The sequence below is a fragment of the Cataglyphis hispanica genome, chromosome 14 (assembly GCF_021464435.1).
Source record: "Cataglyphis hispanica isolate Lineage 1 chromosome 14, ULB_Chis1_1.0, whole genome shotgun sequence".
NCBI classification, from domain to species: Eukaryota; Metazoa; Arthropoda; class Insecta; order Hymenoptera; family Formicidae; genus Cataglyphis; species Cataglyphis hispanica.
Window position 1 is genome coordinate 3,156,662 of NC_065967.1, and position 576,716 is coordinate 3,733,377.

The window sequence follows — 576,716 nt, forward strand, 5'->3', positions numbered from 1 at the left end:
TTTAACATAACCGCATAAATTTTATTTTACAAATTAAATTTCTATTTGCGATTGGTCATTGCGAATCGATCAATCGCATGAGCAAGCAATAAATTTTCGGAGAATATGAAAAGAAAAAACATTTTTTTTAATGACGATGAAAAAAAATAATAAAAAGAAACTCGTACGCGTTATTCACACTATCGTGTCTCTTTCAATGTCTTCCGAAATCGAGAGAGAAGATTTATATGAATTTTTCATTAGCAACGGATATTTGCAAAAATTTTCTCGGACAACAATTTTATAAAATGTATACAATCGAAAAAAAGGATTTAAAACTAAATTAAATTTTTTGAAATTTTAATCCTATGAAGCATCCTATAATTTTTTGATTTACATTCCTTAAAAAAAAATTATAGAATTATAGAATTTAAATTAATTATTTAATTTATAAATTGATTAAAATCAACTTATATATATAATTATTTTAAATATTTTAATATATGCAAAACGTACATATTCTTTTATAGGATGGTAATTTGTCGGAAAAAGTTTTACAGATATACCGTTGAACCGATTATTCTCGATGTAGCAATTGCATCTGCAATAGGAGGAGGCGGCAGAGATTGTATGCATTTCGAAAGTGATTTATAAAAAAAAAAATATACATATGTTGCGAATAAAAAAGAAAATTATTATATATATATATATATATATATATATATATATATATTATATGAAAAAAAATATATATATGTACGTGTTCCACGCATATACATATATATGCATTGGAGAAGAATAATATAGAAGAAGCAAGATGCACACGTTCGCACATTATCGTCATATGTCGCGGAACCTGTCCTAATTATATACGTTTCGGATGTACCTATATGTATATCTTTGGTGCCTGGCGAGAAGAACGATAACACACAATCTAATAACGATTATTATCATTTTTATTTGTTTTTATCTAATTGTAGTTTCTCTCTTTGTAACTTTTTGTGATATACATTGCAATAGTTTAGCGGAGTATGTCTCTTGTATTATTCTCCACTCTCTGTAAACATAACTCCTTGCGCGGATTTGTCGCGTACCGAATTTTTTGTGAACAGAGTGTCCTTTAGCGCATCTTATCTTTATATTCAACAAGAATACTGCGAGCTTTTAAGAAGTAAATCAGTTGGTGAGTTACACTCCAAGAAGTGAATAGATTAAGTTTATTCTTAAAATTTTATCTCTTGCACTCTTCCAAATTTATAATAAAGTTTATATTTATTTTAATAAAATCTTCATTTATTGTTTTAAATATAGCTATATAATATTAAAAATTAAATATAGCTATATAATATTAAAAAAGAAGAGAAAAGGAATTACACTATTTAATAAGTAGAGAAAGAACCTAACTAGCTTGATATAATTAACTAACGATAAGTACATTTAAACAAAATATGAAATTGTACTCGGCGCAAGAATTTGCCGATTATTTTTAAACTTATTCGGAGAGATATAGAAATGCATTGTTAAATATTTTAATAATATTTTAAATAAAATTAAATAGTCGAAAATTTTTCAAATATTTTAGCGCTGACTGGTATTAATTAGAATAAGTGAAGTGCTCTTATCGATTGGCTCCTCGTGGTATCAAGATCGCCTAACGGTTTAATTCAAGCCGTATATCTTTTTTTCTCATTGCATGTGCAATTGGCAGATCAGTTGCTGTCGCAGCTGCCGAGTGATATCACCTTCGAAATCTGCAGCTCGTCGTCGCCGTCGTCGCCAGTTGCGCCGACTTCATCGACCCCGTCCTCGGTGACGCATGGCGGCGGCGATGACGAGGGTACCGGCGCTTTCATCAAGGCTGAGAGGGTAGTCAGTGGTGTTCACTTTTTGACAGATCGTGCAGAGGAGGATCGGGCCGACCTTTTGCTATCCAAATCAGAAGGCGAGAATGAGCCAGAGGTCAGAAAGCAGGTTGGTTGGTGTCCGCGATATGACTTCATTTCGACATGGAGATGGATTTAGCTAGTTTCTGGATAATTTTCAATTTTCAATTTCTAAATTGTTATTTTGAATTTTAAAAATAAATGTTATTTTTCCCAAGCTGCTGGAATACCTCATTCAAAACGACGGTTCCGTAGTCTGCAAGTGGTGCGGCGAAGTACTGCCATCGCGAACCCGTTGGTATAGGCACAAGTACAAACTGCACGTGTCGACTCAGGTGGCTCAGCCGGCTCCGCTCTTCAAGTGCCATAGCTGTAACGCATACTTTAAATCACGCAAAGGCTATATTGGTCACTTGAGTTCCCGTCATTCCGATAACGAGAACGATGAGAATCGCGAAGAGCCCGGCAACAAAAAGCCCCGCAAGACCTCCGACGTAAGTATTAAGAAAGAGTATATGTTTGTACTATATATAAAGTTTTATATATACTATATATACAAGTTTTATATGTGCGACGTGTGATTCTGAATTTCTTATTTTAGTATTATATTCCAAAAATTATTGTTGATGTAGCACTCGTACTTTTCAGAAAAATATTGATATCACTTAATACTAGTTTAGAAAGTAATGAAAGCACTATTCGCGATTATATATATTGTCTTTAAAGCTTTGCTATTGTACTTGAGATCTTTTTCTAAAAGTATCAATCATTTATTTCCAAAATTAATATCCTGATGAGACAATATGTTATTGCATAGATTGGCAAAGGTCCGGATTGGGAGCAACAACGGGAGAAGGAGGAGAAATTAGTGGCGGATATAATTGACCGAGTAAAGCGGGAGTGCGAGGCACAGGGCGAAACGGTAACGAGGCGCGGTTATTCCAGGAGGTCCACCATCATGAATAGCTAAGGTTGCCGAGCCAGCCGCATCGGCAATCTTTTTAAGGCGCAATCATATCATCGTCGGGCGAGGCCCTCTTCGTGATCCCGAAGAGGATCGTTTAAGGTCGACTCGTTCGGCCCTCCCTTATCGGACGCTCCATCTCCCTTCTTCTTTTTCTTATAAATATATAGATATCGATTTTTATTTTCAAAACGTAGAAAACGGCATAGTGATTTCTTTAAATATGATAAAGAAAATTATAAGAAGGGAAAGGGCCGAAAGGAATTCGAACGTCTTACGAGTTCGCGAAGAAGATACGTTCCTGATAATCGAACGAGCTATACGTTCGGGTGATGTAAAAATAAGGGACACGGCTGCGTATATTTTTTTTCCAGACAGCTGTGGATGACGAACGTCAACGATGACGTTCTCTCGATCGCTACGATCGATCTTTGTAAATAGACAAACACCTTTTTTCGTCGTGTATCAGCGAACTGCAAAAAGAACTCTTGATTATCCGGCGAGAGCGAGCAAAGAAACCGTCACAGATTTATCATAACTTTTTTTTTCAAATTTATCGTTTTATTATATAAATATAAAATCTTATTTTTTTAAATTTAAAGTTATAATTGTTATTATAATTGCGAAATTAATTTTACATTAGCAAGAAGAGTAAGATGAAATAATATCGAAAAGAGTGTAATCAAAACGATTAAGACAAATCTTTGCGTGATCAAAGTTAGAGGTAATTAAAATTCCATAATTAACTACACGAGAAAGAAAGTTAAATTTTTGACAAATACATTTTAATCTAGAACTTGGAGCAAAAGTTGACAAATGATATCAAAGTACTATTCTTAGACTATTAGCAATAGATATAGAATTTTAGCTTCTAAATCCTTTTAATCCTTAACTATATATTATAAAATTCTTTTTGATGTTAATATTTGTTGATATTTATTGATGTTTGTTGTTGATATTTATATTTTTCATCTATTATAATTCATCTAAAATCGAGAGTAATCGAGAGTTCTCTGCACGCTGCTTTGTTACGACAGAAGAGCTTTCCTTCCAAAAAATAAACGAGAGAGAAAGGAAGAGAGAAAATCCAGTGCCAAATGTACATCTTCCCAGGCGCACGGAGATTGTTTGCTCAAGAAGTGCGACTGTACTGTAACGATTTTTTGTTTTTACTAATTTTTTGGTGACGTGCGCTTAGTCCCGCTAATACTGCGTGTCCGTGCGATGCCAATAATGATGCTCATGCGATAGTAAGAGCACGATATTTTCGCCAAAAAATAGATAATTATTTTAAAAAACAATTAATTAAATAAATTAATATCAATTATAATATAAGTGTAATATATTAAATGAAAAATGTAATTTTTTGACATTGTGCGATATAATACGCGACATATAAAGAATAGAGAATTGAAAGAAATTTTATCGACACACATACGGGTACCGATATTTAATTATATTTACTCAATTATGCAATCTCAATCATGTCACACAAATATAGACGATTATTCCTATGAAGACACGCAGAAGTTGCGGACAAGCACGCTATTGCATTCGGATAATTAAATTGACACGATTATTAGTGTCGCTAGCGGAACACTAGATAGATTCATAGATAGATAGATAGATAGACGAATATATCTGTGCGTGCGTTTAATCGTAAAAGCACATTTTCAAAAAAGATATTTCAAGAAAAAAAGTTTATAAGTAATTATACATCAGAATACATAATATTAACTTAACAAGTATAAGTTTTATAATTATAAATATTCTCTTATATATTTGCATATCAAAAAATTTCAAAGTTGATTCAATAATTTTATGTTACTTTTTAAGAAAAATTTTTTGCATATATATATATATATATATATATATATATATATATATATATATAGATTTATTAAATATTTTATATAAGTTGTCCTTGTGCGTGAGAGAAAAAAAATATCAAATTTTTTTTTAATCATTTTTATGAATTATTTTCGCTTTTATTCGGTTTTTTTACTTACTTTAATATCTTCCTCGAACATGTGGATTTTTATGATCGAGCGCACGTGACGTCTACAAATAAGTATGATATAATGCGCGCTGATCGGCCAATGTGTGCAATGGGCGCATTATATTCGTATATTAATCTCGCTGAAATATTCCAAGAAAGTCTGTCCATTTTTTCGAAAGTATTTTAATCTCTACTATCTTGTCTTGTGCACCAATTGGATGCAACGCCATAAGAATCGCGTTACATCGCGCGATATACATATATATATACACACACACACACACAAAAGATATACAAGCTAGCTTAAGTTCGGTGCTAATCGGATGAGATAAAAACACACACACACAACAAAATATACACGTACATACACACGTTTCCTACACAAATGCGCGCTTCCTTAATTAGATGCGTAGAAACGCGTCGATTAATTACGTCGAATCGTAATCGCGGCGACGGAATTTTTTCTGATCTCACGCGTCGAATATTACAATCGTGTATAGATGGATGCGAATGTGAGAGAATGCGTTTGCGCTGGTACACATTGCATACTAATCCGGAATTTATCTTGCGCAAAAGATCATACGAAGGCTGTGTTTAGTCATAAACGCGCTGTTACATAACTGGAAAGCAAAAAATGGCTACAAATTTGTGCAACGTGTGTACCGGTGAAGAATATTCTCTGGTAAGCTTTGGTTCGTCGAAACAGAATGCTGCCTCCTGCTTATCTCCCTCTCTTAATTAATTTTAAGATAATATCATTTCGCGATTAAATTAAATTATAAAAAAAGAATTTAAATTATAAGAATGAATATATAAAAGTAACGAAAAAAAATTGGTGAAGAAAACAGACTTTTGTAAAAATTTCATTATTATTACATCATAATCACTCATTGTCTTCCTTCTGAAGAATCTTTCTCTTTATCCTTATATCTCTATATAAATTATTATAGAATCGAATATATAAGCGTTACTAAAAAAAATTTCGACTGCAATCTAATGAATTATTAAAGCCAATAGTGAATAAAAATATACAGATTTCGCGAAAAGAAAAATTCCGCCTATATACAATGAAATAGTTACATAAAAAATCTTCCTATACATATATATTTATATATATATATTACTCTTTCAAATTTTTAAAAAGATTTAGGGAAAAAAATATTATTTACTCACATAAAAAAGATACAAACTTCTAATTATTATAAAATTTTCTATGTATTCTCTGAAGATGAATGTATTATTAAAAAATATAATAATCGTGATAGCTGCAAATGCGATATTTTGTACTATTTTAAAGTCTATACGTATACGTAAAACTGAATACACAAAAGACTTGAGTTTGATTTTGTCTTAAATTTGTCATTCGACATTGTGCCAATTGCAAAGTTTATAATGGATTTTAGAATTTATTATCATAAGATATTATTAATAGCAATTCTAAAAATTAAAATAGAATTTTTTAGCTTAAAGAGTGCTTCCTCACACAAAGCGTAATGCTCTTATCGATGATTCCTCGCATTGATGATATTTTGGACCTTCTATAGTAGAATATCAATCGTCTTCCACAATATCGCGTTACACACTATAAGTACAGCATATTCTTTAATTCATATTAAGAAAATCTTCCTTAATATTCCTTAATCTTCCTTAATCTTCCTTAACATTTTATCCTTATCCCTTTTTAAAAATGATAAAGTAATTCCACTTTTTTTTGCATAAAAATAAAAATAAAAGGAAAAGAACTAATCTTGAAACAATTCTAGTTTTAAACAAAGAGATTAAGAAAATTTAATATGTTACAAATTTCTTTTCTTTTTCGATATTTTTTAAATTGTATGTTCTTCTTTTATAAGATTTAATTAGTTTATATTTTTTATATACAAAATAAATTGTAATGTATAATTATTAGAAGAAATAATGTTTACGTTTTTATTTGATTACGTTTGCGAGATCTAATCAACAAACAAAATTAATTAAGACTGGGAGACATGAGAATGGCAGCATACACTCTTCAAATCTTCCATAATAACTCTTAAATGTTAAATGATACTAATATAAGATGTAAGAAGGCTGAGCTCCTGCAAACTGAGCGCAACTTGGTGTGAGCTGGGAATACTTTTGTGCGAGGAGATAAATTATTTATTTGTTTACAATAAACAAGGTGCAATTCGCGGTTCGGGCGGCTCGCGCGATTTCTTCAATAACTATACAATATTGACTATTGTACGAGTCGCTCATTTTCAACACCCGCTATTATCTCTAAATGTTATGGAATAAAATTAATTATTCTTCTTAAGTAAAAAAAAAATAAATGCAGTTTGAAAAAATAAAGTAGTATTTTCACACTTGTGAAAAATAGACTTCTAGAAAAATAAAAGTTTAGCATTTTTAACATTCAATAAGTTTTGTGTTCAGAATTTTTTACAATTATTATTATCAATCAGTCAACAACAATCACTAAATAAAGCATTACTATTGTATATTTTGTTAGAATGGCTGAGAAATTATTTTTATGTTGCATATTTTTCAATAAAAATTTTCTTATTTGAAAATAATGTACAATCGGGCAACTTTACAACTTCTTCTTTAGTTTTCATCAATTTTAAGATTTGTTATTATTATATTATTTTAAAAATTTGACGTATAGAACGAAAATATCATTGTATGTACAAAAATAAATTTCGATTGGAAAAGCGAAACATAGAAAATACATAATCATAGCAGTGCGAAAAAAACACGTAAAATATTTAACGATGAGTTAAATATTAATTAGAGTTTAAACTGATTAAGAACAGAAAGAATTTAAAATATCGAGATTCGATTATATTTAGTTTGATTATCGCTCAAATTTCGGAGCAATTTTTGGAAACAGCGGTTTTTGGAAATACGTAGCTCGTATGAAAGGCGATTATCGTTGTAAATAACGCAGCAAGTGCGAACGCCCGCAAATATGAACCGTCTAAAAAGTGCATAAAATGTACGTATACGTACTGTAAGCGTAAAAAAGAGAATTCTTGTAGTACTTACAATCGTGTCAGTGATGAAGGCTAACGGGACGTATTGTGCATTATGTGTGGGGAAGGAAATAAAATCAAAATCGATCGATCGAGAATACCTGTCTTTTTATCTGCCATCTCTCTTTTTGCTTTGTCCATCTCAATGTATAATGTCCTGCCGAAAAAAAAATATTACATTGCTCGCTTATATATTGTTTCATCCGTTCGAGATCACTGATCACTGGAATGTGAATTATATTGGATTCTATTTAGAAAGATCTGTAACTTCGTTTAGTCAGTAACCAAAATTTGGCTGAGAAAAATCAAAATAATATGGAACTGCGAAATTAAATTTTATCGTTACAAGAAAAGAATAAAATTTACATTTTATACTGACCTGACTATTTTGACTTTTGGATACTTTGAAGAAAAAACAATTCAATCGCGTATGTATTACTTTATTTATTTTATTTACTTTTTCACGATGCCAATATTCGTATCATGTCTGCGTCTTTGCTCAAACTTTCCTCGCATTTGAATCATTCAATTTTCCGCCGAACCTTTACATCATCATATAAATTTAAGAAAAGAAAATGCCTATCCAATTGTAGGCTTTTCCCGTAGATAAAAAATGATACGTAGATGCGATAATAAGATTTGGTAATATTTTTCTCGCCATCCGATTAGTTGCTATTGCGAGAAATCCTAGAAATTTTCTATTCAATAGCCAATCGTTACGTCGTATGATAGATCTAACGTGATAGTTTGAGTAACGGAAATGTCACTAAAAAGCAAGTTCTCTCATTGGACACGGGGCGGATCTCCTATAACCTCATCTGTAACTGTTTACACCGCTATTCCGCGTCCGTACCATTCATCATCTTCATTTTCACTATCCGTATAATAAGTATCATCTCCTTATCGCCATCCTTCGATCACGTTTGCGTGTGTATAAATTTCGGAATGTTCCGCGCAGACAACCAACAACGCTGGTCGTGAGTGTTCGTGAGTGGCGAAGAGGAGGATGAAGATGCTCTGGACGGCGATGATCGTCATGATCCTGTCCAGCGTGCTGGCTGTCACCGCCGCCTTACATTCCTCGACCGCTTTGAACGGCGGCGGTGATACCCTTGCTCATCATGGTCGTTGCGAGCCCATCACCATCAATCTCTGCATGAACATCCCGTACAACGAGACAATCATGCCGAATTTGATGAATCATCAGAAGCAGGAGGACGCCGGCCAGGAGGTGCATCAGTACGTACCGCTTGTTAAGATGAAGTGCAGCCCGGATCTGCGTTTCTTCCTGTGCACTGTCTACGCACCTGTCTGCACCATCATCGAGAAGGCGATACCGCCGTGTCGATCGCTCTGCGAAAGCGCCCGTTCCGGTTGCGAGGGATTGATGAACAGCTTTGGTTTTGCATGGCCAGAGGCTTTAGATTGCTCCAAGATGCCGGAAAATGACGGCACGGAGCTTTGCGTAGGTAACAACGAGACTGCGACGCCACGAGAACCAGTCGCACCAGTTTATCCTCCACCCCGTATGCCAGTAGCGGAGTTTCAGCCAACTTGGAACGAGGGTTCTAAGCCTTACGGCGGTAGCGGTGGTTTCGCTCTAGGTGCCAGAGACTTTGGCTTTGTCTGTCCTGTCCAGTTTAAGATTCCTCATGGATTAGGATATTCGCTAAAGGTCGGAGACAAAATGGAACATGATTGCGGGGCACCTTGCGATGGCATGTTCTTTACTGAAAGGGAGAGAAGATTCTCGAGAGTGTGGGTCGGCACTTGGGCTTCTATTTGTGCAGCTTCGTGCTTTTTTACCTTCCTGACATTTCTCATTGATACAGATAGATTTAGGTAAAGCTTTTTTCTTCAGAGTTTGAGTTATGTAGTATTTTTGTGAAATGTATTGTGCAAGAAATTATTGAAATATGATAGATGTTCTATATTACATTATTGATAATTTTTAACATTTGTTGTAAGATTTGTCAATAGAGATCACTAAATAATGAAAAGAAATTTATATTAATATAAATACAAACATATAGGCTTTTAATTATATGATCGATGAAAACAGATGAGTTTAAGAGTTCTAGCTACTATTATATACATCAGAAAAATACTACGAAATATAAATCTTTGCAAAATTTGTAAAGAAAAATTGTCATTGAAATAAATAAAATTGTTTCAATTTTTGCACAGGTATCCCGAGAGGCCTATTATTTTCTTGTCTGTATGTTATTTGATGGTAGCATTGACTTACGTGATTGGTTGGGCAGCGGGCAATTCTATAGCCTGCAGAGAGCCATTTCCACCACCTATGGGTATTCGAATACAGATGGCATCGACGATCACACAGGGTACTAAGCATGAATTGTGCACTGTACTCTTCATGGTTCTTTATTTCTTCGGCATGGCATCCAGTATCTGGTGGGTCATCCTTACTCTCACGTGGTTCCTGGCTGCTGGATTAAAATGGGGACATGAAGCGATCGAGACCAACTCGCAGTATTTTCATCTGGCCGCCTGGGCTGCTCCAGCAGTGAAGACTGTTACTATCTTGGCGATGGGAAAAGTGGAAGGTGAGGAGTCTTAATTAAAAACAAATTTTACGTAAAAATGTAGATATAAAATGCATAAGTGCTTTATCCCTTCTTTTAATTACAAGTTTATTAAAAGTAAAAATTAATTTCATTTGTCAGAATCTTAATCATTGGATAAATTGTATTTAGGTAATTGTATTTAATTATAACGATTAAATGGAAAGTGTTTTATCTTTTATATTACTTTCATTAATTTTATTTTTATAAAAAAAAAAAACCACTATATATTTTTCACTCTATATACTTTTACCTAACTTATATATATGTATATATATTTTACAGGCGATATATTATCTGGAGTATGCTATGTCGGTCTTTGGAACGTGGAAGCTCTTCGGGGTTTTGTACTGGCACCGCTATGTGTCTATCTTTTACTGGGTACCGCGTTCCTTCTGGCGGGTTTCGTGTCGCTCTTTCGCATCCGCACAGTGATGAAGCATGATGGTACAAAGACAGATAAGCTTGAAAAACTTATGATTCGCATCGGGATTTTCTCTGTGCTCTACATCGTACCTGCTCTGATCGTAATCGCCTGTCTATTTTACGAGCAAGCGTATTTCGATCAATGGATGCTTACATGGAATATGGAAATGTGCTCACGCCCAGGTCCGCAATCTCTTTATTCTTTGCCGTGCCCGGTTGGTGAACGTATCCGCGATCTTGGTCGCAAACCAGAGTTCGAGGTTTTTATGATCAAATACCTCATGGCGATGATTGTCGGTATAACCAGCAGTTTCTGGGTATGGTCCAAGAAAACGCTCACTAGTTGGCAGCAATTCTTCCATCATATACGAGGTCGCCGCGCCGAGGCCTATGTTTAAAATCGGAGGGTTGCATTTACTCCCATCAATATCTCTATATTCCTTTTATAATTTCGAAAAATCGTAAACTTTAAAATGATCATAGAGATTGATAAAATTTTCAAAAACATTTTGATATGAACAAAATAATGTTCTTCAGCATAAATTTTTATGTAGACTTTTTGCTAAACAAAATATTTATACGACTAAAAGGGTAAAAATATTTTCAGAATAGAGGAAAATGTTTATGACGTCATAAGTTTTATAATAATGATGCTAAAATGCATATACGTTCATTTATTCAATAATCGCGTTAGCAGGAGTAATGCTAGACTTGTCGGTATTGTTTTTTCGCATAATGTAAAAAACGTCATTTTTCATTATAATAAGTTAGTATTACAATCAGTATCCAATTAGCTTTTAATAAAAATATTAGTTCATTATTTAAAACATTGATGAAAAAAATCTAAAAATTTTTTAAAATCTTTTCTACATATTTTATTTATATATGTACACATTATTTATATTATAATTATCTTGCGGTCTTTCTAACTTTTGGGAATCCCTACTTTGTAGTAATCAAATCAGATTTGAATCAAGCTAGCAATAATACTTCATATATATTTCGTAGTTTCCTTATGAATAATTAAAGGCGTGCATTAATGTGCATCGCGGTGCCAAATAAGTTTTTTGTCTCTGACGTTTCTCTATCGTGTGATCTATAGTTCTGTGAGATATTCGGACTAAATATCAGTCAGTTTAAAAGTATTATTATATATGTTTGTTTTTTTATTTTTTTTTAATAGGATGATTTGTGTGGTCTCTTTTTTTAATAAATTTTTAATAAATGTGACTCTATATTTAAATTAAATTAAATGCTGTATTCAAATGCTGTAGCAGACAAATCAAATGTTCAAAGTTTTTAAAGCAGCTAATCGGATCTGGGAATCCGATATGATGATAAGGATTAAGATTTTAATAGCAAATTCGGTTGAATGTATCTAATGCGCACTGGTGCATATTATATTATACATAAATTGATATAACACACACATTAAGCAATTGGATTCTCTAAATAGTTCAGCATAAGTTATCACATTAGGTTGCAGAATACTTTTCAGCAATCAAGGCACTTATGTATTATATATTTACTAATATATCTATATATATTATTAAGTATGACAAGCTTTAGTTCCACCAGTGCACATAATCTTTACATCTAATCGAATTCAGGAGAGAAACGATTCGATAGATCCTATAAGGATTAAGATTTGCAGATTTTAATAATTGTGAATCGAATTTCATACTGCCAAATTTTTCGAATTCTGATTTTATTTGATAGAGAACTGAAATCTATTACGCTTAATTTGTACGAGGCGCACATTTAGGGAAATAAAAAAATGCAATAATACTCAAGCGAAGACTTTAACGGTATGGCACTTGTCAGCCGTTTCTTCTTTTTTTTTCCATTTTTATACTCGTTAAAGATAAACTTTTTCGACGCTCGATCTTTTTTCCGCGCGACGAATTTATTATCGTCTGGACTATATATAATGTCGAATATCAAAATCGCGTCTTGAATTTCAACGAGATTAGCTTGTAAGATATGCTCGTAACCGTGCTAATTTAGGTTTATACCAACGTTGTATATAATTATATGCGTTCTTTAATTCTACTACTCCATGTATTATAATATATTTTTAAAGAACTCTGTACATATATATACATCAACATGTTATGTATGATTAAATTTGCGCGAAATAACTGCGAATTCGTCCAAACTGAAATTGCCGAGCTTTTGTCTACGAAAATTTCGTGTTACAAAAATGCGATATACATTTGCGTGATCATATTGTGCGATTATGTATCGACTTTGTCGAATATGCAAGATATAAATTTTATGGTCGCTATATTCTTTATATAATAAACGAAAAATGCGTATATACATACATATATGTGTGCATGTGTGCAAATTTTAATTTGATTTGCCTTAACAGTTTATTTACAGATAATTTTTTTTACAAAAGATTATGTGGAAACATTCGATTATAATTATGTGCCTACACCTTCTATAATTATATTAAAAAATTGAAGCTTAACAAATTATACAGAAGAAGATAACAGAGTTTTGCTTATCTCAATCTAATCCAGCAACAAGATCCTATATTATTCAAATTTATGCATAATATACGAATCGATATAAATTTCTTTTCATAGCAATTTTTACAGTGTTTTATCGTTATACATGTCATCTCTCATCGAAATACAATATGGTATATATACTTTAATATACAAAAGATATTTAAAAAAAAGAAATAATTATTATATAGACCTTTACGAAGATGGTTTTACCTTCGGCATCTTGAGCAAACCTATTCTCCTCAGATGTTTTACTATTATTGGAGTCACAGTCAGGGATATCGATATTCGAACAGGTGCAAGTAGTTTATGAATACTGTACGCTATTACAAAATCCGTTGAGGTTTTCAGCATTTTATCGATTTGCTCGTTCCCACCTGTCCACTTCTGCATGAAAGGCATCACATCGATTCCACTGAAATTCATTTCAATAAAGAAGAAATGACAAAAAAATTCTTTGAGATTAACTTTGAAAAGCAAAATAATAATTTAAAAGAATTAATAATGAAATATAAAAGGTATAAGTTATTTTAAAAATTGTCATGTTATATGAAATACAGGGAGAAAAAATTTGTGTTTAATAGATGACTATGAGAAATTAATTATGTACAGTTGTGCTCCAGAAGTTGTGCACACTTTGAGAAATGTTAGAAAATTTTTTTGTTAAATTAACACGTTTTCATTAAAAAAAATACATATAATTTATTATTATAAATCTTCTAATCTAAGTATTTTTCAGTTGAAAGAAAATGTGTACAATTTCTAGAGGATTTTTTATGACTGACCTAATGACAATCATGTAACAACAACCGAGACTTATCAGCGAGATAGTAATGTGAAAGGCAAGGAGAGTGCCACCATAATCCCTCAATATCAGGCGAAATTTATCCCGCTTTGACATGCTCGCGATTGCCAGTGGTGTCGCTTGATCCTTTTTGACGGTCTTTGACGCCTGAGAGTCGTCAGTCGAATAGTTCATTCTGGCGATATAGCTCGGCCAGAGTGTCGTTCGTAAAAGCGGACTCGTTATGAAGGCATTAGTTGCGGTACCTGAGCGATAATTGCCTGACATGAATTTCTGACTTATAGATGCTTATAGAAGCTTGCAGTTCTTATTTATCTTGAAGATCTAAGATTCTCAAGTGTACAAGAACCTTCGATAAAGCTTGTGCGACTATCCACATTGCTAACAATGCAATTAATCAATATAACAAAGAAATAAAAAGTCTGTACAAAATTTTTAAACTGTTGTAAAAGTACTATCAATTTGTAGTATCAATCTTTGAATCCTGATAAAGTAAATTCTCAGATTCTTAAATTTATGTAATTATATGTCGACAAAAGAATAATTGAATTAATTTTTTAAAAATTTGATAGTAATTTTTTATATTGATATTGATAATTAAATATTGAATAATAATTATATGTTTCTATTTTTTTTACACATATAGATTCTTAAGCTCAAAGTATCAGGATAATAAATTTAGGATTCAAAGTGTAAAAAACTGTAAGTCGCAAGGAAGCAAAGAAGGAGAAAGCACCTCTACCCTCCAGAATCCATTCAAAGGTCGCTCTTACACGACAGTCTACGATAGTGGGAGCGCTGCATGTCCTCCGCAATGTATTTATCGTCACGGGACCATTGTCCACCAGGCATATTCAGATGCATGGACCTGCCATGCGACGAGAAGGGCTGTGGCACATTGCTCTGCATCGAGCCGTTTAGACTGATGGCGCCGAAGCAATCATACGAGTCTACATGGCCGTTATCACGGATCTTGGGAAAATCGGAGCAATTGGCCGCGGACATAGTTACACCGCTGTTCTTCTCGGCATATAGGGCGATATCGCGCACACGTTCCGGCGTGAAGCGACTGGTCTCGTTGGCGAAGATGTCGCAGACGTTGTTCGGTAAATCGAGTATCGGTGGATCCGGATAATGACGTACACTTGTCACGTGCAGAGCCTGTTGCTTCCGATGAACTGCCATTGGAGTTGCATACTGTATTTCCAAAGATGCTACAATTTTAAAAAGATTATGTTATTATATATTATAATATTATATTATGTTGGAATCACTATGAAAATGTAATAGAGTAAAAAATGTAGTAAAGAATGATAAAATCATATACATTCGGCAATCGCAATACTTTATATGGTATATTATATATAGGCAATATTTATATGATGAAAGATTATCTAATATAAAATTATTTTGTACCTGTTCGTGAAACGCGAACTAAAGCATTTAACATGTCCAATGTGCCGATTCTCGACAATGCCATCGTCAGATCCGCCAAATATTCAGGGTTGCATATAAAAAAAGGGTACACCAAATACCGCTAACAGAATAATTTGCAAACGGGGAAAATAATTTTGACTACACCGCACCTCGCCTCGGTTGTAACCTTGTAACTGTAGTCAAAACACATCACCTTTCTCTTTTTAAAGCCAGCTCCACATGATAGCGCAAAACGTAAAATAATTTTCATCGAATCAAAATAAAAGAAACAAATATTTCTTTGTCCCGATTGGTGGATCAATCAATTGGTTGACCAATCAGAACAAGAAATTTTTGCTCCTTCTGTCCTGATTGGTCAAATCCTATTCTAATTCAACGAGTGGATTTTCGAACGCTACTTCTTTATAGACAAAAATTAGATGTGTGTGTATATGTTTGAATCTACGCACATCACGGATCACAGTGACCGTAACAAAGTACATATATGTATGCACGTATACACATTGTGATCTCGCCAATTTCAATTTCTCTGTTTTTTGTTCGTTCCAATTAATATCAACTTTTGAAAAGACTTACATCGAAGATCTTTCACAAGAGTTCGGAAACAGTCCGAAATCCAAAACGGAACGAATTCGCTAATCGTTCTCGGCACGACCGATGCGGAGACTCGACACGAGTCTCGTCGACGGATCGCTTAAAGATGCAAATGCAGGAAGCCGAGGGTGCGGATGGTGAGCAAACGCATGTTTCTCGTCTTCGGAAACACTCGCGTATCCAATTATTTCCGAGATACGATTCTCCGCGAAATTTCAATCTCCACGATCTTTATTCCTTCAATGACTTAACCTTGCCTCGCGTACTTCCCCTATCTTTTTACTAGTCATTCCAAAGTTAATCCTAAGACTTCGTTAATTTATCAACATTGTTTAATTTATTTTTGTTGATGAATTTGACTTGTTTGAAAAGAAACGCAAAAAACAATATATAAATGAGAGTGTGCACTTTTTAAATGATTTGCTTTAATTAAAAATGTCAATAATTGTAGTTTGTTATAAAATGTATTGAATTTTTTTATTACCTCAGGTTCGCCATGGAACAATTCCAGTGGCTGCGATGAGGATCGTAGACCAGTTCAAAAGGAGGGTAAAAAATCAAACGTACTACCTCTATGGGGCAATGAAAGGACTATGAATTTGAATCCTTTGATTCTCACCAATATACAATCATCGCACTATTTCAAGGTGAATCTGTATGAGCTCAAGACTTATCACGAAGTGATTGATGAGATTTACTACAAGGTTTCCCATCTAGAACCATGGGAAAAGGGCAGCAGAAAGACTGCAGGCCAGACCGGCATGTGTGGAGGCGTGAGTATGTTTTCTCAGGAAAAAGTCAATCTCTTTTTTTCCTTTAATTCTTTTTGTCTCCTTTCTTTAATTATCAATGCCTTTGTTGAATGTCTAAGGCTTGAGAGGGAGAGAGAGAGAGAGGAGAGAAAGACAAAAAAGTCGCATGTTGCTGTACTTATTTGTACACAGATAACTGATTGTAGCGTACTAGCCGGCGACTTATGGGCGAATTGTCAGACGAGAGGTGAAATATCCAATGCTGAAAGATTATATCCAACGTTCAGATCGATAATCGATGTTAATCTGAATGTAGTGAGGCACTCAACGCCTGGAGAGAGATATTGATTGTTATTATTACAAAACGATTTTCGAGCATAATAGATCTCGTCTTTGCTTTTATTTCCTTTATTATTTAATATTTTAATATTTTAAATATTTCTATTTCAAGGAATACATTTAAATATTCAGAAAAAAATAGTACTTTTATCAATTTAAGATGGAAAGTTTAAATTTTGATATTTGCAAAAAAAAATTATAATAAACTTAACAATTTTATTTTAAATTATGATCATGCTGCAATAAATGCAATGACATGATGTAAAGCAAAGATCGAGCTCTAATATTTGCTGCAGATGGAACCACAATATAGTAAGAAAAAAATTCTAATATCGTTGAAATTACATACAAGCCAAAGGCTTATATGAAAAGTTTAAAAAGATAACATAAATAATTTTTTGATAATAAAATTACACATTTGTGCGATGGTAATATTACCAATGCAGGCATTCATTCAGACAATTTTAACCTCTTTGGTGCTATTACCATCATTACTGCACATTGTGTAAAGTGTTAACCGCACCACTTATTGCAGAATAGCATGTATTCGGTCCATATGTTGTACGGTAACACGAATGTGACTTAACTGACTGAGGGGGGTGTAAATTTAGCGGTTCATGCAGGTACGAGGCGTGGGAGCTGGCGGGATTGTCTCCACGGCTTACTGTCTACTGTACAAACTCTTTACGCTGAGGCTAACTAGAAAGCAGTTGAATGGGCTCATCAATCATCCAGACTCGCCTTATATCCGCGCCTTGGGATTTATGTACATTAGGTAATTTGATCTTGATTTAATATGTATTACAAGAGCTGTACATATACTTTGTTAAAATTACTTTCGCGTATAATTTAAAAAAAAAAAAAAATATGATTTAGATTCTTTATACATGTATCTATCGTCTAAATTTCAAGCGATAAATCGATTATAATTACGATTATGTAAACAATTACAGATATACGCAACCACCGGCAGACTTGTTCAGCTGGTACAGTGATTACCTAGAGGATGAAGAGGAGCTAGATGTAAAGGCGGGCGGTGGACAAACAATGAAGATGGGGGACATCCTCAAACAATTTCTAACGAAACTCGAGTGGTTTTCGACGTTGTTTCCGCGGATTCCAGTACCGATCCAGAAAGACCTAGAGCTGCGACTTGCCGAGCGGTTTCCACAGCAGCAAGTGAACGCGCGCAACGCTAAGCCACCGATCACGCTCAACAGCCATGGCAAATATGGCAATAAAGACAGCCGTAATAAGGACAACGGCAATTTGATGTCTCGCAATCAGCAGGCCCGACATATTCCTGACAGTGAGACTCAATGGGGAGAGGCGGAACGTACGAGCCACTGGCGTGCCAGGTGCGTCCACGTGGTATGAATACAACGATCACGTTATTTATTAATATTTCTTTGTTTTAAATGTTACGTGTATGTGTATAATTATAATATTGATTTTGTTTCGATACTCGTCAGGATATAAGGTCGAGGCGACACTCTAGACGCGAGGGAAAAACTTAGGAAATTAATGTCCTTATATGTATATATGTTTACCATTGACATTTAACGAGGAAGTGAGAAATTAATAATCCCCGCGCAAATATAGATTGTATTATATCTTGCAGTCGGAATAACCAATATCATACTTCCGTTTGAACGTATCTTTTTGCAGATCCGATGAGGATCGCAAGGACAAGAATAGGGAACGCGATCGGGAGCGAGAGAGATTGCGGGAGCGCGATAGAGAAAGAAATCGTGAAAGGGATCGTGAGAGGGATAGGCATGGCAGAAGATCCGATAGTCGTGACAGAAATAGAAGACAAAGGGATTACAGAAGCCGTAGCAGAGACAAGTCATACAGAGATCGGAGTAGAGACCGTCATCGCGACAGAGATCGACATCGAGATAGGTGAGTACAGAAAAAATACAGAATTTTAAAGAAAGAATTATCGTAATCTCGTCAACAGACAGTCGTACAGTTGCTGTTGTGTCGTACAGAGCTCTGTAAAAAATTTAAATGCCAAAGATTTGTCAAAAATACTAATTAACAATAGAATAAATATCGCTTCCTAATTTCTTGTCTTTAAAGCTCCTAATTTTTTATATATTTTTTACTATATTATCGAACTATCTAATGGTGAAATACTAAAAATTTAATTTTGTAAGAAAAAAATTCACATTCAATATTTTTCATTTCTAATATCATAATTCAATTCATTTGGCTGAAACAAGGAAATAGGAATCTTAAAGCTTTTTATATTATATATTTTTCGTGTTTAAATTTTTTACATTCAAATTTATGTTTTGCATCTTGAAATTAATGTAGATTCTAAAAAGTAATTATTTTAATTTTAGGAGAGGTTCGCCGTATGACTATGCTACAGAACTGGCACGTGAACGTGAAAGGCAACGAAGGGAAAGAGAATGAGAGGCGAGAGAGATTCTCTCTCTCTCTCTCTTTTTCTGCATATACTGTGTACATATTTAATTATTTATATGAATGATGGGAATTAAGAAAAAGTGACAGCAAGCTATGATGTCAAAGTCATCCATATTAGCATGCATGTTTACTATGTGCGCATTCACAGAGGGATGCAGTCTGAAACAGGATATACTAGCCTAAGTTTAATTCGTCTATATTCACACATATGTAGTTTACATGTTTTTATAAAATAAACTCGTCACACCATCACTGCTGCCCTTTTAGCGTATATATCCTGTGATATGTTGTCTTGAATGATTTGTTCAAAGAGTAAATTATTTCCAATGATTATTTTTTCACATTACATAAACTAGAATGTCCTATATGTAATTATAGACTGTTCAAATAATTATTTTAAAACTAATTTCTTTTATTTTAGCAATTTTATATAAAAAAGAGAAACATTTTTTGAGATTATATTTTTTTCCCATAATTCTTTCTATATGAAAAAGAAGTAAAAATTCAAAGTTGCTGAAGTAATTTATGCGCAAATTGTATTTTAGCAGAGTGGTATGAATCGGTATGAATAAGGTAACGAATCTTATCAAGGTAGATCGCTGTGACCAACAGCCAACTGTGGCGCGGCTTGATGAAGTGGCGAGTAAAAATGGCGACGATGTTCGGACACGGATGAAGACTGAAGCTGAGGAATGCGAAAAGTCAACGAACCATGAGGCACTTGTCACCAGATGACAGCGTGACAAGGTGAAAAAGTGATCGAAAAGCTAAAGTTAAAGTATTCATTACCCGAATGGATTCACTGAACGCATCAATATCGATTCTCGCTTATATGCTATGCGCGAATAAAATTCAGAATTTTTATCGCTCAAGTTTTAGTGTTTATGTTGTGTTGGACTATTATATCCACAATTATGATTTTGATGGAGCGAGAAGACGTTCACTTAATTATAATTAACGGTAATTATTATATCGGCGCGAGTAACGTCATAACTGTTATGACCTATAAGCAGGAAGTGCATCATGTCACGCGGGAAATTTTATTTTTGGTTTCTTTTTTTGTAAAAATCTCTTTCTGTATCAATTTTTTTGTAATTTTGAAAAATTATTTCTTATATTCTAGAATATAAATTTATAAAAAGGGAAACTATTTTGGTGAAAATATATAATTTGAGATATATATAATCAATCAATTAATGTTTTAAGAAAAATGAAAAATATTAAAATTTTTTTGTCGAAACATGTACTTTTGGAAATTCTAAACATAAATGGGATATTTAAATATTAATTATGATTTAAATAGAGACATTTCAGTTCCCCAAAATTAATTCAATATAAAAATTAATTTCAATTTAGTAGTTAATAAAATTAATTAATAATAATCTAATTTTATTATTCCACAATTATATAATAACTGTCAACATTTACAAAAATCGCAGATGATTGGTCGACGTTGCGCTTTTCTCGCTCTAAGCGTCCTCCTAACATTAGTTCTCAGCGTAAACATCTATTTTATCCGGATGATTGTCGAGAGTTCTTCCTCCTCCTCACAGAGGAAGATGGCCTATTCCAGAAATATACCAGAACCAAAATCTCGGCAAGACTCTTTCACAGACTCTTCACACTCCAATGAGAAGGATCTGCAAGATCGACCACAGTTGAGATTGATTGCAAAGGATATTAATGAGAAGATCAAGGAAGATATTCGCACACTACCCTCCAAGTATTTTAAACAAAATACCAGCTATACACTTGTTCTGGAACGACTATTGACCGAGTTGAAGATAATGTCAAACGTTCGCGAGGATATCTGGAATATTCCTAATAACAATGTTAGTAAGAAAAATTTTCCAAAGTATTTTGTGACATTTAAAGAATTTAGAACAGATTTCGAAAAATTTTAAATCTAATTTCTTTAGAGATTAAAGACAATAAATTAATTTTATATATCTCTTTAATAATATAAACTACTAATTTTTAAATTTATTTTAATTGTAGAAGATCTGAGATGAGCTGGGCTTTAATTTCTGATCCTTCTCTGTCTTTCTACAATGTTCGAAGATTTTATTATCTTGATTAATTTTGATAAAGTTATGTTGCCAATCTCCAATGATGTTTTTATAATTTAAATAAAGTAAATTTAATAGTATAATAGTGAATAAAAGTATAAATAATATTTATTGTGTATATAGTGGCCGGATGCACATCATCTGATTCCCCCAGCAGCTCCGGAATTAGGGACTATCCTGGAGGTCTTGCGGAGGTCCAAAGTAGTTCGTGCCGATAATGCTCCATTGGGTACTCAGCTGAAACTCATGCTTAATCTGGAAAATGATGTAAAAGCATTATTTAAACCGCAATGGTATTCCAGAGATGCTATTATACATGGACCAGTGTATCACGGCAAAGATAGACACAATGCTGAAGTAGTGGCTTTTTATTTATCATCCTTGTTAGCATTGCGAAGAGTACCTCTCACCGTTATACGAAAACGTATGTTGAAGTACAATGAAATAAGATGATGGAAAAGAATCCATCCAAATTAAAATTAGAATCATAGCACTTTTAATTAAATTAGAATTACAATCCATCGAATCGTGATATGGAAATCTCATCTAAATTATCTTTCCATTTTTATTTTAATAGAGATCCTAAGAATTTGCAATCCAAACCTTAATCGTTTTCGATTGTAATTCTTTATAAGAAAGCATAGTGTTTTTGAATTTTCTGTTATAAATTAATAAAGTAAGACACTCTCTCTTTCTATTTGTAGTTAATCTGACAAAGGAAGTTCGCAACTGTGCGACGCCAGCATTATATACAACTATGTATCAAAAGGGTAATAATACGTGCCTATATGGTATTTGCCATTATTGTTCTCCGGTTGATCCCGTTTGCGGATCGGGGGATATACTTGAAGGTGCCCTCATTTTTTGGCTTCCGCGATATTTAAGACTGGTCAAACACCGTCATCCTTGGCAACGAACGTACAAAAAAAATAAACTCGCTGCATGGGAAGTTGACGAGGCTTACTGTGATAAGGTATATAGTTAAGAATAGAATTTGATATTAAAAATATTTAAATGTAGTATTTAATATATATATAATATACATATGTATAATTATGTATGTAATAAGCAATACTAAATATTAATAGACGAAATTATTAAAGGTTATTTAATACGAAGTGTTGTGTGTTTGGTTTAATTACTTTCAATTCGTATATTTTACATTTCTGTAAAATGAAAAGAATCATAAAATTGTGCAAAACAAAAATTGTCAGAAATACATTTATAGTAGTGTTTTATGTTCCTCAAAAAATACAAAATTAATAATTTTTTTTTTTTAAGGTAATGGATTCTAAGACTTATTCGCCACAATCGTCTAGCAGACTGTTGGACTTGATCGATACGGCAATCTTCGACTTTCTCATGGACAATGGCGATCGTCACCATTATGAACTTGCGCAAAATAATTTTCATAATCCCGCAGTGCTATTAATCGATAATGGAAAGAGCCTAGGCAATCCTGATGTAGATCATCTCGATATCCTGGCACCTCTTTATCAATGCTGCATGTAAGTACAATGCTACATGTAATTGCTAATTAAATGAAATAAAATGTATTTAATGTGCTTTATTGATGTTATTTCCGAAGTAGTTTGAAATCTTTACAGCCACATTGAAAATCTATTTGTTTTATTTCCCATTTGTTTTAATTTGAAAATTGCGTGAAAAATAGCGTAAAAATAAAAAAAAAATCTTAAACTTTCTTTATAAAAGAATATTTATATGTTTATCTTAAACTCTTCAATTTTATTTTATTTTTAATTAGTTAAAATTAATTAAAATTAATTCCACTTTCCTTTTATTGATTTTTCACAAAGAACATTTCATTTATATCAAAATTTTTTGAAAAGCTTGAAAAAAAATTAATTTTATTTCAGAATTCATAAAACTACATGGGATAGATTGCGATTATTCAGCGGTGGATCTTTAAGCATTGCATTGGGCAGACTTACTGCACATGAAGCTGAAATATCGGATGTCCTTCCTCTAATCACAGAAGCGCATTTAAATGCCATTGACAGAAGATTACTTATCGTCTATGCTGTGGTGGAGAGTTGTCTGAAGAAAAAGAAATATGTTTCCAATGTGATCCTGGATCATCGGTAGCCCGAAGATAGTTTTCTTTTTTTTTTTTTTAGAACAATGCAAAGAATTTTGACATAAATGAAAATGTTTTTTGAAAAATTAATAATGACAAAGGAAGGAGGAGGGGAGAATTAGGAAATTTAACTAATTTTTAGTTTAACTAATTAGGAATTAAATGGAATTGAAGAGTTTAAAGAATATAAATATCCCTTTGTAAAGAAATTTTAGGATTTTTAAAAACAATGTTTTATCGTGATAATTAGGAACAATACTTACAATTTTTTAAATTTGTTCTTCACAGCTTGATGTGGAATATTATTTAACGAAAGAGAAAATATAATTTCTTCATTGGAAATATTTTCTCATAGCATTATTTTTTCATACATCTCTTTCGAGAGATAAATGTGGAGATTGAAATGAAAAAGATAAACAGATTTGAATGCGATTTATTTGATGACACAGTTAATTATCATTATTTGGATAAAGTTTGGAGTGCTGTGTACAGCGTTATAAATACGGTACAAACGTAAAAAAACCTGTAAATGCGATTGCATTATCGTATGTGTATTATTATACGTTGACATAGTCTCTTCTCTCTTCTCATTGGAGAGCACCATGCCATCAATCATATACATTATATATAGTCTTCGTGAATCTCGCATTATTTTCCGCGACAGTAATTTTTTAATTAGCATTAAAAATACACTTTTATTTTCCGAATTTTCTTTTTCTAAAAAATATATAAACCTAATTTCTAAGAAGTTGCGTGTTATCTGGAATAATAAATTCGTAATCCCTGAACTTTAATAATTTTAAAAAGAAGTTGAAAGGGATAATTATTATTTTTTCAGGCAATATATTTTTTAACAAAATCTTTTATATGAACTTTTGATTCTAATTATGTAAGATTAGATTTCCCCTTTATATATATATATATGAAAAAAAAGGAAAGAGTGATACATGTTTTTTCTTGCAAGATATAATAAACGAAGATAAAACAATGCAGGCAGATAAAACTGTCGCAGAGAAATATCGAGGCCCATTTGTATGGGACTTTGAATCGAATTTGCAGCATTCTAGCGTAACCTATCTCGCTTTATGTATCATATTTACAACATTACATGACCAGAATTATTCACGTACCTTACAGGCTAATTAAAAATTCCATTTTTTAAATATGTATATATTTATATAATATATTTAGAGCGCCATATCGTCGTTCAGGTATATGAGTATGTGTGTATATATATATATGTATATATATATATATATATATATATATATATATATATATACATATACATATACATATATATATATATATATATCAACATTTTTTAATTAAATAGAATTTTCGTAGCAAAGTATGTATAAATAGACTATCTTTGCACAGACCACGATCATTTGCTTCGAATTCGCTTTTATTTTATCTGTTTAGAAGCGAGAATTTATTCATCTTTGAGATCCGTCCACATTTAGATAATTTTACATAAAAAATATGTATCGGACGAGAGAGAGAAATCTCTTATTCTTTGAGAATTTCTCGGTTCGAAGCCATTCTCTTTTTTATGCTCTACCATTAATACTGTATATATCAAACGACGAGATCGAGACGAGTCGATTTTAATTATATGCTCGTCATGAATGAAAAACTGCGTCCCATCAAAATAGAATTCCACAAACGGCAGCGTAGAAATTATTGCATTGCACTCGCGTATTTACGCTCCGCAAAAAATTAGCCAAACTGAAAAAATTGTGGATAAGTCTCTCTTTCTACAAAATCAAATTTTTGACATATGATATTATAACATTATTGCTAGAATTTCATGAAATAAATTGCAATAATGCAATTAAATTAAAAATATTTTACTTGTAACAATTTACTTGTAACAATTTACTTGTACAATTTACCTTGTCTCTGTTAAGAAGTTAATCTTTTTATGCATTGGAATTTTTTTTTTATTTTTATTTAGTAGAAAAGATCTTTGAAACAAATTTAAAAAAATGTTATCTTATTTTCCAAATTCTAAAATTAAATTTAATAAAATTCAATTTTAATTTAAGTTTAAGTCTCCTAATCTCGAAAATATGTAGAACTTAATTTCATAGAATGGGTCTTGTGAATAAAACTCTTCCGGTTCGTCTATTTTTCGAGGAGCGAGGAGTCGCCGCGATTATTTGTTGTCGCCGTTGTTTGCTCATTTAATATTACATATCACACACCTTTGGTGCAGAATGCACATAGAAATCTATAAATCTAGGCCAGCTTTAATAGGCATATTAAATCCCTCTTAGGTCGTTATTGCAGCTCTTGTTACCATACGATTTTAAAATAGTTGATTTTAAAAAAAGCTGGCGCTTCATTGTGACTTGTTTTAATTTTATTGCGATTTAGAGGGATTTTAATAAACATAAAAGATATTTATTATGACAAGAATTATCGAAAACATTTAATTGAACTCTTACCTCGTATGTAGGTATGCACTCGGAAGTATGATTCACATTTGTAACTTTCTTTCTCGGTTTAATCTTAGAGATATTCCGCTGATAATTTTCCCTGATGATGAGGATATATCCCCGTTTTTTTGTAGTTACCTTTCATTTATAAATAATTTCTCTTGCTCTGAATTTTCGGCGATCAGAATGATTGCAAGAGTTATCGATTTTTACTTTTATATCTTTTTTAGCTATTGAGCTAAAAAAGTCGATACATATATGTCTCGACCTTTCGGCGATAAGTTTTTTCATAACATTTGGCTAGTTTAGAGTGCCGATTCCACTCCTCGTGTCGAGCTGTTCAAATCTTCCGAATGACGAGTATGCGACGAATCGAGGGACGTTACCGAGTCGCTGTCGTTGCTGTGCGGGCTCGAATAATTAGCCGCTTCTTGAAGTCTCATCAGCATATTAAGCTGCAAAAATACACATTAAATATATTGAAATTGATTTATTTAATAAGATTGCCATTAAATGGTTCTTGCATAGAGCAACATAAATAATTAAGATAGATTCCTCTATATAAGTATAATATAAACTAATTAAATTTCTTCTGCTTTTTTCTTCTTTGTTTCTATTTTTTTATTTATTTAGAGGCATAAGTTCTTATGCGATGTGATAATATATTTTATAATTAATTAATTTTTAAATATAGTTAATAGCTTTTTAAATTTGAGATTTATTTATATATAAATCTTTGAAATCTTTTAGATATTCTTTAGAAAATATCTATATCTTTAGAAAATTATTTTATGTTATATATATATATATATATATATATATATATATATATATATATATATATATATTCTGAATGTTTCAAAGCTTATTTCAATATATACTAACCAGAGGATCTCCTTCGGTATCACTATGAGTACTTCCGAGACTCTTTACACTGGAGGCACCCACGCCGGAAGTATGTCCACTGGAGACGACGTCATATCCCACGTCCTCGGGTCTCAAACGTAGAAGAGCATCGCTGCCACCGTGTACGGCATGTGTCGACAACCACGGGTAGCTGGACGTGATGAATTGCGCTGGATCCTCCCACGTGGGTTCGCCGTTTCCGTTTCCGCTCACACGTCTTCCATATAACGTCAAACCTTCCCTGACCGCTTCCACCAAATAAGGTATGACCGAATAATTCCACAAATCGGTAAACCATACTTGAGAGCCAGCCACTTCCATTGGGCACGATAAGAAAAGTCGCGGTCCTAAAATATATTTATTAGCATTTATTATTATTATATATTTTTTAAAATAATCGAAATAAAAAAGTTAGAATGTGTATAAGAATTGATAAAATTAAAAATAGTAACATTTTAGCTTAAAAAATAATAGAATTTTATTGTGTTATTATCTTCTAAATTTTTTAATTAAAAATTATTAGTTTTTTTATTACCAATATCAAGCAAATTGTAAATTAAAAATGATAACTTCATTGATAAATAACTTCATGATAAATTCATTAAAGATTTTTGTTTTAAATTTTGGAGCTCTTTAAAATTTGCCACAACTTTCTAACTTAAATTATATCTTTTGAAATGTATAAAAATTTCTTTTTACCTATAGTGACGTCGGAGCTGCTGTGAGTTTCTAGGAACTTGTTGAGATGCAGCCACACACGGGGCAGCCACTCTACTACCGCCGCCATTTCCGCGTTCCTCGTGCCAGCACACTCACGTAGTTCGTGCTCCAATAATTTTCTTCTTAAATAACGTCCCAGAAATCCCTTGACCGGCTCCATGTGGTTTGCGCATAATACCCACCTGTTTAATTATATAATTTTAAAAAATTCAGTTTCCATTAAACTGATACATTCAAATCAATGTTTCATCTCTTCATTATCTAATAAAACAAATATATATACAAAAATATATACAAAAATAGTACGTTTAATTATCAATTAAATTTATTTAATTTTTAACATTTCATTTCTTATTGAGAAATTTTTCAATTTCTAAAATGTCTTTCTACTTTTTTTAGGTTTTTTAATTATATCAAAAATTACCAAAATCCTTTTGCTTTTTAGATTAAAGTTAAAGGTCATCTCTTAACAGATGAAAATACCTGAAATTATGATGCAATTGCAAATTGGTAGTACTGCAAGTAGCCTGACTCATGGTACCGATAATAGCAGGACACGACGAATGCCTGGTTCCTAGGAGACCACTGAAAAGCTCGCCTAGAGATGCTGCATGCTGAAGATTTTCCAAAATAATCACTCTGGGTAATTCATCGGCAGCGCTCGAGTCACATCTCTCGGCAATGTGCGCAAGATATTGGCGCAATTCCTTGCTGGATTTGTGATCGACGTTAAATGTTGCAACGGCAGCGGCATCCTTCGTGTCATTATCGGTATCCACTAAGGCGTGCGCCAGTTTTCCGGCCAAATAACTCTTTCCTGTACCACTTGGACCGCACAAGATCACTCTACGATGTTCCGTTAATAGAGAGATCAGACGTTGGACAATAGAGCGCGGTATCAGGGTGTCTACTGCTAGCCAGGAGTAGCCCGACAGCACTAGATAAATGCTCTTTACATGACCAACCAGGTAGCCGCAGGGTAACAGTTCGGGATGCTGAGAATCGGTGGTGCATCTGTGTGACACATAAAAAGAAATTTATCTTAATTATCTTATAGATGAAAGTAGAAGAGAGATACATTTTAAGAAACATAAAACTTAAAATGTGTGTATCCACTATATATTTCAAGATATTTATTTTTGAGGAAGTAATCTTTCTTGGAATGAAGTCTTGTGATAGTTAAATGATAATTTTTTTACTTTGTTAGTTTAAAAATTATTATCTTTGAAACTTTTTGCGAGATTGAAAGATTGTGAAGTTTTGAATTTATATCATTCTAAAAGTCTCGAAGTAGGCATGTACCTGGAAGCTTCGCCGAGATGATACGCAGCGACGCATTCGACACCGAGACCCAAATTCGTAACAGGATCCACTCGAGAAACGTACTCTTTAAAACAACGCCTCACTATAGAATCCAACGCATCCCAGCTGGTCTTGTTGCTGATGCACACACTGGCGATTACGCAATGAGGCGGTTCGCCTATGGTGCCGTCAGTGGAACCGCTCCCGGTAACTAAATTGTAGTTGAAATTTCGTTCGCTTCCAAGGTAGACGGCCACGTTAATCCTCTTGCCGTCAGTGTCCTGTTCGAGAACCGGTTCTGAAGTTGTGGCGTTCGACGGCACCACGTCATGTTCGACTGGGACGTTAAGATCTTCTAATTGATCAGCCGTAGAACTGGCATCACCGTTTGACAGTGCCGCAACACTCGATGCCACTTCGGTCATACTGAAGCGTCGATCTGGATCACTGGGTAGAGAAGACTGCGAGGAGGTGAGTGACTTCGAAGTCACCATTCGCTGGAGACGTTCATTGTTCTGCTTCAGATTCAGCATCTCGTACTAAAAATAGCAATAAATTAATATAAAATGGATTTTAATAGAGATAAATCATGGAGAAACAATTTTACTCGTCTATCGACCATGATGCAAATATTTTTAATACTTTGAAATATTTACTAGACTATTAGAGATATTGGGAGAATTTTATCATTTTTGAACTAGAAAATATTGAAATTTGAATAGTCCTTTTATTGCAAGTACTCCACTCACTCTCATCTTGATAACCGTGTCCTTTAAAGATTCCAATTGATGAGCCGAGGATAACGCTTCCAATCTAATATCCGTGAGCACCAGATCTTTCTCCCTCAGTTGCTTTTTCAACTCGTCCACGTCCTCGTCCTCTTTCTTATATAGAGCCGAGCTGCTTTTACTTCCCGACAGAGGATTTTCATGATCTGGTGACTTTTGGCCGTTGCTCCTTGCGGTTTGGCTCCTTGAAGACTCATGTTTGGACGCAGTTGGCAGTCTAGGGCTATTGGGAGCACTCAAATCACCACCGATACTCTCTTTGCAATCTTCGGCATCGGATACCGAACCGTGTCGATTTTTGCGCGATCTCGAGAAAGCCTTGGAGAAGGAGCTGCGCAGCCAGCCCTTCTTTTTGTGGTGATTGCTGCTGGCCGAGCAGGCACTACTCAGCGAGTTCAAGGACGTCACGCTATCCGCAGACAATTGTCTTGCCATCGATGCACCTTGATGGTGATTGCTGTTGCTGCTATTGCCGGTGCAGCCGGTGGTACCAGATTCGGAGTCGCCTAAAGTATGACGGCGACCATTGCTCATGGCTGGACCGTTGTTTAATCCGGCTTCAGCACTCTGCTTGCGTAGCCGTTCAATCGTTTCTCGGAGTTCCTGAAGCTCGGAATCCTAGAAAATTATTTTTATTATTTTTATTTGACATTACTTTTTTTGATAATAGATATGTGTACATAGGAGTATTAATTAATTAAATCTATAATTTGTTTTAAATCAAACTCGGTGAAAATTTCTGCAGAATAAAAATGGTTTTTATCAGTCAATAGAAATAATTAAACGTTGATTTTTCTAATAAAAATCAATATTTTTAATTATTCTTACCTTCTTTTCAGCTGTTGCTGTGAGTTGCTGCAATCTTTGGGTCATATTCGATAGTGATTGCTCAAAGGCCGAGACTACATGTGCCTGAAACATAAAGAGCGATATTTACAATTTTTAATATGAATATAATCTTGTCAAGGAATGGTAAATTCAGAAAATATGTAATTATATAAAAATATTTGTGTTTATAATTTAATATATATTTACTGTTCAAATAAAAATATATAAAATTACATAAATTTTAAAAATAAATTTTTTTTTGATGAGATGTAATTTTATTATATATTTTTACTAGACAATAAGGTATATAATTTTATTTTTCTACAATATTTCATTGAAATAATCATTTAAAAAAACACATTGTCTTATTATACTATTTAATTCTAAACTGTTTAATTCCGACGAATGTGCAGGGAGAGGAGGAAATTAATACTCGTAATTAGTCTGTCAAGATCTGGGCGCGTGTTTTCAACACTAGGCCACAAAGCGAGAAAGATGTTCAGTTATGGAGTTGGAAGAAAGAGCTCGCGTGTCGAAACGCTCAGTAATATAAACTGGAGCGATGCAAGTTCTCTGTCAGTTTCTCTCTCTTCACTCTTTCTTCGTTTCGTTGGTCTTCTTCGTCTATTCCCGACCATATGGTCGACGGCTGTTCGTTGTTACACCGTGTTCTTCTTCAACTTTTGTTATTATAACTAGTGACTGTAACTAGCATCAGCGATGACACACTTGGATAGTGTTAACGGTATAATTACATTTTATTTCATCTTAAAATGTCATATAGCATTATTGTTTGTAACATTGTAATTAAATATTACGAGATAATGTATGATTACACATACGAATCTATAATATATGTATATGCGCAACAAACTTGCATGAAAATTATTTACAGAGATAATTCATATAATTATGTAACTTATAATTCACTGTACGTATTACTGACTATAATGATTATTTTATACATTCCTATAATTACACATCTTTTAATCGCGCTTATAATTATTTTATAATTCAATTTAATAATAAGATTTATGCTTTTAAATTCTATTAATCTTTATTTTCTTTCTTTTCTTGATTTCTTTATTATCGACTTTTCATCCACATTTATAAAAATACTTTTATATTATTAATAAAATCAAAAATTACATTGAATGCTTCAAGAGATTTTGAACCTAATTTTGATAGTATTCATTAAATATTTTAATAGTTAAATTATCGATTAAAATTCTATAAAAAGATATGGTCCACTTACGTAAAGATTTTTTTCAAACAAGATGAAAAGAGAAGCATTTAAAACTTATAATTCTTTTTTTATAAAGTAAAATATTCACTCGTGGCATAAAAACGCAGTTCGCGTCGAACTCGTTTTGATCACTATCTCGTTACCACGAAGCGATTTCAAATTTTAATCACCCAAGTCGCAAAGGTGATTGTTTACGCGAACGTAAAAGCATTTTCCTTTTTTTCAAAAATATTGTGCGATCGGATGATCATGAAATTCTGAGAGAACAATTAGCATGGATTCTTTTTTTTCTTCGCGAAGGAACAAACGTGGAATTTCATCAAGATAGCGAACAAAGAAATCGTGGTGGGAGCCGTAGGATTCTGAACGTGTGTGAGTGCAATTCTGGAGTCGCACGCGTAATTCCGGAGGAAATTATTTTTCTCGTAAAACGGTAACAACGAACGTGGGACGCGTAATTCGCCATCACGAGAGAGTGTCTCGAGAGGTCCATTGTCCCTTATATCCACCTTATTACTTTACCACGCGCGACGTAGAATGACTCCTGACGTTATCTCGTAGCTAGGATGCGAGGTCCTTTGGCTGAGCGCCGACCTCCGTTTTTTCTTCGAAATAAAAAAAGATTTAAATCCGAATGAAATTTGTAAACTCAGACACGGTACATCAAATAAGTGGTAATTTCATATTCTCTATCGTAATAGGATTGTGCACTCCAAAAAATTTCTCTTTATCTCCCTTTCTAATAAAAAATTCAAAATATAATATTTGACTTTTCGGAAATATACAGTATTTTTATCTTTTTTTAAATTTAATTTATAAATCATAAAAATACAAAAAATTGGATTTAATCAAATAAATTGAAATCGAGATTTAATATAGATAGTTATAATATAGATATTAAATTGATTATAATCCACTTTATGTGTGTAATTGGAAAATAAAGATTTGTCAGGCTATAAAAAATTCTGAATTTGTCAAAAAAAAATCTCAATTGGAAGAAAACGTTATTTGAGTACCGTGTTTGTTCAACGAGGATAAAAGTACTCGAGACCGAAGTAAGTCGGTGGTCCATTGGATATGGATCGTAAATATTGGCTCCCACGCTTGCCGCTAATGTGCTCGGGTTCACCTACCGCCGAGATGCACCCGAGAAGTGCGTACATACACGATATATATTCTCGTAAAAGATCCACCTACTCGCCTTACACTTTCCTCGAACATTCTGTTCCAGGCGTTTCTTATGTTAGATTGCGCTCGATGTATTAAAATCTCGATGCATTTATCGCTGAAGGGCAATTATCGCCACCATCGCGATGATAATTGAGACATCAAATTTGAAATATAAACAATTTAAAAATGTACAAGATAATATAACCAATTTCTCCTTAAAAAAAAAATAAATAAAAAAAAATAAACCTCAAGGTTTTGTCTCATTGTGCATCCAGTTTAACGAAGGGTTCGCTGACAGTCGAGGACGTACGGGGCTAAAAACTGGACCGGAAGCCTGCGGCAAAAACGCACGTGCCGAGAAGCAGAATGCATCTCGTGCGGCGCACAGTGACGTGCCTTGTTCTCTAGAGAAAATGAAAGCCGGTGCATCTTGGCGAGAGCAAACAGCTTCGTCGATATTTTAATCCTCAACGAACATCTCTTTTCAGTTTCCCAATTATGTTTACTAATTATATTTACAATCTTGTGAATATTGATAGAATAAGAATAAAGAAACGAGGCAATAATGACAAACTAATTTTAAAAATCTCTATTAAATAATCATCAAAAAATCTGTAATAAAATTATTTGAAACACAGCAATAACATAATTAAGAAACAGTATGTTATTATAATTAGTCGCATATAATAACAATAGTTAAATCAAACTACATCAAGATAAAATATATAATTAAATCAAATTTTATAATTTTTATAAAAAAAAAAAAATAGAAATTAATGTTTCCTTTTTTTTTGGAGTTATGTTACAAGTTGAATCTTTTTGTGTAACACACTTTAAATTTGCATAAAATCTAGTATGCAATTTGAAATGAGATTTGATGAGAATTAAAGAGCAATCTGATAGCTCACGCGGACTTCTTGCAAATTATATTGCGAAGAAAAGGGTTAAGGTTGCTTTCGAAATATCTCGCGTGTCTGCATGCATGATATGTATAGTGTGTTTCAAATTTAAAAATCTTTTTCTCTTAGAAACGAAAAGACATTTCGACGCACTGAGTATGTTGCGAGACATTTGTGATCTTTAAGACGCAGTTAGAAGACCTATAAGATGACTGATAGATACGATAAGTCAAGGTTTGCGAAGCTTAGCGGCTTCTTACAGTTACATACTGTACACATATGTAGTTAAGTACGATAAATCAATTTTACGCGCCTATTACGTTTTATGGAACGTTGGATAAAGATTTACATTCACTTGAATACGTCGCTAAAATGATCACTGATTAAAAATATACGAAGAAATACAGCGAATAAATTACAGAGCCGTAAAAAAAGAGTAATAATTTACGTGAGTTTTCTTTCACAAATATGCAATATACATTTCCGCGAAAAATTTATTTATTAATCTTCTATATGGAGAGATTATTTATATAGAATCTGATTTAATTCCCTGGTAATTTTAATATTAATTGAATTATTTGTAAGAATAAATTAATTGAATCGCTACTTAAAATATAAAAAAAAATTTCATAATGTGGCAAGAACGTAAAGTTCGCTTTTACGAATGGTTTGCAGTATCCTATATATCGCATTGAAGTATCGCATTTTTTACAGCTTGGGAACTGTTAGCCCAGTTAGCTCGGGTCGTAACGCTTCGAGGATTTTGTCGTGTTCGTAACGTACATTATTCCAGTTGTTCCCATCACTATGTGCCCTCCTGTGTAATTGTTCGTGCAAAAAGAAGGGCGAAGATGAGTTTTGTACCTAATAATTAACGTCACAAAAACATTTTCAGGGTCGAGATCTCCACAAACTGTGTACATTCCACATTTTTCCAGGTCTTTTATAAATATTCTCTTTAAAAATTGTTATTTTAAAAGTAATTCTGTGTCATGTATATATTTGATAGTTAATAATTAATCAATATACTAATTAATTAAGGATTCGTTCTTTGGCTAATTCCTTTCGTAATTCTTTTCGTAATTTTTTAACAGCGATTTTTTTCATTCAGTTTATTTTTCGATCTTAAAATAATGCTCTTTTCAACTATTCTTTTTTATACTATATTTTTCAAAAGTATGTAATTTATCACATTTCTTGCGGACAATATTTTTTTATTTTAAAACAATAATAGCATTTTATTGTTCTCGTTTTCTCTTTTAGTACACAAACATTTTCATTCGAGATAATCTTCTTAAAATAAGATATACTTTTTAAAATAATGAGTGTTTAATGCAAACTTTTAAATAATGCTATATTTTATTTATCAGCCAATGTAACTGTTTGGGAAGGATTGAATCTATGCTATGTCAATGTGAAATATTGTTACCCATGCCATCAATCACGAAGAGGAAAACGGGTAAAAAGAAACATGTTATTTCATTTAAAAACTAGAAAAATGAGAGTATCTACGAGAGAGACATGTTTACACACGAGGTTCGGTCGAAAGTGCACCCTCGAAACACATAAATCTTTTTCCCGTGGGGAAGAGGGGCGAAGGGAGTTTCCCGCAGGGACATTTATAACACGATGACCTGTCACAAATCCCGGTGACAGTTTTACATCGTCCTGCCATATAGAGTTTAAACCTCGGAAAGTTTCAACTCGACAGAAAGAAGAGATGAAAGAAAGAATAAGGTTATTCCAAAAAAATTCGTCAGGACTACCTGCCTTTAGATTTGGATTTCTTCGGATAGAAATGATCCTTTTCTAAAGAAACCCTCTTTTTTGAAAATGATTCTTTAAACAAATATTTTGAGTATAGAATCGAAAAAAATATTTTAAATTAAATTAATAAATACTAGATTAAAAAGTTTTCTAATATTTCAGTATAAAATATAAAAAGAATAAAATAAAAATAAAATATGTACATATATAAAATAAAAAATATTAAAATAAATTAATAATAATATTTTAATGCAACTTGAGAAATAAAATTACATAAAATTTTATATATGAAAGGGAATTATATGAAACTTAATGTTGAATTATAACTGTATAGTCTAGGCATCTCGGTACGCGGCTGGAGAAAGTAAACAGGGGCGTGTCGTACGAAGCGACTAAAAGTGATGTTTTAATCAACTGCGATTGCAGAGTTTCGAGGCTGCAAAAGAATGAATTGCACAAGAAGACGAAATACAGAGTAGAGAATAAAATTCGCGATTGATCAATCTCTGTTGCCACTCTATTATGTAACTGCCCTAACTGCGGGATTCCTCTGCGAAGGCCAATTGTGAACAAGTCCCTTTTCTCGTTTATTTTTTTTCTCGATAAATGACAAAATATTGAAAAAAAAAATACATGGGAAAAATAGAATGTTTACAAATACTTTTAAATTTTCTGCAATAATTTTGAAAACAGAAATTATTAGAAAGAAAGAATCTGTTTTGGAAAATAAATTGCGACAATGCACGACAGATATCTTACATGAGGCGCATGTTGTAACTGCGATCACAATTGATGACAGCTACGTTGTCGTTGGATAATGCACAAAGAGCGCCGAAGTATGCATAATTATTCAATCGAGACCACGAATGATTGTCGACCTACACTTTATTATGCGTCGCTGTCATCTTTCTAAATGCATCGATGGAATACGCCGGGTTTAAATTTCAACAGCGGGATCTCATTATCGAATTTATTATTTCATTGCTCTAACTACCCGAAAGAGTCTGCCGAAAAGAAAGCGTAATAAATCATATCAGTATATATTGCTATAATCTTTAAGAGTCACTGCACTCAAATTGATATATTTGTCCAAGACATTGAAGTATCTTGTCATCATAAATATATATATGTATATATGGATAAAATTAATGCTTAATAATATAAATTATACTTGTTGCAATATAAATTATCGGTAAACTTGAAGAGACTGAAAAAAGTTAGTCGCATGTCTATAAAAATATGCGGTAATATTTACTCTGTAATATATTCAAGATAAAAATATAAATAGCATATAAATATAATTAGCATACATAATTTTATCGGCACGATCAATCTTTCATCTCGTAAAATAGAATTTAACAATATTGAGACTAATTATAATGAACATTGGCGAAAAAGTTCTCATCGCATAATTATCATCAAAAGAACGACTTCATAAAGCCGCCTATTTATTATCATCAATAAATATCATATCATAGTATCTTGTTCCGTTAAATTAATTCCTCATAAGACCGTCACGCTTCACCGATGTTCATGGCGGTGTAAAATACGATCACGCAAGTTTACATGCTGTATGTGTCATCCGATTTATTTTGTTGAAAATTTATATCAAACGCACGTACTCTTTTCACGAATTCTTTATTATCATTTTTTCATTATAAAAATCTTTTAATTTCTTAAAAATCTACAATATCTACAATTTTTTTCATTTTCACGTTTTTTTCTATATTTTTATATAATTAATATATAATTCGATTTTTTAATGTAAAATATTTTCCTTATTTTTAATTAATATTATAATAATATCATAACGTCGTAATCAATTAACAAGTATATAATATTTTTTCGGCATATTTTTTTTGTATTATAATATATTATAATTTTTGTCTCTATACTTGTATATACGATATTAATTTCTCTTATATTTTTATATAACTATCATTATAATTCTTTCAAATTAAGATTTATTGATAGAAAGTCTCGAAACACGATTGCAATTTCAATGTGCCTATTACTTATTAATAAAATTAGAGCGATCAACATTGATTCTAATATAATTTACCTGTAACGATGGACAACTGCGATGTCTATATTTCCTGGTGGCCAGTTCCCACCATGGTATCACGTTTTGAGTATCTCGTGGTTTTACAGGATCACTAACTGCATGTTCATATAATGGTTCCAGAATCGGTCCGTTCCCGGAGAATCTTCTAAGAGGCTCAGACTGATCCTTAATGAGATTACCTCTTCTCGGCAAAGTAGCGAAATTGCCAGCAGATTGGATCTTACTGTCCGTCTCCTTGAACTCCAAAGAGTTGTGTCTAGTCTTGGGAAAGCAATCCTGTTGTTGTAAATGATTGGAACGTTCCAATTGTCCTTTAAGGATTACTTCAGTAGCATCTATCATATAAAAAAGATTTCGTCGAATTTCCGCAGGATCCTGATTAGCGTTTTGTTTTCGCCCGACGTCATTATTGCTTGAGCAAGATCTTTGTAAACTGGAACCTTTACGAGAGATTCTTTCGCCGTCAAGCACGTCCTCGCTGGATTTGTGAAGCGGTCTCGAAGAAATTCTGGATTTTCGTGAAGGTAGCGTGTCATATCGACGATCCTTCAAGCGATTCTCCAAAGATCGCATTTGCTCCAATTTGCCTGAAGTTCTTCCCAAGATCTCGTTAGAAGCTCGTTCCTTTTTCAATAGTGGTTTTTCCTGGTCGACTCGAGAGCGATTCCTGCGAATCGCGTTGGTGACCGGCAATCGATTCTTGGAAATCGAAACTTCGTCGTCCGTTGAGGACGACGAGTCTTTGGATTTTGAATCTTCAGGCTTAATTCTCTTGGATATATCCCTATCGATATTAGACTTCGATTGATTCTGCAAGTTTCTTCGCAATTCTTGGCAAGTTGTACTCCAGGTTGAATCTTGTTTCTGAAAATCGCTTATCTTTGGCAGCTCCGTCAAGGACTCGCTGATCGCATATAAGGATTCAGTAGATTTGCTCGAGGAAGCAGTGGTGGATCCTGTCGAGTGCCTAGACGTGTTCTCGATGGATGAAGACCTCGGCAGAATTTTTGGCGGAAGTCTACCCTTAGAATTGGGTCTACGAAGATATTTAGTATCCTTTTTAGAATCCTTTTCGTTCTTTTCTTCGATAACCTCGTCTATATCGGCATTGATAGGAAGCATAGGCGCCATGTCTCTCTTCCTGACATAGCCGAAGAGATTGCCGGATTGATCTTGCGATTCGCCCTTAGCGATTCTATTGATTACACCGTATACTCTGGGACTCGCCTTCATTTCCTCGTAGCTCTTGTCGATCTCTGCGAGGTTCCGGTTGATGTCCTCGATATATTTAACCGTGGTGCGATAGAGATCGCCGCTAGGAACGTAGTTTCCATCAACTATGACCAATCGACGTTCTCGTCTGGGCTTGGAAAATACTTGAGGAATCGCATAAATAGGTTGTCGACCCTTGGAAAATTCTTGTTTTACATTGTCTAAATCGTTCTTGAAAATGGTTTTCGAATTTTTAATAATGTCATTTTTCACGTTTTCCCCATCTTTAATGCTCTTTAATTTATTACTTTCCATTTCAATATGAGAATCATCGTGATTTTTGAAAATATAATTATTTTTCGAATCTTTCGTAGAGTAATTATTGAGATTCTCGATATCCTCCCTGGATTTCTCAAACACATCGCGTTGGTTATTATCGATATTGGCAAAATCATTATTCAAAGAGATTTCATCGGCGTAAAAGGGCTTTGGAATTTTCGAATCATCCTCCACTGGCACTGCATCGTAAACTCGCTGCTCGCAGCCGTAATGAGTCCAACCTTCACACTTCCATTCATAATGATTGTAAAGATCAGTTTGATGATCATCTTCTCTCTTTTGCATTTCGCAAGTTTTATTATTATTTTCTATCGAATTCTCAAGATTACTTTGTTTAGCATCGTTTCTCGAAGTTATACCGAGTTTATCCCGCTTGGAGAATGTTTTTAGCGTCACCTTCCGCGGCTCCTCGAGATCACGCGATCTGACGACACGCAAAGTGCCGTAATTTTCGATTAGCGGCTGATCCTGGCCAAGATCGGCCCATCTAGGCACCTGCCGCGCATCTTCTGAAACGATCCGGAAGTTGGACAAGCGCGGCAAAGCATATGGGCCATCTGTCTCCTTCAGCAACTCTTCGGAATCGGAACGATAAACGGCACGTGGCCTGCCGCGAGATCTTATAGTGGCGTAGCCGTCATGAACGCGACGTGAACACACGTTCACGTCCATCTTCGAAGATTTTTTATCAATTTCGTCTTTTTGACGTGTAGAACGATGTGTAAAGATTCACATGATAAATATTTTCAAAGACGCACACCTTGAAGAAAATAAAAAGATAACTTCCAGAAGTATCGTAATTGATTTTTTAATATCGACGATTTTCCATTTTTTCTAGTTTTCTTTGAAAAGAAATATCCTTTTTTTTATTTTGTTTGTAATTTTTATAAAGAGAACATGCAACGTCTCATTCTTTGATTTTCAAAGAAATTATGCAGCGCTTTCATTTAACATCTCTAATTTATAAAACCGATATTTATCTCCATTACTTTTAACTCATGTCTGATGACATTCTTAAGATAATAATCTTAGATTCATTTAAATGCATATTTCTTGTTAATTTTTGTGAAAAATGTTTGGATTTGCCATGTGCATATGTTCCTTTTTTGAAATATAAAATTTATTTTCAACGAAGTTTTCAAAATCTTGCAATATCTTGAAACATATTCTGATAAAGTTTGTTCGATCATAACACTGTTAGGAAAAAAACAGAGTCTTCTTCGTGGATCGGCGACCTTTACTCATGATTTCAGCCAACGGATCTCTGTATGAATAATTCATTATTTACTTCGGAATCGTTCGCCTGGGTATCGATATGGGAATCGATGCAACCGGTAAACTCGTTCTTCTGATACGTTCACGTTTATATTTCTTTTCACAAAGTATACAAAATTATGATAAAAAAAACAAGTAAAAAATATTTTTTTATTTTATTGTAATTCTTCGTCATTATATTTAATCATTTTAATCTTACCATATATATATATATATATATATATATATATATATATATATATATTCCGTTTTTAAGTTATAATACAGAATAAAATTATTATATATTTTATACATCTTTAATTTGTAATTATATTATTATATTTTTTTGTGGCATATTATTTTGACTTTATTTTCCTAATTTAATTTATATTTTAAAATGTTTTTAAATTTAAAATAAAATGACGCTCGATGATCAATACGCCAACGCGATATCAACACTAGCGTGTGCTGTTTATTTCTTAGCAGTTTAAAGAAGATTACACATGCGAGGTCGCGCCTGGCAGAGCAACTACTGTCGTAACAGCAAGATTGATAACGCATTTGGGTCTCGAGAGTTGATGATGTAACGCTCTCTCCAGTTACACATCTTAAGATTCTAATTATTCAGATCAAGTAGAAGAGAAGCTGAGAATTATTTAAATTTAAAATTATTTATTCGTCTTATAAATACGTCATTTTAATTTACTTAAACATGAATATGAAAAATAGCAAAAAAAAAAAAAAAAACAAATGGCGTATTAAAGGGTCAATTCGGCACCAGGGTTAACATGCTCATGCTTAAGTCAGACACTATAATAAGAACCGATGACCTAGATCGACCCGGAATCATTCAGATTTTCAGAGCATATTGACGTATCACGAGTGATAAACATGGCGTGATAAGGAGCCCTTTAACAGCATCCCGGGTCTGCGCATCGCACGATAATAATTAAGACCATCTGGCAAAGAAAAGGATGCACGAGCGATATATCAAATCGATTCAATCGAGTTTTGGAATATATCTACTAGTTTGTAGAACATTAATTGAATTATTCAATAGCATGAAAATACAGAGATAATTATTAGAGAGCTGCAATGAGAAAACATTAATCGACTAATTAATTAATGTTTTCATATTGCTCATGAATTTAGAATTCAAGTTTCAATAATATCCACATAGATAATTAGCTGTTTATTAATTATAAAGTATATGTGCACATTGAAACATTTTTCTCTCCCTCTCTCTACTCTTTATGTACGTGTATTCATTTAATTAAAATTTAACATTCGCAATAATAAACGTTATAAAAAATGATAGATTATTAAAAAATCAATTATGTTATTTGTATTAAAAATACCTAAGTAAGAAATTTCCTGCTTTATTTTTATATACACATAATATTGCTAACATAATTACATTTATTAATCTATTATTAATGTGTGTGTGGAAAATTTTTTCTATTTGTAATTTTTATATATAAATAAAAGATCAAAAAATTAAAGAAACTGCGTTATTTTATCGACATAGAATACAAAAATTCGAACAGACAAATGTTTCTTCCAATTTGTCATTTTGCGGCTCTAGCGTTTAGCATAAAAATAACATTAATATTCGTTTAAATTTATTTATTAACATGCCACGTGCAATTTGAGGGGGAAGCTTCGCTCGTCACCGTAATCAAAGTTCATCTTCTCGTTGATTAGCATGAGGCCGTCACTCGTTTTTTCGGTCGTTAACGCGACTCGTAGGCGCATAGCGTAATATGTAACGACGGGCATTACAAGCGATTTACAGACGGTTGGACGAGCAACAGGATGATGAATGTGACAATGCGCGAAATTGCTGATAAATATTTTTACGAGACTAAAGTGCGATAAAAAGCCGATTTTTCAAATTGAAATTAATTGTTTCTCCTAATTATTTTCTTCTTAAATTCTTCTAAAATTATAACGATTTACACATTTCGAAAATAATTAATATATAAATTATTTTGAGATATAAATATATATTCATATAATTAATAAGTTATCTATGTAATTTATATTCAAAATCAATATTTAATTTAAGTTTTTGATCTAAAAGTCCTTGTTTTCTTTTATAATCTCTATTTTATCAATATTTATAATGATTCGTATTAATCAAATATTTTCCGTAGGTAAGTGAAATTTTCGCATATATGCGAAACTAATAGCACTTTACGAGAAGAAAGTTCTAATTTATCAGCTCTATCGAAATGGTAAACGATTTTTAAAGTTAAAAAACTTTCTGGCTTCTTTCTCTTTTTCTCTCTCTTCCATCTCGTTTTTATTCTTCTCGGATATAAAAATATATAGCGGAAAAATGGTCAATTACGTTATTTACTTTCATTTCTAAAGCGTGCGGTTCAAATAACGTGGCAAAAAGATGATCTCGAGCGGATGTGAAACGTTCTGCAAATGATGTATAGCTTTTCTCTGTCGAAAAACGATTGTCGAGATCGATACGGCCAGCAAACTCGAAAGCCAGCAAAAGAGAACTCCGTGATCACTATTATGAGGTCGACCGTGCTACGCGAAACCAGAACGCGTGGAAAGAGAGCGAAACAGAAATATCATTTACAAAGTCATATATTTTTTTTTACAGCATTGCAATTATTACATATTTTTAAATTAAACCACAGATCTTATATTGAGCGATTAGAAGTTTCATAGACCTCCTTTAAATATATCTACGCGAGCTGAATTGAAAGGCCGCATTTATGTATTTATGGTGCAACAGATCTATGGCGGCTTGTGTAAAAATTGGCAAAAAAAAAAAATAGTCCAGTCATCGCTAGATCTTTCGTCATCCGATAATTAGCGGTCATTAAATCTTCCCTCTCCCTACTATCTCTCTCTTTTTTCATCTTCCTTTTTTCACTCTCCATCTCAACATGTCTCGTTTTGCCTTTACGATTTCACGCTCGACTTTATACGAGTCTAATCTCTTAAGAACATAGCTTCCGGAATGTAGATCGAGCTGGATGATCTCAGACAAGATATTAACATATGAGCGAGAATGCCGTTTCCAGGAATTTCGTAATCTCGATTCCGGAAAAGAGATCTGGTGAAAATTTTCTACAAAATTTGCAAACGAATTCATAATAATGGATTTAGAATCTTGTGTTTGAAAAAATACGAGAAAATAAAGGGGTGGAAAAAAAAAATAAGAGATGAAGAATACAGACGAGTGTGCAAGATGGCGGTCGTTAAAGGCAAATAAAAGTCGGACACGCACGTCACGCATACACTGTTTGAAGGAAGTTTCCTCCCCTTCGCTTTGTCCCTCTCTCCTCGGTGAACCCACTCGTAAAATAACGTCCGCGGCTTTGTCTCCGCGTGCACACGCGCGTACGAATGCATATACGCATACCGCACGCATACGCGTGACGCAGGTGCACTTGCTGCTTCTCGCGAGTAACATCACGTATCTCTCTTCTTAGTGTTTGCAAACGGAAAGAGGGAGAGCAGAGCCTCATAAATATTAATATCCTTGGAGATATCGCAACACCTTCCTCCCCGCCTTTTTGTCATCGTTAATTTCTCCTTTCATTAAAATGTTTATTAATAAATATTTAAAATTCTTTCTTTGCATATGAACGAAAGATACATTATACGCGCAAAAAAGTATTTTAAATGCGAGATGCGACAGCTCATGTTACAATAATTACAAACTCGCGAAAAGGACGACGACCCAGCTGACGCGCTCCTGCGTGTTTTCCAACGAAATGATTACAGACTCCTGCATCGAAACATAATCAGCTCCCGACACGCGCGCATCGAAAAAGTCCGCAATTTACTTTTGGAACACATGACAAGGAACACATGCGTTAATTGCCCAAGTACATCAGGACATCTGCATCAGATAAGTGAACAGGGTCAATGCCCTTCTCCGACTCGGGTCTCGCAAAGAGCTCTTTAACTTTGATTAATTCTGTATAATTTTATAAATCATTAAATAACTAGAAACAAATATACTATACTTCATAATAAGCTAAAAACGTTTACATTATAAAATTTTAATTATAATATTGTGCGTTATGTTTAAATTTTAATTAATTACATGTACAAAATGTACAAGATGTCCAAACAAATTTTACTACCAGTAGAATATTAATAATAATTAATAATAATTTTATTTATAATTTGTAATTATAATAATGTAATTATTATACATTATTATACATTGCTAAAACATCGCGTTGTGGCTTCCATGTTATTATGGAAGTTATTTCCACACAAGTTATTGTGTTAGTCATCTCGAGTATCGTGATATTTTATCATAGCTTTATTATCAGTGGCAAATAGAGCGGAGTAGACGGAGTATATCATTAACGCGCGATTTCGCATCGTTTGAGCAAGATAATTGCGGCGTATCTCGCGAGAAATGCGACTCAACCTTACATAACGCGGCAAAGAGACAACATCGTCGTACGGCAGTCCGTAAAATAAAACAACCTTCATAAATCACAGGGTGTGCGACTGAACGTAAAATATATGAGCAATACTACTGCTTAAAGCAGCAAAAAACTGCAAATAGACGAGAGACGACGATATCTCGATGTGCCGAGCAGATCGGAATATCGAATCGAAATCCGCGCAAAAAAACTTGCTATCCTGTCTCTCATCTTCCGCTTTTTCAACCGATAATCGATATACCGAGTGATCAAAAAGTCATGCTTTTAGACGTATCGAAGTGATCGTAACGGTACGGAAATACGCTGAGAATGATCTCAATCTATAATAATCTAAATTAAAATATAGCTAAAGAGTTATGTAATAATCTTTCATTTACTGAAACATTAAAATTATATACAAAATAACTATGATAGAGTTTTTCAATATAAAAAAGAATAACAAAATGAAAAAAATAAAAAAATAAATAAAAAAGGTTAAAAAATGAAGGTAAAATCAAGTCAAACTAAAATAAAATAGAATAAAATAAAAAGAAAAAATAAAAAAAATAAATTTCAGAGGGACAAAAAGATTAAAACACTTGAGAAATATATAACGAAGAATCTTCAAGCCTATAAATTGATCATAAGTCACTATCAACAAGACTATCTTGTGCTAATACGCTATGTCCATTAAATTTCAATGTAAAATTTGCATGACAAGTTACTTGTGTGTGACGTAATAGCGTCATTGTGACGATTAATATCACTTATTTTTCAAATAAGTCTCTACCAATCGATCGATGATTTAATTTGACGAGATTGCGAGACTTGTGTTCCTCGTGTTTTTTTTTCCTTCTTCTACAAATCGAATTTTCTAGCCAAGGTTGATTGCGAAAGAAAAAATAAAAGAATCAAATTCAACAGAATGGAATGTAGAATCAGTGCGCGTCATCAGCGAAACGAGTCTGCATGTGATGATATTTATTCTACAGATGCAGGCTCGAAGCATGTTTTTATGCGCATTATGTAAACTTGACATTATTTAGTACAATCCCGCTTCTCTAAGCATTTCACGTTTTCTCCGCGTAAAATCCTAATGCATTTTTATTGCACGATTCTCAGAAAAAAAGACACGTAAAAGACACATACTGATTTTTTCAGATTTGACGTCATACATATACATATACATAAATATGTAAAAATATGCATCCATAAAAATATATTATTAATTATAAAATATATTTTTACTAATAGAACAAATTAATTTAAATATATATATATATATATATATATATATATATATATATATATATTTCTTTTGCAGTTAAGTTTTAGGTATATTAATTTCATTAATTTCATTTCAATTGCAGTTTTAGGTGATTAATTTTTTTATATTAGATTATATGAAATATCCTTTTTGATTAAAGATTAAAATATTAATTATATTAAATTTATTTTGATTAAACTGTATCTCATATATTACAGATTAAATCAAATCTACTTTTTCAATAAGACGAATTTAAAAAATTTAGTCTATAAGACATTTATGACGAAAAAAAAAAAAAAAAAAAAAAATAAAAAACAGTTGAAGTAGAAACAAAGATGAAGACAAGAATAGCGATAACAATAAGTATGATGATAATAATGATTCATTGTAGTGCTCGTGGATTTAATTCGTAGGCTAACATACAAGCATACACAAACACATGCATATGAACGGCCAAAGGCCCTGAAGGTATAGATACGGAGACGAAGAGACCCCGGGGCTTGATTGGAGCCAACTGCCCAGCCAATCCCGCGGTCCCGCTTATTAAAAGTCGCACTGTTGTTTCGCCTTTTGTCTCTCCTTTTAATGTTCAACTTTAACTAGTCGCCTTGAATGTGCGTTCATCTTTGCAAGCATCTCTGCCTTTCGTCTTCAATTCGAAACCAGTCATTCTGACAATTTTCTTAGACTCTCCCGCAACATCAGTGACGCAAAATAACATTTAAGATAAAAAATTATTAAAACATTGTTTAATTAATAATGGCGATAAAAAATAATAGATAATACATATAAAGAGATATAATATACTAAAGTATTATCTCCCAAATATTTGTTGCTGTTTAAAGCAAAATAATAAATATGTCAGTAAATCAAAATAAAAAATTTTTAATTTATAGTTTTTTGATACTCTTTTTAAATAAAATAATTTTTAAGTTTGCCATATACGTTCTTCGTCACTTAATCATTTCTTATCTTAAAGTTTTTTATCTTATAATTTTTTGTTTTATAATCAATAAAATTTCTAAACTTAACAAGCATCTAAAGATTTAAATATCGGAACATTCTATGTAACAATGGATCAAAAGTTCAAGAACTGAACTTTAGAAAATACGGATCATTTATAATATTTTCAGCGGTAGCTTTGATTAGCCCGAGACAAGAATGTTCTCGAAATATTTTTGTATCCTCATAGGAATCTTCCGCTAACGAAGCAGCTGCTCTCGCGAAAAACGCGAGAATTCTTCGCCAAAGTTTCGCGTAATGGCCAGTTGATTGGCCATCGCGGATGTAAAAGAAGGATCAAGGGTAAAGTTTCAAGACTAATGCAACGGCAGTACTGATTCTGAGTCTGGGCGCAAAGAAAAGAGTATGATTCAAAGACGTTGAAGAAATTCAGCGTTGCTGTACGAGGAAAAAACGTCGATAAAAGATGAGCTCATGTGCATACTCATCATCATGAGAGGCTACAGGATCCGGGCCAGATCATTGAGTAATTCAATGATGTAGGACTCTAACAAAGACCTTGAAAATTTGGCAGAGCTGATTCTTAAAAATCAATTTTACAATTCTCATAAAAAACATTACAATATTAAATTATTAATTTCATTAAATAAAAAAAAAAACTATATCAATACTATAATGTAAATATATCGTCACTTGATGTCAATTGTAAAATTATATCAATAAATTGCATAATTAATTTGAATAATAAAATTTTTTAAATAATTATGTAACAATTAAATTTATTATCTACACACATATATGATTAAATAAATTCCTTCATAATTTGAAGGAATTGAAAAAGAGAGGGAAGCTATTGTATATCTATTCTGTATTACTTTGTAAATTTTAATTAAAAAATCCTTTTTTCTATCCTTAAATTATTAAAATCATATTATTCTGTTAATCAATTTCTCGTTTATATATATTTTAAAGTAAACGCATCGTTCAATTTTTTATTATCGATTTTACATCTCATTAAAATACACCATATTTGAATTGAATCATAAAATCACGTGAACGAAACTCGTGCAACACTTTTTCAAGAATAAAAAATCGCAGGAATTGGATATAAAAATTGTGTACGAACATGAAGAAAGTGCTGTTGCTGGATATCATTTCGTGAGAGGATCGCGAGGATAATAATAATTGCAATTTATGAGTGGCCGCGTCAATAAACCCGCCGCTCGCCGGATTAAGGGAACTCCCACACGTGCTCTCGATATACTGTTTTTTGCTTCAAGTTCACGAATCGCGTGAGTTGACGTTTCCTAGGTACCCCCTGTAGACCTCCGTGATAATAATACATCGATAAGAGCGTTCGTTTATGCAATTGCTGATATCTACATTTCTGCAGTGGCATAGAAATTTCGACACGTTTAGAATATATGTATTTAATTCACTGTTTCGTAATCTTTCTCTGAAAGTTCTAACGTCAATATAGAAACTTATTATCAACTAATATTTATATTTACCATTTTTTTTATTATTATTATTTCTCTATCTCTCTCTTATAAGAATTTATTAATTATTTAAATCCCAATATTTATTATTAATATATTTATCATAATATAGACATAATATATTTGTATTTAGAACAAGTTCAAAATTTAATATTTAATATTTACTCTCATTTAACTATTTAGATATTGATAACACAAATAGATATTGATTGGTTACTATTTCTGATTAGTATGCTCCTCTATAGTAGCATAGATACGAATTTAGAAATTACAAATTAATTAATGGTAATATATGCATCGCGTGATCGGCCACGCAAAAGTGTGGAAAAGGGAAAAAAAGGCATTTGATGCACGCTAGAATTACATGACTAATTACATGACAGATAAATGGGCTATACTACAGTCTGTATTGAATTTGAATATATAAAAAAACTATTCTCTCTAGATGCGTATATAAATGCAAATTTTTATTTAAAAGAATATCGCGCACATTCAAAGTATATTAAAAGTTTATTCAAAGTATATTAAAATTTTTCTTCAAAGAAAAATTTCTATCAAGAAAAAAATAATCTTTTTAATATTTAAACGATTAAACTTCAAATTAAAATTTTGAAATGTTTAAAAAAATTTTATTGCTCCATTGTGTCAAAACAATTCTTTTTTGATATTATTTATACTTAATCTTGTGTGTGTGTTAATCGATGTTTTAATATTTTGTTCAAGACAATTAGCTCGAATAAGAATTCACTCGAAATTAATTTAAGTTTAAAAAATCTAATTAATAGAATTTATTAATTAAACTCTTGCTTATAGAACCAATACTAAATCTCGATGAATGAAAACTCGTTCAAATAAATCTAGTTCACCTATTTTCGCGTTTCTATAATTTCCAATGCCATCGGCGACAATGCGATGAATATATAAAAGAGGTGACAAATTATACGTTGTAATGAAGCGAGCAAGCGGAGAGATTCTCGCCTTACGTGGTTTAATTGCAAGCATGCTCGCGCTGGTTGCTGGAATATCGTAAGAAAAGCATCATGTGTACGAGCTAGAATTACTAATGGGATCTATATATATACAATATGTATATATACATGGGAGAAGCCCTATCTGAACCCACTATCTATCCCCTCTCCCCTCGCCTGGCTGGCCAGTACAACCACGAACAATCTCTGTTTTTAATTATGAATATTAATTTTTATTATATATTAATATTAATTATATATTTAATTCTAAGCTTCGTTCATTCTATCTGGATCGAAGAACTTTTTGCGCCACATGGTTAAAGTTGTAATGCTAAGCATATCGAAGGACGGTCGAAAATGACGTAATCATTTGCAATAAAGTCGCTCGTAAAAGCTCACCTCGTGAATCTCCCTTGTAAATCATGAATGGTTGTTTGGAATTTATATAAGAAGTTCTGAGTCTGCTTCTTTTTGTCAATTCTTTTTTGAGAAGTGCTTCGAATGGATAATATTTATTACTCTTTAGAATAACTTCCTTTTAAGCAAATAAAGTAGGTACTATAAAATCCATAATATATGACAGCCGATGGTCTTACATAAATGCGAGATGAAATAATGATCGACTAAATAATGATAATAATATAAATTTTATATATGAATGTATATCGTAAAATTTGAGTAAAGTTTATATGTGCATAAAATAACATTCCTGGAACAATTTTTAATGTCAAACGCGAATAACTTTATTTATCGGACATCCTGTATATCATTGCGGAAAATTTATCGATGTTCTAAGAAACCACGGCATTGATTGGGAAGGGCAGTACTCCCATAGAATGATTCAAGGGATCCTTTGCTTCAGGATCGATTGTTGCGGCCGTGAAATCGCGGGGTCACATGACGGGACCGTAAATCTTGGGCGCACACATTCGGACCCTCGCGCGCACAAAAGAACGAAACGCGGCGCATGTATTGTCAGTCCTTCTTGCTCCTTGCTTTCGTTACAATATCTCGCAAAGATCAACGGCGACGACGTGCGTCGAATCCTTCTACGTTGGCTGTTTCCTTTCCCGAATGTTCCATTCACTAATCGCTTTCGTAAATTCTCAACGGTGATTTGTCGAAGGGACGGAGGCCTCCCCGGGAATTTCTAATTTTTCAGAATATTGTTCCCCTATTTTAAGCGCTGACTTTCAGCGACAAAATCCTACATATTTACAACCGAAAGATGCACGGAAACATTTTCTGTTTTGCGAGCGAATTCATAGCTAGCAATTTTAAGATCATTTTTAAAAATAACGTTTAGCTCTTAGATTTCGTATAAAGATCGTAATTTGTTTTATTCAGATAAATTAGTAAGTAAAACTAAATTTAAGAGATTATAATTAAGATTATAAGTAATATAATTAAAGTTAAAACTCTCTTGCCAAATATAGAAGGATTCTTGTCTTTATTATATTATTTACTTTTTTCATTCATATGTTATTATATGTTATTGTATGTTATTGTATGTTTGTATTGTTTATTATTATATTATAGTTATTTTTATGTAAAAATTATTCAGAGTTTTAAAAAGAAAATATATTTATACATTATTATTAGAAACAAATCGAGGGAAAATTAATTTTAATTGCTAAAAGAGTAGAGAATATATATACGCACATCTTTAAAAAAATATTTTTCTAGTTGACCCTCTCCAAAAGAGGCTTTATTTTATTTAGATTAGAAAAATCTCAGACATTGAAGTATCTTATCTTTCGAAGTATTCTGAGCTTGACTCTACGTCATGGGTCACATATAAAGCAAATGTGCGCCACTTGAAATAAATAAATAATAAAACCCCTCAAAAACGAGATCATATTACTAACACGGGAAATATAAATTGCTAGCGAGTCCATAATTTCAAAATTTTTTTACAACGAATAAATTTAGACTAAGTGGTATAATTATGTTGCTTTTCTTTTTACAAACACAGGAAATATAAACGATAATATAAATCACATACAGCGTATAACGATGAAAGCGTATGAAAAGACGGTTTACCATAAATCACGGTAATGCGATCGATCGAGCATGATTGTTCATCGGATGCGATAAATATCCGTTTACTATGAATGGGCTATCATTAGAAATTAGGCGATAAAATTTATGATAACGGTTGTAGCGTGTGATTCACGGTCGTAAAACGGTATCTAGCAGCTTTAAATTTTCATAGACAATCTAATTATCTTTTCAAATTCCTTGAGATACAGATCGATCAATTTTTTGCTACCTGTACCAAAATTTTACTACCTGTTTGTTGCCCACCTTTCAAAGAGCGTTTAAAATATTTCTAATTGTAAACATTTAATTGCAGCAACGACATTAAATTCATGACGTTCTCATGTAATCAGCATTGAAATTATTTTAATGAAAAAAATGTGTAAATTGATATTTTTTCAATATAAAATTTTTTTTAAACTCTTACAAACTTGGAATTTATCTTTGTGTGTGACATTTAATATAAAAATATATGAACACTATATAAATTTTTAATTTAAAATTAAATACTGTTACAATATAAAATTCAATATAAAATTCTTTCTCTTTTGTTAATTAAAAAGCAGAAAAAAGTTAAAAAGATTTTATATCGATAATATCTGATCAAATACTATGTAGTTTGCGGAATTATGTCGGAGACATTAATTAAAAGTTCACAAAGAGCTACGATTGTTTGAAATCTTTATGCAGCAAAATGGATCGCCTCTTTTTGTCTCGTTTAAATCGAGAGATAATCACGATCTTGTTTCTTTGCAACTCGTCTGTTTACGGCGCTATTAGCGCCGGTTCGAGGCAAAAAAATCTGGCCGATTAGGGATCGAGTGAGAGGAGAGAAAAGTGGCGGAGAGAAGAATCGCGAGAAACGGATTCGGGCCGCATTTTGGAGCGAGCGAGATCTGTGGATTTTCCGCTTCGTCGAGCGTTTCGCGGCGATTTACGTTCTACGAGCAATTAAACGTACAATTAGAGTGCAGAGTGTTAGCCAAGATGTGTATGTCTGTGTGTTATGGCTTGTGTACGTTACTCTCTCCCTGGCGCCAAACGCTACATTGAAGAAAGGAGGGAATAATATCGGTACGTGATAGCTCCGCAAGCCTAATCAATTAACCGTTTCAATCGATCGGCTTCTTCTGACGAGGTCTGTGATTATTTATTCTCAATTCCCTCTCGTGCTATCAATATTATACCGATGTTACATAAAATCTAATATAAAGCTAATATTGGAAATTAATATTTTAAAATCATAATTAAAATTATATGAAATAGAAAAATATTTTAAAATAAAATACAAAAAATTTTATTTTATTTATTTTATCTAGAACTTTTTACGTTATAATATAATATTTATATAAAAGCGTTATTCGTGTACCAATTATAAATAATTACTTGCTTCACGAATGTACTATATAAAAAACCGGAATAATATTAAATTAAATTAAATTGAACTCGTGAGATAATAACTGTAATTATTACAATTGCTAATAAGTACGATATAATGTAAATAAAAAGTAATATAAAGATATATACATCCGCGTGCATCCTCGAACGCAGCCTGCATGTACATCGAGAATACACTTACCCCTCTATATATAGGGTGTCAATAACTATATACGGGTGGCAACATTCTCGCGAGATTTCTTCAGGGATTGAGGGAGTGACGTATGTACAGCGAAGAGAAGAAAAGCGACCGAGACCGACGATGTGTACGCTTCGGGAATGCACGATGTAGCCGGCGACCGCGCAAAAATCCGCGACTCTTAGAAACAACCTAGGATTTCCTCCATTTCTGCCATATATGTACACATGCACGTTCGAGAGTGCGATGAACGCGAATCTGCGACCTGCGACCTCATGCGAATCTCATAGTGTAATGGAGAAAAATGATAAATTATCTTCTTTCTTTATATTTTTGTTTAGAAAGATTTTTATCTATTTGTTAATCAATGCCTATGATGGGTTGGTTAATTAGAAAAGATATAAAAAATTTTCGCATTTTTTTTTACGATAAAGAGTCTTGAGCAATCAAATTTCTTTCTTTCATAATAATAAAATTATCGAAGAGATATATAATTTTTTTTTTTATTACGCAGCAGAATTTCAGAATTTAATATGCAAAATTTAATTTTTGTAACAATCGATTTTCTCGCGTACAGGCTTCGTCGATATATCGAGGATAGCAAAGAGGTTACTGTGTTGTACGAGCAACGTGCGAGAGAAATGTGGCATACTTAGAGAATCGCGATATCTTACGAGATTAATGCGAGTCCGTGATTCTAATGTAACTCGAAATCTTGGAAATGAAATTTTGGTGAAAATTGAATTGCGCGTGATTTTCCTTGAAAATATGATCCTCTCACTAGACTATTAGATATACAGAGGTAGCTCAAAAATTTCATTGATGTCTTTTTATTTTTCTAATTTAAGTTCTTTAACTTTCAATTTAAGTGAAAGTCATTCACGATGTAGCTTGATAAATAAAGCTAATATAATGAGTATAAACATTGTGTAGGATTTATAGAGTTTTTCGTTGATTATTTAACATTTTATTTTTTAATTTGCTTCCGTAACATTTTATTATTGCAAAATTAGCTAATATATGGAAAAAATAACTTACCATTCAATAAATAAGTCACTTAATACAGTGAAGCAAGATTTCGTAATATTATCATTATCTTATCATTAATATCGTTAATAAATTTCAACTATACTCAATATTTCGCAAGCTTGCAATATAAACAAGTAACTTTAAGCAATACACATGCCTATCGATATTCTTACGCATTTCTAAAAAATTTACAGGCTATCAGCCTACACCAAGATAAAGACATTCTGATTACGCATATAGATATTCGATAATTATCGTGTAAACATGTGATAACGTATCAGAAGATATCCGGATGCATCGGATGTGCACTTGGAGGGAGAATCGATAGGTTCAGACGAATAATCTCACGTTGCACAATTACTTTCTTTTCTAATCCTTTCCTTCGATGATCCAAGTCATCGTTTTAATATAATCCACAAATGAATAAATCAAGTAATAATACTTGAAATTATATCACACTATCACATCCCGATCCCAATCGCGAACAAAATATTGAAGGATCACGTAGATCACGATCGATTCGCGAATCGAAGATACACGTGCGACGTCGAGCGTTGCATGACGCCAACTGAGCGCTGAGCGCGTGAAGCGTGAACAGTACACATTCGGTACTCGCTACTCGGTGATGGTCTACGTCTACGCGTCAACGGGGCCCGAGCGACGCCAGATCTTATTGGTCGACGAGACAAGATCTTCGTGGTCCCACGACCAGTCGGCTGCAGGTGCATCATGGAAGGAAACACGCTGCACACGGCGCGCGCTTTTCGAAATAGAAATGTTTTGTCCGATATCGATACTTGACTGCTCACCCCATATATCGGGTATTATTCCATATTAAAAAAATATATTTAATATGCGATGTCTTTCGTAAATATAAATATTTTCAAATAATACTTTTGCATTGTGATATTTAAGAAATTAAATACAAATTAAATTGACAAATTATTGAAAATTAAATCAATGATTAAATTAATTAAAATAAAAAATTATACATTAAATCAGCTTTAAATAAAAATTAAAATTTCTGCAAAAGATAAGTTATGGGAGATAAATGATACTTATAAGATTAAAATATTTTTAGACGTATTGACGTATTGGATTCTTGATATAGAAGCTGACAATCGCAATGAATAGATAATCGCATGTCATATAGATCATCGCAACAGGTTACAGGGGCTTCAAAGTTCATTAGATAATACTGGCTTGTAGGCCCACTAATTGTCGATTAATTACAACTAATCATCCACGCCAATTTGCTCTGTTTCCATGAGACTAACTGCATGTGTCCCGCTCGCGGCAATGATAGATCCGGTCGTGTTAATTAGTCGCTATCCGCAATTACAGCGACATCGTTTTACGCTAATCATCGCTCGTTGCGGCGAACAATCGCGGCAATAAATAACGAGCAAAGTTTAGTATTAATAGGTCCATATATAAAATTCAAGCAAGACAAAAATAAAATCGTAATTGTGTATGTATGTATGTAGTACTCACGTTTGTAGAAAGTTGACTTGTTAACGAGTGCACCTTCTCTTGAGCGTCTAATAGCTCGCGACGCAATTTTCTCAATTCGTGAGCCTGCTTCTCTTCAGCCGAGCTGTAAAGGCTGCTTGCGGTAGACACTAGTGATACCGAAGAGCCGTGAACTGAAGCAAATGCAAGATTTTTATTGCACATTAATTATCGATTCAAACTTTCACTTTAGAATCAATATTATATATATTAATTAATATTTCAGAAACTTTACATTTTTTTTTTTAAACTGATTATATAAAAAATATTGTGAATTTTAGAAACTATATTAATTTTATTATTCGTGTATAAATCTGCAGAGTAATTTAGATTAATTCTCAAAGTCATTAACTTTTTCAAATTCTCAACAAATATTATATCGATCTTTTTATTCTTCTGATAATACTCACTGTCATCGTCCTTGTGTACATGCTGATACAAATTCGGTGGTTGCCGCGAAGTGTGCGTGGGTGTTGGTGACGTTGGCTGCGACCAGTGCTGGCCGGTGCATCCTGCTGTTCCCACGGGAACACTGTAATACGGTTCCACTCCAACCCCCATACCTATTCCGACTTCCTCGCCTACCGACGATGAAGCACCACTGCCACGCGCTAGCATCGACGGATACATCTTCTCACTCTTTGTAGACCTGTGAAAATATAAGAGCAACGTGTTCTCTAGAGATTACCCTCGAGGCGTCTCTAAATGATGTTTTCTTATCAAGCCAGACTTCGAGAGGATCGCCTTTCGGGCTATTTTATCGATATCAATACCATCACCTATATTTAATGCTTTCATTTTTCAAATTCTTAATTTATCTAATAATCTCCATTTTAAGAAATTCTTTATATATTTTTTCATTTTTGTTTTATATTTAATTTTTGTAATTTTCTGACAATTTTTGCAAACTTTATAAAATATTATCGGTTATTAAAATACAAAATTGATAAATAAGTATAAAAACAAATTAAAAACGGGTGGATTGAAAATTATTTTCATTGTAAAAAAACGATATTTATGTTACATTCCGGAAGAGCAAAGATTTATAAGCATTTCTTGGTGAAGGATCAAGAGTACCAATCACGGGTTTAGCCGGCAAAAGAGGACTTCGAGTGTTTTGGTTAATCCCGGCAACGAGAAATACGTTTGTCTACCACTCAAGTGCGCGCGCAATTAGTCGATCCCAGAAAAAGCCTCTAATTAAAAGATAAGCTTACTTCCACTTGACAGGAAGTCGAGAACCACTTCCTGAGATGGTCTGCAGCATCCTGTACATTCAATTTCGTGGCAATCGAGCGAGAACTATCGATCCATCGAATCGATATTCCAACTTGAATTTATCATTATTTTCATATTCAAATATTGTTCGTTTAATCAAACGACTTCAAAGTTGCGTAATATTCTTATATAACGATGATGAGCAAGTATATAGTATAGCGGATAATAAGTACATAGCAGATATATATTCTGCTTTCAATCTTGGCCTAGAATATTGATGAAGCATCGCGCATGCATGCAGCTACACAAGCAACACGATTGTAAGATGTACAATAGGCAACGTTGAATCTGCGATAGGAATAACTCAGCACAATATATCGAAGACACGTGGAGCACAATGGTGAATTATATTTGCGTGATAGTCCTGTAATCTTCGGAAACTCCAGAATCTAAAAATTTAAAGATTCTAGAAGTCGAAGATTTTAGAATTTATAATTCTTCATTATTTCAGAAAAATCTCAAATATTTTAAAGTTTATAATTTCAAAATTTTTGGAACATTCAGATTTCAAATCCAAGCTCCTAAATCGTAGAATCTAAAGATTCTACGAGTCCAGGATGCAATAAATTTTAGAATTTATGATCTTTAAAATCAAACTTTAGAATTTACTCTACATTTCAAAATGTAAGAATTTAAAAAATCAAGAATTCAATAATCTTAGAATTTATAATTTTTAAACCTAAAAATTTTAGAATCTAGATTTTTACATTATGAAATGAGAGATTCTGGAAATGTTAAAGTTTTAAAATTTATGATTTTCGATTTCAAAAATCAATTGTTTTTTTTTTGTAACTTCATAAATTTAAAGATTTTGAAAATTCTGTTTCTAGATTCTAAAATTGTTAATAATACACGCTGTGAAAAATCTTCGAATACAAGGATTCGATCAAAATTGAGTCTGGAGAAATCCGCGGGTGCGTGTGATAGCGATTCTCGAGTGCGTATGTGTGTGTTACGACTCTGTGTTTTTTGATACTTATGCATGAAAAACGGGCTCGCCAATTGTATATTATCGCACTACCTTGGGAATGTCCTGTCCCGCAGGTGGCTAGAACGGTCAATCAAATTGTTCTACGTTATTTTACGGTCGGATTGATTAATTAAAGAGTAAGTGAGAGAGAAGAGCCGGAAAAAGAGGAAAGATTAGACGATTGAGAACTGATCAAATGTTAAAGTTATTCGCATTCCCGAAGTATACTATAATACTATGCACATATCACAATCAGATTAAAATTGAAATTAGCCTTCGCGATAATCGACATTAAACTCAGATATACAAAACAGATGTGAAATCATGTTTCTAATTATATATGTATATATATATATATATATATATATATATATATATTAATAAAAAATATGTATTAATATTGTATATAATCTATAATTAAAGATACTTTTATATTTTCTTAATATAATATTTAGCTGTCAAAAGATTGCAGATTTTTAAAGTGTCATGTATTGAATTTGTTTATATAGTGCTATTATATTATTAGATTAAAATATTATATAAAGAACTTTTTTAAAATTACAATAGTTGAGCAAATAGAAATCAATCGTAAGATAGAAATTCTCACCTGATAGAGTTGCTCCTGTTTAATCTAGGCGGTGCCGGAGATCCCGTAGAGTCCCTTTGATGCATTAAGAGTCGAGCATGTGTTAAGCTCGCGCGATGTGAGCCTAATGATTCCACGCTGTCTGCCTCACATAAACCCATTCCTAAAAAAAAAAAAAAAATGTGGTTCCAAGTTAAAAAAAATTGTATACAAATTTTGTAAAATAAAAAATTAAAATAAATTATGATAAAATAAAATAAATATAAAATAAATATGATAAATTGACATATTGATAAAAAATTTACACATTTTTGAATTTAATATTTAAAAAATTATTTATATTTTACTATATTTTAATCAAATTACCTTGAGATCGTCCGCTGGGCGTGTAGGTATTGCTATGTCTCATCCACGAAGTGGTGTAGGGACTGTTAGGCGTGCCGTAGTAGCCCTGAAGATCAGGTGCCGCATAATTACTGCACGTATCACTAAGACTACCGTCAGATGGTTTCAGTACTCGGGGTGAAAATGGTGGACCCGCCGGTCCAACACCAGTTCCTCTCTCACGATGATGAGCGGAAGCAAAGAGAGCTGTGAATTCCGGACTGCCTGGCTTCGGCAGGCTCTGAGAGCCCAACATGAGACGATCCCGGACTGATTGAGAGAGTTGACTGGCGCTGGGACCGGTGAGACTATAGCTTTTATAGTGATGACCCTGATTGGATCCTGAGGAGTTGGCTTGCAATTCCGTCGTGCACGTTTGCGTGCCACCGGAAACTTTAACCTGCAGCCAGAAGATAACCAACTCTAACTTAATCCATTCTACTAACTTAATCTTAAGTCATAGATTTTAAAATATATAATTTTTGATTCTTCAAAATCCAGAAATTTTAAATCTGTGACTATAATTTCTAGAATTCGAAGATTTAGAATTAAAAAATTTTAATATTTATAATTCTAAATACATAAGAATTCATAACTTTTACGCTACCTTGGTCCTTGGCACAGCGCTAACTTGAGCCGTCCTCGTGGCGTCCTTGTTGCCATTTTGAACACCATTGGGACTCGGACTAGTACCTGCACTGTGCCTTTTAACGTAGCCAAAACTTTGCGGTACCCCGCGAACCTTGCTACTTCCGCTAGTTGACGTACCCGACGAAACTTTCTGTGGTTTCTCGCCATTTGCATATTCGGCCATGGCCTGCTTCCGATGCTTATCCTGTATATTTCAATCATTTCAAGTTATTAATATATTATGTAATAAAATAAAAAAAGCTATTTTTGTGATTTTAATTTAAATCATAAATTAATAATATTGTTGTAATTCTATTTTTTTTATAATATTATCAACTTTATTATTCAGCAATTAATAAATAAGATTATGGATCAGACAATCAATTTTAATATTTATCTGTCTAACAATAAATAGTATCAACAGAAATATAAAAAAATATGGAAACATAGGAATCGAGGATTTCTTGAAATATCTTACCTGCGATCTTCTGGAGGGACTAGGACTAGGAGGTGCACCCTCCTTGTCTCTTTCCCTTGCGGCACCCGCCTCGATATATTTCTTCCATTGTTGACTGTTGGAACTGCTACTAGAACCGTTCGAACCTTGCTGCTGCTGCTGCTGCTGTTGTTGCTGCTGCTGCTGCTGATGTTTGAAGGCCGAGCTCTCAGTTTGCTGAGAGCTGTCGGATTTTTTTACGTGCGGATGGTGACCACTGGGATGTCCACGTGAGCCCACCACACGATACATCAGATTGTTACCTTGCTGCGCCCCTTGGGGGGTGGCCGAACCTCCGCCACCCCCCACAATCACGCCCCCTCCGCCTGGCACCCTCTATTTTTCACAGAGATAATGTGTATATGTTAATTGTATACAAATTGTATATTTTAATATATTTAAGAACACGTATAATTATATTCCTTAAAGTTGTATAATATAAATATATATTGCAAGAGATATAAAAGAAAAATTTATAGTAAAGAAATTCTGAGATTATCTATTAATCTTATCGTTAGATATTTTTATATTGACATTTATTGTCAATAAATTGTTAAAAATATTGAGTATCTAAAATGAGATCAATGTCACTGTCATCATCCGCGTAACCAGTTAAAGACTCATAATAAGAGGAGTATCGATTTCCAAGCTTGGTAGAAGTCAGAACCCTTGTGGCATGATTCAGAGCATAGGCGCCACCGCGACGAGACGCTACAACAATTTTTGCTGCTATTCTCATCCTTTATTCATAATTCTATTTTTCATATAAATGTGATATTATATAATAATAAGAATAATGCGTAATATTATTCGAGAAACAAATTCCATGAATATAAAAATATAATTTTATGTCTAAGAGAGAGAGAGAGAAAGAGAGAGAGAAAGAGATCATTGATGATTAATAAGGCTCTTTTCTTTCTAAAAAAAATTCTGAAGATCATTATTTAATTTTTTTCCCTAAAAAAGGTGTACAAATTTCTGAATTAAATATGAAGAATAAGAAACTTGACGAAAAAATGAAATCTCATCAAAACGAAACGAGGATGTAAGTCATTCCATCATCTTCGTACATGCAGAATCGCGAATGACTCATAGGGGTGGAAGTAGGAAGGCTCTTTGGATTTTTATGACAAGGATCGTAAACGTACGCGCATAGAAAGACCTTAAATGCGGCATAACAGATCCGTGGGTCAAACGTGTTTTTTTTCTACTAGTCTGTCTTTGCAAAGAACTACATACACACCGATTTATTTTTTTGTCCATACAAAATTGCTCTCTCCTTCATTTAAAAAAAATAACAAACTTTCAACTGCTATATCAGCAATATGAGAATTTTAATACAAGCATTTGATTCGCAAAATAAATGATTTTAATTATGCAATACTTATATCTTTTCTCACACATCGATCTTTATTTTTATTATTTTTCTGCTTTCTACATTTAGTCTTTTTTAATCCCTAAATTTTTCTTTCTTTTATATCATATTTTATACCATTTCTTTTTATTATCTATGTATTATTTCATTTTACATTTACAGTACATTTCCTAATTCTATTTTTTCTGAGTTTAATTTTTCCTTCACTCTCAAGCTTTCTTTGATTATTAATATTTAATTCTTTTTACTTCTCCGAATTTATCATTTTTTCATATCGAAGGCGGTACGTCACACGTTAGGCGCAATCAACCTTGTCGGCAGGAAACAGCAAACATTCGCATGCCTTTGAAATACGCGAACCGGGTGCAGAGAGTCCAAATAAACCGGGCGCACCTCTCTTCTGAGTAGATGGTTTTCCGAGACTCTCTCGCAGCACAGAGTCTGGGGTTTATTTTTTAAAATCCTCGGCGTGGAAATAACCCATTTTTTACGATCGTACAACATGCAGCATAGCAAGGCGACGATGCCTCGAGTGTTGACTGCGATGATATCGATTCCGTCGTCTCGAGAAAAATTTTCGAACAAAGGACGAGAATTTCTCTCTTTCCAGCTTATGTTTCCCTTTAGAATTATAGAAAACTGTATAGCCTTCTAATACACATTATCGACATTCTTTAGCTAATATTTAGAATCATTATTTCGTATAAAATTATGATGTAGAGAGATAAATAATTAAAAATTAAGGTTTTCTCAAGATATTTTCAACAAATTAAACGGTAATATTATTTCGCTGCTCATTTAATTATTCTACTGGATTTAAACCAGAGAAATTACTCACCATGAATTTTATCTTCTACGCGATAAAAGTTTGCAATTCTGCTTATCCTTCATACATGACAAACACCTTTCTCTATTACAATTTTATTTTATTGTCAATTATTTCATTCTCTCTTATTCTCTCTTTTTTATAACAATTTTTATTATTTTTAATCATGATTATACATAGGAAAATATTTTAGAACTGCAATGCTATATTCTGTATAAAAAAATATTTTTTTAAGATTTGTGTGCAAATTAAAAATAATTAATTGATTTAATTAATTAACTTTACATAAATTATTCTTCTTAGAATCAATTCAAGTCACAGTCACGAAACACTTGAATCAGTTGAATTATCAGCTGATTATGCCAAAATATTATTACCAGCAGCCTTGCGAAAATTTATCATGCGGATTTTTTTATGAAAAAATTGAAGATGTTCTTATCAACAGCGACTTTCGATTAGTTTTTGCGACAATTTTAAAAATTTTATCTAAAAAAATTTAAATATTTTATTAAATAATTTAAAAGTTATAAACTTTTTAATTAAAAAATTTAAAGAATGACATCTTTATTACATACTATTCTTTATCATCGTCTGCTAAATTACGTATGACACATTAATCTACTAATAAACTTTCTATTTAAGTTTAGGCTTTTTTGTTTCATTTTATTTAATAAGGGGTAGTTCCCTATCCTCGATAACGTTTTCACTCTGATGAGGATACACTCGATATTTCTCCCAATTAAGATAATATATCTTCACCGCGATTTTCACCCTGAAAAATATAAAGGGCAGTGCTTTATCACACCCCCGCACCTTCGACACGATTCCGAACGTAACGTACGAGGCGTCCGAATGTTAACCGCCGACTGTAAGGGTCGTCGATCCATAGCTCACTGGCCCTCTCTTCCCCACCTCTCCCGCACACACCGTGTAATATTACTAACCGGGAACTATACTCACCCTCCCGAATACTGCACCCGTGCGCTACAGGGTGCCGCAGAAGTAAAATGATTCGATTCGATTTACGATAAGAGCATAAAGATCAAGACTTTACATTCACACTTGAATTGCATGTTTTTTTCTAACCGATATTTTATTAATTATAGCTAAGAATTCTTTTTATTCAATTGTTAACATTTACAGAATGTCTGTGTAATTCTTACCAAAAATATATCTCTCAAAATTATGGACATATATTAAACGTTAATTATAAAGCTGTCAGAAAAACTGTCGTTCAGAATTCAAAGCGCGATATTTTAATTTTATCCTAAAGGAGACTTATATGTACATGTTATATTTCAATTTCAAGTTAAAATTCTGCCCACGTACAAATCCCATTAAATACTTTAATAAACCGAAAGGGAGCTATTCTTTTTTTCATTCAAAACAAGAATAAAATGTTACATTGTAATTAAAATGTTAAATTATAATATCATCATAGAAAGAGAGAGAGTAAAAATTACAGAGATTTTTTTTATTTCCGAAGGTCACAATCTTTCTGCGAGCTCGTTTGTCCTAAAGTATCATTTAATCGACTTGATTTACGTCCGAAAGGTTACAAAAGAGAAGCATTACCTTTGTCAGCGATAAGAAGACCATGTACGAACCAAGTTTTCTACGTTCCCTTATCTCGAAGGGATTCGAAAAGGGTTGTTACACCGGAACCGATAGCTCTCGTTTAAGATGTGCCCTACGCGACAGTGAGCGAGTCGATATAGTTCAAGACCAGCGGATTAGAGAGAGGATTATCCGGGAACGACGTAGACATCTTGGAAGGAAAAAAGTCACCCTTCTTACTATAATCCTTTTACTATTCGATCGCTCTATATGTATGAATACGAATTAAAAGAAACTCTATAAATTTTGGTTATTATATCAATGTATCAATAGTATTATGTACAGTAAATTAATAATAGTTGTAAAAGATTTTGTTATGATTAAAATTAAATATGTAGAAAAATTATATAGCATAAAATATAAAAGAAATAAATAATTAATATACAGAGTGTCCTCCGCAAATCTCTAAATTTTTATTTAAGAGTGAATTCTCCGATTAATTTAAAAATGATTTTTTTTTCTCAGCGAAAATACCGAGGATATTATCATTTTTTTTTTGCAGATTTTCTATTTTTGCCATTATATATTTTTGTAACTAACGATAAGCTTTAAATTAAAATTTTATTAAAGTAAAATCCATCTCTGAAAATAACTGAAGAATGTAGTTGTATTAATCTTTTAACTGCAAGTTTAGTTTGCAAAAAAGCTTTTATTTTATTCATTTATACTCAAAAATTATTAATGTCTCAACATTTTGAAGAAAAATTATCTCCGAATTGGCCAGAGAGTCCTTAAAACGATATTCGATGGTTTTGAGTCACTCTATATTATTATAATAATTCGATCGAATAAATAGTTATATAATATCCATAAATATGAAAAGGATTTAAATATGAAAAAGGAGAGAATTTATATTTGAAATGACTGTTTTATTAAAGATATGAAATATTAAAATATGCAATTAAATTATGATTGTCTATCTTAAATTTTCGAAATGAAGATCAGCTTAAATATATTATTTCTTATAAATTCGTACTGCAGCCATAAATATTTAATTAACAATTATTACAGAGCTCGGCGATTGACGAGATCGCAATTCAATTGTGGTAAATGACTCGTCAAAAGGAATCAAAAAGGATAGGGAACAGCAGTTATTATTTCATTATAATAATCGTCGTTAAAAAGGACGTTTATGTTGATACGATTTTAAAGCTATTAAAATGGTCGATTTGCGGCTGTGCAGCAATGCACGGATAATTTATGGGTTGGCTTTTAACGGAAGAAAAAGTTATCGTGTGCGGTCTATCTTGGAAAAGAAAACGCTCATTATCCACCGGCTAGCTCTATTAAAAATTAATTCAACAAAAGTCAATTATTTCTGAAAGAATATAAGCGAAAACGAATGAACTTTTAGATTTAAATATGTTAAAATGCATGCATATTGCGCTTTAAATATGATTTAAATATTTATTAAAAAAAAAAAAAAATTGAAAATATTGTATAATTAAACTCTTGTACAAAAATCAATTTAATTTGATTTGTGATTACAGCTGTATATTGCATAGATTGTTATAATCATACTTGTATACCGTTTTTGTTGTTAATTTTAGATTGTCAATTCTGATTTTGTTAAGAAAAAAAGAAAAAAAGTTGCATGCGGTAATATAAGAATGGAAGAACGTAGAAATTTTTAAAAGTGAGATTTTTAAGAGTGAAATTCGCAAGCGAGAAAGTCATTTTTTTAATGGTATGGATACCTTAGTACACGACAGCTGCGCGATGCAACAGCTGACGCGCACACATACTCTATACTTTGAAACTGGATTGGTATAGGTTTATGAGACTGTGTTTGTACATACATATCGTCGCTCTTTGCCCTTCCATACTGATTTTAGTGTTAATTAAAAAGAAGATTGATCAATACTGTCGTACGAAATTTAATTCTACCTCAAAGAAAGAAATAATGATTCATATTCAAAAAACTTTAGATAAAAATTTGACTTATTCCAAAAAATTACTCATTTAATTGAAAGATTTAAAGATGTTAAAGAATATTTTTTATAAATTTATATTAATTGTGTTAAAATATTTGTGCTTCGCCTAAAAGAAGTTTCTCGTTCAATTAAAAAAAGAAGATACTCGATCAATTTTTCTATCAATTTATCTGAAATTATCACTATACCATTGGCTTGTTTCGAACTACAAATACATATAGATATACACATATGCCAATTGTTGCACCAATGTTGTACCTATAATCGAGAATATACTCGGCAGCTGCCATCACCCTTTAATCATCTAACATGTTATTGTTGAATCAATGACTACTGAATTATGTTTGTATAGTAATCACAAATAGCAAATACCGTTCCCAATAATATTTCAAATTGTGTTAAAACAACAAACATCAGTATACAAAATTAACATACCCTGCTTATTAATATTAGTAGTGAATAAATAAGGATGATTAGCCGGAAACGACTTACGGATAGTTGAATTAAGAAGAAACAAGAATAGATGCTATTTTTAAATATGCACTGAGTCTCTCTCTCTTTCTTTCACTCACTCAAATAGCATGCTATCGATTTCGAGTTCACAAGTTCACTGACCTTGTGATGAGAGGAATGTCCCGTGTGATTGGCGGAGGTGTGATTTCTGGCGGGAATGGAGGCCAGCTCCTCAATCGTGAGTTCCGCCAAGGCGTCGTTTCCGCCGCTGCAGCCGCCTAAAAGACCGCCGGCGACGACGCCGCCAACGCCGGCGACGACGCCGTTGCCGCCGGCGTTACCGCTTCCCAGACCGACGCTCCCGATACAACCGCCATCCGATCTCGCGACCCCCGACGGTCGACTCTTCTGCACCCGCCTCGAGGTCACTAGTTCCTTCACCCCCGACAGTTCTCGTCGCGAGCTGCTCACGTACCTGCGAATCAATCCAAATCAGGTGTCGCTATTATTATCCGAGAAATAATGAGTTTAATCGTATAATCAGACATCGTATATAATCAGATTCGAATCGTACCTGCAGCATTTGATTATTTGAAATATATGTAAATAATTATTTAAAATAGTTGTTTTATAATTATTTAAAAAGGTACAGACAGTTCTCTTACTGCGTCTTACTGCGTAAATTTCGTGATTTTTTCTATTTCCTATCTATCATATAATTATAAATTAATTATTCATTTCATTTATTATAACATTTATTAACTTTAAAAACACTCATTTATCAATATAGTTTCATAAAGTTATAACACAAATGCTAAATAATATAGTAAACTGAGATTAACAATACTAAAATTTAATTTATAGTATCTGAAAGGAAATTAAATGTAATATATAATGTAAAAATAATATTACAGTGAGTTAATGCGCCTCGTAAAAAACGTATTTAACCTTATACTAAGTTAACACTCAAGTGATTCACGAGCTCAACATTTTGAGAAGAAAAAGAATCAAATAAAATTTCGATGGGAATGAAAACCGGACACCATTGCGCATCTCATCTCTAACTGAAATCTGCTTAATTAACGATTGCTACAAAAATTCTTTCTCTCTCTCATTTTCCTTATATGTTGTCATATACTTAGTTAATTAAATAAAATTCGTTTAAATCTACGCAATTAAATTTTAGACATTTTTATTTTGAATGATTGTTGTACCGCTCTGAAATAGAAATTAATTAAATTATAATCGTTTATTAGGAAATATATATATATATATATACATATTTTGTATTTTATTCAAAATAATTTTAAATAATTTTAAATTCTTTTGCACTAAATAAACTTTGATTTAAATTCGAAATTATTTTTAATATGCTAAAGTTAATTCAAAATTGTAAATTAAATAGGACTTTCTCTTTCTATATAACTGCAATCGGAGATATGTTTTTCCTTCCATCGGATTAATTTTCGGATCATTTTTCGCATCTTGTGATTTATGAGCTCATTGATCACTTTGTGCGGATTAAATATTTGCGGAAAGCTCAACTGGCGTCGGAATTAAATGGTAACTTTCTAGCTGGCGCACGATAACTTTATTCTCGCAAGAAACTTGAACAGCGAGCAGAAACTTCGAATGTCATTTCTTAAACTCGTTACTCGCAAAACTTCTTGATTACAAGCACAATTAGTGTCGATAATTAAAAAGTTGTAACGTAGCGGAAAACACGAAAGAAATCCGAAGAATGTCTCGCAAGAATCATCTGTAAATATAAGAACAAGGTTTTCGCTTTTTAAAGCATTTTATACAATTGTAATATTAATATTAATATATTAATATTAATATTAATATTAATTTATTCCTTTTAAGTTTAATTTAATTTGTGTACCCGGAAACTATTCTTTCTCTCCTCTCTCTCTCTCTCTCTCTCTCTCTCTCTCTCTCTATTATTAAAAAAAGAAAGATATAATTGTGTAAAAATTAAATTAAATTCTTTAATGTCAATTTTTTACGATTTAAATTTTAACGAATTAAATTTCTTAGTACAAATTCTTACCAAATTTTAAAAGATCTCTCAAATATCTCTGACAAGGTATCACTTTTAATATCACAATGAACTCTGAACTTCATCAAGTTTTAACTTTACGTCTAATTTCGCAAAGCAATACTCACTGTCTTACAAGATTGTTACAAGGTTTAGAAAGGAAAAGAGCAAAAAGAGGAAGAGGCGGAAAAATTATTTGAAAGAGCTCTTGCGACTTTAGAGTGTTATTACAAAATTGACAAGGAATTTGACAGTAGATTGGTTTTTAAATTTAGGATTTAATTAATCTTAAATTATGTATCTTAAAAAAAGTAAAGTATTACTTGACCCTTACTTATTTCACTGCCAACGTGTCTCTAAGTTTATAATAAAATTTCTCTCATAAAGATCTATTATTCAATTAAAAAAATAATAGTGCAACATAACATAAAAAAAAATCTACATTATAAAGATAAAATTCAAATTGCTTAAAAAAACTTTATAAGAAACTATATTCAAAGTACTTATAAGAAACTATATTCAAAGTACAGGAAAAATCACTCTTAAAAAATCACTCTTCTAAGAAATTATTATAACAAATAATATCAAGACAAAGATGTTAAAAATTTTGATTAAATCTAAATTACTTGAAGATAGAATCTAGATTTTTTTTTTGCTACAAGTGAATGCTAATAAATCTTTATTTGAGAAATCGCGAGATATTTCTGCTGTTTAAAGTTTAAACATTGGATCTGCTAAGAAAACAGTCTTTGTCAGACTTTCCCTTTCGCCCTCGGACTTTTCCGCCATTCACACTCTGTATTCACTATATTTATCATCCAATATTTAAACTAATTAACAAAGAGTTTCAAAGAGACAAATAGGGATGACTAGATTACCGTTCAGCTTGAGTAGCCGCACTTCTAACGGTTTCCACACCTTTCCTCGTCTCTTCCACCTTCACTTTATACTATATACTCTGAACACTGTCACACCGAAAACTGGGGAGAAATTACCGGTAAGTTAAGGCTTCACCGAGGATGAAAACGGGCGGAAACTATTGCCGATTCAGAATACACTTCGCCTATTTTCGATGACGATGAGGACAACGATATCGAAGAAGACGACGTCACTCCCCACCCTCGCTGGCTCGGCACCTACTCTCCTGCCTCGTCGTCGGAGAAAGCAACCCCCGGTCGTGATGCTCCTTCGAATCGCCCTATAATAATGCGCCGACGCCGGCAGATCGCGCCACCGTGTGGCAACTTCGGATCGATCGTCGTGACGTCACCGCGTCCACGCAAGCGTCGCGCGGCTGCTGCTGCCGCCGCGAACCGCGAATGTTATCTCTCTTTCTCCTATTGGAATTTTCATCTGCGTATGAATAGATCTTGCACCCGCAGAGTTTTCAATTACATGAATTTTTATGGTGGATCAACAAAAGGTGAATATTCAAAATGAGAGTTTAAATGTTCTATAAAGCATCTTTCATATAAATCTATTTTGTATAAATCTATTTTTTTTATAGAAGCTAAATTAGACCAAATGCAGATTTTGTAAAGTATATGGTCATGTAATTAAAAATATATAAATATGAAAATGTACAAAAGCATATAAATATATCTAAAGAGAATAAAGAAAATTTGTTAAATATTTTTAAATTTAAAACTTTAAATAATTGAATATTTTGAAAATAATTATTTTTATTTTAATATTTTTTAAACTTATTTTAAATTGTCTTTCTATTTATCTTGAATTCAAAAATGAATCTTACTTATCCTATTTATATATATACAATTTATATATATATATATATATATATATATATATATATATATATATATATGTGTGTGTGTGTGTGTGTGTGTGTGTGTAACGCGTATTATTATAGATAATGTCTATCTAGTGCACGTGCGGAGTGATCGCAGAACGAGATGCGCCAAAGAGATGTACCGCAGCATCCTCATCTCGTCGGAATGTACGAGGGTGAGAAAAAGGGACATGTCGCGTGTGAATCCTATGACCAGAGAGAGGAGGACAATGCTGAGGGAGACTAGAAAGGACAAAGGTACTTATCTTTCTGCATACAATACACATAACGCAGCTTCGCCCACCATTCGCCGTGCGAATGGTCGTCTTCTTCTCGCGCGATAAATTGATTTCTCGCTTCGGCGTATATATATTGTATATGTGTATAATACATGCGTATACACATATATATCGTTCGTCTTAATGTGGTTATTACTCTTGCTCCAAAGGATACAACCGAAAATGAGACTAATCAGTAATAATGTGATATCAACACAAGTGAAATATACCCTGATTGATTAAATAAAATAATAAAAGAAATAGATACTCAAAGATAAGAAATAGATACTTTAAGAATAGATCAAATAATTCTAATATTAATAAGTGATAAAATCTCTCTCGATCAACCACACATATTTATGATATGTGTTTCTTAACCATAATATCATATATTTATCATAAGAAAGACAGATACGCTGCAAAAATACATATAAAGATATCGAATATGAATCTTTCAAATCGTCATGAGAATAATGTATATATATATATCAATGCGTTTATCTTTAAATATATTTAGACTTTAGAGATTTCTTTCTTTTAGCACCCAAGGAAAAATTCTTTCGCAGGTCCGCGGTAATCGTCGAAATATGGCGAGAGTCTTTGTTGCAGATTCGACGGGGTTTCCCTTAACGCGATGGCGATGAGGGTCGTAGAAGGGTCTCTCGGCTAAGTATATTGAATTTCCGAAAAGCGCGTCGGGTTTCAAGCGGATGATACGCGCGCGGCCTCGATTATGCCAAAGTAAGTTAGGCGAAGGGGTCCATGTCGTGCCCTCCGGCGCGTTTCCGGGGCATGTTATGGCAAACAATATCCCATAAAGCGCGTGATACTACCCGAGAAGAGATCTTTCTTAATCATCGGATATGTCCTTGGAAGTCGATTCTAAGTATCTTATAAATACAATAGACTAAATAAAACGTAATGATTAGATTATACCGATATATAGAGAGAAAGCGAATCTTTTTTTACTATAATTTTAATTTAAAGAAAATATTTTTAATTATAAATATCTTTTTACTTTTCTTTTTTCTTTGTCATTTGATTTTATGCTGGAGATTCTGCGACTTCTTATAAGAAGCTTAACTTTATCGGTAGAATGTTTGTGGAAACATAGTAAAATCGTTTTCGCGAATTAATCGAATGACTGGCCACGCTTTAATTCGATCGCGGTAAAAGCAGTCTAAGCGGTGTTGAGTAATTGGACACGTCTCTGGAAATAGCCTCGTGAATTTTGCATAATTAGAGACCGTAGTCAGACTATCCAGGCAGAAGCGTCTTTCTCGCGAGCCTTGTATGATTCATTCGCCCGACACACGTGCAAAAGTCTGAATAGATTATCGTAGATGTGAGCTTTTTCATCGGACTACTTCATCGGAAGTATGATAAATTTAGATAGCTTAAAAGAAATAAATCTTATTATACAATTATATGTATAAAGAAGAAAAAATTTTTTGTGTTTTTACGTATGCTAAATTTAGTGGCTAGTAAATCCGTTGTATCGCAGATCTCGATCGGAATATTAATTGTTGCATAATAACGCAAAAAGCTCACATAACACAAGAGCCTAAGAATTAAGATAGAATATGATTGATACAAGAAGGGTTTCTTCTGAAAGGGTTTCTTCCGAAGACCACGTATGCTTCGTCTTTGCGTTTCTCTAATGAAATTGGCTTGCTACTTGAAATGTTAATTTGAATATACATAGGTCAGAGCTAATAATAAAGCTTTCTCTTCCTCTCCCTTTCTCTCTCAGTTGGTCGTGAGTATTTCATTGCAAGAAAAGAGAGAGGCACAGGCATGATGAAACGTAATGAAGGAATCACGACGCGAATCTACTTTGTGTGCCGGACAATATCTAAACGTTGTTTAAAATAGAAAGCGTTCCTTGATATATTCAAAAAACAAAACCATAATTTTTAGTCGCTTAGTCATTATCTACTAAATAAAGTAAAATCATCTAACAAAGACTAAAAAAATTTTTATATCAATATATTTGTTTATTTTAATTTTTTGATATTAAATATTGTAAAATTCATAATATGTATAAGAAGTTTTTATTTTTCAAGTAAATGTCGCGAAATAATAAAGCAAAAGCTTTCTATTTATTTCAACGATAATTTTAATTAAAGATTAATATGATAGTTTATCGAATGCTGCGAGATACGATAAGACTCCGCGGAAATGCTGGTTTTTCGTTGAAAAGCGCTCGCGACAAGCTTAGACTCGGAGCTTTCTTGATCAATACTCGGCGCGCGCTCAGCGTCGCCCACGCGGCGCTAATTTATCGCCACTCTCGCGTGCGCGAGCATTGCGTCTTCGCACCTTTCTTTCATCTATATTTCATTCGATAAAAAATGATCCATCCGGCCGACGATTCAGCAAAACTTTCGCGACGCGCGTCGCGAATCGTTCGCGTGGTCGACGTTGATATGCAAAGTTCAAACGCGAGAAAGCTCCCTTGATCCCTTTTTTATGCCAATTCAATTGTCGCTGATCCTCTCTTAGAATTTGATAATAATCATTTGTCGAGATATTGGTAGAAATCTAAATCAATGTTATTTTTGATAAGTTACATACTACAATATATGATAGATTATATTTTTCTTTTGTCATATTAACTGTATCTTATTGTCGTAATAATTATATTACTGTCATATAATAGTCTTGATGAGAGAAAAAAAGAAAATCTTTTATATAAAAAAATAATCATTATATAAACAATCATTTGTTAATTTACGCCGAAAGAAATCTTTATCTTTTATTTATAACTTATAGCACAATACGCGCTGAGAGTTGATGATTTCAAATATGAACAACACGCCTAAAAAAATTATATAGGGACTATATAGGACTCACCTGTCATGCTCGTGACTATAGGAAGGATTGAGTCTGCGTGCATATAGAGACGCGCCACCCTCGGACATGTATCCGTCACAGAGATCAGATAGGGTTCTGCTGCCAACGTTCATACCACCTCCACGCAGCATCTCGCCATCACTCAGATAACCGGAAGCGACGTCTACGTCAGCGTAGTCGTGGTGACCACCAACGTGATGATGCGACGATGAATGTAGAACAGTATATTGTCGGGTCGTCGTGCGACTCGGAAGAGTCTGCAGGCCCCGAGCCCCAGGTGTGTAACCGCGCAGAAGAGGCTGCATAGGTTTTACTGTCATCTCGGCCTCGTCGTCCGCCAAGGTACCGCCGCATGTTGAACTATCTGATAGCACCTTTATTATGGCAAAATAAATATAAGCGTTTTTTTACATAAGTTTTAATTTTTGATTTTATAAATATTTTTAATGTATTCGTCAAATTTTAAACTAAGTTTTATTTTGAATATCATATAATAAAATCTTTTTTTGGGATAAACATCTCAATTAAAATTTTGAGTTGCTCCATATGATTCGACATTATATAATTATTAATTATAATTATTAATTATAAAATTATTAATAATTATCTACGAGTATATGTATATATATATAATAGGATTCATTAAATTCTAGTCTTTTAATTATCTCCCAATTTCACTCAGTAATATATCAAAAGATATATATTTCTACTGACCTTCTCCAATTGCTCAAATGTAGTATCAATTTTGCGATTAGGAATCGTCTTGATCTCGCTGCCGCTCTCGCTGCTCGGTCTATAAATCACACTACTGTCGCTCGAATTGCTCTGCCCGGTGCTGTTAGAATTGCTGTGTGAGCTTTCAGACATGAGGTCTGAGATACTCGGCATCGGCGACACCATCGCTACTGTATTGGGATCAAGTTTACGATGAAGAGTATCGCCGCTCTTCGGCTTCGCAAGCGTCGGTACACTGCCGGTTATGCCACTCTCTTTTGAAGGTTTCGATGTACCCTTCACGAGAGCGGTAGGTTTTGGGATGCTGGAGCTCGGACTGAGCCCGGAACCGGCCATGTTCGGACCTTGAAGAGGACTATTTAAGCCTGTCAGCGGTTTACTAGGCCCAAAGTTTAGATTACTGTGCGCGGGAGGGCTTGCGGGTCCATCTTCAGCATTAGCTGGCTTCTCATCAGCTACTGAATCTATGTGATCAGTCAGAGAATCTTGTTTTTCGTTGGGAATGTCAGTAGATTCGATTTCTTCTTCGCAAATAATCTTGTCCTGATTTGATTCTTGAATCTTTGATGGTGAATCAAAGTTTTCCATCTCTGATTGCTCTTCCAAAACTTCCGGTTCTTTCTGCTTTGACATAAAATCCTTGCAGTCTGATAGATTGGCTTCATTCATGCTCAGAGTGCGATTAAAGACGTCATCCTCGCGTGTGAGCATTTCTACCGTTTCGGACGACTTGATGATACCGTTGGTATTTGCTAAAATAGCCTTTTGCATCATTAGGTCCTTATTTAAACCATTTGGCGGTGATTTCATATTTTGTAGATGAATTTTCGGATCCGGTATCTTGCCTGGAAGCTCCATTTTGGGTCTAGGTGAAGGTTTTGTCGTAGGAAGTTCGTTCTTCAAGTTTACATTTTTGATATCTTGAGGATTGATCTGCCTAGGCGGCGTCAAGGCTGAAAGATTCATCTTTGGTGACTGTGCTATCGGTTGCTTTGTTAGTTCTTGAAGATTCGGTGTTTTCTTATCGTTTGGTAATTTAGTAGCCATCATTTTACCGGCAATCTTGCCATCTTGATCCATGACTGGATTATTATAAGGCATCGTCAGCTTCTCCGAGGAACTTAGCGGACCCTTGCTCGTACGCGCGATCTTACTCTGAGCTTTGCTTTGCTCCTTCCTACCTGTTTTCGGACTTGCCTGCTTCGCCGGCTTAGCTGATTGAAGTTTCGATTTCAATGCGCGGCTCTTTGGCGATTCTTGAGCTTGCGCTTTGCTTTGATCACATAGGGAAGTTGAACTGTCCGAGTGTTCAGATCGCGCTGAAGAAAATCCAGAAGAGCTCGAAGTACGTTTTGAAACTCCTGAGGAAGCTTTTCCACGCTCTTGATTTTTTTCCTTGTTGTTGAAAAGCTTGAACTTGTCCAGCACAGAATTCTTATTTGACTGAGGTGCCGGAGTGGTGTTTCCGGAATATGGCAAGGCTTGTTGTTGAACCCTCAGACCTCCGTTAGGTCGACCCACCGTAGATGTTCGAGGGCTGCAAATTAATAAAAATAAATAAATTTGAAATAAGAAAAGAATGGAAACAAATGGAAAAATATTTCTAATGTTTAAATATTTAAATAGATTACATAAAAGAGATTTTTTCTTTCTAATTAAAATATAAATTTTTTAATAATAGTATTTTTTATATAATATTAATATTATAATGTACTATAATTATTTTGAATTAATTTTTAATTCTTAATAATTAATTTTTAATTCCTTTTTTAAATAATAAAGTTGGCAATTAATAATCGCACGATTGCAAAGAAGAAAGTGTCTATTTTCTCAATTTTTACCTCGGTGTAGTAGCCGCTGGTTGTCGATTCGTGTTCTGACTCCTGGGTTGCGGAATAAACGAAAGTACACCCTGAGATGGTTGCTGTTGACTCGGACTGGTGCTCCTAGAACTGCTTGCGCTGCCCACGCCGCCGTTTCCGTGTTTCAGTCCTACCGAAACAAAGAAATTCAAATTTTTTTAACATTAGAACATTATTATATTATCGGAATATTTTTTTTTCGATAAAAAAATGAAAGATAAGATGAGAAAAATCAAAGAATCACAGTTTAAAATCAAAGAATCAGAGCTTAAAATTAAAAATATTTTTAATAATTATTTTTAAAAACAATAAAAATCTAGTGATAATAATAACAAAATTTTACCATATCAATTTGATAGAAATGAATCTAATGTTTATATTTTTAATTTTTCCATTATCGAATATTTAATAACAAGAAATTATAATTCTGAATTTTCCATTCAGGCATCGCGAAGCACACTGTCATTGGCCATCTCAATATAACGATGATGATCGGCCGCGTCATTAAGCGCGCACAGCCGCGTGGCTGTAATTCCGACTCGTTGCATGTGCACGCATCGTGCATACGCGTAATGCAGAACGCGAGCGCAGAGCACCGTAGACAAAATAAACCGCCCGTGTTTACCGAGAGCGAGAAGATTAATCCACTATGTCGTACTATACCACCCGATCCGCTCTTCCCGAGTAATCGTAGACGTTGTTTCTGTCAAACAATCCACGTCGGCATGCAAACTCATGAGCGAGAGAACGAGATCTTGAAACCGTAAATAACCGATGATTAATTATGGAGACTATATATATGTATATACGAGCCGATTCATACACGAGATTAATGGTTTTAAATTTGTTCGTATAAATTAGTCCCTTGACGAGAAAAATTTGGCAAATTTTTAAAGTGATTCTTCAAATTTTTAAAGTGATCTACAGATATAACGATAAGTGACAATTTTATTAAAAATGCAAATTTTATAAAATTGAAATTAAAGAATTAAAATTTTTAATTTCTTATAATAACTCGAATTACATTATAATTTTTATTTTTATTTTTTTTTTTTTTGTTATTTTTTGTTATATAGATATTATTTTCTCTCGTAGATACATGTATTAAATTTACGAAACTAAAAGATTGTGAATTATTCATCTCTTCGATGATTTGTCATTTCAAAATCAAGTATGGATCTCACAACCGTTATTACTCTTCTTCATTGACCCACTCGAGAGGGATTTGCAGTGGTTACGGCTACCTAATTCTCGTCTCAATTGTCCCTGCGAGCGTGACACAAATGTAGTTGAGACGACTGAAAGCGCTTGACGATGCAGAAATTTTACGATGAACCAACGTGACCTTTTATCGCGCTTAATGCGACATGTAATCTGTCTTGTTTTATTAATTTATCATTTCTTGCGGTAGCTTTAATTGTTTAATGAGGTTTTCGAAATTTATTCTCTTAAAAAAAGAATTACAATTCTATAAATTCTACATAAATTACTAACTCTTACTACAGACTAATTAAGATAATTTTGAATTATTTAAAAAGTTCACAACTATAGAAATTCAATAAGTTTTCATGACGTTCCGAGATAAAGGTAGGGAGCAGGATATTAGGCAAAGATATCAGTCGAAGTTTCGTCAGTGTTGAGTAAAGATGAAATCTATGTTCGGAGCGGCCCTATCGAAACCGCCAGTCACGGGGTGTCGTAATAAATTCGATTCTTTTTTTATCCAGTGCACAACGGAGGAGGAAAAGAGACGAACAGTTTAGGGGAGTTAAAACGTGACCGAGCATTCGCTCGCCTGTCACAAGAATGATTCATCATGTAAGTCGCGCAATATCGATCGATCTGTCGTGATATTAATGACAACTGTGTATTGCGAATTTTCGAAGTAGAACGAGAGGTAGAATCGGAAACGAATGTTGTTTCGCTTTAATTTATGCTAATGTTTTGTCGATAAAAAACTTTACAGTTCAATTTAAAAATGATCCTAATTTATAAAAGATTTTCTATGCGACAGGACATATATTCTAGTCATTGGAATATTTTTTGTAAGATTCATTTCTTACAATAGAAAGATTTTTATGAAAAATTTCCTACGAGAAAAATTGATAGAGAAAGATCTATCTTATCAAAGATTCTTTGCAAAAAAATTTTGATCGACAAAATATTATTCATCAACAATTTTTTCCAATAGTTGTATTAATTAATAGAATGTTCAATTTTCATGACAAATTTTTTAAAGAATTCTGATTAGGAAAATATCCTACCCCAACTTCTTGCGACAGGATTCTAGATAGATGTCTTGTTCTCTATAAGCGACCTCTTGCAAATGCAATTCTTGTGTACGGAGAATTTCTTGCGAGAGAATCGTGACTGCACTCATTCACTCACTTCACTGACACTAATGTTCACGTGTCCCCTTCGCTATCCTCTCATTGCTCCTTCCGTTCGAGATAAGACAATATCACCCACGTGGGAGAGTAAAAGGGATATACCTGATTTGTTTCCCATGATTGATACAATAAGCGTCATCAATTAACAATTAATAATGCTTAAAAATATAGATCATTAATTTCTAGAATTAGAAATATTATTGCAAAATATATCTTGTAATTTTTTTTTATAATTTGATTAATATCCAACCAAAATATAACAATATATTAATAATAAAGAATTCAGAATATTGTTATAATTCAAAAATGAATAATTTTTACAAATAAAAAAATTTTTTATAAATTGTTTTTATACAACTTTATCGATTTTTATAAAGCTCTAAATAATGAATAAAATTTTGAAACTTTTATATGTACCTTGCAAAGTTTATTATTGTAGCAACCAATTAACAAATTTTTAAAAACAGAAAAAATATACTTCAGAATTGATTCACACAACTTTCAATATTTTTGCGATAATCTGCAACGTCTTGCCTAATACTTTGTTATACCATTCAGAAATAATTACAACATCTGCAGCAGCAGCTCGCGCGTCCTCTCGCAGTCTCTCGCGCGTGCAAACTCGTACTTACACTTTGTACGAGCTCATACACTCCCGATGCAGCGGGACCCCCTCAGTTTCTCCCTTTGTTTCTCCCGTTCGAGAGCGCATCTGAGTATGAGGGGATCGCGCAGTAAGGCACTGCAACGGTACAACGCGAAAAGGCATTGCATTTCGCAAACCATACACGCACAGACATATACACACGCACATATATCGCGAATGCAATTGAGAGACCAAGATTAACTTCAGCGGTGATCAGCTTCAAACTTATCATCGTCTGATCGAGAAAGAAAGAGAGAGTGAGTTTAGTCACTTACGTCTTTTATATATATTTATATATATTTTTATATATATATATTTATTAATTATATATATATATATATATATATATATATAATATATAAATTAAATTTAAAATTATAAAAATCACGCAAAATAAAAAGAATTATATTTGGTTAAATAATATATTAATTTTTTCATTAATATATTTATCTTTTTCAATGTCATACATTTTAAATTTTGCATTAAACACAGCATATAGATTTCTTATATTGATTCATTATGTTTATCATATTTAGCAAAAGTTTATTGAAAGAATATAATTGCAATTTATATTTATTATTTATTTAAATTTTTACAATGCATAGGTATAGAAAATATAAATTATTTAAAGCTAATGTATATATAAAATTGCATACACATACCCACACACACACACGCACACACATATACACATGTTGATATAGAGAACCACTTGTTAGAAGTGCGTCAATGTACCGTACGCCATAAAAGTTTTTTCTTTCTTTTCTATTATTTCTTTGTTCTTTTATTTACTATACTGCACATAAACATGTATATTTCAGATACGAAAAATTACTTGATCAATATGATACGTATATCCAAAATTTTCAAGAAAAAACAAAGAAATTCGGAAAATATTTCAAGAATTCACGATTTTAAAGATGTGTGTTTAAATCCAAGAGATTAACAATTCAAAAATCCAAGAATTTGAAAATCTAACAATTTAATCGAAAAATCAAGTTTTGATATCCCTAATCTAATTAATTTTCATGATATATATAATTTATAAAATTTATATAATTTATATAATTTATAAAATTCTATTTATCTTATTGTGTCATATAATCTCTATCTTATCTTACATTTAATTTATAAAATTATAACCTATTTCTCTTATACTTTTATCACACTATTATTTACAGTTTATTTATTTACAGTTTATATGAGTACGTAAAGTTTTTCAGTCTTGATTTCGTAAAAAGATTTTAAAATTATAATAAGTTTATATAAAATTATAATGTAATTTTAAAACGTCTCGAGTCTTATCTGGACCATAACGTGCGGAAGCGAAACGGAACGCGATATTGCGTGTCACGAATTTCTTCGTAAGTGCCCAGACAAGGTGTTCCCGTAGACGTGAACCTTTAAGAAAACGTTTATGGTGCATAAGCGCGATAAGCGCGATCTACCCTCGAGTGGCTCTCAGATTATCGAACGTTTACTCTCTCTTTTTTTTTTATATTGTGAGTGCTATTTCCATCCCCTTTTGTTTATCGCGAGTCTTCTCGTAAATATGCGAGATAAATATAATGGAAATGCATTCGTTTCGTAACAGAATAAAACAACCAAACAACGTAAAAATTCAACGCAGTAGAATTATGTGCTTACATTTACGTATATCATTAAAGCATATCATAATAATTATTATAGCACTTATTGATCATATGATCATTGCTATTATTAAATCTCTTTCATCATTAAATTTTTTTCTTTTCTCTCTTTTACTCTTGATATATATATATATATATATATATATATATATATATATATATATATATTCAGCAAATAAAAATTCACTCTACTAGAAGTACGTAAAATCAAAAGACAAGCCGTACAGAAGAAAGATAGAAAGAGTGATTAGATATACGCGGTTTGAATTCAAGTTAGTTTTAGCCCACTTCAAAAAGATCGTTGTCAAAGATTAGAAGAACCCTTAGAAGCTTGCTCGATGATTAAGGCTGGCCTTTTTCGAAGAATCCTCTGCTATTGACTAACTGTCGAATCGATTTGCTCGACGACCGACACGTGTTACATCGCGCCTCGTTAGGCTTCCCAGGCTGATTAGCAGTCGATATATCGCGCAGGGATAGATTCCTTTATCTCGATTAGGAGAGGAAAAGAGAGACGGAAAGAGAAATTAGGCAGAGATTAGATTATGACGATTAGAGAATGGACGCATCGATAAAATGGGAAACGACGTCTGGACTTGAGGGGGTGATGTTCGAGTCTCGATTCGGGATAAGTAATTCGAAATGCAATACGGCGATGCAACATCTGGCTTCTTTTAACGTCTTAAAGTAAGAAAGAGACATAGACAAACTCGCAATCGAATATATTGTAATAACATAAATTTTCTACTATTAAATTAACAGAAATTTATATGCGGACGTTTACAATAAGGAATCGTTTCAATGAAAAATATGATTGGTGGAATCTATTGCTCTCCCCGTATTTTCCTTATAATATAATTCCAAATTAAGGGGAGAAAATAAAGTACGGAAAATAAATGAAGTTTTCTCGTAAACAAGTCGACGCGTTCGCAATAAAATGAATTTAGCATGATGCAAAAAAGAAAGAGACACTTAGCTATAATGCGCGGTCGTTAACAGAGTTAGTGCCTCGTTCTTTTTACTGCGATTGCAAAGTGAGCGTAAAACGGAAGATAGCAAGTATGTCTATGAAGAAACGGGGGAACGAATAGCTCCCCCTTCCCCCTAAGAGATAATATCGCGTTCGTAATTGACGGGAATGGCGATCGAGAGCTCGTTTCAATTTCGACCGTTTCTCGCGGGCTTTTTTCTTTGTGTCTCCTTACGCACGTGCGTCGAATTAGCGCAGGGGCTGTTCCGCTCCCCCTTCTTCCCCTACATTCGCGGATCCCCACAGGCGTCCCGTGGGATCGACCTAAGTCCCAAACAGGCTGTGACTCACACAAACCACACACAAACTGTACAAAGCCTCTTTTCCTTTTGCTTGTCAATCTGGCATCCTCCTACCCTTCAGCGACTTTAACTCCGATAAGATCGAAATATACAAAAGATTATTGTAAAATCTAAAGAAAATTAAAAGTGTCGGTCAAATTTAATTAACTGATCCATAATATCATTACTATATTAATAATTTCACTTCTTTCTCTTACTTGAAAGTTGATCTTTGAGTTAGCTAATCTATTAATTTTAAAGCTAGATAATATTTCTGAGATATTATATAAAAGTATTTTTCCTTATTTCCCTTTCATTTCCTATCTATGCAAATTCTTATGATGAAAAATAAACGAAGTATTTCGCGTTGAAGTCTTCCTCGTACAAGCGCCCGCTTATGTTAGCACAATAATAAAGCGAGCAACTAATCTCATTGCGCTTGAAGAAAAGCGGATGAGACATCTCTCTCTCTCTCTCTTTCTCTACTTTCACAATGGGGACTAATGAAAAATAATGAAATTGCAAAACGTGATGGACGTCAGCACAGGTGGGGATACGCGAGCGTAACGGTGCGTCGGATAATGATGAGACGCGATGATAAACGATGATGATCCCGAGATCTGTAAGATATAATGCAGCGCATGTGCTGAACTCACTTGTCCGTTCCACCGATCCTGTCTTTCTTTCTCCCCCTGGCGATCGAGCCAGGTGCATCGAATGTACCTCAAAGAGATTCGCCATTTACTATACGATAACAGAATCACCTGTCGCTTCACGCTAGTCTTGATTGATTCCGTCTGATGAGGCCCTTATGCATTTGGTAGAGATTAATAAAAAATATTGTATCTAGTTGATTGCACCCTGATTTATTTCATTATTTTTTTCTTTATAATTGTTATTATTTAAAAAAATGAATTTGTTTGATTTACATTTTATTTAAAATCGAGATGTGGGTAACTTTTTATTTCATGTAAATAATCAAATTAATTTAATTTCATACAAACATATTAAATAAATACTTTGAATTAATTTAATTATTTACATCTATTTAATTATCCATAGTTGTATATTCCTATTACAAAGTATACTACAAAGTGTATGTCTTCAAGTGAAAAATTTATATTAGTTGGTTTATGAATAAAATGTGTGCCTTCTTCTAGTCCCGACTTAAGGGAAGCTTGATAATGGCCGACGATCAGAGAATTGATTGCTACGACAATGCAGGGATGCGTAGGGTGAAACAAGATGGAGTTAATGTCAGTAACAGCTGTCGGTACCCGCGGAACAAATAAGCAAGAGCGCTTCTCTTGAAGGATGCTGTTCCATCTTTAAATCGAATGCCTCGCGTGCCGACGTGTCGGCCACTCGCAAGAAACATATTTTTTATACAAGAACAGAAGAGACAAAATTACATTACAATCGCGATCAGAAATAGGGAAATAGATTTATAGAAAGATAGATTATAGAAAATATAAATAATATAGTAAAAATGGCAAATAATTTTGGATAAATTGCAAAAATGTCTTATTGAAAATGTCGTTATTCAAAAAATTGGAAAAACTAAAGAAATATTAAATAAAGATCTTTTAATTTTAATTTAATAAATTTACAAATCAAATATTTTGACAGCTAATATTTAGAGAAATTTGAAATAATTTGAAATAATTTAAATTTCTTATATCCGGAAAAAATAGATTCTGTAAAAAAAAAAAGGAACATTGTATACAATATTCTTTTATAAAAATATAGTCATCTTGTGTTAGTTTTGAATCTCCATTATATTAGTAGAAGAAAAGGAATATCCGGTCTTTGTGGTCTTTGGCAAGGAAGTTTGGCGAACCACGTGGTGCATTGAAATTGCGAGTGAATGAATGTTTTGCACATTCGTGTCTCTTAAAAAAAAGAAATAAAAGAAAAGATATTCTTCTCTCAAGCAAGAAAAAAATATGTTTCATCTCAGCTTCAAGTTATTTGTCGTCGCGGACTTTTGATAAACAACGTTCACGAACCTACCGAGTAAAAGTTGAGAAGATCGATGGGAATGAGAGCAAAGATCGAGAGTTCCCCGAGAGAGAACGACGGAAAAGAATTAGAAACCGACAAAGAAGATCGATCGGAAAAAGCATGAAAGCGAACTCAAAGCCGTCTTTTTACATCGGCAATTTCGTCTTTAATCAATTGCAGTGAAGATGCTTCGAACGGCTGTGCTTTGACCATAGCAAAAAATCTATAAAGGATTTAGAGATTCTTTGAATTCGATTGAAAGATAGCATTCGATCAATCGATTTACGTTGTAGCGCATTATGAGATTGAGAGCTTTAAATATTGACAATCTAGTCTGTAATATGATTATTTATAATCGTGTATATATATACGATTATATTAATATATTATCAAAAAATAGAAAAAAAACTTTAAAAAATACCTAAACACATACATCGAAGAAAATGCTTGCAATATTGCTATGTAACATTTTTCAAACGCACGGCTGTACAAAATAAACGCAGCAAGAATCGCGTTTTTTTTTTCCTGGTCACAAAGAGGCGCTCATCAGTAGAATAGCGTGCCATCGTCGATAATTTTTCCTGCGCGGAACGAACGAACACCCTGCCGTGTCAGTCGGTTGTCTCATTTTGCAGCAAGCTTTGGCGCAAATTGCAATCTCCCCTTTTTCTAGATTCCCTTATTTGTCCTGTCTGCCTTGCCTCTCTTTCTCTGCTTCCCGCCTGCCGATTGCAGGATCCTCGTCCTCTTTTCAGGATCCTCTTTCCGAGTTCTCTGTCACATACACGTATCGCGTCCTTTTCAGGATATCTCGAGACGCGCGCGCAGGTGTAACGTCAATAAAAATGACAAAAAATGAACAAATACTGTGCAAATGCACTCATCCAGGGTATTCTCTCTTTGGGAGTTCTCGTTTTCAACGCGAGACTTTATTATATGTAAGAGGAAATGTGCCTGCGTTAATGATATCTATAGACGGCGAAAAAAATACATAATGGAAGATGCAAAATATATACGTATCATGATTCTATAAAACAAATGAAGAACGTACGAAAATTATGCATTATAATGGAAGATAATATGTAAATTCAAAATTATAAGAAAGAGAGCTTAAAAATAGTGATAAAGAAAAAAAATAGAGAAATGAAAAAAGCAACTGAGAAGCATGAAACTAATTAGTACTATTTAAATAATAAAGTGTTAAATTAAAAATTTTTTTAAATGTGTTCTAAATAATGCAATTTATCATATTATTTAATATTAAAAAAATTTTTGACAATATAATAAATGATAATAAGCTTCTTATAAAAATTAATTGAAAGATTAATTTAAAAACCTGTTTCTGGGATTTAAAAATATTCAAAACATTCTTTTTTAATAAATACTTATGAGCCATTCTTTTTTTGATATATCAAAAAAGATATTACTAAAAGAACGAAAAAAATTGTAAGTTGCATAGGAAAGAGTTAAAAGTTGCAAGAGCTAAGTCTGAGTGCAGAAAGATGCAAGTTCAGAGAGTGTTGTAAAAGAGGAAAAACGGTCGGTGACAGTTGAAAATTGTTAGAGGGTAGAAAATATCGCGTAGATGGCATACAAAGGACGAGTTTTTCAACCCTCGGAACAAAGCGGATTCCACTCTCGCTTTTTGAATGATAAGGGGTAAGATGCCTGGCAAGAGTGGAAATACCCCACACGCAAACGTGTCAATGTCTAAATAACGCACAGATTTACAAACGCATCTGTTCTTGCTTGTCAGGTTTCAGGAAAAAGTTGAGAAAATTTAACAATATCTTTAACTAAATATAACAGATTGTTAAATTTTCTCACTTTTTATATATATATCTTTCCGAGAGATCGAAGGTCTTGCAAAGAAGAAACGCCGCTTGTGTGCTAATAATAAATGCGAATTATTTATATCTTTCAATCATTCTCCTCGAGCCATGTCGATGATGCACATAATTCCTGGTAAAATGCTGCCGATCGCGTTGCACTTTTTCCACGTAGCATTTTCCTCTTTTTCTATGTCACTATCGTTCGCTTGCAACATCCTCCGCCTTTCTCTGTTTCAGATAAGTATAGCGAGTTCAAGGGAGACCGATTCTCGAAACCAGTACCAAACTGGTATCTAAACGTATGTGTAGAATGATATTTTTAACTAGTACGAAGCTGAAGGAAAGCGAAAGAAAGAGGAAGATTTAAGAGTTCCTGAATGTCCTCGTTCAGCGGTGCCCAAACCGATATTTTGGTTGCATTCAAAATTAGTAAGAATTTATCACAATATCTGAAGAAAATAAGATATAAATAAAATAAAATAAAAATAAAAAGATATAAGACAAACATAAAAATTATAAATAAAAAGTAAAAACAGATAATGAGAGAGAGAGTGTGCATATAAATATATAAAAAAATACAAATTCAGTAGTTTATGTTATTCGGTCAGATAGAAACTTTAATTCTTGTTTCATGAAAAGTAAATATTAATAAATATAATCAATGTATGATATACAAATTATTGTATATTTCTAAAATTTTTATAGGAAATTTTTATATAGCAATATATATAATTAGATAGTATAATAGAATAAAAATTCCTGTCCTCCTATAATAAATACTATATAAATAAATTATGCTAAAATAAAAATTTCAAATATTTAATAATAAAAAAAAATATTTAAAATTGTTATGTGATATATTTGATTAGATCACATATAAAAAAATAGCATTTCAAAAAATTAAAAAAAGATTAGTTACTAATAATTGTAAATAATCCATTTTTAAGTATTCTGCATCATTTGAATTTTTTTTAATTAAAATTTTTGCTGCTAGCTAAAAATTTCACTTTTTGAACTTTAAAAGCTCTAATTCAAAAGGGATTTTTTTAGATTTGAGGATCTCTGAGGCGCTCGAGTGTTTCGGGGTTAAAGACCGGCTGCAGCAGATCTTACGTATGCTTCGAGACTTCAATTTTCTTTCGTTGTTCTCCCCTTCACCACCCTCTTTCAGTCTCTTCCCTTCAACGCCGATCTTTTCGCGCTTTCTCTTTCTCTCAGAAGCATCTCTTTTTCTTTTTCTTGTACACGCGCACGCCCGCGAAACGAAAGACAGTTTATAACGGAGCTGACGAATGGTCGAAACCGTTCTTCGGTTCCTCTTTTCTTTCTCTTTTTTTTTTTTATTCTCTTTTTCTATTTGCTTTTACTTGTCTCTTTAGAAGATTCTTGTAGGATTACTGGGCTTAAGGTCATTTCACAACGTATATATACATCTCGAATTAAATCTCGCTCACGAAAGAAATTCAACAAATTGCATAAATTGCACAAATCTTGTAATTTCCGCATTATAATAAATATTCACAATAAAAAAAATATCAAAAATATTACTTATAAAAATTTTCCGATTTTATAAATATGTAAAAACATAAAATAATAATACTTTTTAATAAAATAATTTTTCTTAATTCAAAATTTAAAAAAAGCTTAGAGTTAATACGTATAATTTTGATTACTTCCATTTACAGTCAATAGATAGCATCCTTTAATTACATCTTTTAGCACAACGGGACTCTCTTTCCCTTATTCCGGAAATCTCTTCGGGAAGTTGCACGGCGGGATCATGGGGATTGAGTTAAGCTCGAAGCAAAGAGAGGAACAGAGAGAGGGAGAGAAATCAATATGTTCGTACACGAGTGGCAGGCATAATTTTACATAAAGCTTGTCTAATTGAAAGACACGTTGTTCTATAGTAACTAATAATATGATGAACGCGCATTAACCAATCAATCGCTTTAATCATATATCGCATAAACAGCTATGTTTATAAAGTTTCACGCGCATTCATAAATAATATAAACTCAATAATATCAACGTATTATAAAAATATATAAAAATGCAAATATATTTAAAAATAAATATCCAAAAGTTAATGTGTGTGAGATATCTCTTTGCTGCTAAAATAATTTGTAATAATTTATATATACATTACACAAATTAAAAAATAATTTATATATAAGATATGATGAAAATAATACAAGAAACCTCTTTTGTGAATGTGATATCACCACGTAAACATACCATAGTAACGAGATCTAACAATGAGAGATAGAAATTTATGCAATATATTTCATAATTAACTTTATATTAATTTAACTAACTTCAATTAATTTTTAACTAACTTCAATTAATTTAAATAACTTCAATTAAATTCATAATTAAAATTAATTAAACCAATATCTCTGATAAATAAAAATATCGATTAAATCTGTAGAAAAGATCTGTAGAAAAGATTTGTAGATCTTTCGAGAAATTCCATAAATATTTTTTCAATCCATTTGTAGATATATGTCATCGAGAGGAAAATAGCCATGTAAATCAAGACCCTGACCTAGACGCCTAGACAAGTTTGTCGTCTAAACTGTCAACTGTGGTAATGCTATGAGCAGCAAATAGCCAGAAAAAAAGACCATCCTAAACTCCTATAATATCGTAAACCATGACGAGAGATGAGCCCTCTTTCGTTTATGCGTGCGCGCATATGCATTATGGCCGACCGGCTAGTTTGTGCACGACGTGAAAATCTATTTCGAACGAAGGAGAAACGCATTCTGTATCCAGACATACGAACACGCGCGTTTTGATACCATCACGATATATAGAGTGACGAGATAGAGAAAAAGAGAAAGAGAGAGAGAGAAGGAGAGAGAAAGTACCGAGCATCCCCCTGTACAGGCGCTCATCAACGGTGCTCAACCGTGTAAATAAGCGATAAGAGAACAGATTCTGCCCTTCGCTCGGAAAGCTTACAAAATAGTGAAAAAAAAAGAACAAATATAGTAATATAAACAAATAATATTGAAACTTATATAAATAAATAAATAAAATAATAAATTATTTTAAAAAATGATGAAAAAGATAAAAAAGAAAAATCCTGAATTTCAATAATTATTATCATCACAATCATTATCATAAAAATTTTCTCCTTTTTCTCTTGTATACAAAAAATATTTTCTTCGCAAGTTTATTAACATAGATATAAATAATAAATTTATAAAGAAAAATTTTTTATTATACCTTCAAATTCTCAAAAGAAAAATTTCATGCATGATAATACACATTGATACGAATAAAACAACCACACCGGAGAGCGATTTATAATCTCGTTCTCGTTGATTACTAGTAATGGCGGGCACGAGCCGTGTGAGATCTCTTAAGAAAAAAAAATTGCATGGCGACAAGGACCGGTTAGTATTTGCATTTTTCGAGACGGCTGCAAGGCAATCGAGCGAGAGAGCCGACTGGATTGTCGAAAGCGGAGAGAAAGACTCGTGTGTATGTGCATTTTATCGTTCTCTCGAAAAGACCGGTCTTCTCTCCTTCACTTTCTTTTTTCGCCCTGCAATATCCCGCGGGAAGACTCAAAGTTGAGCGCCTCTGTAAATCGGGTGCCGGAGCACATCTGGCTCGAGGAAACTCGGGAGTTGAGAGTAAAATATAAACTATATGGGGTGCCACATCATCTCGCAGGGGCGGAGAACACTCCCTCGGGTTTCCACTACCTCTACCCTATCCCCTTCGTACGTAATATCGCCATACGTATGCACAGTGCGTACGCAATAGAGAGGATAGATGAATGTACACGTATGCGAGAAAATGAGAGAGAAAGAGAAAGAGAGGAATGTGAAGAGAGACAAGAAGATTATTTATCGTTTCGAAGAAAATAAATGCAGTTAAATAAGATAGATATGAAAGAATTATGACAAGAGTAAATATAGATTTCAGAAAAGAACGCTGAGAAATGAGAGTCGATGAATTATTAAATTTATCTTATAATATATATAACTCAGTTTGACAATAAAATTATTGTAGATATTATTTCACATCACAATCATTTTTCCCTATACTAGTCACAATAATTATTCATACGAAATTAAGAGAAAGTAACTAGAGAATGAAAACAAGTTAAAATAAAAATTGAAAACAAATATATTCCAGGAAGGCATGCACGAACATGTACACAAACATCATGTGTACATACAAAAGGAATAAATGAGAGGTGAATGCCTATGTGAGAGCGTGATAGATACGATCATACAAGCCACCGTATATATTCCGCGGAGACGGGAGAGCTCCATGGAGACTAGTTCCCATAGCAGTCCAGGATCTCCCGCGACTGTCAGAAATGCGCAAAGGGTTGCTAAAAGCCATTCACGAGGCTAATGGCTAATGGAGTGTTTTTAATGCGGGTGTTCGTCGGGTGTCCTTTCATCCTTCTTTGTATCTCGCGAAAGAAACGCGATTTGAAATAAAACACATAGTTTAATTGTTTCAAGCAAAGAAAATTTTCCCATAATTTTGCATATTTTCGTAATCATCGATCCAGTATTTGAATTCACATTTATCTCAAATTAATAGTCGCTTCGTTTCCGATTAATCTTCTCAAAACCTCTCTTCCCTTTTAAAGTATTGAGAAACTTATATAAAAAAAAAATGAGAAATTCGGATTTTCTATCAATAAATAAAGGAATTAAATTTAAAAGAATTATTTTTTTTTACTTATTCTAATAAATAAGAAGTGGCAGCGTTAATATTTTTTCTTGAAATTATGTCAATGATTATCAATAATTCAGAGAAATCGCAGGACTTATGGTGTACCCCATATACACTCATACGTAAAGTTGTTGATAACGATCGGCGCAATAAAATTCCGGCGGCGATATTACGGGTGAGTTGTTAAAAAAATAATGGAAACCGGCTGGCTAAACCGGCCGCGGAAAGATCGATTTAGCAAAAGATATTGCTCGCTAATGAATTTTCATTCGCAAAAATGCGAGGCGCGCAGACGCTGTCATGATCGTACCGCAAAACAAATAAATTTTGTATGCTTGCCGTAGAGATGTCATGTTTTTCGTATGCCCTCTCAAAAAAGTTTCCAAAATATTTTCGAGATCCCTAAAGACCTTCTGCTACGTATAATTAACTTTTAATCGAAATAATATCTAAAATACTTGTTAATTATCAAATAAATTATTTAAAAATTTTTTGAATTAAAAATTAATATAAAAAAATCACGATATAATTATTATATTATAGCAAATATTTTATCGCAATAAAAGTAAAGCTTTTAGGTTGGCTTGCCAAGCACGGCGAGGAAAATTTATATCAAAGGAAAGTGAGAAAGGTGGGTTGATGAAACTTACCAAGTTGCGATTGATGCGTCGGTGTCGGAGCCGGTCTGACTTTATCTGGGGGGCATCTCCTGGTGGCAGCGACAGTCGCGGGCAGAGGTATGCTTGTACCACCCCCTGGACCTCCCCCAGCACCACCAACCCCCGACGACTGCTTGTTGTAAGGCGACGGTAGTCTGAAATGAAAAGAAAATTTAATTCCTGTTAATTCGTTCGAATATTTTTTTCACGTATCCTCGATTAAAAAAAAAGTTTTATAAAAAATAAATAAATATATTTTTATTTCCTTGAACGTTCATTTATGTTCTACTGTGTTATTAAGAAAAATAATTATATCATTGCAAAATAAAAAGATAAAAAATAATTAATATGTGATAATAATGCGATGGAACTTTGGTTCAATAATCATTAATTTAAATCATCAAATTTCTTATACAACAATAGCACACCTTCCGTTGTATGATACTTTCTATTAGATTTTGATTAGATATTGTATAAATATTTTTGTATAATTTTCTGCATTATAACTATATATAAACTTTACATCGTAACTATATATGTCTTTCTTATATATAAAAAAGAATATGATAACGTATAAAAAAAATCATCGTATGACAAATCGTCATATAATATACGATAAGTTTGATTGTGTACATTGTATACAGAATATCTTCTTAAAGTCAGTAATTAATAACTTAATTTAGTCCACAGCAAAGGCGTAAATCAACGTTTAAATACGTCATTAAGTTGCTTTCAACTAGTAGCTTTTCGACATATGCAAATGCATATAATCCGCTATATATCGCTCTGTACACACTTGTGCTCGAATTACCGAGTACCGTCTATAAACCTCGCAAATATAACTGGCTTGGCAGAGAAACGGTCTTTGACTCGTACCCGTATCTGCGCGTTTAACGCTAAACGCGGCTATCCGATATCCACATCTCGCGTAAATCATCGCGCTATGTCCTAAATTTATCCGCTATTTCGTCGCAACAGAAATAATTGCAGTTGTCAATCGACTCTAGTGTCCACGAAACACTAAATGCAACTATCGGATGTGACGAAAAATTAATTCCTCTAAATCGCATATCGCAACTTTTTGATTTTTTACCTTTTAATTGCAAATTTAATTATTTTTGACAAACGGTAAATTAGATCTCCATTGTCTAATTAATTAACGTTGGAAATTTGTACTACTAAATAATGCTAAATATGTACAAACATTAATATAATTATATAAAATACTGTTATTCTTGAAAGACAAGATAATTCTTTAAATTAGTATATATTTTAGCAATGTAAAATTTAAATTCACATTTTGTAAGCTGCGTCAAGAATGAATCGGTTCGTTCTCTGATTTATATACTGGGATTGCGCATCCATTTGCATTGTACGCACACCCACATGCAGCTGGTGCAGCCCGACCCGCGGGACACACCTCGTGGCGTTCTTTTCTTCTGCAAGAGGCTGCGAGAGATGCGATCCTTCGCCCGTCATGCAGAGAGACGACACAATAATGCTCGAGGAAGGCACAATGCAAGCGAGATATACGAGATATTAAATTATGCGGCGATGCAATGCATATTGGGGAGATGCATAAAGCTGTTTTATAAATTTCCATTTCGTTTGTGACGGTATGATGAGTACAAGATGAATTGCAAGATTTGCATCAAATGTTCATGAAAAATATTGCTTAACAATTTTCTAATTAAATTTTTTTTTCGTCTTCATGTGATTGTGATTGAAATAAATGATTGAATCGATTAAGATCTGCTTTAATAAATTATATATAAAATTAATTTGCAATATTTCAAAGAAAGTTATAAATTAATATTGATATAGATTTTTTATATTAATATGTAAACAATAAAAATTATATTTAAATTGAAGATGGTCCGAAAAAATGAATCATAATGTTCGTTATTAATTGATTGAACTGTAGTTAAATAGAATATGCGCTTTATCTACTGCGCTGATTCTTATTTCTAATTTTTTTTTCTTTTCTTTTTATTACAACGTAAAAAGCCTTCATTTTATAATTAATATATTTTATCAATTTTAAATAACATAATCATACTAATAAAAAACTTTTTCTTTATTTTGCAAATTTCATTTTCTACAACATTATTCCATATACATCTGATCCTTTCTTCGAAGGTGTAACTACGGCCCTGAGGATCGATATATAAAAAATGATCCCCTCGCAGGGGGATGCGCGCACCCCCCAGCGACGTCGAATCGAAGAAAAAGAGAGATGTTTCAATCCGACGAGGATGGTATACGGCGAGTCGCGAATATTTACGAGAGCAATATCGGAAATTAATGCCACGGCCGGGCGCCGCGGCGCGTGTTGCAACTGCCGCCACCGCCGCGACGCGACGCGACGCGACGCGACGTCTTATCCCCGACCCCGACAACGTATTAATATCGCGCTAGATGGGCGTCTCGCGACCACAGACGGCGCCTTTACGACGTCTTTGTTTCTCGGCTTAATTGATAATGATAAGTGTGAGTTATTAATCCTTTAGTGATAATTGGACACTAAACATCTGCTCATAGATCCTTCAGAAACATTCGAGCCAAAAATCGAAATTAATAATTTTATTTTTCTGTGTTTAAAAGTTGTACTATCTTAGAGTAATTGTGTAAATCATTAAATTGTGTAAATCATTAGATATTAACATAATTGAATTGTATTATTAATAACAAAATGGATAAAAATAAATTCTTAAATATCGCAATTTTCACATTATCATCAATCATTATCGCCTTGTTGCGAGTACATTCTGTTTCATGGTAATGTTACGTTATTTATGACGGCGTCGGATTAAATAATTTCTACCGCACGTACTAGCTGCATGTTTGCGTTCCACAAGGAAACGCGAGGGCCATTATTATCGTGACGTCTGATTAATCGCGTTCGATAGTCGCTCGATAAGAGCTTTTATTATAAGAACAAATTGCACGCAAGCGAATTTCTCGATTACATACGCGTATCAATGCAATTTGTTCGACATCGCGCCGTTTCATTAATCGTCGGTGTAATTTATTTGTGGTATTTTCTTGATTCTTTTTCATATAAATGACGTTAATCCCTCCCTCAGTTTTTGATCTAACTAATATATTTTATCATGTCTATCAATGACCGGCGATGCATCACGCGAGATGCACGCTTGCGTCTCGATGTAATCTAGTAATGAGATTACAAATAACAAGGTGACGCAAACACGTCACATATGTTTATGTTGTAATGTTCTTGTGCTCGCCATTCAGTTAATTAACTCGTTTATATGCTATATTTTCTGTAAATAATTTTCGCAAATATCTCTTTTTTATAATTTCTTTAAAAAAAAAAACAAACTTAATATTGTAAGAACTATATTTCGAGATTGTATCCGCGATTCTGTTCTTTCTCTCCCTCTTCCTCTGTGTAAGTAATAAATTAATATTTTTAAAAATCTCTGAGAGAGCTTTGTTTTAATCAAGTTAATATTAGAATAAAAAATTATTAAATCAAAATTTTGGTAATTGATATTTGCCAAAATTATACGAGAAAAGAAATTGAACAGCATGTACGTTTAGACGTAAAAGTGCCATATGTCCATTTAGTTGCAAAATGTGTAAAGAAGGGAGCTCCCTTCGATGCCCGCGGGCAACAAGAGCGCGTGATTAGGTTGGCTGACCAACAACGACGAGATGCATATCAGCTGGGACGACATTCCTTCTAATTGCCAACTGCCGGGATCGGATCGGCTAGTGCAATTTTTCGACGGTTGCCAATTAGAGATCCCGTCGCCGCGATATAAAGAGAATGTTCTTTCTCTCACATTCGTCACTGCGAGATCTCCAAGTCTCGCGAAGGTAAAAGTCAGCTTTTGTTAGAAACCCGAGTAAACATTAACGGTAGTGAGGTTGCTTATTTTTAATCTATTAATTGATAATAATATAAATTTATATAAATGTATTTTATTGTATACAAAGATAAAAGATATAATTTATATAAAATAAAAATTTAATTTCTACGAGATTGAATAATTTTTGTCAAAGCAAAAATTTAAATTATTAAATTTTAATAATTTCTTTATTTAACATTTTTTTATTTATTATTATTTCTAAATAAACACGATTAATTATTAAATTTAATTTTTAAAAATTTCAGATTTTGACATTTCAGTGAAAAGCATATAGGGAGCTACGAACTTAAAAAATATTTCAATGCTATCGCTGTTCTGGCTATGATGCATCTCGAAACTATGCATCGATGCATTTAAAAATGTATTTTCAGGCAAAGCACGGTTCAGGTAAAACCGCGATAAATAAAACTGATTATAGAACCTGTCTGTTAACTCTTATCTGTCCTGAGTACCGAAACTGCACGGACGTTGACACAAAGTCAAATAGAAACTCCGACATAAGTTAGACAAGTAGATAAGAGAAACTTCCTTCATTTAAATGTCCAGAAAATATTACGCATTTTTTTATATTATCTATTCAAGACTTAAACTTCGAAACTCTTTATTCGCTTCAAAGTGCAAAGATTAATAAGATTTTAACAAGTAATGCATTTATTATTTTACTATTATTTTTTAAATTTTATTGCCACAAATCTTGCTGATTTTGTTATTGTTCGCACTTTCGGCATTATTCGCTCCTATGTATAAATCGTTGCAAATTGACAAAGACGTCGCGGGCGAGTAGACGCCTTAACGAAGACCAAAGAAGAGAGGAGGAATGAGCAAGGTATGTGTACAGAGTCAGAACGAGTCGAATAATTCATTCCGAGTATTAGAAGTAATTGCCGGATCTTATTCAAAGAGAGAGGAAAAGAAAAGAAAAAAAAAAAATGCACCAACACGAAGCAGTGCGATGCTTGTGTTCCAGAGGAGTGCGGGATAAATTTAGAGTCTCGAGAGAAGAAGGACTTAACGGTCGTTTCCAGGAAGAAGCATGATGACGATCAGAACCGTTCTTCCCCGCGAGGCGATATTATTATCGTGATTCTTCGACGACCACCGGTTATCGTCGATACGCACGCAAGGACGTGAATGCATACCGTTACTTATGACCGGTGAGGTGCATCTTCCAGAGGATATTAAATTCTTTAAAATTTTCGAGTGTATTAAAAATGTCTAAAAAGTATCCAAAAAATAAGGAAATTTTTGAAATAACGCAAATTTTCAAAGATATAAAAATAATTTAAAAACACATCTGCAATATGATTATAACAAAAAAGATATTAAATATATGTATATGCGTGAGATACTAATTATTAAGACTATTAATTTTAATTTTGTAGCCAATAGGGCTATATAAAATTATTTTAAAAGCATTTCGTAAAATCAATGTGTTGAAATTTTTTTTTAAATTTACATTTTAAATTGATCAGGAAAAATATTGATTACATTTTTAAATTGTGTTTTTTTTACTTCAAGATAGAGTTTGATCTTGCAGCAATCTTGCTGCATCCGTGACAATCGAAGCATAACGGTATCGTAACCTCTGTCCTGCTTACCACGTTGCATCATCGCCGATGCATTAGGAAATGCATCATTCTAATTAATCGAAGCAGTTTGATTAATCACTTGGCAAGATCACCTTCTTTAAAAGAACACGAGCAATATAAATGCACGGCTGATTGTTCATTCTTTTTTATTAGCACGCATACACATAACTATAGTTAAGTGATGAATAAATTATAGAAAAATTGTTTAAAAATTGTTCAGATACTTTAAGTAATTCGTAAAATTCTTTAGGCTTTTTTTAAACTTTTATATACACAGTTTGATCGAACTACTTGCAAACCTTTTTTAATTTTTTATATAAAATTAATTATTTTAATTTTTTTTTTTAATATTTCGGATGTTTTTTAGACTCTTTTTTTAAAATCATATTGTATTATCTTGATTCGTGTTATCTGAAAATCACTTATAAGTGGCTTGGCTCGGTTTCCGAAATGATTCAATCATTACACGTGAGCGCGATAAGCTCTGTTTATATACTACGGCGAATCCTCCTTTTTCTCTCTCTTGATACGCGCGATTAGTGACACACACGAAACACGACGCACAAATCCGCTCTCGTTCCACTAACGTCAGCGTGTAGGATTTAGCCTGCGAATCGCGCGATCAAAACGTGCTTGCCCGAGGATCTATTTCTGCGGCCATTCACATTGAAAACATTGACTCACTCGTCGACCCGCGGATGTCTTTGAACTCGTTCGCTAAATAAAGAAAGGGAGAAACCAAAAAAAGAAAAATGTTCGAGAAATTAAGTGACGAGGAATTAAAAATTATACAAATAAAATAAAACAATGCATAATGAAACAATACATAAGAAACTATAATAAAGTAAATTTCAATTTTCAATAGATTTGATAAATCATTCGTATGTAAAATTCGACAAAAATATTGTGGCGGTGCAACTATTTGCTACGTTTAAATTTTATGCAAATGAGATTCGAATGGTGTGAACCGGTCCACCCACGAGAATTCTGTCGTCAACGACACAGTATCGCAAACGCCGATTTTTCACTGCAATTTTAAAAATAGACGCGCGGCTGCTCTAACGACTCTGTTAATTATCGACTTTAAAGAGATTTTCGCTTCTTCGCGAATTCTCGTTTTGGGTTAGCTAAGGGTGGTCGAGATCGAGAATGCTTGGAAAAAATGTCGGAGGGGAACTCACCTCCTCCTTCTTTTTTCCTCTTTCTTTCTCTCTATGCGTTGGTGACGAGGAATGAATTTTTTAAACCACTTTAATTAAAGGATCCTATTACTCTCCACATTTCATCGCTGTTAAGTTCCGCCTCTAAAATTTCGTATTTTTTAATTCCCTCGCCATTCATCGCTAATCGCTCTATACCCATAAAAATAATGCCAATGATAAATATTTTTTTTTTAATTAAATATAAAAATTATTATTAACATAATTAATCTATTTTTTATAATTATAAAAGATATTATTTATTATCATATACATATTTAATATTTTGTATTTTTTTCCCTCATTTTTTTATATCTTTGAATTTATATATACATCTTTATATATGTCGTACAATGTATTACATTTTTATCTTCCATGATCCTCATTATTCGATTTGCTGCGATTCCTTTTATGCGAAATAGTGTAATTATGCGACGGAAAAGATTAAGAGAGAGAGAGAGAGAGAGAAAGAAAGAGAGAAAGAAAAAAGTATTAAGAGTCGGCCGCTCACTGCCGATCTATATCGAGAATGGAAAAATGCAAAACCAGATCCTCCGGTCGGTTGCAGCCGATCACTACGAGAACTCGAGAAGACCGGTTAGGGCCTGCATGCCGTTTTACAGGTCGGGAGTCTCCTCGACACCTTCAACCTACGACATGCAATTCGAATTGGCGACCGAGCATTATCGAGCAATGCAAAAAAAAATTTAATAATATATAAGATATAAGTCATAATAGCGCTAGAAAAATAATAGCATTTTACAAGATTTATCTCGATTAATATTGTACTTAATAAATAATTAATAATTAACGAGTGTGTAAGGGTCATCAATTCTAATTTCTAATAATTGTGTATAAACCTATTTATGTAAAAAAAAAAAAAATGTAATTTTCTTGCTCAAATATAATAAAATATTTAAATGCTACGTAATTTTTTTTTTTGACATTTATCATATTTTTTCTTGTTTTATTGTACAAATAAATTTAGAAGTAACTATTCTTATAGGAAACGCAATTCTCCTACTCATGTTTAATTTAAATTAATGTAAGGAAAGTATAATAGAATCTAAATGATTATATTTTCTTGAAGAACTTGCATGCAGTCAGTGACAATATACGTAAGGCGCGATCCAGGAAATCCTAAATATGTATACGGAATAACCGGTTTCGTCAAGACAAGCGAAAGAATAAAGATCAAGATATAGTATAATGTACAAGAACAGAAAGATGTCGGAGCGGAGAATAAATATGAGAATCACACCCACGAGAAACCAATTCACGATGTTAATACAAGAAGCAGGCTCTTATACATTTTATTTTTTTTAATCAATTCCTAGTTAAATAATCGAATAATTAATACTTGTGTTATAATAAAATTATAATAATAAATTAATAATTATGTTAAATTCAATTAAAAGCATATATTATGTTAATCAAAATATTATATTTTTATGTACATAAGAGTAATTAAATGAAAATGTAATTATATTTTCTATCAAAGCGATTTCCAAGAGTTTCGCATTTACAACATATTATCATAAATATGTAATTAAATAATTTAATTTTTTAATTTTTGTCTCTTTTATCTTAATTATTTTATATCGTATCTCGATCCTGCCTTTTGTTTGAGTTAGTTCGGCGAAAATAATGTCGAAATACCTGTGTGTTTCCGGCGAATTCGGCAAGCTTCGTGCCTTCCTGCTGTTGCCACCCCCGCTGCTTCCATTGTTTCCCATGGTGGCCCTATGATTATTTCCTCTTTTTCCTTGACTTTGTCACAGATAATTCTTCAATGATGAAAGCGACCGTTCGTTCGTAAGTTTTTCTTTGCACTTTATATTACATCACCATAATAATATTGTCTTTTTAATTAAAATGACTATTATTTTATCAAATGTATTACAAATCAAGTAAATATATTAATTATATATTCCAAATAAAACAATCTTCTTTTTATATTGTATTCTCTTTAAAGAGCCATGAGTTAGCTTGACAGATTCGATTTTCTCTTTCTCGAGATTTTTATTATTCTTGTTATAATAAAAGTTCTCATAAAATGAGGGAATAAGATAAAATAATTCTTTGAGTTAAGCGATATCGTTTCGATATCGTTTCGTTGATCCTCGTTATCGATCGAATGGTGGGATTTATTGTTTAAATCGAGCAACGTTTTCTATTCGCCAGTTTCTAAACTCTATTTTATCTTGTACTTTTTTATCCGTCTTGTCTACTATACGAATCTTATTTACGCTTCGGGTCGAGATCGCTCTTTTCAATCTTTCGAGCGAAGACAAGATCAATCTGAATGAGAAAAATTCGTGAAAGGGAAATTCAATATGTGGAATGCTTATAAAAGGAAACCTTTTGGCCTCATATCATTTGATGTGTTTGATGCATTTTTCCAATGTCTGTTAAATCTTACTTTTAAAATAAATAATCATATTTAAATAATCAGTTATTGGCAATAAAATATTATCTTTTACACATCAAATTGTTGCATGTGATGGCTTCTTAATTTAGCTTTTTATTGTTTTTACAATAATTATCATTCTACTTCTATTAATATAATAATTTATTTTTATTTCTTTCACACAACAATGCAATAATATTTTTACTCTGCTTTAAATAATCCAAATACACTTTTGCTTCTTTTATCTCATGAATAATGATCTATATCTGTTCATTGAAAAACAAAAGTTTTGTTAAAAGTTTCAAATTCAGCACGTTGCTCCGATTTTCCGGAAATCATTCCGAGAAATCAAAAGCACTCTTCGTGCCTCTTTCTTCTCCTCCTCCCTGAGACGCTGAATAATTCACCTTCAAAATTCATGCATATTTCATCATTTTTGCCTCGTCTTTGATTCCTCGGATCCTCGTTATTGTAACCTTTCCTCAGCAATTCATCGATCCATGAATTTGTGTGTTTTCATTAGAAAAATATTTTCACACTGCAATATTCTTTATCGTGGCATGCAGTTGCAACAAGTTGCACTCCAAGATTGTGATTGTAAAATATAACAAGGATTTTTTTCAAAAATCCTACAAGTCGATGGTAGTGTTTTAATCGACATTTTTATCGTGAATCGATTCGGTTTACTCGACTTACCATTGATCGTAAGACAAAATCCATCACAAGATCTTTAATCAATATTCTTATGAAATACAAAAAAATATTTTCTTGAATATTTCAAGAAATTTTTGACGTTTCGATTGCAGTAGAGATTAAGAGTTACTTTACACAGACTTATTATAGAAAAAGAAATTAATTTTTATTAATTACTCTTCCATTAATACTCACTTCAATTCATCATAATCACATTTATATTCTCACTTTATTTTTTGATATTTTATATAGCAATTAAATTAAGTTTTAAATTTAATTTTTAGCAGCCAGTTTATTGTATTAAAATTATAAATATCAAAATTTAATTAATTTTATATTAATTATCCATATTCAATGTCGGAATATTCTTAAATTATTCGGTTTCGGATTAATCTTTTTTAATTAACTCTCAAATAAATAGGAACGATAATTGAAATCAAATATTTTTTGCGTAGCTCAATCTTTTCACATCAAACACGTTTAAATAAATCCTCGAGCGATCTTCTCACGCGTTCAAACATGATCCATAAATGTATCATCAACTTCCATTTCTTCTCTTTCTATAACATCACTTCCATAAGCGCGATCACTATCGATTCTTCGCGGACCTCGAAGATTAACATTTCATTGTGCTGCGTGCATGATTGATGCAACTCATCGATCATTTTATATTCTCGAAACGAAATGAATCGAAAAAATGACGAGAGAAAACGTGCGAAGAAAAGTCTGAGAAATCGGCTCTCGAGAGCGTCATCGACTTGAGTGACGACGACGCTTCATGGCGACCACGAGCGACCACTACACTCGATCGCGATGGTCATGATGGTGTGGCCATGGTGTGTAGGCATCGTTGATGGTCCGTTTCGAACTGAACCGCCGAGAGGCCCGGCGAGAGAAGAGAGAGCCATTCCCGTTCCCATAGCACGTGGTGCTTTTCTGTCTCTCTCTCTCTCTCTTTATCTCTCTTTCTATCTGCTATCTCCCCCTTTTCGCTTTGGTCCTTCACCCGACCCCTGGTTCTCTCTTTACTCATCGACCTTGTCTGATTCTGAATCTTCGAGCCTTCTGCCATTTCGATCTCGACGATGTCCTCCTGACGATACACGCTGTATCCCTTCATTTCTCTCTCTCTCCTTTGATACTCTCCGTAGACCGGTCCTGTTCCTGTAATCATTCTCTCTCGCCTCCCTGTTCTCGACTCTCTCTCTTTCCTTTACAATCTCATTCTATCTTCATCTCTCTCGATCTCTCGCTCGTTTTAGCTTTCGCAGCCTCTAAAGCCCATTCTCTTCGACCCCTCTTCTCTTCAGCCGTATGCAGTTAACCAATGGCGGGCCCAGTCTTCCCCGAGAGCCGGCCAATGCCGGCGGCGGCTTCGACGGATTTTTAAACCATTTTTATGCTAATGCCTCGACGTGCACGTGCACGCATGATCGTGTGCCACGGACATATTGTGCGTACACTTTAACGAGATGTGCGTAAGCATGTATGGGAACTTTTTTCGTCAGCTTCGATCCTCGTCCATCTTTACCTTCGCTCCCACAATTTTTATCTCGTGTTTTTAAATTGAAATTCAAGTATTGAATTGAAGTGCTCCCTCCCTTTCTCTCTTTTTGCTCTTGGTATGTATATTTTAGAATATTAAATTACAGCAAAATTGAAAGAATTAGTTTTGATTTCTATCTAGAGAAAAGTTTGAATAGTTTTTCAATAGTAAGCGATTGAAAATTAAAAGAAGAAATTATTTGAAAAAAATAAACAGCAGCATAATAAATTGATAAACCGACTTTGTTTTTAAATCAATTTCGATGAAAATATTTTTACTTCAATAAAACTTCAGTATCATAAAAATTTCACATAATAAGATATTTAATTTATTTTATGTACTGAACTAAATGTTATTTATTGCACTAACTGTATTAAAAATTTGGAAATATGTAATAGAAAAATTATCAGAAAACTTTCTTTCAAAGCACGAAATATATACGAGTCCACATTCATTAAAGCGTTTTCGTTTCGGAACAAGTTTCGGACACTATACGTTTCGAGGCTCCGAATGTGCGTTCCGCGGTCTCGAGAGTGGTCCATAACACGCCTACGCGGGGGACTAGGTATACACTCGGGCATAATGGAGCATTGTTAATATGTTAATGTACGCGCGCGACCCGTTCGAGGGCCCCGGCCTCGCGTTTTTCCCGCTCGAAGAATCGTTACGCGCTCCATTAGATTCAGGCTCCGAATTCCCCTTTTGTCCGAAAGAGATTTCTTTTAATTTCGTTACCGTTATTTAGATTCCCGAAAATAGCAAATTTCTTTTAGCTCAAACGCAAACATTCCCTAATATTCTGTCTTTGCAATTTCTAGAGTTGCTACGTTCTGTATTAATGATCGCGTCTTAAACATGATACTTGTTTTAAATACCAAAGAGTAAAAAATTATAAATTATAAATTAAAAATAGTATAAAGTTGTTTCTAAAAGTTCCTCAATTTAGGTGAATTTTGAATAGAATTGTGAAAATAACAATCTCGATATAGACAATTCTGCGTTATTTCAATTATATTACAGGTTCAGAATTTTACTCATCCAAGCAATTCATTACCCAGTTAAAGATACCGCAATTTAAAAATATCAACCTTGACAGCTGACAGCCGTTCGCCACTCTTGCGGCATCCTTGCATGTACGGCCACACATGTACCGTGATTAATAAGAACGTGAAGTCAATCACCCCTGATGTAGCTTTAAGAGAGATTTTTTTTATCTTATTGAATTTCTTGTGCACTTTCTTTAATTGCTACGCAAAATTAATTTTTATTAATCTTTTACATTAAATTATTAATTTTTACATTGAATTTTTTTATACAATTTTATACAATTTTTTTATTCAATTTTCAATATTTAAATTTATTTGAATTTATTTTTATTCTAATTTAATCAAACGCACTTCAATATTATTTTCATGAAAATTAATTTATGTTCTAAAGAATTTTTCACCAATATGATAAATAATGTTCCTTCTCTCTCTCTCTCTCTCTCTTCTCTCTTTCCTCTCTTCCTCGTTTCCTCTTTCTCTCTTCTCGGCTGCTGCAACCGCAGAATAATTAAAATATTTGAGTTTGCCTCGGTCTCGGTTGTAAAACACATTTTTTGCGTGCCGAAATACTGGTATAACTATATGCTTTACTCGATGTCGATAATGTGTGGAAACAGGCGAGAAAGAGGCAAAGAGGAAGAAGGAGAGAGATACTAGTGGTTGATTAACGCAGACGTTAATGAACGCCGCTGTTGGCCGACAGGACGTCGGTATCGATTCGACCCCGTGCGACAGGAAACAAGACTCTCGACATGGATCTCGAGTCACTACAAGATACAAATGCCGCACTGAATGTGTGAAACGCGTATAAATTATGTAAAAAAATAAAAAAAATATAAACTGTTTGAACAAAATTTAATTTTTGATAAAAATAAAATTAAAAAAAATAGAATTTAATTAAAAAAAATTATAAAAAATTAATAAATTATATTTTCTAAAAATGCAGGGCTATGTATTTTTAATTATTTCTCCGAATTGCAAATATTATAAGCTAAAATAAAAAGCTTTAATAAACAAATAACTAAATAAATCTTTCAATACCGAGACATCAACAATCATTTTAAAAAATATATATTTGATTGTGTATTTGAATTATATTACTTAATATTAATCAGTAAGTTTATGTATCAATAATTAAAATAAAATTTTAATTTAATAGCTCTCTTCCTTCTCTCTCTCTCTCTCTCTCCCTCTCTAATTTCAATGTTAAATGCATACTATTTACATATTAATGTACATTTATTAATTACTCAATTACAATATGCAATTAAAATACGTAATAAATATTTTAGATATTAATTGCGCAAATATTCGAAAAATTCAACATTAGATTGAATGTCTGAAACAAAATTTAAACAAAGCATTTTTTTTAAATAAAATTTTAAAATATCTGCTATAATCTATGTGTTTGACAAGAGTATAGAATCATCAATCAATCATGGCTTATCAAAAGTGTTAATAACACTTACAATAAAAAATTCCTGTGTGAGTCAGCAAAATTTCTTTTTGTGAGAATTTCATGGATTTTAATGCGCATCGCATCGGATATTATTTGATGGCACAGCACAATCTAATTTAATTAATTTTATAGGATTCATAAAAATTCACATTCACGGTCGGAAGCTTCCAAGTGACGAGCCAGTGAACGAAATTTAATTTATTTAATTTATTTATACGAATCATGCTTAAAAGTTCTCTTTCGACGTTTTACATCATTAAAATGTCTCTCCTTATTTACGAGATGTGTCCTCGTCAGCTTCGTAAAAATTAATCAGCTACATGAAAAATTAGTCAACATTTATTTCGATTTAACATATCTTTAATTTTATAGACTAGTAATCGCTGATAAATGTTTTGAATAAATAACGCTTATGATTAGATCAATGATAAATAAACTTGACAATTGCAGTTTTATATTGCCAAGTATCATTATTGTCAATATCGTGATTGTCAACAAAAAGCTAGCAAAGATTATAACTTATCAAAATGTGATAGATGGGTACCAATGACTACTATGTCAGATCTTGAAATTTCTGCTACAGGTATATCTACGAGTTTATGGATCGCCATTTTACCGACGTTGGTTGTACAAGAAACCATCATGCTTGGTTCCCAATAACTGAAGAACCCGTAATATGTACGAGTTATCCACTATCGGTATAGCGAGTTGGATATAAGAATTTCGAAGATAGATAAGAAATAAATCTCGTGAGATCAAGAATGCATGCCTACTATGATCTCTTGACTACAAGAGCTAAAAATTCAAAAATCTAAATCCAAGAATCTAAATTTGAAATATTAAATTTGAAAGAGAAAGAAATTTAAAGTTTCTGAATATCGCAAAAATTTGCACAATCTCTCTCTCTCTCTTTCTCTGTAGAAATTTCTAAAATATGTTTCTAAAAAAATTTTTTTTCGTTATATATTACATCGTTATCAATCATTATCATTATCAGTGGTATTTTCCAATAAAAATAATACACTTACTTGGGCATGTCCTGTAACTGCTTGGCTCGCTGCTTGTAGCGCGACAAAGCGAAGAGCAAAGCCAGAACTGGCCACAGGGTTGATCCTGCCGCCAATTCGCCCGGGTTCACGCCACCCACATCCGCTCCTAGAGCCCGCAATGCTCCCACACACAAGCTCACGTTTTCGATCTGTAACATACATAAACGGAACTTTGTCATCAATCATTTTCCGGTTTCAAAAAACACGGCTCTCATCATTTTTTTTTTTCCAATAGCTGTTTTTAAATTTCCTATTGTTAATAATTAAATCGAGAAAATTTAGCTTCCAAATCAAGAAAATTTAAAATAGAGAGATAAAAAAAATTTTAAATAGAGAGATAAAAAATATATACCTGAAAAACAATATACGAAAGTTATATTATAGAAAAAAGAACAAATCAAAAATTAATTATAAAATATATATATGTATAGATAATTCTAAAATAATATACTATACATATATAAAACTGAAATTAAAATAAGATATTAAAAAGTAAAATTTTATACAATTATTTCCCTTATACTTAATCACCATAGAATCTAAATTAATATTCCCAAGTTAATTTTCATGTCATAAATTTTTACATTTTTTCTCATCTATAAAATAATCTTCGCGTCTTATATATTTTTTATCAAAATCAATGAAGGAAGAGATTTCAGATTATTTCTTTTGATTATTAATTTATCGAAAATAAAATTGGCCATGGAAGAGACGCTGGATTTTCTGATATCTAAAGAGAATCAGTTTTATGATCGGGGGTCGAACAGATAATATCCTCCTGCTTTCGAATAGGGGGAGAGGCAAGGCGGAAGGGTATCTACAGGAAGAATGTCTTCGTGAGAGGTGCATACAATAGGCTAATGCTGGTTTCCACATGGTGTACCACGATGCACACAACGCGAGAGCGAAACGTGACCACCGCGACCGTGTCTACCTTGCATACGCGTGCCCACCGACTTCTCTCGTTTCCATTGTTCTCGACCCCAGCTTTTGCCCAGAAAACGAACCGCGCCGAGGTACGACAGGGTGGCATGAGAAAGCCGATGATTCACCCGGTCACGGGAGCATAGGTATTACCTACACGTGTATCCAGTTGAGAAATGTAGCATAAAAAAAAAACTAGAATGAATTAGCGAGAAAAGATAAAAAGATAGACCTTGTCTATCTAATGTATACATATTTATACAATTTAAGGAAATATATGTATTAAAAAGAATTTTTCGAAATATTTCATGAAAAATAAATAACAAATAAAAAATATAATTTTGGAAAAAAATTTTCAAAAAATTAAAAGCATTAGATAAAAATTAATTAATATAAAAAATAAGTTAAAATAAAATTTCATAAAATTTTAATAAACATTGATATACAAAATTATATCTAGTAAATGATATATAAAGTATTTTGTGTTATTTATATATTTTATATCATTTTTATAGCATATTTTTAATTTCGATTTCCCTTTGACAACTTAATCGGAATGCGCCACATCACGCCAGAAATTGATGCAGGACTTGTTTTTTTTTTAAGTGACACAGATATCGAGCGCAACGTTACGAGTGCATTATCGAGACATAAATTCTTATCACGATTCACTTCTCTCCATTAGACTTGAAAAGGAATACCTCTACAAGAAGCCGCGGCAAGCCGCAAAAGGCGACACTCGCGGTTTCGAGTTATCCTGGCGAGATGACAGCCGTAAATGGCGCGATGGTGCTTTTTAATATACATTCCGTTGTCTTCTCGTCGCAAGATTGCCATCGGAAGAAGCGCCACCGATCAAAAATCATGTGCATGGCTTTATGATAATCTCGAGCCGCCAGTTTTGTAATTAACTTTAGCAAGTTTTGCTCGCTTTGTAGTTAGTGAGACGATTCAAGCCTTATGTACAACGGCAATAATTATAAATACCACAGTTTATAACTGACAGTCAGAAATTAAAATGAATTAATTATACGTTGCTTACTTGATCTTTAATTCTCGAGAGTAAAGTTTTGATTATGCCAAATAAAATTTATTTCTGAAAACTTATACGCTTTTAAAAATGTTGAAAATTTTTAAACAATTGCCTTAAAAAAAATATAATTTAATGAATAAAATAAAGTTTCATGTAAATAGAATTAGTTAACCATGACTGTTGATGCAACTGTATTCTATATTATTCACAAACTGCAAATATCCGCAAAGACAATTTCCTTCGAAATACTTCTAGGACTTGTCAGTCTGTCCCAGAATGAGAAGAAGGAGGAAAGAAAGCGAGGAAGGGAGGGGAAAAAGAGAGACAGAGACAGAGAGAAAGAGAGAGAAAAAGAGCCAGAGATGGCGAGAGATGTCCACTTATGGTAACGTCTTCGCTTCTGCGGTTCTCGAAGGAGAAAACAGAACAACAGAAAAGGAGTGTCATCATGAGAAGGGAGATAGAGAGAAAACTTCTTTTTTTCTTTATATATCTCCTTCTCTGTCTCTCTCTCTTTAATATCATGAACGATGAAAATAATATTTTGTATATTTGCCTTCTCTATGCTCTGGGAAAAATGGTACTATTAAAGACATATTCAAAATTAATGATATTAATTTGTTAAAAAATCTGGATAGATCTTGTTATAATTTGTTATTCAGATTTTTCCCTTCTTTTTATTATAATTTTTATCATAATGCAACATTGCATAATAATTATAATTAAAATGAAAGATAATATCAACGTTGACATTTTATTAAATACTATCTCTCAATTTATTATACAGATTTTTTTTCTCCCTTTATTATAATTATAATCGTGACTATAATTTTTATATCAAATTTTTGGGATAATTTCTCTTTTGCTTCTTTATAAAATTTTATTGCCAAATTAATAAATTAAGCTAACAGTGAAATTATAAATACTCAATGGATTGGCAAACGTGCAATCTGTACGGTGAAAACAGCAAGAAAGTATACGTCTTCTGAAAATGCCACGATCTCAAAGTAGCAACGGACAACATGAACGGACCGATTATTTTTAGATGATTCGTGCCTTCCGGACTTTTTCTACCTAATATCTAAACAGTCATCGCGTTTATCTGCTACGCATAGATGGACTGTCCTTAAGCCACGTGCATCGATAACCCGATTATGTCAAAGATTTCGCAAGTATAGCAAAAATAGAGACATATGGAAAAAAAACATCTGCTATACGCTTTTAAAAATTTTCTAACTTAATTAAATAGAAGATGCATGATGAATAACAATAATATACATATAAATTCCCTTAAATTTCCTTTATAAAAATTTCTTTGAAACGATCGCAATTTATTTATTTAATCAAAAAGAAAAGACAGCCATAAATGTAATAGAAACTTTCTAAACGTTATACGATATATAGCGCATATATTATTGGCAGATTTAATTTAATTAATTAAAAGACAATCAGCGTAATAATTTATCACAATATCTTTATAAATATTCTGAAAAATGTCCTATATTGAATAAGAGTAATTTAATACAATTTGGAATGAATTTTTTAATTCGTTTGCTAATTAAACATGATTGGTTGCAAGAAAAGAGCAAATTTTTTTGAATTTTTTTTTCTGCATGACCTCGTGCTCAAAAGAGAAAAAATGAAAAGAATTCTTATATAGAGAGCCTAACCTGATTTTCTAAGCCTCTAACAGAAAAGATGCAAAGATTCGCAACGGTATCCCGGAAATGGAAGCAGCAGGTGGACAGACCGACGCTCGTTAAGATCTGCAATTAGCGCGATCTCTCAACTTCAAAACGGCGGAACGAATTCGGTCTCTGGTCAGCGAATTCAATTGACTTTACTGGCCAATTGGACATACCAATTCCGAAATTTTACATCTGCGCGAGGTCAATATTGCGGAAATGTATCTATCTTTTAAGCCGTCAGGTTATTTAAAAGCTATTAAAAAATGTTCATAACATATTCGTAAAAGTAAAATGTAAATTTAAGCTTCTTTAAAAGCTTCAAAGAATTTTGAGAATTTTATGAAAACTTGAAAATTATTAAAATTTATGTGTAGATAAATGAAATAATTTAAATTCCCTATGCAAATCGAAATATGAATATTTAACGAAATAGGAAAAAGATTTCTGATAAAAAGAGAATTTATAAAAACTTTAATATTTAGAAAACAATCTTCTGTCTTTAAAGCTTTGAGATTTCGAGAATGTTTAAAAGCTTTGACAAAAATCTTGTTGATCAAAAACAAAATCCATTGCAACTTGAAAATTCAGAATTTTGTTCAATTATTATTATTAATTATTTTTAATAAAATACAAAGTTAATTCGGAGCACTTGATCTCGTGTATTTATATATTTCCTCTTGTTGATGCAATAAAATAAAGTTATATAGATCGGAAACGTAACTGTTCGTGTTGATTGTTTAATTTACAACGTCACGGGGGAATTTAATTAATATTGCACTATCACGTAACTCTTTCGCGGAATTTTCGGAAAACAAGATCGACGGCCTTTTTGTCTGAAGCGAGGAAAGAAAGATTGCGCAGAACGAAAGCATAGCGGATCAATTTTGTGATTAGTATAGATTACCGTTTGCCTCGCAGGCTTTAATTAAACCTATTAGAAAGTACAATTTAGCTTGCGTTAGAATTTGAATTTTTTTATCAAGAAAAGTTATTCGCCCCACTCATTCTTATCGAAATCATTTAACAATAAATCATACAGTAGCAAATAAGGGATAGCTTTTGGCAAACTAAAGCAATATTAAAATTACGAATAATGTTAAAAACATCAAAGCAATAATTGTTAGAATTATAGAAAATCTTTAATTTCATGTAAAAAAAATATAGTCTACGTATAAAAATTCTCGATTATGTAAAAAAGAAATACATATGTAGAAATGTTTTAAATATTCGCGTAAAAATTTATTACGCCAAAATTAGAGACTGTGGAATATATTTTGCTCCGAAAATTTGTGAAGATTTGAAAATTTTGAATTCTAGATTTATTTAAAGCCCATGAAATATTAAAATTCGAAGATATAGAATCCTTAATCTTAAAGATGCGAAATGTGGAATCTCATTGAAATTTTAAGTCACCCGGTGTAATACGGTAGGATCCAAACAAGCCAGCTTAATGGTTACAACGACCGGCAGAATTCGCGGAATGTATAACGGGAGCACGATAATCTGTGGCGAAAAATGAACGGTCCACCAACAGCTTCGAAAATGAACGATCATGTAATAATCATTCATAAATCCTTGGCTATAGTAATTCAAGCACGTTCATCCTGAACATGTAATTCTCGGAAGAGAAATATATAAAACAACAAAGTCAAAAAAAAAATTTCAAATCACAAATTTAAAAATTAAATTCAAACAATTTTATTGTATCTTATATTAATCTTTCGCAATTAAAATTTAATTTAAATTTCTATTTTTGTTCAACAAAAATAGAAATTTAAATTAAATTTTACGTTTTAGATATATAAAATTATTGAATAATGAGTTACTTAAATTCCAAGATATTCTTGAGGTCTAGGATTCTCAGAGCTTCGTGGATTCTGCGAAATTTCGACCTTATGATGTTTAAGTTTACGAGTCTCTCCTTTTTTCAAGATCGGAATTTCGATACATCCGAATTTCTAAATGTTCAGGGAGTGATACATTCTTAAGTTCTTGATCAGTATCCAATTTGCCACAATCAAACATCAAAATTCCGCGAAGCTTAACACGTGACGAGAGTCAAATAATTTTAACCGTGGTAATCTTTTCTTCAGACGTCGCGACAAAAAAAAAATAGAAATGATATTCAGAGTCGGATCCATGCAATAATCACTCGGAGGCTCGAGCCTGCTGGAATGGATCGCATTACCGTATCGAACTATCTTGTCCGCGTGTGCTCTCGAGTCGAGGCTCATCTTGAATCTCATTACGAGCCTGCATGGTTCGCAGTATAAAACGGGCAACGGATTTGCGACAAAAATTTACATGTCAATGAAAATGGCACCGCGCACAGCGCGCATAATAAGCAACGATAGCGATGGTAGAAACTGCAATTCGCCGTATCAAGGCCCCGCGAGTCGCGGATTGCAACGTGTGCATATACGTGTCATTTGGCTTGGTTAATCCTCGGTTTCTAGCGAACTAATAATGCACTCGATGACGAGGCCAAGTATCTGTTTCGGTACCGTTAAGAAGCTATTGTATCATGCTTTCATATCGCACTTTGTCGCAATTTGATTGGATATGCGTTGAAATTCGCAAGAGCGTGGATGACTCAATCTTTTAGCAAAAAATCTATTCTCCGCGACTCGTTAGAACTTGTTAAGACCGATGTACACACAGAATCTCAACGATCTTCCAGTCATCTAAGAAGAAAAAGATCTAAGAACAAAAAAGTGAAGGAGAAAAAGTGGATGCTGATTACAAAGATTTCCAAGCGACTTAGAATTATTCGCGTGTCTTAGAATAATCATATATTAATTTAATTCGTACATTTAATTCGCACAAAACAGTTTTAATGTATAAATTTATGTTTTAATTAATTAATTTTAATGTATTTAAATTTTTTCACCTTTAATAAATTTATTTATTATTATCTCTATAACCCATAAAAATCTATTCTGCATAAATAAGTTTATGTATCATTCTTCAAAATGTATCGTTAATCCTCGTGAAGTCAGTTAAATAATTTTCGATAAAATTTCCGCAATAATCTAATACAATTGCAATCGCCGAGGAACGACCAATTCGCAAAACGCGAAATACCGCGGGTTAACGATTACGCTAATTGTAGATGCGCTTGCAACGCAATGTAACGGGTGAGTGAATTTCAAATGGGTGAGTATTCGAAATTGAAATACGGTATTTACGCCTTGCCACATAAAAGCGACAAGATTATAAATCGCATCAATCGCGATCGCACGTCTATTCGTAGTTTGTTTGATGTATGTCGAGAACAGAATAATACACTGCGAAATAATGCTTGTGAGCGCTGCTTGACGTGCGTGGAATGCTTGTGCGGAATAATTTACGAGGTCGAATAGTTGAAATAGTTGAAGAAGAGATAAGTGATGTTTGTGATGATGTGAATTTAGATGAAATATAACTCTTTGTGCAATACATTCTCTCTCTCTCTCTCTCTCTCTCTCTCTTTCTCTCTCTATCTATCTATCTATTTATCTCAACTACTCTCGGGAAATATCTATATAAAAAAAATGTTGGTTATATAATAAAAATAATATATTAATATAAAAATAGATTTTCAAAACAACCACGCAGAAAAAAATAACAAAATGACAGTCCAATTACTGTTGCAATTAATGGTAATGTCATATAATTATATTATGTAAATGCCCAATTTTCTTGAAAACGGAAACCAACGATAATAATTGTCTATTTTCCCATCTCAAGGCTGCGTCATAATAAGACTGCAATTTTCCGCGACAGCGGAAGTCGATAGTAATTTACACGAAAGATTCCGGTCGGATGCAGGTATGTGACCGCAGAAGAAAAAATACACAAGCGCATACGACATGCACAGTAGCAGTGCATAGCGAAGACGATGTTAGGATTGGTCGGCGGGTACCTTGCCACTTATGCAATTTGCTTTACGCTCGTTTTTAAGAGGCAATTTGACATTGCGGCCGATCTCTCGCGGTCGTTTATTAACGTTGTCCGATCCCGAACTGGCTCGACTCGTAAATGGTGATAATAATTTAATAAAACGCGCCCGCGGGTCGCACGAAGTCGTCGATTAATCTTCATTCGCTCACACGGTTTGTTTATCGCCCTTTTTTGCAACGTAACATGGTTTCCTTGCCCTATCAAATTCCATTATTCCTAGATATAATTTAGTTGTAAAAAAATTGACAAATAACATATAATATAGTTACGTTAAACTTGAAGAAAAATTCAAAGAAAGATTTGAATATTAAAAAATATATTATTTTAATCTAAATATATTAGTTTATACATCGTTGATTTCAATTAAATATTGAATATTAAAATTTGATTATTAAATCTGCAAGTTTTGTGAAAAAAATTTTTCTACTTGATTATCTCGTCAATATAAATAAAAGCATGCGAATAAAACTACATTTTCAATTTTACTATCGTTTTTTGCTACACACACACACACACACACACACACACACACACACACACACACGCACGCACACGCGCACACACGCGCACACACGCGCACACGCACACGCACGCACGCACACACACGCACACACACACACACACCACACACATCACACACACACACACACACACACACCACACACACACACACACACATATATATATATATATTAATAAAATTGTAATCGTATTATATTAATAAAATTAATTATCTTTCAATCAAGGCTTTTCGTTAATAGTCTTGCCTGTATTCAATAAATCTCGAATATTTTCGCCGAAATTGCATTTGCACAAGCTCGAAAAGAATTCGCTTGACAAATGCAGCGAATGTAACCATTTCGAATGTGTCAAGGGGTCGGACTTAGTTAAGAAGAATTTACTATGGCACGTTGTCGTCGCCGATTAACGACCGCTTTATTAACTGTGCGCGAGTGTCATTGCTGCTTTGAATGACAACTCAGACCGTTGTTTGTTCGTCGCGATCAAATCAACCTTCTGTGATTTTGATGGTCCGCTATTTCGACTTCTCGTTTAGATCCAATTAAACGAATCTCGAATCTGGTTGAATTAAGACTTGATTGGAAAACTATATTTATAATTACATTTATAGTAAATATATAATAATAATATCTATATTTTTATTTGTATGCTTGTAAAAAAAATATTGATAAATATTATTTATGTATATATATTATGAGTAGAAATTGTCTTGTCAAGCTTTTGTTATAAATAAAAGATTATAGAAGATAAAACGCGTCGAGAATTTCCGCCTCGTGCCAGCACGTGCTAGTTAAACATTTACGAAACATTAACTGGGAAAAGATAGAAGACACATGCTCATCTGGGTAAGACCCGTATCCTGAATCTGTTTATGTCTCAAACACGCAAATTAGTTTTTTAAAGGATATATCGCGATAAACACGGATGAAAGAGGGAAAGAAAGAAAGAGATTCGTCGTTTAATTCATAACTGATCTTTTCGTAAAAAAAGATTCAATGAAAATCACATTAATGTTTGTCAAAAGTATTCAATTTTTAATGTTCAAGATAAAACACATTTTTTAATTATTTCTGTATAAATAATATAAAAATAAAATAAGAAATTTAAATAAGTATAAGTATAGAAATTAAGTTTTTATATAAAGTTAGCAATCAAAATCATGTCGATCGAAAACATTACCTTATTATGAACCGACAATTCCGGTTTTCTCATGAAACACAAAAGCCAAATATAAATCGCACAACAATTATCGTCAATTTGCTGATTAGCATCGCGTTAACGGCATTTCGCTCTGCAATAAAATTAATTGATTTCTTTATCAACACATTTCGCGCGCGCTTTCTGAACGAGAATCGATGCAGCATCCGCACTGCTGGACCACTCGTGGGACACTAAGCGATGAGAGACAGAGAGAATACACACGGATACACGAGGTCGAGGTAAGCCACACCACAATTGGCCGAACAGAGAGCACGCGGAGAAGGCCAAAGGAAAAAGGAAGGAACAATTGACAAGTAGTGGGAGCGCTTTCCAAGTGTGGGAGCCTAGAGAGCCCAGGTATCCACGTGCTCAGCGAATCGTGAGTGGGGTCAGTTCGTATCACATCGCTATATAATTCGATGTGTCATTAATTCAATGTTTTACAAATAAATCTATTTCACACAACATGATGATATATGCTCAATCAAATATTGATACTGTTAATATTTATATTAACTTTTAAGATAAATTAATAAATTGTCATTGATGAGATAAAAAAAAATTAAAAAAAAAAAAATAAATAAATATTTAAAGTTTCGAAAATTTCAAGGTTCCAAGAGCAGAATACTAATATTCTAAAACATTAAAATTAAAAATTTTTCAAATTCTAAAGTGTCACAGTCTCAATATTTCAACATCTAAAACTTAAAAAATTTAATACAAGTTTAGGCTCAATCAATGACATCATATACATATACCAGCCTCATGTTGTAACTTGTATCCAAATGTGTTTCACAAACAAACACGAATTCATGAATGTAAGATTGTTTAATTGTTTCCTGAGCGATCCAAAACCGCTTCAGTTGAGAGAATTATAATTATATTTCAAGGATTCAAAAAAATTTATATATTCATGTATGCTTTTGAGAGTCTTAATTATCTAAAAAAAAATTAGACTAAAATTATTTTATAAAAAAAATATTTAAATAAGTTTTTAAATCTTTTTTCACAATATTTTCCTATTCAAGACTCCAGAATCCAAACCATTCCTTTTTAGGGGAAAGGAAAAACGTCTAGCAACGTACAATCGAGTAATGACATGAGCAATCAATGATGTTTGCGCAAGAATTCTTACGTGAGAAAATCGAGTTGTCAGATTCACTTGATGACTCTCTTTAATACGGAGATAGAAACAATCATATTTATATGAAGAAGAAAAAGAATCTACAGAAAATATAGAAGTTAAATCTTTCGATTCAATCTACATAATAATATAATAAATTTATAAATTAGCTCAAATAAATATTAATCTTAATTGTAAAAGTAAATTAATTTCAAGTTAAAATTAAAAGAAAAATTTAATTTAATCAAAGAAATAAACATTAGACTTGTCAAAAATTATATATGGATCTTTGTTAATTATGCATTATTTATCTGTGATAATAGAAATGCAAGTTTTTAGGGACACCCGATATGTACGACAGACTTTTTAGTCTCTCAAAGAGGAAATACGGCCTAGAACGTTTCTTTCTTTTTTTTTTTCCACAAAAGCGATCTTACCGGGAAACCGCGCCTATTTCCTCCTTTTCTCTTCGGTCTTCCTCTTTCAATTCATGCAGTGTACAAATGTGTACTAACTCGTATCTAGGACACCTGCGGCATTTTCATCGTGTTTAGCACTCAGGGTGTGCGCGCCTCCCCTACCACTTGCTCACGCTTTCCTAATCTAAACTATCGAATAATCGATTTTTAAGAGCTTAGTTCATCGAGTCGCGTTTATTTACGGTCTTTGACTTTATAGGCATTACCTTTACAGTTAAATTGCATCACGATTCTACATGCTCTAAATTTGAAGTTTTTCATGTAATAATTTTAAATAATTCAAAAAGTATTTTGATATATTATTCAACACGTGCGCTGTAAAATTATTTGAAAATAAAATATATTTCGCAACTATTGCGTCATCGACTTGTTAAAGAGACCGGTGCGATGCTTGACTAATATATTCGAAATGACTCATCTTCCCTATCTCTCGAGAGAGTGGATTCTTCGCGAAATAGAAATAGACTGCAATGGCCCAACGCCGGTCACAGACGCAATGCCAGTTCCGGTTTAAAGTCGAGTTTAGCCGGCTCTTTAATCATCAAAACAACGTCGATGACCGAAGGATAGCCTAAGATGAGAACTTGATTATACCGTGGGAAACAAGTTTATGATATGGACCCGAAAAGAACAAATCTTTCGAAAAGGACAAAGCTTTTGAAGAAAAGATTTAACGCTTTCGATCCAATTGTAATTAAATCAAAAAGATCTTGAAGAGCTCCGTATCAATTTAGAAATCTTGATTTATAATCTAAAAAAAATTCAGAGTTTTATTATATTTAATAAAACTCAAAACTCCTCCTTTTAAATTTTGTTACAAATTTAAATCCTTTTCTTTCTTAATTCTTTTTGATGATGTATATATATATATATTTTCCAATTTTTCTCTCAATGAACAAAGACTGACAAGTGAAAGGATTGATATGGCTGGTTGATAATAAGAGAATGGACCGCATCTCTGTGCATAATATACCGACTTATGCAACCATCGGACGTTTCCGGTTTGCTCAGCGAAGCACGGAGAACGCACGTTTCGTTTCGTACGCTATTGTACGTGTCGCAGAAGTGCGTACGAATTGTAAACCAACAACGAGTTATAAGTTGCGTGTTAAGCGCGGGCCAGAATGGAAAATATATGATTCAAATCAATTACAGGCTGTTTCACAAATCATTAAAAACGCCGATTAATTGATGAAAACGTAATATAAAATATTTAATATTTATGATAATTAATATTATACACATACATACATATGCATATATTATTTATATATTATTTAATTTAAAGCAGAATTTAATTCTATTTTTTATTAAATATATACAAATATATTTGAATATTATATATATATATATATATATATATATATATATATATATATATATATAATATTCAAATATATTTGTATATATTTAATAAAAAGAAAATAGAATTAAATTCTGCTTTAAATAAAATAAAATCGACTCTTAATTAATCCATGAAGTTTCCAACAAAAAATATTCTTTAATATAAAAAAAAAAATGTTTAGATCAATCGCTTAATAATATGAATTTATTTCTCTGTCTCGATAGATTGTCCTCACCTATCACTATGAATCACCGTGTATACATATGGTGCGTGGCGCGTGTGTGCTTGGCTTGCTTTTAATTATAGACCGGAGCCCTTCTCCTTTCCTTAGCGTCCACCCTCGACACCGCGAAATTGGAAAAGTGACTTCTCTCTTCGGAACCGACTACCTAGTCTCGTTTTTCCCACTCACTCGATTGAGGGTAAGAACATAACTCGAGAAAAGATTTCGAGGAGCTTTAACATTGCCTATGCTCTCAAAGTGTCAACGTGACCTTAATTCTAGAGTAATACGAAGCATACTTAATAAAGCATATACTATATAGCTATTAAAAGTTATGTGCCAAGTTTGCTAGTCTAGTTAATTATCGAGCTTCTGTCAAAGAATTAAAGAATATTTTGTTCAATACAAAAATATAAAAGTAATTGCTGTCACTTTTTCCGCGCTTTTCATACATTCATATCCTTATATTTTATTATTTAAAAATTATATATTTACATATATTATATATCTCTTTTTTTAATTATTATATTTATATATATTTTATTCTCTATTTTTAATTATAATATTTATATATTGTATATTATATATTTTTGATTTCTGCATCAAGTTTTATTTAATCTTTGACACAGATGAATATTATGATTACTATATTAAAGCAACAAAGAAACATAAATGCTTCTAATTTTTAATTCGTCACTATTTATTATTAGAGAGTGCAAAGATTGAATAGAAGATATTTGAATAAAAAAAAAAAAAAACAAGAGAAAACGATCGAGGAAAGAAAAAGATGAGAGGAAAGGGACGCGTGTTTTATGGATTCTAAGTGCATCTCGCTAAGAAAACGAGCCACGTCACATCCGGATGTATAGATCGAACCGCGCAGTTGAGTTACATTTCTCTCTCTCTCTCTCTCTCTCTCTCGAATAGAGTGATACCTCCTCGTGTTTCCAATTTGCATAATCCCGAGTCAACGCGTGATGCTCTTCCTCAAAGGATACAAATTGAAGGACTGCCTCCGAGAATGGAATCCTTATAATATTACGGGACAGAAAACCTTCCACTTTGAAATTTTATTGTACGCTTCCTAACGTTTTGTCAAATGTTATAATAGCAAAAAAATAATTCAATTTCCTAAAATAGATTTCGGTTAATGTAGAAAAAAATTAATTGCAAAGAAAATGGAGACTAAATATTTATTCAGAATCTGGTAATATAATCAATTTTAATTTTTGTATTTTATTTATTTTTATTGGCAAAATTTAATGTCTATCAAAATCTATCTGGACAGTTTAAAATTTTTCCCACATAAGAAACTCAGACAAAGTACCGCATTCGCTAAATGAAAAAGTAATAAATAATTGATATAATTTACGAGCAAGGGGACGTAACGAGACATTATAATTAATAGCTTTTAATTAACCGCGAGTACCTATAGAAGCCAGATATTTAATCGCGGGTGTATAAAACGTGCGTGTCAGAGGTTACGCGAAATGCGATTCTAAGCGAATCCTTTTGCCGCGGCACTTCTATGAAATGCCAATCTAAGATCCAAGCAATCATTCTTCTCAGATGGGACAGGCAGATTTATCTTACAGTCTTTTGGCAAAATACGGATCATTACGCATTTATGTTAAAACAAAGAGAGATTTAAAATTGACGATATTTATATTATAATTATATTATATACATTTTTTTATAACAAAGGATTATATTTTATTAAATCACAGAATATGAAACGCGTGGCTTTAAAAACATGTCTTGAAAATTTATTATTCAGAAATCGATCAAGATATATCCTATTGTAATATATTATTTCCATTGAATATTTTCCGAGGAAAGACTCGAAATGTGCCGTAAGATGCAATTTAGTTTGTTTTTTCCGCGCGTTATTCTAAATACATATTCCCTGAAGAAGAGCGTGGATGGTGATCTATGGTGCATCGTACGTGCGGTTGCACTGATTTTATCTGTGTATCCTAAGCGGCGAGAACTTATGAGCTCTCTATTTTTAAAGGACGGATGGGTCTTAAATTTGTTTCTTCAGGAAAGCCCTGCGCATCGAATATGGCCTTTCGAGTCGATTAGTCTTTATCTACAATCTGAGATTATTTTTAATCTCTCCTTTAATTAACGAACAAACAGATGGCATTCTTTTCAAGTTGATTACAAAGAGTATTTAATGATCGATAATTGATATTTTGATTACGTAAAAATATAAAGGCTTATTATGCATATACTGTAATAATAAAACGGATATAATAAATTTCTGTTATGCAATTAATTTGAAATTTAAATTGTAATCATACATTCAAAGAGTATATACACTCACCATTTGTTGAGCGCTTTTTGGTTTCCGGTTTACGTCAATCACTTTTTGATTAGCTGTAACAAGAGAGATAATCATGCATTAATTTAGAAATTATTTTTCTTTTATTTATCTGATTAACGGACATTCCGACAAATTGCACATGGCATACACGTATAGTACGTGACTATCGTATCTTATGCGGTAATGACTTTACTGCAAATTTATATATTATGTTACGAATAACTGTCCAACGCCATAAACGACAATTCGGTACAGTTAAACGTATCACATATTTAGCGACTCGTCAACTAGCATCACTGACCAGTTTTATGCATCGATCTTTATTAATAAAGTGCCGCAAGTAAATTTTTATTTATTTCAACAAATGTTTTCTATCGAAACAATGAGTAAAAAAGTTTTTTTAAATTATAATGTTTATAAATATAATTTAATTTTCAAAAATTCGCAAACATATTTATGAATTTTTTTTAATATTCATTTTTGTCTCGCTTTTTCTCGATATAAAACTGGATAATTATATAATTATTAACAGATAAAAAGACGAAGACACTTACTGACAGCTTCCACCAAGTCGGCTAAAAGGACACCGTCGCAGAGATCAGCTTGGAGATCGGTCACTCTCCTTTTGCAACCTCCTCGTTCTAAGTAATAATTCGCCCAATCCGTGTAGATCTGAAATAAGAAAAGTATATTTAGGATTATTTTTACTGCTGATAATTAAAGTCATCGTTTCATAATAAAACACTCGTTTTTTTTTATTTCAAGCGAAAAACAAAACAGACACTGTTTGCGTACAAAATATCTGTTTGTATACAATCAATAGATATCCAAACTGTCAACATTCGGGCAATGTACGTCATGTATGTATATACATATTAGATTCATATTCCTCATCTTCTAATAATAAGAAAACATTCGTAGAGTAAATCGAAATGGAGTTATTCATCGTAATACTATGTAGAAAATTGCGCGCGCTCTTAATTATAATACATCGCGTTTCATTGGCAATGATTATGTTTGATCGATTGGTTCTCAAGATCATAGTTCAGTGAATTAAAGGCAATCACGAAAGAGAAAGAAAGAAAAATATATAACAGAGAAGCAGACTTTAATGGTTGAGCGATTATTATTTCTTCGTGCTGCAACTGCACTCCAATTATTACTTTTCCGTTATGCTCACTCTAGCTCTACAAATGTTTGTATGTATTTGTAAAACTAATAAGTAATTATAAGAAATTGCACGCAAATATTTTGCAAGACAATTTTTCGTCTCTTATAATGAAAATTCCTTGAAACTAATTTTAAAGTAATTTTGTTCTGCTAAAAATAATTTTATGGGTAAAGAATGCGAAAAAGAAAAAATAAAGAAAAAATAAATTTTTGTATACATAATTAATCTTTTTCTTAAATAATTTTAAACTATTGTGACAAATATTTCTTCTGTGCCGCCGAGTTTTAGTCAAACTTGTACAATTTGTACGACTGACCCTATGCTACTCGAAATGATAGAAGCAAAATGAGAGAATGCCAATTGGCGTTGATAGGAATCTCTCCACCTCGAAGAATCTCTCGCGAGATGTTTCCTTATTCGCCTCTCGTCTAGCATGTTGAATCTCGCCTTCGATCTCGATATATACTTCACAAATATTAACTTTATGCACTACGCCCTTAATCCCTTTGATGCATTTTTTTTATTTCAAATTTCTTCGTAATAATATCTAATATAATAAATTTCATTTAATTTAATACAAAGTTCAATAAATATTTTTTTGAAGAAAATTCTAAAAAATTATTATTTATTATTATTTATTATTTATTAATTATTATTAGTTTTCCAGACAAAAATTATAACTGCATAAAATTTTTATATATATTATAAAGATAAAAACAATAATAAATTATGAATATTTAAATAGAAAAAAATAATATGTATATATATATATATATATATATATATATAACAAAAAATTCTAATAAAAAGAATTCCAATAAGCATAGAAAATAAGTAAAATTTCAATGAAAAATATCTTTCTCATAAATTTCAATTGTATAAATATACATCCGCGTAACAGGTACCCGTTACTCGTCAATAAAATTAAATGCAACTGCAATTGCTCTTTTTCTCATTGTTTTTTTTTTGTTTAGCGAAAACAACATGCCAGGCAACGCATTCATTTGTAGTTTCATCATACGAGTGGCGATTCATATATGTCACATAGGTATTATCTGTCTACTGCTCGCAACCCTAGGCAACTGCATGTACACTTACGTTTATTAACACGCGACTTTCTCTCCATTTCCCGCGTTTATCTTCTCTCTGCTTTTTTCACCTGCTATTTTATAGCACCGCGGATACATTGTTGTCATGTATGTATGTGTCGATATGTATGTTATTTATTTGTCGGATACGTTCATAGCGGGGAAAAGAGAAAAAAATGGGAGGAGAAGGAAGAAGAAAGGAACGTGATACGTTGATAAATTTTCAAGTTATTCGCTTGCGCCGTTAATTATCTCGTAATTGCGATTCTTCGATATTGCGTTATTAATTATATTTTCAACTATGAATTAAGAGAGATTTCAACAATTTTTATGTGTGAAAAATTTCTTTCTTTTTCAGAAAATCTTGTAATTATAAGTATTTTTATATAAATGAATCGGGGACATAAATCACGCCAGGAAGCATGAATTGTCCCGATGCCGTTTACCGGCCTGGCGAAGCGCCAGGCTTTTCAGCGCGTGCAAGCGTGCAAGCGAACGACTCTCGAGAGTCTGTCCGAGGAGGCAGAGAGACGCGCACTCGCTCGCAGCACTGGACGCTGGAAGGCACAAGGAAAGACAAACGCGATGCAGACGAGAAAGAGAGGAAGATAGGAGCCGCACAGAGAGCGAGGAGAGGAGAGAGTTAGTCATCGCGTACTATTTTTAAGCTTGCAAAGAGACGAACGGAAGGGACGCGGGCGAAAGCTTGCTTCATGATTTTCAGGTCGCCATTATTACGGCGGCAACGATAGAGTCGTCGCTTCTCCGAATCTTTTCGCGCTTTTCCGATGAAATCCCAGGGCTTTCCCGCGGTATTTTAGTAGGAAAAGCGAGATAGAGAAAGGGAGATGAAAGAAGCAGAAGCGAGATCGAGCGAAATGCATACACTACTATTTCTCATTGAGATAAAAAATGTTTTTTATTTCATGTACAGCTTATATTTTTCATTTAGAATATAAGATTTATTCTTTCGCAAAAACTTGTGGAGATAATAACAAATATAAAAAAGATAAACAGAAGGTATAATGTAATTGAATATATACACTTCTATATACTTTATATCACTTTCAATCATCATAAAATTAGTTAGCACTACAAGATAAAAGTCTAATAGTGAGTGCAAAACTTAAATTTTTATTTTCTCTTTAGATATTACAAGTTTATCGCGAATAAAATATTTTATAAAAGATTTTTTCGTCATGCAAAATATTTATTATGGTATATAACTGTTTTTATGAAATATTCTAACAACTCTTACGAATTTGTTATCCTCGATAAAAAGAGTCACACTATTTATATATTTTCTTACTTATTTTATATCCGTTTTTATCCAGCATCTTTTCGTGTTATAAGCCTGACTCATCTGACATTCGTTATAACAATAGTATTTACCCGAATCAAGATCAAAGTGAATTTAATGAAAAGATTCGAGGAGTCTCTTGGCGAAAGAGATAAGGAAAGAGCAAGAAGGAAAGACTTTTTTTACCTGTACAATATTACGGGTAGAGTCGGCTTTAATATCGTCGACGGAACCGCGCACGGATCTCGGCGCTCTGATACATGCCATGACGCCGCCGGTGGTCACCACGATACTCCAGCGTCATTCGAATGTGCTTTGTGATTATCTCTCACGAATCGTAATTGTATTCTGCACTTTGCGCCGTATGATCACATAGTATTGCATAATTGCAATCGCGCTCTATTCACATTATAATTAAAATCCTTGATACATCTTCGACCCTTGATTTTTACACTTGATCCTTTCAATAAAAAGTCCTTTGATTTAATACAACTCGCACGCCGATTATTATTATTATTTTTTTTTTTTTCTAAAATGATTTTACTTAATCTTTTCTGCAAAATATGAATTTAAAAAATACTATCGATGTATTACGTAATAATATAGGATATTGATCTGAATTTCAAATGAACTTGATATATAGTATTTAAACAAATAATTATATAATTTTCAATCAAACTATTTAATATTGTTTAAAAAATTGTCTCACTGCAAAATTATTTTATACTTATATATTTTATATATTTGAAGTTGGTATATTATATATCGTTCAATTGCTCAATTTGCCAGTCAAGTCGTTCCAGATCGATCTCCAGAACGACGTGACGATTTGCGCGACATCGCGTTCCATTGTAAGAAACACACAGAAACGTCTCGACACCACGACGCATCGGACGTAACTGAATACGCGACTGACGAAGCGCACCGCACGTTTCTCTCTATTCGTAGGTATACAATCTCTCGCGTCTTCTCCTTCTTCTCATTTCCTCCCTCCTTCTCATCATCACTTTCATCCCCCTTCCTTTTCCCGCCTTGCCACTCTCTCTATCTATATATCTGTATCTCTGTTTACAAAAGTTCACCATACAATATCAACAAATTACGTTCTTGTCATCATAAAATTTCACGCAATTGTATTTTGAAAATTCGCAGTTGTTGTGGAGAGTTAAGAAAATATTGTAAATTTAAAAAACATTATTTAAAATAATATTACACATTTTGTAATAATGAATGTGTACCTAGTATCTGATAAAATCATAGCATTTTTCTTTCGATTATTTAATTATTATTATCGTTAAAAAATAATTATATTATTAAAAAATAATATATTACTATAAATAAAACTTTTTAGAACAACGTTGGAAAAGACGAATATAAATTTATTCAAATCAAAATTTAATTTCTACCTAATTTTTCTAATAGCTATTTTTTTAATTTTAATTAATCTAATTAAAATCAAATTGAAAAAAAAATTAAAATTAAAATAATTTTCGAGATTAATCATAAATATAATTTTAATATCAAGGTTACCAAAAATAATAATTTTCATCTTGGATTTAAAAGAATTTACAACTTATATAATTATATTATTTTTACACCCATATTTAATTTCTACGCATATGTAATTATATTAATTTTTGCGCGCTTATTTTTAGTTTACAAAACAAATTAACAAAATTATACAAGATTCATATTCCGATGAAAAATGTTTATATATACAAAAGTCTCGAGAAATTAAGGATTGGGAGAAACATGATGATGACGCATGCGATCAGAAAGTGTGACACATCTTTAGATTGCTATTTTAAGACATTTACGGCAAACATGATGAAGAAACTGTATCGAGCTGTCAAAGAATGACAAAACTGTAACAATATTAAATTTGGAAGAAAATTTCTCAGTAATATAAATGAGTCAACGTCAATTCAACAATATGTATATGCAATTCTTCAATGCTGTCATCTAACATGGGGCCAACAGATAAAAATGATGAAAAAAACGCAGCAGTTGCATGATCCTCGGAAAAATATAAATTTTTATTTTACTTAAAATTAGAAATGTATAAAACATAATGTAGAATGTTGGAGCTGTAACTTTTTATATACTGACAATGAGTGCCTTATATTTCTCTGTGATATTTTGTGCATTTTTATCTAAATATATAAATATAAAATAAAATAAAAATCATCTCTGTTAAAAAATAGAAGCACATTCAGAGTGTTATTTTGATCGCGAAATGGTCCAAAGTTTTAATATCCCTCTAAATATCGATTTCGCGATCTTGAATTTCTTGTTATACCATCATTCCTCGCTTTATATTAAAGATGTTAGAATTTCAAGCAATTATCTCTTAGGCTTACTTAGAGATAAACAATCTACATAATGTATCACGATATAGAGAGAATGAAGGAGAATATAAAGAGGAAGAAGAACTAATAAAAATTGCTAGACGTGCGACGATGTTCCGGGAAGACAATATATTTCCTCTGCGGGCGAAAATAACGCGTAAAGGGGGATGGAAATAGAAAACGAGAGACGCGGTTCGGTGGTTGAAGGAAGGAAAGAGCGGGCGACGGCGACGGTCGAAATAGAGCACGATGAGTAAAGCGAGCGAGCGTCGTCGTTTGCGTGGGCGTCTTCGTTTGAATTAACGAATTAACGCAATCAAACGGAAGACAGTAAATTCATCAGCAACCGATCCGCGGAACTGTTGTTAATTAGATCGCAAAGTCGTTCAGTTGCAGCAATCTAGATCGCGTCCTACAGTATAGTTTCTCTTCAATACAATAGCCAGATCCAAACTATTTTTTCGACAATTGAAAAAAAAAATGATGCAAAGATTTAATTGTAATTTAATAAAAAAATAACTTAATTAAAAAAAAAAAATTTACTGAAAATATCGTACACAATTCTCGCGTTTCATATTCACAAGTGATGATTAATTGTAGAAGTCTTAACATTGTCGATTATTAATAATTTCATGAATGTGCTTCTTTCATCAATTATATTGATTATAATATAAATCACATCATACATAAATTTTGACTATAATTAGATGTTAATAATTTATTTCGCTACGTATCTTAATTTTGTTTATCAAAATTCCCAGCAGTTTTGGCGTGGTGATTTAATAGTGATTTAATAGCAATGCCAAATTTATTTCTTTTTTATTCCGATCCCTGTTATCCTAGGTGTCAAGTCGAGGACGTCACATGGAATGGCAATGCCTCGCGGCATTGATAAAAGCCGATGGGAACCGCGTGTATGCGCTGATCGATATTCGACTTGGCGCCGATCATCGCGCGCGTTAAAAGGCAACGCCACAGACGGCATTACAATTAATGATGATGCTCGTACGCGAGCCGCGCGGAATAGCAATCGATCCGCGCACCTGTCGGGAATGTTCATGTCTCGTGCGTACATCCCTGCTGCCATTCATTCGTCGTTACAACGACCGAATCCCCTTGGCCTTACGAGAGCATTTTCAATCTCTGCCAATACTATACAATACTATATACTATGCCTCTGATTCTTTCATGACTTTTGAATAAAAAAAAATGTGTTCAATCGTTTCGTTGCTGTAATTTGTTTTCGTTAAAGGTATAAATTTTGGTTTTATATATGATTAGCTCGTATCGATCTCCTTTCTCTCTTTCTCCTTGTTAAATCATCAAGATCATATTTTACTTTTAAATTTTTATATTATATTGCGCGTGCATATTAAATATTGTAGATACAATAAGTAAATTAGATTTACAATATCACTGCAATCTCTCTCATATTAATACGAGTTAATTTCAGTGACTTGAACAATCTCCTAAAACTTGAATTTGTTAATTATGAACTGTAAATTATCAACATTCGCGTTTCCAAAAATTTGGCAATTAATTCCTGATGGTTTCGCGATCGTTTTTCTGGCAACGATTTGCATCCCGAAGTTCGAGGGAACAGTCAAACGATAATAATTGTCCTTGGGCACTGGGATGGCAGGTCCATGGCGCAAAGGGGGTGCATGAAATTGAATATTGCAACAGATCCCACCGGAACGATGGCGACGCCGAAAGCTCAGGAGCCGGAAACAAAACCGTTAAAGGACAATAATTAATTCGCTTCTGACGGCCGACGGCAGTCTGACGGCTCGTTAGTCGCGTAATCCTGCTCGTTTTTTATCATTCTGCGTGATAATGCAACCGAGAGAATGATATTACGAATAAAAAAGAGAGACAAGATGAAAAGTAAACCTCATACGCTTTTTTTTTATTTATATTTTCAAAGAGAAGAGAGCACATACTTTCGCACTCTTCATTTTCTCTTGACAAAATTATAAAATCCTTTCTATTTCGATTATATTCTTTAACGTCTTTATTCTTATTATTTTTGAGAAAATTTATAAAAATGTTTATTCCTAAAAATACATATAATGTATAAGATAATAGAATTGTATTACTATAAATGAATATAGATTTAAAAAAAAAAAATCACTATTTTTATTTTTATTTTAATATTTGACAAATCATATTATATTTTGTTAATAACATATTACTAATATTTTTATAATATTCTTAACATGTTACACATAGATAATATCCACATATATGTATATTATACAATACGTAGATATGTATTCTGAAAGCATTAAACTCTGTTAATAAATTTGACGTTTCTAACATTTTTCCGCAAAAACTTTCTCAATTTCTTTGTCTTTCATTTTCAAGTGTCCTTTTTCATACATTTTCGTTTGACAAAAATCCTGTCATTTGGAAGTTGCGAGACTAATTCACACTGACTGACAGGATGAAGCGAGTTTCGCATTACCCCAATGGTGACAAGAGGGGTCGGATGGCTTACGTCGGCGCAACAATTTTGCGGGTGAAACACGTCTCGCGTCTGCGTGCAGTGAGAACGAGAGACGAGAAAGGGAAAGCCTTAGCTTTGTCGCGCGATTATAATGAGAGAGAGAGGCTTGTTGTCACTGCCGACTATGGCACGATTAGACGGGATTAGGTTTAACTCGAACGATATCGAAACATACCAGGGAGTCTTGGGGATGATCGGGACGAAGGAGGAGAGAAAATCGAGAACGAAAGGGAAATCCCGGAATCGGGAAATTGTCTTAAGTGCATAATCCAACAAGCCGATCAGAATGATTCTATTAATTTAATAAAGTGTCCTATCAAAAAAAGACGAAGAGAGGAGGAAAGATATGTATCTTCGTGACTTGTTAAAATTATGATACTGAATTATATGGTTATTTGCGTGCGTATTCGTGCAAAATAACATTTTGCACATTATTACATTTAGTTATATTTCTTTATTAATTATAAAATTTATAATTATCATAAAATATTATTCTTATCTCGTCAAAAGTTTAATAATAATAAAGTATAATATTAAAAGAGAGAGCGAAAGAGAGAGAGAGATAATGCATATTTATAACATTAATAAAAAAAAAATATTTATAGTACATTCAAAACTCTAAAACTGCAAAACTTATTGATAATACTAACGTAATGTATGCAGCAGACGCACTAATACAAAAAACTTTGTTTTATCATCGGTCATTGCCTCGGTCATTATCCCTCTTCCTCGTCGTTACAAACGAACCGTGTGCCACGGCGACCTCTTCCCTGCATTTTTTTACTCTCTTTACTCCGAGAGATGCACGTTAACTGTGCACTTAGTTACGCAACAAAATCTCCTGTGGTCAATTTTCCAATCGGTAAAGCGCGACTCAGTTCAGCTGACAATGAGAATCGTTAGAGGTACGTAAATATAGATTGTGTGCCTCTATCACGAAATAGTATCTATATTGTAAGCCGAGAGAGATTTAATATATTATTGCACCTATGACGAGTTATATAAAAACATAATTTAATTTTAAAATTAGTTTATAAAAATCTATAGAAAAAATATAAAAAAAAAACAAAATATTTTAAAAAAACTATGAAATTTTAATGTAATTTTATTTTTGTCTAATAATTAATAAAATTTCCATGTTTCTTAAATTTTAAATTTATTTAAAACATGAACACTCTGTATAAAAATTCATCGCGATTATGATATAAGAGTAATATATAATAATAGATCATCAAGTCAGATTGAAAATCATGCGCGGTTGAGAACCATTGTAACCGAGTTATCGCTCCCCCAAGAACTAGATGGAGGATGGATGCACCCTCTTTCCTCAGGAGGGTACGTGTCCTGCAACAAGCATGTCCTATGTTCTCACACCCTCGCGGAATTCGAGAAAACTCTGTTGTCGTCATGACAACCGAACTCTTTTCTCTTTCTCCCTCTCCCCCCCTCTCTCTCTCTCTCTCTTTCTTGGAAGAACAAAGTTATTTTTACGCGTTCACCATTACGACAATAAGATCTGATTAGCATCCTCTCTGTTCGCCCGTAAAATTAAAGCCTGTCCAAACATCTTTAAATCTCTAATACATACAGACGTATCAAAACATAAATATATAAATGAGAATGTTGAGGAAAGACACAACTATCCAAAGAAAAAAAAGTAAATTATTATATTATACATTATATAAAAGTGCGCGTATATTATATATTAATCCCCTACTTACACATGTATAACTATATAAATATATATAACATTAGTGAAAATAGACGATTATAGAGTCTCATTTTTTAACCTCTCAATATATTATTCGAGAAAATACTGTCAATAAAAAAAAACATATAATAAATAATATAATTGCTAAAAATATATATAATTTAATTCCTCTAATAAAAAATATATAATTTATATCAATTAAATAAATTATAATTAATATTATTAGAATTCCTCGATCAAAACATTTCTTTCAAAAATCCGTGTAATGCGATTACTAAGAACTTTATCCTTTTTCCTCAACTGCGCATTGTTTCCCTTTTTTTATACACTCATCTCTTTAACTCCTCACTTTGGGATGCAACTTGTTTTTTCGTAGTTTGCCAGCCATCGGCGCCACGTGGGTTATGTTTTATGAATGAATGGCTCACCTACGCGCCATTATACGACACGTGCGTACAAACGCATTCGCGAGAACGAGCTAAATTTACCCGAGTCGCGATGCAACCGGGCCCAACCCTGCCATTGTGTGTCGTCTCGTGTGGGCATCCTTTCGCATCCACTAACTGGCCCACACGAGACAAGTGAGAGACCAGACATTCTCGATTTTAGAATCTCGCAAATGCACACGTGCAAAACTTTCGCCTGTAGGTTTGTCTTGCATAAGAATACTCGTTTATCTTTTCTGAGGCAGTTACGCATCTTGCAACATGCACTATGTCGAGATAGTGCAGTGTGCCTATAATATTTAAATATGCAATAATCATATTAATTTTAGAAAAGTTTTTACTACAATTCAATAAATGTATATATATTTTTTAAGAATAAAAAATATTTCTTACATTAAATTTAAATAATAGAAGAGAAGCTCTTCTTCATAGTTCTAGAATATACATATAATAAGTCTCTCTATCTCTCTTTCCAAAATAAGAATATAATATATTTAAAGTATTATAAAAAATGCATTATTGTTAAGAATAGTTATGCCCATAAAAAAACATGAAAAAGTAAAAGAAAAAAATGCTCTTTTTACTATTTTTATTCGTGTTATCAAAGGATAATTGCATAAAAATCGATAAATTAATTTCTTAAACACATTATCTGCTTTGTAATTATTTCCAAATTAAAAAAGAAAACTCCGTTCGATCATTAAGGAAAATTTCTGTCTATTTCTTCGACGAAATCTGTACAGCAGACGCGTGCCATTCGTAGAATGGCGTATTACGGATTCAGGTTTCGTCACGTCGAAATTGCTATAATTCTTTCGGCTCACGTATAGCGCGCGGGAGACCGCGCTAACTCGCTCTTCGAAACACTCTAACGAGCTTCGACATTTGCTTGGGGTTGCGCTCCTGACAGTAGTCCTCCTATCTTCCCAAGCGGTCCTATTGCCCCAAGGAGCAAGACGGTTCTCTTCGTAATTCAACGATGCCTGCCATATCTTTTCGTTTATTTCTCTTTCTCTTACGATTTACCTAACAATACTACTCCATATTACCATCTGAATGTCATTTACCACATGTTATTTTAGAAATAAATCGCTTCAGAAAACTATATCTAAATGCTAATTCCCCTGTGCTACACATATCTGTAATAACTCTCTGAACTTTTAATTGTTATAAAGCTACTGAAGAGAATATACACACTTATATGCATATATTAATTTCACCTCTCATTTAAATAATAATTATTTATTATTTAATAATAGAGCCTGTTTATACACTCAAAGAGAAGACGAAAATATGTCATCATCATAATTTCATTTATTATACATATAAATATACGCAATCTTTCGAGTATAATTAACATATTAGTTTGACGGGTAGCTTGATTAAAAAAAAAAAAAAAGGAAAATTATTTGTCATTGATGTGGGTCTATAATTGTGGTTTCAACATGAAACGGTTACGACACATTTCTACGATGTAGTGCGACACGTCTGTTCTCTCGCGTGAAACGTATCGATACGATATTCGTGTGATGTGGCATTTCCACGTGGCATTTGATGTGGACGCAATGTGACATAGACTCCGGAAGGTCCAAGAGCGTACGCGGGGAATATTGATTTTGCGTATCGGGTGTCCTTTTTCAGACGGCTTACCGAAATTTCTTTTGAACGTAATGTACAAAACGGTCATCAAAGACCAAAGATAATATTACATAATAAAAAGTAATAAAACAAATAAAAGAAAAAGATGTTATTTCCTTTCTCTCTCTTTCCGAAATATATATAATAATTAATTTCTATATTAGCTCAAGTATATATATGTATATGTATACATATATTATATTAAAAAAAAATATACATTAAAAAGTATAAATAAAAATATCATATAAATGAAAAGTTCATCTCATTTTAATTATCATAGGTAATCAACATTTTATTTCGTAACAATCTAATAAATATAGAAATTAAATGTTTATCAAGATTTTTTTCAATATTTCTCAATTATAAATTGTATTTATTAGGACGTACGATTGAATTAGATTAAACTCTATTTCAAAAACCTTTTTTAAATTTTGATTTGCTTTTTAATTTGTTTTTGGAAAAATTTATAACGACACAAAATTGGATTATTTTTCTTTTTTAGCAAGTAACGTGCGGAATAATTCTGATGGAAGCCGAGCTGCAAAATAGCGGCTAAAAATCCGCGCAAAGCGAAACCCGATAGAGCTGCGAAATCCCTTTTCCATGATAATCCAGGTGCTACGCTGTGTGTGTCGACGTATTTATTTAACACCATTGCTGCAAACGCGTCTATCTCGATTATTTTTTTAGCATCCTGCTGCATCCTGCTGCGCAAACGGATTATATGAGTATTTATGTGTTCAGACTACTGCGTTCGAATAGAAAGAGAAATATTTATCCCGGCATAGTGACATTAATAAATTATACAATGATTTAAAAATTTGGATGTTCGTATCCCTGTATATTTATCGTATGAGTTACGATTTTGAAAGATATCCTGTATCTTATGCCTCTTTTCATAAAGACATTTTTAAAGATTCTAAGTTAAAACGCTGAAAATTATTATTTCAATGACAAAAAATCAATAATATTTCATAATTTAATTATGTTATCACTCTTTCTAACATTTTAAACAATTAAAAATTTAAAAAATTTAATATTTGTTATATAGATAAAAGAAAAGATTTAGTTGAAAAAATTATTTCTTCATCTCTCATGCATTTTTTAAAATCTATTATCAAACAGTCTTTTTATTTCAAAATAATTCGCGACTTGCAAAACGACTTGTACGCTTACAAATGTATTTCATGTACGTATGTGAATCTGTGACTCACTTCGCGATTTGATTAAAGATCTATTTTCTCGGTAAGATGACTCGATAGGCGGAAATATGCGCTTCGCCTTGGGGTAGGTTCGTCTCCATACCAAGTATCGCCGAACAAATACAAACGCATATGTATGTATATTGAGTATCGACATCCGTGAGTACAACCTAAATCATTTATCGTCCGATTGCCAATTTGCAGCCCCACGAAAATTGCTCTCGTCATGCCGTGCGCCCTCTTTCACGCGCCCCTTTGCGCTATTCCAACTTTTCCTTTCTCCACCGATTCCTATGTACCTCAATAAAACGATATAATAATAGCTAGAGAAGTACAAGAAAATTTAAATGAATGAAATTAAAGACAAATTAAATTTGACTAAAATTAAATTAAAATAATTTTAAAAAATTGAGTATGACAGCACTTTTTTTTAATATATAAAAGCGTGTCTCAATTCGTTTATTATTCGTATTTTATTTCACAAAAGCTGCAATTTCTCGCAAATATGTCAATATTTTCAGCAATGTAAATTTGTATATGGCTAACAATAACATTCCCAACAATCCACGCGGATGGCTGATTTATGAATATGGATATGTTGCGACATATGTCAAAGCTCATCGACTCGTATAACTTGATAAATAACAGATGATGTCAGTAACGAATTTTGCCAGCCATACAATTTTTTTTTCCGACATATCAAAAGAGAGATCAATAATTCTATTATAAAAAATTATAATTCTCTATTATTATAATTCTATTATAAGAAAGACATTATGACTCTGACAAAAAATAATAACAATTAATTATTTTATTATAATAAAATTTAAAGGAAAATGATAAATATTACAAGCGGACTTTTTCAAGTAAAATAAAATGAAAATTTCTGAGTTTCTAAATATTAATGTTTATAAATGTTAGCAAATACATTTTATAACTTATATATATTTCATATGTGTGTGTGTGTGTGTGTGTGTGTGTGTGTTTTTATATTGTTACAAATAAACTTGCAAAATCTGCAAATTTTAGAAATGAAAAATATTTTCACTTTTTAAATATTTGAGTATGGAATGCATCTCACATATCGGATATGTATTCTCGCCATATGGTATAAATTACTTGCGAGACAAGAGAAAAAGAGGCATGATACACCCAATAAGACAGAAAATTAGATGGCTCATTTCCGCACGAATAATTGAGCTACACGAGACGCAATAATGACGCGAATATGTTTGCTTTGTCGAAAGGAATAGAAGCATGAACCAATCCGGTCCTTAGTAGCGGGAAAGGGAAATAGAATCTCCCTTCTTCCTGCAAGAAGATGATGGTGCTATTCCCCAAGGCAAATATCACAAAAGGACAAATGAAGAAAAGAAACGCGAACTGTATTCACCGAAATCGATCATCATTACATTTACGACTATTACATTAATTTTGAATCGTAACAAAATAAAATAGAGAAACAATATATTATTTAATTTTTTCGCAATTATTTAATTATAATTATAATTATTTTATAATTATGCAAAAAATAGCTTTTAATCCTTGTATAAATAAATCTATATGTACAAATAAATATCTAAGGAAAATTAAATATATTGTGTTTTTCACTTTTGCATATAAAAATAGTATTACAAGTTTTCGTCGTACAAACATTAATTTTTTTTATTTTAATTTTTATCTAAAAAAAAAATTAAAGTCGCAAAATGATTTAAGGTATCATTTAATTAAGAATTAATATTATCTTCAATGTGTGCAAACTTGACGAATAAAGTCAACATTCGCTTTGATCGCAATCTAATGAACATCCTCGTCTCGCCGAAGGCTAATCCTTTGGCGATATGTACGCATAAGGAACAAGAAGACGACAGTGCACCTTGCGTCACGGATGCTGGTAGCCGATAGCATCCCTTAAAGTAAACATCGCGAAAGGGCGGCAGCGGCCTTCTTGAGGGTTGATCAAAGTGCCTTCACACCCCCGGGCAGCATATTTGATAGCGAGGATCGATTCTCTCGCTGAGAGAAATCTCGAGAGTCCTTTACAAGCGAAACACGAGCGTCGCGAGACTAAGAATAAAAAAAAAAAGCAAAAAGAGTACGAAATGCTCAATTTTTTGGATAGATTTGACTATCTCTTAATATCGTAAAAAATAAATGATATAAAATTGTGTAAAAAATAATTCAGAAATTATTTATCTCTAGTAAAACATTCTGTAATGCATAATAAATTGTTTCAAAGAAATTTACTTTATCGCTGAGAAACAATTTTGATCTAGATAACTTTGAGAATTGCCATAACACTGCGCGCGAGTTTTCCTCTCACTTACTACTCCTCTAAACTTTCTAGTTTTTTTTTTTTTATATATACTTGTAAATTTTTTTGCAGAAAATTGTCACACTTTCTTTAAGTTAATCTGTATTAAATAAAATTATGTTCTCTTAAAAAAAAAATTATATTAAATTTTTATTCTCTTCCAAAAGTATTTCCCATTTTTATTTACTAATATCTCCATTGTCCGATGTGCACTGCAGTCATATTACTACACTATGATGATTATTTTGCGATTATTTTGCGATTATTTTCGCAGTAGGCGATTGCGTGAAATCCGCGAATCGCCAGCGGCGAAATGGAGCTAAATTCGATATGCGTAGCGCCGCGAATTTGCGGCTCGGTTTCCAAAATTAGCTCGACGAGGGGGTGTACAGGAAAATCAGCTCGCCTCGGGGGATGACGAGGCTGGTCATGGGGTATAGTGAATATTACGGGCCTTTAGGGGGAAGGACAGAATGTGGAAAGAGAAACATTACCGAAACGAAGAAGGACGAATGTCCACGTTAAATACGACGATTCACCGCGTCCGCTTGCAAAATTGCTTCCGTTTTTCGATTAATTCGAGATCGCGAACGCGTGCGAGTGAGCGTGCCGCTGACAGTTCATTTCGAGATCTGCATTCGGAATTCCAAATTCCCGAAAATTTTCAGGTGAGGATTAATTCACCGCCCAAAGGTTCCTATTGTTTATTAGACTTGTAAAAATAAAATAAATGTATGTATTTAATTGGAGATTTGAAAGATAGATTTTTAAATATAATTTTGTCATTTTCAATATTTTGTCGTTCAGTATTTTATAGTTCAACAGTTATAATAAAATTACAATTTAATGTGTCGCAATTTCTTTTTTTAAATAGTCATATAATTTATTGTATGTTTGATTCGTATCAAAATATAATTTAATACGACTTAATCCTTAATAATTCAATGTTGTATTATGTACTTCATGATTTAATAATTATAATTAAATAATAATGCAATATTACAATCTCTCTTTGAATATAATTTATCGCCTATTCGATTTGCAAAGACAAAATACATGATATTTATTTAATTTAAATGCAATTTTAAAATATAATTCTCTTTCCAATATAGCATAACTTAATAATTATGATTAAATTATACTTTATGTGCTTTGCAAAACTTTTAAATAGATAATTAAATTTCGCTGTTAAATTGCTGTCAATAATTTCCACAAAATGATTGTACAATCGAGTGCATCAATATCTGGTATGTGTGTCTACATTTACAAGAATACTTTTTAACATATAACATATATCAATTCTTTTCATTTTTTATCAATACAAATCAATTAAATTATGCATAATTATGTAATTAAAGAAATGTACTTTTTAATATTACAGAGAAATATTATAGAAAAATTTGTGATCACTGATTCAATGCACTAAGCACTGTATAGCTGGATAAAAAAGAAAATATTTTAACAGAAATGTATTCAATGTAATTTAAAAATAAACTATTTTTAGCAATTTTTTTTATTTTATTGTTTTTAGTATCTATTTCTATTAATCTTTTTAAAATAAATAAATATTCTTTTGAAATATATTTTTAATTGCGAGAAATTTCGATCGCGATTGATTATCGTTATTAATAATTCATTATTGTTTTTAGTACTTGTTTCTATTAATCTCTCTAATTTCGACAAAGTAGGCTTAACTAAAACATCTTGTATACGAAGAAGAACTCGATTGCAAAACTAATCACAAACTACCTGCTGTGTAGTTTTTCCGCGATGTTGCCACTGATAGAAATGATCTGCATTTAAAGACCATCCAGGTGCAAAGCTGAATCCCTCTGACGGCGCTTGCGAGCTAGAGACAGGTGTAACTGCACCACACATGCACATGCGATGGCATAGCAAGGGATCTGGAAGTTCCGTATAGACACCTCTTCTACCGCCAAACCATCCCGCTACCATGCACTTGTCGTTTAACTGGGCCGCTGCATCGTGATTGCATTGCGCTTGCATCAGCATCTCCTTCTCCAATGTATATAGAGTCTCGAACTCCAGGAAGGACATACCAGATCTTTCGCCGACGCATGTTGATGTGGTCGACGACACTTCGAGTCCAAGACCCATCTCGTCCTGGAACGAATCGTCATCCAACGATGATAAAAACTTCCTTGGCGAACGCTTAGGGCTGTGATATGTTTGTTGACGTTCTTCTGTCGATGGTCTTCTGGGCGATTTTCGGTCGCTACAAGTTCTTCGCGGCGATGTGGATGATCTGCTGGGGCTCGATGACGATGATTCGGTTACTTCCAAGGCTTTTTCCGGGATACTTCCCGCTAGGGAGGGTATCAGCGATGAAGATTTTAATCGACAAATCCTGCTCTTCGGCTTGGTTCCATTGCCAGTGCGTGAATAGCCCGTGGGCATCTTGAGACCCGACATTGTTCCTCTTTCATTTTTCGAGTCGCTCTATGCAATCGCGATTCGTCGAATAGATTTTCAAGTATTCAGAAAAATCCAGCAAGATCCACAGAATAGATAGTTCGATTGGATTGCATTCGGTTCTTCTAATTAGAATTTAAAAATTCTAGTCTTATATTATAAAAATTCAATGACGAAGAACATAACACATTGGAAAGTACATATTTCGATATGCACGTGATTCACAAGCAAACATTATTTTTTCTGATTTAATAATAATATTAAATTTTTCTTTAAATTTATTATATTTTCCTAGCCTGAGTGTATGTATTATTGAATTTATTTTAAAAAAACAATTTTTAATTGAAATAATTAAAAATTTTATAATGTCATCGATATGAAAATTCCATAATCGATGAATATTGCATAGTCTGTAAATTATTATAATAAATTCTTCATTTTACACTTAATTTTAAGAGAATACTATGATAAAATAAGCATCGTCTATCATTATTAAAGATGCACGTATTATCGCAACAAACATAAAAAAATCAATTAATCATAGTACTCGACACTTCACATTCTTATGTTTGTTGGTAATTTCCACGAAAAATTTCGTCGATATCCATTGATCAACCTTGAAATCACGGACCGACGCGGGAGTGAATACACGACCATCCTTTCTCGGCAGAACTGACGGTCCGGCCCATTGCAGGACGATGCGAGGCGTCGCGGCAATGAACGTGCGCACGCGCATATTGCAATTGTATTGGATAAATCTACCCTTAGTGTTTGCCACCTAAATTATCCGTTAAATACGGCAAAATATATTTTTGTGATGTAAATTATATTTTTTAATTTTCCCTCTCTTTTTGATGCGTTAAAGATATAAGGAAAATATACCCAGATAACCGGACATCTAACTATTCGCCTGCCTGTCATCTGTCACTCATTGCATGCAGATAAAAATTATAATTTTTTAATGTGTGCATTACAACAAATTAATTAATTTTATATATACATGAATTTAGTATCTCTCATAGATAAATAGATAAAGTTTTTCGAAAGAAACAATATAATTTTGTAATTAAATAATTATGCAAATTTATAAAAAAGTCAAATTATTTATCTCTTCATTTATCTATAATAAATTAAATTAAGAGCTGTGTAATTATTATGGTAATACATTAAAATTTGATATTGTAAAATATAATGATTCTTTGAAAATAAACATTATATTTATATAAAACCTTTTATTCTTCTTCTTAATATGTTATTAATAAAATATTAAGCTTACCATTGCATTGCATATTTAAAAAAAATATTGCAACAAATAATTTCTCAGAAACTATGAAATTTTATATTTCTACTTTCATAAAGTTCCTCGTAACATCCTAAATAGAAATGTTCTTCTCAACTTTTTCAAAGACCGATTAGATTATACATGTTTTCAAAAGCACTCTGTATATATGATGAACAAAATGAGAAATGACGATGGGGAAAGGGAGAAGGAAAGGATGACGATTATTTAACATTTAACTCGTAGTGCGTCACCCGTAAATTTTGTGAGCAGTCGAGTTAGATGCGTGGTATGCGTCGCGTTGCGGCGCCGCGCTGGCTGCTTCGAGGTGTGAGAGAGCTTGCGTAAAATTGGATTACCATCATTAATTGCCGGATACTAATGGAAATCGAGCGTATTTGGATTATGACGAGTGACATTCGAGAAGAAGAGAAATTTGAGGAGGAAACGTGACGATGAACGATTTAAGAGAATTCTGCAATTTAGAAACTTCTCACAAGTATATGTTACCATTATTTTTTTTTTATATATAAAAAGACATCTTGTGGGAAATTAAAACTTGATGTCCATTCAAAAGTAACTCTTGAAAGAGAAATCACGATATAATTCGATCAAATAATTCGCTAGTTTACTTTACCTACGTCTCATTATCTTTCTTCTCAATTAAGAAAATCATTAATATCAAAGAGCTAAAAAAATAAATAAGAAATATATCTCTTTTTATAATATTCCAATATCGCGTACTTCAGTAATATGTCCATTTGTACAAACATGATTTTTCAAAGACAAAATATTTCATTAAAATAGATACTGCCCTGCAATGCTTCAGCGCCGTTTTTCATAGAAAGTATCATTGAATAATAATGATATTAAATGTCGGATTAATCGAATTTCAAAACATTATTATAATTTTTATTATAATTTTATAATGACGTTTCTCCCTCTTGAAAAATTAAAGTTTAAATTAACCTTTTGAAAAATAAATTTATTAAATTTAATTTTTCTTTTTTTAAATTAGCATTAAAATATTATATATTAACGATAATATAACAAATGTGTGTATCAATATTGTAATACAGATTGAAGCATTATTCCAGAGAAGAACAAATATTTCTTTTTTCTTTTTGAAGATTTTACTATTGCATATTGCTTTGAAAACATATCGGAAAACCATCGACAAGATCCGTCCGGGCGATATCATTTTGTCGGGTCTTTGAGGGTCATCCAGAATCGAACGCAGCATGACAAAAGACAGTATCCCCGAGCGATAAGAAGACGAAAGACGCGGTCTTTCTCGCTATTCGATATCTCGATCGTTGCCAAGGTATTTTCCGACATTGGGATAGAGAATGACGAGGAGGCGAGACGGGAACGAAAATCACCATCCCGACGTGTGTACACGTGGGGTGAATATTATAAAAGCGCCATCGTGATAAAGGAAAAGGTACACCACCCTTCAAAAAAGCAGCCCTCTCCCGGCTACACCGTATGACGAGTGCCAGCACAATATCACCCCTTGCTCCTTGCAGCCTCCCGCCACAATCCCTCTAGGACAAATTTACATACTTATGGTGAGTGTTTGACGCACCAGAAGATTTCGAATGCATGCTAACTAATAAGTTCGCGCTGCTTGTTGTCCGGGTGAGAGTAAAAGCCCGCCTGATTGGAGGGTGATGTTAATTAATGTAATCCTGATGCTGAGATAGTAAAATAAGAGTAAGATGAAAAATTTCCGAAAACAACATCAAACATTTACATACGTACAATATATATATATATATATATATATATATATATATATATATATATATATATATATATTATCTAAAAGTATTATATATACATATATTAAAAAAAAATCTAAGAAAATTTCTGCCTTAAAATAAACACTTCTTTTGCCTCTCTCACCGTCTGCATGATAAGTTTTTCTACGATTCATTCCTGAATATGATCTTCCTTCCAATATTAATCCCTGGAGCAAAGATCAATTGCGATATTTCACGGCGGAAATAATTTCAAGTTCGCCTTCCAACGTGACACTCGCTGACTTATAATCACCCTAAAGAATAACCCTCCAGGCAACACGAGGGTATGCGTGTCGACAAGAGAGAAAAAGAAGGAATCCATCATAATGAAGATACGCACACGTCACTCAATACTAGAGGTTTCCATATGGGTTTTTAATTTGATTCTACTTGACAGATAACTTAATATTTTGAAGTCCCCTTCTTGAAAAAGATTTTCACGCGCTAAAGTGTGCGATTGAATATTGTTTTTAAGAGTCAGAAATCTATACAAGTGATCAATTCCAAAATGTACATCCTGTAACTTCTTATTTTCTGTGATGCACTATATAAAATTTTATTTAACCAAAACTACTGATATAATAAAATTAAAAAATTTAGATATTTTTAATTATTTAGATATTTTACAGAAGATGAAAAAATTTTCTTAATAAAATTAAACAATTTTTTTTTTATGAAATAAAATAAAAAAAGGAATATAAAGATTATACATAAAGATAAATTTTTGATAAAATATAAATTATTATATAAATAAGTGAATTAATTCAAAACCATTTTTTTTAAATTGGAATCGAAAAAAAAATTTGTTATGGCTTCTGTGCGATAAACTGCGAGCGCTCTTAATATCGCATAAGCCTGAGCGAATAATGTCTCTTTATTAGCAAAACCGGTATGAATCGATATGAAACCCCGTACGCAACAAACACACGAATGGAAAAGGAGTAAGAGGCAATGAGTGATGGCAGTCAAAGGGTCGTCGTAATAATTAATAAAGCCGCACCATTGGGCTTAACACTGTCGCAACTCCTCGCTTTCCGGTCTTCCTGTCGACTTACTTTTCCGTTTCCACGAATTCAATATAATAATACACCCGCGCTTTCGAACCGAACCCCGCGGCTTAGTATTTTAGGCCAGGGGTTCTCAACCGACAATTCAAAAGTCTAGACTAAAATTACAAAACTAAATAAAATATTATTGTAAGATATCACCTTTTTCGTAAAACATTTTTATATATGCAATTTAAATTTCTTTAACCTCCCATTTATTTCTAAAATTTTTTTTAAAAAAACTTTTAAGATTTATTTTTATTAACAGCTATATGTTTTATTATTTACAGTTTACATCCATTTTTATCACAAAAATTTTGCTGAGTTTATTTTTTAAATATTGTAAAAATAATGGAGTCTTAAATTATAATATTATAAAATTACTGACTTGAAACATATATATAAAATTAAAAAATTTGAACTGTTTAGCTTTGGCATCAAAGCTCTGCATTCACATAGCAGAAGAAGAACCGTATTCATCGAATCTACTGTGAAGGGTAGCTCACGGAAAACATTATTGCTATGTCACTGGCTTCGGGATTATTGCGAATCATTTTTTCCACATGAAAGTGAAACCCTCTAGATACATAAAAGGATTTTGCCATCGCAAGAATAAAAATTGAATCATTTCAAACTTTTTATATTAAAATTTTTAATATGTATCTCATATAACATTAATCAGACCTATACATATAATATTATTATATTATACAGTATATTATACAAAACATATACACAGAATATTATTTTTTTTTTTAATTTTTATACTTGGAATGTTTAATTCGAACAATTTCTCAAATATTATATGTGTATATGAGAATTGCATATATATCGAATAATTTAATTTTTGATATTATATGTATATGTATATATATATATATATATATATATATATATATATATATATATATATGAGTATTTGCATAGGCTTCATCGAGAATATTGAAGCTGTGCATTTGAAGCAATTAAGGCATTTTTGTACGTTTCATAAACATTTATTTCTGTTATCAGCGATCATGGTTCTATTACATCGGCCAATCAAATATGGTGTCATTTGACAAGATATCAAGTCATACCACAGACCGTCCATTCGTGACTAATTCGATAAAATATAAAAGAAGCTCTTGTAAAGAGAGAATGTTTTGTGTTTAGTAAGATATTATTATGTATGCTTTTGCTCCGTATTCTAAAAACAGTATTTATTGTATATAAGCATTAGTAATACATGCCTCATTTCAATACAACATTATACGAGATTATACTTTTATAATCGAAAAGCATAAAGTTTGAAAGAAACCAAATTTATCTATTTATAAAATGGAAGGAAGATTTAAGTGAAGAAATGGAAAAAAACATCGTTTATGAGGGGTGACAATTCACGTGGAATAAACGATCAAATTCCACACGTGCTCGAAAAAATTGATACAAAAGCGATTCCCTATCTTCCTTATATTCAGGCTAATCTGTCTACTATTTTGCGGTCTGTTTGATGTCCCATAAAAGTCATTAATGTCAAGAAAAATCGGTTTGATCAGCAAATCGTTTTTCAATATCGTATATGCTATAAAATGTTTTCAGAAGGCTTTCACAAATATACCACTTTGCTAATGTCAAATTTTTACTTTTATAAATCATTTTCCGCGCCATTTTTTCTTAGTAGTAATTTAAAAAAAAATCACAATATCTCTGCAATGGTACAAACATTAATATTTGTTAATTAAAGTATTAATTAAAATAATATTAATAAAATATCTAATAAATTATAAAATAGCTTGAACCAATTATGAAATTCGTCTAAGATTTATTATCAATTTAAACAGAACTTGTGTCTAGTTTTAATTGCAATATATTAATATTTTAATAAGAACATAATATATTTTTTTCACATCTTTGGCATGCATGTCGCCATCAGACGGAATGAAAAGAAACTTGATAGATATGCTTTTACACGGATAAGAGTGAATTTAGAAGTCTTGAATCTTTTGCAATCTTATAAATATTCTAGTTTCTCGTTATGTATAATTTGTTTATAAAATCAATCTTCTTACAAAAAAAAAACTTGATATTTTCATAAAGTATCAAATTTTAATAAATCGATATTTTTAAAAAGATCATTTTGATCATTTTGATTAAAAAAGCTGGATCTACAAAAAGCCTGATATACATTTATTCAAAAATCTCAATAAAATTTTATAATTATTTAAAAATTATAAGAAAATTTTCTTGTATGCTTTGCAGTAATCTTAAATTAATAAAAATTGTTTATATATTAAATATATATTTTTAATACATTTATATCTAGAGATTAATCTTTAGAGTAAATTTTTTGTGTAAATATCATAAATATTTCATTATCATATTTTAATTTTTTCGCGATTTATATAACAGTATCGAATTCATTCCAAATGAATAACAAAATATTATTTTTCTTAAATCAATGTTTTAATTATAGCCACATACGAGCTTACGGAAAGAAAAGTCGGCAGTGAGATTGTGTCGAGAAATGCACGAGGTAGAATTTTGTTGTAGAAACGTCTTCATGAATGAGTGGCACGCAGTATGTACATAGGGCGAGTAGAGCGCATGCCTGCGTACGAAGTGAGGGTGAACGTAATTCCTTCGCACCACGTGCTCGCGCACCCATGGGATTCGCCTTGCTCGCCCCACGCAACTCATGACTCATAAGATTTATAGCTCTTTCATCGCGGACTCCAATTCTTGCGATGATTGCTTCCAAATACAATTGCAAAACACTTGACAAAATTTTTAAATTCAAGCAAGAAACTGCAAGTAAAAAATTTTAAGCGCAATATAAATTTAGAAAAGGTACAATTAAAAATTAATTTAATTATCAATAACTATTGTCAAGATTAAAAAATTATGATTACACTTTTATTATATTGTCAAATTATTTTTTTATATCTTATTAGGTTTTTAAATATTTTATAATATTTTTATGAATCATATTATATATATATATATATACATATTTTTTTTTCATTCAGTTTTAATTTTTCAGTTTTTTTAATTCAATAATTATTCTAAGATAACCTCATTATTTTAATTAATAAATTATATCATAATTAAGTCTATTAACATTTATATCTTAATAATTATCTTGTACTTTTTCTCAAAATTGGAAGGATATGCTTAAACTGAAACTTTTTTAATATCGCAATTCTATTTCCTGGACAAATTTCAAATTATTCTGCAAATTACCTCGGCTTGACGCTTCTCGCAAGTACAGTTTCGCAGTTTCTCTAGCTGTAGTTGAATAAGACAAAAAGCTGAATATTTTTGACTTTCCGGCGATAAAGGTGAGCTCGGTGATTCTGGCGATCCTAAACCGGAACTTTTACTATCGCTAGTCTTGATAATATCCTTCAAGGTGCTTGTACCGATCGACGGATCTTGATGCGGCGATAATGGTGATAACGGTGAACCAAATCCCGAGCTTTCCGAACTCGAACTCACTAAGCCACGAGTCGTGCAAGATCTCACCACCGTTGGTCTTGGAATCAAACTCTTAAATTTCAAAGATTTCGATCGGCGGATTTTAGTCATTCGGCTGACAGTGGATTTCCATTCGAACGACTCGCAGTACAATTTCAAGCCAAAATCTTTTCTTACTCCTACTTCTTCGCTGAATAAATCGTGCAAACAAATCCCTTCGACATTTTCAAATCTTTTATCAGTTTTGTTTTTCATCTCTTTCTCGATGTAAAAATTACTGTCTACAAAATCCTTTCGTTCTCCAATTCTAAAATTTCTCGAGAGTTGTTGAGGAAGTTCTTGTTCGTTCACGAGCGCTTGTTTCGCCGGCGCTGACGTCTTGAATTTTTCAGGACCACCGACCCAGCCACCCGGCGTCTTCTTTTTACGAGGGTAGTTCGATTGGGGATACTTTGAGCAGTTTCTATTACCCTTAACGATGGCGCTTCTCTCGTCTTTTATCTCGTAAACATTTTCAGTCGCGCTCGAGTCCTCGTGGATGGATTTTGATCGTGTCGATTGATGCCTCAGATCGTAATCACCGACGCAATCACGAAACTCATAATGCTCAACATTCTCGAAATAATTATTTGACGTTGATGCCAAAAAAGAGGCACTCATTGTCAATGACGCCGGGCGTCGTTTTATCGTGCCGGTTTCGTGGCTGGGAGAGTCCCAATCCACGTGGAAAGTCCTTCGCTTCAAAGCCATTATCTAATTTTCTTCTCAACCCTGACATCGATCAATGTGTGCAATTGCGAAAGAGAGAGAGAGAATTCGCAATACCGATTAAATATTTATAAAACTGTAATATACTTATAAAAAAATGCACTTTTTTGTAAAATTGATAAGTTAAAGCATATAGATACAAGTAATTATTATTAATTTATTTTTAATATAAATTTTCTTCGAGATATTGTTTCGTATTATTACACATTTTCATATCGAGAAAAAATCCTCGCATTATTTTCTTGGATTAGTTTTTCAGTTTTATTGTTTTTTCTTTTACCATAGTATTTTACACTCACTACATTCTCAAGAAATATGTTTAATCATCCGTTTAATTATTTAATTAATTATTTTATTTTATTACGTATATATTCTTAGAAAAAAACTCCTATAAAATTCGCGGAAGAAAGTTACATCGCGGACGATAAGCGTATTTTCAGGTTTTTACACTCGAACAATAGATGCACTTGCCAAGGGTGTCTGAGACAAACTGAACTCACCCCGGCTAGGCGCGAAAAGCGTGTGTATGTGTATGTATGCTATTCTATATAGGATGGCCCCCAGCGTCTACGACAACCCCAAAGGCATATCATAGCTGCGGAGCCGAAAACCAATTACATTCGGCTACGGGGTTGGTATATGATCGCACCATATTGCAAATGTGTCCTGCCAATGCGGTTGCATAAATTCCTCGAGACGAGTTCTTAAGATACCTATGTTACGAAATGTCGATTTTATCTGATAAATTCGCAAGCAATCACGCGGGAACAGAGCCATAATTTTAAATATAAATTTATAATTATTCATCTAAAAGATTTTTCATACAAATTCTTTAAATAAATAAATTTACCTAGTCATTAATTTTGCAACATGTAAATTATTTAAAGTTAGATTGCAAAAAAATTACGTCATATTCATGTATTTATTAATTAATTAAAAAAATTTTAAATTAGCTTTTTGATAGAATTTTTCAATAATTAAATTAATATATCATTATTAAATTTTTTTTATCATTAATAATTATAATTTTCATTATCAAATATTACTTTTGATTAAAACGTATCTATAAATCTGAATGACGTCTTTACGAAAAGAAGAAAATCATAGGATAAAAAGGGTAAATAAAAAAGGGCATTATAAGAATAATTTCTCGCGATAATAGAAATGTCTGTCGCTTTATCTGACTATCGCTTCATGAATAGCATTTGGATAAAATCTCATCGCTTTAGCCGGCGGCCAGAGGTAGGGTAAAAATCCTCCCCCTTATGTGAATCAACCGTCACGAAATTACGATGGTTTCATCATGATATATATCCGCTATTTTCAAATAAATAATGAAAATTTAGAAAACATCACTAGAAACAAGAAACATAATTACATATATATAGCTATATAATGATTCTATAAGTTAAAATACTTTTCGCAAAAGAGCAAAAGAGTAATACTTTCTTCTAAAAAATATGTGTATTTTAATTAAGAAAGTTATTAAGCAGTTATTATATTAATAATATTTACGCAATTTAATAAGAAATATCATTGGATAATTTGTGATAATAGTAATTATTAATTAAAGTAATTTTTCTACACAAAAGAGGAAAAAAATATTTTGTGATTATTAAAAAGTTATTAAGTAATGTAAATATAATTTTATAATAATAAAAATTAATTAATCTTTAGACCAATTACATACATAGCAATGTATCAGTAACCCCAGATATTATCAGGCGAGGATCAAGAAAATAATTTTTTATAAAAAAGATTAATTGAAAAGAAGAAAAAAATGATTTTTCCTTCTTTTGATAAAAATATATAAATTTTTCCCCGTTAAGATAACTGAATCTTTTTTACATATTAAATTAATTTAATCTGGCGTAATTTTTACAAAAGTATTACAAAACCTATCAGAATATCATACGAAAAATGGCAGCGTAAAATTTACTAATACAATATATGTATATGCATATATATACCAACGAATGCTATAACTCGAAAAGCTTTTGTCTAACCAACAAAATTCCAAATCCACTTCCCAGCCGACCACAAGTTTCCGCATTGCTAACGAATGGGATTTTACGATTCACGAAGGCTTACAACTTATAATCCTGGTACATCCCGTTATAGGTTTACCCCACGTTCCCTCTTCCCGCCCCCTCCCCCTCGACGCATCCAAAGATTAAACCTGTAGTACACCACCGCATAGCACGCACTTCGGAGCCTGCGTGTGTATCGGATTAAGCTGCGGATTGCACGCATAATTTAACCAATCTGTAAATGCACAAGAACTATGAAATATTGCATGTTCGAAACCAATCAGATTAGACCAACGACCTAATAGTGAAAAAGTCATGAGAAGAGTATAAACTCTTGAGGAATATAAAATAATATTGGTAAACAGAAGATGTTTAGTATTTGGCAAGTTTTATTTTCGTTTGTTATAAATAAAAATAATTTATTTTAATAAAAATGTCGTCATAAATGATTTTAAGATAAACACGCCTATTTTATTAAATACCGTATAATTATGTATATGTATAATAATAAATAATAGCATCCCAATAGGCTTAATATAATTACATCAGTATTCAGAAAACTTGAATAAACTTAATCCTCTCGAAATAGCTTGAGCACGATTAATACTTCAAATTATAATTATAATAGCATACATTTTATTAAAAACACAATCTTTTCTTTTATAATTATATAAGAAAATTACTGATATAAAATAAATTACTTACATATAAAATTATTTATGTAATTATAAAAGAAAAGATTATGTATAATAAATGTACGCATATAAATTATTATATTATAATTATAATTTGAAATATTAATCGTTCAACTTTTCGAAAACATTATCTCGTTGATATTGATGTAATATACTATCAAATAAATTTTTAGTATCAAGTAAATTTTTTCGACTTTATAGGCATCTCTATAATTATCTGTAGGTTTGAATTAAATTCTTACCGACTGTAGCACACTTCTCATTGTCAGTAAATAAAACCCAGAGATTCGGTATAGTATATCCTTAAATACTAATACGATATATAATATATTAAAACTTTTTCATATACATTAATATTAAACTTTTATTCAACATAAAAGAATTTTCATGTTTTTAAAGAAAACAAAAAATATTTTTTCTCTTTCACATTTTAATATATTAACATTTATATTTAAAATTTTCTTTTCCTCTACTTTTCGTTTTATTTTTATAAAAATCTTACGATTTTTTTCTACGAAGAACTTCAAACTTCTAAAAATATCAAAAAATATGTCTTGTAAGATATTTATTCCAGTTTCTTACTCCACTTAGTATGCCAAATATTTAATGATTTAAAGTTTCCAAAAATAAGTTAAAGTATCTTTTAGAGCATAAACACACATTTGTTGAAAATCAACGTAACAACCGCGGGTCAATGCACAGTCGGGGTTGCAACCCCGAGAGATGGAGCCTCGGAGGCACATTGCCGAGACTGGCGAGGGTGGAAACCAAGCTAGTACTCCACTATGGATTTGCCATTAATTTTAACCGTCGAGAAACTTTTGTCCTGCACCCTTCTTGCGAGCTACCTGCGGCTTTCCAAAAAAAAAAGAGAGAGAGAAAAAGGACATTGTCGCATATTCTTTCTGGCATTGCCATCTGATAATTTCGTTGCGAATACTTTCATAGCAATGTCTACAAAGAATAATAACGTCAACGATTTGCGGTGTGATTTCTGAATAATTCTGATATATTTTTATGTAAAAAATTATTTTTTTTATAGAAAACTATATATTAGAAAGTTGTACGCGTGTAATTTTAAATGTGAAAATATTGAAATTTTATTCTACACATTCAACAATATTTTATATAGATATTTAATTATGTATATTTCATGTTATTAATTTATTTTATTAAATTATTTAATCTCCTTTTAGCTTATCCCTCTTTTATTAAAATTATGATAATAAATCATGTTTCATATTTTTAATGGGTAATCAAGAACATATATTAAAAAAATATATATTTTATTTATCTGAACTTCATGTATCTATAAAATTTGTATAACTTTTCAAATTTTTTTTAAGTTGTTGCATCATCATTATTATTATTATTATTTGTGCTGTAAATATTTTTTATAGATTATCTTTATAATATTTAATTATAAATTCATTTAATAAATCCATTTTTTCAGTATCGAAAATCCTGCGTGTATTCAATGAAATCTATATAATTCTGGCTCGAGAAAAAAGATATCATATATATTTGTGCGCGTACGCGAGTGTATATTAAAAAAAATTTTCAAATGACTTGCAAAAATTGCAATAAAATTTGAAATTTTCCTCAGCATATATTTTTCTTTAAGAATATATAGTTATAAAAAGAAGATATAAATGAAAAAATATCTTTCCTGCAAGAAGAGTGAGTGGGAAAACGGAAACAATGTTAGCAGTCGAAAAGCGGAAACGGATCTCTTTGGCACGATAGCGGCGGCGGGAAACGGCTGCGGCCCCCGACCACGTTCTCACGTTTGTGGGGGTGAATTTTCCCACGTGGCCGTTAGATCATGCGCATCCCGCACCGGCTAAACTTTTGTCCACGAGCCGCGTTTATTGCGGCTGAGCATTACCTTGACTTCTAGAGAACGATCGTAGAGAGGGAAACTAGAAACATGCTGGGCGGGAGGGCTACGCGAGTGAATCAACGGTGAAAAAGCGAAAGTTGACTTTAAAGTTTCAAGGGGATGCTTTTCTAGTTACTTTTTCTGTCAATTCCACTTTTCGTCATTGACAAAAAAAAAATCTATTTATTTTATTCTCTTCGATGTTCTATTTATTTCACTCTCTTCGTATCTGGAAATCCTTTAGAATATTATATAAAAGATTAAATAAAATTTAAAAAATGAATTAAAACTTACTTTAATGATAACAGCAACACGCTCTGGGTATAAACAATTAAGGGTAGGAATATTGGCAGATAAGAGCCGAGATGCAAGTATCGATGCGCGGATTTATTATTGTTAAATTTTACTAGAAGTGTGTATTAAAAATGTTTCTTTAACATAAATATAAATATGTAAAACTTTAATCCACTTTGATTTTTATATATTTATATCCATACTGAAAATGGACCAAAACGATCCCAAACATATATTTTTAATGCACATTTGTTAATTTAACAATAATAAGTTTGCGCAATATCCGCGCTTTGGTTCTTATATATATTTCCCAGTATTCCCACTTAATTATTTTACTCTTTTCAATTTTTCATAGACAATAATGTAATTTTTTGTAAAAAACTTAATAAATTTTTGAGTAGAACATGTTGACAGATTAAAACAAGCATATGTCAACGCTGCCACAAAATAAAAGAAACTCAATTAATCTTGATTGCGTGTTTATCTACTGACGGAATATTTAATTCCTCGTTTCTTCACTTTTATGTCTTCAGACCCTTCTTACGTCACATAGTATCACGCATGTTTTCACGACTGCTTGCATGCAGACTGGTTTTTGCATGTCACCGGTTACGTATCGCGCGCACGAGCCAACATTCGATAACGCATAACCGTGTATCCGCGATCAACGATAATAATGCAAACCCTTCGTCCTTTCAGACATGCAAGTCGCGTTTCGATCCTTTAATTGCGACAATGAGTTAATCGATTATCTTTATTTCGAAAACAATCTTGATCAAATATATATAATTTTATATATTCTTAATTAATATCTCAATAAATAGAAATTTTTATATTAATATATTTATATATTAATATGCTTTTTATAATTAAATTGATATCACATATACACAATATATACCAGAAAAAAATATTAAAATGTTAATAATTTTCTATTAAGAATTCTAATTAAACGTTTACGACAAAGATAAACATACATTACAGAATCGCGACATGCGTCCCGACGCATTATTAATTACTTTTTCTTAATCTGTTCCTTAATCTATCTTGCTAATTAAAATATATCAAACATTGCAGAGATGCAAGTCATGCGGATATATTAACCGAAATTTTTATCTTGTTTAGCCGGCAAGAAAATTTTTTAATTAAACCACGTATAATAAAATTTTTGGATTTTATCAGCACGCTGGATATCAAATTATTATCAACTGATATTACTCGTATTATTATCAACCTACGTAAATATCCTACTCACATAATTTTCCCCAGCACTATTCATTGGATAGTCTCTTAAAATGATAATTCAATCCCCAAGTGAGCAGATCCGTGCTTGAATTATTGAGAAACTGTTCGCTTTTTCTATCTTAGACTCTGCATTATACAAATCGAGATAGAAAATAAATAAGACAGAATTTTATCTCGTTTAGAGTAAGATGGAGGAAAAAAAAGACATAGCTAAAGAAAAAAATTCAATATATCTTTTTATGTATTGTATAGCTGCACATTTTAAATCTCATTAATCTCAAATATTTAAAAAAAATTTAATTTATAGAGTTAATTTTATATACACATATGTACATACATGTATATAATTATTAAAAAAAAATATTTAATATTAGTGATAAGAAAATTAAAATCAGTGACAAAAATAAATTTTTTAACCAAACAAATCTTTTTCTTTTTTTCTAGAGCAGAGAATAAAAGTTAAGTTTGAATTAATTCTCGTATTATCAGATGAAAACAAAGTGCAAACTCTAGTTATTACCCTCCTCCTCGTTACTTTTAATCAGAATGTATGACTATCTCGCGCATACATTCGGTAATACAAAATAAGATACTAACGATATGTAACAATAATCAAATAATATTAAACGCTTACTATTTAATTAAACGCAACTTAAATTATTACGCTTTTTAAAAATTATAACTTAAAAAAACGCGTAATATTAATTTACAAGTGTTATAATCAATCTGTAAATATAATTTTGGTTAAAATTAATTTAATTTGATCGATCAAAAAGACGAATTAAAATATACAAACATAAATAAAGCCACTTTTTGCAGCTCTTTAAAATAGAGCTTGAATTTCGCGCAAATTTTTGTGTCGCATAAGTGATATTTCTTAAATTGTATTCGTACTCATCGCGCTGCCTCGAAGAGGCTTAGAACTTGAAACAGGCCATGCCTTGAAACAGGCCATGCCTTGAAACAGGCCATGCCTTGAAACAGGCCATGCCAGCCCGAACCAGGGGGCTGGAGCGCCTACAGCTGCTGTCACATAAATATCGTGAAACCCCTGAATTCTGGAGGCTTTGAAGGTCTCCTTCAGCTCCCTCGCTCTCCAACCCCCGCGAAGCAAAGTTGCAGAAACTCCGCCACAGCACCGTGTGGTATCGATTCTCAATTCTTAGAGGTGGCAGGGTTAAAGGACAAAAACTTTCTCAGAGTTACATGCATCGTCATCGTACGCATTCGCAAGCCGCTTTCCGCAAGACAATCTATCAAGTGCCCTTTGAGATCTAAATGCGATTGCTCGGATTGCAGAGATATGTGCAGTTCAAGTTAGAGAAGTCGCGATTCGAAAACAATATTATAAGCGATAGTTATTTTCTTCAACAATCAGCGAATTTAAGATATTCTTTTTAAAATAAAAGGGTAAAAGTGGAAAAAAGAGGGATAGATGAAGGGACGAAGAGAGATAGAAAAAAAGCAGTAGCTTACGGCACGTAAAATCGATCCTTAATCGCAATGCGTGACAACACGGCTCCGCGACTGAACTTCGGTAATATTAATCTTCGATTAAAGGCTTATCTTGTGCCATGTGACAAGGGGATGCAAAAAATTCGGGTGCGAAAAATTCCACAGTTACCCTTATCTTGAGCGCGACTTTACGGGCTGAATTTTTTATAGAATAAATATCTTAAACAGCTATAATAAAATATGTTTTTGTGTGTGCGTGTGTATATGCACAAGTAGTGCATCAATAATACCACAATTCGTTGTTATTGTTTAACATTAAAACAAATGTCATTTAAATAATCTCATGCCATTGGGAAAATTTAAGATGTACAAGCGAATTTGCAATCTTCAGGAATAGCGAGCCTAAATTAGCTCCTCTCACATTTAATTAATAATTCTAAGGGACATGCGGTAACCAACGTCTCTCTCAACGACCGCGAATTTCGCCCGTTAAAACTTGCCAAATCAACCGCAAAACTGCTTTTGCGGAGTTTCGAGATTATAAATATCACGTGAAAAATATGTCCATAGTATGTTTTAACGATTTACAAGAACTTCGCTCGTCAATATTTTTAATTTTTTAATTCTAATCAATATTTTTAATATTACTTATTTAATCTTCGTTAAAACTTTATTAAAAAATAATAGCAGTTACAACAATTATATAATAAAAAAATCGCAGTTATACTATATATATGTATTATTAAATATATTTTTAATGATAAATATATATTTAATTTTTTCTTTTTTTCCTTTCTAAATGTACTAATTTCAGAGATAAATAAAACTGCGATTAAAGTAATAAAACAAAATGGCCTCGGCAACCTAATCGACGCTTTACAAAAGAAAGAAAAGCCTCACGATATCTCGAAACTCATTTCACGCGATATCGGTGATAACCGCCCTCCGGCTGAACACAATATGTTGCAAGAAAGACAGAGAGAAAATCGCGATATATCGTAGTATAGGAGGAAGAAAAACGGACTCGATCCTTAAATGGCTAATCGATGCCTGGCCGCGCGCGCGAGAATATGCCCGAGGGATGTTCTGTGCGAGTACCGACCCTCGAGTCGACTGCTTTCTAACTCCCTCTGTCCTCCCGCAATAACTTCCGCGTTGACACCCGCTCAATTCCGAGGGGTGGCTTCCTGTTCCGAAACTAGGATCTTTTACGACACGCATTCCTGCGCATGTAAAAGAATTAAAGACTTTATATATTTTAACATTATTTTCAAGAATAAGAAGAATATTAGAAATTCTTCTAAAAAATTTCAAGTTAAAGAGAATAAAAAAATATTTCTCCTCTTTTAATTACCTCATCTAATTTCATCTAATTTTTGCATAATTTAGATTTTTTTAAATGTATATCTGTGCGTTGATTTTTCAATTAAATCTTATTTTTTGTAAGTAATATTAACTCCCAAAATTTTCCAAACTTCAGTACTATAAAAAATGGTACTAAAATATAGTAACAAAAAATTTTGCATGTTTATGGTCATATTTACAATGTTAATGAAGATGCTTTTTGTCCTCTACATAGATATACGGTGAAAAAAAAAAAGAAATTTCCATGGGACAGGAGAAGAGAACCACGCCCCAACCATAAGAACGAGATGATACCATTTTGCAGCCCTCTAGGTGGCTTTCGCTGTATCCCTTGAGTCCTCCTTCATCCCTCGACTGCGCGGATAATTAAAGATACAACGCCTAACTCGACGCGCGCTACAACGATACGTGAAATTAAGCCCATCTCACACTATTCGTTTCTAAATATTTATTCTAAATAAATTATACAAAAAATAAATTTTTGAAAATAATCGGCTTTTCAAATGTTTTATACGTATATAACATTTTAATTAATTCAATTATTTTTTTAAATTAAAAAGTGTTTTTAGATTATATTTGTAATGAATTATATGTATTAAATATTACACATCACAAATATGATATAACATATATATATATATATATATATATATATATATATATATTATGTATTAAATGTTATATCAAAAATGGTTTCTGTTAAAAATCTCAATCAAAAAAATTTATAATAATGATAATAATTGACGGAATAAGTTTTAAAATTGGATGGTGTAAATTGAACTTTACAAGGAGAAATGAAAAAACGGAAAAGAAGTTAGCACGCGCTAAATTGGCTTACGCCTGCAGAATCTTACCGCACCCTAGTATGTTTCTCGCGAATCTTCTACGCAGCCCCTTGCTAAATTTTCAACCCCTCGACTTCCCTTTTTTAGTAAATCTGACCGAAAAAGGGTTGGAAAATACAGGAAGTTAAGAAACCAATAATGATAACCGCAATAATCATAATTTTTTTTACCTCAAAATGTTATAAAAATATTAATTATTTTTTCTTTTCAAATTCTGTTTCAAAATTTTCTCTTTTATCATTAATAAAAGTAATTATAGAAAATTAATACATTTGTAAAAATAATGCTATATAAATAAAAATTAGTTTTTTTATAAAAGCACTGCTTAGTTATTGTTAGATTTGAAATATTGATAATTTAACAAATTATATATAATTCAAATAATCTATTTAAAATAAATATAAATATTACTAAATATATCTTTAATGTATTATAATTTGCTATTTTTTATGTTTGTAAAACAAAACGTGTAAAACAAAATTTTTTGTTTTATGTGTAAAACAAAAAATATTTAATCAAGATAATTTTAAGAAAATAGCAACCTGCAACATCCACGTGAAAACCTACGATTTGCGTCTTCTTCTATTTAATATAAGCTATTAAATCTTTAAATTTTCTAATTTTGAGAATTTTGTGATTTAGGATTTTTTTCTAATAATTATTACGTTATCATCATTCAATTAATTAATATCGATAATTATTCTCATTATTTCAATCTCATAATTTTTATCTAATTGTTCCCTCAAACTTTGAAGATTTTCTACTTCATTCTATTTTATTTTTTTCCCTTTATGACGCGGATGCCAAGTGAAACAAGCTATGTACAGTCAGCCGTGAGGGATTAATCTCGACATGGATGGCAAACGGACCGTAACATGGTCCACGCAACAACGATATCACCGTGAAAGCAAATTTCGCTATTAATTATCGTCTGACGGAAAAAAGGCAAATAAATTCTACTTGTGTTGCATAACGCTGAATTTTACGTAATATATAAAGACATTTTGAATAATTTTACTATAATTTTAAACAACTTTTCATGAGAGAAAATAACATCAATATATATATATATATATATATATATTTGAAAAAAATATAACCTTTAAAAAATGTTTAAAAATTTAATCCTTTTATAAAATATTTAAAAAATATTCTGTTTAAATATAATAAATAATATTATTTATTTGCCTTTAATATCTCAATAATTACTAATAAAGAACGGTAAAGACTCACCTTGACGGTCTCCTGAGGGGAGTACCTCGCAGATCGCTGGGCTGGAGCCTGGGCCTGCAGGCTCATCGCTGTACCATCACTGCGAGACACCCGATATGCTGCAACAAGGACAACACACATTAACTATTAATATAGATTACAACATAGGTTATTCTCTATTTTTTGTACAATATTGAAAATAAAATTCACAAAAATTAAGAAATCAGATGTAAAATCAAATTAATTAATCCTGTTTTCAAAACTAAATCTATCTTCAGTATTATCAATACTATTTTATAGACATATTTAATTATACAAAACTACAGTAGAGAAATAAATTCAAGAAATATTTTCCTGAAATAAAATTTGAATAATATACGCATAATTATTTTTTCTTTTTCTTAGTTATTTCTACGACTATGTATTAGAAAAAACTAAACATTTATTACATAAAGATTAAATGTAATGACAATTTTGTCAAAATAATTTTCGTGAAAATATATTATTTTCTTGAAATAAAATAAATAACATTATTCTGTTTGTTTCTAGTTTACCACTATTTATTTCAAGACGCAATATTTTCGGTTAGTAAATAGTTTTTCAAAGAGTTTTCGCGATTGTTTCAGGATGCCGACATCTCGGACCGAGAATCGCGCGTAGACATGAGGAGCAGCGGGATGGTGGCCTCCTGGTTGGCTGCTGGTTGGCCTGTCAATACGAAGAGGTACGTGACCCAGGTACCAAATGACATATCCGGTCGAAGGGAGGACAACGGTGGTTCTCTACTTTTCCCGTTCCTTCCACTCTTCGATTTCTCTTTCAAGATCCACCCCGTTACCCGCTGACGTTTTTTCCAGGAAACGCGTATGTACGCGAGTCGCTAAAGCTATTTTCCTCGTTGGCTGTCGAGCGAAAATTTTATCTTCTTTCATCATTGACAAATCAATACGAGTTATTATATTTACAATTTAGAAAAATTGTGAAAAGAATAAGAAAGCTATTATTATTATGCGTTATTATGTGTAAAATAAATATTTTCAAAAATTTGGAAAAAATAATTATGTAAACTTCTTTCTCTAAATTAAATTTTAATTTTATTTCTAATTAGTTAAAAAACAATTAAAACAACTTATAAAGTAAGAAAGCTTCTCTAAATCAAAATTTAATTAAAAAAAATAAAAAAAGTTTATGCAAAAAGAAGACATTAGATCCTAGATAAAATAAACATTAAATAGTACATATATGTATATAATTCTTTTTCATGTATTGTAAAATTTAGCGTAATTTTTTTATATTTAATTTTATAAATTTCATCAGTAAGTTTCCGATATTATCGTGAAATAAAAATCAGAGAAAAGAGAAGAAATTGAGGAGACCGAGAAGGGAAAAGTCGACAGGAGGTAGGAGGAAAGCTAATCGGGCGAAAAGCATGATTAATCACGGCGAATTCATCGTGATTAACGATGCACGCGAATTGTCCCTGCTGGCTACGAACATAAACACTGTTAATGCGCGATAAATGGACATATGGTACTCACATATAGTCCCAGATCATCCATGATTACGATTGTACTCGCATCCGTTCGTTATTATTACGATCGATATAATATTCTACGATCCTCAAACTTCAATGCGCAATTGGAAATTTTTCAATTTTATTTTAATAAAACGTATTGTTTAAAAATGCATATATTGTTTGAAAATATATATTTTTAAATAAAGTATTTTTAAAATTTTCAAATAAACTAAGAATTATTAATTATCTCGAATTGTTAACTAATGTTAACTAATTGTGCAGATATTATTTTAGAAAATAAAAATACAGTCTCTTCAACAATTCTATTTCACTTGAGAAACATTCTCATTTTCACCTGATATTCATGAAAGTTTGTATTAATTTTTTCAAGTATGTAACCCAAAAGACAATAATATAAAATAAATGTTAATAATTAATCACATAGTATAACATGATGGCGATTTGCCAGAGGAGACGGGAAATGTTCATTAAAAGTTCATTAAAATACGAGAGCACCGAGTTTCATAAGAATTTAGCGGCGTCGAGGCTCATTAAATAGCACAAATATCCCGTATATCGTGATCAATTGATACTCTCTCTCTCCATGAAATTACAAATACGTTTGGCTGGGCATTAACGACTTTACATTATTCTCATCGTTATACCTTTATTTTCCCCTACCATTGCTCTTTTCTATAAAATTCGATTAGACAAAGATCTCTTTCTCTCTCTCATACACATAGACAAACATTATATATTATACTCACATTATCAACATTATGTTGTACTCTCATTCTAATTATTTATTTATTTTTATATTTTTTAAATTAAGAAACATTTATCGTATAAAAATAAATAACGTACAATGTGAATTATCTTTCTTTCAATGTATTTAAATTTTTTCATATAAATATATAGAATATTCATATATATTCAAAAAAACTTTCTTTCTTTTTCATAAATAAGCATTAATAATTTCACAATATCATATTTCAGATTAGTGAAAATAATCATACTTTAAAAAAGGAACATCCTCATATTTTTATTCCTAAAATTCAGTTTCGTATTTTTCTCTTTAACAAATTAGTAAATTTTGTAAATTATGTTTCACCGAAATTTCTTCTGCATTTAATTCTCTAAAAGTTTTTTATCATCTGCGACGTCTTATCATCTCCAGACAGGGCCATTTCTCTCTCGTGCTAATTATTCTTTGTCTATCGCTGGTTGATGTAATCATGCATATAATTAGCAATGTTGCTTGAGGAAGGAGAAAAAGAGAGAGACAGAGAGAGAGAGAGAGAGAGAGAGAGAGAGAGAGAGAGAATTGGGAATAGGATTTGTCGCGACCCTCCAACGATGTATCAGTATGGCTTGCTCCTCTGGTACGTACTCGCTTGCCTTGTGACAGTGATCGAAAGCCGTGATGTTATCTTCGCAGCTCGATAACGACTAACGGAAGTATCGCTTTAATCACTATATCCGACCGGTTCCCCCAGCTTCGTTTCCCATTCTCGCGGAATCGAAAATATCAGTTATACAAATTATCATTTTCGCGTAATATTAAAATTTTCTTAATAAAATTTTTATGATACTTTTTAAATAATTTGTTTATTAAATTGTTTAAAAAATTTGTTTATTATTTAAATAATTTTTTTTTTTAAATAAACAACATGCTTAAATCAAACAACTGTAATGTGAAAAGCTACATTAGGCCCTAAAAGAGGACAAACTTACAAAAATAGAATTTTTTATGAAAGTATGGCACGTTAAAATAAAACGAAGCACAAGAATGAAGCGTTCTCTCATTCTCCTCTTTCTGCTTCTTTAAGAAAGCACTTCGTCTTTCCACAGAAAGCACGTAATGCAAAACGCGCGTTAATTTTGCCGGCCTAAATAAAGTGGAGAGAACTATAGAAAGGGAAATGAGAAGAACGAAAGGGAAGAGGAGGAAGAGGAGAAGGAGGAGGCACCATAAGGTCTGGAGGGCCCCTTATGCTATCGATCTGTCCCTACCTCAGCGGCGATACTACGCATCGTGGCACACCGTGTGCTCTCTACCCCATGAAACTCCATATTGTCCGCACTCGTTCGCGCGTATATAAATATAGAAGTGTATGTCGTATTTGCGTTCAAGGTGTGTATAGGCACGCTTATGTTAGAACTTTTAAACAGTATTTCGAAACTTCGATTCTAACAGCAAATATTTTAAATATTAATTTCCATGTGTAATATTAAAAAGAATCGATGCTTCGTTGCTGAGAAGGTAAATAATAAATTTTCCAAAATTAAACAATATCTCAAATTTTTTCTGCAATGTTTAAAACTTACAAATTTATTTGATTTGATTTTTATTCTCCTAAAGCTAAACATTTTTTTCAAACATTTTTTTCAAACATTTTTATATATATTATTTTACACTTTTTTACAAAATTCAAATTTTTCAACATATTTTAAAAAATTAAATAAAGGTCATCTAAAAATTTTTTTAATCAGTTTTTATATAACTTTTTGTCTTTTATAATTGTAATACATAAAATTTCACAGAGACCAATAAAAATCTTTTTTGAAAGAAAAAAAGGTCATAAAATATTATATTTTGAGAATTTAGAAAAAAATTAAAAAAAAAAAAAAATTGATTTCAAGTCAAAGATTCATGCTTTTTTTAAAATAAGTCTTCTCAAAAACAAATTCTTTTTACAATTAAAAAAAGAACTAAATCTCTTGCCTCTCCTTTAAAAAAGGAACAAATCACAAAGCAAAATCTTTGTTTATCGGCGTATATCGGCTTAAAACTGAAAAAGAGCTTTATATATCTTCCCTCGTCTTTTCTAACTCTGTCGCCCTTTCTCTCTCGCATAATCCGCTAGAATATGTTTGCTGCGAGAATAATAAGATATGTGTAACATATGAAAAAAAGAAAGCATGCACATACATGTATCGAGAGGTCAAAAGTTATTTTCACATTGACGGGGTGAAAAGTTCGCGAAGAAAATTGACTTTCGCCGAAGCTGTGAGTCTACACATCTCAATTTCCACCCCTCTGACGTGGACATATAATCTTCCATTTTTCATAGCATCAACAAAAAGAAAAAGAAGAATAAAAATAAAAAATGTATTCTGCAAGAAATACAATAGAATAAATACAAAAATAAATACGCTTATATAGATTCATATACTTATATATTAGCACTCGTATACTGCTACTACTTGTATATATTGTATTAAAACGAGAAATCCATATGAAAAAAAAAGTTTGAGTAAAGAAAAAATCATAAACGGAAAATATTACTACTCTTTTTTAAATTTAATTAATTGTGTAATAATAACTCTATATTACTAACTCTCTTTCTTTTCTTATTTCCCTCTGCACACACATCCTATTTAAATTAGTTATTATATAGATAAGATGTCACATGTATGTGTATATATTAAATATGTACGCGTATATTTCACCTCTTATTGTTTGTAATATTGAACAAAAATATTAGAAAAATAAAGAAAAAGGGGAAAAAAGCAGCGTGAAAGAGAGAGAGAGAGAAAGATAAACTCCTTCAGAGCAGACATTATTACAGAATGAGAATAAGATATCTGCAAAAGAAGGTAACAAGTAGAAAAAGAAAGAGAGAAAGAAAGAAGGAAAAAGAGAAAGAGAGAGAGGAAAGAAGAGCAGAGAATGCTCTGAGAAAGATTAATATCTCTATCAGAGAAGTTCAGCGTAGCAGACCATTTATCTACGTAGGGGACCGTGCGAGAGTAGTCGCCCCAATCTCGTCCTGTACTTCCTTTTCCTGCTTGCAGGAATGTCCGCTCCCAGAACCTCGGAGTTTATTTAACCGTCGGCGACCTTCGAGAGGATAGGGGAATCGGTGTATCGAGAGAGTGGTGTGAAAATAAAAAGGAAAAAAGAGAAGATGAGAAAAAGAGAATTAAATCCGCGCGCGCCGGATGTCGCTTTCTCCCTTCCTACTCGGCGGGGAAATTTGATTTGACACCCTTTAGCTTTCATTCCTCCGATCTCTCAATAGTTTACGAAACTGAGATCTCTAATGAATTCCACCAGACTATCTCCTCTCCAACTCTGTTTTAAGCGATCTCAATCTAGCACTCAATAGGCACTTACATGATGATTCGATCGTTCTAATGGAGGGAAAGGAAAGACTAATTGCAATTAAAAATTCTAAAAATTCTTTAAGACATTTCTGGCGCGATATAATGGGCATGAAGACAAGTTGAGTATATTTATATATTTGATCGAGTTCAGACTTTGTCACAAAAAACTATTTTAAGGACATAATCATCTAGTGTTAAGAAAGTGATTATATCTTGATAATATCTTGTTTTTTCCATCGTCTATATTAATATTTATAATAAAAGATATACTTAACAAAATGGAAGAAAAAAGAAAAATTAGAAAGATAAAAAAAGATGAAAATAATTCCCTGATCGAGATACCGAGAATGCTATATTAAATGCCTCATCACAAGTGAACGTTCTTGTCTGTTTCGAGATGCTTGTTAAACGTGTCCAAAGCGAATAAATTAGAAGCTATCTCTATCTTGCCTAACCATTGTAGTTTGAGCAGTTCGCGATTATGCTGCAGAACACGCGATATAGCTTTGTGAATGGCCTTTTGTCCCCGCTCTTTTATCACCCCGGGGATGAATCTATCGCGAGCAAATTGCATGACAATCTTCAAGTAATGGGTTTAACTTTATTTTTAATTAATAACTTTAACACTATACAAATTTTGATTCTTGCAAAATTGAGCAGATGTAAATTACACGGTTAATTATATTTTCAGTTAAGATATTTGTCTTTTTTTATTTTCTATATTTTATTAATATTATAAATTTTTTATAAATATATATATATAATATATATATATATATATATATTTATGTATAAATGTGTATGTGATATAAATCTATAAATCTATAAATATACAAATATATAATAATTTTACACTTGATACTATTTTCTCACAAATTGTAAGTATTTTATATTATATATTTTTCTCACCGCATTTTTATAATTTGTTTAAATTCTAATTTAAAATAAATAACAATTTTAATTTAAAAAAATTTCATATAAATCGTTATAGCAACGATTATCCCATGGAATCATACATGGGATCATCATTTGCCAGTCATTTATGTGTACAAAGTCTCATAATGCATGAAACTTTTTAAATAAATAAGCAGTGGTTAATAGTCGCGAAGAGTCTATTAAAGGATAGTCCCTTACTTAAGAACTGCAATCATTAATAACTCGACCGTATGATAGGAGAAGACCACCAGTGAAGGAGTCGTCTCATCTTGCGCGATGATTTAAAAGCCAAGCATGCACCGTTGATCCTTTTCACGCATCAAAATCCCCCCGAGATTCCATCGTATTGACACCTAGCGATCTCATTTTGCACGCAAGACAAGATTTATTAAGTAATATAAATTTTATTTAATAAATACTAACAATAAACTTTTTATACAATAAATATCATAATTTTGTGCAACAGAAGCAAAGTAATCTCATTTTTTTTTATTTACTGTTAAAAATTTATTATATAATATATATGACACATATTTTTTATAAATTTATTAAAAGGATTATATAAATAAATAAAAATGTTTCCATAATTTTTAAATTTTAAATATTTTGGGACTTTAAATGAGTGTGTACTACTTACATTTAAGAACAGAAGTTAAGGAAAAAAAAACATTGATGGCTTTTATCAGTCAAAAGACTTACAATTAGTCTCAGAGCCCTACTCGCATTAAAGAGGCATGTCCGACATCGGGACTATTGTGCGATAGTACCTACTGTGAATCTTGTACGGATGTCTTTATCGCTTTATGTAGCCCGTAAAGTGCCAGTAGTACGCTCGTGTATCTCTGATACGAGAGGGAAGGAAAGCATGGTCACTATTGTTTATGTGTCTCATTAGATATACCGTTAGTATCGATTCTCAAATGGAATAAAGATCCGTTCACACGATGTTTTATGTTTAAAGTGTTCTTTGATGTAGTTTTACAAGCTTGCCGAAAGATTTACTAACAGCATTTCTTTGACGTTCGCTTTCTTTAAGCAACTTTAGTTCTCTCTCATATTCACTCAACACTTTAAACTATATAATTATTTAATTTCTATTAAAGCTATTATTATTTTATTTATTATTATTATATATTATCAGTATAATTAATTATCTATATCTTTATATTTTATATATATATATATATATATATATATATATATATAATTATCTTTATCTATATACCTATATAAATATTTCTACGGCTAATAACGCACGCGTTATTATCATGTTATTTTTTATCTATTCTAAAAATCTTGCTCAACACATATAATCCGTACTCTAAACATTATAATTACTCAAATATTTATATTCAAAAATTTTTCCTTTGTATATTATAAATATAAGTAAAAAAAAAACCGTAAGAAAGAAATGTATACATGGCTGCGAGGCAATGATCGTGATCAGGATAGAAAGCTCTGACCTTTGGCTGGGCTCACAATTCATGCCATGTGAATCCCGTTAGACCTATATAACGCCTAGGGATGTTCAACACATTCATAGGGACGTGCACCACCAATGACATATTTCCGTAACGTTTATCAATCAATTTTAATTCCTGCGGCTATTAAACTTTTATAAGCTTGCATTTCCGTTTTATCCCGATTCTAATCAATAGAGGAAAAATTATGCCGTTAAAAATTAACAGAGAGCTGTATGTATAAATAATAGAAATGTATAAACGTACAAGGTCATAAATAAACGATAGGAAACATCGTCAATATTATTATAATTTATAACAGCGAGAAAATGTTTACACAGCACGGCGATCAGCGCATGTGTTTATGCATACAACAGGTAATTCGCTAAACGTCGGTGATAAATTCAAATTTTTTTAAGATCAAGATCACGATGTTTTTACATAGGAGGAAAGTTGTCAAAATACAGACGGAATATATATTGAATAAATTATATATAATGAAGAAACTTGCAAACTTAAAATCAAAATCGACGGAAATAATAATCTTTTTAATAAAATTTTAAAAGTGAGCACAAGAGAGAGAGTTACAAATATTTATATATAGAAAAAAATTAGAAAAAAGATTTATATTTAATAATTTCTAATCAATTTCAATTAAATTATATATATAAATTACGTTCAATTTATATATATATATATATATATATATATATATATATATATAATATTTTCAATTAACCATACAATTAATTGAGCTATGCGTTTCGAAATTAAATAGTAGAGTTTCATGTAATCAGAGTGTCGAGCACGTATCACGCGATGTTTTCTTTTAATTACCACGATCGTCAAGTATTTCGTCCAACAAAGCGTAGGTGAGATTAATGATTCTCGAAAAAGGGGTTCCTTCTCTCTTGTTTCACCAAACACTCGGAACAATTAATAACACACCGATTGACTTAATGATTCTTAATCGACGGCATGGAAAAACTGCGAATAAAATGAAAAATATCGATTGGAAAAGCGCAAAGAAATTGAAATCAGATTTTGACGCAGAAATTGTTTGTCACGAAATTAATAATTTGATCAAAAAATATCGATATCCTCTTAAAAAAAAAAAAAAAATCTTGGTTTCTGCTAATTTATATGAAAATGAATATTTATCGAATGTAGCCTCTTCTAATATTAAGTGCAAAATGTATTAGTAAGTTATTTTATTTCAAAAAGATATGTTCTGTTTTTATTTATGAAAGAATTAAATATTAGTAATTTTATATTAAATTTTAATAATTATTTAAAATTATCACTTTTAAATTGTAGTAAAAATAATATGTACTTTCCGGAAGTGTATTGAAAAGAAAATCTATTTTTACATTGTCATTTTTTTTCCATTCACAATAACGTATCAAGTCTCATATCGACTCAAGTGTCGAAATTCGATCAGGATATAAGTCTCCCTATACAAAGTGAACAAGTATGAACAATATATGTATATATATAGATTTTCGAATTAAAAGCACCGAAGTAGATAGTTTTGTGCTTACGATTAATCGTACAGAGGATCAATATGTAAAAATTAACGTGCATCAAAATTAATAAATAAATTTAAAATAAATTAAAAATAAATTTAATATTAATTTATACAAAATTGTGTAGTTCGTTTAATTTTATATCGAGCAAATTAAAAACACGCGCAGAATTTCATTTTGTGACAATTTTCTACCATATTTTATCGAAATTTATCAAAGTAAATATTTTCCCAAAAGGCTATGGAAAAAAAGATCCATTTACAACAATGAACGCGTGCAATAAGATCGAATTTAAATATACTCGCTTATATAGATATATTATGCAATACGCGCACGATACCAAAAGCATATTGGCCAGAAAATGCCAAATTTGGCAATCGCATCGGTCCTCTCAGTTAATTGAAATATCAAGAAAAGATAAAAATATGTTTATTTTTAGCAATAAGAAGAAATAAATTGCCTGATATAAAGATATTTTCCCGACAAAACCTTCGAATACGTTTTTTCGCAATTCTATATACTTCGTAATTCTCTTACGGATTTCATCAAGATAAAAACTTCAAGGATAAATTTTATAAAGTATTGGTCTCTCTAATAAAAATTAAATAAAAGATAATATATAATACTATATATAATATAATATCATTCAATTAATAATATAAAAATAATAAAATTAACCAATAAAATTAAAAAAATATTATACTTATTCTTATATAAATTTTAAATGTTGATTAAAATATTTTCAAGACGATTAAACACAGAGAACAATCTTCAAAACATTTTGGTACATAATAATGCATAATAATTTTTATTCGCACAAAAAATATGTTCGGTAATCTCATGAAATGATCGTCATAAAAACCAAAAGAGCTCGTCGTCATGATCGCGACAAGCGAGAGTTAAATCCGCATAATTGATGTAAAATCGAATGTACAGCATTTCGAAAGGAGAAACGTCCTTGCGACGCAATAATCGCAAAACAATCATTAGCGGTGCGTTTGAACGCGAATTCTAGCGACGACGCTAGTGATACGATGCACATAACTACATCGCAGAAATACCGTTACGCTCCGATAATAATCGCTCCAGGTGTTCCGTGATATAACGAATAATTTTGACTATGGAATTTGTAATATACGCGGGATCAATTGCAATATTTGTACAGTTTGCATCTTTCGCAAACATTGTCTCTGCAAAAACACAGCGCTATATCAATTTTTTCCTTCAGTAATTTTATACACGATTTCCACGTATCAATATTACTTTTTCATAATCATAATAACCAACGATTATCTTTAGATACTTTTATATTACATAACTTATTTGCAAATAAAGACATATTTCTTAAAAATGTTGCCTTGACGCACGCAAACTATCTATTTTTGTAATTGGTTGAAAAAATTTTACTCGCAAAAATTATAAAAATTTTCCTTTCATCTCTGAAAATAATTATGATTTTATTGGACAAAATTAATATATTTTATATATTAAATTAAATATATTTTAAACAAATAAATTAATAAATAATTTAAATAAATTAAAATTAAGTAAAATAAATAGAAATATTTTATATTTTCTCGATACATATGTTAAATATAAAAAAAGGGGAAAAACAATATTCAATTTAGTATCCTCGTATAATATTTTCGGTTATTATATTATTGTCGTGCCGTCGTTCCCGATCTACGAGAATATAATTCCCGTAAACTTGATATAAACACAAATAACGCGACGTGATATATATACACATCGCGGCGAATTTAATATTTGAACACGATAAATTTTCGCGCGCGAGATATTATGTGTTAGCTGAAGTTTGTTTTTTGTCCAAGTAACGGCGATATAATGTCGAAACGCGAGAACGAACAATGTGTATAATAGAAGAATGATTCTTCGTGTTGTTACGATTATGGCAATATATATTATAAGATATATCGCATGTAGCACCACGCATACATACATACATAAAAAATGGAATTTTAGTATTTTAAAAAAATTGTAATTATTGAGAGAAATTTTAAAAATATATTAATAAATAATGTATCTCTTGTTTCAATCAGAAGTCGTGTAATATTACATTTAAATAATTTATAATAATTATTACGTACGTATATATGCATAGATTAAGATTGGCATTAATTAATAATTGTATTGTAACATGCATACAATTCTGAACATGCTAAAATAAAATAAAGCTGTATATATAGACGCGCATATCCACACACACAAATGATTATATGTAATAGTTACATGATGTACAGCTAAACAGTATTTTATGTATGAAATTTCGATCAACGATCATGCGCGCGCAAAATTTCAATCGACTACTAATATATGATTCGCGATATTTTACGCGACACGTTTAATCGAATAGATAAAGTACTTTGAAAATTTTCGCAGTCCCACTACATAATACACATACATATAGTAACAATATTACACATAATATGTCGATAAACCGTTCGTTCAATCCATCATAAAATTGCAATCTTCAAGTAGGACTCACCTGATCCAGACACTACGCTGAGCTCGATGCGTGCTTGTTCCTGTATCCTAACGGCTCTTGTCGGACACAAACACTTTTACGGATATGTTTCGAAAGAAATAATTCGCGCACTCGATATGTTTCGAAAGAAATGATTCGCGCGCTCGATATGTAAATGAAATCGGGACGGATTTGACGCGCCGCGACATAACAGCTAACAAGGACGAGCGGCAAACGTTGACTGCGCCTGGTTCCCCGTCCCTGACTGCAAAGCACACCGTGCCGTGCGCCGTACGCCGTGCGCCGTCTGACGTAGCGCGAGCGGGAGTGGGAGTGGGAGGTGGGAGGACAGACAGGTGAAGTGTGGGGTGTGGGGTGTCGATAGAGGAGAAACGCGGCTGCGTAATCGACATTTTTTTCGCGCGCACACGCGTTTACAAACAATAACACGATTGTACATCGAAGATTTGATACGAAATAGAGAATGAAACACATTTCTATCATGCATGATAATGAATGAATTTATACTTGGATATACAGTAATATATGTCGTAATCGTTCCGTCGAACCTTTCGTTATTGTAGAGAGAGATACTAGATATACTCGCTCACTTGTAGATCGAAAAATCGCAACTACGATTACGCTAGTACGATAATTCACGAGATGCGTTGATCCCTCGTGATTTTGCACAACATTCTCGACACTTAAGCCGCACGCACGATGCATTTAAAATGAAACAATAACGCGTAAATGCGAGACACGGCGAGAACAGCATTAACGGTCGCCCGGGACAAGATTAGACATGATTTGACCATAGATATAAAAAAACATAGACGCCTCATAACGGAGAGTCATGCACTGACAGATATGTACTGCTAATTTCACATCGTTACGATGTGAAATTCAAATTATATATGTGCGTACATGGTTATCGACGAGATACCAAAAAGGCCGTCTTATTTATATTTTATTGTTAGTATATGATTGGGAAAAAGCTCGCTAGCGTTATTTTAATTTATCCAGTTATTGATTTATTATTGAAAAGGTAAATAAATCTTTTATGTAACTGCCTCAAGAACAACATAAACATATTTTAAAATTAACATTTCTTTTATATACCAAATTATTTTGTATACCAAATTAATTTTATTATCGATAATACAAAGATTTATTTACCTACAGTAGAGCGCAGCAAAAATTTTTTTTCTGATCACGTCAAATCCCAGAAGACCATCGGTCTTTAATGATATATCTCGTCGATAAATAAAACAATAACTGGATGAATTAAAATAACTGTATGAATTAAATAATTTCTATTAATCTTTGATGCAATCAAATTGACCGGTAATGTCAACATTCTTCAATTATCTCCGAGCCCTCTTATCGCGCCCTTGATGACGAAAATTTTATCCTGATGATTTTTAATAATATATCTTGTTGGTAATAAATTTTGATATATCATGAATTTTTTTTTTTTTTTGTAAAATATATATATATATATATATATATATATATATTTATTTATTTATTTATTTATTTATTTATCAATACTATCATTCAATTTATTATTACTAAATTTTTTACATTTCTATTTTTAGTATAGCAGAATTATTTGATAATAAGTATATACGAAGAAAAAATGAATTGGCCGGACAAAGTTTGCGAGTTATGATAAAATAAGTATAATTTTTGAAAATATTCCCATAAGAAATCGCATGAAAATCGTTCAGGGAATTAATTAGTATTAATTTAATTTTATTATGAACGGGATTTATATTTATATACGCATTGATGTAAAGGAAGAAGTCGATCGATCGGCGAAGGATCGCCGGCTCATTGAGCGATTTCGCCGGCGCGAAGTTTGCATTTTATCTCGCCGCGCGCGTGATGTAAGAAGGCGGCAGAGCGGCACAACTGTCATTATCGCTGACGTGCGCGGTGAGAGGAGACGAAAAAGAGACGAAAGGAGAGCGACGCATCAGGACGGTGGAAACCGGAAGAAGGAACGTTGCGTTTCCGAAAGTGTCACGTGTACGTGTGCGTTCCGTGCGGTGCGTGCACATGTGTATATGAACACTCCGGTGAACGATAGAGGGATCGCCGATCGCCATAGGATTTTCGTTATGTATCGATTTACTACGTAAATATACTCTTTCTTTCTCTCGCAGAACGACAAATGGAGCACACGGAATGAGAGTCTGTGGCATCGATTGCGAGGCAGGTAATGTCTTTTTTTTTTAGTTTTCTTTTCTTTTTTTTTCTCGCTCGTACATGCGTGCATTTTGCCGCCGTACTTCTTTCCCCGTACGCCTGCATTGTACAGGTTAGAGAACATCCCGTTACCGGGAACAAGGACGAGGACGACAAAGACGATGACGACGTTGTCGTTTATTCGACGAGAAATGATGTAATGAGAAACTCGCGATTGGATCTCGTGTAATCGTGTGTACGATATATACTCTGTGCGACGTGTCCGCTTAATCGACGTAAAATTTGCGGCGAACAATTCATTCTGGAACCACATGTTTTTTCGATTCTGATAGAATATTTCTCGGTGAACTACATTAGATCTTTGTTTTTTTATTGAAAAGATAATGCAGGATGTTGCAATTATGTAATATTATGATGATGCTGCCATAATAAAAGATAATGACAAGAGAGGGATATTAATAGACTAAAGATCATACATTGTTATATTGACAATGTGATTAATCCTTCCATTGATACATGTGTTTAGTAAGAAGACATGGATGCTGCAATTATAGAAGTTTTACGACAGGCAGTCAGCCAAGACCCTAATGTCCTGAAATCTGCAGAGCAGACATTGAAACAATGGGAGATTCAGCAAGGATTTTATATAGCGTTATATGTAAGTTACACTATGTAATAAATGAGAATTTATTATATAAGTCTATAATAATGTTTTGTGCACATACTGGATTTATGGAACATTGCATAGAACAATAATAATATATATTTATATATTAATTATTATTATTTAGAATTATTTTGCAATCATACAAAAATGAAGGAAAGCAATTCTTATAATATAATTTATATATTCCTTGGAATTATATATATATATATATATATATATATATATATATATATGATCTGAAAATATAAGTAATTGTATAAAATTGTTTCAGAATGTTCTTTCAAATCATTCCTTGGCTGTTGAAGTTAGATGGATGGCCATTGTATATCTAAAGATTGGCGTTGAAAGATACTGGAGGAAAAATGCGCCAAAGTAAGGATTACTTTGTGTCAAAGAAAGAGAACGTTACATATTAGAATATTTATTGATATATACTTAATAATATATACCCATTATTCTAGCTCGATTGAGGACAGTGAGAAGGAATTTTTACGACAGCATTTGCTAAGAAATTTTGAAGAACCTGTAAATCCATTAGCTATACAATTAGCAGTTCTTATTGCTAAAATAGCAAGGTATAAAATGTGTGATATAATATATATCGTAATGAATTAATTAGCATGCTAATCTTTTTATTTCACATGTAGGTATGATTGTCCTAGAGAATGGAATACATTAGTACCAACATTGTTGGAAAATATAAGGCGAGAAAACCCTTTGGTGCAACGTCAAGCATTGTTAACACTACATCATGTTGTTAAAGCTTTGGCATCTAAGCGTTTGGCTGATGGTCAGAGGCTCTTCCGAGAATTGACTGCAACTATGTTCAATTTTATTTTAAACTTATGGAATACCTATACCGAATCTTTTCTGATTATGGCGTCAAACGGGGCTGATGCCAGTCAGATTCAAGAAGCCTTAGAGAAGGCACTCCTACTATTAAGAATACTTAGGCAGCTGATTGTAAATGGTTTTTCAAAGCCATCTGAATCCCAAGATGCCATGTTATTTTTAAAAGTCGTTTTTGAGCGTGCAAGGACCTGTCTTGAGTGCCGTTAGTATTTTCTTCAGTATTATTTAAAAAAATTAGTTTACATATTTATTTTATTTATATTTTGTTTATAGAAATGCGAACGCGTTTGATATTTAATATGAAAGTGGTATTTCATTTTTTTCTGGCTTGTTTTTAGGAAAAACATTAGCTTCTAGAGGCGTACAGATGGATGTGTGTGACAAATTTATAATACATTTGACCAAAGTTTTAATAGGAGTGTTAGAGATGCACCCATTTTGCTACGTGGAACTCATACCGACTTCCTTAGAATTTTCCGTTTTTTATTGCTTTACAGAAGCAGGTCAGGCATTAACATTCGAAAAATTTATCATTCAATGCCTGAATTTAACGAAAAATATTTTATTATCACCATATTATAGACCAGCTAAATTTAGTGAAGGTACATAAGCTGTATCATTTTTACTTGTTTATGTTATTTATATTATGTTCCATGTATGTTATCTATATTAACAACAATTGCTTTTGTTATGGGAAACAGAAGCGAAAGATCCATTGGTATTGAGACCGTACCAATTGAAACAAGAATTTTTCACACCAGAAATTTTAACGGAAATTTGCTCCAGACTGGTCACGCATTACTTTCTTTTGACACCCATGGATCTTGAAACATGGGATACTCATCCAGAAAGTTTTGGTAAGCATAGATTTATATTTGATAAGTATAATGCTACATTTTTACTTGTGAATTCTGACTAATTTTATAAAGAAAAAGAAATTTTTTTTTATAAATGCAAAACAAAATATAGAAAATATTACTTTTTCAGCTGTTGATGATGGTGGAGAGTCATGGAAATATAGTTTGAGGGTGAGTGATTAAAGGCATTGCAAATGTAATGAAAGATTATATATATATATATATATATATATATATATATATATATATAAAATTATATAAATATATATCATGATTATTTATGGGAATATATATTGTATTATAGCCTTGCACAGAGTCCTTATTTTTGGCGATCTTCCATCAATTTAGAGACGTTCTTGCTTCGGTTTTGGTTGATTTGATGCGACAACATCATCAACCTGTCGATCCTAACAATTTACATGCGATTTTAGTAAAAGACGCAGTTTACCGCGCGGTTGGTTTGGCTGCCTTCGATTTATACGACGAGGTACAGAAAATATTATCACATATCTCTTCCATGAACATTTAATTGATCTAATAAACGTTTTTTATTCAACAGGTAAATTTTGATCAATGGTTTTCGACGACTCTGAAGGAGGAATTAAAAGTTCGAAGTAATAATTACAGAATTATCAGAAGACGTGTGTGTTGGTTAATCGGCCAATGGACGAGTATGTTGACATTTTGCTGGAAAATGGATATGCTGTAAGCAATTATTTATTATTTGTATTTTGTGAATTTTATATTTTTTGCAGATATCAAACTGAGCACGGAATTGAGACCGGAGTTGTACAAGGTCATGATAGAAGCATTAAATCCTGAAGAAGACTTGGGAGTTCGTTTAGCGGCGAGTAATGCTTTGAAACAAGCGATTGATGATTTTCAGTTTAATTCGGAGGAATTTTCTCACTTCTTGGAGCCAGTATTTTCGTTATTGTTTGCGCTTCTTAAGGAAGTAAACGAGTGTGATACAAAGGTAAGAGGCAGAGAACTGATGTTTATTTTTTTTTATATCCTTGCAATATATACTTGTTTTTTACTTATTTTTTTATTTTTTTTTTTATTTTTTAGATGCACGTGCTATATGTATTATCGTTTATTATCGAGCGTGTTGGTAGTGGAATTAAGCCTCATGTTGGTGCACTCAGTTCATATCTGCCTGAACTTTGGCAACAATCCGAGGAATATAATATGCTGCGGTGCGCTATAGTGTCGACTCTGATACATTTGGAGAAGGTAAATATGCGACCTATCTTTGGATCAATAAATTGATACTACTTTTTCTAATGTTATTATGTATTCATAGGCTCTAGGTTCCGAGAGCGTTATTCTGGAACCATTGGTGGTAGGTGTTGTAGCTCTAAGTTGTGATGTTAATCAAGAGGGACATGTTTATTTATTAGAGGATGGATTGGAATTGTGGTATGCCTTGTTGGAAAATGCACCTGCTCCGACACCAGCTATAATGGATCTTTTCAGAAATATGCCAGCATTATTGGGTTAGTGATATGTTTAATATTGTTAACGGTTTTTATTAATAGTTCTCGATGATATGAAATGATAAGCCCTTTTATTTATATTTTTAGATAAATCCACGGAGAATCTGCGTTTATGTTTGTACATAATTCAAGCTTATGTGTTGTTGAACCCGCAAGACTTTTTTACTTATAGAGGCTCACTGGTCATCGAAACATTAAAAGCGCTTCTGAGCGATTTACGGCCGGACGGCAGAGTGATGGCATTGAGGTTATTCGAGATCTGTCTCAGAGCTTCCCCTCAACAAGGTGCAGAACTGATCAAACCCATTTTATTAAAAATATTTGAGTAAGTAGATTTTTTCCCTTTTTTGAAAAAGATACGTGCTATATAGAAACCTAAAATGTCATATTTTAACAGGAGCGTTTACAATGGCGAAGAATATCCAATGGTCATGACTATGAATCTATCTATTGTTGCAAGAGTTTTGTTAAGTTCTCGCGATATTTTTGTACAGGTATGAAAAATGACCTCAGCTGTGATTCAAACTGGACAGATTTTTTCAAAGATACAAATTATTTTTGCAGGTGATCAGCGATCTCGCACAGAATATAGGTACCGAAACAAGAGAAGAGGTCGTGCTCGGAAAGATGATACATAGGTGGATCAATGGAATGCCATTAGTATCTCAGACCGAAGGGCGGAAATTACTAGCACTCGCGCTTTGCTTTCTCCTTGGGGCGAACAGTCCGCCTACGGTTCTCGAATATTTTCCGTACATAATATCAAACATCGTCGAGACGCTTAACGACATCACTAAATTTGACGATATGGGCTATCCTGTCGAGTAAGATTTGAGAAGTCTTTTTTTTTTTTGCAGATTACAATCGAAGTAAAGGCGATTCATAATATGAGAGCCAATCATTTCCAATGATGTAATATAATTGCTAACTCATATAATTATTTAATATTTATTGAAAAATCAATATTGTTTCTGTAATTTCTTATAATTATTTAAAACAATCTTACAGTCGTTACTCGCTAAAAGATACTCCAATATTAAGTTAGATTAATTTATTGCAATTACTTCGATTGATTATACAAGATTTTTATAGAAAATAGGTAAACATATCAAAATGTGCAATTAATGAAATGAAAATTATTCTAGTTCTTTAATGATCACTGATCAGCCCAGTCCATCACAGTACGAAGATGTGGATTATGAAACCGAGCATGCTCAACGACAGAAGAGACTCGCCTTCAGCGATCCTGTGCATAGTATATCCTTGAAAGATACTCTCCAAAGTCAGGTAAGCAACTTTTGTTAATATTATTTTTTTGAATATTTAACTATTGCTTATAGACTAAAGATTCTTTTGAAATTATTAGTTGATTATGCTGCGAAGTATAGTTGGGGATAATCAATTTGATCAATTGATGCTCACTCTCAATTCCGAGATTGACGAACAACTCAAGGACTACATATCGCTGTGAAAAAGGCGCAAGATCAAAATGCAATACAGAGGATTTCAATTATATAAGGTATGAGAAAAGAAGCTTTACAGCGCTCTTTTTTTGTGAAACGGCACTATTTTATTGTATGATATTACCATCTGTTTCATTGTATTAATAATGTTGATAATAAAAGATCCTACTCTCTCTCTTTTCATGCTATTGGAAGATTCCTTTCTTTCCTAATTTTGCTTTTGAATGTATAAATATGATTACTTCATTATTTGACATTACCAAATATTATTATACACAATTTGATTTTCATTCTAATCTATAAAAAGTTTTGCTTCAAATTAGGAGAGAAAGATTTTTATTTTCTATAACGATTTTCAAGAGATTCTTACAATAGATATATTAATTTAATGTTAGCACACACAATAAAATTAACAAAAATATTAGAACTTTGTATATGCACAATTAAATTATATATATATATACATATAAAATTATTTATTACAGAATAGTTATTATATTACTATGCAACATCGGAGTACTATACAACTACTTTATTCAATGATCTTTTGCAAGATGATAGTTGACCATGTGAATATATAAGATTATAATGCTTTTGTATATGAACGTATGACAATGTCAAAAGCAATGTTATACAAATGGAAAGTATTATATATATATATTGATCACATTGTTTTCGAGTGCGAATATCGAATAATTTTTTTTATCCATTTCTAGTTTAAAAATAAAACTATAAGAAGACATTAATAAAATGTTAATAAACAAATCTTAATATATTTTTTATTATGCATATTCCAATGAAAATTACTATAATCGTATATAGATAATATAAACAATTTTATATATTTTATATTATATATCGGTTACTTATTGACATAAGGCATTTGTGAGTGCATCGATATATATCGATATTACTACACATATCGATATTCCCACTCGTCTGAATGCGGCTTTATTCTCCCCTTCCCGCTCGCGTTGCAATATGACTCATTCGTCGCGACGACGCCGTGTGACGTTGGCGCTGCTGTTGGTCGTGCGCGAAACCGCGAACAGCTGTCGTCCGTGTGGGCTGTGTCAAATCTTGGCAGGGGGTTAGTCGAGTGTGTTGGATCTGCTCCGGATTACGGTGTATTGGCGTGTTGTCTTCATCTAGCAAAGATTCTTCCTCGCGGTGAGTGCAAAATTGATTACATTGCCGTATCATCTGTTCAAATCGCTCCCGTTCGTCTCGTACGCCTCTCGGATGAATGCGTTATCACGCGCGTAATTCGCGTAACCTCGCTTTGCTCTGATTATGTATACGTTGGCCGGTGTACGCACTCGATCGATTCGCGCTGACTCGCTATCGCGATCAAAAGACACTTGTCGCCGTCAAAGGCACGCACCGGCGATAACGACGCTCGCGTTGTTTTTACGATTGTTATGCCGGCGACCTCCTTAAGTGATATTTTCGCGCCTGTCTGTCGCCACGAAATAGCCCGATGGATTTTTGAATGATCGTGAATGAGTGTGGGCGTATCACGTGACTTGATCGTAGTACATTGTAATTTTGTTCCCGTTCCGGGAAAATAAAAACCCATTGATCTTTTTACTCGGTGTCTTGGAATACGTGCGTGCTCGATTTCCACTCTATTCACGTTTAGGAAATTATTGCTCTCCCTCTTCTAGATTGTATAATTCTGTCTACAATATATAAGCGAAAACATATAAATTCCATTTCAATTGACGTCGATTGATTCTTATCCGTAATTTTCATAATACTATTTGAATTAATTTTACAAAATATTCTTTTTTAACATCTTGTTAAAAAAGTTTGTATAATGGTACATTTATGATTTCATTCTTACGCTTTATAATATTAATTTGTAATAGATATTTTAAAATTTTGGATAAATTTTAAATTTTCCTTTCTCTCTCTCTCTCTTTATATATATATATATATATATATATATATATATATATATATATATATATGTAAAAGAGGAAGAAAGAGAATTAAAAATTTGTGAATTTTAAAATGTTACAAATGAATAATATAAAATCCAAAAATGCTGTTTGAAGTATGAATATTTATATAGAGAAAGAAAGAGAAAGGGAAAGAGAGTATAATATAGATTATATATGTACTTTACAGACAGTAATATGACAATTTAGTCATGTTCTCACATCGGTAGAATTGGCTCACTTAACCGCAATTAACTCTAATTGGTATCGATGCGACCATCGTTAAATCGGAGATGTCACCATTTTAATGTTTACTGATTTTTATTTCGGATGAGTTCCGCGGATTCTGTCATCTCTGTGCGATACGCGAGTGTGTCGAAGTCGAGCGTATTGACCCCCTTCGATCATGCCTCGCTAATTAAAGCATAATGACAAATAATTTGATATTCATCGCGAGGCAGCTCGAATTGTTGCTCAGCGAATGCGAGCGAATATTGATGCTGACGAGCGCGGCAGAAAAACGCTCTCCCGCATTCGCCATCTCCCTGATGCTTCTTTCTATTGCATGTATTTTGACCTCCGACTTTTACCGCATATCACATTCGTCGTCGAGTTGTTCGGCCGTGAACTATGCGTATTTCCGGTCACGAAATTCAGAAATGGGTTTTTAAATATATTTTACGACAATTAGTTTATAATATAAAAAGTATGTCATATAATAATAATAATAATAAAATAATATACATTTCTCAAATAAATAAATTTTGAATTTAAATCAACAATAAATTAACTTTGAATATTTTTTAATTAATGCAAGATTTTTTCAGTTGTGTGCTTGTTCATCTTTTTTTTTTTTTAAGTTTATAAATTTTTTAAGTATATAAATTTGACTGAATTTGAATAATGGAAGATTAAAGTTAATTAGGATAATTGAATAGAAAAGAATTGTGATTTTTTTTGTAAATAATAGACAGATTAAGAGAGATAATAGAAATTAACTTTGCAAAATTATAAATTGTTGATTTTTCCAGAAAGAGAAACTCGAGGTAAATTAAAATTTTTTTTTTACTTTTTTTCTGTTTATTATAATTTTTATAAAGAATGTGTAGCAAATATTATGATTACCTGGTAACGAGCAGCGCAACATGAGCAATTACTTAGCAATACGGGAGATAAGATAATGATATTTCAAAAAGAAAAAGAATAACTTTTTGCAACATCTGAGAAAAATATATAAGAATATAGAAAAAATAATATGCAGTATTTCAGAGAATCATACAACTTAAAAGCGTATATATGTATATTATACTTATCATTTAAAAAATTTGTGAAAATTTGAATTTTACATCATATAATTTACTAAACTTTTTATTTTATATTCTTATATAAATCTGACTTTCGTCAATAATCCGTTATAAAACGAATAAACATAAAATAAACTGCTTGTTCGAACGATACGTGATTGAATTACAATTTACATACATACATAATTTGACATGATGAAATTTTGGTATTAATTAATATTGCAGTGCATCGGATTCAGTGTGGGTGGACGGAACTTGAACGTAACTTAAATTTATTACATTTTGCTAATAATTTATGTCTATTTCCGTGTAAAACACGCAAATTTCTTTTTTAGATTTTTATTGAGAAGGTTCTTTATATATATTTTTATGCCGTGCCTTTTCAGAATTTTCACGAAAATTATGAATACGAAATAGTAATTTATGTCGCAATAATTTAATAATATATGACGGATAAAACTGCACGCAAAAACTGTCGCGCGTAATTTATGACCATATAACATCCATATATATTTGAATTGTATCGAAATATAGATATGAAGCAGTTTTTGCAAGGATATAATAAAATGATTATGCGAGAAAACTTTGCGTTGAATTTTGCATGATTATTACGATATCGCAATAGATTATCGATCAATGTAGATATCATTTATAAGAAATGATTTCATCGTGATTACATTGCATGATGATTAGAGGATCGCGACTAAAAATAAGTATTATGTCGCAAAATGCAAATTGTGAATGTTTTTGATGTCTTGCATGTTTAACCTTGCATCATGACATTTAAATTAATACTGTCAAAAATGTAGTCGCATTGATAATGTCGTTTAAAACATTATAACGAGTCGAATTAGTATATAATACACAATATTACAAGAGTTATACTTTAATAATTTATAATACAAAATATTTGCCACGATTTGTTTATTCCCAATAAAATAATAAATGCAATAGAAATATTGTGAATATGAGACAAATAACATAAATTCTTCGCGTTATTATAGTAATTAATCTTGACGTTAAATCAATACGGGATATACATTAATCGGCGATTATTCTTTGAATTCTTTGAATTCTCATCAATATCATAACTATAAAATGAAATGAAAAATTTATTGAGCATTTGTAAAAATCTTATTTTTATTCCTCGTCAATACAATGAACATATATTTTTTAAATATATAATAATTAATAATTAATAATATTATTTAGAATAATATTAATTAGAATTAATAATATTATTTTACTTTGATGATTGATTCCGTAAAAATTATTTATAATTTTATTAAATTATTTATTCTTTATTAATGCTGCAATTAAACTTTAAATTCTTAATTCTTAACATAAAAATTAATACATTTTAATGCAGCAGCTACAATAGCATAACGAGTTATTCAATTGTAATACTTTTTCTTTTACGCGTTTTCTTTTAACGGAAATCGATTCCTCGGGAAATGATGATAATGTCTTATCACCGGTGAGCTTAGCGTATTTATCGCCAATTTCCATTTTACAATTGTAAAAATTTAGCATTTACTAGAAAATCGTTGCAGGAAACGCGGAATTTTCGTAACTCCTTGTAATTTAAGATTTACTAGCAATGTTTGTGTGACGTGCGAAATTTTCATGATTGATAAGATCAGATTTTTGATAAATTAGTTCAAGATATAATATATGTTATGATATGAAGCAAATGATATATAATCAGGATTTATTTTTTTCCTATGACTCGAAAAATTTTTTTTTTTTAAGATATGATATCTAAGCAAATTATTTCTCTATCCTCTATCATGATGTTAATTTTAAATAATGCATTTAAGAAAATAGTGGTTTAAAAAAACGTCACAAAAACATTAAAAAATAATATGTGTATTTTATAATATAAGGAGTTTTGTCATATATAACACTATAAATTTTCTGAAATTGTCAGATATTTGCGATTAAAAATCTAGACAATTTTTTAATTTATCTCTTTATAATCTACATGAAATGCAATATAAGACTATCATTTACGAAACATATCGCATAGATATGTTATCAACAAAAAGTGACAAAGGATGCGAGTCACGTGTCGATCGTCGCCGCCTCCTGCCGGCGTGCGTCGCGTATTTTTAGAAAGATTTTATGTTGTAGCGGGGATGATTTGTACGACGGATGCGGTGGACTTCGACATCATTACGATAGACGGAAGGGAAGTCTTATCAAGTGATAGCGACACCATGACCCAGTCGTCGTATGTGCTCTTCGGGTTTCTTAGCAACCGCCCTCGTCGCATTAAGTTTCGCAAATTTGTAGAAAGTTTCGCGTCCCGTACAAATTAACGCTCAGCTCTCCTCGAGGAAAATTTTATTTCATGATTTATATGAGACACGGAGACTAAAGTCGGAAACTCTGTTTCTGACTTGATGAGCTTTGCAAAGCAGTTGGGGATGAGTGTGTTATTTATATGAGTACTTCTCTATATGTAAAATTATTTATTATTAAAAAATTATATCTCTATATATTATAAAAAATTTATATTATAAAATTATAAAATTTATAAAATGTAAACATTAAGTATATATCTATTAGAAATTTAAATATAAAACAATTAAACAGTATTTATTAATACTGTTAATATAGAAAATAATTATGTCACAAGTAATAAATTTGCACAAAATTACAAGCGATAATATTTATTTTCTGTAGAGTGATTAAATTAATTATATTTAATTTTTGACGTAAAAAAAAATATTATCGTTATTTTTTTTCCGTATAATTAATAAAGTCAATGCGTGATGTGTCTTTACAACATATCTGAAGCTTATCAAGATTGAACATAGTTGTTTCTCTAGGGAGTCTAATTATTTGTGGGAAAATATATGAGTTGGAATGGAATAATTTAATCATAGGACGTTATACACTTGCACTAATAATTTTTAATTACTCCCGACATTCACATGAGATTTGCAAAAAATGGATGACCATTACGATAAATAAAACTATTAACGTGGGTGGAAATAGCTATTGTCCTTTTGTGTATTAACAACACACATACATATACACACATGCTTATTGCTCTTTAAACTTCCAAAGGATTAAATTTTTTTTCTAAATCACGTTCGTTGTGTCTATGTCAAATCACAAACAAAAATTTTTTTTTTTCTACCATTGATGATTTTTTATTTAAAGAAACTATTGCGATTTATGTTAGTTCACGGATATTTTGCAAAAGATGCAATTAAAAAGAATGTTTTGATTCGATTCTCATCTCTTTTTAGTACTAATTAAGCGTCTCTTGGGAAATTAAAAGCGATAGTAGAGGCGACAGACGAAGGAGTCTTAGGTTCGTCTCAAATTGAAAAAAATTACTCCGTAAAAAGATAGATCTCGCGACTCTCTTAAATGAGCGGCTACTCAGTCGATCCGGAAAGCTCAAGATGAATAATTGGCAAAGAGAGAGACAGAAGAGAGAGCTTGTCAAATCAAGAGCTCGCGACAAAAATTGTATTGCGAGAGCTGAACAACGGTTATGAGAGTGGTACTGATTATATTCATAATCGATATATCGTTGGGACGACCACCACTATCGTGACCACGCACACGTACACGTAAAGAGATCCTTTTAAAACAGAATGGTATTAATAAGTAGTGAAATCGATTCGCACACACACACACACACATACACACTTTGCATCGTTTGCTCATTGGCTCTTATTACTGATCTCGTTTTTTTAAAAGGCTTGTTTATTCTTGTAATTTTTATCCAATCATAAAGAGAATTGTGTGAGAGGATCTTTTTTACAGGACAATGTACGCGTAGGTCGACGACTTGGAAGAATATTCGAGAAATATCAGGGAAGTTAGTCTATTTATAAAATATGGCGTTGGACAGATAATTCTGATAGAGAAATATGTCTCGTGAAAAATTCCAGGCACGATTACGTGATGTGAGGGGCAAGAATTTAGAAATGTTAAGCGCAGGGTTTAATATACTATTTATGATATAACGGGAAGGACTTTATTTTGATAATAAATTGGAAAAATATATTGCATTTAAAGTGTTTTAATAATGCATACATATACGTACACACACATATATATATATATATATATATATATATATATATATATATATATATACATAATCAATGTAAAATCTATTTTTCCTATTAGATGAAAATTATATAAAAAATGTAAAAAAACAAATAAATATATTTTCATCAATTTTTTTATCATTTATAAAATGTGATATAAATATTTAACGTGAAATTGGTAATTTTATAGATGTATTTGTTCTTTCTTTCAATTTTTATCACAAATAAAAATTATTTAATATCTGTACTATTAGATATATTTACTATCTGTGTTACTAGATATATAGTTTTCTTTCCATGGCGATTTTATAATTGCTATAAAAAACAAGAATATAAGATATTATATAATAAATAGGACAGCGTATCTCTGATATTGATTTAATATTACACTAACTTAATATTATATATATTACATTAACTTTTATTTTTATTTATGATCAAATTACGCTAACTAAAAATATAAATTATGCCATCTAATTATTCAATTGCGAGAGTGAATTGCGCTGGTGAGAATGGGGATTTAAATGTTGTCTTATTCTAAGGGGTGACAAATATTGTTTACTCCATGTCGACGTTGCGCGTGCGCGTGTATTCTCGAAGTGAGCGATATACCGTACCACAATGACTTTTACAATAACCGTCACAGTCACCCGGTATAAGCGTGGAGGAAGCAGAAATACGCGAATAAAGTCGAGGGTTGCGACACACGTGGAAAGAGGAGAGAGACGGTGATGGGGAGAAAGGGCAGGCAGCGGTGGATCTTGAAAATTTTTATAGGGGGAACCGCGGTGTAAAAATACAAAATTTAATCATCAAATTAAAAAGAGATAATTATTATTATTGTTCAAAAAATTTGATATTTTACTTATTTTCGAGATAATATCTCGAATCTCCCATGAGAAGCATTTTACAAAAAATACGCGGAAATAGTCGAACTATTTGTGTAGTTCTCTCCCTGGATCCGCTCCTGGTTATCGTAAGAGGAAGAGAGAGAGAGAGAGAGAAAGGATAGGAAAGGATACCGAAATGAGGGACGGGAGGAGGAAGTCAGCACGAGAGAGAGAGAGAGAGAGAGAGAGAGAGAGAGAGAAAGAGTGGAGGGGAGCGAGAGAGATAGGGAATCTGACGAGCCGTGGTCGCGTATCGATCGGCCAGCAGCAAAACTACCCCCTAGCAGGAGACTTCGCAGTGTGCGAGGGACCGACCACGTACGAGAGTAGTCCGGTGGTGCTCTCGCTCGGTGCTCGTGAGCACACGCGGATACCCCTCACGTTCCTCACGCACGCACGCAGGCAGGCAGGCACGCACGCACGCACGCACGCATATCCGTCCGCTCGCCGTCGTTCACACGTCGCCATCCACGGCGAGTTATTTAGGGGTGCATTTACAGGTGCATCCGATTCGCCGAAGGGCCGAAGGTGAGGAGACGAGTGTCCTTGTCGTATTTTCGCGTCACCCTCGCCGCACCATGTAACGCACCGCGCGTTATCTTGCGCACTGTCGCGTTCGTTAGATTCTTCCTTTATTCCGGTGAGGATTGTCACTTTCCTTTATTCGATATCGTGTACAAGCGTGACATTATCTATAGCTCTGCGGAACGGACGTGTCGTCTTGTTCGCGGATTGTTGTTGATTTTATAGATCGCATTGAGACGCGGTGTCGCTGAGTATAAGCGAGCTTGAACGACGATGAGAGTTCTTCTAACTATCATCGGTCGTAGACTGTGAATCTACTAACACGATTGTCTTCATCTGTGTGCTAACCCCCCTGATCTGTCTCTATCATATTTTTACTTTTTAATGTAGCATATACTACATTACTATATTATGGAATTTTCTATATTATAGAGAACTATGTTATATAGCCCTCTATTCTAGTGCCACCTACTTACGTTATTATTCTTTATATCTTATACCTTATTACGATATATTATGTTATAGTGTTTTGCGTTATATTCGCGTATTCTATTATAATTTCCTATACTTTCGTAGCTTTACATTTAATCTTTCATTTAATATTTATCTAAAATTCACTATTTTATTGACATTTTTTTATTTTATTATTATCTGTTATGTTTTAATAATTATATTACTATTCAATAACATATAATCATTTTATGCTACCATCATTTTTTTTCTATCATTCTACTGATACTTGACAGAGAATTTAATGCAACAACTTAACGCTCAACAGCACAACCAGTACATTGCTAGTCCAATCGTTACTATTACTAGAAAATTGGGACAATCGTTGTTGCTGAACTGTGTCAGAACGATCCACCATCTTACCGTCCTTTCGCCCACATTTTCCGAATCTCTCTCTCTCTCTCTCTCTCTCTCTCTCTTGTCTCCTTTCGGGCCGGTCGGATCAATCGAATCATCCTGCTTTTAATGGAACGCCCGCGATCATTACGCCTAGCCTCTAATCCTATTAATAAGATTCATTAATAAGGACGTTGCATTAATTAGCGCGGTTCGTCACTAAGAGGATTTTAACGATGTGCATGGCAATCGATGTGTGCTATAGTCTAGACATTAAGAACCTTCGCTATGTAATTCGTTAATAAAAGCGCCTCGTTTGCGAATTTCACAGTCGGCTCGTTAACGAATATTCTATGATTGACAAGGTTCACTCAAAGAAGGGATATCGATCGATGATTTTTCACAGCGAGTCTCCGAATGCAAAGTATAATTCGCGGAGTTCTTCGACTTGACTCGTCTTCAGCGAATTTCATCAGATTAATTATTTAATTAATTCCCGCGACCTTTGTAACCTTTGTCGATTGTTCACATCAATTGTAGACTTTTTGCGCCTGCTTAGAGTGCTTTTCTGGTTTGACATATGCTTGCTTCTTTGAAATTTGCATCAACAACGTACCCGAAATTTATGAAAGCATTGCGTTATTATTTTTGTGGAAATCTACCGATTATTTATGGCGTATATTATCATCGTTATTTGTTCTTGATTGTTATAGATTTATTTCAAACACAGATTCAGATATTTTTAAAAAATTGCTCTGTATTATGTCAAATTGTTTTAGCTCAATGTAATGTATTGGATCTCATGCAGTTGGCGTGACAAATGCGAGCAGCGTAGCACTTGGTTTTATTATGAAATTTATTATGGGTTTGTCGCTTATACATATTGTACGCTTGTTTTGCTAAAAGTCCTCCATTAAACATTTATCTCGATGCACGGAATTCGCGCATACGAGATAACCGTCGCTGAGAAATATGTCGCTGTTAATGAAGCAAGCTTGTCCTCACAGATTCATCGTTTATAGATTTTGCGAATAGAATTTCTGCATTGTATATGAATTCAATGATGCGCAATATTATTTTTATTAAAAGCCTGCAATGACTCGCTATTCACAGGAAAAGGAATTTTGCTATTGCGGTAAAACCATAGCTGCTCTTGCATATTTGATGAAACTTTGCTACCGTAATAAATTATTTGATATTACACAATAGAGCTTGTTTAGTTTCAAAAAGCGAGAAAGTAACTTTGTTTATAGAAATACGAATTTGCTTGAAACAAATTTAATTTGCAAATGAAGCGAAATATTCTGCTCTTAGCGAAAATTTTGAGCAAGACAACGTCATTATGATACACAATCTCTTTCTCTCTTTCTTCTGCAAATTCAGCAGAATTATTTTTAGCAAATAAAATTAATATTTTTATAATAATTTTTTTTCTGTCAGTATAATAGTAATCAGCAACGTTTGCTGATTACAGTATAATATAAAATATAGGCAAAACTTTTTTTGCTTCATGTTTTTAAAACATTTCATAGGTTTATTATTTATAAATTTTTAGTATATATGTTTTATTAATAACTTTATTAATACATGTTTTTAAAACATTTCATAAGTTTATTATTTATAAATTTTTAGAATGCGCGTATACTTTATTAATATACTTTATATTATAATGTCTCTATATTACTCGAATTTTTATAGAAAATCGATGCATGCAGTTGGCATGCAGTTTATTCATATAAGAATATTTGTATCACGTGTTATTTCTTGATATAGATAAACTCATCGATCGGTTCGTAGAATAATAGAAAAAGTTTCAATGAATAGTTAAGTTTTATTACTATAACGCATTATTCCTTTATCCTTATTAGAAGAGGAGAGAATTAATTAGATTTTATGTACATATAATATTTAACAATATCACTCATAAAACCTCTTCTCTCTCTCTCTCTCTCTCTCTCTCTCGTTATATTAAATATGACTGTACTTTTCATGTCGATATACTATTGAAGTCGATACACGCAGCAAGTCATTAAAAATACATGTTACTTGCTGTCATTAGAGCCTATTAAGAAATCGGATCGGCACGATTGCGATTTTACGCACGTGAGATCACCGTCGTACACGCGAGTCGCACGCGAAGCGATACGACGTCACCCGGTATTACATCAGCACGATGCTGGAAAATACACACGATCGATAGCATTGAAAATCATCCCGTTCACCGTTGGCGAGCGGCCAACAGTCGGCGTGATCATACATTCGGGCTTCTTTCGTCCTATTTTCCAACGCGTTTGCTTTCTACGCGAGAATTGCTTCCCCTCAAAAAAGTTTACTTTTTAGCCCTGTTTGACAATCCCGTTTCCGTTTCTGTTGCAGTCAGAGACGATTTGCGCGTGATTCAAGGAAGCAACGACACGACAGCACCATGGCGTTCGCCGGGCTCAAAAAGCAGATCAACAAAGCGAATCAGGTAAGTGCCTCTCTTTGCCGTGGAAGCGTCTTATTTCACGGAAACTTGGCAATCTTGGAGATCTTCTTATGTGTACATCAAAGGATCAATATTATTTTCTGCATGTAATAATTTATTTGCGAAAATGATTAAGAAATGGATAAAATACTTGAGGCTCTTTAATTTTATTCACATCCTTTTTATATTTAAATATTTTCTTCTTGTATATTAAAAATAATAAGAAATTACCTATATTTAATTATTGGTGGAATTATCCGAAGAACCATCTTGTCTCTAGATTTTTTTATCGAAGAATTTTGTAAAACATACATAAAAATCCGTGTGATTGAAATTCGAATCTTCCTTCACGATTTAATTGCTCTAATTAAATCACATTAAGTTCTTGATTTAATGCCTATAAAGAAAAAAGAGCTAGCATCGCGCTAGCGATTGTACACATGATACGATATGCGAAACATCGAAAATTTAATCGTCCACGTTAATTAATATGTTCTCGTACGTCAGGTTACAAGTTTAGCTAATTACCGACGATGCATTGCTACTTAAGAGCGAATCTAACGATGCAATGCCGTCAACTTTCACGTAGTCGTTTCGTTCTCGCATCATGAATGCATCTTAATACGATTACATGTCGCCGGGAAACTCACAATGATCCCATGATGCGCCTAGATTGCCTGGGACCATTGTAAAAATGTGTAATGCAATTGCGAAAACAAGCGGAACGAGATAAAACGCGGGTTAATTATTATCTCCGTGTCGCGCGCGAAATCGATATCCTTCGGCATTCCTCCAAGATTCCCGATATACGAGAATTTTTATTATCGAGGAATTCCGCGATTTTCAAGATCACAGAATCCGAGGAAATATAAGAGACCCTGTGGAACACGCGAGAATATCTGAGAAATATCGTAAAACTATTTTACACCATAACAAAGAGACATTCTATTCCTTTCAATAGATGACGCTATATTATCTATTCTGCGTTCAAATACGAGAACTGGTGCATATTTTAAATGATTCCTTAATATAATCTTTATTCCAGCGAATGTATGCATTATTGAGATGACAGCTAAGCTCTCTTTCTCCGACAGTTTGTCGATGCCAATTATCATTTGATCCAGTATATGTCACATGTGTAAAATTTTCGTATCAGTCACACACAGTTGCAATATTATCATCCTGCCATGTTTAATCTTGGAACGACAAGCGGAGGGACATGGTTGCCGCCGCTCTAAATACTGAGGTTTAGTTGCAGCGACCGTGACTAATTAACGGCTAATTGTTAATTGAGAGAAACATGCTCAACAGATATCGGCAGTGGTACTTCATATTAATGAAATGAAATCGTAGTAAATACGAGCGGTTTTTAAAATTCTGCAAAGTATAAAGAATCACGTTTAGATCATGGAAAAAAATTGTATTTTTGTGCACAATTTAAATATTAGTTTAGATAGAATATAATAATATATTTGCCTATTACATAGTAAATGTAAATATACAATATAAAAATCGGGGAATACCGTTATTTAATTGATTTAATAGATTTTTACTTGATTCTATAAAAACAAGATATTATTAATATTAAACATGTAAATTTGTGTTTAATAAAAATCCTTGCTTTATTAAAAATGTAAATATATAAAAATCGAAATTTTATTTATCTATTTAAATCAATATTTGAACTTCGAGAATATTATTTTTACTTTCATCTAAATTAAAATTCTTTGTACTTGTCAGATCTTCTGTCTGCATCTATTACAATCTCGTTTGAAGGATTATTGCTCGATTTTTATATTAAAAATAATTTATTGGAGAGAATTTCTGCTGGTTAGAAAAATAATTTATAATTATGTAACATGTTCGGATGGTTTTCCTCTCGTATCTTTTCATATAATTTCACAAATATTAATATTAATATTGTACCCTTGGCACTATGAAAATTTGTTCAATACGATAGAGATATCTCGATATCTCGTTTGATATGCACATCACATGTATGCATATATCCTTTCAATATTGAATTGAAAAACTTGATTACGAAATTCTAACATCGACGCGAGATTTCGTTTTGTAATTAAATGAAATGCTTACGTGTCGTGAAATCTCACGTATATGGCAATTCTGACGCATAATATTAAAATTATCGCGGTTACATATTTCTATGCGCTGTTCGTAATTGCAGGTAGAGGAAATTATTATGTGCGTTAAAATTTGCATCAGATTTTTTTTTATTAAGATGATATAATCTGGTAGAAATTAATAATATTATATGTGTTTATACTGATTATTATTATACTAGTATTATCTGATTTAAGGAATGACGTTAATAATTAAACGTAAAAATTGTATTAATTTTAAATTAATTAATTTTTTTATTTATATTCTATATGTCTATTATATTATCTTGTTATTTTCTTATACACTTGTACTGTACAATGTGTAATTTTTTCTAATATACATGTATATATACATAGACAGATGTTATTCCTTGTCAAAAAAAGCACATTTCTTTGGAAAAGTGTTCAAAAATGCATTATCTTTGAGACCTCTCATATTTTTAATAAGGGATTTCATTTCATCATTACTTTTATTTTGGATAAACTCCACACACATACACACAAGTCTGATAATATATTTCACATTAAAAGTACAACACGTCCTGCGGGCGTTTTTCGCGCGTTGGCGGCATGTTATCCTGGCCTCGATAACGCGCTGCAAATGCCAAATGCGAATCGCGTCGCCGCGCGAGCGGCGAAAGTTCGATCGAGCGAAAAGCGCGAGCGAGCGATGGACGGCGTGTCAAACAATGTGAATTATTGCGCGCAGGAGCTTGCGGCGATTGTGTAACGAGCAATTTTAAACTATCGATCGTGCGCGGTCTCGGGATAACTTCTCGGGAACCGCACAATGCGCGTCCGCCACTATCGCTCCACCAAAATCCTCGGCGATGCACGATGATAGTAGCTTGTGACCTTTATCTCCCTAAGTGTGCTCAGCATCTTTATAGCCAACGAGAATCGCCGTCGGTCGACATGCCTACGTGCGAAAAAATATTCAATATATGTTTATAGCTACGTTATTAAAAATTCCGCATTACGCTCTTTATAACGGGTGTGGGAATTAAGATTTTTTCCCAAGAAATGGCAAAGTTAAATTTATTTATTTATTTCATGAAACTTTATTATGTGAAAATTATTTTTTATGCCATTTTATGTTAATAATGTTCTAATATTAGGTTAATAGGTATTTATATTATTTTGTATTATGCAAATTTTCCAAATGTCTCTTTGTAGCGCTGTGCAAATTTAATTTCTAAAATAACATGTGTGCATGCATTTTAAGCTACTTTATTATAATAATTATTATGATGATAGTTTAGTGCATGCATATGTTAATCAAGAAATTTATTTTACACAGTAAATTTAAATATATTCAACATTTTATGTAAAAGTAATCAAAACTTTTTTGATTAACATAATTTTAGTGTTTGATATAGTAATAAATTTTAATTTTTGTAATTTATTTAACTTTTCAATAATAACAAATTATGAACTTATCTAATCAATCAATATTCAAGAATTCGCGGAACACAGTAATTATAATTTAACAATAATTTTAATCATAATTATATATTTAATATTTACTCCAATATTTAATATTTATTATGACAATTTCTGATTTCACACTCTTAATCCGCTTACGATTTATTCGCGCAAAGGACGATTTATTTCCGCGTAATATTGTAATATATATCTTCGTATATAAAGCTATAGTTCAGCATTAGTGCTGAACGTAAATAACGCCTCTATGTAACATATTGCGTCTCGGTGAAAATTGCGTGTCTATCTCACCGAGCGTATTGGGAAACCCGGAATCGAACGCACACGCGCACGCACACACAAATATACGCATGTAACTACTTCACTTTCTGCAGCCTAATTACATTTGCCACGATATATGTATACATATACACATGCGCGCGCGGGTGTGTATATGTGTGTTTGTAGGCGTATGGTCGCATGTGGAGTTCTAACAATAAGTGCATCATCGACGTTGTTATGCCGCCAGGACGAACCTCGCAGTATCGCGGATGTCCCGTTCGTCGTTATCGATATCAGGACGATGGCGAACGGATATTTTTACGACGCTGATGCTTTCTCGATGCTGTCATGACTCGTCGATGATATTAGAGGCGGATCGATCGCGTGCGAGGTTTCGAAAATAGGATGCGTCCGCATCCTCGTCTCCCTGAAATTAAATTTTTCATCCTCTGTGTACACAAACAAGGATACAATTAACGGAACATCTTGCTTGTAAAGTCCTTCATAAAAACAACGCTTTTGCGTGTTCGTTTTTAATTAAATGATTATATTAATATAGTAATGAGGAATGCACGCAGCTGCTTATAACACACAACTATACATATGTAAACAAATATAAATTATATATACATTTTTTTAAATGTTATTAAAATATTTTTAAAAATTATATATACGTTTTTTAAAATGTTTACGAACAAATATTTTCTTAATTATGTTATTGTATCATTATATATAATGTAACAAGAATTAAAAATCGTAAAATAAAAAGTATATCACAGAATGAAGAAATGAAAAATATATTATAATAAGAGATAATGAATAATTTTCATTACTTTTATAAAAATTTTGAAACATAAATGAATGTGACATTTAAAATAATAAAAAATTTCCACAGAGTAAATATTGCAATTCTGTTACATAGATATTTTTTAATATTTCTTATTTAACGGGCATTTAATAATATTCTCATTAATTGTAATTATTGAAATCGAAATTGTTTTCTCTTTTGAAAGATCATATTAACTTTAGCTATTTTTTACATCGAGCATACAGTTTGCGCGGATACCAATATATGAATTCCAATATCGACTTGATATCGCGCATGCGAACACATATACGCCTGTGAAATTTGACGCTGATTAAAATTACTTTAGTATTCCATCGGTGACTGTGTTATTGTAATTTGAGTTTAAAGCTTACGTTTCAGCACGAATTGTCCCCGTTGAACGGAGCAATTAATCCTTATTTAGATCGGTAATTATATCGGATTCGTGACACGGGGATACCTTTCTTTAAAGGCCGTTTAAAGCCGAAAGAGCGACGCACCGAATGTGTGCCAAAAGCTTTACGATACGCGTCATAATTTTACTCGCGATCTTAAAATTCAAGCTTTTATTCAAGCCGATTGAGTTTGGAATTCTATTCGTTGCAAGAATGAATTATGAATCGACTATGAATACCATTTTCGACCTTCAGTCTCGTTGACATGCGCGACATTTTTCCAATTACATTTTTATATAATCGATGTTATTATGTGTTTTGAATAAGGATCATTTTTAAAGGAAAGTACGAATAATAATTTGCAATTAATAAAATCTTGAGTTCTCTTAATTTCTCTGTTCCTCCGGAATGAAACAGAGAGTTGGATAATTGATTATGTAAAATATTTTCTCGTCTTCATTATTTACGCTTTTTTTTAATAATATTAATGTATAATCATGGAGTATATTTTTGTAAATTTCTTTTGAATAAAAATTGAGCGAGAGAATTGAATCTAACTTGAGAATATAACATTACAGGCTACCATATAAGTTTTCTCTTTACTATATTTGATGTTTCTTGTGTGAAATTTTAACTTCTAAGATTTTCTGTATATTTTATGTTTCGCAGTGACTTTATTTCTATTGACGTTTATATTTCATAAACGTGATTTAAATCGCCGGAAACGCGAGATGTAAGAAACGTGTGACATTGCAAATCTTTCGATGTGGGTCAAATTTATTCTAAAGTGACGGCTACGTCCTTGTATATACATCTCTGAAAATGGGTCATCGTTAAATATGGGTCAAGGTCTTTTTCTCTGTCTATCTCCCTGCGAGTTAATCCATTCCTCTTCGTGCATGCGATGAATCGCGCATAGGGAAAAATAAATTGTATGCTATTATACTACGGAATTATATTTGTTTATTGTCGAGGAAGTCGATTTTTTTTTTGTTTAATAGAATGCGATGAATTAATCAAATATTTTTCCGATTATCGGAATTATCGAATTATTAAATAAAGGAAACGTGTTTAAGATATTTCTTTTTTAAAGAAATGTAATATATGAAATGTGAGTATATGTGAAGTTTTGGTATGAAATATAATTCAATGAAATAAAATTTACTTATCGAAGGTTGGAGTTTTAAAGCCAATGCTTAAAATTCGTTCAATAAAAATTACACAGTCGCCACAAGCTTTAAACGATTTGATCAATTTTTCCAATTTTAGCAAAATGTGTACATTTTTTTTTTATATTGGAGACAGTAAATGATATTTTGTGATGATTGACGAAAACTGTTGATATTATTGATCCAAGAAGAGACCATACCCTTCTTATCGGTATTTTCTTTGCCTTTAACCTTCCTCTCGTTCTTTCTCTCTCCTTCTATTTACTTTTCAAGCCTTAACCTTTGACTTTATCTTTGGAAATATCCTGTTATTCAAGAAAATCATCGTCTTTCAGGATAATCTTAACTTATGAGCAATTAGTCGACATTATCCAATCTACGTAGTCTGCGAAAATGTTATAGACTTGTATTCATAACGATTTATATTGTCCAGAAAGATTTTCAGGAACAATCCCGTTACATGGAATGGTGATTGCACGAACGAAATACTTGTCTGAAAATTTATACATCTTAATATATGTGTTAAGACTTATACATCCTTCTAAACGCTAAAATATATTTAAAAAAATTTATTTAAAAAAAATTAGATACATTTTAAAAATATATTTTTTTTTTATAATTTCAAAATTTTTCATTCTTGGAAAATCTTTCCTCGAAATCTTAGATTATCAATATCGAAAATTTTTATATATACTTTTCTCGACTCATATCTTTTTACTTTAATTTTCTTATATGCAATTGAAATCTTTAAGTTCTTGTTAAAATTATAATTTCCATATTTATAATTGGAGCGATCCAGTGAATATTATATTAAAAAATTATTATTATTTTATGCTTATCGATTACTTTACAAAATGCCAAATAAAAGGTAAGGCGATATTTTTGATGTATTATATTTCAGTCTCAATGCTGATTGTCTCGGCATTAAGAATTAAATAAGAAAGTTTTGACAAATTTAACTAACAAGAAGTCTTCCAAGTTTTGACAAGTACGAATCATGCTTTCCGTTAAATCTGGGTCAGATTAAGAGACCCATAAAGTCGATGAAAGGTATTGTTCATTTGACTAAAGATAACGAATTTCTCTTGCAGTATATGACGGAGAAGATGGGCGGAGCAGAGGGAACAAAGCTTGACGTTGATTTTGTGGATATGGAGAGGGTGAGTAGTATATTTCTGCACACCCTGTGCGTGTGTATATGTGTGTTAAGTGAAGAAGAATGCCTTCCACATTTTCGCACGGTTCCTTTGTGAGGACGTCAAGAAAGAGATGACTTGCACGTTCTATATGGCGGCATTATTACTGAATTTCAAAGATTTACCTGGCTTCTCCTGGATTTGCCGATGATCCTATCAATCATTTATCAACCTTTAGAGGGCCTTCTTAATGCCTCCATACGAAGTACGAAGCCAGAAAAAAGCCTCTTATCGCCTTCTTTCTAAATACAGTCGATTCCTTTAAGTTTGTATAGTAAGTAATAATACGAGTGATCTGAGGAATTTTCTCGAAAACGCTTTGTCAATTCCTTGTGAAATTGCCCTTAATTCTGTGATTCTCTATGAAATCTCACAGTGTTAACTGTTGTATACAAATCTATGTCGATTTTAATTTTGAGATAAATAGAAATCTTTTCTTACAAATTATAAAGCGAAGGCAAATGTACTAATTTGTTAAAATACAGTGATTAGATTTTACTCATGTTGAGTGTGCCAAGAAACGCTAAACACAATTATTAAAACAAGAAGATAGTTTAAGTTGACAACTGCATTATGCAGATATTACTCCTAGAGGATATCTCGAATACTTCACTCGAATCGATAATTCATCTCTTATGTACGGATCGCGAATATAATTTCCGCAAGCCTTAAAAAGAATTTCTCGACGTTCTCGTCAATGCGAATCAAGGCAAGAGACAAGAATTTCACAGAAAAACGTCAAATGTGCAGAAAACAGACGTCACGTACGAGCTCGTGGACGAGCTGCAGATGAAAACGAAGGAGTTCCTCCAGCCGAATCCGACGGCGAGGGCGAAGATGGCAGCGGTCAAGGGCATCAGCAAGCTCAGCGGTCAGGCGAAGGCCTCCACCTATCCTCAACCGGAAGGTGTACTCGGCGATTGCATGCTAATGTATGGCAAGAAATTGGGCGAGGACAGCATTTTCGGTACATACGATTTAAATTCGATACAATCGCGTCGACAAAAGAAACTCGATCCGCAACTTTCTCATAACATAAAATGCTTCCGGATACGAGCAGTTTCTCCTAAAAATGTTCTTACGTCAACTATGCTGCTATTATATTCACTCGTAAAAACTAAAATTATTATTATATATTTCGTCTCAAAATATACAATATATAATTTTCTCTTCTATAAAAAAAATTTTTTTCATTCGACAATTTTTCATAAATATTATTTAATAACTATTTTAAACAATGAAAATTTCACATTGTTCTCGCATCGAAATTCATTGATGTTTGACGCGAAATAATTAAAGAGGTGGAATAATGACTCTTAAGCGATCGCTCGATAGACTGTATTGTCTAAACATGATCTTATTTTTTATTCTCCTATCAATCCCCATAGCCCAGGCTCTCATTGAAATGGGCGAGGCTATGAAACAGATGGCAGACGTGAAATATTCGTTGGACGACAACATCAAGCAGAACTTCCTCGAGCCATTGCACCATCTGCAGACCAAGGATCTCAAAGAAGTGATGGTATGGTTATTAGAAGAGTTGTATTGTATTCGCGCTCGCGGCTAGAAAAATTGTCGCGCTTCGCATATACGGTTCTGACATTTGCAACAAGTTCGATCTCTGATTTGTTGTTCCAGCACCACCGAAAGAAACTGCAAGGCCGTAGGTTGGACTTCGATTGCAAGCGAAGACGTCAAGCGAAAGGTACGTTGAAGTTTCCCTTCGCATGTGTATGCTCTCGTTCTTTCGCGCTCTTTATTGATTTATACAGCGAATGGTGTCGCGCGTGTCCTTGCACGAATGCGTCTCGTAGCTCGCAATTTCAAGAGTTGAAATAAAAACCCACGACCGAGGGAACGGTAATGCGCATAATAACGCGACATGATGGAAGATTGCACCTCTAACGGAGAGGAGAACCGCACGATCGTGATGTCCGTGATAGCGATGTCGTAAAAGAAAATGATATTACGCAAGGGTCTCTGATGAGGCGAGAGGTCACACTGCAAAACCCTCATTTTCGCTAAGCTAAAGGTGCCATGACCTCTGCCTCCCATGACAAGCGGGAACTATACATCTTCGATCACAGTTGCAAAATCTTTTTGTCGAGAATGTGATGCGATCGAAACGCCGAGAGCAATGCGCTTTGAAAAACAATTATAGCCGCAAGAATACATTTTTTTTTTGTGTAACGAATTTTTTTTCATATTTATTCTATCACATTTTGTTTTTTTATTAAACGGAATTCAATTTTTAAAAAAGACATGAAATTAAACGTTATTTATAATTGCTTTGTCGTCTTTGTTAACGTACCATATCTATTTTACTGTGACATTTAAATTTCATCTGATACTACCTTAATTTCGCGAATTTCAGCATTAATTATTATTACATTCTGCTTGACAGACGATCCGCTTTGAGCACAATATTTTTTCTTCATTTTTTAAGTTTTATACAATTTCTATCTCGGTTCTTCGCTTATGCTTTCCCAGAAACGTCTCAATGGATTTTTAACAAAGCAGTTTCATTTTTTGTTGTCGGCATGAAAAAATATGAAAAAATAAACTCGTCTTTCATATATGATTCATTCCCTCGAAACAGAATTATTAAGATTAGATCGTTGCATGAATAAATAAAAATTCAATTCTCGTTTTTGTAATAGAAATATATATAAGATCTCTTACTCGCACGCACTGCGGAGCACGAATACGTTCGAATAAAAAGTCAGCATCATATTGTGGATTTATTAGTAGAGCGAAATGAATGTGAACGCTTTTCTTTAATATATCCACTTTATTTGCATTAGGAATTAATTTTCATATAATTAGCTTACATACCAACTGTTTTTGAGTTATTTATAGAAACGTGGAATTAATTTGTATTTTGTATTGATAGGAGAAAGATATTTTAATCCATATTTCTATACTTTATAAATATTAATTCACAATAAATTTATATTAATCTTATGTTATATATTTATATGTTAAGTTTTTTTTATATTTTAATTGTATGTGTATGTGTGTGTATGGTCAGATAATACATTATACAGGAAATATATCTTGGATATCTGTTGAAACTTAAAAAATTTTGACAATGATTGTGAGTTATTTCGAATTTTCAATTTGTTTGAAATGACAGATATCTGATGATTAATACATTATCGCGATTTTTTTTACGTTATCATAATTTGCCCCGATTAATTTTTGCTTTTTACTGATGATTGATATGATACGCATATTTTTCGTTGGGTTTAACGATTAGCAACTGGGAAGAGGTCCTCTAGTCCGCATTTTGGAAGCCCAGCGCGATCGAGCAATTCATCGTCATATGTTGGTATGGCGACTTCCATTACGCGCTTAGGAGCTATCCTTGTCGCTATTCTGGATTTTTGGAGTTTTGCCATTATTACATATCGTCGATCAATACGTTTTTCCCATTGGTAGTCGCTTGTAAAATTCCATTAAAGTTTCCAAATAATAAAAACAGAAATGTCCGAAAGATATACAATAGATGTCCGAAATTTAGAATATATATTTTCTAAGATATTAAAAAAAAAATATATTATTAGATTAAGATCTTTTTAAAAGATTCATCTAAAGGATTAAAAAAATTAGCCCTTTAGATTTTTCTGTTGTTTTCTATATTCCCGTTTAGAAATAATTTCACAAGTTATTATCTACAACGACATTAACACACACTTTTTTACAGTGCCCAAGTAAATATGCTTGTGAACTCGTAGAATTAATTAAGCTTTTTCTATCTTTCCTCTCGCGCTGTATTTTAAGTGTTTAGATTTAGGAAGCAACCCTAGTAGTGCAACCTTTTTAATGCCGTTTGCGGGGCAACCGTTTGCGAATAGGTTCTCACGTTTCAGACGAAGAGATTCGTCAGGCTGAGGAGAAGTTCGCGGAAAGTCTTCATCTGGCGCAGATGGGCATGTTCAATTTGCTGGAGAACGACGTAAGTCGTCGTCGTCGTTAACTCTAAAACAATGTATCGATAAGCGCGGACCAAAATTTTCACATCGTTTCTTTGCAGATCGAACAAGTCGCTCAACTGGCATCCTTTAGCGAGGCTCTTCTCGAGTACCATCAACAGTGTACTGAGATACTTAAAGGCTTGACGGAGACGCTTTTTGAAAAGTACGTTTATGCTTAAATTAAATTAAATTTTTTCACGATAGAGAAATGACCGAGAGTATATTCTTAATGATTTTTCTCTTTTTGTCTTTGTCAGACAGATCAGAATTTTTTAGAATGCACGTTTTTATATCAGTTTATTTTTTAAATAAATAAATAAAATTTTTTACGCGCGAAACGAGTCTTGATATAACTTTTTTCATCAAATGTAATTGTTCGAATAACTATATAGCAGTCATTTTCTCGGACAATATCTACGGACGAATCTTACTCTTTAGGAAAGAAGAGGCAATGAGCCGACCAAAGCTGGAATTCGTGCCGAAGACATTGGCGGATTTGCACGTGGACAGTGGATTATCGGACCACATGAACGGTGGGAACTTCTCTTCACGGTAAAACACATTTCACAAATACTCCACACACGGCGCGACGACACTCGGGTGGTCTGGCTGTGTCTAACTGTTCCTTATTCTCTCTTTATTTTTGTTATGCCGGCATTTACGTGTCCTTACGTGGTTCCACTTTGACCGATATACATATTGCATCTGTCTCTTATCTTACCCCCCTCCCCCCTCCCCCCTCCATCAGTGAAACCATCCAATATCAAATCTTCTCTATGCTTTGTTCTCTCGCGCAAATTTTACTACCTGCGCCTGTCAAAACTAATCAGGACGATCCGCTTAATTTTACCTTCTGAAATTTTATCTCGACTTTTTCCTTGCGATATGAATGAAATGTTATATTCTTATAATCATTTTTTCTAGATTGAATATTTAAATCTAAATGGAAATTTTAATTGGACAATTAACTTAATATGAGCTAATGTAAGTAAAAGAGGAGAAATATTAATTTTTTTCCACAATTATTGATATATTCCATCAAAAATGAATAAAGGGATTAAGGGAAATAAAATATAGATTCAACATTTTTATTTTCTAAAATTAATTTTAGACATACGACATAAATTGAAAAGATATTTATCTAAGAATCTATTTGAAGAATTAATGGACGGAAGAATGTCAATGTTCGATTAGTCCTGTCCTAACGTGAATCTCCGCGTACTGACACATTTATCGTACTGTCAATTAGACGTCGACATATCGGACATTGGTCCTTTAAAAGGATCGATGTCCGCGATTACGTGTGAAATACATACACGCACATGCGCGCGCGCACTTTCATCACACTGTCACATTATCACACTATTCTTCCTCCAATTGTGCTGTGTGTATAATGTGGCATACCTGTCTGTCCTTCTGACACAATGTAGGGTCAAGCCGAGCCGGCTCTCCGACTCATGCGGACGGGAAACGCTCGCAGCTCGAGCTATTTCCGGCCGGAAACCCGCCACAATCTGCCAATGGTAAACTTTGCATGGGGGTTTCCTTCTCGCTTTCTCTCTCTCTCTCTCTCTCTTTCTCTCTCTATCTCTCTGTTCAGCGAACAAACGAATCCCTCTCTGAGTTACTCGAGGGTGGTTGTACCAACTGTTGCGTTGTTAAGGGCGGTTAACGCCGCCCATAATTACCTAAAGTTTCTCGCTCTCTATGTGATAACAATAGTTCTGAAAATCCAATAACGAGTTCTTTATCAGAATCAATAGTCGACACTGTTGGTGCAACTGTGATCCGGTGTCTCTTTTATTGTTCTTTCGACGAAATTATCCACCGCTTTCTCGTGACCGCTTTAACCGATGCCGATAATCAATCACTATATGCACGTTTGTTAGATAGATGCCTTGCCACCCTGTGCCGTAGTAAAGGATTGCTGAATAGTTTTTAAGTAATAAAGTAAACTACAACAAGAAGGAAAGCAGTAATTCTAAATCCAATTTCTCATAATATAATTTATTACATCAATAAAAATAATTATGTTAATAAATTCTTATAATTATAAATACGAAATAAAATCGGATTTACATTTGGGTACAAAAGAGATGCAAAACTTTACGGAACAGTAGCGTTCTAATTTGTATAAAAAAATATATGTGAGAGAGAACATAATTTTTTCATTACATAATATAAAATTTATTAATATTAAAAATGTAAATAAATTTTGAAAGAATATATTTTCTCTTAAGATATTTTTACGCAAAACGATATATTACTTGCACGTAAAAAAATCGATAAACTTATATCCTTCTTGCTACATAGGCTTCAATTAGCTCAAAACAATTTTCATTGCGTATTCAATTAAGTATTGATTCTAATCGAGGAGTTCACTTTCACCTTCTCGAGCATTCTAACATAAATGTCATTATTTTATTTTCGCATCTAGAGAGAAATTGACATCGCGCACTGCTGTCAATACTTTGCACGATGTTGTTCGCGCGATGATCCACGCGATGACCACCGGGTCGCAGATTGTTAAGTGTTGTTGTAGTTTGAATGCACTGCAATACACGACGCGTTTCTGTTAGATTAGCCCGGCGCTTTCGGTAGTTTTAGCACACTCGTGCCGACTATTTTCAGCTTCACCCTTGCCCTCACCGAGCAAATCGCCAGCGAGGACACCGATAACACAGCCGAGAACGCCGTGCTGCACAGCCCTATACGACTTCGAACCCGAAAATCCCGGTGAACTTGGATTCAAGGTAAAGTCGCGATATTATTCGCCGACTGCTGAAACAACGCCCGACGTTTTTGTTTTTTTTTAAGGAAAAGACATCTAAGAAATATTTCAAAAATGTGCGATATTTTTGAAAGATGTCCTAATCTTTCAAACGATTTTTCATCAAAATATTCATTTCGGATACAATTTCACTTACTTCAAATTCATTTCATAAATATATACGAGCTTGGTTTCGATTATTCTAAATTTTTTTCATTCTTTGTCTGGACGTCTTTTTAGGTTTCTTTTCTAGATTTTCATGTTCTCTTTTTTTTAGAAATGATAATTAACGACGCTTGCATTAACAAGCGTTTAGTCGACTCATCGTTTTTTTCGACTGTTCATCGTTCGTTCTTCGTCTTCTCTTGTCTCCATTTTCTTTCGTTTTTTTCTTTACAGGAAAACGACACGATCACCTTGATTCAGAAAATCGACGAAAATTGGTACGAGGGCAGCCTGGACGGTCGCACGGGTTACTTCCCCGTGACTTACGTGCAGGTCGTAGTGCCATTACCCTAAGAGGACGCCGCGCATCTCGAAACCAAAGACCCTGCACATTCGTTCACTAGCGTCTACCACACTACAGGTTTACTCTGCTCTCCAGCTAGCCTAAAACCTAGACAACCCCTCGACAAAAAATTATCTATTATATCTATCTCGATCTTGTCTAACTTATGTTGCGGTTTCAAACTTGTGTCCAAGACGCGATACACGAGTTTCTCTAGCTCTTTTTTCCTCACGCGCCCTATATAAAGAGACCCCTTTCCGAAGATCCCGAGAATAGCTCCTCTATTACGCATGTTAATGTACATATATAATGTTATAGTGTATTTTATCGACGTAAGGACCTTCGCGCGTGCAGACACACATATACACATAAATATGAATGCGTAATCAGGAAATATGTGCATAGATACATTACAGACGTATTATACCTATATATAGATTACACAACACACACAGGCAGATAATCTATATTAAAATACGTACATACATACACACACATATACACATATATAGGTATAAACACTTAATAGACACACAAAACATTTACAATAGCAGTTCACTGTCAAGGGCGACTCTCTTCTCATCTTTTTTTCTACATTATCTATCTTCCGCCTCGTTAATATGCTTTTGGAATATTTTCACCACAGTTCGAGTGCACAAAAGAAAAAGATCGAGCATAGCTGAATCGATTATGGCGGGGCGCAATTTTTCCCGATAATTTCTTTTGGGATTTAATTAATTTCATCCCAAAAGCTTTCTATCGTCCCAATAATAAGCTCAGACTCGGCATACGTTTCTATTGCAAATTTACTTTATCTGGACATTATATATGAACTTTGGATGAGGTGAGATTACTCCAATGAATTGAATTTTCTACTAAGACGGATAAAGATTTCAAGCATTACTCCATTGATATTAATTCTAAAATTTTTCTTCTCTATTTATGTCATAAATAGAATTCGAAAGAAAATACTAATCAGAGTTAGAAAATTTAAACAACATTGATTTACTCTAAAAAGATGGTTATGCTTTTCATGTAAACATGAAAACATCTTTGGACTATTCAAAATCTTCGTGATTTTTCTTTAACTGTTGCATTTTTAATTATTACATTTCTAATCATTATATAATCAAACGACTGGAGTAATCTTATTTCGTTCCACTTATTTGCTTTTCTTTCACGTAACACAAAGTATCCTAAAATATATTAAAATCGCGTAAATTTCTTCATAATTCTTATTTATCGTACAATCAAATGCACGACATTCCTCTCACAAAAATTCGATTATTCAATCGCGGCACATATTTTGCGTTTGGTCCGCGCGGCGCAGCAAACTCGTTACTCATATAATGTATTCGTATAATGATAATATTATTGCGATTCGTTTTCATTCCTTCAGTCGACCCCATCGTTTCTTCGACTGTTCACCGTTCCTTCTTTGTCTTCTCTTGTCTCCATTTTCTTTCGTTCTTTTTTAATTGCTAGACGATATACTAGCTAGAAGTTAGGATTTACTTTAAGCGAACCTCGAAATGGCGGCGAATCTCTTCCACGAAGTCATTATCGATTTACCTGTGATTATAGATAATTTCTGGCATTGTGTGCGTGATTGTTTTCGACAACGTTTCTAATGATTTATTTATAGTCGGGAAACTTTCGGATCGATGCTGATGATGATAAAGCAAAACTTAATGGAAAAATCTATTTATTGGAAACACTGTCAAAAGTCAATTATCCTTCATTACACACGCGATTATATTACTGAATTTTTTACTTGCTACACATTATTGCAAAATAATTGCAGAAAAAATATTGGTGAATGAAATATTTAATTATATTTGTTTAATAAATAATTATTTCCAGCGCTATAACAAAAACATCAATATAATTTTGGAACTATGCAAAATTATAAGTTCTTCTTCATGGGAAACAGGTAATATAATTTTTAATTAAAATTTATAATTCTAGAATCTTTTTTTCTGAATTTTAGTACATCCGAAGCTTTTCCGACATTCTTATCATATCTTTTGCGACGTCAAGTTTTGTTTGCTAGCGTGATACTTATTTTAAAGGAATTTTCAATTTCTTTTTTAGAATGTAAATGTAATATTATTTGTAATTTTTCATTTTTTATTTTACGCTTGAAAATTAGTGGATATAATAATTACAATTAATATTATTATTCTCTGATATATAATAGTTCAAGAGAAATTTGAGAATGAGATACAATAGACTTCGCGTTTCAGAATGAGTTTTTATACTTAGTTAAGTATACTTTATACGTGTGCTCGACATAATTATTCGCAGCATCCTGATATCAGTTATCTCCTTCCCGCTTTTTTGACTTTGTATGAGAGTTCAACCGCCAGAATAATGAAAGTAATTAAGGAACTTGGTTATTTGTTGCCACGTGGATTTTAGGTAAAATCTTCGAGCGATATCTGCTAAGCATAATGTATAATGACACTAGAATATATTACACATATGCATACTGTCGATAAGAGAGGGCGACGGCGAATACGACGACGTTATCGTTTTATTATCGTGTAGTATCTCATTGATCGCGTACCTTATTCCCATTATTATCGATTGTAATCGTCGCAAATTTGCGCGCAAAATGTTTTCGATTATATACATTAAATTCAGAGAATGAAGTTATAAAATCGCAGGAGATTCCCGAAGAGTGACCTTGTGTCATTCTCCGAATTGAGTTTCATTTAATAGGAATCATATATACATGTTAATAAGATAAATATACAGAGAATATATAGGATAGGATCCGATTTTCAGTAAAATTTTTAGCTTAATCGGATAATTTTTGCTATTCGTTAAATTATTTTCAAAGCGACAATATATAAAGATTATCTAAATAGATCGTAGAGTTAAACAGTTCTTAAACAAATTGTAGAGAAATTTCAAGCGTAAAGTGTGTATGCGATATAAGGGAAGACGGATGGCTTGAAGTAACGATAATCTCTAAATTACATTCCGTTGGAATTACAAAATATTTACGAGAGAACATTACAAGAGTATTTATATAAATGGCGTATTAGATATACTAGAAATGCACTCAAATCGGAGAATGTTCTTTGTCCAAGCGCGACACGCCGTAATGGAGGCACGTTCGTTTATATATAAATCGTTTACGATTACTATATCGATTAATATACCACCGATGTTATCATCACTCGCTACTATCACCGTCGCCAGTTAAGTCTTTACTGAAAGAGACGGGTAAAAACAAGCCGTGTAGAAGATGGAGAAAAAAGCCCCGTACGCGAATCTCACTTACACTATAATCTCGCTGTGAGATCAAACGAAACTCCTTTCGGAATTCGAGGTGTTATCGATGTTGTGCAATATTAAGAGTTTAACATCACGGTGTTTAGCCGGAGGGGGTGGGGGAGGGGGGGGAGGCATCGCTGGATCAGTGTTTCTCAAAACATCGTAAAGCTGAAATGGGAACGGAGGGGCCAAAGCGGAACGAAAGTGAGCGGGCGACATTATATGTCGAATATAGGTCTAATAATTATTTCCGTTGATTAACGCGCATGAAGTAGAACGTAACAGAGATTTATATTAATCTTCGCTTTATACAAGGCGACGCAGGTTAAAGTCTCCTTTGTCACTTTCGTTCCAGCGATTTCGTTTGCGCGAAGCAAAATACTTGCATTCAACGGAGCGGGATTGATGATTTTTATTCTCGGTTACTCGCACAATACGCAATAGTTTATAAGAATTGTTTTAATGTTTTTTTTTTCCCATACAAATGAATATGTATGAATTGATACAATTGAATTATTAAGATAAGCTCTTATTAATATCGTAATAACAAGCGTAGATAATGATTGTTGAAATTAACTTTAGTTAAGCTTGTAAGCTTGTAATCCGAAAGTTAATTTTTAATAGATTTTATATCGATAAAAAAATCAATTTGAATTGTTTAAATATAGATACTTGATATAAAAAATTAAAAAAAAAAACTGCGACACAAAAATACTCATTAAAAATTCCCAGTGCGAGTAGTTGAGAATGAAAATCGACTTCTTACAACTCGATAGTGGGATCATGTTTTCTGTCTATATAGCGAATGACCGGCGAAGTTTTGTCAATTAGAATGATAGCAATAAAATGCTAATTATCCTGCGTCGAGAGCAGGGGCGGGTAATGACTTTTTGGAGTTCTTCGAAGATGCTAATTTTCAGGACCCCGATAAGTGACCATCGAGGAGGTGTTGAAGAGAAAAATAGACGAACCTCCTATTCTCTGCACAATCTACAGGATGTCCCAAAACTACTGCCACCATAAAAAAATTTAGATATTAAAAGTAGAATATTAATAATGTCTGCGAGAGAGACAGAGAGAGAGAGAGAGAGAGAGTGTGTAGCAATTTTCACATACATATAAATTAATATTTAATATAATTTTAATAAATATATAGAAAGGCAAATAATTTTAATAAAATAATTAAGGATAGCAAAACCGTATATATTTCGCTCAGTATGAAGTAGATCTTTTTAAACAGGACTTTAATTGGTATGGACTAGCCTATATATATATTTCAAGTAGATTGTTGAGAGTGGCGGTACCTCTGCGACACCTTGTACGGTTTCAAAAATTCGACCAATATCTTCGAATGTAATTACTTTTGAGGATCGCTTAGTACCTACGAGGAGTCTGAGCTTTAAGTATTCTCGGTGTCCATACAAATCCGCCCCTGATCGAGAGTTCTCATCGATCGGCATAGTGAGAAAATAAAATTTGAGAAACACTGCGCTGGGAAAAGAGAAAATATATAAAGACGGCGAGATTGGCGCGATCGTGAGAGAGAAAGAGAGAGAGAGAATGAATTTAATGATTAATATTAAATCGGTATCTTATTCTATAAATGTTGGCTATTGTTAAATGTTGAATATTGTTCGGTGATAAGCTCACGCGTTTTTGCCCGAGAGAGACGCGTGTTTATCATTACATTTTTAATTTAAGATAATTACAAAGTTAATTTTCATCTTTTAAAATTTTTAATTGTTTAGCAATTTTATAGATAGGCACTTTATTGAACGATATAGAAAAAGAGTTGCAAAAAAGCTACATTTGTAACACAATATATTTTGTAATAATTGATTTAATAATTTAAAGTTTAAATATCAGTAAATTCATTCCCGAAATAATAAGCGAATAATAATAATATTTTACTTAACTGGACAATTTTTAATATGAAACTACGTGTTTCTCGGGCGAGCACGACGAGTTCTCCGCGTTCTAATTGTAATCTAACTATTTGGGGATCGAACGGACGTATGCCGGATTTATCGATCCCCGTAATGGAAAAAACAAATCACTGAGCATCCTTGGTCACAGAGGAAATAGCTTTCTCTCTTCCCTCACTTTTCCTCTTAGAATCCTTCCTCGCATTTTCTCTCTCCTTCCTTTCTTCCTTCTTCCTCTCGTTTCTCCTCTGAACACGTCTCTATTTCTCTATGTATATGCGTGGATTGTCGCGACGAATCTCGTGAATCCTCGAGATGTGCCGGGCCCACTTATATTTTGTAAGCGCCAGAAAATCCGGGATCCGCGGGAGACACGAGATTGTCCCGATCGAGCCGGTTAAAATTAATTAATATCCTCTTGACAACCTGTATCCTGCTCTTCCCCTTCGATGCACCTCTCCCCCCCCCTCCCTTGCCCACCCGCCTCAAGTCGATTCCGTTAATCTCCGTTTTGACGGAGTGCAAAGAGGGCGACCAGTGGATGCAACGCAGTGATACTTTCAGACAATACATTACGATTAATTAAACTTGTATTGGTAATGAATTAATCTACTACGATTATATTATACTCGATTAAAGAGAAATATATATGATATATATATATATACAAATATATATACATATATATATATATATATATATATATATATATATATATATATATATATATTCGATTTCGGTCAATGCTAAATAATTATTATAATACTAATTGAGAAATAAAGTGTGCTCTATGTCACAATGTGGGTTTTATTCCGTATGATCGAATAGATTAATCTCGATAAAGAATGAAATGTGAATGTATCAATTGAATCAACTTTCTATATTTTTTCCTATCCTTTTTTTATATATCAAATATTGCTCAGAATTCAGATTCATATGCAACAAGTTTTAGTAATTTTTACTTATTCAATTTTTATATAATAAATTTTTATATAATAATTTATAAATAATGTGACAAAACTGACGAATATTAAAATTCAATTTAATGGAATTTTGCAATTAATCTGTAATCTTATTCCTTAGTTGCGGTCAATTACTTACAATACTACGACAATATTCTATTTTATATCTTAATATATAAATTTTTTGATTCTTATACACGTAGAGATGTAATCGGCAAGCGCGAGAAAAAAGAAATAAAAGAAAAAAAAAGAAAAAAGATTAGGTGGGCGCGCGCAGCGCTTCAGATCATTTGCAGAGTTAACCAACCCTGTGACATGATTTACCGAGGAGGGGGAAGGGGGAGGAAAGGGGACGGGGTGGCACGCACAGCAGGATACGGGTACACCGCATCCATAATGCATGTGTGTCTTCCCTTCTGTGGACATAATTGTATGCGATATTACCCGGGGGAGCGCGACTCTCTTCTCGACGGCCGCGGTAACAAGGCATACCATCATCATTCCGGGGGTTGGATCTACCCTATCGTAGACAGCCACCCTTCTCGCCACGTGGTATCGTAGGAATCCGCGAGAGCGAGCCCGGGCCACGGTCGATCTCTCCTCGTCTCTTATCGATGTGGCGGTCATCCTGACGCGAAATATCGCCTTTTGATGCCCAATTACAGAGGCGCCGCTTCTTTATACGTTTCTTCTTCACAGCCGAGCCGTCGTCAGGCTCGCCGCGGTTACCAGGAAGCTTAAATTTACGTCCCTCGGGATATCGAGCGCGATTTTATCCGGAGGGATGAGACGTTGAGTTTGCGCTCTCTCGACGCAAAGAAATGGGATTGTATTAAAAAATAGAAAAAAAAAATTTTTTAATGTAAAGAATATTAGAAAGCAATACGCTGACATAATTGATAAAATTTCTTAACACTTTTTTACAATTTTTTTAAAAGATTTTATATCAGAATTCACACACATAAGATCTCACTTGGCGAAAATATCTAATTAAGAAGATTTTTCAACCCTCGACTATAGTGGAATTGCAATTTCCAATCTAGCTCGTTTTTTTTTCTCGAGCGAGGGTGGTGACGGACATAATTTTTGGCCGGGATTGAAATGAGAACAGGTCGAATTACTTTCCGCGGGGCACACAATGCCCGAGCGGCTCGGCCGTTTTCTTGAAATAGATTGGTGGGGCTGTTTTTATTAACGTACGAGAGAGGGGACACGTAAGCGGCTTACTTCCTGCAATTAAAATGTTTCTTTAAATACCCGCCGCCCCGACATCTTCATTGTGGACGATTGGAGCGCGTATTTAAATCGCGGCTCGTTATACGCGACCTTTGAGCGAGATGGAAGCGCACGTAAGTGCCGTGAAACCAATCGATTCGCGATACTATCGGCGATTTTTCTCTCGGATTTTAATTTACGTTCTTTTTCGGACATTATTTATTTTTTCGGAAACATGGAGATTGATTTACATACATTTCTATTCTAAGCTTGTGTAATTTAAAACATATTTAAATAAATTATGTAAAAAAAAAAATCAAACTATATAAAAAAATTATAAGAATGGAAAGGTGTGTATATAGAATTTTTTAATATTTTATTGGAACGATCATATTTTGCCATATCTTTTACTTCCATTTTTTAACGCGTCGATTAATTTGATTACCACTATTAATTAAACATGCCCTATTTTTTTGACTCTCTCTTTTTGGTTGTGTGCTTTCTTTTTTCCCAAGCTATTTTCGCAATCATGAGAACGCTCACACACGCGCAAAAAAGATTCTCATCCTCTCGTTTTCTTACAAATTCTGCTAGTTATGGGATAGGCTCCGCGAGAACGGAACCGATTCCGACGAGACGCGCCGACGGATATCCCCGGTATCGTCGAGACGTGACGTACTTACGCGAGAAAAAATCGGCGCAACGAGAAGAATCTGTTGAGCTCCTCGTATTTGCAGATTCCTCCCGGGAGGCGACCTCCTCGCGAGGCTACATTCGCGAAGCCAATTTGCCGGAACATTAGACGCAGACGATGTTTCTGCGACGGGCATCCGTTATTGACATTCTCTCTCTTCTTCCATGATCCAATATCATCAGTACCGATATTTTATAAAATTTGCGTAAAAACTCTGAGTGTAATATTTCTTTCTCTTCTCTCTTTAAGAGAAAAATTTCTCTATTCTTACTTTTGTGCCATAATTTGCGCGAAATAAATGTCAAAAAGATCAAAGAGTGATTGAATACAATATCATATAAATCAAAACTATTTATGATTATTCTTTGAACTTTTAATAATTTTTTTTTTTTACTATTATAAATATCAAAAAAAAAAAAACGGATAATGGAATTGAAATGTAAAAATTTTTTACATGTCGACTGATAATAAATATTATTTGAAAATCCTTTTTTGATATTTATATCGAATAAATCTTAGAAAGTTATAGACTAACATATAATTTTCCTTTATAAAATAACAATGACACTTTCCATAAATGCCTAATATTCTAACAAAGTTACATTTGTGAATCGAGTATATAATTTTATCAATCGTGCGTTGAAGCAACCTTTTTGTGCTTGCGACAGTGATATTTTCGAGAGCGATGCGTAAAAAAAGTACCATGTGTGGTCGCGATCCGAAATTCTGCTGACGACCGTTCGGGGACCGCAGCAGGGCTGTATCAGTTAAGGGTTTTTGCTCACTGGAGCGTCCTTACGTACCACGGAAGCGCGAGGGCTCCCCAAGGATTTTGCACGGGGCCGGGATATAAGAGACGACCGAAGATTACGCCGTGTATCTCCTGTACAATGCACAACACACAGTCGTTTCTCCAGTAATTGAAAAAGATTTGTTTCCTCAGAGTTGTGTCGCTGATAATGTATTACAGTCTCGATTGTCACGATGATGTATTGATGTCAGTAATTGCGTGATCATGAAAATTTAGTGCAAATTGATAAAGCATCGTGAAACGAAACTTTGATAAAACTATCGCTTTATGATAAACCAGGCTGAGAGAGAAAATTTTTTAACTTGTGTTTTTTTTTTCCTTCTATTATCATTAATATCGAGTATATTATTATTATTATTTTTTTATTGTTACTAAGGAGAGTATAATTCTTAACTAAAAAAAAATTTGGTGAAATATGATATTACATAGTAAGATTACATCCGTGTTACGTAACATTACAGACTCTCATTTACAGAGATTGAGGATAATTGCGCCCCTATCCTTGCCTCTTTCCATGACTCTCCTAGCGATCAACATCTTTTATTGAAATCTTGGATTACACTCGTGAGTTTTCACACACGCTGTCATCTACAATATGTTCAATGATGCAATTTATTATATATTACTCTACGAACGGCGGTACTTACAGCTGCAGCCTACGGCGTAAAAGCGCGCGAGGGATTCTTTTTTTTTTTTCCTCTAATATCATTTGTTCGTATTCGTTCAATTTATCTCGATCGATTTGCCTAAATGGATTACACGATGAAGTATAATTGCACTGTGTATATCGTCCACGATAAATGTTTATCTATCGATCCTAAGCTACACTGGCTGTTCGATATCGAGAGCGATTATCGGCATTGCGACGAAATTCTCGGAGAAATTGCGGCAGATTATTGTTAATATAGTACGCCGAGTTTATCTCTGATACATTATTTGTGACATGACTCAAATTCTGGATTTAATTGATTAAAGTCTGCGGATCGACTCTTAATAATATTATTTTTATACAAAAAATTTGATATAATAAATTAATATCACAAATCAATTAAAAGTAATTACAATTTAATGATTAGTTTCCGACAATAATATAATTATACCGTTTTTTTTATTATATAAATATTTTTTAAATATTTATATAATAATCCTCCGTATTGATTTATATTTATAATCGCACTCAATTTAGTAAAAGAAAGCAATAAAAATTTAAAAGCGTTAAAAATGCTTTTTTAAAAATATAGTATTGATTTTATCAGCAGAAAAAATAATCAAAGAATTAAATATAAAATATAAATCATCTAAACCATCATTTTCATGTTATGTAAAAGACACGTTTATCTTTATCCATATTTTTGCCTTATAGATATGGAAGCATGTTATAGCTTTCCGCGACCTGTGCTAGAAAATGATAGCTAGTGACGTAACATGAGATTAACAAAAATCCACTCGAAGATTCTCGGATTCATAAATGTCGTTCGCGATTTTCTTTCCTGTACTATCTATAACGCAATAGAATGATCTCCAGCGAACGTTATTCTAGAGTCATTTATGTTCACAATGAATGCTTGCAAAACTTCTTGATTCCACCATCGATCTGTTCGCCTCCTTACGCCGTAAAAGGACGAGACGCGTAAACGTCCTGCTAAAACGAGCTGTTATGCTTCCAAGTCAAGATCAATTACCGGACGTGACAAGAAGTCGCCGACTTGACGACGCGATAAAATTGATGCCTGCTTCTATATCGATATCACAAAAAACGCGTGAGACAAAATATTACCTAACATTTGCTAGCAACGGGTCCACATCTTTGGACAAATAAGAACCTTATGATTACAAAACTGGGCGCCCGTTTCAGCGATGCCGCGTAACTTATAGTGAGTTACAAATTTAAAGGGTTCGGTGCAATACCGTGTTTTTAACGGATCTTTCTAAAAACTTGAGAAAACCAATCTAAACTGAAATTTAATATATTCGAAAATTGAATAGAAATTAATTTATATCATAATAAAATAATTTTAATTTCTTCAATTTTGATTAATTTTTGAATTCATTAGTTTTGTCAATTTTAAGATTAATTTTCTCAGGTTTTTTAAGAAAGCATGTCACATCATTGTTATGCGTCGAGCCCTTAAATTCGAGAATAAAGAGATCCGACGAGTGCGCTTTAAGGCAACGAACGTGTCACAAGCTTACGGAACGGTTCGGGTTAAATGCACATCCTTCATCTTTTCTGTCACAGTTTCCTCCTCCTCCTCGTGCACTGCTGCTCCTGCGTGTCGATTAATCCAGCCAGCCAGCTCAATTAATTGGTCGGCGCGGACGGACTGTGGACTTGGCCGTAAAATATACCGCGTGTAGGACGGCAAGCCGAGCAATCGGAACCCGCCCTTTCCGCTCCCGGCTCGTTCCCTATAATAATTATCATCCGGTAATTAGCGAAGCCTCGCAGTGTTCGTAAACTATGAAGGATAAGTTGCGTTATGTAAAATTAACTCTACGCAAACATTATCGTTTTTCTTCGAAAGAAGCATAACAAGGTCGTTGATAAATAGATCAGTAGTACAAGACTTAACTAGTCCGGCGACAACTTATTTGATTCAACGAAACATCATATGAGAAATTTGAGAAATTTAGAAAATATATTAGTTTTCTTGTACTTTTTTTCTAAACATCTGATTTTTAAAAATAAAGAAGCATTAAAGAAGCGAAAATATTTAGTATATCAATGACAAACTTTAATTAAGTTTAATGTAATGTGTGTGTAAAATTTGTACGTATATAATTGTATTCACACATAAAATATTAAAAAGGTATAATTAAAATAAGATTTAAAATAAAAAAAGGGAAAGAGAGATAGAGAGCAGCATCGCGTGAAATAATCTCAAAGTCAGTAATAACTCAACAAATTCAATAACGACTAATAACCATAAGTCTTTTAATATCATCTTCTAATGCTAAATAGTATGTTAATGAAATTAGTTAAGAAAGTACATTCAAGTAAACACGAAGGATTCATCAAGCCAATTAGCCTCATTTTAATTTGCGCTCAGTCGGACGAGAGGATCGATGATTCGCTTTTCGCATGGAAGGCTTGGAAGCAGTTCTGAAAAGATCGCGTAGAGAAGGAAAAGAAGGAGATCGGGAAGCGCGAGCTTTTTCCGGAGGCTGTACGTTAGTCAAAGTGCCTGCGTTCACCGCCAATGATCCTGTATTCGTATTCATCGCGCCGATGCAGCACCTATCTCGTTATTTTCGGCTTACGCCCGCGTTGAATGGGTCCATCGATATACTCCCGTCGACATGTGTGTATACGGCTACGTAAAAGCGATCTCGTCTGAAGCGCGCCTTCCTATTTGCAACCATGTTTTCTGTGCTTACATATTATATCATTATACCGTATCAGGTAAAATATTTCCGTAAGAGTAAGAGAGAAGATCGTCGATATTTTAAGAAGAAGAAGAAAAAAAAATAAATAAATTAAAATTTGATTTTTAACAGTTTAGGGAATGTGGCTAAAGGCTAAATTTTTCTTTTCAAACATTTTAGTTACATTTCACGTTACATCGTACGATACTCACTTAAAAGAAATTATCATACTAATATCTTATAAAATTGCAAAATTATTTCTTTCAATGGCAAATAATCTTTTTCATGGCACATTTTATAATTAATACATATAAAATTTCGTTCATCCCCTTAAATTCAGAAATTCGTATTCGCTCACCAACTGGAAATAGTTATCCGCCACGATCGCGCCCGTTAATGTAAATTAGAAGGAAACGCACATCATGAGTCGTCGCGTCGTCGGATTCGGAGTCGTCGGGCGTCGCGACGCCGACGGAAGTAGGTACGCGCAAGCGTCGGCGCAAAATCACGCCCCTTGGCTGAACGACGACGGGGTCCACCCGCAACCCCATTTCCGCGTTATTACAGCCTGGAGAAGATCCAACCCCTTCCAACACCCGCGTCTGGATATCAAGGCAACCCTCCGCGCGTTTCCACTTAACACTCCGGTCGCGACTAATTACTCTAATTAATTGGAACTCCGATATTCTCGCCGGAACGCTTGATTTCCATGGTAGTTACTAATTAATTACTATTATCAATAAAGCGCGTTTTACACAAGACGCGATGTCCAGATACAGCTCTCAATCCTATAGTCGCAAGCTCTCGATGATTTATGCGAGAAAAATATATAAATATAGCGCATGAGGTTGCTTGCAAAAATACGTGATTTTCCGCAACATTGATCGGAGACAAGAGGAGAGGGAACCGAGAGGAATTCTGAATTATATCTCGGATGAGTATATTTGGTGCGACGTTAATTGGAAATGTCATCTCTAGTAGAAATTTCAGGAATTATTCTGTCTACGCATTTTGAATCCGTGACATTTTCAATTTATCATGTGGTAATTTATATTTTTGTTGGTACCTATTATGAATTTCTAGTATACTGAGAAAATTTTACAGAACTAAATTAAAATACTATATCAAATATTTAGCGAAAAAATTATTTTACATTCTCTATAAATCCTTTGCTTTAGAAAAAAAAATTGACTTGAAAAGGAATATTTAAAATATCTTTGGAAGAGAGAGAACTCTCTTTATAAGTATTACATATATGTGTGCTTATTCTATGTACAATTGCAGAGCTTATCAATGCGACCCTTTTCCCGTTTAAGAATTTATAAGTTTAAAAAATTCTTTAACTCACTTGTTACACGAAAAATTAACAGCTAATTCAACTTTATTAAAAATGGATGTTTGAGGGATGAAAATATAATTCTCAGTGTTTCGATTCAACGTAAAAGAAAGAGAGTTTTTCTCGAGCTTTAAACGCTAATTTAAAAAACACGACAGATCTCGCGCTTACCCTTCAGAACATTGAGATGTCGATAGTAAGCGTTGCCGTGCCAGCTCTCGGGACTTCTCGCCGGCGGCAATTCCGTCTTCACGTCACGTAGAGCCGCGGTTTCTTCGGCAATCTTTTCAGCCTCCCGTTCCTGCAACGATAAAATATTTTAATAGCAGCTTTTCCGAGTGAGAATGAATAAACAAAGTTACGATTATATAAAATCCAACACGCGCCGATAGTTTCTTTAAACCGATCTGTACATTTATTCATTACTCGTATATTTATTCATTACTCAGCGAAAAAAGATAAACATATCGTACAATATATTTTTAAGCAAATATAATAAAAAATGATATAGCGATTAAAGCAATACGGTAATAATTCACAATTCTAAAGGCAATTATTTCCGCTAGATTATTTCTTTACTTTGAGAGAGGACATTATTACGTCTAAAACGTTGCAATCATGACGCTCTCGCGATATTAAGCCTTCATCAAGGAATATATATTTTTTCATTCGACATTAAGGAGTCGGCGTGGACGTTTGGTCAGTCATAAGCGAGACCGCAGTAATAATATCGTCGCGGGAGTGCTGGCGTTTCTCGGGAAAACGAGAATCGTCATTTTCGTGGAGACAGATGGTGGCGGGCGGGGACGGAACAGGGTTGGCAAACACAGTCGCGATATGTCGCGTCTCCTTGACGTAATGACAAGCGTGGAAATGGATGGACGACCCACCACTCATCCTGATCAACCACTTAGGTATGCAACGATGGCTCGCGCGAGCATGGAAACGGAGGGCACGGAGGACGGATCTACAATCTAAACGCGCGTCCAAAGCGGGACGCGCACGGTGCTTTATTTAATGCTTCCATCGATAGCGATCGTCGAATTACTTAAATTAATTCCACCGACGTCGCCGCCGCCGCCGCCGCCGCCGCGCACGCGGCAGCGGATCGATCGAGGTGAATTATTCACTCGACTCGGCCAGGGACGAAACGAGCAGCTCGCAACGCGTCGGCCTGCTTCGGCCGATTAAAAAGTCACGGTAACGCGCGCGTTCACCGTAATGTGTCTCCGAAGGAGGGAAGAGATTGCTCGCCTCCGGGGAGCTCCCGGAAGCACAACGTCAACCCCGGATACAAATACTTCTACTAGATCTAATGATAATCGGCTGTTGCGAAAATCCGGATATTCCGAAAATTACCTGTCCTTTTACTCAAGTATCACTACTTGTATTACGCGAATAATTGGCATCATGTTTATACACGTAATACACGCAAAAAATTAATAATTACGAATATAATTGTTAAATAGTTTGGCATACATTTATTTTTGATGAAACTGAATTAACATATTAACAATAAACAAATTAACATATTAATTATTATATTATAATAATTATAATAAATATATAAGGCAATTATTTGTTTGATTTTGATATTCGAAGCAAATTTACTGGCAATACGCGGTCGGGACGGCTTGTCTAAGGGATGTTATTTAAAAATCAGCATATACATCGCGGCTTACCGATTTCGTGCGTTTACACAGTGCATGTATATTGATAGGCGGATAGGCGCGAAAAAAGGATGGAAACTGCAGCCAGCGTCGGACAAAGCCACGCTGGAATATGACACGCGAGAATACATTTTTAACGAGTACAGCACAGTTGTGCCTTTTGCACAACTCGTTAGCCTAAACGCGTTATAAGCGCGGGATAGAAAGAAAAACCCTCCCGCGAATATGAAATTCATATAAGTTATATGTTTTACATGTTAGTTAGGCGAGAAAATGGGACGACTTGTAATCACTTTACGTTCTCCAAGTACGAAGCGTACCGCAAGTTAATTACTTAAGCGAATAAATTGTATAAGGATGATAGTGAGGAGAGAAAGTCATTGAAATGAACGTGGCATGAGACTGTAAATATTCGATAAAAATTGTGATATTACAATTGTAACATTAATAATTCAGAATTAAATAATTCAATGATCGAATTATTGAATATCTCGAGAAAATAAAAAATCGTTGCGACAACAGCATGAATACAAGAATAACTTGATCATTAATTATCGTTAATTAAAGCAGCAACCGCGAAATAATTATCAACATCGCGTTACTGAGGTTTCAATTGTCGTATAACTTTTACAGGTATAATTACAAAATTCCCTTGGATTTTTTTACCGCTTCATCGAGTGCCTCGATTTACGCAGCATATGCTAATACATTAACAACGAACGTTGTTAACTGATGATAACGCGATTCCCCCTTTTTCCTCTCTTTCTCTCTCTCTCTCTCTCTCTCTCTCGCAAAAGTAAATGTAATCATCGTAGTTTCCGTCCGCGGTTACGTGATGTTGTAATCGTCACGATAGTATAAATATTTCATTTCGTACCTGGCGTATACACGGACGTTACGAAGTACAATCGACTTTAACTGCCGTTTCGAGGCTTCCTATCGCAACTCGTGCATCTCGGTGATTACCACCGCGTATTGTCGCAACACACGTGTGTGCGCGATACGATTAGGATATATTCACACATTAAAATAGCAGTCCTTAGTACGAAAGTCTGCAATTTGTTCGTTTTTATCTTTCCGCTCATAATTTAACAAGAAATTGCTTCTGAAGAGGCGAGATATTCATTTGAGAAAGATTTCTTTTGCGTATTACGTAGTATAATATATATATATATAGTTTCTCGTTATATTAATGCAAGTATGCAAAATTCATATTGATCTAAAGATTGAAGGGAACACTCTGTAAAAAATTGCGCGTAGAGTATAATTATTAAGAAAGTATAATGAACATGTAATTTTTTTTCTTGCATATGAATTGAGAAAGCTACATAATGACATTAACGCATAGTAATACTTTATATCGTGTATAATATGTAGACGATTCTTCAAGATAGCGAGGATTATTGTACTTCTGACATTATACGTTATAAGAGATACAATCATGCTCTTTACAGATCTGTGTGCGTGTTATATTTGTAAACATAGCTACGTCGAAAAAAGCTCTTCAATACATTTTTAACGTAATGAAGTTTTGATTGAAAATTTCGCCAAATTAAGTTAATCTTGCGATGTTTAAAGTTTACCGTTTTGTAAACAGCATAAAGAAAACTGTCATTCAATAAAACTTATCCGCGGCAGAATTTTTTAATTCGGCTTACCGTCATGTAAAAATTAATTATGAGACGATGCTTCTCTTTCTCTCAATGGGCCGTGTCTATCAAAAGCGCCGATAAAATTTTCATGCTGTTTGGGATTTCGGATAATTATGTTTTGTGTGTACGCGAGGAGAGAGGGTGAGATTCGACTCGCGAGGGGTAAAGAATGGGGCTCGAAAGGGGTCGTGCTGTCCATTGTGAAGTAATTCGATGAGGTAAAAACGTTACGGAGGGTGACTTTTGTTTGTGACAGACGCGCGTGATCCCGAGAAATACACTCTTTCTTGCAATATTATTTTTCAATCTAGCATTGCGACCGGCTCTTTCCCTTTATCCGTAAGAGTTTAATATCAAATCTAGCAATAACTCTGCGTTCCACCATAATCGATATAAATATTGCCAAAATTTAACATTTACAAATATTGTTAAATGTACATTAAATTTTGAAATGTTTAAATTCTTTTTTTCCTCTACACGCGTATTCTCGAGATCGTCAATTATTCGAAAATCTTCTAACTTTGTCGAACAAAATAATTAATCCGTGCAAGAATGTTTTTAAAAGGCCTGTATCGATCGAATGGGTCGTTAAATCGGAACAAATCGTCGAAACGTCATCGCGCAACACGATTATACTGCGAGAAAACGCTCACCATAGAGCAGGTGGTCTGCACAATTTGTATCTACGTATATCCTATACAGTCGATACGACCGCGTTACATATCCTTGGGGGTCGTCGGCACATATGTTCCTCGTAATATGCATGTAACCTCCGTGTATGTACACACACGCGGAGGGCTCGTGCCCGTTTGATGGCGAATCTGTTCTCGTAAAAGATCGATTCGCCACGCGATCAACTGCGATCTTAAGCCCGTATGCTCTAGAACGGATTAAAAGCGATGAAATGCGAGTCACGAGGAGACCAAAATTCGTCGGAAGATTTACTCTTCTTTATATCCCCTTCACGACGTAAAAAATTAACGAGAGAAATATGCCTATTGCACGGAGGAGATACCATATTTACGAAATGGAAAAAAATTGTGTTTTATTTTTAATGCATGCTATTTCTGAAAAAAAAAAATCTTTGTTACAATAGTTCAATTTACTTTTAGCTGCAAAATAAATTATTTTGAAAGCAAGAAATTACGAAAAAAAAATTCACATAATATATTGGAATATTAAATAAATATATATTCAAATATGTTGAAAATAAATCAATATTTATTAGAAATATGATTCGTCTCAAAATTTTTATTTCGACTGTTGAAGTTATTTATATATCATGCTAAAAAGTAACGTAAAACGCGCGGAATAGTGTAACTCTGTTTCTGCGTATGTATTTGCACCGAGATATTTCCACAGGATATCCTTCGGGAGACAGATTATCGAAGATAAAAAGGAGAGAGAGAGACCAGGGAGAATTATGAAGAGAAAGCAGGACAAAATGCAGCGAGTAGGACCGGTCAAATTCGAGGCATGTAAGCCTCGTTATGTTATCCACCTTGTTATTATATCGCCGGCACGTGATGTGTACGAATGTTACCGCAGCTCACGTGAAAGCGTAAAAATATTCGGGACGATGTACGTGTAACAGGAACATTAAATCAAGACAGAATACCGGGCGCGAAATCTATGGGAGACATCAAGTGGAACAGAGGAAAATTTATCACGTTCTCTAGAATAAAAGATTATTTTTTTTTTTTTTTGAAACTTTGTACACACACATGCTTACAGACGAAAATTATAGAGAATATTTGAGATAAAATTATGAATTATAAGGTAATTACAAGTTTATAAATTATAGAATTTCGGATAAATGATAGAGAACTACCAATAAATAGCAAAGAATTGTACAATAGATAAATTGCGCTGATTTGCAGATAAAAAACTTTATAGAAAAATAAAATGTATTATCATATATATGTATTAAATAATACAAATATTATATTATTAAGGCAAGCGTAAATATATAAAGAGGAAGAAAAAGGGGAGAGATTTAAATATTCAAGGGTACCAAATATATATATAGGGGACAAACACATATACAAATCAAGAGCGAAGAATATAAAGGGGGGAAGAAGTCGGTTAGCTTTAATGAGAAAGAAGGAAAATGCGGGAGATGTAGAGAAAATCTGTCTTTATACGCGTGCGAGAGAAAGAGAAAGATGGAGAAAGACCAGGAGACGGAGAAGGAACGCCAGGGAGTTTTCCCGCTTGCGGATGAGTTCCGCGTTCTCCCATTTGTAACTTCGTTCACCCGGCAAAGTAGGTAGAAATCCTGCCCCGTCCCCATCATCGGATGCCACCCCCGCGCTTATCTAGCGCGTCCGACCCCCCGACCAGTGTGTTGCCGCCGCCGCCGCACAGCATCCGGTACCATGGACCGAAAAGCCCGCCCGACCGACACGGCCGTCTGCCCATCCTCGCGTTATGGCGCGCTCGATTGTTTCCAGCCCCGTTGATCCAATAAAGGATTACGGCGAAACAATCGTAGCGTGCAGCGCGCGGACGGTAGCACCCTCACCTCTCCCTCTTCCTCCTCCACGGTAGTCCTCCCGGCTATACGATAGCTTTTACGTTAACGGCGAAACTTTCGACTCGGCCGCGAACATCGAGACTATGGAAGTAACGTTTGAATACGATGCACTGCACTCGATACGACTGTTTCCGGTTTTTTTGTTTTTTTTTTTTGCAATCATCGAATAGATGAGAATATAAAAGACTCTTATATAATTTAAATAATCCTACTATATTCTTATTTGGCGGCCCATATTTCAATGATAAATCTTTTACGAGAAGAATGATAATAATGAAAAAAAGCTTAAAATATTTTAAAAAAGCTGAATTAATCTACTGAATGTATATAGAGTTTATAAAAAATTTTTTTTTAATTTTTTGACTTTAATATCATCATGACATATATGGAGCAGACATGTGTCTATAAGGACGAATGTTACAGAATTGCTGAATTGGTGGATCAAGTCCGCGTAAAATATCACGGGCAAGATATCATAAATATGATCCCGGGACAAGGGAATAAAGGGGTGAATGGATGTGCGTGAACGCGATTGTGAAGTCGAACGGATTGGAACGCACATACACGCGATGCGCGTGGAGTTAATACGGAATCGCGTTAGTCGGAATCGCTTCCGGTCGGACGGCCTCGCTCGAGTTTGCGGGCCGCCCTGGTATTATGTCGGGAAATTGATTATACTCTCGATAATGCCGGATTTGCCGTGGAAGAGCGTAACGTGTCCGATGGTGCGCGCGCGGATGCGGCCCAAGAGTTACTCTCTCGCTCCCAATCCTCCGGGTATTATTGATGGCTTTTTATCCTTTTTACGCGCCGATGCTGTCGGAATCGATGTGATTTCATAGCGAACTGATCACGAGCTTCTGTAGCTCCTAATCCATTTATTTGTATTCCCGATCGAACTGCTTGCTGCGTACATAAATCCTTGCTTGTAATTTTTTATAAAATTCTTTCTAATTTCATATATAGATTCTCTTGATATATCAATTCCCAAGATGTAAAGATTGAGTCTATTTTTAATCTTTTATGATTCGAATCCTTATTTTAAATATTAATATCGATAAAAAGTTTTATTAATCATGAAGATTGAAAATGTAATTAACTCAAGAATATTTAGTACAGGAAATCAATTTATATAAAATAAATTTGAATGAATTATTAGAGATATTCGAAAAAGAATGGATACTTTAATAGAAATTAAAAAATTTTCTACTTTATAAAAATGTAGGATAAAAAAGTTTAGGATGAGAAAAAATAGTATCAATTGTTTTTCTTTTTAAAAAAAAAAAAAAAAATGTGTCTCTCCCTTGTTCTCTAAATTTTCAGGGAAGGGATCTATTTTAATCTTGAGACTCGAGGAAGGACGCGTAAAATGTTGACGTTCACTACGGCGAAACATTATTTGCAGCTTCTCAATTTCGCGTGCGAGTTATAAAACAATTTTCGCGTAAGCTCCTCCATTCAGGTGGCCATACTGTGAACACCGTAACGGCGTTAACGAGTTTCAACCCCGGGAGAGAAGGGAGAGGGGAGAGGGGTAGCATCAGAATCCCGGTGTGCTTTTCGCCTCCCATGACGGTCGCCATGGAAATTATTTTTTTCAATCGTTTCTTCAAAACGTGATTGATTCTTGCTCTCTCGTGCCGATAAAAAAAAATTCCATTATTCCATGTTTGTCTGATATTGATCGATAAATTTGTGAAATCTTAGCGACATAATCCTGATATTACTAATCAAACGTAAAAATGTAACACTCTTTCTTTCAAATTACAAAAATATAATAAATATTATGCGTTATAAATATTAAGCAAATATCTCAATTCATTGTTTTAAAGATTCAAAATAGAAAAAAAGTAAATTATTTAAAAGTATATTTTCATATTTTTTATAATATGTTTGCATTATTTAAATTATATTTTTTACTATATTATACTTTCAGCGCATTTAAAAAACGCATTCGTTAAGAGAACATATTTTATCGCCTTAATTGCAAGTCAAGTAAAGCTAATCTCAAAAGTTGGAGCAGTGCTGAAGTTCGGACAGAAGAGAGACGAGAAAGAGCGACTGGGATGCGGGGGTGATAGCAGACGGCTGGAGTTGTATTGGATTTGAGGGTCCCGGGGCGGAGTTCTGTCTTTCTCTCTCTCTCTCTCTCTCTCTCTCTCTCTCTGGTCCGTACTAACGATTATAATTAAATCAACAGTCGCCGCCCTCGACTTCCATGGAGCAAACCTCCATTTCGGTCCGATGTTGTATTTCTCTCAGCGACGCGACGCGGCCGACGTCCGGGTGCAAATAGAATTAAGTAAGAGGTGGCCGGGGTCGGATTAAACGAAGGGAAGAATGAGACGACGTCGTGAAACTTTCGGCGTCCAGCGTCAATAAATTTTGGCACCCGGCATTAAAGTGCGCGAGATTGAATGCGACCTTTCGAAGTATATGTATCTCAAATTAAATGGCTGACCATTATTTTCTGTTGTCTAACGTGAATTGCCATTTACTGTATTTATTTTGTAACGATTAAATAATAAATTAAAGATTAATTATAAATTTACATATTTGCTAATCTACGACAATTTACATATATCTCTAACGAGAATTATAACGTTCTCCTCTAAAAGAATCACGCTTTATATTTCTGAGATTTAAATTAATGTGATACATGAAATTAAATTTTATTTTTACATAATTAAAAATTGATAGCCAAGAAGAAAGAGAGAGAGATGAGGAGATTGATTAATAATTTGCAATTTATCGATAACGTAGCATTACGAATATCATAGCTTCTTCGGTGAATTAGCGATGTTATATTTACACAATGATATAATTCCTAAACTGACGAAATGTTACCAGGTTAAACAGATTCTACTCGAAGATAAACGTTGATATACGTCATAATGTATCATGATATACGATAGTCGATTTAATCACAGAGCGTCCCGAAGGGCTCTAAAGATGTAAGGTCAGAGTTTGGCATTTCGATGCAGCGGGAGTAACTTTAGCTGTACTCACTGGCTCTCAAAAATGCCAACTGGGGTTCCTTAATTAATGCGAACGGCGTAAAAGCATAAATGTCAATCGTTCGCGCAAAGTGATATAAATTAGGTCACCGTTATTATCGATTTATCATATCATTTTAACATCTTAACAAGTCTTATAAAATTTTTAACGTAACATAATTATTAGTTGAGACAAACAAAAAGTTGATCTTTTCAGAGTTAAAAGATTTGAAAGATATGTAGTTGATATGTTAAAATATTATATATAATAAAAATATTCAGCAAATGAAAAAAAAATTCTCTCAAAGTTTTTCTCCAAATTTATATAATCCATGATTAAAAAAAAAAAAAGGTTCTTTTAGAATCATTTTTGCGATTGTATTTCATACCGCTTACAATTCTTTCGGAAAAGAGGATCGCGAAAAAAAGGAACGCGAAAGAAGAAGATTGTCACGTGCTGGTAAAGGGAAAAGAAGTAACGCGTACCTCTTCCGGAACCTATAATGACTCTCCAGACGGTCGAAGCGCAATTAAAAGTTGCGGTCGAAACTAACTAAACCAGCCGTAGTTTGATTTAAACGTTTCCGACCCCCGTTACGCTCCTACGTGACGTTGCTTAATTGCATTTAAATGGATGGTGGATGAGATTCCGTGAGATTCCATCTCTGTTGCTTTCGAAACCCGGAAAGCTCAGCCGAAGGGAGTTCATCGGCGCGACTCGGACTTTCAGTAATCACGATCGGGCAAAAGATCTTAATTGATCGACGGTGATTTACTCTTGCTTGTAAAGCGAGACTCCAGTTAAAACTACAGTAGAGAAAAGTATCGTTGCTATAATGAATACGCAGATACAGGATATTGACGTCTATTAAACATAAGACTTGAAAAATATTCTTTCAATGCCAGTGGTTTAAGCTAAAAACATTTTGTTATACAGTTGAATTCATCTGTGTAGAAATAGAACAATTTTATTAATTTCAGAACTAGCTTTAATTTAATAGAATTTGAGATTTGTATCTATCAATACAAATTGCGATTTAATTGGATTTATTTCGATAAAAACTTAAATCCTTTAATTGTTAAAGAGAGAGAGAGAGAGAGAAATAAAAATTATACGATGAATATGATAATTTTTTTATAAATTTTTCAACAGATATTGATTGCGAGTTTGCCGTAAAATTTATAATAAATAAAATATCTCGTATGCAAAAATTCAAAACGATGATGGCGAGCGTATTTGCTTTGAGACTCGATATTTTTATAATTAACGATAGCCTGATTATCTTATTGAAAGAAGAACAAATAGGTTCGCTAGTTCTGCGTATATATACACACAGCAATGAGAGATTCACAGATGTTACGAAAATGAAAATACCGTTCTCTTCCCATCTCTCTCTCTCTCTCTCTCTCTCTCTCTCTCTCTCTCTCTCTCTCTCTCTCTCGGTCTAGCCAGCGGAGCGAGAAATAACTGCAAATAACGTTCGGGGATTACTCAGTTACCGCGATACACTTGTACTCCGGTACTCTCTGGGTTCTCTTCTATCGTGGCCCGTGTTGCAGTAACTGGGTTTCCACTTCCTATCTGATGTACAGTCGCTTACGCCTTTGTGACGAATATCTCTCGTGTATGTACACGCTCGTCAGCCATGGCAAAGGCAGAAAGAGAGAGAGAGAGAGAGAGAGAGAGAGAGAGAGAGAGAGGAAGAGAGAGATTCCGGACAAAATACATGTTCGTCCCACTCGACACGTTCACTGACAAGGGGGAATTGAAAAGCTGTCTGGCAATCCGGACGGCTTATCCTGGCCCATCCCCGTCGTCTCTCCCGCTCCTTTTCTCTCTCCCTTTCTCTCTTCCTCTTTCGCAGCCTATGTTCTATCCCTGTCTGCGAGCACTCGCTCCGGGAGAAGGACCCTTTTACTGGTCCCGTCTCGATCTCTCTCTCTCTCGCACGACGACCGATTAACGTCTTCGAGTGCCGGTAAACTATACTAGGGTTGCTTCGCTAGTTATATTTTTTTAGAAGGATGAAAGATACGTTAGTCGGCTATATCCCGCTCGAGAGCAGTCCCCGGTATTAACTCTGTAATTCTAGTTATACCGAGCGAAAAGTACGGGGGAATTTTTAATTGAGAGGCCTGTGCGAAAAGGGAACAGTCGGATTTACATTATTTTTGTAACTAAATTTTAAATTAAAATAACATCGTGCGCGTCTCAATAGAAATTTTGAGCCAAGTTCATTATCATTAGATTCGAAGGACAGAGTAATAATATAATGATCGTTATAGAGAAAGTAATGGATTATGACTTTTAAAAAAATTTTAAATTAATTTCTCCTTCGAAAAGAAATTTGCCCGCAATTCTTCATGATATTTCCACATCATTTTCCTTTCGATACATGTAGTATCACGCGCGGAATCATTACATGCATATTTTACACAGTCGGAGCGAAGCACAGCGACGCGGCAATTAACATCGAGGTCGTCGGTGAAATTTTCGACGGTGCTCGGGTTAATTATTCCGCGGCAATTTAGCTGGCGGTAACGAGCCGGCGGCGGCAATTGGGTGCCAGGCGGAATTATTGTAACGACGTGTCCCGCCCCGGCCATTTACATCCTAACAGCAACGTAATACTACTCGACTCCGTCCCTAGAATTTGCTCTGCGGTCTGATTGCTCGTGCGCCGGTGTGGTGATATGGTGGCCCCCTGCTTAGCCCCCTACCTCCCTCCCTCCCTCTCTTCTCTCCCATCTCCCCCATCTCCGTCATCATCAATCGCGATAATTATTGTGTGTCGGTAAATACTCGGTGAACTAAAACGACCGGCGATCAGCGAACGCACTTACGGCGACGCGCGACACGATTAAATGAACGATATCGTGTGTACATACGCGTCATGGTTTCCAACCGAACGCGTTTAAAATTTTCGGTAATGATGATGTTAACGGTAACGACGACGAATGATGAATAGTCAACATCAAAGAGAGGATCGTCAAGCCACACCATTGCCATTGCATTGATTCTGCGTTCGTCATGAAGGCTTATAGACACATATTCAACGATTCCGGCTGATATATACCGATTTGACATACTGTTGTAATAGCGGATTTTAACCCGATATCAAAACTTTTTGATGAATGTGATAGAGAAAAACTAGCTGGAAAGGCATTTGTCACGACTTTCCGAAATACTCGATCTGATAACGATATGACAACTGTCAAATAAAATTTATCATGTAAAATTTTTAATTTAGAAAATAAAAAAGTAATAAAGTTCTAACAAATTAATTATTAAACGTTCGCAAATTCAATACATATTTATAAAATAACGATAAAAAAATATTTGTATACATAAAAGCATCTATCTCTATTCAATTCATAAATTTAAATAATAGTTCAGAAGAGATAGATTAAAATGAAAAGAAACGCCGGGAATCAGACGAGTTCTGGCTAGCCTAAATACATTATTTCATGTGTGCAGCAAACGATTTCTCTCAAGGGGAGAGGACTCGATTAAACGAGTGACCGTTGGGTACGACGTTAATTCGATTAACTTTGCGGCGGCACCTTGTTTGCCATTGAGTGTCATGTTGCGGGGAAATATTTCGCTGGCCGTTTACAGGCGAGACATCGCACGGTCACGCATCGGGATGGGAGCGGTGTGGGGGAGGAAGTGCGGAGCTACTTTCCTTACAACGCAAACATACTCCGTTATTAAACCACGTAGACGTGTACCTTTATTCACTCACCATCGAGTGAATAAGAGTTACGTCGTAATAAATTGCTTCTCGGGAAGAGTCGATGTTTTCGCTACGCCGACTGCTGAAGAAATTCTCAAAAAACAGAAAAAAAAATTATACTTATATCACTTATACAAGATGTATAAGTAAACAAATTTTGAATAATTTTCATCAATTTATATTAAATTTTTCAGTGTCAAATGAATTTACGTTCTAAGCGATTAACATATATATGTTACCTCAGACTTCTGTATCAGAAACAGATCTCTCATTTTTTTTTTCCCGAAATTTTAAATTTCGGTAAAATTTTCCCGATTTTAGTTCTGTCTCTCTCATCTCAGTTTCAAAATATTTCCTAAAATCTAATTATACGTACAGATATGCTTTTCAGGCTTTTAGAGCTAATAAAAGTAATCAATTTAAATTCATCATGAAAAAATCAATAATAAAAAATTTTAAAAGATATTCGAAAATTTCAAATGTAATCCTCCTTTTACAAAAAATATGGTCTTAACTTTAAAATTTGATTAGTATGCGTCTCCTTCAATGCAATCAATTTAAAGCGAATCATTGTTAATCAGTCTTTGAACACTTTCAGACACTCCGCTACGCGGGTTCAAGGAGTGACAGTGTTACGTTGCACGGCCACGTGCCGGTCTGTCAAAACGCACGTGCAATCACTCGCAGGGCGGCGCGGCAGTATTATCGCCGGGCGATTACGAATCACTCAACGATAAGCGGAAGAAGTGTCGCCGCTGGAAATATGTCGTGCGTTTGTCTCGCCTCGTATGTGCGTGCGGCGAATCCTTCCCGTTGTTCACGAAGACACGGCAAATATAATCACGCTAGCGTGACCGCGCTACGCACGCTACGATCGTCTGCTGCACGCGATGTTCGTGCACCAGACCTCGAGATGCAATCGCGATAAAATTCAAAGATTCGCAGATTTTTTTTGCCGATTTTTCTAATTACTTTATTTACTTTACTGTTTTATTTACTCTCGTGCGATCGCGCATAGATAAACTTTTAAAAACGGGTGAGATTTACCGTTTCTCGGGGAGGACTCCAGCATTGCGGCGATGTACTCCGTCCGCTGTGGCTACTCATGGCGGAATTCGAGGCCGAGTGGAGATTCTGAAGACTCGCATTGAGCGGGGTCACCGGGTCATCCTCCGTCGTCTCGATGTCGACTTCATCGTCGGAGTTCTCTTCTTTCTGGTTAATATCTGTTGGTCGCTCGGGGATGACCGCCGGCTCGACGATGGGTGGTCCGCGAATAACCGGACGAAATGCAGACTGATGTAAAGTTGGATTGACAGTTGGAATCAAAGGTTCCGTGGGGCTGGAACCGCTTATGGGCGGCGGTAGCGGTCCTGCAAATCGCAATCATATGTTACTTAATTGAAGTCGAGACGACTATTAGCCGTTAATTACGCAAAAAAATAAGGTAAATGTCGTCAATGGAGATGATAACTAGTTCTTAATGATAATGATTATAGTTTTACGATATGGAGGACTGCGTAAATGGAATTAACGATTTTCCGTCTGATAAACATAAAAAAAATTGATCATTAATATATTAATTAGTTGCGTAATGATTCTTAAACATATTTTAATTGGTCAATAGATTGGTTAATAGTCAGCAAGATATAAAGATTAAAATTCAGCAAGAATATCTATGTGAGAAAAGAATTACAATTTTTTAAAAAGAACGCTTATTTCTAATACTAAAATTCGATAAATTTTTTAAAATACATATCCACGGACATATTCCATTATTGAAAATTACTTTACAATTATATTCTCCGTTTTATTTCTTATAAATCATGGCTTACCGGGAAAAAGGATGGGACTCCGCTTGGTCAACCAGGGCAGAGCGTAGGGCGGGAAGGCGAACGGGCCTGGTGTCTTGGCCGCGGCGACCGCCGCCGCTTGCTGATGCTGATGCCACACATAGTCCATGACGAGATTACGGGATAACGGTAGGGGAAGTTCCGGGAATGGCGGTACGCGAGGATGCGCCGGTGTCGGTACCAGGGTGGAAATCTGGACGGCTGAGTTTGGCGATGATCTGGCCTGCTTGGCCGGACTCGGCGATTCTCGGGGGCTGTTCGCGTTGCCCAGCAAACGTTTTCTGGTCCCACCGTTGAACATCGCTTTGACGTCTTCCCAGGCGTGGACCACCTCGTCCGGCGGGCTGCCGGACAGCTTCATGTGACGGCGCCAGGAGTTAAAGTTGGCCGCGTCCGGTTGCACGTACTTGTCGGACGGGCCGATACGGTGCGAATGGAAGATGAATTTATTCGGCGAGAAGAACAGGCCGCAGTACGTGCACTTGATGCACTTGGCGCGTGAACTGTTGTAACGAGCGGGTAGAAACGCGCCGCGGCAGCCCCAGGCGCACTCGTGATGAACGGAAAACGCAAAGTCCTCGGGTAATCTATGTAAGTCCCAGCCCACATATATGAGTTTTTATATAATCATATTGAGATAAGTATCAAACCGAAACTTCATTTGATTCAATGCTGGCTAACTCCGAGGAGTAGAAAAGAATATTTTATAAAATTTCTCATTTAATCTTTCTCCCAAAGAGAAAGAAAGAGGAGAAGAAGAACGTAAGCGAAGTTTCGAATCAAAATCATTTCTGACTCAATTCCGATCCGATAGAATGCAAAAAATATATTTAAATTAAGATCAATAACAAATTAATAATTGTGAGTCATTCCCTACTAACCTAGGGGGTGCGTTATCGCCGAGGAAGGACTTGCAGAGACGTTCCGCTTCTCTACGAGTGATCATGCCGCATCTACGCGAGGACACCGGCATCGCGCCTGCACGACGAAGTATCTCCAGTTGCACCGGCGTGCACTGCACGCAGGTGATACCCAACGCCACTCGGCGATTGTGGATCTCGTTGTAGCTGAACTGCTTTAGCAGAGTATTGCTGATCTGTGCGAGGCACAGCCTCTCTTGGCCTTCGATCACAAGCGACACGATGTGGATCCCATAAAGCGACACGGTACCCACCTGCAACTCCTATCGGTTTAGTTTTACCACGATGCTCCTCAGAATTGCTGCGCCGCCGCCGGTTTGATCTTTTATTTATAGTAAGTGATTTCAATGAAAGATTTTCATGATTCACGAAACTTTTCTAGTGTTTATAGTCGATCTAATACTAATCGAGGTCGTATAATAATACATTTTTATTTGTTTCGCGAGGACATAAAAACAGACACTTTTATTTTCTTATATCTAAAAATATATAATATATATTAATTTACATAGTTTTATTTACTTAAACTAGAATTTTTTAAACATTGCATATTTGTTTATTCTTCATAAATATCTTTTTGGCTCAAGTTTATATCATTTGAAAAAAATTCAATCCATTAATTTCGAGGCTTTGTGTTATCCGATGTCTGCGTTTACCTGATTCTGTTTTGGATGGGATTGTGGTTGCGGTGACTGTGCCGATTTTTGTGAAGATGTCAGCGGCGGCATCGACAGCACTGCCGGCCCATCCATCCTGAAAAAGAGATTATTGCCGAATTAATGAGACGACGAACAGAATTATCCACAATCTTGTTTATGACCATCTTAATATACCTAATTTAAATCAGCTCAAAGTATATAAATTGATATCAGAAGAAATTTATACAGTATATGAAAAAACGTAGTATCTATCTATTTATTAACTATATTTATAAAAGTCTGTATTTAAATGTTATACGCAATCCAACAATCACTATAATTATCAAGATATATTTGTAATGTTAAATTTTCAAAAATTCTGAAATATGATATTTAATTAAATATTCATAAACCCCGTCTTACAATGCAATTATTATCTCGCTCTGATGCATGTATATTTTGTTTAAAAATTTCTCATTTTCGTATTTTCATACTCTGCCTTCAGTCTCTCATGCATTTAAAAATCATTGCTGCTATTGTCGTTTTTATCATTGTTTCCAAAATTGATTGTTTTAACAATGTTTCGGAAATTGTTCGTAATTTTGTGCTGTCTGTATCGCGTTATTCAGATCCCAAACCTATTCGGCCTAATGGAAAATGCATCATCGATGCGACGCGGCAATAATTCGCCTCTCGATGTACTTTTTATCATCATCGACGAGATTGATTATAATCTCTGATGTTTTACGGTCGCGCTAATAAATTCCGCGTTTCCCACTCGCACAGGATAAAAAAACATCCTCCTCTACTCCCGTATCTCTTCCACCCTCTCGTTGTAATTATATTTATTACACTTTATCGATCAGCATTCTCTCTCTCTCTGTCTCTCTCTCTTTCTCTGCCTGTCTTTCTCTCTCTCTTCCTCTGTTTCGATGTGCCGCCGCGTCCGGATGCATTCAGCTCAATTAAATCGCGGGCCCTCCTCGTTTTTGCTCTGTCCCGACCGATTGCCGCGCGATCGCCGGCCAATTAAATCGCGAACGATAACGCGACTTTTCATATAACGTAAGCGGTAACGCGCGCTGCTCTCAGACCTCCATTTATATTCGATCTTTTTTGACAAAAGGATAAAGGCTAAAGCTCTCTTTTTCCAATAATATTTTTACAAAAGCGAATATGGAAACAATGATAAAACTGAAAGCTGCATTATAAACGGGATTTGCAAACTAAGGCTTCACAAATCTATTTTTTACAGAATATTCAGTATGCGCATATGTGCGATGTATATTTATAATATATTAATTCTAATTTAAAAAATCTAAATAAAAAATTGCTAATTGTTTCGCCAATTGGCTGATAAACAAGGAAATCATTGGTCATTTCAATTGCACAATATATATTTTATATATTTTTTTCTCACATATCTTTTTTGTCACACGTTATATTTATTATCTTGATACTTGACTGAGATCTTCTGGAGCTTCTATTGATGCTTATATATATGCCAAGTTTATCAGAGGCAAAAAAGTGAACGCGTTTATCCGGGATTGGGAAAAACACGCGTGCCGATTAAAAGGTGTGATTAAGTTGTTTTTGTCGTCCTCATCGTCGTCGTCGTCATCATCGTCGTCGTCGTCGTCGTCTCTCGAAAGGCCTTCCTTAATTATCAGACGGTGATTAAGCGAATCCAAAGACTCGCTGAAATTAAACCCGTGCGATCAAAGCGCTGGTCGTTGGTCGCGTATTCTCTCTCTCTCTCTCTCTCTCTCTCTCTCTCTCTCTCTCTCTCTCTCTCTCTCTCTTTTTCTCGAATCACGGAATAGAATTAAGGATGATTAAATCCCTTTTCTCTCGCTTAACCTTCTTTTCGGCTTCTTTCCGTAATCGGTAATTGGTTGATTCGTTAATCGCGCCGAGAAAAACAATGTTAAAGCGCTGATCTCTTGACTTAGTCCTTTGAAAAAAAAAAAAAGAATTAAAAAGTATCAAGAATTTTTTTTTTAATTATAAACATCTGTTTAAAAAAAATTAGTTTTAAAGATAAAAGCATTTTTCTTCATACTTTATAATTATGTTTAATACCTTTTCAATCAAAGTGACGATATCTGATTGAATACCGTATTCGCGGCAGACATGAAGAGGCTTTGCGAGAAAATAATTTAGTAGCAAACCATCAATCGGTACGTCTCCGTATTTTTTTCCCACGAATCAAAGTAGCAAGGAGTTTGCAAAGAGAGCGAGATGCCTTTCTCAATGAGAACGATTCGCCAGGTTACATGGAGTAGACTTCCTTTCGCGAGGACCTTTCGTCGGATAAGGAAGAAAAAAAAAAAAAAAGGAAAAACGTAATGCTAAAGGCGAAAATGAGAGTCGGCTCCGCGAATCGGGTTCTTTATCCTCTTAGCGGAGACGGAAAAGAAGAGATCGAAAAATTTCAAGTGTCTGTAATAAGTTACGGAAGGTTTCTTCGTTAGTTTAAGTTAGTGCGACAAGGATCTTCGAGAGAGAATTTTTGAAAAACGAAATTTTTCAGCGATAAACAAATTTGAAAGACAGAAGAGAAAGTTATTCCGTTGACAACAGCTTTGTGATAAATTCATCATCAAATGTATTTTAAAAAATCACACGCTTCTTCTAAAGATAGAAACAAGAAACGGAAAAAAATATACGATAAATATGGATAAATACGGATGCAACATACAAAAATCATTCCGCAAATAGATTAATTAAATGCTCTCAAATATTTGGAAAAGAATTTAAAAAAAAAATTTTAGATAGGATGCGCACGTCGAATGCGCGATTGTTACAAAAACGATTCTCGACATTGCAAGAAATTTTTTCATCAAAAGATTGACGTATAGAGTGGACACAGGATAAATAAATCACTAGAAGAGAATTCCGGTATATATCTCTCTATCAAATAACGTAACAGGAAATTCTAGTCGCTACCACACGAACGATACAGTTATATATAACCGAGTTAATAATATAATGCACACATAAGACAACAGAGACGTGGAAAACGGAGAGAGCGAAAGAGTCGGGAAGGTGGTTCGAGAGAGGAGAAGGAAGAGAAGGGGTTAGGGGGTAGGGAGAGAGAATGCATCGTGGAACAGGTACGCGCCGATTAGGAAGAGATCAAAACGGTCGGCGAGGAGAGGAGGACGAGAAGAAGGGGGCTACGCGAGGTCGGGGCCAACCCCCGGTGTTGATTTTAATTGAAAACGCCTCCGTGGAGAAGGTAGCGCGCGCACACGTATATGTATTACGTGCACGGCTACGTGTGTACGAGCACAGATACCGATGCAATCACCCCCGACGTCCGGAGGCAGCGCGAGAGCGCCAGCGCCCCGGCAAACGTCCCCGGGGAGCCGTGGTACAAGGGGGTAATTCAATTTGACACCCCCACCCACGCTTAAACAAGGCAGCACCCATCCGAGCGTTCTCCCTCTCCTCCTCTTCCTCCTCCTCCTCCTCTTCCTCTTTCTCTCTCTCCCTCTTATTCGTTTCTCTTCCTCTTTCGTCGCCGCTACCACCTCTCGTACCGTGCAAATTAAATTCTCATCCACCGTGAAACAATGTCGGTACCCGACCCGGAACAGCCCCCTCCCCTTTCCCGTTCACCCCTCATCCTCCCGTCGTTCGTCCATCGCGAGTTTGCCCGCTTCCCTCCATTCCCTTTGCTACCCGCGCTTCGACGAGCCTCGCGGATTCCGTTGGTTAGCGGTCGGACGGATCGGACTCGAATCGACCGCATTAATTACTCGCTACTTACAATTATAGCGCAGACCGAATAGAACGAACGGTCGATCGCTGCAACAATCGCGAGATACTCGTTCCACTTAGCGAAAGGTACTCAACTGTCATCCATGTTAGGAATGACGTTCCAACACAAGATTGATTATCATTTATGATGATTCATACAAATATACGTTTAATAGCGATTGTTTTTAGCTCGTGTATTAATAAAATATCTTTCAATAAAACTTTCTATATGGAAAAAAAATGAGTAATAAGCATTCGGCTTTCATAATAGAGATGTGGATAATGAGAGTTAAGCATGGCCTGAATTACGCTTTAATTTAACGGAAATTTAATCTAATCTTAAATTTGATAATTAAGTTTAATCGTCGAGAGATTCAGATGGGACGTATATAAATTTTCGGAAATAATTTTCAATTAATCTCAAGTGCGCTTTAATTCGAGAAGATTTAATGATTGAAAATTAATCGTCAAGATAGCATAAGCCCGGTTATTGTCATAATCATCGAGATGCGACAAAGTTCAGGGAAATGTCGCTGCGAGATTATATAGGATTGCGTCGGAGATTGCGCGGGCGGAATAGACGAGAGGGGGAACGAGAAATCGCGACGATGCTCTCTCAGGATTACGTACCCGCGGGCTCGCGGATTATTTAAATGCAAACACAATGTTGTACCGGGGCGTATTGTTCCCCTCTCGGTTATTTTACAATTCAATCTGCGATCCCAGGGCTCTCTCTCTCTCTCTCTCTCTCTCTCTCTCTCTCTCTCTCTCTCTCTCTCTTCGCCAACGAAACACGGGAGAGACTCGCTCGCTCATTCGTTCATTGTAACATTGTTAAATCTCTGTCCTTCCATCATGACTATCTCTCTCATCAGAACTCTCTCTCTCTCTCTCTCTCTCAACCTTTCCGAAACCTTCTCTCGCGCGCGTTCTCCTTTCGATTCAACTTCTTCATCTCGCGTTAGAAAACATCGTTTTCTCTCTCTCTCTCTCTCTCTCTCTCTTTTTCTATCTCCCTACCTTTCGGTAATTGTACGCGTCTCGCAGATTCTTCGCATAATTTATGAGCGGCTGCCTTCCCTCGCTCTGCCTCGCAGCTTCCGCTGCTATCCCGTCAGCGGAGATGTAAATCGGAACAGCCGGTGTATAATCCTGTCGGACCACGAAGCGCGAACGCGCGATGTAATCAGTATTAATACGTGGACGTCATCGCGTCGCTCAGTCGCCAATATTTGATTGCGCTTGACACCCGCAATTAATCCTCGTCGATCTGGTCTCGTCGAGTTTAATTTCCACTCTCGATTAGACCGATTACGCGAAAATCAATCTCGTAATTAAATATCTCCATTAAATCCGAGTAAATATCTATTTCTAAAAATTAATATGAATAGAAATTATATCACGATTATGAATCAATAAATCCTTCAATATTTACAATGTTATATAGAGTCGACATTAAATACGATATTAAATACAACAGTAATGATGCAAGTTCTGCGCGTCCACTTTGCTTTTCTATTAATTTATATATAACAACGTTAATTCTTAATGCTTCTCTCGCGGCGAAGTGTATCGGCTTTGTCAATAGCACACGATAATCCTTTGGCCTTTATATCTGTATGCGCGTTAAAATATTATCATCTAGAGTGGCATCAGAGGCAAACATAACAGCCGCGGGCTGCTGTTCGGAGTCTGTCAAGAGGATCAGGAGATTAAATATGCCATTCGGATAATAATTTTAATAAACGTAATGTACTCTCTATGATCGTCATAAGTATTTAGCTCAACTTGGTAGTCTTTTTATTTCATAAGCTCGGTATATTTTTACAATTGCGATTTATATGCCGAGTTGCATTCCCGGGAGGGAAAAAGGGAACGAGGATCGCATTTATATTTCACGATTCAAAGATTACGCAAATGTTAAGCCGACATGATTTATCCCGTGTTACATGTAACTTTACAGATTTATTGCTAAAAATAATAAAAAATACGAAAAATTGTAAGGAAATAAAATTTGCGAAACAAATGGAACATTTTCAGAAGAAAAACTAATTATTTAGAAAAATATATCTTGTTAAAAATTTCTCAAATATCAATAACTTGGCAATAACTTTTTTATTCAGTAAAAGAGAACTTTAAATTCAGTACACATTTATAACGTCGCATTTATAAGATAAGAAGATTTCGTTTATTTTCGACGTTTGTCCATTTCAGGAAAAACGCGAGAAACTGCAAAAAATACTTATAAAAAACATATAAGAAATAATCCAATAAAAGGGGGATCCAATGTTTAAAATATTATGTCATTTTAACATATTTTAAAGGTGCCAATTAAATCAACATCAGATTCGTTTAAAGCTTAAAGACATATCCTGCGATTTCCAAAGTTCTTGCTTAAGAAAAACTTTAAGTCCAACGACGAGCCATAAATTTTGCGCGTGTAGCCAACCAAAAAATTAGGCGAGACACGTCTTTCCGAACGATCGGGAAACTTTCGGAAACTCGTCGTCGACCGCACCTGAGTCCAAGTAATTATCTCACTTATTAATTCAATCCAAACGAAACATTTCCTGTTATGCACTATTAGCTATTGCACGCACATGCTCTCTATTTGTGTTCTCTCATCTTATAATATTTCCTTTTGGAAAATCTGTCTGTAATGAATAACTTTGTAATTTTCTTTAATATTATATAATGGAAGGATTATACTACTAGAACTCATAATCCGTGGACTACATTTAACGATGAAATATACGGTGAGAAATACAGTGAATACCTAATTAATATCTATCTAATTAAGTTTAGTTTAGTCCATGTTAATAAGTTAAACTTATGCTCACATATGTATAATGTAGTCGTTTTATTTTTATAAATTTTTAAAAATCAAAACATAATAAAACGCCTACACAGCTTGTCACTTCAGACATTGTTCGTAAGAGGCAAATCAGCAGCGGCTAATCCAAAGCACAAACAGTTTATGGCGTTTGTTCGCTCGGCACTTCTACCCTACGCGACGACCCCCGCGTATTCTCACGGGACCAGTTTGCTCGGAACCCGTGAATCGACTATCAATCTATTTAGCAATGTTCGAAGGGGGCTCCTCTCTTTACGACACTGATTCCCTTCAAAAGCTCGGCGAAACTCGTTAGAATTATTCTCAAGCTTCAATATAGCGTCGATTGCAATGTGTAATGAGCTTGTTCATCTTATTGCATTTTCTTGCATCTTATTCATTTAAAATAAAATAATATTTATTTATAATTAAAGTAACAGAAAAAAAAATTGCAAGATCTAGGTAAAATATAACTGAGAAGAAAATTGTAAGTCGATATAGAAAATAAAAGAACACGTAATAGAAAGTCGTGATATAAAGATACACATTAAAAGATTTCTACGGAATGCAAATTACTACGTACCTGAAGATATAGTACAGACGCCAACAGTCGGAAATGACAACTGTTTCACAATTCGAGTCACGATCGCCAGGCGATGATAAATGTCCAAGCTGATTTTCTTCTCCAAGAAATTCTCCTTCGACTTGCCTTCTCCGATTGCAGTAAAGACTTTTTTTTTTTTTTTTTTCAAGTATGACGGGCACTCGTTTCCTCAGTTACATGAAAGATTTTTTAATTGTGAAAAAGTAAAGACTCGTTCCTTTTCTACTATAACAACGACTATTTTCTCCATCTAGGACAAGGCTTCATTTTCTTTTTCACGACTTGCTTCTTCAACACCAATGATGAGTAGATTCAATCCGCTTCTCCCGTTCCTCCGGCTAATATAACGTCTAAACTATCTTAATTATGATACAACAATTAAACCTCCGTGCCCCGACGGGACAATACTTGTTTCGTATCACCGTGGCCGACTACCGGGGACGACGCGTACAGAAACAGGTTTACTCGCGAGCGAGCTCGACCGTCCACCGCGCACGGGGTGCGTGTCCGACCGTGTTTCTCGTCACCCTCTTCTTTCTCTCCGAACGGCACCCCCGCGACGAGCGAGAGCGCTAAATCGGGACTCGAATGGTGAAGAACCGCCCCCGAGTGTTCCACCCCCGTGACAACCAACCCCATGCCGATGAAGGCGGAGCTTCCTGGCCCTCTCCGGGGGTGGCTCACCTCAGGGGTAACTACAAACACGTACTTACCGAACGTTATTATTATACCCGCACTCGACCCACGCGCGCGCGAGCACACACAAACGGGGATGAAAGAGAGAGAGGGAGAACAAGGGAAAGAGAAGATGATAGGGCGCGCGTACGTATACGCTCGGATTTGTGACAAACTACTGTCTTTTAGTCTTGTACGCGTTTAGTAAAGATTAAATGACAAGAAAAATTTGTTTCAAATTTAGCATTAACATTTTGCAAAGTATTCTTATTTTATATATATCTTTTAATTCAATTAAAGTATCCGAGTATTTAGAAAACTCTGTTAAGGAAAGATTAAGTTTAAAATTTCTCTAAAGAATTTGTCGCGCCGATATTGTTCCACTTATAAGCAAAAAATTCAAGAAGCTTTTAGCTACTCGAGTTTTAAAGATATAGATAAAAAGGTGTTGTGCTTTGATTAGTTTCAGGAGTTTTATCGCATCAGAAACTTTTTTACAACTTATTATTAATTGCTAAGATATTTAATATCGACGAAGAAAATGATCATAGAATTTCTTTTAAGAGGAGAAAACTCTAACTCTCTGTCAACGAATCTCTCGCTATTAGAATTGGATGCAAAACATTCTATACATTCGAAGGGATATTTTAACGGAAAACGATATTCTCCCGAGACTCAGCCGACACGACGACGCATCGTGTTAGGACTTCCTCCAACGTCGCCAAGGAGCGCGTCTATGTCAACGGCAATATTCAAGACGATTAAAGAGCGCGCGCGAGCGTCTCTGTTCGCTCGTGACGCAAATTAAATCCGCTTAACACGGATCTGTACGAGGGGAATAGGACCGATTTGCCGAGACGCTTTTGATCGAGAATAACTCGTCGTAGCAACGATGACAAACAAACGACATTATATCCTGGACGAGCGACGACGTCCTCACAATCAGATGCGCAACGCGTCTCAAAATAACATTCGATATAAAGAATATTTTCTTGCCTAAAAACTTATAAAAAAAAAACGTATAAATTTAGATAAAAATTTCATAATCAATTTCTTTTTATCATCTTTAAATTTAATTTTCATTCAATCTGTATAATTTTACTATATAGCCGTTCATTTAAACGATATGTCGAGGTGTGATGTTGCAAGAAAAGAGAAGTGATACCAGAGAAAAATGATTACAATCTCTTTGCGTATCTTTTTCAACACCCTTCGACGAAGGCTTCGTTTAACGAACCGCAAAGAGGCTGGTACAGTTTGTACCCCAGTTGGCCATTACGATCTTTCTTTTTTGCCGTTTTCTCTCCCCCTGTCCCTCTCGAATCCGTAATAAATATTACGTCAGGGACCCCTGCCAATTATGCCGGACTACCCCGTGCGTCTCTCTCTCTCTCTCTCTCTCGTTCTGTCGACGAAAAGTCACAATGCGCGAACATAAGGTCCGATCCGGAGTTTCATGATCGCCCCCTCGGCGTTGTTACCATCTCCTTCTACCCTTCACACCCTCTGCGCAGTCGAGTGCTCGAAAATCCGTGACTGCGTTATTTTATTAATGCCTGTCGTGAGCGTCCATCGCCGCTAACACACCGCCCGATGACACTGACAGATAACGAATTAAATCGCGTAATTCAAAATTAAAGGATGCTTTTTAAATAAAATTGAAACGTGGTCGGGAGAGATGTCCAAAACTATCTAATCTAGGTCGCAACAAATAATAGAAACAAATAATTTCAGAGATTAATATTGCACGTGTTTTGTAACATTGACATATAGAATAGCTGCTTTATCCTCTTTTTCTTCTATCAAAATTAAATAATTTAGAAAACCATATTATTACACATCGCATATAGTGAGTCGTAAAACTTCATACGAAAAGTAATACATATACGAATGTAAATGGTAATAGTTAATCTTTTTTCCCAGAAGATATTTTTCATTTTGTCTAAAAAAAAAAAAAATGAAAGAAAAAAGCAATATCCTTCTCTAATCCGTTCGAGTTGCGATAAAATAACCGCGAATATTACCGTGAAAATCAAACGGGTACCGAATGTTTCCCAGTTAGTGGCCAATTACTCGTGACGAGCACGTTCGATCGCCACGGCGATAAAATTAAACGGGCTTTATTACCGGTCGCTCCGGAATAACGATGCGTCGGCGGAACGATCGAGGTAACGAGCTGCCGCGATGATACCGAGCTCCGAAAGAAGATGAAGTGGTTAAGCGCACGGATCTCTCAATGGACTGCCGATGACGGGGATCGCTTTGATGAGGGCGCGTGTCGGGTATTAAAGCTACCTTCGCCGATCAGACCGCCGACCGCACGCGGTCGATTTGCACGAGGATCGACTCTCTCGGGGTGAGTAGACACCGTAGCGAATGGGTGCGCTGATAAGTTTGCTTCTCGATACCAATCAAATCCGAGAACGGAGAGGGCAAGCCTCTCACGTTCGCCCTATAATGATCAAAACTGCTGCCGTGGCTCCTCTCGACAATTGTGTGGCGAATACACGAGATCGGTGATCGACGTTCACGAAGCGATTATTAACTGTCTCGTTGCGTAGAAACACACACACGTGTCTCTCTCGCGATTATCGTATTTAATAGCAGTAATCTTCGACAATCCTAAAATTAATTTCTCATTAGTGTGAATTTTATTAACATGAATCCTTAATTTTTTACAATCAGATAGTCTTTTGCAGCTCTGTAATTTTCTATATTTCTGCGGAAATCACTTAATAAAAACACATAAATATAAGGAATATAAATTTTAAAATAATATAAAATGTATACTAATAAAATTTTGATGTAATTATATATTGCCTATGAAGCAATTTTTGTTAGAGCGATATAATTCAATTATTTAAATTATAGTTTTACAATTCTATCAAGTAGCGAGTTTATATTGCACAACAAAATACGACAAAATTGACATTTAATTCTCTCTGGCCACCTAGTATTCTTCCATTTACGACTTGATACTAGAAATCTAAAAACTTCGTTGAACCGAATCATTATCCAACGTGTACGAAACGATGATTCGGGGGCACCATGCGGATGCTACATTCGGCATCGGGCGTGCAGACCCATGTTTGCTATTTGCATAACGAGCTTTGGTCTCGAGGCGCGACATCGGCCCGTTCGGGGGCGACGATGCGTGCAAAATTTCGCGCGAGGGTCGTAATCGACGTGCCGAGGTTTTCGTTCGTGACACACATGATATGCACACACACCACATATAGGACGCACACGTATACGGAGAATAAGAGAGCGAGGCCAGAGGAAACGGGGAGGGAAACGACGCGATTTCCGAACGTTGCGGCCGTCGGCATACTGTGCAATCAATTAGTTTAATAGGCCGACAGTTGTGTTGTCCGATCTGCCGAAAGGAAGGGTGTTGCTGCGCTATCACGCCCCCCTACCACGGTATCGTTACCGTCGAGGATGGTCACTTTTCAGGAAAGCGTCGGTACTTTTGACTCCGATATCGATTTTAATAATGTATTAACATTAATTATATTATAAATTAAAAAATTTGCATGTATATTATAATTCTTAATAAAAGTTATGTAATATATAATATATAATTTATATTTATGTGAATATGTATAAGTTAATTTTTTATTTCAATTATAATTGAGAAGAATTATAATTGGAATATAAAATTTTTGTTTAACTCATACATATATATATATATATATATATATATATATATATATATAAATTATATATAATTATAAATTATAATTGAAAATCCCAATTATAATGAAATTTCTTCAGACTTGCGTGTTTATGTATTAGTAATTTTTTTATGAAATTAAATTTTTTTTTTACGCAAATACAAATTTTTTAGTTTGCGCACTGATAACTCTCTAATTTACTCTTTAACTTAGTAGAAACTAATCAAAATATTATAAACATCATCTGCGGGAAAGTCGTGAGCCACTATAATAACAATCAAATCATGAATATCTTCCTATTCGATATTCTTCCGTTCCTCAATAAAACGATATCCCGCGCAATATAATTTTTAAAGGGAGTTTCGGGATACCTTAGGTCAGGTTAAAGTTCATTTAAAGGGGAAATTGTGTGCCGCTCCGTAGATAGCCGCGGAAAGCGTCACGCATAATGTTATTCCTCGTATCTGTTGTAATAACTGTAATCCGTGCACCCTCGATCATCCTCTCGACACTAATAGTCGGGGGATAATACAGATTACAACCCCCTCGCGCAACCCCCTTCCTCCGCTGACGTATCTTCCGCCGACGAATCCGTCCCACCGCGCGTTCGACTCCCGTTATTCCGTACTGAATGTGTTTGCCACTCGAATAGCAATCTGAAACAATCCCGAAGCAATCGGCGACGGGTTTCTTCGTGGTCAGCACTCTCCTCGGGAAATCGATTCCCGATTATTTTTCTCCTTCGGCAATCGCGCCGAGAAACGAGACGCGGAATCCTCGTTCCACGTTTCTCCGACGAATTGAGAATCGAACAGAAAACAATCGCGCGAGGACCAAATGATCCGAAATATATAGATCGAAAATTTAATTTATAATTCATACGTCCTGCTCATCTTTTTTAAAAAAAAAATCTAAGATAAAACCTGCACTGATATTACATTGTTGTGTGTCTAAAATTATTACCTTCAAACAAAAAATTATATCATATATTTATATTAATTATAAATATCAATATTTTGATAAGAAAAGAAATTTTAAGATATCTCATGTTTTCTCACAAATTTTATTTCACATTCACTACTCTATCTCTTTATCAGTAAAATATTGATACGAACTGATAGTTTTGAGGCTACGCGCCATTATTTTAATTCGAGTCAATCTGTAAAACAAGCTACTATCCAACAAAATCCACTCAATAAAGTTTATTAACCTTTTGCGGCTGAAATTATTTTCGTCGTATGGTAACAACCGGTCCGCATCAATTTGGCAACTTTTTGTGGTTCCAAACGCTTTCTCGTTTTCAGATTACCGTAACTATCTAACCAAATAAATGTATTCTAATGTACGCAGCATCATCATAAAATATAATATACGTATAACTTCAAAATTATTTTACTTCATATAACAACTTATACATACCTTAATTTTTTTCACATAAAATAAGAATTTTACACGTCAGTGCAAAATATTTTGGAAGCTTAAATATGATGCAAGCACTTAAAACTGACGCATACGCTTAAGATTTTCTGTTACTTTTCAAAAACAATTATTTCAATCAATTATTGAACTATTATTTTAGCATTCGCGTTTTCGATCCTATTCTTGACAAATTATGTAGCATAGGATTGAACAGAAAGATCGAGCTCAAACAAAACAACCCTAGACAAGTGTTAACTGTAGCAACAAACCCCGTTTCGTCCCCAACCCCTTAAGTTGTGGCAATACACGAGCGACTGACCCTTTTCACCCTTACGAGTACTCGAACTCGAGAGCATCGAGTCCTTCAAAGGTCGTAAACAAATCTGGCATGGCGTTTTAAAGATTTTCTCTCTGTCGGCACGTGCCTCACAAACTCCGATTGTCTATAGCGTGCAATCTCAATTAATGGCGCATTGTGAAAATTGAATCAGTAAGTAGAAGAAGGATTCATTTACGTTATCTGCGCAAGATTGCATTTTCACGATAAATTCCTGTCGAGAAAAGCTGCTTTCTTTTTTACCGTAATTTAATAAAGAATTAAAAATTTCTGAAAAAAAAAATTCCAATAAAAATTATATTACAATATTTTTTTATTTACGTAAAGAATTACTTAGAAAAAACTACGTATTAACTTTTTTCTCTTTTCAATTTAAACTCAATGATTATAAATATTCCGTGTATAATAAAATTAAATAAATAAAAATCTATAATAATATAAAATTAAATATACAAGTGTAACATATAAGTTAAATGAATAAATATTAATTAATAAATTTTAATGTATAATTAAATGTCGTCATTTACGTGAAATTTTTAGGTAAACTCTTGCTACTTTTAAATATAATAAGAGTTAGCAAGTTATTTATTTCTGTTTCTACGCGGCGGTTACGTTCGTCGTTGATTAATTCGCTTGGCATGACGCGAGATCGATTAGGGTATTACGCGATACAAATCGTTCGCGATAGTAACGGTGGCGGAAATATCTTGGGAAAATAGTTGTCAGAGTGGCGAGTGCGCGGGATACGTATTTACCATTTCGACGTTTTGTCCGGGGCTTGCACGTACGGGGCCGTAATGGGCTCTCGGCCCACAATGGAATATAACCATCAATGGTGAATTATGTCGGGCACGTGTCCCGGCATAACTATAAAGAAAGAGAGAGAGAGAGAGAGAGAGAGAGAGAGAGAGATCGAGCGGCGCTTTTGTTCGCCGCGATTGCGACGATACCTCGACTCACGTGGCTGGTGGGCGCGCAATGGGATGTTAAATATCTTAATAATGGTTTTATTATGCGGTCATCTGTGAGACGCGTTTATGGGGGTGTAAATGGCCTTGCCATAAGTTATGAAAAAGCGAGAATGCCATAAGTATGTAAAATAATGATTTGGAGATATATGTAGGAAATCACTGCCACGCCAATCTATTTATGTTTGTGTAACAGCTTGGGGAAAAATATATTTTATTTACATTAATAACTAATATGGGATAAATACTTTATTCAGTAAAGGATGAAATTAATCAATTTTGTTTTTATTGTTGACCTTATTTTTGAAATATACATGAAAATTATTGTAAAAATACTTGTAATATTGGCTGTAATTTTTACGTGTTATTCATTGTATTATCTTAACAATGAATTATTCTCGTCTTTATAGAGCTTTACTGCAATTGCAACTGCAAAGAAAAAATATCTATTTTGTTGATTAAATAATTGTACTCAAAAGGATATAATTAAAATAATTATAAGTATGAGACGTGAATCTTTTATGCATAATTTTTAAATAATGTATAGTTAAATTGTCAACGGGGATAAATTTGAACATATCTTCCAATGAAATTACAGATTTCTTCGAAAAGAAATCAAAGTAAATATATTGATAGACGGGAAGTAGAAATATATATCAATCGGTCTAACCGAGGTAAGCCATTATCCACTGATGATCGAAAGAGGCCAGACTGTTCTATCTTCATTCACTCATTCATTCCATTCATTCATCCATTTCCCTCGTATATTGCCGAAAGTCGGTAACACGTAACCATAGAATGGCGAAGGCTGAAGGGAGAAATCCGATATTCAAAGGACCGTTTCATGGTAAAACACCATGATAGATGGCGTGTAATAAGAAAATTGATATGCGAATATTGCAATAGGATAACACATTTGCGGTAAGACAGAAATCCTAAAGTTTTAATCTATTTGATGTTATGTCACTGAACATATCTTTAATAAAAGAAAGAAATACGTTATTATTCCGTCAAACTGTAATTTTTTAAATATACTGCATTTTCTAAATATATTAGAGTAGAATGCTTTAAAATTTAAAAATAATTAAGAAATCTTTATGAAAAATATTACATTACCTTGCAAATTATAAATTTTATCAGAAAAAAATAATTAAATTATTATCAAGTTTATGTTCAATTTTATAATTCAATTCTATAATCTATTATATAATTCAATTTCATAATATAAATAGTGAGAAACTTTTTTTTATTTATCTATTATATTATCATGTTACCATTAAATAAATTTGTCTCCAATAATATTCAAAAGATTAGATAAAATTTTTATTGCTCCGATAAAAAATTATTCACGTCCTCTCTCGCTGTAAATTTTATATTTATCCTCGTTTGCACGTAATCTCGCGCCAATCGCACACTGGATCGTCCAAGCGTGCCGTTTCGAGGAGAACCTCAGGTTCTCTCGCAGATTCCCAGATATAGCTTTGGATAATCCAATTGCGAATTATTCACGCCGCCGGCGAGGCTCGTGCTACCACTCTTCTCTCTCTCATCATAATCATCGTGTCGAGGCTTTCGTACAATGACGACCGCTGCCGGTGTGTATTGTAGCTCCTCAATGGGCACCCCTAACTAAATACCTATCGAGCAGTCATGTCTCTAAAGGCACCCCCCTGCGCTCCGTTGTATGCGTGAAATCGTCGAAAGAAGCGTGAAATCGCGAAACAAGGACGCGGATCCCTGAAGCGGAAGAATCTCACTAGTACGAAATTTCGGAAATCATCGATTAAATTTAAAAGACTCACGCAGAGCCTTTTCAGAAACGGAAAAATGTAAAAACACGTGCAATAAATAAAGAGAAATTAAGATATTATATATATATATATATATATATATATATATATATATAATATATAAACACATTATATGTGAAGATAAATAATAACTAAAATAATAAAATAAAAAAAGTATAAGTAAAAAAAAAATAACCAATAATAATCACAAAAAAGTTATGCTACTTCTGAGGAAACCTGTCAAAGGCTGAGGGCGACGTTGCACTTTTCTGAAAAGCCTCTCGAAAACGAGAATGAGCTCTCGAGGATCGCTCGCGTAGAGGATCTCTTCGAATCTGTCTCTTTTCCAAGACGGTACTGATTCAATTGGGATTGGAAAGGGTTGGAAAACCGGCTCCAACCTTCGCTAATCCACGGCTTAACACTCATCCGGGGCTTGAGTGTAAATATTGATTTCAATCTGGCGCGACAATGGCACGGTCCCGTCGACCGCAGGTCGCTGTCAAAATAGTCATTAATCGCGATAAACGATTTTATGGTCGATGCGTGCGACGCTCTTTGCTTATCTGTCCTCTTATCTATTGGGATCCAAGATCGACGATGGAAATCATTCTACGTGGGCTATCTATTCATCCACATTGCACCGCGTGTTTCGCTAAACGTTACATACGTGTTTCTTTTTTGTGACAGTTTGCAAATTGTTTCGAAATATCAGATGCGACGCTTCTAGATATTTATACTCTTATTTGCAATCTTGCAATCCTTCAAGAATTGATCTTTTTTTTTTACTGGATGAAATAAGACGAGACTTTCCGTGAAGTGAACTCGACTTTATTATGAGATTAACTTATTCTTTCACAGAATTAATGCGGAAATAAGAGGGAATTTAAGCAAAAAGAAATGTTAGAACTTAAAGCGGAGATAAACATTTTATCTCTAATCCCAATGTATATAAACTTACCATATACTTATCTCACTAATTCTAAACTTCTAAAATTCCAAACCGGATTATCTCACTAACTTATCATATATTTATCTAGCATTTGCTATCTGGGAAGAGGATAAAATAAAATGGACGGAATATTGCCTATTAATATTATAATACTTATCTCGATCGATGATCAAGCGATTCAGGAAATTATAAGGGAATTATTATAATTACAAAGGAATTATTCATATTAACGGAATCCACTAAGATGAGAAGTATTGACACTAGTAAAAAAGATTAATTATGACGAAAGCTGACATAATGTAGTCTCACTATGAGACTGTGTGTGTGTTCTTTCCATTTATATAATATAATCAGATCATAATCTACAATTAATATATCATATTTAAAAAATTACAAAAATTTAAAATTTTCTGCTGTTAAACAGTACAAATTAAAATTGCATCCTCGCTACAACCAGTGATTACAACAACATTTATCTAACATTTTCATCCCGCATTTATCCGCGTCGTTCAAGGGGTAAGCCGATCTCGGATCGAGCTCTGCGGGGAACATGTAGAACGTGAGCATTCTAAGTGAATAATAAACATCACAGTGGGGTTAGATAGCTAGGGCTCTATAAATATGGGTGGACCATCTTCCTCTCTCTCTCTTTCTCTCCCTCCGTTTAAACGCGAACGCGCATTTAAGGCGCCCATATTGGTCCCCTAGCCTGCGGGCAGTCTGCCTCGTTCTTATAGGGCTGTTTCTTGATTCCTCCCTTCTTTTCTCTCTCTCTCTCTCTCTCTCTCTCTCTCTCTCTCTCTCTCTCTCTCTCTTTCTCTCCCTTGCTAGCAAAATTATTACTTGGCTATTACACGATGATTACCCAACAGTACGTGGGTGTAATACGAGAAATAAGCGTGCAATTTCACGATGCGGTGGATCCGATGACAAACCGAATAAATCCGCCGCGCATTTAGCGCCTGCCGGCGAGACACATGTTCGTACATCTGTCTTCGGAAACGAGCCCGTGTTTAGTAAATCATCATCCACGATGATGATTTGTATACGTACGCGTCCCCGTTTTTTGACGTTAAGTCAAAATCATATTCTAAAAGACAAAAATGTGAAAAATTCGCTAAAGTCAAGAATTTGCGACAAAGAATTTATTTTGTATATATAAAAAAGTAGCTTTTAGTATTAAATTCAAGTATATAAACTATATATATATATATATATATATATATATATATAAAATAAAAATTTAAATGTATAAAAGTAGTAAACCCCTGTATATCATAAAGATACACACGTTAAAATGTAATTTTTTTAATTTTCTTGAAAATTAAATAACAATAACAAAGTATTAGCATTACTTTGTTTATTATTTTATGCTAAATATATCTTATCTTTTACTGTACATTATATTTATTGAATAATAATAAGTGTGTCAAAAAAATAAATTCCAAAGATACATATGTAGTTTGCAATCTATAACAAGAATATATATATATATATATATATATATATATATATATATATAGAGAGAGAGAGAGAGAGAGAGAGATAGAACACTAAAAAGTGATGCTACCTACATCAAGGAAACCTCTGTGCGCACAGCATGCTTTTCCAGTTAAATTGAATCTTGAGGATCGACGTGGTTTATGTCATGCAAATTGGTCGGCCCACCCCTTCGGCCTTTCTTCCAAATCCTAATCCAATCCGCTTCTATGTAGAGCCTACCTGCCCTCGTTGCTGTTGTGCGAAAGCACGAGTTATAAGCTACAGGCACCTTTAGACGAATCTTTTCATAAGATATATTACATATGTAATTCTTTATAATAAAATAATCACATCAAAAATGTATTCAATAAAAATAATATAATTAAAAAACACAAATATGTTATATAATTAAACACAATTAAATTATGTTAAAAGTGTTATGCTTATTTATATATATATATATATTACAGTTTTATTGTAATATATTATATTATATATATATATTTTATAATCGTTTTCTTTTGTTATCATTATTTATACAACATAGAGGTATCTGTTTCTATCCTATTTTGAGGGAAGCCCTAAAATTTCAATCCCGGATGTAACACGCATATGCACGTACATACCGTGCATTAACGTTGATTAATTCAGCGGTTTTGTAAATTCGCTGTCGGTTCGGCTTGTTACGCTTTCCGAGAGACCAATAGAGGTAGGGATATCTCCCTGCGACGTTCGACGTCCGTTTAATTAACGAGCGAACTATGAGCCTCTCTCTCTCTCTCTCTCTTTCTCTCTCGATGATAACTTATCCGAGGGAAAAGGATGAGAAATAGCCTAAAATGTAAATGAGTGCCTCACACTTGCCGTTGGTTTAATAGAAAATCATAGCAAAAAATTATTTTTGTGATATATGAAACTACTAAGAGCTAAACATTTAAAAAAAAAAAAGAATTACGATAATAAATTGCATTATACTCATATATCATCATACGTACTTTAAGATATATTATAAATTTTATAAAACTCTGTGTATTTCAATTTATTTCAATTTATTATCAAGAGTAAAAGTCCCTTTTATCCACTAAGGTGTAATATATTTATTTTGTGGGCATACACGTACAATATTCATTCTGAAAATATTTAAGTTTTCAATTGCTCATAGTTCTTTTTTATGTTAATGTTACGATTGGTACGAAGAAACCCCTTTGATTTTCAAGGGAGATCGAGAGAGCGGGAACCCTTTTCTTGTCAATTTCGAGTATTGTTGCGGATAGCCGCGCCACGCGACAGCTGTTCGATAGTATCGATGTCGCCAGCGGGACCTATCGAGATACTCGCGATATCGGTCTTATCGCTGATGAATTCCCTTACTCCTCATCGTATTCTTTTATATGCTTTCCATACGGGCGCATTAATTAAGATTAATTATAATTATTTTAATATTTTATAGTCTCTTCTCTTCGCACACACAGATGTTCTTCAAAATTTTTATATAAATATTAATATATATATATATCTTTTAAAGATTTTAAAATATAATATTTATAAATCGATCCCTTTTATTATAATTTATGCATAATTCAATAACTAAAAAATCACAAATATAATCGATATAAAAATAATATATTATTATCTAGTTATCGTAAATTTCTCTCCCTCTATTTGTACTTAAAAAAAAAAAGTTATAAGACTATTATTCATGACCGAAATTTCGCAAAGTTATTGTAACACATATTTTCATGGTTATTAAGATCTAAGGAGCGAGAGGCATCATGGCACTCTCGAGATGAATGCATGTTATTATTAGGAACTGTCTCGGGCGGACAATGGTTCTCGAGCAATCTGAAACAGAGACACGGTTATGGGCGGCTGTCGCAACAACTCGAGTGTTTTCGTAGGTCTCTGCCGAATACCGAGTATACAATAGAGCCTCGAATGTCGAAGTGAAGCGGTATCGATGTAGGTAGGTATCCTCGTGTATCTCTTTCGTCGGGAAATAATAATTTTGTGCCACGAAAGAGCGAGCTTCGCGGTCGCCCTCTCTGTCTGACGACAAATCTTCGACAAAACAATTACCATAATTACAACGATAATTACGATTCGTTGTGTACACGCCGCAAACACGTGATTGACGTTGCGTGGACTTTACAAACCCACACGTGCTATTTGGTGCTTTATCAGATTTTATCTTCAAAGAGTTGCTGATGCGCCGAATCAAGAGCCGAATAACGGGATCGATAAGTATTGTTTATATAAATATATATACGCAAAAATTCTAAACTAGTATTAAAAAATTGGAGAAAATTTTAAATTTTGTAATTTAATAATAATTTGAAAAATCTCATACACACAGAGAAAATGTCAACATTAAAAAAAGTATCTTTTCTTTATTTTTTTCTATTCAATTCGTTGATTACATTATTTTTTTAAATACTATTCTTATTTACATTTCCATTTTAATTACAAGAGATTACGCATAGTATTTTTTACCACAAATAACAATTATTTAATTCCTGTTCAACAAAGGGTTAACGTCATTGGCGGTTACCAACGATGATCAATCGCGAACCAATCGTGAAACTGATGCGTCGAGCATGCGTGCGTGCGTGCGTGCGTGCGTGCGAGCGCTGTACCCCGTGGTCGGGCTTAACCAACCGCTTAAGCACTTCGCACGAGCGACAAAAGGGTTTCATCCCCGAGAGTTCCGAACGCGCTAATAGATTGCGCAAATGCTCTTTGCGGGGACGACATCCGAAAGCTATCCGACGGGGATGGTAGCAATGGTGGCCGGGAGGGGAGTCTGAAATATTCATCCCGAAGCCCCGTCGCGCGCTACCGCGACATTTGGGCGATATATAACCTTGACGATGCCGTGGGCTTTGATCTCGTATTCTCGATCGCCGATAGCCGCGCGTATCAAAGGGCTCGATAAGCTTTTCCGCGCCGCCTCTCCCATCGCCCTCCTCCTCCTCCTCCTCCTCTTCCTCGTCATCTCTTTTTCCCGGTTAATCCACCCACGAAACGTGCGCGGATTTACTTCGGGACCAGAAAACAAATCGCTCCTCCACTTCCCTCCCACACCCCAAAAATAAGTTTAGTTAAATGAATTATCTGCTATAGGATAAAAAGATACTGAATGATTGTTCGATCGTCAATAAAGGATTACAGTATCGGCATTTATCTAGTTATAGTATAGTATAAAAAGAGATGATATCAATATACGCATATTTGAAAATATATTTAGAACAATTTCACATTTTTTTCACATAGAATTAATAGACTTCTAAAATTTTAATCTACGTGTGTAATTCATATCTTCTATAATTTAAAAAAATATTAATATAATTTTAAAAAAATATATAATTTAATAAAAATAAAATTTTTTAATTTATTGAATTCTTTTTAGATAAAAAAAATAGCACATTATACTAAAATATTAGAAACATTTACATTTACTTTTTATAAGAAACGTGCACGTTTCAGAGTTAATCCATCTAATTCGTTAGTAAATCGTACGGTCGCCAAACGCCATTGGAGAGGAGCTTTATGATTCCGGTAAAAAGAGCCAACTGGCCCGTTCATTATATCGAGAGCGACGGTCAATCGGCGACGAGGAGAGGATCCCTTTTGTGCGAGATCGGAATAGCGATTTGTCGAGCGAAGAACGGTCCGAGAGGTCGAGAGAAAAGTGACCGGTTACCTTTCTCCCTCTCGGACAAGCGGGACCGATCCACGCCCATCCCGGGGCCTCACAACAATAGCCATCAGGCCGCGACAAAAGCTAAACACCCAAAATATTGGCGAAAATCCCGTCATTCTCTGTCGCGGTTAGCGCGTGGTACGGGACGCGGGGGGCACGGGTCGGGCCCCACTAAATATCTCTCTCGAATCTAATCTATCCCCCTTCGCCTGTGTAATCTTGTTATACGGCCAAACGGTCACATTTCTCTCTCGGTTGTAAAATCGTTCGCCGAAATCGAGGAGACGCGACTCTCTCTCTCTCTCTCTCTCTCTCTTTCTCTTTCTCGAGTACTTCCGCTCCGATTGTATTTCGCTCTCTCGCCACAAAGAGGGACGACGAGAAAGCGTCGATGCCTCTCGACGACGGCTCGTGCGGCTCACCCCGAAGAACGGAGGTCCGGTGCGCCTCGTTAGGCGTGAAGGATCGCGCGGCTGTAAACACAAATGGCACCCCGTCGTGTGGGGGTCGTAGGCACTGCTTCCGCTACCCTCTCGAGTGGCAATTCGTCGTTTAGCACGCTGTCGCTTTCTCAAGAGCTCACTCTATAAAGCCACTACTCGTAACGTCGTCGATCCGACACGACTCTTGAACAGTCATGACAAATCGCACTGTTAAATAATGTTTCGAAAAGTGGCCCTTTCCAAGTGACTGTCTCATTGCGCATTTAACGCCAAATGATTTATTAATTGACTAATTTCAATATTTCGTTATATATTAAAAGTCGATAAGGAAATAAAATTTAATTTGGAAGAATAAATATTTTCGAAAAATAAATAATTCCTATTAAAATATAATAAATATATAGAATTTTCTATTTTGAAAAAATAGAAAATTCAATCAACAAACTTGCTAATTATATATATATATATATATATATATATATATATATATATATATATATATATTCAATATAAATCAAAACATAAAATTCTTCAAATATTCAAATAAATAAAAATCAATAATGTCAATTCTATTCTAAAATTGTAAGCGCAGCTCAATGTTAGCAACGCGTCGACGGAAAAACAGCGGCGTGTTATTTATCACGGCTCGTTTGCGCTCGAAAAAAGCGAGAGAGCCTCGGAAATCTTGCGGCGGGAAACAGCGTGAGTCCAATGGGAGCTCTCTGATAGAGAGTTTATAAATTATGAATATTTAAGCACGCGCGCGCGTTCACAGAGCGCGCGTCCCGGAGGGCGGTGCTTCTTCAACCCCCGTTCACATTGTGAACGTCGTCGTCATCGTCCTCGTCGTCGTCCTCGTCATCGTCCTCGTCGTCGTCCTCGTCGTCGTTGTCGGGTTATTTTCCCGGTCTCCGGTGCAATAACGTGAAAGGGGTGCTTAGGAAACAGGCCGGTACACGACGCTAAAACGGCAGCATCCCTTTGAGACGAGCGTCAAAGCTAATGGACCCCACTCTCTCTTTGCCGCGGCACGCTCTCTTCTCTCTCATATCTCTCCCCCTCTCTCTCTCTCTCTCTCTCTTTCTCTATAGCTCTGCTATCTCTATCGGTTACTTCACCTATACAATCACGTTACCAACACCAACACTACCAACGGCCTTCAACCATCTCTGCGTTCGTCCTCCTCCTCCTCGTTCCATCCCCCGTCTTTTACTCTTTTCCTCGCCGTGTTACAAAAGCAGGTCGCGGAGGGTGGCTGAAGCCCCGGTAATGTTTAGTACCAGTTGATTGCAAGCTTGTTAGAATATGCATAAAGCATTCGTTGTTAAATGGCCCTTTCTCTTGCGTATAGCGGCGGAGAATTTAATGGATACGCGCGACTCTCCGTAATGGCTGGCAGCCCCGGAAGTGTTTGCTAAGTTTGCGCTATTTGCTAAACGGCTCGGTCGTAGGAATAGTTAACGATCGTACGAATTCTACATACGCAATGAGCAGCGTCGCGGCGACGAACCTCGCATTTCTATTTTCCATTTGCCGAGACAGAGGCGGATTTTCCTAATTTTCCTAATAAGAACACACAAAATCCAATCCGATTTAAAATATTGAATAAACTTATGTCACATATACGACAGTAAGGACAGATTGAAAAAATAATAAAGTAGGAATATATATCTATTTGTTTATAATAAATAATAAATAAATAAATAAACATATACATATATAAAATCCATCTGTGTATTTATCTGTAAATTTATTATATCGGATTGAAGACGAGATATCGGGATCTGATTTGTTCGATTAGCCATCACAAGTCACACACACGCGCACGCACACACACACACACACACACACACACACACACACACATATATATATATATATATATATATACAGGCAGGAGTTTGAAAACCGATTAGCAATGTATTCCGAAGCATCAAAACCGTCGAATAGCTCGTGCCGAACGCCAACGCGAAACTCCGAACAGGCTTCGACGAACTTGCCGGTCGCTCCACCACGACATTTATTAACTTTACCAACGCGGAAACTGCCGTGAGTTTCCGCCGCGACGCCGGATTACACGACGAATTAGGCAGGATTAGCTTTACTCAATTTTCTCATTCCTAGTTCGTCTGATAGACGAAGCGAAAAATAAATCAACTGCTTCGAGAAGATCGCAAAAGTTTTAGCGGATCTCTGATTAATTTGCATGAAAAATGTAAAAAAAAAAAATAGATTTTCTATTTACGATATCATATTATTCTCTCTTTTTTTCTTATTTATTTTTTTATAATATTTTTTATTATATGTATCGTGGGAGAAAATTCTTCCCTTTTTATTAACAGATAAATTTTTTTCTATTAATGAAGATTTGTCACAAAAATATTCTTTGTATCACGAGATAAAATAACGAGACCAAGAATTACGCGATGAAAGTTTGCGGGCCGAATTTTTGACAGAATGATACGAAGAGAGAGAGAGAGAGAGAGAGAGAGAGGGAGGAGGGATCGAGAGTAGGATGTTTCTAGATGAGAACGCGAGAAATCGGAGAAGCTGTCAACGGAGCGCCATGCATCTGCCACTTATCCGCGCCACCACCCTCGACCCAGGGTGTACCTTTTTTCTCCACAATGACGCTCCACTTCGTTACAATTATCGCCATTATTCGGGCGTGAGGAGAGAGATCGCGTTTTAACGCGCAAGCCGCACAATGGCTCGATATATCTATACATCATGGATGCATCTTCATACACGCACACACACACACACACACACACACAAATGTATAGATATGATCCGGAGCTCGTCGCGGACACCGCTTGAAATCAACCGTCGATTTTTCCCTCGAACGCTCGTTTTATTGTGTTTTGACAGCGACGGTGTGGCAACAGCTCTGGTTTCGCGCAACCACCTCCGGTCGGCTTTTACTACCGTCTCGCGCAGTCGTAGCCATCGCCAGGAGATTGATCTTATCGACGCTCGAGTTTGTCCCGCGAATTTGAGAACACCATACTCATCACCATCATCTTCCGTCGTCGTTGCTCACCGCCACCCTCTTGGCTTCCTCGGTTTCTTTTTCGTAGCGCTGGACGATCGTATCTGATCGGTCCAGATATAGAGTTACGAGTTCATTCTGATCCTGTTTCGGCGTGAACAAATATGGTCCCTGGTTATTTCGAGGAGGAGGGTGTCTTCTTTGAAAGGCTCGTTTTATCGCGCCTATCTATGCGCGATTTTCACTGTTGCCGATAATGCAATGTCCCGGACGTACGTAGATCCGTAGCCGGGTGCCACATTCGCGGAGCGAAAAAGCGCGCAAAGTGGATTATACCGGAAAATTGCATCTTTTTACACGACGGGATATTCGCGCAAATTTGCCGTTAAATGCGGCGCTAAGAGCCGTACTTACGTTCAATATGTTCTCCGTCACATTTATTTAATTATACAATTGTAGGCGGTTGTACCTAAAAACAAATAAATCTGATTAAAATAATTTCCGCTGAATAGAATTATACGTATAATATTCTCTTTCTCGAGCAAAAACTTTTCTAGTAAATATTACATTAAATTATAGTAATAATTATATCAGTATATCTTTAATACTGATTAAAATTTAATTCCATACTGCTTATAGTATACGACGCGTTATAATCGGCTTCATCTAAATTCAAAATTTATATATAATAGAATATATGTTTGATTTAAATTTTAAGAATTATTTAAGAATTAAATGTATATATATGACGAAGAATAAAACATCTTTTAAATTTTAATTTTCTATGTTATATAATGTTTCGTTACATAATACAACATGTAATTTGAATAAATGCTCCATGGCACTATATGAGAAAAATTATAATTTTAAAAATATTTTAAAATTTTAAACTGTAGTCAGACACAACGTATAACCGATAACTACTATCGACGAGGTATCAATCGTCCACGCTTCCCACGATAAAACTTCAATAATAGCAATATTTTCCAACGCAAAAAACCATAGCATGTCTATGCGAGGACTCGCCGTCTGTCTTGTCTGGCAGACAACGTGATACCGCTATCTGCAGCCGTTGCACGTACGGGATCTAACGGGTGACACGCGATTTCACCAAACGTTTCATGAAACGTTTGCAGGCTCATTTTCGCACGTTCGTCGATACGTCAACGTTTGTATTTCCGTTGCAGCAACTCGGCCACGCACAGGGACGCGAATAGTGGCGACAAGGGAGGGGTAGTTAATGGAGGGTAAATTCTAGAGAAGAGGAGGAGAGAAAAGGAGGAAATAGCAGGCTGTTATTTACAACGAGTCGCAACAATTGCAACCCGAGCCGATCGCGCGCGGTACCTCCCGATTAGGGTAAACGCCATATTGCTACGTCGTCCCTCTGGTCCCTGCTCCCCCCATCCCCCCCCCTCATCCCCTTCTGATTGAAAATAGTGTTTTTGTGCAAGCCGAAACGGCAGATATGAAACCAGCATGGCGGATGCTTACAAATAGTTACGGGGCGGCGACTACGAACCTATAAATGCATCCCCCTCCGACAACCCCGGATTTCTCGCGTCTTTTGTCCGCGAATCGCGACCACGCGAGACGAGAAAGGATTTTCTGACGAGCGAGGATCGCGAGGGATGTAAGAACGACCGAGGGACGCCCCGACGGAATTCTTCGATCTTCCCGTCTTTCTCCGCCTAACGTCTTTCAGATGCGGCGACCCTCTATCGACTCTATCCCGGAGACCCGAATTTCGGATCGGTTATGAATAGATTTAATTGCAAACGAAAACTGAATGTCAAAGATATACATATGATTATGAAGTTATTACTTAACGATATACATTAGTTTGTTTAACAAGCGCAATTTGAAAATTAAATAAATTTAAAGAATTCTAATATCACAATAAAAACTACTTAGCTAGAATTTAGCTTTAACTACATTTCTCAATATTTATTATATAAATTATGTTACTAAAAGAAATAATATCATAACATTTACAATGGCTAAATTCTAGGTACATCTTAAATCTATTTTAAATCTCTTGGCAACTTAATAATCAAATTATTATAAATATTAAATTATTAAACAATATATCGAGTCAAGCTTTTATTGGCATATCTCTGAAATAAAATATTAAATATTAAGATTAGATAAATGAATTCAAAAAAAGAAATTATAAATCATTAAAATAGTATATGCATTTTTTTGTAGTGATGAGAAAATAAATATCAATTACAAATCTACATCTTCATTCAAATTAAGAGAAAAATATATATCCATATTTTTAAGTGAACGAGAAAATTGCAAGTAAATGTAAAGCTAAAAATATTAATTATAACAAAATTTTAAAAAATATTAACCACAGCACGATTTAGTGTATCCCATTTTTTAATTCAGCTATCTAAATATATATTATTCTATTTTGTGTGCTAAATGTATAAATAAATTACATGAAATCTTTACCTAAAATCAAAATTTATTCGATCTTCCAAGGGTAACTTTCAAGCATCAGAATCATAGATAAGACCAACCAACCAACCTTGAGTCTCCATCCCCTTCGTCAAGTTTCACGACGATGAGGCAACACGCACGGAGTAAGAGAGAAAGCGATGCCTTTTCCGAAACTCACGGTGCAGCAACGCGCTCTGAAAACGGAAAACACGCATCGATCGCCTCTTGCAATTTCCCGGTCCAGGATCGGCTATGATATCAAGCTACGTTAGGCCACGTAGAGATAAGAGAGCGACACACCACCACTGTCAGGGCCGTCACCGTCTCCACTACCGCCCCCGGTGGCCAGAATATGCCGGCCGGGATCAATATCGCAGCGTCGTGGGTGTGACGACCCATGGTGGGTTCCATCTTCATCCGACCCTCCGCTTTTCTGATTGGTCGACGTTCCGGCATTTGAGTTTCCCTTGCCGTGTAGCGAATGTTACGCAGGCTACTCGGGGTCCCCTCACTATGCAGAACCCGGCGCGGGTTCCCCATGCGATGGGCGGGCTCCGGTTAAGCGGCCCCCGTGCTGGAAGTGGGGCGAGGAGTTGGTCGGCGAGGCAGTCGCACGACCGAGGGATCGTAAATCATGACCAGTCGGCCGCACGGTGCGCATCGTGACAAACAGGGTGAAAACTGTCGGAAAAGCACCGCGATCGTCGGCGGTCGCCACCCCCGGAGCAGTGATTTATGGACTATCGCGTTAAGAATCTCCGTTGGGATACCGCGACAACGGTTACGGCGAGTTCAGTGCGCGGGAAAGTGCTCCGATACAGTTTCTCCGATGTCGATTCTCTAATGACTCCATGACTACGTAGTTCAAAGTGAAAAGTCGTCGCTGACGCGACCGCGACGAGGGTAACCCCCCTCGATCGCCGACTTTGGGAGGACAGATTGACAGTCTAGTTGTTGACTCGACTGATCATCATGTGCAGCAACGAGAGCCCGCCGCCGGCGAAGGAACCATTAGCCGTCGGCCTGGGTAATCATATGGCCGGCTTTCTGCCGGGTCTCGAGCACTATCGGCTTCACCTGTACCATTATGCGATGGCGGAACGATTGCGGTTGGCGCAGAGTTTACATCCGCAGCATCCTGGCGTAGCAGCGGCACATCCGCCGTCGGGCGCGCCGACGGCCCATCTAGGGATGAGTCCGGGTTTCCCGGCGCCACTGCCGCTGTATCCAGCAGCCGCGGCTGCAGCCGGCTATCCCAGTCGACTGGCCTTGTCTATGGCGCTGCTGCATCCGCATCATCAGCGAATACCCGAAGAGCCGAAACCTCAGCACAGTTACATCGGCCTAATCGCTATGGCGATACTGTCATCGCCGGAGAAGAAGCTTGTGTTGTCCGACATCTATCAGCACATCCTCGAGCACTATCCCTATTTCCGCACCCGCGGACCCGGCTGGCGCAACTCAATCCGGCACAATCTCTCGCTCAACGACTGCTTCGTCAAGTCCGGCAGAAGTGCCAATGGCAAGGGCCATTATTGGGCGATACATCCGGCGAATCTGGAAGACTTTCGACGCGGTGATTTTCGCCGGCGTAAAGCTCAGCGCAAGGTTCGTCGGCATATGGGTCTGGCGGTGGACGAAGAGCCGGACAGTCCCAGTCCACCGCCCCTGCCCGCCACGCCGCCACCTCCGACGGCCCTCGGTCCTTCGGTGGCAACACAACAGATATCCGCCATGTGGCCGCATCATCATCACCACCAACAGCAGCAACAGCAGCAGCAACAACAGAACTCCTTTCAGAGCCAGTCTCTTCGACAATCGTCCTTTCAGCCGAGGAAGCGGCAATTCGACGTGGCATCCCTGCTGGCGCCAGACGATCAGCATCAAATTGAGGTTGACGTGCTGAGATCGGTCAAGTCGCGCAAGTTCAGTTGCAGCGAGGACGAGCTGCCGGAGGCCGATCAGGATGACGAGGACGTGGACGTCGACGTGGTGGCTGATGCAAACGCCTTACCATCGCCCGGCACACCGCCGTCGACCAGCCCGGAGCTGCCCAAAGTCGTGTCACCGGCTGTTCATTGGAACAATCAGAGTGTACAGAGCGGCGGTCAGCAACAGCAGCAACAGCAACTGTCGGCCGTACACCTTCACAATCATCTACACGTCAGAAATTACTACATCCCGGCTAACTCCGCCAGCGGGTCCAGCGTCTAATGGCGAGCTTAGAAGAAGCCGGTCAATCCGTGCGGCAGGTAGCTGCTCGTAATCTCAAGTGCATCCACGATCTTCTCTCGTTTCCTATCCTTTCCGCGCGCTTTCGAGAGCTCTGAATGTATGCATCCCACTCTTGCAACGCATTACTCTCTCGTCTACGATATGTTCTTTCGCAAACTTATATAGTCAATTATTCCTCAATAAAGATATCGCGATCTATACTTATGATCGAAACGAAAAAGTTTCCGATGAAGTAAAGTCCGGTAGAAAATGTAACAAATGACAAGATTATATTTTTCAATTAATTTCAAGCAAAATTTAATAATATTTTAAGATTTTAATGCAAAAAGATGTAATATTAAAAAATAGAAAATTATTCCTATTCATAAATGAAATTATCTTGTTCAATAAATGTAAATATATAAAGAAATAGAAATTAACTAATTAATAAATGATGATTTTCATCGATATTAAATTAATTGATGAATATGTCATCACGTAATAATGCGACAAAAGTGGGATACACTGTACGCAAAGATTTGAAAATGATGCGGGCTCAAAAAATAATAATTAAATTCTAGAAGAGGACAGTTAAAGTTACTAAAAATTTTAACAGTCTTATAATACTCCGGTATAAACAGCGTGCATTAATTATTTCATTGTAAAAAAGCAATATATTGAATTATTATATTATTTGAACAGTAAATCTTATATTTTATGTATATATTTTTTATTTTATATTATTTATTTATATATATATATATTTTTTTATGTTACATTATTTTATATATTATATATTTTTATATATTATTATATCGATTCAAACAGCCGCGCGTAAGTTATGTGTTCAGCCCTTGTATCATTTTTAACGCTATTCATATATTCAGACATCGAAACAACACAATCATTTTTTCTGTAAAGTTTTATATTGATGTGACACGCGTGAAAAATATGCGTAGATAATCTCCGAAAGGAATAGAGCGGAAAATTGCGGGTGAAAATTGTGCGTTGATAAGTTAGACCACGTGAGAAATAGATCAATCTATGGCCAATTATCTTTCTAATAACATCATCGTAAGATTGCATTCTCGCGTGTTGCTCGCACGTTGCTTCTTATGTCGCTTTGTTCCAATCAAAGTTCGTCGTCTTATCGGAATTTGAACGGAGGGAAACGGGAGAAAATAGTCGCCTGTAGATTTTCTTAATGATCGAAAAATTTACCTCAAACGTTCTCACACTTAGCATTTAAATCAAAATATTCAGACAGCGCAAATATTTTAAAAATATCATACAAGCGTTTAAAAAACGCTGTTGTAAAAGTGTCTGAAAAAGGTGTTTCTAATGTGCTGTAAATTGTTGATTTTTGTGCTATTTAGATATAACGATTTTTAAAATCCTTTAACTCCTTCTTTTCCTAATTATCGAACGGATTCTCATACAGATAACAGCTGGCTTCCTGACGGGCGATCGACCTTTCTCACTTAGAACGTGGAAAATAATTCGAGTCTGATAATTCAAGTTCGGCGAATCAAATGTGAATTTTGGTTACGCATGAGGAACTTATACTTGTATTATATAGATAAATGTTTAAGAAAAGATTATGTATAGATTGAAATTTGACAATAGAATCTCAGCGTGAAATTTATGACAAGTATTAATCGTAAATCTATCTCCAAAGTGTGACGAAGATAAACCACATCTTGATAATAAAATTAATGCTTCTCCAGTATATATAACATATTTATTTATAATAACATCTATGTTATATATATATATATAGTATATGTTATATGGACCTTGTAATATAAACAGCTATTTGTTTATAAGAATCTTAAAACAGATATATAAAAAGAGGATTTTTTTAATTCACTGCCTCTAGAAAAATTCAATTCGCTACACTTTCGAGATAAACGGTCCGCATTTTACGCTGAGATTTTATTGACGAATTGAAAGTTTTTTTGTAAATACGAAGACCGCGCAGAGCCAAATTAGCGAAAACGGCGGCGCGGTAGGAAATTGATGTACGCGGGGCATTACGTTAGACTGATGATTGCGCGATCTCCGCTTGTTCAAAGTGTAATATAAAAGTCGGTTTAGGAGATTTAACACATATAAGCGCATCCCCATTGCATAATCCACGCGTTGGTAGAGAGACGCTAATAACGAAGATATATTCTGTACAAACCCCTGTATTCCCACTTTCCATTTTCCCTCCCCCTCCCCCCCCCACCCTTCGATCCATCCCCTTGTATGTATGTATGTACATGTATCGATGTATACGTACCTGCGTATATAATTCATATAAGTCCGCGGGACGCGATCGGGAATCGATGATATCGCCACGACCGACGTCACACCGATGAGAAACATGCAAGACCATTTTTTTAACAGTTACCTCGTAAGCATACGCCGGCAGCCTGTTACTGTCTCGATGCAACTTGAACTTTAATAAAGTTTCTGTTCCCACGAATATATGCCTACAGTCTCCGTTAATTATAACCTGTCTCTCTCCTCCAAAAGAATGAAAATAATAATCGCATGAATGTACATTTTTATCGAGATAAGAATCATCATTATTACCGATGTAAGTAATAGATATGCTTCTCACTCTCTTTTTCTTCCTTTGTCTGTTATATCGCACAAGCCTAAATTCTCTCACATTAATCCAAAATCATATAGGTGCATGTCCGCTTTTGTTTTTAAACTTTTTTTCAAAATTTTCACAATTTTGTTAATATTTTCAATATATCTCTTCGAGTCTTAATTTTCAAAAGCTTACTTTCTTGCACGAATTTTGCAAGACTTGTATAATTTTTTTTCTTCCTATATTATATAATAATTTTTTATAGTTAACCTTCCCCTTCAATCTTTTTATATATATATATATATACATACATACATATATATATATATATATATATATATATTTACACACACACACGCACACGCACACACACACACACACACACACACACACACAGATACTTAGTATCTTTGACATTTGCATGTGTTTCTGTTTCCTTATTCCCGGAAAGGTCTTCTTCTGCTTAGGTTTGCTCAAGCTTTGCCAACGATTATCACTCCGATATTGACGATATTTTTTTCCCTATGCAATCTCTGGTATTTGTGCGTTAGCTAAGAAAAATGATGTCCGAGTTGACAGAAACATTCCGCGCGCGCCGTTAGGCGACGCATGAAGAGTGTCTAAGAAATCTATTTGTCGTGATAACAAAACGGAAAGAGAAAGACTTGGCCATTAGTTAATGTACACAAATCATAAGATGAACGTTTGTTGCACACGAGATGACTAGTCGCGAAAAAAATTATTTCCATCCCCGCAAAGATGAGTGCATTCTTCACATCTATTATTGATTGCGCGTGCTATTATTAAATCGAGAGAAAGAGAGAGAAAAAGAAAAAGAGAGAGATGGAGAGAGAGAAGAAGAAGAGAGGAAAAATACCTAAGCAGAAAAGAAACTAATTTATCGAAGATAATTGAGAAAATAAAGGAAAAAAAGTAAAGAAACGTGTAAGGCGCGTGTAATGCCACTAATCAAAAGAAGTTTTATTGATGTTGACATTAGTACGTAATCACATCTTGTGTATTGCATAATAGTAACAATGTATTTTCTTATATAAGATTTACTTTGAATAGCTGAGAGCTTTAGTTAAATACCTTCTAATATTGCGGCAAACTTCTTATACAATATTCACGCGTTTAGAAAAAGCGTAAAATATTTTCTTGGAATAGTTGCATTTTAAATTAAAAACCTTGTATTGTTGTAAAAATATTACTATCAAATATATCGTCAAATGATTGAAACGATGATACACAAAGGTGAACATTGCGCATCAGAGTTTTGAATCGATTGACAAGTGACGGTTCAAATCTGTCGCTATTCTTTCGTGTTTTCTGTCAAATAATTGCAACTTGTTAAAAATATGCTCGCGATCGCCGATCGAGTACGACCTACCCAACGATAAATATCGTTGTCTATTGCTTGCATAAATGCACAAGAATATAAAGACTGCTTCGTAAAACATTAGCATACAAAGTTGACAAGCGAATAGAAATATTTCAAATATAGTTCCTCCTGATGACAGCACGTTTAACTAATACCTAAGCAGACAATCGCTGCAACACACAAACGTATTTGACGGCGATAACATTAGGCAAAGCGATATCCGACGACATGCTCGTAATAAAGTGAAGAGTAACCTCGATCTAAAAAAAAAAAAACCACGTAATTTAAATCACAATGATACATATTAACGTCAATAAAGCATTCAAAACTTTTATTTTATTTAATATAACTTTATATTTAGTCTATATTTTTTTTCTTTTTTTCTTAACGTAATACCTTTTTTGGAATATATTATCCATATAGTATATTTTACGACAAAAGAAAAATTGAAGAAGATACGTATATAAATATAAATTTTAAGAATTTCAAAATATATTTCAATTTATTTAGAAAATAAATATTTAAGTCTACCAAAAATAAAACAAAATTTGAAAATTAAAGATGCCTGCGGTATATTTTTTGTTTAAAAAAAAAAAAAGCTGAATTTCTTTGGAAAATTGGCTTGTTATCTCGTAATACCTATTGACATTGACGTTTTCTTCTCAGAAAAAATCATGTCTTTTTCACTCATCCGAAACTTTAACGACAAAGATGACAATGTTTATTTTACGTTGAGCAAAAAAGATCGCCACCGGTATTTGACTTAAACTAAGCAAATAACGTAAACAAATAACGTAAACAAAACGACTATTTTTGTTTATCGCAAATAATTTTGCCGGAAAATCATTGTGTACTAATGGACAACATGCTGCTACGACTTTGTTCGAGTCTGTAAGCTAAATCCCCATGTAGTTCCTTGCGGATAATCTTCTTGTTTCAAACTTTTTCTAAAGTTCCGTCGAGTAAATCGCGATAAAATGTTTATGTCAATATAAATTCAGATTATGTATTCATTTGTAGAAGATATATTTTTAGATACGTTATTATATTATCATCAAATCTATGCTTTGTGTTTTTGTAATTATATATAAGCTAAGATAATTATCCTTTTTCCCAAATGCAAAAAATACGCACGCAAATTCTCGTATTTATTAATCGTATAATACCTAGCTATATATAAATCAAAGAATTTAATTGCAAAAAGTTATAAAATTATTTCATAAAATTAATAATTATTCAAAAATCAAAATTTTGTTTGCCACATGGAGAAGTAATATTTCTAGTTTCTCTCCCTCTCCCCTTTAAAAAATGACTTCTATTTGTTGAATAGCGCGCTTAATGCGCGAAATTGTCATTAATGACACATCAAATTGGTTAAAGATCCGATATCGGGAACGATGTCGAGCATAGGATTTAACTGCGCAATCCTGTCGGCGTGTATTTATCGACGGGCATTTCGTAGCGTCCCATTGTCTCTCGATTCATCAAATGAAGCCTCAGGCGATCGCTAACTATAAATCCTCGGTGGGAAACGCGCCCGACGACGATGACGACGACGAGAAACCTGACAAAGGGGAACGAAAGCAATTTGTTAAATATTGCTTGCGGCAAAGTAAACGGCACAAACACCGGAGCCATAGCAATGCCCGATTTAAGGAGGCTACCTGTCGACGAGAGTTATTCTGCGCCAACATATTATGGCATCACTCCCATATAGATCTTCCTTGAATACTGGAAGAATAATCAGAGAAAAACATCTGCAAATTAAAATTAATTTTACATAATATTAATAAAATAATTTTCGTATATTTGATCATAAATGGTATGGCTAATTTATTGCTGAATTTATGATTGCATGCTATGTATTTTTCTATTATATATTATATATATATATATATATATATATATATATATATATATATACCTGGAAAAATTGATTTATTAAATACTTCTTTTTCACAAACAGAAAAATAAGTTTAAAAGCTGTTTCATCAATTTAGATCTAAACAAAGCATATTAAAAATTACATTTTTTACATTGGAATTTCTATTGCATATTTTTCTGTTTGCCGATCCGGTGATTTTTCGCATTTAAATCTTTGCGTTCACGGATACGTGTTTTCAAGATCGACGCGATCAGCTTTCCCACAGAGAGGCGAGGGTGTTGGAAAAACAGTTGGCGTTTGGCCGCTCGCGACGACGCTCTGTGCAGTCTATGCAAACTCCATTCTGGTTTGTTATTTCAAACCGCCGGGATATATCAGTCAGTTTTCGAATATTTAACAAATAATGACGAAGCATTCCGATGAAAACGTGGAATGAGATGGGAGATTGAGGGCTTCAAAGATATATATGTATATGTATCGTGTGCTTCTAGATAAAATATCTTCCTGCTGTTGGGTCGACTAAACACGTGCATTCAGAATCTAGAGTCTTAAAAAAAAAATCAGTAATCTCTGCACTAAATACTTAGATATAACAATAATCAATTTATGATAATTTTATTTTAATCTCTTTTTTTCTTTATCTCCTTTATATAATACTTTATCTCATTTATATAATACTTATCTATTATAATTTAAATTCCATATATAAATAAAACTTTTATTAATGATTAATATTGAATAAATAAAATATTTTTATTGGTACTAGCATAATAGTATATTTTAATATATATTTTTAACAATGTACCACACACACATAACACTAATAATATTATATCTATATATATTTTATGTTACTATACTCTCTTTCTCTCCATTATATAAATACTATATTACTGATTTTTTTTCAAAAAACGATACCACGTGCAATGTCAGAGATCGATCGAGAAAAATACAGCTTCCCAAATATTCAAAACAGGAAGCAATCCGCCACCTTTATACTATTTTCACGTCGCTCACAGAAATAATCTCGAGATCTTCCTCGCGATACGATACGCGTTCTCTGTTAGAGTAGCAGACCTTCACGACATTATAGCGAGCCCACGCTACGACAGGCATTGTGCCGGACGTATTTAGAGCAGATTGCCGGATCGGACACGGCGGAGCCGGCATGTTTGCGACTGCGTTGCAACACGCCGTGCATGCATAACCGGGTATGCAACGTGTGTGAGTGTATATGTACGTGCATTTCGCATAAGTCACAGCGAGGCGAAGCGACACGTACACCGGATGCGCGCCTCCTCCATAGTGGGCATAGCCTATGGTAGCTAGATAGTGCATAGTATAGGGGGAGACAGAATGGCGGAGAGAGAATCTACCGGTGATCTCGTTTAACCCTCATGGTTGTTATGCCAAATGTGTATGTGAGTGGATTCGCGGCTGCGCGGATTAGGATTAGAATCCACTTCGCGGGTTCCTTTTAGCAAAATCATTTGATATAATACGAGATCTGGCAGCTTAGCAGTTTGATCTAAATAACACCTGTTAAAAGCAGGAAATATAAAAGTAAATATTTTAATTAAAATAATCTGTTTCGCGGACGCGTATTCCTTTTAGCAAAATCATAATTTGACATAATACGAGATCTGGAAGCTTAGCTTTTTCATCTAAATAACACCTGTTAAAAATAGGGAATGTAAGAGTAAATATTTTAATTAAAATAAGTGAATATTTTTATTAGAATAAGTAAATATTTTAATTAAAATAAGTGAATATTTTTATTAGAATAAGTGAATATTGAATTTTAATTAAATTAAGTGAATATTTTAAATAAAATTAATTAAAATAATATTTTAATTAAAATATAAATGTAATACATACGAAGATCTTTAATATATAATATTGTAATGCTAATATGATAAAGAATATAAATAATACAATAATTTTTTTTTTTTTTTAATTGAATTGTATAATTTGGCAGAAAAAAATTACACATACATATATCGTAAAATTTAATCGGTCAATTTAATAAAAATTTATCTTCCTTAATTAAAATACAAATTTATAATATTAAATGCAAATATAGATAGATTGCCGGCGATTTCGCGGCACTTATTACAGATATATAAAAAACTAACAAGAATATACAGACGAAGTCTATGCAGTATCATGTGACTCTTATATGAATGCTTAACAACATTGCTCACACTGCTGAATGCAAATCTGCTGTACTGCAACTTTCCTCTGATATGTTAATAGTAGAAATTCATGAAAGTCTGATACACGATTGAGTGAATAGAAAGGAAATTATTCTGCAAAAGAAACAAATACATTGTAATTGTTTACGATAAAAGCGATTTATCGCAAACGCGCAATTAAAATAAATTTAAATTATAATGAAGATAATGTATGTGCAAAGAAATTGTGTAAAATGCGATTTTAAACTAATTAAGAAAGTGAATCTATGAAATAATATATTTAAAACGTCTTATATAAAAAGAAGAGACATAGAAAGAATAACAATATACATGTCATAATATATTAATAGTGATAGCAATACAACTATACTTTTTCTCATAGTAATCCCTGCTGATACCTGGTAATAATAATGTAATAATACCGCTGTTGAGAAGTGTCTTCGACGTCATGAGAGAGAATAGCAATAGAATTGGGTTTATTTAACACCGAGGGCCTCAAAAGAGGCCGTCTGAAGAAAGCCGAGAAAATTTTACACACAGACACAGGGGGATCTATGCCGAACGCGAATTACCTCTCGACGGAGAATACCTCTCTCGACGGTGGCCACATTTTCACGAAGGCCGAGGGTAGCACTTTCGAGAACGAACGCGGTTAGGTGCGATCATTGCGCAAATATCCCGTGTATGGGACTTCCGACAACGTCGGGGATTCCGCGATGACGGGAGCCTCGGTCAACACTTTTGTGTGCGGCACTGCAGGTAAAATATTAGCTGCAGCCAAGATCTTTCTCTCTCTTTCTCTCAAGTGGGTTTCCGGGGCCACAGAGAGAGAGAACGCGCGTCAAATGGAATCAACCCTCCGTCCGTCGTTTCGATGACGAAGGTCCCGCGGGACACTGATGCTCTCTCTCTCTCTCTCGTAAGGATATGCCCTCTTTACGTCCGAGCGATTCTCAGGTGTGACGATTCTAATGCCTAATAATCCATTTATGATGCCCATTGTCGCGTCGCGGTTGCGATCCGATGTATTTTTAAGATTGCCCTCTCCAAGCGCTCTCGACGATCAGGCTCGACAAATAGATCCGTCGCCTAGAACGTCCGTTATCTTCCCAGTCTTTATTCCCACAAGATTTTCTGCTTGTTTCTCTAATGTACGGTGTTAAGTAAAAATCCGAAAATAAAAGTATAATAATTTAAGTGAATTTAAACCGGAAATGTAACAATTTTGATAAAATTTGAAACTACAATATTTTATATACGGAAGAGATGTGTGTTTGATTCTATATTTTGAAAGGATTGATTTTTTGCATTTTTTAAAGTTTCAATTAGAAATAAATATTTAATTTTCTATATTCCTATCCATTCTTTACGTTTTAAGTTTTATATTTTAGTGACGCATAAAAATATAAAATTAATTGGATTTTAAATCTTTTTAAATTAAGAAAAAAAGAAATAAAAATCACGCTTTGCTAAACATTCAAATTTATCTTATATTATACATCTTATATATTATTCCTAATAATAGTAACTGTAAAACGTCATTATATTTCAATCCTTAATCTTTAATAGCGACAATAGACAAATACAATCGTAGAGATTTCTTTGGGAAAAAAATCTGGAGTTATTCTCGATGCGCAGTCAAGCATGCGCAGCTAAAGCGCAGCGGTCAAACATTAAGTCACAATATTGTTAATTGAATGCACTCGCTTGCGTCACGCGTGCTCGCTCTCGCAACACTCGCAATTCGTTGATCGCAATTATTTTTCCTCAAGAATGAGTTTCGCCGATGCTCGAACACCTCCGGACAATCGAGATTCCCGATCCTGACGAGAGAATCGAGCTGGGGAACGACGGAATCGCGCGCGAGAACAACCCCCGGGGCGCGTGCAGCTGTCGGTGAGTCCTTCTTTAAATTTCTATTCGTCGCGCGGGACGCAAATACGCCATCAAACGCCGACACAATGGCATATGAAAACACGTCGTCGTAGGCGAGACCTAACGACTGTTGCGAAACCACTTTATTAACTTCTAAACGAGTGCGATGGTGTATAAAGTGCACCGTTGCTGTGTCATTATACACGACTGGATCCCCTGATATTTTTCCCTCATTTCTTTCGTTTCTTTCGCCAAACTACATTTGTATTTTTTATGTTATTTTACATATTTGTTATTTATACATGTGAAATATACCTATAAGAAATTGAGCTGAAAAAGTAAAGATTGATTTATATACAATACATTAATAGCAGTCAAATTATGAAGGAAATTACAAATTAAAAAGTTTTAAGCAAATTAAATTTCAGAAATATAATAAATTATTCGTTTTCGATTAATTTCAAACAAATTTTATATCAATAGAATATAAAGTTTCAAACTCAATTTCTAGAAATTGGAAAACACGAGAAAAAAGATTAGTATTAAAAAGCTGCGAAAAAAAAAAATCAAATTCTTGCAATAAGTTCGAATGATCTCGATCTCAAAATGTATAATTGCTTAGCGTTACGTAATACTATAAACAATATGTTGCACTAGATATGTTCATCGTATCGATACGTTTAAACGCGATTTTCTATGGTGAAAAAGGCCGATGGATGCGCGATAACCTGCCAATGGACGAAAAGTAACGTCCGCGTGTATAAACATCGCGCAAATTTATCGCCCCGATATTTTCATAATCCATCATTACGCTGCGGCTGACCATAATTTTATGATAATGGTGCAGCATTAAATTTACCCTATGCAGAATCGGCTTGTGCGGCATCGCGGCCCCGCAACGGTGTGCGTTGCTTCACAAGCGCCTGTTCCACGTTACGTGATACATAAAACGTTGCGTATTCTCGAAACGGACATCTCCTTTTTTTCAAGCAGGAAAAAGTACTCTTGGAATCATGACGCGATTCGAAAACGTCGCCGATTTGGAAACGCCGACACTGTTGACTTCGTGCATATGACAGATTCGGGACGAGCTCGATGATTTTGCAAAATTATTCTTGCGAATGCTTATCGAATTTTTCGCGAGCGGAAAATGACGGGAGTTTCTTGGCAATGACGTATTTTTCAACACTTGTCACGGCCCTGACACGAATAAATAAACCAGAGCTATGGTACCGCAATCTTGGTCGCGATGTATCGCGTGACTAATGAGTATAATATACAGAGTGTAACATACAGAATGCATAAAGAATTTTTCTTTAGTCGTGCATTATTCGATGACTTTGGAGTCGATTTTCTTTCAACGACAATTTAAACGTTTTATCACTTAGTAATCTTTGACATTTTTTAAAAATGATAATTAAGAAATCAATATAAAAATCCCACAAATTGCATCTAAAATTAAATTAAAAATGTAGAATTTTGTAACTCAATATATATACTCTCAAATATTTCATAATTCATAATAATCTTTTAATTCTGAAACGCCAATTAGTTTGCATCGAAATTGTATATCTTCTGGATTGATCTCTACCACAGTTTCCATCGAGTTGATGAATTTATAGAAAATCTACAGCATCCCCGTATAGATACACATGGTCGGAATGTATCGCGGCAACTCAAAATTCGGGGATTATCCTGTTACGTCGCGTGCATTAGCGTGGAGCCGATAATGGCCGTAGCAAAAGCCCACCCTCGCGAATTTGTAAAACCTTCCATGCATCCGTCGCAGCCGCACGCGCCGCGATGAAAATTTCCACGTATGTGTGTGTATGCGTAGAAGTGAGTACGCAAGCGCGCGTGTTGCAAATTACACGCGCACAACCATTGATTGACTCCGACCGATAGACGCGGTGCGATTCGCCACCGTTCAGCTGCAAATAAATAACGCGTTCGATCCCTCTCGCTCTCTCTCTCTCTCTCGCTCGCCAGCTTGTAACGCGGTTCGTTTGCCGCCCGTATACACGATGGCATTTGCCAGAAAATAGCAGAACGCCTACCGAAAACGCGCACCGCGCGTTTCATAATGCGGATGTCACCGGAAAATATTTGACAACAGTTCGTACATGCGGAGTGGCCGGCTCAAATCGAACCCGAAATCATCGAAATTTTCGCGGAAAATACCGTCGATGACAAATTCGTTATTTTTGTCAAGGCCTATTTCATTTATGCCTTCGATTCGCATAATTCAAGTTGATTTAATAAATAAAAAATAATTCAAAATAAGGGGAAAGTTATAATTTTTGAGAGAATACAAAATCACATATATTCTGCGCAACAATTTGATTCATCTCCTCTATTCACTTCATTTATCATGATTTATCATGAATTTTATAATAGAACAAAAAAATAATTAAAATTAATATTATAATAAAAGAAAAATTATAGATATTATTATCAAGATAAGATCTCTCGAGTACTAAAAGATGTTTTGTTATACAGCTGAGATATATCGAATCATCGATATTCGAAGTAGTGACAGTACCTTATTGTTCGATAAATCCACACCATTTTCCCGACCCACCACTGCCGCAAAGTATATACTCGCGGGCTGCTCGAGGACACTCGTTCGGGCACGGGCACTTGAGGGTGAAACCGTGCGCGTGATCGAATGCGGTCGCGTCTGTGCCCTCGACGACGACACGCTGCGGCCCGACTTGGAGAACACTCCGACGAGAACGTCGGCGGCGATCGAAGTCGGTGGCCGACTCGAATACAAATCGGAAACAAATTCAAAGTCGAGTGGCCGCGGCAGCCGCGGTGCGCGTAATGACATTCGGCCGTGCGTGAAGCATCGCCGTCGGATTCAAAGTGTCTCTCTCTCTCTCTCTCCCGGAGGGTCCGTCTCGAGAGGGCGAGTCTCGGGCGAGTAGACTGAATGTCGAATTTCCGCAAACACCCTAGTGTATTAAGACGTTTACGTGCCCGAACGAGCTGTCGCATTTGAATTCTCAAAAAACGGCAGACGATCATAGATATAACGAATGACCGAAGAATATATAATTAATTTTTTAGTATATAAAAATTTCTATAAAGATTTAAATTTATGAATGTAACATATGATCAAGTGACAAATAATATCTAAAACATGATAACGATACGTGCAATATTAGAAATATATATATATATATATATATATATATATATATATATATATATATATATATATAAGAACAATAAAAATATATTAGAAATTATCAATAAACGACAAATATTCAGTGATTTTTAAGCGAAATAATGATTAATCATATGTCAAAGTAAATATGTATAACTATTGAAAATTTAATCTCGCCAAAATTGTGTATACCGCTCGCACGGCTACTCTCGCAAAACAGGTTTCTCGGAAGTAATTAAAAAAGAATTTATGAGGCGCGCGCGACGCGTACGGATGCTGTAACCATGGCGGATTGTCGCGGCCGGCGCGGTCTCTTTCTCTCTCCATCTCGTCGAAATACGTTTCGAAAAACGAGCAAAAGGGGGGCAACGAACGCTACTTATACAATATGTACGCCGCGGCCTCTGTATACGCCTCTACCTAGGCCGATGTTTGCCGTGCGGCTCCCGGTAGCCGCGCGATCGAGGTGTCTTCGACGGTATTTCTTTACACACGCAACCGCGCACACGCTCTCCTCCTACCGGCGTGTACTTTTCCACGCGCGAGCGCCCGGTAACCGCGTGCCCGGCTAATGGACGCGCACTCGAGACCACTTTGGCCGCGGCAAACATCGACGACGTTTCTGAAAACCCATCCGCGCGACCGTCCGTCCGTCCTGTTACCTTGCACCGAAAACGTTTTACGCTCCCCGAGAGACACGAGCAATCCGGGAGATACCGCGCAGCTGTTGCGAGATGAGCATTTGTAGAGTAGATGCGCCAATAAAGCACTCACCAAAGGACTCTTCCCTTGCCAATTTTTAAGACTTTATAAAGTAACGAAGTTGCATTTATATGTGGTGTATTTTTTTATTCAATAAATTATAATAAATAAATATTAAAGAACGATAATAACCAAGTTGTCAAACTTTGACCACTCATTTTTTTATTTCATGTCATCATATTTTTCATTCGTTCATCATTTCGTTTTATTTCATCGCTTCATATTTGAGCAAATTTTTATTATTATTATTACGTTTTCTATTAGTAATTAAATCACATATTATATATATATATTTAAATCTCTATCATAATCGAGGAAAACACAAAGATATCAAGACACTATAATATTTAAAGTTAATAAAAAGATGAATCGTGAAAACTTTAAATACCATAGCTTTGATATATCTTTATGTTTTCCTCGAGTATGAGGAAACCGCAATCGCGCACGAGAAGCCGACGATTCTTCATTGGCTGGAGATTACGAGATTAGTAATGGGAGCTCAAGCGGCACGGCGTGTTATAGTTGTTGCCAGTCTATACGACGATATTCGATCGTTCGATTCGAGGTGCCGGCTGTATCCCCTGGGAAGATGATCGCCGAGTTGCCGGTGAAATTTTACCCTCCGCGCACCCTCGGGGCACCCTACGGCAATAAGCGTTTAGCCTGCTAATACGTGCATTACGTCGCAATTCATTCCGCTCGTCTTTCGACCGACCTTCCGCCCGGCTACCGCTTCTTTCTCGCCATGCAATGTATCTCGATTGCATTTTTCGCGATCTTATAATATCTCTTCTTATGAAAGATTAATGTCTATTTACTGTATACAATAATGTATATATATAGTAACTTTGTATAATATAAAGAAAATATTTTTTTATATATATAATAAATAAATAATTCATTTTATAACATATTAATTACAATTTATAAAGATTTTTTACAAAAAACTCGTTATACATATAAACAACAATGTTGAATAATTATTTAAATATTGACTTAAATTTAATAAAGGTTAATAAATGCTAATTCACTTTATTAAGTACTGCGCGACAAGCAAATACCGTTTTGACCGTCGTTTCTTCTCTTATTTTCTTCTCCTTTCTCTTTTCAAAAGCGAAAGATGATTAGCATGTTTTAACGTTTCTGCTGATTTTGTCAACGTCATGTCTGCGGTCGAATCTCGCTGCACCTGCCGCAGATGCGACGCTCTTTGTCGCACGTTTTTTTAAGGGTGACATTCGCGTAGTCGTTTTTTCTCGCGCGCGTTGACGATAATTAATACAAACGTACTCGTGCATCGATTGTGTATCCGCTTGCATCGAGTCATACCCGTCTGGGCGCATGCGAGACGAGAAAAATCTAATGACTTTATTCAACGTCACCGGGCCTGTAATTACCCGCAGGCTGCTACGCGGGAGGAAACGGCAACCCTCTGGCGATTAGCAGCCCCTCGGTGATTACCAAGTTAGCCTAAATAGGGTATAGTGTTTAGGGAGAGTCTACGCGGATCCAATGCTAATCGAGGCCGGTACTTACATATGAACGCAAATAGCAGCGTGCGTGGAGGAAACACGTGGCGTTTCTTGAAGAAAACTTTTGCAAAAAAGTAAGATAGATTATATTTTATTAGTTGAAGCACTATATATTTTTTATTTTTTTAAATAAAATAGTTTCTTGAAAAATAACATCGGAAACAAATTTAAGAAAAGTTAATAATTAATATTAATATAAAATAATTTAAACTGAAATATATAAGTCAAAGATTTAAAAGTTTTTCTATCAGAGCCTCATAAAAATATATCTATAATTTATCTAAAATAATCATACAAATTAAAAGAAAATTCAATTAGTTCATCTTTTATTTTTTTAAACACTATTAAACTTGTCCAATTATATTATTAATTAAACTTGTTACAATTAAAATTTAGTCAATAAAAATGTGCATCTAATATGTATATAAATCCCGTAATTAAATTGACATAAACATAAAATAAAATTTGTGCAATTTAAAAATTATTTAATTACTAGCAAATCATATTTTCATAATTTTCAGGTCATCGAAATCCGAGCGCTGGTTATCAAACAATTGTCAACGCGCCGAGGTGGAGAGAAAAAAAAAAAGGCATGGGAAAGACGAGGGCGGGGAAGAGACCGGAGCATTCTCTCTGATCGTCTTGATATCCGTTCAGAAATTCCGTTCACGTGCAAGATGGCGGCTGTAGTTTACCCCCGGCATCTCCCGTTTCACTCTCTCGCCCCGTCACCGCCACCCGCAACCACCTTCTCGCTTTCGTCTCGCCCTTGCCCTTTAACTGCGACGACGACGGCGGCGGCGATGTCACCCGAGGGTTGCGTCGGTTTAGGCATCCCAACAGTTTGACGACATGCCATTACATCGCTCGTTGCACCCCGCTACCGGCACGACGATGTCGCCGATAGAGCGCCTTCGCGAAGTGGCGAGAGCATGTGAGGGCGCAAGACCCTTATTCCGTTTCTCTCTTGCTCTTGCTTTGGAATCTTCCTCCTCCTCCTCCTCCTCCTCCTCGAACAGGGTGGAACGGGACGACGGTAGAGCTCTATTTGCCCGTCTTTGTAAAATAAACGCTCGCGGATACGCCCTTGAATACTAATTTTACACCGCAGATGCTACAAGCCTCCCCCTCTGGGCCATCCTGTGCTTCCTCTTTGGACGATTACCGAAGCTGAGAGCGCGAATACTCGCCTCAATTTTCATTGAAAGAAACTTCTATCTGTAGATGCGTTCCTCTTCCCAAAAAAAAAACAAGAGTCAAAGAGATAGAGATCGAGAGCCGGCAAGTGCATATTGTGAGACGTTAGTGATTTATAAAGTGATTTAGTTTCTTATATTCAATATTGAACCCCGATTTTTCTACAAATTCTTTCAATTTTTAGTTGCAATTTAAAAAAGTAAAATATTTTGATATTATATTTTTAATGCAAGTTTTTATATATGTAGCATAAATAAAAAAATATCCAATCAAGATGAAGTCAAGTATGAATTTAAAATATTTGTATAAAATCGTCAAATTTTTATTCCACGAGATTTAAGAAAAATAAAAAAACAAAGAGCAATAACTTATTTCTATAAATAAAAGATTTTAGTAAAACAATTACAAAATAAGATAAATACATAAAATGCATTTACATTGTTTTCCTAAAAAATAAAAACGCGATTAACTTCAAATTACTATATAATTATAAATTGACTAGAGATTTTGTCAACTTTAATTGTAAATTATTTTATACAAAAATTGCAGGTGTCAATTAGAATCTCGTCTGGACGGATCTCTATATCGAGGACGCAGCGAGCAAGAAGCGGCTAAACGAAGATCTCGCGTCGGTTGTCGTCGAGGCGGGTGTCGTGTTTGCTCAAAACTTTAGGTCATCGCTTTGCCGGAGAGACCGATATATATGTATTCTAAGAGCCCGACAAATAGTACTCGAGTGAGCCACGAAAGGAGGCTGCTGGCTCTCTCGTATCGAGAGATCGCGGCGGCCGCCGTCTCGAGAGGACACCAAAAAACGTACGCGCAAACTTCCCTCCCTCCCTCCCCTTTACTCCGTTATTTCTCTCCCTCTTTCTCCCAATTTCTTCTCTTTTCCTCCCCGGGATCATCGTTTCACGACGAAGGCCGAGCTCGTTCACTCGCCCGTCTTACCTTTTCTCGAGGCGAGATCGTGAAAAGTGGAGGCAGAGATTAGACCGAGGCGTCTGCCGTACGCATTTCCGCTAAAGAAGGATCAACATTGATGGAGCTAACCAGTCGTGAGGATCTCTAAAGAGATCTCGCGCGGACCAAAAGTAATCCCATGTCGAAAAGAATTACAAGAAATAAAACGAGATAAAAATGTCGGCCCCTGCTGCGCTACAAATCGTATAAACCGTCTGGACGACCTGAACATTTCGCGTTTCTTGTCATAGTGGCCCATTCATAGATTTCGAGAAGTATATGAATGGCGATGAACTTGTTAACACCGGAACAGCCAAAAAATGTCAATTATAAAGAATAGTATTTCCTGTTGTATATAAAAAAAAAGTAATAATGATATAATTTATTATTACAACAAGGGTTATTAAATTAATAAAAATATGAAATTTCTATCTAGAATACGTATATAAAATATGAAATACAATAATTACTATACAAAATTTATATAATTGATATTATAATTATGCTGATAATTAAATTGTAATTGCGGTCTTGACAAAAATTAATTCAATTTAATTATTCTCAATTTTTCATTATATCGCGAGAATCTTGCAAATTCGAGTTCGGAAACAAGGCGTTCAATATTCATATTCGCGTAGTCAGTATGAATTCATTCATGGAGAGGATGCTGCGAATAATCGGAACGAGACTCGCTGCCATCTCGCCGTCAGTCGCGACCCAACGCCGACACCCGCGATCTCTCTCCGGTTATACGACGCGATAATAATCGCTCGCGCGCGCGCACACACGATGATATCACGCGGCGAACAGGTATGCGCGCGCGTCGTGCTTAGTTAGTTAAATAAACACCGAATGCCGAATGACTCTCATGATCCACAGTGAGGCCTTTGTGCGCGGCCAGCCTGCTCGCTCTCCCTCGTGGTCACGAAGCGCCACGAAACATTTTAAGCGCCTGCCGATCATTGTTCTTGCTCTGCCCGGTGCGAAGATTTAGATAAAGATCAAGGGAAGATATCGCGATCGATCGACGTTGCACGTGGACCGAAAGGGACGGTCAGAGGAGGAATTTAGTAAGGAAGACATGGGTCTAAGACTCTCATTTTTAGCTCCAGGTCCATTCGCACATGTACATATAATACAACAATAAACAATAAAAAAAATATATATATTTTGTTATAGAGGAAAATAAAAAATATAATTTAGTTGCAATAAAAAATATCCAAAATTCTAGCTAATAATTTCCTCAGGAAATTGAAGTATTTCAAGTAATAGAAGCTTTAAAAATAAACACTCGAAATATTAAACAATAGATTTACATTCAATTATTGTTAAAACAAACAGCGACAATACTATCCATTAAAATTTCTTCTAAAAATAAGATATATCCAATATCTTCGTAATAGGTCTGTTTAAACAACAAGATTTCTATTCTGATTTCTTTTTTGGAACCGCGTGCTTTTTTATCGCGCGTCCCTTTTGTAACATCTTCTCGGGTCCAGCCTTGTATCGATGTCAGATCGAGAACCGCTACAATAGGACGAGAAGAAAATTCCAACTAATTCGAACGAGATAGAACCCACTCGACTGGGTAATTTTGCGCGATGAGTCGGGAGGTTTTAACTTTGGTTTCGAAACAGTACTCCAGCCTTCTCTGCCTGTTTCTTCAAGACGAGTTGTTCCCGACTGCTCCGAAATGCCGCCCAAAGCTTTCTAAACGTCGTAAACACCACTCGAAATGGTTTTCCAGATTCCATAGACCTTCTCTCGAGCATGACTCTACTCGAAATGTTCGGCTAACGAATTAATCGACAAATCCATATCAATGATCTAGAAATCTATTTATTTAAACGCCAATAATTATGCCATGTATATAGTTTTTAAATTGTCGAAAATACTTTGTATTTAAAATTTAGTTTAAAATTGCGATGAAAAAAATTTTTTTTAAAGAAATCGAATATATATATATATATATAAATTTATTATATATAAATATGTTATAAATACAAAATATTTATAGAAACATAAGTTAGCTTCTTATTAAAACAAATTAATTTTATTTAATACCAATCTTTTTATATTTGATTTTTTTAAACAATCTAGAGTATTTTAGTAAGCACACTCTGCCTTTTCATTTATCTTCTTTTACCCATTTTTAATAACATAAAGAATATAAAAAAAAAGACCGCAAGAAAAATTAGAAATATTATTTGCAAGATAAATATCTACTCTACTATATATATTTAGAGATATTTTGAGGACTGCAAAATTCTCATCATCCTTGTATCATAAACTGTAACTATATGATAAAGAAGAAACATGATGCGAACACTATATATACATATGCTTAGGTCATCCGAGAAGTACGGTGAAACACCACGTTTGCAGACAGGTACGCTCTACTACAGTGTGGACACAATGTGAGCCCACAGACCAGGGGCATCTCATTGTCCATTGTGGCGGCTAAGCTGTCTTAGTCACAATAGCACGTGGTAATTCAATTAGTCCCTTTAGTCCGAATAGTATTTTTCCGCGGAAGGGGTTATCGGTAATCTCGTCGTCGCTCTATTGCGTATGATGGAGGAGAGAAGGGATGTGAGGAGATATAAAATTGCCACGCAAAAATGTAGCCGCGACAAAACGTTCTTTCATCCGCGTAATATTCGCGCAATCCGTCGTCTATTTCGATATTCATCCTCGATCATTTCTCGCAACCGTATCTATCCTCGACTATCCGCCATTTCAAGATCTTATCATTCGTCGAGATGTTATCCACCTTCGATTATTTGTCTTTTAAAATAATGTCTCGCTTCGTTTTTTTGTTTTTTTTTTTATCTAAAATATCTCATTTTTCGTTTACCTTCAATTTTGTATAATTTTTCAAGACGATCCTATTCGATTATTATCGAGCTATTCTGCTCGTGATAATATCGCATTTTGATGCTCACTTGGACATTTATGCTTGATAATCCATTTCCTCGAAGTGATATATCGCTTCGATATATTCACTCCTGACTATCCGTCTCTCCAAAGTTCCGCTTCGTCGATATCCTCGACTGTTCGCTTCTCTCGACTTAGATTGCTTTCGAGTTCGCAGTGTATCTGGATTTGCTACATCGCGATAAACGCCGTTATTTAAGACGTGCGACGTTCGCTAAAATTATCGGCATAGTAATCACAAAACGATAACGCTGTCGCTCGCTATATTCGGGATTTTTTTCTAAAAATGCACGGCATCGCCCAGAATCGTACGAAACGATGTGCTGTCGATAATTCCTATCTGTCCGATAATAAAGACAGTTAAGACCACGGAGCACGTACGCATTAAATTATTAGCCTTTATGCATGAGGAATGATGCATTCGATTATAATGGCGACTGCACTCTCAGATATTTGTCATTCCGTTTCTTCTGCCTTCGTTGAAAAAAAGAATTGTCGCGACTCTACATGTAAAATGTACGTCGATATTTATATATATATATATATATATATATATATATATATATATATATATATATATGAGAGACAGAAAAAGAGAGAGAAAGAGAGATGTATGTGTGTGGTTATATGTTATGACATATCGAGAACGAGCGCCGCCCGTAAATCCACTGTTCGTTGAATGCAGCCATACGTCGTCGCGGTTTTAATCAACGCCGTGCAAATCCCCTCGGCGTCGGCTCTTTCATTCCTTTTTTTTGGTCGTCGTCCATCGAGAGATCTTCTATCTCTCTCTCTCTCTCTCTCTTCTTTTTTTTTTTTTATTTTCATTAGCGAACAGCAGTCGGATTACGCGGACCCGGCAGAATCCCTCTTTGGGATTACGAAAGCTCGGAAAAACTGCAGAAAATGCGGAAAATAGCGTGGGGGCGTCGCGACGGTCCAAAATGCGTCCGCATCGCATTCGCCGGACGCGACATCGTTTTTCTCACATCCGTAAACAAGTCAAAAGACGTGGGACAGATTGGTCAGTGGAAACAAAGTTCAGTGTCATGAAAAAAACACAGGAAGCTATGTTTCTTATATTTTAAAAAATTGAAGACGTTTATTAGATTATTTATATCTTATATAGTCCAAAATTCTTTTTGATTTATAAATTTAATGATCTCTATTGACAGAATTTAAATTCGATAATGTAAATAATATATAACAAAGTTAAATTTGATCATTTTTGAAAACAAGTCATTTAAATTAAAATAAGAATAAAATAAATTAAATCATCATTAAGTAAAAAATGCAGAAAAGTTTTGAGAAAAAAAAATTGCTGGATGACAAGATACATATAATTTCATTCATTGTTAAATGAAAAAGGAAAGATTTCTTTTAATTTTAAATACTTTTAAGAAATTTAATCCTCGGTAAAATTTAATTAAATATTCTTTATTCGCATCTTGATAAAATACTTATCTAAGAAAATATACGTAGGTACAATTTAAATAAAAAGAAGACAAAGAACGTAGAATTGTGCAAAAGCTCCGTTTGCAAAGGGCGCTTTTTTGCGAGAACGGCATAGCGCCTCGCGCTTGTAGGATTACAGTGATTACGCTTGCTGTAAAGAAGCAAGAAGAAAAGGGCATACAGCAAACTCACTCTGAGAATTAGCACGTTTTCCCAAGCGCGCTCATGCTCTAAATAACAGCACGCTCTCGCCATTAGTCGCAAATAGAAGACATGACTTTAATAGCACTCGTGTGCTAATCTTCGTCTCTGTGAAAGCTCATGCTCGATTTTGAGCTTAAAGCAGGCTGCATTATATAGTGAATTATCAAGTTGTTTCTTTCATATATTTTAAATAATTATAGTCTATGCAAAAAAAAAGAATTTAAAATAAAAAAACATTACAAAAGAAACAAGATCGAAATAATTATTATAAATTCACTTTTCAATGCCAAAAACATGGATGTATCTCTCGCGATCGCAAACGCATCGACTCATTCGACACGTCGGGCGTATCAGCCGTTATCAGAAACGCGAATGGGGGAGATAAGGTTAGGGGGGAGTACGAGATGAACGTCGGAATCTCGCGATTTCCCGAACTTTTTTCCGCTTCCCACTCGCGACAGAGAGACGTAAATATGGCGGGCGAGGTTTCATCCCCCGGTGCGCGTCGGCGGCAGCGGCAGCCCCGCCCAGCCTGGTATTCCACCCCTCGACAAAAATAAAGGAACAAACGCCGCGGCATACAATCGTCGAAACATTTTTGACGCTCGCTCTCGCGCGCGCAGGATCGACAGGGAGATAAAAGAGAATAGCGCGGACGACGGCGATAGATGTTGTGGGACGGAGGAGCAAAGCGCGGAGAATGAGGAGAGAGAGAGAGAGGAAAGGGGAGAGGAGAAAAAGCGAAGAAAAGAGGAGAAATAGAGATAAGAGGAAGCGAGGCGAGAAGAGAAAATAAACCCGCGAAAGCGAGATAGAGAAAGAGAGACGCGAGCTTGGGATCGGAGAAAGTCGACGAGCAGGCGACGGTGCCGCTGATGGAAGGGGGAGGACAAGGGTAAGAGAGGGAGGGAGTTGGATGTTCGAACGAACGCAATTTGCATGATTTTGCATGTTTTAGCGCGCCCCGGCGCTGCGCCCATCGGGTTTCAGCTGTCTGCCTACGTTTTCTGCTTGCTTTTCTGGCTACGGCATGGCCGGCACGCGGGTGCTAGAATCGGAAAGCGGGACGGCAACGGGGGAGGGCAACGAAGGGAGAAAGAGAGAGATTACCGATGGAGGTAGCGGCGTCGACTCGACGCGAAAGGAAATTATTTTGCTTGGTTTTTCTCGACGCGCGCGTGAAGATGCTCGTTGACAGAGAAAAAGAGGGGGAGAGAAAGCTGTCGGATTATTAACAGGCAGGTTCTTCTTCCACGATGCAAAACAAAATAAAATATTTTCAACTCGTTAAGTAAAAAAAAAAAAAATAATCGAAAGTCTGTATTTAACATTTCATCGCAACACCCGCGATCAACGCAAATCAATACCGCAATCAATATTGCGATGTGATTGTATTGTAACGGCTGTATCTTTACGCGCATATTAGAATCAGAGAGGGAGAGACAGAGAGAGAGAGAGAGAGAGAGAGAGAGAGAGAGTCCAATGTGAATGACACTTTAGCCGCGCCTTTTATTAGTCAACGAGTTGCGGTGCGAAATGTACAGAATATGTACATACGATGTATCCGGACATGCTGCTAGTTGCCGGCAGCACCGATCGAAAAAGGACGAGTCACTACCCCGTTGCGGTGTACGACCCGGTATCACTCCTCGCCGCACTCGGTAAGGTCCGTTCCGGCTCTCTCTCACCGCCAACAATGGGCCAATAGCGAGCCGATAATGAGCGACCATTGTCACATCCCTGAACCCACACACGCGGATCGCGCACGATCGCGATCAGAGAAGGAGAGGGAGGGAGGGAGGGGACGAAGAGGGTGGAAAGGACGGAGGAAGGATGGGTACTGCGCAAAGGGGGATGGTGATGGTAGTAGTGGAACGTCATTATAGGTAATCGCGCAAATCACGATCCGCAAGCACGATCCAGTTCTACTCCGCGATCCAGAAAATCGATCCCTCGGTCCTTCCCGGTCGTCCTTCCGACTCTTTCCGGTCTCTTCTCTCCTCGTCTAAAAGTCTAAAGAATCGGCCACGCGATTCCGCTCATCGCTGATAAGCTATATTCCGATTAGCGATCTTATCGTGCTCAAGACCGTGAACAACAATTTTTGTAAATACTATTTACGCACGCTATCTTCAATCTTGAAAACACGTTGATATTGTCTATTAAGTAGCGTTATAAAGCCGCGTAGCAATTTTAAGTTTTGCATTTATATTTTTATTTTAATATCACACGTGCTTTCAAAAATCGAAACAGTTCTTTTTGCAGAAATTTAATCAAAGGATCATTTTTTTGCAGTTGTAAAATAACAATGTTAATTAATAATGTTAATTAATTCAGCAATTAATAAAATATTAACAATTTCTAATTGTCTATCGTTAAGACTAAATAATATATATTTTCTTAACATAGTTTCACGAAACGTCTGGTCTTTTATCATGCCCGAATAAGTTTGAAAAAGTATAAAACTCTTTAGCGTTATATTTTAAGGAATATTAGAGTTTGTTTGGTTGTTCCGGCTTTTCTCGGATTTCTTTTTTTCTCTTTCAACGAAGAAATTATTATTCTACACAAAGCAGATTTATACATTTATAATCTGAAATATTTCAGGCGCTTAGATTTTGAAGAAACGAAGGTCACCTCGTCTGGTCAGATCTCTGGCGCCGTAGTGGAAATCTCTATGTGACATATTTAGGCGCATTACAAACATCATGTTCATCTCAAATTTGTATTATTTGCGCAGCAAAAACTCTTTCAAAAAAAATAATAGATGTCAAAGCTTTAATGTCAAGCTTTCGTTGGAAAACTTGCTTTAGCTCCTTCTGAAAACCCATTTCATTATTAATTCCATTGTGTAAAACGGAAATAAATACAACAGTTATTTCATTCTTTAAATCTCACTGTCATTTACTCGATCTTAGTATTTTTTTAAGCGCGCCCTTATCAAAGAAATTATAAGTTTGGAAAAGCTTAGAACTCTGTTGTTATTTTTAGGGATATTACTCGTTTTTCGTATATAATAGTTTGTTTGGTATTTCCTCTGTTCTCGGATTTTATTCTTTTCTCGAACAAATTATTATCAGGCATTGAAATTTTTCAATGTTTCAAGATTTTCAGGTTTGGCGCGATTATGATTTATGTTTGACGATTATCAGGAACTTTATCACTTCAATATTTGAACGTATTATGAATATCGAGATCGCTCATTCAAAATTTGTGCAACAATACTTGTTTAATCAAAGCGGTTATATTTCCGTCAAAAAGATTATTTATTGTGATTTAAATTACAAAAACTATTTATATCCGTTTTTTTATGGCATCTTAATGTAAAATGACAAAAGTATATATCGAGATTCTTAATATCTTTTGATAATAAAATTGACATTTCGCGATCGAACGTTTCCGCGATGCTCTAATTTAAAGTAGAAAGCGGATCTTCCGGATTACATCGTAGATCGTTAGTGAAATCGCTCTCGTGAGTAAGATGCATTTATCGCTCGCGATTAGTCGGTACGTTGTTAGACGGTAAATAACGAGCACGGCCAATCATTAGATCCCTCATATCATGCCGGAGGCATGACTCTGGTGAACACTCATTTCCAAAGGTCATAGAACGACCGCGAGCAAGTACCGTAAGCAAAATCGCTGATTAATGTAACAGAATTATGAATAAAAACGTGAATAAAAAATTAAAAAATTTATGCAAACGAAATTTTCACATATTTTACACTAAAATAAAATATATAAATTGTAGTGCATTATACATATTGTGAAAAAAAAATATGCGTAATATATATTTTTATTAATAAATTAATGAATAATTATTTATAAATCTCTCATAATGTTTGGGAAATTAAAAAAAAAAAGTTACTCTTGCGCTTTCATCCCTCGGTTTGACGATTTCGCTCGCCTTTGTAATCATTATCAGAGACGTATATGTCCAGGGAAGGGTTAATGATGAGTGTTGCGCGCGAGAACGCAAGGAAGGTGGCCGTGATCCTGTACCCGCGGCACCGGCACTCCTTGCCTCCCTTTTTGCTCGCACACCTCGCTTCGCCACATCGTATCTCTGCGCTCAGAAACAGAGGATGACTTGCGTCCGTGAGAAGCGGCGAAATAGAGGTGTCTGAGATGAGAGGGCGGCGCGCCGCGTTTATTTATCCTGCCCGCTCTCCGAGAGCTGCGATCCTCCTCCCTCCGTCCATCTTCCTTGATCTTTCCCCCCCCCCCTTCCTTTCTTCTCGTCATCGTTGCCTTTTTTTCTTCTGCCACTGACATCCTCTCGCTCGAGCTCGCTTGAAGTCTACAGTTTCTCATCTTTTTCTCTCTCTCTCTCTTTCTATTTTTCTGTCTTTTTCTCACGTTTTTTCCTCTCGTGTCTCTCGTATTTTAACAGAAAACTCCTTAAAGTATAAATCCCTCGGTTTTCCAGCACGATGATAGTAAATATATACACTCGTTCTTCTCTCTCTTTCCAATCATCCTCTTGTTTATATCGCACACGGTCGCGCGCGCGGCCATTTTTTATCCTCTTGAATTTATCCTCTCGCGAGTGTTGGTCCTTCTTTATCTGTCCGTTCTCCTGTTCTCTTGTTTCTCGCAGAGTTTCGATACGTCTACCCTCCCCCTCGCCTGCCTGCCACATTCGTTTCACCCGACCGGTGAGTTTCTTTTTTCCGCGGCAGGCTTTTTGATCGACCGCTATCCGTGTGCGAGTGCATCGTCGTGAGAGTGCGGATGCCTTCATCGCTCGCACCAGAGCTTCTTTTCTTCTCACATCTCTCGATCGAGCTTTCGACCTTGCGACTCGCCTGTCGAGTCGCGGCCTATAATTACAAGCCATGCCGCCGTCACCGTAAAACCCATAGACGCTGCGGCTTCCGATCATCGCCAACAGTAACAGCAGCGATAGATAGCGATGACACTGACATTCTTGCAGGCAATATTTAATGTCTAAAGTCATGTGTTCGTTGCCAAGAATGTCAAATGTCAATTATACTTATTAATATTGCTATATTTGCACATGGGAAAATTATTGAGGGTTCCATCACATATAATAATTATATTAAAATATTTAAAGAAAATAAACGTATTAAAGTTCTTCTAAGTTTTACAACAATGTCAACAAATTTTAAAGTTAGATACAAATTACAAAATTTTAATTTAATATCTATTACTGCAAAATAGCAGTTATCGATTATCTATCATCATGGTGATGAATATCTGAATGTAGTTATGGTATCTTCTTTGCAATACGACTCGAGATGAAGTCGAGCTTCGACCATGAACACGTACGACACTTGATATCCTCGACAACCGGCTGGTGAAAAATCAAGATGCGAGGGAGTTCCGAGGGGAGATTCAAGCGCCTCGACTTTCGTACCTCAACGTGATAAAGATACTTGGACGCCCGCAGCATAAACTGACTTTGTAAGGATGTCTATCTAAGATCCTTTCCAAGTCAGGAAAGCTTTGAAGGGCATCTTATTATCGTCCTTAATAATGAATAGAAATTTTAAAGATAAAAACACAAGCTTTTGTTCGCATCTTGATAAGGTCTCCAATAAAATATATTCATTTTCACACTTTTAAGTTAACTTTGTATAATTTCATAATATCGATAAATTAACAAGATTTAATTTAACACTTAATAAAGTCGCTTTTAATTCAGGTAAGGAAAAATGGTGCCTCGGAAGAAATTAATTACGAAAAATAACTGCAATTCACTTTCGACTTCGTACCGCAGCGTATTCGATAGATTGGCCGTGGGGAAGACCGCATGTTACGCCATTATATCTCTCTCATTCTCTCCTTTAGGACGGGACGAAAAATTGACGCGATGCGCCAACTGTGGTCCGGTTGCTTTTAATTAAAACATTCCCTGGATGCGGTACCGCGGAAAAGCTTCGGAAAAAATGAGCAAAAAGAGTATAGCGAGATAGATGGTTTAGGGGAGAGAAAGAGAGAGAGAGAGCAGGGAGGAAATCGGGAGATCGACCAATTATCTGCTCCGATATGATCTTCCGCGTCTTTCTCTTGTTCGAGTCAGATGGGCGACGACTGGTTAAGCTCCCGCGGGGGCCCCCGGGGGAAATAAAGCTCGTCCGGGTTTCCTCTCGTTATTATACACACGCGCCCGCCGCGGAACTACGGCTATCTCTGCGATCTTTGGTCCTTTGAGGACTGGCCCCCCGCCCTTCGCGTAATACCTAAGGAAACCGGTGCGGCTTTGCTAAATTAATTCCACGACGAGCTTGGTAACGCGCGTTCTCCTCGGACTCTCGAGAGCTGCTCACAACCGCGAAGTATGAGTAAATACATTTCGCAGTCTGTGAGAGATAAAGAAGGATCGTTGTGATTAAGAATGATTTATCTTGAAATAATATCTTTTAAGCGAAAAAAGAGAGTATTCCTAAATAAATTTTGTAAGTTGCAAGGAAAACTTCTCATTATCAGTGTGTGCCTTTTATTAAAATAAAATTATCAATTTTGGTTTAAATAAATTTAATTTCTGTAGAATTTACAAACGTAAAAGAAAAAAAATTGAAGTTGTAATCAAGCAAAATTATTACAATATTGAAATGTTACAGAAAGATGTAATCATGTTTATAGAATAATAATGTTTCCACATTTTTTTTTCCCCATAATTACAACATTTCATTACTGCAATATGTTTGCAATAAGCGATATAAATTTTTTTTTCAATGCCGAGATAAACTTGTTTTTATATCCAATAGCTCGCATTTAATGTGTCAAAAATAATTGTCATTATTTTTATAACTTATATTTTTATAATCTTTTTAATTAAAAGAAATAATTTCTGGACAGAAAATTTCCGCCGGATAATTAGCTCTCCGCATTAACAATCACCGAAATAAAATCGTGCGAATTTATGGTCCGCGATCTTCGAAACGATAATTTCGTTCTTTCCAACCGGCCGTCGTCGATCGCGCACGTTTATATATCGGGTGACAGCGGGGTCAGGGACGATGGCAATATGCGCGCTTGTGCGTGGTTATATCCAGAAACGCGCCCGCCTATCGAGGGGGGAAAGAGGGCAGCGTAAAGACTCGTGAAAGCTTCCGGAGAGACAAATTGGCGTGAAAACGCATTTCGGGGGCAGAAACGTTGGGCGCGAGATTTAGGGGGGGGGGAGGGGGGGAGGAGGAGGATTGCCGAGAAAGGGGGGACTCTTCCCCCCGCTGCCGTTCCCTTCGCGCCAACACTCGGTAATGTCAAACATTTAGGTCGAACTCCGGGGTGTTCGGCTAAATACATTCACTCGTCGTGGTCCTATCATTCCGCGCGACCGCTCGCGAAGAATAGCGTGATAATGAGAGGGATATAATATATTTTATAGGGCACCTATACACACAACGACGATCAACGATTCTGGCCTTGATGACGCGCTTCGCGAACTATTTCTATCTTCGCGCTCCCTTTTCTTTCGTTTTCTTCAATGCAATTCGGTAATTTTTTAACAATAGATGGAAGTTAATATGCACGTTTATCAGATTTTAGATCCTTGAATTTTTCCTTGGCTAATATATATATTTAATTTTGAAAAATTTTGGAATTAGTCTTGCTTCGTTTAATTAAACGTCTCTGTTAATGCTGTATCGATAACTTGAACTATTCTTAAAATTTCCAATTCCTTACGGTTAAGTTTTGTTTCTTGCTTATAATGCCAAGCTATAGGATTTATGCTCTTGCAATTTCTACCTTTCAAGGAAATCTAAAGAAAGCATCTCCCGGCGCGCGTGATTACGCTCCATAATTTCCTCAATAATATCGCGCGCTGTATTGATTCTCACAATTTCTATCTAATTTGACAGCAACCTCGAAACTGCATCTCGACGTGATTATTTCTTGGAGCTCTTAGACTGAGAAAGCACCTACAATCTGCGTTGCATTTTATGACTAATTTTAAAAATCATCTTTCTTGCTCTTTAAAACTAACAAAGCGTTCAGGAATCTTCTGACAAATTCTGAGACTAAGTGTACATGATCAATATTATATTTGTTTCTTAAAAACCAATATTAAATTTAATTAACTATAATTTAATTTAAAAATTAAAATATATTAATTTATTTAAATTTATTTATTCTCAATAATACTACTAAAGAGTCCATCATTTTATTTCTCTTCGCAGTAGTTAATCATATTCACAGATATACTGCAACGATAACTTGAGCAAAGAATATCGCGCCATATTCTTTTTTGAATATTTGGATTGCTCGACTCGAGATATCAGCACGGCAACTTGTCTCTTAATCGATGGGCAGATCTTTTACTCGATAGATAGATATGGACCAAGTCGAGCCGAGTCGATCCGAATCGTATCGAGTCGCGTCAAGTTGCGAGCTGCGGGATCGGGCGAGCCAGCAGCTCGGGGCATTCGTCCGGGTCGGACTACCTCTCGCAGCAGCCATTAGTCGCACCCTGCAAATTGAGTGGCGCCTGCTAGATACGCGCCTGATTCCATTAAAGACATCAAACGGGCAAAAATTACATCAGCAGCCACCCTCCATTCTAGCGCCGCTGTATTAACCTGCCTGCCATGCAGGCGTCCCCGGCGTACATGCACCCACACGCGTATATACGCCCGCACACACACCGACACATTTGTCCTCTGTCCTCATCCTCGTGGCTGTTCTCGCTAGCTTGTACCAGTTCTCTCTCTCTCTCTTTCTCTCTCATCTCGCGAAACTAGCGCGAAGCGCGCTTAACGCACCGGAGGCAATTTTTACCCTTTTTCCATGGGGTATTGCTCGGTGACTGTGCAAGCGCAAGCGGTGATGAAAAATCTTCCCAACAACGACCGATCGCCTCTGAAGTAGCTAGCGTTAAAACCTTTTGCGGTATAGCGATCGCGGTGATTGAGACCGCCGTCGAGTCGAACGTGCTTTCAGACTTTGTTCGCGCCAATATGCATTTTCAAATTATATACTACATAAATTATTTGCAGCAAAAAATTAAAGAAAAAATTTAGATAAAATTATTCGAATAATCATTAGCGTATATAACTCGACCTCTGTGAATATATAATATTAGATATAGTCTATCTAATTCTATCTTTTTTATTTCAATACATATGTATTTAATTAACTCGATATTTTAAAAGTTGTTTAATTAAAAAAAAAAAGTTATGAAAATATATCATATACAGGATCTCTCACATATGTTCTCAGGTATATTACGGTAGATGTAAAAATGTAATTGTAATCAACGATTTCACTTTCATGGTAAAAGGGATAAACGGAAGATCTCTCTTATATAAATCGTCAATGCATTATGGCGAGCCGCACGTCATATTATCGAGCGACTCAATATTTCAGTCTGGCGCAGTAGTAATTAAAAAATCTTTTTTACGAATAAGGCAATCGTGGTTAGGGAGGCCGAATTAACAGAGATAGCTGTAAGCTCTTTCGTTAATTTTATATTGGATTAACCCTATCGAGACACGTGTATTTTAACTGTTCAATGTCTGATCATAACTCACGCAATATGTCGAACGCAGTTCCAATTCATGATGTCATAATTCGTTAAACAGAGAGAGGGAGAGAGAGAAAGAAAAAGGGAAAGAATAAAAAAATAAAATAATAAAATAATTTAGAAAATTCATATAAAATTTAAATTTATGTAAAATATTAATTTAAATATTAAGTATTAAGTCATTAAATACATAAGACTTTGTAGAAAACCCCCAAAGAAAATCACCAGTCGATAGGTTTGCAGCGGTACGCATTTATGCAACCGCACACTGTGGGCGAACGTTTTTTTCAACGAAATTTTTTCTACACGGAACAACCGGGCCGCCGCACCGCTACGCGGAGAAAGAGCTTGCCAAATCTAATTCTCGCCTCGCTTTATTTGATCATATTTTACATCGGCTTTTGACGCCGCCCTCGAAAGGCACGCTTTTAAAATACATTACACGTTGCATCGCGCGTTGGCGCGCTCCGCTACGCGATAAATACGTTCTACGTTTGAGCAATCATTCTCGCGGCTCTCCCATTAGTCGCGCCCTAACGATATTATCGCCGTGCCCCTTGTAGCATGCCGCATACAACGTCAAAATCTTAGGGGTGAATTAGTAGCTGATTGGCCATCGATGCAACGATTATGGAACGATGATATCGGAATTTCGACTTAAATTTATAGTCTTCCATTTTACAAAGTTGAATAAATAATTTAGAAATAATTATGAAAATATTCAATTTAAAATGTCAATAATTATGTCAGAGAAAAAAAAATATTTTAAAATTAGTTATCTTGTAGTTTGCAAAAAAATTATGTAATATAATACTAGTAAAATTATGAAGGCAATTAATAATATAACATAAGTATATCAATTATAAATGTTAATGCAAAGGCACATGGATAAAAGTCAAAGTTTTACATATAAAAACAATTTCTGCTTTATAATATCTGCGATAAAAGATGAGATTTCGCATTACTTAGAATTAGTCAATATAATGTATTGCCTTTTTCTCTTTTTGTTTTAGCTAAATAATAATACTGATATTTATATTTCAATTGAGTACACAATAATAAATAGTTGTGTGTACTTTATTCTCTTACAAAGAATAAACTAAAGATATTTAAATTATAAAGTTTTAAATTAATCTCTCAATACTTTTAAACTTAATTTTAAATTAAATTTTTAACTGTCTTGACACGTTTGTAACAAACTTAAATTTTTTTAATAATATAAGTGTTTGATAACAGTTTATGATAATGATATTTAGTATCATTAGAAAAGAAATTATAAATAAATATATAGACATCCCCTTTTTGATTATGAAAAATTAAAAATCCTAACTTTAAAATTAACAATAATTAATTAGTCAACATTAATTTTTATTGTTTAAATATATATAATAAATAAATATAATAATAATAATTTTGACATTCAGTTTTGTTAGATATCAATCGGTCTTAGCAAACTCTCTCTATTTCCCGAATCTTCTCGCAACATCCCAGCACGACCTAACGCTCGTCGAGAGGGTGCATTTTGTGGCACGAGGCGAGGTGAAAATAATATATTATTCATACGCCGTAGAGAGAGAGACGCGACTTTCCTTGCTTCTCGGCGCCTCGAGCGAAATAATACCTAGGGACCGACCGACCGACCGGTCGTTGCATAGCGTTGAGGAACGAGAGGGGGCGGTCGATGGGGTTGCGACGTGGCCCCTTCTACCGTGTTTCCCTATTTTCTTCCGGAGAACGGGTGTGTGTGTATGTGTATGTGTTGCGCCATAAGCGCACCCGGGAGAAAGCCCGCGGGATGCCAGAGGACCGCATACGAGAGGAAAGAAGAAAGAGCGAAATATATGTGGTGTGTGTGTGTGTGTGTGTGCTGTGTATACATATATACATAAGCGCAGGAACAACGGGCTGCAAAATGCTCCCGTCGCTTTGTACACATTTGCATACCGCGTTCCCCACAGTGTGCATGGCGACGTGCGAGAGAAATCCAAAGCTCCCACATTCCTTCCTTCCTTCCTTCCTTCCTCCCCTCCTTCCCACATTTCGCATCCATCCGCGTGCATCGTTCGCGATGTACCACTTTTTGAACCTCGCTTAAGTTTGCGAGCCGAATAAGTTACCCTATTTCTCAAGACATGCACTGGTCAAAAACGATTCGAATTAAAAATAGCGAATATTATGTACGTTGATATATATTTGATATATTATTATAATATATCAATATTATATGTACAAGACTCTAATAAAATTTAAGAAAAAAATAATCTTAGAATTCTTTTATAAAGATGTTTTTTTTTTTTTTAATTCTTAAATTAGGCTGCGAGCTTCTCTATATTATGCGCGAAAATATTCAAATTTCCATAACATTTATTTATCAAAATACTTTTTAATTCGTAATCGCGTCTCGCACAGAAAATTTTGGATATATAGCCGAAAAGTGTAAAATTAAATACGTTTTCTCTTAGCAAGTACAAAGGGAATTTTTAAGTTCGCCAAGAGTTTCATCTGCTTCTTTAGTAAAGACGGTATTCTCCGCAAGCACAAAAGTTTGAAAAGACTTGAAAAGTATCCTCCTTTTTTCGGAAACATTTACGAAAACTTCATTTCACCATTAATCGTTGTATAAAAAAAGAATAAATTTATCAAAAATATTTTATAGATTGCAATAAAACAACAACGGAAAATAGTACGATTAAGACCTATATTAAATAAGGGTGGCCTCGCTTTATAATAACCATTTACAAGCAAAAGGACAACGGTCCATAAAATGTTCCCGGGCGTTTAGTACATATTTGCATATCGCTGTGTGTGACGACATGTGAAATTCGACCTCGTTCTACTTTCAACATCACACATCGAGTCCACTTGAGCTGCGCGGTTACATGTACTAATATAATCTTCAAAATAACTCGCTAAAAGCTCGAGTTTTTTAAAGAAAAATCTACATAATGACGAAAAGAAATAAGAAATGTATGTGTATGTAGCTATTCTTTTTAGTTTTTAAATAAATAATAAATCTCATTCTGCAAGAAATGAATTGAAATAAAAAAAGGACGAACGTTTGTAAATATTTTGTGAAATATTATCTCTTAATTTGCACAATCAAGAGTTAACTTTTTATACTGTAATTAAAAATACTTTAATTTAATTTAATTCATATTAATTTCTACAAAACTGCAATTATTTAATTCAATCTTTATAGTTGCAACAATCGATTTCGATTACAGGCTTACCGCGTCGTTAACGCGATCCACGTGAAATTCTACGAAATAAGTAAATTAAATCGTTTCGGACCGATGACACGACCGCGCGCGCAACTTGGCGTATGACGGCCGGAGAGGAGAGACGTTGCTCTGCAACGTCGACGTCTTCCGGTTCCGAGAGAGGAACTCGCTAACGAGTGGGGAGGAGACAGCTTAGAGAGAACGCTCCGCAGGAACGAAAACGACGGCGGACAGGAGCGGAAACAATTAAATGCTCCTGCCCGAGTGGTCGCATTGTTCCGTCCGTAGCGGGGTCCGCGATTCCGTGGCTCTCCTTCTTCCCCCCTCCTCCTCCTCCTCCCCCCTCCCCCCACCGTATTGAGTCGATTCGCTCGCACGAGATACACTGTGTTGACTCTCGGGGTACGGTTTATTCAGTTTATTGGACCGATGCGCGCGGCTTTGCGAGGGTGCCACCCGCCTCGTTGCACGCGCGAGACTAATTTGTCCGCTGCGTCGCGTGAGAGCTTCGTTTGAGAGCTGAGCACGAGGTGAGCAAGTATTAAAACCCTAAGTACTAAAGCTACTTGATACAAGTATAGAGGATCTACTGAATCGTACATTTCTCTGATATAAAATTCTCTAATTATTACGCTCAAATTTTAAGCAGTTAACTTTCTTTCTTTTTTTTATAAGAAATAAATTTAATTACTTGCTTCGCATTAAACGTTGAATAATAAGACACGATAATGAAATTGTATTTACACGTCAACATTGTGCTTGATCGTTTTCTTGTTTGAGATTTGCTCGAGATTAAAATAAAAGATAAATTAATCACTCACCAGTCCGATGCGCAGCGGCGGAGTTTGCAACTCTTGATCTGTAAAATGAAAATATATTCGAATTATACAACACATATATACAATGTGTTCAAAATAATAACACGCATATGTATTTTTTATTCGTTCTTTAAATAAACATTAAATATAATTCTCGAAAAAAACTTTTTCAGATATAAACTTTTATAATATATAATAAATAACAATTTAATTTTCTCATTTAAATAATGTAAATAATTATAAAACTCAAACAGTGTTAAAATATTTCTTATTTTATTAAAATTATATTTTTCCATTAATTTCGTTATATACACACATTATATATATATATATATATATTTTAATAAACTGTAGAAAGTTTTGTATGCATTACACAACAAAAGATGTGAAAAAATAACTAATTTTTATCGCGGAGATAAGAGAGTAATTTTATAAGTAACAAATAATAAATAAATTAAATAAGTTATTGATTGCTCACCTCATGGTTGCTCCGCCGTTGCCTCGTGGATCCCCTCTCTTGCCTTTGGTACTCCTTCATAGCACTCACTTGCGAAAACACGGTTAATCACATTCGGGCGCGCACTAATAAGCAAAATAGGACGATCGCGCGGCACTTTGTACGGCACTCCCGCACACGCGGCCGACACTTTATTATATTTCGATGGGAGAACCACGATCGTACAATATACTCGAAATCGCGCAGCCAGATTCACGCATCGCCCGCCACAGCAATCCTAAACATACAAATAGTACACGTGTTTTATAACATAAATAAATAAATATACAAATTAAAGATTACAATACGAAGATTATAAAAAATTAATTTACGAACGTCGAATTTATGATACGTGGTGTAAATATTAAAATACAGAATTAATAAAGATTATATTTTTACTAAAAGAATGGAAATCCATTATTTATCTCCGACGTTTTGTTAATTGAAAAATCCTAAAATGATACCGATAAGATTACTCTGTCTCTCTCTTTCCAAACAGTACAAGAAGGCCAAAAAGACATCTTAAAGATGTCCATAGAACAATAAGATGTCTTTAAAGTCATCTTTTAGATGTCTTTTAGGGACATGTATCGCCTGGATTCTTTTCTCTCTAATTTCGCGCAAAACGAATTAATAACTAATTAAAACGCGATTAATTATCCAAATATAATAAAAATTCATTTACACGCGCGCACAATATTTTTTCAAACACATACAAGTCCCAACGAAATAAATGTATTGCCAATAAACGATTGATAATATATTATGATGTTATTCGTATATTATTGCGCACTTTCTCGATTCGAAAATGAGCAAATTATATTTAAATCTGCGAAAATTTCTAAGTACAGTGCAAGATATATTTGTTGCTCAAGCGTAAAGACATAATTATCGAAGCAAAACAATAATTTATAATCGCCATCTTATATCGCATTGATTCCAAAGGAATAAATCGCGTGCGAGATACCTGTTTCGATAAATAGCCGTCCCTTCGACACGCTTACGAGTCGTGAATCGCTAATTGTAACAATCGAGAATGATCGCGTTTATCAAAAGATATAATCTGACGACATACGCAGTTGCTCACACCGCGTCCTTCCCACTCGAGTCGCGCCGCACGAATGACAACAAAGACGGGTCGCGTTACATTAACAATACACATCGTCAAATACGAAGGTCAAACATCATCCGAGAGTAAGTTTTATTACTGTTATGAAATATTTAATTTATTATAGAATAAATTCATGTGAGATATTTCTTAACTTTCAATCTAATTGATAAATGTAATGGTATGTATATATGTTAATGTATCATTACTACTTTTTTTCTTTATTAAACTCGATCCTGTAATTCATTTATTACTAAGCGCTCTGAATGAGCATGATTAGCAAATTACATTTAAATTGATGAAAAACAACACGATAAGATAAATTTGAATCCAAATAAAAAAATTGATAAAAAAATTGTCGCTCGTAAAGGTTGCTATAAAATAACAATTTATAATATTCATATTTTCTATTGTTTTAATTCTTACTTAAGATCGCGCAAATTATTTGTTTTGATCAAATAATTAATTGTGCGAGCTCTAATTATTCATTAACAAATAAAAAATTATTTGAAGTTATATACATTATATTCTATAATATAATATTATTAGTCAATTATTCTTTATTCATTATTTATGTATTCCTTTTTCGGAAAATAAAAATTTTCGTTGTAAAATAAGCATAATGATATCATGTATATCGTTTTCTCACGCAAGACTTAACGCAGCGAGATTTTTATCTGGATTTCGAAAGATAATCGCGGACCTTGACGAATTACGTTAGATCGTAACGGGGATCAAGATTTCAAATATTACAAACGCCACGTGTTGTTACGCTCGAAATTGTGTATTCGTCCCACGTGTGCTAGCGTAAGTAAATTATAACAACTGTCCGTGAACAAATAATTCAGATGTGAGTAAATTGCAAACACGTGACCATGTTCATTGACGTTATAATCTCTCCGTTTAATGAAGAAAATTAAAAAATTAATTAAGTTACATATATAGATATCGTTATTATCTAAAGTTTCAAAAATTAAAAAAAAAAAAACTTTTACATGCTAAACTTACATAATATATCGCAAATACGACGGCAAAAATACGATTGTTGGAAGCATTCTATTCAAAGATTAAATTAAAGACTCTATCGTAAGATAAAAGAAATATTTAAATACTCGTTTAACGGATTTCACATTCGGAATCCCGGAAATGACAAATTGAAAGAGTCGCAATCGGATATGAGAAGACATCGTTTTTCAGATGATTCTTATAAATAAAACAATGAATCTAAATAGTCCGATCTGATTTTCCTATCTTTCGGCAGTGACGAAATCGAACTCGAAATAGTTTTCTTTTATACATAAGATTAAGATTAATATTTATGATAATAAAATTATTTATGAATATTTAAGACAATAAAATTATCATAAATATTCTATCAAAAAAAAAGAAAAAAAATTTATAATAATATAAAAATATATATCTACCTCTTTAAAAAGAGAAAGAGATGGCGCGCTTGTGAAGAAAAGTCACATTATAAAATATTTTTTAGTAGTTTTAGAGCTTCTGGTTATAAATTTCGTTAAAAAAATTGAACTAATATACTTCCTCCGTTTTACCCAACTTTTGCTTAAAACATTTTTGTTAGAAGATATTTCTAGAAAAAATAATCTCTCATCCAACCTAATCTTGACGCAGCTCTTCATGTGCTTCAGCCTTATACATAGTATTTGTAATATAGGATATCAGAGCTTTCGGATTATGTCGCACTTAGGGCCTCAATATGTCTCAATCCGCCACTGCATACACGCGATCGAGCGGTCCTTATATCCGGCAGACTATGCGCAACTGGTGATCCGCCGCTCTATTCTGCACCACGAAATCTGGCTTCGTGTAGTATCAGTAATACATCTCGATCCACATAATGCGGATCGACGTGTGTCAATGGTTCTCAATTTTTTTTTCTTTTCACGATACGATATCTTTCATCGCAATAAAAACTACATCCCGAATGTTCAACGCGCAAAAATATTATATTTGAAAATATTATACTTTTTCTGAAAGATTATATTTAATTACACGTATATATATATGTGTGTATATATACTGAACATGAGCAAATTTTTTCAAGAAATTTAAACACAGTTTTATCTTGTTGCAGTTTTTTTTTCCTGCACTGAGAAAAAATTTCATGGCACATTCTTTGAGAATCACTGATAACATATATGAATGATCCGCATCTGCACGCTACGCGCGTGAAAAGGAAGACCTTGTCCGCTGCACGAGCGTCGGTTTACGTCGCGGCGCCAACCGAATCGCACGACGGAGGATATCTCGAAGCTGAATAGGCCGCGGGGCGGATCAACGTCCTCGGAGAATTCGTCGAGTCGATAGCGGCTGTCGCGCCGACGGATTTTCCCGTTCTCGATCCCCTTGATCTCCTAATAAAAAGTCACGATGCGCTCCCTCTCTCTCCCGACATGCGGGGGATGATTAGACGACTACGGTCGGTTTTAGGGAGAGGGGATGAGATTGCACCGATATAGCTTCGTCCGGAGAAAAAAAGAATGTGGAAACTATATATGTATCACGTTTGAAAAGACAGAGCAAAAAATAAAATTTTCTAGACGAGACAGAGCATAATAATACGGTTTTTTATATGAAAGATTTATAAAAAAAACTATATATGCATATTTGTGTATTATTCCTTTTGATCATCAAATATATTATATTCGTATTACTCCTCCCGATCATCAAATTTTCCTCAAATACTTTACATTAAATATCTCAAAATCTCAATAATAATCCCACACATTTTACGAAAAACGAGACTTATAGATTCAGATTAATTTGAGTTCACGTGCAATGTATTAATAAACACTCGGCAAAAATTATCCGTTGTTTTTCTTATTCAAGATTTTCAAGACAAAGTTACATATCGTCGCTGTAATTCAACATCTAAACTTTCATTAACACGCTTATCAAAAATCGTTATTTTCGGGAAAATGACCAACTTCCCTTCGTATTGAGCTTCGAGACTTCTATCTCCTAAAGAAGCAAATATTTTAAACGTACCGTTAAAGAGATGTAGAACATTCTCCAGTAGCATTTCTCCTAGATGTCGTTTACTCTCGTATCGTCAAGGTATCGTTGTATATCAGCCGCTTTTATCCCTCGCAGCAAGTCGGCGAGAAGAGCTGAGAGGAGTCGCTTTCAACACCGCCTTCGTAATAGTTTGATAACCCGTTTTTCTGCGACGGCGGCGCTGCGCGACAAAAAAGGACTAGGTAAAGCGCGAAGGGAAGGAAGGAAGGAGAGAGAGAGAGAGAGATAGATAAATTCGTTATTTTTGAAAATGACGAACTTCTCACCGTATCGAGCTTTGAGACTTCTGTCTTCCGAAAAAGAAAACATTTTTAATATACCGTTGAAGAGATGTGGAGCATTCTACAGCAGCATTCTTCCTGGACGTCATTTACTCTCGTATCGTCGAGACATCGTTGTATACCAGCCGCTTTTATCCTTCGAAGCAAGTCGGCGAGAGGAGCAGAGGAGCCGCTTTCAACACTGTGCCGCCTTCGTAATAGTTTAATAACCCGTTTTTCTGCGACGGCGGCGCTGCGCGACAAAAAAGGACTAGGTAAAGCGCGAAGGGAAGGAAGGAAGGAGAGAGAGAGAGAGAGATAGATAAATTCGTTATTTTTGAAAATGACGAACTTCTCACCGTATCGAGCTTTGAGACTTCTGTCTTCCGAAAAAGAAAACATTTTTAATATACCGTTGAAGAGATGTGGAGCATTCTACAGCAGCATTCTTCCTGGACGTCATTTACTCTCGTATCGTCGAGACATCGTTGTATACCAGCCGCTTTTATCCTTCGAAGCAAGTCGGCGAGAGGAGCAGAGGAGCCGCTTTCAACACTGTGCCACCTTCGTAATAGTTTAATAACCTGCTTTTCTGCGACGGCGGCGCTGCGCGGCAAAAAAAGAACTAGGAAGCGCTTGAGGGGAAAGAAGGAAGAAGCGAGACAGAGAAAGAAAGAGAGAGAGAAAAAAGGAGGGAGATTCAAGAGGAATTCCTCCTCGGAGTCGATCGCGGTCCGGGCTCTGTTTGCGGGTATTTGTTAGACGTGGGTTATCCGAGCGCGGCATCTCTCTTTTTCGATGCTGTCAGCGTCGGCGGCATCGCATCGATATCGACCGCGGAATGTAACAGAACACGCGGCCTCGAAACAACATGGCCGGCGGGTGGATCTCCATAACGAGCGCGGTGACTTGCACATCCGACCCAGAACGCATTAGCCGTATTTGCATTTAATTGCCGGTTGTTTGTTTGACATCCGCGCAACCGGCGGAATTAGGAACAGTCGGCGGGAACGGGTGCGGGGGACAGCAGGGCGCATCCTGCGTTCTGTCATCTGCGATCTATTCACGTTCTTCGTACGTTATCCGTATCCCGGATTTGAATGATTTAACTTTTTTCTACATAAGGAGATTATTCCTGATATAATATATAGTCGATATATATAAGTTTTTGAAGATATATATATGTATACAAAATTGAGATGAAAAGATTATTAGCTCCAAGATACTAAAACTATAATTGCCGAATAATATCTACAAAGCGTAATCCTATTATATTTGACTACATTATATTATAATATTAATTATATTTTTAATGTATAGTAAATCTTAAATTATTGTACATAATAATAATAATAATAAAATTGTGATAAATTATATTTAACAAAATTCGCGCAAAGAAAATTAGAGAAAAGAAAGAGCTAAAATAATCTAATCTTATACATATATTTTCTATATAATTTAATTATTTCTCTATTGCAGTGAATTAACAAATAATTCTGTCATAATTAAACGCATCTATATACTATAAATGCCTATTATTTCAAGGTATTTAAAAGCCTCGAATTGAAGGATAATAGAAAACGATGCAGCTATTATTAGTCGCGTTTTCCGCGTTATCAGAGCCGATAGTCTTTGCCGCTTTCCCAGAGGCACCCGGGGATCGCTTACGATTACGGGGACGCACGTAGCTTGTCGGACGTATAACGGTGGATCGGGTATATAGAATCCTAACTGAATCTCTTCTCTCGGAGGATCTCTTCCGCGCCTCACTCCCCTTCCCACCTCGACCTACACTCGGCGAATGCTTCTCCTTCTCTCCTTCCGGCGCGTCTCTCTTTTCTGCTATAAGGAGAACTATCTTCGACTCCCTTTCTCTCTGTTCCCCTCTTCTTGTCTGTCTCTTCGGTCCGTCTCCCACTTCCGGCGGCCCCACCCGTCGTCCCTTCGGGCAACCAATCCCGAGTAAAGTTTGTTACACAACTCGGCGAACTTTCGAAAATGGTCTGCCTCCGCCAAGTAAGCTGTTCTTGGCTCCCTCGTTAGCTAGACTTTCCTCTTTGGCACGATGCTCTCTCCGCCACCAGAGAAACCGCGGCGGATGCGACGCGCGCTTCACAGATCTCTCTCTCTCTCTCTCTCTCTCTCTTTCTCTATGCCACGCAGTTCCTAGCAAAATAGCATCTTCATCTTCGGCAGTGTCGAGTTTCGTGATGTTCCAGATGACGAAAAATTTCTGCACGATCGATGAATGGCAGCCAGACTAAGCTATTGAAAAATATAAGACGACAAATAGTGTTGTATCTCCAGCTAAAAGAAAAGAAAAATCCAAGGTGAAATTTAAATATTTCAGAAAAATGAATCGATATAATGTATATAATATATATTCATGATACAAAGACAAAAGTTATCAATTATTTTTCGAAACCAAATTTTTTTATTATATATGCGTGTACGCCTCACCTTCTTTAAACTGTAGCGTATATTCGATTAAGTGAGATTAAGTTGGCGAAATTAGAATAACTGTTAGAGTAGCCACATCGTGGCGCGAAGTAGTTGCTGAAGTCTCCGGCTATTTTATCGAGATCATCCCGGCTCACTTAACCAGTTCCTCGAGTAACGCATTCATTAACGCAAATATCCGTCGGATGCATTAAGTTGCGCGTGGTTGTCGTAATACGCTCGTCGTATCGCGGAAATTGCGCGTCGACGCAAATGCAAATTGCTCGTCCTTCGTTTACGTACGCCGAGTGCATGCCTCTCAAGCTTATCACTTATCACTGATTAGCTCTCTCGTCCATCACCGATTCTTTGACATTTTTCAACAGCTAAAAACAAAATATGCGATTATTTAAGTATTTCAATATTTTTTTAAATATATTTTTTTATTCTTTTATATTCCTCTATTTTTTCCACTTTATTTAATATAGCAATTTTTATTTTATTTAATCTAAGAATAATCATTAATAACTTTTTTTTTAATATAAAATATTAAAAAATAATGAAAGAGGAATTTCGTGCAGATGCTAAAAGTCTATAACAAATACTTTAAGTTGTGTTATAATTAAATTAGATGAAAATTAATGCATTAATAATCAGAGAAGAAAAAAATAGCGTGTCACAAAATTTAATTATTTTACCACTTGTGATTTCTAAAATATCATTGTCGCCATTGCAATAAAAATATAAATAAAATGACTTGCAAGATATTTGACGCGAGTAATAGCATAATTTATAGATGTGAACATTATCTATGAATACTAACTTTGCATTTTAAAATTTTCGCAACAAAATATGTACAAAAATGTTGGACAAATTTTTGTTTCTCACGAATATAAAGTATAAAATCATGAAATATTTAGATCTTTTATCATGTAGATATTATTTCATAAATAATCGTTAAATTTTTTATTTAATTTGACAATGTTATTCATATTAAGCAGATGTTACTGCTCATTCGATCTAATCGAGTTGTAGAAATTGTTCTTATGTTTTTATGCGACAAAAGTGAAATCTGTCATAATAATAATAATACATGTATTTTATGAGTTATTTAATTAATATTTAAATAGATAATTCTTAAATAATATCATATGGAAACGATATGAAAAGCGATGATATCGCAATTCCAAGCATTCCCGAAATAACAACAAGCAGTCCTTTATCTACTCCGAGAGGTATTAAAATTATTTTTTTAAATATAAATCTGTATTTCTTTATAAATTTTTATAAATTGTATGGATCGCGTCTAATAGATACATTTAAAATTATCATGTGATATATGTATGTTGTAAAAATAAACCGTTCAACTTTATTGAATATATAACCTGCATTGTTTTGTCCAATGGCAATAACATTTATTCCCAAAATCAAATACAATTTAATGTATTATTGAAAACAGAAATGCCATTTAATATCAGTGATTTCTATATCGCAATAGCCATATTATATCAACATTCAATTGAAAATATAATGAAAGATTATGTAATAATTATCTTATTGAACATTTCATGAAATAAATAATGCTTTTCTTTAAAATTTCAAATCTAAAAAAAATTTCTAAAATTACAAACTCAAATTACACATTAAATTAAGAATTTAAATCGACTTTATAAAATTAAAAAAATTTTGATTCTTTGGAATATTATTTCGATTTTATAATATCAATCGATGATTAAGTGTTAATCACTTATCGAATGTTCAGATCAAATAATAAACACTACATCAGAGGATCGAGTATCACACCCCAGCGATTCCAGTGATAGTTCGCCGTCCGATCTGAGAAAGCGTCTTGAAGATTTACCGTCGCCAAACGAATTCACTCTCCTAGCCGATCGCGTGGCTGCTCTTGGTCGGCGAATCGGTCGCAAACGCGAGCTCTTTCTACGTCTGCACGGAGTGGAAAATCGAATCGAGGAGAGCGACGAGTTGGAAGAGGGGGAACAAAGAGCAGAATCTTGGGAGAGCTCCTCGGGAGCATCTAGATCGAAAGACGCCCGAGCTCGAAGAAGGGCGCGAGCTCGCCTGGAAAATTCGTCTTGCTACAACGATAAAACAATGGTGATTTCGCAAGCCGACGGCCCTATCAATTCTTCTAAACTCACCAACGACGACAAGTCAAATCCCGCCAAATCCTCCATGGATCGATCGGCGCGAGATAAGGATTGTTTGCGGTTGCCCGCGATCGAGACATCTCGAAGACAATCCCGATCTTCTTCCTTGTCCGAACCATCCTCCACGCGCTACTCCTATCACAATAATGGTGAATCGTGCAATATCAGAAGCGCGATATCAGCCTTCCATAGTCATCGAAGCTGCATATCTCGTGATAGTGCATTAAAATCAGCCGATCTTCCATCGGTTTCACCGTTTTCTGTCAATAGTATTCGACCTAAGAAGTTCGGAGGATATCGTCCATCTTCCGGTGTGGTTTTGAAAAATCTGAGCTCCGGCAGCGAATCAGAATCCGTCAATGAAGTGAATCGCGAACTCTCATCTGCCCGAAAAATCGGTAATTCGATCGCGACTTTGGAACTATCCTCGCCAGAGTCCAAGGTCGCTGCTATTAACGAACCCATCAAGAAGATGCCGATCATGTCCGCGAGGAATGACATTACCGGATCGATAATGCCGAATCTTTTGCATTCGTCACGATCGCTCGGCAATGATAATTTCAATCGCCAGATTTCTCAAGACATTCTCAATACTTTGCGAAGCTGCATTGTTGAGCAAGTAAACCATGATGACAATATGACGAAAACATGTAATGAATTAGAAAAGATAACTCGTAACGCTGTAAAAGCTGTATTTAATGTACGAGCAAGATGTGATGAACTGGAAACGAAAACTTGCAACGAATTTCAAGACGAGCCAAAATACGAAAATATGCATAATAAAATACTAGAGATGCCACAAAATACGTCGACTTTGTCCGCGAGAAATTTTATGTCACAGTCAGCGGAAACGAGCATTTTCAACGAACGGATTCACGATGATTCTATAATGAAGATCTACAACGAATTTAAACAGATTGAGTCAGATTTTGACGATAAATATAATCAGACAGAAGAGACGGAAAATTATCGGTGTATCACGCCGGAAACACATCGCGATGACATTAAAGATGAATTTACCTTCAATTGCTCGACGAATCAGTCAAATTTTGAAATAAATGCTTCAGAAAACATCGACAGAAATGTTCTCGATACTTCAAAATGGAATCAATTAACGAATCTTTATATACAAGAAACCGTCGAGACACCGCATTTAACTGAAAGGATTCAAAGCGACATTCTAGAAGAAGCTTTATCGTTTCGAGCTTCAGAACCATTAGAGAGCGAAGGTCAGAGTCGGTCATCTTGTACAGGAAAAATATATTTACAGAAAGAAGTGCTCTCGAGTAGAAGACCCCAAAATAATGACATTGACACGTCGGATAATTGCGACCGGGAAATTGTAACGAAAGTTCCCGCGCTCGCGTTAAATTCGCAAGATATTTCGTATTCGACGTCAGCAGACAGTCGAGAATATTCCGCTATGCGATCTCTCGATCCCCATGCATTGATTAGAGCTTTATCGGATGTATCGCTGAAGCGAAAAAGACAGAAGGAGAGTGTTCCAAAAAAACGCGAGGATTTTTATCGGCACGGTAAGGATGCGATCGATGCATCGAGCACAGTTTCGGAATTTCCTGCGAAAGGGGAAACGTGGCGCGTACTGAGATCCTCGACATCGGATTCGCCTAGAAAATCGCGCGCACCTTCCAAAATACCCATCAGAATCTACAATAGTAAGACTACATTGGCCACTAGTGACAAATTTTCAGGATACTGTCAGCATCCAGAGAAATCTAATAAGAATTATGAGAAATTTATCCATCAAGATAATGTTTGCAGCGAAGTAAACGAAAGTGTTGTTCGCCAACGATCGAACGTGTCGTACTGTCAAGTCAAACAGAATTCTTCGATGAGATCAAAAAATAGGGATAACAAAATTAAATCAGGCAGATTTACGTCAGATAATAAAGGAACGAAATACGAAGGCAATGATCATGAATTTGAAAGCGTACCATTCTCAAATCCGCGGAGTTCTCAAAGCACTCCGTTTGGCGATTATGCCTATGATAGAATGCAATGTTTCTCCGAGACTAGATCCGGCGGTTGTACGCCTGTGTTTTTTAATAAAGTAATTTACTCCGGTAATCGCGATTACGCAAAGATAGATGACGATGTGCGATCTAGATCAGATCGCAGCATCTCCCAAAAGAGCGTGGATACCGTGGACATTACAAGCGCTACCGAATCATTACGTATGTTTAAAAACAAGAAGAATGAATCATCTCAAGTCGAGTCATTGAGGAATGGAGAGGAGAATGTCACTTGGAGAACGGAAGACGACTGCGCATCCATTAACGACGAAGAAAATCCTGACGACGTGAAAAATAAGGATTATTGTAGCGCGTACGACGAAAAGCAAAAGGAATTATACTTGCAGACAAAAGAGCATTTCAAATTAGCGATAGAAAGAACGTGCGATCCATCCTCCCCGTTTACAATTCAACATTTTAAGTTGAATCCATCATCGGAAATCGAAAAAAGCGCTAGAAAACAACAAGCTGGCGATGATCTTGAATTCAACAGCGATCAATTGAGTTTCGATCCAAAGAGTTTAGATCTCACGAAAGTCGCACAATCCGAGAATCTGACGTTTCAGATACGAAGGAAGCAGGAGCTGTCTAGGATATCTTCATCGACATTTAACTTGAATTGCGAGTCAAAGAGAAAAAAGAAAAGCCAAGAACGTTTTCCCTTCACAATTTCCGAAGCATCGGCAGCGCTTTCCACTAAATATCAAAATGCGAATGATCTGTTTCCTAATAAAAATCTTGACTCTATGGAAGAAACAAACAATCAGTTGGAAAAGAAAACCATGCATCAATTGCAGGTGCATCCCAGTATAACAAGACTGGCTACTTCGGGTTTAGAAGATACTATGGCGGATATCGTGTGCTGCGTCGTACAGGAGCAAAAAGATGTGAAGGCTGAATCGTCCTCGAAATCCCGAATGAAGGCACTTGTGCGAATATTCGCTTCAAAACTGAGAAGAGCCTCAAAGCATCCGAATGATGATAAAACTTGGGAAACGGCCAAGGTCATTTATGAAAATCGCGCCTGTCAAATAGATTCCAAAGCGAACAGTTGTTCAGATTTGTCGATGGAGGAGGCTCATAAAATGAATTTTGACAAATCTTCGAGCGATCCTGTAAATGATTATCACATAGAGAAATGTTCATCTATGCTCGTCCCTTCCGGACGCATCCTGAAAAAGACGGAGAGTCTTCAAGCAATCGCTCAGAAATATCCCTACCGGCGATACGATCGGGATGATTTATGGATTCAAGATATCAAGGATCTTTCTTGCGACATTAAGAAAGATAATAACACATCGCAAAAAGAGGATGAAGCAAACAACTTACAAGAAAATTTTCCGAAGGATCCATATTCGATTTTTCTTGTGAAGGATCTCCAGTCCAATAAATTATCGGAATCAAATATTGATCATGATGTAATGATTTCCGAACACGTGACACTATCAAATGCGCAAAGTAAACAGAGTATCGACCAGAAGATTCCGTCAAGTGTCATGTCTGAAGAAATAGAAAAAGACATGACCGGTTGTCTCTGCTGGAGGCTTTGTCACATAATCGCGCCGTCCAAGTATCGCTCGTCAATAAGGGAGCAAGTTTCGTCTTCAAGAACGAAGAGATCCGGTTTCCTGCTGTGGAAAAGAAAGAAATGAATTTTTATAATATTGTAAAAATATTGAGAGGTATCGGCAACTGATACTTTTACTCAGACGGTGAATAAGAAAAGTATGTACTACTGATACTTTTGAAAAAGACACCAAGTATATCAGCTACCATGGAATGATACCAAGTACATGGTAACAATACTCGTGACTTCGTTGTCGACTGAGATGAAGTATCAACTATCGATATTTGAAAGTATTCTTATTCGTTCGATGATACTACCTCGTCACTATAATTCTCACATGTAATAACATTTAATACTTTTTTAATTTTTGTACATATAGCATTAGTTGGAATTAAAATGTAATTATTAGATTTTTTAACAACTTTGCATGTAATTAGCATCTCACGTATAATTTTCTTAAAATAGTTAACAAAAGTACTATTTCACTTGAAATCTGCTCATTATGTGTGCGACTGATAAATAGCAAAAATAAACGGACAATATTCCAAATGAATAAAGAGCGCACAAGAAATTTACAGAATTTTAAAAATATTTAGGATAATTATGAGGATTGATAATCGGAGAGAGCTTCGGTGGCACATAATCGAAACGCGTCGTCGATTCATGTGTTTTCTTTATTTATTCGCCGTTCGTACATATTTCAGTTGTTCTCAATAATATTGTTGTTGCACGCTTACTTCCGTTCGTCATATTCATACACGAAAAGTAAGTCTTTGCCGAAGATGCGCAGTTATCGCAGTTTATCGCCTTAATAAAACGTTTTTTCGCTACGCATTAACTTATTATTATTATCGTTATCATTATAGAAAAAATAAGTCTTTAAATAATCACATAAGAGTCATCGAGAGCCTTTCATGAGAGGAATAGGAATCGAGGAAAGGAAAAGGATAAAGGATCGCAGGAAACGTGACATTCATGTATGCGCGTATGTACGTGCATGAACACACATATACGTTGCGCGTTTGTGCGTGCGTGAATATACATGGGACGCATGTATGACGAAGAAATGGAGAGGAATGAGATACGGATCTGGGACGGGAAGGCGAGAATAAAGAGAGGCTGTCGCTTGAGAAGTAACGCTGTGTTGGCCCTATACGGTATTTGCTTTATCTCCCTCGAAACAACGATGCCGCGTGCACTAAGCCTAGAAAAAGATCTATCTACCGAGAAGACCAGTCATTTTCGCGTTTTAGAACTACACACGAGGAACGCGATTATTCCACTATCGAGGAGGGCTTTAATCGATCCGACCAAGGATAGGGGGTAAGGGGAAGGGCGGTCGACGGCCGCTGCCACTGCATAAGAACGTAAAGTAAAAAAAAATCGACGCTAAAGGCAATGCGTTTCCGCGATCCACCTCGAGCGCTGTCATCTATCTTTCCTTCTTTTTCTCTCTATCTATAGCTTACCTCTCCTCCTCTTCTTCTTCTTCTTCTTCTTCTTCTTTCTGCCATTGCCGAGAAAGGAAGAGAAGCTTCGCCCGCCAGCATACAATTGCGCACCTCCACGTACATGTATGACCGCATGCGTGCTACGTACATTGACACGATACGCATGCGTGTCCGGCATCAATCATACATAACTCTCTCGCCTTTTTGTCTTCTCCGCATTTTAATTTCAAGTAATTTGGATTCGATATTCATCCAAGTGATCAACTAAATGATTTTAGCTAAAAATAAACTTGCAAAAAACACAAGAGCTTTTTCTAATTCCATATTGAAACTTCGATATAAAAACATTTTATATTACAATCATGAACTTGATTAAGAAATAAAAATAGCAGTTTCTACATGAAAAAAAAAAAAAAATTGTTCTGCTCCTCTAAAACGATGGAATAGAAAGACTATAATATATTTTTGATATAAAGGACACGATGGGAAAGATTGCGAAAATAATCTGTGGCATCAACATTTTTTTTCGTAGATTTTCGTAGAATTGCGCGAATTATCTTAATCACGCCTGATAAAGCACGAGGAGGAATGCGCTCAAGCGACATACGTGTGACGCAATTATATCTGCGGCAAATTATATCTGTGATCGGTTCTTCCAATCACATCTCAAAGGTCGTCGTTTGTTGAGACGCGATAACAAACACAGACGAATTATATTAACGAGATTGTACGATTTGGCAACGATGAGCAATGATTAATATATGCGATAAGCGGACGAATCTCCGTCTTCCGATCTCGATACGCTCGAGGCGCGATACAACGATGTCTTGCTCTTTCCGCTTGATTACTCGCTTAGCGCGAGATTCGCAAGGAACGTTCACTCAGTTCTCTTTTGTTCGTTCCACATCCATATTATCGTCATCATCGTCGAGGCTCGCATTACCAGGACGGGGCTTCTTGTCGGAGAAACGACGTCACAATGGGGGTGGAATGGAGAACTCTCTCCGCACGTAGAACAGAATGTAAGGCTTACATTTAGCGACAGCGTCGGTAGTCGCCGGACGTACGGAGCTATCGTTAAAATGGAACCACTGACCGTCATGTACAGCGAAGGCAGTGTAATGTCCAGTACCGGCACTGTAACACATGTTTTAATATAAATATAAAATTCTCCGTGTCAAATTTTTATATTTAACAAACATTTTTTTTTTCCTTAAAGCTATGTAAATTTGCACAGAACATATGTATCTAAAGATTAAAATATTTGTAATATATGATTGTGCGATGCAACAATCAGTAAAATGAGCAATATAAACTTAAATATACATTTAGAATAATTTCTTGATTCTCTTAAAAATTAAGAAGAAATTGCAAATATCAATACAATCATTGAGAAACGCTAGAGATATTATTTCCAAATATAGATTATGAACGTACTAAACAATACTATGTTATCTTATCAAATATCGATATCGCGCGATAGTTATGACTACTGTAAAAAAATTGTCATATGTTCTCTTCATCAAATAAATCATTTTAATTAGAAGCGTATATTTAAGGGAGAGCATACCCAGAACCATGGTGCACGATAACGGCAGCCAAGTCGTAAAGATGACTATTCTGAGCGCCCAATCTCGTTCCGGTCACGCCGCGCACGGTGAACGCAGACATATCGAGAGATTCCATCGGAAAATCCACCTGCGTGTCCACCTTCGAGCGATAGGAATTGCACCACCTAAATCTTTTAATGTGAAGGCACAACACCTGGAAAAAGCGAACGTAAATAGCATGAGCATCGATTACTGCATCCTACGCTCGGATGTGTATTTCTCTATTCGATCAAAGTTTGCTTTTGGGGTCACACTTGTTCGTGCAAACTATATCGATCAAGACACGCATGTCTACGTATGCATTGTCGTGCAATAAAATTAGAATAACATCAAAAAACGATATATCAGAGAAAACGATAGCAATATGTAATACAGGAATATAGAAATGTAGAAAATGTAGAGAAATGTAAAAATATAGAAAAATTTTTATTCAAATAAATAAATAATTTCTAAATTTTAATTCTAAATTAAAATTTCTGAAAAAATAAAATTTTAAATAATATTTTTATCTTACTAGATTGCATATAGTTTTCTCCAAAAAAACACGAGAGCAATACTCACATTAGGCAGCCTGTGTATCCAGAACCTCTTGGTAGATCTCTGCTTGCCCATGCAGTTGTCGCAGAAGTAGAGCTCGCTGTCAGCGAGCTCTTCCACCTTGAAGAATTTTGTCAAACTGTAAGTCAGACTGCAAACTTCCTCCTGCTCCTTCGTTCTACTCCTCTGCAGCCTGTCCGGTATGTCCAGCGAGAGGTCCTGGAAGGGCTCGTGCGTCTTCGAGTCCGTACGACAGTTCATACAGTGAACCTGCGCGAGGAAACGCGATCCATAATTCGTCCGCGCTTCTCCCAAGAAGAAAACGAAGAAGAACGTGACTTTGACAAGCGACACCGGTCTCTCGAAAGCGCAGAAATTCCTTCCTGCCAAATAGGCTGCAAGGACGGTACGTTTCGCGCGCAATCGAGGCTCTTTGTCTAGGGTCGGAGTCAACTTACCACGCTGAGAAGAGTGCCTCCAAACACGGCAGTGACGATGCTTTGTTTGCCGCGCAATCCTAAAGGTTCGTGTCCCAGCCTGGGCAGTAATTGCAACAGCTCAGTATGGAGACGGTCAAGCATGTAGGTGAGAAACTCGTGGGCGTCCTGCTGCTGATAGCCCCGAAATCTCGGCACAACCTTCCAAATGGCCAGAAACAGGCACTCGGGCGATATAGCTTGCCCATTGGAGCCACCCAGACTTAATCCGAGCAGCACCTTTCGGAGCTCCTCGGCAAGTAAGGCGTCGCTCATGGACATCTCCTTGGCACGACCTGGCGTCACAATTCGACCGCGATGCGTAGGCGGCCCTGTAGACTCGTCGAACGCGATACCCTCGAGACACGGCATTTGCGTGAGATACTCGCAGAAATGACTGATGTTGTTGAAAGACTGCAGCACCACGTTCATGAAGCAAGTGTTACCGAGATTTCTCAGCCCGACGACTTTTTTCTCTTTGGTACTCTTGGAGCTACGGCGTTTGACTGGCCGATTGTCCGCGCTGCTGGCGTCTAGCGAGTGTAGCCTCTTGCGGGCTGTCCTCGGCCGCAGGTTTCTCACGACCACTTCCGCTTTCCACAAGGCATCCGGATCGTTGTCGTGGTCATCGCCGTTGTCGCGCGCCCTCGAGGATGGCGGCGTCGCAGGCGGCGACGTGCTCCAGCTTTCGTCATTCTCTTTGTGCTCGTCCTTGCGGAAGGTGACGCGCCGTATCTTTTCGATCTGCCCGCTCGTGGTGTCATTCACCACGTATTCGTCGCAAGTATAACTGCAAGAAATAAGACACAATGCAGCACATTTCCGATAGAAATTGATATAATATTGACGAAAATTCTTCCAATAATACGGCATATAAAATTAAAAAAAAAAAAAAATGTTTCAATAATTAATAAATTTACTAATTTATTCGTGACATGATAAAAGCATGAGAATATATTTTCGCGTATCTCATCATATCGAGAATTTACAGCTCTCCGAAATTATACCGGTTATGCAAAATATACAGAGGAGGAAAGAGGGCGAGAGATGTACACGCAGACAGTAGCACACGCGGGTAGTGAAAGCGAAGAGGGAGAGCGGGCTGGACTTACCAGAATACTGCCAGGCTCTCACAGTCTATGCACACGCAGTGTTGAGTATTAGTCTCGTAGTGTTGCAACGCATGGCCTGCTACGTATCGGCCGCAGTGTACGATCCCGCAGTGCAGACAGAGCCAGGGACTCTTCTCCGTGCCACACACTATACACGATAATAACATGAAATGTTAATGACAATTGCAGAGTTGATTCCACGGACTATCGTAAAACAATAAAATATCAATGTGTATCGAGCTTGAGAAATAAATGTATTGCTTTAAAAAAGTTTTAAGATTTATATATTTAAATATAGAATATAAAAAAAATATTTAATACAAAAGAGATAGGAGAAAGTATATATATTATGTTGAGATGATATCTCTATTCTTATTCTTTCGCTACATAAAATAAATTCGCACGTTTTGTTAATACATCTAAAAAAGTACACTTGTTTCTATTACATACTTTCCTAGATGATAAAAACGAGTTTTAAAAAAATTATTGACGACAATATAGATGGAAATATAGATATTGATTAGTTTACAATAATTTATTCATTCGATATTAATATGTTTGTGTGTGACATTAATTGACAATGACATTCTACAGTACTCCATGCACGAGATTAAAAGAACATGCAAAAAAATATTAATAATAATTATAGTTATGATTTTTGTCGTTAGTAGCATCAACTTACATTTATATCGCACATCTTTAACATTAAATAGGGCTATATTATATTTTTATATCGCGTGAATAATTCAATTCTTTGCAAAAACCATTATGAAAGCCAGATTTAGCGTTAAATGTGCTATGCAGCATCTTACAGACTTCCAAAGCATGATATATTTTTTCTCGGAATGATTTTCGACAATCTGCCACAAATCAATCGACAACCATCCAGTCGCAGGATATAATATATCTGGCGGTTGCGAAATTACGAGTCTCTCGGCCCCGCCGTTTCGGCTCGTCTCAGCTTACGAATTCTCGAGAGAGCGCGTAAAAGAGGGGTGCGGCGGCGAGTGGGGGTTCGACACACCCCCTTCGCAGTCGATCGATCGCGAAATGTCTCGGAATTCCATCGGGCTTCGGATTCCGGGCGATCCGTGTTTTTTTTTTTACTTTTTTTTTGCTTTCTTTCGATCATTCGAAATCCTCTCCAGAAAACATAGTGTTAATCAAGGTGCTAAGATCGAGAAGAAGCGAAAAACTTCGAATCATTGAATTTTACACAAGCTTGGCGAAAGAGGCTTGAGTGCAACAATTGAGTACGCGGATGAAAATAAATAATTTCGTGCCAGAGATGAATTTCCATTCCCTACGACAAGCATTCCATAAAAAAAAAAACATTAGTGTTAAAGTAAAATAAAAAAAACGCATTAACAATATAATTATCGTATACAAATTAATAAAAGACTGAGATTGAAGAAACATATCCATATCTGCTGGCTTGAATCAACTAACTTGAGGAGACGTAAATCTAAACGTCATCGTTTTACATATGCAAAACATAAGCAGGCGGATTCACGAATTCGTGTCGAAAATCAGACTCTCTCCTATTCTTCTCAAGGCGATTATTCAGCATTCGCGAACAACAGCGTAATCTTATACATAAGGAGACTGAGAGAAGGGAGACGGAGGTTTTTAAAACGGAGATTAAAAAGCATGAACATGTGAAAAATGAAACGGCCAGAGTCCGTGCACAGAAATCCGATCTGATCGAAGGTCGTTCCTATCCGAGTCGTGTTCGTTTTCAGTGTGCCGATGTAAGGAAGCCTTAAAACGCACCGAGTGCTCTATCGGCACGTTTTAATCAGTAATTCGTTGTCATGAGAATCTCCTGGCAAAGGTAGGAAAGCATGAATCTGAATTTTTACTCGACAAGAGTAAAGACTTTAAAATTTACTTTGTGTGTGTGTGTGTGTGTGTGTAACTCTAAACTTTATCGTATTATATTATCTAGCAGATCATAACAAAGACACATAGATAAGAGAGCAAGAGAGAAGTATGATCTATATAACGGAAGATGCATTACCTCTCAAAATTAATTAATCGAATAATGCAAAATCGATGTAAATATCGTTTGATAGAAATTGAGACTTTACCCATTGCAATACAGGATAGGAAAAAAGTTTGCTTAGAACCATTACCGCTGTCTGTTGGAAAATAAATCGCTTCTAAATATATGAAATGAAAATACACCGACGCGGGTGGCACGGAATATGGCGCTGCATGACTTTGGATATTCAATATGTTATCTTCTTGCAAGATTACGCATACGCGTGACAAGGAATGTTATCGGCCGAAAAATGCATAAATTTTTACAACCGATCGTATACATGACGTTTCTAGAGTGATATTCGACCGTATTCAATGTCTGTCTGCTCAATGAAACGATCTAACTGATCTAGCAGATCCTCGTCTACGCAGATGTTCCTCGTGGAATAACAGTTATTACGATAATAATGTTTGTCGCAATATAACGACATCGAATACAAGAGGGAAGTGTATGTGATTAAATAGTCTTATTTAGCTTTAAATGGACATCATTTCTTCGTATTGTTTAATTCGCAAAAGTTGAGAACAAAGATTTAAGATGTACTTTCTTGGGGTATTTTTTAAGAAAATTGATAAAAAAAATCTTTCGTTAAAGAAAAATTCAGTTCTGAGATATATTGTGTACGTAAAAACATTATATTGAACGATCAAAATTAATAAAAGTTTTTCATTCATCTTATATATATATATTTTTTTAAAAACTTTAATTTGTTAGGTTAAAAATTTTTATATTAAATCAAAATTTCTAAACTTTTTTACAATAGTGTAACATCAACAATTTTTCGCGATATACTCTTTTGAGAATCACTGAATTATTTATAGATATAGACAATGGAAGGTAAGAGCTATATAAGGAAAGAGAACGAAGATAGAAATATGAGAAATATGAGATGCGAGAGAGAGAGATAACATGCGTGTCGCAAACACGTATTCCGCTTTTTTGTTTTTATTTTTTTTGTTCGCAAATCACCGATGACGATCTCCAGGAGAAACGGTCGCTGATTAAGCTTCAAGATTTATGTATTTTCCGGGATGTTGCATCAGCGTACGGAATTAAAGGAATGAACGATGATGAACTAAAAAACGAGAATTGCAGGAGAATATGTTTTAATAATCGCGAAATATCGTAAAAATATGAGCAGAACGAAATATTCCTGCGTGATTGCGAAGAAACGATTATATCAAGTTTTTTTTCCTCGTCTCGTCCGATTCTGCCGCGCCAATGTCAACGATGTCATCACCGTTGTCACCCGAAATCGACGTATTATCTTGTCGACGATCAGGAAAGCAGTGGCGTCGCAACGAGATTAAAAAAGTGATGGAGAAAACTTCGCCAATGACAACGCGATAATTTATAGATAATTTATAGATTTATACAGTCGGGTATCGACAATATGTTAGGAGTATCAAATATCGCCTATTTAGAGATTTTAGTTGTTTCTAAAAGTGACTACAAAAAAACAATTGCACATCAAGATTTTTATGATTAATTATTTTCCTTTGTTCTTATTTTAAAATAATTACAATTTTAAGTAAAATAAATTTTTAGACAAATCTCCATGTTAAACATTATGCTTAATTATCAAAAATATATTGTCGTGGTTGATATAGAGAAATCATTAAGAAAGACATATTTTTCCCATTCAATTGCTTTGAATTTTTCATTGCCGCATGAATAGAGAATACAAATCACAATTTCTCGTTCATATTTATATAAAATCTTATCACATATTTCTCTATATTACGCAAAAATCTTATCTACAAAGAATTATCGACAATAATTTTTAACACATTCACACATATTATCCGCTACTCGATAGACTGGAAGGTTTATTAACGCCTCGCTAATAAAACCACCATAAAAAAGACAAGCTGTCAATGTCAAAGGTGTTCGATATCAGGGGCAAAAATCCGCGTTAGGAGAGTGGCATCGAAGTAATAAGCGTCCCCGCTCTCTCGCAACGAGCTATCGGATTAGCAACGGTGCGATTATCGATTTTGCAATGCCATGTAGCCGAAGGCACGCAGCCTGCACTAGCAACAGCACACAGCCGGCGCAGCAACAGCAGCAGAGCGCAGGAAAAGCGACGACCGAAGAAGGGCGGCGGCGCGGACGAGGGTCCTTTTATAGTGCGTAAGGGGCGAGATACTTTTCTCTCTCCTCCCTCCCTCTTCTTTCTCTCTCACTCGCTCTCAGCCGGCGTGGAACGCACACCATCGCGACGCGATTTCGCCGAGGCATTTAAATCGATCCGCCGCCGGATACGCCGCGATTCGTCGAGCATGAACCGCTCTCTCGCCCAGCTTCTCGCGATGCTAATCAACGCTAATCGCGAAGCGATGTCGCCGTCGAGATATGATGAGATTTCTCAAAAGCTCTCGATATTTTGATTCATCGAAATATCATTCTTAATCTCATACTACAACGAATGTTGTTAATAAATGTTGCTACTAAGTGACGAGTCATGGATCTTAATTGAAAACAGAGATAATATGTCTAAATATAAATATTACCACGTGAATATCGTCAAAAAATACCGATACAACAAGTGAAGGTATTGTACGAATAAAATAGAAATCAAGTATAGAGATAGAAATTTTAACTATATTATACAAATAATTTTTACGATAAAATTGAGAAATTTAAAATAATAATACTATCGATAATTATGAATAAAAATTTAAATTTATGAGTATGATTATTCCTTAAACAATTTATATATTCACGAATATAATTCTCACTCTGATTGCAAACGATGAAAATCTATGCATTAAAGGTAATTTTAATTTTAAAAAGGATTCAAGTTCTAATCTCGATAGTTTTTGATATTTGCACGTCGATGACCATCCTTGGCAGATGGCCATGGCGACAGTTCGCCGAAAGCACTCCAGACCCGCCGGCTATCGCCGATAGCATCGTGTTGAGTAATCAAATGTCCGCGAAGAGGAAAGTGCGCGTCCATCCGTCCATCCGTTCGTCAGGATACTGACTCATTGCCAGTGACGTATCTAACTCCTCTACTATTTGTACTGCTATTTGTTGTGTCTACACATTATTATCAGAGATATAATATTAAGTTATCTTTAAAATTTTTTTCCTACGAGTTCCTGGAATACTAGTTGTTTATTCTAGAATTTGCCAACAACAAACAGCTAGCTATTCTTTATTTATTTGACAAATATAACAATAGACAAGTATCTTTCTTCCTTTAGTTAGTAGTGTAGAAGAGAAAACGGCATTCGTCATAAGAGAACGTAAAACTATTATTGATGTAACCGGACATTTGGGCGTTCACGCATTTCTCTTTATCTCGCTTTCTCTCTTTCTTTCATTAATTAATAGATAACTTCGTTCCCATTTATGTAAGATAAAACTTGATTCACGCATCACCGGTTTATCATGGTTATATTATTAAAGTTATACCATTTTGCGAAATTATCTTGTTTTTATGTTCAACAATAATAGAACAATAATTTCATTTTGTTTCTTTCTTTAATTTTTATCTATTTTAATATTAAACTATATTCTACTATCTAATCCAATTTGGTCGCCAATAATATCGTTCTTTTTAGTATGATTATAGTTTGCGAAAGAGGGATAATCGCAGGAAAACATTTGCGATTTATATATACAACGCACACATCTGAATACGGATAAATCGAGAGATTGTTTTTTTTTTTTATTGCGCGCGTTTGCCAAGAAATATCAAAACTCAGGTCAGCGGAAAAAATATACTATGCATTTCTAATGACGCTTAAGCCTATTGTTTCACATTTGCATTGCACTGCTACTTTTCTACGTGTATAATTTGGTGTTAAAAAATATTTTAACATCTCATTTAAATATAATTAAAAAAATTGTACTGTCAATTGTCAAAGTGGGAAATTAACCATTTACAACAAACTCGCTTTAACGTCATTGAGCTCTGTACAGCCGTTCCTCGATCTACGACGTTTTTCTTCGTTGCCCACGCCCGAAAAATTGATGGCAGCTTGCTTCTTTTGCGCTGACTGTTACGCTTCCTACCTATACCTCTCCCCACCATCTCGTCGCGGCGAGAAGAAAGACACACCACACTCCAGCTCATAGCAAATGACTGGCTCGAAAATCGCAGCGGACTTCGTACAGTTCGCGAATTAAATAGCGAATTATAACATATTGCTTGTCTATCTCATTCTATTTCCGTTAAAAAAGTGTAATAGTCGACTCGATGAAATCGACCGTGTGCGATAGATAAGAAAGATTTTATCGAATCTGATTACATCATCTGTCCTATCACGCACTAGTCACGAGAATTCTCTCATTGAAAAGAATAACTCGATAGAGAGAAAGAGAGTATGTACCCAATTAAAGTTTTTTTTATTGTATTTGACGTTATTTTGTTGTTGAAGGAATAAACACAATTTTTAGTCCGAAAAAATCCATTATTTCTTTGTTTGAATTTAATTATTCAGAGATTGTATAATCACCGTTGTTTTCATTTTCTAACTTAAGAAAATAATTCGTCATTATTAATAATTGCAATTAACCAAATTTTCTTTCTTCGTATAATTGGACGGGGGATCTAAAGTGGAAGGAAATAGAAAAAAAAAATTCACTGTCACTTTAGGAGCAGACATTGCAAACGATACCAGGCATCGACTTACATAAGATATCGATGCTATCACGAAAGCAAGAAGCGCGAATCACCGAACGGAATTAGCTTTACCCGGATGGAGTCGGATAGCGTACTTTGCCTTCCCAATTGCGTCAATCTATGGAGATTTCAAGACAAAGAGGGGAGGGTGCGGAATAAGAGGGCAGGCGGTAAATACGTAAGGGAAGAAAAAACACGTACGTTTCGGATAAATATAGTCCCGAGGTCGCGTAAAGAGAAAGGAAGGAGCTCGCCACGAGAGAAGCGCGGAGAGGATTGCACCGGGATTCGGGGAATAACGAGCCTTTCTCTCTCTCTCTCTCTCTTTCTTTCTTTCTCGTCGGTCGTGGCCATCACCGTGGATTTCACGGCCTCCGAGAGCGGTTCGTTCTTCTCGAACGATCGCCATGTCATCGATCTACTCTCTTTTCTCCCCTCTCCCCTATTCCAGTTTGCACCAAGTCACGCATTGTCTCGTAAACGCTGTCACTTTAACGCGATACTCGGGCAATGGTCAGCGACAACGCTTATCCGCTGCTCCGAGTTCTGTAATCTGTAAATGACTGCTCGCGACGATAGTACGGGTTAATGTGTTTTCGGCTCGGCTGAATCATCGTTCCCATCACAATGTCGTCCAATGCTAATGACAATTGAATGAGTCTTCATATTCTTTCGCTAAAAATATCTAGAAAAATATACGAGAGAGAACTCGAGAGAGACATATATATAGAAAGGGTCGATGGAAACTCGGTTAACTTTAACTAATGTTTATGGCAACGGACCCTGTGTCTCTATAGTATCCCCCTACAATGACCGTTGCCCGTGTATCTTTAAATCGATAACTCGGAGCGAGCACGACCAATGTCACTGTCTGACTCGAAGGACGAAGATCCTATTCTCCGTTACAGACGCGTACAGACACACGGCGGTCCTTTATTCTTTCTCCAAACCACAGAATCGACATAGATTTTTCAATCGATCGAAATCTCTACACGGATTATTTTACGATATTTTCGTATTTACGATGCTCCTCGAACTTTTTCTCGCCGATGCGAAATTCACGCGAGGAACCGTCACGAGGGGAGAGAAAGGCGAATCGTCTCGAAGGAGATCGGCCAACGGCGGACCATTAGTTCGCCGGCGAATTCTAATGACGGAATATTTTAGGGCCAGCTGATTAGTGCCGTCTGGTATTGATTTTCCAATGACGGCCGCGCGCCGCATACTGAGAACTCCCAGCAGGACAACGACGACGATGCACACGCGCACACCATCTCACCATCACCACCACCGTCGTTACCACTACCATCGCCATCACTAACCACGCCGCCGTCGCGCTCTCGCGCACGGAACGAGCCATGGGACCGCGAACACGCCGTTACGAGAGAGGCATACACACACATACACATCGACGTACATCTACAAGTACACACATTATATCACTCGCACGCTCGCTCGCATCTCAAGCGTGCACATCGCTCGGAAAGAGAGCGAGGGAGAAAGAGAGTGGATGCGTGGCTGTGTGCGTGTGAATATATATACACGCATAGCCCGCGCGATGAGTTCGATCCGCGATATCGTCGCTCGTTCGTTGCTTCGTGCGTCAGACGGAGAATACCGGACGATAGCGGGCGTCGCGAAAATATGCATACGGCGGCGCGGAGCGACCTGTCTAAGCTTTTCCCGAGGGAAACAGCGGCGAGATTCGCACCGTCTCGTCTCGGCTGCGACGCCTCAAGGCCGCGAGAGGAACGGCCGGGGCCTGGGTCACGAGAAAGAGAGAGAGAGAGAGAGAGAGAGAGAGAGAGACGAAACGTAAGCGAAGAACGGAGCACGAGAGACGGCATGCGGGAAAAAGGGACGGGAATAGAGAGAGAAAGAAAGAGAAAGAACTGCTGCGGGCGTGTACGTGTAATCGCGAAAGAAAGAGAGGAGAGTTAAACAGAGCGAGAGATAGCGACAGAACCGAGCAAAAGAGAGAAAGGAAAGAGAGAGAGAGAGAGAGAGAGAGAGGCAATAGCGAGGAAAGGTCTGGGTTCCGAAAGACAAGCCCTTTACCTATCTATCCATCCATAGTTTCTTTCTCTACGCTAACGTTTTTTTTTTTTTTCTCTTTCCATCTCGCTCGAGCTGGCTTAGAATCGGTAAAAGGCTCTCTTTCTCTCTCGGGGCTTTGTACAAGTCCCTACCTGCGCATACGAACGGCAAATCTTTCACAGCACAGCCAGATCCCTCGACATTGTCATCACCGAATTGCACGCTTTGAGCAAGGTGCGGGCACTCCATGTTTTCTCCAGGCACGTTTTTCCACGAGGCCCTCGTGGCCGCCTCGTAGTCGTCGTCGTAGTCGTCGTCGTGGTCGTCGTTGTACGAGCGTTCACGAGGCAGTTCGTCTTTCTCTTTTTCCACGACGGGGCGGTGGACAAAGATCGGTCAGGGGGGGAAGGGTAGGGAGGGGAATGGGGAAGAGGAGATAGAGGAGGGAGATGGGATATAAGGTAGATAGATAGGTGTTTCGGTAAAGGGCGAGGGATCGGAGTACGCCGATGGAGTAGAGCTGAGAGGGGAGGGGAGGGGGGAGGGGGAAATAATACGTAGAGGAGGAGAGGTGGGGTACACACTACGGTGTCCCGTGATATCCGTCACATAGCGCGGTGGTAGCGAGGACACTGTTACGTCGCCTTTAATGAAAAAAAAAAAAATAAATAAAACGGGCGAAACACAAAACGGAGGAAGAGATGCACGACCGACGTTCCCGTTGCACAGCTTACGACGTACTGAGAGAGGCGCAACGTGAGAGCGAGCGAGCGAGCGAGCGAACGAACGAACGAACGAATAAACACGAAGAGAACGGCGGTGCGGCCGACTGGCCCCGACTGCCGACCGAGCGCGACCGAGCTGCGTCGAGCTCGGTTCTGCGGTGGTCGGCCCACCACCTCCAAAGGCACAGACCACTAATAGTCGACTGACTCTCGCCGGTTGTGTGTACGAGACTCTCCTCCCTGTTCCCCGGAGTCGCCGCACCGACGGTGGCACCGCTGCTTCTTCTCTCGTCTATCGCTCTCTCTCTTTCCCTCTCATGTCGCGCCCTTTCTTCCGCTATCTCCTGTTCTCTTCCTCTGACGAGGTTGCGCTAGGTCGCTCCTAGCCTTGGATCGCGCTAGGTCGCGCGCAGCCTCGCGGCGATCAGGGCCGACCGTCGTCGAGGACGCGACGTGTTGGGTTTGCGCAGGGCGAAGCTCTCCTTCGCAAATTTATCGAGCGTCGACGAATTTATATCCCAGGACGCCGCTGATTCGCGTAAAATTACCGCGCATGGAATATGACGACCCAACGTGCAGGCGCGCGCCTCGTATAATACTCGCAGCGTGCGAATCACGCGACGGATACGCTCCGTTATACATTTGATATACATTTGACGCGCGATAAATTTTTGGGAGAAAGCGATTTCTCTTGATATCGGATCGTTTCGCGCATCTCTTTAACAAGACGGTATTATTAGATAATCGGATCGTCGAGAGAGAGAAAGAAAGAAAGAGATGCTCGCTCGGGTACCGAGAAACGCTCGAGCTGCACCTGGTATATCAGGGATGTAACCGTCCTATGCCTTTCCTCGGTACGGCATCGCGTTCGACGTTGTAAGAAATATCGCGAGCCAGCAAGACTAGTTCTCTAAAACGGCAACGTAATTCTCTGGTATCAAAGGCTAGAGCGGTTGGTTAGGCATTATCCAGCCAGGAACTGCGAAACGGCAAAAAGAACGAGACACGAGACTTGATAAATTGACGCGATGACGATGATCTTGATGATTGCGCACATGTGCGACGACGAGATGATCCGTACGTCTGTGTGTGCGACGCGGATCTACAAAATGAAGGATCATGTATGCCGATGATTATGCCTCGCATAGCGATCGAACGGCAGGACAATAATTAAGCGCTTTTTTTCGGAAACGTAATATTACGGTTTATGAATTGTGATTGTCGCAAATCTCTAGCGCGATTAAAATGGCGGACTGAGCGCACGCGCATCGCTATATCAGCTGTTCCTTTTCTTTTGTACATTTTGTAAATCGTATCATTTTCAATCTTTTTTTTCAATATTTAACATCGAGAATATATAAAATTGAAAAAACAAACTTTTTTGCAGTCAAAATTATATCTAGTTGAATGAATATCTTTTAATGATTTGGAAAATGAATAGTGTATAGTTTAGTTACTAATTATTAAGGAATCATTTATCATTAGGAATTATTAATGATCGAAGTTCATACCTTATGTTGTGGAAAAGACAATTAGTACAATATTGTGAGTGTTGGTTTGCAATTTTATTTGAAAAGTGCAGGACCAACCATTTTGTTTATAGTGTAAAGCAAAGGAAAATTAATTTTAAGAGCGTCGGCTAAATTGTGGGACAGGTTGCGTCAGTTGGAGTCCAGTGATGTTGTTAAACTCCAGCATCTTCAACATTTCCTTGGTCTCAGGATCGACCTCAATAATGTCATGCTCCAAAGCAGAGACCTCAGGAACATAGTTGTCTCTGCGTTCCCTCTCTTCCTCCTGCAGCTTGATGGAGATACCACGTACCTGACTATGCCTAAGCCTCTTCATCAGGTGAGTGACAAATCTAATAATGATAAAAATATATTAATGATAATATGATATTTACAGTTATCATATTATTATTGTTGAGAAACTGTCTTAAATTGCTTGAGGGAAAAAAAAATATTTATAAGAATAATCAACACAATAAATATATATATGAAACTGCTAATATTATATTATATAAATCATATCAGAATACTATTATTGTATTCTTTATGTTAGTTATTTAATGAAATAACAAGTTTTTTGAAGAATTGAATTATTATGTACTTACCCAGCAATCTTGTTCCGCAAGGATTTGCTGGGAATGATAGCGATTTCCTCGCATATCCTCTTGTTCGTGTGGAAGTCCAAGGTAAGACGAGGATAGTACTTCTCGATAATGAGCTTTGCGGCCTTTTTGACCGTCTTCGTTCTGACACGACTCTATAAATTATAAAAAAGCAACATGAGTTAACAATCTGATGCACAGTCGCACATATATCTAATTTATACACTATTGTTGTGAATTGCGCGATCAAAACTCGAGCATAACCTAAACCTAAACGCGAGCTTTCGTATTATCATGACAACTTTTAGTCGATTAATATTTGTATTTTCGATTTAAGTAAATAATACATGAAACGAGCGCATATTAATTTTTGATAAATTTCCGCGGATTGTTGTAACGTTTGCGGATTAATATTAGAATACATCGCAACATCATACGCACCATGTTGGCTTGTGTACCGAAAGAGACATGGATCGCGAAAAGAGAGAGTCGCCAACTTAGCGCGATACTGTCGCCGATAAGCGGAGAAGTCACAAACTAATCTAGAAACTTGCGGCTGTATTCGACTCAGTGTTACTAGAAGTCGAAAACGTTTGATTGGCCAATCAGGATAAAGAAATTCAAACATCCTCTCTGAAGAAAATTTTACTTGATGACTGTTCCGTAACTTTTTCGAACGTTCCCAATTGGTTTCGAGTCGGCCATCGAGTAGTTTTCCTCGGAAAGAACGTTTTGAAATATATATTTTAAGCAATCAAAGTATTAAATACGAATGATCGGAAAGATATTGATGCGCAAAAAAGAGGCCACGTATACTTATGAAATAATTAATTGGGTATATTAAGATCACCTTACTTATTACTTATTACTTACTGTTTACTTTATATCCGCATTAAAATATTAAATATCGTCGTACTTTTTGCAAAGATATTTTAGTTATTTCTAGTGATGGAGAATTCGTGAATTATAATCTTGTGCAGTTAATTTTATTATATATTGTTTTCGACGATATATTTTTGATATTTAAAAGAAAAATATTTCAGAAAAAAAAATATATATATTTTTTTTTCACGTTAAATAATTACGAATTTCTGATTCATTCTGCTTGAACCGTTTCGATATTATGAAATATCAAAACAATGTTACCACTTTTTTATAGGTAGATTTTACATCGCAATCAATATTATAGTTTTGCGTCGCGGCGAGTGGATCGCGTCTAAATCGCTCCGTATTTTTCGAGATTTAGTGTCGTGTAAAAAGTTAATCCCTCGCGCAGAAAAAATTATTGCCAGTAACAAAGTATTAAATGTTCGTTGTAATGCAAATATTATTGTGTTATACGTCAATATGACAAAACACTTTGATATCGATCATTTACCTGTAAAATTTTGTTTGAAATTTTTCTATATATCACGCCATCTTTCTCTCATCGAAATGCAGCGAAAATGAAATGTGCATATCGCCAGGTATGTCATATAATTAATAATTACATAAATTTTTGCATATTTATTATTAATTGTAAACCATAAATTAAAATATATCCGAATCGCCGAATTTTGATCATTTCATATTATTAGTTTAATTAATAATAAGCAGTATAAGAATAAAGGTAAATCTTTACGATATTTAAAGATATTTTTATATTTAAAACTATATTATTTTCACTCTTTTAAAGAATAATACAGTTTTAAATCAAAATATACATTATACATATATCATATTTTAATTATTTTTCACATCGTTTCTGTTAAATAATGTTTTATGATTACGCTTATTATGTATGAAATTCATATTTTGCATAGCTAAATTTGCTGAGACTATTTTTACAATGTTATCAACAATAGGTGGCAGAATCGTGAACGATAATTTTGAATAAAGCAGTAAAAGAGGTAAAATATATGTTAGTGATAGAAAGGAAACATAGATCGCAGCAGCATTTCGCGTAGCGCCCGCCAGCTGCAGAGTGGAAGAGAGGGGGAAAGTGCGCGCGCATGTCATGAGGTAAGCGGTGGAGCGCGTGCGGATGGCGGGTGGGAGTTAGCGCTCAGTGTGACGAGGACCGCGAGCGGGACGCGTGAGGTACGCGAGTGGGAGCGAGAAGTCACGTTCGGGAGAAGGTGAGCGTGCGCAGAGTCGCGGCGTGGTAGTGGCAGGCGGTGAGTTTGTTTATCGCCTTGGTGAACGGCGAGGACAGTCAGTCAGTGTGCGATGCTACGCTCGGTACGATACACCCATTGGTAGCGGTACGGGACGCGCGCGCGATCGGGTTAGTTTCCGTCGGGTAGGAAATTCGGTCGTGTCTCTTTTCCATCTATTTTTCTCTCTCTCTCTCTCTATTTCTGTCTCTTCTTTCGTTCGAACGAATAATAGCGCGAGTGCGCGAACTCTACATCGTTCTTTTCATCCGCACATGGCGGTCTAATCGCCTATTCGACGTCAATCTTGTGTCGCGCCGGAAGAGAAACATGCTACAGTGCACTGTCAATAGATAGTAGAAGCCTTTTTCGTGATACATCTCGCGCCGATCTGGTGACATTGCCGTGTCCTCTCGAATTTGCGACGCATAACCTCATTTCCCTGAAAATCTATCATCGACTACGTGGAAACGTGGGACGTTCGTCACATTGGTAAGTACTTATATCTTTTGCGCGTAGTCATCCGATGAACGTCGGGTCACCGGACGTCACCTTTGACGTGACGTTAGCCGTCGTCTCGATAATCCTTCGTTCTGCCGATCGCTAACTCCGTTTTTTGCGCATTTTGCATTTGATATGTCTAAATATTATCGCCGTATTTAATGTGTGCCAAAAACACGGCCATGTGTTCGATCAAAGACTTATCTCAACTTGTCTCACTTTGTTCGCATATATCTTACGCAGTTGAAGTTATTATTATAGCTGCTTTATTTTATATCTTTTTAAACTATTTAAATAATCGTCACATTTTTTAAATACGAAAAATTATTTATAAAAATACGATAAAATATTTATATATAAAAAAGAATTTCTTTTTACTTCCGGGTTGCGATCGGGAGATTATCTTAATTACGATATATCGCAATCTGTCGACATTTCGTTATTTCATGTCTTCGTTCCCGTCAGCTGACACCTAAACATGTATCCCAACTACTCTGTCAAGACTTTCACCTCTGTATGCGCGCGCGCACGTGTTCGTCCTTCGGCAATAATTTCTTGCAGCGAGAGTTGTTTTATAAGAAATGCTTATTCGCTTGTTCGAGGCGTTTTTAATCGGCAATCGTATTCGTTTATTCGAAATTTCTCTGCCGAAAGGTTACGTATCATATACGTTTCTCGTCTTTTTTGCTTTCGTTGAAAATCGAGGTCGACCTTGCTCACACTTTTTAAGAATACGAGTCATCGGTGAAATTCTGGCTCATATATTACATTAGTGCGGGATTATCACTACGTAACTTTGTCTTTTTAATTTATTTTAATCTTGGTTTAAAATATCTTTATCTCGTTATATATTTTTTAATCGCTTTTTTTTACAATAAATGTTTTTAATTACTGCCATATTATTACGTACATTATTTAAAAATGTTTTTCTTTCGTTTTAATATAATCTTTTATTTTATGCGAGTAGGATATTTGAAAACAATTATAGTATAAGTTATGTAAAAAAAGAGTATATAAATCTTGGATATTTTTTATGTGATATATTTTCTAATTTTTGTTTTAATTTTGATGCACGGAATATAAATAAACTATTTTTTTTTTTAGTTTTTTCGTTTTTATGGTAATATTAACGAAGGAATTATTTATTACGCGCGCGCTTCGCGATAGATTTCCTCGCGTGCGATAATATGTACATGATTATGTACATAAATTAAGATCCGACCATGATGAACGTAACCTAATATACTATATACTATAAATTGAAAATATAACAAATGCCATGTGCAGATTGCCCCTTGGCTATTTTTGACGAATATTTTTGAATATTTTGGTATGGAATTTGTAACTAATCGATAACTTATTGCAAGTAAAAAAAAGTTATTAATATCTATTTAGTAAATTTTCAAAGTTTTTGATAGATAATAAACAGTGCGCGTTTGCAGTGAAAAATGCAAGGAAAGATTATATTTGCAAAGATTTCGATCATCTTATTTCATCTTTTATGATAAATGTACGAAATGCAAGTACATCAATCCGTCAGTGGAGCAGCGAGGAAGTCACATCGCTGAAAAATCGTCATCGATGCCGTATGCATGAAACGTCGCGCGCGAGAAATATCGCGCGCAGCACGAGTTGAGTCACTGTCTCTTCGCCCGACGTGTCGCGAAATATGCGGGCATTAGAAAAGAGCAGGCGCCCTTCCTCTCTCGTGTCTCTTAAGCCCGTTTTATACGATTCGCCACAGAATTCACCGTGAGTTTCCATTGAAACTTCGTTCGAAAAACATTATTTTATTGAAAAGAATTTTTTTTCCTTCGCGATTACAAACACCATAAACATATACAATAATTATACAATTACGTAGAATCTATTCAAGTTCCTTACATGCCAATCTAGTAGTTTTAAAAAATTTTGGAAAATAAAGATCTGCTTTTGATCTTGAGTTTGTCTACAAGAAGATAAATAAAATTATTTCCAAAACTTTTTTGTCGCTCTTTTTTTCTCTCGTGTCTTTTAAACTCGTTTATATACGATTCACGACAGAATTCATCGTGATGTTTCGTCGAAGGTTCATTAAAAAAATATCATTTTATAAATTCTTTTTCATTGCTCGCGATTATAAGTCACAAAAAAACATATACAATAATTATATAGAATCTATTCAAATTCTTACATGTCAATCAGTAGTTTTAATATGTAGAGTTTCAGAAATTAAGGATCTGAGTTTGCGTTTTTGAGTTTGTCTATAAGAGAAGATTAATAGAATTATTTCCAAAATTTTTCCTCCGCGCAAATACGGCGAAAATTACGACTTGTGTGAAAGGGAGTTTTCTATCTCGGTCGGCGTCGTCGTAAAGCCAGTCGCGCGAATGAATTTGCAGCTCCGCTTTAATTCCGTCTTCTTAATTCGCGTGCGCGCGCCACGTACAACATGAACCGCGTTAACGTAACATCCCCGTGGTAACGCCGCTCGTAATACTGCGTAATTACGGCGCACGACAGAGTACACTTTCGCGCGATCCAACTCCTTCGTGATGTACACTCCGTTCCTGCCATCTTGACGCAACCGGGTCGCCACTCCTTCTCTTTTCTCTCATCTTTTTTCACGTTTTTTAACCGTACCACCGTACCGGGAAGACTGTAACTTAAGTGGAAAATTGCGCGTGAGTGTCGAGAACAGTAAGCACTCTTTTGCCTCTAGTGCATTAAATAAAAAAAAATTTTTGGTTCGCTCCGCGTTTAATACTTAAAAAAATAGAACCTTAAAGTGTGTTTAAGGTTTAGTTAACGTGAAATTTCCGTAACAGGGGAAAATATTTTAGAAATAAATTGTTATTAAGGGTAAAAAGTATTTTATAAAAATAGACGCGCGTATATATTAAATTCCCGCATTAAAGGATTTTGAAAATAATTTGAAAATCATTTTAAATTTTTATATATTATTTTTTAAGAATTTTTACAAAATGAATTTTTTAAATATAAAAAATTTTTATATTTTAAAATTAAACAGAATTTTGAAGATCTTATCACTTTTTCGGAAAATAAATCAGTTAGATTGCGTGCAAAAACAGCGCATCATTGTTCTCACTATGATTTCCGCGTAAAGCAGAATCGGTACAAAACAGGTATCGATGCAATATTATAATTAACGATAGTTAATTATAGTATTGTTTTTTGAAGTTCTTTGAATCAATAGAATAATTCTCCAAACCATATCTGTTTGCAATTTTTTTCTAAAAAATATTATATATGTGATTTACCTCAATTTTTTATATCTGATATGCGTAGAAATACACACACGAAATGAATAAAATGTTCCGTGACATATATGAAATATAAAATTTGAGGTAAACCGTATGACACTTTTATTTTTGAATAAATTGTACTGTAGGTTGTTGAAATATTTAGTATATAATATATAGATATCGATGCAAGTATCGTAGAAATATATTATTTTATTATTATTAAACTCTTTACGGTATATAAAACTCGAATGTTATTAAGATTTGTGACATTATTAACATAACATAATTTATTATGCAAAGGCTGATATGTTGAATATATTTATCAGTTTATAAGCGAATATGCATACGATGTTTAAAATTGACATACTCCTGTATAATCAAATTGTTTCACATGAAAGAACACGAAAAAAAGAAATCTGTTTTTTATAAATTATAATTACATAGTAATACATACCATATGACAATACAAGGCCTTATTTACATCCCTAAAACATGGTCATAGATTCTTTTATACTTAGCTAAAAATTTCCAGCTGTTGAAAGTTTTATTTTATCGATATATTAGATTCCGATTTATTCGAATTTTGATTATTTTTTATTTTTATTAGAATTTTAGATTTTTATTAGAACAGTCAATAGGTTTTCTTTTATCTACAATCTATAATGTTATTAGTTCATCTACGATCTAAAATGTTATTAATTTAATATATTAAGATATTAATTTTATCTTGCACGAAAAAATTTAAAACCAATATTGTTATATTTTATGCGCATATTTTATATTTATATTTCATGCAAACTATCTGATTCTCATTGTCAGTTGAAATTGTGAATGAATTTTAAGAGCAAAATATAGAGTTGAGTATCAGGCGAAATAATAAATTTATTGCTGACAGAGCGGGATTCGCGAGTACGTACCTCCATGTCATCCGCTATGACATTTAGTTGCAATTAATTGTCTTACGTTTCATGCACGCACGATGCATTTCACCAACGCGTAACGCCTATTTTCACACACAAAAGCGTTTTTGAAAAAAGTGCATACAAATTCATGTCGGACGAAATTCATTTTACGCGGAAGCGCATATGCGCAATGTACTCGTAACACTTTTTCCATTTTTTTTTCCTGGGCTTGCCCTCAACTTTTCGATCGGGTCCGCTCCATACACGGTTATGCACATCGTTTGCGGCAAAATATTTATTCTGAAGTGCGCTTTATTCGCTTTTGAGAATAAAAATGCATCGCGAAAATATCAACCTGTGTGGATGATATGAAACTATAAAATAATTATAAATTTTTATTATACGGTACAGGGAGTCACTATTGCGTACGAAAAAAGCATCTGTTTTCAACAAATACAAAAAAAAAAGTATCGTTCCTTGAAATACTATAAATAGAATTTTACATAGAATCTCGCGTATATGGAAGAACCAAATATGTAATATTTAAAAAAATTACATTGTTTGCGTTAGCTTTTGTTGTAACAAACGGCTGTCCATATAGTACGCTGAAACGAGTTTAGGATATTCTTTTTTGCATCCTTATCATTGCGCGACGTAATACAGGTCTATGAAATATTAGATAGTAAATGATCTAGCCATCTGATTGTGGATATGTAATATTAAGTATAATTTATCACAAGCGCAATACATGCGGCCCACAAATTAATCACGAAAAATTTCGTTTGATATCGCATTTAATATCACTGAATTGAGGTCTGGTTCGCGTGCCATTTATTTTCAGGAGACCGCACGCGACTCTTAACCTCTGCCATGAAAATGTCAGTTACCATTATATATAGCTTGAACATCTCAGTTGAAAAGATTATTCTGAAAAGAATACTTAGCTGAAAAATAAAACACTTAAAAATATAGTTTTAAAATTTAAATATATTATGCGTTAAGAATATATTATAAAACATACACACGCATATATATAATAATCTCTAACATAATATTAAAAAAAAAAAATTGCGTAATTGATATATTTCATTTTTGGCATGAATCTAATCACGATCTTTCTTAAATCTTTTAACGCATTGTAGAATTCCTTTATATTTTGTGATTCACTTAACTCACTCAGATCATCGGTAATTCTTTTCGCGACGCGAGCGGATATATATTCATGTAAAATAGTAAAATTTCGCGACGAAAGAAACGCATGAAAGCACGGCATGTATCGGGATTTTATGTATAACATAACGGCTCCAATTTTTGTGGCTTTTATCCTATACGAGCCACGTACATGTGTTTCTTTTTTAAATAGAAAATTATTATATCGAGAGAGAGGCAAAGATAAAAAGAGGGTCAAAGGAAGCAGCAATCGTATTATCCTCTTTTAACCTTCGACATTGTCGCCCGAAGAAATCTGCTCTGCGAGTTTTTACGAGCGACTTGAGAGTTGCTTGGAACGCTGAGAGATTACGAACGCTTAATTGCTGGAAAGCATTCTCCAACATTGTCGTTCGTCTTGACTTCCATGGAATCCGAGGATGCAAGCGCGAAGACGCCTCTTTTACTCTTTGTGCTCGACGAATAATTGTTGTAGTCCGATAATTAAATCCGGTTTTACTTAGCTGCGAAATAAATCTAAATATTAAGAATCGCGTAAAATAGGATTTTTTGAAGATTTTTAATTAATTTTTTTTTCTTACAATCTCACGTATGTATATAATCTTTAGATTTGCGATATATATTTATACGGAAATCAATTTATAATACATCGCGCGTATTTTTTTACATACATATTGTTTATATAATTACAAAATAAATTAATTATTTAATAAGATTTCCTCTGCATGTGATGTACATTGTGCGCAAGAATTAAATATTCCATATTAACATCACGTGAAATGGAGCGATATCGCGAGAAGCGTAAACAGCTGAGTGATCCTGTTTTCGGGCGAGAAACTCCGCGTCGATCTTGCTGACCATATTTTCCCTGGTAAACGCAGCTACCCCTGCCTAGAAGCGCTTTATTGCCGACCTGTATTCACTCGGGATTTAACTTCTGCGAACATTAACACGGAAGCGAGAGCTCCGAAGTTTCATCAGGACGAGTTTATATTCTTCGCTGGCCTTCCGCCGAAGTACGCGGTCCTCGTAATTGCGGATAGTAGTGTCATGCAAGTGGCTTTCGCAATTTAAGTAGCACATGACAGAAGATACTCTCACGTTTTGCCCTCGTAATCGCGAAACGTGCTCGGATCGACGTCTCATTCTTTGTATTTAATAGATATATACATAAACGTATCTGATATTTTATTGCAGTTTACGCGTAGATTTTTTTTTCTTTTTAAGTACCGGCAAAGGTTTGTAGAATACTCGATGCACTTAGGTCATTGTTTTCTCTTAACTACTGGGAAACTAGATTTAATTTTATTTTTAAAGTTTCTTTTTTTTTTAATTTAGCAATTGAACTTTATAATTACGAGTTTAAAAATTTGAGAGATAAACTGGAATTTTCAATGAATTATCTGTACAATTTCAATAATAAAGTTGTTGACTATGTCGAAATTCTTCGAGGAAGTTTCACTTCCTTTCTTCGTTTGTGAATTCATAAGTGTTTCAAACGAACATAAAAATGCGCAGATGCTTATTTAATTACTTCGTCTTAACATCGTATTTCATACGATTTAATGTACAGCCAGATAGGAACATGAACGCGATTCGAAGACTTTCCTGAAGCAATATTTTGTGCTAAAAATGGTACAGAGAATCTTGAAAACGTCATTGAAATTGGTACATACGTATATTCGTTCAAACATCATGTGTTACGGCTAGCTACTTCAAACATTGTCGTTTCTAAATGATTAGATTCATCTTGGAAACATTTAAATCTTAAAATTCGACTTGTCAGAGTTTGCGAAAGTTTTGTCGAATTCGTATTATCGAACAACGAATCATATAAAGATGACATACATCATGAACGGCACGAATAACAAGTCAGCTGTTATGTAAACTTAATGAAATTCTTCAACTGGCAATATGCCAATTCCAAATAATATTTCGTATTTAGTGATATATGTTGACGCGGAAATAAAAATTAATAAAAAAAGAAAAAAAAATCGGTTGAAGAGATATGTATGTATGTATGTATGTATGCTATGTGTCTCTCTCTTCTCTTTCTCTCTCTCTCTCTCTCTGTGTGTGTGTGTGTGTTGTGTGTGTGTGTGTGTGTGTGCGCGCGCGCGCGTGTGTAATATATATATTTATAAAATTAAAAACAAGTAAAAATAATAAAAATAAAAATAATGAAATAATAATATAATGTCTCAAATAATAAAATTATAAAAAATAATGAAATAAAATACGAAATAAAAATAAGTTAAAAAAGTTTATATAGTTGTACAAATATAATCTTTTCTTTTAAATTTCATAAAATTTGAAATTTCTTTATACTTATATTTTCAGAAAATATCTTCTGCGTTATTAAAAATTTTGAAAAATTTTAAGAATTATGACAGAATTTTTTGCAATAATGAAGAAATAAAATTGAAAGAAGATTTTATAATGAGTGCATGCTTTTGATTTATTTTCTGCGTTGATAATGGAAATTCATATTCGACAAACGCCTTTATTCGTTGTTTATTTAAAATCAACGCCGAATAATGCATCCATTTGATATTCATTCATCTGGATACTCCACAAATAGAAACAGGCAGTATTTGTGCGCGATGAATTTTATTACGTTGACGCATAAAATTTTCACCTCAATATGTTCGCACGGTACTGCTCTCGCGTATATTTGTCGAGCAAACGCGTCGTATATAACGCCAAAAAATTCATATGTTAAATAAATTAGCTTCATAATTTCTCCGATGTTCGTGATGATAGTTAATTTGATATCCGATTTGCAATGCATTTGTCGATTCCAGTAGCATTTCATTTATTATCAAAGCGAACTGTCTGACATGACTTGCGTCAAAGGCTCACGTCTCATTTTACGTTCGGCTCTTAATGAGTTAAGGTGAACGAACGTATGGCCATGTAATGTTCGTCCTGTTCGCTGTATCTCGCTGTATTCACTTTGAAGCTACCGAGAACGCAAGCAGCGAACGATAAGATCGGCACAAGATGCGATAATGTAACGCGTTTCATCGCTATTGCGCGCGCGCCATCGCAGAATTACTCTATCTGAAAGATGAATTCTGTTCGTAATTCGGTATATATTTTTATTGTCTTTAGTCGATGCTATCTCGTGGCTAGAAGAGTTTGCCTTTTTCCCGCATTAGTCAGTGGCCCTTTTCGCGAACTTACATTCGACGAAACTTGCAGCAAATGAAATTCAAGTGATTCAGAGTTTGTAACTAATTTCTGGATTCACAATTAGTACTAGATTAATTTGCATTTGACTCGTTGCTAAATTAAAGCCATACGACTGATGTCATTACGACGAAATAAATGTAAATTATTATAATCTTTTTTGCACAACTGTCATTTAACCTTATGATTGCGTTTGCTTGTTTCAAATAAGTAATAATTAATGAATAGAATTAGGATAATTAATAGAATTAGATAACGTTAACTAATAATAGAATGACGGCAATAAAATTTGTTACTCGGTAATTGTGCCAAGTTAGACCAAAGTAATTGTAAACGCTTTGCATTTTTTTTTATAGCATTTTTTTCTTTCTTGAATTATAACGCACATAAATCGTATCGGTTAAGTGTTTTAGCTTATTTCTCGAATAACTATTACGAGCGGTAACGGTTTCGTGAGAAAGTCCAATCAACTTTAAACTCATGTTCGGCCTTTCGCTCATTTCATCTTAACTTATCGACAGTGCCTTGAAAACAGACTTCTCTTTTTGCCTTACTAGTCTACCAGTTACTTATCGAACTTTAGTAGCTACTAAAGACTATACATATATATATATATCACAATCGAAATTTGATCATCGGAAGATTTTGCCTCGCGTTTCAGCAAGTTTCGCTCTAATTCCTCTCTTTATTCCTGCCGACGAATTCAATTCGATTGTGTAACGATCGATATCGCCTCGTTACGAGTTTGAAATCATTTTTTTACATAATTCCGAAATTATAGCGTGAACTTTCTTTCCGCGCTTTAAAATTTCGCGAACTTTTTCCTGAAACGGGGAAGAACACATGATCGCTCTGCTTATCATTACGTCATTCTAACTAAAATAGATATATCAAACTTTATTAATTAATTGCAAATAGGGAAAATGGACGATAGAATCCGTCATTGTAATGGCATTTATTAAGCGGTTAACCGAGGATTACCGCGAACGCGCCTACGCAAGTTTAATTGCGTTGTGTTATGTGACGGCCGCATCCATAATCATTCTATCGCTCTATGCATTTTGTTACGATATAATACGTTTATTTATACGCGTCGCGCTAAATGAATAAGTATGCCGCAGTTGGCTATTACGTATTCGGCTATTTGTAAAACAATTGCATCACCGTACGCCATCGTTTTGCGAACAAACGATTCGATTATTAAATAATACGTGAGTTTTTGTTTCTTTCCTACCTCTTTCTCTCGTTCGAGAAACGAGAGAGAGAGAGAGAGAGAGAGAGAGAGAGAGAGAGAGAGAGAGAGAGAGGAAGAATATTTGTAGCAAATGTGCGCGAAGAAGAGGAAGAGGAAGGAAGTTTGCAAACATTCGCGTTCACGCTCATGGCGAAACATTGTGATGCAAATCCGCGGGGCGCGCGTCAAGAAGCAGGAAAAACGAACTATCCTTCCCTTCCCTCCCTCGGTAACAATTAATATCACACAACGCGCCCGCAAGAATTCCCACCGCGTCCTTCCGACTTTGCGCGCGTGACGCGAATGCACACTGGCTATAACCTGTGGTTTTCCCCGTCTTTGTGTTGCAGGATAAGACCAACCCCGGATCGCTGTCTCGCTGACAACGACGACGACGACGAGCGAAACTCGTGGCGCAGAGTGAGTCTCGTCTTCATCCCGTGACACGACTTCATCCGTCAGCATCCGTCGCATTCGTCTCTCTCTCTCTCGATCCAGAGTTCTCGCGGAAGTAAAGTGCGCGGATCCGATGTGAGACTCGCGAGTTCTGTCGAGAATCGTGATCGATTCGCGAAAAGTCGCCCGCTCGATCGCAAAATTAAATCGCGAAATTCGTCGTACGCGTGAGACACGTGTCTTGTAACGTCTCGAAACGTCAGTCGCGACGCGTGCTCTATCAGTGCCGGAAATATCGTCCGCGACGATTATAGGACCCGTCGTCGTCACTCGTCGTCGACGACATGATCTTCAGGGTGACGTTGTTGATTGTGTGCGCGCTGCTGGCCGGCGCGAGAGCCGAACCGAGACCACGGCAAAGACCAGTGCCAATCTATTCGAATCAGTTCGCAGTTTACGTGCCCAGCGGAGCGGAGGCTGCCGATGAGATCGCCCAGGAGCACGGATTCGACAACTATGGACAGGTAAGTGGGCCAGTTTTTTTTTTTTCTTTTCATACCAAGAGAGCGAAATCGAGAAAGTCTCGCTCTAAAGAAAGTTTTTCGTCTATATCAAAAAGAATTGAAGCTATTCGATTATTTCAGATATAATAATAATTATTTTGGTAAATTTTTATGTAAAATTAAATTTTTAAATTTAATTTATAAAATATAATAAAATATAATATATTATAAAAAATAATATTAAAAAATATAATATCATAAAATATATTTTATAAATAAAATTTAATTTATTTTTTCTTTTCTTTGGAAAAATATAAAAATATAAAATTGATGGATATCAAGTGATTTATGGTGTGCGACGGTTTAGAAAAAATTTTATCGACAACAGTTACATAATATTTATTTGTTAACTATTTTCAAGTTTTTGTAAAATTCTTAAGAAATGCAAGAATTTATTGATCAGAGAGCATCATTATTGAATTGAAACAGAAAGAAATTTTCAATTGTCTTGAAAGAGAAAATTCTCTGTAAAGCGATGTGCTTCTTGAGTGCAATTCGAGATTTCTTGAGTATTCTTGCACTTTGCAAGATTACCGCGACTAGCTTCTGACAACGCATGGTCGTCACTTACATCGAATCAGATATTGACGTTTACCGAGACCGTCGTCGATGATGAGATTAGATGCTCCGTTACGGTCGATGCTGCACCGTCGTGCTGCGAGGTCAAGGGACGGGGAAAGGGTGTCGATCATGTCGAACGGGTTACAGGAAGGAGGCAGGCAGGGAATGCGATCTAACGAGACAGATTGGATGGAGCTACTGCCAGAGGGTTCTCTAACGCGGTTTATACTACAAATGCGATGTAGAATGTTCCTCGCAGATTGTTTAAAGTGATCATAATATAATACGCGAACAATCATGAATTAAGATTAATTTATGAAATAATTGTTAGGATTTATTTTAATTCGCGTACTAACATCATATACAGATTTATTACACTATCGTGTCATTTACTCGTAATGACTATTTAAAACAGATTAACGCCGGTTATTTAATTATATGGTTAAGATAAGCCACCCCTTTCTACATTAGCCTTCTAATGAAAATTAATATATATAATGTAAAATGCTATATTCTATTATTAAAATTTCAGAAATATATCGACAAATTTTGCTTGGAGATTTTTTGAATGTAAAAAAAATGGTTGAATAGATGTTAAAAATTAAAACATGCGAAAAAAGAATAAACAATTATAATTTTTTTTTTAAATATTTGTTGCGCATAAGAATCGATTTTAAATTGGGCTAGATAATCGCTAGATGAAACTTTGATTAAGAACGTTTGAAATCACTCTGTATATATAATACATTTGCCTTGCGTGTCGACAACGACGTGTCGATCGGTGCTTAACGAATGCGACTCCGATTACTTTGCAACAACGTGAGAGGGAGATCGTTAACGCGTTTCGCTCCACTTTCGTTTCGCACAACCGGAATATCCCGTTGTCTATCGGAGGATACGGGAAGCATGCTCGGTTCATTGCTTGATAAGGCGCTTGATAAATATCGTACCGTCATTCCTGAAGTTGTGTATCGCGGTCAGGCAACGGTCTATACGCGACAGAAACATCGCACGCTAAATACTCATTTATATAGCCCGATTGCACGCTAAGTACTCGTTCATATTGCCCGATGTGTTACCGCAAGTATGGAAATATGTCGACTGATATATACAGAGTGTTTCGAAATTCTGCACATAGATTATTTAGTAATTTGATTTTTTTTTTTCAATAAAAAAAATATCAATTTCTTTGGTAATTTCTCAATATTCTTACTACTTCCATAACTGAGGGGCCTTAATTAAAAGAAAATCTTAAAGAATAATCAAGAAATCAAGAAATAGGAATGCTTTTTATTTTTAATGTCTTATAAAAATTATTGTTGATTTTATTATTGTTGTTAAGATAAGAAATTTATTTAATCAAATATCTTGTTATATTAAAGATGAATTCAAATTTTGAACCATCTTGTATCATGTATCAAAATATGCACACTGTTTTTGTGTGATTCAACATTTCGGTTACGTTACATTTAAAATGCAAAAACACAGTCGTTATGTATGATTTTAAAATATGTAAATCACGTAATTGTGTGTCTCTACGCCGGCATCAACGCGACGTGATATAAAATATTTCCTATGCGAAATGCTGTGGCAAGTTCTCTCGTCGAAACCCCTTTATCAAGATTTTCAATATTCAAATGATTTGCAGCTGCTTGATGAAACACCGGTTACGGCATTAATTAACGATTAAATTACGATAAAATAATTGCATAACCACTTGCACTGCAAATTACGCAATGAAAATAGTATTTTTAATAGTAAATATACATATTATACATAATTAATGTGATATACGACGTAGATTTGGAATAATACAGAAATTTGAATTTAGTCAATTAAACACAAGAATTAAGATAGATTGCATAACCGAGTAAATTACATTATCTTTAGCAAGAATTAAACGTACATTACATTTAATTAAAGAATCCCGCAATCTGAATTTAACATATTATAATTTAAAAAAAACTATAATTAATTTACTATAGAAGTTTACTTTGAAGATAATGAACATATATAAATAAAACATATATAAACATATATATATATATATATATATATATATATATATATATATATATTAATTATTATCGAAATTTATTTTTGTATCGTAAGCAGCTGTGTGCTGTATTTTGAAAATAACATTTTTTATTACATTTAGGTCATAAAGCTTCTTTAGTTTTTTAATACTCTTTATCAAGATTTCATTAATCGCGACAAAAATTTACGTACGATATAATTTAATAATAATCGTCTCTGTTCAATTGCGAGCATATGTATATTACAACAGTTATTTTTTTTCCCTTTTTTTTTCATTTTATTTACGCACTCTCGCGTTTTTCTAATTACGAGTAATAAAGTTTTCACTTCCGTTTGTGTCAAAAGAGTCGAGAGATCACGCTTCGATCTTCTTTGCGCTTTGACATACTGGCGCAGCGAAGGTCTTTGTCTGATTTCACGCGTTTATAAAATTTGATTTTTTCCAATGAACGCGCGACTAATTAAACCGAGTCGAATGTCGTCGTGTAAAACGGAGCAAGTTTCGTAGTAGGAATGGTTATACCGATCCTTTCAACGATATTCCCGGTAGATAAACGACAAAAAGTGTCCTTATGTCGAATACATATACGAATGAATACCTATTCTGAATGTGGAATTTTATGACGAAATGAATTTGCAGCAGTGCGGAAGTTACGAGAAAGGGAATTTAAGTTCTAAAAATATAATGATGAAATACACAGAAAAGTAAAATTATTATGCAATCGGTTTTTGTAACGAACTATTTGGCGGATGTTAAAAAAAACTGTCTAAAAAGTTGTCGTAAAAACCTGTCTTGTTAATAAATAAAATGTCAGAAATGCGTTCGTAAAGATCGAAGTTTGTAACAGAATATTTTTTTATATAATTTATTGTGAAAGCCTCCCGAAGTGACTCTATATATATGTATATAAATGACACAAATGTTTTCGATATTTCATTTATTAACATATATTTTGTTACTCAACGTGTATTATGTCAGTTTGCGAAACAGATTTCAGAAATACTACTCGTCTCGAAAAATCTAGAAAATTCGTCACGAACGGTAAAAATGTTGTCATAAACAGAAAAGGAGGCAGCGCTTTACAAAAGCATTTTTCAGACTTTTACAAACACTTTGTGCGTGACTTTAAATTACTTCTTTCTAATACGGTATAAAAATAATTATCCCAGACTCTCCATGGTGAAAATCTCGTAAGGGACATCGTTCTTCCGTGTAATCTTATTTACGCAGCGCAAGCAAACGAATATCTCTTTTGTTAGTTCAACCTGGAGTACCATCCATGCGACGTACGTCCAGGGAGTTGTTACTGTCCGTAGATAATGGTGGATGTATCCTCTCTATATTTCTCCGTTCTTACTTCAATATCCTCCGTTATTCGTAGCGATTTTACGGGGGATGAGAAACGAGGGTTAAAAATGACGGGAAGCGAGAGGGAAAGAGACAAGAGGAATGACGGAACGATCGTTATGCATCCAGTGCGCATCGGCGAATGGCTGTATCTGCGAGACTCTGGTACTAAACTTTTTATCTCGCGACACACACACACACACACACACACACACACACACACACACACACACACACATATATATATATATATACTCCTATTCCTTTTTTTTACTCTCTCATTGCTCTGGAACGCGAAACCGACCGGTTGGATTGGCGCAGGAGGTGATGGTTGGATAACTGAAGGAGGGAGGGGAGGGTGGCTGCGAGAGGTAGAAAGTGCGAGCGGTGAAAAGAGATGTTTTGCCATCCCGTACGTCATCCCCCCGACGAGATAAAAACTTTAGCGCTTGTTGTTGGAAAAATGTGGCCAGCGCGCGGGGGAGGAAAGAGCGATGGGTGGAAAAGTCGCGGTAGAAAATCGCGGTGGAAACTACTGCAGCACTCGTGCTGCGGACTCGACAACGGGACGTGTCGTGTATACGCGTCGGCGGAAGCGGCGCATTTCGCGCAGTGTGAGGGATTTTTTTTTTTTAATGTCACATTAGAGTGCAGCCATTATGACTTACGGTCGAGTTCTTGGATGATTCCTTGGAAAAAGCGGAAAATGCACAAAAAGTCTGAACTCTCGACGAAATATTATATATTGTTGCGACGAAGTGTAAAGTCTCTCTCACTAATAAGAATGAGTAACTCGGTAATATTCTAATTAATTATAATAATATAGTTAGTTAAACATTAATGAAAAAATGTTGTATCATTTATTTATAATATGTAGATGATCCTGACTCCCTCCTCTAATACCATTGAACAGAAAAAAGCCGATTAAAAAAGAGTATTAATTTTTTGAATAAATTTTTTAGAAATTTACTTTACAATCACGCACTCTTATTGTTAGATATCGTTTGTCGCGCGATGTAAAGGTGAATGGATAAAGCGCCCGGTCGAAGTATTTTAGCTTGGTGACGCGTCACTTAAACTGACAGGCGGAAAGAAGTTTGCCGAACTATGCCGCTATTGTGTGACAAAATGTTAAACCCGCGTTCGACGATCGCTTTGCGTGGCCTCGTAATATTCGCCGCGTCTGACGAGGGAGAGAAGGGCGGGAGGGGTAAGTATGCAAATTCGCGAAATCCGGCCATTATGTAAAATGTAAAGCGAGGAGAGGTTAGTGGCAACAACGCCAGGTTATTTTGCGGAATGCATCGAAGAGGCGCTGAAAAATCACGAAAAATACTGCCCTCAATATCTGACTAAAATAATTAATTGACGGGAAAATAATACAAATCATATTTCTCAGCATGAGGAGTATAAAGTTTTTTTTTTTTTTTTGAAAATGCAGATATTCTTCTATTATATTTCCCTGCTGTATACGATGCCTGTAATAAAAGAAGAGTATAAAGAACGAAAATTCTCGAATTTCAACTTTTTAAGATCATTAGTCATCAGCAATTTTTGCTGGAATGCGTGAGATTTTACCGGATTGGCATGATTTCACAGGCAAATAAATTCATAACAATGAACTCAATAAATTAAAGTTTATGAGATTTTACGCACAAGGGCGTTAATAAAGTTGTGCCTCATTTTGATGAACAAGTTTTATCCAACTCATCGTCAGTCAAATCGTTTTATATATATCTTGAATTATTTGTCGGACGGACGAATTATTTATGGACGTCCCAATGAAAGGGTACGAGACGGAGGGCCGGTGTAATATTAAAACGAAACCGATTCGATCGACACGGACGTTACAAGTTAGAAGTCAAATGTGCGGAGATCGAGTTTGGTGTGGCGCTTCGAGTTAAGCCAATTGATTATCCTTCCGCCGCGGGCGGACCTCCCAGTCTGTAATCGCGGCTATCAAATTTCTCGCTATATACCTGTTACGTTTTGCGTGCGAGCGAGCGAGAGCGCGCGCGCGTGCTCAGGGATTCACCGGAATTTACGGCGGGTTAGTAACGCGATTACTCTTCCCTGCTCTGCGGCGAGCTGGCGTATCACGAGCGCCCGACTCTCCCTCTTCCTCTATCTCTTTCTTTCTTCCCTCCCCCCTCCTCCCTCCCCTCAAATTAAGCGCAGTATCTGAATCTTGTATTTTCGATCAATCATAATTTTTTTATTATACACCTTCGTGTGCAAAATGTGTCAAAAGTGCATATTTTTTCATGTACATATTTTATGAAAAATTTGAAGAATTGATTTGTGCTTTGCCCTTTGTGAAAATTTGAATCTTTATCGCAATTATACGATTTTTATATATAATGTGGAGGGATCCGTAGAAAAATTAATAAATGTATTCAACTCGAATCTTAAGCTGCTGGTGAATTAATTCCTATTCAAATAGTACTAAAGTGTTTATTTAGCTTATATTTTTAATTCTTAATATATTAATACGTAATCCTTATTTTATTTGATAATTAATACATAATATCGCAATTAGTTTTGGAAACCTAATTCTTTTTTTTTTTTTTTTGTTAAATAATATAGTGAAAATTGATTTTATTTTATAATATAAAAATATACTTTTATATGTGTATAAGACGTTTATATATTTCAAAGTTTATTCTGATATTTCATTAGGAAGTAATCTTCCATCCGATCTTTAAATCTTAATTGACAAAAAGATCTTTTTACATTGAACAATTATATCTTCCGGAGAAAAATACGCAACTGCATAATCGCGACATGAAATTACCGGTGGTATCAATCGTTTCGCAAGACAGACAATTATAAGCTCATCGGAATTGACTACGGATCGGATATTATTTTCTCTTTTGCAACTCGGGCGAATATGCCTCTCTCCGAAGTGGGCCAAACTCAAAGTCAGCGTATTACGATCATACGACGTTAAAAACGGTAGTTATGATCTTAATACGATTTTCCGATCGGTAGATGTATCGCGTAAAAGCAGCCACACTCGTCTGCTCCAGAAATCGTTCGCTCGATGTTTAAAGGCGAGGCGATTCACGGCGAAAGGATTTTGCATATACGCGAGATTTTCCCACGTGTATAACCGCACTGTAGAGGAATACATTCAGTTTACGCACGGAGTGTTTCACGCATATGATTAACGTGTCGCGTTTTTGTTTTCATATATTTACAGTTATAATAATAAAAGTAACATAAGCAATATAAAAAAGTAACATAGGCATAGTAATATAAAGATTGTATTAATTGATGAGAAAATATATTTCCTAATTTTATTTAATAAATTATGAATTTAAAATTTAGAATTTAGAACAACAAAAAAAAAAGGTATAAGATGGAAGAAAGAGCGTTTTATGTTAATACATTTTAATCTTTTTTTTTATGACATTTTCAATTTTTTGTGACAATTTTTTAATTGCTTCTTATATTGTTTCCAGAAATCAAATTTGTTTTGAACTTGACTTCTTGTCCGCGTAAAGTTCTACTACTAAGGTCTTAAGTTTCAATGTTACTTGATGAGAGGCTGAAATATAGTCATAATTTTCTCACAAGATACCGAGCTTAGCATGTAAAGTTGGGTTAGTTGGGACTTGTTACAATACTCGTTACACTGATGTAATATTAAGATGCGCGTAACCAGACGCGATTTCGCGTGAAACATTCTGTACTTATTCCTCGTCCATATTTCCGCGCTCACATGTTGCGATACTTACAAAACTTATTTACCGTACATATATAATATTTAGTTGAATAATTATATACATATTATATATTTTTCAATGCCGTTTAACAACGGCAGGTTGTTCCTACCACGATGTTCCTTTCCTTTCTCCTTGGGAAAGACGTGAGTCTCTATGATTATACTTAAAGCCGTAAAACACTCTCCATTAATAATGAGATTGTCCGATTTTATAAGATTGAAATTACGAGAATATTTGGAGACGTGATTAAAAAATACCGTCTCTGTAAAAAAAAAGAAAATTTTTATTAAAGCGAATATTTATCAAGAGTAAAGTTTAATAATAATAGCAATAAGGAAATTTTATACATACTCGTGTTAATATCGATTAATTAATCGCATAAATACGGTTAGTCAAGCATACGACAGGTGTGCTTTTGGGCGCGGAGAGAGATTGACGCAACGGACGCTCGAATTTCCAGTTAGTTTGAAAAGGGTTGGGAAAAAAAAAATAATTTTTCGCGAGACGAGAAATATTTTCCAGCCAATGGCGCCCGGCGTTGCGGACGAAGGATCTCGGCAGGGTTTAAAAATAAATATTTTTACAACGGGAGCGCGCGAAGGGAAGATCGGGTGATTCGTTTTGAGGGTACGCTCCTCAGTTCCAGATACGCCATGACGCATGACGGAGGCTACCGTTGTCGGCTTTATACCTTGCCACCACAATTTCCGCGAATCGTTTCACCCCGACGGACCGTGGAAAATCAGTTTTCTTCCGCGTCGCTCGCTCTTACCTATTTTTCGCCCTGATACCGTTGGACGTTCGCGCGCGAAAATCTCCCGATTTTCAATGCGGCCAGTGTTTTTCTAACTTCCTCTCTTCATACTCCTCATCCTCTCTTATTTTTCTCTGATTTTCTTTCGATACGATTTTATTGGATATTTATACAGAGCGGAACAAAATAGTGTTGTATTTAGCTATATTGTTAAAAAAAAAAAAAATTGAAGAGTAGAGAATTCAAGCGATTTTGACAAGATTAATTTTATTGGTTTGCAGTATTAGATTTTACTGTTAGACATCTCGCGAGAAATAACATTTTTTAATTTGAGATATTTTTTTACATTATATCAAAGGGAGAAAAATAATTTAATAAAAATGGAAAATTAAAATGATTTTAAATTATATATTTACTTATATAAATAAAAGTAAATATAGACATATACTCAAACACACATTTCCACGTGCATTCTTCTTTTTATATTTCTGGTTTATATTTCTGAATATATTTGTACCTTTATCTATTGGTATATCTATTCATTGTTTTCTTAGGATGTAGGAGCAATATTTTTTTTTGTTTAGTTTCCGATTTATAAAACAGGGTCGCGTCGCATCGTTCGGAATATTTTTCGAAGGAAAACGCTAATAACGAGTCACAAGACGTAACATAAGCCGCTTATGCAGGAATCTTCACTTGCGCCCGAGGCAATCGGGTATTAAGATGCAAAACGAGTTCTTCTTTCAGCTATACAGAGATATGCTACTTCTGTTATATTTTCCTTCGAGTTATATATTTCTCGATAAATTTGAAATTGACATTTTTTTTAACGATTATCTAGATTATCGGGAGTATAGTTTTCTCGACAGCTTTTACAAATCTTCAAGATTTGATACCATGGTAATTCAATCTCGAAAGATGATTAAAGTCAAATGAAGAATATCAGTGTCGCTCGAAAGAATAACTTTACATTTAAAAACAATTGAAAAGCCAATTAAAACTTAACTACATAAGGGAGAATCTTTTTTTGTTTCAATATTTAATCATTACAATTTTAACGTTAAATTTAATATTTTAGGTTTTTATTGACAATGACATTAGAAAAATCAGAAAGTTAAATAAATTTTTCATCGATAATCACAGAAGTAAAAGAAATTAATTTCGTAAATTTATCGTAGAATATACAGTTGAAAGATGGTGCGATATGTTTGCGATACTTGTTATCTTGAAATATGCATTATAAATCAGTCATGACCTCGCGGCACAGTGATTAAGAAGAAATTAAAATTCGATTCAAGATATTTATCGAATATTATTATAAGGATTTTTTATCGTATATCGGGATGGAATTTTATGCGCCACGTTATTTCGCAGTTTCTGAAACGTCAGAGTGTGTTCTTAGTACAAAGAACGCAGTTTCGCAGCTAATTCGCAAGGGAAATCGTGCTTCTGATGCAAATTCGCGAATGCAAATTGCGCGCGAAAGTGTCAAAGTCTCTCCGAAAGTATAACTTACGTTACGTCCTCCGAAATCACGTAGAGTTCATGTATATTTAAAAGCTTGCGGCGTACGCTGAATTATGCATTTCGATATTTTTCGCATAACACTCTTCCTGGGATCGTCTTCGATAAACAAATCGGCTGCAAAATGCATCGAATGCGATTAAACTCTTTAAATTGAAAGATAACTGAACACTTTGATACGCGTACACACATTATTGCTTTATTAGTGATTAATTATTTGCCTAGTTTGTTCATTTAGCAACCGTTTGATCATTTATTATGTAATTCATATACGATGTATATTGCAAGGTGTTTATGTGCGGTTTCAAGTGCGTATATTTTTGATTGAAATACGGTGCGATACATTCGCAATGAAGATTTAATTAAACGTCACTGCTTTAACCGTTAAAATAAATAAATGAATTTAAGATTCTATTAAAGTGATATTTGCTTTAACATTGATTTTATTAATTGATTGACAATTTTGTTACGTAATTTTCTACATTAGGGTCCTCTCATTAAACAATTAAATATCGGTTTAATTAAATTTTCACGAAAATAGATTGATTTCAAATACTCGTCAACTTGCACGAAATTTAATGCCAATCTTACGAAACACGTTCTAAAGGTGTCTCTAGATATTACCATTATAGTGTGGGCTATTGGTGGGCTTAGTAGCATTAAGAACGCTCCACGTTCTCTCGTGGTGATGGACGAGCTGAACGTGTCACCTTGTTTGCCTAATTGACGCGTGATTTGGCTATGGCGATGCCTGCGCACGTATGGCCACCGCGTATAATGCGGAAATGCGCTGTGATGCGTCTAAACAATTAATTATGATGCACCTATCGGTGATCGATCAATTTGACTCGGAAATCGCATAAGCTTCGGAAAACTTTGTCATTAATATCAGATATGCCGAGACATTTTTCCTCATCTATAGCGATATTCAATCTTTCGAAGGATTGCTTATTCAAAATATTAAAATAACGCGATTGGAATAATTATTTATTAAGATGAAAAATAAAATCTGATTTTTTTCCTTTATATTTATGATAATATATGCATATATTTATTTGACACATTTTTTACTTTTTCTATCTTGTATAAAATTAGATATTTTTATTTATGCACAGACAGTTTTTCCATTTGAAGTTTTTATTCTTAGGAACAAGTGTTACATAAAATATTAAAAGTCGGCAATTACTTGTCTCCTCTATACAAATACACATCCTTCGTAAAAATGCATTTTGCTCTCCTGGTGAAATTTCTATCGGAAACTAGCACGTAGTTGCGTATCGCGACCGCAACATCCGCGCTACATAAATCGAGCTGCACATATCGAGCATGTTGCGCGCAGCAACGATATTGTGTATGTATTGTTTGAAGTGGCGAGTATCTTTCCTACCGCGAATCATTCGGGGCCCGGTTTCGCGAGACTGGCCCCCTCTCCCCCACGCCTGTGCGTTGCATCGTGTACGGGAAAAACCGGTACTTCGTGGAGAAACTCCCGGCAAAGGGAGTTTAACAGGGTAATTGTACCCCGTTGTTGAGAAGCAGATGTAACACTCGGTATTAAATGTTTCCTTCCTTCGACCGACAAAAATAAAAAGAAAAATCATCGGCGGGAGTATCCGCCGTCTAGCACCATCGTCTCTATCCTATCAATCATTCTCTCCTTGTCTCTCTTTTCCTCTATCTCTTTTATAGCTCTCACTCGAGTACCCGCGACTTTTTTAGCTCTTTCTTCGCAGACACGTACATGCAACACTCATTTATTCGCTTTCTTTCTTACCTTTCCGCGCTTTTCGCTCATTCACTTATTCGCTCTCTGTTTTTCATAGACGCTCGCACACTTTCATACCCTCACACCATACACACGTCGCTCTTGTTATCTTGTCCGGCCAGTTTTTCTGACGCGGTTCCTTGTAGTGTCGTAACCAGACGTTAGTCTCGCCGAGAACACATCCGCGTGTTCTCGCTGATAATAAAGGCACGCGCGCGCAATTTCAAGAAATATCACACGTGCGGCGTGTTCATACATTTACCTTCTTCATTTACCTTGGACGATATCGCCGCACCGTTGTTATGTGCGCGCAAACCGCATTTTACGATTCTTGCGCACGATTCATATACGCGATGTCGTCTTCTATTTCCGACGGAAATTCCGGTCTCTACACCCACCTCCTTTCCCCTTCCACACGCTCTGCACTGCCATATATGCACTTGGATTGTAAATATACTCGGTAGAGAAAACAATAGAGACGCTGTCATAAGAAATTGGCAATGATAAAAATTATTAAGGACACAAAAGTAAAAAATAATAACGTAGACACGTGAAATATCGATGATTTCTTTTTTCCGTCAAAGTTTTGTGACTCTCATAATAATATAAATTTAGATGAACAGTATTAACTTTTGCATGGCAATTAATAGTTATAACAAATTATTTATTTCATCTTTCTTAATTGTTCGAAAATTTCAAATATTATGACATATATTGTTTCAGGACATATTTTATAGAATATAAAGCAGAGTAATTAGTAAGAATTAGTAATTATCAAATTTTAATTAACTAATTCTAGTTAACAATGAAATTGAGGTGAAAAATATATAGCAACTTTCTTTACTAAAATAATATCGCTATCGGCATCCCTTTCCCCCCGTTAACGAAAAAAGCAGAAACAGCGACTCGAGTGTGAGTGAAAGTATCAGAACTTTCAAATGAATTCGTCATATTCGGCGTTCTTTGGAAATATTTTCAAACGACGAAATGTCACGAGACATCGTTCAACATCTTGCCGTCCGATTACCTGACGCTATAAGGCAACCGTCATCGCGCAATAATTTCGAAAGCGACTTTACGCGTTGTGTTTCTACGAGCATTTTATTATTCCGCCCGAATATACCGCGTGTCGAGTAAATGCACAACGAAACTGCTGCTCTATTTCTAGTTGACGTTCTCTCGAATTTACGTTTACGATAGTTGTTGGATAGTCGTGCGATATATACGGTATCGCGGGAAGAGTTACTCGATCTACACAACAACCGGTAAGATACTTCAAGAATTCGACTCGTTGCACGATTACAAAGTTTATAGTCGATATAAATTTCTTCCCTATTACGAGGCCCTTCCGGTGTCTCAAGATAGCTGGTATCGCTCGAAGAATGACACTTATTAAATATCGATATGATGATCCTTGCAGAATATTGAAATAGAGAGACTAGACTCTGAATATATAGATACATAATACGCAATCTCGATATTTTTAATATCCCTGATAATTAACTTTCTCTATTTAATATTATTTTATTATTATTTTAATGTTATTATTGATGTACATATATTCCTACATACATCTCTATAAATAAAAATTAATATTATTAATTTTTTTTATATAATTATTAATATTAATAATTTTTATTAAATAAGATATTTATTAAATTTTTAATTTAATAGTTGTTGTATTAAGTGCATAAGCAAATTTCTGTATTTTGAGATGAGCGCGCGTGTCTAATTATTCTTACACAATATTTTCCTATAATTCCATAAAGACAACATCGATATTTGAAACATATTTTTAACTCATGTCCGCGACAAATTTGCTTGTTAGTTCGGAAAACAATTTCCGAAAAGCCGTTTCTATGGAACGCGTATATATCAATTAATTCGATTACGTTTGCCGCTGAATTCGCGCATGCGAAATCCTCGACGTACTTAGCCGTGTATCGAGCCATGTGTTTTGAGCATACATTATAAACGGCTTATTTACTAAACTAGTATTACTCTTCATTCATCCCGTGGGTAACACACGTTGCCCGATCCGAAATAAATACAAATTGTAGGCAGGGAGGCAAAAGTCCTTCACTCTCTTATATGCATTTTCTCTACATTATTGTGTGCATAATCGGCGATAATGGAATTAACACATGGACGATTTCTGTCGCAAATATTCTCGCGTTTGTTTCACCAAACTCGTAAAAATATCGAGAAATTTCAACATTTTGACATTTGAGACTCATGCCGATGAAGAAAAATGCAAGTAGACCACGTGTGTTAATTTTAAAATTTGATAAAAGCGTAGAGCAAAATAAAAATAATTTTAACGTATCTTTTTGGCATTGACCGATTGTCTAAGTCTAAATTTGGTACTGCTTTCCGAAATTGTATTTGCTTTACATGAGAAACTGCGACAAATATAATTTTACAAATGTTTACGGCTTTTATTGCTCTTTTAAAATAATGAAATTTATATAAAAGAATATTTTTTCGTGTAAAGATCGTGTAAAGATTTTCTCTGAAAATATTACGCAGGAAATATATTGTAATTTTATTTATCTTTCACTATATATATTACTTTTCAATTTTTGCATAACCTTGCTTAAAGGGAGGCTACTTTAAGGAATGAGAAAAGTACGAAATTTCGGTCAAAGGTGAGTCAAAGTGATTAGAAGTCCACTTTAGAAGTATGGTCTTTTCTCTCTTTACGGCATATTAACTCTTACGGGTTCGTTTGAAATTCAAGGCACATTGAACGATTAGTGCCCGCGCGTCTTTGACTGCAAGTACGTCTTTTAATTATACTTGATATTTAAAGCATTTAGCATAATTATAGCACTTGCTTACCGTCACATAATCACTGTCCCATGAAGAAAATGTTAGTAAAAACGATATTCTTATTAAAAATTTTTGTCGTAATTAACGTCAAATTTATATTGTACATTTTATGATATTAAACTTTGTTGATTATCGATGCTTTTATTCCCTCAGCGCTGATATTCTGCATTAACATTTGTCGATATTTCGATTATTAAATAATATTACTTGCGAGACATGATGAAAATATATAGCAAGATAATGCAATTCTATTTATCATTTAGGATACTCGGAAAATATTCAATTGTATCAGCTTGCCATTCACGCTTGTTATTTGTTTGTGATAATTAATGATAATAATAATGATGTTTTTCATTTAATTGAGAACGCCAACAAGTATTGTCAACAAGATATGATAAAAATAACGAGTGCTAACTCATCATGTGTATAATAGAGATAATATCCCTATTTTACTGTACATTAAATGACAAATTATCAGCTTTTTATTGCGCGAATATTACAATATTTCCTCGAATCAAAAATTTATTAAAATCATCTTATACACAAAATTCATTCATTCGGTTATAGAAGCGTGAGAATCCGATATTCTGTGTCGAGCAAAAGCTGATGAGTGAATTGCCTTTGTTCGGCGAACGTAAATCTTGGAGTATTAAGTGCATTTCAATTAGTGCATATCTCGCCGTGACCTACAATCGTGGTTATGCATTTTTCCAGTCGAGCCGGTCGAGATCGAGAGGAAATCGAGCGGGAGTTCGTCCGATTCGAGAGTGAACGTGTAACGTGACTCCCACAAAATGACTTTCACCTCGTTCTCTCGCGACCATTTCGTTCGCATTTCGGCGCTCGCTTTCAACGAGTCTTTCCGGCAACACGTTGCATACGGCAGACTCTTTCACTTTCCGCGCTGCCTTCTCTCGAATCATATCGAAGCATTCTCTCGCGAAAGTATCGAATATCCTTTCTTTCTGGCAGCTTGTAGCGCGGAAAAAAAAAGTCTTGCTGAGCTCTTAGAGCAAAAGCGAGATCCCTCTCTTTCATTCTTCTCATATGGAATCGATCGCGGGAAATTCGTCTTGCCACTGCTTGCGAGTGAGTCGGATAAAAAGACGACTGTCGGATAAATAATTCAGGTTGCGAATAACCGGAATAAAGGCAGAAGCAGATTGCACTCTGGAAATTGAAGTTTTGTTACCCGGATTGTAGCGTTTACAAGAGTTGCAATTGTTTCGATTTTGTTCGTTCGAAATATCTTATCAGAAGCAGAAGGTAAACAGAGATCGATGACTCGATTGCATGTCCGCGGATGCCTCATGTTGAGATATAGTTAGGATTAAGGGAAAAGAAAATCTGCATGCTCCGTGATGTACGATCATCAATCTTCGCGAAATTAAATTAGCGCCTCGTGGTGTTATTACTGTTTCTACTAAAACACACACACATTTCCAATGGACAGTTATTATTTCATTTTCAATTATATATATATATATATATATATATATATATATATATATAAGATTAAAATAAAAAAATTGTTAGTTTTGATATCGAAGTTATTCTTTTTATTTATAAAATCAAAAATTGATTCGAAAATAGGAAAGCAATTAAAAGCAAATAAAATTAAAAACCATTATTGAAATAAAAGAGTGAAAATATCAATAATAAAAAAATATTTTTAGTTAGTACGAAGAGATTTTTTTTATAAAGAAAGTTTATCATATAATTTCTTTCTATAAAAATATCTGATAATTTAAAAAATTATATGGATAACTACGAAAAATTTATTTACGTTCGTTGAAAGTTATTTAGGTAAGCAGTCTACCAAGCTCTCACGAATTCGAAAAAAGCAGTCGCTCTCATCATGCGCTTGCCCGCCTTATGACTCATTAAGCACACATTCGTGCATAAAAGTGGTAATTGCAGTAGCTCTATGCTTCTGCAATTGCTTCTCTCTCTCTCTCTATCTCTCTCTTTCTCTCTCGCTCTCTATCTATCTATTTATCTTTCTTTTTTTTCTCTTTTGAACTCGGGTATGTAATCCCGTCACCAAACTCGGCGACCTGGTTGATTCGCCTGCATTACTTTCACGTGAATGGCCGAGCGCACCAGTTTTATATAACGCATTATAGTCTCTTACTTTTCGACTTTTATTATTCCTATCAATGATCATTGTTTTTTTATAAGAATAATCAATTTTTTGAGGTAATTTTATTTGTTATCAAATGTATATTAGAAACTCGATGATAGAGAATCTATTAAGATTTTTATTTAGAATCTGTTAGATTATGATGGGCAGACTAATAAGACTGACGTCACAAGTTTATATATATATATATAATATATATATATATACGGTTATTTGGGTATCAATTAAAATGAACTTAGATTTAGACTTATTTTTTTCTAGAGAACTACATTATTTTTAGTTTTGACTCCTAATTAATTTCTACAATCATTTCATAGCATTTATCAACTTTATTGATATGATAAATATTTTAATGGTTTTTATTGGTAGATATTTTAATAGTTTTATATCTGTTTAATATCGTGGAAAAATTCATCAAAATATCTATTAATGTAAGTGCTATTAAATAATCGTAGAAATTAATTAAGAATCAAAATTTGAAATAATGTAGTTCTCTAGAAAAGATAGTCTAAATCTGAATTAATTTTAATTAATACTCAACGGAAGCGACCGTATATAATCTTGACGTCAGTTTCCGCCTACCACAGTTTAATAGATTCTAAATGGAGATATATATCGTCAGAAAGTGTCCATATTTTATCATTCGATGTGCCGTAAAATGGAACATTTTGCGACTTTGATACTTTTTACTGGTGCCGTAAAATGTGACTTTTTTATGATCACATTATCATTTTGCGATTCTTATGTCTGAGAAACGAAGTTGGACATAATTATATTGACGCACAACGCATTAATAAGGAATTTTAGCTATGGAAAAAGTTACACATTACTTATATTGAGCATAGAATGGATTTTATCGCACAGCTTCTACTGTGAAAAATTGCTGCGTTCCATCCTCTTTCTCTCGCAAAGAAAATGGTTTCTTAAAAGTTAACTCTTTACTTTCCCAATCTTCTACTTTTCTGAGGATTACCAACTTTGATAATCCTTTACTAACCTAACAACCTGTTCCTGGATAACTGCATTCCCATTTTTTACAGAAAACAATATCTGAACTTTTTTAAAATTTTTTTTATATGATATTGTACTAATATAGAAATATAACGATATATCATCATATGAATATATATGGATTAGATATTAAAACACATTTTTCATAATATCGAAATCGAATATTGTATTTTTCATTTAAAAATACAGTTTTAAAAATATTTTCTTAGATTACTAGTATGCATTAATGCAGATATTGATATGGATTAAAAGTAAGTATTAAATATATTGAAATAATAAAAAAATTAAGATTAGTGTGTAAAAGTCATGTAATATCTTATTTTTATAAGAATTTAAAAGTGTTTGAAGTTTCCATTATACTTTTTTTTTTTATTCATTCATTCATTCATTCATTCATTTTCTCCATTTCTCTCTATCTACCTCTCATAATTTAATAAATTAATATGTTATATTAATATCTACTATATTTTACTTTTTAAATAGGTTAGACAGATAAAAAAGCGAAAAAAAATACAAAATGTTGAATAAAATATTCAACGGTTTAACCAAATGGTTTCTTCTCTTTTTTTTTAATTTAAAAAAATTAGATTTAAATTTCTCAGATTAAAAAAAAATTAATTTTTTAATTAGATTAATTTAAATTACTTATTTATGATCTTCAGAATTTTCTTTTTGAGACAAAATTAATTATAAAAATAAAATTTAAATTATTAAAAAAATTTTTTGAGGAAATAGTAAAGTTTGCATCGAATCGATTAATTCTTTTACCAGAGCATTTATGATTATATGAAGATGCGAATTATCTGATGAGATAAAGGGACGGACATATATTTTAGAAGAAACATTAGCGACTTTAACTACGCACTGATTTTAAAAAGTTTTACATATATAGGTACAGTCCATACAAAATATAATCTTATCTTGATAATTTTATTTGGCAATTATTATAATCGAATACGTCGTGTGATCGTCACACCGATGGCATGAGCGTTATCAGTGAAAGTTCAAGGAAACATGTCCTCGGTCAAGTGACGCCGAATTTACAAGTCGCGATACGATGATAGGCATGAAAAACAAGTCAGCTCACGGATAATAATCGAGATTAAATTGTGCTCGTTCGTTCATGTAACTGAACACGATCCTGCGCTGTGATCCATGTTTGTCGACCGGATCGTGAAATGCATTAATCCGGCGGATTATGATTAATTTTATTTTATTACACGGCAGAGCGGAGCATCGTGCCATGGATGACAAAGCGTTGCTATTACGATTGAAAAAGTTAATTTACGGGCGAAATTTTTTGACCAAAATACGCGTATTGCACGCAATTCAAATAGGCTCTAATCTACAATTTGTATTTGCCTTTGTGCGTTTTTTATATAAATGTGACTATAGTACTTGAAAAAATTTAGGGATTTTGATATATTTATACATGCAATTTTTTAAATATTTATGTTTACGAAAGAATTAACATATATATGATCGCATGTCTACTGATACCGACAATAAAAAATATTAGTATATTTATAAATATCAAAATTTTATTACATCTATAGTTATATTATAAAAAATAAAAAAGTTAATATTAATGGCATTCATAGATATATGTTGCACAAATTATCTTTTTATGCTTTTGAGTTATGTAAAATTTAATCTAATTTTTTAAATATAAGCAAAATGTTTTATTATTTTTGATCATATTCTGGAATAAATAAGAACAAAAGCTTATACTCGATTCTGTTCATACGGTTCATTGTCCAGAAAAGGGACATCTGGTTACTTAATCCATAACGCATTAGCATTGTATCTACAAATGAAGGTTTAACGAGTCTGGTAATAAAACGTGCGCTGTAAACTTCCTGGTTTATCTAAAGTACGACCATAAATTTTCGCGATCGAAGGGACAAGCGCGTTGTTACAAACAGATGCGTGGAATTTATTATAAGCTATAAGCTACCATTGTAATGTTGCCGACGAACAATTCATCATTGAATGATCATCGAAATATCACGCGCATCTCGATTTTTTAGCTTATGTTAGATGTGATCGTTGATCTTTTGAGCGTAATGGACTTGTATTATAATTTAATTTTAGTAACACACATAATTCTTATTAATGGATTATTACAAGACTTTGAAAAAAGATAGATTCATAGATTTATATAGAAATACATTAATAACTTTATGCAAAAATTATGTTACAATGATTGATAATTATTAATGAATAATGAATGCAAATTATAATAGTAATAAGTTTTATTTATTTTTTGTTTTTAAATTTTCAAAATTCGATATGTGTGTTTTTGTTCGTGTTAATATTCAGCATACTTTATCATAATTTTTTCTCCCCATATTTTATTTATTATTTGGCAAGAGAATTAAAAAATGCAATCTGATATTTGATAGGTATTAATGTATTAGAGCAAATTTGCCGAATTACTTATTCGAGAAAATGTAAAGTTACGCTGAAAAGTTGAAGAAGTATTTTCTTAGAGATACGTCAATGACCTTAACTTTGTCAACATCTGCTTGGAAGCTTCGTGCCCTAAGTTCACCTTAGTCTTATAGCTACGGACAAATACGGGTACGAGAATCGGCATCTCTTCTCGTCAAAGTATCAGATGCAATTAGCAATCCCGCCGCATTGGCAGAGTGAAACGCCTGTCCAACTCCACTCGATGGCGAAACAAGTTTCTTCATAGATATTAACTCCGAAATCATTCAATCGACATTGAAATACCGACATTTGCGAATTGCGCCGCGACTCGATACTAAACTTGGAAATACAATTGAGCTTTGAAGTATAATTAAGCGCTCCTCCTGCAAGTTATTGGGAAAATAACGGAGAAGTTCCAGTAATAGTACTTCAATCTTCTGACGCGTAAAATATCCAGTAATTAGCAGTTAACAAAATAAGCAGTTAATGACAAAATAAGACCGATGATTTTCAAAAATATATAATATATTAATAGTTATTTATATATAGCACTTGTTTTTTAATTTATAATTAATTGTATGAACGCGCGCGTGCGGAAAGAAAAGAGATATAAAAATTGAGAGCTATAAAGATACACACGCGACAGAAATAAAATTATGTAAGGTTTTGAATTTTGTGCAATATCGCGATGCAATTGTATGCTCGAACAGTCACGGAGCGACTATTATTACGCAACGTTACACAACGTGTATCGAGCGACAATCGCGGTCGATAGACCGCTCATAATACGAGGAACTCATCAAATTGCGCGTAATGGCGTAAGCATCGCCCCACGACGAATCGCACTTTTATTCGCAGTCAAACTGATTTTACCGATGCGCAATCCGTTCAAAGTGAGAAACGACGAGCCGGCATTTCGTTCCCATTTCGCGTTCAACGATATGTTATCGGTTTATTGGCCGCTTTTTCTCCTCGAATCGCGCTACCTTCCAGTTCGCACACGTGAAATGACGCGTTTTTTTATTATCGCCGATGAAGCGTAAATTGCCGTCGCGCATTGGTCTCTCGCCGCGATAAAATCACGATTAGATGGCTCATAATTTTTCTAGACGAAACGAGATATTCGGCTACAGCATTTCAATATCTATAAGGATTAATTTTACATAGGACATGGGTGGTTCTCTGCTATTGTCATCGCATCCTTAGGTTTAGCATCGATCATTAGCGCTCAAATCATTGTTACACGGACGATAAACTCACTCGTCGATGGGCGCGACAGAATAGTTTTGCTCGCAATTTACGTCTTCTATAAGTTATGTGCTCTAATTGAATATATGTTTATTACATATTAATAATCGAATATCAATTCGCGAAAATCAATTCCTTCTGAAATTGCACTTAGATCCCGAATTTATATACGCAAATAATGAATTTAGCAAATGAATGAAATTGAATTTAGAAATCTAGTATTTTTCTTTCTTTATATATGCAAATTTTCAAATTTAAGAATTATATATCATTTATAACTTGCTTAATTATTTTATTTTTCTTCGAATTGAGTAATTTTTCTCACATGTTACTGTGCATATTCCTCACATAATAAGATACTTATTAACTGGAGATTATGATTATAAAATTATTTCCGCATCGAATATTGCGACAGTATCGAGACGTTCTAATTGCAATTGGTAATCAGAGCATTATTTGTCACGCGATCGCTGCAACGAATTCGACCAAATGCTTCTCCGGCGCCGGCGATGTGAATGTGGAACGGCGCGCCAATGTTTGACGTTGTCACGCGAATCTCATTGACATACAAGCGGCTAATTAGCATATCGAAATGTCTGGACAAATTGGAGCGTCTCGTCGTCGTCGTCACGGAAGGATGTGTGCAATTGAGCACCCGATCTTTGTTGCAAAGTACACTTTGTACGATATGATAACTTCCCGTCAAATAGTCGAGCACGATAAGCACTTTGGCGAGATAGCGTTAGCCCGCCCACGCTTTCGCTACCGTGTATATTTCTCATTAATTAAGCTCGCAATTAACATGGTAGATATTAGATCGGAATCGAGGTACAGAAAGTCTTGACGAGGTCGCTATTTTTTGTGGCGCAATTGTTCTTCATTATCGCCTACATTTTTGATAATTATCGAGAAACAAGGTCACTTTGAATAGATCAATAGGATGAAGAAATTTTTTTTTTTTCAATTCTAATTCAACTCTAATAATGATGTACAATTGTATGTAATTAATTAATAATTAAATTAAAAGTAAAATAAAACGTCAGGAAATTATATATTGCAGCAGACAGAAAAGTTATAAAGAGAGAAAATAGTTTATTACAATTTCTATTATATATATATATATATATATATATATATAGATATACTGAAATAATGATTCCCTTAGGATTCCAACTGTACAGAACAACAGAGAAAAATGAATGCATCGTAAGATAATGGGAAATTAATGGGACAGATAATAATCGAGCGTGTAAGTTGTAATCGATGAGAGTTGTGCTAGATATATATGTACAGTATGAGTTTAAAACTTAATGAACTAAAAATTATGTAGCCTGCACAACAACTGATGAAAAACGGCCGTTGTGTATACATGAAGATAAATTTTCATAGTGTGGACGACTTTGCCTGCAGATAACTAAGTAAGTAGATAACTAAGGCGAACGATATATCGATCTTCCTCGAGCATCTTTTGTGCTGTCAGTTTGAGGATCTCGTTGCCATGCATACAATCGCTCCCCGCTATCTCATTATCGCCACGAGCGTGTCAAATTCTTCGTGCTTTCCTGAATATACAAAGCTTCAAGACTTCTCTTCTACACCACAAATATCACAGATATTTGCAGTTAGATATTTAATTCGTCGAGATCAAATTAGAGATCTCCGTATACATGCATAATTGTTCTCTACATATCGATTCACGAGTATAAAATTATCCTGAAAATTTTCTCGCTTTCAACCTTTAATAAATGAAATAAAAGCAAAAGGATGTTTTATTTAATGAATCTTCTCGACGGAACATTCAATTGACATTTTAGCTGCCGTGCGAATATGCAGATGGTTAGGGAATCACGTTCGGGACATCACGTTGCGATGTAATATCGGATGTGTTCAAAAAGTTCGACATAGCAGCAGTTTTCGCGAACTTTTGCATCGTACATTCCGGGACCGACTCACACCGATCGGCGACAATGATAAGCCAAACGGTATATACGTACGTAACTGAATGTGATTTATTCTCTATCGCTCGTAAATCGAAAGAGCGACACCGCGCTCCCGTATTCGCCGTATTCCTTGTGTCAACTGTCCCGCTACGATGCGATGCTATAATTTTTTGTCATATACTCAATGTGATAAACCGATCTGTAAACTATTTCGTAAAAATGCAGACCAGAAATTAAAGATTAAAGATTGTGGTTGTTCCATCAATTTGTCTTATCTCCGTGAATTTACTATTACTTATGCCCATAGCTTAATAAATTACGAAAAATTATTGTAGAGTTGTTCAAAAGAACTTTATTCAAGAAAAAAGAAATTTTTAACAAAAAAAATTCCTTAAATTTTTTTCTGAGAATGTTATCTTAATGTATTTATTTTTAATATCAATATTAATAATATATTTTTTTTTAATTTGTATTTATATGACGAAAAACATTGGAAGAGATTTTTAAAAAAAATTTTTAACAGAAATGATTCTCAGTATTTATGAGAGACATGTCGAATTATTTTCAATCGAAATAATTTTTTTCAATTCTTCCGTGATAAAACGTCCTATTTGAGCAGATCAGCTCACATCGTATGTTCTATTCATCGTACGAACATATGATCTGAGCTCTGTGAGAGTGAGCGAGAGGGCAGTGAGAGGCGATTGGTTTGGACGTGGAGGTCTGTTCTACGTCGATATAGCGCAATCTCTGGCTGGCTCTCGCGGCTCCTCGGAATCGGTGCCAAGGCTCGCATAAATTCCCAAGATGGAGAGGCTCTCGAAGAAGCTCGATTCCCCACCTCCTCAGACCTGCCGTCCTGGACCTGCCTGTCTTTCCTTCCTTCCTTCCTTCCTTCCTTCCTTCCTTCCTTCATCGAATTTCCACTGTAGTTTCGAGTTCAACCCGCTGCGCGAAATTCGTTTTGCGGATAGAGATCTCGTTTGGTAGGCTTTTATTCGGCTGAATCGCAAAGTCGGACGTTTTATTCTCTGTTGGCGCACACAAAACACGCGCTCTGTTTCCTTCTATCTGCATTTTCGTGTACCATTCTGCATTTAACCGATCAAGAAAGCGATATTGCCCAAAATTTTTTGCCTGGACTTATAAGATATTGCGAATTTTTTAAATAAGTTTTGTTTTATTAATGTAAAAATCGAGCTCGGAGAAAAAAATGTTATACGCTTTTTAAATTACGATATACATATGTGAAGCTCATTCATTATTTATTAAAAAGAAAAATAAAAGCGAACAAGTGAAAGTTTTTAAGAACTGTCTGAGAACTGGTTTTAGAATTCTCATTTTTTAAACCGAGAAAGCAATCATATTAATATTTATGAAGAAGGTAATGTTTCTCGTGCGATTATTATCGGTTGCAAAGAAAGAAATGGGATATATCACAGAAACGTCGCCGTCAACATTTACTCTATTGACGGAAGCTACTTTTCCGTCGCATTTACCTTCCATGAGAATAATTTATTTCATATTAATATCGAAAACAATCGAGAGAAATAATTGTCGGAAAATTGCAGCGTACGTTATTTTTCATATGATTGGTAACAAAAATATATTATAAAATTTTCCAGCTTATTTTGTAATATCCGATTACACGAATCAATATAAAAATCGGCAGGTGATGAAGTGTAATGTTCCCGCCAGACGAATTGTGTACACATGAGAGGAGTCAGTCATTAATCCGATTTTGTATGATAATATCGGATTTTCCGTTGTAAATTGACACAAATATCGCGACGCAGCTGCATTCTCATTGAGCGCTGACGCAGTAGACAAACTTAAATTTCCGCTGAATTGTATATTTTTTTCTCCGATTTCATCTCCGATATTCCTTTTTTTGTGCAAACTCCTTTATACAATATGTATATACATATAACTGATAATGGAATATAATGATATATTAAAGTTAGAAAGAAAAATAATTAAACTTTACATAATAAACATAATACAGATTTTTGAAATATTTAACAGATATCGAAAACTTATTATAAAGTAATGCTCACACTAATTTTTCAACAGCCAATAATAGACGAACAAAAGGATTAAATAAAGACTTAGGCTTTTAAAAATATTTCAAAATTAAGCTTACAATTACAACTAAAATTTTTTTAAAAACATTCTCATCTTTTTATCTTTTATTTATAAAGTAATTTATAATTTTAAATTATTGAAAATTTTACTTTTAAAACCAAGAATAAAATCATATGCGATGTATCGAGTACCCTTTGTCTGGAATCTGGTGGATTATTCATTAATTAGTTCATTAATTCTCTTATTTGATTATACGAAACTAACGATACGATCGTATGAAAATGTCACAATTAATTACTTTTATAAAAAAGTTGGCTTTCCGTATTGAATCGAGAGCAAAGTTTTGAAGAGCCTGCAAAGCTTCTCTCAACCATCGATACTGCTCTGTATTACCTTAATTACTCAAAGCTTCGCTGAAGCTCGGAAACAGTTATCGAAATGCCGAGCCCGTAGGGCGTCTTAAAGTACAAAGAGAAAAATTCCGATCGCTTGGTCTTCATCCGTTTCTCATTTAGTCAGTCAAGGCGAAGCGAAAGGATGCAAGGATACAATTAAAATCAATTTGCATATCTTTTTTTGTAGTCGATTTTAAATAGCGTTTTTTAATCTTTTATATGCTATGTCCAAAGTATATTTTATATTGAAATGTCTCTTTTAGTTTCTTTATATAATTTATCTAACTTTTATTTTCATATTGGATACGACAACGTGTAATGTAAAAGTAAAGATGACATTAATAGCTGACTGCTGAAAATGGAGATTAAACCAAACACTGTATATGTCGGGATATAAAATAGAAAAATTGAAATTTTAAAAGGCTTATCAATCACTTTCAATTGTACACATATATCTAAAATAGGGAAAATTACACATAAAAGGCATTAAAAAATTTTTTTTTTTATGTATTGCTTTATTTGTGACCATCAATTTTATAACAGGTTTGAAAAGTTATTGTCAAAAATAAATAATCATTAAAAATGAATTCTCTTTGATAAAAATATATGAGACATGAAGTGCGATTTGATTCATTTTTGTAGTAGGTTCTTGGTTGAAAAAGTCAAAGAATCGATTTTATCTTGTTCTTGCACTTTTTTTTTCTAAATCTTGAAATTACATACGTTTCGCGAAGCGATTAGAGATTTTTCTCCCATTATCCTCGTTTCCCCTTTCGTCTATTGAGGGCGAAGCATTCTTGTGACTTGATGACGTAATTTTGTGTACCTTCACGCGCTCTTAATCCGTTATATTACAATGAGATCTCGAAGGTGTGCAATTAGCTTTGATGTCGGCTTTCATGGGTTGGAATCGAGTCTTTATTGAGCAATCTCGACTTTTCTTCGCGACTGCTGCACGCGTCGACCTGCATTATAGGAAGTCTTTCTTCGCTCTTTTCCTCTAATTTTGTTGATATATCTGGTTTTACTTTATTTTCTCTCTCTCTCTCTCTCTCTCTCTCTCTCTCTCTCCCCCTTTTCCTGCTACCTGCTTATCCAACCTTCATGTCGTTTTCTGTTCGCTCGTTTCGATACCCCGTGCGAGACACACTTTATACGTTTATTGTTAGTCCACAGCCTTCGCTACGCGAAAAACGACAGCTGCGAAAAAGAACGTTGCAGAAAGCACATTACAAACAGCTTCGTGTCGAATGCAACATAAAAGCACGTTTCGTGTTCCTCTCTGTATACGTATTTTTTTCCTTTTTATTTATAGAAATGCATGAGATACAAATACATAAGAGATACGAAGGAATGTACAATCACACGATACAATTTAGATAATGAAATTTATAGCAGAATTGATATAAATTTTAATATAGAATTGCTTTATATTTTTTAAACATTTTAATAATTTATAACAATTTATTACATCTCTTTTTAAGTGTTGGATAGAAATTTTTGTTTGAAAAATTTGAAATTAGAGTTTAATGAAAGTATTTGTGGACAGGAATTTTGTCGTCATAATGTTGCACTCATATCTTTTATGAATTTGATTTGACAGAACAGTTTATTCGTAACGTAACTCGTGTAGAATCGCAAGCGGATTTTTGGTGAATCGCAGAATGATTTTCTTGTAAACGGCACTTCTGGATTAGAGCAATAGTGGCCAAGTTAAATTGAACCGTTTCACAGAGCGGTCTAGCTAGAACGGTCGACAGTAGGTTTACGCTTGTCGTCGCCCCGTCGTCGCCTGCTGCCATTCGGGGAGAGAAACTTGGATAATGTGTGCCTTCGCACTTAGGCGCGAGGACGTCGGAAACTGACGTAACTGCTTCGTCCCCGGCAATCAAGCGCGATCGTTCGCGTACGCTTCGCGTGTATAACCGATGGTATATACACGGTGTGTCATCAAGACGCCGGGGTTAGAGAAAAGGAGGAGATAGTCGGAAAGAGAAAGAGAGAGAGAGAGAGAGAAAGACAGAAGAGAGATTTAATGCCAGATTCGTGAAATTAAACATCGTATCGAAATATGGCTTTGCGTGACACTCGCACCTAGAATCTTGTTCCATGTTCGTATCCTGTCCCGTAGGTTTTTTCCGATTTTCATAAATCTAAAACTGTTGCGCAAGCTGCGGTATAACTGAAGCAATAGGATATAAAAATTTCACGGCGATCGAATGGCTGAATTAACTCTTTCGCGGCGAGACATAAACCTATGCGGCGAGCAATTTTCATGCAAAATACTTTTTTTTGCATTTCAGTCATCTATTGCTTCCATTTGAATTTTTGAATGCGTGAATTTATATGATGGATTTCGAGAGAAAAATTGACTTTTCAAAGCAGTGAACAAACATTTCACAGTTGATCTTTCTACTATCTATTATTTTTTTTTTTTTTTTGTTGCTGATATTATTGTTATTAATTATATCTAAATTTTTTTTTTCAATTAACTGATTTATCTATTACCGAAAATATTTGACGTTTACTATATTATCTTCCAAGTTTATCTTTTGAATCAGTTTTCATTTCTCACTTAACGCATATTCGGTCGCTTCTATGCATAACGTTTCATAAGCGAGATTGTTCTCAAAACACACAAGTGGTTCCGATTTCATACTGTCGCACGATGCCGTGAGATCATTACGAAATTCCGCGATGTCTCTTGCAATTCTCTCAGGACGGCAGTCGTGAACGAGTGAAGAATATGGATGAAGATGAGAAGTTTGACCTGATTCTAAAGTTTCGTGAGACGGTCCGATTTTATTTAACTTCTGTTTTTGATGAATATTTGATCTTGATATATTAATTTAAAGCTAACAGAGCAGTATGTAGATGTGTAAAAGACGCAAATTTAATAATTAATTGAACGTAAGCGATACGAACATCTGATATGAGAGAAAGAGAGAGAGAGAGCGCGTGCAGTAATTGGGACAAGAGTAATCTCTCCAATAATAATCCAATTCACTGCGTATAATATGATAATAAAATTGTGCTTCCTTCCTTATCCTTATCTTATTCTTATCTCTCTTATTTCTCTGTTGTAAATACGAATGTACCATTAAGAAAGATTTAAGATACCGTTCGTTCTAGTGCAGCTCATTATTAGCATAGAACATTTAATTATATTGTATTTCTTGATTTTTCATGAATGAAGGATTCTGGAATAATATTTTCAATATTTAGAACATTAAGAGAAATCAACATAATTAAAAAACTAACGCCATATATTGACGCAATATTTTACTTGAATATGAAAGAATATGCTAAGCAAAAATTTTTGGTAGCTTATAAAATTTAATAAAATTTTATCAATTTAATTCAATTTGAATTATATATATGTACCAATAAAATTAGAGTATTACAGTTTATTTTTCGTGATTTTATAATAATCCGCACTTACGAATATATTAAGCAACTAAAAATTTTATGTACTTTGTCAAGAATAAAATAGTTTGGGATGAAGATAATTTCTATGTTTTACAAGGAAAAAACTCAAGCTTTAAAGGAATTAAACGCGTACGTGATATCTATTTTTACAAATTCGCGATGAATTCATTTGTACGAGCATGAGCGGATGAACTGCGATTCTTTTCACGAATTAACGTAGTTGAATGTGATCATTGAATTTGTAAGCTATTTTCATAAATAAAAAGAGAGATGTAATCATATTTTTTCTAAAAATCAAAAATTGAGAGACGTGCACATATAACTCTATTAATTTTTAACTAGTATTTGTTAATAAATAAATTATATAATTTTTATTTTCTCAAACTAATGTAATTATTTATATTTTATTTTTTTACTTTATCACCTTATTTTATTTATTGATCTTAAGTTAGTAAATTTTTTATTTAGAATTAATGGCCTTTTAATATTGTATTTTAAATATTTATAGACATGTGATAAAAATAATATTTGTATTTAGCCGAGATATGTTTAATTGCCGAGCAATACCATTTGACCATCTATCTCCGTTAGGAGATAGTTCTTAATCATCTATCACGTCAATTTTAGTTTTTATCGAAACAAATTCGCCTTTTGATAGACACGCAACAAAAACAAGCTGATAAATCAGAGCAATCCTTGATCGTGTTGCTGTCGTAACTAAATCCGTGCAGTTCTTTTCGCTTTTCCGATAAAGCAATTGTCTAGTCGCCGCCGCCGCAGCCAATCGTACGTACGTCAAACTATCTTAACATTTCTACGTACTTTAAAGGTAGATTTACTACAGTTTCTTCAGTTCAGTTCCGATCTGCGAACGTGCAAGAACTAAAATACGAACTTTATCTGTCGTTATCTATTTATATTCTGATAGCTTTAAAATCTTCAATCTTCAATCGCGCTTACTTCTTAAATGAAATAATATTTAAAAAGATTTTTCTATTATTTACGCGCTATTATTCTCATTGGCATTTTTTCTTTAAGTTTTTTTAGAAAAAAGAATTATTAGTTACATTTGTGCATTTTATTTTTATTATATTCCCTTTCTCATGATTTTATTTTTTCTAAGCTTTGAATATCCCGCTATGCAATGATTGCAAAAATGTGTCATATTGCATTTGACAAAAACTTATGGAATTTGAGATCAAGAGAAATAGCAATCTTATTAATAATAGAAAGCTTAAGGGTTATAAGCGTCTTTCGTGAAATGGTAGAACGTCATTTCGAGGGAAAAACCAGATCGCGAGCTCTCGCTACTTCGTACCATCCGAGACATGACGTTGTGATCGAGACGCTGACGCTCTCCGTCATCTCGCTGTAAGAAAGAGCGTCTCGGTGACAACAAAAGGCGGCGACCATGACACGAAGCTCGAAGAGAGAAGTCGTTCGAGATTTAAAATCGAAAATTGTGCAATCGATATTGCACTTTATATTGCTCTCTTTCTTCTTCTTTTTTCTTTTGTTTTCCGTTTTTTGCATCATGAGTTTGCACATATAAACGCGTCAAGAGAGAGAACAAGCGCACGATGAAGACAAACCTATCGATTGCCAACGCGATAGGGACGCCTTTAACTGCCTGGCCTTGCTCTCGGTCGAACGCCTCTTCCTTCCGCTCCGACTTCCGCTCTCTCTCTCTCTCTCTCTCTCCTCCTTTCTTTTTTTCTTCTTTTCTGCAGCGCGGCGGAGAGAAAGCTTCCAGAAGATTGGGGTTTTATTCATTTACCGTATCGATACTTACTTAGTATTACTTCGGCTCCCACTGCTTTTCTTTCTTCCCCCTTTCTCCCCCCTCCTGCCTCTCTTCCGCCATTCTATTTATCTATCTATTTTTCTTTGACATGCCTTTGCGCCGCTTCTTTATTTAGGCATTTTTTGACCGGCTTGCTGCATCATTGATCGTACAAGACCGATGATCATGCGTCTAGTCACGCGTCTCTCTCACCGACCGTCTCGTTCATTCACGATTCATTAGTTATACTATATCTGCCATCCTCGCAAACGCATTGTATGACGCTCGCTAACTCGTACCAATTTAGCGGGCGGTCATAAATCTTTTTGATGTATGAAATTGTAGCGTTAATCCATGTAAATATTTCGTCTGGCAATTAATTAACGAAATAGCAACATACGGTAATAACTTAATTTATTGTGCAAACTATTTTACTTCAAGTTGCAAAATGGCACATTTTAAAACATATAGGGGGAGAAAAATATAGGAAACATTTTATTTTGATATTTTGATATTTTCAGAAGATTAATAATCACATCCGTTTTTACATAATGTCATCTCTCTGGTCGATGAATTTTTCAAAAAAGTTTTCTTGTTTATGAAAGATATACACTGAGATATTATCAATATATATGGATACAGATAACTTTCTTACAATTTTTACTTTTTTGTTCTATTTCCATCAATGCTATTATTGCCAAAATTTTTGAAGCATTTAAAATATTGATGCCTTTTGATATTGTATATAACTTTACTTATTTTTTAAGAAAAACTAAATTCTGTAACATCCGCTTCAACTTTTCGGTAAATATTCAAGTCACGTTTTATATTCTAGCGCGCGTTCAAAAAGATGTGTACGTGTGCCGGATAATTTTGCAGGCGCGAAAAGAGTGTCGCGCGAAAAGAAGCGAAGATACGGTGGTTCTTGCATGCAGCAAAGGACAGAATGCTGGGCACTGCAGTTTGATTGTGCTCCTTATGTGTATTATGCTGAAATTATTTCATACATGCTTAGCGGAAAGAAAAGAATTGGATTGATATCGATATATGTATGTAAATACACATATTTTTCGTATTTATTTCTCTATTGTTTTTGAACAATCTTTCGCAGGACTATGTGAGGCAACCTAGTTACCGCACGGTTGCTCTTTCGTTCTTATGTAAATACGGGTAGCTATTTCTACGTTAGCTGAGAGAACAATATGGGACCACGTGTTGGTATCACGTGCGCGAACGCGCAAAGTTCACTTTTCGTAGAATATTGGAGTCGGCGTTTTTTGTTTTCTGGCATTTTTCTTCGTTTTGCGTTGCAAATATTCAGGCTTGTTGTACGAAACGAAAAATGCCCGAGGATCATATTCTTGAAAAACTTTTTTTTGTTTTCTCTACATATGTGAATATTTTTTAACTTAAAAATACAACATGTATAATATTGTATATTTATATAACATATATAATATATTAATTAGGAATACTATTTATCACGTCACAAGAATAAAGATCATAAAAAGATGAATTTGTAATGGAAATTTGTTATTTCCACTTTTATTACATTCTCAACTTTTTTATATCTAAACACATCGACACAATATTTAAATAACAGTTTTTCGTTCCTTATATATTATAATGTGATATAATAATACAATTGTCTAATTCTTACGAAATTATTTTAATTATTATTTTAAGTATTCTTCATGAATAGAGAAATGATAAAAATCATATGATTAAAATTCCAATGTTGAAAAGTCAATACATTTATAAGGAAATATTATTGAACAATTTTTTCCGACATTTTAGAAAATACTCAATAAAGTTGAAAGTAACGCTGCAAAGTTTAAACTAGCGAATGCTACGAATGCTATGGAGTAAACGGTATTTGAAAGAAAAGATGACAACGTTGGCCTCACGTTATCATCGTGCAATATCCTGCAATGTTATCTATAATAACAAGCGGAAACGATTACGAGATATACGCGGAATTCTTCCAAGCGAAAGAATATCAAATAGAATGACGCTTGCGCGGAAAGAAATACTATCGTCTGTTGTTGGAACACGGTCCAGAGATGAGAGCGTACGAATGTCTACATGTCGCATGCACGTGCTCGCGAGTCATGAGTTGGCGAATATCGGGGCTGACGAGAGAAGCGCGGATGCGACTGTGGTGAGCTTGGTAGACGGTAGAATTTTAATAGGCTTGTAATTACTAATGCTACTCAGCAAGTACTCACCCGAATATTACTGGGCAAGCGAGCATCCCTCCTCAAACTTTGCATGCATCCCCCTTGCGGATCAACTTCCTTCAACTAACGATAAATTACACAACTTAAACTTTAGATTTCAAGAGTTTTATGATGTTGATAAATGTTAAAATTGTTGAGGAAAGTATAAAGATTTATAAAAGTGGATATTATAAGAGAAAACTAAAAAATTATTGTAAAAGTATGTATTTTATTTAAATTTATATATTTGTAGTATATTTGTGATATTATGACTGAATTTATTCAAATATATTTTATATTCATTGTTTTTAATTATAACAATTAAGATATAATAATAATATTTAATATTTAATATATCGATTTATTTTATATATATTACAATAATTTTAGCAAAACAAATCTTCGTTTAATAATATTCATTTTGATCTACTTTATTAATTTTTATTAATTTTTTCCTCACTTGTTTGGATTTTGCAAAAATAGATGATCTCGCAGGAATTGCTAGATATTCGTACTGTTAGTCCTATGCCGTTTTCGAAAGTAGACCGAATCTACGAGAGTGCCTGCATGACTGCGCGTTTCTTTCTCGCCCGGATGGGCGCGCGAGAATCCGCGGGAGCGAGTAATGTTCAGGTCGTGCCTTAATTCCGCAAAATCTCGAGTGCGGGATGGAAACTTCCGTAACAATGACTCGCGGCGTAATTTTGCAGTGTAAGTTGGACGTCAGCATTACCCCTCGGTTGCTGTATTCTTTTCTCCATGAAATCATGAATATCTTGTTTTGAGGAAAAGTTTTCTAATTTAGTGCATTGTTCGCTTAAAATGAGACACCATCTTAAAGATATAAAAATTTGATGTATTATTTATAGGCGACATGTTATATAAAACCCTATTATATTGTCTTTTTTTTTTTTTTTTTTTTAATATTTGGCAAAGACCAATTAGGTTTGTCTTTGACGAAGACAAGTCAAAATATCTCGAAGTTAAGGAAAATTGAAGCATGAAATTACTCAAATTAAATTGACGCCTCGTTTTAAACTTTAAACATACCAAGTTTCTTCTAAGAATTCCACGACAATTCCACAGAATTTACTCAACTAATGAGGTTAAAATAATAATTAGTTTGAAAGTATGTAGTGGATGGCGCAATTTGTTGCGACTAGTTCTCTATATAAAACAGTTTTCAGTCAGATGTCACGGACGACTTTTTTTGCGGAAAGACAAGTTGTTGACTGGCGAGATGCTCTCGAGGAAATTATCACGCGACCGTTAAGAACTACAGGTATTCCTGATAAACTGGCTCGCCCTTTTAAGCGCATCCTCCAATGTCGACGTTCTCGAGAGAGCGCCGTCTGCGGAAACCTCTTCACCTGAGAAGCGGGAAAAACACAGGCAGTTTGCTCCTCTTCCAGATAACTCTGGGAGAAAAGAGGTTCTTTATTACCTTCGATTCGCAAATTGAGAGACACGCCTCCCTCCCGTCATCGTCGTATTTTTTTTTTTTCGTCGCGTTATTCGAAAATCAATTATCGCGCACCGTCTTATCGTCGTGACTCGGATCATTTGTGATTATTTTAACTGGAACAGTTATTTCCATCTAATTATTGCTATTTTTAACGAAACAAAGAAAGTAAAAACGTTCAATATTTAATTAATTTTTACAAATAAATTAAAATAAAAAAAATTCCTTTTTTATTTTCGACTAGCTTATATAATAGATGTATTACTGTCAAAAAATACACACGAGACTTTTGTGCTTAGCTGACACAATCATCCAATTATCGAATACGCGTATAAAAGCCTCCGCGTTGCGGTTTCTCAGACGCGGAATCGGAACGGCTCTTTCCCGCAAAACAGATAATTTTGCTTAACGAACGCTAGACACTGCTCGGTTAATTACTTGCCTTATTCGCGATCGTTACTTTGGCGTTGCCGATATCCTCGTCTATCTAGAACACTGTTTAGTCTTGCTCGCTCGCTACCGCGTCTACCATCGGTTATTATCGACTTTGTTTTTCAATGGCGTTCATCCGTTTACCAATTAGGATAATTATACGCCCCTTCCCCCTCCCCCTCCTCCGTACCGTATCGTTCTACGCGATGTATTTTGGTGAGTTGCGACCGTGCTCGTCGAGCCCGAAAATCACGGTCGTTGGAATCATCGATCGACGACGGCGGCTCTTCGCGTTTCCTGGTAAATGGATTAGGAAAACTTGTTGTAGAGTGCAACATCACTTCAGACGAGAATTAAGGGAGATGAGCCGCTCTTGTTGGTATTGCTTCGATTAGCGGAGATTGCTCCGCAAAGAAATTTTAATCGTAAAGAAGAAACAAGACATGTATTTGTAAATTTTATTAATTAGGTGAATGAAATTATTAAATGTCAGTAGGATTTATTAACGCTCATATAATATAGAAGACAAAGTTTTCAATTATATTGCTTTGTAGTGAAAATGATTTTCAAGACTCGTTATTTCTCGTAGCTTGTTTCTAATGATATCTTCGTTTGAAAAAAACATCCAGCGAGCCTGTAATATCATACTGCATAAACTAAACTCGTGAAAATATATGTTATAATTAATGCAAGCTGCGCTTTCTCTAATGTTGAATCTCTCAGCACATCCAAAGAGTTTGCAACTTCACGCTCCGGGCGAGAGATGCAGTTGCTCGACCGCGTTATTATCGCGGCGATATTTTGCCGCGTCGCAGTCGGTGCCCGTCGCGTCTCGCTCCCATTGCAACTGCCAAAGTTGCATCGTTGCCGCTGCCGGCGGACTTCGTTAAATTTTCGCATCGGCCGTACGTTCGGTGTCCATTCGAAAGTCGTTCTGTCCGCAGCGACCGATCGTCGCTCTGAAAGCGAACGAGATACTAAAAGAGGATTTAATCTTTCGGTCTCGCATAAGCTTATGCATCCATATGTTTTCGCAATGTGCCGTCATTTGCTGAATTTTACGGCTTTTCCCAAATCTTTCTCTCTGTCTCCGGGGTGTGGCGATAAAAATTTCCCAACGTTCGCGGTACACATCGCCGAGTGTTTAGCAGCGCTCGCTCGCGAAAACAACGAGCGTTCCCGAGAGCCAGAGTTTTCCCAAATACGTTATTATTGCGTGGTATTATTACACGAGAGAGGGTACGGTATGTGTTGAGAAAACGCGGCAGAGTACATTGTCGAACAAATATTTGGATAGCGAGCGATTGCTCGACCGCGTTGTGTGCACTTTTTATACTTTATGATCCTTTTTATTTTTTTCCCCATAATTCGTGTGTGTGTGTGTGTGTGTGTGTGCGTGTGTGTGTGTGTGTGTGTGTGTGTGTGTGTGTGTGTGTGCAACACATTTTTTTTTTCTTTCTGCATATATCCAATGCATTCTCTTGCCAAATTGGAAAAGCTATAGAAACATCAACACTAAACCAATACATGAAATATTAAAAAAAGAAAAAAAAAACATATGTTACATCCCGTTATAATTGTTTCAATGAATTCGGATTCATGATTATTTTTCGAATGGTCACTGCTCTAACTTTTATATTATTATATATTAATGAAATTTTGTTTAATATTTGTTTTAAAATATTGGAAAAGATTTTTGTTAGATTTTTAAAGCCGAATCCGCTATAACAATTCCGATTTTCGATATTAAATGATTATTAAAATTAATCGAAATAGTTGCTACGCATTCTCAATTTCGTCCTTGTTTCCTAAAAATGTGCTACTTTTTTGGGATACCTTGTACATATCTTTGCAACAGTAAGACATTGCTTGTGATTTTGAAAGTCCGGGATGGCGAAATTTCCTTCCGCTATTGCTACCGAAATATTCCGAGGGCTCCGGGCGTTGTCTGAGTATCTACTTCCTATCCTCCTTATTACTACGATCCAACCAATGTCCCATTCGGTGTTAAGAGACGTTCTTGCCTCACCGACCGTGGTTTCCCCTTAATGACCCTGGCAAATGAAAATGACTGGCAGTTAAAGTACGATTGCCTAGTTTTATGGCAAAATGCTACGTGGCGCCGCACCGATAAGGGTATCGACCCTAATGTTAGAACAATTTCGGTAAGGAGCCCTTTCCCTAACGATACAACTTCCCTTTATGGCATATACGTATCTTTCTTCAAGAAAATACCATCATTATATCGTTTTTCAGTTTCGATAATTTTGCTTGAGCCTGTACACATTTTACATTTGCTTAGACATCACATCCGATGATGTGACGATTTAACTTTTATGAAAATTTTCTTTTTCTTTATAATTGTAATTTAGTTTTTTTTTTTATATTTATTAAAAAATTATTCTACGGATATAATATTGGGTAGTGTATTATATACATCTTGGCAAAATTTTGATGAATAAGAGCATAAATAATCTATAATAAATATAGGAATATCGCATCGGTTTTAAACATTGTTATTTTAAATTATGAAGAAAGAAATAAGTACATTATGGAATGATTGAATTATTTAATTATAGAAATGGGACTGCTAACGTACGAAACGTTAAAGAGAGAGATATATATATATATAAGTATTTTCCTTTCAATCGTGAACATTTTCGTTTCGCATCTAATTAGGTTTTATATTGATATTCTGTATTCTTTAGTTACAAGTAAATACATTTTCGTTCTCTTCATTCGACTAGAAAAATTAAGAAAGAAATTGGAAGTGGGTTTCACTTAATAAAATGAAAATATTTTGTGCAAACATTTATTTTCTTGGATATATAAGAAAGGTACTCTTATATAAAATATTCCGTGAGCCTCTTCAAAGGGATAAGTAAATTTGTACAACCGACTTTCGTGCTTTACTTTCAAAGCACAAGTCGAGATGCAGTAAGCCTGTATTTTGCTAAAGCTAAACAGTAGCAACTGTAGCGACTGTTTACTCGGAAGGAACGATGTTTCAAGTTTGACGTTCAAGCTATCGGCTTGTAAATCGGCAAGTTTGATGAATGAATGATAAAAGAATTAATATTAAGAGCACTATAAAGATTAACAATAACATGTTATGTCAATCGATCTCAAGGATTTTTAATTAATTTTTTCTTTGAAAACTAAATTTGATATGAAATGATGTGTATAATAATTATAAAAAATAAGCAAAATCATTAATATTATTTATATCGATATTATTATTAATAATATTTTGCGAATTAATAAATAATAGTATACTTATTAATTCTGTAACTATAGAGATACAGAAGAATTAATATCTTAATATTTTAGCAGAAAAAGAGGGAGGAGGAAAGAGGATTTTCCTTTTTTATCGTTATATTTTTAATATTATAAATAGTTTAACATACCTTTAATTATCACGGAACTTTGATGGAATGTTATATCGTCTATTGTTGATGGACATGTGCGAATCGATGTCAATCGGAATCACACAAGTCGCGAATTATACAAGCAGGAATCGCTTTCACTTGGCACACACGCTCGTGCACACAAAGAGCCTGGCGTTTATTTGTTGCCAGCTCTGCTATTTCGGCTTCCGCTCGCCTATCGAGGTCGGGGCATACGCTGCACGTTCTAATTTGACGTTCTAATTTCACGTAACCGCGTTAAAGCCAGTGCAGCGAAGAGAGAACGGGAGCTTAAGGAACTCGTGCCGCCGTCATGCGAATGATGAAACCAGCAGCGGCAGCGGGAAAGAGAAAGAGAGAGAGAGAGAGAGAGAGGGTCCTTGCGAAGGGCTTCCTGCGAAAGGGACCGCAGTTGAGTATAAAGCAGAATTTTAAGCCTTAACCGCTCTAACGTAACGTAGTTTTAGTAGAACTTAAACAGCGCAGCGCGACCCATGTGCAAAAGCCGGAAGCAAAAGCTTCAATCGACAATAAACGATTGCAGAATTCTTCTTGAATGGATCCACGGCGAATTCGGAGAAAAACGCTGATGAAGAATTTAGAATTATATCTTAAAGGTGCTTTTTCTATTAAGAGAGACTACAGCTGCGCATTTTTATAGCTTTTCTTTAAATAAAAAATGATATCGAATTTCTTTTAATCAATAATAACATGATAAAGTCTCTTAATAATTTCTATAATAATCTCATAGTTGGCTAAATACATTCAAAAGTTTATCACGACACGTATTAACTTGTGTAACTTTTTTAATAAAACTGATAGGAGTTCAATGCAATTCTCAGACTTTTTCCGAGTCGCTAAATCGTTAGTAAAACTGCTCGTGTGTTTTTCTGGGCTGGACTTTAAGCACCCACGAAGTATCTTGGGTCAAACGCTCGATTTCGCCCTTTGTTTCTCACAATTCAAGTACCCAGTTTTCGCGAGTTTTCCAAGATGGCGATCTCAAATATTTGCGCGAATTTTTGCTGCTTCACAATCGCAAGTCTACGTCGGTGTTTTTCGTCTTCGTCGTGGAGAGTTCCCTGGACCATCTACCCACCCGTTCTCGATTTCTCTTGCGATCGACTGATAGCTCGTTTCGGTGCACGACGGCGCCTCGTAAAAGCATTTTACGAACGGCCGATGGACCATTTTCCGTCGTTACGAACGTCTCGCGTCGTTTCCTATGAGCGGATCCCAATGAGCGAATACGTGTTTTGCCGCCGGCAGAATTATTACTTTGCTATAAATATGCGTGGACCCTTCGGATCTCTCGAGGGTGCTTCGCGACCGAATGTTTTTTTTTTTTCTTCTTCCGAGGGATAAATTATTGATCGAAAGTTTGCGCGTTATAGAAAGCCGTAGGGGGTTGTATATATCAAAGCTAAGGATGTAATTTTATTGAGAGAGTTCGATAATATATAAGGTAATAAATTATAAAAGAAAACAATTGTTACATAATTCAGTTTGTTTCGCAAATAGCTAATCATGAAAAATCATGCTCTACGAAAAATGATATATGAAAATTTATTAACTTTATCTTAATACATATGACTTTTATATAAATATAATTAAATAAATTTTGAATAACATATATTTATGTAAATAAAATATGAAAGAATACAAAGAAGAAAGTTTACAAAGATTCTCAAAATATAAATATCGCATTTTGCTTTTCTTTTAAAATTTAAATTAATATTTAAATTTAAATGAATATTTCGATTTTATATACACTCAGAAATTTTTCAATACAATACGGAGCAAGGCAGGAAGAACTAATGATGCAATTTTGTGCATTTCACATATGTGTATTGCCAAAACGTGCTGCATAAATCATTCGCGGTATCAACATCGCGGTTCATCGATTACAGTATTGCTGCGTGACGCACGTACTAAGACGAACTGACATAAACAGTGCGTGGCTTGCGTAATTATGCGCATCGATAAGCGTGTATCATCAGCGGAAAAGCGTGCCGATGACGGGAAATTTGGTGAAATTCAGACATTTCGTATACGAGCAATGTTGTAATCGCTAGATGTCTCGTTGTTTCGACAACTTTAGATATTTATTGGAAACACAAATATTGAAATAAACTCGTCGATTATTTCGAAAATACAGCTTCAATTTTGAAATACGTGATTTTTAATGATACGCGAGTATAAACTAACGTGATGTATTTTTTGGAACGTACCAATGACAAACATGCGAGAATAAATATGCGTGGAACAAATTATTCGTCGCAAGCGAATGTTAACATGTGTATATTGTATAATAATAAGTTACAGTTTTCGTTAAATTATACACTGGTTAAAACTTAAATCTTTCTACTTTCTGCAAAAATTTAATTTTTCACGCAGCTTGTAAAACTCCGGAAACTCGAGTTTACATATGTATAAGCTATAACTTAAACATACTTGCATTTAAACAAGATAAGACCTTAGATCTCAAATAAAAGTAGAACTCCAAGAACTTCATTTAAAAAAAGATATTTTTTAACATTTATTATTATTTAGCGAAGAAGGGCGGAAATGTCTTGTTCATGTCGTAGCATATTCAGAGCGAGCTTAACATTTTTATAACCAGCGGGATCTTTCTCTCTTGATGCCGCTTACTTTTTATACAACCTCGTAAGTACATTGACAGTCGTAAGTCTCACTTCAGCGCGACTATGAATTTGTATTACTTCTTTTTGTGACTCGCGATTCATCGCGAAGTTCTTGGAACATTCCACCGCTCTTTCGGAGAGCATCCGTTTTATTATCCGTGTTTGCAAAAAGTTCGCGAAACTTTGGCGCGCGAACGATTCGGCTACGCGAGAGAAGGAGAAATCAATTCGATCCGCTATCAGAGTCAGCGGGCGATCGGATATCGCGTGGCACGCGTTCCTTTGCGAGGAACGATACGACACACGGCGCGTGCCGTGCGTGTCGCTCGCATAAATATTTATGCGCAATGAACGAGCGAACGAAGCCGCGGCGAGACGTCAGTTTTCTCTCTGTTTATCATCGTAATCATCTTGGCTTGTCGCCGGCACCCTACTGACCGTTTGCTATTTTCGAATTTCTATCCGCGGACGTTCTCGTTTCAGATACAATTTCTGAAGGTAATATTTCTAGATGCTCAGGAAATATATATTTTTTTGTATATTTCGTATACGTTTTTTTTGTATATATATTTATTTATATGTATCTTTTGCCCGTAAAATATCTAGCCAAGATATATGTATAACTTTTGATTATTGAACGCATCGAAAATTTTTTTTTTTTTTTTTAATGGGAAAAGTATAATCGAATTTTTAATATAAACTTGGTAGCGTGGAGATCGAAAGCAATTGTAAGAAATTTCCGTGCTCAGTCTTTTTAATTATATGCTAACTTAATTTAAATCGTATACCATTTTTCACGTAAAATATTTTAATTATATCATACATCTTTTCATTATAGCTAATATTACGCAGAATTGCGTCATTTATTATTGTAATATGCATCGTAGATCTACTGATCTTATAGATTAATAATAATTCTATAAAATGTACACGTTGAAATAAAAAGATTTGTTTTTCCGAGATGATAATTTCATGTATCAATAAAAATTAAATCATTTTTTTGTTCAAGCGTTTATACTCGAGCTATTACTCGCGTAATTACAACATGGCTAATAGATCATTAATAATAACGACACATAATATGACACATAATATGTTCGAAAATTAAATCGCGATTTGACAGTTATTATATCGGTTAATCTTGAGCTTTGGATAATAGCTGACGATCTTGTAAAATATCGGAGACCGATCCGTGCCGGAGTTCATACAAGAAGTTCGTCTTTCGTCCGTCGACTGGAGACTGAGCGACAGACAACTTTGAAATTTCCAAACGGCGACAACTTCGATCTCGCTTATCTTCACGTTACACCGGGTCATGGTTCGGAATTTTACTTCCATGTTCCGGATAGCTGTTCGTCCGTGAAGTTCTCTTTTCAAACGTCTCGGAGCGATCTACGACTACTCTGCTCGTTATCGATTCGACAACTACCCTGAAGCGAGACGAGACGAGACGAGAAGAGACGGGAAGATGCACGATACTTTTTTTGACATGCGCGTCGTAATTTCGCGGAGCTGTCTGCTCCTCCATGAAGAAGAGTTGACTCGAGATCGCATGAGAAGTAACGGAAGCGCGGAGAGAGGAGGTGGACGAGATTACCCGTGGAAGTTTGAAAGCAGTTTGCATCTTAATTAAGTAATGATATCGTGGCCAGGACAGTTGATGAGGATGCGCGCTTTTACGTTCTCTCTCTCGTGTTCTGAAGCCGCAATATGTTCGCGATATCGGGTGGCATACAAACTGCGGCGTCTCTCTCACGCGCTGCATATCCTTAAACGGTTTTGGAACTAATTTTCCTGGATTAGAATTAGGGATAGGACGAGGGAGATACTTCAACGTATCACGTATACAGCTTAGAATTAAGATAGCTCGAATTACGAGATCAACAATATCAGATAGATGGCTGATAGAGAGAAGGAGATAGAGATAAAGGGCGAGAGAGATTCGCAGATGTCGAGAGATCTGGGAGAGATCTCGAGACAAAGTCGATGAACTCGCACGTGCTTTGAATGAACGAGTATATACTCTACGAATGCTGCGACTTTTTGTCTCGCTTCGTGACACAAAAGTGCAATTGTCACGTGTGATTGTCATACTTTCAAGATGCTTTCCAGCAATCTTAAGAGATATTAGGAGTTCGATAAGCAAATTCTTGTCAAACCATTTGTTCTAAAAAAATATATATACAATCTGAATGGTTCTAGCAAAATTGATCTTTAGACTAATCAAGCAATCTGTGGTTTTGTGGGTATGTGAAAACAGAAATTCATAATAAAGTCGGATGAATGAAATTGAAAGATGAATTAATTAAAATTAAAAAATTAATAAAACGTTAAAGAGAATAAAATAATGGAAAGTATAATCGAATATTTATACACATCTAGAAGAAACGAAATGACTAAATAATTGAATGGATTTTTAATTTAAAATCAGGTTCACTTTCTCTCTCTCTCTCTCTCTCCTTTCTCTCGTTACATATAAATATAATAAATACCAAGAGAATAATTTCTTTTATTTTTAACATAATATTTTTTTTCTGTTTTCAGGTAAGAAAACTCAATCGATCATTTATATAAGATCAGGAATAAACCATACGTACGTATATCATTTTTACATTATTTATGAATATAATTAAAAAAAAAATAGTTGTGTAAAAATAAATTAAATCAATTTTTAATGAAAAGTATTTAGATACAAAATTTTTTAGAGAGAATTGAATTCTAAAAAATATAAAAAATGGAAGCAATATATATTTTACATATTATAATACATATGTACACACATGTGATTACACATATAAGTAAATATATAGAATAATAACATTAAATCTTTTATATTTAAAAAAATGTTTAGAATTTAATATATCGCTAATATTTCTCTAGTTTATAGTATTGTTTAACGAAATCTGACTGATTTTACACAATTGTTCGGTAATTTATTCCAATACTCTGAATGGGACTACCGAAGTAGAAAGCGCGAAACGTCTGTTTCATTAACTCGCTCCACAGGCATTTAATTCCAGTGTGCATTCGCCTCCGAAACTCTGGATAACCTTTCCGAAAACCTACGGAACTTTCGATACCGCGAAAACTTTTCTACCAGGCGGGGCAAGGCAAGTGGGTCGGACTATCAATAGTTCGTTTATAAGTTCGACTTCGTTGAGTTTGCCTTTATCGCGGAGCACTCGTTTCGCACGCTCCGTCCACGATTTAATGTACGACTCGTTTTCACCAGACGAAGTTATGAGAAACTACCGTATATATATTTACACAGAACACACATGCATGTGCACATACATATACAATTGCAGGCAACTTTTTAATCTCGCCTTCAATTTACTCGTAACGTGCGATATAAACGGCGGAAGATGGTGCGCCAAATGAATCATATCATAAAGTTAGCAGCGTTTCTGAACTTTGAATCGGACATCTAATTGCATCTCGTGCGTGGACGTGCACCGCTCCGCGAAACGTTACTATCGGACCATTTATTTTCGCTTAACTTAAGCATTTAATTCTTTTGTTAAGATTCGTTTTAAGCGGGGGAAAGCACACGCAAAGTTTTTTGTCGGGATAAATCAATTTCATAATGGGATCATAAAAGACCACATGCGGTTACTGGTATGAAATTTTCAGAGGCCACTGGTCTCCTAAAACCCTGTCAGGTTTTGCGGGTGCGGTATGGTTGCATTGATCGTATACCAATTTTGATAGAATCACGTAAATATAGGCGAATGATAATTCAATGCGCGCGTACGTAATAATATTTGTATGCTACAGCGTAAATTCATGTTTGGCAATAGCAATTGATCCAATAAAACCTAGTCGCGTAGAATTACGTCTGCTGCATAATGACCATAATATTAGTTTGTGCACGTTAAGCAGCTAAAAGGCAAATTGCACGTCATTTCGATATATATGACGTTTTACAACGTTTTCGACGTATAACACTTTACCACGGATATTATCGAACTGGCGTGCTTGTTAGATCGCCATAATTGAATCTCGGTGACATGCATATATCTATCGATCTAAAATCTGTACAAATACGTTATTGAAGTGCTGCACACTTTTGTTTATATTTGCATCGTCTATCACTGAAAAATCCGCTATCTCCAAAAATGCACATTTGTCATGAGGCGATAAAAACGGATGGAAGTGAGCAAAATACAATCTTTTTGATTTATTACTCTTATATTTACCCGTCGCTTTTCTTGATTCGACAAAGTGGGTTTTGATTAAAAAACACAGCGCATCCGCATACTTCAATTATATCAAATATATGAAATGCATCAACTATGTTAAACATAATTGAATTAATAAATGAAGTTTTTATTTTTATTTTTGATAAAAGTTACAAATAGGAAATATATTAAAAACAAAAGGAGAGAGAGAGAGAGAGAATCGTTTTCTTTATTAAGGCCTGCTCTACATTTAATTCATTTTAAATATTATTTTCATTGCTTGAGGCATTTAACGCTTTTTTCTTTTACAGACAAAACCTTTTTTTAAATATAATTTTTTATAATAAATGTGTGTAGAATCTCTATTTTTAACACTTTTTTTTAAACAAAAATAAATTTATTAAATATATAAACAAATAAAATTTTATTATAGCATTATAAACATTTCTTTCAAACAAAAATTGTTAAGGTTGCTCTCAATTTTCGTTATATTTTCGGTAACAAAAGGGTTAAATGGTTTTTTTTTTTTTTTTTGCCTCATCAATGTGCGCGGCCAGCCTGGGAACGTTTTCGCACGTCATAAAAGATAAGTCAATGCTATGGGGCATTTCCACGTCGTCTGGCTTTTTGCCTGAAACTAACCCATGTCGGCACTTACGACTCACGTGAGTCCGTCGCAGCCGAACGAGGAGAAGCTACGTGCGCGAGTCGATGGCGACCCTCTAACGCATTTATACAACGCTGCTGCCGCCGTAAAATCAGGCAGTAAAGAGGTTAACCGGAGAACCTGTAGCGTTTTCCAACGCTTCACGTTCGCCGATTCTCAAGAGGATAAGCAAGCTGGAGAAAAGGTGAGAGAGAGAGAACGATAAAGAGCTCAGATGGTTTGTCCACGAACTGACCAGCTCGAAAAGCTCGTATAGGGTGTATCCCAAAGGTTTATTCTGCTATAGCCGATCAGCTGGTGGCTTTTGCAAACCATAATCGGTTAACCAATCGGTTACGAAACATTGTGCAAAACACCAAATAGTATTTTTAAGACGAAATGGAGAATCAGTGAAAATAGTTTATCCAGTTATTTTTTTATAGCATATATTTTTTACGGATTCGTAAAAAAAAAGAGCGGAATCTGAAATTTGATCTCGTGTCTAAACAGTTATATCTAGTACCGTATTATATCTAGGAAAAAAATATTTTCATCATGTTATTCCCAGGAAAAAAATATTTTCGTTTGATATGTCTGAAAAAATAATTCTTATACTTTAATCAATTTAATTTTTGCTTTTATTATTTTCAATACTAAAAAATAATTTCAAAATTTTTGTTCTTCAATATGATATTCAAAGACTCTATATAAAGATTTTATACCAACTTTTATATTTGCAAGATATTTTTTTTATACCGCAATTTCATCCAAATTTCATCTCATGTTTTTACGACAGCGCGAGAAAACTGCTTCCTTTTGGTCTTCCTTCCGTCAGTATCCGCGAAATTCTTCATTCCGCTTTCGGACCCGTCTTACGAAATGTAACACAGAGAGATAGATCGGCTTTCTGCAAATCCCACCGTTCAAACAGTGGCCGAACTTTACCGCAAACAGAGCTTTGGCCGCACTTCCGGCTATCCGGCGTTGTCCAGCCGGCGGTGGTGGATTTGGCAAAAGTATACGTATATATCTATACACATATACCCGCGATACCTGTGTGTGTGTGTGTGTGTGTGTGTGTTCCACGAGAGATGAAAGAGTTGGTGGACTGAGATAGAGGCCATCCTCGCCCCTTTGTTGACGCTTTCCCCATCGGCTATGGCTCACTTCCCTTCCTCTCTAACTTCTGCTTTCGTAGCTTTAGGCATGTATATACGCGTTCAAGATACTCTCTCCTTCTTCTCTTTCTCCGGAGGCACTTTGCGGCAACTATTTATAACTTTTAGAAATTCTATGCGATCGTTCGCGTATATCAACTATTTGCTAAAGACAAAGAAAAGAAAATTTTGGGTACCTTTTATGTGTGCGAAAAAATTGGGAAAATAAAAAATTACATATCATACATGTAATAATCGGCCAATAAAAGCCTAAAACGCGATTAAGAGTGTATAATTAATTAAGCGATCAGAGATCAATCTAAATTTTTTCTTTTATTATTAGAAAAGTGTTCTGAATTTATTTTTATGCATCTTTGTTTTTGTTATCAATTTCACTAAAATTTATTTAATAAGTAAAATTTCAATAATTTGTATTTATTTATGAGGAAAGAGAAAAAGAAAAAAGAAAGAGAAAAAGAGATTTTTTATTGCACGTCTTCGATATCTCCTGAGTTTGATCCGAAATAATGGCCATTCATTTGTATCTCTTATATTCGCGAAATGTCCCGCATGATTTATCCGGACTCGTTATTTCATCGGCATGTCATTTCCTCGCGCAACACCATTAATATATCGCGACTATTAAAATATATCCGATCGCGACGCCCGATATAGATATAAGCGAGTTTCCGATCGCTGCCGATATTCGTCCGGCGCGACAAAGATCGATCGGTTCGGACTCGACGGCTCCAAGGCGACCGGCGCGGCGCGGCGTGCAAGAAAACCGTCGCTCTTCGACGAGCTTGATGTCGCGACGTCTAATAAAAGCACGGTGCAAAAAAGCAACCGAGACTGATTCTAACGCCATAATGACGCCGTTTTCTTCTCGGGCGAAAGAGGAAGTGGGTGAAGAATTTTCGGACTTACATTTGTCTCTTTCTCGCGGCCGATCTTCTTTACGTACAGTAGTTTGTTCGCGAAACTTGTAACGCGATCGCGCCGCAAATATTTGTCTCCCAGAATGAGAACGAAGAGAACGACGCGCCAATGTTTCTTTCGAAGTGCGGTTTCTTTAATTTATTACATCGTGCGGTGTACTCTGTTTTTTTTTTTGGAACGAGTGTTTTTGTACATTATTAACGCTTCTTGACTGAGTTTAGTCATTTATATAAGGATTGTTATTTATACACACGCGCACTATTATTTTGTCTCCATTCTGGAAACATTAGAGACATTCTAATTCTCTAAAAAAAAATCATGTGTCGATCGATGGCCTGTTCCATCCGTGTCGATATCTCTATTCATTGTTATCGCGGGAAAACGTATCTACTTAACGAGATATTTAGTTACCAGCTGTATTCCACGCCAACCTGTTACCGTTACTGTCCAAACGCTATCGATGGCACGGTAAAAGCGTGTTAATACCCGTCCAAAGCCGATTCAATTTACCGCGATCGGCGTACATGATAATAAGCAAGAGATTTTGCCATTTTCGCATGTTAATGCGATAACGACCCGTTAAATTATAAATCTTTTATTTAATGAGAATTAAGCGGCTATCAGTGTAACAATTTTGTTACAGTATTGTTATTTGCGCCGAGCAAATGTCGAATTGTATAATGCCGGCAATTATCGGGAAAACATTGTGATCCGATAAAAGCGGCTTACAATTGCGATATGTCGGAAATTTCACTCGGCCTATCCATTTTGAAAAGCAAGCCGAAGTGTTCGCGTCCGGTGGATAACGATTCCGCGCGACAGAATGACGTAACGCTTTTTCGTTTCATTTTTCACTAAAAAAAAAAAAAAAAATGCATTTAAGCTGTTTCATCGAGAAACATCGAAAAAATTTTTATCCCTTGTCAAAATTTATTTTCTTCCTTCTTCTATTCTTTTATTAAAAGTTTAATTATGTACTAATACACCATCATTTTCCATAAAAAAAATGAAAAAACATATCGCTCTCGTAATAAAAGGAAAAAAGTGGAAATTGAAAAATTAGAAAGAATTAAATATTTTACAATTGCCATTATATAACACACAAAGCACTATCGAGTCGATATTCATTTATTTCAATAGATTGCATTAAATAATTTTATGAAAGAATTAAATATAACACTGTGCTAATCACGTCACTAGAAATTTCTCGATAAATTATTTAAAAAAACAATTATACGCAAATATACATACATACATACATGCATATATATATAGACACACACACACACACACACACACACACACACACTTTATGCATTCGTTACATCAATTGTAAATCTCGTATGCGCCGTAATAAGATTCAGAGTACATTAGTTCGAAATCGTAAAACGCCTCGTCTCTCGACTCGTTTCTTGCAATTTGATTATCGCGATGAGAATATTTCGCTGTGATTCCACACCGCAATCCTGTCGGTGCCGAGTGGCTTTTAGTCGGGCTACCATGAATGGAATTGAATCGAACTTTAGCGAACTAGTACTGCTTTGCGCGTTCTCTGTGTCCTGGTTACGCCAACACACCGCCCAAAAATCCGTAACGTCCAACTGCATCTGTTGCTCTTTCAAGGAGATAAAGGATCGAAAGCACAATGATCGCGATTCGGACGTGACGCATCGTGCGAACGTTACGATATCGATTTGTGGATAAAAGTGGAAACGTTATTATTGCATCGGATGAGCTCTTTATCCTTGCAATGCGTGCGCGCGTATTTTGTATTATATATTATTACGTTATAATTAATATTATCATGTTAAAGAGACAAAAGTAATATGTTAATAATTACATCATATTCGTTGCCTTTATTTTGCTCGATGATATTCTATATAATTGGATTATATTTATTCTTTATTGCTCATATTATAAGTTATTTGTCATTTTGAAATGTGATATATAAAAGTATTATTGATTTCTCTCTATCTGGGTCGCTGTATCAAAAACCTAGTATGTCTATGTATCTTAAGCTTCGTGAAAAAAAGACAGCACTGCGGTTATACCGTCGGCAAACTGCTCGCAATACCCGCGATGCAATGAAAACGAGGTTCCGATAATAATCGTCGATGATAATCGTGACTTTATGCTAAGCCATACGTTTATGGTGTGTGTCGGTCTAGATATATGATGTTTTATTTATGTGGTCGGTCTATAAATAATGCCAGTATCAATTTTTCATGTCGCAATAATCAGTTATAATTTTCCATCAGTATTATAATTTTTCTAGCAGGTTTTATTCATAGAAAATATTTATACACATAGTGACATATATGTATCGAAAATTTATAAAAGGTTTATATGTAGAACTGTTAAAAAAAAAAATATTCATTTTGCAAATGCAAAAATTTAGATAATATAATGTAACAGAAGGGAAAGAAAGTCCAGTTTGCGTTGTGTACAAATTGAATTACGTTAAAAATTATAGACATTTAAAAATTGTTGTTTAACTTGAAATAAAAAAATTTTAAATAAAAGAGAGAGAGAGAGAGAGAGAGAGAGAAAGAGATGAATACATATGTCAGTGCAATCACGCACAATAAAGTAAATTTGTAGAGATATATATCGCTTTTGTTAGCTTAAATAAAAGCTTTCAAGACAATATGGATATATTTATGAAAGATGCGATATTCTTGCAACGTAAATACGCTTAAAAATCACAGTAGTAACATGCACATTCGCTCACAAATGTATTCCTGTTTTGTTTGCTAGATGTATCCCGCGATATTCTCTCTTTCGCATAAATAACCGTCGAATGTTCCGGCATTGCCGAGATTCGGTGAGGAAAAGTTCGATGTACGAGCAGTTTTCCCAAGGAAATTAAATCGCGCGGTAAATACGAGCGCAAATTCTCTCTCTCTCTCTCTCTCTCTCTCTCTCTTTCTCTCTCCCATCGCATTGCGAACTCACTCGCTAGGCAAATTAACGTAACAACGTTATGGTACATATACGTACTGATTACAGGCGCGGGATATAGTCTTCGTTAAGCTTAGCTTACGGTGCCCATTAGCCACAATGTAACCGGGTGCATTGCAAATGCCATGCTGTGTCTATGTGTGGTTCCGTGCATAAAATCGTGATTTTTACGACGACAAATGCAACGGCGTGGCGAATTTTTCGTTATCGCGCTCGTTATTGTTCATAAATGCTAAAATAAAGGCTTTTCGTGGTTAGAAAAGCCACGCGTGACTCCCGTATTTGCTAAAAATCGAGGATCAAAAGCACGCGACAGATGTTATATCCGACACTGTTACCGTCACCGTTTCTAAGCGCGCGCGCGCGACGTTAATGAGTTTAACGGCCCTATATCGTTTGTTGACGCCGGTTTCAAATTAATTTCCGTGACATTCGCGTCTACTGCTAAATATTCGAGTAATTGCAGCTCGTCGCTATAGTCACGAAATCACTTAAATTCACGAGCATTATATAAAATTTAATAGCGCATTACTGTGTGCATTTTATTAACAAGATCTCTACTGCTGATAGCGCAATATTGAAGAATTAATATACAAAATTGCAGTCAGACACAAACACTCGTACACACACACAGTAATTTTACCTTATCTACAATGTTACGTTTTCGTATAATAGTGATTCGTTGACTACATTGTAGTCTCTGTGCGAAACTACAAGTTTCATGGAAAATTTAAATTAGTCACGCTAATACGCCACTTACTCATACAGCGGCTAAGTATACGCGCGCGGGTGGTAATATACTATATTAATTTAAAGACGGAGCATAATGCATTTGTGTGTTTCTTGTAAAATTAATTTTCACGAAACGATCTTAAAATTTTAATTCACCTTATAAGTAAATGTATATAAGTTTATATTTCTTTATCTTTATTTATTCTTTTTTATTACATTTTTTTTTTTTTAAATATAATGGAAAAAAATATTTTTTCTTGCTTTTTTCGTTGCTCGTGCATCTTTGTAAAGGAAACGTTGTTACATTACATTTAATTTTTTTTACGTAGAATAAGTGAAAATATATATATATATATATATATATATATATATATATATATATAAATTGAGATTTTACAGAGCATGTTCTTAATTTATTGTTTAATTTATGTTTAAACTTTTTATATAGTAAAGTATAGGTTATAAATTTCTTACGTTGAAAATCAAGTTTCTTTAAAATCATATAGTGCGAAAGTGATTATTGTAACAATATTGTTCAAATATTTTTTACTCAAGTCTTATCTTTAGGGATAAGATAACTTTTTTTGGGGGCATCGAGGAATTCGGATTCGATACATTCAAGTTTTGCAAGATGCTCGTCATTATGACAGTGGATAGGGGTGGTATCTATTGTCGCTGCGGGCAAGATAGTACCGATAATGTTACGCATTTAGTACATATACCGTATATACTCTAGCCTCTTTACCGAAGTATTCCTCCCTCGGGCGGTATTATTATGAGAGAGCTGCGCCCGGATACAGTCGCGCTCTAAGCTTAACGCATTGTTAGCCGGCGAATTATCCGATGCGATCTGTTGTCTGTAATCCTTCTCGGGGATTTGAGCGTCATCCGGAAACGGACATCTCCGTTGTTTGCACGAGAGAATCAGCCTTGTACGCGACTCTGCTAGATACACATTGATAAACCCACTTGCAATTGCGCGTTCTTAATTGCCTTCAGTTATCGTTAATGTCGATCGTAATCGATATCGCATATCGATTATGATATCGCGTCGCGTTTTAAAAACTTAAGCCATTGCGAATGGAAATAATGATCCGTTTTTTTTTGGTTCATATTGTCGAAAAATTCTCTCTGTGAAATATTTTGTGTTTTATACATCATTAATCCGGATGCTAATAATAAAAAATATTATAGAAAAAAAGATATAAAGATTGAATGATAATTCAATAATTTGTCTTTTTATAAATTTATATATTTTTATGATTAGCAAACGAAAAAAAAGTTGATTTATTTTTCTTGTTATTATAAAAAAAATATTTCTTGTTATTGTAAAAAGTATTTGGAGATAAGATATGCAAAGTGGAGCTCTCATCTTATTTTACATTATCGATTTGGACACTCTAAAAATAACCCTTCTACTCGTCTGCAACATAGTTTGCGATATCGACTGCTCCAAGGTGGTTTTAAAGCTACTCGATTAAGAATTGTGGAGTGCGGTAAAGCGGAATTAATTCGTACCGCGTGTACATCGCATAATTAATTACCTGCCGTATCTCCGCCGTGCCTCTCTTTCCCCTCTTTCTCTATCTCACATCCTTTCCGCTTTCCTTTTAGCGATCCTGCACGCAAAGCGAACCCCACCGCGATTCGTTTCTTACGTTAAATGGCGCGCCGTTTAGCCCCTCGAAACTCAGATATACGACCGGAGATAGTTTCGTTTAAGCCGGAATTCCAGGCCGGCTCTATGAACGTGCGAGGAATCGAATTAGAAAGCCGTTTGAGAAGAAACGCGTCTGAAATATCTAAAGCGCAATTATTCCGCGTTTGTCCGCGCACAGAGTGTTCGAAAGAACGCGTGTTTTTTTTCGGTACGACGGATGTTACAAGATGAATTAAGAGGGAAATGTTAATATTTGCTTTGTGTAAAGTTCTCTTTTATTTTGTAATAAATAAATGTTACTAGTTTATATTAATAATTCACTTTTATATACTTTATCAAGTTTTATGATTTATAGTTTTCGGCGCACTAAATATTTTGCGCTGAGAAAAAGTCGATTTGTCTAAAGAGCGTTACTTTCAGAGCGTTCCGTATAATCGCTTCTCTTCGCGATTGTGATCTCTAAACGTGTTTTAAAAATCGGAGACAGTTTCTGTGACGTGCGACGGAGCCCGTTTTACCGCCCTTACAGCCTACCTGTATTATCATTCTTGCAAATTGCGCGTCATTTGTCATCTGCCAGTGATAGCCGGAGTCCGATTCATCACTTGCCACCTGCCACGACCGTGGGGGTCGTTACACAAAAACGTTCTATTCAATCGCCACAATTACTCGTTAACTCAGCATGACGTTCCTTTAGTCATAGTCTAATTTTTGTTCGGCAAAAATGAACATCGTTGAGCAGCGAAATGGCTTTCATATTAAAGAAAGATATATTTAAACCTATATTTTAATATTTTATGAATATTCAAATTTAATTTTATAAAATTCATAGTAACGCACTCAAAAAGAGATATTTAAATATTTATAAAATATAATAAATTAAATATTTATATTATATAAATATTTATAGGATCAAAATTACCTCTCTCTTTATACGCTTCTTTTATAACAGTATTTTTTGTAATTATCTAAAAATACAAAGATTTTCAGAAAACATTTTCAAGTTAAAATAGCTAAAACTCACGCTCAGTAGAAAAGCCATTTATTTGCACGTGTTCAAACGTCACAAGCTTTGCGTGGTACATCCGAAGTACAATGTAATTATCATGTCTCTCGAGGTACGCTCGAATATATTTCGGACGCACCTTATTCAAGTCGGAAATGTTTGGTTCGTAAACCACGTGAGATTATATGGCTATTTAATTATTGCCGCTGCGTAGTAAAATAACAAATGGGATTATTTAACATCCGGCTTCACAGGAGCGTTATTTTACGAGCGACGTGTGGACGTTGCGTTAAAATTTATTAATATCTGCCGGCGAAGATAGGATATCGACGTTTTTGCGTCCCGTGGTAAAATCTTTGTTTTGAATATATATTTATATGTATTTGTTTATATGCAATAGAAAGATGGAACGGGATGTTAAGTAATTAAAATTCTCTCCTATATCGTCGTATTCATATACTGGTTCCGTGGATAGGAAAAAAGTTTTATTTAATCTTTATATATTTTTATAGTAATTTTTAAACGTAAGCATTGTTTAAATTAATTTTCTATGCCTTAGGGAGAGAATATCAATTTATAAAATACGAAAAATATAAATAAATCTTTGGTATTTGAAAAAGTTACGAGGCCGAGATCATTTTGAAAATTTTAATTTGATGATGTATTTTGCATCGCGATTCGATTTAATTGTATTTTCAATATTTCTATAATATGGATACAGTCGAGAATACACACACACACACACACAGCCTTGCACACCAATTCCTGAATACTAAAAGATTCGCGCATCGCTGTTAACCGATTACGTTTCTTCTCGTTACATTTCGCGAAAATGCGAGAGATGCGACGGTCGAACATCCGAAATGAGTATCATTTCACGGGTAACAGCATCGAGGAGAGCGAAAAGCGAGCTATAAAAAGATGTCGGGAGATTGTTGAATCAATGTGCGCCGTAAATCGTCTTTTTGCGACGCGTTATCGTTGACAGGGCGCGATAAGCCGTTTTCCGCGCAACGACCGAGATGCGTTTTCACCGATAGTCCATGCGTCGTAAAATGTACGCGAACAGAGTGAGAACACATGAACGCGAGAGAACAAACGTCGAACTCTCGTTGAACGTGATCGTCGTTGCCAATTTCTCTCTTTCTCTCTCTCTCTCTCTCTCTCTCTATTTATGGTCGAAATCACGTCCTCGCGAACAAAATTTGAGAACGAGCTTTCGATGATTCGCATTAAAAAGCGAGACGACTAGTGCTTTCGTTCGGAGAGTTTCTGCTCATGCGAAAATTGTATTTACGGCACGCATATTTATGGCTAAATATGACACTTCGAGTACTCATTTGATATTCGCAATGAATTTCTATTGGATAAATGAAAAAAACTTAAGTTTTTATTTTTAATATAAAATAGAGAGATAATAAAATATTGCATCAAATAAAGTACACATTACTTATTTAAAAATGTATTTTTATAATAAAAGAAATTAAATATTTAATGTTTGCATATAATTTATAATTTAATAAAAAAGGAATTTTTCAGTTGAATTATAATAAATTCTTAGTTGAGTGAAATTTGCATTTTGCGTATCTCGGCTCGCGAAATTCAAAATAATATATTCTCTCCCAATTTTTTTTTTTTTACATGCAAAATAAGAATATTTTTTAAAATTATATATTATATTTTTATAAAATTGTACATTTTTTAAACTATTTCTACTAGATTTATGATATGAAATACTTTCAAGTGTTTCAAGTTTCAAGAAACAAGTTCTATCAAATATATACTCATACATTTTATAATTTAAACAAATCGGGCGAGTATTACAGTAACCTTCGTGCACGCACGTGCGGATTGCCTTATTATCTCGCCGTCGGCCATCTATTCTGAAATGAACGCGTATACGCGGGCGATGGCTTGTAAACACTCGAAGCGATAGTCGCCATGGCGAGATACAAGTGGGATGCATCACTGGACCCCGCGATAAATGTTGCTTTTGCACGATCGAATGTGTGAGGTTCCGCACCGCTGCGGAAACAAGAGAGCGAAAAGTGGTGGGCGAATGGTCGACACGAGATTGTAGCGAAATAAGGTAAACCGCGTGCGCGACGTATGCATGTGCAGCATACAAAATGGAGTTTCATAAACTTTAGAATTTTGTGGAAGTTTTGAAACTAAAATAAAATAAGAAGTAAAGTAAAATGAGATGAAGCGCAAATCTAAATGTTGCGAAAGACACAAGTGGATAATGATATTAATTATTTTCAAATATGTAAACTATTATATTTACGCAGAATTTATTTTGGCGTCTCGTGAAGGTACACGTGCGTTTCGTTTGATGCAAAATTAGCGAGAATGTATCTAATTATAATTAGGAACTCGCCTGATCGATAAACGCACGGTTCATCCTCGGTTGCGATTGTAATAGGATTCCCGAAACTTGACCCCCGTATCTCGTAGATAATATGTCAGGCGAAGACAATGTCAAGACGGAAGCAGACGGACATGGCATGTTTAGTTAGGACAACGTTCACGGTGTAGTGCACTGATCATCATCGAGAATAGAGACGGGCAGATAATAGAAACTGCAGAAAGCTACATATCCAATCTCTGTGGAGTTGACGTGTGCGTTGTATATTCCATGAGATATTAGATTCACGATGCATCTTCTGGTCAGCCAAAAGTTCGACTAGAGAATATTTCTGTTAATAAATTGGAAAACATTTTTGATATGCCATCTGCGTGACTATTACACGCGTGACAGAAGGTCATTTAACGGGAGTTATTCGCGCACATCGATATATTTACGATTCAGCAAAATGTAGAAATTGCGAATTATTAACGGTTTTAGCGAAAATATGATTAATGTAACTAGCTAAATTAAATTCAAGTTGACTTAACATAAATGTAAATTAAATTTGTAAGTTGCGCAGTCTAATCGAATTTAATTACCACGATATTTAATTTCGTGAAACTTATGACAGAGGATGGCAAATTCGTTTACGGCTGGAAAAAGTTGATTCCAGATTATTCGTAGAGATGAGACGGAGAAAATTCGTTGATTATAAATAATGCTAGATCCTTCGTCGAGGTTCTTGAACAGTGTTAAAAAATACGTCTGACAGCACGACTGATACGAGCGCGTATATAAGCGGACGCGATCTTATTTGCATATATCCGAATTTACACGGCTTTTGGTCTGTTTTTTACAAATATTGGAAGGGGATGGAAACGGGCAAAAAAGGATGGAGGAGAGATACGCAAGAGGAATTGCGAATACATGTACGCGATGCGGTACGATTGACAATAAACGCCGATCTATCGCATAGCGCGTTCTCGCGTGTGCTATGCGCGCAAAATCGTACAAAGGCTTCTCCCTCTCTCTCTCTCTCTCTCTCTCTCTCTCTCTCTCTCTCTCTCTCCCTCTCTCTCTCTCTCTCTCTTTTCGTCTCTCCCCATCTCCATCCTCTCGGCCATGGTAGAATGGCAGAACGAAATCGATTACACCGATGAACGCTGGAACTACTCACTGCGGACGAAACGCAAGGAAATCGCGAAATATTCTGTCGAAATTGTGAAATTAGGGGAACATAGATTGGGGCGACAGTAGAGGATATGGAGAGGAGGGGAAGAGGAGACGATTTCTGCGAGTATCGAATTAGAATCGCGACACGCGCGCTCGCGCCATCGTGAGAAATTTAATTTCATCGAGAGAAGTCGATACGAAAAGGCGATCAGAGGACGATGGGACTTTGAATCTCCATCTAGCGGTTATTCTCTTTTGTTTTTATTTTCTTTTTATTTTTTTTTATTTATTTTTTTGGCGCGGCCAAGCTAGAACTATTTCCATTATTGCCAATACGCGACTCTTCGCCGTCGTGTATATATGAGGAATATTTTTTCTATTTTTTTTGGGGGGCAGGAATTTTTTCTCACCACAGAAGCGCTTCGCTGGAGCAACGACAAATATCACAACGAAAAAAAAAAAAAATTTTTAAAAAAGAGAAAAGAAAAAAAAACAGTGAATCTATGAATCCAAATCGAGTTCATCGGTAAACCCGAGCGTTCGCGACGTCCTGGATGGTGGTCATGTTGACACTTTTGGTGTACGCTTTTTTAATTGAATATATTCTTTTTCATTTTATTTTCGCGCGCTCGAAGAGAAAATGTGCGGCGAAAAAGGGATCAAGAATAAACCGGGTGTGTTATATATATAAAAAACTGTTATTATATAATTATCTTTAATCTGAATATTTTTCCCTTTTATTTTCCCCTCTATTTTATATATATTACATTTATTAAAAATAATTTGTTGTTATTTATCTCTTTAAAATATTTATTTATTACCTTGCACAATTAAAATTCCACAAATTTATATTAATTATATCCATTTCTGTTAACTGATTTTGATATTTATATGATAAAATGGAAATTTATCCACTAATATTTTCATATTTTATATCTGTGTGTTTGTGTTTCAATTATTTTAATAATATATTATATAATTGATGAATTAAAATCTCTGTATAATTGCTGTGTAAAGCAAGGATTACCTTCCTGTCATTAAAGATGACGAATAATTAATCTATCTGTCTCTTTGTTGAGCTAAGAGCATTTCATTCCACTATGTCGTTTATAGGATCGAAAGGGTTACAGTTCGTTGAAAATTGTATCACAGAGTAATATACCGTTATTAACGCGTTCGCCAAAATGATCACGTCGTGCAGATAATGACGTCATTCGATACGATACGTATGGATTCTGTCCATTTTACCGCGTATCCGTTTACATACAAGCCTGCCACATTAATCTGCTATCGGACATGCCATTCTCTTGTTCATAATAGCTGCAAGATTCTTGCGAAAATAAGATTATGTGTGCGAAATGTATCGTACAATTAATTTGCTAATGGACCGGAACATTGATAATATTTGCTATAATCTTTTGTTAATTTGCAATAGTAATATCATTTTGCCATCAAATCCAATTAATGGTTTAGAAATAATTGTATACAATGATGTCGAATTGGCGATTGATAGTATTTGCTTTACCTACAGAGCTATATTTGTCAAATTCATTTTCTCTATTTTAAAAAAATACTCGAAATTAAGAAATCGAGTTGATGAATCATTTATTATAACAATAAAAATAACCGAGTTACACGTTACATTTCCTGTCTTTATATCAGCGTGGAGAATTAATCTCACCAAACTTATAAGGGTTTAAAGTTTCAAAACAAGTAAAATAGCAAAACAACACACACACACACACAGACAGAAGTCTTTTAATTGACAAAAAGGGATCGTTGTGCGAAAAAGCGATGGTGGGATAGCGCAATCTTTACGAGTACGATTAAGGGGTTAAAGAAGAGTAGCGGCGAGATCGAACGTCGAAATTAACGTCGAACTTAAAAGGCGAGCTTCCCTCATGGTTATCGTGGAACGGATTCCTGAAGGTTGGTCGTTACTCTTGACAACGACCGGGACTTAAACCGGGACTTTTATGGGGGAAGAGGGTAGGGACTATTATACATGTGGTCTTGACAGAGACGCGCGGGATAGTACGGGTGAAAAAAATCCCAGGTTGATTGGAAGCACTTCGTTTCTGACCTGTCGGCGTGATCCCGGCACCGGGTGTTATCGCCCTTCGTTCGTCTTCCGGAAGCCAAAAATCCCGATTCTGTTCTCGCGGAACGAGAGGACGACCGAGGGGCCGTTTGCCACGCTGAAGGATTGGCTCCGTTCATCGGCGACGCGCGAGATAAGCGAAACAGATTAAATCGAAGGTAAAACCCCCGACACGTTTTACCTGCCTGTGCGCGCGCGATTCTGATATCCGCTATCCCGATCGATATCGGCACCGATCGACGAATACCTTCAATCTCCGGCCGCGGCTTTAAATGGAATTCTTCCCTCCCGGAACGGGAGAGACCTCCGCTTTGTTACCGCGTCGAGCTCTTTCCGTTCGTCACACATGTTCCATCGATCTGAATCGTTAGCTACCGAATACCTATCTACTTATCTATTCATCATTTCGTTTTTTCTTCTTTAAACTGTTACGTTACCTCATTTTCAGCATAAAACTTTCATATCTTATGTGCGCGCACACTCGAATATTTATCGACATAATCAAATGCGCGCTTGAATAATGATCAAATTTTCGATGTTTATGTAAATTTGCGCGAATCAACAGAAATTGATGACGAATGGTATTAATTTACGTTTAACAATATGACGGTTTTTTTTTGGAAACGACAGAATAAGCAATATACTATATATATGTATATGTAACAATTTGGATATTTATTGAGATTTCAACATTTCGCTAAATATGAATATACACAGCAGGAAATGGAAAAAGAGAATTTTGATTCTAAAAAAATAGCCTTCAAAATGTTAAGTAAATTCAATAATTTTTTTTTCTTCTATAATTGAAAAAGAAAGAAAAATCATATGTGAATTTTTTTTTATAGTTTCCGAGATATAAAGAAGTATTTGGTATAAAACATTTATGAAGAAATTATATTTAATTAATTATGATGAGATTATGAAAAAATTTCTCAGATTAAACTAATTGTGATGATGTTTTCTCGATCGTAATATAAATTTCATGAATTTTGGCGGAAAATGTGGCAAATGAGAGACACATGTATTAAAGTGCAAGAAGCAAAGATTATCTTGTCCGTTGGAGATACTTTTAATAGCTTAATATATTTAAATAGGCGCACAAGAAATGGATAAGCGCAAATTATTTTCAAGAAATTTTTCTGACAGATTCTTATCTGACATATATTAATTGTAAATAAAATTAATTCAGTTTGACATTATTTGCTCGCATAATGCTGATATTTCTCATAACAAAAAATTTTGGCAATATTTATCAGCAGTTTGCGAATTAAATTCTTATCTATGCTTTTTAATTGTTATTCAATACTTTTTAATTTTCACGAATGTGCGAGCGTAAATTACAAAAGATTAATTTTGTCATCAAAGTTACAAACAATTTTTTACCGTAGATTCCGTAATTACGAAAATAGCTAAACTATTTTTAAATTATTTCCCGATTTCGAATATCGAAAATCTACAATCAATTATTGGAGTCGTTTCTTTTTTAATTTGCTTACTTTTATCACCAAACGATTATCTTAATTTCCTAAGTCGGGCATTTCGAAGAGGATGGGTGATGTATCAAAGTTTGTGATCGATTTCGCTCCTAATTTCTATCAAACAACATTACCAAAGGAGCAATCTCTTGGCAAACTGCCAAGTATTACTCCCCGAGGAGAGAAGCAGTATTTACTCTGGGGCAACGGCTTTCGAATGCACATATTACTAAAGAGAACGATGTTGATGGAGCGTATAATAAAAATTTTCCGGCGGGAATATTGTCTCTGCTTTTTTCCCTCCTTTCCTTTATCGCCTTGATCTCTCTGTGAAAAGATAAGAGAGTAAAATAATAATAATAATAAATCGATAGCTAATTATTCTCTTTAAACAGAGGACCGCCTTCTGTTCGCTAATTTTTATTCGAGATTAATTATTAGATTAAATACTTGCATTTCATTCAATTACCCGCTAATGGAACAGAAAAATAATAATCTGCGCTTGACATCTCCTTTCCGAGTCGCTGCAGCTGACGGTTTCGGTATTTACTATCCGTGAACGAGACGTATCCGTATTTAATTTCACTCGATAAATACATATAAGCATCGTTAACAAGATAGAAATAGCGGTGATAAATTTACGTAGCCCAATTATTGCGGCAGATGAATTTTTGAGATTAAAGTAACGTATATGAGATCGAATCGACAGCGATCAATAACCACTTATAAAAATATTCTCTCACTTAATAATTATTTAAGTAATTATAATAAAGATTTGAAACAGCAAAATAAAACTTAAAATGGAGCTAGTAACTATTATTAATAATATATACGTAAAAAAACTGTTATATAATGTATTCATAGATATTCAATATTTCTGCATAGAATTTTTTTTATTAAAATCAGTTCCATGATTAATGCAGATTAAATGGATTTACAATTTTCATGGTTGTTATATACAGCTTGACTTATCAAATATGATACGATCCGAAAAAATCAATAAAGAAGATTTTTTTGTGGTTAGACTCCTGCGTCTCACAGGAGTCAGGTAGACTCTTTGGAGATGGGCAGGCAGGGTCCTGTCGCAGGACGATCCCGGCGATCGTAAACTTTTTCATAACTTTAATCGAATAGTTGGAGCGAGCCTGACTTTTTGCGCGGCTATAACCGCTTTGACGACGTCCGATTAAGCGACTAAACGGCCACCCCCGCGAAAGCGGCTTCACCACCCGGTCTTTCGAGTTACAGATAATGCTTTTTACGAGCAACGAGCCGTTTCTCGAAACTCGGCGTGACTTTTAAAGCCCTGACGAAGACTGCGGAAAGGGTGGATTACGTTTGAAAGCGTGCTTTATCGCGATTGCGGTTTGAAAATTTTGTTAAACGCTACGTATATTTTACAAGCGTATTTACGACGAAATCCACGAGAGTGGAAGGGAATCAGATAGAAGTGCAAAGTCGCATTTTAAAATGCATATTGTCGATTATTATTAGTTATCGGAACCGATTAAATCGGATAAATACAATGAACATGATATATACGATATTTTTGATATCGATATGCGATATTTTATCGAAAAACGGATTTAGGCATTGAAATAAATATTTTAGGAAAAAAATAACTTTATGTATGTAATTTTTCTCTATTATTTTATCAACGATATCAAAAATAAGATTGTATTTTCGCGATTATCCAGTTTTTATAGAAATCTTGCAATTTTTATAGAAATCAAAAATATATAATTTTGAAAATCAAATATTTATCTAATAGCGTCTGATCCTTAATTACACTATCCGCTGAATATCAAGTAATAAAAGACTTATTTGTTCCGACATATAAATTTGTCTTATCTAAAAAAGAAAATAGATTTTTTTAACATTTTGATTTTTGAAAAAATACACGTTGCAATCTGTTGGTCATATGATTATTTTGTAAAACTTACAAAAATGCTTATAATAAAAGGCAGTTTTCTGTATATTTAGTTATTTATAAAACGTGTCTCGAATACGCGAACCGAATAAATCACCGATCACCTAGAACGACTCTCACATAGCGATGCTGTATAAAGCGAGAATGCTCGGACCTCGCTATCTGGAGAGTACAGAGAGCAAGAGCGAAAGGTGAAGGAAGGAGGGATAGATAGATAGGTAGTTTGAGCATAGGGGAACTCCGTGGCCCGAAGCCCTCAATTTGCTTTGGCTCGTAGAGAGAACCGCCAACCGATTCGCCTTCCATGCATACGAATGCAAAGAGCGAGTGAACTATACGGCGTATCTTCTCGGTCCTGGCGCTAATTACTATCAGCTGCAGAAGCATCTCCGATCTTCCTCCTTTCGCGAATGGTACCTCGCCCGGCTGCACATGTGTGTGTATGTATAATCTCGCGACCACAAGAGAAACGTAAAGGCCGTTTGACGTAGTATATTGGGTTTACTCCTACAACCTTGCGATACTATTCGCATAAAGAGAATCATGTCGGTTGGAATAATAAATAAGCTTCCCAGAACAAGTCGTATTAAAAGAAGATCATCTGTTATCAAATGTAAGTATGTGATATACTATACACAGGTGTTAAAGAAGTGTGTAATAACATAATTTATGCACACACATATACACAAAAAAATACTCTCATATATGTAATAATATATTTAAATCTCCAATATTCTTATATAATATAAAATAATTGTTTAAAAAAATATTCATCTGTTATACTTTTTGTAATATTGTAAATATTATAATATTAATTTAACATTATGAAATTGATAGCTAAAATAAAGGAATAAATGAGATTAATGTTGTTGTAAATTAATTTCCAATTTTTTAGAAAAAATATTGTTTATAATGTTTGTTGCGTTATTTATTGATGAACTTTTCTCTTCATTTAGACATTTAACGCAATGAAACTCTGTAATTGGTTTTGACATTTTAATATACCTATTCGTATATTATGTGTGCAATTGGAGCTTTGCGTGAACATTAATTTTCTTCCTGAGAAATTCGATGCGACAAGCTGTCCGGTTTTTTTTTTTGACAACCGACATATGAGAGGTCTTCATTATTCAGATAAATGTAAGATATTTTGCGAACAGTATTCACGTTCATAAGATACTCCTCACACGTAGATGCCAACGCTAGGTTTGGATACGGAGCGATGAAGTCTGACTTTAAGGAAAAATATTCTCTGTTAAAAGAAACACATATCTCGGAGAGCAATCCTGATTCTTTAATGCTCGGGGAAAAAGATTGATTTTCAGAAAAGAAGAGAGAGGTAAAGTTAAAATTTATATAAGGTCTAAAATATATAAAATATAGAAATGCACACAAGAAATTTTTCTTTTCGATTAAAATATTTGTGACAGTGAAATCGTGTCGATTTCTTATAATTAAGGACACTGATAGACATCGTTAACTCGGTACAAAATATCACAATAGTTATACACACAAGTCTAATTATTTCTCTCTCTACGTCCGCCCGTAAGCGTGGATATTAATTTCCTTTGCGGGAAACCTACCACGACTGGAATGAAGTTCTTTTCGAGTATATCGCGACGATAAGTGACACGCGCGACATTCGGTTAAACAATCAGCAGCAGCACCTGCTCCGCTGTTGGCGCAGTCCTCTAGATAAGCGTCTTCCGGCAAAGACTGATTTTCGGATAGTCCCGGATGCAAGAAAATGAGATTAACCTCGATCTGCGGTAATTTATCGGTGGCGGAGATTAGGGAAGTAAAGTGGATTTTTTTCTCGAGTACCGACGAAAGCGGCTTACGCCCTAATATCGCGTTTATATAGACAATGAGTTATGTGAGGATTAAAGAAGGGAAGGAGACATTTGTTGATCTGGAATAACGTTTTCTCTCAAGAACGCTCAAATTTAACTGTATAAAAATTAAAAGTTAACAATATAACGTTTATATATTTACATATCTTTTAGAGTAAACTTAAATTTTAATAATAAATAATATAAACATATGTATATGTGTGCGTACGGATGTATACGGTAAATACGTAGGAAGGGAAGAAAGAGAAACAATGTAGTAAGTATTTCTGCCCTATAATTCCAATGAGATTTCCAAGTTCAATCGTTATGTGATAGAGATAGGAAGTCATGGAACAGGTAACTCAAAGGTATTCAATGATTATAGACATAATAGGTAGGCAGTTCCAAAGTTGAACTATTCCATAAATGTCATAAATTTACTTCTACAGATTCTATGCCAAGGATTTACATTCATATTATTTTTTGCTGCTATATGGAAATGTATAAAAATAATTCCTCACTTGTAACGTAGTTCAATATTTATTTCATTATACTATGCAAATGATCAGTTTATTATATTTTTTAACAAAACACAATCATGTATTTTTTTATGCATCGCGATTATTGAGACGAAAGGATATCATCTTAATAAATTCTAATTTTAAACAAACAAGAAAAAAATCGAGCGAGACAAGTTAATAATATACCGAAAAAAGATTGCGCGATGCTTCTTACGTCAACGTTTCCGGCATTTCAATCACTAGTGCAATAAACTGATAAAATGTACAATTTTATACCAAACCTGGAAATCAATTCGAACGTACACCCACACATACGCAAAAGCGAAAGAGAAGAGAGAAAACAAAATATAGCGACGGCGAGTCGCATGCGTCAGTCACGGAGCACTTAGGAATAATTTTTTTCATACCTCGATCCGAAATAAACGGATCTTACATTTCACTTATTTATTTATCTCACGCGGATCGGTCAGGCGCGGACGTAAATTTGGGCGAGATACGCGCGTCTCAGTATTAGGATGACGACGAGGGTTAAGTACTCCATGGCCCGTTCATTCCCGGGGGCGGTAGAATACGAGATGGGGGCTCTTCCCGGCGGGACCACAGCTGTCGGCAGTTGTGCTCTGCCAGGCGCCGAGTAAGAGATAGAGGAGAGCTAAACGCGGGCGCTCTCTCCAACTAAACGTGACTCGTTTACGAGGGTTGTAAAGGTCACGTTGCGTCGCGCAAAGTATGCGTTTCATGCTTTTGCGAAAGCGGAGAGGGCATGCGTACACTTAAGGATAACCGGTGAATGGGATTGAGTAAACGTCATTATTGCGAGCATCAGGTGAAATGTAAAAAATTATCAATAAATTGGCACACGTCGCGTCAAATATACCCGCAATATCGTATAATTTTTCCATAAATGATATATTTTAAAGAATAGTTTTAATTATATTTTTCAAATAAGGCCATTATAAAAAAAATATACATGAATAATATATCGAGTTTTTTGTACATTATATAATGAAGATGTAAGTTAAGTTTTTTGTGTTTAGATTTTTAGACATCTACGATAAGCGACTTCATTCATGTTAAGAGAATATCTCATTTGTCGTCGTGTAAAGTTTTAAGATTACTGAAATTATGTAAGACTCTGAAATTATGTAAGACGCAAATGGATCTTCCCCCTTAATGGAAATTTTACACGTTCTTCGAGAAGAACTTAGTGGATCAAGTAGACTCATCTACAGTGAGAAGATTAAAAGCGACCGCATGTCACGTTCCAATTATTCTCTTGATACGGAGCCTTGGGTTTTACGACTCTCGAAAAGTAAAGTAAATAAAAATGTCGCGGTCCATGACTGCAGAAAGACAAACATATCTCTGTTTGCATTGCTACGGGAAAAATTATATCTAAATAATAACATATATCCCTTGTGTATTATTTTAAAAGCTTTGGATGAGATGTCGAATTTAAAAATAAAATAACTGCAATGTAAATCCTCGGCGGAACAAAAAGATAGGAATAATAAAAATTATTCGAGCGCTCGTATTCAATGCAGATATTCAAAAACGGTTTAAGAGATTGAATAATGCGATTGATTGTAACAATGTTGGCAGTCGACCATAATGAACGATAAAATTATTGAAAACCATTCCCCATTTTTTTAGATGAAAAAAATTTCACGTACAGAGAGAAGAATATTGAACAAATTTAAAAAAAAAATGATAAAAATCATTTTCTTTTTCTAATTTTAATATACATGACGTTAATAGAATTTAAAGATTTTGTCACGTATGTATCTAATGTATAAATAAATTTAATTTCGCAAACATAGAGATTCTTACAAAGTCGGTTTAAATTTAATTAAAAAATTAATTTTGTTTGTGCAACAAAAATTATGAGACAATTGGCACGTCATTAAAAAACGATTATAGGCAACTTCGATGCTTAATAATGTCGGTTGCAATACATTCGCAAAGATATCTATGACTGAAAAGAAAAAGAAAGGGTTTAAAATAGATTATCATACTTTCAAATGCAAAAGCGGCGAGATTGTGGATTCTGTGAAAGAACGAGACTAGAAAAGAACGTCTTTCTGCGGAAACCTCGAACCCCGCGGATCATCCCGGCGAGATTCGTCTCGGACGGACAGGAGAAAGAATTTCGCCGTCAGCAATTTCTCAGTGCGGTTTCCGCGCGCGCGTACCGGAAAGCAATCGTCTCGAAAAAAACAGACGGGCAAATTAAATTTTTCTAGCGAAGGGAAACATCCGCGCGATTCTTTTCTCGCTTCCTCAACTTGGAGAGATATTCCTTCAAGGCATCCACCTTCTTTCGCGCGTCTCGTACGCTACGTCTTCGACCTATTTAAAAGCGATAGTTTATTGCTATTCGGAGGCGCGACCATCCATTGGAACGGTTTTGTGGGTACATTCCGTGCGGCTCCGTTCGTCGCAATCTCTCGCGAGGAACTTCGAAATCTCTATCTAACTTTATGAAGACGCCCGACTCCACCGTAACGGAGCGTCGCAACGGTGGGTTTGAGGGGACCGTCGACGCGAGAACCGGATCCTAATTTCACTTTACCTCGAATTGCGAAGACACTCCCTGTGCGCGAACCGTTTCCTTCGATAAAAGAACTTTCCCTTTGAATTTCCGACATTATATATATATATATATTGCGGCGTGGCACAATATCGATCGTTAATTTACGAACATGCGCAAAGAAAATTAAATAATTAACATGACGAAACAAATATAATATAATATATTACGTGTATAATGATATAAAAGATATATAAAAAGTTAGTAATGAAGATTTATATTGTATTTCATAAAAATCACATCGTCATATTCTTTTTACATGTCACATGCTAAAATCAGCTTCATAATTTCCATTAAACGATGAAAGCTCATTCCTCGTTTTTTTTTTTTTTTTTAATTTGAAAAGGACATCGCTTTAACAGAATTTTAATTCGAGATTTCGTTACAAAGATGTGCATTTTCATTATATTACATTATCGAGACTGAAATTACAGAGAGTTCCGAGTGCACAGGATTCGCTTTTCTTCTCGCCAGACCATTTGTGATATCTAATTACGCATCGAAAATTCCAAGTATGTGCCCTCCTTCCTGCCCAGGTTGGGGGAGACGCGGATATCGAATATTTGGCGGTGCAATCTCGCGACGCGTCTCGATCTTGAGGAATGGCGAATGGAATGGTCAAGGGAACGTTCGATAAACCGCAACAGATCTCCTTGGTAGTCACACGAATTACTCTGAAAATCGTGTCGCGTGTAAGGGCGCCGGATGAATCGGATACCGATGCTCTCGAAAGATGTTATCTGGCATATTCTAATTAAACATTTAAAGAAAAGTGTCGCGCGATATATTTTCATTATTTTTAAGTTTGTAAATTGTAAATTATTAATATTCATTCCAAACGGATTTTTAAATTTTGATTATCATAAGCATCGATTTTAACCAAATATTTTTTTCAAAAACATTAGTAGTATATTTTTTTATAATTCTTAGCAAAGACTTAGTATTTTTTGTAATATTGTAAATATGTGCCAAAAAAATATTTTTAGAGTAATGTTTTTTGCCACCCAGTGAAAAGAATGGCAGACTTTTTACATGTATGAAGAATACTTGATGAAATACTTTATTAGTATAAAAAAAAAGAGTTTGATATAGATTTTATTACGGAATACAAATCTCTTTATATAACGCGATTTAGATGATTTGTTCTTTTAGATCGCTATACGAATTTCACGAATATGCGTAAAATGTTACGATACGCTTTGTTACGTTACGCTTTTCCATACGTTTAGATACTTTAAAACAAATGCAGCGTTCTCGTCTGCACAGTGCACATCAGAGATTTGGATGATTGCTCTGCTTCCGCTTTGTAACTTTGCATTCCTCGGAATATCAGCGCGGAATAGTGTGGTTAGGTAAACGGCCGAACAAAAATGAGTTATTGGGTTCCATCGTTACCGATTCCATTATCTTTTTACGTACGTATAGAGTGCTTCAAAATTACCGGACGTCTTTTTAATGACAGATTCTTTCTTTTTAAGTTATTTATTAAAAGTTTCAATTTTTTCCCATCATATATATTTGTCAGTCTCAAATTAATATTATTAAAATACGTTTCTCCAGAAATTAACTAAAGAATGTAAAGCCTATGGTCAAATTTATTTTGCGAAAAATCCTTTTCTTTTTTTTTTTTTCTTTTCAAAATTCTTCCAACTCGAAAAATAATTTATACTCCATCATTTTTGCAAAAGAAAATTTTATTCCAAATAAGCTAAATAATCTGTCGTTCAAAGGATATGCGTTGGCTTTTGGAACACTCTGTACATATTCGTGTACATCGCATTTTTGGAACTACAGAGCAGCACTAATCGACATTCGCACGGGAATTCTCTAGAGACGCACATACGTTTCTTCTTTGCTCGTAATACAAACCATCTCGTATAACCATCTCGATGTAGATACGCAAATTATTTTTAGCATGAAAAGCGTAGATGGTTTTTCCACGGAATAACGAATGGTCAAACATACACATATAGAACATAAGATTTCTGATAATCTTCGATTACGAATACATTCTTTATTATATCATATATCGAATAAGAAATCAGTTTGTAATGTTATTGATATACATTGTCTCGAAAATTGCAAAAATAAAGAGAAGCAAATTGAAAATCGATAAAAACTGCGGGAAATTATTGAAATTCTACAGCACCAGAAAAAATGAAGTAAAAAATAATTTTATTCTAATTAAGATTAAAAAAAAAAAATTATTTAAGTTTTTATCAACGTTTTGGTATTTTATAACAAATTTTATTTATTACTATAAATAGTTACTATAAATAGTTTATCTGCCAAGAAAATAGGGAAATCGAAGAAGCCATTTTCTGTACAACGTTATGATCCTTTGCAATCATCTGTTCAAAACCTCACTCAAAGAGACGATCTCGAACTTGCCGCCGAAACTTTGTCCTTGTGCTCGGGACATATACGCCGGATGAATTTGAATGCGTAATCGCATAAAACGGATGGCGGCGCCGTGAACTTTCCTGCGACGGGCAATTTACAGGCCGGCTATTATTCGCGGGTTCGCGGTGAGAAAATTGCATTCGCGCGAAGGAAGTGGCTGGCGAGAAACACGGTCTTTTATATAAGAAGCATACACACACACACACACACACACATAGTGTATATTATTGCACCGAGAGCCGTATAGTATATGTGGGGCGCGCCGTATTATCGCGTTATGCTTTACTTTAAACGACTGTATTGTACGGTTTACACCCGAGAAGTTGCATTTGCCGGGACCGAGGGAGAACAATGCCGGGACCAGGGGCAGAACAGAGCGGATGCCGGCTGGAAAGGCCGGGAAAAATCCGCGGTCGAGTAATCTAACGATTGTGTCCCGCGCGTCGGCCATTCACGGAAGGGAAAGGGGAGCTTTCCCCATTGTGTTAACGTTTCGAAGTCGCCTGCGCGCGTGTTGCAAATAACGCGGATGCACGAACGAGCGGCCCGGAATACAGAGACGGACGCCGGTGTGGATGGTACGGTATGTAAGGAATTGCATTGTGTGTACGGCGGGGCTATGCGGAGGTGTGTCGCAAAGATTCCAACGACGTCGCGCCGAGTGGATTACGAAAAAAGGAAACTTTGCAAAATGCACGCGCTAGAAAAGAGATATATCGTACGCTCGCGTTCCCTCCTTTCACATTCGAAATGCGGAATGCTATTTAATACTCATATTTCTCAACATATGTGTGAAATGTCATAAAATTTAATGCATTTAGTATCTCTATGATACGAGAGAATTAAATTACAGATATTACGCTCGCGTGCGTTTTTCGCATTCATATTAAAAAATGAATTGAAACTTAGGTGAAACTTGTCAGTCCGTCTGGCATATAAAAATAAAACAATACCTATATTCTTTGATATAAAGATAAAATAAATAGTTTAAAAGATACACACACATACACATATATATTTCTTGATATAATGTACAAGAATACATGACGTTTTTGATATGATTTAAGGCTAATGGAGAGAAATTATACCATATACGACATTTGTATAGCGTGCTTGTACATGTGTCTATGCAGAGTATTAAAGCAATCGTATGAGGGTAAATTTCGCTGAAATCAAGTGCCGGCACAACGAAACTCGGTGAGTTAGCGTCGCAAAGCGTAGCTGAACTTGTCGAGAGTAGAAATGCACCGATGCATTCTGTTCGTGTATGAATAGAAAATTGGCGCAACCATGAAAACACCGTTTGTCAATTTCCGTATTTATTAACGTGCTTTATTTCGCACGCATATTATTCAACACACAGGTTCATTTATATCGATGTATGTCCGTTGTTATATTACGAGACAGTAGTTATCATTATGAATTCTAAAAAGAGCGCATGATATACACGTCTTTCGTCATATGGAAAATTAACAATGACGTTTCTTTCCAATTTCGCGATTAAATTGTAATATTTAATGCCGTCGCAATGGGAGCACGGGGAGTTAATATTTTCGATTCGAAACGAAATTGGACGAATCCATTACACTGTTACTAAAACACGATGTGTGTTATAACGCATGGTCAGATTGCAGCTCCATTGTTTAATGAATCCCTCCGTGTTTGTGCAACCGGTACATGTTTTAATACTCTTTCGAGAAGTCCGAATGCGTATAAATCGAATACCGACTATTCCGACCGACTATTTTTCTGCGGCTTTTATTTTCACAGCTTTGCTCTGTCATTTATTTATTTATGTTTTAGTAGCCCGCATTATTAATTAAATGGCTCTGCGGTATATGCGCGATGACCTATGTCATCCTACCTATCTCATCTGGAGCGTGCGATCGTAAAATGCCGATAAATCGAAGAGTAGACTATTATTTGTGAAATTAAAACTAAGATAAATAAATAAGACAAATAATTTGAAGAAAATGATAGATAAACAAAAATGATTTCTAATTTTCATTACGGTATAATTTTAATTATTTAATTCTTAATACATTCCAAACTTAGGGCAGAAATATCGAGACACCGCGATCTGTTTTTACGCCATCCTGCGTGATTCCAACGCAGGATTTATCAGCGTCGGCGATAAGGATTCTCTGCCGCGATAAAAGCGGGAAGCGCGCGGCGAATAAAACGGATGTCGCGGCACTGAACTTTTCGCCGATACGGATCTCAAGACGGTCAGAGGTCTCGTCATTCTTCGTTTTCCCGATCTTTTCCAAGATTTTCCCGACCGCGAATGAAGGAAGGAAACGACGAGAGGGAGCGATGCGGGATATCGCGCGTATTATCGCATCGTGCTTCACTCTAAACGACTGTATTACGGTGATACTGGAGAGCGGTAACCGGTATGGTCACTGCCTCGCCACGGGATTGAAAAAAAAATCACAACAGCGAGAAATCCGCAATAAATTGCGCGTTGAACGCGTTACGCGCTTACGGAGAGAGAAAGCTACTCCCCCGGTGTGGCAGTGTCGACCTTTAGCGCGGTAAATCTCCCTTCAACAAACGCACTGCGGATTTTTATGGACCTCGTGTCCGCGCATGGAAACTTCTTCTCTTGCCTCCTATCTTCTTTTTCATCGCGCATATATAAGCTCCAGCTCGAGTGACACCGCGACGATTTTCATCTCATGATGAATGGCGCGAGTCAAATTGTTTCAGATAAATGACATGTTGGAAAAAGAAATTTTTTTTTCTTGTAACATTTGAAAAGAAAATCAAATTTGAAATAAGTTATATTTAGAATTTGCTACATACTTTTGATAGTATAACTGCTTATCTATCTGAAATTTTTTGACGATAGAGAATGATGACCATCACGGCTTCGAGGATGAGATAAAAATCGAGTCGTATAATTGCTGCAACACGTAACGGGACGAGTAATCGAGTGTTCTACTTCGAATGCCATCGGCGGCGAATACCGTTAATAGGGGAAAAAGCGCGCGTAGCAATTTATATGAAATACCGTTGATGACGTTACTTCTTTGTAGCCGTAAAAACCTTGTCGTGCTATGCCGCTGCTATGGTCTGTGAGAGTGAAGTGATGCTTTTAGCTTAATTACGTTGAAGCGCGGTGCTATACGGCCGCGCCATTCCAAGATGCCTCCTCTCTTCGCTCTTTTCCGTGCCGAGCCGCAATAATACTGCGCGATCGTACAGCCAGTGATTATAGACAGTATTATTTCCCTCGTCACATCGCGTTTCGCGTAATTCATCGTATTACGAATGAAAGCGTGCAGCCCGAAAATCTGCTGAAGTGAGAAAGTAAAGGGATAAAACGTGCCACTCTTACCTTTTAACTGCAAGTGAAGAAGTTTTAGCTATAGAATGTTATAATTCTTCTTCATTTGAATTTAGAATTTATCTTTAAGCAGAACAAATTATATCTCAGAATCTATTTTTAGTGTTCAGTAGCAGTTAACATAAAAAAAATCGAATTATCTGTAATAAATTATCAATAAATCAAATTTTAGTGTCCGATATTTTAGAAACTAAATTCTAAAAATTTGGATATATAGAATTGTACAAATGGAGAATTGTACAATATTTTAAAATATTTCGATAAAATATCGCGCGTCAAGTTGCGAAATATCTGAGCGGATGCACCTTCATTTATCGAATCCGGGAAATCTCGTACGTTGGGCCGCGCGCGCGCGCGTCGTTGCATTCTCTCTTTCTCTCCCTCTTCCTCTTTCTCGGCTTGATCTCGGTGGAAGCAAGCGACGAGGACCAGGAACCGTATTTCGGGCGGAATTCCAAATCGACACGGCAATCCGCGGCATCTCGAGATCGGCGGGGTCCGCTTTAGCTGCAATTGGCGTCACCGTGTACGCGTAACTTCACCGACAAGTTCGCCGACATCCAGGTCACGTATGTACGTAGGATACATAGGAAGCGTTTCCCGCGACGGGACGAGACGAGAGATGAACGGGGTAAAGGGAGGAGGGTGGATATAAGGGCAGCTTGGAGGAGAGGAGATTCGTGTATATCCCAGCCTCGTTATGCGGTACGTCGTCGCCCGGTACATGCTGGCTATTATTTGTGAGATCGATAACGGTTGCGAACCCTGTCTAACGATAAGAGATGGATAGAGAAGAGAGAGAAAGAGAAAAAGATAAATTACAGTCGTGAGATGTATATCGGGAAATGAAAAGAAACTTAAGAATCGAGGACATTCGTTTTTTTGCTCGAGAATTTTTTTTTTTCTTTTTTTTAATCTCTTCTCCCGAAATCTATGGATGCGTTAATGATACAATATTTTCATCTTTTTTTTACTTTTTTTCGAAATTCTATAGCTGCGAAAGAAACAAAATTCTCGTGAAACTCGTATATTCTGGCGCATCAAATATGTTTTTGTTTATATTATTTCATATATATATATATATTTATGAATATCTTTTTTTATCAAAATAGAGAGCAATATTTTTAGTTTTTATCTAACGAGATTCTTGTATCAAAAATTATGAATTTTCCAATGTGGTAGCGATGCACAAAAAAATTTCTCATCTTTTCTTATTGTTAGACTTCAAGTTTCGAAACTCTTTATCTTTCGTTTTCCTTTTTTCGCGGCCTCCTTTTCTCCATTCTTTTTCACGATCACAGGAACAAACCATAACATTTTCATCTAAAATAGTTCGTTGTTCGAAAATACAAGCTACAAAGACTCCTCGACATTTTCACAATGTGAGAAAAATCACTCATTTATCCTCTTCCTTATTTTTGCTCATATTTTTCCGTTTTTTAGGGCAAACAAATATTTATTTTGCTACAATTATTTTGCGATGAAATGTATTACTGTTATTATTTTACTTGCGAACGAAATGATTTCAAGTTGCAGGTATAGTCAAATTTTTCATTGTTGCTTTTTTGTTATTATCTTTAAATACCATTTTCTTATAGTTGCTACATAGCAACGGCTATGTTAATGTTAATCCATGATCGTCATTTAATAATTTTCATGAATCTTGTCATGCGAGTGAGTTTCCTGTTCAACTTTGAAGCGTGTTAATCCGTGTCCCGCGATCATTAATTACGAGCGCTATATATTTTGGTACTCGCCCTTATACATTATGTTGCACGTCGTGGTCAAACTCGAATTCGAAGTACTTAATTGATTTCCACGTCAATTTCTCCGGCCGTCCGCCAGAGTTCCCGACAGCAAAACAACAAAGGACCAGTATCGGTTTCGTTTCATAATATATTGTTTTATTGTACAACAACGCGATACGAGCGTACGGTATGAAAAGCTCTTTACGTTTCAATATTGCAAATTTTATAAATTGAATTCTATTGAACAAGCCACACGGAGAGAAATTGTACATAGACATCAAGAACTTGAATCGGTCAATTTCAGTTAATTGATTGCTCGATTCTATCGACGCAGAAAAACATGATTTCCATATTTATTTACATGCAATGAAAACACGATAATTGACATGAGATGTACGTTTTTCCCATACCTAGCAACTAAGGTTTCTCATAGAATTTCTGTTACAGTAAAGAGAAAACCTGAAATTAAATAAAAGACAACAATTTATACTTTTTATATAGTAATTCTAGATTTGATTAAAACTTCTCAGTAAAGGAGATGTTGGTGGAAAGTTTTTCTGAAATACAATATTTTTTGCATGTTATTAAAATAAAATTCCTTTTAACTTTCGTATCTTTACGATTTTTATTTCTAAAAGAGAGCGACAATATAGGCGACCTATCAATCAGCGTCATCACGTTAATCCCGACTGGTTTTGGCACGTCTTGATATGACGCGAACTTGTTCCAGGTGCTTAATTGATTTTGGTTCACTCTCCTCCCCGCCGAGCGGTTGGTTAGTTTGCGCAACGAAGGCGCGTTACCGCGCAAATAGCGTAGACGTGTAGAGCTATGTACATACGAACGTTATTAACTAGCGACCGGCGAATGCCTTTATGCATAGGTACGCCATTGTCTCGGGGCGTTCTGATGGCTGCACCTTTGTGGAGGCTTGTCTCGCGCACTGTTAACCGACCGGGTGTAATCGCGATAAGGGAGGAGGGAGAGAAGCTTGTCTTTGCCACTTACTAGATCTGGGTCTTTCGTTTGGCTCTCTTCGGGGCTTTGCCAGAGAATCGGTTCGTGCAATCGAGAATGCCGTGTGTGTGGCGCCGGGCGATACCGGCCATTCATTACAAACTGGAATACGTGCTTCCCGATATTACATAAGAAGATTCCCTTTAAAGGCCCGCCGTTACTTCTCGTTGTATATCTTCTTGCCTGGGGACGCGAATCAGACAAGTGGCGATCAAATAATACTCCTCTCTCTCTCTCTCTCTCTCTCTCTCTCTCTCTCACTTCTCTTCTCTATCTTTGTATGAGCTTCGAGTGGTTTAGAAACAAGCCCAAAGTCGGATTTCCGTAAACTGGCCAGGTTCCCATACAAAGGTATACCACATTGTTCGAGAATTAGTAGAGAGTTTGGTATAGACAGCATAATCTTGTTAACGTGTGTATGTGAACGTGTAATAAATAAGTGAATTTATTTAAGATGTCAAAATTGACGTTAAAAGGATGTCAACAGATTCTTCATATAAGTTACGTCGCATTATAATAAAATATTGTTTATACATTTTATTGTTCTTCAAGTAATTTATTTTTTGAAGATATAAATTTGAAAATATTGTAAAGAAATATTTAATATTATTTAAAATATTTAAATAGAAATTGATATATTCATTTTAATAAATGTTTCGATAATTTGAATATATTGCTTTCGCAATAAATGATGGCGGCGGCAATTTACTCGATGCTATTACGAATTTATTTCGTGTTTTTACATTAAAACTGCACCTTTAAAACTGTGTTGACCTGCAAATGAAATTTAGCTGATGTAAATGAACTCCAAAATCGGGCTTGATATATGTCAGCATTTATTGAATCATTGATGCTGTAATTTGTGGAAATATGCAATCGTCCGGTCATTCATAAAATATGGATTCTCTTTTTCTGTTCTGAATTATTTACAAATTAATTGAGATTCTGCTAAAGCGCTTATCCTATTCACTTTGATATAGCGCGAAATTAACATAATTAATATTCATGCTACTTCCGTCTCTGTAATATATATACACAGCTGTTTCGCAAGGTGTGTGCATCAAACTTCGACAACGTAATCTTTGATGAACTCGACGATCGACTCTTCCTTTGCGAAAATTTCAGTCAAAGCTTAATTACATGGGAATTATTTAATATTAAAATTAGTCTTCACGCTGCAAGGATCGAGGAAATTTCTTCCTTTGGTTGTCCTCGGATTTCTTCTTTAGAAAGTACTTTTAACTATCTTAATTAATAATTAAAATATCATATAATGCTAATTTTTTTCATTCTTTTTTTTCAACATATATAAATCTTGATTCCTTAAAATAAAACTAGAAAAAAATGAGGTGTCCAAATTTTTAAGATAAGACATCTTTGACGAATTCATCAGAGAATGCGCTGCTGAAATTAAATGCGATCTAATAGCAAAGAATTCGCTTGTATATGTCGCTTTGCAGCTGCAAACATCTTCGACTAATAACATTCATTCTGACGATAAGGTCGGATTGTTTGTGCGTACGGAAGCGCGCGCTCACGCGAACCGCGGCTATTAACCGGTTTAGTGAATCGGCGCCGCCGAGTGATTACGCGCACGCGATACAACGCGAATGCATGAACGAGAGCATGAACGAGCGTAACGATATATAGGCGGGCCTTACATCCTAACGCGACCGACCAGAACGCGAGCGATTAACGTTTCTCGCTCGAGTCGCGCGCGCTTGTTCGTAATCGGATATCGATGAACCGCCAATTCTGGCTACTAGCGTATTAATGCACGTGGCGATGCATTTAGTCAATAGCATTTCGTTCCAACGAGAAAAACGCTCATTCTTGTCCTTGCGCTATTTTATTACTTTCAATTTTTAATTCAGAGATTGATAAGAAAAAGATTAATTAAATGTCAATTTTTCGGAAAAAAAAAAACATGTAGCGTTATTAATAATCATAATAAAACGTCGAAAAGAGCCTCAATTATTCTCGAAATACATTTGATCAGAAATTCTTCAGAAAAAGCAGAAATAAATCTTTAAAAAACCTCTCCTTAATCACACACGCATTTTATGATCATTTTTATAAAAAAAAAATATCTGCATTCTAGCCACGCATGCTCTAGCTTGGAATATAATAGCTTGAAAACGAAAACAGCACGTTGATTACATTTGATATTAACAAAGCCCCCGCTATCAGACAGCTGCGTTTCCCACCGAACACAATATAGTCCAGTATCTAGGACGTGGGGCGATCTTATCGGCATTTTCATTATCCTTGCATTTAGCGCCGCCGCCTGCGCCTGTGGCCAGCCGGGTATTTCTACTCGCGTTATTTCCCAAGGCGCTGCTATATTTTTTTACACCTGGCTCTGCTCATGCGGATATCTTTTTTTTCTTCGCGCTGGAAATGTCTGCGCGAAGCGCTCGATATCGATACGTCACACGTCAGTAAACGCTCCGGCATTCGCGCGAAAGAAGTCAAAGCCGAATAAGGAGAGGAAGTTGGAGAACGTACGGGAGACGGGGGAGCGTGTATCGAAGTGGGATCTAAAAGGCCTTGCTTCTCCAATGGATGGCAAGCAGAACACACACGCATACACAATGGGAAGGAAACACATGGAAATGGCATAATTTGCGCATGTCGAATCTACGGTGGATCTTAGGCACGTGTTGATTGTCTCTCATTCGTTGCACGCAACAATCGAGCACGCACCGTATATGCATACGCACCGCGTTTTATGCATAATTATGCATCCGTGATTATGAGCACGTTGAAATGTAATTAGATTCTCAGATAAATATCCTTGGAATAATTAATACGAGATTACAGACATGAGGACGTAAAATATAATAAACGCGAGGAAGTTAGATAAAAGGAAATATTTATTGATATTGGAGAATATCAATAATTAGTTAGGACTAATAATTTTAATAGATTTTTTTTTTTTCTTTCGAGAAATAAAATAATGATACAATAATAATAATAATGATAATGATAATGATGATGATAATGATATTAATGATGAGATGATAAAGATATTTATGCATAGTGAGTCATTTGGTTTTTTAATGTGATATAATTTTTATAATCTTTAATTTATTTTAATAAATGATTATATATAGCTTTGACAAGTTTATATTAATTACATTATATACGCCAAGTGAAGTATAACGAACATATTATATATGTTTTACATTTATCATATATAATATTTTAGGTATATTATAATAAATTCAAAATGTGTATTTCATGAAAAGATGCAATTTAGGATTCATAAAGGCATATATAATTTATAATTATATATATATATATATATATATTATAATTATAAAATTATTCAAAAAATCTACCACACATCTCAACGATGTCAATTTAAGTATCTAATATCGCGTACCTATATGATTTATCAAAATAACAACTTAAAAGTCGTCATGGAAATAATGCTATCGTATTCAGTGCGGCGGGCGTGCCCGTTCGGTTCCGCTGGGATTTTCACAGATTCCTCGCAGCTCCCGCCATGATCCACGGGTATTGGCGTATCAGTTTATGTAATGCATCTCCCTTGAATCGCGGCATACAACTTTCGAGCAGCAATATGTGCGGCGACACGGTCGAGTTCTGCATGCGAATGCATTTCGGGCGCGATTTTCTCGGCGTTCCCGCGAGAGGATGAGGAGAAGCGCGCCGTCTTTCCGAGCGTTTCATCCGCCGCGATTGTGCGGAATTCAGCACCTCGCACCTCGAGAAATTACATCTCGAGAGCGACACGATGGGAGGGTACCCCTTCCTCCCATGCTTCATCATTCGCACGGCTGTCACTTATTGAAATTCAAGACGCCCCCTTTACGTGAAACGTATGCTGCGATTCCGTATTGAATCACGTTGTAATTTCGAGCGAAAAATTTCACATCGAGAAATTACACCCGCGCGCGTGTTTGCTTCCTCTACTCTATGTAATTTTGAATAGCGAAATTATGTTATAGTCGAGAAAAATTATCGCGTCACGATGTTCAGAGATAATGACGCTGTTATTTGATGACACGTTATACCAGCCAATACAATCGTCGATGATTTCTTTTTTTATACATCATCATCGGACAAAGTATAAAATATTGACAGATATAGTTTTTTTGTTTTTTTTTTTTTTTTACAATTGATGTAAAGAATTGTATTATTGATGTATTGTGTAGTAAACTGCCAGCGTGCAATTTATTTCCATTATTGTTTCCATTATATATTTTCTAAATATGTGTATCGGAAACAACAAAAGTTGAAATACAGTTTTATCAAGCGATAGTATCGATAATATAGAATTATTTACGACTAAAAATTTAGTTCGGAATAATACCTCGGTGTATAGTAAATGTCATCTGTACGTGGAACATACAGATGTTATATTAATTTTGCAAATGCATAGTTCGAAAAATGCATTGTAAAATGTAAGCGCAAGTCTTTTATGTAGGGTAGCGTTTTTCTCGACTGACAGAGAAAATGTTCGGAATATTCACGCTGGCCGATATTTCTTGCTGCTTCTGTCTTCCGCGAGATCGTTCCATTGACATCTCGCAGTTTCTCTTCTTCCACTTCGTATCCTCGATGTCAATCGATATCTTGGTTCGCGATAGGTTCTGTTGTTGTTTACGCCACGTATCCTAAGATTCCGCGTCGCTCGACAAAACAAGATTTTCACGGAACAATGATAAAGTGTGAGACGAGGAAAACCGGAAGTATTACGGCGACGGAAACGCGACTCTCGCCGGATGTATCAGCGAAGTTCGCCTTCGAAGAAGAATGTATTGTATGTACGCTGGAAACCGTATAATCCGGCGAACGTAATTACATCCGGATTAACTCGATTACGTCGGCATAATGTCGTCGACGATGAATGTCGCGGCGCGACCGCGCTTTCTAATTTCCGGCGTTTTCCCGTGTGTCTCGGCGGCGCCGATCTAGTTTCGGCCCCTTTCGCGCCGTTATCTGACGTAACGTCTCGGATATTGTTTTCGAACGGCGGATTTTCTAGACGGCGGAGATAGCATCTCGACGCCTTCCGTCGCCCTTTGTTATTCCCGGACGCGAATCGGAAAAACTTTTCCCGATAAGACGGCAGTTACATCACGCCTGTGGCGCGAGCTTTTCATGCCAAAGGTTCGTTAAGAAACTCGCGCGTTGTCACGATCAGCTGATCGTCATCAAGCTCGCCTAATGAGATGTTATGCGTTTTTCTGCGCGTTCTCGTGTAAGCATAAAGTATCGATACCTGATACTTTCGTTCGGCGGCGAACATCGAAGGCGTCAACGCTATCTTTATCAAAATTGATACGCTCTACAGATTTTATGAAATCGATAGCGTATTAAAGTTTTGTTAATGAACAAGGATTTTTTGAAATTTTTTGCTTGATTATTTATATTTTTTAGGGAAAATCAGAAAGAATTTTTTTCAACTTACATCATGATTAATAATGCATTTTCTAATGTTTTTTTTTTTAATTTGATAAAGAAGTCGTTTTTTTACACTATATTTTCAATTAATTAACAAAGAGATCAATTTTACATTGCTAAAATCCCATCTAAAATAAAACATTGACATTCGTGATAGAGTTGGTATGAATCGAACGAAAAATTTCGGTTATCATTGTTCTCGTATATCATTCCTATCATTGATATTTTGCTAAAATATTCATTGGTCAGGATTGGTGGTCAAAGTTCTTCGCCTTATTGTTATGTAAACTGATACCAGCAGAAATCGAGAGTACAAAAACAATGGACAGAAGTGGGTCAGGAAGCTTCTAGCCAATTCGTGAAAAATTCATCGACGGCTCTCGCTAAATGCGGCGTGATCCGTAAGAAACATATTACATCGACCAATAAAATGCAGAGATTGCTGCTCGAGCGCGCGGGCAGCAGCAACGGAGAAAAATGCATCATATCATCCTCGGATCCTTTTGATATCACAACTTAGAACGGAAGCGGGGGCTGTGAAACGGACGGCTTGGAATATTTTAGGAGGCGGTTTCTTCTGCAAGAAAGATATTATCGTCCTAGCGGGGTGGAAGTTATCGATGTAATATAAAACGAGAGAGAGAAGAGTAGCGCGGAAGAAACGAGGTGGAATTTTGAAGAGAGAAAGGTGAAAGGGAACAGGGACGAAGCAGGGAGGAAAACTAACGAGATATCAAAAATTTAAGATTTCACATATCGCGATGTCGTTCGCGAAAATTGCGGCGAAAAGGACTATCGACCATTCTCATCACTGTCAAAGCCACCGTTTGTCTCAAGAGATACTGCGAGTTTGATACTTTTATACATATCTTCCGATTCCGATCAGAACCGATCAATTTGGCTGAAATTGTTCGTTGCATTTTTTCTTCAGAATTTAAGAGAACATTGGTACATTATATTTATTTGTAATATTATTTGTTATAATCCTACGTGTATGCATATATTTAAGAATTTATTATATATATCCCCTATTAGTGTGATATTATTTATGTGTATATTATAATGTATAATTTATATTTTATTACTAAATTTTAAATTGATTTGTATACAATGTATAATTTATACATTGCAATTTAGTTGTGTATATTTATAAGCTTTCTGCTCGTAAATATGCAAGTTTTTTCGATAGCGCTGTAAATCTACGGGGTGAAGATGTCATACAAAAATTTCGTGAAATTTCGTGCGACATTGTCGTTCGCTCATACAAAATAGCATAAATCCTAGACTCTGACAGAGTCAGTTTTTTATTGTAATATATGGCATAATAATTTACAATATCAGAAAAAGACATTGCTATTTATGTTTCATTATTAGCAGAGATAATTTTGTGCTGCAGTAATTAAAGATATTTACTGGAAAAGTAAATTTTTCATTGATCCAATACTCTCTCTCTCTCTCTTTTTCACTTTCAACGAAAGGTGTATAACAAAAACATATGTTATACGCTAGCCGATTTTATCTTTTTGCAATTTTTCTTACACATTGGTTCGTACATTCGTGAATGATACCACTGACTCGCGAGAGTGTTCCAGCAGAGTACGACGGTTTTATTAATTCCCGCTCTCTCCGCCCGTTTCGATAGAGATTCATATCTTTACGCGTTTCGCATTCGCGTCACGTTGCCTGCGCTCTTTTAAGCGGATGAATAAAAGAGATACGGCAGAAATTGTGTCGAACAGACAGAGCACGGGGCTGTCATACGACGGGAAATGCTTCGAATATCATGGCTATTTCCATCGACGTCCTTACGCAGGTGCATACGCGCACGCACGCATACATACACACACACACACACACACACACACACACACACACACACACACACACACACATACACACACACATATATATATACATACATGTACTCGTCGTTCCAGACTTGGGAAGAAATCCAATGGCGTACGTGTCGCGCGACACGGTATTGGTTCCAGACGCGAATGTAAAACGCGGCCGCGCGACACGACGGGAGACAAACGCGGAGACAGCCGTATGGCGGGTTTATACCAGCCGAGAAAATATAATCGTGACGTTTCTCTTGAACAGGAGTCGTCCGTCTCTGCGAAGGGCGGCGGAGAAGAGAAGTCGATATCCGACGGGCGAATATCTCCGCGTTGCAGTAGCGGCATATAATGTATATACATGGTACATGTTGAGGATCTGGTTTCAGATATTTCCGGACCCTTCTTCCCTCGTGTGCGCTATATAATTAATTATATAAAGTTGCTTATATAAATTCAATGTATCCATAAACGCAAGAGTGTGCGCGGTACAAATAAATATTATTTTTTAAAATTTATATTTTACTCGAAATGATAGTAAACATTGTACGTTGTTTTACTAACTCCATTATATTTCGTTCTCTAAGCAACTTAAAGATTTATCGATATAATATTTTTTTAAAGCTAGAGACTTGGAGGATGAGATATATTTAATCCCTCTTTTTTAATGATAATATATAATATATTTTAATTTTAAGCTTATTCCCTTGCCATCTAATCCAAATTTCGAAAATCTGTCCGTTATTATAGCTTTCGCTTTTACTGTACAAACGCGTTCTACGCATTCTAAACTGGATCTGGATATATGAAATAGTTAATAGCCATAGGAATGGCGGTGAATAGCTACTAGTAGAACTTGTGTTAGCGGGGAAATGTATGCATGTACACGTGGCGAAAGGGAGAGAATCGCGAGGACAGAGGTTGGGTAACTCGATAATTCGGGATCGCGAGTCGCGCGTTTGGCGCACACATTCGATTTGGAATAATACGCGCGTATATTACCCCATAGCGCGGCCGTTTATTTGGGGACTCTAATTAAAATTTAATATCCCATGGAAGTTTAATTGCGCGATCAAAGCGATACCGCGTCGTATCCGACCCCTTTACCTCTCTATGCCGCCAACGATTATAGATGTATCTGCGGGACTCAGGTCGCGATTATTGACACGACATAGAGATTTGAATGGAACGATCGTGAAAGATTTGTTACTCTCGTGCCATTGAATTCGGGAACGATATGCACGCGAATGAATTATCTAAAATTTACTTGCACACACATGCGTATTGGACTCCTATAAGCTAATTTCATTATTGATAATGATGAATTATCAGTAAATGATTATTGAATTGCTGTTTGCTTTTTGGTGATGTATATAGTTGATTCAATTATATTTTTGAGTATTGAAATGTGATATAACCCGAGGTTTATAATTATCTGTTTATTATAATAATGAAATTATATTTTGAAAATTAAAGCATTGTATACCATAAACTTGTAATCATTATATATTTGTTAAGTGATCATAAATTAAAGCAATCATTTATTACAATTAGCAATCGTTTGTCTCTCATGATTAATTTTCAGTAGCACGCTCGTGTTTCACGTTGAGTTAATAATATTTGTGAAATATGTGTAAGTTATTTAATTAAAAGTGTAAGATATAAAAGAGAATTATATATTTAATTTTTAAGAGAAATAGGAATATGATGCAAATAGCTCAAAATTTTATATTTTGCACATTGAAACTTTGATATCAATCGACAAATGTAGGAAGCTAGATATTATTTATAAACGATATATGCTGATTTCATCAGTAAGCTAATAATATTTCTCGATCGTGCATTACCCTGAGAAAGTTACTTTCTCCGGAAAGCCGACGTCTCGATTTAAATAGATTGTAGCACTGCTATACTCGTTCATTTCACCGTATTTGTAACAGTCATGTAATACGTATCTTTATAAAAGCTTTTTTCTCGGAAATTCTATCTGTAATAAAAATTGATATTTTATTTTCGTCGAACTGCCAATCATTCACGGTCTTCCATTTGTAGATAATCGATGATACAATTTCGACATGATATAGTTTTCGAGAATACAAAAGCCGACTAATTCGATAAATCCAAAAGTCAATCCTGTTTTCAACTATCACGATCAAGTGATTTCATCGACATATATTCGATTTAATCGAATTCGACGTTGCAACGCTTTGCGGTTGCTCACAGTTTTTTATGTCAATAAATCGTTATCATGACAACTATATGTAAATTTTCAAAACTATCAACCAATATGCTCATATCTGAAAATTTTGAGTTTTTCCAAAACTTCCTTAGATTTTGATAAATTTTAACCGATTTCTTTAATCAATTTCTTCACGCGAACATTGTTCAATTCAAAAAGAGAGAGAGAAGAGAGTAGAGACTTTTTGATAATATTCGCAATCGCAAACTGCAACTGTACGAGATCTGCGTAATCTGGCGCCAATAGAAATCGAAGATCGTTTCCGATTTTGCTGATGAAGATCCAGAACCATCCACGATATCTCGAATGACAAATCTTTCTTCCGCATCCGCCTTTCGAAAAATTCAGCTGTCACTTTGCCGAGTGTGAGAAAAGAATGGGGATGGGGATGGGGAGGGAAAGGGGAAGGAGGAGAGTAAGCAAGATGGGGCGACAAACGTAAAAATGCGATAAGTCAGTGCTGCGGAACTCTCGACGTGTGCGTTATCTTTCGCGGCACTTTCTGCCGAGCTAAGCGCCCTTCGTGCTTTTCGTCCACTGTCTGCCGCCATTTGCCCTCCCCTCTCCCCTCTCACTCCTTTCTCATAGGTAAAGTTCGTTGTCTCGGGGCAGAATAATAGCATCCGTGGAGGAGAGCGGGCTAAGAGACACGATGGATCGGATGTCGCGCGCGACTCTGGAAGCTGAAAGAAGGATGAGCTAGGGGCGGTAAGAGGGAGAGGAGGTGGGTGGATGCGCCGGCGGGCAAGACGGAGAACTTCGTTATACGTTGAATACTTCTCTGTCTAGCTTGTCTTCTAGACGGAGGCTTGCGAAGGAAAAACGGATCCACGAAGAATTTACGATCGAGTCACCGTAACAGAGAGACGGGAACGAGAGGCGGCTGACAGTTTCATGGAAATTGATATAGCATAACGTGCTTGTGTGCCCCTCTTCTCATTCTTTCTCTCTCTTTCTCTTTCGAATCCTCCCATCCTCTTCCTACCTGTCTGACGTAACACTGTGCGCGATAACACATAGAGAGAGAGATGATAAAGAGGGCACACGTACCGCGAGAGACTTCCTAGACACGTTTCAACTCGAGCACATTAGAGCATCGATCGGAAGGTGAGGAACTTTGTACTCGACTCGGATTTCAATGAGTTTTGATTACTTATATGAAATTAATTTTGTCAGAAAGGGGAGCGACGTTAACTGAAACACATCTTGTTGCCGAGGCATTTTTCTCTCTCTCTCTCTCTCTCTCTCTCTCTCTCTCTCTCTCTCTCTCTCTTTCTCTTTCTCTATAATCTATAACATGAATCTGATACGAAAGCAATTGCGATTATGATACGATTGAACAGTCACATAGGCAAGAAATTTTGAAAAAAAAAAAAAAACAATTCTTATTTATCTTGTAAATTTTTTTTTTTTTTGTAAAAATTTATCTTTTAGAAGCATCTATCGTTAATTTATAATAAAACAATTTAATTCGGATTCTAAGTATATATTTTGTAAGATAAAAAAAATTTATTCTTTTTATCTATTTTTCAATTTTTATTTTCATATTTTAATCGTTGTAAATACGCATTAATTGGCAAAATTCGATTATTATTTGCCACATATATTAACTCGTTACACAATTTTCGATGCTAACATTTGGGAAACGCGAACAACTCACGTATATATATATATATATATATATATATATATATATATATATATATATATATATATATATATTTGCGGATTAGGGCGAGTTGAGCATAATCGAGATTATTTGCAGTTGTGCGGTTGCGATTTGGAATTTCAAACTTCCGGAGATATGCTTTAGTCACGTGTATTTTTGGCGTGGTACCGCCGATTTCGACAACACGAGCATTAAGCTACTTTACGTGACGCGCTTCGTGATCGAGCGTGGCAGTCGAAACCGAAAATCTGCCATCGGAAATAGACATTCGTTACGGACTTTGCGGAATATGGACCGCGAATTAATTCGGAATACTGTCCGATTATTGTCGATTTGCCGGTTTATGTTGTACGCGCAATTGGTAAACGAAAATGGTCCGAAATACGTGCAACATTATTTGCGCTCATTACAAATTGCGCAATTTAAAGCTCGTAATCGCGATATGTACATATATTTTTTAATATGTCAATTTGCCACGATAATTCTCTATTTAGTTACAATTCTGGATATTATAGATTTTCAATGCGTCGCGAATCAACTATCACTATACGTTTGCCGTTATTGTAAGCAATTGACAAATAAAATTCATTTTGTAAAATAATAATAATTATTTATATTACAGTTTAAGCTTCTGATACGCTTCTGATATTTTTAGCGTTAAATTAGTCATAATAACATTGAAATACTATTACGTTTGGGGATTTTACGCCAATATATGTCAGTCGAAATCGGAAAGCCGGCAATGCAGATTCCAGATTCTATTGTTGATTGTGCAGTATGCCACGGATTAATTCGGAATTGAGATAATAGCGATGCAATTAGTTAGCGAGGGCCTATCATGCGATCGCGATTGGTCGGTACTATCGGATGCGCGCGCGAGATCAAACGTCGAGTTGCGTTTGCAGTGACCTAGAAAATTCGCCGACATCGCATCGATCCGTGATTACATGATGTCTGATGCACTTGATTCGATTATCGTGGGTTCGCTTCTTTATTTTAAGGGATCTCATGAGCGCACAGTCTAACTGCGTATAACTGCAGTCTCGCTGGAAAGAGCCACCGAGTATATATAATCCCGGAATTGTTCGCGTCACGTCCGATATTACATACGTCGAAAAATTCAGCACTTTATTAGGTGTAATTATACTATGACTGGCAATGTAATTACTATATTAATGAAGCGCAATATGTGTGTCAATATTATATTAATTTGCCGATTCGATTGTGCAACGCATTCACAGAATCGCATCTGTAATCGGAATACGCTTTTTGTGGTGCATATTGCGTTTATGCGCCGGCGATTCTTTTAATTAAACTCGTGAACTGATCAGTCTTTACGTTCAGGAATTTGTTTGAATATTTTCGAAAAGCGACGTGACGAGTATTTATACGGAATCGATCGGCGAAACATCATTTTCAATTCGCACGAATATGGTTGCATATAATTAAAAATTATTCCCTTGTAATTTCGTAATAATTATATTTTGTAATGACTGTATCATTGTCTGATTTCTTCGCAATACAGAAATTTAAGAACATTTTTTTTTATTTTTCAGGTAAGAGATACACAAGTTCTCTCTTAATAGGCACAATAAAGCGGATCAACACCGTTAGCGGGCATCGCACGCGGGTTTTCACTTTCTACATGGACATTTTTATCGGTACGTATGCGGACAGCGTACGCACTCTCGGAGAAAGTGCAACGTCGTGCGCGCCTTCAAGCACATCGGTATGTTTAACTCGTGCATCGCGTTTTTACGGTGCAACGCACGCGCGCGTGCGGCTTGATAACAGGCTAACGAACCGACGATAAGGATTGCGCGTTAATCGTTCGATTAATCTCGCGGCTAACGATTCGCGTCGGACGGATTTCGCATCGGGCCGGAGAGTTTCTTTTTACGCGTGTCGATCGGAGAAGGCACGAATGGGTACGAATGAGACGAGTGAGCCGGTCATATCGCGATTCACTTTCGGATTCGCTTGTGCAGCTGTTTACGGGGATGGCAGGGAACTTGTAGACGTAACGGTGAATGACCCGTTGAGGAATATTATTAGATGACTCGTTTACTGAATGAAGATATTTTTAACTCTCTCTTTCTTTTCTTCTCTTTTCTCTCTCTCTCTCTCTCTCTCTCTCTCTCTCTCTCTTTCTTTATAGATATATTTGGAGGAGAGAGTTCTATAAATATTAAAATTCAAATTTTTTTTTTCATTTATTATACTATATGCGCTATTGTATTATTTAAAATTAATAACGAAGAAAGAAAATATGCGAAAAACTCTCATAAATAATTGTTTTAATTTTGTTATCGTATAATGTAATTATCATTTCACGATTTGATATTTTAGGAGAAGCTCGCTTGACATGAATGTTTTTGATAATTTATTGCATGAAAATTTTAACTCGTTTTTACTTCGATCTGATTATATCCCTTTCAGTTTAATCTCAGAAGAGATATCTTAGTGTGTCGAACAATTATTGATCAACATCCTATGATAATTAAATTTTCGCGCTGAGGATACCAGTCGCAGCGATGCATGGCACGCTCTCGTCATGGTCGATGTACACCTGCGCATCACATTCTGGCATCTGCCGGAGAATTAATGACTCCTCGCGTACGCGGGGTCGCTCGTTAATTTTCCTCAACCGTAAGACAACAAAGTGGCACTGATAGCGCGTCGTAATTAAGAGAGTCACCGCGGCCACTTACCGTGCCGTTTTCACGATTAATTTTTTTCCCTCGGATTTGCGCACATATTTGCGCGATACAGCAAAGGGTGCGACGAAAGAAATTTTTTAATTGTTCACGCTATGCGCGCTAATTCGCCAGACGCATGTCGCGTTAAATGCCGGTATGATGTAAATGTTTTCATTTATCCGCGATGTAGAACATAAGAGGAAATGTTCCTGTTTTTGAGTGTCGAGAGACTGCTTTAATAATTATCTGTAGCCAAAGTAAGTTTCAGAACTGTACTTTCATACTGTGATTTCTTAATAATAATCTATTATTAAAAATAAGTAACGTACAAGATATAGTCTGGTTATTTCTCTAATTATTTGCTTATTTATCTCATAATTAATATCTAGATAATTGTTCCTCTCTCCTTACCAAATATTGCTGTAAAAAGTTTATCTTTTTGGAGAGAGCTTGATATTTATCTCAAATTATATGGAAAAAGAAATTGTTTTATATTATTTTGATATCTATTTAGATTTAGTAGAAATAATAGGTATTCATAATTTATTTTATTGTATCAATAATACGGTTTATTTCGTTTATGTATCTGAAGTCAACATGATGCGGTAGAGGGTTAATGTGTAAATTTGTTTTTATCGAAGGAATTGATGAAGTTGCGCGTCGCTTGAAAAGAATGCGGTTCTCGTATTTTCATTTATACGAAGCTTTCTTTGACAGCCTGCTTTTCTCAGTGTGTTAGAAAGTAGTCGATGAAAAGAGAGTTAATGTATATTATGCTAAAAAAAAAGAAAAACGATGCGGCGGTATTTTCTTATCAAGTAGCATGCAAGCAGAGCGCATTAGTTGCTATTAAGAGGATATTGTTATAATGCATTATATAATATATAATTTCCATTGAATTTTTCTGTACCTAGGATTTTTTTATACGTATGAGTTAAGTATCTTAAGAGAGCGAGATAGCGAAATTTTTCTCATTCAGGAATATAGATTTGGAAGAAATCCCGATAATAATATAATATAATTAATATTTACTTGAAACTTTTAATGAATATAAAATATTTAGTTGTGTGAAAGACATTTCTGTTCTACGATTATTAGAGAAATCGATAAATTTAATTAATCGACTCTTCATCGTACGTGATGAAAATGATTGGTTTTTTCTGAAGGGATACGGGTTTAAATCCTTGTCATAAGTGTGAAATTTAACATTTGGGATTCTTGAATTAAAATCCGATGTGACGTATTCAGACTTAATTGAAAACGAATTACCTAAAAACGCCAGTAAATTTTTTTTTTTGAAACATTCGATCGATAACAGAAATCTTGTGAAATTAATTGCAGGCATCCATCATTTTTACAATAGTTCCGTGTACATTCGATGTGATAGGCTATGACGTGTAGTTATTGATCAGCAGATAGTTATTGACTTTTTAGAAGCTTGCAGCTTAAATTTTTACACGCGTTTTTTTATATTTTTTAATATTTGTATATATATATCCCCATATTTTTTATTCATAAAATTTTTTCTATACGAGAATCAAATTCAATCCATTTTTTTTTTAATAGAGATATATTTCAAATAGAGTTTTTGATTAAAATAGATTACAGAACTACAGATTATTTACAATGTTTATATCAAGATAAATATATGCATGTCTAATTCATTAATGGCATTTTCGTTGAAATAAAAACGGTATAAATAAAATAGTTGAGAATACTAAGATATAAAATAGAAATAAAAAATTCTATGTAAATATCAGTGATTAAACTATCAGCTTTCTAACACTAATCATGACTTTAAGAAAATTTAATTTCATCAAGTATTTAAGAAAATAGAATAAATTATTGTTGCATCAAACTTTTTCATCATTATAATAGGCTGTTTTATTATAACATATTTTGTCCCTCTCTCTCTCTCTCTCTCTCTCTCAATCAGTCAAATATGCTTCGAGTTCGCATCACTGATCGCTCAATATATTTCACGCAATTTCAACTGCCTTTGCGCAAACATGCGCGGCCAAAAGATAAACGATTTGAAAAAATAGGAATGAACCGATACGGCGAGAGGCTTTCAATTCGCTTCTAAATTACTGCAGAGCGGTGCTCTCATTTTAACGTGCACGCTTCATTACCCTTTTTGCGTAAATTCGTTGCAATCTTTTCGAGAATTTTCATTGATTATTTTAGCTCCTTAGTGATAATATAAAATCCGAAAAGATATATATATTAAAATTCTACTATTTTTCATTAATATGATTTAATTGTTATATATAAGTTTACTAATTTTGATGGTCTCAATAATCTATAATTGTTTAAATATGGAAATATGATTTACAATTATTAATTTGTGTAATTTAATTATTTTACTAGATATGTGTAGCGACATTGATGCTATTATAACAATTTCGACACGATAAATTAATTAAATCGACACGATTAATATTTGTTCGCGCATGTTATTTTAATAAGTTATTGTATTTACCTACGATATCGATATCAATCTGCTTGAAATTTTCTTTAGTAAGGACAAATATTCTTGCTCAAAATACACGCGCATCTACATAGACAAATTTACACGATACTCCCTTCAATCGATTTCGCTTATCTATTCCCTTTGATCACTCGTTACCTCAATCGGGTATTGTCAATCTATAATTTTAACCGAGCCGGTATTCATCAAACTCAATATGGAAAGAAAAGGTACGGAAAGGAGCTTTTACTTGGAAACTCGACTGACAGCGACTTGAACCAGATATTGCACATTATCGACATTCGTCGATTACAGGGGCGATTATTGAAAAATCTGAATTATATATCTTTGCTCGAGCAATGACTCGTGCGAGTAGCCCGATCGGCAAAAAGCCCTCCATCCTTTCCCTTCGCCTAAAACGATGGGCGAGGCTCGAAGGGGGAGGGGGGGGGAGGGGAGAGTATACGGAAGTTTGCGGAAGTTCGCGGAAGTTCGATGGAAGTGCATGAAGGCGCCCCGAGAGTCAGGAAGTACACGTTGTTACTTTCGCATGGATCGAGTTACGGGGGGCGGCAGATCGTCGCCAGTAGAGCGTTCGGAAATTTCGGTCGTGCGGAGCATCGCGCTCATCCCGGGATTCCTTCGCGTCCGGAATGCAGACGAGCCAACGAACGGAATGAGCTCGCTGCCCGTGCGCTACGAAATCGGCGATTCGCGCCATAAGAATTTTAATCTCGACATTTTTAGGATAAACGAACCCCTGGCGAACTCGCATCCGACACGATTCCATATATACTCTTTGTGCGAGCCGAATCTCTTGTACACGTGTATTATATAATACCGGTTATATCTCTGCGTACCAATGTCAAAAATATAATATTGTGAGACTGAATCAAAAAAAAAAAAAGCCAATAAAATTTTGAACAACTATATTTTGGATGTATATTTTGCCTGATCCTAAGTGATCAGACCTTGTGCGAACGAGAAATTTCTTTCCTTGCGAAATGACAATTATACGGCACTACGCACTTCCGTAAGCTTCGTAATCCGAACGGGTTTCTCGTAAAACGCGGAATATCACACGCGGAAGAGAGTTTCGCCGAGATTTTTTTGTCCTTGAGCGACGGTAAAACTGCCAATTATTCGAGCCAAAACTGGACAAGTATAATCGTTTATTGTGAGAAATATCGACAGGTATATTTATAATATTTATTTATACATCATTTCCAATAATTTAAAAGAGATTACATTTTACAGCGATTATTTTATATCTGTTCATATGATATTCGTCATGACAATTTGCAATTGTGATATAAATGACAAATTTAGCCTCATAATTCTGACAATAAAAGACATCGGTATTCGAAAGATATTTATTATATAAAGTAGAATAAAATACACAGCATATTTCTTGATAAAATTAAAAATAAAACAATTTTATAAAGATTTTATTTTATTTTTTGCTGTGAGAATGTTTTTCAAACATAAATAATTAAGAAGAAAGGCCACATACTTGATTAATCTCTAATTAATTTCGTTAAAATTACTTCAAAACTATGCTTGTTATTCAGGGCGCTTTAAGCTCCGAGATCAAATCTTAAATCATATTACATGAAAAAATGCAAAGCATTTTTGTCTCGGCAACGTAATATACAAAACAAATTTTCTTTATCTACTTATATTCCTTTATTCTTCTAAATGAAAACTTTTTTCTCTAGCTTTTTCCAGTATTCTCCTTTTGAGAATATGCGGAATTTCCGTACGTGAGGCGAAACACTATACGCTGTTGACAAAGGTACATGAATCTCGCATGTACTTCGTCAATAGCATTCTAGTTTAACCCCAGCTTAACCCCGCGAGTAACCCCCGTTGGCCGCTTGGTAGTGTCGTTACAAAGCTAGAAGAGGAATTGCCGTGTGGCAGAAAAAGGGATGCGGGGCGGGACCGCAGACTCTCTCTAATTGGCACGTTGCAATTCGTTAATGAGGCGAGTTAATGTATTGTTCGGTCGAACGGAGCGTGTTGCGCGTATATGCCAGTCGCAATACTCGACACGATCGTCTCATTCAATTTTCCGCCACCCTCTTCGTCTTGCTTCTCTTCGTGTCTGTCGTGAGACGCGAGGTAAAAGGTAGGTAGTGAATTTACGACGGTAAACTCGCACGCACTAGGGTAAATAAGGCTGGGATTTAATTGAAATTTACTAATGGCCTCGAGAGACGAGAATGTGGATCTCTCTTATCGCAATCAACATGTAAGCGGCGTAGTTTTTGAATCCTTAAGCGAAATTTACTAATGCTCTCCGTTCTCTCTCTCTCTCTTTCTGTAATTTTATTAAATCAAGTATCGATTTATTTTATGTGCATTGTGGGCGATATATTTATTTGTATGCCAACGATTTATCACATTCTAAGTAACGTTGAATGACGTAAGTTAGAAATTTTTTGCAAGTAACTTTTTCAATGTCAAAATACGCAGGTTGATACGTAAAAAATTTGCTTTAATAATTAAATTTTTTAAACAAAGTGGAATTTTGATATATAAAAGTAATTTTTTGCTTCTCTTTTCTTTTTCTTGTTTTTCTACTAGAATGAAAAAAAAAAAAAGATCATTGAACTTGCACGTTTTATTTTTATTGTACAATGCGCTCTCGTCGATCTTTTCGCGTCTTTGGAATTTGCTGGATTTAGACGACGTTTGCGGAAGAGCAAGTCGAACAGATTGACATAAATGAGAACGGGAGGATGGTACTCCAATAAAAATTTATTATTTCCTTTTTATTCGTTTTTCTGATAGCTATCTATATTAATGGATCACTCTTTTTTTATACACACACACACACACACATCCATTACGTCTAATTCAGTATCACTTATATACCTGAATAGAATCTGAATTTTTAATCTTTTATTTAAATTGTACGTTCGCAAAAACCTGTAGACGGATAAAATATATATTGAGTCATATGATATAATTCACTGAAAACAGTGTTTTTATCTCAAATATTTATAATGTAAAATAGGTGTACATTACAAATTCAACGTAGCAAATGTAAAATTATAACGGTTTAAGCGACGAAATTTCCAAATACATACGAGTTGTCCGGATGCGGCTACCACTTCGCGCAAAACAAATTACGTTTGCATATTATTAAGCTCCCGTTGCGTATTTAATGAATTGAGAAAATTAATGCAGCAAATAATGTCGAATGTTATTTAATTAACGTTATTAATAAAGTTCGTAAATATTCGGGATACAATGTACGTCGAATGCGCGCGCTTAAATAAAGCAAAATAATTTCCAACTTTGGGGATTTCGCGCGGCAATTGACGGTCTCTCGGACGACGAAGCGGAAAGAGAGCGCGCGAATTATAAGATTAATATCAAAATGACGCGAACGAATATCGTACAGGCGCCGAAAATAAACGAGAAGCTGAGTTACGCTACGGGATAACGAGAATAAGGGCCGATACGATACGATTTTATAAGAGAGGGACGTGTACACCGAGAGGACGTAAGGAGGAAAATCATGCATGGAGCTATGCGTGTTAGCAGAAACGAGAAAGTATATGCGTGCGTATGTTTGTGCATGCATTGATGTAGGTGTAATGAGCTCGAGCGAAATCCGCAATCCTCATCCGGATTTCGCCGTGTTTGCCATATACTGTCGGCGACGATCCGTGGAAAGAGAGGTCGACGAGGGTGAAAGCGCAGAAAGAGGGAAAGAGGGATGGGTTCGATCCTCCGGGCTCGTAAATCATCGAATGCCGAGTTAGCTAGAAAAGTACTCGCCCGCGCTCGTTTTATCCGGCGGGGATGCAACGCTCGGTCGACGTCGAAAGGGTAGGGGCGGTTATATCATACCGGTGCGCCATTCACACCGCGCCTCTTTTTTCCCTTTCCCTTTTTGTTCCCTCCTGCCGCTGATATTTTATTAACTTTTGACCAAGAGATACGTGGGGGATAGAATCGTAAAACGATTCGCGCCGAGAGCGCAGTGCAATCCGCTGAAAAAATTCAATAGATCGGCATTCGATTCATAAAACGCTCGCTATAAGAGATTTGTCAACCTCAAAATGTTAAATTTTTTTTTTTTTCATATAATACACGCATCTCGTCGATCCATTAAATCGATTTTGAAATATTGATAGACAATTTAATTTCAAGTATTCATTAAAGTATTTAAATATCAGAAAAAAAAAGATAAAAAATATACGAAGTTGTATCTACAAGTTGCAAGTGATTTTTAAATGACATAATAATTAATAAATTGTAGACGCGAATTTAGTGGATTGACGATTAAATTATAACTAAAAATTGAATGCGATTTAATTAAGAACCGATTTCATTTTTATATTAAAGAGAAAAATTAAAAAGCTAATTTTTTCTATATCACAAATTATGTAAAATCCTATATCAATCTAATCCGTTTTTTGATCGTTTATTTTTTTGAATCAGTCTTTTACCATATTTTTTTCAGTTTATTATTTGTTCGTACTTTTGATCGTATATCTTTATCTTAACGCTTGTCGAATATGTTTTAACGAGGAATGATTGCATCTCTACTCACGCGGATAACTTTAGTGAATGCATTAAACAAACATATATGCGTGGACTTTGTAAGACAATCGATCGCGCATCTAAACTGACGCATTTGTGTATCAACAAATGCACTTTGTACGAAAGTATCCGATGATCCTCCTTATCCTTTAGCGCTTCTTTTTCTCCATTGTATTGTAACGTAGAAGAACAGTGAAAGCACGCGAGGGCTTGAAATTTATCCATATGCGTACTGGGTGTCCTAGAATTAGGAACAGTGCCGATTTGATGTACAGAAAATTGCTATATATATATCTTTGAATAATAATTTAATTTTGATGAAAAGTTCTAAAATTAAAAAAAAAATAATAATTAATCTTCCTCTCAACTTTTAGTTACAAAGCCCATTTGACTGAAGGCTATTATTCGTCTCGGCTTTTACAACTTTCCGCGTTAGACATCTCAGTGAATAAGGTCGAAATTAAAATCCAGTTTGAATTTAAATCTATTTAGCATTAATTGCAGGATAAGGTTTTATTATAGAATAATCGCTTTAAGCTAAAACTCGCGCCACAATTCTCCATTTCTTTGATCGGTCGTAAAAGTTCGTAACCATCAGCTTCTTCCCCATGGCATGTCTTATTAAAATATACGATCGGTAGTATCGTGGACACGCTATACGTGGGTGAAATTTATCGAGCCGACGCAGTATGTACGTATTGTATCTGGCGCGGATACTGCACTTCGAAGTTTGACCAATGGCCCCGCGCATCCCGACATATTCGTGGCGGGACACGTACGAATCGTCTCGCTTTGCGATTTATGCGATCACCGCGGCCCGTCACCGACCGTTCGCGTCAAGACGCGGGCAATGTTTTACGCGCGCTCACGTAACGCACATTTCGCGTTAATGCACAAACGCTGTCACGCCCGTTCGATTTTGTTGCGTTCCGCGCGTACTTTGCAAGGAACTTTAGGTTGACACTGACGTCGATGATTTCTCGAGATGTATCGATTTGACAATTGACTCTTGAAAAGAAAAAAAAATCCGATATTATTACTTCTAGCGATCTCTCAATGATCTCTGTCAACGATTTGATTATTGAAAAATTAAAAATTGATATCGTTAAACTATTATTTAATTGTTAATGATGAATTCACATTATATTTAAATCAATTAGAAATAACAGTGAAAAGTAAAATGCCGTTCTGAGAAATTATTTATTGCATTTTAATTAACTTATTATAAATTTACGAAACATCATGAATTGTCTCGATAGAATTTTACAATGATTTTTCAATAATTGAAAAATCGATTTCAGATGTGGTATTTTTTGTGATTGTACGCGCTCTGTGATTGTTGATGTTAAAATATTGAAAGGATGACAACTGATGTTTTGAAATAACCGATATGTTAGTTCGTTATTTTTCTGATTTGTAGTTAAAAAATTTTTTTCTCGTTGGTCGCTTGATTCAAAAAGAGCATGTTTCCATAAAATATACACGATGCACTATGTTGGAGAAATTAAAAAATAGCTATACCACGCATTAAATATGCTGCAAAAACGAATTTATGCTTTTTAGTTGCGACCAATAATAAAGCCTAGTATTATTTTAGTGAAATATAAAGCAACCGTACAGTTTGAATTTATTTAATTTAACATAACTCTTGCGCGCGCATATTGTACATACAGAAATGTTGATTCGAAATTGGAGTTATAAAACCGGTGTTTTATTTAATATGATTGTCAGAAATTGCCACATATATTTAACAAGATAAATTTCATAGCGATAGTTATGCGTGCAAGCACACCCATGCAGTAATATTCAATTTCGAAGGCCTACAATTCCTATTATTCTACCGTACAGAAATCATGATATTAATAATTCATTAGCAATTCATAATGCTTATGTTCATTACATACAATAACGGATGCATCATCAATTCTCTTAATAGCGAGTATAAATGCGTAAAAAACCTGAAGATTAAGATTATAATTTATATGATTAAAATAATCTCTTAATTATGTTTACATAATTGAGAATTATATACAATACATATATTATTTTTTTATGCTTAATGAAAAAATTTTTGCATTTAATAAAATTTTATTTTTTTATAAATAGCAGTTTTTCATATCAATATAATTATTGTCTGCACGTCATAATTTAATCGTACTCAAGTCAAACAATTTTTTTCTCGCAACTCAAAAGAAACGAGATACTAGCCTAGTTGAAAATGGCGAACGGTTTCCGATAACGCTGACGTTATTCAATAGTCTGTATAGCCGTCGTTATTTGCTTGACTGGAGCACTTTACGCGAATTTTGGTCAAAAGTCTGACTCGAGCGAAATTTTCACGTTACAGACGCTTTTTTCGACGCCGCGCCGATCGCGCGTTTCCCTATATTTGCGCACACTTGATTGTACCAAATATTTGATGGCGCGTGGCATCAAGCGCGTCACAGAGTGATTTCTTTCATCGATGTGTACGTATACGAACGCGTATTTGCCGGCACGAGTCGGCGGCGTTTCGTCGCGTTGCGAAAGGAGAAACACGCGGATATTTAATGTTATTTATTCGTATTTCGATGCTACGAAACGTGCAACGACGGCGACGTAACCGACCAGTAGCCAATTATAGCGATTGCATTTTATTATCAATTTTGTAACTTTTACGTAAACCACCATCGGAGTTGAATATATTGCATGAAAAATAAAACTGCAACATATATACATTCGGGCGTGAATATGCACATGTACACAACGCGTTGGCACACGCATGTGACATGCGGCACCGAGTCAATACGGCGGGCGGATGATGTTTTTTTCGGAATTACTAAACAGCGATATGTGTGTTCGCGTATGCATCTGTTGGCTTTTTGGACGAGCGACGTAGATCGTACTTTTTTTCAACTATAAATTACAGCGCATTTTGCGCATGGCGATATCCGGACAGTGTGTGTGTGTCTCGCTTGTGCGAGATATTTTTTAAATTAAATTTTTCACTCGGTTTACTTTGTGATCGCAGCGTAGCTTCGACGCGCATCCGTTGGAAATGCACTGTCACAACGCGCTATCGCACGTATGCGATCTCAAAATAAATAAAAAGAAAAAGATACCAAAAAAAAGTTGCGCTCCAGCTGGCTAAATCCCGCTAAACTGCAGGTGCGATTATTCATTATGGCAGGAATCATATTAACGTTTCTTCAAGCGGAAAATTGTATCTTGTCGTGGTCGGTTAATCTAAAGATGATTTATGGTTAATTATTATGACGCGCTTATGGATAATTTATCTTATTCAATAATTTCGCAGTACTCTTCGTATAATTGACGAGGTTTACGCGAGAAAGATCGCGGTAATAATTATATAATTTTGAATTTTTCATTTTCTATCCTTCTCTTTCAGTTTTATTTTTACAGTATTTTATAACAATGCTTTATAACATCTTTTTTTTTCTCTCAAAAATATAGGTTTTAAAAGCTGTTCCTCGCGAAATATTATGCATTGTAAGCTTCTCTCCATTTAAACTTACAATCCTACATTCGCGCTTCTATCGCCCTGTCCGCTCGATTTATACCATGAAAAACGCATTTTCGCTTGCGAGAGAAAAGTCCGACGGTCGACCAACATTTTATTCCCCTTCGGAGAGAACACGAAGTTCGATCGAGCCTTAGCCAACGCGATTACGCGGTATCCACGTAGATGGGAACTACCGCGTAGTGGCACGTCGACTCACGGAATGTGGAAGAATTGACGTGTCCATCCCGAAGAAATCGGTGCGTCTTGGAACGTTAAGGAAAGTTACGGCTCCACACGCTCTGTCGATAGTTTAAACGAGAATTTTTCACGCAAATTGATATATGTACGCTTGCAAGTTCGTCGCAAAATTGGAAAGAAAAACTTTTTGCGAAGATTATAAATGATCTACTGCATTCGTTTAGTTCATTGTTTCGTTAATAAAATACTAATTTTTATTTATATGTGTTTGTCTGTTATAATTAATTTATTATTTAATTACACAATTAAATATTTTCAATTTGTATAGGCGCGATTGTAAGAAAATTAATACATAAAAATATGCATTTATTGTTGAAATATCATTTGAGAAATTTTTTTGAAATCTTAAACTGTTTTCAACTTTAATGAGCGAATCAACAAATACTCTCTTCAATCTGAGAATTTACATATGTATAATGTACATATTGCAAGATCTATAATCGCACTCGCTGTAATGCGTATATTAATGTGCATGTTAATAAGCAAGAGAATAAACTCTCGCAGGTGCGAATTGCGCTCGCGTTTCCCATATCCAGGTAATTTCGCTGGAATATTTCGCAAACCGGATCACGGATCGGATAGATATCCGTGGTTCGTCATGATGCGGAAGGTTTTATTACGCATTCATAGTCCGGTAACGCGCGCAGCGATAACCTCGTTACGAATTTCGCAAGATAATCCGGACTCGGCTCTAATTGAACGATGCGCCCGCCATTATTGAGCGACCCCCGTTGAAAGTAGTTTAATCGCGGGCGCTTCTAAATTTTGCTGGACGAAGTATGATGACTGGACGTAATTGAGCGAGCAACTGATCAAATGGAATATTGCGATGGCGCGTAAATGCAAGAAAGAAATAATGAACTCTCCAGAAATAAATCAGTAGTGACTATTGTTCGACGAAAAAGAGGATTGGAATATTCTTTGGAAACTTTATTTATTACAACTAATCTTCTAAAATATTTTAAGCTTCTGTCTGTCAAGATAAAAAATTAAATTTAACTTTGAATAATTCGAGTGGATTTTTAATATGAAACTGCTTAAAATATATAAAATTATTTTCTGCATTTTTATTGAAATTGGGGAATTTTTGGGATTTCTATTAATAATTATTTGATGAACTTATACTCGATGATCGATGATTCCATATTGATGTAATTTCCGAGAAACTTCTTAATGGCGCTCGATGCTTCGCGATATGCATCGATTTCTGTGCATGACATCACTCATATCCGGAAGCGATGTCGCGGAGATTCGTGCGATGACGTTGATGAAACTAATTACTCGCGCGGGTAAAATTTACGGAAACTAGGGACGATGTTGCCCGTACTTGTTGTCCTCCTCCTAATCATCCCTTTCCTTCCAGAATCCTTTATAGTCATTGCAACCGCGCGTTCCCCACAATACTACTTTAGCGAGTGTCTTTGAAACGGGATAACTCGGCAAAACATAGATGCAGTAATTAGTCTAAATTATTTGTTTTTCATCCGACTCACAATCATACATCTAGCTTTGTTTGATTTATTTTGTTGACAGTACACGAGTCAAGAATTAAAAATATGTGGATGATCTTATTAGACCCTTAAGAATGTTAGATTACATAATAAAAAAGAAAAATTGGAAATAACATCACATTAATTTGATCGAAAAGTAAATTTTATATTAGAGAATTTTAAAAAGCTTTATGATACAATAAATATGTGTATATATATATATATATATATATATATATATATATATATGTATATATATATCGTTTCACATATCAAAATGTATAAATCGAATAAGATCTCATATAAATAGCGAAGGCTCGTATACTATACATACAATTGAACAACAATTGGTTCTGAATTCAGTTTCCGTTGAATAAATTGCTATTTAATTTTCAAGCTATTAGCTAACTCCATCATCGAGAGAAGTTATGGAATATTTAATTGTTTGCAGTTTGCATTGAACAATTTGCTGCAATTATCATTTACAAAGTTTACATTTATTATTTTATTTCGAATTACAACAAAAAAGTTTTTATTATAGAGATAAAACACGTTACATTTACGTTTACAATTTGCAATTTACATTGGTAATAATTGAAAAAGTGATTTTTTTTACTCGCGAAGAAAATTGAATCTAATTTTTTCCTGGTTTGAAATTATGTTAAGCGATACGATTGCACGTGATCAGACACAGACACCGGGACATTAAGCGACATTTCTTCCTTTTCAGGGAAAGTGTCATAAACCATGTTCGCGTCCGGCGGGTCTTATCTCGTCTCCGCTCTTACGATTCCGTGGTGCGTGCTATCGATTCGTTAACCTTAATGCGCCAACTCTTTACATCCCCGTTTTACATCGTCGTCCCGTTCGTTCCCCTTTTCTCGATTTTCTCTATTCATCTGCAACGCCTGGCATTTTCTCGGGCTTATAAATAATTCTTCCATTTATCGTCTCGTTTCATTTCGCGAATGGCTGAACAATTGTGGATGTTGACACATTTCGGAATCTTAAACTAATAACTTTTAGAAATTCTAGCAAATATCAAGTAACAAAATAGCTATTGTAATAATTAAGTTGGATATTATTATTATGTATCGTAATTTTATTTCTAATTTTTTTTTAATGCCTAACAAATAGCCCTGACAATCCTACTTACTGACTGAACTAGCAGAAATCCGAGATTTGAAGAATATATCCCTAACCGCGTGCTCTAACCGCGTGCCCTACTCGCGTGTCTTACTCGCTGCGCGTATCCTATATTATATTATTATTATTAAATTAAATATTATTATATTATTATTATTAAATTATTATTATGTAAATATTATTATATTATAAATATTAATATATTATAAATCAAATAACTTTAAATAGATTTTTTTAATATACATTAAAATACATTAGAAATATAATTTAAAATATAAATTAAAACAAAAAGTTGAAAAAAATATTTGTCTCTATTGAAATTTTATTTTATTTATTTATTAATAAAGAAGACGCTAATAATTTTATTTTTTATATGAAACATTGATAATTATTTTGATGTTGCATCAATTACGAGCCGTCCGCGGCACGATGACAGCAACGACGGCGTTGGGTGCTTGGTTTTCCCCTTCTCAGTAAACCTTTAGAGACCTTAAGGCCCTTGAGGCACCGTCCAGGTACTAAGCCCTCCCACCACGGCAAGCTTACACCCTAGGAGGATATTATATGTATATAATTTTGTATCATATATCATATTAACTAGTTAATAATCTTATCGAATTCTTTTCCGATAATTATCGCGATCGCGTTTAGAAAATAAAATTGACGGAGCGTCTCGCACTGTTACTTTACTGCTCGAGCATTGCCATATGAATGATAACACGTAGGAAAGGAATTTCTCGCCTCACTACGTTTCTGTTCAAGTCTTTTTTGTATGAATAATAACAAAGCCGTAATACGTGATACGTAAATAATAGCGCGCCAATGTTTATGTTACAATGTTTACGCGACAATAATACCACGTTATTAAAAATTCGTTGCCGAAATATTTCACGTATTATCATATTATGTATACGCGAAGGGAGAGAGAGGGAGAAAATATTAGTGTATAAAGTATATTTTAAATTATGATTAATTATTTATTAATTGATTGACATGTCACGAAGCTTTTTGTTATGTTAATTACTCGATTTTACGATTCAATTGTTTAATTGCAGTAATCTAATAATGAATCATATTTATTTACTGTCGAAAATCGAACGATAAAGCGTCAAACAAAATATATTTAAGTATTTAAAAAAAAATAATTATTGTTCATAAGGATGCAGCAACAAAACAGTAATGCATAATTTTAATTTCTGTCACTTTGATTCTCTTCATTAAATGTATAATTACGGTTTAGGTATATTAAATTACAATTATTATTTAAGAATGTGTAAAAAATAACTAGTTATTAATCTTATCAAATTATTTCTCGATATTTGTCGCGACCTCGTTTAAGTCTCGCACTGCTACTTTACTACACGAAAATCGCCGTGCGAATGATAACACGTAAGAAAGGAATTTGTCTTGCCCCAGTACTTCTATTCAAGTGTCTCTCATGAAAAACAAAGCCATAAAACATAAACAATACTTACGCGCATCAATGTTTACGTTGTCAAGAATACCATATTATTGAAAAGTCGTTGCCGAAATATTTTTCGTACTATAAAATATATATGCAAAATATTAAATTATATTATAAATATTTTAAATTATAGATCACACACACACACACACACACACACACACACACACACATAATTATTTATTAAACGATTGATGACGGCGTTATGATCGTTATGATAATTATGATTTTGGGATTTAATCGTTTTATAACACATTCTTAATCCAAATTATATTTAGATCATCGACAAATCAAATGACATATAGCATAATATATTTTACTCTATATGTTGTTAAAGAAATAATTATTGTCTGTAAAAAGCGCAACTAAATGATAATTTATAATTTAATTTTTTATTACTTTATTTCTTATTTAATTAAATAAATAAATTTTTTAGGAAATATCCGATTCGAGATATGTCCTTCCGATATATGTATATATGTAGTTACATATTATTTATAAATGTTAATTAATTATTAATTATAATAGCAAACAATTTCCCGACACTAGACACGATCGCGTTTAGAGAAGAAATTCGACAAAGCGTCTCGCACGATTACTTTTCTGCTCGAGTGTCATCGCACGAATAATAACAAAGTCTCGAGGTCGAGGTAGGTAGCGCGCCAATGTTTACGTCGCCAAGGCCGAATACATGTATTATTATACGTGTGTTAACAGCACCACGTTACTGTGACAATTCAGGCACAGAGAGAGAGATGGGAGAAGGAGAGGGAAAAGGAGTGGAGAAAGAAAGAGAGAGAGAAAGAAGGACAAAAAAGAAGGAATATAATAATAAGTATTAATATTGTTCAATTTTTAATTAAATTGTTAAATATTATTAGTAAGTATTATTACTAAACCAAAAATTATTATATAAATTCTCGGTTGGTTGGTGTTTCATAGCTTAAATTTTTTTAATTTTCATACAAATCGGCCTCTGCGGAAGAATTAACATTGCGCAAATGAGAAACTTTCGTGGTATGTCATTCTTTTACATCTCGTTTATAACGGCATGTATAATGTGAATTCCTCATATAATTGCGCTTCGTTTCCTGTGCACGCCTTCAATCTATTTTTTCCGCGGTTACATATACCAGGCTTGGCGCTTTACAATTGAACCTCTCGTTAATTTGCATGTGGTAATTAGACACGCGGAAAACTCGCGTGAAGGTGCGTCAGAATTGACCTTCCTTTTTCAGAACAAAAGTATTTCGAGAGAGGAATCGCTATCCGTGAAAAAATCGCGGAGAAACTCACGTTGAGTAATTAGTTACTTTTTTATAAAAAAAACTGTGCGCGCGTACACGTAGCCTGCACATACGCATAGCCTGATGTTGTTCAAACTGATGCTCAATGTATACAAGATTGTAGTCTAATATCTAGTTTTAATAATGTCGAGAGTTGTAGCCATTTGATAATTTTTATATCTTGGAAATATTGAAAAAAAAAAAAAAATTCGAGTTTTGCAACAATCAAAAGAAAGCGAGCAATACTTAATTGTAATATATAATTTCGTTTTTTATATATAAATGTTATACATAATTTTTATAGTATAACATATATATATTTTGTTTTCCATGTAACATTTTTTTTTTTACTAGAAAAAGAAGAAAGAGTTTATTTTAGAAAAAAAGCCTATATGTCAGTTTTAACATAGAACGTTTGTGCATTTTCTTTTATGTAATATTCTTTTATCCCGCAGGTTGAAGAGAATTTTCAATTTTCAACAACTTTTATATAAAATATATCGAAAATAGAAATTCCTTGGAGATAAAATTATTTTTTTTTTTAAATATTATTTAATCATTAATGTGCACAACATAATATTGCAATGAAATTATGATAATAAAATGCGTGTTATTTATATATCAAAGAAAGATTTTTCATCTAAATTATATTTTAATTTTGTAATTTTTTATAATCTCCGGAAAGCTATAAGATCGTATAAAATAGATGCCATAATTTCAATTATTTTCTACAAGGAATGACTGCATAGTGGTGACTAAAAGAAAAATTTATTACAAACTTACTTGTACCATGGAGAGTACTTTTACTCTATATTTGTAGGAATGTGTGTTTGGAAACTTTTCTCTCTCGGAGTGTACTCATTTTTCAAGCTCGTATTGGCTATGCCACTATTTCCAGAAATAGAATATATTGCTAGAAGCAACTAAACAATCTATTTATCAAACGTTCAACACAGAAATGCATTCGATGGAAAACTTTTTTCAAACACAATAATATAAAGGTAAATTACTAAAATTTCAATTTAAAAATTTGCATATTTTAAAAGTGAAATATATGTTTAAAAGTGCTGCGCGTGCTTAATTATATTTTAAGAATAATATTTCAAGCTAATTTAAATACCTTTAAAATATTATTTAAAGCTATCACTTTAACAGGAAATTACTAAATCGATTCTAGCTGGTAAAGACGGTCCTTAAAGGTGCCTGACAACGACGGAACGTAGCATTAGCGGTTGTTTCAGCGAGGTAGCACCATAATGTTGTATTATTTCGCACGATATATAGCTTCCTTCGTGCCACCCGCTTGTTTGTACTATTCTCACGTGCTCGAAAGCGCGCGGGGAATGATACCGCTCGCGGCTTTTCGTGCTGTAGGCTTACATAGACTGTGCAAGTATATGCGTTTGCATCGCGCGGTGGTCGACCGCGTGTGACATGCATCCACGATCGACCACCAGTCGACGTCTGTGACAGTTGACGGATCCTTTCGTGACCGCATATCGCGTTGCTGTCCGGCAATGCGATCGTACAAGCGAATCGAAGCGAGTCCTCGTTTACGAAATGCATATTATTTCGCGTTATTATTTAAGCCACGATTATTATCTTTGCTTATGTTAATATATGATATGAAGGATGCGAATTTTATTAGTTTTATTTTTGACATAAAGATAGCATGATCGATTAAATCTCTTTAATGTTATTCAAGAAATACGTTATTATTATAATTATACCGCTATGCATTATAAATTTGTGCAAATAAAATTTAATAAAAGAAAATTTCACTTTTATCAATAAGCAATTATTCAAGTTTTAAATTTCAAGCTTTAAATTCTGATTAATTTTTGAGATTTAGAACGAGATAAAGGCATAATTAGATTAAATTTGGTCAGTTAAAGTTATATCAATTAAAATTAATTAATGTTAAATAATATATGTTATATTGTAATCACACTGCTAGAAATTGCATTATAAATTTATACGAATAAGATTTAACAAAAAAAAAAAACTTTTTGCCAATAGTAATGAGTAAAATTGTGTATTATTGGATTCTAAATTCTGATCTTTTTTTAAAAGTGAGATTTGAGAATGAGACAAAAATATAATTAAACTAAATTTAATCAGTTAATTACATCAATTAGACATGAGAGTTAATTAATGTTAGCCAAATTGGATGTAACGATTAGAAATAAATATATATCATTACAAATAATAATAATAAAATTATATATAGGAAAAGAAAATATATTATAAGTGGATTAATTTGGATATACTGTGTCCGATATGTCACAAATAAAATTTTACACCATGTCATTTATGTCTGTCATTGTTAACGTTTTAACGACATTGCGCACAAGAAGTCCTCGTTTAGTGCGCTTCATCATTTCGAGCCGAAATTGCATTATTGTAGGACGACATTATCGTAATTGTTTTGCCAACTCGCCTAAGATATATAGTTGTTGACGTCTTAAGCACTCTCAGCGATGTTCATATCCGTTACTATATTTTAGCTTCAGGATATAACGTGATTTTCCAAAGTTTTGCACGATATTAAAATTATGTCTAAATTATATTTTGCTCTTTAGTGCCTTTAATCAAGTATTATTGCATAAGAGAGGTATAAAAAGCTTTATACGTTTCCTGTACTTTTATAAGCGGATGCGTGTATGAAAAAGGTACAGTTAATGAATTTATTAAAATCGCAGAAAATAAATGCGATTTTAATGCTGACGCAAATATCTGCCCTTTAACATTTGATAACGATTATAAAAGGATGCGATCATTGACGGAATGTCGATAAAGGTTCTTTTCATTTATCATGCATAATTATATTTCTTTGATCGTAATACATTAATTTTTCCGTTTGTGAACACTTGTACTGTCGATTATTGTTAGAATTTCTGTAATGTTCCGTTTTATTCACGAGCGCGTATAAATTATTGTTCTGGAATAGTAATTAACGGTCGTATGGCCGTAGCAATAACGTCTAGTAATTCTGGCGATAATTTGAATTGAATGTAACGTATTATAGCAAAATAATGATTTTATATCGCACATGCGATACGTCGAAGTGGCGGCGATTGTTTCCGATAATCACCGCTCGTAAATATCCGGCTACCTTTTAATGGCTCTGAATAAATTAAATGTACGCCGACGAGCCTCTGTTCCTCGGCGATAATCACGATTGAAATGTAATGAAACATAATGATGAATGTAATTGTCGGTATTAATTTCAAAGGTAATTAGAACAGAATTATAAGACATATCGCTTCTCTTTTTTTTTTTTTTTCACCGAACAAATACTTTTGTAACGAGAAGAAATAATCACAAAGACGATTCGCGCACAGAAGTATCGCCATCGTTGCCACTATAAATCATCTGTCTACGCCGTACTATTAATGACCGGACAAAATTTATTTCGTCGATTGGAAGCGAATCAAACGTACAACTTTGATTAAAAACTACGAGGCGAGGAAGAGAGTTAGCGAAAAATCGGAATTATTTTCTCGTTTGCGTTTGAAGCGAATGGATTGACACTGTGCGTGAAACGTAATGACGTGACTCACGCCAATTGACGTAACGTATGGTGCGACGATATACGCTGAGAGAGCGATACATGTATTCGCGGAAGAGGGTACACGAGCGCGAATAACTAACCGTCGCGCGGATGTGATGCATAAATTTATTATACTGTCATCGCACAAATTTTCCGCAAACCGTGACGAGGGAGCGACATTAATGCGACCGCAACGGCCGGCACGGCGTGCGTCGAAAATGGCTGGCCTCATCGCCGGAAGCTGACGTTGCTCCAAGTCGTGGCTGCGCGTCGCCTGTCGAATTTGTCCATACCTCCGGGGGACGTGTGTAACTCCCCCCCGTTGGCTTCGTCGACTTTATGAACGTATTTATGTTTGTCACGTTGACACGAATTATGCACGGAAAATAATGTGCGTACGCGGGGCGATATTAACGATCAATCCCGGGTGCGTTGCAAGGCAAACGCGGCGCGCTTCGCGATTAATATCCGCGCTTTCTGCTGGCGGCGATGTTTGAATTTATAGAACGTAATGATATATTTGCCGCGTGCCATAATTATGTATTACCGCGCTCTATCCCCACGTTATGTAACTCCCGTAACACGGCATGCAAATGTAATGCCTCCTCCGTTTCGACCTCCTCCTCCTCCCCTCTTTCCCAGCGGAACGGAACAATCCATTCGCGTTCACGTCGCAAGAGAGAGTGTATTCATCGTTATTGAGTAGATATTTATTACATCGTGTGTCGGATGAAAAATTCATTTTCGACGTTTCGATATAGATGCACGTTATACAGCTTTCTGTTCCGATATCGATCGCCCATTGTGTTCTTGTGTATTCGTGAACGGGAATATTACAATAACAATAAGCGAAATGGTAGTCGAAAAACGGAAAATTATATGCAAAATATATTTTTAAAATAGAGAGAGAGAGATTTATATTAAGCGATTCGATAGTTTGGCGACACGTACGATAAAAGTCTATAAAAAATAAATAAATAAATAAAACAAAAGAAACTTTTGGAAAAAGTCTACGAAATGTTTACATATGTAGCAGATCGACTTCAACATTTACATTTCATATTAGTATGATTGAAATCTTTTACACCGGAAATGAAAATTTGCCAATGATGTCCGATAAAATTGTATAGCAATTTTATTTACATTACAAGTACAAATACAAATGTTTAAGCAATGTTTCGCATCTACGCTCAGTACACTTACATCTCGCTGGATGAATCGGGAGCTTTTTTATTTATCAAACTCTGTGAATATCTGCTCTTACAAATATTCACGCCACAGATATTCGAGAAACGCGACCGTCCCGTTGATCGCGATCGTGATAAGTCGCTGTAATTGATTGCGAATAAATTGGTAATCCGACGATAACAACGTCGCTCTTCTCCACCGGTACTCGGCTACGTAATTAATTCTACGGCGTTATCTTTCTGTTTCAGGTGAGTCGACTCCGTCGAGAAAATGGACGAGCTCTCTTCTCCCTCCGGGGCCATTCAACTCTGAATACGCGTAGATTTTACGTACATGAATGAGCGTACAAGTGATCCGGTATGTACGTATCTTTTTCAGAATATGGCAAACCAATGGTTAAATTATTTGGCATTGTCTGCTGTCCGCAGATCAGTCTTATGAATCTCTCTTGTGCAGAGAGGATAAGGAATAAAATTCTTTAGAATTTTCTTCGCGGAAATATTTTATTCCAACTATTTTTTTTTTTTCTTATCCACAAACGCGGATTATTCATTTGCAGGCTACTTTATCTATATTAAATGAACTTTTGCGCTCTTTCCATAATTTACTTCTGATTAAAATAATATTACGTCATATATCACAATAATATTAAATGTCAAATTATATGATTTTTTAAATAATATATCATAATCGTATAAAAAAAGCGATGGAATTTTTTACGATATTCGCAGATACGATATATCCCATCAAAAAATTCGCGATTTCAATCATAAATATGTGTGTTCTAGTGCAATTTATTTTTACTATGTCATCTTTGTTTTATCTCGTATAATTGCAATATCGAGTAACAAGTCGCTTAACCGCGATAGCCCACATATTCCCTTCGCGGGGACCAACAAATCATGCGCCGATCATTTTTGGTAGCACGCTAATTGGATGCCGAGTTCGTAGCTTATGCCGACCAATCGAGTTTGTCGATAATTCCTTGCAAAATGCTAATTTACTGATAACCAAGCGCGGTCAATTTAGGAACGTAGCTCCGTTCTGTTATCGCTAGTCCCACATATGCCGATATTCCGTGTTATGACTATAAAGTGATTTCGAATGCTGGCATGTATACGGATATCGTCATCTGATTTCATTCGAAGCTTTATTGCACGAAGATTTATTGCACGTAAATATATTTTGTAGAAATATTTTACACACATAGAACAGCAAAAAAAGGCTCCGGGAAATATATAAAGTGCAAGGAGAGAGAAAAAAATTAACAAATATTTTGAAAAATAGATTAGAAAAAAATATATGTATATAGCTTAAATTATATAAATTATATAAATATTCTGAAAAATTTGTTCAATATTTAAAAAACGGTACGTCTCCGTAGATATTTGAAATATTTACGAATATATTCGAGACACTGACCAGCCCTGTGAACGTATGATAGGAAGAAGACGTACGCGCTATCGCAAGATCCTCCTCTCAAGAAAAGAGCTGTAGTCCGATATCGGCTGTCGCGTTATTCGCAACCCGCCAACCTCAAAAGCGAGTAAGGAAACTTCTTGCTCGGCTCTCCTTTTTCCTACTTCGTCCCTCTCGTCTCTCCCTTTGTATTGGATCGCGTTAGGTGTCTCGTCTCCTGTATATCTTCGCTTGTATATCCCGCTGTAGACTACCCCCTCGCCCCCGCCACGTTTTATACGTTTTCCTTAAAGTCGACAAGCTTGACGCGATCGCGAGCTTGCTCGCTGAGAATTTCCTCAGGAAATACGCGCGTGTCCGTCATTCGCCCGAGCCACTTGACATAAGAAGAAGTAGGTCGTCACGATCTTTTCTCGTTTCCCTTCGGTCAAGGATTACCGATAGAACGAAAGATGTTCAAATTAGTGACGTTCGCGAGCAACACATTTCATAAAATCCTATGAAATTATCTATTTTTATTTTTTTTATTAAATAATTCTATTTTTATTATTTTAATTAATTAATACATAAAGCTTGCTTAAACGCACGCGCGGATATCTTTTTCATTTATGGTATAAAAAAATCTACAATCTCGACAACGATATTAATTATCGCGAATATTAAAGATTATCGCGCTTCAGGAGTAAACCTTCCGTTGAATATCGCGAGAATCACGTACATGTGCCCGATCTTAATAGCCTCGAGAAGTCCCGATAATATCTGGACATCTTGTATTCGTGTTTATATTACACTGCGATTTTAACGTGACTGAGATTCATATCGGATGCAATAGTATGTTGGCGCGCTTTATCCGCTTACAATAATCTCGCAGAAGTGCGAATTACGAAGCTCGTGGCATATGATGCTTGCGTATGGTATAGACTTACTCTGTAACTTAGTAATTCGCGTATTTGTAATTAAACAAATGCTAAAATGTGGTTATAGTACATGATTCACAGTATTCTGCAAATGTTCCTCGTAGAACAGTGTCGATCGATTTAATATTGGATAGATAATTTTTATCATTAGCAAAAATGTAGCGTTAAGATTGCGAAGAGCTTTGGGGATGAAGCCCGAACGCGATCGACGAATCTTCGTATTCTATCCGCGCTCAATAATGGACGAGGTTCGCGATATAAGTAGCTGATTTTCAGCGACGACCGATGAAATGTCTGATCGACATCCATTACCTGACCACGGAAATAGATATGAGACAGATGGTGGCTTAATTGGAATGCCAATCCACCACCACGCAATGTTCAATGACGATGACGGTGGGGGAAGATATAGTACATCCTTTTGTCTTACCGCCTGTATTACACTTTGAACCCGCCATATTATCCGAGTTCGGGATCTCGACAAATCGTGCGTGGTGGAAGAAGAATGTAGCAGATATATTTGGACCGGAAAATTTTACGATCGGATCGATCAAGCATCTTTGCGTCACTCTCAAACGATATTTACTTTTGATGGGAGAGTAAAATCGAAAAGTACTTTTTACCTGTTTTGTGTCGACACACGAACGGAATATCTTGTTTTTGCTTTAAAGAAAATATTTTATTCTTGTTTTTTTACAGGTTGAAAAAAATTTTTTTTTTAAATTTTGATTAAGTTTTAAATACATTATTTTAAAATAGTTTATTATTTCGAGAAAAACCAGCGGAAATGTTTTTCACGATGTAGATCGCGCGCAGTCTTTGTTGATTAAATGAACCGTTGCGAAAGCTCGCGCAGTTCGCATTTCCGGTCAAGGGAAACAAATATCGCAGCGGCGTCGCTTGCAAAACGAAGCGTTAATCACCCAACGTGAGAGATACGCTCGAAAAGTTTATATTCCGGGTCAGACGCGGGAGCATTATGATAGATTATGCTACATTCCGCACGGAGGGTACTTAACGAACTTAACGAGTTGATTAGTCGGCGTGGCAATGATTTAAATAACGTTACTTTGCGACGCAACTGACGGCGACATGAACTGACGGTGCGATGGCCTTTCGAAGCCGACGCGAGGATAAACGATCCGCCTAAATGATCGTAAATAGCATAAACGACGTAATTTACGGAGACGTTAATTTCGAGATTGCACTTTACGTTAAGGATCGATAGCATAGAAAAGCCGAACTTTATTACAGTGAATAGTGCGGTTAAATCAATCTTCCCGCAAATCTAGATCAGCCTTTTAAGGCCTTCAGATTTTGTGAATGTTGAGATTAGTTAATATAATTGCGTCTTATCGATACAAATTAATCATTATTGAAAGTTTAAATGGTTTATTAATTTTCGTCTTTTTTCTTTTTTTTTTTGCAACTTTTCAGAAATGTTAATATTAGATATTTTAAATATTAGAAAATCAAATTAAGATTTTTGGAACATTCTATTTAATTTATCAATTTATTGATAATCATTTTTAAATGATTGAGAATTTTTAGAAATTCGCAATCTGCAAATATATCGTCCATAAGAACTATGAATTTAAGCTATTGTTTTATTTACATAAAATATAAATAATATCTCTCGGTAATCGAAATTCTATAAAACCGTTCTATCGAACCATTCTATTAAATCTATTATGCTTATAATTTTATAATTAATGTTTATAATTTTATTAATATAAATGAATTGATTTATTTATAGTAATAAACTTTATAGATTGTGAATAATATATTATCAATAATTGACATTTAGATATATTTCTATCATTTTCTATGCCAATTCGTAATAACTAGAACAATTTCTCCGCAATAAATTATATTAATCCATTCAATATATTCAATGCACGTTATTCAATTTTTAGGTATTATCTCCAAGAGACAGAGGTATTAGTGATAAAATATGCGAATACAGAACAATGAGCCATTTGCATTAATCATAAAAGTAGGTACGATAACAATACATATAATAAATAACTAAACAAATGAAATAAACGACAATGTTAAACATCAAATGGTGAGAGCGTTATAATAATTTTCTCAAAATATATGCAATTGCATGAACTTTTTTTTTTTACCGATAATAAAAATGGTACAAGCTTTTAAACGCGGAATTCTTGTTGGATTTGCGAATGAATTCGTCGCGTAGAACAGTTCTTAAACTGTAGGTTTCGCTGTGAGAAATTACAATTTCACCGGCAAATAACATGAAACTACAGCAACGACCGACGAGTAAGTAACGCGAAGCGTGTATCGCGAATGCAGTTTCACGAACTCGTTGGCAAATTTTGCGGCGCGACAAATTATTGCAACGACGTTGATGGCGGAATATGCAAAGCGGAAACTTGACAGTCACCGCGACTTTGGAACTTTGACTTTATCCTCTTCGGTGGTTTTTTTCGCTCGCCCTCATTTCTCCTGTCCTCTTCGATTTGCAACTTCATTACCCGAGACGATGATTCGCCTCCCTTTCCCTCGCAAAAGAAAAGAGACCCTGTCGCCGATGCCGCTCTTCGTGTCATCTTACAATTTTTCGATTAAATCGATTGGTCATTGTTATTTTGCATGGTGAACGAGAGATAAAATACATAGTCGATCATTTAAATAACGCCTCATTTAAAATGAGAAGAGTGCTGTTATCATGTCATGTGAGCTGTTATTTCGTAACGCGATGCGTTGGAAAGGATGACAGTTTCATTTTATGCTCCATCAAACGAAGATCGATGCCGCAGGTACTTTGTAACGGATTCATCTTGATCCAAACGAGTATAGGACGCTGTTCTACGGTTGGTGTAACTTGCTTTAACTTGGTAACTTTGACATAATGTGGTGTAAAAGAGTTGCGGTTGATCGTATTTCTATAAATGTAATTACACTCTCGAGATTACATCTTCACTTTATGTTTGTAATTTATATCTCAATCGGCAAAAGATTTATATTACATCGTTTTCCTCGTAAAACCGAGAGGTTTTTTAAATCGTACGAATATATATAAAAGAAATTTGCACATTTATTAAAGAATCACTGGGCGCATCGAGAGTGTAATTATGTAACTTTAGATATCTGCTGATGAATCCAAAATCAGCGCGGCATTGGGGAAAGCTGTGAAATTCGACTTACATGATTCGCGGACCAAAAAGCTTACATCGTTCCGTCTCTTTTTCCGCTCGCAAACAACGTGGAAACGTCGTCTGGACGCTATACGCTCGGCGTTTGCTGGGCAAAAGCTGGCGAACGGTTGAAGACTTTCAGCAAAAAGCTTCATCGGGAAAGCCATCTCGTCAAAGACTTCTTTCCTGCTGCCGCTCGTCCACAAACAAATACGTACATGTAGACGAACCGTCCGAAGCTCTATCGATCTTTCCAGAAAGAGAAATCCCTCTTGAGAGATTGACATGTAACACTTATCCTGATATATATGCGAGCTCATTTCCATTGAGCAAGGTTGAGAATCATGCTGAAGATGTTATGCATAAGCATTAGACAGATTCGAGTTCTGAGAAGAGAGAGAGAGAGAGAGAGAGAGAGAGAGAAAGAGATAGATATTTAAAATTTTGAAAAAAAATTCTCTGAGATTGAATATTTTATTATAAGAGATATAATATAAAGTAATAGACAGGATATTTGTCAATGATATCTTATTTTGCGATTTTTTTTTAGAAAAATTTTTTGTTACGGATTTGAGCAGTCAGGAACATATATTTTAATTTTTAATTAATTATTTTTAATAATGCATAAATGATATTGGGTTTTGTTCATTTTATTGATAAGCATTGTTATAAAATTGAATGTTATTTAATGCCTTTTGCTTCGTCAAGCGCGTGTTTGTACGTTAACCTAATTAAATTTTACTTTAATTAAATATTTTGCGGACTGTGGATATAATATTTCAGGATTTCACAACGGTTCTTTTAATATTGAGGTAATAAATCTGAAATCCTTTTTTTTTTCGGTTCTTATACTGACCTCTTTAATGTAATTATGAATACAAAATGTTTTCTGTTATTTAAAAGAATATAATAGACTAATAAATTATATATATAATATTATATATATATATATTATATATATATTATATAATTATTATTGAGATTTTTTTCCTAGAAATATTATTAGTAATATTATTCCATTTTTTCTCCCGCATTTGTCAAAAGCGAAACTTTTGACCAGGGTTTTTTAGCTATCATTCTTGCATATTTACGCTCTAATCCACATAGCGCTCTAATTAAATAACCTGCAGACCTCAGGTGATATTTAATTAAGGCCACACTAGCTATTTTAAACATGATATTATCCTAGTGAAAAGGGCTTGACAATTCTTTTGTTCAATTTAGTTGGTGGAGAATATAAGTAGTGTCTAGCGCAGAGAAGAAAGAAAGGAGCTTGTTATTTAATGGATAAGGCATAATTTTGCAAAAATAAATGAGAGATTTAATTTTGATTCCAGATATTGCAGTCATTTGTATTATTGCGTTAAGTACGGTCAGAGAGATGTGTGTCTGATACTTGAGACTAATGAGACTATAAAATTCCATATTAATCCATCTCGTTTAATTTTTTAATTTTTGAAATATTATTTAAATTATTTTTAACTTGTAATTTTAACCAAATTAGCAATTTCAAAACTGTTGTATAATATTATATTATTATCTATTATATTTATGCAACAAATAAAACAACATGATATGATTTAGTTCAACAAGGCAATATTTGTATAGAAATAATTTTGCATTAATCAAAAATATCTCGCCTCACGTAACGCGCGCCATCATTTCCTGGTTTCATTCAATCAACTTTTCACGAGATATTATTGTAATCCTTTGTCGTTGATGCGGCAACGTGTGCACGCGGTTTTTCAAACTCGTACAATTCGTACAATCCCGCTTATCATCAAAATATGCATATAAACTTGCTGTGCACAACGCGATGGATAGAACTGTATTTGTCGATAGAACTCGTTTTTATCGAACTCAAAACAAAATAATAATTTAGTATCAATAATTATTGTTAATTTATTTTCTGTTATGATACATCTTTATGATTAAGCCTGAAATTTTTGATTTGAAAAAATGTATTACAAATTTAAATTCTTAAAGAAATTTGTGGCTAATATATATTATATATATATATATATATATATATATATATATATATATATTTTTTTTTTTTTCAGTGAAATATAAATGATTTTACTCGATGAAAGCAGTTTTAGGATATTAACAATCGTCAGCATTTCTCTCCGATCCTTGTTCATGATAGGAAATTATCCATAATTTGGTTGGAAAATGTGCTGTACTGGCAGAAATCGTGTCGACGTAGCCTCGATCGTAGGTGAATAATAGACATTAAGGTAATCCTTCCATCGTTCGCGCATACCAAAAACTCGATTATTCGAAGCATCTATTGGGCATAACTCGTAAAAACGCCGCTTGGAGATATATCCATCTTTATCATACATTTTAGGAATAACATAATTTTCCACATTAATCTATGAATTCTTTAGATTTTTGAAAAAGTTTTTATTGATTAGATTTATTACGACGCTCAATACCAGACGCTTATTGGTTTGTTGCTACATGCAACGAAAAACATGAAAATCTCGAAAATATTTTTATTAATAAAATGTGAGGTTTGATAGAAAACATTATTTCATACATTTATTATTATATCATTATTATCAGAAACGAATTTGTTTTATAATTTCCTTGCTATTTATGTGGATTATTTTTCATTCAGGTTTAATTAAAATTGATATAATTCCACTGAGATCAGATTTCGATATTATTGACACATGCAGAAAATATTTCTCTCATTTCGGAATATAATAGATTAATAATTGAAATAAGATATATTTTTCTGTATATCAATAATTTAACGCGAAAAATTGTAATCTTTTAAATTCTCGGTTTTAATTTCAAAAAGTTAAACAAGGTTGCTTGTCTCGTCAAAACAGAGAAAACTAGACGTATGGCAAAAAGCGCGAATCATTTCTCATTATTATTCCTATCTTTTTTACAAGCACATAGCACGTGTTCGCGTTCGCATTATTGAATTCCCTCGGTCGCATTTTTCGTGTGGGAGAGCGGTTTACAATTAAATGCGCAGAGCGATAAATCGCTCGGAATGATTATAAAATATGTCGATGCCCGATGTAAATGCATAATATTACCGCCGTGCCTCGGAGGTCGAGAAAACCGCGAATTTCTCTGCAATAAGAATCCTCCGTACTTCCTATTTTCTGTATGTATACACCCACACGAATACGTGTCCGTTGTGCAATCGGGTATACGTTCAAAAACCGATTTGCCGGTCCTTCACGAGACCGGGCGAATTCAGGATCGTGCAAACACTCTCCGAGATCAAATGCAGGCATCTCGTCCCTGTAAATTCCCTGGCATTAGCCAAGCTCTGAAAATTTACATGCATGCACGAATACGCGCATTAATGTTTTATAACTTCATTTTCGTTTCTCTTGAAAGAAATAACATGTAATATTAGAATAAAATCATATGTAATAATATTTTTTTTAATAATATTATTTTTATCTTTGCCATTTAAAGATCTACACATCAGAGAAAGCTTTCGAATATGTTTTCTATTTAAGCGAAGAATGTTTTTCTTAGGGAATAAAAGAATCGAATTGTGATAAATTAAAAATTATTTTATTTCAATATTTTATTGTAATTAGTATTATTTGCCCAAAAAAAAAATAAAAAAAAATATAGAGAAATTGCTGAAAATTTATTATAGAAAATATTAGAGATATATTGTTATATAAAAAATGTATATTAATCGGAGAATTATCGCCGCTTCTAAATTGAAATGCGCGAAAGTGCAAAATTGTAATTGCGAGGCAAAATAGGCTTTCAGAAAAACCATGGCAGAGAATAGCGGGATTAAAGCTCTAAATAGCTGCGGTATTTTTTGGACATCGTAACAATAGTCGCCGTTTGTTTAACGCAACTGCTAATTCCAAGTTCGATAAATTCAGGTCCGCATGCCGCGCTAAATTCATTATTGCTTTCCGGCATCAACGCGTGATGATGCGGACGATATTAATTTTTGCACATCGTATTCCGCGTATAAATTAGCCGATATACGTGCGCGCGCGCGCGCTCCAATTAATTGCATATTGACAGCGACTGGAGATACGAGCGTTCACTTCGGTATAATCATGAGGGTTTATTGAAATGTGCGCGTGTAAGTAATCGAGCGTGTCGAGTACGATTAAGCAATGTAAAAACGTGCTATTACATTTTCCGAAACGGAACAATCCCCCTCCCACCTCGCACATACACATACGCGCGTTACAGTTTTAATTATAGCGAAACGCGCGCGCGTTCTTCCGGCGCAACTCACGGCTCTATACTCACGGTCAATCAACGATCGAATTCGATTACACCGATAATCGAATTGTTCTGTCCGATGGAACAATTTTTTTTTTCACCGAGCTCACTCGTCCGTTCCCATCGAGGTAGCGCACATACGATGTGGATAAAAAGATAAGTCTTTAAATACGACCTCTGATGCATGAATTGACCACTTTTATATCGACTATCGAATTGTGAACATTTACAGAAAATCAACATGAAAAAGTAATATTACATTTATTCCTTTTATTAAATCATGCGGATGCGTTATGCGATATGTTAAATAATTAAAGTGAATATATTTGTTTTAATGCGTTAAACTTTTTTTTTTCAAAATTACTTAACATTTGAAAAATTGGCTTATATGGAAAAATTAATATGTATATATAATATATGTGATTTTTAAAAAATTTTTTAAAAAGCATTAAAGTATTCGAACGTATAGAGAAGACTGATGCCACCCACCTCACAAGCCCACACTTTTAAAATATATTTAAATATAGAATCTATTTATGAAATGAATTACGGATTTATGTTTCTATATATTTCTCAAAAATGAGATATTACACACTTTATAATAAGAAAGAGCGTGTATTCTGGCATTTACCTTTATTATTTGCCACATTTCATTGCAAAGGAAAAGTATCGTATTTTGCGATAACGTGTCTATCGAGGAAATGTCATAGAAAAAGAAAACGTGAAGCTAAAATCGTTCGCGCGCGAAAGATAGTTGCTACATAGCGGATGTTTCCGTTGAAATTTGTCATCGTCGTATTTCAACACCGCTGTCGATATATACAGCGATGACGTTTTCTTTCTCTCTCTCTCTCTCTCTTGTTTTTTTCGCGATTTCCCCTCGCAGGTTTCCTACCAGGAAAGGGGGATGGATTCGCGACGGAAATGTTGCTTGGTTACTTATTTCGTTGGTAAGGGAGCGATAAGTGTAGAACGCCTTGATGTATCCGGAGTAAAGAGTAAAGAGCCTTTGAAAGTAGCTAGGTACGCGTCGTCGTCGTCGTCGGTCGCAAACTCGATGCGGGGTAAACCGAGACCCTCGTAAATCATCGTTTGTATTCCGCGTCGCTGCATCGCTGAATCAAACTCACTCAGGGAATCCCCGAGGTCGAAACGACGGCCGAAGACGACGGCGATGCTCGCTCTTTTAACGCTTTCTCGCCTACCCCAGCCTCCCGGTGCTTGTTACTTTTCTTTGATTAATCGGCTCAGTTTCTTAATTTTTTCGAGGTTTCCGCAGTGCTGGCTGCGGTCGAAATGCATTTGTAAATGCCGTTTGAAGTTTTTAATTTAAGGCATTTGTAACGCGCGTGCGACAGACATTTCATAGAAATGTTAACTTTTACAATGTTTAATGAGTAATATTTTTTTTAATTTGAATTTTTTTTTATAGATTTTCGTACTATAATATTAAAAAGCTGATCTTTGATTAATTGATTTTTAAAAAAATATCGAGAGTTTTAAAACCCGAAATTTTGATCATTATATTGTAGATTAAAAGGTGCAGAAATTTCAATTTTATTGAGTTAAATTAAATAATGCATGTAAAAATATTTATGTTTATTTATTCATATATTATTTTTGAAAAATTCCGTCACTATTTTCTGTCAAGAGAACTACAGTAAGCGAACATCATAATAAGAACGCAATTGTTCGAAAATGATTATTGAATAAATGCTGCATTCTGTTACTGCTGGTTAAAGAAAAAAAGACCGATTAATTACATTTTTGTACGCAGGAACAATGTAACTCGAGTTGATTCATACTTAATTCATATGCAACATATTTTACGTCTCGTAAAATATTTTAACTTGCAGTTGTTTTCTGTTTTTGTTTGTTCTTGTAATCATGGGTTCACTCTCACATATATGTATATATGTGCATATATGAAGGGTCAGTACTGTTAATAATTTAGTTTTTCACGCGCAGCAAGAGTAAAATACATGTGAAGAGAAATTCAACTGGAATCCCCGCAAACGTTAAACTATAGTCTCTCTGCTTCAAAGCACCTTGCTTCGCATTATTAAATGTTTCGCATCGTTTAAACCACATCATATGTAAAGCGTGCATAGATGTGATAAGGAGGTGGTTGACTATTTTATAATTTGCGTCTTGTCGCATTGTTAAATAAATTCAACCTACGGTAAAGCGTGCAGCAATGCGATAAGGACACATCAGTATACGGCGGATTCTTGGGAAAATATATATACGCCGAACACTGTATATCTCAGGATTTATTTTACGTCGAGGGCATGAGATAACGTACTACGCGTACTGCCTTTTATTCGCAGAAATATATTATATCTATTAGTGCGAAAAGAGAGAGAGAGAGATGATTCGAGCGGAACGTGTGCAATTTCGAGTTTATAAAGCGCGTTTAATGAAGCAGCTCGGGATCAAATATATGAAAATAAGAATAATGAAAACAAACTTGCCTCGTAAAAATGATGGCACTAATGAGCGCAATTATTTTTTAATTCAAAATATTTTTATTATTAAAATTAAGAGTATGCTAGATACGCCTCAGAGAATCAATAACATTAATAGATTTTTAACACACTGATTACAGTCTTATTTGTATGGAGAATATATTTCATTATACAATATGCCAGATTTTTCAGTAACTATTGCAGAAACGATTTCTAGAAGTTCGTCTCTTTGACTAGCGTTTTCACGTAAGAGCGCTTCTCTCAGCGTCAGACGGCAAACGGGGAGGCGCGCTGTCAAGACGAGGATCAATCTTCCTTGGCGCACGCAGGTTCTCGCTCGTTGAAGTTGTCATGAAACGAGTGGCAGTTAATTTACGATATCGGCTGAAGAGAAGTTGGTCCTCCTGGTCTTATCAGCGAGACGGCCGCCGCGCGTGCGATGCGGACTCCCGTAGCGATCGAGGAAAGGTTTTAGCACGAAGTAAATCCTCGCTCCTCTAACCGTACGACCCTTTCATCCCTTCGGCTCTTTGAGCCCACCTTGCACTTTACGCTACCGTAGCTCGACCTCTCGCATCTTTGCTTAGAAATTGGTATATTATTTCAGTCAGTTTTACATCTTCATATTTTGAATAAATGTCTTCTCGAGAGCTTATTAAAAATATAAATTTTTAACTCTCTTGTATGTATTATACAAATATATTTGAAAAGTTTATAATTTGGAAAAAAGATATTTTTTATATTATTTAAATACAATAAAAGCATTTTTGCCAATATAATATATATTCATTATACAATAAAGAAAATTATAAATAGCATGATAAAATATGGTTGGTTAATACGTAATAAATCGACGTGTGTTTAATAAATCCTTTTTTAATATTTTCATTTTTCGGCTATATATAAGAAATTTTTTTCCTATTATTGTGACCGTATTCACTACATACGTATTAATATACGCAAAATGGAATAAAATTGTTTAAACGTGTAAATATATTTTAGGTATTGGATCCCAAGCTTGAAACCAGTGCAAAATATATATATATTTCTCTACATTTTATAACATTGAAAATTGAGTTTAGAATTAATAACAGATTGATATTACTTGTTTTTCTATATCTTTTTATGATTTTTTATGCTTTCTCTCCATTATTATCAATGTTACTGAAGAATACACACAACTAATGCTTGCTCCAATATTTCAACGAAAAAGCATATTTATCGGAAAAGATGCTTCTCTCTCTCTCTCTCGCTTCGCTTGACGAAAATTCGCGCGACCATTCTTTTCCTTCTTTTCGTCTGCCTTCTCTGTAGCCGAGATCAGGGAGTTACGGTATTGATCGTACGTTAATTTAATTGACTTAACGAGGCGAAAAGTCGGCGAAAACTTTCGCTGCTGAGGGTTTTTGTGCCAAAAAGAAAAAATGAGAAAGGGGGAGGGAGGGGGCTGGGAGAGCGTAAACATCGATTTTCAGGTGGGGGACAGTCCGCCGCGCGTGTAGTCGTCAGTTTAACATACAAATTGCTTAATAGTGACTCAATTAAGCGCACGGAGGTTGGTACGGAGTGTTTACGGTATGTCTTTATTTTATAATTTCAGCGGCACCGCTATCGCGCGAGTAAGACCTGGCTTATTACTGGCGGGGAATTAAAAGTCTGATACTGGCTGGCTGGCTAGGGCTGGCCGCTTTAGCTAAATTTACATCTCCAAATGGAAATGATAGCGTCGCGAGCGCGCCACGAACAAGGAAAAAAATCCAGTCCAGCGTGAGAGCCAACGCGAAGCCCCCGACATTTTTCCCAACCGTGTCTAGTCTAGTCGCGCTGTCGACAATAGGTTCACTATTTTTAGCCGCATCTCTCCTGCATTCGTTGTCTCTTTCTCTATTACTTCTTGTCTCGTTGTTTTGGCTTAAATAGAGGAAATATAAAAATGTGTGGATAAAAGGAATGCGTCTAGCGATTTTCATCTCTTTTAAGGCAATAAATATTTGCGCTGCTATCCTCTGTTTTTATGTTAGGATAGAATAATTTTTGCCGACACACACATGTGCGCATTCGCAGACTTTCCGTATCATTATTTTAAAGCGATACTGCAATTTCTCGAGAGTTAGCAGAGGCGAAAATCCACAAGTAAATTTGGCCAACGCGAAATCGCGATTTAAACGTCCATAATTTAAACGTTTGAGAAACAGCGCGAAAAGTAGTTCGAGAAAAAAACGGGGAAAATATTTATCGTAAAAATATAAGATCGCCCGAACGCACGGGCGATCTTATATTTTTTTGCATACTATAGTTTTGGAGCAAAGAAGCAACGGCGAATGTTTTCCTCGCCGTGAAAATCGAGCGAAATTATCATGAGTAGATTGACGATTGTGGTTTATTTTTTTTTTCTATCTCTCAATTCAAGAGATTCAATTTTATTACGATGGATGAACGTTGGGAAACTAACTTCTTCGCGGTTGCTCGAACTTTTTCGCGCTTGTGGCGATCAGCTTTTCTCTTACTTGCGAATTTAGTCGGATTCACTAGCGGAAATTCGATTGCCATGCATGATGATGAAATTATCGTTCAGAGTGGTAAATTGTTGCAGTTCAGATTTTGAATTTAGGGCACTCAAAATATGTAAACAGTAAAGTGATTAGAATATACATTTATAAAATGTATGCTATTGGAATAAGAACGAGCAAATTGCAGAATATAGAAGCAGCGCGATAATTATTAATTGTCAATTTACGTTCTCTTGAATTACCTAACAGTTTTCATTTCATTTTGATTCTTGATACGCATGGTGATTTAATCTGCGACAGAGCGTAGTTACGCCGGTTGATTGGACTGATTAAATTCCGACAAAATTCCGGCCTTCCGTAAGAAATTAATTTTCGAATAAGTCCGAGGACGCTATTGCCCCTGGGGCGACATTGTTCAGTAATAACTTGTAATAATTTTCCGCCGCTGCTGTGGAATCGTCGATACTATTATCCGGTGCAGTTGCTAATGACGGTCATCATGGTTCCCGCGTACCTACACGGCTGTTCCAGAAGTATCGCAGTATATCTGAATCGCGGACGACGCGAGCTTAAGCGAGAAGAATGGTTGTCATTGTGTTATCGTTGTTTGTGAAATTATATTCCATGTTAAAAAGATGTTAACGAATAGAGAGAGAGATATATCTTTAAAATTGCAAACGGGTGATGAAAAACTTGTTTTGCAGTTTAAAACTAGATTTTTTTAAATTCTTACAATAGCATTTACGATTGAAGCGGGTTTGAATCGTACCGAGAGCGATTAAACTTCATTTTCACGAATTCTCAGTTCTGAAATGAAAATATTTGGATGCGAGTTAAAAGCCGTGATAGAATTATGATAGTAATCGCTCTCGGAAATTTAAATCCTCTTATAATCCTCGAAAATATTATAAGTTTCTCTAACATACTATATATAAGATGATTTTATTTGATAACTATAATATGAAATAATTTGATTTATTTCACTTTATAATAATATATTAATCCAAACTTTAATTATATTAATTGTCATGCGTGTTGTTACAATATTTTGCTTAATATAATGTTTTGTGAAAGATTATCATTCGCAGCACTTTCCAGAATTTTCTTATTAAAATTCTCAAACTATTGTTTAAATTAATTAAAATAAATATCTGTTAATCCTTATTTACGAATTGCTAATAAACAGCATAGACATCAGAGATGATGAATGACAATGAGACAATTAATATATATATCATAAACGATATTAAATTTTTCTGAATCCATGTGTAAAGATTATAATTTTGGGGCATTCTATCTATCCGCAATTTTGGCAATTTCTGTTCGTCATTACATGAAAACATTCTCGAATATAATCGTAATTTATTTCATATTTTGACCGATTTGCTACATAGAACGGGAAATGTACGATATAATAAGTGTTTCCGTTATAATGAATTTTTCCTTCGTTAATATGCAACAACAAATCTTACGCAGACTATTTTCTTTTTCATTCGAATGCGACGCACCTGTGCGGTAAATTTCATTTGCGTCTCGTTAAAACAGGAATCTCGTATTCTCTCTTTCTCTCTCGTTCCGCGAAATTTACACGCAGAACGAGCACATTCGAAAATCGACTCGGTTGACTCGCGCGTCCGAATTAATTAGATTCACCTTTGACGGACTTTCGACGAGTTCCGGCAGTCGAGCGCATCGAAGCTGCTAATGAAATGCATTTAGTCCGATGTTTATCTCTTTTTTATAAACTTGCGGCCGATTCCGTGGGTTTAATTAGCATTCGCGAAATAGCGGAAATGTTCGAGCGGCCGGAAATATTTACGTCGTCAAATTGTCAACGAGACGTAACGCGAACGATTCTTTTTACCGGCATTCCCTTAACAGCACAAAGGAGAGGATTAAGTTGCGTTGATAAGAACGTTGTATGAGAAAGAGGAATCGAGAAAGAAAACGAAAGAGAGAAAGAGAAAAAGTGCGAGGAACGACAAAGTTGCAAAGCCACGTTTCTCCCGCGTCCACTTTTCTATCGTTTATCCATATTTCCGTTGATCCACCGAGAGCGAACTTTTTATTTCACGTCCTCGAAGATCGTCTCTCCTTTGAAATACTACTCGCCTTGGGGAGCGCGAACTAACCCATCGTTCTGCCGGCCACACCCACTCCTGTTCTTTTTTTCTCTCCCCCCCGTCATGACCGTGGTGTTCTACAAGGAAGTGCACTTCGTGCTTCGACTTCTGTCCCGGGCTCCCGAGGGACGATGGCTATGAAGTCGGGAGGACGACGACGGTTACGAGCAGCGAGAGCGTGATGTAGTTGGGGATTTTTCCGCCGTATCGAAACGAAATGACGTTATTGCGGCGAATCTTATTGCCGGAGCAGGTATTAGCGCTTCGTGACTTATCGACCATCTCCAAGCCAAGAACATCCGCGTCGCTTCGATACGATCATCGAATGGATTCTCATTATCCTATTAGACTCATGATTCTTCATGGCTCCTCGGTTATCTCGACGATTACGCATGGTCTTTCGTGACTCATCATTGAAAATTATTTGTAATTATGATTCGTAAATCGTTGGTGATTTTATCGTAATCCTTAATCTCTTCTTTATTCATTAGCGAGTTTAGTAAAAATTGCTAAAAATTGTCGAGAGAGCTATCATAGATTATTAATAATTTTTTTGGATAATATAATTTTTTGTTAGTCATATAGACGAATATTGTTACTAATTTTTTCATATATTTTGCGATTTCGCATTTTCATGATTTTTTCTGTTTCTTTCTCTCACTCCATATCACTCATAATTTTTTCAAAATTATTTATAATTTTTTATAGTTTATTGCTCTAATGTCATTAATTATTTGTATAACATTCCATATCGGCAATTTTATGATTATTATTCACGCTTCTTTGTCGTTAATCAAGTATTGTCTATCATTTTTTTTAAGAGATTTTGTCGGGTCGACTAACTATGATTGTTTCATAATTTGAGAGTAAGAACGTTCAAAATATACATTGATTCACCAAAATTGTCTTTGGTAAACACCGTTTGAACATTTCAGGTCAATTTCCGATTCGCTCGAAACGCTCGACGATTCAGAGACTCAAGTGTACGCTCCGATTTTTCCATTTCCTCCCTCGCCTTTTTGCTAAGCAATTGGTGCGGTGCTATTTGCATATGTAAATTTGATCTGCTGCGAGTTAACACGCAGCAAAGTTTCGTTTGCATAAATAACAGACAATTCGCAATATCGTAGAGTCTATTGCAACCTATCGATTGATTTCGCAAGATCTCCGCTGCAAATCTTGCGGCAATTCGAATTCGAGAGTTCTATCAATTCTCTGATACACATATATTTCTTAGTTTTCTTAATTTTAAACGAAAATTACTTTTGAAATATGTCGTAGTGATAACATATGAATTTATTGTAGATTATTCATGTTTTTAGTCGAATTCAATGAATGTAAATCGATAATATAAATATGTGATAAATTAATTGCGGAGAATAAAGGATGCATATAATTTGTCTTGGATAATTAATAAGTTTTTCCAACTTTTAGCAAAGTTTTTGGCCATGTATTGTGATCAAATTCCATTTTTAATGCTTTCAATTTTAAGCTAAAATTTCATACATGTATCCGCGTTTACAGTTTCATCGTTTAATAGAGCAAAACAAAATATTTGATTTCGTAAAGTAATAAAATTATATCTCTGTAAAAGTATTAAACGAAATTGCTCACGGTTATAATCGGCGAAATGAAGTAAGTAATGATCGCTGAACATGATAATATTGGTTGAAACATTAATAAAGAGAATTGTGGTAGTAACAAGGTTAATGATGCCGGTAAAAAAAAATGATGACGCCGATCAATGATAATGAGAGCGCGGCAGATAATGAGATCGTAAGATTCGCTTTAACGTCGCTATCAGGTTACTAGTAAGTAACACCAGTCGTTTCATCCGCGTCATTTACGCCTTATTGTGTTGTATAATGACGACAAGGGTTAACATTTTCTTTGTTTTTTAATTTTTTTTTTTTTTTGCGACCCGTAACAACAAAAGGAAGAGGGTGAAAAAAATTTAGGAAGAGTACAATTTCGCGTACGGCGCTAAAATTCATGAAGACGGCGGCGAAGTTATCGTAATGGGGAAAAGGGGGTAGGAAAACTTCCATCTAACACTATACCACCCCCGCCAGCAGTCAGCCAGCCGATGAGACTTGAGCGCGGATTTCGGGCGGAAAGCTGCAAGTGATATTTGCATATCTTGGCCGCGGATAAGAACGATACTGGAATGCGGTGTTATATGTGCAAATGGAACGATAAGCCGCCGTCGTGTTCTATTTGAATGCTCTCCTAGGGGGGATAGGTTGCGATTATCTTAACCTTCTTAACCCTCGTGACTCTGTTTGTTTTACGACAGACAATTCAAGAGCAACTCGTTGTTTGAGAGTTTTCTCAGACTTCCGCCAACTCTCTCTCTCTCTCTCTCTCTCTCTCTCTCTCTCTCTCTCTCTCTCTCTCTCTCTCTCTCTCTCTCTCTCACTGGAGTTGTTAGTGGAAACAAGCTAATTTTTTTTTTTTTTTTTTATTTTAGAAAGTACAATAATACAAAATAATGTAACAACACACATATTTATAATAACTCTAATTAAGTGTCATAAATTTATAAAGTATTTAATTATTTCTTGGAAAGTATAATCCAATGGTTTTATCAGTTGTTATTTTTTTAATAGCAATTTTTTTATATTAAAGTAAAAAAATATAAAGAAAACGTACCAAAAATGTCATTATATTTCATAATAATTTTACATCAAGTATGTCAAACTTGTATTTTTATTGATTTATACTTTCAAAAGCGTTTCCTCAACGACGCGTTTCCTCGACGAATATTCAACGATCTGGCACAGATGTGTCAGGATGACGATGTTTTAGCTGCATATGACAACGCAGTGGAGTCGTCGTGTGCAATTGCACGGCACAGCATTTGCGTTCGTTGAATGAAACTGGCGAACGATCGCGTTGCTCTGTTTGCCAGTGAGGCGCCTTTACATACGCGACGCGACAAAATTTCACCGTGCGTGTCAAATTCGCGCGCTTGTTAGAGCGCGATCGCGAAAAATATCAGGTGCGATCATTCAACGACCCGGCATCTCTTTTCGCGCAATCGTTTCCGTGCCAGTTTTGCGCTGAAGAGCTGAAATTCGTTTAAAGTTGCGATCGTCTCGCGCGCGTGCGCTTTGTTAGCTTCAATAAACGTCGGCATACAGGAATCCTATACCTATATGTATAACGACAATATCGGACGAATAAAAGCGGTTACCGATATTTTTGTCCCGGCATGTTAATGGACGCTCGTTCGTGGATTTTACATCATATCAAAGCGAACACAGAAAGTGGGAATTCGTTACGAAGCTACGAATGCGATCGGTCTCTCTCTCTCTCTCTCTCTCTGTCTGATCAAAAGGACTGCACGTCGTTGATACTTTAATTAGTGAATGGCACGTCGCGCTCGTTAGTGAAAGGGATGTTGCAACGCTATTGTATATGCTATATATATATCAAAGAATTGTGATACATATTCGCTATCGCTCCAGCCAGTGCTCTCGCTAACCAGTTAGTGGTAATTTCTGTATGTAAGTTCACGCAATATTATATAGTAATGATGTATGTATATATCTATGTAAAGAGTCTAATGTTCATTGAAAAATTCTGGAATTAATGCAGACTGCCTTTTTAGATTGTTTCTACAAACGTGAGCGAAATAATCTCGTTGCGATACGATATATCACGCGGCAACATGATCTTTTTTTCGGTCTCGAAAATTGTTTTTCTAGACATAAAGCGTTTTGACAGCTGTTGTCACATTTTATTATTCAATATTTTTGTATGAAACGTCGGATGACAGAAAAATTTTTGCCATATTTTGTAAGTCTGTTTTATTAAACTAAAATCGTAAATAAAAAAAAAAAAATCTGAAAAAGTATCTTTCTATTATTGTACAACATAAACATTCATATAGAAACTTATTAGCGCTATTTATATACTTATTGCTTGCATTATTATAAATTTAGTAAGATTTATTTAATATATTTTGATTAATGTGTGTGTATCAATTAATTTCTTATTTTTTTGTTCATTTTCAAATAAATTTTTAATTAAGTAAAACGATTTAAATAATATATAAATATATCTAGATCTTGATTTTTCATTTAGATAGACATTTTGAAAATGACAAACGTTCTGTAGATACTAGATTTTAAGGAATTTTTTGACTTTATCTCATTTTATATTACAGCTGATCGAAGAAATAATGTCATAGACCCAACGCGTTTTATTGCGTTTTTCCAGCAGTTGGATCTCTCCAACGTTTGGTCCGGAACTTTTTTCCCGAAATCTCGAGGTAACGCGACGCTGATCACGCTACTCAAACATAAACTCGTTATCCGTCGGGTACGACGGCGGTGGGTTAGAAGTGAAATCGCTTCCGCTTCTAATTATTAACTCTGTCGACGTGTTTACGCGAGGAGCAGATCGACGACGACGACGGCGGCGGTACGGGCGGGAACGGCGAAAACTTGGGGACACAACGTCGGGATCCGGCTCCTCGTAGGTGGGACGACAAATTATCTTCCTGACCGCGCGATATAGCGTCCCCGACCTCGTGTGTTTGCCGAACCGGAAACCCGTTGAATATTTTAACCGACGAGCCATCCCTATGCGTCAGGCCATGTTCCGATGGCACTTTCGTTTGCTATTCATCGATTTATCGGTTGTTGCACCCAGACTGCGATGGCAGTGATATCCTCGCATGATCGTGAATATTTGATGATTAATTTACGCGACAAAAATTTTTCGTTAATATTGTCTTTATAAAAGTGGACCTTAATTTATATATTCAATAAAGTTATTAAATATATAAATTGAGATTTGTGTAAATTCTTTTATCTACTTTTAGATAGAAAATTTAATTCTGTATAAAAGTGTATTAATTAATTGAAAGATATGACTTTTATTTTTTTTTTTTTTTAGAATAAAATTGTTTTGTAGGAACAAAATAGCTTTATCTGATGACAAGATTGTTGAAGCATTCATGTCTTTTTAAAGCACATTCATACGCGTAGTTTACTAAAAAATTAATAGTAGATGTCGATTCGACAGCCGTTATTGGCGGTTGAATTGACGCTCGTGGCCTCTCAATTGATATCGAGAGAGGAACTCGATCAGATACTCAATCACTCGGCCTGTAAATACGCGGGAAAAGATCGACCGAGCTGGCGAGGTTTGCCAGTGCGAGGCGTGGGGATCGCATAATTTCGCCCCTGTCGTATCTAACAGCTACCCTTGTCATCCCCGTTACCGCGTTCCGCCACCTACAGTCAATCTCGTGGCTTTTATCGTCGCTGTATCAATATGTGCGGTGGTGGCCACCGGCGGGATCGGCGAATTGATTCGTCGAAACAGAAGGAAGGATTTTGGCGGTGGATTTAATCGCCCTGTATCCCCTATATCGTATGACCTATACAGCGCCGGCGTTTTATCGCACCTCTGTGCGAATCCGCCGCGTCGATCGACGCGAATTGACGCTTCAAACGGCCAACGAGATATTTTTTGGTCGCATCGACATCTATATCGGGATTGAACAGCACTTGCGTTTTCTTGCGTTCAATTCTAATCTCGCGTTCTCGTAATTTTCAGAGATCTAGAAAACAAAATACCCGTCTCACATACGTCTATTTTTCGATTTATTTTATATATATTATAATTTCATAATAAGTGAATTGCAAAAATATTAGAATAATTATGACATACTATTCAGAAATTCATCGAAAATTTTATGTCTACTTAAAATCTTAGATAATGGCGAATATTTCGGTTGATGGAGGTTTGAAATTGCGCGACGGTTATTACAACATTCCACAACGTGCTTCTCACATAATAGGCGCTACCTCCGCTTTTCATTTCTTCGCTTTTTCCATCAGCTCGCGTGTACCGCGTTCCGACTCTTCTCCTCATTTCCTTCCGTTTATTCGTGGTGCTCTCGCGAATGTACACGTACGCCCGGCCGCAGATTCGATTTTTTTCCGCCATATTACCGTGAAAATTCCCGAGCGAAAGAAGCCGCATAGAAATAGGATTTAGCCTGTTCGTGGCGAGTAATTATCACTCGGTCATCGCAGGTGTCGGTGATTGAACGTCTAGAATGCATGGGTGGATGAACGGGATGGATGGATGAGTGGATGGTTGGATGGATAGATAGATGGATAGATAGTCAGATGGATGGAGAGCTAGTTGGGTCGAGGCAATGGATCCAGATAGTATAACACCGGAATCGATAACCGATCCTGTCACCGTCGAATATTATTCGTATCTCCAATAACGAGTATTTGATAAAGACTTGAGCGAGTTATTTTTTTATCGGCAAATTTGCTCGCCATCTCTATCGATGCCCGTTACGTGTCTCTCGAAATTGCATCTCGTCCCTGCTTTTTTTGATACAATTTTTTTTTTTTAATTGTTTATATCTGTCAGTTTTTTTTTTTTTTTTACAGTATATTATCCTTTGATTATAAAAGTCATTAGTTTTAACTTTTGTAATTATATTTTCAATTTCATAATTATTGACATGTTCAAACACAGGTACTTTTACAGAGTTCAAGCCTGTAATGTTTTATTATTTTTGCTAGAAAGTACTTTTTCGTGTTTAATTGTGATATTTATCTTTCCGTGATCAAATATTTCGACTTTCATGTCACAGACTATGTCATCGCAAATCCACAGTGAACAAACTTCGAGTCGCACAGTTTGGTGGCACGAGTTGGCGTTTTCGCCACTCAATTTACAACTACTGGAAAATGTAGTATGTGTACCTTTTTTTACTTTACCATAGCGTTTAAAATTCACAAAAGTACTTTCCCAGAAGTCCGGTTCTGTTTCAAGATATTCAGAGAAAGATAGGAAGAGAGGAAAAGAGAGAGAGCGCCTAACCGCTGATGTAATTAATTCTACCGAAACTAATTTGCTCGAGCCAAGTTCGCTTTATCCAGCCCCAAGTACTTCTCGACAAGGACCGCACAGAGCGAAACATTAATAATTAGCGGTTCATACGCTACTGCTACCAAATAATGACGTGCGCGCAATAATGACGCTGATGGAAAGAGACGCTTCTCGATTTTACTGCGCAATTTTTTTTTTGAATTCGTTCGCGAAACGTGCGGATTAAGAACATCCATTCAAAAGCCGACAAAAAATGCAAGAGGAAAAATATACAGAACCCGCGCTTCTACCGAATTTCGTGCGGAGCGCACTCGTACTTAGCCGCTTCGAGAAGTCTTTCTCTCCGGCGAGTCTCGCCTTGCTTGCCTGTGTTACACACGAGAGGAAATGGGTCGAATGAGATTACTTACGAACTGTGCCGCGGGTTCGCCGGTGAGAACCGTACGATGGGGCGAGGAGAGGAGCTTTACATTCGGGTTCAATCCTACGGATTTTGCGAGCACCGCCGCCTCGCTTGCTCACGCGGCTGAATAAAGTAGACGGCTATTTATACAGAATATTCTCTAACACGATATCACGGCGAAGTTCTTTCGAAAATGCAGCTCCTTTTACGCAGCACATTGCTGATATCCCATATCGAGATATGCAGTATACGATATTTGACAGGAAATGCGACGTACATTTATCGAAAATTTTGATAATTCTCTCTTTCTCACGATATTAAATATTTCGTGTCATTTATAATAAAATATTAATTTTGAATCGTATTTTAATTTTGTACTGTGAAAGAATTTTAAACATGTTAAATGTGTTATTCAGAATTGCAGAAATATTTTTCGAAAAATTCTTCGATAACTGTTAATTTTTAATTTTACACATTTGCAGATTTACTGGAAAATTTCTATTAAAGTTAATAATGCATAAGAGAGCTTAACTTGGTTTTTTACATGCGAGACTTACGGCTCGTCGGGCAAATTTATCCAAAGCGCGATGATAGCAATTAGCGAAGTGGATAAACGCGGAGGATGAATTTTCATCAGACAAAACATCTGCGTTTCACGAGGGATAAGAAAAAGCGAATTAGCTGGGACATTCTCACGGCGTTTACCCTACTCTGCTCTGCTTTGGGGGTATGGAGGTACGGTGAAGGGAGAGATCTGACTCGGGAACATGATTAATCATTTCTCTTTATCCATCTTTGCACTGCAAGCGCGGACCCCTCTCTTCGTCACTGCTCATAAAAATGTATTATCCCGAGACAGTATTTGGCGTTAAGACCTATTTACTTTGGAGAATGTGTGTGCCTGTATAAGTTTTATTATTTGACGAATTTATAGTTTCCTTTTGTAGAAGAAATGTAAGAGTGGATAATCTGAAAATTCTTGGAAAATAATGATAAGAGATGCTTATAGATATGCATTGATATTTTATACCGCAGATTAAATTAAAAATAATAATGAGGTATGTATTGTACAATACACAACGTTATAACAATATCGAATATTAAATTTTACAATATGTTAAGCTTGAAGAAATACGAGAACATTTTCTAGAGTTACTGACGAGAATGGTATCGATACGTCATTAAGAATGCAGTTATCAGTTAGTTCTTTTATCCTTTACCTTTTTCCGGCGTTTTTTCATTTCGCAGATTGTTTTGTGAAAGACGAGCGAATCTCTATAGGATTCGAAATACTGCGAATTCTTCACGAGCGTAATTTGCCAAGTTTTAAGAGGAAATCTACAGTTTATCCGGAATGCGTTTAGTTTAATTACCCCGCACCGTTTCCCGGCTAATTGGCCGAGCGAAGGGAAGAGGCGGGAACGATGACGAAGGCGGTGATTGCGCACGAATCTTGCAGCACGTCAAATTCGCGATTCTTGCCGCGCGCATCCGGTTTTAATACCACTTGCGATCTTTACTCTTCGGGATCGTCGCGGCCCCGTACGATCATCGCATACTTGCGAAAGAATTTCCTAGCTGCTTTCACACAGGACGCCGTCTCTTCACGTTCGGCAATTTTCAATGGAATTTGTTCGTACCGCACCGAAGGGATGGCGGACTAAACTGATACTTATTCTACTTTCGAGTGAACTTAACAGAGATATTTTTTATTCAGGGTCAAGAATTAACGTTTTAAAATTTTACTCAGTTTAAAAATTTTGTTATAGTATTTGAAACTTTCTCTCTCTCTCCTCTCCCCTCTCTTTTTCTCTGTGGGTAAATGTTTTAATTTTAATAGTTTTATTTGATAATTTCTTTTATTTAATTTTAATCTCTTAAGGAAATTTTTAAGTCCCTTATTTTTGATGTCTATTTAATTATTTGTTTGAACTAGAGATGATATTGAGTTACATATAAAGATATTGACATATCGAACTGTGTTAGGGCAGGATTAAACTTCCGCGTCTCCGGTTGTAATCGGCTTTACTAGAATTGCTGATGCTGTATGACTTCTATACTAAACTTGTACTTATATCTGCGTAACGCTATGTAACAATGGTGATTGATCTCTATGCTTATTGGTACGACATATAACATTGTTAACTGTAATCCGTAAATAGCAAAAGAATTTGAGCCGAATCTTGCATTGGAATCGCGAAAGCCGATTAAGAATTGATCATTGAAATTTCTCTATATCAGAAAAAATTGTGTTCAATCTATATTATGTTTAAATTTGAAAGACAACGTATCATTTGTATATATTAAAAAAAGATGCTCTTATTCCCTATCAAGATTAATAATGGCGACTTTTATATATATATACTAATTTAAAAATTAAGAAATTTAATTAAATATATTCCAATTTGTCTTTATTTAAATTTCTATATTCTATAATCTTCAACTTAATTGGTTTATGTGAACCTCCATCGGATTATATAAAATTAATTGATATTAACATAGCACATGTTGGATTTCCTTAGGAATATAAAAACTACGCATACATACGAAAATACAATCTACTTTTAAAATTGTAAGTGAAAAGTATATAAGAATTATGTCTCTCACAATTTCTATTATTAATCCATTTCAAAAGTTACATTTTTGTTTCAGAAGATAATAATTATTCTTCATTAAAAAATTTAACAAACATTTTCCGATATAATATGTCTGTAAAAAGACAGAGTCTTATTAATATATTATCATGTATATAAAACTGCGTTATATAAATCAAGTTTGGAATTCTTTTATAATCGTATCACGTCTCTCGAGAATTGATTCATGATAACCATCGTACGATCACGATTCTATACGTCTTCCGTGGATCACCATAATGGAACAGCTGCGGGCTCTTGGAAGAATCAAAGATCGCTAGGTTTAAAGGCTTCCGTGTGTAGATAGAGCTCGAGGGTAGGATAGACTATAGGATAGAATAGGATAGAGCGAGGCTATACGAGTCGCAACTACGACGAATTAGGAGCTTAACGAGGTACGTGCTCCGGTGAGAGGTGGCACCCTTCGTTTTTCGCGGTATCGGCTGTAAACGGGAAGATCGGGTTAGGGTAGAACGGAATGAGGAAAAACGAGGGGGATGAATCGCGTGCGAGAGACTCCTCTAGCGTTGCGTATATCTGCCTCACCGGCGGGGAACTTTAGCGGGAAAGAAACAGCGACCTAGGACACACACAATCTCGGGCCCCCACTCTCCGCAGGCTGCGCCGACGTTCGTGATATTAATGATCTTCCTAGCTTAACGCGACGTCTCCCGTGTACACGTGTTTTACGCGCCCCTTGGTATAATGCAACCTGCATGCCGCTTTCGATCCTTTTTGCGCGTCGAGACGAGGCTGAAATTCTGCGGGCTCATCGTATTGTCTTTAGCGATAAATCTTTATTCCGCCTCTACATTTTCTACGTCTCACATGTGTTCGACGCAGATTTTTTTATTGAAAAATATTTATATTCTGCATTAATACTTTTTTTTTTTTTTCAAGGTATTGACAAACCATTAGATTACGTTAATTCAAATATGCATTTTTATGATACATTAAACGAGGATTATATTCTCAGAAGTACGTGATACTTTTACGTTTCGTAATTTTTATGCTACTTATGTAAAATATGCAAAATTGTTGGAGCTATTTTTGCATTCGTGCGTAATACAACATGAAACGGATTTCCCGCTTAACTGCTAACTTTGTAAATTTACTGCCACGATGATTTCGATAAACTAATTTACGCCTCGACTCTACCGGAAAGCTCAAGTTAAATTTACACTTTAGACGAAAGAGTATACACATTAAAGACCAGTATATGTCATAAATTATTTCGAATTTGCAATATCAACGAATTTCTTTACGAGCTTTAAATCTTTTTAAGAAAACTATCAAATAAATTTAAAAAATTAAATTTTTTTTTCTCTTATCTTTAAATAATTTTTGAACCAAACGTTTAGGTCATTAATGACAACGAACGATATGTATTTGCACGTGTATTTAGCGCGAACGATTATCGCTGGACGACGTTTTTAACGAGCCCGTCTCACCTACCTCTTCGCTGGTACATCCCGGCACCGCCGCGAAAAAGTCCATTACCACACGAGCCTTCGCAGCAATTCTGTTGAATGCAAAAAACTTGGCGCGAGGAAAAGAGGACGAAAGACAAAGAGAGAAAGAGAGTGAGAGAAAGAGAGACGGAGTAACGACGCCGGAACGACGTTATGTCGAGCTTTCTCGCGTAATGCTGATATCCCGCGGGATACTTTCGAGACAAGGGAGTCCGCGGCTGACGCTGAATGTCCGCTACTACTTTGCAGTCGACAGTCTCGGCTGACAATGAATGTCCGTTACTGCTCTTTTCCCTGCTGTCGTCCGTACGTGGAATAAATTGGCATGGAAAGAAAAATATTGATATCAGTGCATCAGAAAATGAATATCACATGCATAGAGAATGACAAATTAATGTTTTGGGAAGCATTATTATTGTATATTATTTAAAAATTTAAAGGAGGGAAAAATAGAAAATTTATGGTTTATATAATGTATTTTTAATATAGTATATTTAAAGCAAAGTTTTTTAGTTAATAAATAATGTACTATTGTATGTAATGTGATTCAACAATTAATTACAATTATATATTTCAGAACTGTCGATTGTATATATTAACAAATATATACATTTGTTTTATTTTTTTATTATATATTGCATATTATCGAATACTGACATCGATTTTTTATTTCCTTTTGTTTCGATGCTTGTTCCTATTTCTGAGAATATAGGCAAGTTATTAGAGGATTATATTTATGTGATTGTATCGAGCATTTGAAATACAAGATAGTCAAGAGGAGCGATTTCGATGCAAATCGCTGGCCGAAGTCATCGAGCTTTGGTAAGGAAACTTATATTGTTGTAATAACTGCGAAAGAGTTCGAAATTCTCGTATTCCAGTCTGATTGTGCATTTCGTTATTACCGTACAAAACTTTCTTGCGGATGTCAATAGGTTTCTTCGTGATCAAATATCCGCCATCAATACCGCTTTTATTTGTTTTGTTATTTTTAAAATTACAAAAAAATGTTTGATTTGACATTTTATCCGAATGTAAATCAATCTACACAGCGGTTTGAGTCTCTTAAGAAATATTTTAATCGTTAATTCTTTAAGAAAATCAATCGAAGAATTTCTAATATTTGAGATACATGTGTAAATGTAAAACTATTATATAACATATCTTCTTTTTATTGTCGATATTTACTTAGTACTCGTCGCTATTTTACCTTCAGTTATTTTTAGAAGCTTCATATTTTCTCTTCTTTTTATTTTTACAAATTGCATTGTATTAATTATTATAATTTATGTAATTATCTTGAAAAATTATTCCGAGGATATCGATCAATATATAAATCAACGTTTTTGTGAGCTTGGGAAAAAAACAGATTCATCGCTAACGCTGATTGCGCTGGATGTCGAAAGCGCTTAGATGAGGTCTAGTAAATTAAGAACGCGTCGGGATTATAATTGCTGCAGATTCTCATTACGGCAATGGTAACGAGAAGCTCACGCTCGATTATTGATCGACGAGACAACGAAAACGAATAATTACAATAATAAAGCATTTTGTTTAAAGACCGCTTGTTCGGCGAAACCGCAATAAACTCACGTCAGAGTTAGTTGTCCTTTGGAAAAACCCAAGAGGGACGTCGGAGTAAGCGGACATAGATAGAAGTCCGCGAGAGCGGATTAGATACTGTTTCATTTAGACTAAGGGGATCGAGAGAAGCGCCAAATGGTGAAAGCTGTTTGCGGCGCCGTAAAACCGCTAAGACGATCGACGACTTTAGAACAGGCGGTAGCTCGATCGCATCGTAAAACGCTTCCATTTGCTTGTGCCGATGAAATCAAACGGATGGAGATTCTAATAAACATTGTCGATATTAATTTTTAGATAGCTCTGGTCTTTTAAATAGAAAGATACTAAAAATTTTGAAAAATAATTTAATTAAATTTAGATATTGCAAATGTATGCAAAATCTTAAATGTGAGCCTAAAATTATATAGAAAAGAACCACTTTATTAACTTAGATAGTATAAAAATTAATATCAAAATTAAAAATTAAAATATTACAAAATATTAAGAATCTTTTTGCCCCAAACGAAGCAATTTGTTGTGTTTTAAATTTTTTAAGTGATTAAAAGAAGAGATTTATTTTCTTATTTGTGCAATATTTCTGTTGTAGCTTAAATTTAATATTGTATTTGTTATTATTATTGTTTACTACTGCGAAACACTTTTAAAAATATCCTTTTGATGTTAAACCCAAGGGTTGAAATTAATATAGTAGTATCAGTATAGTAATTTCATCGAATTCAAATACTATAGCATAGAATCGCTTGCCCGCAGTATCGAAATTTGAACTAGTTGAGATATAGTACTGGTTTCGAGATCTAATTTAAACGAGCATTAGCATTGCACACAAACATGATTATTGTACATATACTATACGAATTAGAGAATTATTTCTCTTGTGTCATACAATAAATTCATTTTTAAATAAATATAGTATATTACTTTCTACTTATCCTTTTATAAAATATAATATAATTTTTTCCGTCAAAACTTTAATTTGTAACATTCCGTATAAATACTAAAAATAGATATTATACGTATTTATTAATATTAGGAATCACTATAAAACTTTTATATCTAAATGTCACTATAAAAAAAAAAAAATTGTAATACTCGTTATCATGTGGCATATGGGCGATGCTAAATCTATTATACGAATGGAAGTGTCATACATATGCGACATGATGAAGGGAACGTGTTAAAAACACATTACAGGTTGGATGTACGCGTTTCCCTCTGAAAATCGTTCCATCCAAACAGGCTTTTAACCGGGTGTAGCGACGCGCATGCGAATTCCTCATCGCGACGCTCTCGCCTGAGTCTCGCGCGTCGCGCTATTTACACGGATGGCAGCTATTCACAGGAAAATTTGTCGGATGAGGCGGATGCGCGAACACTATGCCAGGGATGCACAATGCGCTCCGCGTGCCGAATGCAAAACACGACCCACACTACAGAGGAATGACTTTGCGCATCTCCGCTAATTGGCTCTTTCGTGCCGTCGTGACATATCTCTCCACTTCTCTTTGTAGGAATGAAAGACGATGATAGTTTCCTCTTCGTACGTGGAACAATTTTGTAAATTTCGTATTTTTACTTCGGTAGGCAAAGAGCTTTTCGGAAAAAGTGCCTTATTCATATTTAGTTTTATTGGATTTATATATATAATTTATTATTGAAATATTATTTGCATATCCTTTCTATCTAGTACAATAATTAAAACTTGCTACTATTTAGTTTTGTAATATTGGTAATGTATATGCATATATTATTTTAAAAAATTTGCTATCTGTATACAGTGATGAAAAATTTTAATTTGCTATATTTTGAAGAGATCAGTTGTTTGATAATAATCTTTCTGCATTTACATGAATTATCATTTAATTAAAGATATTTTCATTTATATTATTTTTCACGTTTTCTTTTTTTTTACATAATTTTTTATAAAAAATTTTACCTTGTATATATATACGATTGCTTTGAAAGGGGGGATTTTGGTACTGAAATAAATCTTATCCGACGGAATCTAATCTGATCCTCCGCTGAGAGCAAGAGCGAACGAGCAAAAAGATCCTACGTAATAGATCCGGTGTTCATCTCTCGCGCGTGTCTCTAGTTTACCTTCCCGGCTTCCGCGGAACTTGAGAAAAGTGAGAGATCTCTTTCCACGCCAGAAATAGATTTCGATCACGGGAGAGTGCCGGTCCCAAGTCGTTTCGCGTAGCGGAAAATATAAGTGGTGCTACTGTGACGAGTGTGATAATTGAATTGCGGTGCGGGGAGAGAAACGCGCGGAAGGGTGCCGAAGGGATGCGTATATACAGTCATCCTCGAGGGTGCTTTCTTCGGGAAATGCGACGTGTGCGTGAATCTAGTTATACGACACTTGGAAAATAATAAATTCTTAGGAGCTCTACTTTTTCTTTTTACTAAACATTTCACACGATCAATGTAATTAGTCGTAAATTGACACTGAACCTTCTGTATTTGGTATTTTTATTACAATTTATTTTCGCATTATTTAAAATTTCTGTTTTCGCGGTGTTCATCGTTGTTGTTAATCTCACGTTGTATACGAATCTCTTATTTCGTATTTACGTGCGCGCTCGCGCGGTTCAACGATGTGTCAATATTATACGAGTTATTTAGCATTCGATCAAGTGACACAGCATTATATTGATTGGCCCAGTTTTCAGGCATTTATTATACATGATATTTGTACTACAGTTTGAAAAGTACTGATTTCTTGACATAGACTTTAATAATAAAATAGATTATCGTCTCGAGAGAACGATGTCGTTTGCCGTGATGGAATACAGGATGACATTAATCGAATCTGTGCACAAATTTATTATCGTTTTTTATCATTGAAATATATATATCGATGCACTTTTCGCATCGTGGAACTTTCGCAAAGTCACTCGAGGGTGCGATGTTTTCTCCGTTCGGGAAATTCTGTCTTTCGAGCCGATCGAGCCTTCTCTCCAGTTAAGACTTGGAAACTGACGGAGTTTGTAGGGAGGTTGCTCTTCTCTTCGCCACCGTGCGACAGCCACCGCGAATGACGCGGAATTCGCACGCACGTAGAGAGAACTTTTGGCGTGTGACATGTGTGTATGTATATGTGTGCAAACTTGCTCCTGGGATGACGTACATATTTTATTAGGTCTTCCCGCGGCGTATATTCTTGGCATCGTGTTAAGGGAATCCTTGGGAGATCGCACGACTGCTGGTACGAAACGCGCGAGTGCATTTAGAGATCTTCCCTTGCAAAATATATATATATATATATATATACATACCCGGAAATTCTGTTCTCTCTCTTTCTCTCTCTCTCTCTGTTTCTCTTACGAACATGCCGGACTGGTTGAGTATATTGTGGGCTAGGAGTTGTGTTGCTTAAATAGCTGGCTACTACTTAGACTACAACGTTAAGCTATTACGAGAGATATCTTTGAGTTTCGGGTAAAGGAAATCGAATCGAGTTTTGCAAGTTCGAAAATCGCCTTGAGATATGAAACTAATAAATGTCTAAATACGTGTTATTGAATAGATCTCTTTCTCTGCATTTTACAAATTTAATATTATCATAAAAAATGTAATAACAAATTTTATTATTATTAATAAATAATTATATTAAATATTACATACCATTTATAATGTAACAATTAACGCGTGAGAGACTAGATGTTGATAGAAATAATTTTTTTTCCGACAAATCAAGAACTTTTACATCTGCATCTTTATTAACAAGAGTGAGCGCGCGTGAGAAAAAAATTCATCAAATATTGTGTTCTTTTTCAGTCAGATATCACTTTGAAAAAAAAAAATAGCTTTTGTCGAGAAAGTGTAACGGGCAAAAAGTTCGCCGACAATATCCGTAATGACTATCGAGAGAAGTTACGCGAATCTCATGAATTTCAGATTCTTGCGATTTGTACTCTGGAATATATATATACATATATACTCCCTTTGTAAGTCTTCCTAAGTGAAACAAACAGCGCTATTAATTCAGCGCATCGAGATTCCCGATGTAACCGAGTGAAGACGCCGATTTATCCAGTCGGCGGAAATAAAGGGGATGCGTTTTCTCGAACCAACGGTTCGCGATGTCGTTATACAAGGGGGAGCGGGAGAAGAGAAACGAAAGAGAGAAAAAAACTGTAAGAGAGAGAGAGAGAGAGACACAGATAGAGAGAAAGAGCGAGACGAGTTTGCCACTCAGCCGTTCGCCGATCGATTAAGTCAGTATGGCTGAGTGCATTACGGCACTACGGCGTCATAATTCGTTGGCAATTTTATCGGAAACGATCGAGTCGACAAATTGCGCCATCGATCCTCCTCCTCCTCTTTCTCCCCCTCTGCTCGCACGTCGACTCATCCTCGTTCCGACTTATCCTTACACTGAGTTATATGAATAATTGACGCAAGACATTGAATGCAGACATTTTTCAACTTCAGTTCGTTTTTAACAAATTTTCATGATTATTAAAATTTTTAGGAACGTCAGCGCAACACTTTGCGAACGGGTTTATGTGAAAAGTCAAGACAATGTCGGAACAACGGAACTATTCACGTTCGTAAATTTGTCTAGACTTGCTTTTTATGACATCGTTTATGCGCTCACAGTAAATAGATCATAAGTATCTTAGTTATGAAAGGGATAGCAAATGTCAGCAAAAAGAGCGCTTGTTAACGACCTTAGGTAACTTTTCCTCTTTGAAATTTCTTTAGTGATACAGTATGCTAAATTATGAATGGAAAAATGAATTTATTTTAAAATAGAAGAATTACGAACGTATCTTTTAATTAAAGATACATCATATATAATGATTATTTTTAAAGAGGCTCATTATACAATTAATCTTTCGAAGGAAGAGCAGTTTGGCATTAATTCGAGATTTTTGGCCGAGACGAAAAATTCTCATGAATAAATATTCTCGGTTCATATGACAATTAATTCGCGAAGACAAACGATTTCATAGTCGCGCGCGCAATTTCGCTCCTGAATTATTCAGAGGTACAATTAGAGCTAGTTATAGTGATATACGTAGATCGAGGAATGTGTTTTGCGACACGAGCTTATGACGACGATTGCGAGCGCCGTGTTTACCGGCCGTATTCGAACGGGTTGTAAAACGCGACTGACAAAGTGGAGTACACGTGGGAAGAAAGCGCATGACGATTTCTTCGTGTCACGGATATTGTCTTACATTGTGTAGATTTTTCAGGTAAATCGCGAATAAAAGTGTTGTAAAGAAACATTTTAATTTTATTTCAACCACTCGATTATCGGTTACGTATTGTTTTTTCTTTGACAATCAAATTTTTGCTAAGAGAAGTTAACTTTATGAAATATAATGTCAATTTTACGATATAATTTATAAAAATATTAATAGTAACGTATGGACTTTTTTTATCTCTTTTAACAAACCACATATTTCTTATTGTCATATGTACAGCGATCCATCAATTGATCAGGTGTTTCAAAAATACAATATGGACTTTGAGTGATTTCTCTCAATTTTCTTTTTGTCTTAAAATGGCTTTAGTGTTATTAAAAAAGTTTTACGTTGTTCTGCAGGATATCATGTCATTTTTGTAAAATTGATGGGACATTAACTCTTTATCGTATCATTATAATCGAACTTATTAAATTTTCTGACGATTTTAAACGTGACGTTTTGTTCGTTTAATACGAAAATCGCGTGTTTAGTGTCAATATGAGATAGCAATAACATGTAGCGATAAGTACGAGGTCAAATGATTGTACACAGAGAGGTTAAACGCTCGGAATAACATCGTCTAGTTCGGCTTGTTTATGCGCGATCGAAAGAAGTATTTTTCATGGATGCGTAGGCGTTATCATGAGAATCTCATCGCGTCCACATCGCCAATCTTGAGAAAGTAAGTGACGTGCGAAAACGTTCACGCATCGCCTCGTCTTAGGGTCTAAGGTCGATCGTTATTTTGGGGATGTTTTCAAAAAGGTGCTCAATGACGCGAAGGTAAAAGACACGTGTATCCTTTTGCGTGTGTCCTTTCCTTCAGTCGCAATCACTCCCGTCTATCCAAGAATATCAGGCGAGGAACACCAGGTCGGTCTGGATCGATACGCAAGCGAGTATAAACGGACAGCCGCGATGCGAAATGCGTTGCATTGCTGTTGCATTGTCTAGATATACGGTATCGATCATCTCTGCCGACAGCTGACTGGCAAACTCCGAAGTGTCTCCTCGTCATCGCTTAACACAGCCGGCGCATGTTTAGATGACGTGGGGTTTACTGAGCTCTTGCCTCTTCATATGTACGAAATTACCAGAATGCATATCCTTGGTGTGATACATTATATATATAGACTGTTCCAGCTTTCTCGTAGTTTCTCTTAAAATTTCCTCTGAAAGTTTTCTACGGACGATTTGATTTTTTTCTTGTTTTTAACGAGAATGTCAAGATTTGTCATTTTGAATTAAACTGTGGAATAATTGAAAATTTGACAGAGTCAATCTGATTTTTTTTTTGTTTTTTTTTTTACAGAAATGTCGAAATATCGACAGTTTTTGAATAGTGAGTGATTAAAAATTCGACGTATCTGATAAATAAAACGGATAACGCGATTTCAATTTTTCTTCGACTTTGACATGGATTTTTCTTTGATAAAATTTCTATTTCAGTCAGCTACGAAAGTATTTATAATTGAATGCAGAGAGAGAGAGATGTTGCAGGAAAAGATGATGCCGGATTATGTTTCCATTAGGAATCCATTAAGGATAATCAAGTTTAAATTGTCCAAGAGAAAATATTCGAATAGTGAAGAAAACGTGGAGCGTGCCATTTTTATTCGCGTTTCTCTTCTCGAAAACTGACTATTGTTATCGTTAATACTGAATATTATAATTACAGAAACGCTTGACACACATTTGGATATTTATAGCATGCATTTGTATAGACGAATATCTTAACGATCGACACTAGCGAATAATACTCGTATCTTTATCACGCATTCAGCTTTATATGTCACTCTGCATATTGTAATACTATATATCTATAGCGCATAAAAGGGAGAGAGGGACATGAGTAAGATACACACATACATTACATATATATTATATACTTGAGCTCAACGCTCGATATACAAATTGTAACATAATCTACAGCGACTAATTCGAGTTTCGTATTCTTCCCCACGATCCAATCTATCAGATCAAATAATCGATCGTTTGAATTCGCAAGTTGGAGTCACTGCAGATCCTTTCGTCTGTTCGCATTTCGCAATCGGACGCACCAAACGCGCTGGAGATATACGTTTGGTGCGTTCTCTTTTCATTTTTATTTTCACCGACGCGATGGGACGAAATTTTTCTTCCGGAGACCGCGTCCTGTTCGATGCCCTATTGGAAGTTTCGCGTTATTTTTCCGGAGTGAAGCTGGAAAATTCAATCACCGACGAACTGCTCGTCGTTCGCACGAGCATGAACGACGCGCGACTCATGCTTACGTTTTCTTCCAGTTTTTTGATTCTTAATCAATTCTGGCACCAACCGGTTGCCACCATTCTCTCCAATCGCATCCGAAAATATCTCTCGTAACTTTCTCGGGTGAAATTTTCTTGAGTTTTTTTTTAGTATTTTCTTTTATCGTGAATATATTATGCTCATTTTAATAAAAAACCGATTGAAAGTTTAACAAATATCTGGATATGTATTTATAGATGTAATTATATGAGTAAAATAACTTTCTGGCGTTAATATGTTATTAAAATGATTGTGTCAAATAATGAAATTCGATTATTGCTCTCACGCAGAGAGTTTCTAATATTTAATAAAAATTTTATAAAGCTATAGGTATCTAGTTGACAGTCGTCGCACCGCTTGTTTGTCAAAGAAAATTTCGAAACCTTTGAAGTCGACAAACTTGCGGTTACGACTCGCACGCAAACAACATCCTATGATTTGCAGATTTTTTTCTGCCAACGATTGTCACTATTAACTTGCCATGCGAAGTGCGACGACCGTTGTCCCACTTACGCAGGGTAGTCCTCGTAACATAGAGGATATACGGTCGAGAGATAGTGTCTTGTGATTGGTGTGCGCATTCTTTTGTGCGCGTCCTCAGGTGAAGCATTATGTAATGAATGCGGTGTAGCGGAAAATATGATGAAAAACCTTGAATATAAACTAAAGAGACACTGCGGTCAATCACTTGCTCTTGCGCGATCATATTTATATAACAATTATTTTTTTAATTTATGCAATTTTTATATACATATAATTTATTAATAATTTGATAATATATTTATCTAATATTCTCTCTATATAATTTTATTAATTTTTTTATATAATAATTTATCTGCTCATTTTATAAAGAATAAATCCTTTAACAATTGTGGGCAGCCGATGATATAAAAGCAATTTTTATTTTTAATCTTATATTACTTTGATAAAAAATATATCTTTTAATTTTGTGTATATACTATTATATATATTTTTAAAATGGTTAAAATTATTTGCGAATTATAAAATAATTAAAAATTTCACACACATGCACATTTCTTTTGATATAATTAAATTAACGTACTAAAATTGAAAATAATCAATTTGATTGCTGGTTTCCCTTCGAACTTGGCACTGTGACTTTTGAAAAATCGAGATTGGATATCAATTAAGAGTTTGAGTATCGTAACGAGTGTGCTCGAATCGAATGGCAGGTCGGATACGTCGGTGTCCTCGATCGCTCATGCACTGTCACTCCGTGTGTCAGCAAATATATGTTACACGCAACACTCTACCGAGCTACCGCGATTACAATCGCAGCTATGACGTTCTCGACATTTACCACGACGAACAGCATAACATGAATCGATTCGTGTCCGGAAGAACAAACTGAACGATACACATTGCCATACGTAGAATAGTATGTAGGTACATCGTCCTGTCGGTATTTAGAGACTAAAATTTCGCGAAAATATGGGGCACACAGTGTTCTACAGTTCATCTTTACCAAGTATAAATTTACAAAGTGATATTATTAGAACGCCGCCAGAGAATAAAGTAAATTCTAATATGTCATCTAATATATCATCTATTGTATGGGAAATTTCCATGCAAATTTAGTATGTTTCACGTATTATCACAAATATAATTTTTTATACAATCTCTTGATTAATATTTATTTACAATTAAATTCATTTAATAAATGCTATAATAGATATGCAGTTTTTGTGTTTTATCATATTAATGAAAAAAAAAAAAAAACACAATTTAAAAACTAAAATGAAAAATGAAAATAATTTTATCGATTATTTTAAGATTTTTGAATTAATTTGAGAGAATTACAAACATTATTTTAAATCTTAATGTGATCGCATTCTAATTCATAAAAAAATATTACACGATATATTATTGCACCAGATTTTTGACAAGAACTAAATTAAGAGTTAAAATAACGTAGTGTTTTATTAGAAATTATAGTTAAAAATTAATTTTTATAGACAAATCAAAAACAGGGTGAATATATAATTTTCAAAGTAAAGTAAAAGAAACTGAATCATTTTATTGCATAATCGAGAGAATAACATCAACTAGGTAGCTTATGTCGATCAGCCAGCGAATATAATCTCCCTCGAGAACAATCTCGTGCAATGTCGAAAGTTCTCGACGTGTACGTATTTTTGGTTACGAGCTCGTCGTTTGCAGAGCAATGAAAACCAGGTGAGAAGCCCCCTAATCCCGTTGATTAACAATCCGACGGTGTTCGCGTTCTCTCGCGTGGAGTTTCCAGCTTTCGTAGATCGAATATCACGGTATAGGACATCTCGGTATCTCGGAGGAAAATGACTCGCCGAGGATTTTTATGGCCGTAAACAGAGCGGGAAACCCGGTCCGTTGTGTATCTGGTCGCATGACGCTCCAATTTGCGTAGTTTTATCACCTCATTCCGCGACGTTGCCCGCTCCTTGCAGCGTGCAACGACAGAGCGGTATTACGTATTTTATATACACCTGCACCCCGATCGGAGAGACACGATACTCGGATGACCGTTCGTCATATTTCGCGACGTAATCTCAATGGAAAATAAGCGGGGGATATTGATGGCCCGCCGGGGAAGATTAGAGCGACATTGCCGAGATAAATTCGCATCTTTCTTCAACTATTCGCGCAACTGTCTACGTCTTTCTTGACGACACGCCTTTGGGAAGATATATCGCTGAAAAATCCTTAGATGGATGCAAAAAAAATCATAGCATCCTATCAGCAGTTGTATGAAGGTGACGAAAATACTTTGACGGTACGGTTAGATACAATAGGCTCTAGAAGAATGAATAATCAAACAAAAAGATTTTACTATAAGCAATGTACCAGCATCCGTAGTTGACTGATGAAGAAATAGAATGAAACGAGAATTCGTCTTTGAGCACCCAAAAGACCTGCCTACGACTGGACATTACAGGATAAGAAGCGTTCTACTGTGCAATTCCTTAGGACTCGCTCTGTGTAACGAGAAAAAGAACGAAAACGGTAAGAAGAAAAATAGAACAAGAAGAAGAAGCAGAAGCGGGAAAGGAGCGTGTGAGTTTTCTGCAGGGACGTTTCTTGCGCAAAAACGTCGTCTACAAGAGAAGTAGAGAAAAGCGCGTCAACGCCTTCGCTTGGAAAGCGAAACGAGGACGTGGAAAAGAGCGGGAAAAGGAGAGTAAGAATGGACGAAGAGGAAGGAGAATGATGATCACCAGGCAGAGACGAGGAGAGAGCCGAACGGCACAATGGAAGGTCTGAAGGAAACAAAGTCGACAAGACGAAGAGAAAGAGAAAGAGAGAGAGAGAGAGAAAGAATGTTCTTTTGTGGCAAGCTTCTTGAAGAGAGATGCGCAACATACAACAGCATATCTTTGCATACTCATTTTTCGCGTACGTACCTCGCCACATCACATCATGTCTCGTCTCGTATCACACTAACCGAGACCCGAGAACTCCGAAACACCGCCGGCGATCCTTTTATTAAGAGCCTGCCACCTACTCGACTGCCAGGATTTACGGCATCCTCTGCTTCTCACCCCGCTCGCGCTCGCGAAATGTGCAGCCTCGAGCGGTCCACTTTGCCTCTCGGCCGGTATTTTTTTCCTTTTCTTTTTTCTCAAGTTTTTTCTTAATCGCCAATATCAAAGATTTCTCCCTTGAGACTTGAGAATATATCATAAAGTCGGAAAGAAATTTCAATATCATTTAATATATTGATTATACATATATATATATATATATATATATATATATATATATATATATATATAAACTGTAAATTCTTATTAATATATTATAAATGTGCATGTGATTTTACACTCAAGATACGCAGATATAGAAATTTCTAATCTCATAATCGTTTTTTAATATACTTATATTTCTACCCTTTAAAGAAATAATTTCTGTTATAATTTAATTCTCAAAATTTGTTACATACATACATAATAAATCCGAGATTGGAATGTATTACACCTAGATGAGAATTTATATATACAATCGTTCGTAGAGTCTACCTTTTCCTTTTCGTAATCTGACGTAATCAGACATCTCGTTTGAGCGACGCACATTTTCACACTTTTATCCTGGGCATGTATGATGACTGATTAACAAGCCATAAAGACTTTGAAGGATTTAAAAGAGTAAGAGGAAGGTGCAAACGTTCAGCGGTCGCGAAATTATTTATCAGACGCGTTATCTCGTATTCCTTCGGAACCCGTGTCGTGTCTTCATCCGTGAAACTTTGCCCGGCAGCTGTTAACGCGGCACATTCACAAAGAGAATTTCCAGCTCTGCAGTCACACGATCGACAGGTGTATCTATTTAAAAGTCGTAAGATCAATTTTGCTTATAAACGTGGAGAGAACCGTGCGATAATCGAACGATAATAATATCGATGATGATCAAGTGCGAATATACATTTTCTCTTCACTTCGACTCTTTTGGACAAGTGAGTTTCTATATGGAACGTTAGTTAGCGTATTAAAAAGATTTAAATCTTAATACTTAAATTTCGCGTTTCTATCTTTCTCCTTTCTCTTTAAAAATTTGGATGATATCCGAATCTTAAATTATCTCGCGAATCTCTCCATCGGATGCATCTCGAAGCGGGCTCTTAAGGAATCTATGCGAGCGCTTGAAAGATTTATGTCTTTTCCGCGCCAGCTTGATTGGCATCAACGAATGCAGAAGCTTCGCAAATTCGCGACATTTGCCTCGAAAAAGCACCGAGAACTAATTCAGACAAGAGAGAAAGGATAAAAAAAATAATAATGAGAGAGAGAGACGACGCGAGACGAGGTCATGGTAAGAAGAACGAGCTCTCTCTCTCTCGCGAAACAGAGAACGAAATCTCGAGCGAGAAGGGATGAAAATGCGCGGTGAAAACTCAAGCCCGGTCCCCGGGTTCCCGTTCGTCGGAACTTGTCGCACAAAGAACTCCCCCGAGTGTTCATTTGCCGAGAGAATTTAATGCGCCCGACTGCGCCGCAATTAAAACGCGCCGCGGATCCCCGTGCGACTTGCGTCGCATGCCGCTCGCGCGCACGCGCGCGCGAAACTCGTGCTCCTCGATGTACTCGTTCCTGATTACTTATTGTTCCGAGTAGGGAGAGGACGGGAGAGCCCCGGGAACGAACGCGTAGTATCTACACGGAACAATGCCCTGCTATATGGCACGACGATCTCGACGCGTCGCGAGCACAAAGGAAAAGTATCTCTCGTCCCGGGCCTTCAACCTTCAAAGCGCGGCGACCCGCTTAACTGCCTTTTAACCCTTCTTTCAATAGACTAACTAGGAGACCGGGAAAGTCGATGGAGGGGTTTTATTGATGCTCGACCTTGAAAATTAATTCCCGCAAACACGCAGAGAAAGGGGCGACGAAGAGCAAACGCGCGCTCTGTCACTCTCTCTCTCTCTCTTCCTCCTTTTCTTTCTCTCTCATCCCGGTTTTTGTTTTCACTACCGTCGTTCGGTGGTCGCGAGTCTCCCGCGGGACTCACCATCGCAAAAGGAATTCACTCGGGTATTTATTCACGGCGAGAAATTTAATCCAGAGTTCCCGGCGTAATAACCATCCTGTCGCGCACCAGGAATAACAATCGAGCCCGCGGCACGTCGCCGCCCGAGCCAGCCCAGCGGCTTCGAATTAATTTTCACCACCGGCAGAAGCGCGAGAAGTTTAAGGGGTGCGCCGTGCTAGCTAGCATCCAACATAATCATCGGCATCTTCCATCTCTTGGACCATACCGTTTGCGCGAGTGCTTTATATCAGGTCGGTCCTTTCTTCGAGTTAATTTTCGAGAATCTTATGATCTTAAAAAAAAATTTATGTAAAATTTACATGAAATTGCAGCAATTTTAATTTTTATCTGCATTTTTAGAATGAATTATTAATAGTTTTAATTTTAGTTTTAAAAAATTTGCTGTTCAATTTTTATTACTAGAAGAAGATAATATATCGCGTGATATACGATATATTATTTTGTTCTATAAACAGGGAATGTATTGTTACTGTGTGTTAATTTGCATAAATAAGCATGAGTATAATGTAATTTAAAATACAATTTTAATGTAGATATATTAATTTACGTAGATACGTCTTTGTAAGCTACTTTTATTGAAATATTATTATTTAAAATTAATACGATAATATATTTATGATTGCAAATATTATTAGACTTCTGAATTATATAATGTGATATAATTTTTATAGATATGTTACTAAAAATTTACTACCATACTGATATATATCTAATACTAGCAATCAGCTTTTTACAACCTTTTAACAATTTTTACAAGCTTCGATTTTTTAGAGAAAATGATAAAGAAGATAACTAAAACTCAAAACACGCATTCTCGAAGTTTGTCGAGATGTACACGTAGATAATAGGTTGGCATTTAGTTTTTCTTTTCATTTAACATCATTTTTCTTCCTTTCAGTTTGTTGTAACGATTTAGCGATGCATCTTAGCATTTAGAGACGGCTTAAGAAAAGCCGATTATAAATATCGCCGACTTTCCCCTTATTTTCTCAAGTATTTTCTTTCTCGAACTTTTGATCTTGAAATGCTTCGCAGACTGCCTTTGTCTCCAGAGTCGATCTCGAAAATTACAAAGTAACACAAAACAATGACGGCTTCTTTCGCGTAGCATCAAAGTTTTCGATTCAATACCGCAAGAAACTTCTACAGTTTCCACGGTTACGAGTTTAACTGAGATCGTTAATACACGTGTAGTTCACAGTAAAAGTGTCTTTTCAACGAAATTCCAAGTAAACTTCTTTCTCGCAAACTTTAATTCGAAATAATTGTTGACTTTATAATATATTCTCTAATATTCAATCCTAAGAATTTGAGAAAAATCTTGTAAAATATTGACTCCAAATTGTACACTAAAAATATTTTTATATGTTAGCAAGCAGAAATTTTTAGAACGCTTTAAAACTGACAATAATATATTCTGTTTATTCTGTATATATATATACTTAATAAGCTGTTCGATTTTCCTGCGATTTCGCTCGCGATTCTCGCGAACAGTTTGACCGATCGAGAGGGATTCCTTACGATAACATTTAAATTAAATTATACGCTGGTCGCCCCTACGCAGTCACGACGACACACTTGGCACAAGCGACGAGCCGAGTCTCGGCCATGCATAATGCATGCGGTATTTTGTGACGTTCGGGATGCGACTGTATCCTTCCTACCTCCTAGTTTGCTATCCGCTACGAATTCTCGCGGCGTGCCGCGTCAACCTGCGAGATTCGGTGAATAGGGGAGAGGGGGAGGGGGAGGGGGGTGGACCCCATCGCGCGCTATGAATTTCGAGTGGCCGGGCCCAATGGTTACTAATAGAACCGCAAATATTGGCGATCTCGAAGGGGGTATGAAAAGGTCTCTCCAGAGAAGGAGAAATGCACTGAGGGGGGTAAGCATACTATCGTTGCGTTCCCATCGAGATATTCTCGCCTTTCGATGAATCGAAATGAGCACGAACGCATATCTCTCCGTAATTTTACAAGCTACGTGATTTTCGGATTGTAGCAAATTCTTTGTTCTTATAGTATATTGTACTTTTGATTATATGCAGGTCGTATGTATCATTAAAATAAAAATAAAATTGAGAATAAAAAAAACTAATTAAATAATTAAATTTTCCCTGCTAAGTTAAAATTGTATTGTCATATAATACTTAAGTTTCAACTTAAACATTCGATTGAGTATATTGAGCATAATAAATAGATAAGAAATTATATATTTAATCGACACAGATACTTCATATATATATATATATATATTTCTCTCATTTCTTGATAAGATATCGAGATTCTTAATAATCTAATCAAGATCGAATATTTTGATCGAGTATTAATTTATGCGCCAGAGTTTCGCGTTCTTTTCGCTGATATCCGACTCGGATCGCTAGTCAAACGTTAGTATCTCTGTGTGTATTTGGCGGTTTTCGCAGTTGGGCCACGTTTTTGATCGTAACTTGTACTTCCTTCCGTTTACCGTTCGGCCGCGGTTATCTGCGAGCGCGCGTGGATTTTCACGAATAGATAAATTTAACCGAAATTCGCGCAGCGCGATATTACGACGTCGACGATCGACCTCATCGTAACTTTTTAGTCTACTCTTTTTGGCTACGCTCCTCGTACTGTTTGTTTCATTTTTCTTCTATCCGAGACGTTATTTCATTTCTGTTTTTGCTTTTGTTTAAGGAAGCGTAGCACTAAAAATAACACGGTAGTCAATTTAAAATAATCGGATAGAGATACACGTAAAGAGCAAAAGTGTCTGGGATAGACTGACGTGTTCAGAGCAAAAGTGGATCAAATTCGTAATTTGTAGAATCCGCTTCAAATATGAAAATGCAAAGTGGTGCTTGTAAATTATGGATGTGGTCCACTTTCGCTTTGAGTCCTTCCTACCTTAGATTTAAACCAGCGTTGTACAAGACTGTGCTAATATAATGGTTTTACTATGAAATGCTTTCTGGCTGCTGCTGTAACCACCGGACAAATAACAGTATAACGGTTGTTCAACAATATTCAAGTGTTGTAAGGTTAAATGTAACTTGAATCTGTAGTTTTAAATTATTATATGTTAAAAAAAAAAAAATGCAGTTGTGTAGTTATTGCAGTCTAATAGGCAAATTTGCAATATATATATTTTTAAGAAGTTTATATAAAATATTACAAAATTTCAAAGAAAGCATTTCATAATTTTGATACAATGACATTGCAATAAGAAAATTAATGAGCTTTTTATTCGTAAAAAAGAATAAAACAATTTTTTTCTGTTTTACCGTCAAATTATTTGTCTAGCTTAAGTTTATGCATATTTACTCTTTCCAGACAAATCGTAATTAATTTTCAGTAGAAAAGGATAGAATAAAAAAAACCATATGTTAGTGACGTGACAGCAAATCATTGTAATATTATTAGTCAGAAAAAAATAACCTGATTTTTTTATAAATCTTAAAGTTCTTCTAAAACACGTATGGATTTGTAAAGCGATCCGACAACTCTGTGGTCTCGAGTCTCTATTATTATCTCCGTCAGCTGAAAACGACGGTGCAACATGCGTGCGAATGTAACATAATCGTAGCTTTATACGTTACGAGGCCGCCGTAAAGCGTCCGTAACGGACATTATATAGGTACGGTAATTACAAATTCCGCTCGATTACCATCATCAACGACGCGTACGTGCTCGAATTTGCGATCGGATTGCCGGAATTTGCTTTTATTCGCCCGAGCGCATTGTCAACGAGCGTCGTGCGCGTTAGATTCGCGACTATGGCTGCGTTTCCGCGAGCTCCATGATAATCGAGACTACTCTTCGCACGGAAATAGCCGATAATACGTGCACCGGTTACTAAATCGATCCGTGCGGTATACACAGTTCATTCTTTCGTAACCGAAAAGTCGACGCAAACATTCCTTAAGTAAAAATAAATAAAAGCAAAATTGTGTAAACGATGTAAAATGGTATAAAAATGTGATATTTTTATATATATCTTTTTATTTCTAATTAATTTACAACGATGTGTGAACTTTTATATTTTGTTTTTTATATCATCATAAAAAAGTTAAACAATAATGTAAATTTGCGGGCTTTTATATTATGTACTTTTTATATATATTATATATTTTTTTTTCTGAGAAAGATTTAGCTTATAAAATATTTAATGCAAAAATTTTTTCCTTTGTTTTAGAAATTTATTAAACTTCTATCAGAAGGCGCGCACACACATATACGACTAAATTCCAACATTAATTTAACCCATTAACGTACTATGATTATGCAATTACATGTATAATTAATTATTATGTATCTTATGCTAAATATGCACATTGAATAATTAAAATATTTCATCTGATTTATTGAATAATGAAGAATACTTCATTTAATTCACACTAATTTGATTGTGAAATTTTGTCTCCTTAATTAGACTATTTTTAGCGATTCATTAAATTATTATTTTTATATACGCCTAAATTCAATAAAACTAAACCTAAACTAATCTCTGAGCTTATATCCCATTAAAATAAACAAATTTCAATCGTTTATCGAAGGCAACAAATCTCTAATCTAAGCTTTCAGACAATACATTGTACAATTATCTTTAAGAATAGTGATATTCTTTCGAGAAGAGATCTTTTCGGATTTTCTTTTCCATCTTATCGCCACCAGTAGCAACTATATGAAACTATAAGAGTGACGACAAACATGGGGTTCACGTCTCGACCATCTCATCGTCGTAATGGAATTACCGTGGAAGCGACTTGGAGAGTCGTCCGGCTCTTTCCTCGAGTGTTACGAAGATGCGCGTGAGAGACAAAAATCGAAGCGAATAAAACAATACCATTCAGGGGCAAAAGGGGGAAGAAGGGGGAATAGACGGACGGAAAAGTCGCGGTAAATTATATCGAACAGTTGTGACTCTTTGATCGAAAATTCGAACCGCAATCTTTCTCTCCTCTCTCCACTTTCCTCCTCGCCGTATGTGCATGGTTGCGTTTCGTCCTCGACCGCACTAGTACATCCGATCCCTCGGCGGTTCCGCGCACGATAGTAAGTTTCGTGATAAACTCAATTTTCGCGGCGAGAGACTTTTCGGTTGGATTCCTCGACGTCGTTCGAGAAGCCGTGACGGGAATCTTCCTACGATTGCCGGGATTTAGCATAATTCGAGACAAGCACGACTTCGACTCGATCTATCTCGCGATACTCGACGAGGCCGCTTCTTTTTTTATTCGTCTTTTTTTTTTTTTTTGTTCGAGAAGAGGAAAGAAGAGATAGAGAGCCAAAGGCAGTTGTAAAATTCTCGACGGAAGTTCCAATATCGATTTAATCGTAACTTCCGCGCCGGTCCTCGCTATCAGATTGAATCTTGCAAATTTTATGCGTCGCGCGGAATTTTCGAGTATTTAATATATGGCAAATTTTTTGTTTTCTATTCTTTTTCATATAACGAACGAAATTTTAATTTAGATTTTATTGACGTTTTTAATAAGTCGAGAAAATGACTGAAAACTTTTGCCGGTCTTATAACTTGCTGATTGAATACGTGAAAGCTTATAATCTCGGCCAGTATTTGCCGAGTTCTTTAATTTACATTGAGGAAGCTGAACTTCAGATTACAGATTAGACCTACAAAGAAAGTTCGCGATGCGAAAGCCTACGCGCTGCGACAAAGGAAAATCGATATTTTAGATTAGGGCGCAAAAATATGAATAATGTAAAGTATGCCAAAGAAGAATGATAGTAGTAAAGTAACGTACAGTTGTGGAAAAAGAGGATACGGTCTCGATTTTTTGAGCATGAAATTTTTATACAACAAATTGTACATTATTAGATTTAATTCTAAATTTATCGAAATTAAAGGAAAGAGAGCATAAAATTGTTTTATAATAAAAAATGTAATTAAAAATCATAATTAAATTTTTTAAATATAATTTTTGTAAACTAACTAATATTTCACACTGTAATTGCATCTGTTTATATTTATCTTTTATTTATCCTACGCTCAACGCTTCCTAAGAGTTATTTTCTTAAGAATAATACATACACAGATTTTTCACGCGGAAAAGCACTCGATTTACGGCGTGGTAACTCTTAACGAATATCTCGAGATGCATGAGGATCGTGTACGAATATGTGATGGCGACGCGCAACGATCTTTCGACAACAAGTCGCGACGAGGAGCGAGCATGCCCTTGCCTCCAAAACCAGAACGCTTGGCCAAATTCTTCATGAAAAATGTTGACGTTTCTCCGTCGTCGCTCGCTGCTCATTACACGCTCCGCGCGTCCGCAGGGGTGAAATGTGGAGAATGGTGAAGAGCGGACGGCTGGGAATATATAAGCGCATGAGTAAACACGCGGAGAGTAGAGAGGTGCCCTCGGGTGCGCGAGTAATACCTGCGGGCTCATAAAACCCGGGGGCTGCGAAAGAAGATTAAAATTGTAACTATATACCGTGCCGCGCCGCTCGCGCGCGACGTTTGTGCATCCGGGTTATATCTCACCCTGCATCCTTCACCAGGAGTGGAAAGGAGAGGGAGGAAACGACGCGGATTTCTTCTCGTCTTTTCTCCCAACTATATTTTCCTTGCTTCGGGATAGGACGACTCTTTGACTCGTGACTTTAAGCGCGGAGAGATACTCGCGAATAATACGAATAAAAATGACGAGGTCTCGTATTTACGAAGCGTAAGACAGTCGCTTCTCTCTTTCTCCATTTTCTTCGTAAAAAAAAAATCTGCTTTTTTCCGCCTCTTTTCGACATCTTTCTTCCTTCCTCGCGTCTCCTTCCAGTATTTACCTTTTAACGGACGCACCCCTTCCTTCTTGCGTCGCGACGTCGACGAATGCCTCTTTCCTTGCCTCTCTCGCTCTTTTTGTCTCACTCGACGTAGGCAAGTATGCTCGGTTTATCGCGATAATGAGCGGTCGCGCTTTTAGGTCTCTCGTCTTTATGCTGCTTTCATTCTGCCGAGTCGCTAACTACCATTGCTCGCAAGACACGCTATATATTTGTCTGTTTCGACATGCACTGTGTTTTAGTCATTCTCTATCCAAATGCTCTATCGCGTCGCTTTATTTGAAATTTTGTACAATGTTAAATACGTGAAATTGTTCGTTAGGAACTTTTGATAACAATCTCGAAATTAGGATCAAATGTTTTGATCTCTTCTACATTCTCTAACTTTTACTATATTAGCTACGTTATTTGCGCTTGCCTAGTATTAGTTTTTGTTTCTCTTATCAATTTATCATTAACTTATTAATTGTTCAAAATTTAATACATTTAATATCTTTCATACATTTTCAATTTTGCTTCTATAGGGTATTACTATCTTAAAAAATAATGCGTAAATTAAAAATCATTTACAGAAAATTTGTGACTCAAATCATTAATAAATGTTTGCAAGATTGCTTTGCATATATAAGTATATATAACATTATTATATTTTATTTGTATACTTTTATTTTTCCAACAAACTCAAAAACTCAGAACAAACAATTACTTTCTTTAAGGAGTAGTTTTATCATCGCAAAAAGATTATTCTATTAAATAAGTGAAAATATAATGTGTATATAGTCAGCCAAGGTCTCCGATTTTACAGACGTTCAGAAAATAATATGTAATTATTTGAAATTATGAATCAACATTTAATGGATATGTTTCCATAAAAAGAAATAATCATTAAAATTCAAATGAGCACATCCTTAGCGTTTTATAAAACGCTGATATTAATTCGAAGAATAAATCTTTCAAAACAATACTGAGAATCGTGAGTGATTGTCTATTATGTAATATTTTGGTTTTCCTCACGCAAATATAATTATTTTATACATTTTGCTGTCATACTATCTGCGTGGAAAAAAAGACGATATAATTAACGATGGCTTTTTCCTCTTTCAGGTACGTTACTTCGCAGCCGCAATCGATATTCATCGTATATTTGTAAGTAGTAAACAAGCAACATGCATTACGCTCATCAGCTTATGTATAACGAGGCAATGTGAGAATATTAAAATACTAACAAGCAACAACGTTAATTACATAGAAGCGCGTACAACGGTAACGATGTAGTCCATAATTCGATCGTTTGTTCATATTTCTTTTCCGGCTATTGAAAGTGCGATTCGATAATTCAAAATTTATCTATGACAGAATAAATTGCTGTCTTTTTAAAAAAATTTTTTTCACTACGATATCAAATTATTAATCAAATCTAAAAATATTTTGAGTATAAATTTTTATAGTTATTTATAACCTTTATTTATTTTATTTTAACCTTTTTGTATGAAAAAAGAATTGAATATGTGTAAAAAAAACCATGAGTATAAATTATATGGATATCATAAATATTTTTCACTTTTTACTTTGAAGCTTTGTACATGTGCCAATTCGAAAGTATTTATAAAATTTGCAAAATTTTTTTTTGTTTCATTAATTTATCTTGTCATTGCTTTCGCTTATCCGAAATATTCTAGGAAAAATATGTTAAAGCCAGTTTTTTTTTTTTTTTTCAAATAAATTGAATTTAAATCGCTACAAAGTTTGATACTTAAAATATTATTAGTGTCCTATAAAAAAAAAAAAAAAATGAAGAAATGATGTACGATGGCATAATTCCAAGGTACAAAATTTGCGAGAAATATCTGTTTTTGATCGTTCTTCGGGATCGTTTGCAACACGACGGCAGCTTTATGGAAATCCGTGCACTCTCTACATCTAGTTCTTCCTTTTTTTTTTTCGCCGTAGAAGCATATGTTTACGTTTTCTTGTGAAAGTCTCGCATCCCGAGATAATGACTTTTCTACTCGCGCGGAGCAGCCATCCCGAGCCACTGTATTTTCATAACGTCACGAGTTTCCGTCGTAACCGTAACTATTCCCCGTAGCGGTAGAAAGAGCGTCGTAAAAAGAATCATTTCGAGAAATCGTAACTGGAACTTTCAAACGTGATCATTCCCGGATGGGAACTGCATATTTTACCGCGAAAACCCAAGATCCTACGGACGCAGATAAACACACTTTTTAACGCCGATGCGGAATTAAAGTTAGGAATGAAATTAGGTAGATGCTGATGCGAATAAAATTTCGGTCGTTTTCTCTTTTAATTTCCGGTTACGTCGCAGTAACAGGAATGATATACATAAATTCGCGAACGAAAAACCATGAAAATTACACTAATCAGAAAATTAACTTTATTTCCTTGTAATTGGGAAACTAAATTTGTTATTACTTTTTTTATTTGTGCTTTTTTTAGTGCAAGTTTATTATATTTTTTCTATAAAATATTGTATTTGTTCAATTAATTGGTGCAAAATTGAAATTCATAATAATAATACAATGCGAGAAATGTAAAATTAATGTAAGAAGAATTAGAATGTAAGCTCATGGTGAAATAAAATAGAGAAAGACAAAGAAGTCGAGAATAAAGCTCTATGATGGGACTCTTAATAGGTCTATTAGCATCTACAGTTTTCATTTCTAGAAAAGAAGAGCGCAAGTTATCGTCACAAGAACGAAGAACTAACTCGAAAAATTTATTAAATTATGATTCTTATTCCGCTTTTATTCTAGTGACGATTTTGTTTTATCTCCGACAATATGTTCTTCTTGAAATTCGCATTCATTAATTTTCTTCTCTTATCGGGAGAGTCTTTTCAAGTCAATTTATCGATTGCTCGTTGAAGCGTTGATTACTTACATCATATCCATTGTCTTCAATTACTGACTTATTAGCCGATGTTGTATGATGGGTGGAAACGAACAGCATTTTACGCGAGAAATTCAATTATCTCTAAATAGTGTATTTATTGACGCGTTCGTATAAATTCGTAATTGGGATTTATAATCACGTTTCAATATTAAAAATTGCAATAATAACTATTATTATCCGCATTACGCAAAATTGAGTTTTTCAACGAGTTTCTCTTTATATTTACGATGACAAATTGAAGATCTCAAAGAAGGAATAAGAAATTAAACAAGCAGATTATTACTGAAAATCCGTTTTTAAGAAAGAATTTTCAATAAATAGTTATTTATTATTTAATAAATTGTTTATATTACATAAATAATTAGCAAATATAGTTTTAAAAGATAATGTATTTTGTAGAAAAATCTATTAACTCGCCATGAAATTAAAACCAAGAATCCTACAAAAAATGAATCCATCCTTAGAAGCTTTATTGTACTCGAACGTAGAGTCGCAAAGCTATTATTATTTTTCTGATAAACTCTAGTCGTGGAAATCACACCGCGAATAAATCTGCTGTACACAGAACGATTTGAATCTTGTTAGTAACGAGTCTTTATTTATCAATAGAAAAATTCAGTTTGTCGTGAATTATTTCCACGACTATGTACTTTCATATAATTTTTGTTTTAAAAAAATGCTTTAAATTTTAACGAGATAGAATGGAAAGATGGCGAGGAAATGCATGTAAAAACGAAAATTTCAAATTCACTAATATTAAGCAAGCCTGTAGAAATGGTCACAGATATCGCAAAACGATAAAACTATAATGAAAAATGTAATAATAATAATAATTTCAATTTTTCCTCCCTTCATATCGCACTGGTTTTTATAAAAATATGTTTTTATAAAATTTATATAATTTATAAAAATTTTGAGAGTTCCATATTTTTATTATAAATTATATTTGTATAATAAAATTCATGATTGATGATGACGAAAGACGAAAGGGTTCATATATTTTTTATGCAGATAATGAGTGATTAATTGTTTCTATATCACGAAGAGATTCTTGGTTAATGTCGATGATGAGAGGAGAAGCCGATTTTAATGAAAAAAGTAAATTCCTCATATTATTCGCGCGTCACGGCCCTTAACGATATGATTCATCTTACACGCACGAACGCCTTGTTTTAAAATGATTTATCGCGCTAGTCTGTTTCATGGTTATTACACTTTTCGCTCGCTTTACTCGTAACAATTTTCCAGAAATTAATCTCAATCTCGTTGTTTTGCATCATGACCGCTTATCTCGTGGTTGTATTTACGATACAACACAAATTTAAATCTGAAGATATTTTATAGTTTATCGACTGTTTTGTAGTTTCTGCAAAAAAAGAACTTGATATATACATATTATTACAATTAAATTAACATTAAGAAAAAAAAAATTATTAAAATAATCTTTCTTAGAAAATAATTTCTATAATATTCGAAAGTTTTTAAATACTTTTACTTTTTCTAAAGTGACTATGAAATTAATGAAATTGTAATAACTAAAATAAAAATAAGTAAAGTATTTATTGAAATGTTTCTTGTTTAAATAATTATTTAAACGTTTCTCAGAAAATTATAACTAACCGTTTTATATTTTATTGTTGCTTATGAATGAATAATTATAAAAGATTGTTAATTTCCTTTTACCACGGTCAAGATTTTCACATTCATATTACAGCTACAAATTGATGCATGTTATCCGATATACCGATATCTCCCTATCATCGTCCTTCGAATATCACGTAACGCGTATCTTCTATATCCCTTTTGTTTCGCACGTGAAGTCCTTGAATGCGAAGTACTCTGCCAGATCACGTTCTCGATAATTCTCGATTATTATTCCTGCCTTGATCTTGGTACCATCTCGTTTCGTCACGCGGTTAATTTGAATAATGACGATATAGGCGATTAATCGCACGCCATATTTTATATTATTATCTCTAATGGCGCGGTCGTTATCTTACGAAGGAAAGAACATTCTTCGCGGAAGAATGTTCCTCGTGAAAAATGCCCGCAGTTTCGCGTATCCTCGCAGTGACAAATTTCGGAACGGATTTTTGCCTGTCGGCGATATCTCCGTAAAATATGTTACGAAGCGTGACAGTACTGACGCGAAAGGGATTGTCTAGGTCGTCTAGGAAATGAAACGCACCTTCAACTTTTTTCTTTTCTTAATCTGTGTAATTCGAGATAAAAACAAATGATTGCTTTGTGATTTTTTGCTTACGTCAAATATCTTGAATAAATTTTTACGTTAAATTTCTATTCTATATGTAGTTTTTAATGAAAATTTTGCGATATATTTTTTTTAAATAAAAATAATGGCTTTTATTCAAACTTCTGTTTTTCTAATTGATTTGGACTTGCTGTACTTGCTATACTTGAGTAAGTTTTTACGATGCAAAATGCTTTTACATTTTCTTTTCTGGAGAATGATACGTTTTTCTCTCCAATTTCATTTATATAAAAATTTTCCGCTTAATACGAATATAATACCAACATATGACGCATGGAAATCGCGACGCGCATTCCGTTCTATTTACGTGCAATTTAAAAAAAAAAATGTGGCATAGCAAATCGCGTGTTCCGAATGGATAAGGAAGCTTGTGTGAGTGTTTTATGTCGTACCAAAATGCCAATTTGCGGATGACACTTATGGCGGTGGTGACCATTACGGCAACGTCACCTTGTTCGGACCTCGCAATTTCGTCGAGTGCTGGCAATTCGAACCGCGGAGGCTTTCCTATCTCGGATATCTGCGTATGTATGTATATGTGTATGCGCTTGTGGCGATAATCTCGGTTACCGCAGCGATTCGAGCTATGACACGCTGGTATAGACACTTCGGTTGTACGAAAAATTTGGAGGTTGACAGGTCGTCTTTGATGTCACCGTCTTTGGAGCATTCTCGGACAGAAGGCTAAATTACCCTTTTGTCATATAACTGAGAAACACGAAGCTGCCGATCGAGCGATCATTTAAAACGACTCTGTGATGAGGGCAAATCTCAATTGGGGATACTCCTTATCTCGTGTTCACGTGATAAGAAGAGCACTCGAAGTGCCCCAGAATAATCAAGCTTAATTTTAGGATGACAGATCCTTTCATTATGAATTTTAAATTAGGATAAGGTTTCTGAAAAGTTTTACATATAGCGTTCCTTGCAAAATATGGAAGAAAATAGAAAAAAAATTTGAATTTTACTTTAACAAAATTTTAATTAGCGTTTTAATTATTTAATTATTATTGAAGAGATTGAAGTTTTTGTCAAATTAAGAATTCGTAAAAAATTCTAATTTTAAAACTTTGTTTAAAATGGATTTAATCTAAACAAAGATCTAAATTGCTAATGGCATGATACTTAGCATTTGATGTTAAAAGCTGCAATAAATAATATGACATCTACATTTTAGTATATATCCTGCAAAATAATTGTACTTGTGTAAATGGAAAAACAGCGAGTATCTCGAGAATCGAGTATACGTGCAAATTTCTCCTATCGTAATACTCCTTCGTGCAGTTCACATGCATTTGCAAATTGTAGGAATTGGAATAACATTTTCCTAATGCATGCGAGAGATAAGAAAGGGAGCTTACGCATAATGGCGTGTAAAGAAATATCTCGGTGGACGCAGATTTCACACATGTAACCGAGTACTAGATTTTAGGATCCGCAAGCATGTTTACCAATGTGTACCGCTATTCGCACCTGAAACAAGTAAATTCGATAGCCACAACGATGTGGCAACGAGCCCACAGAACCACGTGTATCCTAACAGGTGATTGCCGACATTTAAACTGTACATGGGAAGATTTTCAAACGAATTTAATTCGAGAGTTTCCTTAAGTAATTATTTTTATATTATCCACCTAAAAAACTATAATCATAGACGATAGAAAATTTGAAAAATAAATATAATATATATGTGTATACACATACATGTATAAAATATTAATTATAAATGTACACAAACATGAAAATATAATAAACGTCTAAATGTACTTAATATTCCGAAAAAAATTGTGTTTAAGAACACATATTTAAAGAATTTTTATATTTTATATTACGTTCCTTAAAACATTTTGCATTTGAAGCTTATCTTTTGAAATTTCAAGCTTTACATTGGTATAAGAATCATCGTGTTCGACGAATAACGACTGGTGATTGCCGCAAAATAATCCGAAATAATCCTTCCGCAGAATGAGGTTTTCAAAATTGCCATACGAACGGACAAACGAATTCTATCAGCGGATGGGCATTCGCATTCTCTCTATCAGGCAACCAGGTGAAAACGAGCACGTACAAAATAGGGGACAGATAGATAGAGGGGGGAGAGAGAGAGAGAGAGAAATGGATCTGTGCTCGAGCCTGTTCAGGCGCGGCAAGAGCAACAGGTTCGACATTCGCGACACAAAGGAAGTCGCGTCGCCCGGGTTATCGGTTACCGGCTAAACCATGCGTTTGTCTCGATTAGTCGCGAGCGGCGGTTTTGCCAGCTCGGCTGTGAATTATTGTCACCGCGAAGATAGTGATATGCAGTTACTCCGACGTTCGGACTGCTACTTTAATGTTATTACTTAATCGGAAATTTATCGCGAGCAACGAAATCGGAACATGTGTCGGCGAAGCCTCCTTTTCACGAAAGAACAAGAATAAGAGAGAGAGAGAGAGAGAGAGAGAGAGGGAGAGAAACAAACAAAGGAGGTCGAATTGGGTGACACCCGAATGGGTACAAAATAACCGACGAAAAGTTAAACCTGCCAGCTAACCAGGAAGCAACAGGTTCGTTAGACCTGCGTCTAAGACAGTGATTACGAATTCTACGACCTTCTATGGCCGATGGATTTTATGCGAGCTCGCAATTAATTAAATAATTAATTTTTTAAGGCGCATTATTAAGATGTATAATATGGCTGTTCGGAAAATAACTTTTGAAAAATATGGACTCTGAGAAAAAAAGATGTAATGGAATAAAAGTAATTCGGGCGAGCATGCAATCCTTAGAGTTGCAATATCTTTCAAGAATGCGAAAATTTTTGCGAGAGATTCTTTTAAGGAGGAAGAAAGTAATATAAAGTAAATTTAATTAAAAAAATTTTTTTCGGTTTAAAAAAAATTTAATTTAAGTAAAGCTTTAGTTTTATGTATATTACAATTAATTATATAATACACTTTATCTGCTAATTTATTTAAAGAAAGAATATTTTTTATAGAAATAAATAAAGAGTTAAGAGAACCACTGGTTTAACGAGAAGCACGTAATGGAAGGGCGCCAACCCTCGATGATAAGCTTTTCGACTATTTCTGCTCGAGTTGATGACGACCCTTTTTGCCAGGATCGAAGTATATTGCCTTTTGAAGGGACCGCCGTGTTTCTTCTTCACGTCACGTATTGTATTTTGGTCTGTTATCTGTCAATTTTGTATAACGAGGGACTGAAGAGACATTCTAGTCTTCAAAGTGACACATGGAAACGCTTTCTTTGTTTCTGCATGATTCACAAGCTTAGAACGTAAATCTTTTTCAGGAGAAGTTTGCTTGGCCAGAAAATGTTGGAGATATATATTTTAGGATATATTCCTATGGCATTGCTATAAGCTTTATCTTATATCTCAGAGAGATAAATGTCCAGAAGACATCTAAACGATGTTTCAAATATCGTGTAAATATTTAAAAAGGAATTTTTATAAAAGATTTTAATATTATCATAATTTATATTTTTATATTTACAAATTCTTAAGCAATATTAATAAAACATATCATTGGTTGCCTTTAAAAATATATATTAAATTTTTAACACGAAATATTTTAATAAAAATCAAACTGTATTTTTAATTTGTTAAATAAAAATAGTAGGAAACTATAAAGAAAATATTTCTCTGTTTATCTATGCATTTTAGTGATATAATTTAATAAAAGTTTTACCTAATTTTCACCGTTAAACAATCTTAATTATGCCTAGAAATTACTCGTATGAAAGACAAATTGCTAATTCATAAAGGAAAACATTTCCATTATTGACATTTATCAGCTGTGTGTGTATGCGAATATAGGGGAAGTATGAGAAAACGTTCATCGCGAAATAATCGGGTGGAGAGCGTCGATAGAGAGAATACTTTCTCGATGAAGTTGTCGGTGAAATGTGACTTCAGGATTGGTAAATAAGAGGAAAAGAAGATCACGCCGTGTGGCATGAAAATTACGACGTCCGAAAAGTGACGACACGGCGCAAGTTTCTTTGTCGTGCTGATTTTCTTGAGAACGAGATATTTTCTCGCGATAATAAATACATATACCCACACATTTATTTATATATGAATATATATATATATATATATATGTGTGTGTGTGTGTGTGTGTGTGTGTGTGTGTGTGTGTGTGCGTGTGCGTGCGTGCGTGTGTGTGTGTGTGCCTCGTACTTTTTCCTCGCGTAAATGAAGTAAAGACTCCACTGGGCAAGGCCACTCCTGTAGTGCTCTGACGTGGAACAAAGTTCATTTCGTATCTCCGCGATCGGTGGGAAGGGAGAACCGAAGAGTGGTGCCTTTTCTCATGCCCTCATTTTCTCACTTCTTCCAGCACCTCTCTTAGCTCTCCGCACTTTCAAGGAAGTCAATATCTACCGCCTGTTGCTCCCCTTCCTTCAGCATCCCATTCAGTTTCCCTTGTGTTCCTCTCCTTGCCTTATCCATCTTTCTCTCTTTCTCTTCTTTCTATCTCCTCCTTCCCCCCTTTTTCTTTCTCTTTCTCATTTTCCATCTCGTCACTCCTCAACTATCCTCGTACCCTCGTCTGGTCACGACAAGCTCAGGGACGCGCCCTTTCTTTGTAGTACACGATCTTCGATGGGAATTGCGGCCAGATTGAAAGGGCAATTCCGCAATTTTCACTCGATGGTGAGTCGATCGCGTCTCTTTTCTTCGCGAGATAGGGGTCGCGCTACAAACGGTACCATCTTTATAGCCTTTCAGCTACGCACAGCCCTTATCGACGATCGCAATTATCCCGAGGAGGTTCCCTCTGCCTATCGCACGCGATAACGATAACGATCTGTGGGCGCATTCGCGCGTTATTATTGCCACGAGCAAAACCTAATCAAACACCCGTGTGATTTATAAAAAATATAATACTTGAATAATTGTGATGATATAATAATTGATTTAATAATTTATATTACATCTAATATAATATTACAAAATATGTTTAATATTGATATAAATAAGTAGGAGGATTATCATTATTCACACCTACGATATATTTTGATTTTTTTAGAAGTATATAAAAATTTTGAATATGTAGTTACATAATATAGTTTTATTTATTATTACTGAAATGCACATCAAATATATACGTGACCTAAATACGTCTAATGAAAGAAATGAGTATATATTTCGCATCTTTCTATCTCTTTTTCTAAAGAGTTCTGTTCATAAATTTCTGGATTTTTTGAGCAGAGTAACACGCTAAACATGATGCAAACATATGTTTGTCGAAAATGTTTTAGCGGACATGCAAGTAGCGTTTAATAATCAAATATATCGGTAGACATTATTCATACTTAACGTCATTCCATTTCTCTCTATCTGTCTGTTCGTCTCTCTTTCACACGCATAGAGAGTACAAAATCGTGAATATAATTACGCTGTTCAAAACACGCCGCGATTGTTCCTTTGTCCTATCGGGTGTACCTACCGCGTGTCAACAGACCCTAAACAAAATGAATAATTCAGAGCTCTGGTGCGCGAAAGCGCAAGCCAGCTAGCGTGAATTAACGCTTTTCACAATTGCTAATCGTCAGGCGTGACAAAGGAATCAAATACATGCTTCGAGCTATTTATATTATAGCATGTATAACTACATAATACTGGGAAATAAGTGTGTTTGTTACATGATCATTATTATCATTTATATTTAATCAAAACTATGTATATAAGGAAAAATTGAAACATTAAATTAATTTGAATTTTTTGCAAGTTATTGCATTAAAATTCAAAGTCACCTTTCAATTTTATTTATAAAAATGCACGAAAAAGAATATAAACGAAAAGCAAGTAGAAAAAAAACATCAAATAATATCTTAGAAACTTATATCGAGATATATTTATTAAAATAAAATGGAAAAGATTAAGCAATTAGTAAAAAAAAATAATTTTTTTATATCGTCAGAAATAATATAAATCCAAATAATTTTTAAGATTTGAGAGAAATGCGTATAAGAAGAAGAAAAAATAAAATATTATATCAAGAAGACAGAGAATTAATTTTTTTTTATATTTTAAACACAATTAACTATAAAAATATATCACTTGTAGAAAATCAACAATTCTAATAAATCAGTATAGTCGGTATGTTTAAACAAACCGATCTCTACAACCGACGATCAGCTCAGCAACAAGTAACACTCACACTTCATTTGTCTCTCTCTACTCCGTGTAAACCAGGAATTAGTCCTTTAACACGCTCAGCACCCGGATTTCCGCTAACTATGCAGAAACCTACTTAACGACTATACATTTAACGTTAGAATAATCTCTTTCAATTTCAGTGCTCTTGCAAGTGAATTTTTATCTTATTCAAGTTACTGTTTATTAATAATGGATACAATTTTATTGTATTTTAGGGTCAACTATAATTTTTTTATATACAGAATATTGCAAAATGAAACATATTTTTACGAGCGAAAAACACGTTAAGCTATGTAAAGAAATTACGTGTACGCTGAATAAATTTTGCAATGCAAAATTGAATTAATCGAATCATATAAATGGATTTCGGCTGTGATAATAATTATAGTTAATTTTGAACATTTTATAAAATTCAGTGAATTATATATAAATTAAAATATTCTTTTTGATTTTGCATTGAGAGAGAAAGACAAAAAGAGAGAAAAAGATCTAATTCTATTAATAATATATTTTAATTAAATTTAATAAAATTCTGAACAAAATATAATAAATTCGCAAGTATATAAAGAGAAATATAATATATTTTTAAGATATTTATTTGTATAACAATCTCATTTTTAATACCATCATATATTTATCTGTACGAAACATCATTTTAATTTATAAATAACTGAATCTAATTTGAAAAGCTTATAAATTCGCATTCTACATCATTATACATATATTTTGAATTTATCAAATTTTGTGATTATAATGCAACCAAAAATATGTTCTATTCTGTTTTATCGAGATCTTGAGAACAGAAAATGCTTCAAAAATAATAGAAAAAGTGAGAAAGGGCCTCTTGGGAACTTCGGCGATAATGCCAATTATTCGATTTGGTTAAAATTAGTCGATATGATCAATTTGCGAGCCGGATCTGTAAATCGGCAAATAATAATCTGTATAACACACAATTGTTTTTGTGTTTCGTGATGCTCTCGTCTACATGCATCCCTCGTACAATTAATCCGATAATTATCGTATTAGTCAGATATCAGAGTGTGCGTATAAATAATGCTTGTTTACTAGATTCTATGATACTCATTTGGCGAGCGTGACGCGACATTAGTGGCTCGTTCTCTCGTGTCATTCGTATTGATTATTACGAAATTTATAAACGCGCATGTTATCGTTTCAAATAAGGGTTATCGTTTTTCACACAGAGAAATTTTTGATTTAAATTATTTTCTCGTTGACAAACTCGAGATTGCAAAATTACTATGTGCAAAAATATCAACAATAAAGAAATAAAGAATAGAAATTTTAAAGATACATTGAAGTGCGATTATGATCTCTTAGTAATTAGTATATCAAAATTTTCAGTGTGTGTGATGTGTGATGGTTGTATAATATTTATATCATTAAAATGCAAACGAAATTAATACATAATTTTTATTCGATTTGGAATACCTTGTTTCCAATAAAAATGTGAGCTACATAATTTTATGTATGTATTTTAATTAAAATTCAAAAACAAACACATTATACATTCTTCTACGTATTTATACTTTTCAAAATGATATTGAATATATATTCAATTTTTAACATATCATTAATCATCGGCATTCAGTATTCGATCGCAATATTTGTGTTCACTCGTGCGAAGGCTATTTTTAGACAGATAAATTTTTAGAAAACGAATAAGCTTTCAAATTTGATGTAATTTTTTTATCGGCTCTTTTCTCATGCATCATCGCGCGCCGTTTAGTTTGAATTGAAAATATTACGTAATGAATCTTATTTATTGCCGGCCAATTCACACGAGCTTGCTGCGGCGAAGATTGCTCGTTGAATATTTAATGACAAACAACGGACCACTACCTGGATTGCTATTACATCGTTGACCGAATAATTCTACTTTTGACATCGCGGAACTGAAATTTCTCTCATGTGTGCATTTTGGCTTTATGAATTTTCTATCTCGGCTCACTTACTTATAAGGAATCGGAAAAATTTCCGGTTTCTCTTCTCCGAGATTTTTTTAAATTCCATTAACAATTTTTTTTCCTAATATTTATTCAAGCCGGATTTTTAATAACAGTACTGTGACAAGAAAGAGAAGTTTAGAAATAGGGAAAATAAAGAGAATATCATTCTCTATTTCCGTATCTGTCTGATTATTTTCTTTATATATATATATATATATATATATATATATATATATATATATAATTGTATTTAATATTACTATTATTATTTTTTATATATATATATATATATATATATATATATATATATATATATAATTGTATTTAATATTACTATTATTATTTTTTTATTATTTTTTTATATTATTATTTAATTTTTATTATTTTATTTGTACATATTATATAATTATAATTCTTAAAAAATGATATATGTATGCGATTCGTATAATATTATGTGAAAAAATCTATTATTTTATTAATTCTGCTATTTACGTTCCGCTTACAAAATGTTGAGAGGAGACATAATTTTGAGTTCATACTCTTTTACATTATCTCGAGCGCATTTCGTTGCGGAGAATGAGAGAAAAGATTATGGCATAATTTACTCACCAACTGTGTTTCGTATTTGTCGCATATTTGCTGTTTCATCGGTGCTGATTCTTATTTGCTTCGAAATTTTATGAAGAGAATTCACACGGATAAATCGCGTAAAACGCGGCTTGATTACGTTTATTTCATTCGACATGTCCACACTCGCTTTCGGTAGATGAGGAAAGAAGATAAAAACATTGCGTATTTACTCGTGAGACTTTAGTTCGACGCGAGAGTGTACACAAATAAAACAGGATCGCGACACACAGTTCCTGGAAACGAAACACGAGAGGCTCAACGGACGATTGCCGGAATTGGCGGGAGAAGGAGAGGATGGGGAGCGAACTTCAGATCGTCGCGAGCGTCGCGAGTACATAGGCCGTGTTCCAAAATTCGCCGCTAGTACTGGAAATCTGGTAACATGCATGACATGAACTAGAGATTTCCATTTCTGGCAGTGAATTTTGGAACAAGGCCACAGTTGATTTTCCAGAGTGACCCAAAATTATGAGAAAAAATTTGGAGCAAGCTTGTGCTTTTAGATTATCTCGAGCGCATTTCGTTACAGAGACTAAAAAAAAGATTTTAATTACTCATTAAGTTACGTATCTGCTACATTTACACTTTCGAAATGTGTTTATTTTTGCGTATATATGTTTGAAGGAATGCGGAAAAATACGTTAGTGATTTTTGGATCATCGCGAAAAAATTATTAGTAATATTTTGTTTTTGATATTTTTAATATTCGTGACTTTTATTCGTGAATTATACTTCATTTGAATCGATAAATATTTATTAATTATGATTACATAAGAAAAAGAAAAACGTTTACCTTATTCAATTACGCCATTAATATCGTTAACTTATTCTGTTCAACTGTATTCAATATATCCGCACTCGTTTTCGATAGCCGAGGAAAAAAGATTAACACACATTGTGTATTTATTTCTGGGATTTTGCTCGAGGCTCGAAGATATAAACACAGTACACAAACACAGCTTTTTTTGTCACGAATACGTATCGCGACATGTAGTTCCTGAAAACGAAACGCGAAGGCTCGTCGGACGATTGCTGGAATCGGTGAAAGGAGGGGATGGGAAGCGGGCTTTATGTCGTCACGAGCATCGTGAAGTGCTTAGTTGATTTTCGACCGTGTTGAGTGAACTGTCGGTGCGGGAGATCGTCGCGCTTACATTGAGATTAATTCTCTCGTCAAGATAGTAATCTTTATTTGACTGTTGCGCGAATCGAGATCGGCTTCCTCGAACGTCCGCTTCGACGAACATTCCAGTCGTTGGCTCATCAATTATTTCTTTGGACGCGTGTTTGTCGAAGGTCACGTACGTTACATGAGCGTTTCGAATATTAAAATGGCGGGTGCATCGATCGTCGAAGTAGCAATTGCGTGTACGCAAGTTTTCAGAGTGCCGAGAAAAAGAAAGCATCGGACAAAGATACATCGTAGATTGCGCGCTTATCATGTTTTAATCCAAGTGCCGTAAATGACGCGATGCAATGGATCGTCGCGCATAAAAAACGTCGTCGGAAGAAATGCCGAAGAAAAATATCGGGCGATTTTTATGCTACCCTAAGTACGTTGCGGGTGCCATTAAAAGTACATCGCATTAGTGAAATGTAAAGTGATGCTGGAAGAAAGTATCGCTAATTGGTCTATATATATATATATTTTTTTTTGCGATTCTTTTGCGTTTCGGGAGTGTCGAAAAAGTATCGCGCGTCGAATTTTAAATATCGCGACGTTCGTGAGTGTTAATAGCTATTGATAGTGATTTCAAGTCGATTGATTCGGTTATATGTGTAATGGATCATCGTAGCTTCGGAGATAGATGGATCACGAGAAAGGAACGATTGGTGAGTCTATAATTATGATCAAAATTAATTTAATCTGATGTTTAATCTATATGTGGCGAGTTGACACGATTAAAGAGAGATAAGTGTTTAATAATAATTTTCGATTGTAAATCCTGTTTCTGTATAAACATTATTAAAAAAAAATAAATAATATGATAAAAATATTTTGACAGTAATATGATAAAAATATTATTTTAGAATTTTGTGTCAAAAGTTATGTGCACATTTTCATGCGTATTTTTTCACAATTTTTATATTACATTATTTATATGATATAACATAAGTTATAATATCAATTGTATAAATCTTGTTTGTTTATAAACACATTATTGAAAAATATTTAATAGTAATAATTTTACAGAAAAAATATGTTATCATGTAAATGAAATATTAAATTTATTATTATATATAATCACATCAACACATATAAATTAAACATCAGATTTAATTATTAGCGTATATACTGATGCAATACATTTTATATTGTAAAAGAAAAATGCGTAGAATTAATTTTTACACCCGTCTAATGAAATATAGATTGAAAAAGATTAATTATTATGTGTCAAAATGTCCATCTGACACCAGAAAAATTTGTTTACGATATGAAATGTGCGTTAAAATTTTTGGCCGTATCATACAAAATTCCGTCCTTTAAATTTCTGACATTACTAAATGTCGTTTAATCTTTCGAATTGTCGCGGATGAATAATCGATTAATTAAGAAAACACGCCCGGCGTCACGACCAAAGGCAGGAGGAATTATTTAAGATCGGGGAAGGGGGAGGGGGAGGGAAGAGAGAGGTACGGCCGCTTTGCTCTTGCGATCGCCAAAAACTTTGCTCATTATAGATCGTGCCGGCGACAGCGTCCATGTTCGGCGCTCGTTTGAAATAAGTTTCTGTCAAAAAGCGCTCGACAGTTTCCAGGAACTCGGATCGAATCGGTCGCCAGACCGATATCAAACCGGAGTAATTACGGCGTCGACGGGAAATTGCTACTTAACCGCCAGCTTTTTCGCGTTTCTCTCTCTCTCTCTCTCTCTCTCTCTCTCTCTCTTCTGCGTCCTGAACTATCCGCTTTATAAACGCGTAATCCATTTCGCAAAACGAAACGACTCTTGCCGGAGGCGACTCTTCTCTTAATGTATAGACGCATTATATGGAAAAGTTAGATTATTGTAACGTTATAGAGCTATCACAGGGCCTATCGCGTCCGATATCTCTACGAATATTTTGCAACTATAGAAAATCAGGAAATATTATAAGGAAATTACACGGAATAAGATATTAATTTTAGCTTTTTCTCTGAATAAATCATTTACGATCTTATTCTGTCCGTATACCTCTCGAAACATCATTATCGTTGGAAGAAACATGAAATATATATATGACCGGGAGCTAATAAAATTAAAGTTCGTTCGCTTCATCTTCGTTTCTGGCGGCACAAAAACGTCTCCTTGAATCTTTAAACAATACATCGTATTATTTTTATGCTCCAGCAGTATCGTAAAGAAAATTTACTTTAATTATATTGGAGTGAATGTAAATTTAAATTGAATTTTATAGTTTGAATTATATTTAATTAAATTAATTATGTTCAATTTTATATTTAATGAAATATTTAATATTGAAAAATTTTTATTAAAGGATAACGACTCACACAGAATAGAATTCTCGTTGAAAAGAAGGTGACTCGAAATTAGATGAAAAATATATTTACTTGAAAAATTTCCGTGAATTTTAGCCATCTTGTTCAAGACAATCTTTAATTCATTAATTCAGCAGCATAGTAATTCCTTTCCTTTGGAAATTACAGAATAATTCTTTATTAGAGATATGTTTCGCGCAATTTTTAGATTATTCTGCGATTTGATTAAAAAATGGCGATAAATTTTTATTCACGATCAAAGATGCATTGTAATAGAATGTAACGTGGAGCGCAATTCGTTTTGTGCAAAGTTTCTTATCTTTCGTACATAATATTTATATATATATATATATATGAGACAGGTAACGTTACATTATTTCTCTTTCTTTGCCATCCCAAGAAACACCGAGAGATAATACTCGTACCAATTCCGAATACAAATACTGCGCAATACAATCAGCCATAAATTTTTCAGCAACTTTCCGATCATAAAATGTGGTTTGCGTTCTTTTTCCATATTACGTCGCTTCTTGCCATACATCGTACGATTATTCGATAAATATCCGTTAGGTATCTAAATATTTTACAACCACATTTTAAATATTTCTCAAAATTTCTTGTTACATATTTTAATTATTGTATAAAAGAAACTTACATTATTATAAATAAACAATATTTATATTTTATTTAAAGAAGAAAACCTTAGCAGTTTATTTTGAAAGTAATGCAAGTTTAAGTTTTTGAAAGGTGTGGATTTTTAGTATAAAAATATTAATTATAGTAACTCGATATTAAAATTTTTTAAATAGAAAAGCATTATAAATAAATGTTTTTTTTTTTTAGAAATTATTTACACAAGAAACATTTTTCTATAAAACTTTTTCATTCAGCAGCAAGTAGCGAGTAGTTTTTCCTCCGATTTCTTTCTTTAGTTTACTTTTTAAGAGAGAAGAGTAAAAATCTACTTATTAAAGGAATTTGATTAAATTCTCATGATGAAAAATAATTAGATATTGAAAGAAATTTTTATGATAAAAAGTGTTGCTAAAAAGCATTTTAATAAAATATGACAATATTAATAAAATAACAAAAAGGTAAACTCGGATTGAATTTATGCTGACTTTAGCATTAACTTTGAACTATAATTTGTTCTATTTTTCATTATTCTTTTTCTCTTTGTGTTATTATTTTTTGATAATTATAATTCGAGACATATGCACATATATTTATTTGTTTTATTCAAAGATTTCTTTTTTTTTTTTCTCGAAATACAATATATTTTTAATCTAACTTGTGTGCGAAATATTAACACACATACAGCCGTGCAGCAATAAAACGAACGGGAACTGAATTTCAAAATTATGGTAAACTAGAGAGAGAGAGAGAGACTTCAAAACTTTTGGTTAAAAAAATATCGAGGGACAACCGAACACGCGATCTTTTGTTTGTTTTGTCACAGCATGAGTATAGTCGCGATAGAATTGACGCAATCGGGCTCGTCGATATCGATGCGTACACTTTGATGGCATCGAAGGACCATCGATTGATGCCGGGACGTGTATTTATCGTTATTCGATAAAAACGAAGAATTGCCGACAACGCACGGCGACCGACGAGAAATTCGCGACGTTTTTATCGCGGGCACGGTGGCGCGTGCACCTGAATAACGATGAGAGAAGCGTGCCGCATCGGGAGATGTTTCCGATACAAATGGGGACCTAAAAAGAATCTTATCATCGCGTCAACAAAATAAGATCGTTGCGATAAAAATGATCGGGATTACGAAGGGCATTTTACGATATTTCATATCATCGCTAATGAGTGTCACTTCGTATGCGAATGTTATACGGTTTTATTTAATATTAATCAACGTGAATCTTAAGTATTACGTTTTGCCGTATTTTGAAAATGCATATAAAGCATAATATTGAGTAAGTTAATTCGATTTCGTAGCTGAGATATAAGAGAATAAGTAGTTTACGCTATATATATCACTTTTAATTCCGAACTGTCGAATGGTATTAGCCGCTTTTTATAGAATTGGAATTACTTTTGCAAAGTTCCGAATTATCTAGCTATAAGTGTGCGATATAGACGTGCAATTTCTATCGCGAATCCAACTATGTTTACCTATTTATTTTATGACATGAAATCAATATAAATCGATGGAAGCATCGTCGAAATATCGAAATGAAATTTCTCTAGGATTTTAGTTCTTTAATATTAATCATACGCGTCTATTGACAGTCTGATGGTCGAAAGCCAGATACGGCGAGACACGTTGACAAGTATTGGCCGTAGCCTAGCCTGGTTCGCTCGACAAGAACGATGAGCCGGTATTATTTAGGAAGTTCTCGGCGCACCTGCGCATAAACCCGGGCATTATTACGTCGCCGACGTTAAGCCGCACTGTCGCCCGATTAATTAGCCTCGGACAACGTAGCCGCGCGATTACACGCCGCCGGAGCGGAGTCGGGGGAGGGGGTGGGGGGATGGGGCAGGCGGCCTGCACATTTCTCGTACGGGATCGCACAGGGCGCACCGGCTTGTACTTCATATATCTCTCGACGGGCAACGTGACGTCGCCTTACGCCGTTTTATCACCGCCGCGAACTGCTAAATTCACTCCGGCGAAGTTTGCGCGGGCGCGCGCGTGAAATATACTCGGTGACAGAAATTCGATACGAGAGAGTTCCCCTTCGGTCTCCGCGGGCCACGTAGTACCATAGCGGAAGCTTAAAACCGCTCTTATGAACTCGCTTCGAATTAATCTCGAACGCAACCCGACGAAAGCGGTCGGACGCGATGCGAGAGAGAAACGCGAGTCTGAAAATTTTGTGCGTCGATCCAGCAAGGACTCCACGATAGGATCAGTCCCTGCCACGCGACGGCGATGGCGGTGGAAACCCACAATTTCGCGCGGTAATCTCTGTACGCGGTATCCTCCGTTATATCATAAATAACACGTTACGCGCCGCTGCGTATCGATGAGATCTCTGCTACGCGTATTGAATTATTTACGACGTTTTCGTGTAATTCGGGAATATTCAGCGCAGTATCTTTCGCTCGAAATTAAGATTTAATATAATTGGAAAAGACAAGCAGATGCGGAAAATAGTCGATGATTTTTTAAAGTTACATCGATTTAAAAAATAAATTAAGTAAATAATTATTTTATGTGCTGTTATAATATACTTGGATATTTTAATAATCTTCATTAATCGATGATAACATTCACAATATTCGAATCGAGTTTTAAAAAATTCACTGGGTGAAACTATTGAATAACGATGAATATAAATCATGTGAGCGAATAATGCTTATTACGAATTGAAATTGCACTGCCATATCCTTCATACATAGATCGACATTCGCTAATAAAAATAATTTTTTATTATAAAAATTTTCGTTTTTGAAAGTTATACGCGATGATATTCGCTGACCCAGTTTTTTTTTTTCAAATGGCAACAATTTAAGCAAATTTCCGTCAAACGGAAAGTATTACAGTGCTGTAACGTCGAACAATTTCCATGTCTGCATTACCATTAACTCGCATTAGAACTTAAAGTTGGCATCGACGGCCGCAGTCGAAGTTGACTTTGACGGTTTACCGACAATCTGACGTTGACATCATCGCGCGGGTCGTTCTAAAACTTTCGCTTGAAATGCGTTTGAGCTGCACGTTCTTTTTGCTATTTTTTTTCCTTTTTTTTTTTTTTCTCTTAACCGGATCTTCTACTGGTCGATCACTCTGTCGCATTCGGATCGGGAGACGTAAAGTCGCGTACGGTTTTTCCAGTCGGTTTACGCGACAAAAGAATCTCTCTTGTCTCTTCTTTCCTCGACGGGGAGGGGAGGGGGAAGTCCCGGGAGAAAGGATAGTTTCTTCTTCGGTGGCGGGTTACGCCAAGCGAAACGGACGGTTCGACGTGCCACGTCGAACACGGGGAAGACGTTACTCTACGTCAAGTTCGAAGCAGAAGAAAAGACAGCGCTCTTCTCGGCCTCGTCGTGCTACCCCCGTTGTTCCACTTCGACGAGAAATGGCGTACCGCCGAGGTGTATACATATGTATTACGAATGGTCCGGATATAAAGAAAGAAAGACTTCGGGGGCTTCTCTCGCGTTTGCAGACAGTCGGATTTAAAGCGATCCCGAATCGATCTTCGTCCAATGTGGCGCAAAGTCACATCAGATCTTCTCCCTCACATGATTAGCATACATTTATCTCGAGCTCGAGTAGCTGATCTTATTTTAGATACGTTTGCCATCCGTCGCGTAGAATGTTTCAAGCGAGATCGCAGTGACATCAAATCCTTCAATCCTTCTTTTTACGGATCAAAATGAGTTGAATGCAGATATAGCTTTCTCCTTACATATACAAAATTCTAGCGATATTAATTTATCGAGAGGCTTTCATTTTATTCAATACGTTAAATCGTGTTATATAAATATTAAAATATTATGGATGTTACATATTTTGATCTATATTACAATCTTTAAATAAAATAAGTTACAATAATTCCTTTTTCTCTCTCCGAAAGAAGATAAGATCAATATTTTGTAAAAATTACTACATTTTTTCGACAAATAACGAATGAATAACGCAACTAAATCGCATTCAAAATTAAGCATTGTAATATTATTGATATTTTTCTTGGAAATAATTATTAGGTCATATCGCGCAGCGATGCAATTTGCAAGAGAGATATGAATACACGGAATAACATAAATCTCGGCGTCTCTCGTCGTGAGAGATTACGGCTAACAAGGGAACAACATGTCGCGTGTTAGGCGCGCGGAAATGTGGCTCGGCGCGTAATACGACGAGATGCCGGAGCACTCGATTCGATGCGTCGCTCTCTGAAGAAGTGGATATATATGCCATTCTACTAGCGCTCTGCAAATGCAGTTGAGTCGTTCGCGTGTGTTGCACTTCGCGATCGCTGCAATAGGACGACGCGTCGCGCGGAAGACATCCTTTAAAGGACATACTCGGCGAGTTATTCGCCTGTACGTAACTCGCTCGCATCCAACTCAATGTTATGGAAATGCCTGGGAACTTTTGTCAGAGGGAATTTCCGTATGTGCCGCTGGTGGAAGGGCTGGTGAATCTCTCTCTCTCTCTCTCTCTCTCTCCGAAGCACGTGCGTGCGAGAGGAGGAATTGTGTTGCTTGTATTCTTTTTCTACCGTACTATAGATGGACCACGCGTGCCGAAAACGCGTATTTAATCGCATGACGCGCGTTTCGTCTCGTGGGAAACACGATGGCATCATATTGGATCGTAGAGAGGATTATATTGTTGCCCGTATTAAGTCTTATGCAGCATGCTAACGAGATCGAGGCTGCGATACATAATCTAGGCTTCGTGTTATGGAAATGTATACGTAATATAATTCAGGTTGACGATTAAATTTGTGTTTCTCTTACGCCTTAGCTCGATGAGGGTAAGGTAAAATAAAACTTACACATTTTTAGCTCGATGAGGTTCAAGTAAATTAAAACTCTCGGTAACTGCCACTAAATCTATATATGCGATAAGAAGAAGTATACTTTCGTAATATCATTCAACTACTCGAGCGAACAATGGATTTTGCTTTTTGCTACAAGTTTATTATATAAATATAATTCGCAATTTTTAATCGTGTTAAAAAGAAATTGCATTTATTTTTATTTATAATCACAAATATTACAAGGAATTTAATATAGCAACATTTGACACTGTAACAAATTACATTAGTATGATAACAAAATTACATGATGCTAATATGCCAGTTTTTTAATTAAATTATAACAGAAGATATAGATCTCGTAAAAATTATAACAATGCTAGTAAGAACTAACTAGCGATTAAATGTATTTAACACACAAAAAATTTGCATCATAAAAAATGTGACAACAATTTTACTCAGATACATTTGGAAAATATTAACTAGATCTTTTGGCAAATTTGTTACATTTAATGACTAAAATAAATGCTCTTTCAGTGTAACTTAATAATGAATAAAATAAAAGACGCTTTTTCCATGACGCGAAAAATTTCTCGCGCAAAGGAACAAAGGATCAAACGAGATTGCTAGGTCAGTCGATTTCAAAGACACACGATCATCTGATCGAGCGTCGTTGGCGTCGTCGACAAACTCGAACTAGCTTCTCGCATGGCCTTCCGCCACTTCCTCACCTCTTGTTCCTCCTTCACGGTAACGATGCGCTTCGCCATCGCCGTTGCCAGCAATTCCGAGCTATGAAATACGAGTGTCCGCGCGTAAGCTATTGCCTGCCGTGCCAGCTCGTCTCTCTTATTGCCCCGCTTGTTCGTCGGCTTGTGTTCTCTCGTGTTCTTCGCTGCAACTTCGCGCCCGCACTTTCTCGGATGCTGCTATCGCCTTAAGGCGCGTTTACACTACCTTGCGATGATCCCGTGAAATTGTCTAAAATAAGGAGAGAAGGAAACGCGATATTAGAGTTTCTACTCGTGTCACGAAGATAAATGGTATTACTAACATTTAATGCATATATATTCTTCATTTATAACTGTCAAGATTCGTTTATTCGTTCGTATAAATATATATATATATATGGTGGACTGTAATTGAATATTTCGCATTCAAAAGAAATTGAAATGATTAAAAATTTACATCTTTCTTGTAACATCAAGTATTAAAAATGTGTATTATAGAATATACATTACGTTGTATAAACATCAAAATTGAAAAATATCGTATTTGTTTGATAATGTTTATTATTTTGAGTTTTTCATCCTTTCGTGTTTCTCATCTCTTTTCTTAGACTCACATATCACTTTGAATTTTTGAAAAGAATTACATCGTATCTGTGGAATTATTTTTGTTGATAATTTCGTCGAACAGAATCCTTTATCTACTGCCTTCGCTTTGATCGATTTAACCGAGATGATGATTCTCCGCGAATAGTGTAAATTCGGCTTTATGTGGAATTACGCTTCTCTCCCCTTGCAAATTTCACTCACACCGTGTCACTGACGCGCGATTACGCTCGCGTATATCATCGCGAGTTTCACGTCTCCGTAAAGTACTAACTGCACAGCTATGATGCAGCTCCGTTCTGTTTATGGTTGTGAGACGGTTTTGATAAATTTATTGCCAAGCCAAATCGATGCAGTTTAGTTAAATTGAATTGAGTTAAGACTATTTTCTAATTGATTCGATATCTCGTAGAATGACAGGCTCAATAGAACTAATTGGGAATGATACACGAATTGTTCTGAATTGGCTCTCTCTCTCTCTTTCGCTGGCAACATATTATTTGGTAAATTTGAAAAATTCAATTTTTCTTTATGAAAAATGCATTGGACATTTCTCCTATAAAACATTTTTATTTTACAATATCCAGATAATTAAATAAGCTTATTGAATAAAAATTAATTCGAAATAAATATTTAAAAACAAGGTCAAAAGTATTAAATTAAAATTTAAATGAGATAAAAAATGAGTTTTATTTGCACTTTTTTTAAATGAAGAAAATTTATTTATAATATAGTCGCACATAATTGGAATAAAACTATTGAATCAGCATTGAAAAAAACTTTTTTAGTTCAAATTTTAGTCAACGGAAATTATATGAAATTCTTGAATGTATAGTTATTCGTAATTACTTAATTATTTGTAATATAATTAAAATAATCGACCTTCGTTAAAATCTAGATCATGCAAGTTGCTTCATTCTCTTCCGAGGATGTTTTATACATAGCAATAGATATATATGCCAGTGGTATGTCATGGTTGAAAAAAATGATGCAATAAAGAGCTGACCGAGATTTTTACGAGGCGTAAGCGCGATGATAGATTTCTCATGTTATCTAAAGGACCGGGAAGAAATCGCTTGAAGCGCGGTGATGCTTCTTTTATGACGCATACGCGCATTTTTATCGCGGTATGCTACCGAAACTGCATCAATTTCGGACGACTTTGTTTATCTCGCGATGCGGCTCGCATTCATTATTAACGGAGTGAGCTTTTTATAATGGTGTAATGTACGTGCCGTTGCATCCAAGCATCGTGCAACAGTAACAGCTTTCTCGGGCGAAGAAAAGTGGAGTCAATTTGTAGTCATTTTCCTAGCGAAGTATCTTTTTTCTCTTTTTTTTTTTTTTGCTACCGACATGAAATTTCGTTTAACATGTTGCGTGCCCGAAAGCAGTGTGTCAAATTCAAAGGAAGTTGATAGCCGTTTTTTGACTTGATTAAGATACTGAATATGACGGATTACCTATTTAAACTATCTTGTAATAAAAAAAAAAATCTTATTAAATTTTTTAAAATCTCATTGATAGTATCGTCTACATATATGCTATTCTATTTATATATTATTTCTGATTAATACTGTCTCTTATTTATTGTTTTTCATCAAAACCGTCATCAAAATTTAATTACAAAATACAATCGCAATCCATTATGTAATATTTATAAACCTTACATAATTGTATACGTAATTTAATTCGAATTAAACGATGAAATATTTTGTCGCGCAAGAAGGTAATCGATTAGATTGTAATGTATGCGAAATCTCGGATTTCTCGCCGTGAAAGTCGGATCGTTTGATTTTCCGCGATTGCTGGAACGGTGCAAAGAATTGCCGTAAATCTCCGTGCTGTCCGGAATTCCGACGTGGAAGGCGCGGAAGCGAATCGTACATTACGTGGACGTCTGGCCGGCCAGGATAACCGGTTAGGGTGGACTCGCGCGCGTGTATACGCTTTAAGCTCCTTCCGGCTGCTGCTTCCGGCACAATGGAACGCGACCGATTCGCCCATTTCCAGGGTTGGTGCAGCCGGCAGTGTCGGTCGTGTACGACGCATCCACGGCGATTCTGCGTGCAGGATACAAAAGCTAGGTCGAGCCAGCGACGATGCTCTGAAAGGGACGATTGATCGCGTTCCGCGTCACGTTTGTTCAGGATGCGCGGAATACTCCGACTGTGTGTATCGTAGCTTCTCGCGTTAATTAGCTGCGCCAGTAATAATGCTATTCATATTCGTAGCAAATGATATCTACCGCGGGATAAAACGATCACAGGTAATAATGGCTTAAAGAATGGCAGCGAGACGCGGGCAGTGAGACCGCGACAAAGGATAGCGCGGGCGGTAGTGCTTATCGCGCCGTTTATATTTGTGTGGGATCTGGTCTTTATCTCTAATATATGTATATATGTATCGCGCGTTGGAAAAAGCTTGAGACGAGTTCTCTCTTTTTCTCTCTGACCGTCTTTATGTGTGACGTAGCGTGTAATGCGAAATAGCAATGAAAACGTGCCAGGGCTATCCGAGGGCTCTTCCTATTTACGCGATTCTCTATCTCGCCATCGCGAAGAAACTTTTCCTTCGTCTTTCTTCTTCCCCTCTTCCTCCATAGCTTCTCCCGCTCTCGTTTCTTCTTTATTTATCACGCTCCTGGGTTCCTGTTCCGCCCACAGTCTCCTTTGCGAAAACCTTCAGCAACGGCGACGGAGAACAAAGCGTATCACGCGATACTGTGGAAAATAAAGATCGGGTTCGCCGCATGCGAAACGCGATAGGACGGGATGCCGTAATTTTATGCGGCCACCTGAGAGAAACATTGCGGTACGGGTTTTGTGGCTCGGATGCCGATGATAATCGCTTTACCCAGGTGTTGCTCCAAGTGAAGTAATCGCGTTTTTTTAAGATTAATTTGCGCGTTCTAAAAATATAATCGTATACGCATTAATAAAAATAATAAAAAAATAAGTAATGAGTAAATTAACTTTTCTCCGTTTTATATATACGGATTTATTAAGTATTTTAATGTTTTCTCGATGATTGAGAATACAGCTAAGAGCGATGTTGCTTTAGGGAAATCATCCTTTCGTCGCGGGATATTATTTTTGCGCGATTTTAATAGAATTGCTCGGCGCAAATGTTTGCGTCACTTCTATTATCTATTTCTAAATATCGCATATATTTTTAAGATGCTTTAATCCATGGTTTCATTATACATATATAATAATTCAGATTTTAAATAGTTTTTCTTATTTTTGCAATAATTTTAATTTTTTCTTGTTAGGGGAATTATATTTTATATTTAAAAATAGTTGAGAGAGAGAGAGAGAAAAAATAGAATTGATCTACCTCATCTATCTAGCTAGACTTATATATGACATATGGTTATTTCGGGGTAATTGCGATATTAAAATTCTTGTGCGTAGAAAATAAAAATATCGAAGAATTTTGGATTCTGAAATTTTTCAAGCAATATATATATAAATTTTTTAGAAAATTTTTTCAAAATTTTTTCAGAGAATAAAGATTTAGAATCCGATACGATGAGAGTGCGGAAAATGAATAATTAAGAGCTGAAATTATAAATTTCATAGACATTTCACATACGCAACAATTTTCAAACAAATTTCAATTCATGTACTTGCAAATAAATCGGCAGACAAATACAACGTTGACTATAAATGCTTATAGTTTTGAAATTATGTTAATATTTATGATTTTTGAATTCGATTTCTACGTTTTCTTTTTAAATCATTGAAAAGTTTGCCACGTTTCATCGTCTGTACGTTATTCTTTGTCTCCTCCGAATTTCGTATGCAAATGAGAAACATGCAAGTCCGATATACGTGACATGAATATATCCGAATATATTCGAAAGATAATGGAAGTAAAGAGATTTTTTTAACTTGCACTACTTTGTATTATTACGTACATTGTAACTCTCAATAAAAATTCACATTGTGAGTTGAGAGCTTTTTTTAAATTGTAATTTCCGAATTTAATCGTTCACGGTTAAAATTTTTTTAGCCGTAAATGTGTATGCCAAATATTATTTTTATATCAATATTAATAATACAACTTTCGGCATACGAGCGATTTCATTTTTATTATTAGTAATATTTTATTAAACATCCCTAAAAATATGGCTTATAATTAATAATTTTTTTTAACTGTATTTATAAAAAATTTTCCTGTAGGAATTTTATAAATTTTTCTCCATTTATGAGCTTCTCCACATATGAGCTTTTGTGTTAAATAATCGGTTTGATTATTATGAATATATACACAAATATATATGTATATACCGCTTATACGAGACATGAAAAATATTTCACATTTTGAATTAAAATGTCAAATTTCTCTCGCCAGATCAAATATGCAGCTTATCATTTGCTTTAATTGAATGCTTTCAAACCTAACATGAATACCTGTAGCTCACATAATATGTAATGTAATTATGAAATATATCTTGATGACTAACAACGCAGGAATAAACACATAAAAGTGACTAAATACGAATAAAAGCATTTTTCAATAACATTGAAAATAATTGAATTAATAATACCTTTGCTGGATATTTAATATGGGGTTATATCGAATGATTATTATATATTATTGTATAACTGTTTTATGTTATATAATATAAATATAGATAGAAAAACAGGTGTGTAATATCGCGATGATATCGTAACGATATCGTATCAAAAATCGTTGCCGCGGAATGGGATTTCTTCGAAGATTCTTGATTTCGCTAAAGCACGAAGCACCATAATCGAGATCGGATGAAACGTGTTTCCGACAAATGGGATATCCTGTATGCTCGCGCGCGCAGTGGCGGCGGCGGCGGCGACGATTCATCCCCAGACGGCAATACACCGCGAACGGTGGGGCTGCTTCGCGTTTCTACATTTAAAATGAGCGAGTCAAGTTTTGCATAATCGTTCGCCGATCTCTAGGCGCGCATATGCGGTTAATACATTTTTCCATCGCGCGCGCGCGTTTCTCCCGCGGGTGCTCCTCTTTGCTGCTATATGACACGCGAGAATACGAAACGCTCGAGTGCGAAAGCAAAGTAGAATTGCCAATTTTGAAAGAGAGATACGTTGGTAAATTTCATCGTAAAATTTATAGAAAAATCGGTAAATAGAAAATGCGTGATAAGATAGCAGGAAAAATAAGATTATTATTGGGAAAAGATGCGTAATTGAGGATTTTCAAATACAATCAATAAATTCGTGAACAGAAATTATTTATTAATAAAATTATTGGCCTTGTAATCACCAAATAAAGGCGCAGTAAAATTATGAAATTGTAGACGCGTTTAAAAAAATTAAACATATTGTCTCTCATCACTAAAAAAGTTTTAGACTATCTGTTGATAAAATCGATGTTGCGAAACATATTAAACTTTCAAAATATAACTTGAAAAGAATTGACGTCATTTGGACGTTGTTTCCGTTTTAATTTATATAAACGCGTAAGGTAATATTTAATTTTTAACACACATATGTCTAACAATGACGAAAAAAATGCGGAATCAAGATAATGTTATATTAAAAACGGGTGCAGTTTTTATCAATATAATTAATGAAATAATAATTAATGAAATAATAATGCTTTTGACAATTGATCCATGCGACAAGAATAAAATGGGGAAAAAATGAACGGACGTGCAAGTGCTTGTGACTCTATTTCTACGTTGCAGCGGCATCTAATAGCAGACAAATAGCATTTCGTTTAATTTAAAGCGGAGATCAAAGCAGATTTTTATAAATGCATATAAATGTTCGAATAAAGTTTCGCAACATCGAGGAAATGTAGTTTCTATCAATCTAATAGCCGAGAGATTGACTGAGCAATCTCGAAATGATTCGGCTGTTTTAATAAGCGCTTTTTTATCTATTATTCGTGTTTTATTCGACATGATTTTCTCTCATCGAAATACTGAAAATTTGTTCAATAATTTATATAATTCGCTTAATCTCTTTAAATGATCGTATAATAATATTAATCATAAAATAAAAATAAAATAAAATTTCTCACGTGGAAATATATTTACGTGAAAATTATTGTTGTGGCACGCACGTTTATCACTTTTTTGAATAATATAGCCGCGAGAAATGAGTTTGAAAAAATTAAATGGATTTTCTGCGATTGTGTGGTTTAAATTAGAGGTCATTTAACCCTTTCCTGTCCGGATTATTTCTGACATTTTGTTTCAGCAGATCTACGCATAATTTATCTATTTCTACTTATATTTTACGGTTCGTATGTTTTTCCATATTTTAGTAATCTTTCAAATTACATAATCCGCATAAAAGAAGATAAGAAATCTTTATAATATGCTGGCATAATTATGACAAATATTTTCGGAATCGCTAGAAATTCCCATGTCGAACTCGACATAAAACCGGCTGGAACGAAATGCAATGTCGAATCAGATTCGATCGACATAAAACCGCAAAAGATTAAAATCTATAATTTTGCAATTTTAAAATTTTAAAACTTTGAACTGTTCACGTGTTGTGTAAATATTCAAAGAACCGACTAAATTCACAAACTTTATCGAATTGCAATAAATTGTAAAAATTATCGCGCGCACATTAATGCAATTTATTATATATCCAATCGCTGATGTATATTATATTTCAGAAAGAGCTATTTGATGTAATTATTTATGTTTATCGAAGCGTGAAATGAAAGCGAAATATATATTACTTAATATAAGCACAGATAACGCATAATAAACATTCGTAAATATTTGTTTAAAAAGTCACAAATTATTATTTTACACTAATTGTTTTTCGTTTCCAATTATTCCGTTTTATAGTCATATCGATTAAATGCCGCATGAAAAATCTCAAGCCTGTTTATTATATATTTATCATGTAATAATCTCGGTTTCTCAATAATTGATCAATCAAAATGAGAAAAAGCTAAACGTGAACGAATACAATATTATTGTTTATTTCTTTATCTTTTTAACGTGCATAGAAACGTAACTCTATCTCCAAGGACGTTTTCTATTTTCCTTCCTTCTCCTGTCTCCTGTCATTCCGACCAATCAGCCTTGGTTCCGCTCTGAAAACCTCGGATCGTGCGTTTTTGTCAATATTCACACGATGCAATAATTATATACATGATTTTCCGATTGCGCTTCTTATCGTGGTCGATGTGACATTACTGGCGACAAGCAAATCATTCTATAGATCATGAAGAAAATTGCCTTGCAAAAAACGATTCTTTTATTTATGTTACTACAAGGTTCAAATATAAAGCATAACATATATGTGTCATATTTTCTAAGTAAATTGAATTTTCTAAAGAAGAGAGAAAGAGAAAATTGAAGGTTGACTTTGAAGGGAAAGCTTGGAGAAAAGACATAAGAATTCAAAGGACACCAATTTTATCGGTTGATGTTCTGCTTTGACGAAAGTGAAGTCTTTTAGGATTTGTACCTTTGAGAAATATTCTATGATTTCATTTGGAAAATATCTATGTTTGGGAGGAACTGCCATGAAACTAGAATTTTCAACCGATGATTTAACTAACTAATATATAAGATCATTGGAGAAAGAAAAATTCAAGATATAAATAGCTTAATCTATTATATTTTTATCAGTAAAGATACCAAAGCGCGAAAAATGATAAAAGAGATTGTCGATTTTACTTATAAAAGCATATATAAAGTTTACACATAAAGCGAATATATATTATATTTTTGCTGCATGAGATGCTTTGAAGACATCTTTTTCGAAATTTTTATTCTTTTTCTTCTCCATTTTTGTGCAATTTTTATATCTCGAATATTATCAAATAATAACATTATGCACATAATAAAATATCGGTGCATTAAAATAATTATTATTATAAAATTAATTTTCTTCGAAAAATTATGCATGTTATTCGCGGATAATTTATGAACTTGAAAATAAGTACCCTTTTACTTTGACGAAACGCGTGATGTATGTCTGACATCTCGTGCAGATTCAAATTATATCCGCACGTATATTAACAAGGTCACACGAGCATACCGAATCAAGTGAGTTGCATGCATTTAGCTGTCAAGAATAATTGTGTCTTGATTTATACGCTGTGTAATGTGAAAGATAAACAGTTTTTTAATTAATTGAACGTTTATCTAAATGAAAAAATATAATTTAATAGTTTTCAAATATTTGACCATAAATAAAAATTTCTTTTATAATTAATAATTTTTTATTAAAAACTTTTAATATAAATCATAGCTAGAAATTGAATGTGTTCTTAACAAAAATTATATTATCTCTTAAAATTAACTTACAATGCAACACATAATCTTGTTATTTCTGTGTACAGTATAAAATTATATCAAGAATTGGTTCTATATTTAATATTTTATAAATTTCATATATATTTTTTCTACGTATTCATTTCTAATAATCATACAAAATGTCGAAGGATTTTACGTATTTTAAGCTCATTTCTTAAAATCGTTCAATGAATTACTACATTTGCCTTAGGCGCGTTTCTCGCGGTTCGCTTATTTTCCGAAGAAGTCCTTGCTACCGTGCGTCGAATCAAAGGAAAGGAGGAACGAGATTGAATGCCTCGTTCTCGATCGCGTTCATCAAAGGGTCCCGGGATTCCTTCGAATGAAAACCGTACAAGTTTATTTTCCGGCAGCATCGAGAAGTTCGCTCTCTGGCGTAAAAAAAAGCCCGACTCGTCGTAGCGATGGTAATGTACAATAAAACAAGAAGAAAGATATAAAGAGTAAAATGGAAAAAAGAAGTCTCTCCCACCTTCGGGTATATTTTCACTCGCTCGCGCAAACATTAGCGACTTTCACGTAAATCGCTTCCCCGGGAACGATATACCCGTTAAATCGAACTTACCGACCTATCCGAGGTATACGTCGAACGTGGTACGAAAACCCGGGCAACTAGGTCGGAATCCAGAAAGAAGGAGAGACGCGACGCACAAAAGGGTATTCGAAAAACTTCTCTTGTACTACTCCTTTCTACTCTACAGAGCCGTTACTTTATTTTCTCTGTAGCAAGTACTATCTCGATCGAGCGGCGTTCTCGGGATGGAGAAAGAATGCTGCGCGCGATAGTGGTTGCTGCACCTAAATCTCGTTTCCCTTAATATGACGGACGTGGCTGCCGGGCCGGGCACGCGCCAATTTTTATCGCAACGTCTATAATAAATTCGGTTTGACGCGCGTGTGGCGCTCATCTCTACCGAAAGTCTCGTCGTAGAAGAGCAGTACAGCACGTATAGTACGATGAATGTTTTGTTAAACTTTTTACTATGTATATTTTTTGGAAAAATTATACTCTTTGTTAAAAAAATTTGTAAGATAATGAGGAAAATATATGTAATATCTCTTCAATTTATCTCTATAAAATATATCCGTGCGTCGAAATAATATGTAAATATATCAAAATAATATAATTTTTTTACATTGTAACGCTACGTTGTAATTACTCTTTCATTAAATCACATGTATTGATTATAAAATAAAACAATAAAATATGTTGAATTTTTTGTGAAAAAATAATTTAGAAGGAAAACAATTAGAATCAAAAATTAATTTTAAAAAAATACTATGTACATTATATCTTTTAGATAAAATGAAAGCTGCATGAATCGTTCGTGAGAAAAATCGTATTAAGATACTTATGCAAAATAGGTTTGCTATTCTTTTAATATGCAATAAATGAGATGTCGTGCAATTTTCAAACGGATTTGTCCGCATTTTAATGTCGCGCATTTTCTAGCTTCAGTGTCGTTTCAATTATTACAAAATGTGAGATGACTGAGATAGCTCGTGTGAAAGGAGCGTTTCATTTTACGTTCGGTTTTAATGGGTTAACCGGAGCGAGAGAGTCATAATCACATCGCGGATTGCGCGCGATCTTTCGCGCGCGGTGGAATATTATAAAGTCGTATACGAAGGACTGAAGGAGACGAGGCGTGACTATCAGCGGAGTTTTCGCGAAAACCGGCACACTGCGATGTTTCACCGAGATAGAGTTGTTGCCGAACTTTTGTCGCGAGCATTTAGCGCGATATTATAAGCGAGCACTTGTTCTCGCGAAATATTGAAAATGTTTTCTACACAAGCGATCGTAAATGTAGAATATCTTGATATCCTGTACTTAATTAGGGTAATTTAATGAAGCTCTAGTGTTATGTGTGCGAGAAACATTCGAATATCTTCCATTCAATAAAACAGTCGACGATTTTTTAAATAAAATATTAAATTACTTTTGTATGTATTGATAAAAATTTTTTTTTTCATGATAAACTAATGGCATAACCAATTGTATTATTGATCTTCATTCATATTTTTACGTGATGTCTTAAATATATGTATCCCTCGATCGAAGATCCTATTGCCGCGTCTCTGAAGGTATTGAAACCGAAGAGATTCATCGGGGAGTCGCGATCGTGCCTTTCGAAATTCAGCTGCCAAGCATATCTCGCGCATCTGCCGTAGAAAAAAGCAACGCCTACGAAAAAGTGAGGAACGAGCGGGCATAGAATCCTTCAGATCGCGTGATTCTGAAACGTGGTGAATATGGCCACAACACTCTTGATGCATCGACTCGATTTCGCTTAAACCATCCGTACTACTCCTCTCGATGTCAGAGCCACGTTTACCGCGCGACCCGCTCTCTATTTTTCGAAAATGAGGAGACGATCCTTTAAATAATAAAATCCGTGGGATCGCGAGAGAAACGGATCACAGCTACATCGATTCTGAATTTTGCATATTTGCGATATCACTTTTTACGTTATTCTGCTTTTCAGAGCCGATTTAATGTCATTTAACATTACCAAACAAAATTAATAAAATATTATTTTGCTGGTGTCAACAACAGAAAATTTGAAATATTTTAATATACGTAATGTAAGAAGAAAAATTAATTACATAATTATAATTGTGTTAATAACATGTCAACTTTGTGTGTGACTTGAAGGTACAAATTTAATTTATTAAAATTTCACATATTTTTGTTACATTTGGTGCGTTATGTAATTTTATACATTTGCGGCTAATCAGCATGCAGGATATCTCAGAATTTTGCTTTGAGTGACATATTTTTTGCCGAATTGTCATCTTTATTTGGAGAAATTTGTGAGACATAATTTATTGAAATTATTAATCTCATTTTTTTTAGTCTATCAAAATTCGAATAAAAATTCTGAAAAAATAAATTTTATTTAAATTTAAAAGATAGAAAATAATAAACTTTTATTTAAATATCTACTATAAATTTAGTTTATAACAAGTTGTTTTTGTTTGATGCCAGAAATAATAGTATTCAAGTTACAAATTGATTTTATAAATTAGCTATAAATCTATTATTTCTCTAATATGCTTCTCCAGATAGATGTATATTCATCTTTCTATTCAATGGGACATTTGATCTATTCACTCTTGATAAATATTACCTATTCCACATGTGTAGCTATACATCTGTCAGCGATGCTTTTAATATCTATCGACGAAAACTTTCATAATATGGTCAACAACATTTTGTATAATAGTTTCAATGCGCATGTGAAACAATAATATTACTTTATTAATGTACATGATACGAACTCGTAAACTAGTTAAAGTATTTCACAATCACAGCTCGTACCATATTGAATTCTCGACGAATTAGACCGTCCTTAGTATCGAACAAATTGAAGTAAATTGCAAATTGATTCGTGCAGAGAGAGAGAGTCATCATCTGACAAGGAAACGAGTGAAATTTCGTCGAAAAGGGTCGATTGGCGTTTAATGCACGCCGTCTATTCAAATAGAAGTTTATCTGTCAAGCTGAAACTCATAATAGCGAGTGTGAAAATTACTCCAATGATGGGGCTAAGTCGCTTTAATACTAATATTTTTAAATTTTTTTCTTGAGAAACATCAAGCACGTTTCGTTTTCTGACAAATAAAATTATATTCACAAGCGCTTTACAGGTCTCATATATATAATATCGACTAATTAAGATATCGGTGCATCTCTTAAATTCACTTTCCAAGATCAAAGCGGTATCTTTCTGTAGTATCTGCAATAGCTTTTAAAAGCAGTGGAGCAGCTCACCTGCGATACTTATCAAAGAAGAAAATCCCGATTTACGTGCATAATAACAACTGCGCAACACTTTGACTAATTATTCCGCGACGCGCACCTTATTAAGGTATACGTCGCGCATAAGTTTGCAAATTAGGCTTGCGTAAGATCGTAGCTTCTGCGATAGCTTAGAAGGAGAGAAGATGGAATGGATAACGACACGAGCGGCGGTGCTCGACGAAAATCCTCGTCAATCCGATATACAGATCCTCCGATTGAAACCGGTGATCAGATCCTCGTCGATCCGATATACATATCCTCCGATTGAAACCGACGATCAGAATCTCGCGATCCGTTGTATAAAGCCACTATATCACTGCGTCGACGATCGAAGATCGATCAGACTCGAGGAGCATGAAAGCGTGTCGTCTCTTAAGGAGCTGCTCTCCGATTACGAACGAACCGATTGATTACGTAACCCGTAAGCTCCGCCCGGGGCTTTATGATCCCTTCTTCCCGCGAATCCCAAACGCGCCCATTACACGGAGTTTGATGGAACGGCGGAATTAGAGAGCCCGTTGTCTTATGTTGTCCGTGTAGACACCGACAGATCGCTTAAATACGCCGGCACGAATGCGCTTTGTAAGGGAAAGAGGAGGAGGGAGGGGGCTTTGTGATCGAGAATCGGGGAGAAAAGACGAATCCTCGGGGAAGACTTGGCTTCGTCTTTGGACGATGAATAATTCGTAAGAGGCGCTTTCACATCTGATAATCGATCGAAGTTTTGATATTTAAACCTGCAATAATGAGATGATATACAATGATATGCATGGTATTTCATTTTTTAATATTAAATATTTTCTTATAAAATATAAGATATATAATAAATATAAGAAATATTATTAAATATTTATTTAATAAAATATAAAATTATAAAAATATTAAATTAAATTTCTATTAAAGTAGCATATAATAAAGATTATTTGAGAGGGACAAAATTTTTCTTTACCCATTTATATTTTCGATACTTTGCGACTAAATAGCTGTTATTTTTATTATATTATATCTCTAGTACCTAATAATTTAATAAAAATTACAAAAGCACAAATAATAAAAGCGAGACAATGAAAATTAAACAATGAAAAGATAATGAAAATAATATTACAACGAAGGAGATGATTAATTAGTCAATAAATAAATTGACTGTTTCAATTTTTTATGGAGAAGTGGACCTATCGAAGTAAGATCATTTGATTTTTGGTACGACGATCCGGCATTAATTATTATAGTTGGAAACTCGTTCTGATAGGGCTGGCTTTTCGATATAGCGGCGCGGCCACCTACCCTAACTAGGAGCCAACGTGTTAAGACGGGAGGAGCGAAACTTTCGTAATTTGCTCGTTTGACCTATGGGCATAGACCGGCCCCAAATATGACGGATATTCCAATTAAGTAGCTTTCCGTCGTTTGCCGACACAAGAGAATCATGGAAAATCGAACATCGCGCGGCGAATTCTTAATCCTGAAAAGCTTTGTTCTACTGCTGATAACAAAGATCCTCCACTGAAAAGTGTAGCACTTTTCGCATAGCTCTTGTTATTTTTACTTTTCTTCATTATTGTTGTGAACTAGTTATGATAAAAAGAAATCGAAATTTAACTAAAAATGAGAGAAAATCAATTTTTTTATTTTTTCGAACCCCTTCTTCTGACGTATTTAGTATTACTGCTATTAACTATAAAATTTATAGTATATTTTTTTACATAAATAATTGAATAATTATTGAGAGAAAAATATTTAATTTTTCAAAATATATATAAAAGATTAACAAAACCAAATTATAGCTTAAAATAATTGTAAAATTTCATGATGAAATATTGTTTAAATATATTAGTTTAATCCATTATTTTTTTTCTGAATGTGCTTTAAATTTATTAACAACGTCATTTGGAAAAATTAAAATAAAAATATTAGAGCGCTAATACTTATGTTTTTAATTCAGCTTTTTATATATATTTACTTTCACAAATAAACGTTGCAACTGCAGGATTTCCATAAATTTTACGAGTTATCCGTCGACTTGATCCAAAGATTTCAAATTGGAATTCTAACTTGAGCTCTCAGCCGGTGAAGCTCGCACGGACTAAGCCTTCGGTCAACAAACCTAAGCTTACCGCAGGTTCACTCATTAATGTGAACAACTCAGTATTGTGATCGAGCTGCATATATATAATATATATATGTCCATCAAGGAACACATCTTCCATCATCTATGAACGATTTTATAGTGCCCGAATGATAAGCCTTAATCGCCTTTTCCATAAATCCCTTGGCGTTACACGGTAACAGAATTAGCAAGTAGTTGCACGCTTCACTAGAAATTTTCGTAGCCATGCACGAAAATTCGATCGGAAAGATGGATAGATAGATAGATAGATAGATAGATGAGAGAGAGAGAGAGAGAAACAGAAAGGGACAATATTGTCGCAGCGATGACACTGACCCGGAACATCGGGACAGATTGGCCGGGTTATTCTTGGCGTTATACGACGCCACGTTGGCGACGTCCAATTAACGTTCGTTAAGCGGCACACGACGAGCCCTGGCTACGCGTCCTTCAGCGGGAGAGTGATTAACGGTATTAGCTGAGAGCGGAGAGCGCGCGATCGAGAGGGAGATCTCTCTTTCTCTCTCTCCCCGCCCAACTATGTCATGTCTCGAAGTCGAATAATGGGATTCTCTCGCGTTGGAGGATGACTAAGGCCAAAGGGCTCACGATCGTCGCCATGCCATTCGACGACCAGTGGCGGCGATCCACCGTCCACCTCCGCATTGTGCTGGACAATCGTGCTCGGTTTGCCGTGTACACAAGTACATCCGAATCGCAAATAGAATGCGTCCCCCGCGTCTCGACGATCGTCGCATTGACGCAAAGTCAACGCTCGCATCAAACAACCGCGGTCTCCAAGATTGATTGTTACTGTTATGTCGGGACAAATGATGAATTTCGAACGCACACATCGTGACGATTCGTTGACATCGGATTGAGATTAGCCATCGCAAGATAAACGTAAGATTCGGAATTATTATGGATACAACATATATGTTATTGTGCATGATTTTTTTACATTATTTAAAATCACGAATATACATCTCGATAAAATAATGATAATAGATATCGAGAGTAAAAAAACTTTAAATTGTTATAAATAGAAAACATGATATTCTTTGTAAAGTAATTATAATTTGAGTAACAAACTTAATAAAAAGTCTAAGACTAGAATTCTCGTAAAGTGAATAATAATTATAACAATAATTATGATTATATTATTTAATATAATTACGATTTTATTAATGTATGAGAAAAAAATTAGAAGCAGAATGCTTATATCTATAATCATGATAGGGAGATAACATTTTTTAATGTGACAATCTATCGTAACTTTTTTTAACGACAAATTGTTTAAAATTAGTGAGTGTCATTCGATCATCTGTCATATTAAAATTATGCTATCTATTTTTATTCTTTGTTACATAACGTGTCTAATTTTATCTATAATCGTCACTTGACGATTAAAATCCGATAAATCCGATTATCGATAAAGCGGCAGTAATGGAATTTTTTTCGGAAAAGTTGACGTCAACCGTTAATGAACCGCAATTCATAAATTAATCTCCGCTTCGTCAACGAAACGAAAATATCGTCTTCGAAGATGGTTACGCGCCGACGGTATAACGCAACGTATCCGTTAACGATGTTTAATACTTGCAACGTCTGCAAGTATTCGCGCGAGCGAACTTGCTGAGAACGCAGACATGCGTGCGTCCGTAAGCTGGGAATAACACGAGACAGAGACCGGTGGGGGAGGGAGCAGAGAGTCTGCTACGGACCTGATGTTTAACGCTGAACATCTTTGGCGAGCGAACGAGGGAACGTAGAAAATGTTATCAATTATCGGTGATGTAATAGTTTGCTCTTGCACACTTTATGCGAGCGGGCGAAGTTTCTTCATTAAAATGCCTCGTTCAAGAAAAGCATTTGGTGCCTGCGAAGAACCGCGCCGATACTGAGAGGCTTAATGAGAAATAAAGCTGAGCGCGTTTATTGCTATCGGACGCCGAAAGATACAATTAACCATTTCGAGGGAAGATCTGGCAATTTAGAAATGTTGAATATAACTTTAGTTAGGAGAGAGTGTTGATTCGTGAAATCTATGAGGGATCTATAAAGAGAACTTTTTATAATTTTCGAAAAAATTAAAAACTCTCAGCTATAATCTATAAATGGTATTTTTTTAGTATATTTAAAAATTTTAAATAAATTTAATTATTTTCATACTATATGAAATTAGATGAATATAAATATTTTATTTCTTACTTAAATTTATTTAATGAGATGTGTCAATATATATTTTCAAAAAATACATTATTAATTCTTTATCAGTTTTAAACGAGTAATTGTTTTATCATATTTGATATGACAATGCTTGTCCATATAAAGTGTTACGTCTGTGTCAACATAAATTATCACATTAGTGTAATAAATAATCGAAATGAATTTAAATGGATTTTTTAGATTATATATTACCGTTAATCATATTTGTATAGATTCAAAGGTAAAATTTTATAAAAGTATTTTGTCATTGCATATAACACGTTACTAATTATTTATTCATGTTATTTGACATCTGATAATTTTATATCTAGGATAAGCTTACAAACCACTTTGTTCTCATAGTTATTGTTCGTATATATAATTGCTCGTATATATAAATTTGCATTTATTTCAATGTGACAGTTATATCGATTAGCCTGTGCCTTATTCGTTAGTGCCTTTAATTATTGGAACATGTCTCTTTCTCTATTTCGATAATAATAAATGGATAAATGGATTTAATTAATTAATTTACATTTAATATCGAAATTAAAGCTAATTGGACGATATAGAATTACATTCAACTTGCTATTGACATTTTGCGAAGGTACCGATAATCATCGTAAAATGGAAGATACAGATGGTCGTAATTGCTTAGCATTTTATTATTATACGGAATGAAGCGACAAAAGATTAATACGATATCTCAGTCTTATACACGGAATGGTGCGATAATTTCTCAGCGATGGACGCGCAAAAAAGATTACGTCGTCAGCGGAGGAAGGTTAACGGTATCGTTGCTTTTAAAGCGCTCGGAATCGGCTTTAATCGTCGGTCCTTGTCTCGATTACCGCGCGTAATTTTTCTCGAATTTCACATTCTAATATCTTGGCGGGATGAAAGAGGGAGGGAAGACGTCAGGAATCGACCGCGGGAAAAAGAGGGCGGCCACCCTGTAACTCGCGCACGAATGTGCACCTTGCGCTTCGCGTCCAAGCAAATTGCGCGGAATCGTTTAATTTCCTTTGCAAATGGCGGACTCCGCGGAAACGGGTTCCGTTTTCCCCCGACGGCCCTTATTCCTTTCCGTGCCCTCCGGGCATACGAAGGGCGCTCCAAGCACTTCTCGCGTTCGGCGAATTGCGAATATTCGCCGCTTGTTTTATCCACATCTAGAGTCCGAAGGGCGAAACGAGCACGCGCTGGCTAGCGGGCATGAATAGCAAACACAAATACATACGTAAGTTTTTCGGGCGAGATGGACGTGGGGAATATTTGCCAGTTATCGGGAAAGAGAAACTTGGAGGTCCGCGGGCGATAAATCATATTTGTGCCGTGTTTGTGCGATTTATCGCATCGACGCGCTGGCACTTTCAAGATTTTCACCGGCGAAAAAGCGTAGAAACGGAGTTATTCAAAGGCGACATATAATGCGCGGATGTATTGAGGATGTAAGAGTTGTTGACGTTTTCTTTTAGAATAATCGCATAGTAGAAATGTACGGCGACGAAATTCAAGATTGCAAAAAGATAATTTGCGATATAAAAAGCCGAGAAAAAGAACTCCTGTTATATTAAAAATATGTTACAATTGTAAAGATATATACGAAAAACAAATATAATAATTATTTCATGAATTCATCTCTTGTTAGGAATACGATAACTTGCAAGATTCTCTAAACGAGAAATTTGATATAAAATAATAATTTTTCTGGATATTAATTAAACTTTAACAATACGAATAAATAATGGAGAAATGTATGCTTGAATTAATTTAAACTCGAATGAAAAGTTTCTCACGATTACAAAACACTTATTAAAGTTTAATACAAGTTGCAGATTTTTATCTCTCCGACATTTCGATATTTTCTATAAATAAAAAATTAGAGATTAAATTAATAAAAAAATGGATGTTAATTTATGGGGCGAGGAGAAGCAAAGTTCTTCATTAACGAGGTGCAAGCTATCGGGGAACAGTCAGTACAATAGAATAATTAGCGAACGCGTACTCGCTTAGTCGTAATGTAGTCATAGCAAGCTGGCAGAGAGAAGATTCGTCGGTGTTTGCGTTCTATTTAGGCGGCGTCGTAATTTACATCGGTTATGTCTGCCGCGCGTTGCGGAATACACTGCGCTGCTCTTGCATTCCATATGTATTGACGTCTTTCTCTCACGAATGTAAATAATTCCTATTGAGATATAACGTAATTGTTCCGGTCGCTTTCACGGCATGATGCATCGTATTGCGCCTTTGCGGAATGAGATTCTAGCGTATGTACCAATCTATGTTACTAGCAATTAGCTTGATGAAAGACAATTTATTTATCGCACGCAATTATCTCACGTCGTTCACAGGTGTTTTCCGAATTGTAAAATTCCAACGCGCTTTTGTCATTGCATTTCACTCAATGCAAATAACGGAACGATACGAATCGATTATTTGTGAGAAATAGCTATTTAATGCAGTTAACGAGCGTTCTGTTGAACGAGTTTTTATGCAGCATTCTAAATATCGCGTTTTTCTTTTCCTCTTTTGTGGACATTAAAGAATAGCCATTTGAATTTTGCATCAACGTTGGAAACAGATGAAACTGTTATTCTCTCTGTTATTTCTATCCGTAGAATTTTATATGTACAAATAATAAAATTGATATTTTTTTTAGTGTATTTTTATGCAGGCATTTCAGTCGGCAAATATGAATTTATTATATTTATTATTATAATACTGGTCGTGGCCTCCTTTCTGCTGTTACGTGACTAAAATATTTTAACGCTGTTCAGGATTAATTGGGTCGCGGATCTAGAGCATTATAAATGTGGCAACGTATCCTATGTCGCGCGAAATAACACAATTATATAGAATGCTATGTAAATATTATGTGAATATCTTGTTTTCTTTTTTAATAGATGCAATGTTACAAAAGGTTTACAAACATATTTTAATCCAGTCAAGTCGATAAATTCGCGATTAACTGTCGATCCTAATTGCGGTTACACTTCGTTATAGTTGTGCGGTATTTTATTTCGAGCGATAATAACGTCGCTTATATATAAATCTCGCTGGGAGGCACGACATATTTCATCGTCGAGTTATAGCGATCGCTTAATTTTTAGGTCAACTAAGTCAGTCGTATTCGCGTGCAAATGCACACGTGGCGGAAGGAAGGGGAGATATTGGCGCTGTGCCTATCATTGCCCAATAACCTGGTTCCGACTATTACGAAAACCGGAACGTGATAGTGCCAGTGTAGCATAAAGCATTTTACTCCGGATGATTGTATCTCTTTTGCCGCGAAAAAGTATTATTTATTTTTTTACTCGTCGATACACTTGGAACATTAGCTATCGATGAAAAGAATCGTGTCATACCTAAAAAAAATTTCTGTGGAAAGATTGAGTGTGTGTATTTGACTCAAATATATAAAATATCATTTAGAAAAATAGATTTTAAAATCGAGATATATTTATTTTTTATGCTACTAATTTTTTTTTATTTTAACGTAACTCTTGAATTACGTGATTGATATAACAAACAATGCAGCTGTGTAATTAAAAGGCTTTTAAAGATTATATCTTTTTGTGCGGATTTTATATTTGATCATACGAACCATACGGTTTCATATTTATAAAATGTGAAGCACTATGCGGAATTTTATCCTGATCCCGGAACGCCAACGTGTTTTTTGAAACAATGTCAACATATGACGTGTTCTGAATGAAAGAATATAATTCTGGAATATATATTTTTTCCCAATTGTTCTTTTATTTGATGGCATTTAATTGAAGATTGTCAAAATATCGAAAAATGCATGTAATTCATAATCGTTTGCGAACGTACTGTAAAATTTCACGATTTCTATTTGACAAACATTTGACAACCAAGCATATTGCATTTCAAATTCTCTCAACTCCTTTACCTCCAATGTAACTATATAAAGGATTGTGTAACTTGAATTTAATATTGAGCTATTGCGGAAGTGAAACTACGATAGATATAGAGATGTGTAATCTATATTTAAACAGTTTGAGAAAAGTTTCTAAATATTTTGTGTTTCTAAATATATATATAAACATAAAAATATATATAAATATTAGATATCTTTTAATTACGAACAAAATTTGAAATCTCATCTTTTCTTCTAGAGAGAGAATGAGAAAATTGTTTAATATCGTTAATATACATGAATGCTTCAAATGTTCGATTTCTCGTAAATTCAAACCGACTGGAGGCGTCGAAGCGCACGACTTACGAGCTCCACTCGGACATAATAAATCAGTCGCTTAATATTGAGGCGCTAAGCAGAGCTCTGTGTCATGCACGCATGCGTGCGTGCTGCGTGCATACATCCGTGCGTACGGCCGAGGATCCGGTACGAGTCCGTGCCGAGTGTAAACGCGTGTACGCGCTCCGTCAAGTATGCGTCCGAGTGAATTATGTGCTTGGCCGCCGTGTTTACCGTCACTCCGTAAATTTGCATCGTCCACGCGGACTTTACGTTTACGGCCGGCCCCGGTACCTATACATCCACTGACGTTCGGACGTTGCACGTTCACGGGGACATTGCGGAACCTCTTCCACGTCAGCAGAAGATAAAGCCTCGGGACGATCTGCAGACTCGATAGGCCTTGACGTTTTCATGGACATTTCCGTTGCGGATCCCGGACACGAACAAACGTTCCCCGGAAACGGGGAGCAGCAGAGATTCTTCGTTCGTCAATTCAATAGACACAGATGTTCCTCGAACCCAGTGCAAATAAATACGGATTTTTATTTAGCTACAGGAATAAGTTCTTAAAAGTTATTGAAAATATTGCAGAATATATGTTAATAAAAATTAATTGCACGCGGCATTAAATTACTAAAATAAATTTATTAAAATAATTTAAAATTAAAAAATTTCATTAGCGAAAATTAAATATTATTTTTAAAAAGATTCTACTATTTATATGTATTAAATTATATATTTTTATAAAATAATAAGCATATTATTTGAAAAAAATATAATATATGTATAAAGGAAGAAAAGAGAACCGGAAAAGAAATCAGAGAGAAGATATCTAAAATGATAGTTCCTTAGCTGCTCTAAGAATTCGCGCATTTATCGTTTCACCATGTAAATGTTCAATGTTCGTTGAATTTGAAAGGGCGAATTTCTATCTGCCAGAATCAATCGCGCTGAATCTGCTCAATCGAGAAAGGCGGATAGCTAGAACATGCGTTTTGTGAAACGATTTTGTAATTCTTTACTTTTCGCTTTGTTACGAATAAAAGTTTGAGCGAATGGATAAGACGACGGTGGCGGGAAAAATCACTTTGTGAAAAATGCAAATACGACTTTGCATTCGACTGGACAATGCAGACTTAAGTGCTAAATCCCAAACGATCGAAGAAATATTATCTGAACCAGATACATCCAAGCTTAATTGAACGACATAATTTAATCTCGAGAGACATATTATAAGAGGACATATGTATAACAGTGATTTTAGCAAAAATTGATTTAAAAGATTGAAATCTTTTGCATATTCTGCAAAAAGTATATTATACGTAAGACATATAAAAATAATTTATGAAAAGTAAGTTTTCAAAAGAAAGTAAATTAAATGGCATAATTGATGTACATCATGTTTTCCATGTTCTTTTTGAATGAATTTCTGCATTAATCTGTAATGTCATTTAGCAAATGTCAATTTGGAAGTGTTTACTGTACCTAATTACTATTATTATTTATTTAACGTTAATTCATTATTCAAAGATAAACAAAACAGTTATAATCATAAATTAGATATTTGGTTGTACTTCTCTAAATAAATTAATGCATTGATCGCATTATCGTATATATCGCGTGAATTATTGATCAACTAAACTCAAAATAATTTCGTATACATTTGTCTCTCTGCATTGTACTAATATTTATAAGTTTTTAGCGAGAAAGCTTGTCGCGTGCGGATTGCCTTTCCGTTCTTCTTTTCAAAGAGTGTGCCCACTCAGTGACAATCTAAAAAGATGTCGATCGCAAACTTGCGACGATTTATTTGCGTACGTGTTATTGCTCCATAAATGTAATCGCACGTTCACGTACTGACGTGGCGATCCGTCCAGGTCGACGACTGCCTTCGCGCGTAGGTGCTTACGAAGGACGTAGTGCCGTCCTACGTGGATCATTGAATCTCCCCGGGTCTCTCCATTGTACCTTGATGTAACCTTGATCTCGTACTTGGGTAAATCTCGCCCGCCAACGCGCGAGAGCCCCGTAACATTGTTCCGAGCCACGAAACTGCGGTCGTGTTTCAGCAAGGGTAGCCGTAGTAAATAAGTTCCCTGTTAAAGTTTAGCTTCCTATGGTTTAGGAGAGACAACGGGATCGATCGCGAATACACCCTATTGCGGCATACATCTTATCTCATGTAACCAAGCCAACATTGTTTAATTTTTTATCGCGGCAAGAATAGAAAATTTAGTATTTAACTCTATAAATTAATCTATAAATAATTGAGCTAATCAAACTCATGCAATATTAAAAATATTCCGCATTTTCCTATTATAATTGAAGTATTAAGGAAAGAGATTAGATAAAATTAATTTCTTAGAAAAATTTCTGTTAATAATTGTACATCACGTTATAATTTACACTTTCCCTTATTTTTTCAGCAAATTTAATTTTTATTATTTTGTTAATATTAAATATAAACCATTTATTATAAAATATTGGGAAAAAGTTAAAAATTAATTTTGCTGGAAAATTTATATAAAGATGGATGTGTTGGAGAATAAATAATATAATAGATGGAGAATTTATAATTTTTAAATTTTAATTAATATTTTACGAAAAAGATTTGCGTGTTATATTTTACTTGCATCAACATTTACATGCGAGATTTTAAAAAGTGTGTGATGATATCAATAAACGGAGAATATTTTGTACAATTTTTTGTAACAAACATAAAAAATTGTTTCTTGTATCTTTTATTTCTTTCCTCCACTGGAAATAATTGACGTCGAATAACGACTCTGTCGTTCACGGTTTCTGAAATAGCATGGGATATGACGTTGTCGTTGACAATGGATTCTAAAATCTCCGGACATTGGAAGATGCGCGGATTAACGATCGCGAATAAGGATCGAGTGTAACACAGGGATGCGATATCGCTATCGCCCGATATAACGATAGCGGCTCCTCGCTTTTATGTCATATCGCGCGCGCATAACGCTGCTCCATCGATCAACCACCGAGTACTTCCGCGTCGCCGCACTCATATATTCGAATTAATTAACGAAATGGAGTGACCCCGTGCGTTCGATATTTTGAAATATTCAGGAATGGAAATGGAAATTGAGTGCCGTCGTCGCTCGACAAAAGAGCGGTTCTCGCGTCACCGTGATCGCTGCATCACGATTTCCGCGAAAGCACGTTATTTGATAAAATGATATGCATCGCGAATACGTCCGCATCAATAACGCCGTTTCGTATTAATGGAGAACGATAACTTATTGTTAGATAATCTTAGTTGAATCTCATTCCTTTTTAGTTTCTCAATAAGATTCTTATTTTTACTTTTGAATGCAATTGTGAAATGAAATTAAAAAATGTTATTATCTGAAAAAATAATGATATAATTTTAAAAAACAGCAATTTCGGCGATATTATAAAATATTTGCTTATGTTCTTGCATATTTTATTTTTTCAAAATCAACTCAGGCAAGTAATTTAAGAGTTGGAAGCGTACAGTCTAGTGGTTTTCCGCAGGAAACAAATATACATATGTATATATGTACTCACGCTTTGCGGGACAGAAGAAAAAAAGATACCCGGAACTCGCGGATTCAATTAAAATGCTAATTCCACCCGCTCAAATCGTATACCGCGTCTCTCGCTGTCTCTTCTTAGTCTTCCTCTCCTCCCCCATGCACATTCTCGGACCACGCTACTATCCTGAATCTTCTTGACGCGGCCGCTCGCTGACCGAGTTTCCCGAGAATTTCGAGGCGGAACTCCGCGAGACAAAGCCAAGGAGATAAGGCGGGAATTGATTCGTTTCATCCAGAGAATGGAAGGTTGTACCACATTGACGTCGATATCGATGATAGCGAGCTCGTGTGCGATGCATCCGCTATTTCCGTGAAGGGAGGAGGAGGAGGGAGGACGAGGCCAATTTCGAGGAGAATGGAGGTCGTTGTAATTAGTTTTGGCTTGCGGCCAATGTTTGATGTCACGTGCCGCCCGCGAACTGTACCGACACGACACGGAATGTTCGGATTGCGAACGCCAACCTATTCCTCCTCCTTCGGTCTTTATTTCGTCGCTTCTCTTTGCACGCATTGCGAATGTGCACTTTTGAGTGCACATGCGAATGAAACGGATACAAAACGGTCTTTGTTGATGTAGAAAGTAATTTAAGATTACTAATAATCTTTTCTGTTATTCGTAAAATTGATATAGAAAATAAAAATTACAAAATCGAATTAAAAGATAATGGATTGGTAATAAAAGTTGTATAGTAAAATAAAAAGATTTATTTAAAAAAAGACTAATTTTGCGTGAAAACATATTGACAGAATAAAAAGAAATTAAATTAGTAATATAGACCGTGTTGTAAAAGCAAGACAATAATATAGAATGTGATAAAATAATATTAGAGGTAAAAAGGAAGAAATTGAGAGAAATTGAAAAAAAAAAAAGTTTGACGCAATAAAAAAAATACAAATACAATATAAACAGTATCTAGATATCAAGTACAAACGCACACACGCACACACACACACACAATTCGAAAGTACTATACAATTCTGATATTGATAAAGTGCACGATGAGTTGCAAAGGATACATTTTAAAAATTCTATTACTTTTAGAATCACTGATCTGTTTTCTTGATTACGTGCACACAAAGGAAGATATTTTCTGCCCGTCGATGTTATAAAAGAAATTGAAAACGCCTTATATTTTTAATAGACGATACAAAGCCTCTACGTCATTTCTTGAATTATTGAAGAAAAGAGCGCATTTTTCTAAATTATAAGGAACAGAAAACGTTTCTACAACAAGAGAACTTTGCGATTTATGGCTTTTACACATTGATAGGTATATTAAATGCGAAAGTATGAAACAAGCGTCAACTATAATATTGAGATGAACGATTATTATGAAATATGAGTACGCTGCGCGAATCCCGATTAAAACTAATCGAGCGCTTTTTGTGCGCTCTTGGTATTGCCGGAGTTAATTATGTAGACACCAGTATCAGCTTAATTGCGCCAACTTTCGTAACGCTGTCATATGATAAATTTTCTCTCCAGAGGCGAGAAATAAAACAAAGCTAATGAGATTATCCGTTAGACGTCTGTTTACTTTACAGTTAATATCTTAATACTGTGATGTAATAAATTATTTTTTTAAGAAAAATGAAATATTTCGCGATATATATGTATATGTAATAACGAGTGCGCGCGTCTGCAAAATTTAATTATAAGTATACGAATCATAAGAGAGTATAATGCACGACTATCAAAGGCTTTATGATATTAAACAGATTTAGGAAATAACATTACATATTTAGGCTTCTCTGAGTTAGCCAATTAAGGATTAAAATCAGCTCTCTGTGGATTTTTATTGTAATCCAATGATATAATATTATTTATTATAGCCGGATCTCATATTTGTCTGGATTGCATAATATGAATTTATAATACAAGTTGTTTCTAAAACAAAATTTTATTTAAATGTTACTTTTTTCTCATTTAATTTGTGAGCTGGAGCTGGATTTTGAAATCTTGTAAATTATTCAAGAGTCTAACTTTATCTTGAATAATTCTTGATAATATTTAATCGTTATCCGCGACATATTACATTCGTGCATTATATAACAAAATACATAGTTACTATTTATCCTGTATCGGAACTCCGTGGCGGACTAAACGGTGCAGCACATAAAAATCGATTCTCGTTCGTGTTACTTTCACGCGAGTTATGAGAAAACGATTCCGGCAGACAGGTTGTCGTAAAATTTCATTTTACGGATACTTCTGCAATTCCTATCCACGAATTTTTAGAAAGCTCTCCTTCAGGTAATGCACATTGCAGAATTCCATCCTGCATCACACTGTCACTCGCAGCTCACTCGTAGATTTATCTCCCGAGTCCTGATTCTTCTGGATCCCGGAGATTGGCGAAAAGTGAAAATTGTATCGGCGAGAATTCCTCTTTCCTCCGTTTTCCTTCCTCCGTAAGAGAAGCATGAAGCTTTACGGTCAACTTTATCGATAAAGCTTTGGCATTATGTACTAAATGAAAATGTAACTTTATGTACTAAATGAAAATTACTCGAAAAAAATTGATTAATATAAAAAAATCTTTAATGGGAAAAATATTATATCTTTTCTCGCAGTTATAGAAAAATTTCAGTTTTATTTAGATTGCTTTTTTTAACAAATATGTGAGATTCAATTTTTATTTTTCTCAGAATAACAAATGTATTAATGTCTAACATAAACTCTCTCTCTCTCTCTCTCTCTTTTTTTTGTGTAACAATAACAAACGGCGTATTGAGTTTTTTTTTATTATACGTTAGATGTTTTGCTCGCGTGATCCTAACAATTTCGACGATATCGTACGTTTTCACTTCAAGAACGGCTCAAGCTGTCGTATCTGGGCGGAAGTTTGCCTTGAAAGCAGGACAGACGTGAGTAGTGTTAGTAGTACTTCTAGTAGAAAGGGACGAAGGTGGTCAGCCAGAGAATTCCTCTACGAGAATCAAGACGCGAGCTTTATGGTCAAAGCCATTCACAAGTCCCTTTCAAAACGCATTTGAGCAGAGAGAGCGTTTAAGTTATAATGCAAAATTGTGCGCATAGAAAATAGCTTTTTGATTTCGAACACTTTTATCGCGTATTTAAAAGTTATAATCTTTTTATTTAAAAGATTATTTTTTTTTTTTATTTGCGATAGCTTTCGATAGAGAATCATCTTCTAAACTTGAAATTTGTAGAAAGAAACATGTTTATTTTTGATCTACTAACTTCACAAATATAAAAAAATTGGGGGATTTGCGAATCACTCTTTCTTTTTCGTCATAGGTGAAGAAAATGTTACGCATCATTATACTTTGCTATTGATCCATTTAGTCAACGACCGTAAATAGCGAGCTCCTAATTAATCTAATTGTTTTACTAAATCGGACAAGCGATACACTGATTGATGATGCAGAGACAAAAAGTCAAAGTTTTCGAAGAATCCATTTTTCTTGGCGATATCGTTAAGGAAGAAATCAGTGACCCGCATGGAGAGAGAATCGATATCGCGAATGTAACAAGCACGAGTGGATGTACATTTGTGTGTGTACGTCTCTGTCGTCTTTCGATAGATTTAAGAATATAACAAGACGAGAGAGAGAGACACTGTGTCGATAAAATGACACGTTTCAAGAAGGAAAAATTCGGGCTTCAGCTACGATGCGTTTTCAAAATTTGTTGTTATTTTTCGATAGTTAAAAGTGCAAATGGTCTTATACTTTTACATTATATAATCTTTTTTATCATATAATTAATATATTAAGATGGATATCTTGTTAGCATTAATTAAAAAGATTTTTATATATTAAAAGAGTGAAAGCATTATTATTAAAATATTAAAAGATAAAATAACAACTGATATATAATTGTTATGTTTGTTATTTTTTAATTTTTTTATGATATAGTGCGCGCGCAATTACCTGACTTTTAAAACTACCAATTTTAAGCTTTTACAATCTATGTGTAAAATGTTAAACGATATGCTCAAACGGTTACATAAAGCTCAGAGAAAAGATGTGTAGATATTTGAGATGTTTGAAGGGGCTACATTATTCATAAATAAACCAAAAGCTTGCACGAATAAAATAGGCAGCTTATAAAATTAAAAATTATTTTTATTGTATAAAGTTAAATAACGAATTTGCATGAAGGGACTAGAACGTCATCGATATACGCGAAAGATACACAGGTGATCTGCCGCTTTGAAGTAACTTGAATTAATGTGAAGCGAAGCATCAGTAATGTCGAATAATTAAACACGTTTTTTTAACGATAAATTATATCAATATATCTACTTGAAGCTATCGTCATGCGTAATTTTACATCAACGAAAATTCATTCGGCGAGAACTTACCGCTGAAATTGGCGGAAAGCTGAATCCGCTTCCGCGGTTGCATTGATTAAATCAAACTCGGAAAGAGAAAAAAAGAACATAAGAATATCAGCGTCAAGTTGAACGTTACGTTTTATCGAGGATTCCATGCGAATCGTTTAACGATATACGTAGGTATATAATCATTTAATTGCGAGAGCAGAGCACATTAAACTCAAGTTCGAGAGTAATATCTGTCTAACGCGAATGAAAAATCCTTTGATAGTTGATGTGAATATCGAGACTTTTAAGAGGCAATTAGCATCCGCAGCCAATTGGACACGGATGCATATTTCGCGGAATGAATTTCATTTTTATGTCGATCGACGTAAATATTTTTATCCAATTATATCAAAGAGAAAGAGGTCATCTTTGCTCTCTTATCGCTCCCGCTAATAATCCTCGTTAATAATCCGATTTTATGTGAATTACAGTTTGAATCAAAGAAAATCCTACTAGCCGTCCTTAAATCATACGGACACCAGAGTAAAAAGTATTGGACATATTAATCGCGTTAAAACCAGGTTAAAGCAAGGCAAAATCTTCCGAGTGCTGGGAGAAGAACTGTAAAAAATTTTGAATTAAATTATGCTACATTCTAATCTGTTAAGATGGATAAGCCGGAAAATAACAGAAGAATGTCAATGAATAATCGTCTCATGTTGAACACACTACAAGAAAAATTTTTAAATAGACGAATATAAAGCGATTAGCTTTAGATTATTATATCAGATATCTGGTTGGATATAAAAATCATAATTTTATATTTCTGTCTAGTTCAAAATATCTATATACGTATACTAATATCTATCTATACAAAATGTCTATACTCTTAGAAATCTGTCAATATTATATAGATAGAGCTATCTATTATTTATAAATATCCATTTAGATATCTGTATGTGTCTGTATGTATCTCTATGTATTATGCAATAATTTGAAAATAGTAACTTTTGTTTTATTTTAAAATATAATGTATAACTATATATATATATTTTTATAGATATCTCTATCTACATATACTATTTATAGATAATACGAAATGTATACATGTTTCTTTCCGCGAGCAAACTTTTTTTTGAATATGCAAAATATAAAATGCACATTTTTTTTTTACATAAAAGATAGATTTGGTTTGAAATGTATGCAGTGTTGGTTATAGTCAGAATTTGCGTGGATGATTTTCGGCGATCGATGGTCCTTAAATCAGACGCGATACCCGGTTGCGAGATTAAAAAGCATCGACCGTATTAATCGTATCAACGTACGGAATAAATTCGTCGCGAAAATGCGGATAATGCGTAAATGAAGAGTGTCAGATAGGTTAATATTTCATAGTTTATAATAATTGATATATATATATATATATATATATATATATATATATATATATATATATATATATATAGTTTCATACACTTCGAAACTCATCCACAAATTTCCATCAGTTGTGCAGCAAATTTCTTTTCTGTGATAGCCTATTTGCTATTTTACGTACATTCAATCGCTTTTTAAAATTAATACGAAATATATATTTGACGGAAATTTTTTATATTATTCAATTATCTCACGGAATTAATATCCAAGATTGGAACGCTCACATAATGGGTCTTTGAAAAAAATTTATAATTAGTCCGTTGATTCGATATGAGACAGGAGTACCGTTCTCTTTCAGGAAATATAATGGCGTTGTAGATTCATCAATCTTCCTTTTAATTAGCGAATATTTTGAATAATTTAATACTGATTTATTTTTATAATAAAATTTTATTCTCACATATTTTAAATAATTAAATGAATTTACAGCTAGGAACTTATTTTACTTATAAATCCGAAATTTCGATAAGAAAAAGTCGTATACAGTAAAAATAATTATTAAGAATCTCGAAAAAATAATAAAAAAGAATAGGAAGAATCACAAAGCTTATTTCTTTGAGGTGGAATGGAAGAAGCGTTTACGTCTACTATTCGATTTCTTTTATAGCCACGCTAGAGCACGTTCGCTATTTGCACTACGACATTAAAAAATAATTCGCGCCGAATGGTCGACGTATTATTCGTTCTTTTTACACCACCACCACCACAATAATAATGCAGGAGAATTCACGAGGAGCTCACCGGCGATGCGCGCGCGTACTTCCGTAATGGCTGGCCGACATGCGCCATTCTTTCCTTCACCCTCGAAATATAGACATTACCTTCTTGCGTAATGAGATCGCACACGGGACTCGTTATTCCGATGTTTTATCTGTTTGGCATCGTGCCTCACGGGAAGTAAATCGACTTAGAGGGTATCGAAAAATATTCCGAGATGTGTGTGCGAATTATCGGAAAACGCAGAGGAACAAAAGGTAGATAGATAGATAGATATATCGGAGTTCTACTCAGAATCTAAAGAAGCCAGTGTCCCTTAAGAGATCCTCGAGTAGAGTAATTACGAAATTAGAAAAGAATAAAAGCTTCTGAATCGTAAATTATCGCAGAAAGAAGTAGGTAGAAAGAATATTTTAAAAAAGTTTATTGAAGATTCTATAATCAATCTATTATTTTTCTTATATTAATTTTTTTATATTTTCTGTTCAATAAATAAATCGATAATAATTTTACGGAATGTACATTCCATCCAGTGCAATTGATTTTTGTAATCGATGATTTCAAGCGAGTTTCTTGTAGAAACTCGCGATATTCGAAGAATCACGTGAAATGAAGCGACGCCGTGATGGGAGGGAATATTTAACGGATCATAACCGACGGGAAGAACGAAATTCTAGAGAAGAGTAGAAGGAATAGAGGACAACGCGCGTGACGTTGCTCGCCGACATTTCCCTCTCGGCCGTCGTAACTTCCGGTTCCCAGGGAACGAAGCTCGTTTCGCGGAAGTAACGGCCTCGCTAATCGAGCCTGGCTCCTTCGGGATCGTATTCACTCGGAGGCGCCGTTCCTTCTGCGATCTCGGTTCCTTTCATTTTCTCTCCGTACTTTCGTTCTTCTCTCTTCGCTTCTCCCCTCTCCTTTCCCTCCTCTTTGCCATTCTTATTTTTCCGAAGCGCTCCAAGACGCTACGTCCTGCAATAACCCCTTTCCCGGACGAACGATGACGACTCCCGAGACCGGACGTCAAAATCGTCCCATGACTCTGATGGATTATCGATTCCGCGCTCGTTCCTAGAGAGATACGTTCTTCGTATGGAACGATCTCCATCAACGTTTTCCACTTCGAGAAACGTCGCTTTCATGCTACCCTCGCTGGTACCGGTGCTGCATCAAGTGTCGTTTTATGAAGCTTCGCGTTTTGTTGACTGGAAACAGTTTTGTCAATTTTAAACCGGAAATGTTATTCGAGGCAACGCTTTGTCGACAAAATATAGAGAAAATTTTTAAGAATTATATCGCCTCAAATAAATATAAAAATATGTAAATATGTTTAATAAGCTCTATGATGATACATTTCATATATAATAATGCACACATTCTCAGGCATTATATTAATTAAAAGAAAATTAATAATAGAAAATAATTTTTGTTGAAAAAATAGAGAGTTTATCCATCAGTGTATCTATTTTTTCATTATAAATAATATGTTTATGGTGTAATTTTTTTTTAACTAGTCTAAATAAGATTCATCGATGGATCGATAACTGTGATTGGCATTTGAGATTCAAATGGTCATCGCAGTGCAGAGAGTTGCTACCGTTCTATCCGGTTATTGTGAATTATATCGAGCTATAACATCGTAGATTCGTTGGGGGAGAACCGATCGCGTTGGGTCGTTAATCCTCCTGAAAATGTTCGGCGTCGAGTTTATTCGGCCCACGCCATAAATCGGTCAGGTAATCGTATTCGGGAAGAGGGAAGGGGGAGGGGGAGAGGAAGGAGGGTTAGGATGATAGCAGCGCGCTATCACAAATGCTTTAAATGCTTGTGGAGCGGAGCCACCCGATTTGCCGATGGCTCGCGAGAAATTTCCAAGCGACGCGGGAGACAGCAATCGACCGCGAAGGAGGGAGGGAGACCAACTAGAGTCTCTCTATCGAAGCACGATAAATTATAGATTCGGGTCTTCCCGATCGCCTTAACTCCGACAACACGAGGGACACGAATTAACCCTTAGTGTATCGGGCATGCTGAAACGTGCGACTCGTTTACTGTAGCAACGTAATCTTAAAATGCAAATATGCTCGATGATTTTCCTTTACAGAAATTAAAAATTTTATTTTATTTTACAAGCCACTATGTTACACATGCGCATATTAAAGCTATTTTTTTATTAATTTTATTCTATTTTTTATTTTATTACAAGTATTTGTTTTTTATATATATACGTATATAATGTACAAATTATAACATAAATAATTGATACAGAAGGACAAGAATGTGTTAGAAAAATTTGTTAAAGATTTTAAATTGATTTGGGGGAAGTTAAATATTAATTATATACTTTATTATTTTGTAATAATAAAATTACATTGGCTCAATTCTGTAAAGCGATGTCAAGCTATTGCAAGGATATTGAATTTTTTCGTGGACAATAGATTTTTGAAACGACGATTTTTTGAATATTTATTTATAAATTGAACGGAAGCAAGCTGCGGAATAAATCTGCAGAATATAGCAAAAACATTTTAATTAAAAATTCCTTAGAGTATGCTTTCAGTAAAGCTTGAATAATTTGTCGTTTTCTTCCATGATAAAATATTTCGTTTATCAAAAATTTTAAATATCTAATTAGGAAAACTGGGGTTTCAATTTTTATTGCGCATTTGCATTTGAAGTTTAATTTCGCAGAATCGTTTACTTCCTAACCGCTTATAACTCGGAAAACCTGGCTTAACGCTCGAGACGTGGAGGCAATAGCGCTATTCTTCTTAATTCGGAGCGCAATAACCGCGGCGGGGGGCGAGAGAGGAAGCAGCTTAGTTTCGCAACACATTCTGCGTACCTTAAACACGAACGATCTTAAATGTTACGAATTTATATTATCTCGAAGAAAAGCGGAGAACAGGCGAGCGAGGATGGAAGATGCGGGGAACGTGCGAGCAGCGGCATATCTAAAGCCCGCGCGTGATATAAATATTTATGAAACGATCCCTTCTTGCGCGCGAGTAAGTGTAAATTATGAATTTTCATTAGGAGCTGCTAAGAGTCTGTTTCTTAATTTGCGGCGGTCAGAATTAACGAACGCGCCACGATAATATTCTCGCCGCGCTAATTATCAGCTGATCGATTTTCCGAAGATGCTGCGCGAGAAAACGTGGCGAGATCGAAGCGGCTGAGAAGATTCTCAGAGCGTGCATTTTATTATACGATCCTTCTCTCGCGCACGAGATGCGCCTCTAATGGAATGGGATTTACGTGTCTATCCACGGAGCTGTCAAGGGAGCATCCTTATTCTCGAAGGGAAATCCCGCGGCCGGTTTCTTCGATTCTCGAAGAGGTGCTCCGCGGTTTTTAGAGAGCAACGGCCACGTAGCGATAAATAAATTCTCGCCCGGTTTTTATTTGAGACACGGTTGCACGCGGGAGATCCCGGGAATGCTTTCAACGCGAGGAATTAAGGGCAAATAATCCACGGCGATGACGATGACGACGACGACGACGGCGGACTCTTCTCGTTTATTTGAGTTTATAGTCTCCACGTCCGCGTACTGAGAGAAATTTTTATCTCCACGAATTCAGCAGTTGTCAGACCGAATGAATGGATTTATTCCTTTCAATCCACATCTCCGTCTTTCGTTTCTCCTCGTCGTGTCGGTTCTCCCAATTTCCCTCGGCGATGCTTCGGTTTCAAATTTATATTAACGAAAGGACCAGGATTATGGTCTTCTTGAGTTTCAGAAAAAAAGTTTTTAATGTGAAAAAAAAACGTGCTTGATCGGCTTAAAAAATACTCAAAAATACCAAATTGCTCATGAATACTTAGAAATGCAGAGAAGTACATAAATATCTCTAAAAATAGCGGAAAATATCTAAAATTGCACGATTTTTATTGATATGATTATTGTTGATGATTTAGCGATCATGAGGATAACCACATAGTAACCGGATGTTCATGTATCCTTCACTGATAACATATCAGATTAACCAAAGGACTAACATTGCAACAATCAATAATCACTGGGTATATCCTCAATAATTATAGGGATTGTTATGATAATTATAGAGATGCTGTGTTTGACAGGTGCCTGTTCGCGATCGAGTACAAGCCAACCGTGCAAATAGCGAATCCAATGGAAACAGCGTTTCTGTATAATCAAATTTCCCATATCCTCGTATCTTTTAAATAAGCGCTGTTTTTCTCATTCTTTCTCTTCGAAACGAAATTTTATCTTTGTCGCGTGTCGCGACTCGGCAATTTAAGCTCTGCAAATGGGATACATTCGTTTGTCGGGAAACCGCGAAAAGAAATTAGTTTCCGCGCCAGAAGCGAGAGTGTCGAGCCGCTGCAATAGATACGGACTGCATTAACTCGGCTAACTTGAAATGCACTGGACGAGTCGGACCGCTCTCTCCTCGAAGAGAGACCCGTACCGTGCGCATTAATTCGACTGTCTCCGACTACCGCTCCGGTGTCCGGATCCAATTCAGCTCGGGGATTGCGATACTCTTGGTCGACCCGCGCTATAACGAGAGCACGAAACGGCGGCCAGAAGTTCGCTCTTATTCCTCCGTGAACTTGTCGGGATGAAACCCCTCGTCGGAAACGGACTACGACGATCCTCTCTAGATTTGTCGCGCAATAAGACTCGAACGAGAGAAGTTCTCACCTCTTATCCCGCGGAGATGTCGCAAACTCTATGTCGATTTGCATTGCGATGTCGAAACAGAATCACCGATTTAATTATGAGAATCAATGTTTCGTATTGACGTTGAAGCGAATGACGCGTGGATCTATCTTTGCGCCGCGATAATGGAACGCTTCACGATAAAAAGCGCGTAATCATTTCGCATCAGCTGATCGCGGCAGCGATGCTGCGCGCACCATCCATGGCGAACAAAATAGCCACCGCATGGAGTTTTCTCTCGGTCGACACGGCAGGTGGTTATACCGCGCTCTCGCAATGCAATCCGTAATACGTCGGCTTTGCTCCGCGACGATAATACCCGATGCTCAATCCGTTAAACCCATTTTGGCTATTGCTGCCATTGAAACGCACTGTTTTCCATAGTCGTGCGATCGCGGCTCACTCAATCGATCTGATTGAGAGAAAGAGAGAGAGAGAGAGAGAGAGGAAGAGAGTCCTCAACTTTAGGCGGTATTTCAATGGCGAGAGATCATCGATAACACGCTTTGCGGACGTTTGACACCGACGAAAGTCAAGCGGAATTGCGACAGCGCAGTTTGCGGTATCCGCTCGCACGCTTTTAAAACTGCAAAACTCCAACGCTCGTATTACAGGTTGAATTTACGTTCTATTCACGTGCAGCCAGCTTTTACTGACAGTTCTTGTGGTATCAAGATTTATTGTAACTTTTTGTAAAATAGTCCGATATAAATAGTACATCTATTTTAAAGATATTTTATTCATATTTTATTCAAATATTTTAAAAATATTTTATTCATAAATTCTATAGAATTATAATAGTTATATTATAATTATTCACAATTGCGTGCTTACGATTTATAATAGTCAGATTAAAACGTTTAAAAATACCGTAAATATTTATGCGAAGTCTTTTAAGAGAAACAGAGATTTCCATTGCTTTATAAAATTTTTTTGGAAATAAGATATTTTTTTGTTGATACAGATTCATCAATTTCGATGACAATCGGACTAGAACGATTTTTACGCAGCTGAAATAATTATTCGAAATACGACGATAAATATTTTCGTATGTTTGTGTATGCCGAACGGAAAATAAAATACATCGACGGTGCATCTTGCGCGCACGGCAGCCGCGACGATCGATTATTCTTGACAGATATATTAGACAGACGTCTCTCGAGGATTACGTCGCGCTATCGGCGCGGATGTACGGGCGCGTGCGCGTCTATCGACGTGACAGAGTGGTACATAAATTGAGCGAACGCCGACGACGTCCATCAAAGCCGCGGAACAGATGGAGGGAGTGAGCCGCGCTTGGCTGAATTACGAATTGATTTTTCGCACGTTGCCCTCGAACTCGATTATGACACGAATGTCCACCGGCGTATGTCCGCGCCACGTGTTTTTATCATCCGAATGGCGAGAAAAAGAAAGAGAGAGAGAGAGAGAGAGAGAGAGTGAGAGACACAGAGAGGATCATCGCGCCGCGTGAATTATGAACGTGTCCCAACAAAGCGAGCGCAATCCGTTCAGCTTTAAGCGACACTGATTAAGGCAGGATCTGATTAACAGCCCGACCCTAATACTGGGTTAACATCTGACATTTATTGCGTAACACCTGAGTCTGATCGACATAATGTAGATGTGAAAAAATTTTTTTCAAAGAAATGTTACGCGATAGGAAAAAAACTGATGAAAAAAAAAGCGTTAAATAAATGACTATAAATCTAGCTTAACTAATGTCAAATCTAATATTTAAATGTACATTTTTATTTAATCTTTTTGATTATAAAAAAAAAATAAATAAATTTAATCACACAATTGAAACCAATAGAAATCTAAATTTAATATTATCGGATATTATTAATATTTAATATAGTATTACCGTATATTATCGTTGGCATAATTGTTAGTTGAATACAGAATAAAAAGGAATAAAAACGCGCATTACATTGTTCGCACGTTTCATTACTATAATAGGGATTACTATAATAGGTTTTACAAGATCGCGATATTATAATATTAACGAAAACTGTTCTTAATCGTTTGTCCTGGAATTTGTGTGGCAAGATCGAGGTGACCGCGTACGAATTAACGCCGACCGATGTCTATTGGATTCGATTAAGTCTTCCTCTCGACGAATTACGAATTCGTTCGGTTATCCTGTTGCACTTTCGGCGCGACATCGCGACAATTGTCGTGAATCAAATGAAAATGGAAATCTCGCCGCGATTCTGCACCCCCGGTATACGCCATATCACTTTTCCACTTTCTTACCTCTCTCCGAGTTCTCTCGTGCCGGAGTCTATTCCAGCGTTGGCGATACGGAATTGCCCCCAATTTATTTTCTCGACCGACGATGGCAAAACCAACCTTGTACCACGAAGTGAGTACCACCCGTGGAGAAAGCGGCAGTCTGTTTGCCGGTAACGACACGGGTCGCCCTGATTTCGTTAGCTTATATCCGGGCTAGACGCTGGTAGACGTCGGTAGACGTGTCGGGGTAGAAGCCTTCTTCGCGGCTATCTGTGGAATGCAAATACTCATCGTCTCCTCTGCTTGAGATGATTTTGTAGAGACGCGAACTGGTATTTTGAAACCTTATTTTGCTTATTGGTGCAAGTGAAAAGGGAGAGAAAATTACTATTGTATATTCTATGAATGTTTTTGAAAACTTTCATTAATTGTCTCTATTAATTTTGTGCTTATATTCTAGAAATATATTAAATTCACAATTTTTCTATTAAAACTATTATAATCTGCTATTTCAATGTGACATTATATTTAATTACGAATCAGAAGAGAATTTTATAAACAGAAGTACTTTTAAACATCTTTTAAAGAATCGCAAATGTGATATTTAATATAATTGAGCCGCACTTTCCTTCGGACAATACTGTACATGCAATATTTTCCCATCACCTTACAAACTTGCGGAACCATAAATTTCTAGCTGAATTTATTGTCGCGGAAGAGCGTGCAACGTGTAATGAAACAATACCCTCTAATTCGCAGATAAATATAAAAAGCTTTACTTCTCTAGAATTCCGTAGTATGATTTTTATAACGAGTCCCTGTTTTTCGCAGTATTCTTTTCTGACATTTAACAAATTTGCGAAATAATAAATCTTCGCCATAGTCGGATCCTGCTGGCACGCGAGAACTACGGAATCATTGCTTATGCAAATCGCGACAGGAACGCGCACCTTAATTTACACAGACAAATACAGATGCTTAATCCTTTTATTACTAAGAAGGTAGACGCAACGTGCATATTGCGAATGTATAAACATAAATATAACGCTGGACTCGGAACAGTATTTATAATGCGTAACACGCAATGCATAATACACCATTTTCTACATTCATATCGCACAGTCCATTTTTTTTATCCTCGCTAAATACTCTCATAATGTTCTGACATATAATTTTGTTTTAATTCTTGCGAATTCCAACCGCATTCATATAACTGGATATTCCAAGTTGATCGAATTTCTTTTTTTAGTAGCAAACGAATTTAAAGTCAGTAACAAATATTTACACAGTTAAAGTGAGTTTTTCTAAAATTATAAATAGTTCTCAATTGAATATCAGAGAAAGTGAGGATAAAGTTATCGCGTTACTGTTTATGTAAAACGCGATCGAATTTGTGAAGATTTTTGAAGTTTCAGATTCCCTCTCGTGATATAAATCGAAATGTTTTTTTTTTTTTTTTTCAACTTGTTCTTTTAATCCCGAGAAAATTATTAGCAAATAAACTTGCAACTATTTGGAATTTAGAAAAATCTATTTGAATGCGTTAGAGATATGACGCCATTGTCGCTCGTGTAAATCGCGACATGTGTGTCGATGTGAATTGCATAATCCAGCGATATGAAAAAGACACTGAGACGATTACTGGAGCCGGAAGTTTTATTGTCTCTCTCTCTCCCTCTCTCTCTCTCTCTCTCTTTCTCTCTCTTTCTGCTGCAAGTCGCAGTTATGTCAGATACGAGATGCCTGTGAATAGCTGGCGCAATGCGTTGTGATGCCCGCGGGAATTTTCTCATATGTCAGCGGATTATTGCAAATTTCGGTAACGTTAGCGTAACTCACAGAATTTGAAGGTCGATCTCTCGCAACGATATCGTCATAAGATTCATCTTGGCGTTCCGCTTTGGAGAAAACGAGGGAGAGGAGGAAACTAGTACGAAAGTGAGAAACGCATAAACGTAGAATACAGAGTAAATCATTCGAGTATTGGCCATGTAAAAGATATTTAAATTCCGTTATACTATGATTATCGAATATTTTATATAATAGTACGCATACAATAGTATACGCATTATTGTGAATCACTTTTATTATTGTATGAAAAATATATATAGAAATTGCTAGGTATTGAAACTTCTCGTTTAAACGGATAACTTATATTCTTATTGGATATGTATATCTCTAGAGATACACATGAAGTAAAACAGAGTGAATAAAATAAAAAATTTTTTTTTTTTTATAAAATTAAAATTTTAAGAAAAGTTTTTAGTCAAAACTTGAACAAGAGTTTTGTATACTTTAATTATATTTTTTTTTAAAAGATAGAATATGTCATGGTGTCGAAAAAAAATGCTTTGTAAATATTTTACGCACGTCTATTAAACTAAATCACGTGTGATGTTTATAAAAAGGCTGCACATATATACAATGAACATCCGAGTTATAAATATCCAACGTTATTTTTTGCTCTTATAATTCACCATTTGCAGAATTCCTTTTCATTTCCGAAAGGTTCTTTTCTCCCCCCCTGATTACCGAGCGTTTTTCTCACTTCAAAACATTTTTTCCCCAAAATCAAAGAATTTTCGCTTTGCTCGTCGTCGACCGCGAATTTCGCGACGAGCCTCACAAACGCGCCACGACGAATGCATTTTTTCGTTGACGAGAATTATTGGCTTTTTTCATCTCAATGGTCGAGACGCGGCTCTAGGATAATGAATTCTTTTCAGCGCGGGACGCGGGCGCACAGAAATTAATTTAAATCTGGCGGACGGTAATTTGCTCACGTACCGCGAGCGACTACGCGCCTTCGTCCTCCCTTTCTTTCTCGCTATGGAGCTTGTGCTTCTGCCATGGCGTCACCGCGGAAAGAGCGGCGGTCGTTCCTTAATCAGCTCCACCGGCCCTTTTATCGACGGAATTCCTAACAAAGTGCGCGAACGTGTCGTCTCTCCCGCCCTTTCTATTTGTTCTATCGGTTCGCCTCTTTGCAACGGAACCATCGGCCTTCTGCCCGATAGATACAATTCCGAGGCTGGTCAGGAACGGTCGCGCTTGGATAATTGAGTTCGTCCCTTTGACAGGCGCATCCGCCATGTAATCTACCCTTTTAATCCACGTCCATTTACACGTGCCTCTGAAGTAGATTCTCGTCGCGCGTGAAACGAGAACGAGCCATTGCGCGCTGCATCCCGATGGCTTTATCGTCCACCACAATCATCGACGTAATCGCGACGGATTTTAATTTGCGTTTACCGTTCCCGCTTCTCTTATCCGTGAATTACGTTCGTTTACTGTTTCGTATTTTATGAGATTCGCAGCGATTTTATGAGATTCGCAGCGATTTCAAGTTAATTCATTTACAAAAGTCGGTGATGACTTTTTTGGAATTAATTACATGCGAAACTAATATTACGGAATTAATTTCAAAAGACTACCACATGCAGCAATATCGTGGCCATAAAAGCATTGAAGATAATATGTTTTCCTGCAACTTTTAAGCAATATGTTTGCAAATTGAATTGATTTAGCGTTTGGAGAACGTGTGAAAAATAAAGATTTAATATAATTTTAAAAAATCGAATTTTTTCCTGTTTCAAGCTTTATTACTTTTTGAAACTGAATTTATTTTGCGATCGCAGAAGTTATAATGTCAATCTGCTGACGTAAATATAAATCTTATAAATATTTTTATAGCATGGAAATAATTTCAATGTGACATTTTGTGTGATGTTACCTTTAAAAGTATTTCTACTTTTCCAATAAAATTGTGTAGGAACTTATGGACAAAGATAGAAAATTTATTTTTCATAAAATAGTCATTCGCTTAAGTAACATTTGCGGATTTGGAGGAATTTAATGGTAAACCGAATTGTCCAACGTGACGAATTCGATTGGTTTTCCCAAATTGGCATAACATACTACTCGACATAGAAATTGGTCTTGTTACGATGCTCTCATCTCGTTACCCAAGAAATCATCGTCTCGTATCCTTTGATGTGCTTCGCTCTGAGGATCAAGTCTGTGAATGCGAAATAATTTTGGTCGAATTTTCGACCTGATCCGCTTCTTCATAAGCAAAATCGATAACTTCGGCAAAACTGTTGTAAAAATACCGCCGTATTTATACCTCATTAATCCTCAAATATTCCTTTAATTATGGAATATTTGTTCAATAATTTTCAAATAAAAAAACTACTTTAGGCTGACACACAGATATAATTGATGTGGTATAAAATTTTAAGAAACAGATTTTTTCGCGGTATTCTAGAAATCAAAGAATGAATGAGAGTTTTAAATGACCTTTCTTCATTACAGCGTTTCGATTGATTCGACAACGTTATTTGACCTTTATTTGCGGTGACTTGTAGCATTACGGTGACGACGGAGAAAAGCGCGCGATGAAGCAGACTGCGGGAGTTGATAGAACGCGGTGAACAGTTTCCTCGATCGGAAATTACTTGGGCAACAGGCAAGAACGATTAAAGTAGCCGATATCTACTGTAATGCTACGAAAGATTGTCGAATGGTATTCCTTCTGTTGTTGCAATCGGCCGATCGCTATATCAATCGCGTATCCTATTATGATTTTATGAACAAAACTCTTTATGCGTTATTTCAGATATTATTTATTTAAGTCCCATATGGAAAATCTATCTGCTTATCAGAGTTAACGTTCTACGTATTAAATCAATTATATTATTTTTAGATAAATGAGACATAATATAAACACAATTACAAATTTTATATATATATTTTTTTTCTATTTTACAATAAATGCAATGATTACTCATATTTTTTTTGATAGTTCAAATGGCTAAAGTAAAAAAATATACAAAATATTTAATGCTGAAAAAGTATTAAATTGTATATATCTATTATAAAAGGTATATATCTAGCCAAAAATATTGATACGAAATTTTCGTTAAGACAAAATCAATTCTAAAAAGTTTAAACCGCACACGTCTGCAAATTTTAGCAGATTAATCTCCTTCAATAACATGCAGTATCTATCGATTGTTAGAGTTACCGAATTTTACCGACCAATATTACGAAAAATGACGTCGGCAGTCGGGTGGTTAGAACGAATACGCTCGTTAACGCGGCCGCGGCCGCGTAAAAGCGTTTGAATGTATTCTCGGCAAAACGCACGACAGCGGCGACGGCGACGATGGTGAGAGATGGAGATATAATATTCCGGCGACGCTATTTAAAAATATCCCGAGATTTATTATATTCTCTGTCCTCGATGGACGGAGGACAGCTTTTTATTCTTTCACGTCGCGTGATTTGTGGACCATTACTGCCTCTTTCGTCTCTTCGTCCCCCTTCGTCGAAAACGCGATCGCCACCGTCGACAACGGGCGTAGTCCGCATCCGGCCGATCTCAGTCGACGGTCCGAGGGCCCTTCCGGGTTATTCATTACGGGATCGCGGGGTTAAAGCCACCCCGAGACTTTTTAGCGATACCCCACAGGCTCCCATTTCGCTTTTCCATTCTTATCCGGAATCCAACGTAATCCGGAACGCGCCGAGATCTCCGATTTATCCCTCCGCGCCCGGTTTGGTGAAATTGCGAGGCGAGCTCCCAATATCGGTTACGTTTTCTTTCTTTTTTTTTTTTCACCGCGACAACGCTTATTGCTCGTTCGACAGAATCGAGCCGAATTATTTCGCTCGAGGAAGCACCTTCTTAGAAGATGCAAAGCAATTCCCGGCATTTTCCATTGAACGCATCATCGGTCTTGGACGAAGTTCGCGTCATTGAGTTAAGCATTAAATTACGAGAGGCACTTTCGACGCTCATATTTTCGTGCGAGAGCAGGAATTTTCATCGTCAGCACAATGCGAGTATGTAACGCAAATTAATTATACGTGTGTCTTTAAATTAATTATGCGTTAATTATAAATGTACTTTTTAACACGCGTCGTGATCAAAGACTTTCCGAGAATGTATTTCGGCAATAAGTTCGAAATAAATACGAAATCAATTTCGAGATAAATCAGTGCTTGTAGGAGAAAAAAAGCACACACACGATCGTTTGCAGAAATTGAAGTAATAATCGCGAACGCGTCGTGAGAAAGTGCAAGATACGTTCCGGCGATATATATTCAATAAAGCTGAATTTGCGCGCTGCCCTCTCTGACGGGATCGGGCGTAATTCTTTTTATCGGTTATGTACATGGAAATACGGGCGGATCGAAATGTGATATCCTTTTTTGTGGCAATTCATTCAGATTGGATAACGAGTCGTCGCCTGCGCGGAATCTGATTTGTTGCAGCGTTAATACATTCGCCGGTCGTGCCGATTGGATATCGGAAACAATAACGCGCAACGCCGATGAGCAACGAGAACGAGCCTCGACGGAACGTGAATTGAATGTTTATCGGCAACAATGCCCGGGAATTGACCGCGATAATTTACGAACGGCGCATTTTTGCAATTAAAATTAATAATATCGCGGAATTCGAATTTTGTGTCGATGCTTTGTGTAGGGATGCGCAAAAGTGATTTTTATTTTTCGAGAAAATAAAAATTGTATTTTTAATTGAAATTTAAAGTAGATGGATATTATAAACAATAATCGCTTTAAAACGCCTGTCCTCAAATTAACCCGCTATTATTATCATCGCAAACAACTATTTTTGCAATAAGTTATTAATGTAGAGAATTAATTGATCGAGTTTGTAATTGAATAGTGAATTTAAGCTTGGCTCGAAATAGCTCCTTTTATTTTATAAAATCCGACGGATTTGTTAATGACAAAATAGTTATATGAAAACATTTGTTACGTTATACAAAAATGACATTAAAATAAATCGAATCTAGTATATCAAATATTATTGATTGTGCAAATTTCCTTTAAATTTGTGTAAAATTCTAAATTATTAAATTTTATGCAAAACGTAATAAATTTATTCAACAATAATCTCGCGCTAAAATAAATACAATTTTTGACAAATATATTCGTACATTACTTCCCCTTTATTGTCGATGAATCACATTACGTAACGATGATAAGCAAATGTTATTATGTTTGATAATCATTTTTATTGGTCATAATATATATTTGAAACCTTTTTAACGTAAATTGGCACGAGATACATTTTTCCACATCTCTAATATTGGAAATTGAAACTTTGAGATTATCCGAGAATTTCGATCTCTCTGCACCGTTATCTCTCATTAATGATTCGGGAACGAGCACCGGGACGACTCGTCGTCAGTTGCGACAAATCCTCGAATGAAGCCACCGGACCGGAATAAGGACACACTCTCAGTGCGGTCGACATCGCGAGCCGATAGAGAGATAATCGAAATACTTCCGGGATGACTTTCCGCGAAAACGATCAGCGGACGAGATACGTTAGTGAAACCAGTAGCAAAGTTCGGCTTCTCCTTCTCTTCTTCACGCTCGAAGAGAACTTCCGTGTCCCGCATATCGACTCCGAGATACTCGACAATTGTGGGCGCACTATTTTCAGCGCTCTCGATCGAGTCGTCTTTCTTCCCTTCCCTCTTCCCGCGATATCCGACCGCGGAATCTATCTGTCTGTCTATCTGGCAGCGAAACCGCTGTCGGGGTTCCGGAACGGCGAGGCGGAATGACAGGGCGGAATGACAAAAGCGGACGGACGAACGGGGCGGTAAGACTCTTCCGGATCGTTGATCGGGAAATGCCGTTACACGGCTGGTCGCGCACGGCCGATATTAATGCACGCGATATCACAGCCATCGGACCACCCCCTCGTCGTGTCAAGTCGCGGCTCGGCGAGCCGTATCTCGACCGGAGAGACGACGACCCGTCCGCGTTAAACTACGCGCGACTGCATGTGGCGCGAACGTTATCGAAATACGCTGCCGGGAATAAGCGCGAATCTGTTATCACGAATTTCCCGCCCGACCTCTTTCTCGCCGTGCAGCTCGCGCGTCTCATCATCTCATCGGCATCGATGAACATTTAACTATATTATTTATTCATTTCTTTATTTCTCCAATGGGATATAATGATATCACGCTTTTTATATCGCATTAAATTTTATTATCGTTGTGTGCATAATGCAACAGTCACATTATCCCATTTTCATGTTATGTAGCTTTTTGAAATTGAGAAAGGATATTATGTGCGATGGATTTTAAATTATTATGTTATCACACGCGCATTAAAAGCGATGGTGCGCTGAGATAATTTGATACTAATATTACTAATTTGGATGAAGCTAACAGCTTTCGGAAATATAAATCATAATTTTATTTATATCTGACAGTTGGATTATAATGAGAATGGTATTTTCATTTAACAAAGAGCTGAAATTATCCGATACTCGCCATTCATTGAAAGTTTATTCCTTCAAATATTTTATATAGGTATACATATACATATATATGTGTATGTATGTACACATGTGGGTATATGTAACATATACATCTGTATTTTAATAGATATATATGTTTTTCGTCTATCGATTCATTACAGCGTTTCCAATCTCTTAAAGTACACGCTCTTCTTAGTCTCTTGATTCTTGGCAAATATAAACGGCTTGTTATGAATCGATCTTTAGAGATATAATTTTATTAATTTGTTTTCTCATCGCTTTCAATATCTATGATTCACAAATATTTTATATATATAAAAAAAGTTTTTTGGAAATATTATTTAAATATATTTATAAGATAAATATAAAAGTGTTATGTATAAAATAATCTAGAAAACTACAAATATACACGATAAATCTTGGTAACTAAAGTTTGACTTACTCTTCTACTTTTTGTAGACTGTCACTTTAATTTAAAAATTGCGAATGATTTTAAACTCCGATTTGTAGATTTTATGAGGTGGTAATCGTGTCGCTATTATTTGCGTAATTTCGTAAAACCACGTTTTTTTCTCCGCTTCATGTTGATGGATGACAATTGTCGTCTCTTTTTTCCATCTCGTATTGCCACGATCTCGTATTGTCGCGAATTCTTATCAACGAGTTTATAATGCAACAATGACGATGGATTTATTTAGGCTCTGCAATTCATCCGAGAATCGATAATAGAAAAACATACATTTAATATAAATACATTTATAGCGGTGAATGAAATTTAATGACGTTTATATCGCTTTAAAACTGGATATTATTTGCGCGAAAGCGAATAGTTCGACATTTTAATTAATTTTGTGCAATCACGTAATGCGGTTTGCATTATTTGTGAATAATGTGTATTTGTATTCATTTTAATAAAGAAATTTATGCAATTTCTTGTTAGTATTTCTAAATGTAACATGCGTAAATGTAATATTATATTATGAATATAATATTGACAATATAATAATAAAATATGTATAATAGTAAAATGAGAAAAATATAAAATATTTTTAGATATCTAAAAAAATTAAGTACACTCTATATACTAAATATAAAATATATTTATAATATAAAAAATTTTTAATGAAAAATTTAATTTTACCATAATTTTTATTATATATGTATTAATCGCATAAGATTTTTAAAAATACATATTTTATAATATTGATACGAATGAGATTTGCTGTGAGGTCAAATTATATTAAAATCCAGAAATTGCAGAGTTTTGTTTAATTTAAATTAAATTAAACTTTCGATGATGTGCGCAGTGCTTTACGTTATCACGAATGAGAGCACAAAGATCATTATAGTTTAATTGAAACTGACCGAAATTGTTTTCAATTAGCCTTTGAGAAATATATGTATGAAAAAGATGAAAAGGGAGAGGAGGGATGTCGATCGGTGTTAATAATCTTTAGTTCAGTTAATAGCCTTCTGCGTGACCGATACGATTTAA

The 576,716-nt window shown here is 34.9% G+C and overlaps 13 protein-coding genes and 1 long non-coding RNA gene across 43 annotated transcripts in view; 8 read left to right on the plus strand and 6 right to left on the minus strand.

Moving 5' to 3' along the window:
- Nucleotides 1-1,011, plus strand: part of LOC126854692 (protein tramtrack, beta isoform-like) — a 42,748-nt gene extending 41,737 nt beyond the window's left edge. For all 6 annotated transcript variants that reach the window (XM_050601663.1, XM_050601665.1, XM_050601666.1 and 3 more), the window contains one exon: nt 1-1,011. This exon is cut by the window's left edge and continues 4,619 nt beyond it. The gene's annotated coding sequence lies outside the window, so the exon portion shown is untranslated.
- A 4,511-nt stretch (nt 1,012-5,522) lies between these two features.
- On the minus strand, nt 5,523-8,348 carry LOC126854736 (uncharacterized). The gene is made up of 2 exons (XR_007688148.1): nt 8,219-8,348; nt 5,523-7,996 (listed from the first exon to the last, which is right to left on the minus strand). It is a non-coding gene; the product is annotated as an uncharacterized LOC126854736 (long non-coding RNA).
- A 288-nt stretch (nt 8,349-8,636) lies between these two features.
- On the plus strand, nt 8,637-13,170 carry LOC126854690 (frizzled-7). The gene is made up of 3 exons (XM_050601656.1): nt 8,637-9,681; nt 10,027-10,406; nt 10,710-13,170. The coding sequence occupies exons 1-3, from the start codon at nt 8,846-8,848 to the stop codon at nt 11,246-11,248; spliced, it is 1,755 nt and encodes a 584-aa protein (XP_050457613.1). The 5' UTR covers nt 8,637-8,845; the 3' UTR covers nt 11,249-13,170.
- A 10-nt stretch (nt 13,171-13,180) lies between these two features.
- Nucleotides 13,181-15,800, minus strand: LOC126854721 (uncharacterized). The gene is made up of 4 exons (XM_050601716.1): nt 15,588-15,800; nt 14,945-15,385; nt 14,152-14,416; nt 13,181-13,781 (listed from the first exon to the last, which is right to left on the minus strand). The coding sequence occupies exons 1-4, from the start codon at nt 15,649-15,651 to the stop codon at nt 13,562-13,564; spliced, it is 990 nt and encodes a 329-aa protein (XP_050457673.1). The 5' UTR covers nt 15,652-15,800; the 3' UTR covers nt 13,181-13,561.
- A 241-nt stretch (nt 15,801-16,041) lies between these two features.
- LOC126854718 (pre-mRNA-splicing factor 38B-like) lies at nt 16,042-19,981 on the plus strand. 2 transcript variants are annotated; one of them, XM_050601709.1, is made up of 6 exons: nt 16,042-16,339; nt 16,692-16,975; nt 17,905-18,068; nt 18,247-18,651; nt 18,962-19,198; nt 19,645-19,981. In XM_050601709.1, exons 1-6 carry the CDS (start codon nt 16,309-16,311, stop codon nt 19,715-19,717), a joined length of 1,194 nt encoding a protein of 397 aa, XP_050457666.1. In that variant the 5' UTR covers nt 16,042-16,308; the 3' UTR covers nt 19,718-19,981. The 2 variants fall into 2 exon arrangements, with proteins under 2 accessions (XP_050457666.1, XP_050457667.1); XM_050601710.1 differs by having other exon boundaries at nt 17,917-18,068.
- Nucleotides 19,982-20,316: 335 nt separating this feature from the next.
- LOC126854710 (glycosaminoglycan xylosylkinase) lies at nt 20,317-25,747 on the plus strand. 4 transcript variants are annotated; one of them, XM_050601691.1, is made up of 6 exons: nt 20,317-20,476; nt 21,169-21,561; nt 21,922-22,222; nt 22,503-22,771; nt 23,080-23,306; nt 23,676-25,747. In XM_050601691.1, exons 2-6 carry the CDS (start codon nt 21,169-21,171, stop codon nt 23,902-23,904), a joined length of 1,419 nt encoding a protein of 472 aa, XP_050457648.1. In that variant the 5' UTR covers nt 20,317-20,476; the 3' UTR covers nt 23,905-25,747. The 4 variants fall into 4 exon arrangements, with proteins under 4 accessions (XP_050457648.1, XP_050457650.1, XP_050457651.1 ...); XM_050601693.1 differs by having other exon boundaries at nt 20,339-20,689; nt 21,283-21,561; XM_050601694.1 differs by having other exon boundaries at nt 20,339-20,476; nt 21,283-21,561.
- LOC126854674 (protein sickie) lies at nt 24,314-170,934 on the minus strand. Of its 5 annotated transcripts, XM_050601612.1 has the most exons (24): nt 170,700-170,934; nt 158,667-158,764; nt 121,666-121,783; nt 121,112-121,164; nt 106,283-106,452; nt 91,408-91,571; nt 76,195-76,348; nt 74,333-75,890; nt 73,619-73,992; nt 66,817-67,129; nt 60,432-60,785; nt 59,931-60,158; nt 59,306-59,723; nt 58,961-59,102; nt 58,405-58,431; nt 56,516-56,754; nt 56,088-56,239; nt 30,885-30,968; nt 30,018-30,674; nt 29,269-29,807; nt 28,450-28,980; nt 27,946-28,148; nt 27,226-27,593; nt 24,314-26,795 (listed from the first exon to the last, which is right to left on the minus strand). In XM_050601612.1, the coding sequence occupies exons 2-24, from the start codon at nt 158,730-158,732 to the stop codon at nt 26,646-26,648; spliced, it is 7,062 nt and encodes a 2,353-aa protein (XP_050457569.1). In that variant the 5' UTR covers nt 158,733-158,764; nt 170,700-170,934; the 3' UTR covers nt 24,314-26,645. The 5 variants fall into 5 exon arrangements, with proteins under 5 accessions (XP_050457569.1, XP_050457567.1, XP_050457568.1 ...); XM_050601610.1 differs by lacking the exons at nt 158,667-158,764; nt 170,700-170,934 and adding an exon at nt 124,857-125,125; XM_050601611.1 differs by lacking the exons at nt 158,667-158,764; nt 170,700-170,934 and adding an exon at nt 124,857-125,124 and having other exon boundaries at nt 76,195-76,345.
- Nucleotides 170,935-172,583: 1,649 nt separating this feature from the next.
- LOC126854681 (importin-11) lies at nt 172,584-178,966 on the plus strand. Of its 3 annotated transcripts, XM_050601641.1 has the most exons (19): nt 172,584-172,899; nt 173,420-173,547; nt 173,828-173,928; nt 174,018-174,131; nt 174,204-174,610; nt 174,747-175,010; nt 175,110-175,265; nt 175,396-175,436; nt 175,570-175,752; nt 175,825-175,936; nt 176,021-176,241; nt 176,337-176,501; nt 176,572-176,764; nt 176,852-177,089; nt 177,162-177,258; nt 177,329-177,588; nt 177,910-178,051; nt 178,131-178,283; nt 178,713-178,966. In XM_050601641.1, exons 1-18 carry the CDS (start codon nt 172,869-172,871, stop codon nt 178,233-178,235), a joined length of 2,958 nt encoding a protein of 985 aa, XP_050457598.1. In that variant the 5' UTR covers nt 172,584-172,868; the 3' UTR covers nt 178,236-178,283; nt 178,713-178,966. The 3 variants fall into 3 exon arrangements, with proteins under 3 accessions (XP_050457598.1, XP_050457597.1, XP_050457599.1); XM_050601640.1 differs by lacking the exon at nt 178,713-178,966 and having other exon boundaries at nt 178,131-178,415; XM_050601642.1 differs by lacking the exon at nt 178,713-178,966 and having other exon boundaries at nt 172,585-172,899; nt 173,416-173,547; nt 178,131-178,415.
- Nucleotides 178,967-179,202: 236 nt separating this feature from the next.
- On the plus strand, nt 179,203-210,824 carry LOC126854719 (endophilin-A). Of its 4 annotated transcripts, none has more exons than XM_050601713.1 (12): nt 179,203-179,397; nt 190,188-190,281; nt 197,584-197,652; nt 198,439-198,655; nt 199,077-199,210; nt 199,327-199,393; nt 201,561-201,646; nt 201,725-201,828; nt 202,104-202,198; nt 203,096-203,188; nt 204,297-204,418; nt 204,835-210,824. In XM_050601713.1, exons 2-12 carry the CDS (start codon nt 190,237-190,239, stop codon nt 204,952-204,954), a joined length of 1,152 nt encoding a protein of 383 aa, XP_050457670.1. In that variant the 5' UTR covers nt 179,203-179,397; nt 190,188-190,236; the 3' UTR covers nt 204,955-210,824. The 4 variants fall into 4 exon arrangements, with proteins under 4 accessions (XP_050457670.1, XP_050457668.1, XP_050457671.1 ...); XM_050601711.1 differs by having other exon boundaries at nt 179,204-179,397; nt 201,546-201,646; XM_050601712.1 differs by lacking the exon at nt 179,203-179,397 and adding an exon at nt 186,807-186,968 and having other exon boundaries at nt 201,546-201,646.
- Nucleotides 210,825-215,077: 4,253 nt separating this feature from the next.
- On the minus strand, nt 215,078-305,968 carry LOC126854695 (SKI family transcriptional corepressor 2). Of its 10 annotated transcripts, none has more exons than XM_050601671.1 (10): nt 305,832-305,968; nt 305,129-305,318; nt 300,991-301,246; nt 300,516-300,553; nt 234,558-234,654; nt 233,863-234,164; nt 232,964-233,568; nt 232,176-232,501; nt 218,709-218,838; nt 215,078-216,244 (listed from the first exon to the last, which is right to left on the minus strand). In XM_050601671.1, exons 3-10 carry the CDS (start codon nt 301,048-301,050, stop codon nt 216,138-216,140), a joined length of 1,665 nt encoding a protein of 554 aa, XP_050457628.1. In that variant the 5' UTR covers nt 301,051-301,246; nt 305,129-305,318; nt 305,832-305,968; the 3' UTR covers nt 215,078-216,137. The 10 variants fall into 10 exon arrangements, with proteins under 10 accessions (XP_050457628.1, XP_050457627.1, XP_050457634.1 ...); XM_050601670.1 differs by lacking the exon at nt 305,832-305,968 and adding an exon at nt 305,479-305,817; XM_050601677.1 differs by lacking the exons at nt 305,129-305,318; nt 305,832-305,968 and adding exons at nt 260,591-260,645; nt 301,976-302,116.
- LOC126854716 (forkhead box protein D1) lies at nt 263,287-265,283 on the plus strand. Its single transcript, XM_050601707.1, has one exon. The coding sequence runs from the start codon at nt 263,597-263,599 to the stop codon at nt 264,836-264,838; it is 1,242 nt and encodes a 413-aa protein (XP_050457664.1). The 5' UTR covers nt 263,287-263,596; the 3' UTR covers nt 264,839-265,283.
- Nucleotides 305,969-314,284: 8,316 nt separating the features above from the next.
- LOC126854697 (ubiquitin carboxyl-terminal hydrolase 3-like) lies at nt 314,285-328,459 on the minus strand. The gene is made up of 6 exons (XM_050601679.1): nt 327,684-328,459; nt 318,815-318,962; nt 317,685-318,492; nt 317,251-317,496; nt 316,650-316,843; nt 314,285-316,216 (listed from the first exon to the last, which is right to left on the minus strand). The coding sequence occupies exons 1-6, from the start codon at nt 327,778-327,780 to the stop codon at nt 316,054-316,056; spliced, it is 1,656 nt and encodes a 551-aa protein (XP_050457636.1). The 5' UTR covers nt 327,781-328,459; the 3' UTR covers nt 314,285-316,053.
- Nucleotides 328,460-329,799: 1,340 nt separating this feature from the next.
- LOC126854732 (40S ribosomal protein S17) lies at nt 329,800-330,871 on the minus strand. Its single transcript, XM_050601737.1, has 3 exons — nt 330,811-330,871; nt 330,373-330,524; nt 329,800-330,120 (listed from the first exon to the last, which is right to left on the minus strand). The coding sequence occupies exons 1-3, from the start codon at nt 330,811-330,813 to the stop codon at nt 329,883-329,885; spliced, it is 393 nt and encodes a 130-aa protein (XP_050457694.1). The 5' UTR covers nt 330,814-330,871; the 3' UTR covers nt 329,800-329,882.
- Nucleotides 330,872-332,421: 1,550 nt separating this feature from the next.
- Nucleotides 332,422-576,716, plus strand: part of LOC126854678 (furin-like protease 2) — a 303,257-nt gene continuing 58,962 nt past the window's right edge. For 2 of the 3 annotated variants that reach the window (XM_050601627.1, XM_050601628.1), the window contains exons 1-2: nt 332,422-332,996; nt 343,099-343,668. In XM_050601627.1, the coding sequence (XP_050457584.1) occupies nt 343,489-343,668 (180 nt within the window). In that variant the 5' untranslated portion in view covers nt 332,422-332,996; nt 343,099-343,488. Of the gene's footprint in view, nt 332,997-343,098; nt 343,669-520,143; nt 520,871-576,716 lie in introns of those variants that run through there. The other variant, XM_050601629.1, reaches the window with a different exon arrangement.

Bases quoted from the DNA above. Each gene is read 5' to 3' on its own strand.
- LOC126854674 (XM_050601610.1), bottom strand. From the start codon at position 124,937: ATGGCATGTATCAGAGCGCCGAGATCCGTGCGCGGTTCCGTCGACGAT. The intron at 59,724-59,930 runs GTAGCGTAAAAG...TTCTGGCTGCAG, and splicing joins GCGCTGTGCCAAGGACCAAG to GTTAAAGTTTCCGGTGGCAC. The intron at 26,796-27,225 runs GTTAGTATATAT...GTATTTTTGCAG, and splicing joins ATACCGAAGGAGATCCTCTG to CTTAATATGCTGATGAGACT.
- LOC126854718 (XM_050601709.1), top strand. From the start codon at position 16,309: ATGCAAATGCAGGAAGCCGAGGGTGCGGATG. The intron at 18,069-18,246 runs GTAATTTGATCT...AAACAATTACAG, and splicing joins TTGGGATTTATGTACATTAG to ATATACGCAACCACCGGCAG. The intron at 19,199-19,644 runs GTGAGTACAGAA...TTTTAATTTTAG, and splicing joins AGAGATCGACATCGAGATAG to GAGAGGTTCGCCGTATGACT.
- LOC126854695 (XM_050601674.1), bottom strand. From the start codon at position 301,050: ATGAAGGAGTACCAAAGGCAAGAGAGGGGATCCACGAGGCAACGGCGG. The intron at 234,165-234,557 runs GTAAACGCAGAC...CTAAACCGATAG, and splicing joins CCCATCCAAAACAGAATCAG to GAGTTGCAGGTGGGTACCGT. The intron at 233,569-233,862 runs GTTAGTAGGGAA...GGACTTACATAG, and splicing joins GGCGATAACGCACCCCCTAG to ATTACCCGAGGACTTTGCGT.
- LOC126854697 (XM_050601679.1), bottom strand. From the start codon at position 327,780: ATGGAGTGCCCGCACCTTGCTCAAAGCGTGCAATTCGGTGATGACAAT. The intron at 318,963-327,683 runs GTAGGGACTTGT...TATCGTGTATAG, and splicing joins TTTGCCGTTCGTATGCGCAG to TGTGTGGCACGGAGAAGAGT. The intron at 317,497-317,684 runs GTAAGTTGACTC...TTCCTCGCGCAG, and splicing joins GAGGCACTCTTCTCAGCGTG to GTTCACTGTATGAACTGTCG.
- LOC126854681 (XM_050601641.1), top strand. From the start codon at position 172,869: ATGAGAGTCTGTGGCATCGATTGCGAGGCAG. The intron at 174,611-174,746 runs GTTAGTATTTTC...GCTTGTTTTTAG, and splicing joins AAGGACCTGTCTTGAGTGCC to GAAAAACATTAGCTTCTAGA. The intron at 176,502-176,571 runs GTAAATATGCGA...ATGTATTCATAG, and splicing joins CTCTGATACATTTGGAGAAG to GCTCTAGGTTCCGAGAGCGT.
- LOC126854721 (XM_050601716.1), bottom strand. From the start codon at position 15,651: ATGGCATTGTCGAGAATCGGCACATTGGACATGTTAAATGCTTTAGTT. The intron at 15,386-15,587 runs GTACAAAATAAT...TTAAAATTGTAG, and splicing joins AGTTCGCGTTTCACGAACAG to CATCTTTGGAAATACAGTAT. The intron at 13,782-14,151 runs GTCAGTCATAAA...AATGAATTTCAG, and splicing joins TGTTACATGATTGTCATTAG to TGGAATCGATGTGATGCCTT.
- LOC126854710 (XM_050601691.1), top strand. From the start codon at position 21,169: ATGATTGGTCGACGTTGCGCTTTTCTCGCTCTAAGCGTCCTCCTAACA. The intron at 22,772-23,079 runs GTATATAGTTAA...TTTTTTTTTAAG, and splicing joins ACGAGGCTTACTGTGATAAG to GTAATGGATTCTAAGACTTA. The intron at 23,307-23,675 runs GTAAGTACAATG...ATTTTATTTCAG, and splicing joins CCTCTTTATCAATGCTGCAT to AATTCATAAAACTACATGGG.
- LOC126854690 (XM_050601656.1), top strand. From the start codon at position 8,846: ATGAAGATGCTCTGGACGGCGATGATCGTCATGATCCTGTCCAGCGTG. The intron at 9,682-10,026 runs GTAAAGCTTTTT...ATTTTTGCACAG, and splicing joins ATTGATACAGATAGATTTAG to GTATCCCGAGAGGCCTATTA. The intron at 10,407-10,709 runs GTGAGGAGTCTT...TATATTTTACAG, and splicing joins GGCGATGGGAAAAGTGGAAG to GCGATATATTATCTGGAGTA.
- LOC126854732 (XM_050601737.1), bottom strand. The intron at 330,121-330,372 runs GTAAGTACATAA...TATCATTATTAG, and splicing joins TTGCGGAACAAGATTGCTGG to ATTTGTCACTCACCTGATGA.
- LOC126854719 (XM_050601711.1), top strand. From the start codon at position 190,237: ATGGCGTTCGCCGGGCTCAAAAAGCAGATCAACAAAGCGAATCAG. The intron at 199,394-201,545 runs GTACGTTGAAGT...GTTTGCGAATAG, and splicing joins GCGAAGACGTCAAGCGAAAG to GTTCTCACGTTTCAGACGAA. The intron at 204,419-204,834 runs GTAAAGTCGCGA...TTTTCTTTACAG, and splicing joins CCGGTGAACTTGGATTCAAG to GAAAACGACACGATCACCTT.
- LOC126854716 (XM_050601707.1), top strand. From the start codon at position 263,597: ATGTGCAGCAACGAGAGCCCGCCGCCGGCGAAGGAACCATTAGCCGTC.